This window comes from Serinus canaria, chromosome 1 (assembly GCF_022539315.1).
Source record: "Serinus canaria isolate serCan28SL12 chromosome 1, serCan2020, whole genome shotgun sequence".
NCBI classification, from domain to species: domain Eukaryota; kingdom Metazoa; phylum Chordata; class Aves; order Passeriformes; family Fringillidae; genus Serinus; species Serinus canaria.
This window is the reverse complement of record NC_066313.1, coordinates 90,056,789-90,628,342: the sequence shown is the minus strand read 5'-3', so window position 1 is coordinate 90,628,342 and position 571,554 is coordinate 90,056,789. Positions and strand designations below refer to the sequence as shown.

General features: G+C 40.9%; 6 protein-coding genes across 25 annotated transcripts; 3 read left to right on the top strand and 3 right to left on the bottom strand.

The window, feature by feature from the left end:
* Nucleotides 1–126,717: 126,717 nt before the first annotated feature.
* Nucleotides 126,718–246,906, bottom strand: COL4A1 (collagen type IV alpha 1 chain). Its single transcript, XM_050974377.1, has 52 exons — nucleotides 246,756–246,906; nucleotides 198,676–198,726; nucleotides 181,048–181,137; nucleotides 180,905–180,949; nucleotides 179,348–179,392; nucleotides 179,176–179,238; nucleotides 179,022–179,075; nucleotides 178,842–178,868; nucleotides 177,424–177,507; nucleotides 177,249–177,311; nucleotides 176,607–176,642; nucleotides 176,023–176,064; nucleotides 174,334–174,423; nucleotides 173,703–173,738; nucleotides 173,502–173,561; nucleotides 171,291–171,335; nucleotides 171,025–171,078; nucleotides 170,526–170,567; nucleotides 169,268–169,361; nucleotides 168,578–168,613; nucleotides 166,887–167,051; nucleotides 164,931–165,026; nucleotides 163,737–163,820; nucleotides 162,915–162,985; nucleotides 159,665–159,856; nucleotides 158,650–158,818; nucleotides 158,189–158,281; nucleotides 157,991–158,095; nucleotides 156,398–156,495; nucleotides 155,953–156,103; nucleotides 155,515–155,628; nucleotides 154,943–155,110; nucleotides 154,301–154,390; nucleotides 153,565–153,717; nucleotides 150,721–150,819; nucleotides 150,541–150,630; nucleotides 149,562–149,701; nucleotides 148,557–148,687; nucleotides 148,377–148,453; nucleotides 147,528–147,626; nucleotides 146,967–147,017; nucleotides 144,918–145,103; nucleotides 144,155–144,288; nucleotides 140,660–140,732; nucleotides 139,888–139,959; nucleotides 137,751–137,879; nucleotides 136,244–136,342; nucleotides 135,892–136,104; nucleotides 134,959–135,136; nucleotides 132,041–132,155; nucleotides 131,242–131,414; nucleotides 126,718–129,623 (listed from the first exon to the last, which is right to left on the bottom strand). Exons 1-52 carry the CDS (start codon nucleotides 246,816–246,818, stop codon nucleotides 129,542–129,544), a joined length of 5,010 nt encoding a protein of 1,669 aa, XP_050830334.1. The 5' UTR covers nucleotides 246,819–246,906; the 3' UTR covers nucleotides 126,718–129,541.
* Nucleotides 246,907–246,990: 84 nt separating this feature from the next.
* Nucleotides 246,991–388,156, top strand: COL4A2 (collagen type IV alpha 2 chain). Of its 4 annotated transcripts, none has more exons than XM_050974367.1 (48): nucleotides 246,991–247,100; nucleotides 247,488–247,591; nucleotides 247,729–247,789; nucleotides 287,376–287,456; nucleotides 336,110–336,244; nucleotides 336,325–336,369; nucleotides 338,490–338,606; nucleotides 339,342–339,413; nucleotides 341,015–341,050; nucleotides 341,144–341,206; nucleotides 343,368–343,403; nucleotides 344,042–344,083; nucleotides 344,597–344,671; nucleotides 345,777–345,821; nucleotides 347,029–347,091; nucleotides 347,875–347,919; nucleotides 349,932–349,985; nucleotides 350,260–350,326; nucleotides 351,739–351,840; nucleotides 352,248–352,403; nucleotides 352,991–353,083; nucleotides 353,384–353,550; nucleotides 357,201–357,273; nucleotides 357,362–357,468; nucleotides 358,568–358,769; nucleotides 359,536–359,595; nucleotides 360,357–360,419; nucleotides 364,293–364,400; nucleotides 365,574–365,795; nucleotides 367,924–368,085; nucleotides 368,568–368,738; nucleotides 369,854–369,997; nucleotides 371,267–371,392; nucleotides 371,753–371,934; nucleotides 373,378–373,441; nucleotides 373,804–373,878; nucleotides 374,485–374,592; nucleotides 375,533–375,640; nucleotides 376,898–376,969; nucleotides 377,355–377,480; nucleotides 378,827–378,943; nucleotides 380,291–380,452; nucleotides 380,588–380,686; nucleotides 381,438–381,584; nucleotides 382,192–382,308; nucleotides 383,163–383,354; nucleotides 383,640–383,926; nucleotides 386,522–388,156. In XM_050974367.1, the coding sequence occupies exons 2-48, from the start codon at nucleotides 247,548–247,550 to the stop codon at nucleotides 386,774–386,776; spliced, it is 5,148 nt and encodes a 1,715-aa protein (XP_050830324.1). In that variant the 5' UTR covers nucleotides 246,991–247,100; nucleotides 247,488–247,547; the 3' UTR covers nucleotides 386,777–388,156. The 4 variants fall into 4 exon arrangements, with proteins under 4 accessions (XP_050830324.1, XP_050830320.1, XP_050830329.1 ...); XM_050974363.1 differs by lacking the exon at nucleotides 246,991–247,100 and adding an exon at nucleotides 247,137–247,189; XM_050974369.1 differs by lacking the exon at nucleotides 246,991–247,100 and adding an exon at nucleotides 247,188–247,205.
* A 5,267-nt stretch (nucleotides 388,157–393,423) lies between these two features.
* On the bottom strand, nucleotides 393,424–421,613 carry RAB20 (RAB20, member RAS oncogene family). The gene is made up of 2 exons (XM_030235022.2): nucleotides 421,262–421,613; nucleotides 393,424–394,527 (listed from the first exon to the last, which is right to left on the bottom strand). The coding sequence occupies exons 1-2, from the start codon at nucleotides 421,431–421,433 to the stop codon at nucleotides 394,007–394,009; spliced, it is 693 nt and encodes a 230-aa protein (XP_030090882.1). The 5' UTR covers nucleotides 421,434–421,613; the 3' UTR covers nucleotides 393,424–394,006.
* Nucleotides 421,614–454,972: 33,359 nt separating this feature from the next.
* On the top strand, nucleotides 454,973–505,881 carry NAXD (NAD(P)HX dehydratase). Of its 8 annotated transcripts, none has more exons than XM_050980692.1 (12): nucleotides 454,973–455,078; nucleotides 456,397–456,977; nucleotides 458,194–458,565; nucleotides 461,963–462,113; nucleotides 463,183–463,228; nucleotides 464,861–464,949; nucleotides 477,554–477,662; nucleotides 491,920–491,970; nucleotides 492,049–492,153; nucleotides 492,505–492,625; nucleotides 501,002–501,122; nucleotides 503,625–505,881. In XM_050980692.1, exons 2-12 carry the CDS (start codon nucleotides 456,416–456,418, stop codon nucleotides 503,773–503,775), a joined length of 1,878 nt encoding a protein of 625 aa, XP_050836649.1. In that variant the 5' UTR covers nucleotides 454,973–455,078; nucleotides 456,397–456,415; the 3' UTR covers nucleotides 503,776–505,881. The 8 variants fall into 8 exon arrangements, 6 of the variants coding, with proteins under 6 accessions (XP_050836649.1, XP_050836682.1, XP_050836676.1 ...); XM_050980713.1 differs by lacking the exon at nucleotides 454,973–455,078 and adding an exon at nucleotides 455,167–455,184; XM_050980702.1 differs by lacking the exon at nucleotides 454,973–455,078 and adding an exon at nucleotides 455,674–455,775.
* CARS2 (cysteinyl-tRNA synthetase 2, mitochondrial) lies at nucleotides 501,001–542,073 on the bottom strand. Of its 8 annotated transcripts, XR_007778928.1 has the most exons (18): nucleotides 541,850–542,073; nucleotides 541,231–541,281; nucleotides 536,866–536,983; nucleotides 534,198–534,269; nucleotides 533,526–533,631; nucleotides 532,724–532,807; nucleotides 530,174–530,303; nucleotides 527,781–527,914; nucleotides 524,772–524,839; nucleotides 522,052–522,118; nucleotides 518,586–518,672; nucleotides 517,587–517,722; nucleotides 515,472–515,595; nucleotides 513,460–513,558; nucleotides 509,842–510,102; nucleotides 506,998–507,121; nucleotides 506,424–506,487; nucleotides 501,001–501,106 (listed from the first exon to the last, which is right to left on the bottom strand). XR_007778928.1 is itself a non-coding variant. In XM_050980675.1 (17 exons), exons 1-16 carry the CDS (start codon nucleotides 542,068–542,070, stop codon nucleotides 507,047–507,049), a joined length of 1,833 nt encoding a protein of 610 aa, XP_050836632.1. In that variant the 5' UTR covers nucleotides 542,071–542,073; the 3' UTR covers nucleotides 501,001–501,106; nucleotides 506,998–507,046. The 8 variants fall into 8 exon arrangements, 4 of the variants coding, with proteins under 4 accessions (XP_050836632.1, XP_050836625.1, XP_009083722.3 ...); XM_050980675.1 differs by lacking the exon at nucleotides 506,424–506,487; XR_007778926.1 differs by lacking the exons at nucleotides 501,001–501,106; nucleotides 506,424–506,487 and adding an exon at nucleotides 508,899–509,305 and having other exon boundaries at nucleotides 506,957–507,121.
* Nucleotides 542,074–550,691: 8,618 nt separating this feature from the next.
* ING1 (inhibitor of growth family member 1) lies at nucleotides 550,692–556,610 on the top strand. 3 transcript variants are annotated; one of them, XM_009085472.4, is made up of 3 exons: nucleotides 550,692–550,955; nucleotides 551,398–551,598; nucleotides 554,979–556,610. In XM_009085472.4, the coding sequence occupies exons 2-3, from the start codon at nucleotides 551,457–551,459 to the stop codon at nucleotides 555,680–555,682; spliced, it is 846 nt and encodes a 281-aa protein (XP_009083720.1). In that variant the 5' UTR covers nucleotides 550,692–550,955; nucleotides 551,398–551,456; the 3' UTR covers nucleotides 555,683–556,610. The 3 variants fall into 3 exon arrangements, with proteins under 3 accessions (XP_009083720.1, XP_050833721.1, XP_050833728.1); XM_050977764.1 differs by having other exon boundaries at nucleotides 550,693–551,598; XM_050977771.1 differs by lacking the exons at nucleotides 550,692–550,955; nucleotides 551,398–551,598 and adding an exon at nucleotides 553,626–553,842.
* Nucleotides 556,611–571,554: the final 14,944 nt, after the last annotated feature.

Here is a 571,554-nt window from a genome sequence, read left to right as displayed (position 1 = left end):
TCCTGTGCAGGCCTTGAGGGGCCATTATGTTATGTCCATAAACGATGGGGTGAGTGAAGACATGCTGTGAACTTGGCTGGATTGGCTGTGCCTGCATGTTTGGTGAGGTGGTTTCTTCTCAGCTAACCACAGCTATCTAAAAGTTCAATGACTAATGCATTTTAGCCTCTAGAGTTCCTCCAAAGTAATGATGGGAGGGTTATTAATCCTTTCTTCAGGTAGCTCTGAAGTTTAACATTAAGCATAGTGAATCTGGTTAATGTGTATTTTAATAAGGGAGGAGATAATGTGTAGCCGCATTATGTAGGTGTTGATTCCTACAATTGCAACTACTAATTCAAATTTTTTACAAAGAATTAAGGCATTAACTTTGTACTAGGAAGTTTATGTCCAGACAGACACCATCCCCTCTCACCTTGCCACACTTTTCTTCTTGTCAGTTAGGGCATTTTTAGAGCTTCTGTAGCATAAAACCCTGATGGACTCAACACTGTGTGCTCTGCTCACTTAACAAAAGCATTCAGCTTAATTTGAAAGACCCTTACGTTTAGTTGTGTACAGTTTTGGTGTCAGTAATCACAAAACAATGTATTAAAAAAGGTGTGACATATTTCCATTAGAGAATAACTTTCCTCCATTTCCTGTAAAGGGACTCTAGAGAACTAGCTAGCATTTGCCCCCTCTCTTTTACAAGGCCAAGACTAATATATTTGATTGCTTACCTGCCAGAATACAATATGACCACTTTGGAATTAATTGGAAATTTTCAGGAAAAAATTTTAGGCATTATGGAACACAACACAGATGATTTTCCTGAAAATAGGGAAATGGGAAGACATTTGGACTTTAAGGTTACTCATTGCTCTCTAAGTGCTGTGTGACAGCTGTGGGACAGATGCTTAGCCAGCAAGGGAAGCCAGTGAGAGCAAAATATAGACATTTCATTTTTTCCCTCTCTCTTCTCACAGATGGTTTGTTGATGATGGTAGAGAAAGAAGGAAGACACCAGCTGTTGGGTCATTGTTTTAGAAAGGGTAGAATTACAGGCTATTTAGAAGAGGGATTAAAGACAGAAGCCCACAATATCCTTGATGGTGAAGATGCTGAGGGGCAGGGATGTTGTTCATCAGTGCTTTATTTATAACCTATCCATTTTATCCCTTTTCATCATTATTGATCTTCACATTCCATATGAATATCAGCAATTATTAGATTAGATTAGGTGATTTTTTGGCTCCTACACTCTCCCAGCACCAATCAGCCCTGCCCCCCATTTGCCTCTTGGTTCCTAATCTCTTGAATCTCATGCATTAACAATGAGATTTGAGCACTTGCTCCTGCCTGACTTCTCTCCATTTGGCCCACTTTGTACTTATTTTTGCTGCAGGCTCTTCTATGCCATGAACTGATGTATTAGAGGGCTGTGTGTCACATCAGAGAGAAAAGGCTGCAGGACTGTAAGGCATTGAGTCCCCAAAGGTGCTTTGCACCCTGAGGTGTGTGGGGTATGTGCCTGTGCTGGAGGGCAGCGTGAGGCTGCTCCCTCACATGGCCTGATGCACCAGTCTGATTCCCCATCACATTATCAGCCATTATTCCTGTCTTATCCACAGACACTGACTAATACCAAGAGATATGCATCTCCCCAGGTTTTTTTTCTCTTCAGCTTCACCTCTGCTTCCCTTCAGTAGCCTACTGAGCTCTACCAGATTACCAAATCCCAAGCACTTTCTTCAAACTTCATGTTTGACTCCATACAGAAATGGAACTTAAATATTGAATGTCCCCTTTTCCTGCTCCATGATTTCCACCCAAAACCCTGGCCCTGGAGACTGGAGAGGACTAAGAGATCAGGGTCCTTTGGCTGGCTGCCTGCAATCTCATATAGCTCCTCAAATCCCCATCAAACTTCTTTTATGCATGCTCTCTCCTTTCTGAACTGCAAGAGTGAGGTGAGACCTGCAGAGAGTCTGTCTTTATCATCTTTCATCATTTTTCATCTTTAAAAACACACCACGGAGGAAAACAGAGAGTGAAAAATTAGTGTCTTTCTCTGGTGTTCCTGGAAAAGTGAGACTGGAGGAAGCAGGGTAACTGTGGATGGGGTGTGTGTGTGTGTCTGTGTGTGCCACAGACAGCTCTGTCCTTCCATACCACTGATGGCTGCCCAGGGAGGCACCAGGAAAGAATTCCAACTCTTACACAGCAAATCCCTGGGGTCCAGAATACAGGAAAATAAGCAGGACACGGTCAGGAGAAGTTTCCCAGTAAAAATCTTGAAAATTTCATCTCAGCCTCAAGCTTCTTGATTCACTCTGAGACTTGTTTGGTACTTACTGAAATAAAAAAAAAAACAAAACAAAACAAAACAAAAACACAAACACCACAAGGGCTAGCAAAGTTGTGCAACTTTATTTACAAATAATGTAGCCAAAGTCTGGTTTCCCCAAACACAACAAGGACAAACTCCCTGCTGTTCTTCTTGTGCCTTATTTGTGCAGATGTACATAACCCCTGCTAACTGTTTCTTCATTTGCTGTGTTTGCAATATATCCCAAGGAAACTGCTTGGTTTTATAGTTCAAAACAGTGTAATATGTGTCTGTAGGGTGGTAGCTTTCATTGCTTCTGTCTTTCTCTATGGAGAGCTCAATTTGGTCTGACTACAACAGCCCTAAAAAGACCAGTTCTCACTCCTTCCAGTGTAAAGCCATGGATCACATTAACCAACTTAGAGCTCTTTTGCACTAAAAAATTAACCATCAACCATCTTCTACCCATTTTTTTAGACCCACTACACTCAGTCCTGCAAGTGTAATCTCTATGTTCTACTCCCAAAACAGCTTTTAATTGGCAATATTTATACCCATATCATTTTTACTTAGCTACCATTGCATAAATCACTTCCTGTTTGCAATCTGTCCTCATAATTTCTCTTCTCTTGCCATTTTCAGAATTGAGAGATATTATTACAGTTTATGCCCTCTTTTTTTTTTTTTGGTCATCCCATGAGTAAATGGATTGAATAACTGTCTAAGGCATGGAAGAATCTTTGTAGCAGCACACTGGTGATACTTGGTAAATTTTAGTGAGCAATTACACATTGAAATTCTGAGTTCTACGGTTTAGTCTCATTTATTGTATGTTGTCTGGGTTGTGTTCTGGTGTAACATTTAATCAGAGTGTCATGTGGTATCAAAGCTTAACAGAAGTCTGAAAGGCATTGTTTTGTCAACATAGTTACCTTTATTAAACAAATCAGTTAATCAGAATTCTTATCTCATAAAAGTACTATGCAGTTTGTTTAGCTTGACCTGTTTTGCATAAAGTCCTGTTGACTGTCAGTAATTATGTTACCATTTTCTATTTCCTTATGGACAGAGTCCCATATCAGCTGCTCCATTCTTTCACATGGAACCAAGGTCAAGTTAACTCATCTAGAGTTACCGTGGTCATCCTGTTTATGTTGTTGAAATATCAGCACAGCATTTGATTTTTCCAGGCCTCTTGGACTTCTCCAGTATGCCAAGGCTTTTTACCAATGCAGAGCAGTACAAATTGTTTTTAAAATCTTTCAATCAAGTTATGTGGACCTGCCAATTTCAAAAAATTAATAGATGTTCTTTACCATCTGCTTTAGAAAATGTCAGAATAGATGATAGTTTGGCAATGCAGAAACTGCTCTTCTTTCTAAATGCAAAACAGAAATATTCAATGAATGCTTTTCTTTTCCCCAATTAGTGATGGAACTATGTCAGCACTAAGATTTCTATTGTGCTAAATAGTCTTTCAGAAATTCAGAATAAAATAAGGAAATATTCTTGTTGTCGTTATCCCTACATTTTCATAGATCTATTTAATTTGCATACCAATATAGTGCATTTATTAATGTATGAAATTACAACCATTATCTATAATTGTCTTTTAAGTGTTCTATTAGCATGTATATACACACATATATGTGTATATACGTTAATATATTGATGTACTGCTGTATGCAGTAATTATAATACACATAATAATCAGCTCTGAATTCTGTGTGCACATCTTTAATTAGATCATTGCTGTGTACTTCTTGGCATGTGTTTTAAGTTGAATGAGAAATCAGTTTCACGAGTCAGAATAAGGATAATGCAGTATTATACTGTGCTTTTCTCTGGGATGAGATTTCAATCTTTAAGTTTTATAGGATCTAGGTCATTGTAGGGAATGTGGAACAAGAGCTTTAGCACGTCATTCCATTAGAAGCCCTTTTTTTATAGAAGCAATGTTTCTTTCTTTACAGATATTTACTCTTGGTCACAAAAGTTACACGGGGTAGAAATCATCTCACCTTACTTGATATCCTAGATGTCCACATCTAAGCCAGTGATTCCCCAGGGTGACCATGCCTCTGTCCATGGAGAAAAACTGACATTTTAGAGCTCCATGAACCTGACCTATTTTAGATGCCTACATTAGGATGGGATGAATCCTGCCTTATAGTGTTTTTTCTTTCTCCAGTTTTCCCCCCACAGACAATAAAAGGAGCCCGTGGTGATTCATCCTGATCCACTTCTTTTGCAGAGCAGACTTCTACATCTGGACATCCATGCAGCATTTCTCTCTTCTCACTGAGATTAAAAAAAAAAAAAAAAGTTTGTTATATAATCACAAGGAAAAGAAGCTAGTGACCCTCTAAATCTTCAAGATACAAAAATTATTTTAAACAAATTATTTTCTATACCAGCTTCAGAGTTGAACACTGAAGTGCCTCAAGGTTCAAGATCTCAGTCCCACTAATGTAAAACAACTTTTAGATGAAGTCTTCTGAACAGCCTTTCACCGTGGTTACTCTTCTCTCCTATTCTACCATTTGCATCAGAGACATGCATGTGTAACAGGGCAACATTGTGTGGTCTAAGAAGTGGAAGGTAAGTTAATTGTAAGAGCAGAAACAAAAGGATAACAACAGAAAAAAAGAGGATAGAATAAATATTCTAACAGAAAAAAAGAGGATAGAATAAATATTCTGACTTTTTTTTCATTTACCTTCAACTTTAGACTGAGTTGTTACAAATCCTCCAAATCTGACTATACAAATATTATAATAACTGCAGAGATTCTCAGTATTTTATATCTTCAGTGACAGCAGAATCATAGTTATTTAACAGATGACTTTATACTGACCCATGGGTATTAAAAAAGAAATCTTCAGGCAAACACAGTTCCCTATTTTGGCAAGGATATTGTGCAATTAAGGAAAGAGCTATATTATTTTTGGCACAGAGGCCATTTCTTTGGTAATGACTACTTGCTCCTTTTTATCATTCTCATCCATGCTACATTGCAGCAACCATGGCCACAGGTGCCTACACTGGATAAACACCTGTCCAATCTACTCAAAAAGGAAAGGAAATCAAAGTGTAGCATATTTATTGATTCTCTGTGTACACAAAAAGTGATAAATTATGGAGAAATGGAAAAAAAATTAAATTTAGCATGATTAAGAGGAGAGAGAGTAGAGGAAACTAGTCACAATCCTTTAGAAACAGCTTTTGCAGAAGACAGTCAGCAGAAAATCTGAATATATTATTTTTTCAGAGATAAAACTTGTTCACTACAGTGTGTCCACTGAGGTAGCAGTTTGCAGGTACAGGTCTGTTTGTCCACATTCCCCATTGCAGAGCAGCAAATAAAATGTGATTGTGTGGGACCCTATAAACTTATTCATCTGCCCAAAGGGGTAGTATGTTTCTGAAGTTCCAAAGAATATTTTCTGCTGCTCTCTTGCCCAAAGTTATACTTTCTGAAATTATTTTCCTTACCTTGCTTGATTATATTAAAAGCTTTACTGATTTCAATAAAATCTCTGTTGTGTGATATATTAAAAAACTTCATATATGAAGATTTCCCTACTTCTGCCCCAAGAGGGCAGGCACTTGGTTCACAAATGTGCATCCACTTCACTACTTGTGGGGCATCCCTGACTCTAGTCTTTCTGATCAGACAGAGGAGCTTCCCATCACTCTTTTACTTACTTCTCAGATTTTCTCAGTGTTTCTGTTTACTTTGCTGTGAAAGAATCTACAGAGTTTCTTTCTACAGATAAAGTGATTTTCATGAGGCAGATTTCTCCAATCAAGCATACAGCTTTTGAATATTATTAATGCACAATCTAAAATCGCCCCACATGGTCGAGAATAAGGCATCCTTTGAAAATCTCCAAAAACAGGGGAAGCATTGAAATGTGGGTATGCTCAGTCTTTTGAACAGACAAGAATAATCATAGCATTATTATTTTCTATATTTGCCCTTAATGAAAAAATTAGCATTAAATAGTCTAGTCTTTCTAAAAATGTAACTTTCTTGGACTTACTCATCATGTCATTCTAGTGTTAGTAAGTTTCCCATAGTGATCATCTGCTATATCATAGGAAAATGCCACCTTCTGTGAGGTACAACCTGAAGTGAGAATAATCTTATCTGTCACATTAATGGTAGAATCATAGAATTACCTAATGACCTAAACAAAATTAACTAATTTCAAATATTTAGTCTCATCAATAAATTCTTGTGTGTTGCCAACTCATATATGCCAACCAGGATTTTAGTTCTTGCATACAACCCATTCACAATAAACCTGACCATTTTTCTGGGGATTTCTGTCTACAGAAATGGTTACCAAATGAGAATGGTGACTCTACAGATGAAAATGGATGAGTATATTTCACCAAGCCAAGATAAACCCTCATGAAATGTTCCTTTCTTACAGTTGTGGGGCAATTTCTCCTTCTAAGGCTCTTGAAGGTTAATATTCCCAAACCTTTTGAAATATCATCACTACTGAGCTTCACCTTTTCATGAATTAGTTCTCAGTCAGTTTTCTTCTCAGCTTCAGCTAAGAAGGTATGCTGAAGGTATACCTTCTTAGCTGAAGCTGAGAAGAAAACTGACTTTTATACCTAAAGGTGTGCAAGTAGCCCCAGGAGCCTCTCAGTGGTCTTCAGTGCTTCTTGTCTGATGATCAGTAGTCCGTTAAAAACAGAGCTCATTTCCAAAGTGGTGATGAAATGAGACAAAATCATAGAAAATACTCCACTACTTTCTGTACTAGAGTTTTCGCAGTGAGCAAGCATGGAAAAAAACCAGAAGGGTAAGGCAATAAACCATGGAATCTCCCAAGAATGCAAAGCAGCAATGTTGTAACAGCTGTGTAGGCATAGCAATTCCATGTGTGTGGACATGACTATTCCAAACACTAATTGCATCACCAAAGATAACGAAACACCCTGGACATACTGCTCCCTGTTTCAGAGACTTGTCATAGGCACATAGATGTCCAGCAAATTTCAGTTGCATATTGAATTTAAGTTCTTTTATAAGCTTTGTGCTATGTGGAGAGAACTGCTGAAATGCTTTTGAAGTTACATGAGAACAGATTACAAAAACTAGTTATTTGCTGCTAAAAAAAATTCCAATGTTTTTCCACTAAAATCATTTGGATATATATGATATGCCAAACTGGAAACACAGCCAAGTGCTGGGTACTTTACCATAAGTTTTGTTTAGCAAGATCTGCCCTGTCTTCTTAGGCTGGGTCTGACCTTGGAAAATTCCCCTCAGTCCAAAATTAAAGCACATTATCTTGACTAAGTTCTTCTGACTGGAGAGCTGGCACATGTTGGTTTCTCTAAGGTTAAAAAAAAAAAGTAGTTAATCTTTTCAGCAGTAAAGTAAAAATCAATAGAGTCATCTTCTATGTGTGCCTGTGCAAAACCAATGTGTTACCTGTGTCTTATATGTTATCAGGTGTTAAATATGTTCTTCAATGTGTTCGCTATTGCCTTAGAAATTGATTTGCAACCAAGGTATGGATAGAACAATAATCTGTCTGGTGGTGTCTTTATGCATCACCAGACTAGTCTTAAATGACATAAAATGTGGTATAAAATAAGACAGATGTGAGTTTAAACAGACAAAAAGGTTGGTGTAACAAGTAACCTTGGTAGCCATACAAATGGCCAGCATGGTGCTTTGTCTTACATCCTTTTTATACCAGTAGCACTCCAAGGTGAAACCCACTCATTGTTGCACTGAAGTGGTACAGTGCACAGCTTATTTGGCCCTTTTGCACATGTTTTTGTGCATGTTACACAGGCAAAGCCTTTTGTTGCCCCTACAGGATGCCACTCTCATAAGAGAGCTTTCTGGAAAGGCCATTCTGACAAATCTTTCCTGACGTGGATTTGTCTCTACTTTTTTTATCAGAGCAAACTTTCACGTGTACATTTTTATGACAGAGTAAGCATGATTTTTTCCCACTTACTTTGAATCCATTAATGACAGATTGAAAATGAAAAATGCCCTCCTGTACCAAAAAGGTGCATATCAGGGACAGACACTGCAATAACTATGCTGGCTTCAAAGCTAATTAAATTTACCTTAGTGTCTTTCCCCCATAGCAAAACCCACAGGTGCCAACCGCATCAGTCATTGCCTCACTCACCTTCCTGACCTATCTTTAATACTAGAAAAAAGAGCTGATCAGCTCCTCTCCATTTCACTTTTGTGCTTCCTAGCCTGAAGATCTTTTTATCTCCTAGCTCCTGGCATGATGCCTTCCAGTCGCTGGTCAGATTCAGCAGTGGCAGCTGCTAGCAGAAAATCCTCCTATTCAAGAGATGACCTTATGTGCTCCAAACAGGGCTTTCTCATTCTGACTCAGTCACTCCTCCGTGTTCAACATGCCTGCACTAACACCATGATGCAGATAGATAGGTTGCAAGTGTTCTGGAGCAAAAGGTATCATTTAAAAGGTAAGAGATCTTGCATTTTAAATTCAGAGTGATGGTGAGGCAGTCTTTTTCACTAAAAGAAATCAACAGAATTTCACACAAAGCATCCAGATTTTATTTTTAAATCAATGCCACCGTATCATCCTGATTTCCTTCTTAAAGATCCACTGTAAAATCCTGTAATGCCTTGTGAATACTGTTAGTTATTCACTCCCATGCAAATCTCTTATTTTCCAATGCAAATATTGCGTAAGGGTAGCACAGTACTCTTAAACACACCAACAACACATAAACCAATTTCATTCAGATTATGATTGTGTCATAAATAAGGCTCTGTATCCACTCAGTTCAAATCGGCCTCCTTAAGCAGGCTTGCACTTGTTAAATCCTGTCTGTGACCTCAGGCAGCCTGTTCTAAATGCAAGACTCTAGCATGTGTGAAGAGAGGAGCTTGGAAAATAACACTGAACTGAGTTAAGGGGAAATCTATTTGGATTCTTTACATCTATGACTGGACTGCCTTTGTAAATAACGCTTATTTACATATGTTTTAAGAACTGTTGGGTTTGCATATGGAAAAGACAATCACAAGAATATGAAAAACTCATTCAGGTTTGGGTGATCCACAGCCACAAAAAACCCCCCGGGTTCTTGTCCCTGATATTTTACAGAAAATATAGTCAGTGCATGCCTACTACATTTACTACATTTCTTCCTTCCCTTTTTTCCCCTACACCATTCTTTTTTGTTTTCTGCTCATCATATTGGTTTGAGTACTGAGTAGGTTTGATGTATGCAATTCACTGTGTGCACTGTATATGTCTGAAATTACTACTATTACTGAGGGACAAGCCAGGAACTTTAGGAACTTTCCAGCAGCACAAAGTATGGCAAAGTAAAAAAAGGTTGCATGCAGGAAAGTGACTGTTTTCAAACCAATGTTTTGGGATACTTTTCCTCACTAAAGCATACTTGTCAGGTAACAGTTTTTCTAGATGTTAACCTGGGCTTAAACCTCTTTGAAATATTTTTTTTTTTCTTTTTGCCGTTTAATTTTAAAACATAAGGCTTTTCCTACTTTAGGCTTGGCTTAGGGGCCCCAGTAAGGTGCCATAGCTCTTGTGGTTGTGCTGATACAAATAAGGGACTTGACTCATGCTCACACAGGACTCTGACTCAGGAGCTAGAATGGCTTATGCTTGTGTGGCTGTAATATTTCCTGCTCATAGTAATCTATTTTGGTCTAGCTTTCTCCCCTCTTTTTGAGTTTACTCATTCTACTACAAGATGGGCTAGGCTCTTTGGGAAGCAGCCATAATAACCCCAAAGATCTTAGGCTTGTCAAAATAAGCCAGCACTGATATGTGCTTCTTTACTTCATGGCCATTGACTAAATCATTCATGATTTAGTCTTCCTGCAGTAAAGGTGGGGATGGAGAACTGCATCTGGGAATTGCTCTCTCTTGCCCAGTGTTGGTCATATTTAAGTGACCATTTTAAGACATTAGCTTGTGGACATGCATCCTTTTCAAGGGTTGCCCATGGTATCTGAAATTACTACTATCTGTAGATGGCTAACACAACCATCATTGTAATGTTGTGTTAACTGAGCCAGTTTTACCCAAGAAAGATTAAAAGAGGTAATAGGGGGAAAGAGGGAGGTGTCTGTCCTGAGAGGATATATAGGATATTAAAACATTATCAGAGTATGCTGCTGTTTCCAAATAGACCCTTATAAACCTGCGTTCAGCCAGAAAATCACCTCCCAGCTAGAAGCCAGGTGTGTCAAATACAACCCCATGTGTTACCATGTTGGTCCAAAACCAGTGCTCATATGTTTTGGCAGCTATTTTTGGTCCAAAATCCAACAGTTTATGTTCACCTGTACTAAAAGTTTATGCTGAGCTCCCTGACTCTGCTGCAAGGTGGCTGAGGATCACTCACTGTGGTGAATGGCTGTTTGCCTGAGGCAGCTGCAACCTTGGTCAGGGAGAAAACAGGGGGTAGAGAAGCAGATAGCTGCAGGTGACAATCTCTTTAGATGCTAGGATTCACTTGTCATCTTTATAGATTTTCAATAGCGAGGACAGGATCAAATGGACATCATGTGACTCTGCAGAGGTCCTAACTCACACTGCACAGTTAGTGTGGAAGATCCACCCTCTGCTTTCAATGGAGAGTGGAACTTGTATGTAGCACATAGTTATACTGATGAAAATAAACCAGTCTGAATTATCTTGGCCTAAAGGCTGAAACCCACTGAGAAACTGAGAATTTTTTTTCCCTGAATTTAATAAGTATACAGTTTGGTTCCAAGTGTAACTTTAGACAAGTCAGAATGGATTTCTGCAGTCTAGAACTAAGAATAAATTAGCAACTCAGGTAGTACTTCTTATTGGAAAAGGTTATCTGTTGTCATCTTATTGCAGGGGTTCCATGCTGTTGTCTCCTTATCACAAAAGTTTCACACCTTCTTGGTGTTTTCTCTTTCCAAAAGTTGGTAGAATTCTATGAATTCTAAGTTTTGGAGTATTTATTATATTTTTCCATATTTTTCCAACTATTTTTAATGATATTTTTCCAAATACTGTACTTTCTGTGAAGGAGGTGTGATTTAAGTCAGATGGGCCCATGGTACTAATTTTTGCACAGCAAAAGCAAAATGGCATTCAGGCTGACTTTTATGCACATGTACTGGCTTTATGCTAATTGTCAGAAATTAGCTTGTACAATTAACAATGAAACTACACTCAGATCTGAGTGTTAAACTATGCTCAAATCAATATTGAGCTTCTAATTATCCTGGTAATTCCTCTGTCTAACATATCTGTTGCCAGGAGAGCACTTCCTTAGCACTGACAGATCAGAATTTCATTATAGGAATTGCCAAGTTAGGAGTCAGGCTTATTGTTTTGGCTCTGAATAACTGTAATAAAGTTTAAAAACTTGTGAATTATTCAAAACAATGCTTTATCCATCTTGCACCAAGTTCTCTCTCCTGAAAACCAGTGCTCATATGTTTTGGCAGCTATTGACATAGGTTTTCTCTTGCCTAATATGAAGCTGAATTTTTCATTGGTAAATCACAGTGTGCCTGGATCACTGATGGTATAATGGGGAATTACATTTCAAAATTACTTTAAAATTAGTTATTTCCTTTACTCTTTCAATCATTTAATAACTAAGCACTTAAATCTTCAAGTGATCATTTGTATTTCATTGCCCTTCCTTTTCCGTACTAGGTAATAAATAATTAGAAATATATCTTCTTTATGGATCCTTCATTTTAAAATAATACCTATCATTATGTGTGTAATCAGAAGTAGAGTGGTATCATTTTAAATATCTAAAATTAAAATGAAATTATATCTCATAGCTAAGATAAATTAGTAAAAGACTTTTTTGGAAAATATTCCTTAAAATTACTCTAGAATAAAAACCCTATATTAATTTTCCCCTGTATTTTATTCTGTATCTTGTATTAGAAATTTATCTTTATAGTCTTAGTTTATTTTTGTTTTATTGACAGAAATGTTACAATAAAATGTAGAAAAAAAGTCGTAACTTTATTTGTGTGTCTCATAAATATATTCTAGTATATAACATGAATAAAAATCTTTTTGACTGGCAAATCTAGAAGTAGTTTTAATTTCACATTTATGGAATGGAAACATTTTCTTGAAAACATATTCTAGTTTCAAAATGAATGCAGAATGATTTTTTGTATAATTAGCACACATACTTGCAAAGGTTCAGATAAAATTATAATTCAGTCAAGATGAAAAACTACTTAAAATGCACAAAAAGGGACCCACAATTAGAGACTGGAAGGTAGCTATGCACAATAGTGGGAATACATAATTCAAAATGTCACTCAGCACTCGACTTTGGAATAATATTAGTTGTACACTGATTCTCCTGTTTGGCAACTCAGAACATACTTTGGCTCAAAACAGGAAAATAAAAGGTAATTCACATAGTTCACATGCTTCACATTCAGTGATGGTGAAAAATGGAATATTTTCTGCCTGGTTTAGGAGACATCCTTATCAAATTAAATAAGGTAGCTGCCTTTCACCTAATTATGACTCAAAAAACATAGTTCACCTAGGCACTAAATTCAGTGCAGATTTCTTAAAGTCCTCAACATATCTGTCCTAATATTTTAGCTCATTAGGTAATGCAGCTTAACATGGGCTAGTGTGAAACACAGGAAAAGAACTAAAAAGCATGGGGGCGTGGGGGGGAAAGCAGAGGAAGAAAGTTAAACAAATATCTTATAGAGATTTTAAATCTTTTCAGGAGTTAAAAAACCCCATGCAGTTAAATTATTCATACCTTAGAGTTTCGTTCAGATATTTCCTTAACGCTTTCAGAGAAGGGGTGTTGAGAAGGAAAAAACAGCACAGGGTAGAATAGCAGGAAAATATAGCAGAAAGGACAGTAGAAGTGGTTATAGAAAACTGGCAGATAGTGACAGAATAGTCAATGGACAGAGCAAATGACAGCATAAAAGAATTCAGTATGAAGGCCCTGAAGCATGGAGAAAGCTGTCTGCACACTAAACAAAACTGTTTACTTAGTTTTGATTTATAGACACTGCATCATGAATTTCAGTTGGTGCATGAGACATTTCTCTTCAATCCAAACCTTGCTAGTAAATGAAAATATCTGATTTTCAAGCAACCCTTCAGAGAGAGAGTATTAGGTAACATATGATTGATGAGTATCTATAGTGTTATTAAAATTAATCTAATCTAATATACTCCCTAAGTCTAATAGTCATTGAATCCATTGTTGCACTTTAAAAAGCTGGGAAAAAAAACCTTAAAGGACCAAAACACATTTTTAAAGGCAAATTAAAACATTAAAAAATTTTAAATTTTGTGCTCTGTGTTTTGCCTCATGTTTTCAAGTAGCAGCATGGTTGCTTATTTTTAGATGGTTGGTGAGCTGTCTGACCATGAGCCTTCCTGGATGCTATGAGACATTGAAAATGCCTTGAATCCTAACTTGTATCATCCAGCACTAACATTTCAGAGCTCTCTAGTTTCTTGCAACCATTAAATTGCAGTGCAGCCACTGATATTGTTATTCGAGGAGCAGTTCTGGCCAGAGCTGGTGCTTCCTCAGTTTTTTCTTTGTGTCTTTTATCCATAACTACCCACAGAGGTAGCTCTGGGGTTTTGTGTTAGCCAGACTGACTGCCCAGAAAAAGTTGTCTGTTTATAGACTGAAGTTGCATTGTGCATATGAGAACAAGGTAAAATTTAATAAATTAGCAAGGTAATGTAAACACATGTAGTTAATGGCTACATGGGATTGTGCAGAAGCCCCTGTCTCCATTTTTGCACATCTGTGAATAGATGAGAATACAGAGTGCCAGTGGATGTTTTGGACATTTAACATGTAGGACATACCTAACAGACCTTCAGAAAAATATGAAACAAATTCCATCATATAGAAAGTGCCTTTTCAGCTGACTGTCTGATGTGGTCAGGCCCCCAGGACATGGGGAGATGTTCACTGCAGAACACATGGACTTCAACATATTTTACTTTACAGCAGCTTAACATCACCTTACTTTGAGATGCCATTTCTATGGCAGAACCAGCCATGTGAGTATTCTTCATTCACTGCAGTGCAAAGCCATTTAAACTAATTTAAGCCAGCTTTTCTCTGGAGCAAATGAAGTGTCTTTATGTAGCCAGTTCTAACATGGCTCTATACCAACCTCCAATAAAACTTTTAAACTACTGAAAGTGGCAACTTTTAAAATCACTCCATTGAAATTCTGTTCTGGTTACCCAGTCTACAAATGATCACTTCCTTCAGGTCACTGCAAAAGTCTAATTCCAGCAAGGTCTTAGCAATGGCTAAATGTAGGGAATTTATCTTTTTAGCAATTCCACCTTTATTCTTAGTAATACCTGAGACAGCATTTGGAAACCACATTGACTTTTATTTAGGTGGCTTCTAAAGCCATATTATCTCATTTGGTCAGCTCTTTGATTTATTGGTTTGTTTTCAATACTGATCATAGGATGCAGTAGGCCTTGGTGTAAGCGTGTGGCAAAGGAGTTTCCTGATAGGGGATACAAGAAGCAGGAGTGTTTAGAAAATAAAGAAAACAAATGAAAGGACCAGCATAATGCTGCTATTTTGAGTTGCTGTCAGAAAATAAAATGCAGAACTTCACCTACCATGAAAATTTTATAGAATGAATATTAATGTTATGAAGAAAAGTAGGATGGATTTGCATTATGTATTTGACTCGTCCCTGGAGTAAAGAGGCTGACACAGGCTTGTAACTGCATTAGCTATAGCCAAATTTTAATTGGAGATGATTGATTGTTGAGATTTCTGTTAATTAACCTCTTATTCTACATTTTTCTACAAAACACCCTTTCAAAATAAGTTTTTAAATTTAACCATCAAAAATACGCTCATGAATTTCACTTACAAAAGATGCCTTGTAATAGCAATCCTGGAAAAAGAAAAAAATGCATAACAAATAAAATACTACTGGATTTGAGCTCACCAAGGTTTCCATGAAAAGCAAAAATTTTAAATCTAAGCTAGTTACTAGTTTATTTAAATCTAAGCTTTTTACTCACCATTTCAAGAAGGCCACTCCTCAGAAGCTCATAGGGACCTGGTCCTTGTAATGCAGAGGTAAGCTCTCACAGATCCATTTTATTAATAGAAAGATAATAAATAAAATTTTTTAAAATAATGCCTGAAAACCTGTCCCCATCTAATTGCAACCAAACTACTTCATTTGAGCTTTTATTTCTCCCCTTTGTCTTGGATTTAAAATTAAATACATATTCAATCACAAAATAAAATTTCATCATTGGCTCTGTATGATTTGCTAGCCGGGTTGTGCACTGTGTGTGATTCCTCATCCTGGCATAATACAAAGGTCAGATTGGCAATATGAATGATTAAAATAACTTGCCCAGAATAAGGAAGGATACTTGTCTCCTAATGCAAAATAGCTTCTTTCGAAATACCTCTATTTTTTTTTTTCAGTTTTATATACCATGAAGGAACCTTCTACATACAGTGACATAAAGAAAGGGAGGAATTCTTCTCTACTCAATACAGTGAAAACAAAAACAGATGTTCTATGTCTAATCAGATGTCATGCCATCACTCTCCAGCTGCTCCACAAATAGCACCTTTGAAGTATCTTTTCAGTGACAATCTAATGCAAATTTCAGCATTTTTACTTCACAGTGCAAAACAGATCATGATTCACAGAAAACCAGAAGGAAAACAAGGCTGTTAAAATGATTTACCTGTTTTGGGGTGGCACACTGTTCCATTCAGACTGAGATTTAGGGAGGGATTAATCTAAACACTGAAGTCATCCCAGCCCTGGAGGACTAAGCCAAATTGTTTCTCTGCACTCCATCAGTGTGTGTCCAGGAAAAGAGATAGACACCCCAGACAGTGATCACCTCATTTTCACACAGGTGTCAGAGGTAGTGTGATGAATTGCTTCCTAAGGTACCTTTCTCTTTTCACTGACTACAGGGGAAGCACAGACTAGACATCTTATTTTATAAAATAAAATCAGATGAGATTAAGCTCAACAAACTTCATGGGAGGTGCAGAGAGCAGGATCAGGAAAAGATGAACAGAGCACAATGAATGGATAGTTGTTCAATATTTCTTTTTAGACTCACCTCTCAATGTCTGCCCTTATCCATTATTTACTGCTCTCCATCCAAATGCAGCACTGAATAGAGAATCACTCATTTTCTCATGGGCTTTCCCATAGTACTCTCATTGTAGTGCACTAGTTCTCCACAAATATTAATGAATTTATCTTCCTGACACCCTGGTGGGGTTGTTATTTTTCTCTTGCATGTCGTGAGTGAAGACACTAAATAAAAAGAAAAAAAGGTCCTTTAATGCTGTTTCCCCCATGTAATGTGCCTTTCAGCTGGATTTTTCAGAGAACTTGGTGACTTCAGGGTTTCATAAAGGCAAAGTACAGTTCCTGTTCGCTTCTGCTGCAATTACTTGCCATTAGCAATCACCTGAGTACTCTCCAGGTGTTTTAACATGGATACCTAGAGAAAAGTAAGAGAAAAGCAGGGACCCAAATTTTAAGTTCTTTGCTATATCCATGACACACTTTCCAAGATTTGCAACCAGATTTGGACATTTTTCACTGTTCAGCTGTTCGCTGTTCAGCTTTGACTCATTCCCTGTCTGAATGTTCTTCCTGTATTTTCCCTCCTGGCTGCAAGATTTGTAGATTTTTGGGCTGTGAACAGTTGCACTCAATGATCTTAGAGGCCTTTTCCAACCTTTATGGTTCTATAATCCTATGCTTCATATATCCTCAGACATGAATCCAAGCCACATCCCAGCCCCCCAGCCAATGTGAGCAGGCCCTGTGCCTAGGCAGAGCAGAGGGGGTGTGCTGGGCTGGGGACAGAAATGGCCATCAACAAGTCAAATAAAAGTGCACCTAAATTGAATGTGAGCACTGGACCCCTGACCATGGACATTGCTGTCTCTTCCTTCTCTGAAAGAAGTTCCCAGGTGAACAGGGATAATTATCCCTTGGATGTCCAGGCCATGGCAGAGATCTCAGGACAACGTGCACCATGGCACGGACACCCATCCTGCTGGAGGAGCTGTGCCTGGCTGTGTGGGAAGAGCATCTCAGTGCCACTTGGTCTCAGCAGCAGGAGCTGATCCTGATCCTCCTGTTCAGCCCAAACTCCTCCAGGGCAGTGCAGGGAGGGCCACAGGACAGAACGACCTGCAGAAGAGTGTGACTGTCCTCTTCCCACAGCCCTGCTCCCTGGTGCCATACCTGCATTGAAGAGTACAATAACATTTGGTGAAAGCACTGGTGGTAGTGTTGTGGCTGAGATGGGCTTGAGGCACAACAACAGCAGAGTTTGCAGGAGAAAATTCAATTTTTTATTAATCGTGGAATAATGAAAATTACATTTCTAATCACCTGGCTCTAACTCATGCTTGTGTTTCAAAACCAGGGTGGGGTTCTTTTGCTGTTAAACAGCCCCAACCCCTGAAAAATAATGAAAGGAAGCCTTTTTTGTTTAAGAAAGGATTGCTGCCAGAAAAATGTTTTTGCCAGTGCTGCGATCTGTCCAACTGTGTGGCAGGGGTACACCAACTGGATATGCTAAAGAGTAAGCTTTATTATTTCAGTGAATTTAAATTACTCTATCAAAATAAAACAGACTGTTCCTCTTGGGAAAAAAATGTTACAGGAAGAACTTAGAATGAAAGTCATCAATACCGTGGTCTGATTTTAATTTAATCAAAGTTAAGCCATGATAAGCACAAATAGTAAATTAAGATAAGAACAAACAATGTTTATAAAATCAGCATAAGTCCTGGCTTGTACCTTGATATAAAAATAAGAAGGGAGGATATTTAGTATTAGGATATTTAGTATTGCCAAGCTACTAGATTTCCAAAGTTGAATATGGGATTAATCAGAGTCCATTAATCTTAATTTTCTGTCTGACCAAATATAAAGAAATTTTACTTTTTCAACCTCATTGATAATTTTTACCATTAACATTTCTTAGTTTGCAGAAAACACTCATGTATTGGTACATTCCTGCTTTAACAGGAATAGTTTCTGTACGAAACTGTGCAAAATATAGATTTGACATTGCACTGCTTCTGTCTCTCTAAGTCCTTCTTTATCTTTGTGTCCATTAGCTGAGTGTTTGCAATGTGGATTTATTTCACTCTGTTTCTTACACCATCAAGGTCTTTAAATGAAGTTCTGCCCCTGTACATGAAAAGACTTCTTAATTTGCAGTTTCATATTATATGAAGATTAACAGGGGAAGGTTATTAGCAGTGCAAGGTTATTAAGAGCATGTATAATGTTATTTGAACGATAGCACAATCCCATGGAATCCCATTTCAGTATAACTTCATTAGCGACAGAAGTATTCTGTGCTTTTTCCTAGAAGGACCAATAATAAATTACTGCAAATCAGTATGCATTTTAATCTCCTTTTCAGCTAGCAGTTGACAATTTTGTGGTCTATTAGAGGCCATGATTGCTCAGAGCAAGTGTTGAGAAGTGAATGTACTTTACCATTGGCAAAACTAATCATAATATCAATATTATTTTAAAGAATTTTCTTTCTGGTTTACTTAAAATCATTTCAGATACATTTAGAAATTTTTGAGTTTAAGCCTAGAATTCAGTATACTAATTTCCTAAACACTGATGAGGTCCAGATCTTGTAATGTCTCACTTGAGCGTAATCCAGGAGGGAGAACAGGGGAGGCACAGAAGTTATATCACTAATTTGGTTTGTAGGGTGGTAGAGCTGGCTCTAAATGGGGCTTGCAATTAGGCACTCTGAGATTTGTTCCCAATCCTCAGCAGAATGTCTTTGCCCCTGAGCTCAGCTGATATCTGGGGTAGCTCAGGAGTGTTTTCCCCTGCCTTGCCACAGGCACCCAACAGGGACAGCAACCCGAGCAGAGCTGTGCCTGGCAAACCCTTTCAAGATTGCTCACAACACCTGCCCTGATGGTTCCACCTCCAAACCACAGAGCAGGTGTAGACATCTTAACCTGCCTTGACTGCTTATAAAGTAATCATAAAGGTCTAAGCTCTTAATCAGCACCTGAGCTGAAAACACCACAGACTTAGAAAGAGTCTGCTAATGCATCAAGAGCATACACCTACACATAACAAGCAAAACTCTTCTTGTCCAAGCCAAGGTAATACTTTCCCTGTAAAGTTTCAAAATCTCAGTTGTTCTCAGTTCTTATTCCTGTGAGACTTTCTCATAAATTTCTTGCAAAATCAACCTAGGTGCAAAAACGATGCACTTTATAAATACTTGTTCCAGTTTTCCACTAGAAAAATAAAAGAATGATTTGCAGTTGAAGGATAGATGTATTATAATTTTGTAACCAAAATGTCCTCAACCCTAGGAGCTTTGTTTTACCAGCACTTTGTTTGTTTAAATTCCCAGCTGCAGCATATCCTGTGGGATGCTCACATAGATGAGCCCCTGGCTGCTTTCAGTACTTTTTAATCTTCATATTGTCGAGCCCTACTCAGACAAGGGCTGTAGTGCAGTTCCAGGCTTCATTTTCTCTGGTGAAAAAACCAATTTATTAAATTTCAGTCCTTTCTCACCTCAGCTCTTCATTCCCTCCTTGTACCACAATTTATCACCTCCTTAGTTGTGCCCCTGTTGCAGGACAATGTGTGTTCAGTGCCATGCTCTAAATTCGATTAGTGAAACAATCTGTGTTGAAAAGACCCTTTTTTTTCCTTTCTGGAGCATTTTTCTTAGCTTAGAACATTTTCTTGATCCTATTGAGTAAAATCTTATCAAGCACTCCACTGGCAGAGCTGAGGACATAAATATCAGTAAGGGAATGGAAGCAAGCAGCTTGAGGGGAAAATATTGTCAGAAGGAAAAGTGTTCATAGACCTCTGTCCTTAGACACTGGAGAACCAGGAACACCTGTTTTCTATGATATGGAAACCCTGCAGTGCAAAAAACCTTGAAAACAAATTTAGTCATGACTATGAAATCCACAAGTATCAAGAGCTCCTAAAGTCTAATAAGGACTTTGGAATTTTTATACAGAACAAAAAGTTGTTATTCGAAAGTTGTTTCCTAATTTTATTGTCTATTCAGCACTCTGCCTGGGTCCTGAATTTGCAGATTTGAAGAGCTGACTTTGCAGTTCCCATTTGAAAAGCTATTTTTTCTGATTCAGAAGAAGGTTCTGCACCTCATCACTCACAACGTTTTTGTTGCATGGCTTCTTTTTAGCCAAGAGTGTGAGGTAATCTGACATGGAACGGACAAGGTCTTGAACACATGCCTGTGACATTTGTGAAGCACTCAGAACTTCTGTGCACAGTGCAAAGCAACAGCCAAAAGTCCAAGGCTGAGATCCCACCAAGTAGTGAAAACCCTGGAGACAGGGCTCTCACCTTTGGGCTTCAGGAATAGGTATGTAGGGCACCCCTGCCCCAGCTCAGTGGGGCCAGCAGGGCAGGGCTGTAGGGAGCTGTGCTCTGACAACACCAGGGCAGGAGCTGACAGAGCCAGGGGGCTGACATGGGGTCCTGGGCAGGGCAGGGGAGCCCTGGGGATGGACAGGGAGGGGAGCTTCTCTGTGCCTTTGGGTCAGGTCAAGGAGTCATGGGGTGAGGGAGAATAATGTCATCCAATAAATCTGCCAGAATGCATTTGCCATGGGTTTGGTGAGAAATTTCAGTGAAAAATCCTAGCAGATTTCACAGTTTGCTGAATGCAATTTGTTGTAATATTGATCTAGAAATAAAGCATACTCTATGCCTCCAAGCCACTGAAAAGCAATCATAAAATTACTGCAACCAATAAACATACCACAATGGAAACAGAAATGTAAAATAAATTTTTAAGGCCTGGTCTTGCCTCTGGAGAGGAGGGACGTTTGCCCTATTGTTATAAAAATCACAGAAAACATTTTGGACAAAAGCTATTGCAAATATATTTTCCTTCAATCCTGACTGATCCTGCTTGCTTCCTCCTCCCACTGCATTCCTGATTTTGAAAAGCAGGGTTTGATATGTGGGTCTCTCATTCCTCACCTTTCCCTTTAATCTCATGGGTTTCTTTGGGATGTTAGTCCCCAAGGGGAAGATAAATATTTTGCCCCCTCCTGCCTTATTTTATGAATAGGTAAAGCAGTTAAAAAAATAACATAGGTAGAGATCCAACCAGTTGTTTGGGGTTTTTTCCCTGCCTTGAAGTAAAAGTTTAGTGTTCCTACTGGCCATGTTGCATCAGCTTGTGCCTAACACACGTGTCCACCTACAAACCTCTGAATGGGAGGGCTTTGTCCGGAGAAGCGCCGGGATGTGGGAACATCCTGTTGTACCTGTTACACAGCTGCTGGCTTTATTCTGCTTTCTACTGTATTTCCTTAATTTCAGTTCTTCCAGCAAAGAAAACCTACTCTCAATTTTCTTCATTGTAAACCATACTGAATGTTGTTTGGAAATGGTTATGAGAAGTAGCATTTGTTCTAGGATATAGGGTTTAGCATTTAATTTTGAATTTGAGAGAGAATGGGTCCTTGGCAATTCTCTCACTGCTACTTTTGGACAGTTTTATATTTTGTATGAGGCTGGATCACATCAAACAGCTGCAGTATACTTTTTCCCCAGTGATAGTTTCTAATTACTGCTTAACTATGAAACTGAATGGGGAATTAGATGAGCATTAGAATGACAGAGTTCACCAACAACATTCAAAATGAAAAATAAGCTCACTGCGGGGATGGGGGGCGGGGCATGTAGGAAAGAAAACAACAACATGTGCAACCCATTTTATAATTCAGGACAGTCTTGAACATTTCAGCTATTGCTTCAGCTTGGCAGAACAAAAGGCAGAAAAAGGCAGATTACCAGAACACCCCAGCTTAGGTTTTGTATGAAGACAAGGTGATTTATGTTGACTTTCTCTACTGAGATTTATGTTCTGATTTGATTTATAATTGTGATAATGGTTCCACAGGTCTAATGCAAAAAGTCTTTCATTTCTAGGTATCAGTTTCAAGCTGTCATTTCACAATATGCAGTCCCTAACCACTCATCCCTGCCTCCCCGTATTGTACCACCTCCACAGTTGTGTCAACACAACTGTTTGTGGAACTGCAATCTAAACTGGATCACTGAACTGATTTGGATTACAAATAACATTTGCTTTGGAGGGGACAGGGTGTGGGAATGAGAAACTGGGGGCAGAAAAGGGCCAGCTGAGATGGAGAGGAGGAAAAAGAATGGGAAACTAGTCTTACCACTGAATCTGAACTATTGTGAAACTGAATTCATACTCACTCATGGCTAGCCCAGCCATGCTTTTCACCTAGTATTAACCAAATTAGACATATTGAATTCTTGTTCCCATTACATTTATGACAAACAAGAGGATAAATTCCATGAAGAGTTTATGAACCATCAGTCAAGAAAACATTAATGCCATGTACTGCTCCTGCTCTCCCAAACAAGTAGAGCAGTAGGACTCAAGGAGTGAGTTCTAGCCCTGATTTTAATCACTGCCACAGTGATTTGATGGTTCACTCCCCAGCTCTGCACTGGCCTCTCACATCTTGCTTGTTAGGGCAGGTCTTGTATAAGAAGACTAACCTGAAGCAGTGTGGCTACAGGTCAGAGGGAGCACGTGCACTTCAGGCCAGTTACTCATTCCTATCCCACTTTTGTTATGCAATATCAAGAGACCTGACTGCCCTTCTTATGCTCTCAGAAGGCTTCAGGTCAGAATGCAGAAAGTGGATTGCCAAAACAAGTTATTCATATTTGAATGAGTACTGAAAGTCAGAGAGGGGCTTTTTACAAGGGCGTGTAGAGATAAGACAAAGGAGAATTGCTTTAAAATGAAGGAGAGTAGAATTAGATTAGATATTAAGAATGACTTCTTCACTGTGAGTGTGGTGAGGCACTGGAACAGGCTGCCCAGAGAAGCTGCAAACCCCCAACCCTGCAAATGTTCAAGGCCAGGCTGGATGGTGCTCTGAGCAGCCTGGTCTGGTGGGGGACATCCTTGACCATGGCAGGGTTGTTGGAACTAGATGATTTTTTAAGTCCCTTCCAACCCAAACCATAATGTGATTCCATGAATTTCCCACAGAGAAGTGTAAGCAGTACAAACATACTTGCAGCCCTTTATATTTTGCTTAAAATAGATCTGGAACTAAAGGAATTCATGGGCTGAATGAGAAGCTGATTCCATGAGAGGATGATTCCTTCTTTTAAAAATTACCCAGTGATCACCCAGTGTGATTACCCAGTGACCTGGAATAATAATTTAATGACATCAGTATGTTAAGTAAACGATTTTATAACCAAACAGTTGAGTGACCTAAATGCAATCCCTCATTTAGAGCACAAGTATCAACAGTACATAAAATTGTAATTGAACATACTAGATTATTTCTCATAGGTTGATCAAAGAACTGCTAAAATATTTGCTAATATGTCATCAGCTTTAATAATGATTTTGTCAGATTTAAAATATTATTTCATTATTTCTCATAAAGAACAATCTTATTCCAGTCACTCTATCAATCTACATAAATAAAACCTAAGAAATTTTCTAACTTGTAGCAATGATACAGTGCAATAATTTGATTTTGCTATCAAAATATTCTTGGGAATATGGGTAGAATCAAAGTGTCTCTCTTTAATAGAAAAATATAAGATCTTATGTTCTCTTGAGAAGGAAATAAGTGCCAGGAAATTAGCATTTCTTACTTTTCAAGTAATTATTATTTGACTAGCCGTAGACCCACAAGTAATTATGGTTTGCAGTCTAGCCTGTTCTGTACTAGGATAGAACTAAATACAATCTAAGTTAAAATATCAGTCATGTTGAATGGAGAAAAAGAAGTCAAGATTTAGGATTTCTCTGAATGTCTGCCTGTGAACACTTCTGATAGTGGACAATGTTTATGGGCAGACACATTCGTATGCTCTTAGTCCTGCTTTAACAAAGGTCATTTTTTGACAAGGTTATGATTGTCACTGCCATAGACCAAAAGTGCTGTGCAATTCCTCATGTACTTGGGCTCCCAGTGGAAGCATTTGACAGTGAATGGCTCTCCAGAAATATTTAATTGAGCTTGCATTTACCAGGAGAGCTACAGACATAGCAGCTTTCCTTCTAGCACAGGCTGCCAGAGTATGCAACTTTTTCCTCCTGTGTTGAGATGCACAAATGTGACTGTCCAACTCCTGCTTCTTTACCCTGTTAATAAAAATCCTCACTTTTCTCACTCCAGTTTCACCCACAGCTAAGAGACAGATAAATAACAAAACCAGAATTTACAACAGAAAGATCACACTGCAATTTTTTTTTGCACAGCAGTAATTGCCAAATTCTGATCAGATACAGCCTGTACCCTTTTGGAGGAATGAATCTACACCCTCAGCCTCAAAGAACAGTTACAGAAGGGAATGACAGCATTTGCCTGCCTGCAATGCCTCCACATTTTTGTTAGATCTGAACAATGCTGTCATAATGGAAAAGAAGGTCCAGTGAACAACAGTTCTGTAAGGGTGCTGTGTGAGGAGCCGTGTATGAGGAGTTCAAAGACTATGATTTAACTGATTCATGGAAGTGGAATAAACAGAGCAGGATGATTTTCCAAGTTCTGGAACAGGAAAACCTGCAGTACCTAGAGTGCCAAGTGATTTCTGGGCCGTGGTTTCACACTACAAACAGTTTATCTGCAAGATTTTTAGTTCGTGCTCAACCTCACAGTGTGGTGCCACAAACAATATTTCAGCAGTGGTGAGGGTACATTTTCAGCCTCATGCCACAGTACAGGGCAACAGAATAAAAAGGGGAAAAGAATACCTGAAGACAGTTTTTTCACTGAATACTTTATGCCATGAGAACATATCTTGGGTACCTTGTCAGATGTTCACATTAGGCAAATCAAAATAATGGAAAACAAAAGTTCTTTTTAAAAATTCAGACCTTTAAATAACAGCTCAGGATAAACTGTCAAAGACTAACACATCATTGGTTACAAAAATATTTCTAAAGGAAAAGAAGTATAAAGATTACTCTTTATGGATTTTGGTCTGTCCTAAGCAAGAAATTGTGTTCTAATGAGCATTTCTGATGTACAGATATCAGTTTCTTCTTGTAGGCATTAAAAATACTGTAAAAAAGTGATGGGTTCCATAAATGAAACCAAGAAATTAAAACCTACATTACAATACATTACTGGCGAGTCTGATCAGAGAGTTTTTAAAGCTGTAACTGAAGTCACTGCAGACAACAGCTGAAGTTACTGCAAAATGAATTATCTGCTGAAACAGATGGCAGAAATTATATTCCCTTAGATGTGGAAAAACAAAGTGAGAATTATTTGTTACCTAGAAGCAAAGTGAGAACTATTTGTTACCTAGAAGCTGGGGATTTAAGCCAGTTTTCCAGCAACCTCATAACTAAGATTTATACAAAGCATAGGATATCCTGTGTTTCTAAATTTATACTAGAAAAAAAATGGCAGCACTGTCCAAATATGTGTATTTTACTTCAAAATTTAGCTGCAATGTAATACTACTGGTTTAGATTCAGTTTAAAAGTTACTTTTAGGAACTCCAGCATACTGAATGGGGAGCACCATAAACCCCGTTCCACAAACCCCATTCCATCAATGAGAAGCTCAACACAGTTTTATTAGTTATTAAGAATAGTGCTCTCAATTTCTCTACTGTGAGTCATGAAGCCAAGCAGGCAATTATGTAAGACAGCTTTTAGTAAGAATAAAATAAATAAATAAAATAAAATAAAATAAAATAAAATAAAATAAAATAAAATAAAATAAAATAAATAAAATAAAATAAAATAAAATAAAATAAAATAAAATAAAATAAAATAAAATAAAATGGATAATTTTGGTAACAAAAATCTCAGAGCACTTTACGAAATGCTATGGTTTTTTGCTCCGATCAGCTGCAGCAAGTATTAAATGTTGTCTGTATCTCAAAAATTAGGGCTTGTTTTGCTAAAAGTTACGTTGACAATTTTTATAGTCAGATTACTGTGTATTGCTACAATTTATTAAAATTTAATTTCAAGGTACTAGTAAGAATCCAGGAGAACAAAAGGAACAAGATGCTCAAGGACAAATTTCCTGTGCAGTGTAAATGGGAAGAGTTTCTAGATTTCAAAGACTTCATATTAATCCATATCTGATAAAGACTTAATTCTTTAGGTACACAGATGCAGACAACACTTCAGTACATTTATCTTTCTGCTGAGGGTCTACATGCAGATTCCTGCTCATCTCACCCATCCCCACTTACAACAATCTGCCTGTTCAGAACCTACCCAGAGTGACAAGATTAGGGAAAACAAAGTCATAAGTTGTCAAGAATCGATGACCTGGAACTCTGGGAATGAAATTTTTCTTTCCATGTTTTGGTGCACTTGAGGACTCACCTATTGAGAGTATTTTTCCAGGCTCCAAGCAGGAGCTTGTCCATTTTCTTTCAGAAAAGCAGCAGTTTGGCCATGGTCCCTGGCAGCAGGAACGTGGTTACTGCAGAGCACAAAGAAGGCCTCAGAAGCCAAAACACTGTGCTCACTTCCCCACCACAATGAATTGCCATCTCAAAGGTGCCAGATCCACACAACTAGAAATTCAAGTAGGCAGAAAGCTAATAGAAAAGCACCTGGTTTTCCACTGTCTTTTCAAATACATCTAGAAGGAGATGGAGCCCAGGTGTATCACCAGAGGCGGTTCCTCACCAGTAAATCCTGTAGAAGTGTGGCAGCTGCCAGAAAGAGAATGAGTTTCATATCTGAAGAAGTGTGATACAGAGTAATGACATGGATAGGCTGAACTGTTGAGAAAACAATTTATTTCAAAGTGTATGTGTTCCAGACATGAGGTCACTTCAGGAGGGCCTTGGGAGTAGGTTTACCAAGTAACTTCACTGGAGAAGTAGGAGAGAGAAAGCTAAAATGACCTGAAATATGTCCTTAAGTATCTATATTTTGTCCTCTCAGATTAGCATCTGGAGAAAGAAAAAAGCTAGAAAGAGTCTGAGAGAAGTGACCCCAAACCTTTAGGATCAGATGTGTCTAACACTTTAATTTCATTTGGAGACTGCCCAGTGCCTTTTATGATGAAGGTTTGGGGCAAGCAGTTTAAATGTTTCCAAGGACCAGATGCAGACATCTCAGTCTTTCCTTTCAAAATCTGTGAGTGGCATAATTTTAACCTACTGTTGATTATCATTTAAAAGTATTTTATTTTACAGAGAACTTATTGTACTACTTTCAATCGTCCTGAAATAAAACTGCAGTGGTGGCTCAAGGTCCTAGTCTTGAATAAAGGTTCATGGGATGAAGAAGGAAGTCTAGACATGTCTTCCTGAAACTTGTCCTCCAAACCACTACAAGTTTGTAGCTGACATACCAGGGTTTTATTTGCTGTGTTTGGAGCAGAGCAGCAATTTTAACACCATTACTTAACTTCTTAATAATTTTCAATAGCACTTCACTAAATTATTCTTTAAAAAATGTCTTAGCTATCCACTTGATGAGACCATCAGAGAAAGCTTTATCTCTCTTCTCCCTTCTTTGCTGAAAACCACCAATTATTAAGAGATGAAGTGAATTGTGATAAACATTTCCACTTTGTGATATCAAAATTCTTCTTCAAATTTGGTAGAAAACCTAATTACTTCATTTGGTTATTATGAGATAGATTTTAGGAGGGACATTTGAGAAAATGCAAAACAAAATATGTCACTGCAATTCAGTTAAAGGATACCAATGTCACACGAGGAGCTGGTAAGGGACATTTTACATTCTGCATCTAGTCACGTGGCATGTGTCAGCATCTTCCAGATTACCCCTCATCACATGAGAGGCATCAGTTTCCACTGAGCATGGGAGCTACTGTTACAGCAAGTTTAAACCCAGAAGGGTTATGCTCCCCCATTCATAGCAGTAGTTGAAGTATTTGTGCCTATCTCATAAGCTTTTTCTGGCCTAAAGACTCTTGCTATTTCACAGCGCAGGGTACATGGTGTGCTGTGCTCTGGAATATCTCCTTTCTGTACTTCACACACAATTGAGACATGAATCATTCCACACTAAGTCAATTACTACATTACAGATTTTCCTTTGTCTATAGATTTCCTTCCATCCATGTTAGAACAGCTAAATCTTTGTCTCTACTTTTATTATACCTAAACCTTGCAGGTATTTTGTCTTGGTTGCCATATGTATTTTGTAGTAAACTGAGGTATAATAATAATAATAATAATTTTTTAAAATTCTTTAAGGCTTCTTTTAGCTGAAAATTGATACTCCCCCTTGAAATATACAGCTATTTAAGAGACTTCTGAACACATGATCTTGAAAGACTTTTGGCATACAACAACAGCATTTGAACTCTGAAACAAAATTACCTTACAATGTCATAAATAATTGAGTATCGACATTCGTATCACACAGCCTTTTTCTGAAGCTCCAGCAAACAGAGCCATCTATCTTTTGAGCTCACAGGGGTTTTTTGCTACCTAGTTATCATAATAAATTTTGGGACAATCGCTGAAGCACAACAAACCACACAATTTGCAAAAAACCCTTATTTCCATGTCGTTAATTAAAAAAAGTCAGTGGGCTGCTTTCCAGTGGTAGTTACCACCTGAGAGCTCCCAGTTCCTTTGAACAGTGGAAAGACCTTGCATTGAAGTAAAAATATGACTTTAGAAGGAAGACCTTCTCTGTACTGATTTTAAAAGATCTGGAAAAGGCAAATATATTACTATGCACATAGTTAGGTGTGTAAATGTTGCTTTTTTATTTTGCTGCTTATTTATGAATAGTATAATATCATATATTGCAATATTATCATTGGCAGACTATGATATAACTTGGGGAATTTGTGAACTTGATCACATATGCAGACATCCTTGTAAGGCTGGTAAAGGAATGAATGAGGAGCACAAAAATGCTGTCTGTGCTTCTGTGTTAGTGATTTACAACAAAGCACATCAGTGGTGTTCAGAGCAGTTTCCCTGCAGAGGTAATAAAGGCTGAAGAAACACAGAGGGCCACCACTCAGGGCACCTGACAAGAAGCATGAGCTGAAGGTCCTGCAGCAGTCACCTGCCACATCTGCACTGTGTGTGCCATGGGCCACCACCAACCTCACTGTCCTTCTGGGCACTACTGGGAGGCATTTAAGTGATAATGTCATTACCAGGCACAAGGCAATGTGGGTTCACAAAGGGAAAGTCCTTTTGAACTAAGTTGATATCTGTCTCTAATAAGCTCACTCATCTAGTGGATGAAGGGAAGGTGGTGAATGTAGTTTATCTTGATTTTTTGCCTCTGATACTGTTCTTCACATCATCTTTCTGTACCAGTTGTCCAGCTATGGGATGGGTTCATAGTATGCAGCATGAAAACTGGCGGAAGAGTAGGGCTCAAGGAGTTGCAGGGAATGAGGCCACATCACACTGCTGGTGAGTGGTCACTAGCAGTGACAGCAGTCGTGTTCAATGTATTTATCCACAATCTGGATTCAGGATTAAATGCACTGTTAGCAAGTTTGCTGATGATACCAAACTGGGAGGTGCTGTTGACTCCCTTGAGGGACAAGAGGACTTCCAGGGGATCTAGATAGACTGGACCATTGGACAATGATAATTAGGATTAAATTGAGCAAGTCTAAATGCCACATTTGGCAAACAGGATTGGAAATGCCACACAATTTAGGAATTTGAAGACTGGCTGCAGACCAGCCCTGCAGAAAGAGATCTGGAGGTGCTGGTTGGCAATGGTTTCAGTGGGAGTTATCAGGGAGCTTAGGCAGTCAAGCGAGCAAATCCCATTCTGGGGTGCATCAAACATAGTCACTACAGAACAGGGGGTTATCCCACTGATCTCAGCATTGGTGGAGCCTCACCTGGAGTATGTGTGTAGTTCTGAGCTCCACAGTTTAAGGAGGATGTGAAGGTCCTCTAATGTGTCCAGAGGAGGACAACAAAGCTGGTGAAACGGCTGAAAAGAATGTCCAGTGAAGAGTGGATGAGGACTTTGGATGGGTTTAGTTTGGAGAAAATGAAGATGACAGGTGACCTCATTGCTCTCTGCAGCTTCCTGAGGAGGTGGAGAGGGAGGTGCTGAGCTCTTCTTCCTGGATAGGATGTGTGGGAAGGACTCAAAGCTGCATCAATTAGGTTAAGTATTAGGAAGCATTTCTTTACCAAACTGTGGAACAGGCTTCCTGGAGAGGAGATTGATGTCTCAAACCTGTCAGTGTCTAAGAGGCATTTGAAATTTTTTAGGCAGTTGGACTGGCAGATCATTTAGGTCCCTTCCAACTGAAATATTCTGTTCTAGTCTATCATATATGCAGTTCTGTTCTGTAGATGCAATGCAGATATACAGTTCTGGAACCACAGCAGATCTCACCTAGACAAAACTCAGTTCTTTCACTTTGCATTGCACCACCTGCTGATAGAGATGTACTGCAAGCATTTAAAAGAAAACTGCATTAAAAAAAAACGACTCTGAAACACATGCCCATCATTTGTGTAACAGATTATGAACATACTTATTTGTGCATTCTCACAAAATGCAGCCTCATGATCTGTAAATAGTGTGGTCTCTCCAGGTTTATTCCCAGAAAACATTTATTTCACAACCTCATGTATATATGCATGCAGAAAATAGGCAGAGATTTAATGTATTACTTAGACAAATGTTGCAAATACCTAATCATTAAGTAAAAGTAGTCTCATGGTGATTTCAGTGAAAGTTAAATTCTATGTATATAGCTCTTAAGCAGTCTCTGACAAGCAAATAGTAACCCACCATCCAAAGAAAGAATATGAATTTACACAGCATTTTACACCAATATGGAATATATTTTCTTATACTTCTTGCTTTTATAATCAACAATTTTATGTTTTAGTTAAAGGGCTGTAGTTCACATTTGAATATGGAAGTGCTTTGAAAACCACCTGGTAAAAAAAATAAATGGTTTATTTTATTTGTTTATTTCCTTCAGACAACAGAAGAGAATACAAAGAAAAGTTTCTGCAGCTTATTTTGCACCAGGCTGTAACATTTCTGCTGTGCATTGGCCCACAAATCCCCCTATTTACATTTTTCTTGGTAAACAAATGAAAGATCAGCGAGCTGTGATAGTTACCAGTTCAAACAAACCAAAACCAAATTTACGTATGAGATGTATGCGTGGCTTTCATGCAGGCTTTATCAGCAGGAGTTAACAAAGAGAGCCATGGTTTCCTTGTGCAGAGCCAACATTCCACTCATACCAGCTGAGAGTAATGCCACTGAGGTTACAGGCATCTCCTCTGATGTTTCCAACTTCAATTAGAGATACTGTTGGCAGGCAGCAAAAGCCTAAGCAGTATAAAAGGCCCAGAAACTGATACAGGAGCTTAAATTAATAAAGGGTTTGGTTCCATTGTATTAACCCCTCCTTTCCACAGTGAATTCATGGAGCTCCCTGTTGCTGCAGTGACAGACTTCAGCAGCAAAACTGAGCAGATGCTCTTGGTGTAAAATGTGCATCTTTGAGTTTAAAATGAATGACATCGTAGCATAAAAATCAGGAATAGTCACGAGATCCAGGCATGGATTTATGTGGGAGCGGTAGGAAGATCATTTTGGCAGCAAGTTTTATCTATAACCTAGCCACAAGGTGATAAAGATTAAATAGATGGGTCAATAGCCATTGATTCAAGCCAAATACAGTATTGCTTAGAGAAAATATACACTTGGAGTGCTGACAACTGAACCCATCCTCAAGGCAGGCTGCATTTAGGGAGCACACCTGTGCACAGCATTATGCCACAACAGTAACTTGGCAAATGTAAATCCCTTTTCCTCTCCATGTCTGCACAGACTTGGAATCAAGTATTCTCCCTGCAGTGAGGTCTGTGTACATGTTTTGTGTGTTGTTTTAATTTTAGTACTTGGCTGGTAGTAAGTTCACAGCAGTAGTATTATAAACAAAATGAAAAGGCCACCTTCCATCTCAGACAAAAACAAAACAAAAATGTCCCAAACAAAGAATATGAATTGAAATAAATTCTGCAGACCATGAAGATGCTATTTATATGAAATTACAAGTGACTTGATGATTCAAAAACCTACTCTCCTTAACTTCAAATAACAGGTGTATTTAATATGTCAAAATACTTAGTAGACCTTCTAAATCTGTTGTCCTTATTCCAGCATGTTGACGGCAAAATTAGGAAAGAAAACAAAAATTAAGACTTCTGTAACTGTCATGATTTGAGAATGCCAGGAAGGGCAGGACCAACCTGAAGTCACTGGATTTCTGAAATAGATAGAAGCTCTGTCAAAACACGAAAATTTAGAATTTAAAGAGAAAGGGTTTTCGGAGAAAAGTATTTCTAGGACAGAGTTAAAGAGATTCTTTCAACGAGGAAAGGCAGTAGTAAGTGAGAAATGTTTTATTAAATTAAGAGTTTCTTCCCTGTTTCCTGTAGGAAGTGGAAACTGAGTGCCAGATTCCTGTCCCTGCTAATGTCCAATTGTACAAGCAGCAAAATATCAATCAGCACTTTGGATTTCATGTAGTGCTTAATGGCCTTTGGCCTTAAAAGAGATGCCAAAGGAAAGTATTTGTCTCCTCACTTTTTGGACAAACTCTGCCCTGTTCCTGCAGTTCTTGTCTCAGGAAAGGCTCCTGGTAGCAGCAAAACTTCAGCCATGCTCATCCTGAGGGCTGAGATTAGGTAGGTCAGAACAGCTCCTGTCCTTAGGGGATCAGGTCCCCTTTTGCTAATAGGACATGTGTGAGAGGTAGAACATTTGCCTGGGGGAACAAAAATTTTCTTCCTGTCATTTAAAGTACCAGCAGCTAGATATTACCTTAATATCTGTGAAACACTCAGAGTCAAAACAAGATTGATAACTTTTTTTTTTTTTTTAATAGGGGGAGGAATAATGCTAGAAAAGAACTACAGAAAGCTTTTAAGCCTTAACTTCTAGCAAATAATTGGCAGCAAATGTCTAACAGTTTATATGAGGGAGTAAAAATATTCATTGTGTGTGTCTGTGTGTTGGCTTTGAACACCATGGTCACCCTCCAGCTAAGGAGCTGTTTACATCTGCCAGCCAGCAGCCAGACACCAGCGGGGAGCTGGCAGAGCCCTCCGGGCTCATTGTGTGAGTCCAGCCAGGGAGCAGAGCCAAGGCTCCTGCTCCAGCTCTCCCCAGCAGCCAGGAGCTCCCTTGGAGAGCTAAAAATGACCTCCCTCCCTCCCTTCCTCCGTGCTGCCCAAGCCCAGAGAGATGCAGAGCCCAGGTTCAGATGGATGCTGCTGCCCACCCTGCACAGCCTCCTGCATGGCTCCTGTGACATTGTCTGCCAGGGGCTCTTTGACAAGGTCTGATCGATTTCACTCAAAATGTTCAGTGCCTCAACGTTGCAGCCTGTGCCTTTCTAGCTTCTGGTATATTACTGCAGTCCTTATATGCAAAGCAAAATAAATTTATAAGACGATTGTCTATCACCTCCTTGAATCTCCAAGAAAAGTTCTCTTGAGCTCAAATGTGCTGTCAAATGATATTTTCACTGACCTGTTTATTTTATTCAGTTAAGTCCTCTGGAAGCAAGATATGAAAAATCATATTTAAACTCACGAGGAAATGAGGTGAAGAAAGATGAGTTACAACTGAGATTTTCACAGTTTTGAAAGGGTTATTTTTGTACTTAGAACCAGACAGAAAAAGTTAGATTTCAAGAAGAAAATTGTAACATTTTAATGAGTTTTTTGTATAGTGTTTCCAAACACTGAAGTCAAGAATCAAGAAAAAATGAATGAGATTGGCTTAAACATCAAATTTTCCGTGTGATAAATTTGTAGTTCTTTGCATTTATGTATATTTTAAAGCATTGGGCATTTTTAATAATGATGATAGCTGGGGAACTTCTAATAAAAACTGGATAATCTTCTATATCTAAGGGAAATATATAAAAAGAAGCACAAATTTGCAAAGCTCTGTAAACTGAAGTATTGCCTAAAGTTTCAGAATTGTGTAGTGAGTTGAATACTAGAAATTTCTTTATGATAAGAGATAATTTGGAACCCTCATCATCAAAAATGTTGATGTCAGATTTCAAAGTCTAAAAAGTTTCATTTAGATGGTTGCGGGGATTTGCCTATAAAATAATGTAGAGCAGGGTACACTGCAGAAAGGGTTTAAGCTCAAACATTATTAATTAAAAAAGTGTTGTGATTTATTTTTGTGACTAGCCTTAGTGATAAATTAAGTCTGGTGCATTTCAGAGCTCAGCACATGCTTTGTAAATGTGGTGAGTGAGAAATTCCTGAGCGCTTCTTGTGGAAGCAGAGAAGTTCATCCTGCTCCTATGGAGTTTCTTATGTTCTAATGGCAGCAGGGAGGAAAATGGAGAAGGTCAAAAGCTCTGTGCCCTGAGGCATTTCTGGGGAGTGAAAACTGTGCTAGGGGTAAGCTCCTTCCAAGTTCCACAGGTTTTTGCACATTCACTCCTGAGAGGAAGTCTTCCGGAGTGCAGGAAAAAGAAGTTTCAAACAGAAAATAAAACTCTTTGAGCTATCTGAATCTTTCATTAAGTAAGTGGATGAAAGATAATTTTTAAGTAGGTAGTGAATGACATTAGCAAATGGATAGATGGGAGCAGATGAGTGATGAGACAATGAGTAAGTGAGGAAGGAATGACTGGTAGGTGTGATTTGAAAGGACATAGCCCAGAGCTATCTTACAGCCTTAACAGGACTCTCTAGGAAAAGGAAGAAGAACCAGGAGAAGCACCAGAGTCACCTGCTCCATCAGTTGTTGTCAAATATTTCACTGTTTTTTTCTTACTTTTCTTCTTGTTTTTGGGGGAGCTTGTTTGGTTTTGTTTGAGTATCAGCATCTTTGATGCAATGATTGTACCAATTAGGCCTCTGGAATATACTGCCAGCCCTAATTCCAGGCCAACTAGGACTTATCTATTTGCTTGTATGGGAACTCATAATCTCTGAATGGAGCTTCTAGATACACACATGGACACCTCCAGCTCCAATAAATTTACAACACAATTTCTAAAAAGGCTCAGGCTTGTGCTCACTGGCCAGTTTAGCTGGGATAGCTGAGGCAGCACTCACAGCTATCCCATCCATCTCCCAGCACTGGCTGAGCAGGACAGATGCCTGAATTACCTCTGTTTACAATTTGTCCTACAGCCATAAACAGAAATTGGTAGGCATCAGTGGGGGCATGTGAATGCTAATCATACAGTTATTTATCATGCTGGTAATTACAGCCCTAGAGGATTGGATGTCAATCCCATTTAAACTTCTTTGTTATTATGGTTGAACTTTGAGCAGTGTGCAGCTGGGACAATGGCCACTTCCCAGCTAATTCTATTTCTAAATGCAAGTTAAAGCCAAGAGTCAAGCAGTCTTCAGCTGAAGTCAATATACTGAAATCTTAATAAGTTTCAGGCTGTTTTGTGACTGAGAGACTCTTGCATATTATCACAGATGGTAACAACCACTTAAAAATGATTTTAAGTGAGTTTTTAAAATGTCCTCTGAAACATAATTCTGTGGGACTGGTAGTGCAAATAATCCATGTTTATCAAACCTAGCCATAAGAAATCTGACTTTAATTTCTGTTGTCATTTACCTGTAGTATTACTTACTTGGGACTGTAAAGCAGTGCATCTGAACAATATTCAAAAACAGTGTGGCACACTGAAAACGTCCAATTCCTTCAGTGTTTTCCAAGGTACTGAAAACTATGGTTTTTGTCTTAGCCTTGTTTTCCCTCTATACTGTTGACAACCTGAAGTAGAGTGTAACCTCCTTTATAGCTGAAAAGCTTACACAAAAATATCTAAAGCACCCAAACGATCCAGAAATTCCACTGTCAAAGGTAGCACCTGTCTCTTTTGCATGTGGGTCTACTTTAAGGAGATTTAAGATTTCAGGCCTTCAGAGAATAAGATTTCTGTATCATGTGGGCAATGATGCATTATGAATTTAAAAACAGAAGGAGGCTAACATTTAGTTAAAAGCATTTTCGGGTAAGACTACTTGTTTCTTGATGCCCATGACAAGCTCTGTATCTTGGCATGTCTCCTTCTGCTGCTGCTTGGAAGATTTCCCTAGGTGAAGTGGAACCTGGTGAGTGATTACCCAGGGTTACAGAAATCACTACTCACAGAATGTTGCTTCAAGTACTTAGGCAAGAGAGAAGTCACAAAGTTTTTCATTCATTCCCATCTTATTCTTCCTATCTAGCTGAGAAGGGAGTTACACTGAAGGGAGAGAGAGAGAGGAAGAGCCTTTGTCAGAACAAAGGGGGAAGAAAGGAGGATACCTACTCAGCTACTCTTGAGGGGAAACAAGGGTTAACTGTTTTCTGAACTGAACACCAGACTAAGCAGTGAGTTATGACGTACATGAGTATTGTATGTCACAACATAAGAGAGGAAAAGAGAATTTAAAATTATGACAATACATGAGGGAATAAAAAACATCTGCTATTCAGGACAAAAGTTAGCATGAGATGCTTGCTAATTCTGAAAATAAAGATTTAAATAGAATCTGACAAAAATAACCCCAAACACAACAGTGTAAACTGCTAGTGTTACAAGTTTTGGACTATCACAAAGTTTTATAAAAGGACTGGGCAATAATATTGTGCAGAGGTAAAATGAGGATGAAATCACAGCTGCTTCAGTTCTATTGCTTGTTCAGTGTTCTTTACTAAGAGTGACTGCAGACCTCTCTGCAGAAAAGTAGAGAGAAATACAGGGGGAGTTATTTTCTTCACATTGGGCTACAGTGAAATTAAAATCCTTAAATCTCTAACTTTTTTTTACATTTCTATGACCTCATTTCCTCACCAATGCTTACAGTAGAGAGTACTGTGTAAAGCCATTTTCCTGTCTAGAAAGAGCACTGTTACTCAGGTAAGGTGATTTTGTAAGAAAGCGAATCTGGCAGTCATCCTATTACAAGGCATCCCAGTGAAAGCAAACAGAAACCCACAACTCACCAGGAAAAAAAAATAAATTAAGAAAAAAATCCATTCTGCTGCTGTGCCCTGCTATGTCTATAAGTAAGAGAACAGAGTACCAAATAATTCTCCTTGTGACGCACAGCTCAATAGGGCTGAAGTGTTACAATGTGCTGCTTGAGTCAGAAGTGACAGGGTGCCAGCCTTGCATTGGTTAGAGCAAACAGAGCTCAGCTTTAAATTTCCATGCTGTTACACAACTGTGCTATTACTTAAAGGACTGCTTGTACTCAAACAATAAAGGCCATCTATTTTCCTGTTACTGTGCTGATATAATTGTCCCTACCACAGGCACGTTTTCATACATACACATACATATTTAAATACACACGTACTTTGCAGCATTTTAACTGCTCACTACTTGGCCTTCAAGGATCTTCCCTTGTTTTCACAGAAGTTTGAGACTTGAGGCTGCTGCAACTAGTGAAGGAAGAGGTGAACTTGTAGTCCAGCTAATGATGTGATTCAATTCCCTACCAACCTCCACAGTTAGCAGGATCCACAGTGAAGTGTCAGAAAGCAACAGCCATATTTCCTGCTGCTGTTTTCTGAAAGGGTGGTGCCATTATAACTCGTTATAACTCACTTCCATTGATCAGTCATTAGCACAGTCATTGCACTTACCAGGTCTCTATTGGCTTTGTGGGAGATGCCCACTGATAGCACAGTGTACAGAGAAAATACCTGCACCAACACTGTTTGGAGAATTGCTAGCAAACACATTACTGCTGAGAGTAAGTTTGGTTACAGGTTTCATTGGACACCAGGTTACCTTACAGTCTAGAAATTACAGATCCTAGGGTCTGTCTCCAGGAAATCCCAGGAAATGGTTGTGCCTAGTGTCGGCAATGCAGTCAGAAGGCAGGACAAATGGACAGAGCCCCCTGAAACCCAGGGAGGGCTGGCCATGGGACAGCATTTAGATGCTGCAGCAATCAGTTTACTTCCTTTCAGAGCCTGAATCAAGACAGCAGTGTTATTCTAGTTTAGTTTATCAGAGCAAATCATATGACTAATGATTAATCATTCAATTGTTTATCACTTCAGTATGATTTCTGCATACTATTATTGGGGTTGCACCTTCATTAGTGTGGCTTAGGCATGATTGGATCTGACACTTGGGGAGCATCTTTCAGCAAAGAGCTTAGAGAGCTTGAGAGCCTTAATGCTGGCAACAGGTGAGGCTGCTGCTGGCTTGGAAGCAAGCAGAGGAACAAGGCACAACAGCTGTGAGAGAAAGCAGAAGCAACACAATTTGATATCATCTCCAGACCTCCCCTCGAGGTCATCCCTGCAGACCCAGGGCTCTTCATCCCCCATGGAGAGGAAGGATAGAAGGCTGCTGGAAGGCACTGTGGGTAAAGGGCCTGAACTAGACTGCCCTGAGGCATGTGCTGCTCCGGCTGTGATGTGATACTGCTTGTACAGCACCTGCAGAAGGACTCCTCACGTGGCTGTGCTCCAGCTTTCCAGCTTACCTTCTGTTCCCCCATGCAAGCGGCACAAACACATGTGACATCTCCTTTCCACAAGGAATCCAAGGAAGTTTGTGCCTCACCTAGTCCAACAGGATTGAAGGGAAGGGATAAAGCAAATTCAAAGGTAGACAAATGATGGTATGTCTTGAGCATCCCAAGCTCATATTTGTCCTTTTTCTTTTCAATGCAAGTGCTGGAAGGTAGAATTTCTGAGATGATTGTGTCATAGAACGTTTCCCCTGCTTCACCTTTTGATGTAGTTAAACTTTTACCTGATTTTTGCTATGACATACCTACTTGGGAACAGTAAATGCTGGGAAAATCCTGCTATCATACCAGTATTTCTGGATTTCTCTACAGCCTTTCCATCAGCACAGTTGACTCTCCCATTTCATTTTTATGTGTTTGTCTAGGCAAGTGAGCTGCAATCATTTCTACAGCCCAACTCCTCCCCTATCCTTTCTCACTAGTTGCTTGGGCCTCAGGCTAAGAAGACTTTTGTCCTACCAAATGTGTGTGAGGGGAGGGGGCAAGAATGGTCTATCCTTTCTCAGCTCCCTAAGCCAAGTTGTAATTCTGCCAGATTACTTTAGGTTTTGGTTTTTTTTTCAGAAGTTGTTGCTACTGGTCTCCACAAAGACCACAATCTACCTTTGCTTCACCCCACTGTGAAGGGGGAAGCAGGGGCTCCTGCAGAAGTGGAAGGACTAGAGACAAGTATGTAATACAGACAGAAGAATTACTCTTTGGCCTATGGTTGAAGGCACAAGAGAGTTTTAGTGGATTCCAGTCCCTTCCTAACTTTAGATTAGTGTTTTAAATAAAATAGCAATGGGTTGACATATAGATATTGAACTGGAAACAGGAACAAAGCACTCCATGATTTCAAGTCAAGACAGTACCTAAATGGCAATCTAAAATTGCAGGCTTGGTCCTATACATTTGAATTTTTGGAGGTTCTGATCCCTAAATCCTGTCTCACATCTTAGCCCAACTTGTAATAGTGCCTCCTTGTGACTCCTACCATAGAGCATGAAGCTTCTGCAATGTTTACTGTTGACCAGTTTTGTGGAAGTGTAACAATCAATAGCACAGCAAATATGAGATAAAACAGTAAAACCCACTTATTGTTGGAAGAAACAGGCTAGATAGCCACCAAATAAACAATAGCAATTAACACCCCTATCTTCCAGCCCCACCATCTGTCTGGGAAATCCTTGATTCCTAGGTACAATCTCAGTCATTTTGTCTACTGCTACTGATGTCTCATCCTCATAGGAGGAATTTAATGTCAAATTCTACCTCATTCTCATCAGAATGGAGTCCTCTCTACTAGTTAATATCATGTTTCATCACTTTGGGTCATGTTCAGACAGCTGTTAAAAAGTCCATGCTCCCAAAGTGCCATGTGCCCAGAGGGTTATTTTTCCCTTCAAGAACTCCCTACATCAAGACAGAGCAGGACCAAAGTCTTCTGATTTAAAGGTCAGAAATTGTCAGCCCTGTGTTTGTACACAGATAAAGTTTTGCCTGCACAAGCCAACATGATGCACTTAGAGGGCAGTGCCATGATTACTCTCCTACTTCAGGCTACAGCTGGCATTTGGCATTCATTAGTTGGAAAGGAGTAATTATTTAGTTACTCAGTAGTCATTGTGTCTCCACAGGGGCTCTCACAGAGCAGAAGCATCTCCAGCATGTGACACAGGATGCCCCAGGATGCCCCCTTCACAGGGCCACATGCACAGGTCAGGTGTATCACCCTGCCCCCCAGACCACAGCCACCCATCACTGACCCAGCCCATGGTATATCACAGCCATGGCTGCACCACAGCCACCCATCATTGACCCAGCCCATGGTATATCACAGCCAGGGCTGCACCACAGCCACCCATCACTGGCTCAGCCCATGGTATATCACAGCCAGGGCTGCACCACAGCCACCCATCAATGATGCAGCTGTGGTATATCACAGCCAGGGCTGCACCACAGCCACCCATCACTGACCCAGCCCATGGTATATCACAGCCAGGGCTGCACCACAGCCACCCATCAATGATGCAGCCGTGGTATATCACAGCCAGGGCTGCACCACAGCCACCCATCACTGACCCAGCCCATGGTATATCACAACCATGGCTGCACCACAGCCACCCATCACTGGCTCAGCCCATGGTATATCACAGCCAGGGCTGCACCACAGCCACCCATCATTGACCCAGCCCATGGTATATCACAGCCATGGCTGCACCACAGCCACCCATCACTGACCCAGCCCATGGTATATCACAGCCATGGCTGCACCACAGCCACCCATCACTGGCTCAGCCCATGGTATATCACAGCCATGGCTGCACCACAGCCACCCATCATTGACCCAGCCCATGGTATATCACAGCCATGGCTGCACCACAGCCACCCATCGACTCAGCCCATGGTATCTCACAGCAACTGCACAGCCTGTGCTCACATCCCTGGGCACTCTGTTCAGGCTTGTGGACAGCATGCACGTCACAAGATATGGCATGTACAGTTTCTGCTCTTCAGGGTATGTGTACACATTAAAATAAAGCCATCTCTAAGTGTTTGCATATGCTTGCCTGGGGATAACTTTGCAAAACCAGGATTCAGTCCTAGGGCAAAGGTAAGAGAAGCACTGTCCTATGGGCATTTTAAAAAATATGACTCTTAATAAAGTGATGATGGTTCTATTTTTAATTTGGCTTCTGTGTCTGCTCAGTAACGATTTTTCATAATGATTTATTGGCCCTGGCTTTTCACTGTGGTCTTCCTGCTAACACTTTAGGAACAATAAAAAGTCTTGGTCCTAAAATGTAGTGGCTTATAGATGTCTTCTGGAGAGAAATATCTAAAAGTGTCATGGGTTTAGCCAGATTTTTTTCGTTGTCTCATTTCTGCTTGGCTCAAAGCTTACTTATTGGACATTTTCACGTTCATATCCCTGGCAATGGAAGAGCTATACATTCAAAAATTTGGCACATGCACAAAGATGTGCACCAACATTCACAAAACACTTCCTAAGGTTGTAGCTGCTTGAATTTCAGCTCCTTAATTAGCCAGATGCCTTTGAGAAGACATTTTCAGGGTTCTTTTCACAGCTGACTGTTCTATCTTAAAGGCTTCTCTGAGGATTAGATTTACCATGGGGCTGGACCTGATATATCCATGTATTTGTAGACTGGTCCTCAATTAAAATATTTGGCCTGGTTGAAGAAGACAGATTCATAATCAACAGTCATTTTTGATACAAAAATCAGGTATGAAGTAAAGCCAGCAAAAGCCAGAACAAATTGGCCTTCCATGTGAGTAGTCAGCCTGACACTATCAAAAAACAAAGTTCTTAGTGCATGTGTGGAGATAATCATTAGTTCTGCCTCGTCTCAGAGGCAGTGTCCTCAGGGTGCTTGTTTTACATGGTAGGAGTGCAGAATTTCTTGGAGACAAATGCAGAAGCCTTCCCCCATCCTGACAACCTTAAAAGGTTTTGTCTAGACAAGAGAACATTTTTTTTGCATAATTATCCTCTTGCATTTTAATTTGGTATGCAATAATTAGAACTGTGGTGCTATAATTTCAAGCCGGCCATGCTACTTGTAGAGACCTGAACCAAATTCTGAGAGGCCTTTGGGAAAAGAAGCTAGAATATTGAGAATTTAGCCCAGTGTCTTATAAGGAAGAAAAAAAAAGTTAAAGCTAACATACTTTTAAACACGACACTAATTAATATATATACAGAAAGGTGGTGAAGGACTATGACCCTGTTTCACAACTGTGCCTTTGGACTGATGACAGCCACTGGATATACACACATGCTCGCTCATCTTTGATTTGGAAATTATTCATTACTACCTTTAACAGCAGAAAGTTTCCCACACTTACATAAAGCAGTGGAAAGCTCCAACAAGATAGAAGAAAGATAGGTTGTTGTTGCCAGTCTGCCCTTCCTTTCCCCTTGTATACCATTTCTGGTACAACTGTGTGAAACACCAAACAAGGCCCCCAAAGTGGAGTGAGGAATTAATACAGATTAAAGAGGTGTAGTTTTTCTGAGTGTTTTTCTAGTTTCTCATCCTGGTTCATCATGCAGCTCTGTAATGGGATAGCACACGGATGGGGAGATACACTCTGCCACAAAAATAAACGTTCAAATAAATGGGGCCTTAGTCAATTTATCATTCAAGCAAGTAAACTACTTCATTACATTGGTTGTGCTGTATTCAAACTATTAAAAAAGCCTTATCTCCATAGTAAATATGCAAACTGGGAACTCAAACTCAATTTATTTTTTACTTGCTACAAATATATCTGACATAACCATCTAGCTCTGTAGATGTGCTTGTAGCAACCTCTCACACTCTAAATGGCTTTACAAATGTAGAAATCTATGACTTTTTAGAGAAGTTACTGACAGGAGAATTATATGAGTAATCAAAATCTTCACACGCTCTCCATACTTCCTTGCTATTCCAATATTACCAAATGACTCCTCTATAAAGAGAGCCTAATTTGGAACAGAAATTATTTCATTTTGGGATATTTACCCTGCTTTTTGAGTAATTATTCTGGAACATGCTCATTTACATTTTGGATGGGTGCCTGAAGAATGGCTCAGCAGAATAATTAGTTTGAAAGAGCTATTCTGATCAATCTCTGCATCTGAGGCCCTGCAGACCATATGTGTCACCAAAGGCAGACCAGAACTCCACAAAGCGCTAATTGAGGCCTTTTGCTTAAAAGACTTCAACGCCATTTGATGTAATATTTAGAATTAACCATTTGTAATGAAAAAATACCATTATCACACTTTTAGGACATTGCCAGTTAAGCACAGCACAAAATCATTGAGCACCTAGTCAAGGAATTTCAGTGCAACACAGAGGAAATGTATTTACCAACAATATGTCATGAGCATTAGCAACTGTATGGTCCCCATGCTTTGTGCCATGGCACACTGGGTGTCTGCTGCCAAACTAAAACTCAGAAGAAAGATTAGGCTGGGCCTTGAGTGTCAGCCCTTTTACTGTGGAAAAACTGTGGTCTGGGTGTGAGGGTTTTATTGAGCTGGTCAACATGCTGGGTGATAAATCCAGACCAAGTTCTTTTCTCCCTCACATCACCCACAGGAGGCCAGGCCAAAAGACCACAGTGGAGATATCCACCAGCATAGCACCAAGGGTGAGGGACTTTCTGGGGTGAGTAATGCTCCCTGGTATCATCACAGTCTTATATCTGTCAAGGAACAAGAACAGTCGGATGATTCCTAGCTTATTTGTGCCATTGGAAAATGTTAAGGCTTTGTATACAATATATCTCTTTATTACTAACATGGCTCACATAACTTCTTCCCACAGGAAAAAAAAACCACAAAAAAATCTCAACAAAACAACAAGATAACATATGCTAAGAGCAAAAATCTCCTAGGAGATGTTGTTGAAAGCTCCTCTTTCCATTGGGATGAAAGAAATGCTAGTCCTACAGGAATAGTTGGGGGTTCTGCCCCAAAGAGTATGCTTACCAGAAGTTCAGGATTTATCCCAGTAGGAAGGAGAAATCAGAACCTATTCATTAGTTGCTCCATAATAGATTTAAAAATACAAACTTGCAAGGTCACTTACATAAAGCCTTCAATACCATATGCTCAACACATTCCAGAACACCAAACACATGAATCACTGCAGTTATATTCATAAAAATATTCTTCTACTCCCCCAGCACATCACACAACGATGTAGCTATAGGAACTTTTTTTCAGGTGGCAGCTGATTTAAGAGGTTCCTGCATTTGCTGCTTATTCTTGCCCCATAGCTCTAACCTATCATTTCCTCAGCTGTGTTGGTTTAATTCTATGGAGGTGAGCCAGCCACTAAACTGGGTTTAAAAACCTAAAACGACCAAAAAACCCCCACTAAAATATAAAGTTTTCAGAAAATAGCTCTTAGGTTATTTCAGTGGTGTAACTTGCTTCAGCACTGCTGAGGGGGCAGTGACCTGCTGTTCAGCAATAGTGGTGAGCAGCCGAAGGTGGGGAAAGGAAGAGCTCTTAAACCAGCTTTGCAGCCTGAGCCAACAGATTGATCCAGAGAGATTCCTAAAGAACAGTGAGAGAAGGGACATAACTGAGCATGCCACCAGGAAGTGTCCTTCTTAGAAAATTTTGCATGTTTTTTAAACAGTAAAGGATATCAGTAGCTGTATGAAGATGTCTGTATAACAATGACAAACCAATGAATGCCCCAAGTCATTCATGGGAGAGATGCATTGTTTGGTCTGGGCCCTGCATGCAGGGCCTCTATAGTGACTTGAATTATTAGATCTTATGAAAATTCCTTTCAAAATATGTATAATAATGAAAATATTAAAGCTGAATATTGTTAGAACAACTTTTATTAAGTGTGTTCCAAGGCTTTTTTAACCTGGGCTTGACTGAAATGCAATTTTACCTCAGCCCTTTTTAAAGGCTTGCTGTGCATATTTTTTCTCTGTGTGTATACATTTATAGATGTATAGTTATAAATTGTGTGAATCCTCATCTAGGGTTGCATTGTTTGCCCAAGCCTTCAGACTCAGTAAGCCTGTGGGGTTTTTTCTCACTTTCACTAGAGTTAGACAGGAAAGGCTCAGTGGAACTGACAGAATAAGCCATTCTTAAATAAACAGTGGTGAAAGATGAAGCAAGACCTCCATGCTTTGTATTTAAAATAAGGTCAGTTGCCAGAAGAATTTCCAATTTAACTGACTCACTAATCAATACAGACGAACTTTCAGTTTTTCTATGAAAAAGAATTCCAATTGTTTAAGGAAGTTAAGTGTTGTGAACACTGAATTCTTGAATAGATGATAGGGTATGGAAGATGAAATGCAACTGTGACCAGTGTGTTTGCTAGAAGCTTCTTGAAGAAAATAATACTTCTTCGAGGAGAAAAACAGAAAAAAAACTAGTATTCTTTTGTATGTTTTGAGCCTCTAGGCTCATCAGTGCATTTTGTTTTACAAAAGCAGGAATGCAAAAAACCTTCTCCTCTGAGAGAGTGAGCTAAAGCACTCACAAATCAAAATCTGCTCTAACTTACTTTTCACTGAAGAACAGTTTTTTGGTGCTGTTGCTTTTAGAAATAAACAGCAGGAATTACGGGAATTAATTATTTTCTTTTCCTACCATTTGATGGGAAGGCTAGCAGTTGATGTCTTCTAGAACAAAATGATGCCATCTAGAACAAAATCTTGGCCATCAATACAAGGGCCTTCTTCTGTTATAAGAAGGCATTAATCCACAAAGTGAGCTCACAAGAAGCCACATTTCAGTAAAAAGATGCTATTTCCCCATGGGGGGCATTATGGGCTCTGGTTTACTGGTGAGGACAGCCTGGCTGAGGATGGCTGGTGAGATTAGACTCAGCCCCCTGCCCTGCTGCTTCCAAGGACTGTGTTTGCTCATCCATGTGAGAAGGCTAAGGGCATGCCTTACTGCTGTCTGCAGCTGCTCCATGGAAGAGAATAAGCCACCCTGCTCAGCTGGTACTAGGTAGCTGTCACTAGCTTTGAATTGTCTGAGAAGTTTAGGCAGTACTCTGAGGGACTTAGCACCCAAGGTGGGCTCAAGCTGAAGGTGCTCACTGAGCATCAAAGTTGAAATGGCTTATTTAGATATCCTCACTTATGCCTCTCTCTCCTAGTTAGATACAGCTCACAAAGGTCCCACTCATGTTTCTTGTCATTGTCCTTTTCTCTCTCCAGGACTCTTAACTGCTGAATTGTGGACATAGTGAATTTTTTCAGTGGTTTAACAGGCAAACTCCCTATGTGAACAACCATATAATGAGAGAAGGAAAGAAAGCTCATTTATCTGTAGGCAGTCTACTATGATCTCTCTCTTTGACCCCAGAGCTCATTCCCATTTGGTCTTGTACCTTCTATTTTCCATTCTTACAGATAAAGCAGTAGTCTGGGCTGTTATGCTAGCTGCCTCAAAGTCCTCTTCTCTGGCCACAGCAAGAGGCACCAACATCTGTAAACTGTGGGCTGCAGACATGACTTTGCTTTATCATCATTGATGCCTTAAGTTTTTATCTTTTATGCTTTTTCAGACCCTGTACTGCATTAGTGTATAACTCTGGATTCCATATAGAGTGTTAATAAGCTCTCTTCACATTTTGGTCAGACAAAACAATCCTTCCAGGCCTGAGAACCAAGGACACTCTCTGCCTCAGGTCTGAAAAGTATAAACAACAGTGAATTAGGGAGATGAAAGCAAACCAGGGGACTGCAACTCTGTTACCTGATGTCATGGTGGGTACAACTGGCATCAGAGAAGGCTTCAAGCATCAGCCCCTTAGTGAAGTTCAGTGCAACCTTTTATACCTCTCCTGTTGATGCATTGCACCTGTGTGCCTTCTGTTTCCTTTGGTGATGGGTCAGTGCACTGGGGCACTCCATGGCTCGTTGTTTTCAATGCTGCTCACCTGCTTCTCACAGCTGTACCCACTGGGGATGAGGCTCAGCCACAGCCCCACTCCCAATTACCACAACCTGTGTGCCTGCAACCTGAGGCTGTAATTGGAAAATTAACCCCTGATATGCAAATAGACCAAACTTACATCTGTCTGAAAAACCTGTGACCGTCATTCATCTTGGGTGTAGTCTTAAGAGGCTTTTGACTGCCCAAGGTGTATCAGCTGAAGGCCTTTAATAAAGGCCTTCAGTCTCTTAACTTAGTCTCTTTAGTCTCTTAACTCTCTCTAGCCTCTGTTCTAGATATCCACTCCAAGACATCATTATGATAACATCATTCTCAGTGTTACTTCCCAACTCCACTTGTGCTTTGTCCATTGCATCAGTCACTAAGCCTTCACTTGCAAATCCTCTAACTTTTCCTCCAGGACGGAGCTCCAGCAATGCATAACCCTGAACTTCACATCTGGGAGAGCAAATGTGAAGTCACAGTTAAACTAGGATGGATAAATGTTAAATTAGGGTGGAAATGCATCAGTGGAGTGGAATAACCAAGCAGGAATGGAAAAGTTTCTGAGAAAGATTAATTGTACTATTACTTCCTGACGTCCTAAATTTTCTCACTGGGTTTTGAGACTTATGCAGATTGCAGGTGGGAGGAGGGCAGGCAGGGATGAAAGGCTTTTATAAAAGTGTCTGTGCTACTTAAACTCATAAGTACTTTACTTGACTCTGAGAGAGCCACTGACTGCTGCATGTAACCTCAGGAGGGATACAGCACTACACAGTGGCAGTAAGTCTTAAACATAATACTCTCCTTGAAATACTGACCACTCACATCCTGTTCTGACTTTAAAAAGCTAAATGTTACATTCCTTTAAGCAAAAAAAGCTTATAACTGAGACAAAGAGGACAACTGCATCTTCCAATTTTTTCAAATGATGTGTATGTATGTGCAAATGTCTGTGTTTATTATGCACCAATGCAGAAACCTGACAAAGCAATAATTTTGTACATAGCACTTCTGAGCTGTGCTTGATGTAGTGTTGCATTTGGCTATAATTCAAGATGTGGCTTGATATTTATAAGCTATTTTACACTGAAATATGATTGCATGCTTTTAGATTTACAAAACTGTAGCCTTGCCAGGAAATTCTTGCCTGTAAAGCTATTTTAGGACTTTATCAGTTAAATGGCTTATGAGCTAAATTTCGTCCTCACATTGACTTAAATGGATATTGCATATGCATATTCACAGGCAAACTTTGGCCTTAACTTTCATTTAATTGTTTAGCTTGGTTAGAAATACATACTTAAAAATCCAGGGTGATTAATAAGACTGGTAACAGTTTGAGAACTCCTAACATTTCTCTGATGCTTGGAAAAAGCTTTAAATTTCTTTCTCTGACATATTACACAAACAATATCTGAAATCCCCATGTGTGTTCTATTTGTCACAGAAACAGATGATTTAAAAGTTTTAATGAAAAACTGCCTTCAGAAAAAAGCTTTCACGTAGCATATATCCTGCTTTCACCTTTTCTTAGGGACCAGTTAAACAGCTGAAAGTGAATATTTTGTTCAGAATCAAATGCTTTTAGTATTGCGTTGAAAATTTGAAATATACCCTATTTTATTTATTTTTCCCCTCAGAAAAGTTTTTATAGCTCCTTAGTAAAATTCTGTGGAAAATATTTACTGTTTTCTAACTGACCTGGAGACCAGAGCCAGAAGAGCATAGACACTTGGTCAGTAGCAGCTCCTGGCAGCCATTACACAGTTAGCAGCCCATTGGAATCCCCCAAGGAATCCCAGTCTTAACACAGGAGAATAAATATGTTTTCAACCCTAACCACTCCAGAAAACACTGCATATATGAATTGGGAGTAAATCCATGTTCCTTTACTGACTGTGCAGACAGCCTGAAATAAAGCCTGGAGAGATGAGGGCAACTAGACCACAGTAGACTACAAACTCAAAATCCTAATGCCATCATTCAAGTCTTAACATCAAATGAATCCTAACTGTTTATCATTTTAGCAGCATCATTCCACTAATGGGCACACATTATGATCCTCAACCAAATGTCAATCTTCTCTGTGTGAAGACTGACAGAACCTCCCCCAAACCTGAAAAACATAACACATTGATTTTTGTGTTACTTAGAAGTCAAGTCACAGAGGCCTTGTTGCATAAACTGCTAATTAACACCAAACAAAAGGCTAGTCTCTGCCCTAAGGAACTTGCAGATTAATTATGACTAGAGTCAGCATGTAAATACCAACAGAAAATAAATGAACATAAGGGTTCACTTAAGATTTCTCCAGGGAAGCAGGTTAAAGACAGTCCCATATTCTTTCATCTCAGCTTCTCCTTTGTAGGATCAAAGAAATGTTCCCATGGTGTTTAAAAAAACACCACTACTACTGTTAGGGCAGGATTGGGGGGTTATTAGCTTGGATCTTTTCACTTTCCAGGTCTGAAGTGTAGCCCTGAAGAGGGTTGGATCAGCAAACCTGATGGGATGGCAAACAGTGTCTCACAGGCAGCTGGTGCTTCAGCCTGAGACTGGTTGGTGCAATGGAGCTGCTGCCTTTGGGATTGCAACAGGGTACAGCTGCCAAAGAACACAGCAACACAGCAGGGTCACAAGGGGCAGCTCAATAAGCAGCAGTGCCAGTGAGCCAGCTCCAGGGAAGAGTTTCAGTACCATTATGGTGTCCTTGTGCAGTGAAATAGGGGCACTGAAAGCACTTAGTACTTGCTTGAAGCAGAACAGGTGAAGGTCAGAGTCTTTGACAAAGAGGAGGTGGGAGTCAACATTGCTTTACTACATGAGGCCCAAGAGGAAGAAAACTGGACCAGTCTAGAAGCCAAACCCTGGTCAGTTAAGCACTGACTGCATATTAGCCACTGTCAGTACAATATCTTGTCATGGTAGAGTGAAATGGGCAAGAGCTGAAATTCAGTGTTTCTTCATCTTAAAGCAACAAATGTGCATTTGTTTGAACCCTTCAGAAGGAAGGAGCAAGTGAAGTCAAACAAAAGTATTTTCCATGTTTTGCAGCAGAACAGGACAAATGTCATCAACGTGATATGTGGCAAGCTGCACCTGTGTTACAGGGTCCAGGCTGTGGGACAGGATGCCTACTTTGTTCTTTTATTGTCCCACAGATAAAGGAGCAGCACTGTCTTCTCATTATAACATGCCTGACTTAAGGGATAGTTGCTATCACAGTGACATTTTCTTGTAGACTTCATACATACAGTAGCTGTTATAAAAAGTAGAAAGAACACCCCTCTAAGTGTATTATCTACACACACCAACTGGGCTTTGCTGAATTCCCTATGGAATTGTTATGCTTTGTTCAGCTTATAAAAAACCTCCACAGACCACTACGAATTTATGGCACATGTCAGCTTTAAACTTGTTTGTAAAGGTTTAAAGACAGGAGTTGAATTCCCTGGATTAAAATTAATATTAAATGCTTTAATGGGGTGAGCTCTCTTATTGAAGACTGATATGCCTGCAGGCTTTATAAAACACCAGCATTCACTCTAGGATGCAGAGATATTTTCTGAGCCAGGTTGCTAAATGATATCACACACCAGTGGCAATTACCATCCTCCCTTTTGCGGTCACATACAATGCCATAAAAAGGGCCCCAGACTTCCTTATTTAATTGCCTGGTTTCTTTTCATCTCAAGCACAGGGCAGAAGAAATGCATTTAGCTCACCCTTGTAAAATAGCACACATTTTCTTACTGTTATGCCTTTGAAATATGGCACATGACAGCGAATAGAGAACTTCATGAATGGGAGACTTGTAAGCAGCCTTATCCTGGGGATATTTATTGGCACAAAGCTTCAGTGGCATCATGCTTCAGTGGTACTGAAGAGGTAAGACAGGTTTGTGCTGGTGGATGTGAGTGCGTGCAGACTTTTTCCCTTTCAGAACGGAGACTTTTCTCTTAATCTGATTACCTAGGATCATGCAATTCATGTGAAAGTCAAACATTTGCACACCTTCGTTAGACTATTTTGAAAGAAGAGAGATGATAACACTTTTTAACACTATTATCTTATTGCATCTTGACAGGTGATACAGGTTCTGAAATCCAGTGTGATCTTGGATGAGTTGCTTAATGGAATGAGCAAATTGCATGGTTTTGCTTCAGTTCAATTATGTATTAGGAAGTGCAGAAACTATAGAAATCCTGCCATCCCCACTGAAAATAGTCAGAGAACATCTGATGAAGGTGCTAAGCTCAGGTGAAGTATTTAGTACTGTTATATAATTCAAAATTAATATAAGATGCTCAAATTTTTCACTAGAAAGGGAAAGATCTCCAGGAGTCCAAGCAACCTCAGCAATGAAGACACTGCCCAGATGTCTAAATGATGTCTAAATGTCTGTATGATGACACATAGCCCCTGATAATGGTCACTCAACATAAGATGAAACAGGAATGATATAAGAGATGTGGGGGAAAAATGAGGAAAGAAGATATGGTCAGAGAAAGGAAATCAAATGGAGAACAAAGTGAAGAGAGTCTCTGTCCTGCTGCGGTCTCTTCCTGTAAGAACCAAAGTGGAAGTGCAGGACAATACATCTCCAGCTCAAGCAGCTGGCAGCAGATTGCTGCAAAGCACTTGGCACTGCACATCCCTGTTACCTGGCTGGGACTTCTGTTCAGAGACAACAAACCTGTGGGGAGAACTCTCTGCATCTGTTAAGCAGTGCCACCAGTAAGCCACCTTCCCTGCACCCCTGTGCTGACCTGCCAGTCAATCCCCAATGCAGGAGGCCCGTGGAATCATCACAAGCTACCATCATCTGCCCACTCACCTCCTTCTCTCTACAGAATTATAGCAGGGCCTGGAAATGTTTCTCTGAGGAACCACTTATTTTCTCTGTTTTTTTTTTTTTTTTTTTTTTTTTTTTTTTGGTGGTAGCAGGCATTTTGGCCTTCCCATTATGCCTAAGCTGTCAGCATCTCCCAAGAAGTGTCTCCAGGTCTGTTTGTAGGCCTGCCCTTGTGCTAGTCAACCAGGGAGCAATGTGGGTTCCTCTGATCTCCAGGCAGCAGAATGTCTGTGACAGCACCTACAAGAAACAAGGAAAGATATATATATTTTAAGACACATGTTTTCACACCTCAGACAATAAGAGTTTCTCTGTTAAAAGCTATGAAACAGTGTTTAATATTTGCCCATAATTAGATCTGGACTGAAAGGCAGGTTAAAGATATCATCCTTTTTACCCATTTGGCTTATCCAAAAAACCCGAACAAACAAACAAACAAACATACCCCCCCAAAAAATACCTAACAAAAAACAGGGGAATAAAAACAAAAGGAATGGGGAGAGTACACAAACAGCAATAAAGATACAGGCTTTTGAAATATGTAATCACTCTGTTTTGCACAGAATGAATGAGTCAGAAGCTCAATGAGCTGCAGAGAAGAATTTCAGGGGGAGCATGAAAACAGTCCTCCTCCATAGTTGGATAATTTCACTTATGCCTGGAAAAATAAAGCCTTCATATTCTAAGACTGAATATTTCCTTTTATATTCCTTCCTATATAAATTCATATGTCAGTCCCCTAGCAAACTGGGGACTTGGCACTAGACTACCAGTTGTTGTTGTGCTAAAAAGGATTCAGAGGCAAAAGTATTAAAAGAAAGGAAAAGACAACCAAAACTTTGACTGATTAGGTCACCACTCCCTCTGTGTTAGCTGCAGGGGGAAGTGGTGAAGAGCCCACTTCCAGGGCTGTCACTGCCAGACTGCCAGAATTTACTGTCTTAGGGACCTGCTGGCTGAGCTTCTCAGATAGTCAGTCCCTGACCCACATCCATCAAAGCGAGCTAGGTTAAAGCTGAAACAGTGTAAAAAGTGCTAGCACAAGCAAATCTTCACAGGGGACAGTGGTGGGGACTGCCAAGCACTCCCACTTGAGGCATTGCTGCTGTCAGGTTGGTCTCTTGGAGCTGAAATGTGTAGGGGCCTCGCAGTCTCTAAAGGTTTCTGTTACTGAACTTGTGCTGTGTGGTGGTACCTAACCAGCTCTACCCCAAGGGTGTGAGAGAAGAACACATGCAATTAATTCCTCTTGGTGATATTTGCATGAGAGAGTCATTGCACAGAACATAAATGTATATTTTGGGGAATGTTCAGCCATGAAAACATGACTGCTAGTAGTTAACCTAATTGATAAAAACAGGGATGATAATTCTCAGTCCAATTTTAGTGTGGTTAACTAGGGACAGCTCGAGCTAAAATATAAATGCACTGAAATGTCTGTGTTTCACTGTACTTAATAAAAGAACTGATATCAAGAACAATCTTTAGAGGAATTCATTTTTGCAGTTGCAACAGCTGAGAAGCTTCTCCAGGATTTTGTATTTGTTTTTTTTGCACACCAGTTGCACTTAGTACTGCACTCAGAGTCTAACTGTGCTTAGGGACATTCAGATGCTCAAGTCCAAGGAAAGCATTTGTAAGGGGCCTTAGGTCCTTAATCCTGAGTTTTTATATGCCAAGCCCAGCTTTACTTATATTGCTGTAGAAGGAATGGCCAAAAGGTATGTTGGGCAAACCTTGTGGGAATATGTAATATCTTTTATTAAACTAGCCAGAAAAAAAACAACCAGCCTTTTGGATAAGGATGCCTTCTTCAGGCCTGAAATCAAAGTTTTTTTATTGTCTTCAACAAATGTTACGTCAGTTTTGGATAGCTGTGGGATGTTGTTCCTGCTATAGGTAAGAATGAAAAGACAACTGATTAAACACTCATCAGTTTACAGAATGAATCTCTATAGAGGAAGGTAGGAGGAGATGTGATGTGCCTTGGGGCGAGCCTCATCTTGTCTGTAGATGTTTCTCCCAAGAAAACAAGTATATACACTTGTTGTCTTGTTCACAGGGGTTCCAGGATGAGGGAAGAGACGAGAAGGTTGACTCCATGTATCAGAAGGCTTGATTTATTATTATATGATAGATATTATATTAAAACTATACTAAAAGAATAGAGAAAAGGATCTCACTACAAGGCTAAGCTAAGAATAGAAAAGGAATGAATCAACAAAGTCTTGTCTCAGACCGAGACTGGCCAGACGGGTGATCTGTGATTGGCTCTTAATTGGAAACAGCTTGACGAGGCCAATCAGAGATTCCCCCTGTTGCATTCCACAGCAGTAGATAAGAATTGTTTACAGTTTGTTCCTGAGGCCTCTCAGTTTCTCAGGAAGGGAGAAATCCTAAGGAAAGGATTTTTCATAAAACATGTCGGTGACATACACTTATGTGTGCATGTATACATCTGAACATCATTATATACTTGGTAACCTTGAGGGTGATTTTCATTTGCAGTTCAGAGCAAAAGTGAAATTTTACAAATCATATGGCACAAAGCAAGTGTTAACTCATGAAATATGTCTGGTGGCTTATTGACATGGAACAGAAGGGTCTGTAGAACAGGCTCATGAAGTCTTACTGATTCCAGCATATAAATCCCACTTTCCCCACCACAAAGACCCTATACCCTATATTTATGCAAATTCACTCTTCTATCCATCTTAACTGGTCAACCTCTTCTATGATCAACTGGACAACTGTACTACAAGGAGGAAGGAAATAAAATATATCCTGAAAAATTCAAATCCTCACAGTCTTATATCAAAGATTCTCCTTTCCCAAAGCACATGAATATGAGGGATCTTCCAGTTCTGCAAGTCCAATATGCAGAACTCCTGTCACAGGGACTAATGTAAAACACCTTTTGTACTGGGACAGAACAGACTAAAATCCAGCTGAAAGACAGTAGGAGCTGATAGTGGAGGTGTGCTTAAAGGTAATGCATACACTAAACATCCTTCCTTCAGTGTGAAGCAGCAATTAAATATTCCTTTGGTCTCTGGCAGCTGTAACACTGAGATAATGCCCAACAAAGCAAGAGCTAAACCCAAGCTATGTGAACTGATATGTTTCCTAGGGGCTTGCTTGCAGAAACAGGATCTGGTAGCACTGATCTGTTTTGCAGCTGGATGTGAGACAGTCAAAAAGTGAGTACCATGCCAGAAGGAAGAGTGAAATCCAAAAATTGTGTGTTTCCTTCAGCCAGTATTTTCTTTTTGGTAAATGAGGTTTTTTGGGGTGGAATACTAATAAATAGGACATGTCTGAATTCTTGAAAATATTAGGTTCCTCTTTCTTAATATTGCATGTTCAGGAGAACAGAATTTTGAGTCTATTCCCCCTTTTTTTTTTTTTTTTACAATAAATATTTAAAGACTGTACCAAAGAAATTCCCTCTTTGCAACTAGCTACTTCTAAAATAAAACTATTCTGGGAGTTTCAAGTATCAGCATTGGGTACTTGAACCAAGAAGCAAAACTTAGTTTCCATGGCAAATAGAAGCATCTCACAGGCAACTAGGATGCATTTGTTCAACCTGTTTTGCATTAGCAATTTTGCAGGGAGTGTGCAACAGAGCCACCTTGGTTATTTAAGGGCACAGAGCTGTCATGACAGCTTTTCTTTCATCAGGTTAACTTTGAGACAGGATCAGGGAAATGAAACCGTAAAGATTTTGCAATGTTTAATTAAGAAATTGTCTGTGTATATGAACAGCCAACAGATGAACAAAGTAACCAGACATGAAAGAGTTTATGTTTATGCAGTATGTACAGCAATAAAAAGAGTCATATAAGGAGAGTGATACCTCACTTCAACCTACTAGAAAACAGTGTATCCTGAATTACCTCTCCCTGTGCTTTCATAAATACCCTCTTGTTTATCACCAGCATCTTTATCAGAATTACCAGCAGAGCTGAGCCACACAAAACTGTTGTTGAAAAAAAAGGAGGACATTGTGAGCTGCAAATGGTATGGCACCTAGAGAACAGACATGTTTTCTGTCAAATTAGAAAAATGACAAGGCCTATGCATGCTGAAGGAAATGCAGAAATTGCAGGCTGGAGAAATATTTCTTGAATTGTTTGAGTACTAACTCCAGAATTAGTCTGGTTTCATGCAGTGTAACTGGGATTAGAACAAGGTCAGAGGGCTTCTTCACACTACCTCGGCTGTTGAATAAGCATGAGCATATTCCCTTTTTCACTCACTGACAATATCATGGACCAATCTGAAATTATTAAAAGGTTTCTCCAGCACTAAATATGACCAGTGATATTGTTAACATATTTTCAAAAACGACCAAAAAATTCTTCTCATAGGAAGTACCTTAGCTTGTAAAAAGCTATTTTTCAAATGATATTGTGGTTGTAGACTTACATATCTCTTAACAACTTCCTATACAGATATATTCCAGCTCCTGTTTTATCAGAAAGCACCACCTCCAACAACAGGTATATCTTTAAATGTGGCTTTATTTCAAGTACTTCTAAGAAAAAATGAGGGCATCTGATATTGCCCAGCCACATCATTTGTAACAGAATCATAAAAGGATCTCTGTATCCTGTTGCACAGATCTGGTATTGAGATCTCTGCCAGTTGCAAAACATGCTGTTTACTTGAACCATATTAATTGGACAAACACAGAATGAAAATTGTTGAAAATATGTAAGCAGGAATAATAAATATCTGATACAATTTTTGGAAAAGTACAGATTCCTAAAAGTATCCATGAATTTTCATATGCACATTCCAAAATTTCAGTTGCTCTTTAAGAAAGCAGCAAAAAAACTCAATAAAGAAAAACCGAGTTTTAAAAATATTTTATATTATTATGGAAATGTGCAGAGAAACATCAAAGTTGCTTTTCAATTACTTAAAAATGTCATGAGGTTTTTTTGCAGATTTTAAGCCTTGTTCTGTCTAGAAATATCTATGTTATGCTCTGTGTATGCTTGGTTTCATAGGCTATGCATGAATTAGATTTCCTTTTGTGATAAAAGAACTTAAGTCATTTTCTGTTGCTCTGATTAAGCCACACATATCCTCTCAATATATCTACATTTTAAATTATAAAGGTTATGTATAATGTTTTGTCCAATTATTATGACAACTGAGAATTATATTACATTGACATTAGGGTGCAACATAATTTATTTGTTTGTTATATATAAGCCATGAAAATACACTTCCAAAAGTTATTGTAAGAATGTCTTTTTAAGGTCAATCGTATGCTTTCAACATTACTTTTAAACAGTAGCTTTTAAGATATAAGATTTTATTTAAAATCTTAATTAACATAAGGATTTAGAAACAGAAAAAGCTCTTCTTCAGAGGATTGAACAAGACAGTGTATGCAGTTTCTGCCTCTAGGCCTGACTAAAGAAGAAGTATGAAATATTAAGTGAACAGAGCTTCTCAAATACTACAGACTGGATTTTTCAAATCCTACAAAATCTTCTAAGAACAATACTAAAATAATGGGAGGCCAGACTTCTGGTAAAATGTCTAGCAGACACCTAACCTTGTCTCATCCTTCAATTAGACCCGTAGAATGACCCACAAAGGGTATACAGACTTTTTAAATGTTTATTGTAATCTACTTCACCATGCTAGATGTAAGTAGGCTTAGCAAGTATAGCAACATTACTTTGTATTTTTAGTTTCACTGGACTTTTGAAAATAATTTTCCAGCCTTTGTAAAAAGACTAAAATTCTTCTGTAACCCTCAACTGATCAGCATGCCACAATTATGGAGAGTCAGTCAGTTTGTCAATTCTGTGATCATAGAAACACTCTTTGGGTGGCAAAATCACTGTAAATACTGTACAACTATGGCAAATGGGTATGATTCTCTATGGGTATGATTCCCTATGGGTATGATTCCCTGAAAAGGTAAAAGAAACGTGTGACACAGAAGTAGAGAAATTCATACCTCACTGGATTGGGCTGAGAGCTACAATTTCTAATCCTTTTAAAATGCACTAGTTCAACTCTGAGATAGTCTGTTACCAGATCAGTGATTTTTTCCCAACCCCCAGTTCCAGGTAAGTTCTTCATCCAGTTCTCAGCTCTGCTGTGAGACGAAAAAAAGAAAAGCATTGTTCTTCCTCTTCATTGCTTTTACAAAGACACAAAGGGCTGGAAAGGAACCTGGGGAACCAAGACCATGAGATACTCAGCAAACAGCAGGTATTCACTGAGCTGGTTTTGCCTCTGCTACCAGAGGATGCATCCATCAGTCTCCACTGGGACCTGTCCTAGAGCTCATCTGGTTTGGTCTTGGGTTGTTTTCTTTGAAAAATTCTGCTTGGACGCAGTAGCCCATGCAGGCCTTAACAGACTTTTTTGGGGAAGGCATGAGCCCATTTTGCCCTAGTCCAGCACAGAGCAAAGGCTTCCAAGGTCATGAAGGACTCAACAATTTGGTGCATTTTCTAAATGGCAAAGCAAAACACTGGTTTTGTGTGGGTTTCAGCCTCTCACAGACCTCCCAGTTCCCACCTTGCTGCCTTTATGACATGGTAGTTGCCATTTGCCAACATAGCATTGATCCACAGATCGGTTTGTCATCCTGAGTCTGACAGAAAATGTTTCAGAAAAAGGTGCACAAAAACCCAGAATGCAGAATAATCTCTGTGTGGGTAATATCAACTTAACTTCCACTAACTGGTAGTTCTCTTATGCTCTTGTGAACCGCAAGTATATTCTGTACATTACTTATCCTGTCTAATTAACTATGAATGTTCCCATTATCTGTATCTAATCATTTTTAAAATCCTGCTAAGCCCTTTGCTTCAATTATCTTTTAGCAAGCAGTCCTAATGGATAATTACACAGTGCATAAAGAAAATTTCCTTTAAGTCGTGGTTAAATGTGTTGTTTCCCCATTTCACGTGCCATCCCTTTTCTCTTCTCTTATGGGACCCATGAAAGGACTTTCCCAATTAATATTCCATTTAAATTTCCAGTATTTTGTCTCTGTCACTTACTTGTCTCCTTCCTTGCATGAACTATCCCACGTTCTCATGATGAAGAGGTTTCTACATAACCCTCATGATTTTAGCTTATCGACAAAAAAACCCCATTTAGGCTTTGTTTTGCTTTACTTTATTGTTCTTAGATGTGGCTACCATGATTTGGCACACTGTCAGTTTGCATAACTATATTCTCCTCTATCTTCTTGTCTATCTTAGCCTTGTTTGATTTTTGCTACTGATGTTGCATGCTGAAGAAAGATTTTCACTGCAGTTCAGATAGCAAAAAAAAAGAAAGTTTTTCTGGTATCTTGACAGAGATGTTGGTTTCTAGCAGTCCCTAGAAGCTCTGTTTAATCCAAAGCAGATAACATTATTTGTTATACATAGCTACAATTACAAAAATACTGTGAGAGGCTTTAACAAAAACACTTTGGGTCTCAGGACTGTGTGCTTATCTATTAAGGAGGGTTTGGAATTTTTCAGCAAAACATTTTTATATTGAAATGTAACTTCTATTTCCCCCCTTCTAGAGAAACATTCTGTGGTAACCTTTCTATCTGTATTAAGTTCACATGAAATTGTGACAAAAATAAGTGTGGTTTTGTGTGTATTCACATAAGAACAAGAGAGGGAGGGAGGGAGGGAGGGAGGGAGTTTACCAGTGCTACAGAGTTGGGTCTGTTCTGCAGGATAAGAGTGCTGAGACTCAAGACTGTTCTGAGTGCTGAAATCTATGGATGTATTCTTGGATTTCCTGTCTACTAGGACCTCCGGGCATTTCCACAAAAAAGTTAAAAGGATCCAACCACCTCAACCATGAAATTTTCATACAAAGTGGGTTTTTTTTTTCTTTCTTTTGTATCAGTCCCATTCCTTGGAATGTTGTCCTGAGACTTTCAGAAACAGACATTTTCTTTTCAAAGGCAGCAATTATTTTTCCCTATTACATTCATCACAGTATTTAACAGTTCTGACTACTGGTCCAATTAATTTACTAGATAATGAAGAACTTGTTTCTCTAGTTTTGATCTCATAAACATCCCCTATGATATTTTTGAAAGAAAGATATAGCATGTACTGCCATCATATTGACATGTGCAGGAACTGATTTTAGTACTCTGTATCATTTTTACCCTTTTTTCTCAAGTACCTCAGAATTTCTATCCCAAACCTAGTCACAGAACAGTGTTAGATCTCATTTATAAGTGTTAGCTATTTTTTGTAAGAAGAGCACAAACTTCTCCTGGCAACCTTCTTGTTTTTCTATTAGAGATATATTTCAATGGACATTTTAATTTTTACATGCTTCAGGGACAAGAGTGACAAATCTTTTTTTTTTGATTGCTTTTGCTTTGTGACTGGCTGAATAAGAATTAAGGGAAAACTGGCAAGGTATGTGAGTTCATGGCCATTTGGTTAGAGAGAAACAGTACAGCTGGCAGCAGAACTGACAATGCAGTGAGTCTGCTGCCAAGAGAGATCAGCACCAGAGATGGCAAAAGTGTGCCCCAGACATATGATACCTTTCAAATAGGAAGTACCCTGAGAGGAAAGGGTGGGAGGAGGGCAAGCAGCTGCTGAGAGTCAAGAAATTATAGATCAACAAGCATAAATAGCTCATGACACTAGTTGTCTGGAGGTGGTCAAATGTTGATGGTGGTGGGTCTATTACAACCTTAATTTGCTTTTGCTAACAGCCATGCCAAAGATATCTGGAAGTGGAACACAAAGCAATTTGAAGACGTAGTTGTACTGCTATGGAAACCTGAGGTGTCCCATGATTTTTCAGACACCTAAGCAGTGCTTTACAAATACATTTACTGTGTGGGCTGTGTAGACTCTCTAATCCCCTGAACACCCCCAATCTGAATACTTAGGAATACTGAAGGAGTTTCCACAGTGATTTTGAAGTTGTACTTGATAAGGAACAAGGACAAAAGCATCCCTACAGGATGTAAGGCACCTCCCTCTTTCTAAGGGTATTGTCACATGATGCAAGGCCTCCATGAGCACAGGCTCAGGATGTTTCACCTGGTGCATTCATGTAGTGCATGTTTGGTACTGCATTGTGCAGGTTTTTAACACCTAGTAACAATACTACTGTTCAGCTCTGACCTGTCAGTTCTGTGTGCAAAGATGAGTGCCATGTTCCCTCTATATCATGTTGGAATTCTGTCCCACAGCATTATTCTATAGCTTACGATAAACCTCTGACCTCAATCACCCCAGATTTTGGCAAAGTGTGTCTTTATTGTCTCAACAGTGGTGACTGCTCTCTCATCCCTACAAACACACAAATGCAAGCTTTAGTTGAAATTTATCTTTCTAGAGAGGAGCTAATGAAGGAAGATTTTATCTTCACTGATGCTCTGCTTGCTGATCTCACTCTTGAAAGTGAGAGTGCTAAAATGAAGACATGAGAAGATGAGCTTCTGGATGCTGCATACATTATAAGCAGCACAAAACTTTGCTAACTGGACTTCGGAAGCTGAATCAGCCAAGTGCTGGAGCTCTAAGCCCTCATGTAATTTGATAGGAACACACTGTCCTCTAACTTCAACCTTTTCAGGTGCAGCCGTACCTAATCCCCGTGTGAACAGCAAACCAGTCTGTTGCAAGTGACACAAATTCTGGATATCAACCAACTCCACACCAGCTGGGTGCACTCAGTATCTGCATCTGCAGAGCTAGCTGGCCCTCTCAGGTGCAGATCTCCTGTCTGTGCTTCCTTTGGTTTTCCAGGCTCAAAGGTACATGTGCTGAGTTTGCCAGAGCACAGTCTGCAGTTCTCCCAATTCCTTATGCATGAACCCTTCTTGCCAGGGGTGAGCAAGTCACAGCTTTAATCCTTGATTAAATCTGACAAAGTGACAGAGAAGAAAGCAACCTAAACTTAACTGGAATTTGCTGACTGCTGAAAATCATATACATATATTTATGCATATAATATTAAAATTCTAAAAATTCTTTTGATATAGAGCACTGAAGAATTACTGAAATTCTCCTGAATTCTCTGACTTTTGCTCTTTCTTTAAGTCCAGACCTCAGAGCTTAGAGAGTGAATCCTTTCTGCTCATGCTCTGCACACACATCTGGAAGGTGTAATATTTGCTCAAGTATTTTCTGTACGCAGTCAGGGACTGCATGTTCTGGCTATCAATGAGCACTATTTTCCTATTGCTACAGTTTTAAATAAGGAAAATAGAACAGGTGCAACCCAGATTTGGAGAGCAAAAGCTGGGGATTGCTGTGACATTAACACATGGAAGTATCCCAATTTTCTTGCTGAAATGATCCATTGGGAAAAAAAAAACCGAACTAAAAACAAATGAAACTCTTTACTTATTTCCAAGTAAGATAATTGAAAAGAACAATAAGGTAATGGCAAAGAAAAGATAGATGTAGGCATTGAATGGAAAAATGGCATGGAAAAAATCTACCATTACTCTCTCAGACATCCAAGGTGTGGGAATCTTAGATGTCTGATAGGTTCAATTTCCTCCTTCGTCTGGAAATATTTGAACACTTTTCTCTCCATAGAAAACAATATTTATTCACTTATTCAAGAAGAATAAAATTCTGGATGTTTTAGGAGGAGTTTCTGCATGGCTTCAGATAACAGAGCTCAGTGAATGCTTCAGGATCCCATACAGATAGGAATGCCTCAGCTCTCAGCTAGAGAGACATCACTTATTTCAGAGCATTCACTGCTTGTGGAGCTTGAGGTCTGAGTGCAAATCTGCTTAAACAGACAATAGAGCTAGAGGTCTTACTGCTGGATAAGGAGTCAAAACCAATCAAAGGCCATTTATTCTCCTTAGTGTAAATGTGTAAGTCATTAAAAATATCAGAACTCTCTTTTTGTTCTCAGATACAGTTTTTTCATTTAAAAAAAACTATTTCAGTTTTGAACTGTAGGTCTGCTTGTGTGGGTAATGGAAGAATTTTTCCATACGAAATTTTTCTGTCAGTTATTCAGAAATGAAGACAGAATGAGCTCTTATGCCAAAGTGGATGTTGGCTAGTTACACAATCAAATAGAAGTGATTTCTGGGAACACCAAACTTTTACCATTTCGAAGCAGCTGCTGGGCTTCTCCTGGGATAAAACAAAGTTAGCTATCTTAAGTACTACTATTCACCTGTAAACATGCAGTATACTTTTGTTTACAAAAGAAAAAGCTATATGTCCTTTATAACACCATAAAGGACCCAATAAAGAGCAATGACGATAGCAGGGCTGCCAGAAAGTCCCAAGCGAGTGAAATGTCAGTTTATGGGTTCTGCTTGATATTATTGGGCCTGTGTTCATCATCATCAACAACCTGCTAGTTGATGCCTGCAGCCTGGGCTCTTTTACTCATTCATTGACTAAACAGAGCATGAGTCATTGACCTTTATATTTACACACACACACATACGTACGCACACATACACACATACATGTGCGTATACCCACCCTGAACAGCCTGGCTTCTAAAAACTTTTAAGTTGTAAACATTAATAATTTATTTGTTCTGGCACTACAGGAACTATTTCCTTCTAAGTATTTCATAACATCTCCTAAAACCTTCTCCTGGCCTTTCTCATCAATGGGAATTGTTCTGCAGGCACGCCCACACACGCACACACGCATACGCAAACACATGCAGAGTAAACTGAAAATAGCAAATATGCCATTCAAGAAGGCTGTCATGGAAATATAATTCCAGGGCACTGGGCAAGTATAACAAAACAACAAAAGATTGTGCTTTTACATCAGCTGCCCTGTCCTAGCTCTCTTTGCTTGATGCAAAAACAAATTCACAGAAAAGGAATAAGCTAAAGAAGGTGAAATAGCTTGTGAAATATTTGTCAATGCAACTCTTTCATTAGAGAAAATAGTTAAAATAATTATTTTCAAATGTGGAAATAATTTTCTTGGGGAAAAAAATAAAGAAAAGAGTAGGCACCTCACTAGCTTTGATGAATTTCAGCTGAGGACTTCGATCAAACATTAAACCTTCAAGTGTTCTGTTTCACCTAAGGTGGCAATGCATATTCAACATGGATTAGGAACCACAGATTAAAAGGTATTTGTGTGCTTAACTCTTGTATAGTCAGGAGCTCATATACTTCGAAAAAATATGTAAAATTGAAATGAAATGTCTAATAATAACTAAAAACACCCTGACAGGCATCTCTCTGCCAATTTTAGCATCATTTCTGAAATCACTCCAAGATAATTGATTGTCTTTCAATAGGGGCTGGATATTATATTTGAATGAACAAGAGTCATAAAGTACCAACTGCATGCACAAAGATCCAAAGAGAAGAGGAGCATGAGGCCTACTCCTGGGAGGGAGGAGGGTGTTTTGACCAAGGGTCTCATTGCTTCATCGTGAGAAGAGAAAGAGACGTGAAAGGCCAGAGTTGGTGTCTGCAGCCTGCTTGCCTAGCACCAGGTTGGCATTGCCCTCTGGCCTCAGCCTCTGCACAAACTCAAGCATTTAGTGTTGTTCTTAATGGGCATCCTCTCAAAACTGCCTAAGAGCCATGTGCAGCTGGCCAAGCTGGGAGAGAGAGAGAGGGACAGAAAAGAATGTTTCCTTTAGTAGGCGGCTCATCCTGTCTTCATTTCGTGTTCAGAGAGACTCCTGTCATCAGGCTGTGGATAGCCTACGTGAAAAATTCTCTGGTATTTTATTAGCTTGAAATCCTCTTTCTTTTTTTAACTGGTTAATGTATTTTTAAAAAAAGGCAGTTTTACAGAGGAAAGCTGCACTGTGTATTGGTCTTTGTTGATAATGTTGTAGGTTGATACTTGGGCATTAATAATTGCTGTTGTTAATCGTTTATTTGCAAAATAGAGGACAACCCCTTCGTGTCTCACAGGGGTGCAGTGGCACCTAATGCATTTTTGTGTTGCATTTTCAGCTGCAGGTTAAATGCTGTGCATACTGAACCAGCATAGCAGTTTCAAACACGTTTCTGGAAATCAGAAGGTTCTTACGGACCATTGTTCTGAAGCTCCCCAGGGCTGACAATGAATGAGCAGACACAAGAGGTATAAACGTAGATGGAAGAAAATTATCAGCTTTTCTCTTTTTGCCAAAAAGCAATGCTTCTTTTATTTTCCTCTTTCCCAAATCCAGATGCTATTGCTTCAGTCTTCCTTTAATAGGTCTCAATGGATATCATTGTTGTAGGTTCCAGTTTTTCCTACCAGGCGTATTCTCTCTGGCTACCATTCTAACAGCTGATAGATGGATGGAAGGAAACCTAATTTCTTACCCTGTCTAACATCTAGTCTGTGCATCACCATGGATTCACACCATACACCTACTCTCTTTTTCACTTTATTATGTTAGGTAACAAGTTGAGTCTACTCTATGCATTAGCTCAGGAGACCAGAAAGAACAGTGATTATTTCTAAATAGGATTGAGGAATTTGGCAGACATTAAGAACATCTGTAGTTATGCTTCTGTCCCCTGCTTGATGCTCAAATTTATGCTGCCTGTGATTGCCTGGAGGAACAGGAAAGCCTCCATGGCACACACCCAGTTTATATCTGGTCAGATAAGTTTCTGTGCTTTTACTCTTTTGGCCACGGCAAGAAACACAAAGACTGATGGGCAATTTCTGTAACTGCATGTTTCTGTGGAGCTATTAGCCAGCGAGCAGAATTCCTGCTGCTACAAATACAACAGGGGAAAGAAGTGTGCTGTCAAAATTAATTAAACACAGCTCTGGTTTAATTAGCAAAGTGGACTGTGCTGCTACTATCCAAGACTTTCAACTGAATATGCACTTTAAGTTGCACGATCTAAAATAGAAGAAGGCCTCTTCACTTGAGCAAATGAATATGCAGGGCCCGGCTGGAAAGAGCAGAAGCACAGCACCCCTGCCAGACTGCTCAGAGACCATATTTCACTCATCTTTACTTCCAGCCCACAAGAAGTGCAACAAAGATGCCTTGAGGAGGGAGCCTGCTGCCAGTGGGCATGCTTAATCCTAAAGCCTTGGCTGCAGAGGCACAGAGGCTCCTTCAGGAGTCCCCTTGGTAAGGAGCTCCTCAGAGGATGCATTAGTGTCACAGGGATTGGGAAAAAGTCTACCCTTGGCATGGAAAAAAATATTATTAAAGATCATATAAGTACCTGTGCTCCCCTACATTTGTCTACAGCATGCCACAGCTGTACCTTGGAAATACAGCTTTTCCCACCACTGACTTCTGCCCTTGTGCCCTGCTGAAGCTTTCGATTTTGTCCTTCATTAGGAATAAAATAGTGTCGGAGTCCAGGTTTCAAATTTTTATATTGGATCTTTCATAAGACTTAAATTGAATGAAGGGAAGTTGTGGTTGAATATGTACTCTAATAATTCACTCTGATATGCTCTGATTTTACAACATGGGCAGCATTTTGTACTGCACTCTAGCAGGCAGTGCATGATTCAAGGATAGTGAGCATGCTTTGTTTTCCTTTTGCATCCATGAACTTACACTGCTATTCAGAAACATGAATAGCAAAATGTATAAGATACATAAAAAGCAGCAAAAAAATTTACTATTCATTGATGGAATGATAGGGAGCTGAGCCATACAAGTGAAAGTGTCTGATGAAATGAAACTTTGGTCATGTGGGCAGTCCAGATTAAAATAAAATCAGCCTTTCCTTCCTTAGTTCGCCACTTCATGGAGAGCAATTAATGAGGCACAGTGTGCAAACATTCCTGAGTATCATTCATCACCTGGCTAATCTGCCTGCCAACCTGCACAGCCATACCTTTCCACTAGACATTTCCTCTCTCTTCCTACCTCACCTCTCTGCCCTGACTAGATCCCTTGTTTAAGGGAGTGGATATCATGGAAAGAAGAAAAGAAATTAATAAGATAAGGAAATGAAGGAATATTTTCCTTAGCAGTGCAGATGTATTAATTTACATAAACAATCAAGGTATGCTCAATGACTTTTCACAGTTGATTTTTTGACACCATCACCACAAAGGTTAACCCTAATGACTTCCTGTGTTCTATTTTAGAATTTCCTAATTCATCTAGAACTCATTTTACAGATATACACAAGGACAGAAAACTTTTTGTATTACTGCTGGATCAGGAAAGAATACCATCAACAGCATTAGAAACAATCTCTGTGGACATTGCACATGGCTTTTCCTGAAGTATAAGATATTGGTTTCTGCCTCTTAAAAATTATTCATTTTAATCTGAAAACTTTTAAAAATCTCTCTGATTTCTCTGTAGTATAGTATATTCACCATTTGTTTTCCTCATCTAATCCCCAACCAGGTTTTCTGAGAGAATAAATGAGAAATTATTAATATTCAACAACAAATTCAGAAATAGTCTCACACTTGAAGGACATTGTGTATGATAAGGAATCTGAAAGGAATCAGAGGAGGTTCAGCTGCACAAATGGTTATGTGAGTGAACTCCCACACCTCAGAGAAGCATCTGTTTATAGACAGGCTTACTTCCATTCCATAGACATCTGATAACATCCGACATTTCAGCTCAGGAAATAAGTGACACTTGCAAACAATGGGAGAAAGAGAAGGATGATGAGCAGATTATTTGTAAGCACATGACTTAATGCAGATAAGCTATAGGAATCCAAATCAAGTAGAGCTCAATTTCTTATTCACTAATTAATAACAGGAATACCCACTGCCATTGGAAGCTAGTGGCTTCTCCCAGAGTTGTGCTACAACATGGTAGGATGGGTGCTCAGGGAAGAGCAGGTAGCTGGCAGCTTCATGATCTGTACTGGGAATGTGCTCCTTAACCTGTTCAAAATGGGAGAAAAAAACAAGGGCACTAAAGATGACTTACCAGCACAGCAGGACTCTGATAGCACAAGGAGTTTAAAACTGGATTTGCTTTGATTTATCTCTCCTATGGCTCTGCCAATCAACCAGCAGTGCCTGCATGCCAGAAATTACTCCTTTGTGTCCTTGGTGGAGTAATTGAACCTCCTTTGCTTCAGTGCACATGTGGCTGGACTTTGCCAGGAGCTTCCTGCAAGGCCCATGGCTATCAAGGGACTCTTCACCCCAGGTACTACTGTTAACAGGGGAAAGAGAAGGCAGCATGCAATACTATTTCTCATCTGCCATGCTGAACTCTGAACTGGCATTTACTCTTCCTTGTTTTGCAGAATATCACTCAGGCCTGGGTAATATCTCCTTAGTTTATCCAAATATCTGATATCTGGTTTCCTGTCACCCTTTCGTTAGCCTGAAGATTCTTCTCACCTACATATAAATGGCACTCGATGATCAGTTAAGGTATAAACAAGTCTGATTGTAGATATATTTGTCAGGCAAGACATTTCAGGACATTTTGGTGCCTCATAGTCTGCAAAATCTCAGCAATTATTCGTCTTGAAATGTTGTAGTACCTTGTTTCCAGACTAATGTATCAAAAGAGCAAAATCAAACAAAAATCTCCTATTGATCATCACACAATAAGTGTAAAAAGATATATTAAGCTTGAATATTTGTGCTTAATAGTTGAAGTAGATAAAACTCTTAACTCTGAGATAATCCCTCAGGTATGAAGAAAAAAGTTTGATGTTATCATGCAGCTGAACCTCAGGCAAACGTCTTGTGATGATTCTTTGATGCTAATCCAACTGGAAGACATGAAGTAGTAAAGAGGAAATGCCAGACACTACACTGAACAGTTTTAATTTCATGATATAATAATTATAATTCTAGGTGAAAGATATGCTTTTAAAATGTGTTTCCTAAACAGAGGTAGCAGAGTTGATTTAAACTAGAGCCCTTTCTTACGCTTTGGTGAAATAAAAAAAATCCAGTTAATTTTCTTTCCATTTTGTTCAGTTCCAAAAGCATCATTGAAAGTGAGAAATTTAAAAAAGCACATAGGTCCAATGGGATAAGTTTACTGTCTCCAATTACTTGGATTACTTCTGTTCAATCTTTTCCATACTACAGGACTTTCAAGAGACATCTTCTTGGATTGTTTACTGCCAAATAACAATAAAAAAGTCCCTCTATGTATAAATAAGAATAAAGGTTTGACATCACACTTGGCCTTTTTGGACACAGTAGAATTCATCCAGCTTCAGTGCAGCATTGTGTGTTCGGGGGGGCAGTCTACCAGTCATGTCCTTATTACTGACCTGTGGGTGCTTCCAGGTTCCCAGGTCCAGATCCCAACTTCTATATTGGTGTGGGTCAGATGCTTAAAAGAATCCCTACACTCAAATTCCTCAGAAGAGAAAGTGAACACAGAAAGTAGATGAGGGATCCTGTATCTATTGCATCAATCTACAGCATCTTAGAGTAGATTGATGCAATCTACTCTAAGATGCTATAAGGGCATCTCAGCTATAAGGGCAGAACACTGACGTAAAAATCTTAGCTTGTCTCCCCTTATCCTCCAAAGAGTGAGGAAAGAATTCTACATGGACACTGGGGCTTGAAACAGTTGTGCACTTTTGAAGAGACCTACCTGTTTGCCTGAGTTCCAGCATCTTGGTTTAGCGTGATTTTGGTGCACACAAGTTAAATTCCCCTTGGAGGAAACTAAAATGAAATTATCATTTCAAGTGTTCCAATGCTCCATGGAGACAGTGGGTTTTGAGCCAGGGTGTGGGCCACATTGCCACTAGGTGTTATATAAAATATCTGTGCTGTGAGGAGGCTCTTGACTCTTCTACACATCCCATAAAGCATCTCTTCTGACATTCAAATGAACAAGTGTCATCTCTGCCTTTCTATTTATCAACAACTGTTATGCCTCAGCTGTCTTTGCAAAGACATTTCATCTTCTGCAGAGGCACCCCTGGGTCCGCTACCTTTCCTTTTGGCTACCAGTCCAACCCTGCCATAGTTTCCTATTCCAGCTTGCAATCTTTGTTTGTGTGTCAAAGTATCAGACACCTGCCCATTCTCCTGGAAGTTTTACAGACACTTGACAGAATGACATCTTTCATCAAACTGTGAGATGAAGAGGGGGAGACTTTCTTGGATAGTTGAATAACATTGCAGCAGTATCAGCAGGTTGCTAGCAGCGTTGCTTGAAATTTTAGAAGATAGTTGTTCTGAAGAAAACAATCACACTGTCAGGACAGGGAAAGGACTGTGTCCATCACAGACAGCTTTAAATGATCTGTCACAAGGAGTCCACCACAAAGTTGGCTGCTTGTTTGAACCTCCCTAGCCCTGTGTCCCAGTGCCACCTGGCCAGTACTGACCTCCAGAGCCCACACCTAAACCTTGCAGGAGGCGTGCGAGCATGCGAGGACATTCAGAGGAGCTGCTGCTTTGGCCTCTCCCACCATAAATTGCAACAGTCACCTTCTGTCCAGGTTAATTGGAGCATGGGTGCAGTTTCATACTCACGTCTCCATGCTGGGAAGAGAAGAGGTGAATCTCTAGCAACTGTATTACAGGTGTGTATTTGTAGCTGTGGTTTACTGCATTGGTGATCTGACCACTTTGCAAGGTATTCTTCAAGGTCTGAAATCTGCCAGAGTATTTTTTCATGCAGGAACTGTCTCTACATCCATTACTTTTCATCCAATGCCACTCAGCAGGAGCATCTAGCTCAGTCCAGACATCCAGGAAAGCTGTGCATAGAGCACTCTGTGGTGATTCATCCTTCTTAGCTTACTGTAAACTGACAGCCTTGCATGGCCCTTCCTGCAGGCACTGGATTATCACCTGAAGAGGTAGACGTGGTACCATTCACAATAACACTACTGCTCCACTTCTGCCCTCAGTCATGAGACAGAAAAGCACATGCTGAAAGGCTTCCCTGTATTTACAACACAAAGCTGTTACTCAGGTAGCAGCTAGCTACCACTCCTTTCCATCTTTCTTCCACATTCCCTTAAAAGGGCCAGGATCTCAGGAGCAGGAGAAGTGACAGCCACAGCATCTCCTTCACCTTTCTTCAGAGCCTTCAAGCTTAGGTTTCTGGGAAGAGAATAAGGAGGAGAAAGGATCTTCCAGAGGAACCTATACCCAGCAGTGTCAGGTGGACAGCCTGGTGGAGAGAGAAAAAGCTCTGGACAGCACAGTGCCCACTTGCCTCTTTCCAACAGACAGCTACAGGCACTGTGTTGCCATTTTTGCTTGGCCCTGTTTACCAGTTTTAACCAACATTGTCCACACTGAACTGTGTAACAACTGACAAGTGGCAGGGATGGGGGTTTTTCCCCACTCCCTGCATCTCTTCCCAGTCTTTCTTTCCACGTCCTTGCTCCTAAGTAGTTCTTTCTTGGCCATGAGGATTTTCCCACCCATTTCCCTACCACACTGATCTCCTCAGAAAATGATCACCTATGCTAACCCATTTCTGCTTAGATACAGGTATTTCACCTTGAGCTAAAGCTCAGAGTCATCTTTGCATGTGTCATCTTTTTCTTTTTCCATAGGATAAGAGCAAGGATCCTGAGAAGGGTCTGTGGGCTGTAGGTGTTGATGGCCCTTCCTAGCATGGGAAGGGTATAGTGGTTCCCCAATTAACTGTATCATTGTGGAAAGCTTGGCCCCTGGGAGTTCATGAGTAAGAGGGCCAGCACACAAAGCTGGACTCCAGCTTTAAGTCACTCTGGGGCAAGGAACAGGAGCAATTTGTGAGGCTGGAAGGGCTCGGTCTCTGTGAATCAAACATTTGAGGTAATGGCCAAGGCACGGAAAAGATGGGAGGTTTTTTCCTAAAATTTGAAAAGAATGAAGGAGAAGACAGAGTTTTGTCTGACATGGGAGGAGAATTTTTCTGCTGAGGGGTCCTTTCCCACTGCTCAGGACCAACTAGATCTACTACTGCAGCATTTATTGATGGCCCTATCCCCAAGCAGTTTCAACTAACAGAGCCTTCAACAAGCTTCTCTCCCACCACTGTGTTGCTGCCAGCTCCCTGCAGTGCCACATGCAAGCAAACCACCCTCAAGGCTCTCTTCTCCTGTCAGATCTTTGTTAAGCATCAAAAAACACACCCACACACCATCCTTTTCAGCTGAATCCCATGCATATTCTGGCTGCTACGTCCCCAGAGCAGCTACTCCAGGAAAGACCTGTGAGGGCAGGAGACTCATCTCAGAAGAGTTAAGGGTGGTTTCCTGAGACTTATTGAGTCAAAGCACATACTGATACACAGAAAAAGTCACAGGAGAGAGAAAGCTAGAAAAGATTTAACTAGGGTAACCATCTTTGCTGAAAAGGAATAATGTATTGAGGGGCACTGCTGAGAAATTGAAGCTCAGCACTAGGGTTACAAAAATTCATTGTAGCCTCTTCCAGAGGAAGAGTGAGGACTAAGCAGACCTAAAAGACACTTGGAGATTTTTTTCTTTTTTAAATTTATTATTTCCACTATGAAATTTAATTCCTTTAAAGATGGGGACACGTAGCATCTGGTTGCAGATGTTCTTGCATCCATGAAGGAACAGATAACATCCCTTGCATACATGTCACATAGGTGTTTCCTGTGCAGGGTGCAGCAGATTTTGCACAGTTTTTCTGCAGAAACAGTTCCTCAGCATTTCAGTCCAAAATCTGTCCTCCCACAGTCCTGCAGGACACAGCAGGCACCCACAATTTGGAGGGCACGGTCATCAAGGCTGCTCTGTGTGGCCCTCCACCCTGCAGTGTGCTGCATGACGTGCACACAGAGTAAGAAGTGTGTCACATTTGACAGTGTAGTCCTTAGCACAGACCTGTGATCCAGTCGTGCATGGATGGGCAGCATTGCCACCGTGCCCAAGTCTCCCGAATGATCCTTGTTCAGCTTGAAAAGGTGGATCCTGCATCCCACAGACTGCATGGCCAGAGCTGCAGAAGGCATGAGCATCCTCAATCCTTTTGGCAAGCTCTGTCAAGGCACCTTAGCCTGCTTTTGGCCTGAACAAGTGGTGGCAGGCCTTGCAGGTTAGGGGATCACAGCTTCCATGCACTGGGAAGCAGGGGGAAGAAGAAGGGCCTGTCCTTCTCTCCCACAACACAAACAGTAATGCAGCCTCTGAATGGGAAAGGTCTCAGTGATTTTGCTTATGTCAGCTCTTTGCTCTGGCTGTAGGAAGCAGCTGTGGAGAACAGTCTTGGAGAGCTTCACTGCAGCCTGCCTGAGGTGGACTTGTCCATCCCATGCTTATTAGCCACAGACCAGGCTCTGAAGTTTGTGAAGTTCCTTAGGGTTACATTTGCTTTTCTGAATACAGATACCAGCTTGCAAAATTACACATCAGGATGACAAGACCCCGAAGCCAGCTCACAGGAGAGATTCTTGGTGCACTGGAAAATACCCTGCCTGCTACTGATCATCCCAATGGTGATGCAGTCCCAGGAGCCTCAATTCAGCATCAATCAAGCCTGGGCAAAATCATCAGACAGGAATCTGGGCGTGCTAGTGTTTCTGGTTGCTGTCCTGCTGGGACACCTGCTGAAGCCACAGGATTCACTCTGTGACTGCAGCACAGAGCAGCAAATGCTGTGCAGGCTGTGGGGAGGGAAGTGAGCCCAGGTGTAGGTGGTGTCTTGCACAGCATGAGCAGGAACAGAGGTGATATTTTCATGTGTTTGGTGTTAGATAGATAATACTAGGAGGAAGATGCTGTGAGTAGTGGATTTATCTGCATGAGGCAGGCAGGCAGAGTGGCCCTTCCTAAAGGAACTCAAGATCCAGGAAGAAAAGGTCTGAAGCACAGATTTCCTTTGGAAAACTTTTAATCACACATGCAGTGGAGGCACTCAACTGAAAAACATCATACCTCAAGTGATATGACTCCAAAGTGCCTGTGAAGGATATAACACAATAGTGTCATCAATGACTGCTTTTGCCTACCAATCCAGCTGCATTCCTGCAATCCATTTGCTAATGTAGCCACAGCATGGCTCTATTCCATCAGCATCAGGGAGGATCTAGTTAAGCTTTCATGTGTACTTGTAAGAGATAAAGTGGGCTAGCAGTAAGTTATGTTGGGAGAGTAGAAAGTCTCTAATCTTGCAGGGAGAGCCTGTAGCAGCTTTCCTGTGTGGCAGTGAAACAAAAACTTTTTCTGCCTGGAGCTGGACAGGCGAAGAGGAACAAAAGTTGTGACTGACTGTATTATCATGAGACTGAATTATACAGCTCAGGCAGACTCCTTCAGGTCCACAGTGCCATGTACAGCTGAGAAAATCCCAAAGCCTGCTTTGGAGTCTTCCATCCTGGGCCATGGCAATGGAGGTACTTTAGGGAAGCGAGTATTTCCAGCATCCTTTGCCTGCCCAGGGGGACCAGTCCAGGTCATAGACAGCATAATGGGCAGGAAGTCAAGGTAGCCTCTGGAAAATGCTTGTGTGCCCTGAAGCTGAGCATGGGTGCCACAGTGTCACTGCAACTCTGTTCCCTCTGCTAGCTCACAGTGTTGAGAGACCAGGAAGGGAAGCAGAAGCAGACAGTTCTGGTTTGTGTCTGTAATAACCAGGATGCCTTAGTCGCTGGGAGAAGCAGAGATTCAGGAGTGGAGTTTAATTAGTGGTTTGTGAAAGCTATTATATGATATAGTTTATTTTTAGCTTCTCCTACCAGTGAGAAAATCTTCCAGCGATTCTAAGAGGTTTTAGTGTAAAATCAGCCTAATTGTGTGTATTGCAAAGAAAAACAAAGAGTAGACATCCTCATATCTGTGTTTATTAGTTATCTTTTCCAAAATGTGATTAAAAATTAAATGTATATAAATTATGACTATCTTTGCTCCAAAGCAAATAGTTCTCCATTTTAATTTATCTTTATTTCCTGAGGGTTGACAGAAAGAAAGAATTCCACACTAGGGTAGATTTGCCTAACCTAGCAAGACCAGCTATAAGACTGCTGCCTTGCTTTGTAGATTTTGAATACAATGTTTACTCTTCTCCTAGCCATGGTATTTTAGATCATAGGACCTTTACCTGGCTTGTTTCAATGCAACTTCTTACAAGCAGCACCTTAGCTATCTGCACTAACAAATGCACTTGGCATCTCTCTGGGTTCATTGAGTGAGAGATGGAGAAAGATCATTATATCACCTAATTCAATATTTGTATCTATATGTGTGTATGACAGAGTTACTGCTTGACAAAAAACCTTCGAGTTATATTTTATTGTTTCATTTTTTTTTTTTTTTTGCTAGTCCATGCACTGCACAACCAGCTTTGTTCACATGCTCATTATTAACATGTTTCCAGTTTAAGCCTTTGGGTCTAATCTTGCAAAACCTTCCTACATAGCTCTTACTCAGAGCTATCTTATTTTAAAAAATGAGAATATTTTCATTGGCAGATTGGTCCAAAGATTTTAAATTAGTTCTTTAAGATGGCTTCCTGTTAATTAGAGAGCAAAGAGCTCCATCTAGCTGTTTTGGGCTCAAAGATGGAGGCTGACATGAATTTATGCCAAAAGAGCATAGAAATATTAACAGAAGGACAGAACATACCCAGTTCTGACATCTCATAACTCTATTTTTGAAAAAAACTCAACTCTGTCCAGGCACTTTATCAGCATTACATTAATAGTAAAATAAAACCAAGAGTAATAAACAAAGCTACTTTCAGAAGATATTTGGAGACAAGGGGAATCTTTCCAAACACAAATGCACATAATTTGCTTTCATTTTAAGACATAATAATCCCCAGAAGAAAATGTATAATAAATTGAAGCAAAACAGTCCACAGCTCATTTTGTTTGCTGTCTTTTGTTGCATCACCTACTCTGCTTTAATAAACATCAACTGCATGGTGAATAGTTTTCAAATGATTCAGCAGAAGTTATTAATTATTCATTATTATTTCTATTGCAGCAGTGCCTGAAGATCCCATTGGGGAATTGAAACAAACAAATAAGGGCAGAGCTGGACTGTTTGTGCAGAGCCATGGCTGGAACTCATGCTCACAACCCCAGTCTCACTTCAAACTCACAGGAGTGATGTTGCTGTGTAGCTATGGCAGCACAGCTCTCAGCCTGGGCTGTGCAAACCATGGGAGAAGCTGAATAAATAATGGAAGTGCAGCCTGCACTGAACCCTGGGCTGCCTCAGCTGTTTGTCAGGCCATGTCCAAGGCTGCTCTTTCAAAGCATGCCCAGATACTTCTCCACTGGCAGCTCTGACTGCAGCTGCTCTGACATGTGATCACATTCACTGATGACTGCTGAAGTGACCAAAGGTGTCATGGGCCTCCTCTGTTCTGTACCTGCTTTTTTTTTTCTGCTGGTGGTCACCCACAGTGGCACAGAATAAACTCTTCAGGAAACCGCTTTGCACTTTGGCACCCTAATATCCATTCACTTCCATCAGCTGTTTAAGCGTAAACTGGAGCAGCCAGCTGTGTGCCCGTGCTCTGTTCTGCTCAAACTCCTTGGGGAATGAACTTCATGCAGGCTGCTAAGGATGATAGCACCCAAAGCTAAGCCTTGTAACCTACCCCTGAGCTCCTCTGACAGAGACTTTCAATAAAAGGGGAATGAAGGAGTAGAAAAGGAAAGAAGAGTAGCCTTTACCAAAAACAGCCTTTGAAGGCAAAGCCTATATTGTAGTCAACACAGAATGTTATTCTCAGAACTTGTAAGAAAACATTTGTGTAAATATTTTTAAAATATCATTGAATAAACTCTACTTTGAGCACCATCTGGGCTGACAGAAGCAATCCATCCCTACACCTTGCCAATAGCTGTTGATCAACCTCAAAGAAAATAAATATGCAGCTATCATTGTCAAAGGGTTCCACAGCATTAACCATGGCAGTGACTTTTTTATACACACACACACACACACACACACACACACCCCCACACACCACTGCCATCAATGCAGCTGTTGTAGATAGTGAAAAAACAGAACACTTGTGAATGCAAATGTTGCAGGATTGAGACATAAGAAAATACAGGCAGTGCCAGGGGAAGCTACACTCAGAGGAGGTGATTCTGCCCCTCTACTCCACTCTCATGAGACACATCTATGCACAGCATGTAGCTCTGCAGTCCCCAGCACAGGTAGGACATTGACCTGCGGGAATGAGTCCAGAGGAGGCCCACTAAGATGATTAGAAAGATGGAGTGTCTCTCCTATAAACAAAGATTAACACAATTGGGCTTTTTCGGCCTGGAAAAGTGAAGACTTTGGGGTGACCTTAGAGCAGCCTGAAGGTCTACAGGAAAACTGACAGGAAAACTGGAGAGGGACTGTTTACAGACATGTAGTGATGGGACAAGGAGGAATGGCTTCAAACTGAAAGAGTGGGTGTTTAGATTAGATATTAGGAAGAAAATCTTTACTCTGAGAATGAGACATAATAATGGGTTGCCCAGAGAAGTTGTGGATGACCCATGCCTGGAAGTGTTCAGGACCAGGTTGAATGGGTCTCTGAGCAACCTGTCAGGGGGCTGGAAGTAGACTATCTTAAAGGCTCCTTTCTACACAAGTAATTTTACTATTTTATGAAGTTCCCCATAGCAGGAAGGCAGAGATGGCAAGGGTTAGCCATCTGTAATAAGAAGTGCTTTTAAAGAAGAGAGTTTTCTAAGCTTCAGCGCAGTAAGATTAATTATAGATTTGTGAAGAAGCTGAAGGACACAGCTGGAAAATGGTGAGTGATTGAGAGATAATGTCTGTCTTCTGCAACACAAAGCTAGCCAACAGAACTCAGCCATACAAACTTTATGGGAGGACTGAGATTGTTCTAGTGACTTGGTTGATTTGCCTCTGAAAAAATACCAGAAAGCTGATCAAATCTCCAGCTGGTGCTCAATAAACTCTAAGTGCATTACAGAAAACTCAGTCTTAAATGCAGCCGCTCTTTTTTTTAAAAAAAGAGTAAATTAAACTTTGCTCCTCAAGTAGATTTCCAACAACACAAGTACCTTATACTCCCTTTAGTATATAAACAATCTACTTTTCCTTCCCACAAGTGGCGTTTGATATTAAGAACCATGATAAAAACAAGAGAATGAAATGTTGTTTAAACTCTTAAGGAAGACTTTAAGAACTTGAAGAGCCTTCTAATTAGTCACTCTGTTGGGAAATAGTATCTTCATTCCACCCTCTGTCCTGGCCATTTCTCCATTCAGTGGAAGTACAATGCAATCTGGTTTTGTGTACAATGTCATAGACAAGTCTTTACATAAGGTTTTACATGAAAGAGTTTTCTTTTTCTTCTTGAAGCAACTAAAGGATTGAAAATGTACACAGGGATCATATAAATATTACTGTCACTTCAGAAAAGGTTTGAAATTGCTGAGAAGTGTTTGGTAGTTTATATGTGAATTCTCCCTTGGTGGTATTCATATGCTTCATGTGGGCCAGAAGAAACAGAATTTAAATCATAAAAGAAACATCCTGGGTTACATGAGATCGGTTTCCACGGCATGTGGATGCCATAGGGATAAATTATATCTGCTTTGGGGCTTTCTAGTATACATTCAAAACAGCACCAGCGTTTTCTTGTTCCCATATATGTCCTGTTTGAAGTGTGAATGGTGACACGACAAGGAATGTTGCAATTATTCCCTCTCCCTGCCCTCACAAACTGCAGCTGGGAGAAGGCTGCTCTTCCTACAAAACATGCCTGTACAATACTGACAAGCCTCTTTCCATATGCAGTGAAAGGTTATTAAATTCTTTCAAGTAAAGGAGCTGGCTTTCCTGAGCATTACCAGTTATTTCTTATTTTCTGAAGTCACTTACTCCTCAGCTGTGTTGCTGAAATATTTTGGTTGAAACTGTTTTTAGGTAGTGGGGTTTGCTTGGGTAGGTGTTTCTATTCTGACCAGTAAACATGCAAAATAATTTCCTTCTGAGTACTAGCTTTACCAGCTTCCCCTGCCACACACATTTTGCCATGGATTTGGAAGTTCTGTCTTGTCACACAGTGTTTCCAGAACTTCTTTACATGTGGAAGGAACTATTTAAATGAAACTGCGAGTATATTTTTAAATGTCTTGATAAATTCCCTTAGATTAATGTGAGTAAATCTATTAACTGTAGGTAGGCCTGTGAACTGAGGATTTACAGATTGGAACTATCTTCCATTTTTAGAGCTATTTCTGAACAAACTGTATTGACCTTCATTAGTGTTATGCAGTATCTGGCAGGGATTTCAACCTCTAGTCTGCATGAAATGCAACTTTGCATGCAGTTGCTGTTAAAAGCAGATAGCCAGCACCTAAGGGTGGAACTTTGTACAGTGTCTCTTGGAAAATTAACCAAGTACCTTCATAACATATAGGATCAAAAATAACATGGAGAAAAATTTAATTCTTTAAATCAAAATGATCAGGGTCATGCTATATTCCATAACAATTCTAAATTGTGAGGATCTCTCATAAAAAGATTGGCTTTTTGGAACCCATTTTCATCTTCCATTACATTACTGGTTTTTTATAAGGACACAAAGCTTTATGCACCCCTCTGCATCATCCAAACAGTTATATGGAAACTCAATAAAATCTTTAGATGGCAGTGTCCTGTAAAGATGGCATTATGACCATTCAAAAAGCATATTTAGTTCAAAGGAAACCCCTTTGGCTTCATGACAGTGATATAAGATGCTTGTGCCCTACATGAATCTCAGAGCAGATGGAGGTTGTGTGAGTCATGCTTATACACACCTGGGATTTTTAGAGGGTCCAAAATTCAAGGTAGAACAAGAGATGTGGCAGATGGATGCAAGGTTTAAAAAACTGGAAGAAAATTTGGGGTTTATTTTACCCTTTTAGCAGTTACAAACTCAGGTTTATCAGTCTGCAATATATTACTGAACAATTGCTAAACCCTTCTTTAGTGAGATGCTTAACAAAATATCTGTGCAATACAAAGATTATTCTTGTCAAGAACACAGTTCTGCCCCACTCTCTTCTAGATAGCCTCTAAAAAGACACATCCATTAACTAAGATACAATCCCTTCAAAATCTTTCATCAGCATTTTACCTGCAGTCCTGCAGAATATTGCTTCCCCCAATGAGGCCAGAGCAGGCAATGCTTTAAATGAGCACACCACAGTCTGGACACTGCTAAGATATCCAAAGGGTTTTTGGTAAAGTTCTTTGTCTTGTATTCTGAGTACAAGATGAGTATATCTTGTTCCATTTTCTTCCTCAAAATTCACAGTTCCAAATATTTCCCTTGCCTTTGTGTCAAAACTAGAGGAGGTGAGGACTCTTACCTTGCCAAAAGTTGCAAGAGGTTATGGAGAGGGCAATGTCAACAGTGTCCCCTCACAGCCAGCTGCTCTGGCTTTCTGCCTGGCTCATAGGATCTTGAACCCTCTCTAATCTGAGACTGCTGAAGACAAGGGCCAGGTACCTGGCATGGTCTAATGGTCTGACCCAAATACAGGCATCAAAAGGTGAAGTACACAACCTCTAAGTCCTTTTGAGGTCTCAGAGTAAGACTCTGAGGAATACTGTTTGATCAGTGTCTTGATTTCTGTATTCTTCTGCAGAATCTAGAGTTATATCCTCAGTTTCAGATAGCAAAGAGCTGGAATGTCCAAATTACCCTCCAAACATTAACAGGCTGTTGAGAACAGGAGACCGGGCCAGTTGCCACTATAAACTCTTGGACTGATTTTGTTGTGAGTAATATCTTATCAGCTTCATGCTGGCAGCTCCTGAAGGATGGACCCAGTTTGCCAGAAAGGCGATATATCAAAACAGACATGATACCTGAAACAATGATCAAACATTATCTACTTTGCCCATTTTTTCTGAGACTCCAATGCCAATTGGTCTTGCACTGACTGTAACTTATCCTTACATATATTAATTTATGTCTGGTAAAAGATCTAAGAGGTTCAACCCATGATGCATGAATGATAGAATGCAATGGTTTAGGTTGGAAGGGACCTTAAAAGATCATCCAGTTCCAGGGCAAGGGCAAGGACACCATCCACTAGACAAGGTAGCTCAAAATCCCACCCAACCTGGTCCTGAGCACTTCCAACGATGGGAAAGATATTTGTTCCTTGAAGAAACGATGGCAGGTGGGAAAGCATCAAGGTTAGTAGGGAAAATTATGAGCAAGGTCTGCAAAGTCTTAAGAGGGAAGAAGAAAATGTGCTCAGTCAAAGAGCCCAGATTCACCTCCTCCCTATCACTGATCTTGCTGGAGAACTACTGACAGCTGCTGCTTAGTCAAATGAGATAGCATACACACTTCAAAAAGGTCTTTATAGTTTAGCTGGTTTTACTGAAATGGTTTTGGAGGGTCCACCTAAGCCACTCTGGTAGCTGGCTGGAATGACAGAACAAAGAAATGGCATGGTCCCACTGCATGCAACAACATGGGAAGGTAACCTTTTCCACTGGTGCATTTTGATCTGGAAAATGGCATCTGTCTCCAGGCTATCTTGAATGCCTGGAAAGGTAGCAAAGGTACTAAAACAGTCCAGGATGTGAAGTAATGTAGTCCAGTAACAAGGAATTTTCAAAAGATTGTCAAAAGATTGCCTAGTTCAACCCTTTCATTTCTTCCGCTACCCCCCTTCCAAAGTTTCTTGGCTGACGTTTTTCTAACCTGTTCTTTCAAATCTCCAGATGATCAAATTTCTAGCACTCTTCCAGGGCATGTCTTGCCATACCATTACAGTGTATTTCCTAGCAACTCATCTGTCTCTCACTTAGCAGAGTTTAAGATCATTCCTTCTTGCTTTATCAGCCATCAGCTTGGAAATAGATAAGTAAAGCTGCTTATTAGATATACAAAAAGTGTTAAAATTTTCACCCTCTCTCTGCTCCTGTCTAGACTAAACAATCTTGGTACCTTCAACCTTTTCACATGGCTTAGGTTTTCTGGATCTCTACTCATTTCTGTTACTTTCCTCCAGATTCTTTCCAACTGGTTCACATCTTTCCAGAAGTGGAGTGCCAAAAAATGACCTTCCAATATCTGACGCTCAGACTTGTTTGTGTGAGTAACATAAATTTGAATGACAAGCAGTGCCTGAAGATAGTAAGTCAGTAAAATTCGCAGCATAGCATAAAAGTGATTCAAAACTGGAAACAGAAACTATGAGCTTGATTTTAATTTCAGCAATACAGAAGTTTCTGTTGTATGTCTGAAATACTGTGTGTTTGTGTGTATGTGTATATATATGTATATATATATTCATGTATACTTTTCTAGTAATTAATGCAAATATTGAGACCATAGCCGCTGTTGCTGTTCCTGTAAGTGATCTGGATCTATAAACAAATCTTTGAAAACATTTATAAATAAAAAAGATGAAAGATTAACTTCCAGCAGTGATACCTTTGGCAGATTTCCCTGATTGTTCACATATGTAATTATATTCAAAAGGACAGTTTCCATTACTGATGTCCGAAAGAAATTGAGTGTAAGTTATCATGCAATCTTCCTCCCAATGAGCTTACTTTTTACTGCTAAAGGAAAAGTACACCTCCATTAAATAACTGTTCAGTATTTGTGGTTCTTTTTTAATTAAAGGGTCAGTTTTCTTCCAATTAGAAATCATATTAATTATCAAAATACAAAGTTTCTTTTTCCTAACTTTAGGAAGCAATGACTGTCTGTGAATGGTCAAGGAGTACCAGAAAGGATACAAAGCCAGCATTTCACCTGCTAATGTACTTGCCACTATCAAAGTAAAAACATAATAAGTGTGCAGGACTTTGTGTACTTTTTCTTTCATACATAGTGGGAAAGAAAAAGTACACAAAGTACTTTTCAGTAACTTTGTAGTAGATTCCCCACTACAAAGTTACTGAAATTACATCAGACTGTAACAGTTTGTTCCTTTCATGGTTTGTTTTATAAAATTCTCATTCTTACATGTGTGCAGCTTACAGAATGTCAGTCCTGTTTGTGGAAGAGGGCTGTTTATGTAATGAATACAGTTTCTGCTCGTATCATTTTGGTTGAGTGGAATAAATTGCTATGCAATAATGTTTTATAGATCAGTAATAGCCACTCAACCTTTAAAGGCTCTTATTGCTATGGCTGCAATCCACAGTGCAGTGCCAACTTCAGATATACGATCTATCATTAACTGATTCTCAAGAGCCAGTTTGCTAGCAAGCAAGAAAATTAGAAAGCAAGTTTGCTTTCTGAACACTCAGCCACTGTGCAGCACAGACCTTGCAGGCCTACCCTGAAAACCAGCGCAGGTGGTCGACAGCAACCCCTAGAATCACAGAGCCATTAGGTTGGGAAAAACCTGTGAGATCACTGAGCCCAGCCATCAACCCAGCACTGCCAAGTCCACACTAAACCATATCCTTGAGGCAGTACCTCTGGAATACTGTTAGGCACCAGACACCTACCTCTACATCCACAGTTTCAGTGAAAATCCACACTACACCACAAGCTGAAACTATATTAAAAAGTCCCTACAAACAGGTTCTGGGTAGAACCCAGATGAATGAGATTTTGGGAGAAAGAGGTATAAAGAAAAGTGACTTCAATGCCAGATCTATTGCTCAGATTCTTTTTCTTTGAAGAAATCCATAATATTTGTAAAATCATTTCTATTAAGAAAATGTACAGATCCTGAGTTTTTATAAACAGGAAAATTTCCAATCTGCTCATGAAATAATTCAAAAGTGGGCTGAAAACTTCAAGCAATTAAGGTATTTAATCAGAACTACAGCGTGTACTTACAGATAATTTAAAAATTTTATTATGATTCCACAGATTATAAAAGTTAAAATGGTTATGAACAATGTAAATTGAAGGAATAAGTGTGGAAATTATATTTCAGGTGAGGTAAATTCTGTGTATAACCCACTAAAAACTGATCTTCCCTAATGGAAGAACAAAAAAACCTCACATTTTGTTTAAATTGCTTCAGACCTTTTTTGAAGGATGCAATCCAAGAAAAACTCTTCTGATTTTTTTAATGTATTTCACTTTTTTTTTTTTTTTTTTTTTTTAAGATTTCACCCAAATTCATTATCAGATTCTTCAGGGCAGAGGGGCAGAGGGAGGGAAACAGAAACAGAAATTGCAAGGCACAGGCAGATGAAGATTATGTGGGAAAAAGACAAGCATCATCCATTTCAATATGTACTTGGATTGTGTTCATCATCTTCATTTTCCGAGGTGAAAAATTGAAACAGAAATCTAAGTTGATAAAAGTCATCCAGAAGCAAAAGGATGTGCCATTTATCAGTTAAAGGTGCTATTGTCCTCCAGTTCCAGATGCCAACCTGAGAATAATGGTGCTCAAGCTGTCATAAATGAGGTCACAATTTTTATTTATTTGATTACATGCTTAATCACTAAGATTTAGCTGAGATTTTCTTGTATTCACCATAGTCCCTATGTGGCTTCAGCTGAGAGAAGTGAACGTGAGTGGAGGCTGAGGATTGACATATGTTAACTGTTTATTCAGATAGCTGTTTGTAAAATTTCATCTGCAACTCCATTGATATTGTACCTTTGTCCCTTATATGTGTATACTACACTTTAGTGAGCACAGAACTCTTAGCAACAACAAAATCTAGAGCCATGAATGAAGCTATTCTTTCCAAGTGGCAATTTGGCTATGCCAAGATAAACCCTGAAGTTCTGCTTCCAACAGACATTTCCTGAATAGATATATCTATTATGGAAAACCACTAGTCAGTTTCTCCTCCATCCCAAAAGAAATGTCAAGTACAGCTGTTTGGTCATTAATACTTTTTAAAAACAAATAAAGTCTATGGAAATAATTGACTTAGACTTAAAAAATAAGTAGGTCTTAATCAAATCTCAAGTTCCTGAGAAAATGCCAAGAATTAAGGGGGCAAGTAAAAGCCACTGAGAGAATTCTGTTACTCACTGTGGTCAATGTGACTTCAAAAGCCTATTTGAAAGCTTTTGATGAAGACTAGACCAGCAGAGGAGGAGCTGGTGCTCAGGGATGTGGATTTTCATATCTCTTTCTGTCCCACACTTAGACTGGGATCATTACTGTTGTTTTCAGTCTTTAAATAATTATTCTAAAATAATGATTCCAAAATAATTATTCCAAAATTCCAAACTTCAATAATCTTTTTATTACCTCCATTAAGAATATATTAATTGTGAGGGATTATAACACAGCATTTACCCTCTAACAAAAAAAAAAAACAAACAAACAAACCAACCTAAAGCCACAAACATCACAGTTGTGAGGCCATTGCCTTCTAATCCACAGTGTCTCCATGCCATGAGCTATTCTCCACAGATGCTGATAACTGATTTCTGAGCAGTACAGCCCCACCTTGAGCAGGAGCTGGCAGCAGAGATGCCATACATGACATAGAGGAAAGCTGCTGAGTGGCTTGCAGCAAGGCAGGGATGGGGTTTGTGGGCATGGCATGGTGAAAATATCACTGAGACAGCAGCTCCCAGGCCCTACCAGGGAGAAGAAGAAGTATCTTACTTTGAGTAAGATCTTACTTTGAGTAAGGGAAAGCTCAAGGGGTTTATGTGACATGTCCAAAGCCTTGCATGCTGTGGTTCTCTGGTGTGAGAGAAATGTCTGACTTTTGATTTGCCATCTCAAGGCTCCTGGCCAGGTACCTGAACATGGTGTCATTACCAGACTCTTTACCAAGACAGGAACAGGATTTCTGTAAGTGTCTGGACATTTCTGTGATCAGTACCGTGATGGAGGTCCACACACTACACACAAGACAATTTCATTGTGGTGGTTTCATGTGCAGATGAGAAGACAAATGGGCACATGTGGGCAGGTGTAAACTGTACACAAAGCCTCATGACAGCAAATGCACTTTAGAAAATATGGGCCCAAGATTATGCAGAGTACTTCTAAATGAGTTCTTGCAATCTAAGCTGGAATAGTTTAAGAGGTTGTTACTCTCAGCTGCCTGCCCACACAGCCAGGAGTTACTGCCCTAAACCTAAGTCTTATTGCAGTTTCAGTGAATACACCAGGCTATGACCTCTGTAGCAGAGAGAAGGGATATCACCATCTCTGCTGCCTCTGCTGCTGGGGTAATAATATCTGGCAGAAAAATGGAGCAGGTGTTTTAAACCACTCCTACAGGAATAACCAAAATTCATCTTAAGGTACTTTCTGTAAGGCCAAACTAGAAGAGCAATGGCCGTAGTTATTTGCTGCCCTATACCTCTGTTTGTGGAGCTTTTGCAAAATTCAGAGCATATCAATTCATCCAGTAAAGTCTTTACCACTAGATAGATAGTATTAACATGGGAGATAAAATTCATATTTTCTGTAATTATCTAGGAAAGGAAAAGCAGGTAACAATAGATGAATCGCTTATCAGGCATGAAAGGGAAATCTCATTTTCTTGAGAGTCTTCCAGCTTTCACATTCCTCTGGAACATTCAACACATCTCACTTTTCAGCAGAGGGGTTTTAAATAAAGAAATGCTCTAAACTAGAGCCAAAACCTCAGGAGATCCAGCAGGTCCCATTTACATGCCCCTGATTGTATTGAGTTCTTTAGTTCAGGCTTCTTATCTGTGCTAGTATAACTGCAAATTAGCACAATGTGGTCTTTAACCAACCATGTCAGCAGACCCCGCATTGCTTGCCAAATAATTATCTTCAAACTTCAAAGTCTCCCTGGGAGGCTTTTATGCACAGCAATGTATCTTTTAAAAATAAAATTTTATATATTCTGAATCTAAGCAATGATTAAATACCAGCTGATAGAGTTAAAGGATGTCCTCATGTGAATGCACATCCCAAATAACTCGCTTTGCACATGCAGGGTGATGCCTAGATGAAACTGAGATGTGAGAGCATTATTTTTCACTCAAGATGCTGTCAGAGAAAAGAAAAAGCCTTTTTCTGAGTTAGACAGTTGACAGACAGGAACCACCCCTCAAAACACAACCAACACACAAAACACAGGCAGCACAAAGGCTGGTCAGAACTGAGGGAGAGATTATGTCTGATGTGACAAGAATGGAGGCAAAACCTAAAGAACAATTTAATTTAGCTCAAACTGGGAATTATTTCTGATAATTCCCATTGAAACAAAGGGACACCTTGAAAAAAAACAATCAGATGTTGCACTGCACATTTCAGTTGACTCATTCTCTTTTAGATGCTGTCAACAAATGCGAAGAAAATGATAAGTTGGAGTCACAACACTGAGAGAAGACTTCAGGGAAGGAGAATATACAGATATTAGGGCATGTAGCAGGACAGGTATCTAGACTCCAGCTATACTACTGCCCAAATGCACATCACTACAAGCAGGTTACAGAGTCAAAACTGCATTTTATTCAGAGATCATATCAAGAGGTCATCTTCAGCATGCCAGGTAGTGAAGTGTTTCTCTCTGGGTGATTGAGGGGACCTCAGTTCGAGAAGGGAAATCAATTTGAACCTACAAACTCCCCAGAGGCCTCAACTTCCACTACAGCTACCTTAAGAAACATGAAACAACGCATAAAATAACCAAGACTTTCCTGATTATCCTTCCTCACTCATCCCACACTGCCCCCAAATTTTGACCTGTTTTGAGTAGCCACCCCAAGACAACAGAACTCACATGTCATAAATCAGGTGTCTTCTCAAGAAAAAAAAAAATTACCCCCCACTTCTCCCTGAAGACTGCAGATAAGGATTGCATGGATGGGGACGGGTAGGAGACAGGGAAGGCACCATGTGATGGAGGCACAAATGTGCAATTTATTGCAAGAATGCCCCCATGAGCAGGAGCACACAGGAATCTGGTGGACTGCAGAAAAGAAGCTCTGAAGGTGACAATTTGTGCCAAGGATGTGCTCCTGACATGAAGCCCAGGAAAACTCTTTGCATGGCTTGTTTCTGGAAGGTACCCCCAGCAGTAATTCCTTCAATCAATCCCTTTCAAATTCATGGCAAGAATGATCTCGTGGCAGTTTGTCCTGTTACCAGAAACATCCTGAAAGATGACTAACCCTTGGTGACAAGCAGGACAACAGAACAAAGTCTGCAGCATGAGTAAGATCTGTGCTCCCCAGGCCTGTTACACAGAACTGGCTCACCAGTTGCCTCTGCTTAGGTAAATGTCACATGTGCTAAATAAAGGCTGTGACTAACTGATTTCTACTGGGAAGGAATGAGGAAAAACAATTGTTTTGTTGTTGTTTTTATTTTTAATACATCCAATTACTGTAGGCTAGCAACAGTTGCCAGGACAAGCTGTTCCAGTTTCATTCCCAGTGCCAGGGAAACAGACCATTTTAAGGAGTGGTTCATATGGGCAAAGAAATAGAAATGCACAAAAAGCTGAAGTGTCTATATACAGTAAAGCATGTTTAAGAAAGCTGGCAAGCTACTTGGGTTAAAATCCCCTGAGAGAGGCTGCTGAGGTGAATTATTACAGATTCATTGTAGTTCTAAAGTTGCAAACTATATTTTAAAGCCTGGCAGAACATCAGCAGATCTTACCTTGAAGGGGGTCTCCACAGAGATCTAACTTGTTCCATTCACAGCTAAATTGTTAAAGAATTTGCAGATCTACCCTGAATTTTCTCTGGCCATGGCCTAGTAATTACTTTCTAAACTACCAGAAATAGGAGAATATTTCATGTATAGGATTCAGCTGGAAAGATACAGAGCTTGGCCAGACCAGATTCATAACTCTGTGAAATAATTAGAAAATTCCTGCAAAAGGAGTTGTGATGCTACTTCCTACTTTTCCACTGCCTTTAGGCCTTTTAGAATTTTGTTTTATACAGAGCCTCTCTGGAGGAACCAGAAGCCACACAATACTGTCCTTTTACTCTAGGTGAAAAGAGGTGGTTTCTACTCCAGAGTACTCTCAGCAGAAGCATTTTAACCATAGCTAGATATGTGTTCAGCATAATAATCATGAATGTGTATTAATTGTGATAACATTAGATCATTCATCTGAGCAGGATTTCATTGCTTCTTGAGTTTGTAGTGGTCTCAAGCCAAGTTTCTCTTTCTCTTAGGTTTGAAAAATTATTCAGGCAAACTTACACTGCTAAAGTAGGCAACCATATATTTATCTCAGTAACCTTTTAGAGTCAGCACAAGTTGAATGTTTTTGCCAGGTTATAATTCTTTCAAAAACAGCCACAGATGATTAGCAGTATTGTCAGTTCCAAGTATTTCAGAAACCAGTGTCTCTTCATCCTTTTAGCTACAAATCCCCCACCCTTCTGGCTCCTTGATGTCTGTTTGGCATGAAGACAAGTGCCCTTACACAAGAGAAAGACAGACAAAACCAATGAAATGAAATTGCCTCATGAAAATTTGTTGTGAATCTCTTTTTGGTGCAATATTTCTATTCCACTGGGAATTAAAGTGTATTTGCTGTACATTCTTCTATGTAAATAAAATGTTTATTGTTTAGACTACATCTTCTGTGAGACGCTACCTGGTCCCCTATTAGCAAGAGCCAAGATTGCATCAGTGGGACTGCAGCTCAGGTCATGAAGAGTAATTACCACAGAGAAAAAAAGCCCTGAACAGCTTAACTATAACTTTAACAGCAGAACATCTGAACTGAAACTTATGGTTAGTCCTTGTCTAAAATCAAATCAGTTCAAATCAAGAATTTCTTGTGAAATTTTTTCTTGAAAACACAGGTTTCCATCTATAGCAATTTTTTAAATGTACAACTAGTCATCCATCTGACCCTGTAAGTTCTTTTTTCTGAACTAGATAAATTCTTTGCAGTCAAGATTTATGTGTCCTATTTGTTCTGTGCAGTTCTCAGAACATCAACAGCTCCCATAAGAAACACTTTACCTTTTAGATGAACAAGTGTAAATATCTAGAATTGTGAACAGAAAAAGCCCTTCAACAAGACAGAACAATTCCTTCTTTCACATGTTGACATATGCCAGCTAATCCACCACATGGGACACTGAACACTGCAGGAGACACAGATGGCAATTTGGGGCTGATAGTCCTACAGCAATGGAACAGCACACTGTTTGTTGGCAGAATATATTGCCATTTTTGTGCTGATGTCTGTGGAGCAATCATAGCAGCTCTTGGTCTTGGTAGTTACAGCTTCTCTCAGAACAGAGTCTGAGGAGCTAATTTATTTTTACTTTCTTTAAAGTTCAGCTTCGTGGTAACAAAAAATAAATACCCCACAGTTGTGTAGGATGTGATGGGATGATTTGAGCACTCTTCAATTTATGGGTCTGTGCAGGTACTTTGGCTACTTCCAAACTATTTTGCAAAGAAGTGTACAATTTACTTTCTTTGCCCTTTTATCTGAAGACCATGTAAAGGACAGGACATGTGGGGTAAGACGTCCTACTGTCCAAATATGACACCAGATTAGATCATCAGCACACCGTGCTGCAGGTTAGTGTATGCACACCAATGCACAGTACCTATTAATTTTTTGATAGAATAACAAAATTGTCAGGAGATCTTGCTTTAGTATTTCTCATTCATGAATGAACTGCTCTCCAAGTATTCAGGGTCTCCACAGGAGGGACTATCCTATATTGAAAGTGTCATCCCTGCATCACCTTTTTTTAATGCATTTAAAACTTATTTTTAAAATTATCACAGTGCTGGCACCATCCTGGGGCTCTTTTGGTGACTTGGCACCCCTGCCAATTGGTCATCATCATTCTGACAGGGGAAACTGGGAGAAACCAGCTCTAAGTTGTGCAGGTTTCAGATGCTGATCTCATTCATATCAGGCACAGTGGAAAACAGGAAAACCTACACTGCCTGGAAACATCCCTTCAAGATTTCACATTCATTTTCAGAGCTAAAGAATGACTGAAAAAAATTCTCTTCGGCAAGACATCCTTCTCATGCTTGTTTCTGAACTTCAGGGCACTTTCACAGGTTATGACATTCCTGGAAAACTAAGCTGGACCATGGACCAACCACACTGTTGGGGGCTCCCCACTCATAGTTTAGGTCCTCCCAGCCAATAGTCAAGCATGATTCATGGGGGAATGCAGATGAAGGCCTGCTGCTAGTAGAGTCAATGGATAAGAACAGCTTATTTGACTGGGAGGAGAAAGTGAAATGTTATCATTTCATCAACAGTTGCTTGCTGGGCCAGATAACACATGTTGCTCTTTATTTTTCAGTGGGATACATGCATCCTTCAATACAGAACTGAAAAAAGCTGATGAGAAGTAATGTCCTTACCACTTTGTTCTAAGTCTTTGCACCAACAAGGAGTTTCATAGTACTTTTAAGAAGATGGACATAAAGGTTGCCTGTTAGCTTGCTCCCAAACATAACTATCCTTTTGTTTCCTGGTCCAGACTCCTAGAAAGAGAGTCCCCTTGCAAGCCCCAAACTGTTCCTGTGCCCAGGCCAGAGCATGCATCACTCCCTTTAATACCACTTCATGCTTCTCTGCCCGGCTTCTCCCTTCTGGAAATGCTTCTTCTCACTATCTCTTTCCATCACACCCCTGATATTCTTCCAGACCTTTTCTCATTTCCTGGCTATTTTCCCTCACCCTCCATTCCTCCTTACCTTGTCTCACATCCTTTCAATCCTTTTATCTGGCTTCTCTTTTATTATTCTGGTGGACAGATTATTCCAAAACCCCATGATGCCAACAATCTCCCTCTGAGATTGCATTGCCCAAAATTTCCTGTTATTAAATCTTCAGTGAGAGGGCTCATAACACCAGTTCTTAAGAGCTGGCACTTTCAAGTTTGATCACAATCTTAGACTGCATTGTCACTGTAAGACTGGCAGATATACCCTAGAAAGGAAGAAACAGATCACTTTCTGCAGCACATTTTATGTTTAACAGCATATGACAGAGGAAACCAAGGCACCAAAGCCAGACCTAGCACAAATCTGTTGCAGTGCTCATAAAAAGAGGAAATGTTGTTAAAGGTGTTTCAATGAGGTGTTTCTATGGCATGTTTTTCTGCAGCATGGAAAGCAAGCTGGTTTTCATGGATCTCTAAGCCATTAAAGGTTACCTGATTCCTCCCATTAGAGCACAAAGAGTCACATAAACAGGTTTTGAATAGTTATCCAAAGCCTTGGGAAATAGTGTGGTGAAATACACTGAATTTGATGAACAGAAACAATTTTAATATGTGATAAACAGGCACAGAAGTTTTACCTGCTCACACAGGTCTTCAGTTAAATGCTCCTTAAGGAACAACTCATAGGACACAAGATAAGTCTCTCAAGCAAGAGATTAGATGGAAATCGATATTTGAAGACAAGAAGACAAGACAAAATGTATTTGCAAATTGTTTGTTGCTACTGAGAATTTGCAAGAGAGGACAATTCTGAAATGTTATTAGTAGAGGTTGAAACATTGTGGACATAATTTTTAAGCTTTATAAGCATGTACGGGGAAATAGAGTTACTTCTCAGGATCTGAAAAATCCTGTGTCTAGAGGAAAAACATCATTAATAATGATTTTTGTATTCTAACTGGTGCAGAGAAAAGAGATAGATGTACTCCAGAGCTAAAAGCAATTTAAAATTTCCAAGGGAAATGCAGGCACTCACGATATACATCACATGCCTGTTAAGCATGCAACTGCCTTTCAGATTCCAGAGGCCAAATATATTAGTGAAATGTCATATGCTTATGGATCCTGTTACCTTTATTCAGCACCTCACTCTTCCCACCTCCCTTCCTCCGTCACTACTTAGTTTGTACAGTACATCCAGCACACAGACCTCATTTCCCACTAGTGCTGAAAACAACTTGGAACACAATTAGCCTTGTCAAGTCCTTCACTGGCATGCCATATAGGGCTGCCAGCTTTCCAAGCAATTCAATAATCCCTAGAGCACTGCCTCAGGGTCTGCGATTAATAGAGGTGTTTACATGTCTGAAATGTACCAGGCTAAAAATAGAAGTCATTTTCTAAGCATCCTGTGATGCTGGGTTTGTTCTTTTCTCTTTCTTTTCATTTGTCAGATTGACAAATGAAGTGTGTTTGTTTAATTCCTTTAACTGATATAGGAGATCAACAACAACAGAAGAGCAACTTCCCAGTTCTGTGGTGGTAGAGGAAAACAAATCCCAAATGAAATATTTTCTGCTGCAGGCCAAAAATAAAAAAACCACCCAGGAATGCTGGCAAAATGGTCTTTTTGGCAGCACCAAGCACAATTGCTGACCGGGGTGTCCAAAGGAAAGGATCAAAGAGAATGCTCAGCATCCCCCCACAGATGTTTTCAGTTTGAAGGTAAGGGTCTGCAGCTGCATAGGGAGAGGTGAGAAGCATAAGAAAGTACCAGGAGTGTTTCTAAGCTCCTGATGTAATAAGACAAGTAGATAGATTAATATTTATTTCTCTTTCAGTGGACCATGTGTGATAAAGATCTCTGGAATAAAGCAGTGTAAAGAAATATTACTCAGGGATCTCCTGTGTGGCTGGCATCATTAAAAGAACACAATTTTGGTACTCTTTTCTAAAGGTTAGTTTGCAAAAGGCTAGGAACAGGGCTATTCAACCTCTTCTAAGGCAACACATCTCTTGAGAGTCACAAACATAGGCCCTACTGCTCAGCAAAAGGAGAAGCAAATGACTTCAACTCCTAGAGACTTGATTGTTTCCACTGCTTGGCTGCTGTTTCAAAAGGTTCCCATTTGCCCTTGCAATGGCAAATAACATCTAGAAGTGCTGGCCCTGGATCGGGTGGGCAAAATCCAGCCATGGCATTAGGCCTTGGGCTGAGAATTCGTTACAGAACCTCTTTTCCTTTGCAGCAGAGACTTGGCCAGACTCTCTTCCCTCTTCTGTCTGTTTAACAGCTGAAAACAGCCCTTCTAAAGATAAGGTCAGATTTTTCCCTTGAAGCCAGAGCTCTGAAACACCTAGAAAACGAGTGCCCACTTCATGCCATAGAACGGGTAGGAAAAAATCCATGCTCCTCATGAATTTAACATGAGAAAAAGAACAAATTTGTTTGAATTAAAGTGGGCATGCAGTCTCATCAGAACCAATGCGCGTACAAAAGCCACAGAGTCCCAAAATGAGCAAAAGGCCACGGGTAGTTCTGGCATGAGACATGGGTAGTTCTAGCAAGAGACAGTACCAGTCTAGGATAACAGAATTCTCCATTCAGCTCCATTCCAGAACAGGGTCTAGTATGATGCAGTTTGGGTCAGCTCTGAACTAGGACTTGTTTAGGTGCTGGTAAGCTTGAGTTTATGTATTCTGGGTCACTATAGTTAAACCTGATTTGATCATAGGAACTGCTTGTCCCAGGATACGTGCCAATATGGGCATTTCAGGCTTGTCAACTTTGGGCTTATTTATACCATGAAATTTAACTTCAAAGATTTCAAATAAGTTCATGTGTTTACTGGTGTGCTTGTAAAATTTGCAAAAGGCTACTAAAAGATTATGGACCCAGATCCTTACAATAGGTGTTGCAGATTCACCTAATGTATTTATATTCTGCATTTAGCATTTGACAGCCATAGCTGGCTGAGAAGTAAATACATTCACATGTCAGTAGGTTACTATAGATCATTTCACAGTTAGAGATACTGAAAATTACAGGTTGTTCCCATCAGCACAAAAATAATATCTGTGTGTTTCAGGCGGTAGGTTGCCCCTACCCACATTCCAAAAGACATATTCATCATGGAAAACTGAAACTTTAAAGAGGGACAGAGGTAGCAGGAACCCCTTTAATCATAGAAATAAAATAAAATTCAAGAAAGCAAGGTGAAGAACTGAATTTTCCCATATGAACTCATTGCTTCCAGACATCCAGGACTCAAGACTCAGAGTGTTCTAAGTGATGCTACATGGGGCAAATTCCTAATGAAATCAGTGTAAATTTTATCCCTGTAAATTGTTAATGGAAAGAGGAAAGAGGACTTATTTTACCTCCAAATCATAGTCCATTCTCTATCTCTGAATCTCAACACAATTGCTCACAGCACAATGTGACATAAAAGAAAGATTATCTGAAGACTCTTTTATTCTGGGACATCATTAACAAAATGTCTGTCTGAATTTTTGTTCCAGATTTCAGTATGTACAGTCATTCCCTTTGGCCCCAGGTGTTAATCAAACTTAAAACAAACAGCCTAGTAAAAGAAAAAGTTGTTTTGACTTCCAGGCTGAGGAAAACAAGCATGTGTAGTTTCTCTACATTTGACAGAATGGCCAAATGGGAAGCAAAAGTACATTTAGATACTTTATAAGCCTCCTGCATGGCAACAGTAAAGCAGCAATCCCCCATAGGTTTGTCCCTGACTGAACTCCATCAAAGCACTTCTCTTTCTAGCAGGTACCTGTGGACAGGAGACACGAAGTCGACCAGCAAGAGTGGAACATGTTGACACTACAAACTCTTTTAAATATGCTGCAGGGACTGCTCACATTTTAACAGGCCAAGTTTGTAAAATGACCCCTTCGCTCTGGTATCTTAACCTATGATTTCTGTCACTCAGCAGCTTCTCCTTACTTGGGAGAATGCTTCAGCCAAAGGACTGGCCTCCACATGAACACACAAGGTCTGATTTTTCATGATGATGTCTGATGTGACAAGTTTCCACCTCCAAAATGAGCGCAAATGCTCCTCCTCAGCTGACAGTGTTATTTTTATTTTGTGCTTCTTCCCTTCCTACAAGAATACACGTGGATCATACCTGCTAATAGTCACTCTGCCATGATTAAAATGTACTGCAGGAGTTACATCCACACTGTTGGTGTGTATGATTAACAGCTGGGCTTCATGCTGTGTAAGAAAAGAGTTGGGGACGTTTGCAAATGAATTGAAGACAGTCCCATGAAGAATATAATTTTCTGTTCCTTTTCTTTCATTTCTGTAATTTCTTCTCCTTTCAGACAGCTTCATAGATCTTTCTCATGGCTGTAACATTGCTCTTACCTAAATACATTATCCACATTTTGGGTAGATTTTTAAGAAGATCACAGAGTCTTCTCATCTCTCTGTCTCCAAAATATCTTCAGTTTACTGAGTGCCAGTCATAGGAATTATATCTTGCCACCAAAAATATTTGATCCCCATTTATAGTTGCTATATAAAAAAGTCACTAGAGGAGTCACTTTAATGGGAGGCCTATAAATGCTAGGCAGACTGCTCTGGAACAAAAATGTGACTGTATAGCCATTATGGCAAAGATCACTAGTTTACAACTGTGGAAATACTGAGGTAACTCAGCTTTCCTAGATGGAAGGGTAGCATAAAGGAATGGGAACTTAATCCCATATTTATAACCCTTGGATGAAGCTGTAGACATATGTCCTCTTCCAAATCCATCCAGGTCAGCTGAAGATAAAATCAGCCCCCCTTCCCTCCCCACAGCACAGCCTGCATTAGGGGTGTCTCCCCACACCTCCCTATCCAACGTTGCCTTAGGAATTTAAAGATTTGAATGTAATACTGCCTTTTGAATGTCTTTGCCCTGACTTTTACAATTCTATATAGCTGAAAATCCTCTGTGCCCCTTGTGACTCTATGCCATATAGATTCAGTGCATAGTTGATATAAACCCATAGAAAGAAGGTACAAAAGATCTGACACTTCCTGGAGCACAGATGGAAGATTCTGTATAAAAGAATCTTTACAAATAAATATGAACAGTAAAAATCAGTACTGTGCTTATTTCGGTCTTGATTGATAGAATTGAGTTTAAATGATAAAATCTAGATTGTCTGTCCCAGTGCTGCCAGTTGGCAGGAGGGAATTGGATCCCAGAATTATACTTCTCAGGCTGCTTTGGAACTTACCTTGAAAAATATATAAACCACTCAGTTTCTTTCTTCACTATTTTTTTTTTCTCTAAAGTCACTCATATATTTAAGTATATTGAAGGCTGTGATAAATTAAGCTGAAAGTTTTTGACCTATGAACCCTATTGGCTGGAGAAGCTCCTAGGAGAACGTGCTTTAAACTTGATATTGTGTGAGAAGTGGTGTAACGACTCTGTGAGTTTCAATCCCCTTTAGATTTTACTTCTGGTAGGTCAGATTCCAATGTATGATGTGTACTTGCTCGAAGTTCAGTGACTTATAAATAGCAAATGCTTTCAAGGTTTACCTAACTGGTTTTGACCTTATTGAAATCACTGAACATAAAGAGCAAGCCACTTGACTCAAATCCATCTCAGTGTTCAAAGAAGATGTTTTACAAATAAATGGATATGAATGCAATTCATTCTTGTCTAGTTTTTAGTTTTTATCATTAAACAACAACCAGAATTGTAATGGTATAGATTTTAAAATCATGTTGTGTTATGTATACATCAAACAGTTGGTTCTCCACTTACTTTGAAATTAAAGTTATCCATAAAGAAGTTATTACCTCTTCCTATTACTGTATGAACAGAAACTGCTGAATATTTACAATATCAATGGCTCTTGAAGATACATGTGAAATTATTTATAGAAGATAGTATAATACATTTGGTCTTCTTTTTAGGAATATAAGTAGAGCTAATTCTATGTGAGAGCAGGTGCTGGAATACTTTTCTGGAGTGTTAACAGCATGGCACTCAGGATCATTCTGGTACAAAATTAGCACTTCAAGACTCTTGAAATCTGCTTGAAGGTAACAGATGAAGACTTCTTTTTTTAGTTTAACCATTAAAAGTCATTACTACCTTACCTGAAAAGCCGGCTACTAATGTTACATTCAAAGCTAATCCGTGCTCACCTTGCCCTCCAAACTACACATGCTGCCATTCTTATTAAAAAAAAAAATAAAAAGAGTGTGCAATTTATTTTGTAACCATTATCACATGATTGTATCATGCAAATAATGGCTTGCCTAAGTAGCAGATTTCTGGGAGTCACTAAGCCTTAGATGGCAGGGCATCCCATGTGTGCAACATTTTTCTATAAATATCTTATAAAGACCTCAGAACACATGCCATATTTAAATGGTCCTTCTTCTATTTGTGGCCACTTTTCATAGAAAGATCCTTGTCTCCTCAGAGGTTGCCTGTATTGTCTTATTTGCCCCACCACCACTTTCTGCTGACTTGATCCTTTCTCGTGCCTTCCTTGAATTCTTCCATCTCTCCTGGTTAAGTTTTTTCATCCTGTGCTCCTACTTAGCAGTAAACTTCTCCAAAGTTTAACTATAAACATACAGGGGAGATCTGAGATTTAATTTCCATCTTGTTGAAAGACACCAAATAGTAACAGAAAAATACTGCATGACTTCATCCCTTGAAATATCTCTGATAAATCCTGGATAACTGTACAGGGCCTGGGGTTCCTGTAAGGGAATTTCCTAACCTTTCAGTGCCTAGAGTATTGTGTAAGCCTGAGGCTAAGAGTTCCTATTTGTTACAGAGCCTGTTTCTTTCTCTCCACTGTCACCAGTTCAGCCTAATGTAAATTCCTTCACTAAGAGAAGCTGGCACCTAGGAGCAGTGCAGCTTCTCTCAGATACAAAGCTCTATGCACACAAACTCAAGAGACATGCAGACAGCCATATAAAATATCCTTAGGAGTAAGAAATATTTAGGCTGGGCTCAGCTGTTGTCAGATTCCCCACCAGCAACTGAGTGGCAGTAATCCTCTATGTGTGTGTTATCTTGCAAATGTGAGGTAATTGGATTTAATTGAGCCTGCAGCAATAAAGAGGTAAGATAAGCTGAATTATCTTGTATTTACTGCAGACTAAGAGCATAGGAAGGCAGCCACCATGGCAGCTGATGAGTGGCAGCTTGTTAAGCTCTGGAAATGAACTTTATATTATGTTCAAGTCAGCTGTGGTAGCTCTCAAAATCTGCAGATGGCTGTGGAACTAACTATACCAATGAGCAATAAAGAAATATTAAGAGACCAGCAGAAAAAAATCAGCCTTGAAGCAGATCTGAGTGTGAGACACCACATTGGACTGTCCTGTGGAATGAGCAAGAGCTGATGGCTGAGGAAAGGCCAAGGGGACGAGAAGGGGGTGAGGTCTGACTGAGCTGGGTGGGTCTGGACCAGTCAAACAAGGCACAGATGCCCCAGCAGGCACCACGGGCCAGGGCCTGAGCAGAAAAGGGTCCCCAGGGCCCCCAAGGAGGCTCCTCACAGCCTTGTCACCAATAACAGGCCCTAAACTACTTCACAATCACTTGTTAAAGGAGCCATGCTTTGCAAGGTGGCAAACTCTCAATGTACTCTGTCCATGTGACTTGAAAAGTAAATGGAAACTCTGAAGCAAAACCTACATGGACAGCAGAGAAACAGCATGGGATGGGAGGCATGCATTTTTCTCATTTTTCTCATTTTTCTCATTTTTCTCATTTTTCTCATTTTTCTCATTCATGCCTGGAGTTATCACGCAATACAATTTGGATGGGGCTGCTGGATCTCAGTGGGTTTTTTTTGTCTCTCTCTTCCACACCAAAGTGGAGAAAGTGGACCTGTAGTCAGGAAGAGATCAAATGGTTGGACTCAATGATCTTTAAGAACTCCCAACCTAAGCAGTTTTACAATTCTAGGGAAGGCACATACATTTCCTCTCTCTGGTTGTCTGCAGGCTCAGGGATTCAGGGAGAAATTGTTAACAGGTGTAGAAGCTGCATAAGATCATCTAAAGCACTGCAAACAATGAAGAATAAAATGGAAAAAAAGGTTTGAAGACTATGAAATCTCTCAAATATGTCAGAGGCAAAGAAATAGACTGTATTTCTTCAAGGGTTACACAGCATCCACCAAAAAACAATTTTTCTCCCTCTTAGCATCCTTTTTGGGAAAAACAAGCCTACAGATCTTTCATTACACTTATTTTCTTAATATCTCCCACTCATCTTAATTGCTTTCTCCAGTGGTAAACATGTTAATCAGGAACATGTAAATAAACACTTAGGTCCTTATTCATGTCTATGCCTATTTCCTATGCAAAATAAGAAACAGAGGATGCAGTGCCAGTGAGATGTGGGTTTAGTCTTTGTGATCTGACCCTTTTAGAAGGCTGACCCCATCTCCAGCCCAAACTGGGATGCTTGAACTTCAGTGTAACCCAAATCTACCCTGCAGAGCAGAGATGTATCCTAAACTCAGAATAAGGTGTATGTAACTGTGCTGGACAAGATAAGAGCCTTTTTCAGGGAGTCCTTAATACACACTATTTTAAGTTCCTGCTTGACTTTGCTTCTTTATTCCCTTGGACCAACATGTAATATGCAAAGCAAGTGCAGCTGGGACCAGATTCCTCCATCTCCCCATTCTTGTGAAGACCTGCAATGCCCCGAGGTGCTGAAGGTAATTATTCTATCAGCTAAGCTTGGGTTAGCTTTTTCAGACAACAGCTTCACAGGTGCAAGTGGATGAGAAAGGAGAGGCAGCTCTTCTGGTGTGGCATGGAGAGGAGCTCTCTCTGTGGCACTCTGAGATTTCACCACAAGCCAGCAGGTCCGACCTGACAGAAGGGCTCTGGATAGCTCTTCGCTTCTCAGGCCAGTCCAGGATGGTAAAATGGCTCCTCATTTCCTCTTGAAAAACAGCCACACCTCTCCTGTCTGCCAAGCCGAGTTTGGGACTTGTTTTGGCAGCTGGCACAGCCGGCGGCCGAGCGCACACACCCTGGCCAGCAGCTGCCAGAGGGCTCCCAGCCCAGCCACAGCCCAGCCAGGACAGCCCCGTGCTCTGCCTGCACCTCTGCACAGCAAGGGGCTCTCAGAGCAGCACAGATTAACCATGCACAGTCCTGCGTGAGCAGCTCAGACTGTGCTACGCAGCTCTGCACCCTTCACAACCACCTGAGATGCAGCAAGATAGCTGAAATCCCAAACAGCATCTGCTTTTAAAGCTCTGTACTCTACTGGCAAATGGTCTATTAATTATACCCCAGTGACTAGTTGTAGAAGCAGTACCCAGTCTCTCTTGCTAAAGTAATAAAAATAACCTAATCACTTCTCTGGTTTTCCCACTCAGAGAGCTGCTGTGCATTAACTCAATCTATCATACAAAAGATTTCATTTTGTTTCTGCATTTCAGCCCTAAAAGGAGGCTGTCAAGCTTTTATGATAAAAAAATAATTGCCTCCTTCAGCAGTGGTCCCATTTAAATGGATCTTTTAAAGAAACATCTTGGGTGTATTTTTCCTTTCTTTTACCCTGACAAGAAGAAATAAAACATTCCTCAGCCCATTATTCTCTCTTTCTTCCAAATTCACATTTTAAAAAAACAAGCTGGCCGTGTTTATTATCTCTGATCTTTTATAAGCAGTTGTTTGTTCAGTCAGAGCCTGCTACAAAGCTAATGGAAGTCAATATGCGTTTTGAGCTGTCTTAATTAAGTCTTGGATGAGGCAACATGAAAACATAGTGTCAGTGTGACATATTTTACGATAATGTTCAGTAGTTGCTGTTCTAAATCAATAAATGATTGATTTTTTTTCCTCTCTATACTAGGTGGGATTGGTAGCAGCCCCTGTTAGGAATTTAGCCTGGCATGGTAATGATAAGATAATTACTTATCTTATTACTTAATGATAAACCTCTCTACAAAACTGCCCATAATAGGAATTGTCAACTTCTAACTTACATGTATAAAAAGCTGCAGATTCAGCTGGACACTGGATGAGGAATAGTTGGAGAAAATTTGACAGGGTGAGATCTAGCCACCCACAAGAGAGAGTGTGGGGAAAGAATAGTATTTTGTACATTTTTCAGACTTCTAAAACCTGCTCATAAATCTAGAGGTTCAAACAAGTCACTTGAAATCCAATGGGAGATGAGTGACTGACATGTGAAAAACCTCCTGCCTTTTTCCATCCAACATGATCCAGTTATCAGCTTTTCAGAGACAGTGATTTCACCTGTTCAGAAATCAATGACTGCCTAGAAACTGCACCCTTCCTGCACATCTTCCAGGTGGAAGCTGCAGAGGACAGAGCAAGATTTCAGTTTCACCTGATCACAGCAGAAAAGGAAAATGGAACCGGAGCATCCAGGTCTGGGAAAGTACTCCAGGGTGCGGGTGAGAAGGGCTGTGGGCAAGGGGCAGCAGAAAGAAAGACCTTGTGTTGTAGCACAGGAAGAACAAGCCTGTGAAGGGAGATTTGGAGCTGACCAAAGGCAGACACAAGGGGAAGGGAAGCAGAAAGGTGGAAAAGGGCAGTTTGCAAAATGGCTCCTGAGAAGTAACTGGGAACAAGAATGCTACAGGAAAGAAACAAAAGGTGGGCAGCCTGAGGCTAAAATGGTGAGATGGGTTACCTTCTCCCATCAGCCAACCAGTGCATTTTCCAGCTGTCAGAAAATCCTAGAACCATAGAATGCTTTGGGTTGCAAGGGAACTTCAAGATCATCTAGTTCCAAACCGCTTGCCATGGGTAGGGACGCCTTCCAATAGATCAGGTTGCTCAGAGCACCATCCAACCTGGCCTTGGAAACTTCCAGACATGGGACATCCACAGCTTCTCTGGACACCCTGATCCAGTGCCTCGCCACCCTCTCAGGAAAGGTTTTTTCCCTAATATCTAATCTAAACCAACTGTTTTCAGTTTGAAGCCATGTTCCCTTTTCCTATCACTACATATTCTTACAGTCTCCTCCCACCTTTCCTGTAGACTCCCCACAGGTACTGGAAGGCTGAAATTAAACCTTCCCAAGTCCTGATAAGAGAGCCTGTCCAGGTCACCCTGGATAGCAAGTACCTATTGACATCACTGAATTTAAGAGGAACATTCCTGAGTAAGGAGGATAGAAAAGTGTGCTCCAACATGGGGTTCAACACAATCTTCAAATCACATGCAGATTTCAGGTCTTATATTTGCCTTCACCTTGCCATCACTGGGAGAAAAGACCCGTCCCTGTGTTTCCTGCAGAGCTCCAAAGCAAGTGGCTCTTAGGTTCTTCTCTCCTTACCCTTACCTAGTGCTTTCTTTTCTAGCATTAGAAACACAGCAGATGGGAATGGTGAACACAACTCATGGATAGGTCTGGGAAGGGTGCCCAGGGAACAGGAGCATGAAAGGAAAGAGTCATTCTGGGCAAAAGTGGAGAGTATTAGAGCACAGAAGTTGAGTGAGGCTTGAAAAAGGGTCAGAAAGGTGTGAATTGGGCACTCAGAGTGCACATACCCACCCAGTGGGTTGCATTTCTTCCTGGGATTTCCCAAACACAAATGTGCATATGTCACACAGTACAGTATTTCTGGGAAGTGAACTTGCATGGGAAATCTGATTCTTTCCAGAAACATGCACTTTTTTGGGTTTTTCAGTTACATGGCAATGGTTGATGTTTCCATACAGTGACTAGAAAATAGCAGACCAATGTGCATTAAGAAAAAAGGGACAGAGTCTTCTTCAGCTTTACTGAGAGAGGTAAGAGTTATACATCAACAGCAACCTGTCTTCACGTGAAGTGTCTGACATACTCAAAAGAGTTTTGCTGTTGAAGACTAAATTTCTTTTTTTAATAAGATATATTTGTGTCACCAAACAGCACAGAATATAGTATTAAGAAAGCCTCATTCCACAGCTTCTATTATTTATCTGGCATTCTCCTACAAACAACTACATTTTTAAAATCCTGGTTTAAAGGCATTGTTACTTAGCAGACAGTTAATTACAGTGCATTGCCAAGCAGCCAAAGCAATGTTCATATCAGCAGCTACAGGAACAACACAGCATGGCCATAAAAGGAAAATACTCTATAGAATTGACATAACATGTCACCCATGTGACAGAATTCCCAGCATATCCACATACTGGAAAGACAAGCAGAAATCCCGTGTGATAGCTGTATTGCTCTCTGCTTTCAGTCTAGTGCTAGCCTGGTTTTTATAACCTGCTTCCAGGCACGGTGGTGGAGACCATTTCAAGTAGCTAACCAAACAGCTACAACGTTGTTTTATTGGCAAGCACTGTTTGCATTGCTACAACAGGGAATCCAGGGAATGGTCACCAAGAGGAAGCCAGTTCGCCCTGCTCAGCCTAGGAAGCTCCTGTAGGTCTGCTGTAATTAGTAGGAGAAGCACTTTTGCTTTAAATAACAATTCTTATGTGCCACTACTCTGATAAGGGATTCTTCCACAGAGATGCTTTTATCTCTGATGAGCAAATGAAATTAAACACATCAACAAATCTACTGTGGAATATCACAGAATGGTTCACGTTGGAAGGCAACTTTTCAGTTCATCCATTCCCACTTCTCAAGCAGCATAAGGTAGAGCTGGTTGCCCAGGACCCTAACCTGTTTTTACATGATTCCAAAGACAGAAACTCCACCACCTCTCTGAGCAGCCCATTCCAGTGTTAGACCACTCTGCAGTCTTTGGTGTTCAGACTGAATTTTTTTCCCTAATTTGTGCCCATTCCCTCTTGTTCTGTCCCTAAACACTGCTGAAAAGATCTTGTCTCCCTTTTGCTCATGGGCATTTATACTCACTGATAAATCCCTCTCAGCCTCATCTTCTCCAAGCCGAACAGTCTCAGCTCCCTCATCCTTTCCTCATAGGAGAGATGCTCCACTTTTTTCATCACCTTTGTGACTGTTCACTGGACACTTTCCAGTGTCTCTGTGTCTCCTGCACTGGAAAGCTCAGAACTGGACCCAGTACTTTAGGTATTTCCCTATCAATGCTGAGAGGGAGGGCCATTTCTGTCAACCTGAGGGCAATGCTAATGCTGTCCTGTTGGTCTTTGCCACAAAGGCACATTTTTGGATCATATTCAGCTTGCTGACCCTCACATACTTTTCTGCAGACCAGCTTTCCATCTTGGTGCCCCCAGCACGTACTGATGCTCAGTGTTGTCTGCATGCCTAGGACTTGGCATTTCCTTTGTTGAACAACACAATTAGTCTTTGCCCAGTTCTCCAGCCTATCCAGGTTCCTCTAAAGTGAGCACAGCATCTGGCATGCCCACCACTCTTCCCAGTCTTCTGGTGTTTGCAATCTCACCATGGGAGCACTCTGCTCCACAGTCACTAGTGGGGGTCACTAGTTGAATATTATTGGTCTCAGTATTGACTCCTGGAATACATTTCAACTGATTTGCCTCAAACTGGGCTTTATCACGCCGACTGCAATCCTCTTGGTCTGACCATTCTGTCAGATGCACCTCACTGTGTACTATCTAGTGACCATCTTGTCGGCTTGACTGTGAGGATGTTGTAATGCACGGTGTCAAAAGCCTCACTAAGGTCAAGTTAAACACATTCTCTATTTTAGCCTCATGCAGCAAGCTAATCCCCCCATGGAAGGAGACTGTCAGGCTGGTTAAACATGATTCCCCATTGGTAAATCTCTGCTGGCCAGTCCTGATCACCTTTTTCTCTTTCACGTGTCTGGAAGAGGTTTTTCAGGATCAGTTGCTACATCACCTACCCAGGGATTGAGCTAGGACTGACCAATCTACAGGTCCACAGATCCTCCTTCTTTCCCTTGAACATTCCATTACTTTGCAAACATTATTAAGAGTGACTTCATAGTGACATCAGATAACTCCTTCAGCACTTGTGAATACAATCTCAGGCCCCGTGGACTTCAGGATGTCTGGTTTGTTTAAATGTTCTCTAACATAATTCTAATTAACCAAGAGTAAGTCTTTCCTGTTACATATCTTCACGCTGCTTTCAAAGGACTGAGATGTTTTAATATTATTTCATTTTTTAATTTGTAAACAAATTTGTAAATAATATTTAATTATTTAATTTGTAAACAAATACGCACACACATGCATATGTATAGCATTTATTTATAATGACTATTGGCTAGATATGTAAAGCTGTAGAAGTGTTTATTTTTTATTAAAGTTATCTATTTTATCCAACGTATTTAGTTTATCCAATATCTTGGCAGGGGGATTGAGATTAGGTTTTTTGTTGAGTAAGGAATCACTAAGAGATGGGCTGCCAAAAGCCTTAAAAAAGCATCAGGGGAAAAGTCTGAGAAGATGAGTAGGCTGTAAAGGTAAGATCTGAGTTTCCCTGTACTGCCAAAACAATGAAAACTTTTTCAAGTACTTGACACGAAAAAGAAAAAAAATCTTTTGTTGTTGTCAAATCAGCTTTCCTTTCCTTCTTTCATTTCCATGGACTAGATACAGAGTTCCTTACACCCCATTCCGCTCAACACCTTGTGAGTCAGGGCAGTGCTGACCAGACACTGCACAGTGATTCAACCCAGCCTTCTGGAAATTCACATTTTCCAGTCATGTACCAGCAGGTACCTTTATGAAAATGAAAATTTTGAACCTGTTAGTTTGGAATTTCATAGTAGCAAATTCAAAAAGCAATTTTCAGTGTTACAAAATTGTCTTCCTATCCTGCAACCTGAGCTGCACAGCATCACTATACACCCTTGTACAACACCACTGATTTCAGCTCAGTTTTTCAAACTGAGGTTTTCCAAAGCTCTAGAGTCAGCACACATAAATCAAACAACAAGATCAAATCCAGTGCTGGAAAGGCTTAGGCTATCAATTATGATGAAGTATAATACATGGAAGACCCAGCGACATTTCATTATAAGACACACATGTTACTGTCAGGGCTCAGTGACATAACACTATCAAAAGTGAGGTGACTTCTGAAAAGCATAGCTGCTTGATTATTTTTCCCCCTTGTGACTTGTTTCATCTTCAAAAGCCTTGAGCTTCTTTCTAAGATGTCATTTCTTCTCCCAGCATAGAAAGCAGTTTGTTTGTGGACTGCCCTTCTAATTAGAAAAACAAGCCACAGATGTTCTTGAAAGAGCATTAAATTCCGTAACTAAGCCTCTGCTCACTGAGAACATACCTCGCTTGGAAAGGCATCAGGAGAGCTGTGCCACAGCTCAGCTGTTTACAAGCAGCCCTCCATTCACTCCCATCTCTGGGACCAGATGTGACAACAATACCACAGGCTGCCTGCTGTTCGCTGCTCGCCTTTCGTGCTTGTGCTCCCAGGGTCCTGCCTTGTCACTTCTGAAGCTCAGATTTGTGCATGACTGGCTCCATGCCAGGGCCACAGTAAGTCCTCCTCACAGCATCCAGAAGTGCCTTATCTCACGACTAATCAAACCCTTTTTTCGTTGTTGTTGTTAATTGCAGAGCAACTCGCTATTAATATGCTTCAAGATTTAACAAGACAGATGCCAATTAATCTTGGATTCTGAGATGCCCAGTCAGTTCAAAGTGCACTGGAGTAATCTCGAAGAAATAATGGCAGTGGCAAATTCAGGCCTTAAAAGAACATATGTTTAACACAGATGGTATGTATTCAAACATTTCATTTGTACAGTTGAATCCACTTTTAGAGTCTACAAATATAGCCACCATTTACATACACTGTAAGAAAGTCAGAATTCCAGATTTCCATTTGCACATCAAAACAGTTATATTATGGCCAGGCGTCATGCATATGATGAAATTGTTTTGATTAGAAGCAAAACCAGATTGTTATAATGGGATCCCATTGTATCTGTGAAATTAATCTGTCTTAATACTCAGAAAGAGCATCTGTTTTTAATGGAACAAAAATACCTCAGCCAGTATAGCAAATAACACTGTAAATTTTCCAGACTTTCCACAGAAGGGATTCCTCGGTAAAGGTGACTTAAGCTTCCCATGTTTCCACATTGAAGACTGTGATTCAGACATTTCCTATGAGAAAATAATTCTATTAGCTTTGTGTTGACAAAATGAAATGTTAAAAAGAAAGGAAACAATAAAAGCCGAACACAAAGCAATTTCATTTTGAAGTTGCAAAGTTAAGGGGCTCATGAAACAAGGCACAGCAAACTAGAAATTGAAAGAGTGTAGTCTCTGCTTCCTTTATAATACCTTTCACAAAAGCCTTTTACATAGATGAGCATCAGGTCCTTGATAAACTATTCCCTGTTTGAGCATCATTCCAGACTTGAAGCACATTTGTAACCCTAGGATAAGATATGTTCTCATCTGACCACAGTCCCTGCTGTCTTCAGAAGAAAGGCTACATCACTGTGAGCATAACTGGCTACTGAGTGTGACAGACATTTTAACGGTATGAAAATTTAAAAGTCTGTTCAGAACATTCACAGTAAGATCTGTTGATAAGAGCTTTATGCTTTCCTGTAAAGAAACCTTCTAATATGGTTCCTAGCACACACAAGCAAGTGGGGTTAGGTCCCTCAAGTGGGAATGCTCTATCCAGAGCCTGCTTCTGCAAAAACTGTCAGGCTCATCATGATTCTTTGGTGTTGTTCCATTGGAGTCAATTAGATAATGACAATTGTCCTGTTGTGCACCAATGGTTGCAGGATTGAAGGCTGCAAAAATATAAGGATGTATTTATATGATCCTTATATTTATATATGAGGATAATATAAGTATAAGGGCAGCAAAAAAGGAGATGTTTTGAGGATGAAAGCAATTTCAAGGGACCTCTTAAATTAAAATTGCTTTAAGCCGACAAATCATTTTTAGAAAATTTCATTTTAAATGAAACATCCAACTGGTTTTCAAACAGACCAAATATCTTTTAAACCAGAAGCATTTTCTACTCCAGGCACTTGCAAATATTTTAAAGTTTTATGAGTGGGGAGCTATTTCTAAATGTTTTTAAGTGCTTGAGATATTTTACTCTTGAAAATGGAAGAGAATTAAGCTGTGTGTTCAAACAGGCAGTTCAAAGACATATTGAAGCAATTTGTAGCAAACAAAAGGCTCACAATGAAATAGAAAGCAAGTATAAAAACACAAACCATTTAAAAACAAAATAAATGGAGCCAAGGTTTTATCATCACTATTAGACAATCGGAAGGGACTTAAATGAGTGCCTCCTTTTACTACAATTGTCCATGACTTGACTAACCTCCCCTGACATTGGTTTTACCAGCCCTTCTCTCCTTTCTCTTCTTCTGTCCCCAGGCCTTTGTCTCTGGAGTGAAATGTTGTAAGTTGTGCCACAAAGGCACACTTACCCTGGAACTGGTTTTCACCAGTCTCCTCACAATCAAAACTGGAAAATGATCCTGTAATTAAAGTGTTCATACCACTGTGAAATCATTCAGATAAAGTTGCACCAAGAATTCCAGAGAAAATTTGTTTTTCTTCTCTTGATCAGACCTAAATTTTGTCAATTCTTCTTCTGGAGCTAGTAACCCTGCTGTGGGTTTTGCTTCATGTGGTTTTAGATATTTAGAAGTCAGATATTAAAGTGCAAGTTACTCAGGCTTTCCTCCCTTTATAGCTAAGTTAAAAAACAAAAGTCAAAGAGAGCCAGTAGTTATCCCCTAGGATCAGCCTGAGTTGATTTTCAGATTACATTTTCAGATTACATGGCTCCTTCACTAGGAGCCTGTTTATAGGTACAACTGTGGGGGAAGTGATACTCTCTAACTTGGAGACCTAACTAGCACCTTGGAGGAGCTAACTGGACCTTGGAGGTGCTAACTAGCACCTTTATGGGAAATATAAACTAGCATCTATGTGGAAAATAAAACACCTAAATTTAGAAGACCCAAGAGGGGTCCTAGAGGCTCATTCTAAAACAATCTCAAGACTAAAGATTCAAACTAAGACTCAATTCAGCTACTTCATATGTACCCTTGGACAGAGGGGTCCAGCATCCTTTTCAGGTGCATGCAGTCACCTGAGCCTGGCAGATATAACACAGACCTGTTTGTCCTGCTTGTGTCAGGAGAGGCAGCTGTAGGCCAGATGGCACAGCCCAGGACATCTCTCTTGGCATTAGATGTCTATATTTAGACTGCAGAATCATGTCCCAAGCAACGTGTCTGCTGTATTTCTCTCTGGATCCCATTGGCTAAACCTCTGTTGGCAGCAGTGGGAGCTTACACTAGTGGCCCATGGGTGACACCCACATAACATAACCACAATTTGGGCATTTTAGACTCAAACTGAGTCCCACCCACCACTTTTGGGTGAGATGTTCTCCATCCCTCAATTTCATATCAAATGCTAAGGTCATCTTGACTGTATGCCTGTGGATCTAATTGCTTTTCCTGAGGTCTCTGCATATTTCCTACCTTGACCATGACATGCTGCTGCTTAAATGAGTTTTTCTTACCCTTCCTTTTTGTCATATCTCAGAAAACCTTAGTCCTCCCAATTTCTGTGGTGTGGTTCAAATAGGTCCTCCAAGAATGAGCAAGGTCTACACAGGTGTGTAATGGTATCAGGAGATGGTCTCAGCCTCGTTGACTAGGCTGGGGTCAAGGCCCACAGGTGTAGAAATTGTGGTGAGGTCTGGTCTCTAGACAGACATTTTGCTGTTGACACAAGGATGTGGCTTTCACTACATAATCATGACATCCAAAATCAGGGCAAATATTAAATTTTTCTGAACTAAGCTGTCTGAAGTAAATCACAATGGGAGGAATTGGGGGACGAATATGTTGTTGACCACTGTCTTGCATTTGTCTTTGCTTAGGATTTTTCATGTATCAGCAGTTACCTCTTAGTTTCAAAACATGTCACTTTACCTGTCTACCCTAAAATCAGCAGAGACAAAGTTTTGCTGTTTTCTTGCCTTCTGACTTCTTCTCAGCACTACACTGCACTTCCCTCACTGTTCTGCCCCATCTGATAAAAGAAACTATTCCTTTTTACTTTTTTTATCTCATGGTTTTGCAACTCTGAGCTCCTTTCCATTATATATTTACTTTAAAAACCACTAACTCATATACATAGTTGAAGTAGAAAGACACATTGTCAGTGAAGCCTAGAAAGGCATTACTTCATCTCTCCTTTCACCAGAGCTTTTTTCCCTTTTCCTTTTTCAAATCATGCAAAAAGTTCCATGCTTCAGACCTAACCTTGCAAATGCATATGCACATGAAAAAATTAATCACATCACAGCTCTCATTTGAAATCAAAGAGATCATTGGTGTGTTTGCAAGATTACAGTTTTCAACTTCTTATAGAAGTACAGAATCATTTAGGTTGGAAAAGACCCAAAAAATCATCCTTGAAGAGGTTCCCCCTCCTACTAGTCTGCGGAGTTCTATGTGCATTTTGAAGGTAGTTCATCACCTGCAAGATTTATCTTACAAAACTGTCATCAGGAAAGGACCTGGAAAGGACCTTTAGCTGTGCAAGAGCAAGTTAAAATGAACACAAATTTAGATGCAATAGTTGTTATTTCCAATCAGCCCTGATGTGAAGGTATGAATTTTATTCCCTTTCCTAGAATCTGGCACTTTCACCTTGTGACTTTGTGCCTTACACAGTTAGCAGAACAGAATGGCAGCTTCACTTGTGAAGTTATTGTAAATGTTATTCATAACAAGTTAATTTGTTGCTGTTCCACTAAATTGGAACTCTTGCTTCTCAAGGACGTTTATTCATTGTGATTTGTTGCATTCATGTTTTATGTTTGGTTAATCTAGTGAGCGCTGCAACCTGACTTGTCCTTCTTGAGAGAGTGATGTGATCATATCTCAGCTCTGGGTTACAGTCTAAAGACTCTCAGAAAAGAAAAATAGGTGGTATTTATTGTGGGTAAAACCACTGATGTTGTACTACTGAAGTTTGTCTCAGTACCAAACAAGTCAGGAAGCAAAGAATTCTGGCAAAAAGATTTAAAAACCCAAACCAACCAACCTCTCACTGGTAAGTCTATGTGTGTGAATATACCAATGCAAACAGAAAGGCAGACAGGGCTTGTTAGGATCTTACAACTATCTTGAGAGTTTTTCTGTGATTTGAAACTGGCTGCAAAACTCTTCTATTAAGCAAAGCTATTTCCTTAGCAAAGTCTCAAGACCCACAAGAAGAAAAACTAGAATCTCTATTCCAAAAAAAGGCTGCTGCTTGTTGATTTAATCAGTCATATAACGACATATAACTAACCTAGAGTGGACCTGTGTGACATGGTTGTGTGTTGTAGAAGTGAGAAGTGAAGCAGAGGAGTGAAACCAGGACAAAGGACCGAGTGAGAAAGACAAGCATGTGGAGCAGAGAGCTACACCCAAAGTCTAAGAATCAGCCAGATGATGCAGATGATGGGAGCCTCACCCATCCCTCCCTTTTTTTTTTTTTTTTTTTTTTCTTTTTCAAGGGTTTGGGGTTTTTTTCTTTGTGAAGGGTTTCTCTGGTTCACTTCAACTTCACTTCAGAAGTCACACAGTGGCATTTCTGCAAATGTGGGTGTCCCTGTGCACTCTCTCACACTGGGGAACTGAGACTGTCTGCACGGTGTTGTGAGCCAGTAAGACAGGCATGACTGTCCTACACTCATTAAAATCATGAAGCAACAGACTACTGAACAGCTAAGCACACTGATTCTGGTTTAAGCTGCAATAGTGAAGAATAGCAGGTATTCATTTAACCTTAACTGGTTCTGAGCCCAAGGATTTGGCATTGAAGAAATCATAAATGTTTATGTCCTGTGACAGACATTTCAGGAGTGCCCAGGCTGCACGTAGGATGGATCTAACAAACTCAGGCTAACTGCTCAAGTTCAGAAATAACCTGCTTGCTCCTCATTACCCCATCAGAGCCAAGGGCCTGACAAAGGCTTTTTGACTGCACTCCTGGGCTCCAGCCGACAGCAGCACATTGCCCCAGCCTGCCTGAGCTGAACTGGCTTCAGCTGGCCTGCAGGAAACAACCTTGAAAAAAATCACTCCCAATGCTTTCTTTTCCCAGCTAAGGGTAGCAGAAGTGAATATGACTACATGATGTTAATGAGATATTTATAACCTATTAACTAATCTAAAGAGCAGCCCCATTCATGTGGCTCCTGCACACTTCCAGCCTGTTTCCTGAGCTGGGACTAAAGACTGCCATTCAAGTAGAATGGGTTTGGTGTGAAGAGTTAACTCAGAGTTAATCTAAACCTAAGCATTCTCCACTTCCTCAGCTTTCCTTCAACCCGCACTGAGAATATGAAGCAATTTTGGGCTCACTACATGGTTATACTCATGTTCAATCATCATATAGTCATGTTCAACTAATCTTTGGTTTTAAATCAGCTCTTTCTACACATAGCTGCAGTGACTCTGTGACATGGAGATCTGGTTTTCATGCTGCAATCATTCCAATGTCTCTCAAAGAAGCCAGAGGAAGCAGTCCAGAATTTATCAGTATGATTTTCGTGTAGGTTTGTATTGGGTGAGACCATCCTGTCTCTTCTAATCAGCATTTTATTACTAGGACCATTTTCTACCAAGCTGGATTTATTTCATTAAATACATAAATTTCATAAATGTCATATTAAATACATAGTTTTTTCATAAATTCCATCATTTTCCTTCAAAGTAATTCAAGTCAGGTAGCTCTGCATTGTAGGCTCTCTTTTTTTCAAGGTGAAGATGGACAATAGTAAGGGCATTTGATACTCTGGTGGGAAAGGGATGGCTCAGGTGTGTGGCAGAGACATCCTGGGCAACTAGAGCACAGCATGTCTCCATACAGGAAAAAAGGCTACTGTCTCTCAATGTTTTCCCTAGAAAGCTGATGAGGGAAGAAGTCCTTGGTTTTGCAATCTGGACCCCAGTTCTGTAAGCAAAATAAATTCAGGAAGGAGTTACAAATTGTGCAACATCACTGTTCAAACCACAGGGATGCTAGTAAGGTGAGATGAACCTTGAAGGTCTTCACAGAATATTTTTATTTTTCAGAGTCCTATGTTCTCCATTCTTGGGTGTGTTTGAATTACTCTTGTGTGGCCCTGGCCCTACCAGAAACCAGAGATTCACCAGCTAACAAGGAAGGTATCTTGGTAATTACAAGTCCAGAAAGGCTGTGGCACCAGCATTGTGATCTAAAGCAGAGTCTGTGGATCCCACTGGCTAAAACATCAGCTATTGCTTCTGAGCATGAACCCCATTTCCATGATGCTGCCCAAACTCAAGAGTCTTTGAGGTATATAGGCTTCTGTATCCCATTCATAATGTATTCCGTGAGAAGCATATAAAAAATGGTAGGGTAGATGTTAAAAAAATTGGAAGTGAGCATAGAAGAACATCCTGAAGGTACAGCAGGAGAAATCACATGTACAAATAGCATGCTGAGGTTGGAAGGGATCTCTGGAGTTCACCCTGTCTATGTTCTATCCATATTATAGGGAATAGATTTAGGAGATTTTACAGAAAGAGCCTCCCCTTTGTTTATGTGGTGGCAAAAAATAAATGACATTAGATGCTTTTCATGGGAGTCTGAAAATGTGTTAGTGATTAAGTTTGGGAGAAGAGCTAGCTAAGATAACTACAGAGACCCCAAAATATTCATAGAACATGACAATAAGAGAGTTACTATGTTAGAGCTCATTTTGATGGACAAGCAAATATTCACTGCAGATTTAGAATATTTATGTTTGCCTGCCTATCAATGATCATGATTGGGTTAAATATATTTGATCACAGTACTGCTACTAATCAGCATAACATTTTATCAAGCTTCAAATAGCATTTTTTTTAATGTTTAAACTAATTGGCAACATTTTAGACTGGAATGTATATATAGGGCAAGAAATGCTCTTAAAAAAGCACATGAGGAAACACTTAACTATTTCTTGGATACTAAATAAAGCATTGTGACAGAGGAACTACAAAAAATGCAATAGATTATAAAGAAAAAGATGCAGAGAAATAATTAATTCCTCAAAAAAAAATAGAATCTGAGAAGAAAAAAAAAATTAAAGCCAGTTACCATAGGTTTTTACTTTAAAAAAGAAGGAGAGAAACAAAAAACTGAAGGAATCCGTCACCAGTCATCAGTGAATGACCAGGAAATGCCACCAGTCGCAGTGAATGACCACTAGAATTCAAAATTATAACAGAGCTCTTTAAAAAAAGAACAAATTGGGGGAAAAAAACCCTCTCCAAGTCTCAGGTCCATCACAGGGTATTGGTGATGATCTGTAAACAGTAACAGAAAAAAAGGATAGAACTTTTAATCTGGTCCTATATTGGAGAAAAAGCAGTGAAATATACTGTTGACAAATGTGCCATTCTGAGTAAAAAAATGAGCAAAAATAACTGCTATATTTAAATGCTTTTGAGTCAATAAAATGTAGGTTGATTTGTGTCAGTGGTCAAGACACAGGGGGTCTAAGTGACTGTCCCCAGCAGGATTTATCACCAGTGCATATTTAGATGGGAATAGCAGCACAACAGGGACAATGCTCTTCATGGTCCTACATCTAATATTGTTGACTAGAATAATGGAATCATAAAGTAGTTTGCATTGGAAGGGACTTCAGGAGGTGCCTCCTGTGCCACAGCAGGGCCAGCAGTGAGGCCAGCCCAGGTTGCTCAGGGCTTTGCCCAGCCAGGTTTCACAAACCCCAAGGATGGAGCCTGCCCAGCCTCCCTGTGCAGGACCTGCCTGTCCTCATGGAAATGTTTCAGTGCCCAGCCTGAGCCCTCCCATTTCAGTTCCTGCTGCCCAGGGCTCGGCTGCCTCCTCTCCCTCCCCTCCCCGGGGGCTCTGGGGTCCAAAGCTGTCTCTGCCCAGGCTGGACCAGCCCCAGCCTCTGCTCCCAGCCAGGCTCCAGCCCTGAGCCCTGCAGGGCTGAACTCGCTCCGGTTATCGGCGTCTCTCTGCTCTGGGGCACCCAGCTGGGGCTGCCCAGGTGTGCTCTGGCAGCGAGGGCTGGGCACAGCTCCTGCCCCGAGCTCCTGACTGTGCTCCTGCTGTTACAGCCAGGGGCTGCTGCCTGTCTCTGCCACCAGCTCCTGCCTAGCTCCTACCCCAGAGCCCCTTCCCCAGAGCTGTCCCCAGCCTGTCAGATTGTAAGAGATTCTTCCTTCCCAGCTCTTTGCATTTTGTTTCTTGGAATTCATAAGGCTCCTGTTGGCCCATCCCTCCAGCCTGTCAAGGAGCCTCTGGAAGACAGTCCTGCCATGGAGAGTATTGTCTGGCCATGAGCAATTTGTATTATCTGGTGAGAGTGTGCTCTACAACCAAACCTCTTCCAGGTAACTGAGGCAGGACAGCTCTGGGATAGACTCTATGGTAGCTCCCCTGTAGCTCAAGGCAGAAAAATGATCCCCTGACCCTGAGACTCTGAGCCCAGCCATCCAACTGGTTCATTACTGCTCTGATTGTCCACCCATCCAGGCTGCAACCGTGCAGGAGTCAGTGTCAGATGTTTGTTTGTTCACAGGGATATGCTTTGATACCATTTCAGAAATTCCCTCGGGTCGTGGTGTCACGTGAGTGTTTAGACACAACTGAGTTCAAGGTAATCACAAGTACTTCCCTGCCACATAACCTGGCTTCTGAAGAGAAGGCTTCTGGTTCACAGTTTTGGTTTTAAGGTATTTAATCTGCACCAGAACTTCATACCTCCATAGGCCATGGCCTCAGGTGTCTGTGGGTGGCAAAGAGCAATTTAGGACTGAGCTTTTGGAACTTCATGGTACACTGGTAATATTTCTATGACATACTCAGCAAAGGCATGCTGTGACCAGAGTAGTTTTTTCCCATTTTTCCAAGGATGTCTCTCCCCACACATATTTGTCTTTGTAGAGCATTACTGACTTGGAAGCATTTTGTCCAGAATTAAGTTACTTGAGCACAAGTCCCAGTCTCTTCACCCAACAATCCTAGCAATCATTCAAAGAACACTCATGATAAAACCAAGGACTCTACCAATGACACAAAAATTTGGTATTATTAAGATTGAATGGAACAGAAAGCAATGTAAATGGAAAAGATGATGGGTGTTTAACTCCTTAAAGGTATTTTCCTTGTGGAGTATATGAGTATTAGTTGAGTTGAGTGCTTTGTTATCTACTGATTGTTAATACAGTACCTTTCAGGCAATGCTTTATTATTTTTACTTTGTTCATCACTGACCCTGGCTTCTGTTCTCTTCTTCTACACTCCATGAGCATTCCTCTGGGTAACAAACTTTATTAAACTAGATTTATAGTGACAGTGACTTACAAGTCATGCTGATGGAAAATTCATTATGGTTTGGGATTAGTTGCTAATCTTTGGGATTATTAAAACTATATCACTTGGACATTCTTAGTTTTGTTTGAATTGCCAGAGTTATGAACAAAGGGCACAGCCAGCCTAGCATCTGGTGTATGTGTATAATTTCTTATGAGCATTGACAGACAAATAAATACAAGCTATTTTCAAAATGACCTTCTCCTTCCATCCGTATTAGAATGTTCTGACAAAATTTGTAATTGACTGGAGTCTTTTTATAGCAGCAATGAACATAATGACCAGGGACAGAGTTTCCAGGCTGCCACGTCTCTGCTCAGTGTCCTGTCCTAGCTGTGGCTCCAGTTGGGCTACACTCGATCAGGGTGTAGCCTGTGCTCTGGCAGAGTGCAAAGACTCAGCAGCCTCCCTCCACTGTGGGGATTTGACTTCACAGCAGATTGCATTTCTAGCTGGAATAACCATGCTTTGGAAGTATCTCGTAAACCCCAGCTGGCCTCATATCCTAATGTGCACAGAATGAAGAGGAGATTAAGCCATCAGCAGTAGTCAACAGACAATTTATTTCTAAATTCTAGAAAAATCCTGCTTGTTGTCTCCATCATACATTACTAAATGATATTGATTTTTAGTACAGTTTATCATTCTTGCTTCAGCCTATGGTAAGATGAAACTAGATTCATGATAAAGATACAACATATATTGTGAGCTTCCTGGCAACTGCACCAACTGAAACTTCTTGCTCCTTCATTATAATACAAGCCCCCTTGAGTTCCTGAGGGCAATGAAATACCTTCTTTCCAGTCCCTGGAAGACTGAACAGTGTAATAGGAACCTCAGCCATCTGCCACAAAGAAAGAAAACATAGGACAGGGAGTAGATTGCAATTTAACCTCTTTTTTTGTTTCTTTCTCTATGTGTCTTCACATTCCTCTGAAAGTATCCAAAGACTATAATACCATGTAAGAGGATACCAATGAGGAAAGAAAAGGGAATTTTTATTTATTAAAAAAAAAATTAAAAATAAATCACTCTTTGGCAATATGCCAACCTGAGACATAACAGAGGGCAGTCAGTTGTAAAATCATTAACACTTGCCGTGGCTTGGTCGATGTGATAGTTTGAATGACAAATGTCACTGCATTCCTAATGTACTCTTAGTGACCTACACATAGACACCTATCTAATAACCTGTCAGATTAGGGACTTCACTGGCATTTCATTACCTAGGCACTGGGAAAGAAAGTGGAGCAGAAAAAGTGAATTTAATATTAGGTAGGATTGATTTGGAGTAAGTACTGCAGCATGAAAAAATATTCTATAAAAGTAGGATTATCATGTGGTCTCTTTAGATGCTTTAACAGGCTGCTCAGAGAGGTTGTGGATTCTTCTTCTCTGGAGACATTCAAAACCCACCTGGACACAATCCTGGACAACCTGCTCTCAGTGGGTCTGCTTTAGGAGGAGCATTGGACTGGGTGATCTCCAGAGGTCCCTTCCAATCCCAGTCATTCTGTGGTTCTGTGAAGAGTTCAGAAGTGATGGATTTATACAGCTGTAAACCACTGGCAGGAACTGTGGACACAAAGACATCAGTGCCTGTGACATGGCCTCAGAGTAGGCACTGTGTGAAGAATTTGGCTCCAGCTCTGCTCCCAGCCCATGGCTCCTGGGCATCTTTACTTCAGCTCCTCTGCCCACAAGAAATGGGGATGATCAATCTAATTGCAAAAGCCTGGAGCAAATGGCATTAGGTAAGGTTGAAAGGCTGACATTTGATGACATTTTTGTATTTACAGGGCATTTTGATGTGGCCACTGGGAAAGGACAAGAGCAGCAGGTAAGGAAGCAAGCCAGGTGCCTTCTCAGAACACCCCAGATGGCAGTATGTGTCATGTCAATGATGTCAAGAACACATGTATTTCCTGTTTCACAGGAAAGCCATTCTTCCAGGCAACTTGTGCTTCATGATGTTTAATTGAAGTCCAGTTTGTCTACAAAGTAAGAAAATTACTTTTTTTACTGGGTAAAAGTAATTATTTAGAGAACATAGTCGAAAAAGCTATCTTGAATATATGCATTTGTTATACGTCAAAAGACTTCTAGCAATTCTTGACCATAAAGTAGTAAGTAACAAGCCAGAAGAAGATATAAAAAATGGAAAGATTAAAAGTAGATCTTAGAAAGCAAATCACTTCCCCACATATGAAAAATAATTTAGTGAGAGGCTTTAAGCAGATAACCCTCTGGAGATAAAGTCAGAAGCTCTTCAATTGACCAGGAAAGTTAATGTTAAAAGGCAGACTCCAAGCTAGGCTGTATTTTTTAAAGTAAAGACTTTTGTTGTTTGTTCTCACTATTTAAATCTTTTTCAAGCGGACTTAAAAGAACACAAAATTAATTCTACCAGGAGTTTACAGTTTGCCCCTATAAAAGGGACAAACTTTGTCTATATATAGCAGAGGAAGATGAGAGTTGAGAACCTTACTCAGCAGCACAATTCCTCCCTTTCTTTAAAAAAGCAAGATATTTTTGCATCTTTTTTGTGAAGCATTTTACTTGCTCTTGTGCTTCCACCCAGCTGTACCTTTTACCTTGTCAAAAGAGAATTTCCTTTGTTGCAGAAAATTTTCTCAGAGCTCTTGTTCCCAGAATTTCTAAGCAGGACCAGATGAGTGTGTGTCCCTAATACTGACACACAGAGGTGACAGCACTCCAAAACAAAACAGAGTGGACACTACCTGCTGTGGTGGAGTTTGTCTCTGAATTGCCTGTAGAGCTAGAGCATGGGGAGAGACAGATGTTTGGGCTAACACATGGGACACACTGAAGAGAACTAGACTTTGCTGGGATTTTTAACTGTTATACTGATAACAGACAGCAAACAAAGGTCAGAATAAATGGTGGCTGAAAAGGACCAGGTCTCTTCAGTTTGCTTTCATTTCATTAGGAAAACACACTGTTTGTACAATCAACCAGAACTTTCAACAATGGACTGGCTAGAGATGAGTCACTAAAATGAATAATCCTTTTTAATCTCTATGAAAAACATCCTGTTAGCATTGCCATATTCTAGGAATTGTTATAACAGGAGCAGAAAAAGGATTAAGTGCTTAAACCTGTCCCATCACTACAAGTTTATTGGAGTAGAATCTCTCTGTTGGCAATGAGCCTTAACTTCTTACAAAAACAAGAGACTATTTCTATTCTGTGTTTCTTTTCTTCTGTAACAAACCCTCTATGACCCACCAATAACATGGCTATTTAATAATTTAAATCTAGATCAAGTCACAGCACATGCTGAGGATGACATAAAAGTAAGGATAACAAGTTTACAAAGATCATACCACAGCCTGATCTCAGTGCCTTTCAATGAGAGTGTTAGACTTCTGCCCACATTGTACAGAGATCATGAATCTGTAGACTCATTGCTGTTCTTTCTGTGTTTTGCAGCACAGTGCTGTGCCTCTTTCAAAAGGTGAGTGATTCTAGGAAGTTATTAAAATATGTAGCACGTTCTGGGTAGCATAAGGCTGGAGCCAGTGCTTTCAATACCAAACGCAAAAAGGCTGTGAGCTATGCTTAATGAAAAAGCTCTCCAGCTACCTGACAGCAACTATTAGTCTCATGAGCTATGAAAATTCCTAGAGGAGGCAGATGACTACTTTGTTTTCCCCACAATGGTTAAAATGGCAAGTGCTTGCTAAAACACTCTGTGTCAATAGAAACTGATCACAAGCCTTTACTGCTCTCCTTTCCAGAAGTGAGAGTTCAAGAAGATTGCCTTCTCACACTGCCTCTGTCACATTAAGGTGTCTGAAAGATATTGAAGGTAATACAATACAGAACCCATGGAGACATCTTCAATTAATCTCAGATAAATTGACAAGGCTTTATCATCAACAGGTGGCCCAGCAGTGCTTGTTTTGATTGCCTCTTTTAAAATACATAACAACATGTTTAAGCCTCACCATCTTTTCTCCCATGAACTAACACTGGAGCAGAAGCAGAGTAGGGTAACACCAGCTGTATTTGCAGGGTGGTGCAGGTGTGATGTTTTTAAGTCAAGGACCTTGGTCATATCCCAGCCACAGAGAAAGTTTACCCCACAATATATCATCAGTCCTAACACACTGACTTTCCACTCCATGAACAGGCCGGAGCTCATGACCAGATTGTCTCCCGTTTTTTTTTTGTGCTGGGCTTCTTCCCAAAAGCAAACAGGTTGGAGAGGGAACAGTTTGCACCTGTACCTCCCTTCAAGGTGGAGCTGAGCCAGAGCTCACATTTGCACCTAGAGCTCTCCAGCTCTTGGCACATCTTCCACCTTCAATGAATAATTAAAAATAACTGAGCAGGACCTCTTACTTATTACAGATTGGGTTCACCCTTGTGTCAGGTGAATTTCAATAATGTTTGTGAAGAGTAGTATACATGATGGGTTAATAGGCCTTAGAGGTAAAAGATATATAAAATAACTTTTGATTTAATGTGTTATGCATTATATATATTAATTTAATAGATATGTTTAGCAATATAATCTGTAATAAGAATCTCACCTGAACACAGAAGGGTAGTATCTGGTAATAGGAAACTACAGATATGGACAAGAGCTGTGCATTTCTTTTTGTTAAGTGATAACACAGCTTGGGAGGGTGTGCTGGTTTGGGCCCAGATGGAAATGAAGCACCATAAAGCTGCTCACCCCACACAGCCCCCACCACCTTAGCACTTAGAACCATTTTAGTCTTTCAGTCCTGCCAGCCCAGTCAATCCCACCAAATAGCTATGCAAATTTGTCAGGCCTTAATGCTTAACATTTTTTGTACCTACATTCTTATTGAAAAAAATAGCTCCAAATCTCCCATTTTTTGATGGTTGACTTCCCTGGCAGATTTTTTTAAGGTCAATTTATGTCCAGTTTACTAAGTCCTTTCTCTATTAAATTTCAGGAGTTTCTAATCCCCTCCTTGAAATTCTGTGAAGGAGTTTTAGGCTTCTCATCTTGGAAAAAGGACATCTAGGACTTTTACAAGAGGACACCTGTAAAAGTCTGTGTCAGGATATCTGGTTATGCAGAATAACCTCTCCTAGTGATTGTTTCTCCTTTTATACTGACTCTTCCTAGGGCCCAAAGAAAAGAAAGTAAGTGATAAGCTACATTTCCTGAAAAATACCTTGCCTCATTTCACTCACCATTACTTTACTTTGGAGGCACTGCTTTGAATACCACGTTATTGAATTTTTCCTCCTTCAGGAAAGTGACTGAGAAGACAGAAAGTGACTCTCATCAGGCACCTTTCCTCAGGTTATTTGATAGCTTATGTACAATACCCACGTATCTGATTCAGCTGTCATTTTAAAAGCACTGCAAGACTTTAGAGTCTATGTAAAGCTGTATACATTAAAAAGCCTAGCAAGTGCAATGGAATAATAAAAAACTTAACAAGTTTTCATCACCATTCAGGAGTGGAAGACACTTATGGAGCCCATGACCCAGCAGGGACAGACCTGGTCCAGGAGTTTAGAACTTCTAAATGTCTTCCTAACTAACAGGAAGACATCTCCCTTTCACAGGAGCAATGGCATTTATTTGTAGCTGTAAACAACTTAGAAATACAAAAACCCTGTGTATCAGTTTATTCTAAGTAAAGGTTGAAGACAGTAAGTACTAAGCTCCTGTGGGTTCATTGCATTACAATGTACATAAAGGTAACTTTTGCCTGAGTTTGCCACATTTATATGTTTGTATCTAACATGTTTTTGTTCAGGAAGCAGGAAAAAAATCAGTTGTCATGAGTGTATGCAACTATATAAAATTAGATTCATAAGAACCCATAAGAATGATAAGAATGTCCTTTGCTGAACCTTGGTGCTGAAGAGTTGGCCACATGTGAAAGGAGGTAGATGATCTTACACATTCTCTCTCCACTGCTGCCACATGATGAGTTAATATTTGATTAGACAGTGCTGTATCTATGACACCTGTTCACCAGGGAGACTGGGACAACAACTGATGTAATCTACCTTATTATATACTTAATGATAGAGGAGAAGCACTGCTTTTTCAGCTTCCCACGTCTGCTTTTCATTTCCTCTCCTACACATTCCTGAGAGGTCATGTTCGGTGCCTTGCAAGAGCAAACAAACAACTACAATTTTTTTTCCCTCTCTCTCTTTCTGTGATTCTCTGCAATTTGCTTGATAGAAAAGAAAAACTTTAAAAATTTCCTCTCTACTGTGTGTTTCTAGGAAGAAAACTACTTCTTGAAAATAGTTATTAATATACCTGTGTGGCAAGATTTCTCTGATTACAATAGGAGAATACAGAAAATACCCAAAAAATGCTTTGGTACCAAGGCTACACAGAAGAGCCAAAATGTTCATAGTGGTGGTTCCCACACTTGGCTGTTGCTTTCAGATCCTCATCACAAACATCCCCTCAAGACAAGCTTGCCCTTTGACAGGTAGGACTTACTCAATTTTTTAGGTCAGTTCTCTTAAGGTGCACTTTGCAGGAGCTCCAAAGCACCTCATCTGAGCAGAATCCCAACTGTTCCAGTTGTTTGTACCTGTGATTCCCAGTCCAGTGACTTCCTCTAGGAAATTAACCTCTGGTTTGCACCACAGGCAATCCCAGTAATCTTCGCAATCTGAATATAATTTTTTATTTCAAATTTATATGGTTGTGTTCAGAAGACCATTTTTTTTCAATTCAGCCTTCACAACTTTGGAAGCTTTCCTGCTAAGAAATCCCAATCTCTACAGGGAATCCCTCAAATTCTCACATAACTATAGGTGATTATAGTATTTCAGATATTGTCTTTCTTACTGTGAGTAGCTGTTGTTGTAAAGTGAATATATAATCCAGGGAATAATTTTTCAAATTTCCATTTTCAATTTTTCCCTTCCTATTTTAAAGAGGTCATCCTCTTTCCCTGAAGTAAGATCTGCCTTTGAAGAGAGGGGAAGGAGAAATGCAGCAGGGGTTTCTTTGTGGTTTTTTGGGACACAAGAACTTATTTTCTTTTCTATGTGTTTTTTTTTTAATTGGGAAAAGAAAGGCTGAGAATTAGACAGGGTGTATCTTTCATTGCCCGGGGTAAGGTCCTTTCCTCAGTTCAGGAACAATGCCAAAAGGCCTGGATAGCATTAGCTTTGAACAGAGACAGCTGACAATGCCCAACTGATCAAAGGTAGCAAAAAATAATCTGTGAAAAAGTTGTAGTCCATCAAAGTGGATGTGAGACCAAATAGCAATTTTGTTTGCAGATGTTGAGAGCTACCAGCAATCTTCATTCACTTCTGTTTGGTACTCACCCTCTTACCAGTCTGAGGTCCCAAAGACACGGCAACACATCCAGGCCAGGGAAGTAGGAGGTGGATCCCAATATAACTACAAAACAATGTGTACTGAGACTGCCCTGGGAATCAGTGTTTCTGTGGGGATTCCCAGATACATTATTGAAAGTGGTACACAGAAGGAATTCTTGACATGGGATTCATGTGACTGCACTTCAAGTCCCGATGATTTTGTTGACACTTTGATCACATCTCTCAAACAGGTTCATGTCCAAAATTAGGCTGGAAAAAATACCACTCTAATTATTTAGAGGAAATAGGAAGACGAGAACATCTTCTAGTGCCAGCTACTATGCCCACAAAGATAACAAAAGCTTTGGCAGAAGGTAACACCAAGCATGTTCTCGCACTCCTCACTTTGAACCTCTTCCAGGAAACAATGGTGAGAAATGAGCACTCTGGTGTAAGACTGAGAGGAACGTTCTAGCAAAAACACACCATGAGTTATACTGGTCTAAAAGCTGTGCACCAAGCATAACAAAAAGGTTTGATCAATGCTCTTTAGACTGTTTTACAAGGACTTTCCCCCCCCAGCCTGGCCATTTTACATGTTTATTTACTACAGCATAAATCGTACTTCATGGGGTTGAGATGACAAATGAATCCTGCCACAATTCTGCATGAAATCTAACATGTTTTCTTAGGCGAGACAGGAGTTGACAGAGCATCAAATGATCATGTTCCATCTATAACTTTCACTCTGTCAAGTCTTCTGTCCTCTGCACACCAATTATAACAAATACAGCTGACTGCATACAGACAGAGGGAAAAAAAAGCAATTCTCTAACATATGTAAAATATTCAGACATTTTAAAATCCTTTCAATGTTTATACTCCGTTCTCTGGTTTGAAGACAATGAAAAGCTGGAAAGGAATGTATCTTTAAAAATCAACACTGAAAAGGAAGTAAGAATATTCAGCTCTGAGTATCACCCTCTTACAGTGGGAGCTGAAGAGAGAAGGTGGTGTCAGTAAGCCTGTGTTCATGAGAAGTAGTAGTGATTTATCCTCCCACAGACATTAACACCTCACGCAACACAACAAACTTATTGTTTGCCAGAGAGAAATAGCCAAAACCCACACACTCCCCTCTGCATGTTTTTTAAGGATTTTCCTCTGACACTCTGAAGAAGGAGAATGGTTTAAAGATGATACTTCCAGGAAATTTTTTTGAGGTTGTTTTGTTAGTACATCTTTCACAAAGAACACGTGCTTCTTGTTTAGTGTTAGTGCTAAAAGTAAGTTTGTACAATATTTTTTGTTTATAATTACGCTGTAGAGACTTCAGCAATATTACTAAATATTCAGCAATATTATTAAATTCAAAAATTTTCATACTATACTTTTACTAATGGATGGGTGGAATTATTTCCTTCTCTCTACCATCTTACCTCTGAAACTGACAGGCTGAACACTTCCATGTAGCCACTTCTTTTCTTAATAACTATTAATTATATCCCAGACCATCCATCACCGGTGTCAGCATTTGTCTGAGCTCGAAATACACATTTAAAGATCCACCCCGGTCTCTCATGTTCTCACTCTTATCTAATTCAGAATGTGAAGGTCATAAGAAAGATAATTTCTATATGAAGAGGTGAAAAAGCAGTGGGCAGCACATCACTGCACTGACATGACCAGCAGAGAGAGATGAGCTCCACTGCAACCTCTGAGAAAATGCTGCTGGTCTCCTTCCAGAAGTCCCAGTGCAGGCTTGGCCAAGCACCTTTGCAGAGTAAGGGATGGAGATGCAGGCAGGTGCTGAGGTAGCTGCCATTTCAATTAGTCAGTGGTCTTTCTTTTTGCCAGGCGCTGTATCTTCTATTTAGCTGGTGCTCTGAGATCCACAAGCCTGGCTCCATGTTTATGTGTCACCTTATGCAGTTAGTGCAGATTATTACAGATTTATAAAACATGGGAAATAGGAAAGAAATTCTCAAAAACTCAGGCAAATATACAATTTTAGTCATGAGGAATACAATCACTTTTCTGGGAGCCTAGTATGGGGATATTGTTCTCAAGAGTCCTGTTACACAGAAAAAAGAGTATTTCATCAAGGAAGTTACCACTATGAAACAAGAGATATACTTATAAACTGAATGTACATTTATCAGAAAAGACACACAGGCTAAGACATCATTTGCTTCAAAATATCTATTGGATCACTGAATTATATTACATTTTTATTCTGCAGCATGTATAGAAATTTCTTTAATTGAAAACTGATCCATTCCTATTTCAAAAGGAAAAAATGCTGGTGACTAGAATATGTCAAAGTAGAGATGGAGACATGAGAAAATGGTCATATATTCAGCAGGGTCATGTTAGCAGATGAGAGACCAAGGTATTTGTTAGTGTAAAGCTGTCCGTCCCAGTGTTACCGCAAAGAGAGCAAGGGCACCACCTGCTGGTTTAGAAATGAATTTATTTGGAACATGACAGCGACTCTTCAAGTACTGCACTCAAAAATGTTCTCCTGAAATTGAAGCTTCTGCAAGACAATTTGAATAACTGATGACTTAGCAGTTGCCTGTTCACACGACGAACTTTATTGCAGCCACAACACTGGCCATAAATGCCTGAATATGGGGTACTTAAGAGGTTTTGAAAGCAAGGGAGTGTTTCACACAAGCTCTTCCTCACCCAGGGCATCAAAATCTAGCATTCACACATTTTCAGGAGATCTGACTGATATTCAATAAGCACCAAAAAGTTTAGTGATGGACAGAAGAAGAAATAGCATCTTTAGCAAGAGAATGGTTTAGGTCATTATATGAGCTGGAGGTTATAGAATAAATTACTATTAGATAAGGAAGACATCAAATTACTGCTCAAGCAGTTTTCAAAAATTTTCAAAGGACCTTGTTTCCAAATGCTCCCAACTGAGAAGACAAAGGTTCAGACACACCAAGCTGATTTAAGCATACATGAAGAACTTTATAAACCCAACTGTCTGCCAGTTCTAAGACAATATGAGCAAATTAAATCCCTACCTGACTAGGAGATAAAACGTAGACTGTGAGCAGCAGTTTGGATGCTCTGAGTCAGGGAAGACTCAATTTTTGAATAATGTTTCCTAGATGCCACAAGGAGTCACCTTATAGTCTTCTCTTCTTCTAGATGTCAAGAGTCCTTGGGAAAACTGCATGAGGCTGCTCAGGCATAATCAGACTGTTTTATCTTAAAGACTAAAAAGGAACTTTTGTGAGGACTGGTCTTTTATAAGATTATCAAGTGTCATAACTTCCATGAGACTTAGCTAAATGAAATGGCCAATTTCTATGCAGGAACCTTCAGCCATTTGGTCAGAGAAATGTCCTGAAGGATTTTAAGTGAAAGACAAGTTCAAAACAGCAGCAGCAGCCGCAGTGTCTTCACAAATTTTGGAAAACAACATGAAACTTCAGCAAATTATGCGCTTTTGCCAAGGAAAACTGTAGCATGGCCCATTTCCTCTTCAACCAGAGCCAAGATTCACCTTGCTTACTTAAAAGCAAAGTTATATGAGATATCTTAAGTTTTATTCTGGACAATTCAGTTCTGTTTGTGCACAAAACATTCAAACGAAAAGTGAAAAATGTGCATAATTTGTTGATTCCCATGAGCTGAGATGAATTTAGCAGATTTTTGTAATGTGTTCGTATCAAATACATTTCAGTGATAAGTTTCTCATGTTTCATCTATCAGTTTCAGTTCTTACAAGATAACAACAGAGGTGTCAGTACAGTGCCCTGTTTCCCCCTTTAGAAGATGCTTTGTACATCGCAAGATGTGCAAAACAAAAATCATCTATGATTGCATCAAGCTTTTGCATTTATTGGTGGCTTATTAAAATTAATTAATTGCTGTGAATGAATGCTAATAACAAATTAGTAAAAATATCTTTCTTGCTTCTGTTTTTTTTTTTTTTACACAAATAGTTTTATTACAAACTTGAATTTTTAAGAAATACACATGTAAGAAATTACACAAAGGCCTTGGCATTTGCAAAAATCTTTTGGTATTTGCATGGTAATAGTCCATAAAACATTTTTGGACACAGACATGCTCAAACAATGGTATCATTGCATAGAAATTCTTTAGAAATATTTCTGAGGCCACTTCGAAGAGATTTTTTGGCACAATATTAACAAAATTAAGGCCTTATACTTTTCAAAATCAAGTAATTCAGTGTGTGAGTAGTGTTTAAAACCCTGAAAAATATTAAATACAGAATAAAGACTATAAGCTCAAAGCAGAATTTACTATTATAAACACAAATAACTATTAACCTGGGTTCAGTCTCTGCAACTTCAGCATTGAAATGGCTATGTAAAATGAACATTTCACATCATATTTTGGCATTTAACACCTAATTCATGACAATGAAAAGAAGAAAAATTTCGTAAGCTTCTTTTTGATATGATAAACTTAGAGCTTGATTTGCCTAATGGTTAATATCTATATAAATTACTAAAATATTTATATATATATTTTTTCTTGACCATTGCTGGATCATTCTTTATTCCACAGGAAAGTTTGTTCTACTGCACAAAGAAGCTGCATAGTACCAACATAGCAGAAACACTTACTTGCCTATTTGTGAAGCCAATTTGGCAATCTCTTCTAGATGTAGACCCATTAATAGTGACAGCACTAAAGGCTACAAACAGAAGCAAAGGTTTGCAGGATGGCACTCTATGTTGTGAAAAGATGGTTACATGTTGCTTAACCACAGTCTGTAATCCCAAACCTCTTTTTTACATTAGTATTTCTTTGTACAAGAACAATAAGTACATACCCAAGAGTCTGGGATTTTAAGACACCTAGATAACAGTAACAAACTTATCTGGGGAAGAAAAATGAATCTAAATATATAATACAAGAATGAGAAAGGGGGGTCAAACAGTATAAGGCAGAACTGCATACCTCCTAGCACCTTTGCATTTTTTTCTGGATAAATGCTGACTTTTTATTCTATCAGTGCATTGCATTTATATAAAAAATACATATACTTTGATCAAAAGTGCCATTTGGCATGTCAACATTTGAAGCTTATTTTTGTTGTCTCTTTTCTTCTTTAGCAAGGACAGGGCCAGTAAAGCAGTGTGTGTTAGTTATGCAAATTCCTAAAAGGCACTTTACTGTTTTCATATTGGACAACAATGAGGTACATATGATATATGTCTAGGCTTCATTGCTGTTAAACAAATAGCACCATATTGTGTGAAATTAGTTGAAATTCAAAAGTCATTATGTTTTTCTCATACAGACTTGACAACGGCTAACATTTGAGCGTAGATCCCCGGCTTTCAAGGTTGAGGGAGTCGGTTTCCTACGGGAAAGAAAGAAATTAAAAGACCCATTAACAATTTTCAGGTTCATAACTGACAACACCAGCTTGGAATGCAAGTCTCCCTTCCAGCCTTTGCTGAATCAAGAAGGTGCTCCTAAGTTCTCCAGTGTGCAATCACTTCCAAGTTTGGTCACAAACTATCGTAAGACTAGTTTTAAACATCATACACTTACTGAAGAATCCAGTTCTTTCACAAGGCATAACATTTCCTTAACCTAGAACACCATCTGTTAAAAGAGCAGTTTGAAAACAATCTAGAATTTGGGTAATAAAATAAAATTGGCAAAGAAGCTGAAATTTGACTGTTTATGATTTTCTGCTGACTCATGTGACTTTAAAGACGAATGAAAAGCTGGCAAAAGAAATTATGTGATGTCATATAGAAACACAAACCAAAGCCTTGAGTCTCTAATCTGTCTCAAGGAATTACACCTAGTAACTAGAAATAAATCATTCTCAGACATAGATGTGTTTGTATTTAATAATTTTCATTAAAAAAGATTATGAGTGTACAGGAAATTGAGGAGTATTTCTGATTTCTGATAGCAGGGCAGGTCCCCAGATCTGGGATTATTTTATTAATCTGATGCAGAGTTTGCAGCCAGAAAAGCGTGTGAAGTGAGAGGTCTCAGGGTAGGACTCAAGGAATAGAAACAACTGTAGTGCTCAATCTAAATTTTCTTCTGACCAGCTTTCCTCTTTCCTAGGGATCCAGGGCTTACCCCAGTGGTGGGGTGGTTGTGGTTGTAGTTTTTCTGGTTGATGAGATTATTACATCCCCATCAATACTCAGTCTCAGTGCTCAGTTTTTCTACCTATGCCATTGACAGCTATCTGATAAACAAAGAGTGAAAACTGGCTAAACAGCCTGCTTCATTCTGAGACAGGCAAGGCAGCATTCACAGATCCAGACAGAAGACACGAAGAGACAAAGCAGTCAGGACTGTGGTGGAAGAGGGTGATTACCTGCACTCCAGAGGAATGTCTGCTGACCAGTTAAGCTATGCAGACATGGGAACTGACCTATATTCCAACATATTAGTAACATTCATATAGAGCAAATACCCTGTGTTGAAAAATATTCATGTGCAGGAGACCAAAAGAAAGCCTATTACCACCAACTGCATTTTACTCAAACATACTTCCTCTAACATTAGGGAAAGGTAAATAATTGTTCAACTCACTTAGTTTAACACCTGTACAAATTGCAAGTAGTTCTATTATATGTTAATGTCCATTTACAGGAAATGTTATATTCTAATCTAATTTAAATCAGTATGTCAGCCTATCCCAGTTACCACTTGGTGAATACAATCAGAAACATAGTGGAATTGTGAACATTGTTAGATTATTCTGAAAAGCAAAATACACTATACAAATGACACATATTGCAAACACTAACTGATGATGCATTCAATAATTCCCCCAAAAGCTACTAACTTTTTTTCTTTCTGTTACAAAAGTAATTAACTATGTAAATTAACTGGCTGGTGGACAGCCAATACTTGAACCTGTATTACATTCAAAAAATACTTCTTTTTTTCAGTGATAAGGCTAAACTGAGTCCCAAAGAGTGATAAATAAATCAGGAACTTACCTGAACATCTCATTCCTTTCTATAGTGGCAAGCCAGAAGCTGTAAGCATTTGCATAGTAATTGCAGGTGCCCCGGCCATGGCATTCAATGAAGGGAGCGCTGCGGAACTCCTCCAGGCAGGAGCCAGGGGATGCCAGGGCCTGGCCAGAGCCCTCCGCACCAGCACTGGTGTGCTGGGAAAAGGCAAAAGCATTGGTCAGAGAGGGACTCTCTACCTCTTCTGCTACAAGTGCAATGAACCCTCTCGCACAAATATTTCTTCACACTTCCCTCCCTGTCCTCTGTTCTGTCCATCTACTCTGTTTTGTTGCTCAGCTCCTGAGGAACGAGAAGGGGGAGCTGAAGACTCCAGAGATGGCATTGGGTTCTCTCACTCAACAGCAGCATGACACATGAGCAATATCAGCTTCAGGGACAGCTGTATGCACAGAAGTCCTTCGGGAGACAGCAGGACACAAGTTATGTCTATGTAAGCAACATGCCAGGGCTAGCTCTTGCCCAGGAGGCATAAGGTCTGGTATGGCTTTTATCTGAATAGCTTAACTCCATTCTCACCCCACATCAACAGTGGCCTCTCTCCCATTGCCAAGTGCTAACAGCCCTGGATCCAGCTGTGTCTCAGACCATGCCCAGGCTTTGCCTGGGGAAATGATCAGGTTCTTTTTGAAGTCACTACCAAGGGTGGAGGTCTAATGTCCTCCTAAAACCTGAAGGGATAGAGTCAGATACTAAATTTCCATAGATCAAAACCCTAAAACAAATGCTTTCCTCAGCTCAGAGTATGTCCCAGTGCACTTACCATGACAAAGGAGTAACCAATCCAAAGTGAGCTCCAGCCTTCAGGACACGGTGGTATTTGAATTGTTTGACTGTGAACAGCTATTACCATAGCAGGAGCTTCACACACAGAGCATCTAGAAGGACCAAGACATGAATGAGCTGCGTGCACTTAAGGATTAATAGCTCTTTATTCAGAAACTACTTTCTTTATGGAATCTTGAAATAGAAAATGTTGCCATGTTCAAAACCAAAGGAAAATCACAATGTTTCATTTAGAAAAATAGCCAACTGGTTCTTCTTTCTTTTTTGTTAATTTCTAATTTATTTGATAAACTTCTAATTTCTCCCTTACTTAGAGACAGTTCAACTATTAAGTCTTATTCCTATTAGCTTTCCTATGAGAAAAGAACAAGAGACCTCTTATCTGAATATTTACATGTACTTTTCTTTTTCTAGTCCTGTTTGTACTGTAGTTTCTAAAAGTGGTCAATGTCATGAACATGGGGGCAAACAGCCAAACACTATATCTCAGCAAGTATCACTTAAAAGTGGTCTACTCTGATCAGAAGCAAGTAACAGCAATTCATCACCCTAAACTTAGCTCTGACTTCCAGAGAAAAAGCCATCTCTCTGGAAAATGTCTTACAAAGGCAATCACTGCTAATCTAATCTAATGCAGACTCTTTGCCATGCATTTTCCTTGAAAGTATTTTTTATTTACATTTGTGGTCTGTATCTCCAGTAAGAGATTTCCAGCAAAGTAACTAGCACAACAAATTTCAGAGCAATTCTCCAGAAAGGCATGCAGCACCAGTTCTTTTACTTTAGATAAATTCCTCATGTTTCAGAACTGCTAGGTTACTGAATAATCTGATGACCAATCATTCCTCTACAGAATCATAAAAAGCCCACGAGCTGGGCTGGAATTTTAATATGTGGGCTGGTAATAAGGAATTTGGTAGATATAATCAGTTTTTCCTTGTACAATTCTTCAACTGGCTGCTGCAGTTAGCAATTAAGAAAATTATTCAAAACTAAACAGTCTGATTCCTGTTATCAGAGCAGGGAAAAGAATCAAGTGCAAAATGGATTAAGTTGGATTCTGGAAAATGCAGAGTAGCAAAGGTATTCAGAATGAAAGCCTTCTATTTCTGCCTTGTGAAGACTGCTTTCATACCTACTGCCTTCATCTTTAGCGCAGAAGCAAGAGAGTTATTTTAAGAAACAATCAATGAAAGAGTAAGTTAAAAGAAGGAATGTAAAGCTGCCTCTATTCTTGGAGCTCTGCTTTGCTTCAAGAGATTTCTGGTATTTCAGTAGAAGGCCTTACAGGAAAAGAAGTCCTATGATTCAAGGCAGCAAGTGACCCTTCTACACATTTTCTACATTTGGACAGGGAAAACTGTTGGTTAAAAAGCATCAACTAATAAAATAAATTGAAAGAAGAGTCTTCCAGATTCTCTGCTAGTTTTCTAAAATGAATATTTCAACTATTTCACTCAGTGCTATGAGGAGAAAACCACATAAGCATACATGCACACACGCACACATGTACATACATATACGCACTTACGCGTTCTTACGGTGCAAAAGCTAATCCGTAGGCATAAGATAAAGCAAAGTGTTGGTTAGTACCTCCTTCAACAAGAGTTTCAAATGTGACTGTTAAAGGCTATTTTGCATGATATGGGATGGCATAAAAGGAATATGAACTTCAGAGGCTGGCAACTTGAATTTTTTCTGAGAGTCAAGCCCCTTCCATTCACATGCAATGAACAAGCAAAAATTTAAGACCAACAAAAGCTATAGTCTCTCTTGAGAATCTTGTCCTCAATCTGCCCATTCATTTTCAAAACATACCAACTTCTTTGGTACTAGACCAAAAGTAAGAATACAGAGTACAACTGCAGATCCAAGATGAATTCCACTATGCAAAATAAGTATCAAATGTTTTGCAGTAGAGCCATATAGCTTTTCGAACACCCAAGATGTCCAGAATACAATCTACTGCTGATTTGGATTGTCCTTTCTCTTGGATGTACCTCAGAAATCATTACCAGCAAACTCCTCTCCAATTCATTAAATATGGCTGGAAGAGGGATCAGCAAGAGCTGATACAAATTGGAAACAATGACAGAAAGGATAGTAATGCCTATATCTAATGATCATCACTTAAGCTGTAAGCTGAAGATTCCCTTGTCAGACTCATATCTAATGGTGGGGCAGTTTGCCACACTCTTGCTCACAACTCTGCCATCAGCACTGGACATATTATGCCAGAAGAGGTTTTCTAGTGATCTTAAAATTTCAAATGGACCAAAAGTTCAACACCGCATTGATGCAGAACAGTTATGTCTCTGATATAAGCACCACACTTTATACTAGCTGTGAATCTGGAATTATTAAAAAAATAGATGATTGATTTTGCAATTGTTTCCTTTAATTCAGACAATAACAGCTGTATTCAAGCAGAATGTCTAAAACAATGGAAGAAGCCTGTCAGTCTACTGTATGATAAAAATGCTACCATTTTCAAACAAAAGGAAACTGAGCCCTAAAAAGCTTCTAGCTATGGCTAGTCAAAAACCAGAAGTGTTTCAGACAAGAATTGTGAAAAAATGCAAAACTTTTTCTCCTTCAAAGTACATCACAGCTTTTGCAAGACAACATTTCAAAGTATATCTTTTCATTTCAATTATACTCAAAATAGGCTATTCTATTTGCTTGGGTTTCCCCCAAGATGGATTTATTTTTGATCAAAGTCTAAACTGAACACACGCACACTTTGAAACATTTCATCAAAAGAATTCAAACTTTAAATTTAAAGGCAAGAAATAAAAATATACAGATTCAAAACCTTGTCCAGAAAAATAAAGTACCCTATGGTCTTTCCACAGGCTTTTTCACTTTATAAATACAGCAGAACTGAAACCATACCTGCTGATGAATGGTCTGATATTATCACCAGTGATAGGAGCCATATTCATTGGCATGGGCTCAGGAGTAGACAGCCAGTAGGAGTAGTCATTCCTTGATGCAAAATTACAGACGTTGTTGATATTGCAGAATAAGAAAGGCATGGTACTAAATTTACGAAGACAGCTTCCTGCTGTGCCTGAAATGTTAAGTGAAAGGTTATTTCTTAACAGTTTTGTAAAGCCACCGCCAACTGCCTAACAATTATTTCCAGGAGCAGCTAAAAAAGGCAGAGAACACTTGCTCTGGATGGCCCAGTTTTCTCAGAGGAAGTGAATTCTCTTAGCTTCATGAAGAATGAACAGGACAAGGAAAGGGAGTAGTCCAGTCTTGCCTGTACAATTACAGAATACATTAGGTTGGAATAGACCTCTAGAGGTCATCTATCCTACTGCCTGGCCAGTTAGATCTGGTTTCTTGGGTCCAGATTTAGTTGAGTTTTGAGGAAATCCAAAGACAAGAAATTCAACCACCTCTCTGGGGTTCCATTCCAGTGGTTGACCATCAGCATGATAAAAAAGCTTTTATTTATGTTTCACTAAATGTGTCTCATACTTGTGGTCCATTGCTGCTTCTGTCACTGAGGCCCTCTGAAAAGGGACTCCATACTCTCTACCCTTCCTGTAGACAGCTGCAGACTGCAATAAAGGCCCCCCCCATAAATATCTGTTAAGGCTGAGCAAACCCAGTTCCAGCAGACTGTCCAAGACCCTGTGAGCCATCTCAGTAACTAGGTGTTGTATCTACTGTGGTATAGCAACATCTTCCTTGTTCTGGGATGCCTAGGTCTGAGCCAGAGCAATTACACAGATTTGCTCAATGCAGTGGTACAAATGAGAGCAGCATTTGGTTTGTAATGAATTTTAAGGGAATTCTAATTTGGTCTCCACTTACCCAGATCTTGGCCATGCGCTCTTTCATTGCCTTGTACATAAAGCAAGGAGTAGCCGTGGTAAATCAGCCTCGTTCCAAACGGACACGACGGTTCCTCAATGGTTTGACTGTGTCTGGTAACAAGGAAGCCATGAGCAACAGATGGTGCCCCTGGTGGGCCCATAGCCCCAGGCAAGCCATCAGGGCCAGGTGGACCAGGAAATCCTCTGGGCCCTACAACACAGAGAGGCTTCTTTTTATTTATGCAGACAGCAGTACTACCCCTACATAACTAAAGTGAAATTAGATACATTCACACCATGTGTTATTTTTCCATGAAGGAATCAAGTTTTTGAAGAATGCAGGGACTTACCTGGGGGACCAAAAGGACCAGCTTCTCCTTTCTGCCCAGGCTGACCATCAAACCCTGGACTACCAGGTGGTCCAGGTACACCTGAAGGTCCTGTCACCCCTGTTGAAAAACAAATAATATTCAAATAATATTGAACAGGGTCCTGTCACCCCTGTTGAATAATTATTACTGGATATTATTTCATGTTAGTTCTGATGTTTTGGCTTTTAATACATTACAGCATAGGTGTGCCTCAGCATAAACTAAAATCCTGCAGATTCAGTGCATACCAGAGAATATATGAGGGTTACTGCAGGCTAAGTGATTCTCTAGGAGAGAAGGAGAAGTAAGGAGAGAGCATGTTTCTAAACAAACTAGCATTTGCCTGGAATATGAAAAGGAATCTCTTCTCTCTCAAAAATCAAAAATAGATCATAACAAAGGAGGGTCATGAACAGTGGGGAAAATGGGCATCGTCTTAGCTTCTTCCCAATTCAGACATATTTTATCTCTTCCTTTATCAATTTTAGGGATGCTACGAATCCTACATAAACTCAGCAAATCTGACTTCAGGAAAAGGAAGTTAATACCATCAGCACTATAGCAATATTTCTATGACTCATCAGAAGCTTTAGACACTCAGAGCTTTCCTTTTCCTGATCACCCAAAAAGAAGCACTGTGTTGATGTACTGAACTGACTCCTAGTGACAGAGCAATGGATTCCGCACATGCAAACCCATGCTGTGTTCAATCAGCGAGACTGTTTCACAGCTATTTCCTAAAGGAAAGCAGTTGCAGAGTTGTATCATCACCTTCAAGAGAAAACTTTCATATCTACTATATTAACCAGAAAGAAGATATTCATTATCCTCCACTGTAATTCGCCACCAACTCAACATAAATCATTCAGGAAAAAAGCTTTCCCTAGAATCTTAACACTCCTGAGCTCCCATTCTCCATGTCCCATCATTCTGAACAACATGTCCTTGTGCCAGCATTTCATTTTTCCTACCACTTGCTCCATTCTCTTATTTGTTGATGTGTTTCATTTTTGCAGTTTACCTACTCTTTATAAAAATTGCAATATCTGGACCAAAAGAAGAAATCCAGGACCATGAAAAAAGTTTCCTCTGGAATTACTTTTCATTCCAGCATCAAGTGTTCTTCCTCATGCTTTCTTCTCCCAGAGGCACACAGTAATTAAGTTTGGATTCGAGACTAATGACAGAAGACACCGTAACAAATAAATTTTGGGGAAAGGATAAGCAGAGTGCTGCAAGTCATTCTGCCTGCTGCTGATTTCAGACACTGATGTGATGCCTGCAGAGTGAGAGCCTATAAAGAAATCACCAGGAAGGCATCTGTTTTGGATGAGCTTCAAAAAGGAGCTTCTTCATCACTGACACAATTTAAGTGGCTTACAAAAATTGGATAATATTATACCAAAAATCTTGTAGTATCTAGCCTACCTTTGACTATTTTACATTACAAAAAATGTGTTTCTACTGGCAAATTAGAAACTCTCACCTTGCTGTCCTTTGGGACCGGGAAGTCCTGGGAATCCCTTGAGACCAACTGGTCCTACAGGTCCAGGCAAGCCAGGATCCCCTTTAATAAGCTGGAAAGGACCTGGTGGGCCTGGTGGACCTTGTAAGCCTGTGGAAATCAACCAACAAAATCAGCATGAATTTAGTATAGCACAATTTTAAAAAAAAGAAAAAAAAAGTTCCCTTGTATTGCCATTTATACAGTCAGAGACTGGAGCCTGTCACACATAGTCACAAGACATCAACACGTCCTAGACTTTACAAGTGAACAAAGCTGCAAAGCTTCCCAAATTGAAGCCTATCTATGAGGATATCTCCAGCCAAGCAGACTTCTCATGGACTGAAATAGCTGTCCAGACCTGAGGCTGCATGGAGCTGTCTCATCAAGTTCGCAAACAGTCCCAAGCTGAGTGGTGTAGTCAATATGCTGGAAGGAAGGGATGCCATCCTGAGGCACCCTGACATGTGTGACAAGTGGGCCAGTGGGAACCTCATGAAGTTCAAAAAGTGCAAGGCCAAGTGCAAGGTCTTATACATGGGCCAGAGCAATCCACAGTATCAGTACAGACTGGAGGATGAATGGATTGAAACAGCCCTGCAGAGAAGTGTGGGAACCCAGAACATCACTCCTGATGTCCAGAGCTACCGAGAGAACCCTTGGGGGGCTTGGGGGTCTTGGAATGTTGCCAAAAGCACTTGGTGGCTTGATTTTGATCCATCTAGGGATGTGCCACCGATGTATGAGGAGATGGAACCTGTGGGAATTACCCGGGTGTGAAAGGTGAAGGGAAAATGTAGTTATAGGGTAAATTACAGACTTTGGGGTTTTTGTACAGGGGGGTTATGGAGACAAGATGGAGGAAACAAGGCAGGTCACAAGACTCTTCTTTCTTCTTCTTGTCATCCATCTTCTGCTGTGGTGTTGGCACTTGGGGATTGGTCTGGGACGAGAGTGTATCCGGTGACGAGGGTGATAGGTATTGGGGATAAAAAGTAAATATGATATACGTAGTTTTTGTTATAAAAGATGTGCCCGCCTTGGGGGTGGCCAGAGTGCCTTTGGCTGCCGTGCTGGTCAGATCCCAGTCGGGCAGAGAAGGAACTTTACAAATAAGATATAATAAACAATTCTGAAGACCGAAAAACCCTGGAGTCCAGACTCATCTTTTGAGACACAGCCTGCCAGAACCATCCTAAGCGTGCGTGGGGACAGAGACAAACAGCCGAACTCCACAAGAAGGACTTGGGAAAAACAAGTAGATGAAAAATGGGGTGAGTCTGCCATGGCTGCTTGCAGCCCAGAAAGCCAATACAGGGCTACATGAAAAGAAGTGTGGCCAGTAATGCTCCTCCTCTGCTCTGCTCCCATAAGAGCCCACCTGGAGCGTCATATTGGAATATTATATTCCATTGGTTCTAATCTGTATCTCTGGGGTCCCCTGTACAAGGAGGGCATGTTAGAGCAGGGCCAGAGTAGGGCCATGAAAATGATCAGAGGGGTAGAAGAGATCTTCTATGAAGACAGGCTGAGAGAGGGCTTGTTCAGCCTGAAGAAGAGAAGGCCCGGGGAAGACCTCACTGTGGCCTTTCAGTTTACAAAAGTGGCTTATAAGAAAGACTGAGAGATTTTTTACCAGGGTCTGGAGTGACAGGGCAAGGGGCACAGAGTGAATAAAAGAAGTGTTTACAGGAGGAGTGTGAATTTAGATTGGACTTAAGGATAATTTTTTTTACTGCGAGGGTGGTGAGGCACTGGAACAGAGGTTTCCCAGAGAAGCTACAGAAGTTCTATCCCTGGAAGCATGCAAAGCTAGGTTGGATGGGGCTCTGAGCAACCTGGTCTAGTGAAAGATCTCCCTGCCCATGGCAGGCAGGTTGAAACTAGATGGTTTTTAAGATCCCTTCAAACCCAAATCCTTCTATGATTCTAATCGGACCATTCAGATGCTGATACATGATACCTGGTTTCATATTCTGAGTTTTCACACAGAACAAAAGGGTGATGGAGTTATAGCCACAAATAACAACAAATAAATAAAAAAATAACCATTTTACCAAAATAATAACCATTTTACCAAAAAAATCTGGGGGGAAAAAAGCACAAGTCTTCATCGTACCTTTAGATCCAGGAAGACCTTGGTCACCTCGCTCACCCTTAAGGCCTGGGAAACCAGGAGTCCCTTTTGGACCTGGAGTCAAAGGAAATATTTGCATGAAAATTCAGTAATTTCTTGATTTGGAAGCATATGTGTAGAATAATCATGTATGACCCCCATGATGCTGACAAGGACATGACTTTATTAGCCCAAGTACTTTTTAACTATTTGCAGGAACACGATAAAAACACCACCACTAAGTCACAAATTATATGATGACTGAAAATATACGTCTCTTATTTTTTCTCTTCCTTCTCCTCAAAATTCTCTTAATTTAATAATATCATTCTCTAGATTAAAAGCATTATGTTTTTTCTAGTAATAACTGTATTTTTTATACACCTGGTGTTTTCATGTACATGATGGTGACACTAGCAGGAATCTATTCAACAAGAGAGACATACAGAACTCACTTCCTCACATATAAGTATAATATTTGCCTCTTCAATTCTAAAGAAAATCTTAAAGATTCTTGACTGGTAGCATCTAACAATCGATTTTACATCCATCTTTTAAAGGAAGTGCACATTTAATATTTGCAGTGCAAGAATAAGCAAGAGACAAAAAAATCTTAAGAAAAATCACAATGCTTTTGTATGTTTTATGATGCAGCTTTCAGTGTCCTGTTCAGTAATTAACAACAGAGAGAGAACATTCTTTGGGCGAGAGAGGAAGGATATGAAAGAGACATTTTCTGCATACTTTTCAGGAGTATGTTAAGTTTCCTCCTCACCTGGAACACCTGGAATTCCTGGAGGTCCGAGATCACCCTTTGGACCAACACCTCCTGGCAAACCAGGACTACCCTGCATAAAAGAAAATGTGAAATATAGTTACCCTACAGTATTATGATATGACTCTCAAGTAGGCTGTGTATTACTGGAAACCTACGAAAAAAATATATATGACAAAGCCATTAAATTTAAGAAATGGTCATTCTCTCCCTCGATTATCTGTAAAGTTTCTCCTACACGATCAGGAGTGACACTTTGCTCTTTCTAAACTATTTTTTGCCTCAAAAGATACCAGACCAGAATGAGATCCTACTAGCACTGCAGCCAGCAAAAAGGTTCTCAACTATAGACCATATTATTATGAAAAACATCTGTAAGAACAAACCCCAGCAGATACTAATTTCAGTGCAGTCCCAGCAGGAGGTTGCTAGTTAGATAATTAAATGAGGTAATTCTAGCAGACTTGAAAACTTCTACATTCACACATGGGATGAAATTAAATATGCTCAACAATTTATAATTCTCTGGAGATTTTTACTTTTCAACAGGGCTAAAACACTCAAGGACTTAAAGCACTTCAAACACAATGGGAACTCCTCCTTCTGCCTTCAGCATTCTAAACTGTAGCCCTGAAATTAATGGTAACAAGTTCACTGTAGCCTCACTTCAAGGAAAACCAAGATCCTTTTTCAAAAGACACTGTAAATAGTCATTCAAATGGCTGCCAATTTATTTTTTTCTTTTGTCTGTTGTAGATCTGCAAAAAGCTTGTAAGTATAGTTTAGAGTTTCTCCCTGGCTGATTTGGTATGACAGTGATAGTTCACTATGTAATAAAACACAGAACACAGGTGGAGGAAAGAAATAAAATCCCTTTGCTAAGTAACCTACCAACCAGAAGCTGGGGATGTGAATTGAACACCCAGTGAAAAATAATACCAACAGTAGAAGTCATCTTATCATGTTTGCAGAGCAATAGAATAGGCACACAGAAGTGATTTTTCATTCAGTGCAAGTTAGATGTTTATATTAAGGTGAGAAGAACAATAAATGTCTAATTCTTTTCACTGATTATAAAGGGAGAAGAGATGACTAGTTAAAAATGGATGCAAACAGTTAAACTTCTAAAGACTCCAAAGTTAAACAAAAGAAGGGCTACTCTCAAGAGTGCTAAGGAAGGCATGAATGAAGTAAGATTCCCTAGTTTCCTCCAGTCACAGTCACAATATAGAGGATTGTTTAAAGAAATGGCCATCTCTTTGTATCATATATGTGAACTTCTGAAGCCCAAAACAGGAGGGCTAACTTTCATTCAGAAGGCACTTATGAGTCAATCACATTGAAAGAGGGGGGGTTTAAATACATACATACATATATGTATATATATATATATATATATAAAGAGAGAGAGAGAGAGAGAGAGAGAGAGAGAGGAGAGAGAGAGAGAGAGAGTTATAATAGTAAAAAATATTTATAAGAGTATAAGAGGCGTTTATTGGAAGCTTTCCATCAAAATACTTTTCCCATAACAGCATGCATTTCCTAAACTTTTTTTCTCATCAGATACAGCCTGGTAAACAACTTTTTGAATCTGTTCCAAACAGAACAAAACTGTATCAGGAAAATGTTTTTTATCCCATTTCAGCACTAAAATGAACAGGAAAAAACCATGAGATTTGTATTTCACAGCCTGATCTCTGCATTTACTTTCTTTGGACAGAAGTTTTGGACAGGTTGTGTCACTCATGTTGCAACAAAATCTCCACTCTGATATAGGTAACCATGCACCTGGAGACCTGTATGAGCAATTGAGCCATAATCAGGGCAGGAGCCTGTCACACTGGGAACAGTGGAAACTCATCTTAGTATGTATCTCCAGAGGAAGCTTAATATTTAATATCACTCTCACTGCAGCATTTCACACTGAGTTAACAACCTGCTACTATGAATTATGGCTCAAGGATAGTGAAACATTTTTTCTGATTGAAGGCATGGAATCAAAACCCTTAGGCATTTCCCATTCTTTCTCAGCAAACAGTCTCAGACTATCAACCAGTGAAAAGCTTTACAATTTCCTGAGGTATAAAAATTTAGCTCTCTGCAAAAGCAGTGCAAATTATTAAACTAGGGAAAATATACCGGAGTGTTATGTTGGAATTTACTACCTTCAAAGCTGGTATGGTACAGAATGGTATCAAATATAAAAAGGTCTGAACATGGAAGCAAATCCCTAAAGTCTCTGTGAAGTGACTCCTGGATGCAGAAAAAGATGCACTAGATCTTTGCATTATCAAAAATAAAGTAGACCTTTATAGTCCTGCATTTCTATCAGGACCTTATTCCTGAGTCTTTCTTCCTTTTGTACACTAGGAATTTTCTCTCCCTTTTTTCCATAAATATTATTTTTATTATTATTATTGTCCTTTTTAAATAGAATCATTAAGATTGGAAAATACCTCTAAGATCATCAAATCCAACCACATTAACCCAGCACCACCATGTTCACCACTAAACCAAACACCGCAAGTGTTATATCCACACATTTTTTTGAACACTTCCAGGGACGGTGAGTCCACCACTTCCCTGGGCAGCTCATTCTAATGCCTGACCACCCTTCCAGGGAATAAATTTTTCCCAATATACAATCTAAAGCTCCCCTGGCATAACCTGAGACCATTTCTTCTTGTCCTGTCATTTGTTACTCGGGAAAAGAGACCGATCCCAATCTGGCTACAGCTTCCTTTCAGGGAGTTGTAGAGAGTGATAAGGTTCCTCTCTGAGCCACCTTCTACTCTGGGCTAAATGATCTCTATTCCCAGTGTAGTAGGAAAGAAGGAATGAAAAGTTAAAAAATAGAGCATATTTTTCAGTGTGGAAAAAGGGATCATACACCCTGAGACAAAGAATAAAGAAGACAACTATTCTGGGTGACTGTTCTATTATACTTCATTCTTGTTAGTATACTGAAAAGTGACTATTTTAGGTCAGGAAAAATGAATAATATATGACAAAAATGTATTAATAGTATTGCCTGTTTGTAGTTCTAAATCAGCAGCAATACTTCATTGCTGACAGTACTGAAACTGCACTTTATTTGAGAGCCTTCATAACAAAAGCAAACAGTTCAGGTATTTTCAGAAGGCAATTTATCATGAAATATGCAACCTTTAAAATTAACTACTAATGCATTTACCAGATTTATGGATGTGCTTCAGCCATCCCGTACTGTTAAAACACTGTAAATTATATTTTGGGTGTTGTATGTTACCACTCACTATCTATAAATTTCTAATAAGTTCATTAGCTCACTGGGGCAGCTTTTCCAAGGAGAGCACTGAAATGCTTTCAAACTGACTTTACATCATCAGCAGTGAGTGCAAAGGCACTTTGAACATAAAATATCATTGTTTTGAACAAGAAACTGTATGATTAATATATCCATTAATTACAAGAACCAGCTTTCAGCAAATCTGGAGCGTACTGAAAGTAACTTACTGGCAGTCCTTGGAAACCCGGGTCACCTTTCATTCCTGGACCCCCAGGAGTCCCTGGCCAGCCATTGCTCCCTTGCTCTCCTTTGGCCCCTTTCAGACCTGGAGGTCCTGGTGGCCCTGTTGGACCTGGTAAACCTAAAACACAGAAGAAAAAGAGTATGTAGTAGCAAAATTGGCTTAGAGCAGTATGTGATGGAGGACAAACAGAGTTTACAGATGGACAGAATAAAATAATTGTAACATTTCAAGAAAATAAGTAGGAGAATCTGTTGCAAGGAGTCTCCACCTCCAATCATCTCTCAGCCTGTGGCTGATAGAAGCAGTTTTCCACATGTGCAGAACAAGCAGATAGTCCATCCTCAGGCATAAGCATGCTAGAGATATTGTGTAGCTCTGCTCCACTCTCCTCCTTTGCCTCTAGGACTGCCATGGAAAGGCCAAGCTGGGTCATTTTTAAATAATTAACCTCCAGCACACAGGAACATACAGCCCCGGATGCCTCGAAACAGTAAAGTCCACAGGGAAACATGGAGATGGGAGGCAACCTTCTCAACACTAGAAACATTTCTGGACAAAGTTAACTGCTTGAGGACATAAAACCAGCCTGTTTCTAGGGCATACTGCCAAAACTGCCTGTGAACAAAGGTTTTTCTCTGACCTGGGAGAAGAGGATAAACAAAGAGATGCAATATTGACTGTATTATTAATTAATTAATTAGGCAAGCCTTGATGAACAGCAATACTTTAATACTAAAGATAATTACCTGGAAGACCAGGTTGGCCTTGGGGTCCTCTGTCTCCTTTAGGGCCTTCAATTGCACTTCCTGGTAGCCCAGGAAGACCTTGGTTCCCTTTAGGACCTGGTGGACCTGCATATCCTGGTTCCCCTTTCAGGCCTGGGATCCCTGGACTTCCTGGGGATCCTGGAAAACCCACTTCACCTTTTGCACCTAAGATTTGAAACAACCACAGAATGTGATTAGAGAGATCACAAACACTGAAACCTTCTGCCATATTATCCACTCATAGTAAGATTTATTCTTTTTGAAAACACTGACTTTAATTTCATGCACTTCTATAAAAGTTCAAAACTTCAGGAAAATTGTATTATTCTTCACATTTTGATATAAAATAGGAGGAAAGTAGTTTGACCAACATACCTTTTCTTATCTAAACTCATCACTGGGCTATTTTCAGTCACTCTTAAAATAGATTAACATTCAGCATCCCTCTACCACTCCTTACACAAAGATTATAAAGCCCCCAAACCCTTACTCCAATTTTTATTGTCATAGTCAAGTAATGGATGTTGTGCTTGACTAAGCACAAAAGGTCTTGCTCCTGGAGAAAAACTGAATACTTTTTTACTAAAATCTAGGTTTAGACCCATTGTACTTACTTTCACATTTGTACAAATAGTTAACAATTGCAATTCAATCTAGTTTTAGACTGAGCAAAAGAATATAAAGTAACTGGTATAACTACAATAATAAAAAAACCCAAAATGTATAGAGAACACTACTCCTGGGTTTTTGCTGGAGCAGAAAAAGATTTTAAAATCCTTGACTTGTCTCTTTGAACTACCAAAGAAATACCTTTAGAATATATATTTACTCTAACCCCAGATATTTTTAAATGAGCTGAGCTGCCAAAATGAGAGATGGGGAAGGTGAGAGAAGTGTTCTCATAATGTAGTGCTTTACACGCCTACCGAGCTACAATTAGAACATTTGCTAAATTCATTAAGTTCTTTAACATTAGGGTTTTCACAGTAGTTAATGACTGTTAATTAGTCTAAGGTGGTAAATAAAAGATATTCTGAAATTCTAGTTTATCACTTTGAATTGTCCAGACAAGTTTTCTCTATTAGTAGAATGAATGAGTGAGGAAGGGCATTGATATTTAAAGCTATGAAAGTTCTTCAAAATCTGCTGTGTCATGTTAATTTCATGGATGAACTACTTGAGTTGCTTGTGTTTTCCACAATGGAAAGCTGTGGATAGTTAAAACTGAAAATTCCCCCATTATACAACAGCAGTTTGACATTTCTTGACTGCTGTATCTATTGCAGCCTAGTGTCTAGGATATACTTATTTCATTAACTGGAGCATGGTGCATTACAGACACCTTGAACAAGCACTGAATCAAGCCAATCAAACCATTCTCACAGCACAGTGTAGTGACACACTTTTCAAAGAACATAAGGGGACCTGAATTGTCATAGTCATGTGACTGCACCCAAACAATTAAGTCCTGAGCCCAGGTAGTAAAACTTTTCAGTGGGATCTCAGCAGGACTCTGCTATTTTTTGCATCTCTGCACCATGCTCCCGTGCATAGCTTAGATATGCTCCATTGAGATACAGTAAATAACTAATTTAGCCATTAATATGTCTGGGCTGCAAAACAGGTTCAGGCAAAAAAATTACTACAGTATCCAGGCCACAAAACCACTACCTATAGCTGTCTGTGTGCAGAGCCTCACTAAACTTTGATTCTTGCAAAATTAGTAGGAAAACAGAAATACTTGGAGTCAAAAGCACAGCACACAAATATGGGAGTTATTTATATTACCTCATCACACCACAGCTTGCAGAGAATTCCACACTAGGAATAATTACCTATTTTAGGGCATATCTAACTCCAAGAAGTTGCCACTGTAACAGAAATCAGTATTGAACCTCTCAGAGCTTCTGCCTGCTTTGAGAAGGCATAGGATGCAAAAGAATGAAGTAGAAAGTATGTCTGCATTACATAATTATGGTTATAGTATGTTGGGACGGAGGTTTATAATTGTTTAAATAAGTGTTTTACCTTTATCTCCCTTTGCACCGGGAAATCCTGGAAGTCCTCTACCTGGAAGACCTGCAGTACAGAGACAGCAAAAAATGAGAAGTTGGGAAAGTACTTACATTTAACCTGTAATGAATAAAACTTCATTATGCAAATACAAACTCCAAATAAATGGCTTATGCAAAAGTTCCTCAGGGCAGATGATGTTTTTGTTATGTACTGGTATTGTATTTAGCACAATGGGTCCTGTATGACTGAAAACCCTACCCAAAGAAAAGGCAAGGCTGCTCCAGTATTTCACAGCTAAGTTTCAGCCTGAAATAAATGCCAAAACACAATTCTTTAAAGTATTACCAGCCTTTGTGAAAGAAATTCTTTCAATATTACATTGATTAAACACAGTTGCACATCTAAATGATCACACTGCAATGCTGGATGATCATAAGACACCAATACTGACTTTATATTCTAAGGTTTCATCCAAAGGGCTCAAAAGCAGGACACACCTCTACCAGCTACTCTTGTGCAGCCTGTGTCTGTGCATTTTCATACCATGGGAACTGAAGATGACAGTCACAGTACCTTGTTCACCCTTTGCACCAGCTGCACCTGGAATCCCATCATAACCTGGTTCACCTTTCTGACCAGTGGCACCAGCAGGACCCGGAAGACCAGGTTCACCTGAAAAATCATTGACATTTTCATTTGAACTATGACCTTTTTTTTTCTCTCATGAAAAACTTTACTTTTTTTTTTTTTTTGCTCCCACAGAGACCAAGCAGACATTGCATGATGACTTCAGTGTGACTTTTCACTGACTTTACTTCTGAATTAAATCAGTCTGCGACAGGGCTCAAGTATTAAGGGTTTTGACACAGCTAATTATCTTGAAACTCGGTGAGTTTAGAATGCAGGACCTCTAGCAAAGACTTGTGAACAGCACAGTCCATTGTCCTGTAAGATGATGTGTCTGTCCTGCAGCCAAAAAACTGAGAACAGAAGACTCCAAGATCAAAAATGTTCATAACAGCAATGGATTTACTCTCTTCCATACTCTACTTCCTTTCTAACATCAGTGAAATGATGATAATGTGATGATTCAGGTTTGGGCATAAAGATCAACTGAATTGTTTTTAAATGAACTCAGAAACCACAGAAGTAATGGCTGTAACAAAAACTGCTCTTGTGGAAGGTGGTAAAATCTATTCCTCTAACAGTGCAAAAGAAATATGAGCCCCCCACTACACTGACTCATATTTACCTAGGAAATATATCAATATTGTCAAGCACATTTTGCTTATGAAATGAACAAATGCACTGCGAAATAGCTGAGCCAAAGTGAATGTAGAATGCAAAAGATTTTGTTTTAGCCACTGCCTGGTGATGAACAATATTTTAAGTGTCCTTTGTTGGTTTATATTTCTTTTTTACCTGGTTCTCCTTTTAAACCTGGAATCCCACTTAAGCCAGGAAGTCCTTTTTCACCCTTTTCTCCATGGCGGCCAGGGCTTCCTAAAGAAAGGAAGAAAAATGTGTTTTCATGTGCAATATTTGATATAATTTTTACTTTAATTTTTCACTACAGTTTCTGTTTTGTAAAAGCATAAACACTTGCCTGGAAATCCTGCCATGCCAGGGGATCCTTTGGGACCTGGGGCACCCGGCATTCCAGGAACTCCTGCACTACCCTTTTCACCCTTATCTCCAGATACACCTGGACTACCTGTTCTTCCTGGTTCTCCCTAGAAGAAGCAGCACACATAAAATCCAGACATTAATTCAGAAACAGTTTTTTCTGTATGCAGTGGTAGATGTCACTCCTCCTATCCATCTGAATTTAAAGAATTCCATTGTTTTTCCACTCCTACACAATGTAATTTTAGATTAAATTTGTTGTTAAATTCCACTATCAGAGTTTTTCAAGTAATCTAGCAATTGCTTAATACCTACATATGAAAACGAGCACATGAGCACTCTTCTATGCATTTTTAGGATGGTTATACAAAGTCTTTTCAAAATTAGCCTTTTAATTTATTACACTTCATCATCTTAAAAAAAAGTCTTTTTTTGAGTCCTCAGTAAGTTTGCTACCAGATTAGCAGGTATTATTTTTTACCATTTTTACTTATAAATTCATTATAACTGTCATTGTACATCTAGGAAAAGGAATATGAAACAAATGAGAATCCTATTAGATATTATTAGAGATTAAATTAAACTTTAAAGAGAGTATTAACACAGTTCACTTTTCAGTAGTATCTGAGCACTGTATATCTTTCTAAAACTACAGTAACATTATTTTAGTGTGATTATTTTCCCTGTTCATAAAATGCCCTTTTCACATTATTGACTTAGTATTTTTTAAAGTTCTTCCCCTTCCCTACATTTCTAGCACTGACAATTAGCCTATTTTGAACAGAGATAATAAAAAAGAACACTGGAGCTATTGGTTCCATCAAACAGAATGCATCTAAACCTGTACATATGCACATCTTTCAAGTTTTTCATAAGGCAGTTAAATTAGTATAATAGAAAATGTAACGAAAGAGCTCAAAGGCCAACAGCATCTTTTCAAGTGCTTAGTAGAGATAACCAAATCCTTAGGGGTGTAAATACCTTCTCACCAGGAGCCCCTGGGAAGCCAATTCCAGGAAAACCTGGAGCTCCTTTGTCTCCTTTTTCGCCTTTTTGTCCAGGGAACCCTGGTGTGCCTGGTGAGCCTGGTACTCCAGGCAGACCCTTTTCTCCAGGTGTTCCTAGTAAAGAGAAGGGAAAAATGGGTACATCAGAACCAGTGGTACCTTAGCAAAGATGACAGTGATGTTTCAGAGTTACTTTAGCTTTTCAGAGCTGTGAAAGTAAGTAAATTTTCTTTTGAGATTCACTCTAAATGGGACTTTCTATGGGATGATCAACTCTACTCATAGAAGATAGTCATAATCTTGGATTCAGAATAAACAAAGGTCTTGCTAAAAATATGAACTGAATACAACTGTATTTCTACTTGAATAATTTCTAATAGTACTACAAAGTGACTCTTCTGCAGCATATGTTTTCTGTCCTCATTTACCACTTCAGACTTTCATGTGTTCTTTCCTAAATATGCTAGACACAAGGCCATCCCAATGGACACAAAGTTTCCATGTTGAGTTATAGGTTCTTCTCCATTTTATTCTTTACCAATCCCTTCCGTAACAATTTTACTCCCAGATCCCTACAATTTATAATTGACAGGCAGTACACAGCAGCTCACCAAACCTTTTAGAAGGGGGAAAATACACAAGAAGCTTAAATGCAGCTCACAGACTATCAGAGACAGACAAAGAGGGACCACTCAAAAAACTGCCTGCCTGAAACAAATACAGAAAAACTAAAGATCCAGCAAAAGGATTTGCATGTAGAAACTCAGGAAACCATCCTATTATTTGTATATGACAACAGGATTGAAAAGCAATGCCTCAAAAGCTGAACATTCAGTCACTGCAAACAGTGCAATTGTTTAGTAGATCTACACCAATAAATATTCCATACAGGTTTGTCATATTCTATATATACTTAAGGAGAGAAATAAGAAGAAATTCCTAGCAATCAGTACCTGGCAAACCCATTTCACCAACTGATCCTTTTTGTCCTGGAACTCCTGGATCCCCTGGGTACCCTGGGGGGCCTTGATCGCCTTTTGGTCCTGTGGACAACAGAGAAATTAAGAATCCCATCATTAACAAAGTTTAAAATACCTGACAAACAGTCTGTCTGCTGTTAGCTTCAGACATACCTGGTTGTCCTGGAGTACCAGGTTCACCATCTCTCCCTGGAATTCCTGGCTCTCCATAATCCCCACGTAGCCCTTTTTCTCCTGTTGCTCCATGGTCCCCTGGACACCAAAAAGAAAAACACAGTGAGATCAGTTTTATCACAATTTACTGTAATTACATATAATAATCCTTCTAGTTAATTTTTGATCACTGCTGCTTCTCTCTGTTGAACAAGGAAGTGGCTGAGTAAAACACAACTTTCCAATCATTAAACCAGTACTGAGAAAAGGCTGAAAACTATTGCAATTTTATGGGTGTCTGTGCAAATTACAAAGCAAGTTACATCTATAAAAGAAATTGGAATGAATATGTGTTTGAGTTAGATTAATGAGTTATTTGAAAAGTGGCCAACAGGTGTTAACAGAAATTATTGATTTGACTGTTCAGCTCTCTAAAAAGGCACATGTGAACAACCAGTAAACAGCCAGAAATTTGCTGTTTTCCCTGTTCTATTTAATGTTAAAGCACCTTCAGAAGGCTTGATCTCTTACTCTCTACTGTGCCTCTTCTCCAACTTTATTTCCCTGCCTTTTGTTCATAAACAATTCTGTTAGTGTTGCATAGAGCTGCAGGACAACAGGTTACAGAAGATAAGTCACTGAATGTTTTTAAGTAAGCAGCTTTTATTAAAAACATTTCAAGATGTCCAAACCCAAATTTTTTCATTAAGCATTGCTGATAATATGCCACAAAAATCCTGAGTCTTCTCTGCACTGTTTGTCTTTTGAAGGCTTCTAAAAGCATTACTGTGATATTCATATGTAGAGGAATGAAGGCAGCCAAAAGATCAGCAAAGTTATGGAGTATAACTTAATTATTTCTCTCTGATGGTACTAAGTATCTTTTGCTTGGGGAGGATGAGATAAGAGCAGAAATTTGCAGGCTGGGATCTGTTTGGAACCTACTCTTCCAGGCTGTGTGAGCCAGGCCAATCTGTAGACTGCATGTGGTCAGGAAAAGGTAGAGTGTAGAAGTTTGCAAGCATGCATTTTTAGTGCTGGAAAGGTTAGTAAATTAGAAACCAAAGAAATTAACCATTTGAATTTCTCAGCAAAGGTTTCTTTATTTTCATGTAACAAGTATGCCTAATTAAAATTTCTAGGAACAAAATAAAATTTATCATCCTACATGCCAGTAGTAGATAAGGAAATAGTGAAAATAACCTATGTGGTTTAAAGACTTTACATACCACTGCACATATCAAGATCAGAAACAAATGAGAAAAAATAATCCAGATGAAATCTTTATAGGGTGGGAGCTTCATTAAAAGTACTCTCAGAAGCTGCATCTCAGCTGAAGGGCAGATGTACTCACTCCTCACTTGCTGACGCCCTCCCCTGCAGTCCCTGGCTGCCCAAGCTGCAAGGCACTACTTACCCACATGCCCAGGTTTCTCTGAGACCCAACCAGAACACGAGAGCCCAGATCTCCTTCTGACAATTAGCCAGGACTTGGAGATAAGAGGTAGCTAAGACTGGGATACTCTCCTGTTTCCACAGTTCAAATACAACACAGTATAGTTATTAGTGATTCACTGTCAAACTGGAAAGGAGTCTGCCCTGGAATACACTGATGAAATGTACACTCAAAAGGAAAGGCTCAAAAAGAGGACAGGATTAGACTACAGAAGGATTTTGAAGAGTTGGAGTGAAGCTTGAAAACCATCACAGTGAAAATCAAAAAGCATAATGCACCACGTGTGTGACAGAAGAAGTCAAAAACACGCATACAAAATGAAAAATTATTACACAGTAGTCCAGAACTAAGAGACTAAGAATTATAGCTAATCACAAACTCAGTCAGCTATTGTTTCAAGAAAGGGAAATTTCATTCTAGCCAGGCCTGAGTTGAAGTACTTTGCTTGTTTCAGCAATGTGCACTCTAACAAGGATGCAGCCAAACTGGGAACGATAATTGTTTCAGAAAACATGATATACTATTAAAACCTGAAGGACGTGGTTGAGGGAAATGAAAGATCACTAGATTTCAGGAGCTCCCTTCTAAGCTCTACATTTCTATTTTAACAAATAAAGTAACCATTTATTAAAAACTCTTGTTTTTTTAATAAAAAGGAATGTATAGTAAGAAGAAAAAATATTAAAAATATGCAAAATACACACAATTTACAGGAAAATACAGGAAAGAAAATTATTTTAAACAATAATTTATCAATTAGAACTAAAACTAAAAAGCCAAGAAGAATGTATTATCTAAAAAAGCTAACAAATCTATAACCATGAAGTCTCTAAACAGAAAACTGATTGTCTTTGTCCTGCGTACTTCCAAATATTTCTAAACTGACATAAGTTGATCTGTTGGTATCAGTGATATAAATGCATTTCTTTCCTGAATTTTCTTCAGGTCACAAGAAACGTGTCAAAAAAGGCTGCTTACTTTTTTTCTTACACTATCAGTTGAACTTCATGGGCACAACTACATGTTTTACATGAAAGACAGCTTTTTCCTCCTGAAAATCTCTAGTTTTACTTTTTAGATTTCTTTTATTTTCAGAGAGTCTTGTGATTATAGAGGTAATATCAATTATAAAAGAACAAATTGAACCTCTTCTGTCCAAACAAAACCCTTTGCTCTGTGATTATTCTTTTTTTCTATAGAGTTGAAAAACACCAGAAAAATATCTATATTTGCTGTGCAAAACTCTTTACTTTTATTTTAAAAACTATTGCCTAAAACTAACAAAAAACTAAATTCAAAGTAATGCTGCTTGGTAGTATATGAGTGTTAATTCCACTTATTCACACAGTTAGAGAATGAAGTTACCTATTCACACAGAGAATAGTTACCTTTTTCTCCTTGATCTCCCTTCTGGCCTTTGAGGCTAACCATGTCCATGTTGTCTATTGTTCCAGGTTTTCCTGGGAGACCAGCTTCACCTTTATCTCCTTTAACACCAGGATCACCCTGTGGTCCAATTACACCTTTGAAACCTTGGCTACCTGCAAAGAGAGAGCACTGAATGTTATAGGGGCATATAAAACTTTGCAAGAATATTTAGTAGACAACAACCAATTAAATTAGCTATCTATTTAGATTTTGAGCACCAAATAGCATGTTCTGGAACAGCTCCTATGAATTTTTTTTTATACTTCATAATAGCTCTGTCAGAAAGTTGACGTATTTTTCCCACTTCCAACCCATTAATTTCAGACTCTTGAAACAATAAGGACAGGAGTTTGGCAGCAATACAGAGCATTATCTGAGACTCTTAATTAAGACCTTCCTGCTGGCTTTTAATAATTTCAAACAGTGTATTTTTCTTGAAGTAATACCTATGGCAGCCCCACACGTAGGAAACCCTTATGTTCTTGAAGAATGGATCAAAAATCATGTTTTGGTGCCCAAACTCATGACTGCTCCTAGGATATGGTCTTTTATACTATTTCTGACTTAGAGGAAAGTCACTTGACATAAACTGTTCCTTAGGCCAAGTATACTCCTTATCTTTGGTTATTTCCCTGCTTCTGCTGGGGAAAAGGTTTGGGGTTTGCAATTTTTATTTGGACAAAATCTCTCTCTTACCTTTTTCACCAGGAAACCCTCGATCTCCAACTGGCCCAGGAGTTCCTGGTAATCCAGGAGTTCCCATAACTCCCATTTCTCCTTTGGGTCCTGAAGCCAAAGAAGAAGAGTGAATTAAAAAAATAAAGCAAGCAGTGTAAAGAAGTACAAGAAACAGAATTATTTACTGCCTATCATATTAGGAGTTGCACTACTTAAGGAAAAATGGGACAAAGAAGATGATTAAATAAAAACAGCCCAATAGAGAAAACAACTGTATAAACAGTATTATGAAAACCAGAGGAAAACAGTTTGTAATGGGTTTTTGGCAAATTCTTTAAACTTCATATTACAGCAAACAATGCTGTCATTAACAAAGGCATTATTAAAACCATTCTCTGTCACTAAAACTGTGCAGAATAATCCTCTTTCATTATTACAGGAGCAAGGCTAGTTCCTTCAACCTGCTGGATTTGATCCATGAAAGGACTTCAGCAGCAGTTCAGTTACATGTGCAGAGCTGCTTTACTGACATCAGTCCATGCATTTTCCCAAGCTTGGGCTCTTTGATCAATCAATTCCTAACTGAGTGAAAGGGTGTGCTGCCACATCTTTATACAACAGCTGTCAAAGAGGCTGATTTTTGAGGGACAAGTTGTTTACCTGTTGATCCTTTCAGTCCAACAGCCCCCTGTGGACCTGGCAGGCCAGGTAACCCCACAGAGCCTGGGACTCCTGGCTGGCCTGGGCTACCTTTATCCCCTTTAGGTCCTGGCATATCTAGACCTGGGACACCAGGGAAGCCCCTTTCTCCTTTTATTCCAGGAAATCCTAGGAAAAACAGAAGATACCAGATTAGTCCTTAACAAAAAAAAAGGAAAACCATTAATAAGCATATCTGACCATGTCCACCTGTGATTCACAAATTAGATGGCAGAGAGGATGAAGACTCAAAGGCAGACAGCAGAATCAGTCCTCGTTTCCTAAGAAAAGTTCTGAACCTGTATCTATTACCCATCAATAACCTGAGGAGACCAATCCAAATGCCAGAAATCCTCTCAGGAGGCCTCTCCCTGCATTTTGGACCACATGGAGGAGGCCCACTGACATGCCCCCCCATCTACCCCTATCAACTTCACACTGCAAAAAGTTCTCAAGTAACACTTTGACCTGTGTTATCCACTTAGGCCAAAATTCTGTTTTTAAGCAGCATCAGGGTGGTATTCTCTGCTCACCTGGTGGTCCCTGGGGTCCCGGCTGCCCAGCGGGTCCTGGCAATCCTGGAGGGCCCAGCCCCGGTGCACCTGGAGGGCCCTGCAAGCCTTGGAGACCTGGGAGACCAGGGTCACCTGCAGGGAGACAGGAGAAACATAGACCAAGCATTCTCTGATGCTGTTTGACATCTTGCCTGCTGAAGATGCCAGATGAGTTGCTTTGGAAGCACATGGCCAAGGAGACTTCATTCAGCCACCAACACCTCCAAGACTGGGCTTGGATGAAGGGCTGCTCTTTGCTGCTAGCATTTGCTACTGGTGGGTAGTAGGAAAAAACGAGACAGAAAAGAGGCAATTCCCCAAGGTATCAGTAGGATATTTCAGTAATCAATAGACTTTTCACTGCATCTGCAGGAGAGTGACTTTAAAATGAAATACAAATACAGAACTGTATTTTACCTCTGAATCCCTGCTGCCCAGGTATACCCGGAAAGCCCTGCTCGCCACGTAAACCAGGCAGTCCTGGACTTCCCTTCTCTCCAGGGATGCCAGCTGGGCCAGGGGGGCCTGGCAATCCCTTAGGGCCAGGCAGACCTACACCAGGTTCACCCTAGCCAAAGAAACACAATAGATTAGGAATCAACACATCAGAACCCAGAAATCATTTATTAAATGTATTTAAATCATGCTGTATCAGGCTTATGTACAAACCTCTATACATGATTTCAGGGGAGAGCTGTAAGCCCTTTAATGCCAAGCATTTATCCATCTACTCTGTCCCCTTGTGTGCACAGTGAGAAACATAAAATGAAAGGCAGTTTGGCCAACTTCTAAAGTTTTTCCTTGTGCATGTTCCTGTCAACATGGGCAGTGACAGATAAAAGTATCAGCAGCTGACATCTACCTTTTGGCCTTGTAAACCTGGAACTCCTGGCAAACCATCCAGACCAGGAGTTCCTGGAGTTCCTGGCTGACCAGGTGAGCCAGGCTGACCTTGGAAACCTATAAAACAAAGCAAAACAAACCAAGAGTCACATCATTGCCCTCTCTGTCCCTAAGTGACCTCTGCTGTTTCTTTAAGCCTTTAAACTGAACTATTCACTAGGATGTGTTAACAAAGACCTGGATAGTCAAACTTCTAGGCCTGCCAATATGCAAATGTCCCAACAAAGATTCAAACACTGACTTTTGTGCAGCAGTTGGCTTCTGATGAGAAACAACCACCCAGAAGAAATAAATGCTGAGTGTCTGCTCTTAAATAATAGCCTTGAGGGTTCATCTCCCATCTCGCTTGTGAGAAACATCCTGCAAAACTGGGTTCCCAAAGTCTTCTTCAGAAAAGGCAACTTAATTTGTGAGGCATCAGACTGAGGGATGCACAACAAAGCCCACCCGTGAATCAACACCTTTTGTGCAGTATATGTCTTGTGACACACTCTACATGTCCTGCTGAGGGTTTCATACAGAAGGTTTCTATGCCAGAGCTGGGCCATGAACTGTACCTTAGGAATGCAAGAAGGAATACCTACAACATTCTGCAAATCCCTTAAAGAGAGCACTCCCTCAACATCAGCACACGCACAACAAATGCAGACCAAGCAGGCACAAATCCAGCTTTTAGGCTAAGACCTCAGAATGTCATTGGGCAGGGCTGAGCTCATGGAAGGGTCCTTTAAAGAAATATATTTAATGTGTCATTTCTTTCATCCGGCATCAAAGTGCATACAGCAATTCTTTACAGATACAATGGGCCTTTTCTGTTCAGGTCCCAGTGCACTCTCAGAGGAACCAGAGATGGTTACAGAGAAAAATATGCCTTATTAAATTTCTGACCTTCCCAGCTCATTCGTGTATGGAATCATAAGAAATAATAACGAAGACACAAAAGAATTTTGATGATCGAGGTGGCTGCTGAAAGTTCAGTCTTCTAGCTCTAAATGAGCAGCAGTACTGTGAAATACATTTTCAAAAATTCCAAAACATTTAGACTCCTTCTAAGCTACTTGCATATACTGACAATGGCCATGGAGGGAAGACTACACTTATGTTGAGCAATTCCACTTATGTTGGAATTCCAACCAAGCCACTCTCAGCTGTCTGGGATCCAGCAGAGCTGCAAGCTCTGGCCCACAACTGTTACAGTTACATCAGCATATTATTTGGACCAACTACACGCAGTATTTTTCATCTCTCAGAAGGGTCACCTCATCTCAGCAACTACAGTTGCTGCAATATAAAATGCTGTACCATACCACTTTCCATTCTGGCAGTAGCTGTGACATTGTCTGCAGGTGCACCTCTGCCCTACACAAAGCAAGTGTGCAGCTGAACTCTATCAGAAGAATGCTCACTGTGCTGCTGGCTGACTTTTGCAAGGGAGCTTCTTCAGCTGCACCTCCCAAATCCCATACAGCTATGGCTGGATGACAGTGCAGGCCTAGGCCTCCATCCACACTCCAGATACACCATCTCTGTTACATGGACAGCTTTATCTTACCTTTGGGACCTGGAGGTCCAGGGAACCCTATCCCTGGCTGCCCAACAGCACCTTTTTCTCCTGGTAGGCCAGGTCTACCTGGAAGCCCAGGATTCCCTTTGTCACCTTTGCAAATAAAAACAAGACAAATGTTAACACAAAGGTTCTGGGGAACAGAACCATCCTGATAATCAGACAATGATTAAGAGACTGCAGTACCTTGGGGTCCAGGGAAACCAGGTGGCCCAGGAAGGCCATCTGCCCCAGGAGGTCCAGGGAGCGATATAGTCCGTCCTGCTTCCCCCTTTGCTCCTGTAAATGTAAAGTTGCATTAGAGTACAGGAACTGATGAAATAAAACAAGGGACTGCTACCTTGACAGCATTATCAGTTCATCCATACCATTAAAAGTGACTTGTTATAAAGTTTTTTTGGTAGAAGCTTCATAAAAAACTAGGATGAACCTAAACCATCCCATTTCGCCTAGCAAATCCTTCAAGAAAACTGCCCTCAAAAATTTGCAATTATAGTGGTGAAAGCGAGCACTGATTCAAATTAGAAGTCTTTTCGTTTCTGGGTTAAATTCCTGGCGATCCTCTAGGCTGTACCATTTAAAGGGCACAATTTAATTTTTTTTTTTTTTGTATTTTTTAAAACATAGTATAGCAATTATAGCATTACCTGGAAGTCCTGGTAAACCCGGGGTTCCAGCAAAGCCTCTGTCTCCTTTTTCACCAGGTAATCCTGGAGCACCTATCCCAGGAGAGCCAGGAAAACCTCTTTCACCACGCACTCCAGGGAATCCAGGTTGGCCAGGGGGACCACGCTCTCCTTTCAAGCCAGCTGTACCCTAATTTTTGGAAAGTGTAAGTGTACTTCTTGCCTGGTTGGCAAGACAGAACACATCATTCTCTCTGAATATTTTTCAACTCGGATTTAGCACAGGTATCTGTAATGATGAAGAAAGTGGATTTTTTTCTACTGAGTTTAATGGAAACAGATCAAGGTTCCATGTGGAACAGCACATGGAGATCACATCTAGCAGTGCAGCTAACTGTATCATGAAGGCCATGTTTCCAGTAGTGGATCTGGGAGCAGAGGTGAGCTCCACATTCAGCTTCATATCCACATAAGCTCAACTCTATCAATGCCAGATTTTGAAGCATTCATTTCCACAAAAAGAGAAATATGCTAGAACAGTCTTGAATCTTGTCTTCACAGTTTCTACTTGGATAACTGCATTTGTTCAATCATCTCCAAATATCAACTAAATCATTCACACTAGTTCTCACTATCAAGCTGTGAGAAAGGCAGAAAGGAATAAAGCTACTGTCCATGTTTGAACCTTTTCCCTATAGTTCTGAAAGTAACAAGACATGCTGAATGCATTTGAGTTGGATTACTTATTCGCATGTAAAAAGAAATGGTCTGAAAAACCTAGCTCTGAAATAGCCTGCTGTTGAAGAACTGTCTTCCTCACTACTTCCAGTGAAAATGGAATCGTCTTCTGAGGAAGAACGTACTACTCAAGGTAAAGAATAGATATGAAAAAATAAATGAGGCCACTAAACACAAAGCATGTATAGGGAACAAAAGCATGGGAATTCTGATCTGAAAGACAGAATGTATAGCGCAGTAAGTAAACATAAATAAACACACAGTAGGACAATATGCAAACATAAAGAAACAAACATACCGCTTCTCCTTTTGGACCCTGGGGACCTGGAAATCCATCTTTTCCTGGTCTTCCTTCTCTTCCAGGAATGCCTGGCTGTCCTGGGAAACCAGGATCGCCCTTTTCGCCTTTCAGGATAGAATCGTAAGTGAAATCTCCAGGTTCTCCTTTCGGCCCAGGGCTGCCCATAAGTCCTGGAGTGCCGGGGGGACCCTGAAATTTCATAAATTCAGATGTCATCAGTTGCCCTACAAACCCTCAAACTATAGAATAAAGCAAACCTCAGAGATTGAATTGCAAATCCAAATTAAGGGAACCACCAAGTCATTGATTGACTGAGGAGGTCAAATGAGAATATTTTCCAAGACACAGCAGTCTTGGAAGTAGAAAGCTTCTCCCTTGGGTAGTTTATTCATTATATTCAGCGGATGTGAATACATGTGTTCAATCATTATTAATATTCATCAACTCTGAACAGCTGACACAGTCAGTTGGTAATATCAGAATATAATGCACACATCCAGAAAACAGTTTTGTAACCTCTGGAAAGAAATTACATACCTAATGGTATGCCTACTGGATTTCCAGAATTTCCATTTTTCCACTACATATTTTTTAGGACTTGAATGAACTTTTCTTGTGGGAAAAGTCTCTATAATTTCTAGTGATTCAGAGCTACTCATTAGGGTAGTAAAACACAAACTTCATGGGCAATGTACAGCTCATGTGTGCCCTCCACTTCAGCCTGAACGAGAAGATTACCATGGTCAGTGGTAATCTTTTCATTAGCACTAGATTGTTCTGAATCAGAATATGATGTTTTGGCTGTAAGCCATGTCAGGTTGCAAAGTTGGCCTCTATGTAGTTCTTCCAAGTTAAATTATATGCTGGATCACCACCTGGCTGAACTTTGCAGAGCAAAACAAGCTGAAAAGCATTCAGAACAGCAGCCAATCCTTGTCTGATTAAAAGACATGTATAGCACTTATGAGGCAATAAAAGTAAAATATAAAGGTGTGGCAAAACATGTGCCAAGAACAAATGACAAACTAAAAATCTTAAATACATTAGAATGTTTTTCATTTTTTCCCACTGTTTCTTTCATGGATCCCATTGATATTGTAGTACATTCAGTCACTGGGTAATGCAATTTATTGTGGTGGCAATAGATAAGGAATTCATCTTAGTCAACTTTCATTGGCTGAATTCAGGCAACAAGGCTTTACTTATGCTTGATGAAGAGAATTGGATTCCTTGAGTAATGAAACCATACAAATGGTTTGTTTGTTTTTACTTCTGAAGGTTTTTACTTCTGAAGTTACTTTTTTAACTTCTCTCTCTCACCACTGGTGATAGAAGTAGCTTGCATAACCCCAGTGTGTGATAAAGCCAGCGCACATGGATGTCACTGAGAAGTTATGTTCTCAGAAAGGATCAGCTCTAAGGAAACAGGCAGCTTTGGGGAGAAAAGGTCTGGGAAGACTCAGTCTACTCACACTAGGAATGATGTCAAAACCCACATTATGCAGCAGGAACATGTAGGCTGAGGTAGGTTTTCACAGCAAACCTCAGTGTCCCTAGGGGCACTTAAATGGATTCTGACAAGGTCAAATGTAGTTGTGGTAGTACACCACTCATATAGGAGTCATTTGTGTCACATTTTAGACAAGTGTTACACTTACAGCTGTTCTGCTTCTGGCCTTACTGAGAGTCATGTTGTGCTGGCTCAACATCATTTACAAGTAATCTTATTAGGATGCTACCCACTTTCACAGTTTTGCTTTATTTCTTCAAAAGTATTTGACTTTCCTGTTTACTAACTGTGTTTTACAGAACATACTGCAGACACTTCCCAAATTCTTCATTAACAACCTGGATGCAGGACTTGAAGGAATACTAACTAAGTTTGCCAGTGACAATAAATTGGGAGGAGCTGTCAGCTCCCTCAGGGGCAGAAAGGCCCTGCAGAGAGAAACAAATCAGAGAGATGGGCAATCGCCAGCACAAGAGCAAGTGCCAGATTCCACACCTGGGATGGAGCAATCCTGAGTGTGTGGACAGAACAAAGAACGAGAAGCTGCAGAGCAGTGCTGTGGAAAGGGAGCTGGGGGTCCTGGTCAGTGGCAAGTGGAACATGAGTTAGTAGTGCCCTGGCAGCCAGGGGGGCAAACCCTGTCCTGGGGGTATCAGGGACAGCATGGCCAGCTGGGCAAGGGAGGGCATTGTCCTGCTCTGCTCTGAGCTGGGGTAGCCTCACCTTGAATACTGATTTTGGTGCCACAATATAAAAATGACATTAAACTATTGGCGAGCATCCAGAGGAAGGCCATGAGAATGGCGAAGAGTCAGCAGGGGAAGCCTTATGAGGAATGGCTGGTGTCACTTGATTTGTTCAGCCTGGAGAAGAGGAGATGAGGGGAGACCTCATATCAGTCTACTACTTCTGCATGAGGGGAGGAGGAGGGGCAGGCACTGATCTCTTCTCTCTTGTCAGCAGTGACAGGAATTGAGGAAACAGCATGAAGCTCAGTCAGAGAAGGTTTAGGTTAGATATCAGGAAAAAGGTTAGATTTCAGGAAAAACATCCAGAGGATGGTTGAGCACTGGAACAGGCTCCCCAGGTGAGTGATCAGCACAACAGCCTGATGGAGTTCAATAAGCATTTGGACAATTCTCTCAGGCACATGGTGTGAGGTTTGGGATGTTCTTCACAGGACCAGGCGCTGGACCCAAAGATCCTGATGAGCTCCTTCCAACTCGGCATCTTCTCTTATTCTATGATTCAAAATTCAGCCAAACTGCCACAGTGTGCTGCATGCTAACATTTAGATTGCTTACACTACACTAGATGGCACTGTCTCTCTCTCAATATATTTGTACTCACCAACAAAATGTTACTGGAACAATTCAGAAGGTCAGGGAATACCTGCATCTGTTTCCTGAGAAATCCTAATCTTTACCCAGCTCCACTGCTTAGCTTGCTCAGGCAGAAGGTCATGTGTCCCACTAAGCTCTTATGATGGATAAACTCAGAAGTATAACCAATATCTGACAGCTCTTTTTTAGCTCTTATAGTTCAAAACCACTTCTTCCTACGTTATTTTAATTAGGCATAATTTACCCTAATTTTATCATATCAGTGCACTGTTTTGGGGAGGGGGGTGTTTGCTTGTTTTTAAACAGAACTGTTACACAATGATACACTGATCAGCACATGTGTTTTGATCACATGCCTAGCAGGACATGTAGTGTTTGGCATAGCATTACTTACGGGCACCCCTGGAAGGCCATCAAGTCCAGGTAAGCCTCTGTCACCCTTGAAACCTGCTTGTCCTGGAAAACCTTTTCAGAGACACAACAATATGGCTTAATTTATTACATAAAATATAATATATTTCAAAAAATATATTAGACACAAATAGCTCATTGCATGTGAATTCTTTGTGATCCCCTGTAAAGTGTCCCATTCCATTCCCAGTAATACCAGCATAATTCTGCTAAAGCCAGTGAAGCTGTCTTGATTCATGCACTTGTGTTGCATGCCTGCATTCATAAACTTGGAAGCTGATTCATTTGACTTAGGAATGAATTTATCAATTCATGTAACCAATGCAGAACTGAAACTAACTAAGCCACATTCATTTTTCTGAATAGCACTAGAACAAACCTTAGGTATAATGTAATTTTTGGCATGTGGCCCTTTTCCCGTATGTTAGCAAAAAAAATAGTTTTATTTTTGGGCCACAGAATTTAGTGCTGCAATTGGAAACAAATGTATGGGTCACTGTCAAGCCTGGGCACACAGACAAATGGTTCCCACATTATTTCTCACTGTGAAAACATTTGGGCCACAATTTGCAAAGACCCTTCATTGTGGCCAGTTTCTACTTCCCTGGTAATTCCAGCTGATTGTATTTGAAATTTGCAATCAGGCCAAAAATAGCAATATGGCACACTTCTTTCATTAGTCCTTTCATCAGTTTCACAAGCAATTTGATTAGTGGGACAAAATGTAATTAATTTTCTTACGTATGCTGCATTTTTTAGAATTTAGCCTACATAGCTCATTCTTGAGTTATTAAGGAATTCTTACCTGCTGGACCTGGTGGCCCTTGTGGTCCTGGAAGCCCAGGAGGTCCTACTTTATCACACAAGGCACAGGCTTCACCTTTGTCACCTGAAAAAAGAAAACAACAAAGGACATGAATAACAACAAAAAGATTCAAGACAACTGCAAGCAGGTGGATTCGGGGCAAATGTCAATTTAATATTTAAATAAATTTATATTTCTATTTCCATGCTCCAAGGAGAAAATATCAGCAAGTTGATGTTCAAAATTCTTTAAAATTTTTAAAGGAATTGCATGAAAATCAACATAAGTCTTACCCTAGGGTTAGTATTTAAAATAATGGCTAAAGGGGACCAGGTTGAAGAGGATCAAAAAGAAGGAAAAAAATATTTAGTGGGTATAGAGAAAATAAAATTAATAAAGCAGAAAAAGGATACTTCTGTAGTCATAATAAATTTGCAAAAAAAATAGTGAACAGAATGAGATTAGAAAGGAGCAATCACCATGTAACTGAGTGGAGCTCTTTTTTTTTAATGTTCATTTAGTCAATGCTGCTAAAACACATGGTTGACAGTCCTGTTCACAGAATCCCAGAGTTAGGTCAGAAAAGACCTTTGCCATCATTGAGTCCAACCTATGACCAAACACCACCATGTCAACAGACCATGGCACTCAGTGCCACATCCAGTCTCTTCTTAAACACCTCCAGGGATGGTGACTCCATCATCTCCCTGGGCAGCCCATTTCAATGCCCTATCACCCATTCCTCCTAATGTCCAACCTAAGGCTGCCTATAGGTGTTAAAATTTAATCTTCAATTATACTCATGGCAATGATTCATAAACCATTTTCATTCTCAACTCACCTGGACCCTCTTTAAATCTGCATCTCGGAATTCACACCCTGAATTGCCTTTAACAGCTCCATTTACACTGCACAGGGCTGTACTGAACCCTTTCTGCTCCTCTTGCAGCCCTGGGCCATCCTTTATCACTTCCCAGCAATGAGCAGGCCAAGAGAAGTTTGTATCACACAATTCAAAACACAATATCCTTCTTTACTCACTAGAGAGTCAAGAAACATCTTCCACGTCCATGAACTATTTAACTAACTTAAAGTACACTTTATCTGGATCCAGCCTAATTTGCTCAGCCTCTTTACATACCCAAGCTCCAGGCTACTAAGCATTAGAATACAATCACTTTAAAATATTATTACCTTTCTCTCCCATCTCTCCTGGAAATCCATCTCTGCCTGGAAGTCCAGGACTACCTGGTGCACCAGGTTCTCCCTGCTGGCACTGATCAATTCCATCTGAAATGAAATAATAATAAATATTGTTTTGAGAAGTGCAAGTTGCCATTATAGGGTTGCATTTACATCCTACCTGAAATGTTACCTATGAGAAGTGGTAACTCAGGATAGCATTTTACTACTTTATTAGATTTACTTGGAAAAATTTAACTGGGATTCTGTATTCTTATTCCATATACACTGCTTAGGAAACCCTGAGAAGTACAGAGAAAAGACAGGTTCTGCCATAATAAGGTTACAAACAATTTCAACATAAAATCTATTTTCATTTTAAGTTTTGGCTTGGTAAAGTATCACGGGTGAAAAACTGATGGTTTTGACCCTGAAGAGAATGGAGGGTATTGATGTTCAGAGATATTCATTAAGAAGGTTTTTTTGTACCCTGACTTCTCTTTTTCAAAGTTTTAGGATACTTTCTAGGTAAGAGCAGCTTGTCAACATCTATTTAACTTCTTCACACTGATCACGCTTCCTGCAAACAATAAACTTCATATGTTAGGATCTGAAATGATCCTAACATATGATAATATTTCTCAGGCTAGATATAAGAATATAAATAGTGCTTGTTCTGTTTGATGATATGATGCAGGATCTGACCCAACATAATATGAAATCATTTTGGCCAAAGCCAGTAGTCAAAATGCTAGTGTGAAGCTTGGAAAACAAGTTAAATGAAAAAGAATTGCTTCCCATTATGTACTTGAAGAAGGCTAAGGAAGTATCTGGGGAAGGAGCAGGATTAAGCAATGACAGTAATTTGTATGAAAAATAAAAATTTTTAGGAAAATGTAAGATTAATTCCATCTTCCACATGCTGGATTTTGCACTGCTTCACTGGCAAACACAGCAACAACCAGGCATCTTCCCCTGTTTTTGAACAAAGTATCTTTGGTTTAGAGATTCCACAGAGAATAATATTTCTTTCAATAGCTTTAAAGTACCCTAACTATTGTAACAGGGATATCATTCCTGATGTTGGAATGATAGTTTAACTCACAATATCAGTATCACCTATAGTAGAAGTTTTCTGTGAGGTAAAACATTAGTTTTAAGGAACTATTTAGCATGGACCACTTCCACATATACTTGGTTATTGCTTCATTGCAGAGCAAAAACATTTTCCTCTTTAAAATTCTTTTATCACAATCTAATAAAACGTGTGTAATGTTGTTATTATTATTACTGATGTTATTTACTTGTCACATCATTGCAGGCTTTTCATTTATTCCATAAAGTAGGTGTTTACCCTGATCTAGTAGGTAGCATCCTTGCCTGTGTTGGGGGGTTGGAACCAGATAATCTTTAGGGTTTCTTCCAACTCAAGCCTTTCTATGACCCCATTCTCCTCTAAGATAATTTTATTTTTAAATAAAAACTCCTGGGAAACTAGTGCCTCACACAGCAGTTCTCACACCTGTTCAATCTGTTACACAGACTGGAACTGCAGACTTGTAAACCATCACACTGAACAGCTACCTCTTATGCTAAGGACAGTATTAGGATCTGCTATTTTTTTAATTGAAAATATATAAATATCTCTACCTTGGCACAATAGAACACAGAACAAATTAAAGTGAATTAAGATCAATTGTTTGGTTATATTCTAACAATTAACAATGAATTTTGTAGAAATTTTTGAAGTATTTATTTAGGAAAGAATCCTTGTCCTTTAGCAGTAAGGAAACAAATGGCTTCCTACACTGTGCAACAGCTTTTACTTGGTTCATCAACAACTCAGATATGTTTCTTCCATGACACAGATGCATCCTGATAATAGCTTATATAATCTTGTCTCCTTTTTCTTTTTTTAATGTGCATTATGAGTCTTCAAGGTGAAAAGCAACCAAGGGCTTTCCCTACCTGTTATGCCTGGAGGTCCTGGTGGGCCAGGCAACCCAGGGGGACCTGGGAAACCATCTCTTCCAGGGATTCCAGGTGAAGGGAATCCAGGAGAACCCTTTTCACCTTTTTCACCTCTCTCTCCAGGGACACCAGGTGATCCTACCCTGTCTGGAACAGGTCGACCTTCGGACAGAGTAAAACATACATGTAAAAATGACAAGTGAAAAGACAGCACCATTATCAACACATTAACTTTCACAGGGTTTTAGAGAGAAATGGAAAAATGTTAATGCAAAAGAAAAAAGGGTCTGAATTTTTATTATTGGTGATTTATAAATAAATGGGGTTTGTATACTCACTACAGCTGAGAGAAACTCAGTTCTGCTAGGTCCCTAAACAAACACACCTCATCTGTATTAGAGTGCTTTTCTGCGATTTAGTTGGACAAACTTTTGCTGGGTAGTAAATAGTGGGAACACTGAAGTTAACTTAGCTATTCCATCTAGAAACTACTGCACACATCCTTACTTCATAACAAACCAAATCTAAAACACACCTAGAAAGGGAGGGCATGTTTGATAACTTCAAAAAATAACTACTTAACCATGCTAGCAGATTTAAGGAATGCTAAAATGAAAAAGCTGTGTAAGAATAATAAGTGAAAACCAGCCAATAAAGAAAAGCAGTACGAAACGACCAAAAACCCTACTAAGGATCTCCTTTTAGCTATTTGTAAAGTCACACAGGTCTTTATATTTTAATGACTTCCAGTTCATAACTCATCATTACACTTGACCATTAAAACATTTTGAGTCATCTGCAACACTGCAGGAAGATATGGAAGTCACACAAAGCTCAATCTCTGTGGGGTAATTACAGACCAAGGGCTATCATTACAGCCTGTGGTGTATAGCATCTTCTCCCTAACCTGTGAAAAATTTCCTGGATTCAATCTGACCCTGGCTCACATTAATTTCATATTTAGCTCATTGCCAAGATAGAAAATGAAAGCGAGGACGGTAATGGTAGTATCACTGCAGGATGTGTGAAGTGTCAGGTCTCCAGAGATGATTTGCCTGATTTTTAAAAAGCAAATATCATGGTGTGGGTCAAACACATGTACATGTACTAATATAAGTAAAGCAGTGTTACCATGGATGGGAAGATGTTAAGGCTCTGAAAAAGGCAAAATTTGCAGGCAAAATAAATAACTTTTATTAGACCGAGTGACATAGCCAAAAAAGTAGGAAGCCTTCAGGAATGACTTTGATTATATGTATTATTTCTTCCTACAAACCTTGTTTTATTACACTTACACACATATAGAGCTGAAGTGAGAGCCAGACAAAGATATGAGCATACACACTCAGGTATATGTGCACACACTCCCACACATTCCCAGTTAACAACTCCTCTTGCCCCATGGGGTCATTCTCTAGGCTGTCTCTGACCAACTCTGCACTACATTTTCAATGTCATCAGAAAGTTATCAGAGCAGAACAGAAAGAACAAGGCTGGATCACATCAGAGACATGAGAAAAGCAATCTAGAGGAAGGGTCTGCAGAGATGATTAGACCCTGGAGAGGTCAGTGTTTGGGTGTTCAGAAAGTCAGGCAGTAACTGAAAGCAGCTAAGGAGAATATCCATCACGGCTGTTCACCCAAGAGCACATGAAAATGTCAAAAAATCAGCAGTGATAATTTCATACCTGGAGGTCCTGGGATTCCTTGTGCACCAGGGAAGCCTTAAGAAAGAGAAGGTTTCAATTAGGCAATGAATTCTGCAATGCCAGTGAAAGTGAACTTTTAGGAGATATAACTGAAATTCATATTCATGCATATTCACATTCAAAATCAAATCTAAAGTTAAATAATCTATATATCAAGAAATACATTCAGACAAAAGGGCCTGCTGTGTGCCAACTTCCCCAGTAATTTCTCTTGAATTGGCTAAAATCTGTAATGGGGAAAATGGGAAAGGAAATGCTTGATTTTTTCTGTTTACTAGAGACATTTTTATAATATGCAAACCAATCTTAGGATAAAAAATTAGCAACTGACTTTTATAGAGGAATCTCAAGATTCTCTGCATTAATTACCCTCCTTATATTCATGTTGATTTCCATACTTCTTAGATAATCTCACTGAATTATTTAACGGGCATAAAAACTGATCCAAATTTATCACTTTTTCATCTATAACTGAAAGACCATCTTAGCTATGCTGAGAACCAGAAGTGTCTTACAAGCCATTGCAAAATTACAACCTGAAAACAATTACATAACTGGAACATTACACTGTCATATAAAGCTCCTGAGCACAGATAGTACAATTTTAATTTCCTTTAGCGAGAAAACTGAAGGTATAACTCAATTAAAAAGACAAGACAAAATACATACCTTTTTCACCTTTTTGACCTTTCAGTCCAGGCAAACCTGAAACTCCAGGGTCTCCTTTTTCACCAAAGGTATCTACTGGTCCAGCATCTATCATCTAAATCACAGGACAAAGACTAGAAAGATGCAACTGAGCCATCATATCTCCCCATCTTCGTCTGATGGTACAGAGGCCATCTTAGTTTTATTGACAATTTTCAGCAGTTTTGATTATACTTGCAATTTCAGCAAGTGAGAGGATTGCAGCTGCTGAGGAATTACTAGAGAAAATAAATATTTCCTATTCTACTCAAATGCCTTCATATCAATGTAAGGATTAAGTGGAGAGCTTTTATAGTATCTTCCTCAAAAAGAATGATGCCAGAAAAGCTTAACATGGCCTAAGAACTAATCTTGTATTACCTTTTTTTTTTTAAATATTGCATAGCCAATTTTTGCTAACATTGATCTGAGCTCAATATATAGGATGCTAGTATTTACAATACAATATTCAGAAAGTACATACAATTTTCCAAACTAAATGAGCAGATGTTGGGCATTTGTTCCCATAGTTGGGAAGCAGCACCACCAATTATCTATTTGTTCCTGACTAACCCCATTTTTTATCTGAAGTGTTATAAAAAGTATAAATTGCTCCCCTGGTTTCTTCTGGTGCATAATGGCCAATTTCTGCTCAGGGACTCAGTGGACATCGGTCAGCAAGTGGTGAGCAACTGCACTGTGCATCACTTGTCTTCCTCAGGTTTTATTCCTCCCTCTCTCTTCTTGTTATCTCCTATTTCTTCATGATTACAACTACTACTATTAGTAACTTTATTTTTATTAATAACTTGATCTTATCTAATGAATTTTACCTTTTTCCAACTCTCTTTCCCATCCATGTTGAGGAGGGACAGTGAGTGTGTGAGTGGCTGTCTGGTGCTTAGCTCCCAGCTGGGTTAAACCACAACCCTGAAACTGGCAGATTTACTCTTCTGAACTGTCTTTTGGGTACTGTGTACTGATTAGCAATGCTTCTAATATTCACAACACTTGAAATTCATATTCTTTGGGGGTTCCTTTCCCAAATTTCAAACATACTTCAAAGAACTGCACCCAACTTTTGCTTCCATTAAGTAAAATATGAATGTGACTAAAGAGAACAAGATCAGACTATACATAGAATCTAATTTTTTCTTCATTGTTTGACACTTTGACTTTCACAAAATTTATTTAAATTTTATTTTAAGTTTAAAATTAAATAAAAATTTATTTTACTTACTCTTCCTGGAGGTCCTGGAAAACCTCGCTCCCCTTTGTCACCCTAAATCAAAACACAATTTATGTTTTAAATCCAGATAAGATTTTTTTTGACAACAAAATCAGACTTCCTCAACAAAGGAACACTTTGATACAGATGTAAACAACATCCACATGGTAAGTACCTGGAATGCTATAATAACCAGGAACAGTAACAGTTTGCAAGCCTGTACTGGTTTGCACTATTTGAAGAGAAACTGGAGGTTTCAGGGAAGTATACCTATGCTGGCTGGACAAAGAGCTTGTGAAAACAAAGCCTGCATAATCAGCACAGATAAGAGATCTAAATTGGGGATACCTTTATTTGACTTCTCACAGTCTCTGAATGATCACATACAGCAAAGCAACATTCAATTATTATTGCTTTATGTGCATTCACTGCTTTAATGCAATCAATGAACACACCACAAAAGCTGTTAACTCATTCTGTGTGAAGGGAAGCAAAAGCTGCCACTACTCACCTTGGTGCCAGGTTCCCCAGGCCGTCCTGGAATCCCAAACCCTCCAGGCAAACCCTGTGTGGAGAAGGCAGTGAAACCAGAAGAGACAAATATAGGTGGATCTTAGCTGTGGCAACCACAAAGTTTAAAAATTTTCAAAGTCACTTAAAGCAACTACTTCAAATAAAAAATTCAGAAGGCTAGAAAATATCAACTATCTATAATACACAGACAGTTCTTTGTTTTGAATGTAAGAAACAGTACTGGAAAATGAGTAAAATACATACGGGTTCTCCTTTCAGTCCTGGTTCACCATCTTTTCCAGGCTTTCCCTGTAAAACACCAAGTTCCACTCTGCTTTAACAGACAACCACATACATGCAATTTCTAAATACAGTGGGTGGAATACTAGAACACAATTATCACTATTGCAAGGCATTAATCAAAGTATGCTAATTCAGCTAAAAGAACAGAGGGTACAAATGGTGAATATGCCTAGTGCTTGTATTACCCAACACCCTCCAAGATGCCAAATTAAATAAAATCCTGCAAATCCATTCCCAGATGCAGAAATAACATAGATTTCCCGGGCACAGAGTCTTCAAGACAAAATATATCTACAGCACAAGAAACTGGGACCTGATCCATCTTTTTCCTTCACAACAAACCCTTTCTATTTAAAGAAACTTCACAAGACATTTTTGCATGGCTATTGAGTGGTTCAGTTTCAGCAGAAGGGTTGGAGAGCGGCCCTCTATCAGATTGTGTGGTAATGTAGTGGTAAATCCACTTCCCTCACACTGAAATTCAAATCATAAGGCAGATAATACACTAGAAGTCAAAATTCCCTCCTCCAGACTAAAATTACAACTCTTAGTCCACTGTGTCAACCTACAGAGGGGATAAGATTCCCTTGAAGCAGTCAACAGTTATGTGATAAATTATTTAGATGGGCAAACCTACTTTTCAGCATTTTCCCTTCCTCTGCACCATACAAGGACTGGGACATCAGCTGGTAGCCTGATCCACTGGTGGCTGCCTTTCATTTGGTGTCCCAGTGCTTAGATTACAAGTGTAGCATAAGCAACATGAATTTGTCCCATAAACCCAAGGAAATGTAGGCACTTAATACACAAAGTAACAGTGCACGTAATTCAGTCTAAAAATAATCCCATCAATTTAGGTACAAAGATTTTGTCTTAACACAATCCAAGGACAAAAATGATAGAACAAAAGGGAACAGGCCACCAACACTGAGGTGGGCAGCTATGGTCTCTTAAAATGAAGGGTTACAAGTAGTTTTTGATGATTAATTAAAACTTTGAAGTCAAGACAGTCTTCAAATATACACTGTGATCAGAATTAATCATATGGTTTCGTTTCTTTGAACTAGAATATCAGATTGTAACATCTTTCAAGGCTTAGCTTGATCATCTTTCAAGGCTTAGCTTAATTTCAGAAGTAGCTATGATTTCCTGAACAATTATATATAAAATATCTTAGAAACTTTGTTCAGAAACTGAGCTCTTCAGAAACTGAAAATTGTACTTTTGATAAATTCAGATGCTCCGGTTTCGTCAAAAAGCTCTAAGCCAACGTCTCCATTCCTCCATGTTCAAGGCTGCATTTACAGTGAGAGTAAACATACATATATGCATATATATATATACACACATATATGATGGAAAAAATCCCATCACATAACTTTACTGTAAACTTAATAGAACATCTGACTTTGAAACATAGTAGAAAGGGAGAGTTTTCTTTTTCAGATGGAAGTACAATTGAATGCCTATAGATGTGTTGGGGCTAACACATCTATAGGCAAGACCCACACCTCAAGAAACATAGAATTACTTAGAATACTTTAGATACATCTGAATGTAGATAAAATTACAATTTTGCTACCTGCTCAGCTATGAAAGATACAGCATGACTCATGGAGAAGTTCTATGGATGAGACTATGATATGGGTCAGATCAGACAAATGTAACAGACCTTATGTCCTCAGGCAGCTACAGCCAGGCTAGGAACCAGCAGGCAAGAGGATCTCAGTCACCTGAATTTTTTGCTCCATTCATTTTCTTTGTTTGAATCTCTTCCTTCAGGCTAAGCAGGCTTATTTTGCCAACTGCACATGAGAGCATTTGAAATAAATTCAACATGTTCCATTTAGCACTCTCTACAGAGTGATAATTTTTCTTTGCATTTTCTTCCATTCTGGAATGACGTCATCTTTGTTCAGTTTGGATTAATGGGAGTTTTGCCTTCACCTTCAGCACTGCAAGCTTCTGTTAATGTCTTTAGATAACTGAAATGTTGCATACTAACATTGCTGCATGTTACCACAACCTTGATTGTACACCTGTCCTACAGCAAAACTTGCTTGTATGAAATACAGCAAATTTGCTGTTTAACTAATGGTTACTAAGTTTAGTTAGATAATGGAAACATACACTAACTGCAATTATGATATGGATAAAATTGAGTATACTTACACGTGGACCAGGCTGCCCAGGTTCACCCTTGTCTCCTTTGAAACCTGAACCTGGCAATCCCTGGAAAATAAACACGAGATTAAAAATATTGCCAAATTCCAAAGTAAATTTGCTTTTAAAGAAGAGATATAAAGATATTCAGTGCTATTATCAGAGTCTTTAAAATTTTTATTGTAGTATAAAAAATAACTCAATACTCACTGGGAATCCCTGTTCGCCCTTTTCACCAGGATCACCCTAATGAAATTATTAAAAAAATGTAAATTAGAAATCAAAAACTTAAACATTATTCATTTAGGTTTTAAATAATTCTTCATTTCAGCAAGAGCACATTTAATCCTGTTCTCCATTTCAAGAGCTGTGCCAAATCATATGATATGCAAGAGTTTAGACAAAGGTCAAATGTGAATCCATTAAGCTAGTTTATTTTACTAGCATATACTGCTTTGACTGCTTAATTCAGTAATTGAAAAATTCATTAGCACCAAGATTTCACAAATGTGTGTATGTAAAGCTGAGTACATGCTTCTTAATTCAAACTTCCCAAATATTTTTACAATATCATATTTTTATCAGTCCTCCTTCCCCAGAAAGTCATCTGCTGCTTACTTATTTATGCAATTATTGATGCATTTACCATCTATTGTGTATTTTTTAGAGAGACTTCTAGAATGAAAATTAAAGTTCCATGAAGTAAAGCAGGCAGAAATTTTTGACAAGTTTGTTCTAGGTGACTTTGTATTTTCTTTTTCCTGTTTCACTTCTATTTGCTAATTCCTATAGATTATACTTTAATGAAAAGTACAAGAAGTTTAATCATTTAACATCTCACCTTTTCTCCCTTTATGATTTCACTCCCTTTTTCCTTCATATGAGGTGCTGGTCCTGGGGGTCCTGGAGGGCCCCTTACCCCTTGTTCTCCCTGTCAACAGCAAATACAAAATTGTCCATTGAAAACAGAATGACACTGAGATCAAATATGGCTAAGACCAGTAACATTAAAGAGAACTACCACTTGCTTTTAAAAATATAGCTAAATGGATTCTTTAAGAATTCTTTTTTCAGCAAAATCAGCAAGACAAAAGGTTACAGAAGTCAATCCTGTGTAACTGGTTACCAGCAGAGACTGCCCTGAAGAAAGACCTCTGAATCTACTCTTAAGGTCAAGACTGATCAACAAAATATCACAAATATACCCAAATAATTATAGCAACAGTACCAAAGTTTTATAGTGCCTCCTTCAGGAGGAAGGAAATTAGGAGGAAAGAGGTCAGGTACAGAAAGTCAATGGCTAAAGGAAAAAGTTACCCAAAGTTTACAGAGCTCCAAAAGCTTTATGGAGGTCCATAAAGGCCAACTTCAAGATGGTAACTGAGGATGACTTTCTAGTATGCATGTGTCCACTATAGAGCCAGAGCCTCACCTCCTTCTACAGTGCAAAAGCTCTATCTTTAACAGTAAAACACCTCTGAACAGACTCCATAAATTTCTGTCAAGCAGTAATGCAAAGCAATACAATTTATCTTTAGCTACAGACAAACCTGAGGAGTCCAGGAAATCTCCACACACTCCTATGTTATCTTTTCCAACATTTTTCAATAAACTTCATGGTAAAAAAATTGATTTCAACAGTGTGTCATGTTGCAAAATATTCTGTCCATTAGGAATATTGACTCAACAATCTATTAATAAGGTGGTGGTTTAAAAAAAAAAAAAACAACCCTACCTAAGTAATATAATTTACTTACACTGCAAAAGCCCTCTGTCAATGACACTCAGGAAAAGCTTCTGGAGAAGTACTCAGATACATAATGAGTTTACTGAATAGCCCTTGAATACATGCAGTCCTTGGCTCCCAGAAACAGAACATAAGGCACTTTAGCCTAGACCTCTCAGTGTGAGAGGAAACAGATTAAAGCTGACATGTATTACCTCCCATTTGATGCTGATTAAGAGAATAAATGGGATCCTGGAGCACATCTCTTGGTTTAGATTCACTCAAAAGTAAAACCACTCTGTGTGCTCAGAAACCTCTTCCTGGTTGTGCCAAAACACAATTAAAGGGGATAACTGAAAGATATGCTTCAAATGTGTGCATTACCAAACCAAAATAAGGCAGCCAGGCCTTAGAGTCCTACAACAATTAATTCTGATCATTCTGAACAGCACATTAAATCTCATCCCTTAGAACTAAATTGATTTTTAAAAAATCTCATGGTGAGTCCTAATATACAGAATAAATGTTTCCAGATCTGCCCACTGCAAATTAAAGCAGCTTTCCAGGCACAGCTGGAAAACAGAATGGTGACCTAAATTAATGTCAGGTATAACATCACCATTAAAAAAGTCTGTAGCTTCTCATTACTTTCCATTTAGGTGTAAGTTACAGATTTACTCCTGGCTTCCAAAAATCACAGCATTGATTTTCTCCATTGATTGATTTCAAGAGTTTTCTTCATTTAAAACTTAGTATCAAGAATATTTCTAAAGGTTGTTCTCTAGAAGTTTACAAGAGACCTACCTTTTCACCTTTGGGACCCTGAAAGCCCAAGCCCATGTAGCCCTGAAAACGTAAATTACACACACTTAGTCAATTGTGTTCTGCAGTGCATACATGCATATATATAAACATATGAAAGTATTATGTACTCGTCAAATGCTAAGGGAGAATGCAAAAGACAGAATATGTCTTTTAAATGCATGTGTGAAACAAATAAATTATCAAAGTCCTAACTCCCCTGCTGTTTTTTAAGCCCTGTGTCACAGCAAATTGTGAAAAATCAGATTGAAATTCATCAGATAATTTTATTGTCAATATGCTCTTTTATCCAACACTTAGTGAAAATTTTGACATTTTAAAATTAATTCAAATAACCAGAGAATGGTGTAATTACTACTGATTTGATTAAATGACATAACAGGGCAAGACAAATTAAAAAAAAAAAGCTGTAAAAATCTCTCTTAATGTTTATTAAGACACAGAAATAGATCCCAAAGTATAAAAAAACCCCACACCTTTAGGACCTTTAGTTTCCACAGTTTTGAGGATCTGGTATGCAAAATAAATGAATAAATGAACTTAATACTTGTATTAAAGAATCTTACCTTCTCGCCTGGAAGTCCTGGTGGCCCTGGGGGACCCTACAAGATAATAAATTTTAGCATCCTCAGGTACAGAGTACACTAAGTGGAATATTGACTTATTCTAAGAAAACAGCAAAAAGGCAGATCTTTTCATTAAACCCAGTAACTTCATTTTGCTCTTGCTGTGCATAATTCACAACTTAGAATAAAAAAATAATAACAAAGAGAATCTGAGATATCTCATTAATTATTATAACAACAGATGGATGATCACGTGCTTCCACAGTAATGCTCAGTGCTGCTACCCAAAAGAATAACCTCAGCAAAAGTTTGGATTTTGATCTGGATGCTTGGTATGTAGTTTATTTTCTATAAATTAAATTGGGGAAGAGAGGAAAGGATGACCAAGGATAGTTAGTCACACCCCCACCAAAATACCCTCCAAGAGGGCAAGAAGAGAAGAGGACTGTAGGAGCAGCTGCTGAAAAACCACGTTGCCCAGTAATCTCTGCCATGGCAGAGCTCAGAAGGCTGAACATGAAGTCTGGAAACACACCTTATCTTTCCCAAATCCCAACCAAGATCTGCTACACACACCTTCCAGAACATTCCTGTAATAATGATCTCTAAGCAAAGTGCAAATCACCATGAGAGGAAACTTACCGGCTCTCCCGGAGGGCCCATTGGTCCCATTGGTCCCTGAAACCCTGAAGCACCAGGTGGACCCTTTGAAAAATTCAAATGACATCATTAGAAAGTGATACTTATATGGTGAATTAGTGATACTGATATAATTTTTGTTGAAACTAGCTGCTATTCCAACATCATTTTTACTTACAGGCAGTCCAGGTTGGCCAGGAAACCCTTTTTCACCTTTTAGCACACCAGGAGCTAAAAGACCAACCACTTCACCTGGATCTCCCTATAATAAGAATGGAAAAAGAGTAAGTCTTGAGCATGAGTTCAAATACACTCAAACCCACCAGGAGATTAAAGTTGTAGCTATGCATACTTTGGAATCATTTGGCAAGCTGACTTTAAAAAATCACCTTATTTCTTTTAATTCAGCTGAAACATAGAGATATTAACAGTTAAGACCTTAATTGGCAAGTGTACTCTAAAGCAGCCTGAAGAGATTTCAGTACCAAAACTATCTTCATACCTCAATTCCTGTATTGTAATGGGTAGTCAGAATGATTTTTCCATGACATCTATCACTACTACAATGTAACCACAAAACTGGATCATCTGGCCTGGCTGCTGAGAGAAGTGGTAACCTCACATTCTCTTTCCCCTGCTGAGATCTTCATGCTTACACCTAATTTTGACATAAAGGCTATTTATGGTGTTCTTTTTGTTCAGGAAAGGAACACACTTAGTCTTTCTTTAGAAAACTATTCTGATTGCCATCCATTTCTTTATGTCCCTTCTTTTGAGAGTAAAAATCCAGTTTTTCCTGTGTTTTTGCACAAAGTTACAATATTGTAAATGATTTTATTTCAGTTCTGTACCTATGCATACATGCCTAGGGGAGAAGCATCTGATACTTCAGTGTTTCTATAATGAATCAGTTTATTCCATGTGAGAGTAAGAGAAATGGACATTTTAATAACTTGGGTTGTCATGGCATTACAAATCTGAGATTACTTTTAGACTTTTATTTAGCTTACAGTTCCAGATAATATCTATTCATTTTAAGACAAAAAGCTCTTGGATGTCATTCAGTGCTTCATTCTCCAGTTCACAAAAGGCACTCAGATAATTAGTTAGTTAGTCTGATTTTTTATCTACATGAAAACTGTCTAGTGTGTGTTGGATGATTCTGATGTTGTGGGGCGTATGTGGGACCTTCTTCCACCAACATTATCCATGTGAAACTTTTTAGATAAATCAAATGTTAATATAAAACCAAATGTTTGATTGATAAAACCTATCTAAATTTTTATACCCAATTGGGTAGCCACCAGAGTGTTTATACATAATTAATGACAGGTACTGCTTCTTTTCTGTTGTAATCCATATAAGACTCACCCTTTTAAGACCTGCATGGAACAACACATTTGTTCAATTGTTTTAAAGTGAGGAGGTCACCCCACTACCTTTATTTGGTGAGGTGGCAAAACAGAGTACAAAGTGAAACAAGGCAATACAACTTTTCAGTCCTTAAGTAAAGACTGCTGCTAGTCTTAAAGGGTGTAGAGAAACAAGTTCTTATTGTTAGAAGCAGAATATAAATACTCTAAGAGTAAAATGTACCTTCATTCCAGGAGGTCCTGGAGGTCCCTGTGGAAAAAAAAAAAAAAACATCGTTGTGGTTATTGCTTCTCAATATTGTATATATTACATCTTAAACACAGTATCATTTTCTATAGGTATATTTGCATTTCAAGAGTCAGACTTAAAAAAAGTGAGTCAAGCAGGAAAGAATCTACTTACTATACTTCCAGTCAGTCCTGGTAAACCTGGGGGACCTACTGGACCTCTTTCACCCTAAGGAGAAGAGACAAATTGGTTTTGTTTAGGGAACATATGCTTGAGGGGTTTTTAAATATCAACACAAATATGCTGTTATAAAATATGTAAATGTCACCTTTGTGCCATTACATCCTGGAATGCCAGGTGGACCAGGAGGGCCATCTTGTCCAGGAATGCCCTGCATGAAGAGAAAGTAAAGAAATTAGCAATATTAGGAATAATCCAGATCAGAAGTCGCAACTAAAACTTTGATGCTCCTTGTAAAAATACATATATTTAATACATACAGGAAGGCCTGGGTTTCCTGGGAAGCCTGATACTCCTGGGGGGCCCTGCAATTGAGAAAAACACAAACTGAAATGACAAATCCACAAAACAGCAAGGACAAGCTGCAGCCCACTTTGCATCTCCAAGGCTGACAGCAAAATCAGTAGCATTTAAACTTCCTTGACAACATAATTCTAATCTTCAAAACCTCCTTAATATGTCACTTAGTAATGAAAAACTAAAAGTAACCTTTTATATTTCTTTACCTTTTTAGTAAGAACTAGATCAGAGCCTCATGTAGAGGTAAAAAGGAACTCACAGGTGTTCCCTTCTCAGAAACATTGCTCCCAAAATGAAATTTACTGTAGGCATCTCTTCACAGCAGAAGATAATGTTAACACACTATAAAGATGCTTCTCTGTCTTTCATACTCTTGAGTGTATCAATTCATTCTTATTATCAAAAATTCTACCAGGCTGACATAATTCTTTCTCCTTGAACAGCTTTTCAGTGTGATGAATCAGGCATTTAAGTTGGCACATAATTTTCATCCTTTCATCTTACTTATCCATGCAACATTTCCTAAAACATGTATTATGAAGCAGAAAAGATGTACAGGAATCCCAAGCTCAGAGAGTGTATTTGCTTCTTTCAAACTTCATAATTGCTAAAATACATTTTACTTACTCTGCAGCAAACAAATACATTTGCCAGGAGGTGCCAATTTACATTAACACTCAGGATACCCCAGATCAACATGAACATCATTAATTGAAATATGGATTTCTTGATCTAGCAGAATATCCTCTCTGTAACACCTCATAAACTGCAGTTAATGCAGTAAATTCCATTTGCTGCAGCAACTGCAGGCAAATGGAGAACAAAACTGAGGTGGCATTTTGAGAATCTGTGAGCAAAAGGGTGAATAGCTGAAAATGTATGCATCATTACTGGCCAAGTCATTTGAATCCTATTTCATCATGACATTAGGAAACATGAAAATTCTCAGAAAGAGCTTGGCACCTCAAAAAACCCCAACAGGTATGGCCCTGGCCAATATAATATACTAAAAGAAGTGATATATAAGTGCCCCATTTAACAGAAATTACCACAGGAAGATCACAGATGTTCAGAGCCTCTTCTAGCAAAGTTAAGAAATCTTTGTCCCTGGCTTTAATTTGCTCTGTATCTTTTCAGAACACATATGTTAATGACTGGGTCAGCTTCTCTGCTGGAGTGCTTCAAGGGTAAATGGCAAATATAAAGGAGATTTTGCCAGAGGAAATAAGGTTGGTTCATTCTGAATTTGGGAAAAAGCCTTTTGGTATGTCAGGAAGATATGAGAGGAACACTAAAACCTGTGCTGTTGACACAGTGATAACTATCAGGTAACAGTGCAAATTAATAAAGGTACTGGCTGTCCAATGCAGCAAGAACTTCAAAGGTAAAAGTGAGAATTTTGAAATTATTGTGCAGCTCAAGAGGATGTCATTCATTAACTCAGAGACATCCTCTTGCACTTGAAGGCAGCCCTAACCAAAGACATCAGAATTGCAAGAAAGTAAGACAGAACTCACTCTTGTTCCCTTTGTTCCTGGCAATCCTGGTTCTCCAGTATCACCCTGAGAAGTAAAAGAGAAACAAGAACAATTTAGAGAAATTTTGGGACAACAATTTAGGGAAATCTGATTGTTTTGAATACTAAAGCAGAAGTTCTTACCTTAAGCCCTGGTGGCCCAGGAGGACCTTCAGGTCCTTGCATTCCAGGAAACCCAATCACACCCTGTAGACCCGGCAAGCCTCTCTCTCCCTGTGGAAGAAGAAAAACTAATTAGCAACTACACAACTGAAGCTCCTTCTTCAAATAACTCACATATCCCATTTCTGTGCTTGAGGAACGTGTTAAGTGGCAAGAAGCTAGATGTGACAGCAAAGAGTTCATGTTGGCACTGGAAAGAAGGATTATTATAAATAAAGAAATATTTACATTCAAGAAATTTAAATAACAGATTCAATATTAGGTTCAATAATAGATTGGCAGGGCCTGAGTGTGGCATAATGCAAAAGCATTCTTTAAATATTTGTTAACCTTTTTTTCTGGATAGCACTCTTCACAGAAGATTTATTCTCCTGGTAACAGGAAGGTCCCTTTCCCTTTCATAAAACCTACCTGCATTCCTCCAGAGGTGCTTCTAAGTCCCAGAAGAAAATCTAACAGCTCAAATCAGCAACTAAATTACTGAAAACCATAAATATCAATGTTTGGTCAACTAGTGTATGAATGATAAATGCCACTCTTCTAATACACCACTCACAACAGCAGGTTTTGGAGACCAGGTTTGTCACTTGGACTTGAATTTCAGGGTGATTCAGAGACAGGGTGCTTCAAGACACAGGATCTTCCTAAGAAGCTGAACACAAAATTGTAACTGCATATGTGTCATCCTTTTGATTCTATTTTAATGTAGGGGACAACTGCGCTGTCCCTCTCCCTACAGCTCCAAACGTATTTAAATCAGGTAAATCTAGAGACAGAAAACCTATCCACATTCTAGATCAATACTGCAGCTATTATACATTCCACTATATTTGCACTCCCAGTGAAACCAAGAGAAACACTATCTGAATAAAGGATGCAAAATCTCTAAACACATAGGGAGAGGGGGGGAAACTTATGCATGTCAATCCCTGGAAACAGCAAATCAAGCAAATCAAAAGCCACTGGTTCCATGCAGGAAGTAACCAGAGTTGTCCATTCAAGGCCTGATGTGAAACGAGCAGAAACACTTCATCCTGTCAAAACCTGTGGGAATACTGGATGAATAAAAGGTTATGAGAAACTGTGAAAAGAAGAATTTTTACAAGTTTGGAGAACAGCTAAAAACATGGCACCTGCTTTAGAAACTCAAAATACAGTCATTTTCAAAGGATTGCAAAAAGAAAATAAAACTAATAATGTTCAAAACACATTAAAGGACAGTACAGAGACTTAAAGATTTTCAGCAAAACAGTGAGAGATGAAATTGCAACTTGTAATTAAGAACCAATTTAGTATTTGATTTCAGGATGGCAATTAAGAATAGACTTTTCTCCTGTTTGCTGAGGACAAAGATTCCCAGAAATATGCTGGCTACTTAGAGGTCAGCTGAGGACTGAGCACACATGAGAACATCAGAGTCTTGGAGAGCTCATTTGCCCAGGAAGTATAACAGGCATCTTGCAAAGAAAAAGTTATGACATGCAGACAGAGGAAACTGAGTGATAACCAAGAGACATGGTGTTATAGTGTCAGAAGATGAGAGGAGTTGGAAAATTTGTGGAATTACTGGGCTGATGTTTTTTATTTCCTTGTCCAGGATTTTGTTAAAATGAGGAGACAAGGGGAAAGGGACATTATTGATGGGTATGAAGAGCAGGGCCAGGGAGGGAGGGAGAAAACTCAAACTGAGATGATAAGAGCATGAGGAAGTAAAATCAAAATAACATTCATTTATTTATAATTCCTGATAGAAAAAAAATATCCTGCTGCTTCTCCTCTCCATCCTCCCACAAAAATAATTTTTTTCAGTATAAGAGTACTTTCTGAGGCAAACAGTTCCTTGAAGTGCTGAAATGGCATGACCTCTTCTATTTAATTCCCAATATTCTTTATCATGGTTTGAGAATTCTTTACTTGGTTTGAGCCAAATCTGAAGACATGTGCTAGACCAGAAAACAAAGCAAAACAAAGCTAACATCAGAACAGCTGGAGAAATATGTTTCTAGGTCAGCTGTAGAGGTACAAAGTCCAAGTTCTAAAGTAACTAAAATTGTTTTGAAACATATTTGAAGGAAGAATGCATCATGATGGAAGTCTTTGAACAAATGTTGAAATAATTAACAATCTGAAATATATCTGTAAAGTTAAAGAGTTTAACATAAACCCATATTTTGACTGCTAATTTGCACTGCTGTCACAACTGATTTTGTGCTTCTACAAAATCAGTTGTTCTGTCATTCAGAGCAGAATTTCCCACTGAACCCTGGGCACTTGCTCTCAGGACCTGCTGCGAGACAGGCTAAGGAAGGAGAAGACACTCAAGTACATACAGGAGGCTCTTCCACTGCTGAAGGAATGTACAACACGTGCAAATGAGAAGAAAACGAGATTATTTTGACAGCCACAGAGAAATATGGCCCCTGTGTACCATAGCTGACTCAATCAGTAGTGTGTACCATGCCTGACACCTTCTGCTCTCAGAGGTTCTGCCCCTGACATTTCACTACACTTTGAACCACTGCACCCTGCAACACAGAAAAATAGTCTTTCCTCCAGTTAAGTTAAAACTGAGGCTTACAGATCAGATTTTCACTTGGTCTAAGGCTCCCTTAGACCATTCTGGAACTGTAAAAGGGCCTTAACTTGCCTGTAAATCACTTACTAAGGGAATGACTGCTTCAGCTGGCCAAGGAGGTTACCTAAAGGCTTAAAATGCATAAGAACTTGCAACTTCCAAGGCAACTACTATCAATTCTCTTAAGGCTATCTTCAACCTTCCAGGCTGCCCTGCCTGAGGGGTAAAACAGCTGGAGGAGCATAACAAGTCACTTTGAGCTAAGATACATTTAAGTTTCCCTGGAAACATTTTTATTTTCCCTACTTAAACTGTTAGGCCAAGAAGAAAAACGAAAAACAACTGGCTATTTGTCCAGAACTTCTGGACACCCAGTCAAGGTACTGGATGTTCCAAAGCCTGGAAAATATAATTCCTGAGCACGTGGAGGTCTGTACCACCCCAAAGCCTGCAGACTCATGATTTCCCTTTCTGGAACTGAGCTCATCTTTTTGCAAGAGGGAAGGAAGGAAGCATAAAAGACACTGAACATGTGAGAGCTGCTGGATCCCTCTCTGCATTGGCTGCTGGATCCCTCTCTGCTGGATCCCTCTCTGCATCCCTCTCCACCTTGGCTGCTTATTCTAGCAGGTAATAATGGACTTACAAACTGCTAACACCTCTCCTCTACTCTGCCTTCCCATTTGATTTTACTGCAAAGTAAGCTCAAGGTAAATAGTCCAAACTAAAGATTGTGTAAGAAGGCCAAATTTCTGCAGTTTTAGGCTAGACAATTAATGGGATTTAACTTCTCTATGCCACCCGTGGACACTCAGAGAAGTTAGGGCAACCTATTCCACTGAGACCCAGTAAGAGACCTAGGGATGTGTCCTGGGTTCCATTTCCTTTCTTTAGTCCAGGCATCAGTCTTCCTCTTTGTACAACAGCCTTAGAAAACTAATGGTGCCAGCACTTGTAAGGACTAACAAATAAAGCTTTTACTTCAATACTCTTGTTTGAGTTAGTACAAACTTCCATCATTTTTTTTTTTTGCATCAGTGATACTACACTAAATTACAGTAAAATTCTGTCAGAGAACCTACACTGAACTAGAGAGTACAGAAACTCTACATTCCTTAAACTGTAAAGTCCTGTGACTGAAGGGTATCCTAAAGTCACTGAGTAGATCAGACCCCACAGACCACTGAGGTAACAACAGTTACACTGCTGCATTCCTGCCTGAGGTGGCTTACTTGGAACTGCAGGATCACATGAAGCTATCACTTATTATGCTGTACAGAACAGACATAATCATGTCCTGAAGGTGCCTTGCCTTGCAAGGAAACACTTGATCTGCTGCATCCCTCCCCTGCTTGCCTGCCTGTTCCTTTCTCCATTCAATATTCCAGCCAAACAGCCCAACAGTATGTGCTTGTGCTACATTTATGCTGCAACTCATTAAGCACATACACTGCATCAATTGGCAAGCACCAGGTCATCACTGCTACCCCACTTGTTTTTTACTCAGCACTGAGATTTCTAGCTGTGATGCATGAAGAGCATGAGACTCTGACTGCAAGGGTTATGTATTGTTCAAGTTCCAATATTCACAGCTGCAAAATCTTGGCAAGTAATATTGAAAGAGCTTCTGCTTCTTACAAATCAATTCATGAGACTCAAAAATTAAAACAGATGTAACCATGTCATCTGTACCTCTGCTGATTCAATGCAAGCTGTCAGAAAGCACAAAGGAGAACACATTACTCAGCTCACAAAAATGAATATTCTGCCACTCAACTGCTGAAAATGTGGAGGTGCTACGTAAAAAGACAGCAAGTGCTCAGTCACCACTGCACTCATTTAATAAGCAAAATGTCTGTGTTAGCTCAGCTTTTGTGAAATGCCTTTGCATTAGGTAGTTCAAATTAAAGTTGAATTGACTTCTAAACAGACATGAACCTAAGAGCTTAACTTAAGCATGAGTTGATGTTTTTTTCTGATACCTACCCTTCCAAATTAGCCATGAAATGCTGTTTGGCACATAGAACAAGCGCAGATTGCTAAGCAAGAGAGTCACAAAAAGTAAGTCATTTCAGAAGGTTCAGCTGTAATATATCAAGGGCTGAGGGGGAGGAAACAATCACCACCCCATTATAAATTATTTCCCCTCTTACTTTGCCTAGGGACTACTGGACTGGGAGGTTTTAGGCTTGAGAGACTGGTAACATGGATATAAATCAGCTGCTTCCCAACGTGTGGGCTCACAGGGTGTCTGTGTCTGCACAAATATGATGTTCTCAGGCTCTCCAGAGACTCAGGCACATGGTGAATAACAATGTGTACATCTTCCCAAAGCCATTTGAAAGATGCTTCCTTTCTCAACATTCACCTCTGCCAGAGATCCCCCAGCAGCTGAAACAGCAGGACAGACACGTGTCTGTCCCTCAGCTGAAAAGGCACAGAACTCAGTCTAAGGGAAAGATGTCACAAGGCAGCTAAACTGATCTATCCAGCAAAGGTGGCTCTTCTTTTAAAGGGATGGTGCCACCTCACCCTTCTTTACACCACCAGGTATGATTCCCTCAGCCAGTTCAGCTCACTAAATTTACTCCCTTTTCTCTAGTGAGTGAGCTTGGTCTGGTCTCTGTGAGCTGAGCCAGGTGGCCATGCAGCTGCCAAAGCCCACGTGAGGAGGACACAGCAGGACACAAGGACACAAGGTGGAATGGCAGCTAGAGCAGTTTCTCACACCAGCACAGTGGGGTTTGCTGGAGCTCCTCCACCACAGCTCCTCAGCTGTGCCTTTGCTGCAAGGGAAACTGAGCTGGGAGCCAACAAATCCTTGGCCTTGCCAGAGGGCTGTCTTCAGACCACTGTCATCCTGACTCCAACGTGTTATAAACTCAGAATTCTTCCCACAAATGCACGTGCTATCCTGTCCCCAAAATTTAACATTCATTGAACTGAAATTCTACCAGGGGCATATCTGCCAAAGAAATGCACCTGTTTCACGATGAAAACTGACAATGCAGTTTCCAAACAGAGTAACAAAAGGGCCTGACTGTTAACAGGAAAAGCTGCCATTCAAAACAGTCATCACACCTTGATGCTCCAGTGTGACCTCATAAAACCCACAGCAATGGACTGCATGGTTTCTACCCAGACTATCCCCAGCCACGTGAGAGATGAGTGCAGGCTCTGTATTGTTCCTTCAGCTGATGTAACTGCGAGCACCCAGTGAATTGGCTCCAAGGTGGTAGAGCAGTAATTACAGCCCAGAGAGTGAAACAGCACTGTGCAGCCTGAGCGTGGCTCTCAAGTCACAGTGTTTCTCCCAACACTCTTTTCAACATGTGTTAGTGATTGCAAGTGCCTCAGTGTTACTCACTGTTACATTAGGGAAGACACAGAGAATAGCCATTTCTTTAGTAAAATGGTATTTTTAACCACCAGAGGGAGCACTGGCCCAGAATATATTTCAGGAATAAAATAAACATGTACAATAAATGTCATCTGCTTGTCCTCAGCTGCACTTAGCATTTTCAGTATTTTATTGAAAGTGTGAAGTGGATATCAGTCAAGCAGAATTACTGCTATATGCTTACAGGACATGTGTCCTCAAATGCACTGAGCATGTTTAACATTACAAAATTCCCACTGCACATTCTTCAGCAGAATCTATCTGCACCACTGCTATACAATTCTGGAGCCACACAAGTAACAAGCAATTAATTACACAAACATAACTCTGCAGACATGCAAAGAATCTGTGTAGGAGCTCTGTAAAGATCTTGGCTCACCCAGAAGTTTTGGGGCCGAGTTCCTGACAGTGGAATGGAAGAGGGGCTAAGGCAGAGAGAGGGGAGAGAGTCAGCAAAATCTGGATTCTTGCATTGCCAGGAAGGCTCTGAAAGAGCTCAGTCCCATGAAAACATGAGTGCAGCACTTTTGGCATGACTAGCAGAAGGAGCAGCCATGAGAGTTTCACACTGCCAGCACAGCCCCATGGTCAGGCTGCCTGAGGCCCTGAACTACCTCAAGCAACCAGGACTGCCCTACACTATACTCAGACATGTGTGACAACACAGGGCCACCCCAAGAGCTGCTGGGGAACAGCACTCCCTTCCTCATGACCTCTTTGCCGTGGTGCTCATTCCGCATCTCCTTCTCTCTTTGCTCCCTCCCCAGTGACTTTCTCCGGTGGGACTCCTCCAGTGCCACAGCCAAATGGACTCTCAGAGCTGCTTTTTGAGGGGAGGACACTGGGAAGCAGCTACTTATGGTGCAAAAGCCAGTGCTGTACCCTTAATTCACAGGAACCCATACAGGTTCATATACCATGGGGCAGGCACCCTGATCACCAAATCTCACTGTGTTTTTTCACTCCCTGACATGATCACTCTTCTTGCTATGAAAGTATCCTTTCTCAAGGGTCATGAATTCCTAATGCTGAGGAACGTCTGCAGCTTGATCCAAGATGAGCCCAAACCTCCAATATTCACTGATATAAACATTTCATTAGAGGGCTTTTCAGGTTTAAGGTTAAGGGACTGAGCCGGGGCTTCTGCCTCCTAAATACTAAGGAATGTTTAGAGCAAGAGCATATTTTTGTGGCACCTCATGGCTGTACAGAACATTCCTCAGGAAGCTGCTAAGTGTTTCCCAGGAGTACAAAAATAGAAATAACAATCTTTGATTATCCTTTCCCCTACATATCAGTATCTATGTGCTTAGCTGGTGCTCAAGTGCATGGATACACAATGTGTCTCAAAGAAATTCAGAAGTTGAATAAGAAGTGAGTGAAGTAAAATTAACATTCAAAAGCCAATCATGGTTATCATTTAATTGGCGCCAAGCAATTGGTTTCCTCATCAATTGTATCAACATCATACAATTTCAGTTAAACCAACTCTAAGTAAGAGCTGTTCCCTACACAATTCAGAAGTCTTCTTCATGCAATTCCTCTTCTTCCTTGACCCACAGTTATATTCCTCATTTTCCAAATGTAGTAGTAGTCAGTTTTTTCAATGCAGCTGCCCAAAATTCACATTTTAGGACTTCTTGAGCCATGAAGCTCTTACCTGAAGCTCTCAATATTCCTTATATTTGCATGCCTTTGGTTCATTGTGCGATATTGCATTCCAGCATAGATAAATGTTACAGATGCAGAAGTAGCTGGGATGCTGAGGGGGTACATATTTATTCATAGCATGATTGAGAGCATGATATATGAAGTACAGAAGTAGAAAATGAGAGAGAAGATGACTCACAGCAACTAAACTTTATCTTCAGCTGTGGAAGTCTGCCTGCACAGAGTTTGGCAGTTTAACACCAAAGTATGTGGTTCATTGTCTTTTTGTTTAAAGTTTCCTTGATTTAAAAAAAAATGAGAAAATAACACAGCTTATGATGTTTCAGAAGGAAGTCACACAAACTTCTTTACAAAGGTACACATGAGGTTCTCCAACTTTATTTTAGTTTTTAAATCTTTTATCACACATTGGTCAAGGAACCTCTTCTCATCAGCTGGAGTCACTCAGGGGAACAGAAGAACCTCAAAGAACCACAGGGGAAGAGGATGTTTGAAGGACAAATGTGTTTGCACTGGAAAAAGAAAAAGGAAGTTCTATCACCTGCATACAGGTTGAATCAAAAGGGTGCTATATTTCCCACCCCTTCTAATCATCTGTTGAACACATTAGGTCTGAGTAACTCTTCCTTTGTTTTATTACACATTGTATTAAATCACTTCCAGTGTTGAAGGTCCAAGAATATAAGGGGTAAAAATGTTCCACACCCTTCCTACTTCATTAATGAAAATTATTTAGCATTTGTTTGCATTTGGCATTGTTTAAAGGCTCAGATTTAAAGATGAAACAGCAGGGGGGAAAAAGGGTCTTAAACTTCTCTGGGTTTTTAATTTATTTTTGTTCAGATCCTAGACTGGGAATGAAATGTGACGTTACATGCAAGTTTTACTTACTCTCTTGCCAAAGGTTCGTCATGGCCATATTTACAGAAAATAATCTCTTCCATAAATAGTAAAAACATGGGCAGCTGGTCCTAGACAGTACGGACTGCAATAAAGTTCTCATAATGAGGTACTCAAATCTTGAGGGCATGTGACAGACAGCACTATTTGAGACAGTGCTAGTCTAGCTGCTTTTTTGAGTCAGGTTGGAAATGGCATTTCTGAAGATTAAAACATTTTGAAAGTTCCATATGAGTAAAATGCCTTTCCACAAAATAGAGGAAATACTCTGGCTTCTGACTTTTAATCATGAAAATATCACAAGGCAGACAACACTGTGCCTCAAAAGTGTCAATCAGTGCTTCTTCACTTAATTGTCTCTTGACTCAACCAGATCCACTGTAAAACAGACACGACAATATATATTTTTGTAATACCTCCAGGGTTGTTCAGCCTAAGTCAATAAAGCTAATAAAGACACAATAATTATTAACAATAATGAAAAGTATCTTTGTTATTTTGACGTTCTAGAGGATGTCAGTATCTTTGTAAGTGTCGGTGTACACCAGAAGTTGGTGTATTGCTCAGCAGGTAGCTTTACTGTTTTTCTGACCAAAAAAAAGGGACAAGGACACGTAAAGAGGCCGGTCAGAACCAAGGACATCCGTAATGTCTGAGTGCCACCCAGAGGAGCCCGCGGGGAAGTGACACAGCCCGGCTCCTGGGACACTGCCAGCCCCGGGCACAGCCCTGCCCCTCCCGCCCCTCCTGAACGGAGCCCAGCGGCACACAGCGGGCCGAGGCAGGTTTGCCAGCTGAACTTATACCCTGGAGAGTTTCACAAACACCAGCTTTCCCCTTTTTTGATGAGGAAAACGGGGTCACTCAGCTCTCCTGCCTAGACACCGATGTCACTGCATTTAATACTAGAACTTCCCACCGAGATTCTTTTACAGGAATTTCACGGGGCTGGATGTGTCCTTGCTGGATTTCCAGCCTCTATTTCCACACTTTCAGACAGAAACGAAGTTTGAGTTGAGGTGTTGTGATCACGTCCTTAACTCACGATCCCATTAAAGGTGCTGCGATACAGATGGAGGCAGCGCTGGTTTCTCTGTTCATTGCTCGCTGTACAAGCCTTTGGAATTCCTCCCTTTATTTCACCTAACTACTGACATTGGAGCCAGAGGGCATTTTAGACTGCTCCTCTGTACCAGAGTCCCTCCCCTCCATCACCACCACTTAAAACCATTTATTTTGCAGTTCTGCACCATCTTTCAGATTCTGCTTGCCACTCGAGCAAACCTAACAAAATTAAGGGTTACTAAACCCCCTGAAGGCTTTAAGTATTCTGCTAACCAGCCATGAAATGCTTTTGTTGCATGTGTTTACAGTCAGTGAGAAAAGAGTGAGAGAACACCCCATTTGATGCTGGTGACTGTGCTCACTCACTCAGCTCAGTACACTGTGCACACTGAACTTTGACACAAGCCTTGGTGAGAATTATTTTTGTTGGCATATCAATACATTTAAAAATGTTCCAGATGAACTTCGGTGGAAGCTGTCACATGCTTTCTTTAAGAGCTACAAAATTTATGAGTACGTTTTGCCATTATAATCACTCTTAAATATTCTAAGAGATATAAACATGATTTTCCAGACAGGAGTCAAAGTTTCTTTTCCCTTGGCTTCACCTTGATTTTGCTTTTCTCTTGCTGTTAAGGATTATATAAGAGAACACTTCATTACTGAAAGTTAGTCATTATTTTCATCATTTAATTGAACTCTCTTTGCTATGTTATCAATACTTCAATTAACTATTCTGTAGCTCTTTCTCAGGTGTTGTAGTTACTTGAAAAGAAATGTAAATCCTCTTCAACATCTCTTAAAAACATCAACTGTTTTTGCTCCTACTGTGATATGAAATTTCTTTTGTGCTTAAACTAAATATGTTCTCCAGCAGGTTAGAAACTTCCCAGTGTGATAAAGTGCTCCACTATCACTCCTTTAGCAGCTACTTCAGGTTTCCTCTTTGAAAATCCCACTTTCATGCTGCTTCTTACTGTTCTGTCTCCTTCCAGGCATATAGTGTTACAAGCTTTGCTATTGCTGCTGGAAGGGGTTTTGAGTACTTTGTATAAAATTTGGCTTTTTACCCTTCCTTAATGAAATCCAAACTTTGAGAAAATCCAGATCTGCTTTTCTGAAGGCCAACATCATATGGCCAGATGTTTTCAGTGACTAATCTTAGTTATGACCTTTCTCTGAAAGCATAAGTCTAAAATCTGAAATAAGAAGTAGCTGAGAGAAAGGAAGCAAACAACTAACTACCATGAGGTATGAGATTTTAAAAAAAAAAAAAAACATTTCCCAAACAACTTTTTGCTCTTGGCTAAAAAGACCATAAAGTGATTTAAGAAGACTACTACATACCATATTACTATGGTTCCCTAGTGATAATTATATATACCCAGGTCACTTCTTGTGGATATTGCTATAGAGAAAATGTACACAGAAACTGATTATTAAGTGCATCAAGGATTAAATTCTTGTGTGGGAACTGACATATCACAGAACTGTCTGATTTAATGTCTGTCTTGGTCTGAGATCCCAGCAAATACAATATAAATTGAAGAGCAGGATTATTTAAAGAAATTTAAAGGATTAACTACAAAATGTAGCTACTGCTGCATCCCAGAGTTTGCTGTCCCAGACTCCTAAATTAAACCAACAAACCCTTGCAGCATCACAGAGTTTTAGTGGGCAATTAAAGCACATACTGAAAAACTGCACAGGACAAACGTTTTGTAATCTGTATCTAGTCAGTAGATATTGACCCTGTAAAGGCATAATTTTAAATTTGGGAAGATTTCAAGCTATGCACAGGTATTGCACAGGCCTTGGGCAGCTCCAATTCCTGAGCCTGAAGACTTCAGAGAAGCAGAGATCTTACACATCTTTTCCTATCTTACATCTCATATCTCACACTGGAGAAACTTGACTAATTCATTGGTGGCTCACATACTTCAGATCAAGCTAAGGCCCTGCAATCCTTGAAGAAACCATAGTGAAGGCATACACTAACAGTTGTTGTGCAAATTCAAAATCCAGCCCTGTGAGCTTGTTTTATTCCATGAAGAATAGAGCCTGAGCTCATTGTGCCAAAACCCTTAAAATCAAAAACAGTGCATCTAGCAACAGCTGCTTAAAAGGTCATATTGTGCCAAATGAAATATTACTTTGTGAATACCTTCAGAAGACAGCTCTGAAAACTAAATATGAGCATGTCTAAGCACATAATACTACTGCTTTAAGAGCCCTCTTTCCATAGAGATAAATTGATCAGTGTAATCCACTGGTTTGTATTAATCACAGATACCCACTGTACTGAGTGCAAAAATGTATCTTAACATAAAAAATGTTGCCAGAGACAACTGGGACAAATGGTTCTGACAACTACTTAAAACTAAGAAAAGCTGATGGTTTCTGATGCCACTTAGCAGTTTGGTCTGACAGCTGGGAAAGAATAGAGAACTTTTCAACATTTAGCATATCGCAGTCAATATTATTCAAAGTTATTTGATATTTTGTCCTTTTCAAGAATAGCAGCCCTCTTCATGAAAAATTATGTTCTTTTCCCCTGATTTGAATTCAAAATACTATTTTTTCTCAGAGTAAAGGATAAATCAATAAAAATATACTACTGTCAAAGCAGAACTGACAAAAACCATTGTGACAATATCCCGACTTTCAAGAGTATTTATGAATCACAAATTTCCCTGTAGAACATCAGATCTGCAGCTGATCAGCACCTCTGCTTATTTTATTACTGTCTTCTGAGTCTGCCCTTTCCGGCATAATTAGATGATTTCATGTTATCTATTATCCCTTTCCAGACTGCAGACACATTTTGCCTCCCACATTGCCTGTCACCCCTCTTTCCAACTTTATGGCCATCTCCAGAGTACATTATTTGGTTGAGGTTTCCTTAAGGTCTCCCGTTCAAGGTCTTTCCAACTCAGGCATAAACTGGTGCTGGACTCAAAGTTCCTACAGCAGCCACTTCACAGAATCACTGGGTTGGAAGAGACCTTCAAGATCATTGAGTCCAACCCATGCCCTAACACCTCAACTAAACCACGGCATGGAGTGCCACATGGAGTGCCATCTTTTCTTAAACACATACAGAGATGGTGACTCCATTCCTGGGCAGACAATTCCGGTACTTTATCACTCTTCCAGTAAAAAACTTTCTCCTAATATCCAACCTATACTTCCCTTGATGCAGCTTAAGACTGTGTCCTCTTCTTCTCGGGGGATTTAAATAGGAACACTGAGCAGTGCTTACTAAAACCAAGCAGTGTCAATGAAAAGTGATTAAAAAAATGAGCATTCTTGATTCTAAAAGATATATCAAAGGTTGACTATGAAAAGATAGGTCTAATGATTACTGATTTGCTCCACTAAAGGAACTGACTTGTTGCCTCTGATACATTTTCAAGGAAACTCAAAGTGCTTAATAGTGATCTTCCTACTGACTGCCAGGGCTTGTCTCCAACAAGGGGGTTTATATTGTGTTAAATCATCAATATTAGAAACATTTTTGTTCTATCTTTTAATATGCAAAATGACAGAAAACCCTCAAAGGTCCCTGTAGTCTGGTAAACCTTAAAAAAAAAAAATACAAGGACACAGTCCACTGCAGCAGTCGACTCTTCATTACACAGAGGAAAGGCAGAAGCACAACACCCTGCATATACCAAAACCATCTGTGATTTTCAAGGCTGCAGAAATGTGCAGGAGAGAAAACACTGGTCTCTGCTTCTGCTGATGGCAAGCTCCAGAGATGTCCCACTGACTCTCAGTCTAAGTCAGAGCTACCTGGCTTCCAGATCCAAAACACCTCAAGCAAAGCCAGTCTGTGTACTTCTGCAGCATGGTCAAGCCACACATGGGTGATGCACCCATCAAGGCAAACAGAGAATTCAAATTTACGTAGGTATAATAATACAGATACAGTCTCAGAATAAGGGAAACAAATATAAGCCAAAATAACATTATTTGCTCAAGTTTTCCTGCTTTCAAACAATAAAAATGTCAAAACCAGCAGTACAGTAAGAGTTCATTCTATTCTTATCTTCTATCTAGCAGAGACTTTTTTTAAATTGCAATACTTCATGCTCAATGACAAAAGCATGTTTGATATTCTTGTTGGCTTCAACTTTCAGTGGGTAATGCTGAGACAGTGAAATCATCATAAAATATTTATACTAAAGAATGAGGATTTATACTTCAGTGCATTCTAACTTGATAAGTCTAAGAAGATTAATCATTCTGCATTACTTACAGCAAGGTTCCAGTGTTGGCTCCATTTACACTTGTTTCTGATACAGAGTAAAAGTAGTGCAAATGGTCATGAATGGGAGCAGGAACAGTTTTAGAAAAAGTGGAGAACTTTACTCATCTCTGTGCAGTCTTTGTTCTGAATGGTAATTAAATGCTTAACATGTTTTTGCTGCACACACTAACAGCTAGCACTTCTTATCTTGACAGCTGCTTGAAATTGTTCTCAAAATCTAGGTAGGCATTAAAGAGAACACATAGCTTCAGTCTTCTTCTGAGTAGCTCAGTAAAATGCAGGCAAGCATTCAACACTAATCACTTTAAACAGATCTCACACTTCAGTGAGGTTTAAGAGAACAGTCAAGTTATTATGCAGAAAACCAAATAAAAAGTATGAGGTAATAAACGAAGATGTTTTAGGCTAATCTCTCTAATGGAAAACAGTATGGTATTATTTATTATTTTAGCAATATTATATTTTTCTAAAATTTCTGTACCTTTTGTTTGGCAAATATGTGATATTTGACATTATATAGCTTAAAACAACAGCTTGGTGTTCAGTGTAATAATAGAGGCTTTATAGGATAAGGGCCATCTGTTGCAATTACACTCACTTTCTGAATTTTCTGAAAGGGATGAAAAACCTTAGAGTTTGTCAATTATATGCCCTTGATAACATATGAGTCATGTTAAAGGAGCTTGGCACAGAAATGCAATTTTCATGGAAGCAGTCTGATGAGAGAACATTTTAAATGTACTCTAAATATGGCCATCATATTGATGAAATTATTCTCAAAGGAGAGAGAAAAATATGGCAATGTAATTTACTCTTCCAAGTCTGAAATGCTCTTGGGTACTATTTCCTGGGCATTTCACAGCTTTTAAGTCAAATACCATTTTCAGCACTTTTTCTGATGAGATCATGAATATGATTATTTGGCCAAATGAATTTTAATTGAACCTCAGTCTGGAACTTCAGGGTCTGGAACTTCTTCCCACACTGCACTAGGAAATATCTCTCCAGATGTTAATAATTAAGGCATTAAAGAGTAAACCCAGCACCCACTTCCGCAGCTCCCGGGGCTCCCATGGCAGTGAAGTGGTGTGGGTGGATTGCTGAAGAGTGTGGGAGGATTGGAAAAGGCCCTTCAGCTTTTGTGCACTTCTGCATGACATGGAAGCCAGATCAAAAGGGTTTCCAGTGTAGGCAGAATGTTGGCTGTGGATGGTGGAGGTTAGAGTGGATATGTCCTCCCACATGAGAAGTGGAGAGCAGATGTTCTTTTATGTGGTCTCCTGGGGTACCACAAGAGCTGGGCATGGCAGCCTTCTCCTAGCCCAGATCTTGGCTAAAATCAGTCTTTCTAATCTGTCCTCTGATTAAGAAATATTCACATAGATTTTTGAAGTAACAGGTACCATTACTGACGTGTGTGCTAATGGGAACCACATTTAGCAGGGACATGTTTCAAATCCAAATGCATTTGTTGGAAACACCATTTAAAGAAATATTACAGAAGCAAGCAGGAAGGATGCTCCCCTTACTTTCCCTCACCAGGTTCTGTCTCCAGGCCTGGAACCAAGTGGCAGGCTATCCTTATTCTAGACAGACACCAAATGTAACAAATCAGGATAAAAAAAATTACACAGGGCTAAAGAGCAGGGGGCAGATTTTTTTAAAACAAAATTCAGTTATCTGTTCAAAATCTTAAGTATGTTTGAAACATAGTTAACATAATGAGCAAGCACTGATCTAAACCAGATTTATGCATGTTAAATGCATTCCAAAATACCTTCAAATGCCTGCCTTGACTATTGTTTTCTAGGTATAACTAGACGTTCACCTGTCCAGATGTCTCTAATGTCAATAACTACATTTCCTACCAAGTCTAAAACTATGTGAATACTTTATTATATACCTGCTTAAAGTCAGAGAAATTTGTGATGGAACCCATCAGGAAGAGTGGAGAGTACACTGACACACTGGAACTTAATATGCCTGCTGTTACTATGGACTGATCTTTTTCTCTCATCAGCATTTTTACACAGCCTGCATTAATGTGAGGTAGTTTTGGATTCTATCATATCAGACATATCTAGCATATCTATTTCTTTTAAACAGAACATTATGAGACGTTCTCTGGACTATGCAAATGAAAAATGCCAGCAAGAGCTCTAGCAAACAGGAACACAGCTGGAAATAAATGAAGCATAAGGCTTAATACTATTTATTTCCCCAAGGTATCATTTTTTAAAATTATCATGTTACAAGAAGCTGGCATACTCTATGAACTGAAAACTGATGTCTTTCAACAAAAGGGTTATAACATGTCTCCTTCATTCTACCGTGACTCATCTGTACTTGTTACTGAACAATAAGATCAAGCTATCAAGGAATAAATTCAGAGTTTTGAACCCTTCCCAAATCTTCGCTGTATTTGTTTTCAATATATAGTTGACATTTATTAAACAGACATTAATGGGTCATTAAAAAAAGAAGACTCCATCTGAATGATGCTCCGGACCTTGACACTTTTTATCTGTATCACAAATTCATCTATGCTCTGTTACAAAGAAAATTATCTTCTTTGGGCCTCCAATTAAGTAATTTACATTCCTAGTTCTGGAAAACACCAAAGAAAAGCCACCAACAGACATTCTTAAATCCATCATCTGTAAATATGCATTCAGACAACACAGAACACCAGCTGTCTATTTATTGCAAAGAACAAAACAATCCCCAAAACAAAAAGCAAACAACCCCCATCTCTTCTAAGTATTTCTTTGGGTGACCTAAACAACTTACCTCGAAACACATACCCAAAGCAACCACAGGATGAGAAAACTGGTTTACATTCATTTAGAATGGGAGATGTACAGCACATTTGCATGCACAAGAGAGCACATCATAGATTAAAATCTACATGCAAAATTGGAAGAGATAAGGAGACTGGTGGAATGTCTATAATATTTACAAAAGCAGGTAGTTTACAGGAGGAATTCACAGAGTGCTTAAGTGCATTGTAATTTTTCTTCACTGCAACTGCTTTGAAAGAAGATTTTAAAGTGCCTTTTTTTGTGCCTTTTATACAAGAAGTTTAGATAACTGAATGGGAACTTTAAAACTCATTTGCAAGGTTCTGTCAAAAGTTTTAAATGTTTTTTTTTCTTGACCTGCAACACTTTTCTGTATCTAAGTTGATCATTAACCTCCCTCTTAACTATTGCAAGTCTTTGCCTCCCAGGGCTAACCCTGGTCAGGGAACATTGATTATGATGCATCACGGCCATCCTGGAGAGCAGTCTGCATGCATGCTGAGAGGAGCATTTCTGAACTACTTGCCTCACTTCCAGAGGAGGTCAGGATGTCAAGCCTGCTACCCACTGAAGAGGCTGGAGATGAGGTGAGGGAAAGGTGAGAGTGATGGTTTAGCATCCCACTCGATGGGGAAGGAGGGAGGGCACGGCCACAGTAGGCTGGGGGCTTCACTCCAGAGTGAGGGCATTCACCTGCCCCCCAGCCCTGGCCCTCCTGCCCTCTGCAGCCACAGCCAGAGGTGGCTGCTGCTCAGAAACCCTGCTGATGGCACTGGCCTGGCCTTGGCAATGCCCCTGGCAGTGCAAGCCTTCACTGAACCCACAGGCTCACCTGGTTCCCAGGAGATTTTATACCCTGTGGTTGAAATAGGCAAGAAAATGAAATGGGACAGAGCTGGCTTACCTTTTGTCCTTTTACTCCACTGCAATCACATTTTCCACAACCAGAACATCCCTGAAAATAAAAGAAATTGAGAATTAAATGTTTGAACTGGGTGACAGGCAGAACACACTGCAATGAGCCAGGGATGTCAGCAGCTCCCCACTGACTGCAAGGCTGGTCAGAGCAGGCACCATAAACTTAAGCCCATACATGGGCTAAGTAACATGAGAGCAAGCAGATTAACTGGTGCACAGGTAAAATCTTACAGTCACTTTGTGTTACCAAAGATGCTCTTAAGAGCATCAGGGCTACTGTCTACTTTTCCTCCTCACAGTCACGAAGCAAATGGTAAGCAACTCAGAACTCAATTGCTTTTACTGTTGTAATGCCCCTCAGAAACAAACTATGAGGGAAAGAAGCAAAACATCTGTATCAGTGAATATTCCACCAACACACAGGAGATCCTTCAGCAGCCCCTTCAGGCCATTATTCAGAAGCAGTCAGGGACAGCACCTCCCCTGAGACAGCTTTCAGCACAGATGCTGGGCACCTGCCCCTCTACATCTGCAGGCTCCACAGTCTACTGGGATCTCAGTACTGCTGGGAAATGAAAAGAAAATGCACCTAATCTGTTTTGCATTTGGAAAGCCCCCAGTGAGACCAACAAATATTACCCCAGAAAGTTAAACAATACAGTGACATTTTTACTTGGCAAATACATTTTATTTTAAAGTAAAGCATCAAAGAGAAATGGGACTTTAATACATAAAAAAAAAAGCTGTCAAATGAAAATACAGTGCAATCTCCTAAAAATGTATTGCTTTAGTTGACACCTTTTTTTTGTATAAGTACATCCACTGAATTTGTTTCTTGAAGTAGAATTTTCTCCATACTGACATAAAGCAAATTTAGTTACAAATTTTTATCTTATATTATTATACCATGTTATATTATAAATGCACACAAATGTGAGAATTAACACGATTAGAATGAATTTTTATCATATAATGCAGAAGGAGAACTGGACCTGAAGACAACACCAAGACATGCTGCAGTGCAACCTCAGCAAGGATCAGAAGGGAAATGTGCCACCCACTGAATAATCAGCTTTACTCATTGCAGGACATGGTTATGCCTGGAAAAACATTGGGTCTCCCATTACAAGAAGTGACCTTGTGTGACCTCTCTTAGTTTTTCAGACCTAAAGAGATCTCAGCTGGAGGACGCATGCTTGCAGCTCATACTTCCTCCTCCAGGATCATGGAGAATGTTATCAGCTTTATCAACACATCCCCTAAATTCAGGAGAAGTCTGTTTTAATTGCGTCTGGGAATGTACTTAACATAAGTCACTGAATCATTATAAACATCTGTTTTCGAGTTAATCCCTGCATATTTCCTTCAGCCTATTATTTAACATGCACTGTTTTAGAAAAAAACGATGCTGTTATTTAAGTATGGTTTTGTTCTCAAATTTAGCATAGCCAGAAGAATGGGCTTGTGCTTTCAAGCCTCTTTTTGTCCCCACAAAAATGAGTCCATTATATTCATTTTTTCCTGTTTTTTAATGCCTCAGATGAGAATAACCAAAGGCGAGGAAGGTAAGAAGGTACTGAGCACCAGGGAGCACAAGTGCACAAGGTCCTGTTTGGGGCAAGGGCTGCAGCCTGCCATGCCAGAACAGGCACCTGCTCTACCAAACACTGCCTTTATTTTACAGTAACATCATCTCCTGCTATCACTGTCTGCAACCTCTGTGGGTGGGAGGGAGGTTGGCCAGCAATGACAGCCACTGCTGAATAGCATTATCCTCAACTACTAAAATGCATTTAGAATCTGAGCCATGTGATAACACTCTGCCTATACTAGGAAGAAGTATGAGGTTTTTCCTTCTGCTTCTCTGGTAGAATGGGAGGGCCAGACTGGAAGAAGCTTGTGGATCAAAGGTCACTTTAAGGAGGTCAAAGGGGCACTTAAGTAATGAGATGCTGGAAGAGAGAAGGATGATTGTAGCAAGTACAGGAATCATCACAAGGCAATTAAACTGAAACTATGCAAATTATTGCTCATTTCTAAACTCTGGTTTTAAATCAGTCTCATGACATGAATAATCCACTTAATGACATCCCACTATATATGACTAGAGATATTGAGACAAATAGAGAGAAATAACTTCGTCATATCTCCCAGACATCCTCATAGAGACAAGGCCTTCCCCAGAAACTGCATGAAGCTTGGAACAATCACTGCTGTCCTCCAAGTGCCAAAACAGAGAAGGAACAGTGCTGGGCAGGAAGTATAATCTGTGGGGCGGAGTGGTAGATGAAAAGGCAGTGCCTTTATCCCTTGTCTAGGAGCCAGTTACAGGCTAATCCAAAGACTTTGGCCAGGCGCACTGCACCAGGTACCCGCCCTATATTGCATGGTACACTCACAATTTTCAAATAGCCACAGCTTCCTTGCACCACAGGCCAGCCTCTCATGCAACATTAGAGGACATTAATTTTATCTTACTCCACCCACAAAATATAAATCTGCCCAGAAGCAGAAGCTTATTTTAGTGATGCAAATTGTTTCATTTCTTGACAAGCATTTCCATTCCATTTCATTCTCCCAGACTGTCTGCAACTGATAAGCTTAGTGAATCATCCAAGCAAATCAGTATTAAACTATAAAAAGATTACATCCCTTCAACACGACACACACAGAGGTGCTTTATGCAGCCGAGTGTTTGCCTAAAGGACACCTATCTATTTTCTATCACATCAACATACAGTTCAAAAAAAAGTCCTGTTAATGAATGGGCATCCCAATCTGGACCTCTAGCTTCCATGACCCACATACTGAGCCTTACAAGCCTTAAGCCCTGTCAGTGACAGAGCTGAGAAAGCTGCTAAAATTCCCTGCAGCCGACGGAACAAACTCTGCTCTGCAAGGCAGCCTGTGAGACATCTGTCAGATCGCAGCTACAGACTTGTTGCATTCTGCCCTGTTTTTCCACGTCCAGCTACTTTCCTGGCATTTGAGGACTACTGCTTGGAACTTGCACAGGAACGATGCAAACAGCCAGATGAGCAGCCTAGGAGGGAGATGACTGCCATATTTGGAAATGCACCATTTCTGGAGGCTACAGACATCTCCAAAATAATACAAAGGCAGAGTCAGTTCTTGGAAGCTACACTCTCTTACAGAAGTGTATTTCTCAAGACAAAATGCAGTTCCTTTTCCCACAACATCACCTCAGGCTCTGCTTACTGGATTTCAGCTGCTGAGCAGCCACCAGCTTAGGCTAATTGCCTAGGTATCAATAGAGTTCACATTGCAGCCTGCAAAGCACAACTGTAAGGTAAAAATTTAATTAAACTCTCACTGGTTACTTAACTCTGTTCACATTAAAAATCTCATTCCAGGGAACACAGTCACTTCTCCTGCACAAAATATAATGTCTTTCAAATAACAGAAAATCCTGAGGTTACAACCGATATCAAAATTCTCTATTTAAAAATTACCTAACTCATAGCCAAAGTGCTTCCAAAAGGTAAAAATAATCATAATTACTTCACTCTGTGATTAATTCATTATAAAATGATACTCTCTGTTTAGATGGGAATGCTTGAACTGATGATGTTTTCTAATTAAACAGTGAAGATTTCCCACCTCTATTGCTTCAGTTTAAACCCCAGTTTGAGCTGAATTCCAACTGCAGTTTCAAGCTGAACCACAAGAAAGGCTAAGGCAATAGGATGGCTGTTTGACAGTGACAACTTTAAGTCTGAATCTCCTTTCTCCACAAAATCAACCCCTTTCCACCTGTGTGGAAACCCAGCTTCTTGGAAGCCCAAGGAATATTTATCCCTATGCAGCAGACACTGCACTTCTTCCTAAGTGCACATGCACGCAACTCATGTCGCTGACACGAGAGCTGGATCAATAATTTCTTCACATTTCACATCCCACCAAATACAGAAACAGGGACTTGATGCCAATTGCAGGACACTTATCTTGCATTCCTCTCATATTTTCTTCTCTTTCCAGAATGTCAAAATAGCTCCCTGGCTGTATTACTATTCTTGTCTTCAACCTTTAGATATAACTACTGAATTAGCAGAACTGCTATTTTGTGTGCAAAGTACCACTAGAGGAAACCACTGTTATATTCCTGTTAAAATTAGTATTTTGTTAACTGATTTTACAGTCCATTAACAACTTTGAAAAAAATCATGTAGCTAAAACTCCTGATTTACACTTAGCTAGAACAAAGAAGATAACAAAAAAAAAAAATCTGCACTGTTTTAGCAATTAGCAAAATTTAGTTATACACCCTTAAAGGAGTTGATACAAAGCCAGTTTTTCTGAACTGATTATTTGAACTTCAACTCTTAAAATGGTTTAGGAAAAGGAACATCTGCTATTCCTTCATTTTGATGACTTAAAGCAAAGACCAGAAGTTGAGCTCAGTTCTCATGTCTTCTGTAAACCCATCAATTTCAGATGTCTACAGACAGAAAAATAGCGGACAAAAAAAACAATTAATTTTTTTTTTTTTAATGTCAGCAAGCTCCAGTCTTTCCTCTTGTCCAGAATTATTTTTCTCATGATTAAAAAACAAAACAAACAAAAAAGACCCTTCACAAAACAACGCTGAAGCTTATCTTTGTGTCCTTTTTTTAAATTTTTTTCCCAGCAAATCATGGGTAGACTCCAGTTATGACTGTTCAGGGAATTCCCCAAACCAAGGGAAGACTTATTGGTTTTGAAGCTTTAACCTTCTAGGTCACCAAATTGAGTTCAGGTCTCGTCAGCAGTGACTGGAAGGTTCTGCCATGCAGTAGCTATGTAAAGTTCTTGGTTGTGTCCTTTCAATTTTCTGCAGATCCAGTCTTCACAGAGGACAGCAGAACAGTGCCATTCAAGATGTCCTGTAGGATATCACCTGCTTTCAATTGCCAGGCCAGGTTGGAACAGCTCTTCTCTAGGGTCCTGGTCATACCTGCCTGGTCGATGTAAATATTTCAGAAGGCACCAGATGCCTGTGTTTAAGCAAGGGAAATACATACAACCCAATAATTTCCAAACACTCATTAATCTTCAGGTTTACAATACTCATTCTCCTGAAGACCTTTTTGCTTGTAGGCTGATGTCCATGAGTGTAACAGGAGGAAGCAGCAGTGGCTCCCACTCATTTCTCTCTGTAAATGCAGAGCCATTCTTCTAATACATCTTCTGGGGATTGCTCTGGACCAGATGGAAACAAACCTACACAGTGGAAAACTGTGGCACTTCATGATTACTTGCATGTCAGTGCATGAGTTAAGTTGTCCTGTTAGTCTGAGGGGAACTTTAAGAGTTTAGAGTCCCAAATTCCAAATTAACATATTTGCAATATCTGAAAAGAATGGCAAGTCACTTTCTGAAGTATTGCTGTGCATGATGAAATTTGAACTACTTACAACAATTCAGCTCTGGTTTTATTTAAAAGTTTAGCTCTGTTGATTGGAGCATGGTGATAGTTACACCAAGTGTGGGTTCAGTCCCTGTATGGGGCCATTTAATTTAAGAGCTGGACTCAACAATCCTTGTGGATACCTTCCAACTCAGAATATTCTGTGAGTCTGAGAAAAGCCTTGTACGGTTTTCAGAAGATAATTAATTTTAAGAAAAACTCAATAAAATACAATTGAAAAAAAATCGTTATATCTATTGGGACAAGAGGGGGCTGTTTATAGATTTTTGGCACAGTTTTTCTGTTTGGCTGGTGGGAGGGCTGTTTTGTTGTTGTTTTTAGTATTACCATAATCATACAGGATGTTCATACAAAAATTGCAGACAGACCACAGATTCTTATCTATCTCCAGTGTACTTTAGTCACTCAAAGGAATATTAGCAAATTTTCAGAATTTAGTAGATTTTAAATTAACTATTCATGAAAATATTTATTTTGTAAATTAGCATCAGTTGGAAGTACTTCACTTAAAATATGTTGAGAAAAGAGTTGTGTCTTCTTAATCAAAAGAATATCAGATTGCTGGGGCTGAAATGTTTTGTTGCTGGGACCTCATTTTTTACATTCTTTTCCAAATTCCCCAGAGGTCTATCCTGGAGGTAGGGTCATGGGACTACCCTAAAGGCTGCTTTGTGAATATGACCTTCCTGTTGGTGATGTGAACATGGTTTTCACAAAGTGATGCAAATCCAGGGGGCTTCCCGTTAGTTCACAGGAAATATAGTTATTCCTGTTGTTCCATATTTGGACAGAAACGACATTTAAAACAACTGTTTCCTCCAGCTACATTCTTTAACAGGAAGCTCTGGAAACAATCAAGGTATCTGCTTACTTAGGCAAATTTTCAGAATATCACATTATAGACTCCATACTGCACAGCTCAAAGCAAATAACTGGTTTGTGAATACAAACTAAAAAAAGCCTCCCATGAGCATTATCTACTAACAGGTCTATTTCCATGGACTTCCAGATACTGCTCAGTCTCCAACAGAAAAGGCTGTATTTACCAATCCATCCAGTAGGTTTTGCACCCTTTTCCTATACAAGAACTCCACTGTTAGTTTTATTTTCAAAGAAGTGAAAAAAATTCCAGGTGCCAGTAAGGTCTTCTGGTGTTTCTTCACTGACAGCTGAGGATTAGAGCATGTTCCAGGGCTTCCTAACACCCAGTGACAAGTGCTTTCAGGAATACATTTCAAAGGGCATGACCCTTCCTAAATTTGATTATGGTAATCACTGCTTACAATCGTCACTCAGCTCTTCTACTTTGTGAACAGACAAACTGAAGCCAGTTGATACAGGTGAGAAACTTCCATTCCTCATCTTGCTAACCTGAAAAAACCCGCAGAGAGGACAGGAAATCCTGTTGCAGAACTCCCCCCATGGCTGTTGCAGAGCTCATCACCTGCCTCATATACAACTACCCTGGAGCTCACAAAGCAAAGTGCAAAGGAAGTCAGTCCTGCATGGAACAGATCCAAGCCCCCTGTCCTGTAACTCGTGTGTTTGGTGTGTTTGGCATTAGCAATCCCCGTGTATACAAGTGGAGAGCTAACAAAACATCAAACTTCTTTCTTGATCATGAGGCAGAGAGGTTGTGGACTCCCAAACAAATCACACAAGTTTGTTCTTCTTGCTGCTTTATGGGATGGATCCATAAAACCAATTACAGCACCTGCCAGAGGTACAAGGCTGATCTAGCCATACCCTGGCAAAATGGTCAGTGTCATTACAATGGTGTGGTGGCTGGTTGTGCAAGGACAGGTTGCAGTCTTCTTGCTGTCTTGTCAATAAACCCACACCTGCAGGGCTTCACTGCTTTCTAGAAATGTCTCAGAGTTTCTCTGGCCCCTGTGCCTTTGCTGTTCAGTGCATGACCCCATTTTTACAAGCACAGGGGGTACCCATAATAAGTCTGAGTATGGGCACTCAGTGTGGTTAAAAGCCTGCCCCAAAACAGTTCCAGCAGGAAGGCAAAACACAATGCTACCAAAACTAGGCACAGGCTGAGGGAGAGGGGGCGGTGGCCACCAGTTCAGCAGACAATGCAGCCCCTCCCAGGCTCCTTCCACCCCCCAGCGTTTTTCCAACCCAGAAGAGGCAGAACCAGGATGAGAGGGAACTGCCAAGGTGGATTTCCTCCCTACCTCCTCCCACAGGGAGCAACCCTCTCTAAGCAGCATTGGGAATGAGGTAAGAGACAGATGCCATGGTGGCAAGCAGCCCCAGAGCTGTGCCACCATGGGCCACGAAGGGCACAGGCCATTCCTGTGGCTCCTGTGCGTTTGGTCCTGATGGAGAGGCTGCCTCTGCCATGCTGTCCCCCCAATCACTAAGTCTTCTCTTTAAACTTGTCTGGCCCCAGCAAGCCCCCATTACACTGGGGAGTGCATTGAAAGAGCAAGTCTGCAGGGGAAGTGCAGCCCTCCTGCACTGCAGCCCCCGTCCAGGAGATGCATCAGGAAAGATACGCAGGAAGCCAGTGAAGCCATTTTGCAAATGTGTACAGAACATCCAGGAGCAGTGCTTTCCCTTCCCTTAGCTGATACACATGAACATCAACATAAACAAATACATTTAGAAATAACAGCTTTTAAAAAACACAGTGCTGAGAAGCAGACTTCTTCAGCCCCCACCAATCTCGCCCAGACTAAATAAATGAAGAAGCAATATCCTCTTAGTTGGGATGCACACCAAAGGATGTGAGAAAAGCACAGAAGATAAACTGGACTTCTGTGTTTGAGCACAGAGGAGAAACCCAAGTGACACACAGTCCAGCACAGGCACAGACCGCTGCGTCCTGAACTCACACCACCTGAGCAGGGCTTTCCCCTGAGCACTATTTGTGCAGCTCCGAATTTCCTTTTACCACCCTGCTGCAATGTGATCCATCACCAGGGGAGAAGGCTGTGTGCACTTCCAGGTAACACCATCACCACAGCAAAGGTCTTGCCCAGGAGGCCTCCTGCCTTCATGTCTCCCACACTGCATGACCAGGGTCCCCTTACTCCTTTCTTAGTCCTTTACTCCCCAACAGCAGTTCCTTACCCTTCAGCTCTCCCAAGCCTGAACTTGCATTACTTAGGAAACAACGTGGCTTTATGTGGGTATGGCTGACCTGCAGCCAGGCTCTGCACAGGCACGGGCAGCAGTTCCTCAGTGCTGCAATCACTCCCTGAAGCACAGCACCAACATCTGCAACGCACAGCCCCGGCTGACCTTACCAGAAGATTTGCCCATACCTGACAAATGTTGCAGCTTCTGCAAGGAAAACCTTAATGGAAGACTCCACTGACCTCCATGGCATATTGCAGGTATATAAAACTTGCCACTAAAACCTTTCCAGAAGGTCTCTGTGAGGGCATTTAAAGATCAGCAAATTTTACTAGAACATATGCCACTTCTGTTGCATAAATTTATCAGAACTTTCCAGGTTCTGATTTCTTGAGTAAAACATGTTATCTTTTCTTCTGAAAGGAGCCTCAACTTTTTGAAGACTTCTGACAATGAAACAGTAGCAATTAATATAAACAATTTTTAATACACTGTTTGCACTTCAAAGCACCAGCTTGCTCATCTCCTCAGTAATACTGGGAAGAGGAGACAGGTAGGGTAACAATGGCCACATTCTGGCCAACAGACTCAACAATGAATCACAAGATTGTTAACGAGCAACTAATTTGTACATTTAAAGAGCTTTATGGTATTCTGGAAACAGCAGTAGTAACCACAGCAGTTCAACATCCTTGTCAAACACAGGATCTAAAAAGCATGTAGCATGTTTAGTCTACTTAGTAGCCAGCCAAAATACACAAAAATTCATTTGATAAACCTACTTAACCCACTTTTCTTCCCCACAAATCTCAAAGTTCTTCCAAACAGGTTCATACTATGGCAATATCACTGTTACGGTAAAAAAAGAAAAAAAAAGGAAGAAAGAAGAAGAAGAAAAAAAGCTGTATTTAATTGCCCTAGTGAAAGATTTCAGCCACTTCTTGCAGACAGTCAACTCTAGAAACTACAGCACCCAGCGCCACAGGGAAGGTCTAAAATTGGAAGAGTATTTCCTAAAATAAAACATATTTTTGGACTATTTGCATTATAATACTACCATAATTTTTGGAATGGAAGCAGTACCAGAAGTCTACACCGTGCATTTTCTCTCAAATATTTTAACAAACTGCCGGTTATCAATCTATCTGGGCACCTTCTCTTAAACTCCATCTTACAACTTTAGTTCACAGAAACACTGATATTTTTAGCAACAAATCACTAGTCATTTGTCTGTCTGGACTCCTAAAAAGCCATAAGGGGAAGTATTGCTTTTTCTGCTCCTTAACAGGCCACCAAATTTTTTCTTTTGCTCCAGTCAAGGATGCCATTGATTATGAGCTGCTTTCTCTTCAGGACACACCAACATCTTTTCTCCTAAAGACTCTGCACACTTCAGAAATAATCCACTCAGTTCAAGCTACATTTCAAAGGACATTACTGCATATCTAAAGACTCCAGATGCACATGGGTCTGTCTGACTGTTGAAGAGACCCAACTTTCAAGAGATTACCCTCTTAAATGCAAAGCTCATGGTTTAACAAAAGCCCTTGCTCAACAAAGAAGTGAGAACTCAGCTCCTGTTAAGAAGCACAAAGATGACTGACCAGAAGTCTAAAAAGTGGGTTTTTACTTTCCTTTGCTGTTACAAAGAAATGCTCCCAAAGGACACTTTATTATTCCTTTCTGAGAAACACCAGTTTAGCAGAAAGACTTTGGCTTTTCCAAGTGGTGGTGTCTTTTAAGAAAGAGTTTAGAGAGAAGAAAACAGGAGGAAAAAGAGACCCCAAAACAAACCTCAACCCTCAAAACACATGACATTCAGCAGCTGGACAGGTAATTGAGAAGTAACCCCCAATCACAATTTCAGTTCAGAGGTCTGATGTGCAAGACTCTATAATGACCCTGAGGCACCACCTCACATCAGGAGCCCAAGGTGCTGGCTCTAGATCCTTCACAGACAATGCCAGCAGCAGGAAAATACTTCCCTCAGTGAAAAACAGCCTCTGTCTTTAACAAACACACTTGGACATCCAAAGCTTATGACAGTTTCACTCCCTTCTACCTGACCTCAACAAAAACCATGATGAGCTTTGCCACAGCCTCACCCTATGGATGGCAAAACTTCTCTGAGAATTAGGAGGTATGGAGAGAAGCCCACTTTGCTCTCTGATGAGCAGCAGTATCACAGCATTGGAATAAAAGCTAACAATGACCTGAACGACTCGCAAGAGCTCACAGAATTTGTGTGCATTAGGCTTACAGGGAGTGGATGGATTGGATTTCTTTCAGGATGCTGCTGTCTTCCTTGTCAATGAACATCAAAATTACATGGAAAGGGGATTTAGGTGCAAATTAGATGGTTCAAACTCATACTTTGTCCCATTAAATGCACATTTCCAGTAGTTACACCTCGTGTTGTATTCATTTCTTAGTTAAGAGCCTTATGGTAGAAAGGAGTTCAGAGAAAGGCAGTGTAAAACATCAGTGTGAATTATATTGCCCTGAAGTCCTGTAGCCTGAAACTGTAACTTGCTCTGAATTCCACCCTTACATAAACACAGCAGAGTATTTATACTGGTAGAAACTAGAGTGCCATGTCTTCCTACGCAAATTAGCTCCTTAATCCAAAAACCATTTTCACTTGCAACTGGATTGTGACATTCTAAATGCACACTGTGCAGCAAATAAACATATCAATTAAAGAACAATTTGTATTAAAAAAGTCACTGAGTAATAATATAGATTGATTGTCAAACAACTTTTTTTTTCTTTTTAATTTATTTTTCAGCCATGGAACTCACTTTTACTTTTGTGGCAAGTCAACTGAATGCTTTTGCCATTTTTAAAACATAGTCGCGAGTTAAAACCAGTGCTATTGACATGTTCTCTAATTTATTTGTCTGGCCCAAATGAAAAACAGACAAAATTTTCTCCAACCCTTTTTTTCCAAATTAACATTTGAAAATCCAGTTTTAATAAAAATTGAAATGTTGGGGCATGAGAGCAAAATAGCCACAGGAAATATTATTTTAGAGCGCAACATTTGCCAGACGCAAAAGGAAACAAACTTGTCAGTCTTCTCTTTCTTTTATGTTTCTTTGTTGACTAGACAGGAAGCTGACAAAAATTGATTTTTTTCCTCTTGTAAAGCATACAACATAATTTTTATTGTACCACTTCAGTTGCTGTCTGCATTTTGTAAATAAAAGCATACTTCATGAGCATCCAGGGAAGTGCTTGGTATCTGACAGTTTACAAAAATGCAGAACTAATTAGGTACAAGAAGAAAAGTAAATAGCGCTCATTGCAGAAACGGAAATAACATGGTTTAGAAGAGAGGCTGAAAATCCATTCTTTTCTGTGGCAACTTCCTGAGTGATGGAAAAGTCATAGTTGAGAAAAATTAAACATTTTCCTAACCTGTACTCCTGCATGTAAGGGTCAGCAGAAGTGCAAACATTGATGAACATTGAGATTCAGCTGCAAATATTTCGTGAGCAGCTTATTTAAAAACTGTAAGAAGCAGACAGATAATGTTTCAGCAATAAGATATCTTCTACTGATTAAGCAGACACAAATAGGCTCCAAAATCCATGCTTGTTATTTAGAATTAGAAACAATAAGCTTAAGGTCATTCATCCAGTGAAAGGTCAATACTAAAGATCTCAAACTTCATAAAAAAAAAATTAATCAAAATTTTCTGAAGTTAATAAACACTGGCAATTATAGAAGCAGGCTGAGTATCCATTTCAGAGTTCTTCCAAAAAAAAAGGATCTTGCCAAGGATCTTGCCAATAAGAAGTAAAAGGCACCCAAAGGGCAAGATGAAGGACACAACAAATGGGTCAGAATGGGTAAAGCCACAGTGACCTTTATTCCTGGGACCTGCCACATGTTTGTTATGTTTGTTCTCCCTCCTGCAGTCACAACCCCACCCTTGTCCTGCCACCTCAACACATCAAACCCACCCTGGAATTAAACTATGTGAGGACTAAGTACAGTAACCTTTTTACTCACATTTTTTTAATGGTACAGTTTAGTTTATTGAATTACCTTCACAATGAGGTCAATCAAATAAATGCTGCCATGGTTGAGGGGCAAGACAATGCAAACAGGACAATGGGCAAAACTGTCTAGGAACACTCTCATGCAGGGGGTTTAAGACTGACATAGGTGTCACAAGTACTTGTATTATCAAAGGAATGTATAATTTTATGAGATAAATTGGTTAATTGATACATTTATGAGCTACTGCATGATACTGTGACAGAAAAAGATGGAGGTCCCCAGAGTTTACCTTTGTACTAAAATACTATTGATCATACTCCCTTCTCCAGTAGTGTAACCAACAAAGGTACTTCCATTTTTATTGGTATTTGTGAAAGAAGGTTGAAAGTATTTTTTGAAAATAGCTTGACCAGCTTTGTATCATTATAGATACTGGCTGAATTCACTGTAGCAGTTACTTGTAATGTGACTCCAAGCTTAGCCAGGCTTGCTAATTACAAATAAGATCATATATTGTGGCACTAACAACATGGCTTTATACCACAATTAGCAAATTAGGGGACTCAGAGAGATGTTGAAAATGAGCTTTCCAAAAACCTTCCACCTCTAGAAGATGTGTCATCCAGAGTACATCTAGAAAGAAATTTAAAAATTATAATTATCCTTCATCCTTAAGTAATCATTGTGATCTGCAGTGTGTTCTCAGCAGTACCATACCAGCACAAACTCAAGGAAATGATCCTCAGATAATGTAAGTCATGTACAAAAGAAAGGTGAAATCTCACAGTCCTACCAGACCAGCATTTTGCAAGAATTAATGCTCATTGCAAATGATGTCTAGCTGTTTCAGAACATTCCACGTAGATTCATGGATGAAAAAATGTTCAGCTTAATAATTTCACTACAAAATATGCAAATATTGACAAATTTAAGTAACAAGTGCCCTCAAAAAAAAGAGGAATCAAAGTGACAAATGCAAGCAAAACCACCCAAAGTCACATCACGAGACTGCCTTTCAATGCCAGCACATCTGCAAAAGTCATACTAAAACTCAAAGTTCAGAACATGTCATTCTTATGGCAACATCCTTAACGCGCCAGATGTATTCCCAGATCACTCCCTTGAACAGACCACACTTTAAACCACACATCTAAATAACACTTTTTTTAAAAATCTCATATTTACACTGCTTGAAAAGTTAAAAACTGAAGTCACTAAAATCACTACCTCCACTTCATAAAAGTGTGTCATTAACCAAAAGGGTATTAATCCTGCCTATACACAGCCTGAAGCTTGGGACTGCTGCCTTACAGACACACAGCAAGTGCTCATGACTGTCAAAGGGCCTTTCACTTTTGGCATTACTCTTCAGCCTGGAGTTAAGTGACTTTATTGATATCTTCTAGCTTTTTTTATTTAATTAAAAAGTGTCATCCGTTTGACCGTCTTATAGATCAGGAATCTGCACAGCAAAGATCAAAAAGAGTGTATAAATTTCAACAGAGCAATTATTAAAAAATATTCTTTTTAAACTAAAATCACATTTCCTTTGGGCTCAGCTCATGCTTCTTGCACAAGGAAAATGGTTACCCCATTTGAATTGGCTTCTGAATCTTTTTCTACTTGATGTAATTCAGAAGTTGAAAGAGAGGAAAAAAGTCAATTATTAAATAATTCAAGTTTTTAGGGCAGATTCAGTCTGCTTGATAAAGTAACCATTAGCATATTTTAACCAGACATAATATAAGCAAAAGTTTTACAAGGGGATTATTTCCTTAATTTCACTGGTGCTTGCTTTAAAGGGGATATTTATTTATATGAGGTTTTTATAATATTTATTATTCTCTGTCTCTAACAGTTTATTTGATCATCAAGTAAAATAATTTGGGTTTGAAAAGTACCTCATTAAGATAAAACATTTAATTGAAGTAATATACAGGGCTAGAAAAAAACAGAAGTTACTTTTAAGCATTTTAATAACTATAATGTGCAAAAGCCAGCAGTTTCCAGAGTCATCAGAAATTGAAGGGTTCACACCCCTATCATCACCTGACATGACCTCAGTCAGCATCACTCCCTACTTGGAGGACTTACGGTGGAGGAAGGAGAGCAGGAAAACAGCACTGCTGTGCAGGGTAGGGCAGCCCTGGACGTGGGACAGGACAACCCTGGATGTATGGACTGACTGGGGAGTGAGGCTGCAGAGCAGTGGGAAGAGACCTGGGGGTGCTGGTCAATGGCAACTTGATCATGAGTCAGCAGTGCCCTGGCAGCCAGGAGGGACATTCCTGTCCTGGGGGGGGGTAACAGGGACAGCATGGCCAGCTGCGCAAGGGAGGGCATTGTCCTGCTCTGCTCTGAGCTGGGGAGGCCTCACCTCAAGTTTTGGGTGCCACAATAGAAAAAAAGATATTGAACTACTGGAGAGCATCCAGAGGAGGGCAAGAAAGATGGTGAAGGGCCTTGAGGGGAAGCCTTATGGGCTGAGGTCACTTGGTGTGTTCAGCCTGGAGAAGAGGAGGCTGAGGGGAGACCTCATTGCAGCTTCCTCACAAGGGGAAGAGGAGGGGCAGGCACTCATCTCTTCTCTCTTGTGACCAGAGAGAGGACCCAAGGGAATGGCCTGAAGTTGTATAAGGGGAGGTTTAGGTTGGATATTAGAAAAACATTCTTCACCTGAGGGTGTTTGGGCACTGGAACAGGCTCCTCAGGAAAGTGGTCACAGCACCAAGCCTGGCACAGGTCAAGAAGTGTTTGGACAATGCTCTTGGGCATAGGGTGTGATTCTCTGGGTAACCCACCTAGGGCTAGGAGTTGGACTTCAAAGATCCTTCTGGGCCCATCCCAGTTCAGAAGGTTCTATGATCTATGATTAGGAGTTCTGGTTGACAAATAAAAGCAGAACAAAGAACAGAGGCAGGTTGTCCCAAGCTGCAGAAGGAGGAAAAGAAAGACATTCAGATTTGTAGAACCTGTAGGACTCTCCACAGGGGCAGATCTAAGATCATTGCAATTTTATTCTGTCTGGCATTCCTTTCAACTCCAACTAAAATTAGAGGGAAAAAAAAAAAAAAAAGGAAAACTAATCTCCACAGACCTCAACAGAAATCAGAATCCAAACATCTGCAGTCACAAACATACTCATGCCACAGTGTCTGACAGATGGAACATAGTCTACAGTGATTTACAAACTGGTGTAGAATGGCTGGGAGGATGTATACTGTTTGCCAAAACAAAAACTGAACCAACAGAGAAAAAAGACACATTAGGGTTTTTTTTGTTTTGTTTTGATATGCACCCATAATATCTGACTACTTGCCACAATTTCTTCAAAAAGGAGACAAAAGTGGTATTAAATAGGCCACATGAATCAAAACACCTTCAAGAATTTCTGAACATCCAACAAGTTTTGAGGAACTAAATGAGCATTTTGCTGGATAGGGGAACACTTAAAACATCCAATTTTAAAAATGTAAGTAATGAAAAACCACTGGACAAAACATACAAAGTTTAGTTTACAACACCATTAACATTAATATCTCTTTTATAAAAATCAAAATAAACTTCACAATTTTCAAATGTACAGGGCACTAAGCAGAATCAAACCACTGCAGTAGTTTCTTTCAACAGTGTTGCACCTATCACATCACCTAAATTATGATCAGAAACTTCAGCATATTCAACAACTTTGCAAATCTTGTTAGAAAAATCCTTTAGATTTGGCTATATGAGCACAACTTTTATTGAATAAATATGACCACATTCAGTCTGATCTTCTGAGTCAAAGAGTTTTATTAAGAGGCGCTCCAACCGGCCTAAGTAAAACAAGATCACCACAAATTCTCTTACCTTCAGTATAGGATCCTGACTTTATCACCGTTTACTAGTAATGCATAAATATTCAACATAGCTGTTTTATTTCTTACGTGGTAAGAATTTTACATCTTCTATTAAGAACAGCATGCTATAAAGTCATCTCATATAAAGACTCCACACTCGGCATATTTTCTGAAATAATCCAAAATACCAAAACCAAAGTTAGGAGCTGCTTAGGTAAACAGTTAGCTTAACTGCAAAAGCAAAAGAACCCTGTTTTTATCTCAGAAGCATCACCATCCAGGATGTATTGAACAGATGTTTTGAAATGTACACAGCAAAAACACCAATCCTCCAATCAAGGCATCCTGTAACAGTACCTTGTATCACTTTTTAGATCATGGAGTCACCATTTCATCCCTTGGAAAAACTCCACACAAAAATAGCATCTGTCGGAAGATGGAAACATCAAGCAACTGGTACCACAAAGATTCTGCTATACTCATTAACACAGCATCCTTCTTCCTTTGGTCTTATTTTTCACATCCTTCCTTCCTTTTAGGTGGCTATGTGTCGCCACTTATAAAGAAGAAAGCATCTGAATTTTATCATTGCAAAACCCCAAATGTATTACTTCCAGAATTTTTAAATAATTGTGGAGAAGTAATGGAACATTTTAAAAAATGTGCCTGTTACTAAAACAAAAAACAAAAAACAAACAGAAAGCACATTAAAAATGCTTTGGTTTCTCTTAACAATCATGATTAACTTCAAATTCCTAATGGAAAAGTTCATTCTAAAGTAAGAGGCAGAAGGACAATTTTCTTTTGTAGCTTTTCCCTTACAAACTCTCTTGGTCTTTTCTATTTCGAGTGCTACTTGTAATATGTGCACCACCTCTTAAATATTTGAATCACAAGTAAACTTCCATTAGCTCTAAGAAACACGTGTAAAAGTACAGAAAGCTTTTGATTATTTCTGACCAGAAGACACCACTGGCAGTTAAATGTTGTCTTAAGGGTACTTTGGCAGTGAAAAGCTCAAGGACAAACTAAACAATGCCCAAGTTGTTCTCTGCTGAAGAATCCTTAGGTTGGCTCCTTCTACATGCACAGTGCTGGACAAGCACACACCTGGGACAACAGACACATTTCCAGCTCACATCCTAATCCTGCTCTTGGCAATTTGTGGAGTGCCTCAGCCATGTCCTGTGTGGAAACTTCCACACCAGTGACAGGTCCCTGGAGACCTTATTTTATTTTATAACTTACTTGTATGGTAATGTGACAGATTTGTTCCACCTTGTAAAGGCATGCAGCAGCATTAATATTTTGTTGTTGGTTTGCCCTACCAATTCACATTCTTTAACTGTGTAGCATGACCAGATTTGGACTTAAATGACCACGAAGTGGCAAGAGCTGTTCTAGCAATGCAAATGCAGTACCTGTATAACGCACATAATAATAAATCTGCTATAAATATAAATTCATTTTACAGGCAATAGCTCAAGAATTCTTGAAAGGTACTTTCAGGATTTAGCAACGTGATACTTAAAGTATTATAGAAGTGGATTATAAAAATGCATTATTACAGAAATAAATTTTCTACAAAGTCTTATCCTTTACCCAGGAAAAAAATAACATTAGACAGGTGTATGTTGAACAACTGCTTTTCAGTGACTACTGTAATATTTGTCCACCTATTTTCACTTCAGCATAGAAACTTACTCCACTTGATATTTTTACTTTCAAGCAAAACCAGCTGACTTTTCATGTTCTTTCAGTTTTTGAAAATTAGTCCCTGGCAATGATTTAATCTCTCCTCCAAACCAAAAGAGATTAGATTACAATTACAAAGCACCAAAAACAGGAAATGTTCTAAACTCTGACACAGTTCGAACTATGCTGGTTCAAATGACACTGTGAAATTTTCTTAAACGTCACCATTTGTCTACATAGCTTTTTAACCTTTGACTTCTAGAAGAGTTGCATGAGAAACAGCTTCTTCTAGGAGTGAAGTCATCACCACGCCACAAGAATTAAGTAGAGATATTTAAGATACTTCCAAGTCATGGCACACGTGTATTTCATTACTGAACAAATTACAATACAGGACTGGAAATAAAAAAATATAAAAACAATCCTTCACTATACTTCCTTTGTTGACAGAGCTGGAAGTTCAGTTGGTCAGTGAGGTATTCATGTCAATGGAGGTAAAAATTGTACTTATTGTGTGGATCTTCACAATACAGATGTTTAATTTTAATGAATCCCCCCAAAGACACACTGTTAATATCAGTTAAGCTTCCCCTACCAGCATTCCTTAGACAAATGGACTATCTCTTTGTATTGTCACCAATTTACTGAAACAGTACTCAGAGCAGACCTGTTTCCATCGTTCTTTTTACATGGTTAACAAGAGAAGAGGGAAAATATTTCTAAGAAAAAAACCAACAAGTTTGAGATGAACTACATCCCCAACTGGGATGAGCTCTACTCTGAGCCTAGCATCATATATCCTGGTTTTAACCAGAAAATTAATTTAAAAACAAAACAAAAAAGCTATTTTAAATATTCATTTATATCAAGTATCAACATAATTAAATGACATGCAAATCAGCAAGGGGAAAAAATTAAAATATAGCCTTTGAACCATGATAGCAGGATCCCAAGGGAAATGAAGCAACCTCCTAGAAGAGCATACATTGGGCACAACAGCAAATGGGATGAGCAGGACAGGGGATGCACTCACACACAGCTTCAGAACCATGCAGGACTGATGGACAAGTGCAGAAGCATCCGAAACCCTGAGAAAGCTTCCTGTACTGGGCGGCTGGGAGTATGGAAATGGCAAAATGTCAAAAGGAAACGTTTTTTTCTGTGACAAAAAGGACCAGATAAGAGGATGGACTGAGGAGGCTGCTGGGATCAGTGCACTAGACCATGGTACCTAGAGAAAGATGAAGATGCCATTGGCTCAACCCAGGGCAGATAAAGCAAGGGCAGCCTCAGAAAGGGAACTGTGAGAGTCTCCTGCTGATGAGACAGCAGAGGTACGGGAATCAGATATGGAGAACTGGAGAATATGAAGGAGTTTGCTTCACAGAAGACTGGTTGAGTAGGAGATGATCAGTGAAAAGGTGAGCTGTGAAAAAAGAGGAATCCCCCAGATGGGCCACAGATGAGCAGTAAACTGAGACTGGATCAGGACTGTGGGCTAAAGGAAGAGAAGGTACCATAGGGAGGTCTCTGTCCATCCCTGGCTCTTCCAGTCTGGGTGTGTTGACACTTTCATAGGGCTGCCACCCAATCCTAACATGTGGTAATTTTTTTGTTTGCTATCAAGAATCCTTCTCATCTTGGCTAACTTTTATGAATCAGCATTTCATATTTTTGTGGCTCTTAAGCAGAGGGGGAACACAGCTCTTTCTTTTTGGCTTCTAAGTAATGATAAAAACTACTAAAAAATAATTGTTTGCATCCCACTATTGAACTGTGTTCGCCTGCAGTTTAGAATATCCAGGATCTGGGGTTTTATTATAATTATATGCACAAAGTCTAAGTTCTGAAAAGAAATGTCATCTCAAATTACAAAGATGTGTCACTGTAACAATACAGTCTTCCTTTTCCCACTAGGGGAAGCATTATCTTCATAACACATACAATGCTTAAAAAACTCACCCTGAAGTACTAAATCCATGGTTCATGTAATTCAATCTAAACTGCACAAATGTCCAAGGCCATATGTGAACCAAATTAAGAGAACAATATATTGGCTCTGTCTGTTTGCTAAACTGTCCCCATACATATGTTTTGTGTAAAATATAAGAAGTGCTGAAAAGCTGTGCTACATGGGAGGGCAAGCAAGCAGGGTGAGGAAAGAACCTTTCAGAAGACACTGGAGTTTTCTTCAACATTGACTGGCATGTTTGGCAGCACACATCCCTCACCCCCGTCAACATTAGAAACATTAAAACTGCTCTCTGCTCCCAAACAGGTCTCTACTCAGATCAACCACATTCATTGAAGTTTTGCAATACTGCCTCATAACTCCTATGAGCATTCAGTCCCAAAGATTATTAAAAATTCACAGTTACAGGGAGTATGAAAAATCTTAGAGAATGATAAATTTGGTTACCAAGAAAGAACAGCACTGGACAGAGACAAAGACTTACTTTGTGAAGCACGTTTTTGTATTTCCAATTTCTCTGAAAAAATAAAAGCTTCACTAATGTTTCTTTCTTAATTGACGTTTTTGCACTTTTTTCCCCAATATTTGAAAAAAAAAGTAAGGTTTGATTAGTTTTCCAAGTGTTTATTGAAGCACACTGAAACTGAGTTTAATTGCCAATATTTGAGAGAACTACAGGACATCATGTAATGCCTTACAGTCCTTCTGCTCCTTTGAAGCAAAATAAATTTAATTGAAGGTATATTGTAGCTCACTGTCTACACATTCAATTTCTGCTGGTGCATACTTGCAGTTAAGAGTCATGTTTCCTCTTTAAGTTGAAATACTAGAAAATAGTATCTGAAAAACAGACCTCAAGAAGCTACTAAGCCTACTGTCTCAAGAGACGATCAGCTATACTTCACCTAATGCTTCTCTGTGTTTGCTAAAACTTAATACTTTAGTGACCAATCTGAATCCTTCTCCTGGAAACTTAATGATTCTTGTCTTACCTGGAGAACAGAAAGAATTTATTCCTACCCACTTACAAACAATTTTCAGTTAGCTAAAGTTTTTTGGTTTTCTTTTCTCGCATTTCAGAGATGTCCCTCCTTCTTTTCCAGAGAGGATACACACAAGCCTCCCATGGAGGATGGTATGGTACTGTCTCCCTCTGCCATTTGACCCAACATTTACACATGACATTTCCATCACCAAGTAGATGAGACTTGTTAAAATCATTACTGAAATCGCTGTAATCTGCTCCTTCCCACTCTCCACTTGCTACTGTGTTACAGAGCCACTGAGCTGATTTAATACAGCTGGTGCCAGCATGAGCCGCGTGGGTGTTTATTTACATGGGTGCTTCCACTCTGTTTAGTCAGCCAGGAATCTTTCTGGGGAATTTGAGAAAAAATGAATAGTCTGAATGAGTCCACAGGTATTCCTTTCCCAACGTTTAAAGGGGATTATTACAGCTTCTCTGTCCTCACATAATTTCTCAAAGACAGGTGCTGACAACTGTAAGACTGCTATAGCCCACTCACCAAAGGTGGAGCTATCTCAGTCAACTCAGTCACTGCCACCATAAAGGAACCATCCCATTCTCCCCCCGAAAAGAACTATTTTTAAAAGAATAATTCTGCTCTCCACAGGCTACTGAACTTGAACTGACTCAGAGTAGGGCAATAACAGCAGATGTAACAAGAGTTCTATGCTATGGTTAAGAAGATACAGCCAACCACATTAGGCATGACACACCACTACACCCTCATGGTTCTTATATGCTGGAAGTTCAGGCTTACATTCATGAGGCAGTGCTGTAGGTCCACCAAGAGTTGATGTAAGCACAGCCACTGAATGTAGACTTCTCCCTGATGCCCTTCTACCAGCAACATAAGTGTGCAGTGGACTGGGTAGGTGAAAGCAGATTTCCAAAAATTAACATAACAAAGCATTCTTTAAACATCAAAACTTTTGAGCCAAATCAACTCCTTGCCTTGTTTTGCCACATAACTGGATGAATTCCTGTGGCAACACAAGAAGGGGCAGAGTTCAGGAGTGGGAGTAAGCTCCTGGGACTGGGCAGGGGCAGGAGAGAGACACTGCTTCGTCTAATGGCTCTGAAGCTTAAAAAAGATAGACTGTGAGTGCTGCCATGAGTCTGAGTCATGGGGGTCAAATGACTTTAAAATAACCATCTAATTTTAAGTAGGTTCTAGCTTGCTCTCTCCCCAAGATAGCTCAGGCTCCTCATGATGCATGCATTAACCACCTGAACATATAAGCCTCAGTCATGAGGTTTTCATCTTTAGTTACTAAGGTGCAGCTTCTTGCCTTTTGGTTTTCCCTTACCATTCCCAAGCACAAGGAGTATCTATTATGCCCCCAGATCCTTTTATTTCATTCATTCCTTCCCAAGTTTGTCCCTGTATGCCCGCGGTACTTATAAAGGTTTCCAGTAATTTGGCCTCACTGCCATTTTCTGTGGAATGTGCCCCAACTCCCTCAATCTCTTCAGTGCATCTCTCAATCAGTTTCTGATTACACTTTCTGATTTTCCCATTGTGGTTGTATAGTTTATGCTGCTTCAAAGTACAACACTAACTGTTTAGTCTTGCTTCCAGCAAGATCCTACCTAAGCATCCCAGAGCCTGTTGAAGACTGTCTACTTCAACTTATTCTTCCAACTACTTTCTACTTCTTCCCCTTTTCAGAAATTACTAAAACTATAATTCACAATCATCACCAACCACAATTCACAAATCCACGCTATTTTCAAAATCTCTGAAAGTTCATCTGAACAGATGAAAACCAAATCTAAAGGGCCTATGCACCTAAAATTCCCTTTTTTCACCCTTAGTAGACCAATACTCCTACAATGTCCCTTTTCAGCCTAAGAAGTTATTTCAATTTCCCACTTTCCTATGAAAAATGCAAGAGGTATATCCTTATGTTAGAGCTCATTTTAGAATGTATGTTAATAAACAGGATATTAAGTAACAAAAACTGTCAGACAAGAACACAGACTGGGAAAATACACGCTCACATAAAACAGCATTATGAAACTTCATGAAAATTTTGACACGAATGAAAGAACATTTTATTATCTGTGCATTCCAATTTCTCTGCCACCCCCACAAATATCCCTGGACAGCAGACACATTATCCCTCCTATTCTAAGGACATGTATCTAATCCATTATAGGGCATGCTAGGGTCCACAGAGCAAGCTGTAGTAAACTGTTAGATTAGTTCCAAGCCAAACATTAACTCTCAGTGAAAAAAATCCCAGATGCCTGTGGAAAAAGGGGTGGATAAGAAATGTTTGCTGCATTACAGTGCACTGGGTAATAACATTACTTGAAACACATGAGGGAATGAACCCAGGAAATGTACCTTGTCCTGGATGTTCTAGCTTTATTTCAGATCTAGGTGTTAAGATTTGATTTTTCATCTACCATCTTTCATGCATTTCAGTACTGCACCAAATGAACAGGGCATGGCTACAGGCACACTTGCAATAAATGCGTTATCAAAATCACCTGCTAATTAATAAATTAAATAATTCTTTAATTCAAAGCACAGGAGCAGATGGGTTTGCTTCAGACTCAAAAAAAGCCCACCAAAAAAGCCCCATTCCTTTGGTGCAAGATCAGATAATGATGGTTAGTCTAGCAGGCTGTATGATCTCAAAGCTTATTTAGCTTGTAAATTCTCAGGCAGTCATCATCATTTGTTCCACAGTAAAGACCCATTTAGTGAAGAACAAAAAAAAAAAAAAAAAAAAAAAAAAACCCAACCCAATAGGAACTCACTTGCCTGTTTTTGGTTATTGGGAAGACTTTCATTGATATTCCTGGCTTGGCATATTTTTTCCACTGTACACAAAGATGACAAAGGTCATGCAATAGCATTTAAAATTTCTCATAGAACATAAATGAATCATGACTCATCCATGGGTACAGCACGTCCTTTATTTTTTCTCTCAAGTAAGAGATAGTACCAAGTTTTTGTTTGCAGCTGCACAAACTGAATATGAAAGATATATATGCCTGAACATATGTTTCCAAAATTCACAGTGGAACAATTGTACTCAAGTGTTCAGAACTGAGCATACACAAGGCAGTCTGGAAGAACATCAGTAATCTTCACAGTAAACATCTAGTGACGCATATCTCCAACATGTTGCAATACAGGAGATTAAGACAAAAGCCATCTTCAATTAACAGATCAGTGGTGGGATCTGACCATTAGTCTTCCAAGCATTAGTCACATTTGGTCAGCATAACAAGGTTGCAGATATTAGGGCTCCCATATGTTGTGTCTTCACTTGGCCCCCATCATCTCAGTCACCTCTCCTGCCCTCCCTTGTGCCCGCGCTGTCATCCTCATCCCCATCGCAGCTCCAGGGTCCTCTCTCAGGGAACAAAGGGACAAAAAAGAGGCTTACTTCTGTCCCCCACTTTCTCTGAGGTCAGAAACATGTCAGCCACTCCAAACAGAAATGGGTTTATCCTGGGCAGCCAGGGGCCCCCTGTCTTCCACCTGCCTACAGCTAAAGCAATGGAGGGGAGGAAAAGCACAGCACCCAGCACCAAGGGCATCCAGACTTCCAAAAGAGCTCCACTGCCATGGCCATCAGCCAGCTGGGCACAGATGCTTCCTCTCCAATCTTCATTTCCAGTGATTTAAGGCAAAATTTTTCTCACATGCACTTCCCTGCTGTAAAATCCATTTGCCTTAAACTTTAGGAGCAATCATCATCAGCCTCACCTGACTTTGATACTCCAGGCTCATCAAACACTCTGGGATGCACAGAATTTCACTTATTGCATGAGTTCAGTTACTACTCTACTAACTTATTAACTGAAGAAAAAAAAAAAGGCAATGAAATATCCTACATCTACAGGCTTAGGTAGCTTTCATTTGCTGAAGCAATTTTGTGCTTCATAAATCAAGTTGTATATTTAACCACTTTAGGTTAATCTGTATCAAGGAGCACAGCAGAGGCAGGGTGGACATTTTGGCCAACCTCTTAGCTTCAAGTTTTCAATCTCCTGCCTTTCAGCCCACACTGAGGCTCACCCTGCTGTCCTCAGGCAGGCAGAAAGTTACAATATTATGAAAGAGCCGAGGCAACAAGGCAGAAACACAAGGTAATTTCTATTATGTCATGTAAAGTTTTGTTTAGTACAGACATGAATTAAATTGGCAGATTAATTTAATAGAGCAGAACACATGAGTGAAAGGCACAACAGCTTGTGTTCCATTTCTGTGTGACACAGAGCTGCCCCTATTAACTTCAAATTATCTCCTTTTATGGACTCCAATCTTTTTGTATTTTTCACAACTGTAACTGGATGGCGGGCTAAATACTCGGAAGAATGCAAGAATGGTTTTTTTCTGCAGCCAGCACAGAGAGGGGAATCACTGAACTCGCTGCTTCTATGAAACAGGAAACTGTGTTTTGGGTGCATCTGATTCACACTGCTTCCCACTGCCACCCTAAGGTAGAGGTGGTTTGGTCCCCCAGCCCCTGTGCCATGGAGGGAACTGGAAGCTCTACCAATGCTTTTGTTTCCAATCTTCCACCTGTTTATTCTAACACACTTATACTTCTTTAAGGTAAAAAATCCTCCCTATAGCTCCAAACAAATTACTGACAACTTTTATTGTACAACTATACTCACCCTTCCACTCTCCTATAAACAAAATCAGATTGAAAAGCTCCACAGCTATGGAAGCATTTTGACAGCTTTTCAAAATCAAAATATCCCTGACTATCAGACAGGTATGTTAGCTCAAGCCCACCGCACAAATCACATCAAATCAACGACAAACACTCTATTTTCTGTGTCCTTACCAGCACAAAGTTGTATGGGTGCCCAGTCCAATGTGCTTGGCAAAAGCAGTGGCCAGGCTGGATGCTCTCTACATCTATCACTTTAATGGCTGAGAAGGGTACTGGGAAGTGAAATGTCTCTCCCTCCCGCGTTTCTACCTTTGATACAATCAAAGGCAGACAGAGCTGGGAGTAGCCCAGTCTCTTCGCAACACCAGAGCCCAGCACTGGAAGCAGGGGGTATAAAAAGCTGATTAAAGCTCGAGAGTGTATCCACAAAACAAATAGTCGGACGAAAGCAGCAAAGCAGGAGCCTACACAAAGGCATCCTTTCTCTCCTCATCTGCAGGAGCCATCTCTCACCCACAAAGGCAACTCTGCAGGCACTACTACTGCAAGTTTTAACTTTCTCTGCAATTCTTTCATCTAAATACAAAATAGGGCTCAAACTACAGAGGTGAGGAGGTTCATTGAAGAGGTTCATTGAAACAAAGAAATCATCTGCACTGAGGTTATTCAAAGCTCAGGCCTCTCAAAACAGTTTTAGAAACACCTGCTCTTCAAAAGTCCTTGTTTCTGTGAAATGCCTTTCAGGCCAAATGTCCTGCATCTCAGTGAAATGGGGCCTGGGCAAGATTCAGATTTTGACCTAAATATGTAGAAAAAATTTAATGGGACAATAATCCTTTTTAATACTGAAACTCACTTATAACTTTCCTGAAAAAGCAAATGCATAGCACTGTAGTAGTGAGGCGCAACACTCTTTCCTTGAGATATCCTTTACCCCATACAATACCACTTGGGATTCAAAGTAAGAGTTTATGGGTGAGTGAATAATAATTTATCTGGACAATGTTTTTGCTTGATTGTTCCCTCAACTATGCAGGTCCAGCAGAAGTGAGGTGAGAGAGAAGGGTGTTGACAAGTTTTGTCATCCTTATTGGTGCATCTAAACCAGGTGCCTGAAAATGGAAGTAGACATTTCAACACCACTTTGACCTACTTTGCATGTACAGTAAATAACTGGAAACAACATTTGTGTTTCCTCCTTATGGCATTGTTCAACCAAAACTGAGCAGGCCAGCCAGGACAAGTGATCACCAGCACTGCTCATCTGTGTACAGTTCTTCTGAGGTGGGCAGGGACTGACAACAAAAATCCCTCAAGGCCATATCCCACTGCTGGAAAGCTGGAGAAACCACTTGGCAAGGCCAGAGCCTGCTCCTTCTGACCGGTTCTGCACTCCAAAAAGCTGGCTCACAGCTATGAATGGATTTTTAGAGATTCCTGAGCATCACAACAAATCTCTTCACCTTCTACTTCCAATGCATGGTATTTTTTTAATTCTTCTTTTTTTAATATATAAAATCCATTTACAGCACACAAATTTTATTTTAAAAATTAATGCCACACAAAACCATTGCACATACAGTGCCCTGAAGAACAGCTGAAAGAATGACCATGTTAGAAACACCATAATAAAAGGAAGACAAAGTCTAAGATTTAGGCTCTGCAAAAGTCTTCATCTAGGTGTCTATTTCTCACCACCTACAATCAAAACTGTACTACAGTGAAAATTAGACATATCTGCTAACAAACAGATGTACTACCTCAGATACCCCAGACTTTGGTAGAAATAAAGCCTGACCCTCAGCACACACATACATGTACAGGCATCTCTTGCTATAAAATTGTGAATGGAAAATCAGAAGCAAAGAAGCTAAAGGCAGAGCTAACAACAAAGATGTACATTACCAGTCTGAGTCTAAGAATGTAAACTTAGGGTGAAAACAAGATTGGCATTATATTGGCATTACTTCATTTTAGTACTGTTGCTTAATCTGTATATCTAATTCCTCACATAAAGCTTGACTTTGTGCTAAATAAGAAATGCCTCTGCACTCCACCAGCAGGCTCTGTCCATTTTACAAAGAGGGAACATCCATTTATTTCATCTAAAGGTCAAAAGTGAAATGCCTTTGGGAGATCCCATGCAACCTTAAAATAAAAGTCGCATTCCTAAACTCCGGACTATCTAGAATGCAACACAATGTCATTATTATTCCTTTGAAAATGTAAAACAATTGATCATTTATATTAAAAGCGAAACTCTTTAAAGAGAACTGGACCTAAAAACCAATGAAATACCAACAGTGAGAATTTTAAATCTTGCTGTTCAAAAAGTACAACTTATTTTCCTTGCAGTTTTATGCATTATGGAAGTCATAACACCCATAAATGTTTAAAGACGTGATGTAATCCTAGTATTTGTTCACTTTGAATAAAAGGAAAACAATTCTTATTCAAACATCAACAGTAGCCAAAGCAGCCAGTCCCATATTTCCTCAAACTTTTTAGTGATTCTTAGTAGATTACGTTTATGCCATGATACCTACCTGCAACTATTAATCAATATCTACTGAACCCATTTAGCAACATCAGAACACAGAACTCCAGTGGAGCAGGAACTTGTGGCTGTCAGGCTTCTTATAGCCTCCTTCTTAATTTCTAAGTCTTAGTACAGCCCTAAGCCCAGTGCTCAAGATCTAAACTAAAGCTGTCGCTGAAACAACAGGTAGCTTTTTCGTTCTTCTAAGTCTCAAAATTATTGAACGTGCAAGCTATAAAACATCTGCTGCAATATTACACTTTACCTTCTATTTTTTCCCTTCTACTGTACTTCTGTTCAGCTTGTTAGCAGATTGAAAACTACACATTTCTTTTTGTCCTAAAAGCTATATAAAATAACACACTGCTTATCCAGCTTTGCAACATCAAATCACTTTATTCAGAGGAGGCATATCATGATCTTTTTGGATAACTTAAGACGTTTTTTATAATTAATTATCACTTTAAACAGATAGTTAGAACAATCTCCCAACACACTGTGTGGTTAGTACATGCACAATGCACACCAGGTTGATGATTACTTTCGAGGTGCTCACTGCCATCAGTAGATGCCTGGGGCTACCAGCAGTGCATAGAAGGCACCATGTGTAGGAGGACATGTCCTGTCCCAGTGCCAACACTGATCCTCTGAAAGATACTCTCCTCTCTAAGGAGAAACATGCTTAGGAAAACCTCAAGTTTTACACAGTTAACAGTAATATACCATTTTCTACTAATTCAAAACAGGTTACAAAAACCTGCATCTGTTTACATGAGGCCTAAAAACAACCATACTTCTGTTACACCATTGCTTCATCTGAATTTGTAGATTTTATCATTCTCCAGTTGTTTCAACACAGCTTTTAGCTAGTTTTAAAAGCTCCATATTCGTGACATAGAAAGCAGGTTTGCAAGGAAGCCCTGCAGCATCTGACCTTTTTATTTTTCTCACGGTAATTTTAAGCGTAGAAGGAGACAGAGATAAACACAACACAGAACCCCGCCATACCAAAAGCCCACTGAACTATTTCCAAGGAAAAAGACAGTTGTTCCATCAACTCTTCCATGTTTTCAGGCATATGAATTATATCTGGCAATAGTTCAACAGAAAGGAAGGAACAGCAAAGGAGAAGCACAGCCTAAGCATTTGTAAGCAAACAGATTAAGCAGCTGTAAACTGGGAACTCCTGCTCATCAGCAGTAAAAAGGGGAAAATACTCAAATATACACAATGCTAACAACAAAACCTGTAGTTTGCTGCCTGCTCTTTGCCTGCTTAATACAGACAAAGCTCATAGGCCCACCAATGTATGTAAGGCCAAATGGCTTCATGTATGTAAGGGCAATGAAGAAAGATGAGTAAGACTGAAATAACAGTCAAATACATGGGGGTTGGACTACTAAGGCACAAGAACAAGGAGAAGATGATGATAAAGTAGGTAAGGTAAGATAAACAGATAATGTAAATGGAAAGTAACCAGTACAGTCAGGTGAAAGACATTGGACTGAGAAAATGAGAAGGAAGAAGCAAAAGTGCAGGCTCTTTGGTGGACCAAAATGTAGTCTGGATGAGACACAGAAAAATGAATTTCCATTTCAACACTGTTTTCAGTAAGTGTGAAGCCTTTCATAAAGGATTTCAAACACCACACCTTCCTCCTGCCCTGAGAAAGTGATGGAATAACTGAAAGTAGCAAGGAAAGGGTACTTCTCATCACAGTCTCTGTGATGTACCTACACCTCATAACCTAAGGACTGGGGAAAAAATGTCTTTCTTGAAAGAGTCAAAATGGAAAAATAATTACATTTTTTTTTTTTTTTTAATCAACTTACTTTGTTCTTTGAACTATTTTTTGAGGTTTTAAATCTACAACCTTCTTCTTCCAAGCTAAAGCAAGTAAGGAAATGCAAATTAAGGATGTTCTGTGAAAGCTCCATACAAGCCTGCACTGAGCAGAAGGTTCCTTTCTTCTCAAGCAGCTCTTTTGCTCTCCTAACAGGCTGCAGTCATTAGATTACTTCTGCTCTGAGGCAACCCAAGCCCTCCAGACCAGCCTGGCCTGGCCAAGGTTCCATCACCCCACCTGCCTTGCATTTCTCCTGCCTGGCAAGCCACAGCAAGGAACTCTGGTAGAAAACATCTATCCTTTCTAAAAATAGGTAGGAGCTGTGAGAGAGCACAGCTATCCCTGACCAGCACCAGCCCTACTCTGACCCATTTAATATGGAGAGTGTGAAATCTCAGCACTAGGCTAGGCAATCCTAAAGCTGACTGCCTGCATGTCTGCTGCTTGGTTGCTGCTGTAGTGGAGGATGCATAGAGAGCTGAGACAGACAACTGGAAAGATAGTTCCTGGTTAAGGCAGTTGCCTGGTGCCCTGGAGAATGGGATCCAGTTCGTGCCTCTTCCATGAAATCAATTGAAGATGCTGCACAAATCATTTCCACACTTTCCACAGGCAGTCACTAATTATACATTCCCCATTTTTTCTACATGTTTAGTGTTGGATCTTTTCTCAAACCAAACATCTCAAAGTCCTGGCTTCAGCTGAAGTTACTGTGTTAAAAGCAGACTGTGAAATGCTACTGAATGCTAATTAAGAGGTAATTTTGACATTACCTTTCCCAGACTTCCTCTCCCAAAGAGTCAGCAAATAGCTATGAAATCTTTAGGAAAGGTTAAAGCACCACTCTGGCTTGCACAGACAGAATGGGATGAACAAACTGAGTGCAGCAATACACTGCCTCCTTCCTTCTGGGAAGTATGCAAATAAAAATCAGCACATGCTTTCTCAAAACATTCAGGTATTACTGTGATAAATGCCACAGGAAGCTCATGAGAAGCTGAATGCATTTATTCTGCCTTCAAAGCACAACTTGATTATTAGACGTTAAGTAAGAAACAAGTCCAGAAAGTTAGAAGTAAGGCAAAAATTCCTGCATCTTCCCTTACTTGGAGAGCACATTCTGTTCCATGTATTGAATAAGATGTTATCCTGTGAAACCCATCAAGCAATTAAAAGCTAGAATGATGCAAAAGGGGCCCATGTTTAGGTTGCACAGAGCTTGACTATGAAAACAGAATACTCCTTAAGCATTTTCTCCATAGGAAGACATTAATATGTCAGCACATGGCCAGTGGTGGGAAGGAAGTGCATTTGACTATACATCGTGCATAGAGCGGCCGCTGCCCCTCCACATGCAAACAGGCTGGAGAGAAAGCAAGGCTGCAGCTGGCAGAAGCCGGTCAATAGCTGGCTGTGAGCAGGCCAGCCCCGCTCATCCTCCAGGCCAGCTCAGAGGTGGGAGCGCACCTTGGGGCTGTGCTTAGCGCAGTTCGTGCCGCGAACAGCTGCGCTCTGGCCGCGCTCCCGCCGCGCTCCCGGCCAGCAGCGGCCGTCAGCAGCCGGCCCTGCCAGGAGCCAGCTCGGCAACAGCCACAAATGGGCCACGGCTCACAGCAAAACCACCCCTGACACACATGAGAAAAAGGAGTGGAAATGTCTCTTTTGACAGCCCTGGTGGACACAGCCACTTCAGCATCAGCCAGCAAGTCAGTCCAGCCTGCCTCCCCATCCTGCCCAACCCTGTTAAATTAATCACAAAACATTTACAAGAGACCAAAAACCTGCACTGCCAATGCCTTGCTGGTGTGGTTAACTATTCTCCTAATCCTACTGCCATGGCAGCACAAAGGCTTGCTCAGAAGGCTCCTTGTTCTTATTACTCTCTGGGGAAAGGCAGCAGATCTTTTTCCCCACCAATGGATCCGAAAATACTTCCCGGCTACCTGATATGACTGGGGCAAGGAGCTGATGGTGGCTGGGAGCTCTGCTATTCAACTCCACATGGAAAACTGTCTACAGGCAAAAAACAGTGCTTACAAAAGTCAAGTCACATCTATCTCTCATTCTAGAGCCATGTTTATATTTCAACGTTTTTTCTGGATTATTTCAAAAACATTGCATTTTCGACACAAGATGAGAGTGAAGTCAACTGATTGGGTGCTTGCTTCACATTTCCATCTCAATTTCAATATTTCAGCACATGAATACAGAAAATTTTATTTTCAGTGTGATGCAATAGAGTGATTTAATATTTGTAAGTGTATTTAAGACAGATACAGCATTTAAGTGCTCACCAAAAACTAGAAGTAGTGAGGAGAATAAGAACAGAAGCTGTCTGCTTACTTCCTAAAATAGATTGCCACGAACTTTTCTAAATAAAAAAACACCCAGGGATGCCTAAAATTTTTGGGATTAGGTGTAGTTTCATGCCTTTTATTCTGGAACTCTGCTTTTACCTCACCCATACTTAACTGGTGGAGCACACATCAAGTATCCCTGAGAGACAAAGTACTACAGTATACAGATGTGCCTATTTTGGAAGCAGTTGGATCACTTTTCCCTACGAGGTCAGGGTTTTCAGACCAAAAGAATAGCTCTACTGTTTGTTATCCAGCTGAGAACAGCCTGGATTCCCTGACTTGTTCAATGCTGTAAATTCAACTGTAAAGAATAAAATCATTCCCCCCTGATTTCAATTAGCAGTGAAGGAAGAGGAGAACAGGTAACATACTCTCCTATACTGACACTAAACTTCTTACAGTTATTTGCAACAATCCAAAGCTTATCATTGTTTGGCAAGCCTTTCCTTTATTCATTTACTTCATTTCCCCTTCTTCCACTGGACAGGAATTTCATGTTAAACTGGAAAAAAAAATTAAAAGTTAAAATTTCCATTTCCAAAAGACTATTTTTAATCATTAAAATAAATTTATATGGAGATCTTGGCTGGTTTTACCTCATAAAAACTGGTGGGCTTCAGAAGGTATGCAGGTTTAAAGCTATTCTCTCTTACTACTTTTATTTTCCTCTTCTACCTTACTCATCTAAATAATTCTGTGAATACTGGCCTGTTCTGGTAGAAAAACCAAGATTTTTCTATTTTGGGGTCCTAGGCAGAAACTATTTAGAAAATATGCTTTTAAATATATTGTAATTATTTTGAGGATCCTCCAAGAGGATCAGAGAGACATAGCCAAAATCACTGGATGGAAATCCCAAGCTAATTTGGTACACCATCCTGAACCCATCAGAAAATTCCCCTTGATCGTTTGTCTTTTTTTCCCATTCTGATATTTAGCCTCTGTATTTAAAGTTTTTGTCTCTGTGGTTACTGCAGAAACACCTAAAATAAGAGCAGCAAGGGCCAATACAGGAAAAAGCTTGGCAGCCCAGAGTTACATGTTAGGTCATGAGGGCCAATGTGCTGCCAACTTCTGAGTGTGTGAACTCCTTTTATTCCTGAAGCTGATGGTACTGAGAAGTTAATCTTCAGACTCCATCAAATTCATTTTTATTACACACTTTCAAGCTTTGTATAATCCCTATCACAGAATATCAGACAACTTACTTATATCTTACTGTGAATATCAGGAGGTTTTGTTCTCCTTATTTCACTTTTAGTAAAGGGAGACACAGGGAAGCTAAAAATATTGCCTTAGGGCTGCCAAAGCAGCCTGTGCCAGAATAGGGACTGGATTTCTGCTCCCACATGTGAACCCAGGCACACTCATCTGCAGCTGCACTGGATACTGCCTGCAACATTCCCCTCAGCCCACCAGATGAGCTCCAAGCTCTCCTCACCCTTGGGCAGGAGTGAGATCAGCAGCTGAACAGCATTATGGAGCTGGAGATCCATGCTCACACAGGGTATGCAGCCACCTGGAGCTGCTCAGGGGGGAGGGACCCTTGCATGCACCAAAGGGAAAAGGGGAGAGGGAAAGGATGGGACCAAGCTCCTTACAAATAAGCCAGATTCATCCCTCCAGGCTGCAGGACCTGAACTGTTTGCAATTCTGCCTGTAGCTGAGAGCAGGTGGATGTGCAGCAGGAGGGGAACCACTGGAGACACAACGACTGCACTGGAACCTTCAGATAAAAAATGACAGCCCTGGAGGGGTTTGTGGCATGCAGTGCATGTCCAGAGGCAACACTGGAGACCTACTTCTGAAACACACTCCACCTTTGGATGGGATGCAATGTTCTTATCTTCACATCTAAAAAGGTCTGATGAACTTATCAGGGAACAAAGTGAAATGGAAAATAAAACCTTAGACTGCACAGCGAGAAAGCTTTCATAATTTAACCTGAAAGAACAGAAGAAAAAATAACTCCACCATTTTATTTTTGCCACTGAATCAGAATATAGGTTAGGACAATGTTATTGGCAAGGGAAAAGATTCATTGGAACTCTTATTCTTCTTTGATTATCTATCAAGATCCGTGGTCCTCACTTAGATGTGAGAGCTCTCCACAGCTTTAAAGGTGTTGGGAGTGGGCATGAGGGTATCACACTTTTCCTGAAGAAAAATAAAATGGAATGAGGGGAAAATTAAAAATAGTATCTGCAACAGATAACTGTTTCTCGCGAGGTTTTATCACTATTATGCATAATGCATGTCTTAGTCCTAAAATGATGAGCCATGCTGGATATGTTTGCATGAAATTAATGATAAAATACTTTTGAATATTACATGTAACACTGAGGGGTTCTACTAGCACATACTTCCATGAGTAGGCACCAATGGAATATGTCTAGAACAGAAAAAAAGAAAATGCTGAAAAAGATAAGAGTGTCAGTATTAATATCAGTAACTTCTAAACAGAAATAAAGATTTCAGAAACAAGTATGTGCATAGGTACTTCACTCTATAATAAAAATAAAGGAGATGCTTCTGGTAAAAAAAAAATCTTAGTCAAGAAACAAAATATGCCAATACACAACAGCATACTTTGCACAGGATTGAGAATAGTACAGATTGCAGTGTACAGGAATTGTGTTTGGCTGATACTGCAGGTTCCAAAATGAAGTTGTTTATTCAAACTATATATAATTTCAGAAAAAATCTGATAAATCTAAATGCAGTCGTAATACATTTTCATTACCCCAGCAATTACTTTACTGCCTATTCTAAGACAAAAAAACATAAGATGTATTTCTTTTATTTTTTTCTTTCCAGTATTTCGTGATAAGGCCTGAAAAAAACTTCAAAAACAAAACACACAAAAAAAACCAAAGCCGCCTTTTACTGATTTTGGACTGCTTTTCCACACCCCCCCCCAAAAAAAAGCCCATATTCTCGCATTTCACATGGATTCTAAAGGCTGTACCAACTCTCAGTTGTCCTTAAAAAACAGCAATAATAAACCTGCTGGGCACAGCCACTAAACTTTTGGGTTGCAGTCAACCTTACATTCTTAGTTTCTCTTTCCTGCAATCACCTCTGGATTTAAAGACCACTAAGTAATCCACCTCCTTGGCAATGTTAAGAGTTACAACAAGAGAAAAACTTAGGGTGCCAAGAAATACATCCACCACCTTTGATGGTAGCTTGAAATGTTCACTTAACAGTGGGAAAAATTAAGCCTAAGAAAAGGTTGTCTTGTACTCTACGGATAATATTCGAGAGGATGTCTCTTTGTTAATGTCTTTATTATTAAAAAAAAAAATTTTCTTTGATGACTCATCCGAGAGCCTGAGGAGACACTTTTCCCTTGGTAATTTACCTTGATCACAACACCTAAGTAGTTTCTCACCTGTCAAAACATCCAGAAGCTTTTAATGGCTTCCCAATGTTAGACAATAGAATATATTTTCATTTTCATGTGCTATATTTTAATTGACCGAGCTTTTAGGAAGTAAGTGATGATAGGCTCATCATCACAAAGCCCCAACAATGAAATAAGCATGACAAATGAAGTGATTACAGACATGACATTTCAGACTTTCAGTTTGGGGAACAGAGCAAGGCTGGTTATAAGGGAGGAAAAGAGGCACAGAACATCTGACCAGACTCTATTTCCCATCTGTAGGCCTGTCAAAATAAAATCATCCTCAGACAACCAAGCTAATGAAACTAATTTTTACTCTGCTGATCAAGAACACTAACCTACTTCTCTGCATGTCATAATTCTTCAGTGACAAAAGTAATTTCCATGCCATAAATAAATTGTTGAAAAACCTTAAGAGTAAGAAGACATATAGATCTTACCAACATTTTCTGGCATTTTTACAGCTTGTTCCCTCCCTTTTCTCATGGCCTGTAGGTTTTGAAGGGAATGCAACTGGCATTGCTCTGGCTCCCTTCTGCAGTCAGCTGAAGAGTTCAGCTTCAAGGCAACATCAGGAAGGGATGGAACAGAGCTACCGCTTCAGACTCTACTGGAGAGCAAACCTCTCCAGTCCCAGCAGGACAGGCAATGATGGACTCTTACTGGACACCCTTGAACTCACTGGAAGAGATGAAGGGTCTGACTTGGGATGTACAGCTGATATGCAGTCCTCTGCCCCTTCTGTGGGATGATGGGCAGTGAGTTCTGCTGCTCCTCCTGCAGGAGCACATCCTTGCTGCTGGCCAGTCCCAGCCTCAGCAGCTTCAAATGCTGGTGCTGACAGCGGGTAAAAGACAAATCATGTTGATTCACCTGCAAGGCTTCCTGTGCAGGAGGCACCAGCCAAGAAAGAAAAGCTGGCATATCTTTTCCATACACCACAGTAAAGCAGGTATAAAGAGCAGGCTGAAACACCAATCTGACCCCCAGGAAGCACAGCACACGCAGGAAGGTACAGGGGAATGGCAAAGTGTAGCTGTTGGCCTTACTCAGACAATACACTCAGAAATTATTTCTTCACCCAGCTGGTACCTCAGCGCTTCATCACAACAAGCAAAGTGCCTTGACTCTTTTACAGTCCCACCCCTTTTCCACCTTCCCACACAAAGGCAGGTAAATAACCAGTCTAAAGAAGCTGGTGGCTTCTCCAAAAACAGACCCAATTTTACACTTAATGGTTCACTAAATAATTCCTGCAGCCAGTCAGATATTGAAGCACCAAAATTTAGTCAAATGACTAATACCTATCAATTGTATCACTTGATATAACTGGGCTATCAGGATAATAACAACTGATACTCAGGGAAACACACAAATGACTACCCGTCATCAGTGACAACTATGAGATAGGTTAATTATGAATGTACATCATAACTTTGCCTTTAGCATGGTGTGACTTAGATTTAAAAAATGCAGCTTTCATCTATTACTATGAATCTAAGTAGAGAAATTCTTCACTTTATACTTTCAAACAAACAGCAAACAATAGTCACAAGAAACAGACTACTTTACACACAAACTTACAAATTCTGTTTTAAGGAGTGGTCTTGGACAAAAGCTTTACATTTTACCTAACATAATAGAAATTTGTCAGTTGTCCTCAGGTACAAAAAACTTATGTAAGAGGCTCATGTTTTTAGCAGATCACAACATTCTATTATTTTCAGCAGTACCTCATGCAATAATATCTGCAACTTCGCAGAAAAATCTCATTCTATTTTCAAGACTGATTTGATATGATTTATAGATCTCTGGATTCAGAACTATGAAATATTTTTCTAGACAGCTGAACCACATTTATCAGAAAAGTAGGGGTATTAACCAAAACAATACCCAACATGACATAATCACACGTGCAGCCTCCCATATCAATCAATTTCACAAATTCCCTTGGACAGAACAGACACACACTGTGCCATGTGCAAACCCATCCCATGTAATTGCCAACTACCCTTCCAATCATGGCACACATCTGAGAGGGCCCTGGGAGGGAAACACAGAACTTTTCACGTTTTGGCCATGAAATGTTCAGACTTTAATCTATGATGTTGAATGGGGATTTACAAAAAACAAAGAATTGCTTGTGAGCCATGTGGTACAGGACAACAGTCCAGCTAAAATAAACCTGAGCTCAGCAGAAGACACTCACTACACAGACTGCTTTGGCATTGCATTGAATTCTGCATGCTGTTCTATTTTGCAAGTTAAATTGGTTCTACTTAATTATAAGCAACAAGACACTATTAAAATAAAGGATATTGTTGTATTGATATTGAACAAAAATAAAAAGTCTTTCACTGAAATCGAGCCCAGATGTGCATGTCTGTCAATGCACAGATGTATCTTATATTGTGTGAGTAAATAAAGTTGTGCACAGAATTGTTAATTTGCAAACTCTGGACCAAAACCATAATGCTCCCACTACACAGGGACCACGTAAATGCCATCTCAGCCTTAACACAGGGTCAGCTAATCTTGATAATATCCTACTTGTGTATTGTGCAGTTGCATTTTCTATAGGCCTGGCAGCATCCAAAACAGTGTATCCAGAGGACCAAACAGACCTTTTTCTCTGGCTTTCACATTGCCAAATCAATTCTAACACCAGCAGCTGCTGTGGTATCAATGAGAAAGCTTTTTTGGAATGCAAGGAAGGCATTTAGAACAAACACCTTTCAGTAGATGCATATTTTAGTGTGTGTATTACTTTTGCAAAGGCTGTGGGAACACAAATAGGTATAAGGCAATCACTTGCCAGGCTTGCTCCTTTAAAGATTTTATTTGAAGGCACTAAAAGGAAAACATGATTTTTATAATGACAGCACACAGAAGCATTCTCACAAAACCATCTTTCTAATTTTTGACTTGTGCTGCTCTTTGGCTTTGTCCTGTCACCATCATCTTCTTTGGTCTCCTTAATACACATCGAAACTCCACAGTCATAGCCTCTTTGCCTGCTCTAAAAATCAATTAAATGGAAGCTGAAATTATTAGCAACTTTGAGGAAATGAGTCTGCACCAGGCAGGACAGAGGGCACTGAGCTACAATCACTACAAGGTTAGCAGTTGTGTGCCTGCACATCTCAGAGGCTACCATTCAAAGCTTTTCCATGCTTATGACACATCCAGCCCATTTAAAATCACAAGCTCTGTCCCAATCAAGCACATAATTCCTGGAAAATGCATCAGAAATCAGCATCCACTGTTTGTCTGACCAGTGTGAATCAGAGCACATTTTCAAAGGCATGTTCCCAGAAAGATGGATCTACTTTTCTGCATGATTTGAACTATTATTTTGGCATTCTCAAGGGCGTGAGCCGAGACATTATTTAACCCAATGACTTTAGGCACTGGTACAACATTTGCTGGATCACCAAGGCCCATACTGGGAAGTAAGGTTTAAAATAGCAATAGAAAGTCACAGACAGTAGGATTACATTACGTAAGAATTAACAGCACCAGAATCCATGTCTGTGTCTTGTCCCAGCTGATATTTACCAGTAACAATCACAGAACAGCCCCTTCCAGGATGGGACTGCCAGCTGGAGGGTCCCCACAACTGGTGGCAGTGGCCAGGACCAAGAGCCAGCTCCCACAGCTGTTGTCCAGCTAAGCAAAACCTGAGTGCAGGGCTCTAGCACTTAGTTCTTTCCCTTTTTCCTGACCTTTTTTCATGCCCTGCTTTCTACTCCAACCTGTGGAGATGCATCATGTAGCCTTGACACCTCAGAATCACTGTGCCATTAAAAAAAAAAAAAAAAAAAAAAAAAAGATGAAAACATAGACTTCCCAGCATAGTGTTAAGCTTTTTACTTTCTTCTCACTTTCATTTATGCCCCTTGCTATCCTCTGCTTTTGTCTAAAAGTGTCCATGTTGATTCCAAAAAATGCAGCTGTTCTTAACAAAGATACAGCCCCAGTCAATACACTTCAGCAAAAAAAAAGTTTCAATAAAAAGCTACTCATAATTTTCTCAAGTAAAGCTTTTACATTACAAGCTTTAGTATTACATGGCTTTACATTACATGGCTTTAGTATTCCTTGCCTATTCTAACAAACTGCTAAAAGCACATGTGCATTTTCAGCTAAAAACATCTTCTGAGTTTTGGCCACAATTAGTGCTGCACATATATCTTGGCTTTATGGCAGCCAGAACTCATCCTTTTTTATTCTGCTAGCAGATAACTGACTTACCATTGCCATAAAAGGGACAAGCTTCAAGTACAATACGAAAATTCCTGGAATGCTTGAATCTACCCTCATGTAGCTGATTTTTCCCTTAATATGTGCACTATGAGTAGAAACTATTAATGCACTAATTTCTCTTTCAAACTTCTGTTCTAATTTTTGACAGCCCCATCAGTCCATACCAGTGTAATTTTTCAGCCTTATTTGGGTTTCATTACAATCTTAGGATATGTTTCAATGTTTTTAGATTAACAAATATTTCAACAGAAGTTTTCAGTAGAGTAGAAAACAAGTTTTCTTCCACTAGATAAACAAATGGACTAATAAGACCAAAAGACTTACAATATCTAGTCAGCACATAGCTATCCAGTGAAAATGGGCTAATTTGTTCTATCCCTTAGCTACCACTGAAACATTCGTCATGACAAAGAGAAAATATAAAAGGAAGAACCTTTCTCATTTTGATTTCTGTATACTAAACTAAGAACCCCATAAATCCTGTACTCAAGGAGAACAAGCTAATTAAACTATTTATTTTCCACTAAGTTAGTGATTATTTGCATGAAAGATTACATACTTCATTATGAATTTCCAAAGTGAATTATCTATAGGAAGCATCCTCGCGTAAAGATGGCATTTTGATCATTGACTATGATGAATCAGAACTCTTTCTCCCACTAAACCATTTAGAAATGCTCTACCACATTCATTCCCCAGTGTTAAGACAACATCCACATGTACAGAAGACAAATTGAGAGGGCATCTCAACTAGAAGAAAGGTTGAAACCTCAGACCTCCCATGTAGCCAGAGAGATTGTAAATCCCACAGCAGCTGAGACACACATGGGCAGAGAGAAGGCTGGACACTGGTCATTAAAGGTAGTAGAGGAGATGAAATGTTTCTTGCCTCAAATTATTTTTTCTAGCAATGTTAGGGAACACCACCAGACTTCTGGCACCTTTCAAGAAAGTTTAACATCTAAACCTGATTTGTGGCTTTCATCTTATCTCAACGCAGAGACAACTGGGGCTAGTCAGCACATCTCTTCCATTCCCACTTTTACAGTTGGGCAGGGATCTCAATGGGGGTGACAGACTTTACCTAAAAACTTTCTGTTCCCAGTTGTAGCATTTGAAATGTTCTTTAATAAAGTATTTGTTATCTACAGACAAGATAATAGTTTGTACCATGTGTCAGTCTTCTATAGAAACTACATCTCTTCTGAATGCAAATGACCAAACTCACTTGATTTTTAAATAAAATATTCTCATTTTTCCTAACAATCTTAGCACATTAAACTAACTATTGTATTTATTTTATAACTCTGATAATTTATTCTGCTGGCTCCTTCTCAGCCATCTTAAAAATCTGCATGTCAAAATGTGGTCTGTCACTGCTACAAGCAGATGAAAGCCACAAAAAGATGAAAGAAACTTAATTATTACTTTGCAATTTGTTTACTCCACATACTTGACAGCACTTTGTATTTTGTCCTTCACATTGTTCTGTTGAAGAAGCACACCCTTCCTCAGGCCCTGCGAGAAGGAGGCTGTCTGCCAGCAGCAGTAAAGGTGAAGGCAGCGGATGCATACAGAGAGAAAAAAAGCATAGGAAAGGAGGGGAACACAGTATGATGATTAGTGATTCTCTTGAATCCACACAAAGAAACCCTTTAGCTTACAAGAAATTCCATAAAAGTAGCTGAACAACTTTGCTGAAGACACAATTACACATTTTATAAATTAAGTTGGTGCATTCATGGCAAACCTTATGCCATTTATTTCAGAACATGTGTCAGAACAGCATACTTTAGATATGAAGGTAGCACCAAAAAAAAAAAAAAAAAAAAAAAAAAAAAACCAACAAGAAAAAGGAAGCCTATCCTTTTCCAGCTCTTCTCTGGCTTCCCTAATTTTATTTTCTGACATGTCCTTTTAATCGTGGGGCTGTAAGGCAAGCCAAGCCAAAAAGAGGGAACTTTTTTGCCACTGTGAGGCTGACTAATCTCCACCCAAGCAGATTCCCAAGCTGCTGGGTCCCACAGCTCCTGCTGTCTGCACCCAGGCCTCAGCACCTTGCACCAGAACTGCACTGATGTCACTGGGCTGGAACACCCCCAGCACAGGTATAAAAGTATAAAAGCAGGACTACAGTTCTCATTGGAACCCATAATGACAGGTTTTCAGATGCTTGATAACTTGGCAAATCAGAGGTGAAAAGGGGTAATTCCTACCAGCACCACACAAACACCTAAGCTAAGAAGAGTTAATATAATATTAAGGCTTACAGTGTTTTTTGCCTATGTTGGAAATATAATGAAAGCACACCATGTTAAGAGGTTTCCTAAAAAATACATATTTGAGATATTTTGAGATGACAAAGTAGTAAAAATTGAGCTGAACAGAGTATAGTAGAAGTACAAGGGACTGGAAGCTGAAGTGCTTTTGAACATCTACACTGTACTTTTTCAATTTAGAAAGTTTATACAAGCTCCTCCTTCTATAAGAGGTCATGTCAGAGAAAAAGGAAAATTGAACAGTCAGTTTTTCATCCTGTAACTGTTTGTACATGCCAGAGGGTAAAAAGGACTAGTTTTTGCACTTGTTATACTCTTTATGAAGAATAAATTTGCCTATTTCTTTACTGTAACTCACCTCCGATTACAACAGCATAATTAGCAGTAATTACATATTGATAATGTTTTAACTTGTCCTATATTTTACTGACACATTGTCCAGGAAACTGCCATATAAAGACTCTTGAAGGGTTAATGCCACATACTTTTCTGATGTATTAAATCACCAAGAATAATTCCAGCCAGTCACAATCCAGAGAAATCAAAAGTTTATCTCCCCACACAGATCATTACATTTCGGCAGTACTTTACACCTTCAACTGCTCACTAAAGCCACAGGTTGCTCTTCCATTCAGGTCATAGCCCATGCCCAAATTCTTCTCTTTGATCAAATTTTGCAAGGTGTTAAGTGTTTATGATGGGAAAGTCAGTGGAAATTCTGGGAAGGGTGTACTATGTAACTTTCAAACACTGATGAAGTAAGTCAATTTATTCTTGTGTAGAGGTTGTTGAATCTTCCTTTGTTTAGTCTAGTTCTATAAAAAGAACAATATTCCTAAGCCTATCCCTAAAGAAGGTTTCTGACATTTTAGAACAATAGTCTAAGCTGCCTGCAGCAGCTGTGCTACATTGCTCTACATAATCAGGGCAACTGACAGAATATACATCCAGCATAACCTCAGGCATTATACAAACTAGCGACACCCAGGATTATAAACATCAAGCAGACAATCTGCAATGAAACTCTGCAGTAGTCCTGCAGGCATTTGATACAAACACTCAGAAGCAAAACTTGAGCACTTGGGATGACAGTCCATGAACACACTTGCATGTGCTGACACTCAGCAGGTTCAGAGACTGCGCTCACGAACACGGCAGGCAGCAGGCAGGTGTGTGCTTCCAAAATATCCTGCCCTTCTCTTCAGCACCCCATGCCATGATGCTGTAGAAGAAGTGGCCAGAGGGAGAGGAGAAGTTGGCAGAAAGGACAACAGGTATAAAGATATTTCTCTGGTAGCAAGGAGTCATCAGGCCTGTCCCCTTGTCCCCAAAGTGCCCATGCATTTTTCTGCGCATACACATTGAGTAATAACTCCCTGCTGCTGGGACAGGTGAACCCATGCCCACCACACCTCCACTTTCCCAGTAAGCAGTGCTGGCCACAAGCTGGAAGGCCACCCTCCTGCCCATGTTCTCATGACGCTCTCTGGAGCACCCTCAGCCATCCCAGATCTTACACCTCTTCCTGGTATCTTGCTACAACAGGAGGAAAAGGGAGCACAGCTCTTGTCTTCTTCATGCTTCCACATCCCACCATAGACTGTCAGGGGCAACCAAACCCATTTCCTGTTCTTCTCTGAAGCCTTCTAGACTGAGAGGAGTTTGCTCATTAGAAATCATTTGGGTCTCCCCTTCTGGCCATATTTTTGGAATCAGAGTGACCATGTATCTCTCCTGAATTAACACTTGCTAGGGTTTATTAAACGTGCTCTTGGTATTACCAAGTCCTTGAGGACATTCAGGGACAAGGGTGTCAGATGGCCTCAGGGTGTCTCAACATCAAAGACATGGCAGTCCTAGACATAACTGCTGCAGAAGGCAGCTGCCCAACCCTGCCTTTACTTCATTAGTAAAAGCACGCCCAAGTGAAGTGCTACCAGTGATTCAGACTCAGTCATACGACTTCTCTTCAAACACATGCCAAAAGCCCAGGTCATTCTTTTTATCTACTCTAGGTTTGTGTGCCCTGTACATCTCCATCTCAGTAAATCACATTTTTAAAGAAAAGAGAAAAATTGGTCAGATTAATTGGAAGCAATTATATTAATTTTGCTTTTGGCTCCTAATTGCGTCAGAATGCACTCCCAAATATCATGTAAAAACAGGAGAGGTGTTGCAGGGAAGGCATGAGGACAATACAGCAGAGCTGTCTCTGCCTGGCCACATACAGGACCACTCTTTAGACAGGGCTTACTCAGGGACAGGAACCTCACACATTTCCCTGTCAGCTCCACAGAGCTTGCTCTCACTCTGTCCCAGCACCCTCTTCACCAAGACTAAAAGCAAAAAAGGGAGATTGGTTGGGAACTTGGAGAGAATGCTAAACCTGCTGCTGAGCAGTGGTGGCCAGGAGAGCTCTTCCCTTCCACCAGGGCTTACATGGCAGCCACTTGTGTGGAAGGTGACTCAGACCAGGAGTGCAGCTGAAAATCTCGCTCTGCTGCATGCAGCACAAGGACCAGCATTGCAGCAGCATGGACAGGGTACCAAACAATGAAACAGGCATTCCCATGGCACTGTCCACTCTCAACCAAGCAGTACTAATGTTAGGAAACAGATTTTCTCCAAAGGAAATGGCAGCCTGAAGAGTGTCAGAAATGAGAGCCCCTGCAGAGATCCTTCAAAACAAGTTTCTCCCGTAACGGTCTCATGGGAGCAGTCTTTTATCCTGACCTGGAAACATCTTAATCTACTGCCCTTCTTCCACTCTGCTCTCCTGGTAACCTGAAAACGAATCTCCTGAGAAGAACGCAGAACGGCACAAAAGCCCCAATCAGCTATAAATATTATTTTCATTATAATTCATCAAATTAAAGAACACTACACTTCCAGTGTCACATCTGGAAGCTCCTTATAGTGTCACATTAAAACCAGAGGGAGCTGCAACAGAGCAGCTCCCTCTTTCTGTACTGAGGCACGTGATCGTGACAGTAGCTGGCTCAGGGCTTGCTTTGCTACGTCAAATGCCTCTGTCAGAGCAGTCATTCCAAATCTCCTTGTATGTATTTAATCACAGATATGTCAGAGATAAAAACAATTTTTCATTCTGTCAGCCCTGACAGACTGCAGAATCACCACCAGCGACACAGCACAAGCTGCTTCTGTCACACTTGCTTGTGTTCACAGGCACGGATGGTCTCAAGCCTAGACCAACCACTTTGCACATTTACTGTGAGGGTGACTAAGCACTGACACAGGTTGCCTAGAGGGGTTGAGCAGTCTCCATCCTTGGACATATTCAAAACTCAGTGGGACACAACATTAAGCAGTCTGTTGTAGCTGTCCCTGCTCTTAGCAGGAAGGTGGACTAGATGATCTCCAAGGTGCCCACCAGCCTCACCAATTTTGTGGTGAAGGCCATGGTACAATTAATAAGACTGGCTGCACAACTGCCATTAAAAAAAACCAAAAAAACCCAAAATACTAACCAATAACAGCTACTTTAGGGAAGGAAGGAACCAGCATAATTTTTTTTCCAGCAGCAAAGTGGTTGTTCCATTCTGCCTATTGCAAAGAGTACTGCTACAACCTTCCTTACCACACAATCTTCTGCTAATACAACTACTCTTCGAATGTAAGCAGAGGGATCACGTTCATTTGAGGACAATGTGAGCACGGGGTCAGCTCTGCCAGCTCTCCAAATGCAGAAGTGGTGCTGCCCAGGTGGAGAGTGCTTCACACCACCATGCCACAATCATGCACAGGCATCAGCCCAGCTCAAGAATCTCCAAAGAGCAGCCTCTCCATCACCACCCACATGTGGTATGGTGCAGGCTAACAGCCATCTCCATCACCTTTTGTGTGGCTGTTAGTGACAGGCAACAGTGTGGAGCTGGGGACAATGCCAGCAGAACTGAATTGATTGAAAGGCCACCCATGTACAGCTGAAGGTTTATCTAAGGCAACAAAACTGCAAGGAGCTCAACTTCCACTGCATACTTGTGTTTTCTGGTGGCACTGACAAGGAACTGGAAATCTGCAGTCAGCTTAACACACAAAGAATGGTTAATTATGGGAATAGCTTCGTAATATAACTAACTAATTCAAGTTACAATTTAAGAAATCTTGATCTTAATGGAATAATTTATCCAGCACATGCTAGATACTTCTAGAACAGAGCCTCTTCACAGTTGCCACAGAAGACCTGAAATTGTACCACTAATACTAAAGTTTGCATCTTCTTTTAATAAGCACCTCATCCCTAGATAGTTTTGTGTGTTTGATTGACAGTCATGGTTCACCCAATAACTCCACTTTACAGCATAAGGTGGGAATGCATCTCACAGATAGGTATTTTTTTCTCTAGATACACCAAATTCAGAACTCAAATGTAAATAATTTACTTCAAAATATTCTAATTAATTAAAATAAATTACAACCTTAAGGGAATACAGTTTAATCAACTTAGTGGCAAGTGCTGGGTGAATCGCCTTAGAGGATTCACCACTGAGTGATTTATTGCAATCACAGTAAATCTGATATTATCAACCTAAGAGCAACAGACAAGACATTGGAAGTTCAGTGCATTGCTTACTTCAGTTGATTCAATACATACACACCATCCCACTGGTCACACAGAGGTGTCAAAATTCATTATAGGACTTAATTTCAGCTGAAATTGCAGAACAGCTTAAAATAACCCTTTCCCATACCTCCATTGTTGATTGAAATGTTAATGCAAGATCTTACATTTATAGCAGGAAGCATGACAAAAAGCCATGTGTCTACAGCTACTGAAAAGTTTTCTGCACTCCTGAATTTCATTAATACAGTATCGACCTAACCAAATTCAAGGAAACAAGGAGACACAAAAAGATAACCTAATACAAAATATTGTGTCAGCTGCCCATTACTTAGACATACAAAAGGAACAGCCCAAATACTTCAGGAGCGCCAGGAAAGAGTCCTTTAGACTTAAGGACAGCTAATAGCTATTATCACAGTGATAAAATTAGCTCCCTTAGCAAAACTTTCAGACTACTTGCATGCTTTCGATTTTACAAAGTCTATGCTACAATCTAGTTCCATCCGGAAAGATGCCAAAATTCAGCTTTAACCATTAACATTAGGATCGTTCGCAGTCCCCAGCCTACCGCCCATCGCGGGGGGTCAAAGGCAGCGTGCACCGCACTTTGAATCCAAGCAGCCCACTCTAAACTATTATTCATATAAATAGTTTCTTTTTTACTTTTTTAATTATTATTATTATTCACCGTGAAAACACAGCTCGGAACTTTCCAGTCCCGGGTGGGTGCGTGCTTTCTATTCCCTCCCCAGTCAGCGGCGCTCCGTGCCGGGCCGTGGGAGAGCGCTGCGGGGCCCGTCCCCGCCGAACCCCCGCGGCCATCCCCGCGCGGTGCCGGCCACCCCGCTCCGCCCGCTCCGCGCCCGCGGAGGGCTGGCGGGCAGGCAGAGCCCCGCGCAGCGCCAGGGCAGCCGGGCATCCGCGCGAAGCCCACCTGGCTGCCCCAGCGCCCGGGGAGCGGAGGCCCCGCGCCGGCTCCCGTCCCGTCCCGCACCGCTCCCGCGGCTCCCCGTGAGAGGGTCCCGCGTGTGCGCCCGATCGCGCAGCCCGAAGGAGCCGCCCCCGCGTACTCACCGCGGCGGACACGGCGCTGAGCTCGGCGCTCAGCAGCAGCCCGAAGCCCAGCCAGAGCCGCATGCTGCCGTGCACCGCACCGCGCCGTCGGTCCCTGGGCGGCGGGGAGCCGGCGACTCAGAGTGGGGCTCCGCGGGGCCGGCCCCACATGCGCGTCTCTTCCCTCCGTCGCGGCCGCGGCGCCTGCAATGCCTCGGGGGCGAAGGACTCGACTCGTCGTACACGATGGGCGGTGGCAGCCCCCCCCCCTCCTCCCCTCCGGGCGGGGACCCTGGGAGGGCGCAACCTCGCCCGCTCCCGTTCCCCGCTGGCCGCAGTTCTTCCGCCTCCTCGTCCCCGCCGCGGGTGTGTGGTGGGCCGCGGGGGGCGCGGGCGGAGGTGGGAGGTGCGCCGCTTCCCCGCCGCACACGGCCGCGGCCGCCCGGGACGGCACGGTACGGCAGCGCAGCGGTGCGGAGCGGGCGCGGGGCGGGCGGCGGAAGGGGCCGGGGCAGGGCCGGGGGCGCCGACTCCGCTCGGCCCAGAGGGGTCCGCGTCCCGCGGGTGGCTGCGCTCCGGGAGAACGTGGCTCCGTGCGCGGCTCCGGGAGCGGCGCGACAGCCCTCTCTCCCCCCGGATCGCAGCCCGGCCCGGCCCGGCGGGCCGCTCCCTGCCCCGGCAGCGGCGTCGCCGAGCCCGGAGACCTCCGGCGGGGGGAGCGGCGTTACGAGCGGGCTCTTCTCTGCCTTGCAGGGGTGGCCGTCCGGCGGGAGAGAGCCCTGAGCCGAGCCCCCGGCCGGGGAAGGAGCGAAAATGGACATCTCGCAGCTTCCCAGTGCACGTATTTTCCTTTGTCAGTAAGTAATTCCGCTCGATAGGCTTTTGGAAATAACTTTTTTAAAGTCGTATTGTCACCTTTAACTTCAGAGCGTTATCACGTGCTTGTTTTGCACCAGCTTAAAACAATATCGTCCTTATTCACCTTTCCCTGCAGGGATACGGGGCTTTTGTTGATCCTGATGGAAGTTGTGTTGTCAGCCGTCAAAGTGGACGCTGTAAGTAAAACATCTTCTGATTTTTACTGAGGAGAGAAGAGGAGAAAAAAGCAGTTTCCTTGGTACCAATTAGTGAGGAACTGCGTTTTCCTTGCCAGATGGCTTATCTATCTTTCTATTAAAAGAAACAACTAACAGATCATCTTAGCAAGCCTTACAGATTGCTGTCTTCAATAAAATGATGCAGAGCAGCATAATGCTTCAAGTGTCAGGTTGTTTGAACTGCTCCACTGTTAATTTCTCTGTTTGGGTAATTTGTTAAAACAGTAGTGAAACAAACCCAACAATTTCTTTATTTTTGTGAGAAACACACAAAAAATGCAGTGCTGTAGATACCAAAGTTAACCTGCAGGTGAAATGAGTTAATTTACATAACCCTCAACTGAGGACTGTGAAGCTTATTTCTACAAGTCAGAGTTTGTAAACAATTTGTTGTTTAAATTAAATTGTTAAATCCAAAAATGGGTGTTATGTGCCATATAGGTGGTGGCTGCAGCTATCTGCCTGAGTTGTTGATGTAAGCAGAAGTTACTAAACTCTTGCATCATTGTCACTAGGATGTGAAAGCTGTGAGAGATAATGCATAGGAGAGTGCAATGTTTGCCTGTTACAAAGCTTGGTGAGTTTAATGGAAAGATTGTCATTAATGGGAATAGATTTTGGATCAGGCCTGAATGTAGGAGACTGAGGTTGGTAGGCTTGGCTTGTGGCTGCATTATTGGTCAGCCACAAATGTGGGTAAGGCTCTGTGGTCATGTGCTAGTGGGACCTTGATTACATTTTTGCAAAAGCTATCCTACCTAAGTTTTAATCCTACTGTCTGCAACTTTACGACTTTCTACTCCATATAGATGCGTGATGATAGGCCATATCTTTGATGAGATGGCATACTGTGTTAGGGAATGAGGAATACTGTGTTAGGGAATGGGGAATACTGTGTTAGGGAATGGGAAATACTGTGTTAGGACTGGGGAATACTAGGGCTTTTGCAGCAGGTGCTGTGACACATGATAATCCTGCACTCCAGCTGCAGTTGGCATGTAGCGCTTGCCCGTCAGCCTGTGTGGATGGTTGATCTCTCCACATCATCCCTGAGCAAGAGCAGTCTGACTGGGGACCCACAGCCCTGTGGGAAGGGACAGGAGCAAGAACCTTAAGTGTCATGTGCTGCTTGTCTTTGCCTCATTTAGACACAAACATTGTTCTGCTGCATGGTGCTGAATGGATGATAAAATTACCATGTGCTACTGAAACCAGAGCAGGCTGGTGATAACTGCCAATGTTTTATGCCCAGTAATGATATCACTGGGATCAGTTGACATAAACCCGTGGCGTAATGACTCTTCTTTTATCAAGTTTTGTTGTAGAGTGCATGATACCTGAGTTTTAGCTATAGCATGGACTAATTCATTCTCCTTTGTGTTCTTACAGTAGCCTGCAGGCTGTGGTGTTAAAATAGAGGTATACTGAAGAGGTGTTCAAGAGATCTCAGTTAATGCACGCAGTCTGATCATGGCTGCTTCAATCTCCACATGCTGGTTTTCCTAGAGAATCTTGAAAAAGTAAATTGGCTTGCTTGAAGGTTTAGTTTCTCAGATTTAGTAGTTCCTAAGGTGGCAGCTATATAGGAGATGAAACACTTCCAGTGAATGTGAATGGGGAAGTCTGGTCACCTTTCCATGAAAAATTGAGCTGCACTGCCACCACAATGTTTATCCCATTTTCCACTCATATGCTTCTTCCTTCCTTTGGTCAGCACAGGTCTTTCTGTAGTTGTGTGGTGAGCTGATTTGGAAAATTCCTTGTTTGTACTAATCACTACCCCAAAAAAGAAGAGGAGTGAGAGCTAACTTTATCCTGGGTCAGATCATCACTTGTATTCATAGAAACCTGGGCTGGCATGGGGTTGGAAGCAGGCAGCTGGGGGTGGGAGGAGGGTTGGGTTTGCTCCTTGCTGTGACTGCTCTGGTCAAATATGTTTGCAAAGTGACAAAGTGGGTGTCAGTGGGAAGCAGCAGCACCTGAACAATTGCCAGAGTTGCTGGCAGTTGTATTCTTTAAATTGTAATCCTGTTTGTCATACTGAATCTTCTCCTATTTGTTACACAGATCAATGTGCTAATGTCATGAAGTGTTTTATTATCTTGAATTAAGAAAAATGCTATGAATTATTAGACTCTGTGGGACCAGGTCTTAAAAGTCATGGTTCTGCCTGTAATGAGGCAGGCAGTGCTGCTGGCTTTGACAGCCATATATATGTGAATGAGTTACAGCTGCTGGATATAAGTGGTGTTGAATGAGAAAAATTGCACATAGGAAGAAATTGAAGGGAGATTAAGGAAAGGCCGGGAAAGAGGGAGAGAGGAAGAGTGGAACTCAGAGAGTTTGTCTGAATGTGTTGCCTGGCAGGCTGCTCCTGGCTTTTAGGGAGATGGATGTTTCTCAGCAGAAAAAGACATGAGAGGAGGAAAAAGAAGGAGGATGTTTAGGGTATCAGAGAACTGGGAGAGAAAAAAAATGGTGTCTCTGGCAAGAGAAGAGGATGCTGGTTGCAGGCTTGAAGAACTAAGGAAGAGAATTCCCTGAATGGAAGTGCCAGGACAGACAGCCAAATGGAGTGGATCAGGCACAGTTATCTTTAGTGCTCTTTGGCATACATTGGATAGAGATGCTAGAGGCCTCAAATAACTTTGGAACTACTCTGAATTGTAGATTTAATAATTCACGTGGCTTAAATAAAATTAATTAGTATTAACTACTTGAAGTTCAACTAAGTTTACTGATTACTTCTTCCTTTCTGTCCCTGCTAATGCATTACATCAAAAATATAGTTCTTGGCCTTTTGTTTTTTTTTTTCTTTTCAGAGACAATGTACCTTCTGCTAATGCTGATTTTTTTTCTTTTGTTTTCCAAAAAGAACACTTTTCCCTAAGTAGTTTTGTAACTTTTGATTACTTTATTTGTATCCTTTTAGTATATTTTTTTAACTGCCTCTAACAAAAATTACTTTTTTCCCCAAGTTATATTCAGGTGAGAGCAATAGAATCCCAGCAAAGAAGGAAATAACTGTCAGATCAAAGAAAGAAAATTGAGAGAGAATAAGTTTAAATAACATCTGCAAAAATAACAGCAAGTAACAGATCAGAACTGTTATTATAGCAGGAGACCATATATAGATATATAGAAAGAAAACAGTTGAAGTAGTGCATGAGATATCATTCTCTTCCCTTCTGTGAGATTTTAAGGGGATATATCATGGAGGATGTCATCAAGTGGAGGAAGCAATAAATCTTTAAAAGGGAAAATAAAACCAACTCCACTATGTGCTACTTCTGTTGGTTTTGTTGTGAAATTAGATTGCTGACATGGAGGCCTAAGTTATTGCTCTAAGTTAAAATGTGTAAATGCTCTGGGCTATCTCACATCCAGGTTTTCCCAGGTGTGTCCTGTTTTATTCCATCTGGAAAGTTTTGTCTGGTTAAAACAGTTGGACTTTTTTCATTAACACAGGATTTCCAGGCTAAAGAAGCCAGGGTGGAGTCATCACTTGGCCCATCCTGCTTAATGTGTCTACTGTAAATGTAGGCACTAGGTCACAGTGTGAAAAATGCCATAAGGCAGGCACACTGCCCAGGTGATCGAGGAAGGAGGCTTCAATCTGATGTATTGAGTTCCTCTGCCATGTTACTTATTTGGGTCATGCAAAGGGAATCCACCTCTTCTTGGAAATACCAGACCCCTTACCTGTGGGCTGCTTCAGAAATAGCCTAGGAGATTCCCCAAAAAGATATATTGCAATCCAAATTTAGAATAGCTTCATTTGAAGTGTATCCACACTGACAGACATGGCTTATTTAGAGCTGATTAAATAAGTGTACAGTTGGGCTCATCTTTGAGTATGAGTGGTGTTCCATAAGAAAATCAGACAGAATAACAATACCTTGAAAAAGTCACTAGCATTTTGGGGACCCTCCTAGCACATCTCATTGCTTTATTCAAAATTTCTTTGAACCCTGGAAGAATTATTGGATAGTTAAGAGAGGACTCTTTCCATGTTCAGTCATGGAACTGACAGGGAGGGGCAGCTCTTTTAAAGAACTTTGAGAAATACTGAATGAGGGAGGCGGCAGCTGCTGTTTGGATGCTAAGGGTCACAGAGTTTGTATCAGATTGTGGACAGGCAGCAGGATGGCTGTCCAAGTGGGAATTTATCTATGTTTTTTTAAGAGCCATGATTTCTCCCATCAACATCATATGATGCCAGACAGACAAGCACATTCACAGCCAGTATTGCACGCATGGAAATGTAGTCATGGTTGATAGCTTTGAATTCCTTATTTTTGGTCCCTCCTTTCTTGTGTGCTGTCTGTTCCACTCATCAGTAAGAGAGTCTTTTTCTTGTTGCTCTCAAAAATTTTTTTCTGCCATGCCTATGAACTGATACTGATTCTAATTTACTAATTAATCATTCTTTCTTGAAAGATTTCTTTAAGAGTCATTTGTTCTATGTCTGTGTGGAAAAAATCAGAGAGTCTATTCTTTGTATACAGTCATATCCTGTGTAAGTGAATCAAGTTATTCATGCAAGGACAAGACAGGTTACACCAAAAGCAAAATATTGTATCTGCCTGAAGTTAGTGATGAAGAGGAGGGGTTTCTTGCATGTGTCCATGTTTTTTGAGCTCTCTGGGCAAAGTCACATATAGGTTCTGTACTCACTTTTTTTTCTTTATAGATCAGAACTATGCTCAAAGAATACTTACTGTAATATATTCAGTATATTTTGTTGAGTTATTAACTGGCATATCGTATGTCATGCTGCATTTGGTAGCAAAATAGACAGAGTTCTGTCAGCCTCTCAGAATTCTCAGAATTCTCAGAGTTAAAATGTTGATACTGAGAGACAAGAATCCTGATGAGGTAAACTGTCATGTAATAAAATGATCTTATTGTTTTTTCACCTTACTCTGAAAGTAGCTGTATTGGTTTCAGAAATTCAGCATTGCTTTTCCTTGAGCTTTTAAGGTAGGACATCTGGGTTTTATTGTGTACTGATTTTACCACAGGAAGCCTCTATTATGCAATATGATACTAAACCTATCATGTATTTTTTAAATATTGCACAAAAAATTATTTGTAGGTCCAAATATATTTGCCTTACTCAGAATGTAAAGCTGCATTGTGGCTTATTCAGTTATAAATATTTTAATTCAGTAGTTCAGAGCACATTTTGTATTAGTGTTGGGTTTGGAGTTTTTTTTAAGTAATGCATTTCTTGTTTGAGACCAGATTATTCTTAATTACTTCTTTGCTTTTGTTTTGACAAGCCAAAAGTTGGCCAAGGAGTGGAACATTCTTCATGTCATATTGTACTGATCCAAGATCTTCTGAAAGTTCAGTGTTCATTTAGTGGCTTACATAGTTTTTCCTAAGAAGGTAGCTTATCTTGCTTTATTCCCAGTGCCCTATTTGCTCCTCAGGAGTAAAAAGCACAGTGAAATTTGCAGTGTTTCCTGATGTTTATCAACAGTTATTTCTTTAAAATGGCAGCACCTAGTTGATAGCAGCAGTTGACTCAGCTCACAGTGAAAGTATGTGATCTTTATCATGCAAACATTTCTGAGTGACCAAGGACCAACATTGTTGGTTTCCACGTGCCCTTTTTTGCCCATTTGGAAGCTGAAGGGGCTGGTTTGATACAAAGAAAGCTCCTTGTTTTCACACCCTAGAAACAGTGTGTAGCAAGGAAAAATGCTCTCACAGTTCATGAGCAAACTTGCATTTGTGTGATTAATTTGCCCTGCTTCAGCAGAGTAATGTTTTTGTTGCAGTTTCCCCTCTTTGACAGTCAGAGTGTTTGATTAGCTGCTGCATCTTCTGGACACACCTGGTTTTGTGCTGTCTTTCAGTTTCTGCCTTTACTTTTGTGCTTCCCAGGAAAGAGGGGTGATGTGGTTGTGGATGGGGCAGCAGCAGAGTGGGCAGGGGAGCCGGGAGGATGAGACCACAGACAGGATGGGGAGGTGGGCAGCACATGTACCCTCCAGCGAGTCCAGGTGGTCACCAAGGGCAGACACAGCCCTGGAGAGCAGGGCAGGGCCATGGGGATGAAGCCAGGCAGAGGCCAGGCTGGGGAATTTGCCCACAGGTGAAGGAGGCCGGGGTAGCCTGGCACAGGCATGGCTGAGCACAGCTCAGGTCAGCACCGAAGCCCAGCATTCAGCCCGAGCTCCCAGGCTGCTGGCAGGCCAAGGGGGAAGCCCCACTTCTCACGGCCCTTTTCCCACAGCGCTCTGGGAGCGCAGCTGCACCCGGAGCTGGCCCTGCGCCCGCTGAGCACAGCCGGGCTCCCCTGGGCTGGGATGGGGGAGCCAGCCTGAGGCAGAGGCAGCCAGCAGGTCCTGGTGCAGCCCAGCTGGCTGCAGGGAGGCTGGGAAGCTGGAAAAGCAGATGTCTAAGTTTCAAATTTGTGGCAATTTTACAGAAATCAACATGTATTAGGAGGGCCGTAACAAAATTTAAAAATTGACCAGAGCCTTCTGTATTAATTAAAAGGACAGCATCATTTGGTATATCTCTCCAGGAATAGTTCCTCAACAGGGGACATTTTGTCTAGAAAACCCCCTGATTTCTAATATAAATTTACTAACAAGTTCTATTTTTATTTTAGAAACACGAGATCAGAAGAACATTTAGATCATATCAATTACTGAGGATGCACGCTTACTGGGATATTTCAGGCATCCCATTTATTTGTAAATGATCCCGACCTTTATTTTGAAGTAGCTTTCTGAAATTAGCAAGTAAAGATCATTCAGATAAATAGGGCTTGGCTTATTTTTGGCAGGTCCTAGCTGCAGATCCTACCCACATCTCTTCTCACTATTGGATGATGCAGCCAAATAATAAATCTATTATTCCAACTATACTTTTACTTTATAGTTCGCCAGACCCTTAAAAGTCTGACCAAAATTACTTGAATATATAATAAGACTGTATACAGAAAGTTAATGCTGGGCAAAGTGAAATATTTTGCATATAGCCCATTTGTTTTGTTCTACAATTGGAGTTTTTTGGGGGTTTGGTGGGTTTTTGTTGGCTTCTAGTTTGTGTCATTACAAAACAACTAACTGCCTCAGGTTTGAGCCTTGTCACAAAGCACAGCTCTGAGCTCTGAGTTTTTACATCTGATGGAACTTACCTGCCATCAGTGCCTGAGCAGTGTGGCTGTCCTTCTGTCAATCCTCTGGAGGCTGCAGCTCCTGGCTCAACACAGAGCTGACCTCCTTGGTGCACACCCCAGCCTCCTCTGGAAACACAGGCTTGGAAACAAACCTGTTGTTCACTGGAGATAAAAAGAAGGAAAAAAGCCATCTGTACAAATTGTCAATTCTCTGCCTGTACCACGTGGGTCTCTGTTGTCAGGTCCTGCCCATGCTTGTAGGGAGCAGGACCATTTTCCAAGGTTGGGACGGCAAACTGGGAAAACTTTGCAGGCCTTCCTTGTCACCCTGGTGTGTGTCTTGCTCTCAGCAAATTGTTGGCTCCTGCTGCTCCATCTGTGAAGTCCCCGGCCATGCTGCATGTGGATGAGGAAAGGCATTCCCACATTCAAGCTGTAGCCCCACTGACCCCGTGTAATTGATGTTCAGACACCTGGTCTGAGTCTCACAGCATCCTGAACACATGTACCGAGACCCCAGGGTGCAATTCCGGGAGGAGAGCGGAGCTGCTCACAAGGGCAGCCGGAGTGTCCTGGGCTGAGCCTCGGCAGAGGGAGTGGGCAGAAAGGAATGCCGCTCCCGCGCAGGGCTGGGAATAGCCGCTGGGGCCACGGAGCATGGGAAGCCTGCATATCTCCCCAAGCCAGCAGCCAGAGAAACAGTCTGCTGGAAACAGCCCAAACGTCTCTGCAAGACACTTAGGAAATCTTAAGTGACACTGGCTGGAAGAAGGATGTGAATGGGGAAATGTAAGCATTTTTCTTGCAGTGTGGGGCTGAGACTACATTTCCACCAGGTGATTGCAGGTTGTGGTAAGAATAGGTGTGATGAACTCGGCGTGAGGTTGTCCAAATCTGTCCTCAGTACGTGCCCGGGAGGTAGCCAGCACATCTGTTATCTTTTAACTCACTTAGGCATAGAGGCTGCTTCCTCTCTGGCTGTGTCCCTTACAGTAAACCGCAGAGTCCCAGGTGCATTCTCTGCCTTGTGGTCAGTTGGCACAGTCTGTCCATGTCCATAACAGTAATAGGCTCCTTAGTTTCCAAAACAGGGTGGCCCCTTAGAGACTGTCTCTGCTCCTTACATTGTGCTGACTCCTGCACCATGGCCAAAACTGTCTTGGCAAAAAAGCAACTGAAAGCTTCCTAGCCCAAACTGCAGGCATTCGTAAGGCCATTCTGACAGCTTGGTGGTACAGATGGTCTGTACCATGGCTGTGGGGCACAGGGCTCCTTAACACATTGTTATAGACCTCTGCATGTGTGCCTCAGACTGACATCGACTGGCTGGAAATCAGGGCCCACTCTCATTTCTCACATGCATCGTTGTATTGGGGAGTTTTACCAGAGTAAGAACGGAATAAAAGAACTGAGCAGCACTGTCACCCATTTGAATAGGAAATTTGTGCCAAGAAAGACCAAAACCCTTCCTGATAGTTTTGTTTTAAGCTTTATGTGATGATTCATGGCATTTTCATGTCCTATCTGTTGATATTTTGCTTCATACAAGCAAAATAAAGGACAAAAGTAAGCCTATAAGAAGCTGTGACTGGCAACAGGTCACAAGTCATATTGCAAAAGCATAGGTATCAAAAAACTATTTATTCATCCTCTGTGTCATGTCTAAGTGTTAGGAAAAGTAGTCCTTCCCAACAAATGGAAAGTGACTAGACTATTTAGCAATTGGCTGCATCCTTGTTTTCTGGTGGCTTATGTTGAACATCCCAACTGCACCCTAATCTGTTCTGGAGTGTCAGCACTGCAGTGCATCTTCTTCAACTGCCCCACTCTCCAAAGAGCTTTCCCAGGGAATAGGTGAGGGGCATGTGCTCTTCTGTCTTGTGGTTTTAGAATTCAGTCAAGAACAGATGAATAGTAGAAGGGAAGGGTTTCAGTTGTCCTCATTTGATGTGAACTGGGGTTTGCCAGTTGTCAGTCACACAATGCCAGCTTACAGTCTAGGTTTCTTTCTTACTTTTCTATTCCACTTCCTTCCTGCAGCAAGAGGTTTTTATTTCTTTGTGACTCACAGCCTTGCTGCCTTAGCTATTAGGCTATTAATACTGCCTTAAAAAAAAGGAAAAAAAAGTCTACTATAAGATCACCTGTTTAGCTTTTACCTTGGTCTTAGAGAATGAGGAGAGAACTTTGTGAGACTCCATCCCTTCAGTGATCTAGGGACTAAAAGGATCAGTACCCCTTTCTTTTGAGTAAACAGACTTTATTAGACTCAAAAAGAGTGAAATATGGTACTGTTTTTAGACAACAAACCATCTATACCTGAATCCCTTTTAAGAAATGATTATTTAAATAAACTTATATGGTTGATGGACTGGGAAAAATCCAGGGGGAAAAAAATTCTCATTAACATTTTATGAACCTTTTTTCTCATCAATCCGTTATGAATTTATGTCATCAAATTGAGATCCAAACATCTTACCCCATCCATCCAGGGCATGATCTGCCCAACACTGTTCTGATTATGTTTTTGTGTGAGAGGGGAACTTTAAACTCTCCTTGTTGTTACTTGCTCATAATAATTGTTTTTGTGTCTTCAGTGGGATAATACAGTAGCCATTCTTCAAGAAAATGTTGCCTCCGCTTTTACAGCTCCAATCTCTTGCTTGAGGTTCGTATTGTCCCTTGGGGACACAGTATCACACAGAGTCACAAGTAAGTAGATGGGTGATTAGTAAGGTAGCTTGAGGCTGTATCATAAATCACTTTGAAGGCTGGGACTATGTTCTTGAATTTGTCTGAGTAAGGAATCCTGTGAGCCCTACAGCAACGTGCTTGCATGATCCTGTGCTGCTTCATACTTTGAACCAACTGGTCTGTTCTTTTTCCAAGGAAAAACACACAGCAGTTACTATGAGCAAATCACAGGCAGCCAGTCATCATACTGGCATGTTGGGAGCTCTTTGTGTATAGAATCCAGTTTCCATATAGACATAGATTCCATGAGGCTTGTCAGCTGCAGTGGAACTATACCATCTCAAATTAGGGATGATGTAATTTTTACTACTTCTTCAAGGTATTTAATTTTCATTCAGCATGATTTCCATGTTAGTCATGTATCATTCACTGTCTTCAATAAAGTCAGTAACATGTGTAAACAAGGAGAGAGGAACTGAAGTACAGTCATCATGTGTTATAAATGAGGAGGAGACTGAGCTCCACCCTGGACACGTGTTCTTAGACTTGAGGCTACTGATCTTTCATTAGGCTCTAAACAGAATGTTCCATTAAGACAAGGGCACATAACTTCATAGAATAGAATAATTAATTTGGGGAGAATAAAGCTCATCCTCCTGAGAAAAAAAAAAAAAGGGGATATAAAAATGCACTTACCAAGTATCACCCTGCAGACACAGTCCATGGAGAGACTACAGTGCTGCATGCAGCTAATGAGCAATCCCATTCAACTGTGCAGAAACTCCACAAACCCGTGTATGTACATACAGAAAAAACAGGATTTTTTATTTAACAGAGGGACAGGGACCATCCTAAAGTTATTTGACTGTCATCCAAAGATCCCCCAATGTTTGCAGCATTTTTGTAAATATAAATTTAGTATTTTCTTTGAGGAAAGTCCTATTCCTCAGTAGCTAAGAAGCTAGGCCTCAGACCTTTTTTTGTCTTTTTGTGGTCAGATTGATGTGAAGTTGTTTCAGCTGCAGAAATCTTGCTGTTTAATCTCAGAAATCCTATTGTCTCTTCCTGCTTCTAAGTTTGTCTACTGTTAAAAGTGGGTAGTTTTCCTAAGAAAGGACATGGGAAAATGGTGAATTAAAATAAAAGTGCAAGGTTGTTGCTTGGTTGGGCTTCTTTTTTCCCTCTTGGGTAAAAGACTAAATCAGTTTTGCCATAGCTTCAAGAAATCTCCTTTTTTTATGGCACTTCACAATGAAATTTTAGGTAATTTCAGACAGTCTGGTCAGCCTTTTCAGAGGGTCGTGTTAACCTTTGCAGAGTGTCTTGTTATAGTATCAGCTGTCCCAGCATCTTTCAAATGAGCAGTGAACACAAAAACTGTGCTCCAGAGCACAAGCAGGAAAGACTTTTCGACCTTTTGATCTGATGATCTGTTCCCAAAATCTCTGCATGTCCAAAAGCAGCAAGACAAATACCAGAAGACTTGGAGAGTTGAGGCAAGGGGAAGCTCCAGCATTTCACAAACAGAAGAAGGGAGCAGCTCTCTCAGAAGCCCAGCTGCAGCACAGAGCTCTCAACCAAGGCTGTGAGGGACCTGGAAATGGGGTTTGCTGTGAACTCCTGTAGTCTCCTTCAAGCATCAGATTGTCCATCAGCCTCCACAACAGAGAGCTGCACAGACTCTCTTAAAAACTGTCAGCCCTCCAGTGCCTAAAGGAGGCCTAAAAGATGAAGACAGACTTTATCAGGATGTGTAGTGATAGGACAAAAGAGAATGGCTTTAAACTGAAAAAGGTTAGGTATAGATTAGATATTAGGAAGAAATCCTTTACTGTGATGGCGATGAGGCACTTGAATAGGTTGACCAGAGCAGTTTTTGAAGCTCCATTCCTAGAAGTCAACAAGATCAGGTTGAATGGGGCTTTGAGAAACCTGCTCCAGTGGAAGGTGTCTCTGCTCACGGCAGGTATGTTGGAACTAGGTGATCTGTAACATCTCTTATAACCCACGCCATTCTATGGAAACATTACCCCAAGGAGAGATCCATGGTTGACTAATTAGGGAGCATGAGCAAGCCAGGACTTGCTGTCTGTCCCTCCCTGTGGTGTTGGTCTTACTGCAGTCATGGTGCAGGTAAATCACAGAATCGGTGAGGTTGGAAAAGACCTCTGAGATCATTGAGTCCAACCTATGACAACACCACCAGTCCATGGCACTCAGTGCCACATCCACTCTTTCCTTAAACACCTCCAGGGACAGTGACTCCACCATCTCCCTGGGCAGCCCATTCCAATGTATCATCCACCTTTCTGTGAAGAGCTGCTTTCTAATGTCCAACTGAATATGCCCAGGGTAAGACTGTGTCCTCTTGTCCTGTCACTGGTCGCCTGGGAGAAAAAGTCAACCTCCACCTGGCTACAGCCTCCTTTGAGGTGGTTGTAGAGACTGAAAAGGTCCTTGCTGAGTCTTCCCTTCTCCAGGCTAAACAACCCCAGCTCCCTTAGCTGCTCCTCATAGGACTTGTGCTCCAGCCCCTTCACCAGCCTTGTTGCCTTTCTCTGGATGCAGTCCAGCAGCTCAAGGTTCCTGCTGAATGGAGGAGCCCAGAGCTGGATGCAAGACTCAACGTGTGGCCTTACCAGTGCTGAGTACGAGGGGACAATCACTGCCCTGGTCCTGCTGGCCATGCTATTGCTGAGACAGGCCAGGCTGCCACTGGCCTTCTTGGCCACGTGGGGACACACCAGCTCATGTTCATCGGGCTGTTGACCATCACCCTCAGGTCCTTGTCTGCTGGGTTGCTTTCCAACCACTCTGCCCCCAGTCTGTAGCTCTGTCTGGGGTTATTGTGACCAAAGTGCAGCACCCAGCCCTGGTTGTTGGGCTCAGCCCATTGATCCAGCATGTCCAGGTCCCTCTGCAGAACCTTCCTACCCTCCAGCAGATTGACACTCCCGTCCAACTTGGTGTTATCCTCAAATCTGCTGGTTTGTGAGTCATGCCCCAATCTGCATGAGGCAGAAGGTGTGTATTGCCTGGCCCAGCATACAGGGGAGAGGGAACTCATTCTCCCTGTTGGTCTGTAAGCAGGTTAACCATTTTCTCCTCCTTAGCATTCAGTACACACATCCCTGCCATGCTTGCATTATATTAACTGTAACATCTCTAGCTTTGAAAATAACAGGGAAAGAACTTTATCAGAGTGGCATCACCACCACTACAGGTTACTGAGCTGGCTGCATTGCTAATATGAGAGTTACTTTGAGTAAGCTGTGTGTTTCTGCAGCAAGAACTTTCTGAATGAAGTCCTCTAAGAGATTTTACAAATGCACTGCAATTTTTGCTATTCAGGCCAGACACCGAACCCAAGGCAGCTCACTTGAAACTCATTTTTTAAATCTCTGTGCTGTATTGCTGTGCTGCATTACACATGTCCCAATAGGTCACATTTCCAAACAGTATATTGAGCATGATTTGTAAAGAATTAGTGGTATGGGATCTCAGTGTATTGTTGCATGGATTCTGTCTAGTTATTAAGGACATGTGACCAGTTGCTTTAAGTCTAAATAATTAAAGCTGAAAAACACAATACTTCCCTGGCTCCACTGTTTTTTAATTGTTATGAGAGCCATTTAGTGCCACCAGCTTTTAAGCAGAACAGCATGATGTCTTCAACAGAAAATTCCAATTTTTGTGTGTGGTATCAAATGGTCCAAAGTTTTCATTCAGGGTTCAAAGTGCAACATGTTTGTAGAAACCCCCTTTAAATCAGTGGGTTTAAGCACACTTTGGGCCAGGCTCTAAGCATTTGACCTTTTCTGTTAGTTTCTGTGGGATGCAGAACACAATAGGATTGACTGGATTTAGTTTTCAGGGTAACAATTAATAGAAATTCTTCCAGTGTGTGCTGACAGTGAGATTTCATGTTAATCGTTACTGAAGTTCTCCTTTTCAAGCCTCCCCCAGGTAATAATGAGTGACTTAACATCACATACATCTTTAGGCTTTCCTGGTTCTGTAGCTGTATTTCCTATGTATGTCCTGTCTCTCTGTTTGTGCTGATAAACATATTCCCTCCTTTAAGGAGGTTCAAGTTTTAATTTCTAAGAATCAGAAGTTGAAAATAGGGTTCTGGAAAAGTGAGTCAGAATATGTCACCAGACTGGTCACCTACATTTGTTACCAACCGATGAAGTTAGACCTGGGGTGAAGTTATGCAAGCAGAGAGTGTCCTATGACACCCCCCCCCCCCATTACACTTGTGTGAGACCTACAGCACTAACTGTAAGTCTTTCATCTCTCATCTGTAGTCCTTGCCTATCATCAGCTGCAAGTACAGGCTCAGTTTGATAGAGAAAACTTGATTCATGTGGCATATTGGTGTAAAGAAATACATTAAATATATAAAGCAAGACTAATATTTGCAAAGTAGGATGTGAGAATTTCCTGAGTTTAATTCATGTTTGAATTACAAGTGCCAGTTTTGGAGAAACATCCCATCTGTATTTTTTGTGGTTTTAAGTGCCAAAGAGCCTACCACAGCCCCTACTAAAATTTCCCAGTAGTTGATTACTCTTAAAATAAACACAGATTGATTTAACCACATTGATCTAGCTTTAAAATCAGTCTCTGAGCTTTTGTTTTACCTTTTCAAGGTAGATGAAAGAGCTTAATGTTACAAGTTTACTAGTTTCATTATGTCATTATATAGGTACTATATATATATAAATTACCATTGTTTTTAAATCATAGCCAATTAAGGAAAAATAATATTTCCTTTCTCATTTCTTGCATACTTTCCATAAAACCCATAGACCAGGTTATCCTGTCACTGATGCTGTGCATTTCATCTAGGGATGGTTATTGGATTTTGCAGATAAAACTGAAAGGGAAGTGTGGCCCTTTATGTATGTTGGCAGGCAAAGAGCATCTGAAGCATTTTTGCCTTCAGGATAATTGCAAAATTGTTTCCTTTTTTTTTCTCATCCACCCATGATGCCATCTAATTTGATGTTCCTTGGCTGCTAGCTGTTAGCCTCATTAACCTTACTTGATAGAGTGTTCCAACATTTATGATTCTCATGTGAAAAATTATTCCTGATGGCTGGAATCTGTTTTTCTTTAATTTCTACCTTTGCCCTCTTGTCCTATTATGCATACTAGGCTGAAAATAGTAACTTGAGATTGGTGTGCCTACTTCTTACAGTGTAATGAATTCCAGTTAATGCTCTTGCTTTTCTTTTCTCTTAAGATAGTCATGGTGATTTTAAATTATTTAACCAACAATCCTACTTATTTTGCCTTAAGTCTCTTATGTTTCTACATTTAGTAATAATTCTTCTGTGAAAGGAAAGGAGGAAATTCAGATGTGTATCATTTGTCACTTGGCCTATTTCCACAAATGTGATGTTACCCTGATGTTAACTTTATTGTCTTACTTGGCATGTGGAGTAGGGCCAATGCAATATTCCTGTGGGCATCAAGACTTGACGTTTCTGAGGTTAAAACTTCATCAGTCAGTGCAGTTTCACTCTGCAGAGTGGCAAAATCCCAGTTCTTAAATCTTAGTGCATTCCAGCTAGCTGTGATGATCATTATCAAATTTGCAGTGGTGGAGAGTGGTAATTTAATCCCTGCTCACAAATAAAAGGTGTGTTTCCCATTTTTGGGGTCATAGAGAGACTCTTATATACTTGCCTTCTACACTGGTAGCAACAGATCTTCACATCCAGCACAGGTCATCATGAAAAGTACCATCACAAAGGCAGTTTATTTTTATTGCATTTTCTTTAAAATTCTGACATTATTAAAAGGTTGAATGTAGATCTCTTAAAGGCTACCAGTACAAATTAGGATTGGTCCATAATGCAGCATCTTTTCTTTATATGGATGCAGATTCATTTGAAATTCTGAGCAATTTTGGGACAGAGTGCATTGTATTCCAGGAAGCCTGCAATATTATACAAGACTTATCAGAAAGGCTACCACACTGTTTCAATTAGCTTAGAGATTATGTTAAGTCCTTTAAGTTCAGCTGGTCTGGAGCTTGGTGGCTTTTTTCTTTTCTTTCTATTGTTTACTTTGTTGTTTCCTAATACAGGCTTCACAGGGTGAAGAGAGAAACAAACTGTGACACTTGATACCTAGGAAAAAAAGGTCATTCCACTGACAAGAGAATTGTTTACAATTGTTTACAAACAATTCTCCCCAGTCAGACTTTTTAATTAAGTTCATAAAGGATGAATAGAAAGAGGAGATTGTATGTTACCTAACTGGGGTGTCAGGGATGAAATAATGCAAAGAAATACCCACGGTGTACTTAGAAAGTGCAGCTGATCGTGGCCTGAAAGGATGAAATTGTGGTTACCATTCACTAGCAAGTATTATATTGTATAGTTCATCCCTGGATACAATTGCTTTTAGGGCTCTTTTGAGTTTAAAATCTTCCAAATCAAGTGCTTGTTTGATGGTCTCTGTCTGATAAGAATATCAGGCAACTTAGTGTTCTCATCTTTGAAAATGGTTATTTCAGTTTATATTGACACATACAAACCTTTGTCTGAACTCTTGAAGAAGCACACAGTAAAGGCAGTTTTGGCTTTACTGGCTATTAAAAACCTATTCAAAAGTATCTACCTTTTGGCTCAGGCCCTATTTTTTGTATAGAGAAGGTATTTTCTGAAAGGTTATCTTGCCTTGGACAAAGTTGGATTAATCAAAGGTGCATTAATCAAACTGGAAGTTTGGCTTATCTATGCAATCTTGTATAACATATGTCATTCATCCTACATGGAAAAACAATCCCTTCTGTGAATGTCCTTAATTATATTCTAAAGATTCATGAAATTTACTTTCAAAGTCTGATTTTAGGGGAAAATATCGGGGTTCTTTCAGCAAATTAAAAAATACTGTGCGGATAGATAACTCCAAATGATGTTTTCTTTTGCAAAAATAACCAGAGGTCACAGTTTTGCTGGAAAGAAGGTTGTACTACCAAAGTAAAGCATTTACTGAGTCAAGCATTCCAATGCCAGGTTCTTCTGGGAGGTATCCTAAGAAACAGAAGCCTTCCCTGAAGTACTGTAAATTCAATGATGATGAGATAATAATAGGATCTTCTGGAAACTCAATTTTAGAAAGTTATTTCACACTTAAGACAGTAAAATGCTTCTTCTCAAGTAAATCGAGACTTTATCAGGGATGCATTTCTACCTCCTTGCATTTCTTTTCATGCTTCTGAATGCATACCACACATCCATCACTCCTTTTGCTAGCTGCTCATCTAAGAATTTCTGCACATTGTCAGGAAAAAATAAACTCTATACCTGAAAATCTTCTTGCCTACTTGTTGATATAAATTGTTGACTTGATAAACTCATTAATGAAAGCTTTTCTCTTTCATAATGGTCCAAGTATTGTGGAGAGTAAATGTGCAATGTGAGATGCTTCAGAGAAGTCAGGTTTCAGAAGGGCTTGGCTTCCCTTCCCCCTGCATTAGCTGGACAGGCTCTGCAGTAGGTCTAGGCTGGCCTTGGGAGAGGAGGTGCCTGCCAGGCACAGCTGAGCCTGCTGCATGGTGCATGGGTGTCTGGACAGGCACAGCAGGACCTGTTTCTCCTCTGGAGATGTCTCTGTCTCTTCCCTGGTTGCGCAGTCAGCGTCAAACAGACCCTTCTGAGATGTTTCAGCAGCACACCTCATCTTCCAGGTGTCCATAGCCTTTTGTCATTTAGAAAATACTGCTGCTTGTGCATGGTAACATGGGCTCAAGGCTTTGCCTCTGAGCATGTTAAATCCCCAGGCACTTTTTTATGGTTCTGAGGCTTTTGTTTGTCATGACCCTGCAGAGCACAGCTTAGCTGTGTTTCATTGCAACCACACGCCCATAAGAAGAGGTGACTTCTGCCTTCTCAAATCCATCCTTGGGGTGAGCCCAGGGGGAAGGCTGCTGCTAGCAGTGATCAGCACTGCCACAGCCTCTGCTGAGGAAGCTTTGACTGATGCCAGGGGACAGGGACTGATGTTCCTTAAGAGATATGACACCCCTGCTCTGCACTCCACAGGGATCCAGGGTCAAGTGTATGAGGGAGCATGCTGGCTGAAGTGTACTGTGTGTTTGCTACCTGGCTCAGCACCCCAGTCAGCAGGGAAGTGCCTCTGCACAAAGGAACACTTGGGAGGATAAATACAGTGTGGTTCTTTTAATAATTTTTAAGCTTGAGTGCATCTCAACGCAGTGGGCTTTTGGTAAAGAAAGATCAGGAGACAGGAAGATGAAAGAAATCTAGTGAAAAAAAACAGTGAGAAAATGAATTATAAAAAAGCAGCAACAGAAGGAATAATAGTGCTTTGTTTATTCTTTCCCTTTTAGCTTTGTGGGCATATAATAGATTTCCACTTCTTGCTCCTACTTTCTATTTTCTCTACCACCCACAGTGTCCTTTCATTGCCTCTCCAAAGAGGCCCAAGAGTGCAGCCACCCTGCACAGACTAACCTGGACTCAAAGGGCAGCGTGATGTTGTAGCCTGAAGCCAGTGGCTCTTTGTGTAGCAACATGACATCCCAGGAAAAGAGTTCAGTCATGCTCAATTTTGCTTCTGGTATTGCAAAAGCAGTACATCAGTGATGGAGTTGTGCAGATTGGATGGAACTAATTATATTAAGTTGTTCCATTAGAACTTGTAAGAGTGTTGCATGCAGAAGAGCAGGCTTTTTTGACAAGAAGTTGATTTCTATGAGACTTCATGTAGCATTTATTTTTTATCCTTATGAGTTCAGGTCACCTTCTTCCTTGAGAAAAACAAGAAAAGGAAATCTTTACCGAATTTCCTGTAGAATTTCCTCCCCCTTTCTTCAGGCATTTTCCTTTCTCAGCCTGGAAGAAACCAGCTGCACGGGTAGCATGAAATGTGCTGAGAACCTAATTTCATCTTTCTCCCTGACTGAATGTGTTCTCTGTGACTATCTTTAGTAGTTTAGGTAAGAAAAGTCTTAGAATTGTTAAGGTTGAAAAAACCCGTTTAGGATCATCAGGTCCTATTGCCAGCCTAGCACTATCACCATGTTCACCATTAAACCATCTCCTCCTCTGTAGGATGAAAGCTTCTCATCTTAAAGGTCTAAGGACTCCAGCCTTTCACCCTTAGTTGGATGAGAGGCAGTTCCTTTTCCCAGATACTGTATTTTCCAGATACACAGCAAGTGCTTCTAAAATCTGATACTGTAGACAACTGAATAACTTATCAAGGCTTTTTATAATTTGAAGGAATATGACGGAACACTCATGTTCACAGAATTTGGTCCAACTTATTATCCTCAATCTTAGATTTTACTGAGACCACCAAAACACTACTGGCCAGGGCAGACAGTTATCTTTTTTCTCATCACTAATGATGACAACTGTGTTCCTAGTGTCACAGCACTGTTATTTATTTTCCCTGATGGGGCTTCATCATACTTTTAATGAACATTAGTTAAAAACAACTGCTAGACAAATTCCTCTGGAAAATTCCAAATACAACAAGTATAGAGATAAGAGATAAGTTTAAAGCTAGTTTGCATACTTCTGCTTAAGAAAAGGCAGCAGCACGGAAGTTAATGTGACTGTTTTTAGTGCAGTCAGAAGATTCAGAGTAGCTGTCAAATGATTTTTTTTTTAATGTGCTCCTTTTAGCTCATATTTTAGGTTTACTAATTCTGTTTCCTGCAAGTCAACACATTTTTTCTCCAACTTAGTCTTGCTGTTACAATTACCTCACTTTTATGCTGCTTATAGCAATTGAATACTCTAAATGACCTGCTTTATTGTTATGGTCTTTCCACACACAGGTGTCAGGAGTAACACCGATGAATCTTTTCCCTTCATGGGCTGACACAAGTGACAGAACTCCAGATGTGTAATACCAAAGCTCAGTCCATGGACAGGCTCCTCTGGCTTCTACTTCCTGGCTTAGGCTGCATTAAGGAGCCAAATGGTTGTAACTGTTGTTTTGCAGTCCATTTTCTTTTTTACTTCAGTTTCTCGTGTGATTCTCAGACCATATTTTATAAAACAGCCCTCTGGGCACACTGCTTGAAAGTAGAGCATGGGGACCAGCCAGAGACAGCAGCTTCCAGCTCAGCTCACCCGAGTCTCCCTGTGCACGTAGGAGAATCAGAAGGACCTTTCTGTTGCTGCCTGCTAGCATGGTGCAGTGCAAAGAAGCCTGTAGGATACCTACAGCTCTGACTTAGGAGGCTGGAGCTAGAGCATTAGGGGAGTGAGTGTGTATAACAGGAAGATGAAAGAAGTGATTGCACAGCTTTGAATTCATCAATTCAAGCTCGTCTGTAAATTCAAGGAATAGATACACACATCTGTAAAGGCAAGAGCTGTTGCCATCATCAAGTCAGGGAACACCCCTATGTAATATTAATTCAACACTAAAGTTGTTTCTTTCAGTTCAACAGCTCCTCTTTTTGTTTTTTTTTTTTACTTGGATGTAACTCAACTCCCTGTTTCTTAAATTGCTTTCTATCTACCCGCCAAGTTAGAGACGCAAAAAAACAGGAAGAATGGAAGGAACCATTCTTCCCATTATTAAATTAGAAAACCAAGTCACAGAAACCTTTCTCCAGTCTTTTTTTTTTTTTTCTAATTTTTGAATACACTGCACTTACAGAGAGGACCTTTAGCTTTTCTATTTTTGAGAAATGGAAGAAAATGATGTTATGTCCCTACATACCCTTAGTGTTTACATTTATCAAGTAAAGAATGATAAATATACCAACTCATTTTGTCATAACAAGATAAGTGGTAGTGGTGCTGTTCTTTAGTCCAGGCAACCCACAATTATTTGGTATTCAGCCACTCTGGAAGGTTCATTTTGCTGCCGGCTGTTCACCAAGGATCAGTCACAAAGATAACAGAGGTTTGGGAGTTCTCAGGAATATTCTCTCTTTTGCAAATGAGTGAGTAAGTGAAGAATGTTTTTCTTTTCTGTATTGTTAGCCAAGAACTTTCTCCACATGCTTGTGGGACCTCTTGTTTTCCTCACGCAGTAGGTACTGCCATGTCCCAGAGAAAGACATTTAATGCCAGGAGAAAAAAAATCAGTGCAGAAAAGCATTTTAATGAAACAAGACACAATCCCTCCACAGAAAGTCTGTAACCTCGATGAGATCAGATAGCAAAGGGATACCGAAACTGCTTTTGATATTCCACTGATGCTTCTCCACTTTTGGCTGTCGATCTGATGCACAAGGCTGTGCTACAGCAGTAACATTGGCAGGCTCCAGCCATGCTTGGGAAACAGCTGGAACAGCCTTGCTGGTCTTCATTGCCTGCAGCCCTGTCAGTCCAACCTGCAGCCTTATCAGATCTCCCCAGCAAAGCAGAGCTGGGCAAGCTCCCTGAGGCAGAGAAGTCTCAGTACAGGCGCCTTGAGTCTGTATGGAGGCATGGATAAGAAAGTTGCTTGACCTTTCTACTGCTACTATTTTCCTGAAGGTGTGGGCAACTTCTAATCTAAAAGAAAGGAAACCACATTTCAAAGATATTTAACAAATTTAATGGAAAAGTAGCAAATTTTTCCTACTCAGAAAGATGAGATTAATAACTCAAGTGATCTATCATTTTGATATTGAAGATTTCTACCCTTCATATTTACATAGAAAGTATGTTGCAGTAATATAATTTTTTCTGACTGTATAGATCTAAAACACAGTCAAAGTGAACTTTCCCAGCTTTGCTTATATATGCTTTGATATTGTTGTTACTGTCTCCTACCATAAACAGTTAATTTTTGCTATTTTTGAGTCCAAGGATTATAAAAATATGAAAGCAGAAAGCATATAAATGCACTTATAGGCACTATATTGAACTTTCAGCCTACAAATTCTTCTTGCCAGAAGAATTGTAATGAGCTATTAAAAACCAGCAAAATAGAAGTGTTTGGTAGTATGCGTCTTGATTAGTTCCTCAGTTTGCAGCAAGGGATATTTAGATGAGATGGACATCTGCCCTGCAGCAGGCAGATACAAAGGATATTTGTGTTTGTCCTGAGCTTTGGGACTGAATCATGCCACAAAACACATGCTACAGGTGCTGTGCTATGGAAACAGAGCTTCTTCAGAGTGAAACAAAAGAGTGACTGACATACTAACACAGTTTCAACACTGCAAATTAGTACTAATTAATGCTTTGGGAGCTGCTGCAGAAGTATGGGCAAGGAGGATGCTTTTATGAAGGCTGGGTCCAGGCTGCAGACATGGGGTGAGGTGCATTGGGTTGGTGGGGGTCAGTAACAGTTTGGCTCGTGGTCTCTTCAACTCCTCTGGCAAGTCAAGCAGTCTTTTCCCAGTTTTTTGAAAGCTGTCGAAGTAACATCCTTACTTCAGCCAGGTCTGTAGTCCAGCCATCACATGTACAGATTTTGCTGACAAAAGCCTTTATTGTACATAAAGCTAGAAAGGTGAAGCCTGTGCCGTTGCCCGTTTGTATTTCTTGCATAGAGGCACTCCACTGGCAGCAGTGTGATTTGACAGGGTGATTGCAATAGCAGCCTTTCCTGGCCGAGCTGTCCAGGTGATAAATGACACTTCAACACGTCCACTATGTACAAGACAGCTGTGCTAGATTTGATATACCTACTTGTATGCATTGACTCTTTAGAGGTCTGTATTATCTTTGAGCTGAGATCATTCAGGAAGACAGATGTCTAACCCAACAGGGAATTCAACATGAGGGAAACCTCTCTGGCAAGAAGCAGTATAGGTCAGAATCAATTTTAGCTTTGCTTACGAAAGAAAAACAACCCATCCTGCAGAACCAAACAAACTGCACCAGTTTGAGCCTCCACCCAGAAATCTGGCAATCTAAATCACGCTCTCTTATTGAGCAGTACTTCCCTCCTCAGGAACAATGAATCAAAATAAATAAATCTTTACACTTCCCTGTTCTTTCCACCTCCCAATTAATCATACGTCATTTTGGAAAACCTAAGCATTCCACAGCAGGAGGCAAAGCTGCCATCACAGAGCTGCCATCGCAGCGTCACATCGACCTCCAGGAACATGGGGGCTGTGGTGGCTTCCCGTTCCCAGCCCCGAGGAGCGGGCAGCCCAAGCCTCGCAGGGCGAGCGGCCGGAGCTGCTCCGCCGCAGCTCCCCGCGCGTGTCCGGCCGTGCCGTGCCGGGCTGTGCCGGGCTGCACCGCGGTCCTTGCCACCATCGCTGCTATTGCTGCTGCTCCTGCTTCTGGTGGTGCTGTTGGTGCTGCTGCTGCCGCCGCGGGAGCGGTGCTCGCCGTGCCCGCCGCCCCTTCCTGCCCACTCCCTTCCCCGGCTCCCTCGCTGCTCGGCCGCGCTCCCGGTGCTTTAGAGAAAGTGCAGCGGTGCGGGGATCCACAGCCGCTGCAGAGCCCCAGCCACGCAGAACGGACTGACCGAATTAAGTGGTTTTCTCTTTCCTAGGGGAAATAAAGAAGAAATAATCTCCCAGGAATCTTTCCCCCCACACAGACAAATTTTTTCCACTTCTTGGGACAAGAGCAATTTACTGGGGCCATTATTTACCCCAGGATACCTATCCTTATAGGCACTCTATTGAACTTTCAGCCTACCAATTACTAGAAGAATTGTAATGAGCTGTTAAAAACCTACCTACCCAATTCTTTGCAAATATGTTTTGGCATACCATTTTCTACACTCTTTAACTTAATGGGTTTTAACACAAAGGTCCAAAATGCTAGAAAATAAATGTTCAATTAATGAAGCCTGGTCCATTATTCCCTTCCCTCATAGGCAGATGCCAAGAGATGATGTTTCTTTGCTAGGCTGTGGAGAAGGTTTGTTGTCCATAGAAGTTCTTGAGAAAGAGGAGCTTTTCAGATCATCTGCTTTCTTTGGAGAAAGTGACTGATTTTGTCCAAGCTCCTGTTGTTGCATGAGCAGTTTTGAGTTCTGACATGCCTGGTTAGCATTTCCATGATAGGAGATTCTAAAGTTACTGGGTTTGAGTTCTTATGCTATGCTCTCAGCTTTACACAAGATCCAGAGGTGAGGAATTACCACCAAACAGATCAAGTTTCTAGCCTGAAAGCAAGTTGTGAAATAACTGCAGATGGCCTGAAAGTACAGGATTTCTGGTACTGTTTCACAGAGCATCAAATAGTCCCAATAAGTTTCAGATAAGTACTCTGCATTTTGGATGCTTATCTTTAATTCCTGATCTTTTGAAATTTGCCCCTATGCATTTCAAGTCAGTGTCCTTTAAATAGATCTTCCTCTAAATGAGATTATTAAAATTTCTTTGTGTCTTTTCAGTGAATCCATGTGTTCATTTATGGTCCCTAGGGAAGACTAAATTAACCCTGCTGCCATTTCTTGAAGTATTACCAAATGACATTATTTATACTAGATTTAGTTTTAAATCCCTCCTTTCAGGGGCAGTGTGTCCCAGAATAGTGCAAAAAGGATGTTTTTCTGTCTATATTTGATGCGTGGATAACATTAGAGAGAGACATCTTTCCTTTAGAATCTCAGAGGATAAGAAATTTGCAGACTGAAATGATTTGAAGGTATTTCTTTAAATGTCTTTTCAAAAGGGTAAAGGATAGCAGATGAAAAGTATTTTCTCTAAGAAGTTTTTTATCGCTAGAGGTTCTGTAGCTCTTCCTTACCTACAGCATTCTCATTCCCACCACCACCAATCATCCCACCCTTTTTCTGGTAGTTCCCTCCAGTGCTCTGAAACCTAGAGGTCTCTCTTTTCTATGACTTCCTTCCTTCAAATTCTCCCTTCACATTTCAGTGATGTAAAACAGCCAAGATAAGAAATAGCTGTCTCTTCCCAGGAGGAGGCTGACGGATGTGCAATTCAGAAGAACAATTCCATTTTTCCTCCTGTGTTCCGAGGATGGGGGGTGGTGGGGAGTGGGGGAAGTGAGAAGTTAACCTCACTTTTGCCAGCTATGCCAGCTGTTGCCAGCAAAATAGACACAGCAAAGTATTTCAGCATTGTACTGCTCTCTTCCTGAAAGAACAGAATAGTTAGAAAAAGACGAGATATGGAACAGAGGTGGCTAATAACTTGTATGTTTGGTCAAAATACAAAACCAGATAATTGTTTGTGTAATGTACCCTATTGCTCTTTAAGCATCTGGCATAAACTGTTGTCTTCAGTCATCCTTCATATAGGTCCCTTGTTGCTGAAAAGAGATGACTGGAGAGTTAGACTGTTACCACCAGTGGATAATAGTTACATTTGTTGTGGTTTTTTACAAAGAAAAGCATACTGGGCTTTGGGACTGTAAGAGTTAAAGAAGTATGTTTGTGTGGAGGATGAGGGGTTTGTTATTGTAAGATTTTAAGAGTAGCTTTTTACATGATTTTTATATTATTGGTGTAGCTTAATGAGGAAAACACAAGAAATCATGTTTTCTTACTTACCTAACTATAATAAAAACAGCAGAAGCAGAAAAAAACTTACTTGCCTTGGGATCCTAATTCACATTGTTGCAGGAATTCACAGGCAAAACCATCACATTTTATGATGGTAAGGAAGTTCTTCAGTAAGCAAGAAGAGGCTGGGTTTCATGATTAAGGGATACAGTTGGATTTAGTGGGACAAGAGAATTAAGGCCAATTGGCTATTTGCAGTGGGAGATTTTTTTTGGGGATGAATAAGAAAAAGCAAGGCATTGAAATGTCACAAGAATTTATGAGAAATGTGTTACTATAGATACACTTTATCCTTCTCTGTAAATAGGAGAAGAGAAATCCATAAAGGGTCTTAATTTTTACCGTGTTAAGATCTTCAAAGATTCATTTTGTCGTGCCCATATTTTTAGTATCTTGCCTTCCTGCATCAGTGGTGACCTAGGCTCAAAATCTGGCTTGTGTGTAATAAAGAAGCACAGGAGCACCAACAGGAACAAGCACTCTCCTAAGGTACTAAAGCCAGTGTTCTGTGTAGCAGTGGGCAGCAGGAATCACTAATGCCACAAAATAAGGCTTAATGTTAGTGTGACTGTAACCTACTTTAGCAAGTTAACCAAATGATCTGGTGACCTAAGTGTTGCACAGAGAGAAGGAAAGAGTGTGTCAATGATTAAGGAAGGTAATGGGCAGCAGTCACAAAGGTCCAGGGAAACTGAAATAATTTGCTTGAATTATCAGAACGGCAGAATAAATGTTTGTTAGTGGACACAGTGTGAATGGTGTAGCACCCTGATGGTCCATCTGTGCTAAAAGATTGTACTGGAGCAGCAGCAATAAAACTGGAACCAGGTTAGCAACTTATCTGGGACCTCCTGCTACTGAGAAGCTTTTGGCTGAGTTGAACCCAATTCATCAGGAAAAATAGAAAAGTAAAGACAAGAAACCAGAAGAAAAGATATTATATTTCACAGATGGAAAATTAATTACATTTGTATGTGTGTAAGTATGCTCTAAAGAAATAAAGTGGATAAGGTTTGGAGGGTTTGGAGTAAATGCTCCCAAGGCTTGTTTTACCAGCTTTGCAATTCAGTAAAACAGATCCCAGTATCTGGTGACTAGAGAAACCCTCTTCTTACCTTTCAAGATACAAAAGAGAAGACTACAAATTAAGTAGTGTAAATAGAGAATGGGAATTTTCTGTGGACTATCACTCAGCTTTTTTGATAGAGAAATGAAATTCTAGTTACACAGCTTGCAGGCAGTAAACAGAATTTAGCCCCTCAAATGAGTGCTTGGTGAGATTCATCTCTGTGAACAACAGATGTTGCTGACAGAGTGTGACCGGACTCAAAACCTCATCACTGCTCCAGCATGTGTCAGTACTGTTGCCTTTTCATGAAAAAGATCTGCCTTTTAAAAATCAACTGGAGTAATTTCTTAGACACTGGGAAAATAGAACACAGAAGGAAGGATATAGTGAAGAGGTAGCAATGAAACTCTTTTACCAGGCTTTCAGCAGGTGAAGCATAGAGTTTATAAAAGTAAATGGTGAGAGATTGATTCTTCCAGGAGGGGAAATGTAGTAGAGTCCTTCTAGAAGCTTAATGTGTTTGAGATCTATTCTGCTCACAAAATATAGTGTAGATATTGACTTCTCCATGATCACAGAAAAGAAAGACAAGACAAATATGTGATTTTTCTTTACCTTCTGATGCCTGAAAATGAAGCTGTGGTTTTTGTGGTAGAGCAAAGGGTCCCTGGAGAACAGTCTTTATGGTGGTTGAGCCATATGTATAGTAATGATTCACTAGAGGTTTGGTTCCTTGATCTGCATGGGGAGAACTGTTTTCCTCTACTTGCTTTGAAGTTTAGCAGAGTCTTGCATCTTATGTCAGAGAAAAGCCACTGGGTTTTTGTGTTTCAGATCTTAGAGAAGCCAGACCAGTGCCATGATAAGATGGTACCTACTCAAGAGACCAACAGTCTCATTACTGATGTTTAATCTGAAGATCTGTTCTGAACAGAGGCACAAGATGCAATCTGTGAGGTTTCAAGGTGGCAAGCAAGGACATAGACTTTGGATTCATTGTTGTTGTTGTTGTTTTGTTGAACATGAACATTGCAGCCCCAGGTTATTTCCACACCATTGCTGATAAAGTTTTTCTAAGATCCATTCTTAGTCTTTGGGCATTCTTTCTCAATATCATTATGTTGAGCTGGCATCACCTGTGAGGAGTTTCACAGAAAGCTGCTTATAGCAGAGCTGTATAGATGCCTCCAGTCTTCTGGTTGGCTCTGGATTTCAAATTCAAGGCTGTTCTTCCTGAGTTAAGTGGTGTGTACAGCCCATACAGAAACATGTTCTAAATAAAGCATCAGTTACCAGTTTCTAAAACCTTTGAGCTTGATGAGCACTCTGGGATTTGTTCCACCTCTTCTAAGAGTCAAGCTCATATCATGAGTCAAGATCATATCACTGCATTCAGTGAGGTCTAAATGTGTTACTTACTTTTTCTTGTCTATTTTCTACTCTTTACTGCCAAGACATGAGCATTTCTGAATTTTGTAGATCGCTTTGCAAAATAACAAGCATGTCATGAAAAAGGATGTGAAAGAGAAGCCAAATGACATCCTTTCAGTCAGTTTAAAGCTCGATATTTGGTTGTTTATAATCTCAGTATGTTAGTTGTTTGTACTATGATAAGAGCATTTTTGGTGGGGAGGCTGAGCGACAATTGCAGCAATGCAGACAGTGTTTGCCTGTTGGTCAGGGAAGTGGACCGGAAAGCAGCAAGATCTGGGTCCTAGACCATGCTGAACCAGTGACTCATCAAACTCTGGGAAAGTGCATTTAACCCAGTTCTGCAACACTGCAGAAATCAGCTCAGCTGCCAAACTGAACCAGAGCATGCTTTAAGTCACAAGTCTGTGGTAATATGGGAAAGACGAACCCTTTTTTCATTGAGTAAATAAATGTAATTTCCATATTACCATATCCTGAGCCAGTGTTTCACAGTATGGCTGTGGTATTGTTCTTCTCTAGTCAAGGGGATATTTTGAAGGAAGTGAAACCTCCCCTATTCCCCCCTTCCAAAAAAAAACCAAAAAAAAAAAAAAAACCAAAAACAAAAAACAACAAACCCCAAACAAAAAACAATAAAGCAAACAAACCTTCCCACTCTTCCCCTTAAAATTATGTGGAAACAGATATGCAGGATGAAGAAATATCCAAAGAATAAACTTATCCAAAGAATAAACTGTCATTATTTTTTAGGATTCAGGGTAACAATTCAGCCATTCCACGTTTCTGATTTTGTAATCTACCGATACAAATACTTTATATTGACAAATAGATTTTGACCCCTAACTAGGTAAGTAACTAAAAGAACTCTTTGGCAGAAGAAAGATATCATATGAGTTTTATGAGCAAATGTTTTAAGACATTTCATGAAATCAAGAGTATATAGGTGAGAAAAGAGATTATCAATGATAGTTGACTACCAGATTTTATATCCACAAGAGGCATATTGGTCTTTCCTTTCTGAATACGTTCTTCTGTTAGATTACCTTTCTTAACCTCATTGCAAATAGAAAAGCTTTCGCAGATGTCTGCATGTAGCCCTGATATGTCAGATCCTCTATTGTAGCTTCTTTACCTGCTAAACCTGTACCCAAGGCTTTTACCAGTGGCAGCACTGATCACCTTGGAGCAGAGGCAATAAGGCTCAGGGAGGAGGTTAAGTTTTGCAATCAAAAGTGGAAAGTAAAATGGGTCAGTAAGAAAGCTAGTTCTCGTGGGCTTTTTCTTGACTGAAATAGAAAGGAAATGGTGGGTGAAGCATCTGACCAAGCATTTAGCAGTAAACACTTCCATCATCAAATGCAGTTCTTTTTCCAGTTTGCAAATCTCTTACCCATTCTTCTTACTTTTAAGGAAATACCAGTCCAGTCCCAAGAAGCAGTTCTGAAAAATTGCATAGCAAATTTCCACATTTAATATTTCCACTATAGTCATTTGTCTAACAGCCAACTCTGAAAATTGAGCCAGGGCTGTAAATGTTATACTGGACTGGACTTACCCAATAGCATGTATGATAAGTGCAATGTCAGCCAATCTGTGCCATCACTGATAAACCTGTGCAAATCCATTCCTTCCAAATCATACTGTAGGGATAATTCCATACTTCCACTTCTTTGTAGATATTTCTAATTGTGATTTATATAATTCTGCAGGAAGAATTTAAATTCAGCTTTCTTGTTTCTTTATTATATCTGATTCTGCAGGCACAACAAGATTTTAAAAGGCCATTGAAAACCATTGCCAACTTCATCCCTCCCAAGGGAAAAAAGAACTCCCAGGATCTCTTAAGTATTCACTTCAGAATCAGATCAGCATGTCTGAGCCATGACTGTAAACAGAACGATGTCTGTAAACAGTTATCTCAGGAAAACAAAGTTAACAAATTCAATTGATTAAAGCAGTTCAGACACAATCAAATGTTTTTAAGTTATTACAGAAGACATGAAACAGGAATAAAATCTCAGTGGTTATGCTCACATTTTGGGAAGCCCTGGCACCATTGCACTGCACTGAAGAAAGTCCAGATGCTGCAGCCATGTGAACAGCTGTACAGCTGGTTTCTGTCAGTCCCCTCCCCACGAGCAGAGCTAATGCAATTGCACTGCTGCTGGTTCAAAAGTAAAAAAAAATCTTTCCTACATTGGCTGGCTGGTTTGTTCTTAGTGTAATAGGCACAGTTGAGTTCTCAGAAATACTGGTTGCCTATCTGAAGTATGATTAGCAACCTTTAAGCCTTACCAGTCACAAAGAATAATATGTTCTTAAGTTTCCTGAGTCTGCCAATTTACGTAGGTGAGTAAACTAGACAGGTCAAATAACTGGCGTGGTTTATAAATAGACTAAAAAAAAATCTCCATATATAGACTAGTATCCAGACTTTCTATTGTTTCAAGCAAATGATATCATTATTTGGATGTCTTTCCAAAACTGAAAATGACTAGACTTCGGAAACCAGAAGTAGTTAAATATAGAAATTGCTACTTTAATGAGTGAATGCTGTGGTTCATTATTATGCTACTAGTATGTGAACAAATGTCTTTCTGTTCTTAGGGATGGGAAAGGAGGTTTTATTCTAGTACTATAAGATAATGTACAAAAGCCAAATTCAGTTTAAGGGTTGATAGTGTCTTTGACTTCAATCCTTAATGGAAAATATTCCAGTGTAACTGCACAGATCAAGGTAACACTGTCCACTAACTTGCACCTTGCATAAGCTCTGGGCAAATCAAATACAAAATGCACAGTGGCTTGCATAAATAAAATATTAGAATGAAAATTAAAAATTAAAAGAGAAACAATCTGTGCTTTTCAGTGTCCCTAACAAGTGATTACGTCTACTTTGGCAAGTCACAATAAAATGACAGATTTAAGTCAAAGGACTTTTTTCATTGCTGATAACTAGAAAACACTTCTGACTTCTGTAATACTGGTTTTGAAATTACCTAAGTAGCTTCTGTGAAGATGCGTTTAATTTCTAGGGGTGGGGTGTTGAGAACAAGAACTCATGTTAAGATGTCCCAGCAATCTTAGTCTAGGGACCACTATCCTTTTAGATGAGGAATGTCATGTTGAATGTTAGATGAGAGTCTGCTGTCTCATAAGAAAAGATAATAGTGAAATAATACATATCTCCTAATGTATGGCTTTACAAAGATGGGATCAAGTTTAACAGGATATCAAATTTTAGCGTACCAATACCGATGTTGTATTGGTTAGTTAACTTACCAACTTACTATGCAGTGTAGTTACTGCTGCATCCTTTACCTTTTCTCAGATTTGAACAAAAAAACAGGTGACATGAAGTCACCTAAATTTGGGCATCTACATATTCAGGAGGTGTCTGAGTTCTCATTATAATCAAAGAAACCAATGGGCTTGCCTCAACTAATAGTAATAATTAATGCAGGTATCTTTGCTTACCATAATTAATACATTTCCAGCTTCAAAATCTTACTAGACTCATACCTGTGGGGTATTTTTTCTGCAGGCAGACCCAATTCTGGCAAAACAGAGCAACACGTTTATTCTCTTTTTATAATCATTGTGGGCCATAGGTATCATTTCATGGCTGCTTAATAATTGCCCCTTTGATGTAAGATGTAAAATTGATGTGTGCAACCATTTTTAACCATGGTTGCACACTCTTCAAAGAGTTCGTATTCCTGCAGTATCACCTGTCTCCTTATTCAAACCTTAGCTGATGACTAAGGCAAAATTTGACATTTCTTTAGGCAGGCTCAAATAGACAAGTGCCAGATGATGTTTTTCTTCCTTTTCTGGATGCAGTTTTGTCCCAGAAAAAGCTTTTTGCATCTTATCCCTCCTTCATTAGCTCCTGAAACCTGGAGCACTTTCATGCAGACACTTGGGGCAGCCTTTTAGGATTCCCTTTCCCATGGCCTTACTGATTCTTCAAAAATAAGCAGGAGTGCTATGTTTTTCTATAGAGGTGACTTTTTAAAATTGTTTTAAAATTGACATTTTAAAGTGTTTTAACTGGGTTTTCCTATCTTATATTCTTATTTTGTAGCATAACGTATAATCACCTTGTGACAGAAAAAAATGGAAAAATATGGCTGAATTCAACTTCATTGCCTGTAAAATATGAGACTTCAGTTCTCACACTTCTTGACAGAAAACCATGTCACAACATATGCTGCTTGCTTCAAAATGTGCTGTTTGCAAACAAACTCATATTGTACAACTAGGCAAGACCCCTGGAGAGTTATTCAAATATCTATGCTTTATATGTAAGCAGCTTTTAAGCATTTCTCTTTGCCTGGCCTCTTAAAGACCTCTTTTTTTTTTTTCTTTTCATGCCTACTATATCTCAGCTGCTCTTTCTGGATTTCAGCTGGTTTTCTGGGTAAATATGTGTTTGGATGAAAGCCACAAAATTAGAAATGGTTTTATGGAAATGTGATGGATAAGTTCACACTGTATCATAACTGGCTTCTGCCATTGTTCCAAGGCAGTGTCTCCAGACGGCCACAAGAGAACTTTATAATCTGAAGTGGGACAGTAAATAGTACCTCAAATAAAGTGAACATGTGGAGCTGTGAAGTTTCACTTTGAAATGAAACTATGCAGCCTTCAAATCAAGGCTACATGCCAGGAGGTTCATATAATCAAGAGTCACAAGCAAGTCCATAAGAGGAAAGTCTTTTATAGCTTCATTTCTGAGAGATACAGAATTCATGTTTCACATCTCTGGTTCCAACATATTTGCTGAGACACCCTTGAGAAGACCAGTTTCTGTCTCTTGGGGTCTTTTCAGCATTGGAGACTTTAAATTCTTGCCCTTCCTTTGCTCACCCCAGACATCAAACAAAGGCATCTCAGTCCCTGGGAGCAGTAGTGCTTTTGGGTACTTCTCCTTCGTTGCCGTTCCCATGCCCATCAGGACTCAGAGCTGAAGCAAGCTGCTTGCTTTCTTGGCATCCTGCTTCCCAGTATTCTTGATACACTACATGAGAGGGAGGGGGGGGCATGTGAAACTTCACACCAGATTATAATAAATAATTGATTACCACAAGTACAGCTCTTCTCATTGCATTGGGAAGACTCCATTAGGCAGTGGTTAGGAGACCAGCTCTCTTCATACAGCTGGTGGGAAGTATCTTTGTGTTCTTCCTGGGACCAGTTTCCTCCTCCAGAGTTTTTTCATTGAAGGATATGCAAATACATGGCTCCCCCTACTTTTGGTGGGAAGTGTAAACATTCATAAGATTTTGAGGTCGCGCACTAAATTATTCTAGTTGCCATGCATCCACTCTGGAAAAGGTTCTGGCTCTCATTCAAATATGAAAGAAAGAATTAGTTCTTAGCGAAATAATTCTCAGAACAGTTGGAGAGAGGATCCACACCCACATCTTTTCCTTCCTCTCTGACTGTGCCAATTATCTCTCCCTTTCCCTGGACAATTAAGGTCTTCACAGTGGTCTTACTGTCCCATGCACTAGAGGGACTGTTAGCGGGCAGTTTCAGATGGCTGATGGCATCTTTGACATTGCGGCTCTGAGGAGTGACCAAGCCTGTTCCTGGGCAATCCAGGCCTTCTCCGCTGACAGCATTTTCAATACTTGTTTTGAGTGGCTGTTTATACATATTTTTTTTTTCTAGAGAAGTAAGTTTGGTAACAGGCAACAAATGTTTTCAGCTCTTAAAGGAGTAAAATTTTTGGTTTGAGCAAAGACAACTGTGCTGTCACATTTGAATCTGATGAAGTTCTTCTCTGTCTGGTGATGATCAGCAGCAGGAGTACTCTGTCATATTCCTACTTTATTTTTTCTTCTTTCTTTTGAAAGAAGCAAAAAAATAATGTTTCTAAGTCAGGGCTGTATAAACTGAATTTGAAATTAATGTCCGTATCAACATCTGAAGGTCAAATGTGAAAGCAGAGGTTGGTACTGGAGGTGTGGCCTGGTCTGGTCTCCCTGGCACTGACACAGAGGCTGACTCTCAGGCATGCCAGGAATTCCCTCGGGACTTCCAGGCTGAAGCCTCACTGGAAGCATCTGAATGTGCTGCTCCAGTGTGCTGTTCATTGCCCCACTGCAGAGGCATGCAGTATGTCAGCACCTCCAGTCCTAGTTCGGTGTTTCTGCAAACTCCTAAAGCTTCTAAAACACGCCCTGGTGAAACTTGGGTGTGCAGAATGGGGCTCGTCAGCACAGAGGTTAATGCACAACTGCAATGTACAAAACGTTATCAAAGAAGATGTCGGTGCATGGAGTCTTTGATTCCAAGTTGCAATATTTTCATTATAATTTCCGTAATTATTTTTTGAGCTGTATGTCAGGAAATGGCTTATATTTCCTGGTTTTTCTGTACTCATAGAACTGTACTTTGAGGTCTGTCTCTTGTTGCTTTTGTTCTTTGTTAGAATACCAGCCCTTGAAGTGGAGGTACTTGAATGGGCACGCAGAAATGACAGCTACCCAAATGTGGCCAAGATTAGCAACAAATAAATCATTAATGTGTGGAAAAGTTTAAAGTAATGTGCATTTATGTTTCTGTGGTTTTTAAGAGCTTAGCTGAAAGAAAATGCATTTAAGTTGTCTATTTTTGGCTGAAGATGTGTTAATAGAGAAATAATACTGTTTGGAGACAAAAAAAATTATGAGAAAGCAGGAGGGCAGAAAAATTTTTGTCTTGGGACACACACGTTGTATGCTTGCTATACATAAAAATGAGAAGTATTTACAACACTAGGCAAATATGCAAGCTTTACAAACATAGGTGGCACTTACTTGCATGTTTTCTCTTGCTTTTGTTTGAGCAGTGTTCATGTTCCTTGAAGATGATGAATATATTCATCCCAGCACAGTGGCTGGGTAAGGCAGTTCTGGAGATGCTTAGCTTTGAATAGTGTGAACCTGAGCAGTGTTAGATGTAACTTAAGATTTGCTGATTAAAGAAAACACCTCTAATAACCTATCATTTCTTTATTTGGCAAAGTAACATATCACTATTGTTATTAGTAATAATTCACAACTACATCGCTGCAAGAAACAGTGAATTAAAATTCTATATTGTCTTGTTATTGTCATTTGTACAAAGTCACTGTAAAAAATCTGATAAATTACACAAAAGGGCTATTAAGTTGTAATTCTACTGCCTTTGCTTCTGCAGTTGGTATTCAGGAGTAAGCCTGTCCTTCCTTACAAGTTTATCCCTTCTTACCCCACCTTCCCACAGGGACATGCCTAGTCAGGAGACCTGTGGTCTCTCCCCATGGGGGTTCCCAGTGGGCTTGTGCTCACAAGTCAGCATCACTGCTGCCTGTAGATGACCCTGCTCTTGCTCTTAGTATATCCTCACCACTTTCATTCTTCACCTAATTTGATGCCCTCTTCATTTTTTTTTTTATTTTCCAAGTTTTTACCACCCTTACACTACCATTCCCACCTATACTCCTCCCAAATAAACAACCTACTCAATTTCTTTTCCCTCATTGGTCCCATATTTTCTACACTCAATTTTTTTTTTTTCTGACACTATTACCTAGGTAATATTTTCTCTAATATGGTATTACCATTACATTTGGCTGAATGAGACAGCCTTGCCTCCAAGGGCTGCATTTTGACCCTGTGGGTCTTATTGGAAACATTAATGTTACACATTTTTGGATAGAATTACCATACTTTACTCTTGATTCTCCAACCTAATTCTAATTAAGCAGCACCTCACCTTACGCACAGAAAGCTTGCACGCCAGTGCAATGGCATAGCTCATTTTGTGTTTGCACATGTGTCTACTCTTAAAGTTCTTCACACTCAGGGTTCCATCAAAGGTGTGTAGCCTTCTGTGAGGGTGAGACTTGGACACTTAGCACAGGATTCATCTCATGTGAAGCTGGACATCTGCTCTGTAGACATGTCTCAAACAGTTGCCCTATGCTGCATCTCTTATCCCCTTACTCTCCTTTGATGAGATTTAGGTCTGGTATCTGAAATAGATCTGATGAGAGTCTCTGCATGATCTAAAGCAGCAGCCAGCCAGATGTTGTGCCTATATTATGTAAATCTTAAATTAGATCCTATAAACCCCATTTCTAAACTCTGCCTAAACTCTGGACTTCTTAGAGAGTAGTGGCATTATACACCATCCAAAACATGAGGAAGACTTGGAGCTGAAAGGCTTCTCAGCAGACACCTTCATACTTGAAGGCCAGTTCTTTCAGCTTGATTACAAATCCTAGAATATCATTCTGGAGCAGAATGCACTTACCTTCATTTAACTGCACTTATCTTTATTTAACTGCATACTGAGCTAGTCAGGAGAGTCATCTCCCCATCCTTACACTTTCTTCAGGGAGTGGATCTCTCTATGGAAGCTAGTCACCTCCCCCCACCTTTGTGGTTGAGAGGAAGCAATAGGACCTTTCTGGGAGAGGTGCAGTGGATCAGTTTAAATGCCAGTATAAGGATGGGATGAAGCATGTCCTAGATCTGATTGTTCTCACCACTGACCAAAAAGGCTCCTGCTCAGATCAAAACACCCACATTGGTCTGTCACCATTACTGTTATGTTCCCAGAAACCTGTTTTCCTCAGGACATAAATAGTTGAGGACTTCAAAGTACATTGTCCGTTGCTAAATTTGAAACTTTCAGTCTTTTCGCATTCTAGTTACTGGCTGATATATGTCCATTTGATTTCCCTTCATCTCAATTGTGGGCCCATGGGTGTAATTGTTTTTAGCAAAGTTCTACAAGAATCCTTAACGGACTTATTTTTGAATGTTAACAAGCTTGTAAACCGTAATGTTTTAGACTGTAATCCCCAGTAATGTAAGATCAAACAACAGCGCAGCGATCTTCAAAAAATTATAAATATTCTAGATATTTGTAATAGTGGAAGATAGTAAAAAATGCTGCACGTGACTAAAAGTTCCCAGAGCCATTCCACTAGCAGTTGAAAAGTGAAGAGGTACAAATTAGGTAATAAGGAAAGCCCAAGTATAATCAAGAAGAGGTATATTACTGCTGGTCTCAAATGCTTTCCCATTATGTTCCCTACCCTTGGAGAATCTTCCAGATTTTTCTTCTCATTATCTGCAGAATCTGTGTGCATAAAAGGATACAAAATGAGAAAATAATGAAAAAAAAAAGCTTCCTAAAATTGTGGAAGAAAACAATTGTGTCCCCATATTAGCTGCTGGTATTGTTACAGCATGCAAATTAAAATATTGGATGGTGGATAGTACACAAACAATAGACCTTGAACTTCCATTTGAAATAAACATTAGCAGCCTCCTGCATTTTTTTCTTACAAGTGCACAAATATCTTAACATAGTGCTGATTCATTTTCTATTTTCTGATTCATTTTCTATTTTCTCCTTGACAACAGTTTACCAAATTTAGTGTCACTATGCTAATTAAAAAATAAACTTATTGTTCTCATTATTTTTTTCTCAGTAGGCGAAACCAAGAACCCACATGATCAAATTGCTGTATCTGTCTGCTACTCTTAGGCTGGGATATGCTGTTGTTTACAACACTGACAAAAACAGATTCTAAAAGTTCAAAATTGATTGTTAACAATGGCAGCACTACATTGCACAGTTCTCCTTAAAGTATACCCACATCCTCCAGAGGAATATGATCACACAGGCCATTCGTCTGCATGGCATCCATAAAAATTAATAGAACTATACTCAATTTCAGAAAAAAAAACTGTGGGGGAAACTCCATTAAATGAAGGGTAGTGAGAAAAATATGCACATTTCATTTGCAAATAGGTTAATAAGAAATAAACTCCATGGAAATAGTGAGTTTTATTTAACTAAAAAATGGACTAACCTGAGCAAACTGCTGGAGTTTATAAAATTGCCTTGATTTAATATTTCCTCTAAACAATAGCTTAAACATAAATCAGAATTCATAACATGACACAGAATTCTGCTACATCCATGAAATTATGTCCTGAATAAAGCACCTAACCTAGGTTAGGCCATGGTTTTAGTTTGGTGAACTACTTTGATCAGTATGAAAACCCTACCTCTTCAATTAAACATAAGAATTAAATATAAAGCTGAAACAAAAGTGTTTTAGTATATAAAAGTACTTAAGACACAGACATGAACCTTCTCAAGACAAGCATAACGACTTGTTTTGGGAACTTTGTAATTCTTTGTGTCAAAAGATTAAGAGTCTGCTGTACAAATATGACCAAAGCAGGACTTTGGTAATGCTTGGTGCCTGCTCCATACCTTTTATTCATTTGACTGCCAGGGAGGTATCCAAATCCCAGAGCTGTGTTTTCAGGTAGTGTGAAGGCAGAAATGGATACCTGAGAAATGTGACCAAAAAACCTCTGGTGTTGAGTAGAGGATTGCTTAGAGCCCATGGCAGCTTTGGTCCCTTCTCTGTTTTAGCTCCTTAAGTCAGCCCTAGAGGCAGGAATAGCAGCATCACTGTCTATTTATTAAACAACACAGCAGTTCAGAGCACCCATCCTGTTTTGGAGCCTTGTTTATATCCCTTTCACCTCCCTTTCAAGAGATGATGAACTCAAGCTCTGAAGGAGGCTGAAAAGTGAAGGCACCATTTGCTGTAGCCAAGAGGAGAGCAAGTGACATGGAACCTGACTCTGTACCCTACAGCTGGGTTGCCTTGAGGTTTAATTTGAGGAGCAGTGCATGTGAAATGCCCTGAATGAGGGATTTGGGTTTCCTATAGCCACTAGACTTAGTCCTTCTCTCTTTTTCTTCTGACTGTATTAATTAGTCACTGTAGGCCAAGTCAGGTTCAGAAATAGTGATGAGAAATCCCTTCCTCCTTTCACAGATTACTTACTAGGCTGCTAGGTCATTTTCAGGGGCTCAAAACCCTGAGCTCCTGTGGGCTGCAGGCTGGTCTTCACAACATTCCTAATCATTAGGTTACATTTATAAAAGTCACACCACAGCATGCACAGCATCTCTGCTGTTCAGGTTTCTGAACAAGACTGACTGTGGCTGCTGCATTCTGTGCAGGCACTTGCATGGAATATAATCTGGGTTTGCCTGCCTGTTAAAGTCCATCCAAGGCTTTCTGTGGAGTGGTGCATATTTTGTGATCCATATATTTGTGGCCCAGGCCAACGTGGTTGTGGTCAGGCAGGAGAGATGTAACTGAAGACATTTACTCAAGCTGAGAGTGACTTCTAAATCACAGTGGTTGATTGCTAGCAAATTTTTTGTTCCTCCAGAATAGGTAGCCATAGATGAGGAGAAAGCAGGAGTTTGGCTCATGATTTTGAACATGATACCTACATCTTTCTTTATGTCCACCAATAAATATTTCAAAATACAGCAACCATTTGGAGCATGCATAGAAGGATGTGCTGCATTGTGACCTAGGACTTAGACCATGTCCCTAAAGAATCCAAGCAGCTGCACTTCTGTGATGTGATATCTATTGCATGTGTCAAAAGGATATGTAAGATACTGCTCAGCATCGAGCTGCAGTGTTTTGTAAATGTGGAGAGAAATAAATGAACTAATATTATATTTCTTGATGCTGATCTCCAAGAACTGGACAGCCACTCACGGCTGCTTCTAAGCATATATGAAAGAGATTTCAGCTGTAAATGCTAGATCTGATCCTGGTTTTTGCTTTAGCAGTTCCCAGCAAGTCTGCTAATCAAAACTGATTGTGCTTGCTGTTTCAGATATTCTAGCTGATATCTTTTAACTTTTGTGTTATGTGTTCTGGTTTGCAGGGTGGAAAGAAATACACAGGGCCATGTGGCGGCAGAGACTGCAGTGGAGGATGTCAGTGTTTCCCTGAAAAAGGAAGCCGTGTAAGTAACATTTTTTCCTGTAAATTGTTCTTGATGGTGCAAGTTCAATGCTATATATTTTGCTGTAGGTGAACTTGCACTAGACTGCTAAGAGTGCTAAAACCATTATTCTTTTTCAGGAAAAAGTTGTTGGCATTCCATCTTACTTTCTCACAGGCTTGTAGATTTGAAGAAATGCTTTGTTGTGAATGCACTGTTATGATATGTAGCAGGCAAAGATGAAGGCCAAGGGACCTGATGGCCATGACAAGCTGATCAGAACAGAATGATGAAAAGATACCACATACATGCATGGGATGTAGACATTTGATGATTTTAGAGGTTTTTTTCCAACCTAAATGATTCAATAATTCTGTGATTTCCACTAAAGCAAGAAGGAACCGTGACTGCAAAACCTGAAATCCCTGCTGAAAGGCAACTGTTTGGAATTCCTGGCATTATGTTGTGGCTGATAGTCTGTTCTTCATTCTGGGAACTAGTGAGGAATGAGGCAGAGGAAGGGAGATGGGGTGGAGGGGATTAGCCACCTGCCACAAAGAGCACTGAGAAATAGGGCAGGGCTCCTATCCTGTATGGCTTGGAGCCCTGGCTGGCAAGCTCCTTCTGTGCAGCTTGGTCTTCTGCAGCTGAGACAGTGACTCAGCCTTTTCCATCCACCCATCTCTAAGAATAGGTCAGGCAAGAGATGTGGTGTCAGGTCATGTGCTTGTTCTGCTATCACAAACCTCATAAGATTTTTCAGTTCTCTGCCTTCCCTTCACACAGCCAGCCACCAGTTCCCATTCCCATTGCATTCCTTAAGCTTGACTCCACGTCTGAGAGGTGGCAGGAAAGTCACAGTGTAGGTGGGAGGCAAGGAACATAGCTGTTTACAGCAGAAGTCCTGATGTCTCCATGGAAGTCAGATGATCCTGGGGCCACCATGCCATGGGGACTGTAATGGTTATACTCCCATGGCCTGACCATGAGCTGCTCATGATCTGCTTTCCATTACAATAACCCAATGGCAACCTGATGATCTGAGGACAAACAAGCCATCCCCTGAGACACAGCTTCTCATGGGGCTCCCTCCAGCTGTTACTGCCTTACCCTCATCATCCAGCACATGAAGGTTGGCAAGTGCCTCCTGCCACTTCCCACTTTTGACTGAAAATCAAAGACTAATGCTGTAAGATGCTCACTAGAGTTCATGAAAATATCTGTTGCAAAACTATCAACTTTGAAATGTCTTTCATGCTCCTTATTGACTGAATGACCTTGAATTTCAAGTTGCCAAATGTGAAAGAAAAAAGAGGCAGTTAAACAAAACTAACTGCACAGGTTGGAAAGCTGAAAATGTGAAAATACCACAGTAGAGAAGCAGTCAGATGCCACTGACAAGAAGCTCCTGGGAGTTGCTTCCTATCTAGATTGGGAAAGTGAGGGCAGATTTTATGTACTTGCTTACCACTCTCAGTTTTACCTCAGGGAAGTAAGTAAATCCCCTAACTCATGAGGTTGGCCTTCTTTTAAACAGATACTCAAAAAGAGAAAAAGGATATTCTACAAAACATAAATTATATTTTACTGCTTGTGGTTAATTGTGCAAGATGTGAAAAAGTATTGGGAAAAGGGATTTACAGAATTTTACACATCAAAAATCATATTTTATCTCTCTGTATTTTACCTCTCTGAAATGATACACCTCATTCTGATTTAGCATACACTGCCTGTATTTTGTGTCTGCTGATCTCTTCAGATGTCACAACCTCTGTTAAACATCTGGTTTAAGGAACAAGATTGGCCTTTAGAGTCTGTCAAGTTTGGCATAGCTTCTGGTCTCATGCTAATCCTCAATGGGAATATTTATTTTCACAAAACCTCTGTATAATCTGGCACGGCACACATTCTCTGTTCGAGGTGACTCATTGCATGCACAATAGATGTCCTGCGTGTTTGCACTTGTGAGAGTGCCTGAAGCAGTCTGGCAGAGCCTGCTTCTGCACTGACTCTCCAGCCCAGGTGCCACAGAGCTGTCACTTGCCTGCAACTCGGGTAGGAGCAGCACTGCAAGGGTCTGCAGCCAGCTGTCAGCCCTGCCATCCTCTGGAAATTCACCCTCTGTTTGTGACAGGTCTGAAACCAGGCAAATTAAAAGCATTTTCTTTGGATTGCTGCTACTGACTGCACATCAGCATCTGTTGAATGAAGTGAATTCATTGAAGTGGTAAACATAATTGCAAACTATGAAAGGAGTGAAGGTCTGAAGAAATGCCTGCTCTTTATTTATAGGTGCTTCTACTTCATTTGTTTTTTTGCAAAATAAGGGCCTTTTTGCAAAATATGCCCACTGGTATCTCCTGGGACTCTGTGCTAGAGGCAGGGAGGCACTGTCAAGATATGTGGAGATTCATCCTGGCTTTGGTGATCTGGGCCAGATCTTCAGGTGCAGGGCATCTGGAAGCCCTATGCTGCTGTCTGCCATGCTTTTGGTTCAGGGCTGGTCAGGATAGGCACAAAGGGCACAGGAAAGTTGAATCCTGCTTCATAGGGGCAGTTCTAGGGGCAAAAGGCAATCTAGCACAAATCAATGCACTCACTTAGCAGGCGTTCTGGAAAGAGATATGTGGTTTTAGGTTTTCCTCTACTCTGTTTTGGCTGGGCTTGACCCTGCAGTTTTCACTGGGCTCAGACACTGCTAAAATCGAGGAACAGAAAAATTAAACAGCAGAAGCATCATCTGCCCACCATAGTGGTGGGGGAGCTGCTGCAGCTAAGCAAAAGCATCATCTAGCCTGCAACCTCCTGCCTCTCATCTGAGCTGCTCCCAGGGCTGTAAGGACACCTGCAAATGGCACTTTCTTCTTCATTCCCAAAAGGAAAGCTGGTCAAATCCAAATGTGCAGAGAATCAGGACATTGCTGTGATCACTGTGTTTGCAACTGACAGCAAATGCTGGGTTGTTTCTTGGAGAACTTTCTCCAAATAAATGTCTCTCAGGCCATACATGATCCCCTTGAAATTCCCACCTCCAGTCCTGCTTTGTGTTCCCATCTTCATAGCAGAAAGAGTAAAGTTCCTCCCTGTCCTGGTTTAGGACAAATTAGGGGAAATCTCCGAAAGGGAGTCCCCTAAAACAAACCTCCAACCACCCCTCCCCCAATACCGGGTTCGGGAAGGAATTCCTCGGAGGAGCAAAGTGGAAAATAAAACCTATTTAATAACAAGTAACAAAGGAACACTCCCCAACACAAGAAAAGAAAAAGAAACCAGGCAGTGTTGTGGAGGGTGCTGATCTTCTTCTCGCAGACTCCGGGGGGTCCTGGACGTCCCAGGTCAGGTCCGGAGCCGGTACGGTATCTTCAGGGGAGGGTAAGAAAGAGGGAAAGGGAAAAAAAAAAGAGCGCAAAAGAAGGCAAGCCAGCCAAGCTAAGCAGCAGCAGCAAGCAAAAGCAAAAGCAGCCAGCAAGCTAAGCAGCAGCAGCAGCCAGCCAAAAGCAAAAGCCGAGGTGCCCGGTCACCCTCACCCTCCCCGCCCCGCCGCAGCAAGACGGCCGGGGGGGGGGGGGGGGAAAAAGGCCAGACACAACACACGATATTGGGATAAAGGCTGTCACCCCACGACACTCCCATAAGCTGCTTTTGGTTTTTCCACTCTTTAATGACACTCTAGTCTTTGTTCTTTTCACTGCAGCCCAGTTATGTTCCAGTTGCATTTACTGTTAGCTGGTTACAAATACCCAGTCTGTCTAACCCTGCCTTCCATCTAGGTGGATGGTTGGAGCTGGGGCTGCAGGAGCCAGCCTGGGGACCAGCCTCAGCCTCATCTCCCTTCTCACAGTGGGCAGAAACTCAGTGGAGTTGCAGTGCAAATTGAAGTTCCTGAAGGAGCGTTCAAATCCACATGACAAGAAACCATGGTATAAGCCTCAGTGGAGGACACAGAGTGAGAAGGCAGAGGAAAGACAGCAGACTTTTCTCCCTGAGACATTTCTCCCGAATCTCCCAGATTAATCTTCTCATTTTCTTCTATGGCAACTTCTCCTAAATTGTTCTCCTACAACAAGAGACTCACCCTTTCCCTAAGGTACATTTGGAGAACATAATATAAGGAGTACACAGATACCTGGGTATGAGGGAAAAGAGTAAAGGGAACATTGATACGGTATTGAGATTCTGTTTTGATTAAAATGGAAAGCCGGGATTAAATGAATTTTTAAAAATCTGGTTTCCTTTCTTTTTTCCTCAAGATTTTTATTGCAGCTCCTAAAATATTGAGATTTATACTTCTCTGCAAACTGTGCATTGCTCAGAGAACAATATATGTGCCTTAAAATTTGTTAAACATTAATGCACTTATGTAGGAAACGATAACTCCATTCAGTACAATGGCCAGCTGTTTGATCCATTGAAGTTCATAATCAGCCTCACTTCATAACCAGCCTAGAAGGCTTTATAGAAAGTGGAAGTGAGTAGAAATCTTTCTGATCTTTGTATAGAGTGAGAAATTGCACTCTTTTGTACTTCCCAAGTCAGGCGTCTAACAGTGCTCAAGCCATTTAGCCATTGTTTTTGCTAGGGGCTGGAATCATGGAAACTGAAATTATAAGACAGCTTTGTGTCCCCCCATAAAGGCCACTTCTTGGGAAAGCCCAAACATTTATTTTTAACCTAGACTGACTAGCAGTCCTTTACAGATAGCTGGTCTGTTGCTTTCACTGATGCAGTGGCCAAGGGTAAGCTATTACCAGAACACCTAAAATTACTTCTGTCTGCTTTTGGATGCTACACAGTTGGGAAATCTAGTGTGTGATATTTGCTTGCAAGCATTTTCCATATGAGTTTAAGTCTTAACACATGGGCTAGATTTAGATGTGTTTCTTTGTAATGTAAAACAAACAACAACAAAATAGAACAAACAAGTATTCTAAAGTCAACTTCATTATTAAGTTATAGGGAAATGTTTAAATCAAATAAAATTATTTTATTTTATTTTTAGTGTAATTCTTGTATATTATAATTAACTGGCTTTTAAGCTGGTATAATGATAGTAGCTCCTTCTAAGTCTGTTGGTGTAAACTGATATATCTGATGAAAACTGATATTTAGGTTTTTTTCCCCTCCACAAAATAATAACATTAGAAGCATCTTCTTCGGTATTCATCTAGCTCACTATTCTGTTCCCAAAAGTGAACTACCATAAGAGATGCTACTTATAGGGAGCACAGAGTTCTGGCAATTTTCTGCAGTCCATTCACTTGTACCCAAGATAACCCAATTTAAATATTCCTTCAGTGTCTGTGTTTCGTCCTGAATTTGTCTAATCTTTTTTTGAAGCTACTGTAACTGTGTGTCTTTGCAACCTCCAGTGGCACTTTTCAAATGATGTAAATTATATAAATCACTGTCTGACCTGTTCTAAGCAAAGCTCCCTCTGGTTTCCTCAAATACACCCTATTTCCAGTACTGGGAGATTTTGAGTAGTCTGTGTTTAGGTTACTCACTGTTTCCCTAATTTTGTAAATCTTGGTTCTAGTCGCTCTCAGCTTTCTCTTCTCTAAGAGGGTGAGTCACAGCCTTTTTAGGTTCTCTTTTGAAGGTGACACTTTAGCCTTTAGTGCATTTACTCTCTCTTCTGTGACAAACCAGAACTGTACCCATCCAGTTTGGTGGAGTCCTTCTGTATCTTTCTCCAGCATGAGAAATCACCAGATCTCCCCATTCCTCAGCACCAGCATCACATTTAAGAACCTAAGAGGGATTAGTATCATCTATAGACTCAGATGTTTCACAGTTCAGTCCCTTCTGTAGATCACCATTGGAATCTTTGCAGAAACGAGTTACAGCATGTGTCTGAGTGAACCCAATGGTATTATGCCTTTATTTTGATATGTGACCATCAGGTACTTTTCTCTTCTTCCAGTCCTTCAACAGCCTTCAGTCCATAAGAGCACCTCTCTTACAACCCCAAGATAATTTATTTTAAAAGCTTCAGTGAAGCATTTTATGAAAACAGTTTTGAAAATCCAAATACGTTGTAGTCACTAAGGCTTGCTTTACCATGCTTATCCTTGAGCTCAGTTATTGTGTTCCTTAAGGTGGACTACTGCCTTGCCAAGCAGGAAAGTCAAATAAACTGGCCCACAGTTCTCAAAGTTTCCTCTTGAGCCCCTTTTCCACATGGAAGCTTGGTTGGCACCAGCCCACTGGTGCAGTGGCAGTTTACAATGTTGGGTTACACACTTTGGCCAGTGCTTCTGCAGTTTCACACTTGAGTTCCTTCAGAAGTCATGGGTGAATGTCCCCACTCATGTTCACTTAGTAACACCTGCCTTACCTGTTTTATCTACTACTTCCTTCATATTTACCTGAAACTACTCTGTCTCAAGGAATAGAGACCTTCTCAAGTACCTTCAGCAGTAAAGACCTCTGCAGAGAAGTCACCAAGTTTCTCTGCTATGGCCTTACTATCCCTGAGTGCCCCTTATGAGCCCTTGGCATCATGTGGTACAGCTATTTCCCTTGTTGCCTTTTTGTTTTCCTTTAAACAGCTTTTTGCTATCAGCTTGGTTGTCTTCTGCAAAATTTTCTCATTCATTTTTAGCCATCCTAGTTGCCATTTATTCTTGATTTGTTTTTTATGGGCTTTCCTGTTTATTTCAGCAATTTTTTAAATGCCAGCCCTTTTGCCTACAATAGCCTCCTTAGTTGTTTTTTTTTTTTTATGAGCTGTGCAGAGTTTTTATTGAACCATTTTACTTTCTTTTTGATATGTGACACATAGTTTACTGGGGTTTTTAACACAGTGTTTTTGAAAAGCCTCCAGGTTGCTTTAGGCTTCTTGCCTTTTTGATTGTTTTTTCAGGCTTTTACTATTTTTGTGATTTTTATGTATTTCCCCTTCTTTGGAAATTGGATATCTGTGTGATGTATTTGTTTGGCTTACTACAGCATTATCCTAGTACACTACAGCATTAAATTCAGTTATATTTTGAAGCTCTTGCAGAGCAGTTCTCCCAACAGAACCTCTTGAAGCAGGTCCTGTGCAGCACTTGACACTAAACCCAGAGCAGCATTCTTTCTTATGGGTCTCAGTGTCTATTGTGCTAAGAAAAAGTCAGTTAGTGGGTTCAAAACTTTTATTTCCTTATCCCATCTGGATGAGGCATAGTGCCTGACAGTATGTGGGTAGTTGGAATTGGCCAGTATTGCTACCTGACCTAGTTGTTCAGCTCCTCTAATTTCACTGAGTATTTAATTATTGGCGTCTTTAACAGAGGGGTCCTAAATACAAAGGAAGTCCTACCTTTCTGTTATTTCCACCCACAAGGACTCCTAATGGTCTCCTCCTCCCTGAGTTTTTTTTTCTGTAACACTTTATTGTAGCCTTCAAATATTGTGCCATTTCCCTGTCTGTATCTCATTTTCTATTGTTCCTGTAAATTAGATGAGCTAGTCATGTATGCTGCTGATTATTTTCCTTTCACCTGCATGACATGCCTTTTATATCATTTATTGCCAGGTAGCATAAGTCCATAATCTTATTCTTTAGATTTCTAGCATTTCTGTAGAAGCACTTACAGCTTTTTACCATCCTCTGTTGCAAGCACCAGTCAACTGGAATTGTAAATGGTGTTATTTACCTTACCTATTCCACGAGGTTGGCCAGGACCTCAGTCTCCCACACAGCTGTCTTGAGTTAACCCCCTTGGACACCCCTGTTCTACTTTGCCTCACAAGGGGTATAATACAGAATTGTGACCACTGGTCACCAGTCCCTTCTACCAGAACAAATTCCTATCTGGCCATCTCATGGGCTCTGCTCCCTTTGCACTTAGAAGGCCTTTCAGTCCTCTCACCTGTTCCAAATCCAACTGTGTTAACTCATCAAACCTCCTGCTGCCATCACAGGCTTTGTCCTCTCCTGGAAGATTCCCTCTGTCCCAGCAGCATCCTCACACCAAGCAGACATTACAGTCAGCCAGAGCTTAGAGTTTATCAGAGGTTTGATCCCTTCTTCCAGGCTGATCATCCACCTTCCCTCTGACTGACAGCCCCTAAATACTTGGATCAGCATCAAGGTTTTGTGGGATTTTTTTGACGGTCAGCAAGAGAGAAATGGGTTGGAAAATGTCCTATTTGCTCTTCAGTGTTTGCCATGTACAAAGCTTTGGGAATGAACTTGATCCCATATCTACTGAGGTATTGTCAGATTTTGCAGCAGAATGGATAGAAGTACCAGAAATTGGTGCTTCAAAATCTCACATTGCTTCATAGACCAAGGTTAAGTCTCTGGAAAATTCCCAGATGAAAATCTGCCCTCTGAGGGAAGGTATTTGGAGGAGGTGTTTGTAATGGTAACAGATTTACAAGGAAAGTGCCCATGGTATTAATGAGCACTACACATGGGATGGGATGACTCTTCATTATTTCAGGGCTGTAATCAAGTCCAGTGTGGTACATCAAGATATAATTTTCTTTTTTTCTCTAATCAAGGTAATAGAGGAGAGCAGCTCCATTGGCAAAAGACAGGAAAAGTGTAAAATCTGTTTAACAGTGTGAAGCTAAATTCTGCTTTCAGATACATGCATACAGTTTTCTTTTGCACATGTGTGTGAGGGTGGCTTCAAATGAATGCTTTTTTTTTAAGTTTATACTTCTAAAACTCAGCTTTACAAGGTCTTGCCAGCATACACGAATTCCTGAGCTCTTGATATAGTTCCATAGGCACCTAAATCTTGGGTATAAGGCTTAATTGCATGAACTGTTATCAGCAAATGGGCCCAAAATCTTTAGAGTTCACTAGAAAAGGCAGGCAGTGTACAGGTTTGCATGACAAAACTTGAACTTGTGTCAGTCTGAAACTCGATATCTTTATGACCTAATGTTTTATTTAATGAACATTGATTTACCTGGGCTACACTGAAAATTAATCAACTGTGTAGTAGGATAGTTATGCTGTTTGCTAATTGCTGTCCTTTAGTACATTTGTCTTGACATTTTTTTTTGAGTGAAATATGCATGGTTTTTTTTTTTTTTTTTCCCTAAGCTCTGTTTATACATGTTTAATCAACATCACAGATCTTTTTGAACTGGTGGATGGAGATTAGATAACTTTCCCATGAGCAAGAAGCTCCACTTCCCATATATGCATTCTACACAAAATCTGAGATTTGGGAAGCAGTGAAAGGTCTTCCTCAGAATCTCTTTCAAATAAAAAAATGCATGATATATTAAAAGCAAACCAGGGTGTTTTGTTTCAGTGCATGCAGGAGTGCAATTAAACGTTCACACAGAAATCACATTTTAATTTGTAAATGTTCAGAACATTGTAAAGAATATTTAAAAGATTAAATAAACTCAAATGGAGACTTTCTTTCAAAAAAATTTTTTTCACTCCTTGTTACCCTTTTGCTCTTTTGCTGAACATTTCTATTTCAAACAGATATGAAACATTGATTTATTCCATAAGTAATGTATAGAAATTGTATTTATTTGTAATCCAAAGGAATAGAAGATTTTTTTAAGCCTATCCCATGGTAACAATTTGCACTCTCTGCCTTTTGCTCCTGCCCTGAAAGCAAAATTCCTTCAAAGCCTTTTCAAATCAACTGTACAGAACTGTACAGAAGAAAAGAAGAATGGTACTTTAATTAAAGGTAGTCAAAAGGACACATTCACCTTTTTATTTGCATTTTCAGTTTAATAATTTTAACCTCCCCTGGACTGACATACATTATCTCCAGCAAAATAAGTGCAAGTCATGTAGCATTCATGCAGATACTGCACCTTCCTCCTAAAGCCCAAGGTTAGACCTGTGCAGATACTTCTACGACCTTGTATCAGAAATGTTTGCTATCTCAGCAGGTGTGATGAGAAAACAATTCAACAGTGTTGGACAGAGCTCAAGAATTTTGTCATCAATCAGAATGAATACCAAGGCTGCAGTTTAAACAAACTTATGACTGAAGTCAATATGATGGGTTAACTATTTGCATTGTAGGTTCAGCTCTTCCATTTGAAATGACACCATCTGATGCCTTTTGCATTACCTATGTGATCTGTGGATTTATGGGCTTGTTACTCTCATTGAAAAAACAAATCTTATGGCAGTTTGTTAATAAATCGAAAAGGTATTTCACTGATATTTCAGGAATTTATTTTGAGGGCAAATGCAAGAAAAATCGCAGTAAGGAATCAAGAACCAATTTATTTCAGAAAATAAAACAAGACTTAAAATTTAATTCTAGAAAAGTTAACTCTTGTGAAGAAATAATATAAAGGAAACTTACTGGAGATGAATAGTACAAAGTTAACTTTGGTGACAATAGCCAATGCTGAGATCAGAGTCCTTTGGATGCAATTCACAACCATTTAAAAATATTACCATAGCTTTTTTCTTGAATGGCTTTCTTTTTATCCTTCCTGTCTTCCTATGAAATCCTGCAAGTGTATATTACCTTATTTAGAAAATAAGTACCTGAAGTTAGAGAATGTTTTGAGTGTCTACTCATCCATCACCTTTCCACTCATTGGGGTCAGTAGTGTCTGCATAGCACAGCACATCCTCCTGTGTGTATGTATGTGTGTAAGTATGTATGTGTGTATGTATGTATGTATGTATGTGTATGTGTGTATGTATGCAGGCATGTGTATCAGCTCTTTTGGGTAGAGGTTTCCCACCATGGGGTGCTCCTACTGCCGAGGGTTTGATCCCTGGATGAGCCATTCCCTCAAGAGTTGGACTGGATGATCCTTACGGGCCCCTTCCAACTGAGAATATTCTGTCATTCTGTATCATTGATCTTTTTGTTTGGTTTTCACATATGAATTTCACCTCATTAAGGAAATTAAATGCATTGGCAGAATTGCTTTCAGAAAATGTGTTGTCCATTTGGTTAGACTGTCAGGCTTTTACTTCTAGCACTCAGACAGTTCAGCTACTGCACAAAAGTATTACTTGTGCTTTCAGCCAAGTTTTGCAATTTCTGCTTACTGTGAGAAGTAGTTTAAAGATAGAGCAGCAGGGGGATGATGGTTTTACTCTGTGACTGGGTAGCTCACACAGGCATCCAAGAGGGATAATCCAGGTCATCCTTTAGCGCTTAAATTATACTCCAGAGATTGTAAATGTTTCTCATGACATATGTCCGAGGCTTTAAAAATTTCTCAAATGGTGCTTGCTTCTATTTTCTGTATTTTTGTCACATGGGAGCAAGTAACATTGACCCATTTTCCTTTTGTCTGCTTTGCTAAGTACCAAACTATTAGTGGAATCCTTTGAGTCTGACCTGGAGAGACCAGGAATGTGGGAATGGGCAGGCTGTCATCTCAAGCAGTATCTGCCGAGGCAGACTGAGTCTGTTCTCAGCATTTTCTTACTGACACTTAAGAAAATAAATGTTCTTTATTAACCTCAGTTAGTACAAAAGGTTTCCAAATCACCTTCAGTGTCTTTGCATAATGAACCAGACTGTTGAAGTATACCTGTGTTTCCATTACATCTATCTGGAAAAGGATGACAAATGTTAAAATATATTATATTGACCATTAGATATGAACTTTGGGAGCATGCAGAAAGAAGATCTTGAAGGATAGAAGTCTGTGTTTTAGGCACAGAAAACAGCTCTAGACAATTAATAAAGCTGCAAGCCAAACAAATAAAGCATCCATGCAGCATTTTTTCTCCCACAGGCTAAACTATTTTTCTATGAAAAGACTATATTAGTCTGTAAAATTCCTTTTTGTCTACTGCTATCATAAATGCCCAGCGAAAAAAAGCACTTTTGGTTTTTTTATGGTTTTGGTTTGGTTTTTTTTCAGTATGGGTCATGGTTATTCAATTAAATTCTGTGTTTACCCATTATCTTATTACTTAGCAAAACTAATTTTTGTAAATACAGTATCACTGGTTAAAGATATGTTATTAGCCCTTGTAAACTTATTTAAACCAAGCTTATTTGTCCCCAAGATTGTAGGCAAAGTCTAGCAGAGGTGGAGCAAAAAAGAAAGAAGAGCAAAAAAGAAAGTTGTACTTGCTGTCCTCTCCAGAACAAATTGTTTCACTCCATTCAGAGTATGGCAACTTGCAGAGTCTTTCTGTCCAGTCAAATTAAGACTTGGATATGTCTGTATTATTTTGTCTGATCTAAATACCCCTTTTTCTCTATAAATCACCTTTTGGCTGTTTTTCAGTTTTTAGACCCCCTACTTTTCTCTTTCTTTGGTGAACTGTTATCTACTCTCAAGCATGCAACATCTTTTCCTTTTCCATTTCACCACCCTTTATCTGTTAAAGGCTTCCTACAAGGGACTTCCTGTCTTGATAGCCTGGAAGAGGAATGAGGGAAGCTGGTTCTGAGATGAGTTCTCCCTCCTGTAATGCAGGATGCCATGGTCTTTGCAGCTCTCTGGGCCTGTCTGTGTTAGGATATGAGCTCCTTGGGCAGGAGCTGTTTGCGTGTGGCTCTTTGTATGGTGCCAAAAGCACTGCTAACCCTTCCAGGCTTGTGACAGAGGTAGCATCATGCAGAGGGGCACAGTGACAGCTTCTTTCCAGTGGACAGGGACTCCAGCAGCAAAGGGCTCCAAGGCACCCACTCTGTGGGTGTTGGACCCATATATATTCCTTATTCCAGTAGTTAATGAGGGTATGCACTGGCATGCAGATTTATGGATAAAATGTTTTTTCCACAGGAAACTCTTCAGTTCAAATAGGACTGTGCTGCTACTGCAGAGTATCCCTTCCCACTGTGAGACTAACCCCTTTCCATGACAGTCCTGTAGACAGGACAAGCTAGGTTGCATGAGCCCAGTCTTGACCTTCAGCCCCTCCTCAGAGAGCAAGGCTGCAGGACAGAGGAGAGGTGGGCTCCCTGTTGTTGCTGTCCCCTGCAGCTCCTCATCCTTAGCCCCTGCCCCTGGATAGAGGCAGAGGTTGATGTGCAGGCTGAGGACAGATCCATTTGTTTTTCTTGTTGTTACAAGCCCTCACAAACCAAACTGCAGTCTCTGCTCTGCTGCCTCATACCTGGTGCTGCCAGCAAGGTCTCAATTGCCCTGCACAGCTGCAGGCACATAAAACTGCTCAGGATTGCAGCTCCCCATACAGCTTCTCCCTCTCCTCAGCTGGCTTCCCTCCTTCAGACAGTTGCAGAGTTGGTTTTGCTAAATGACATAAGGTTATAATAAATCAAGTGAGAAGATTTGTGTTGTGCTTCCTACTGTATAGGAGAGGTCCATATGGTTTAATTACTTCCTCTGTACATCAGATATATGTGTATAAAATCTCTGAAGTCATGTGTAACTGCCAAGATCCTATGGTGTGGTTTGAAACATCCATGCAGTGAACTCTCAGATCCTGCAGATGTGCTATGAAATATAAATGTAAAATAGAAGAAGTCAGATTATCCAGTTAAACAACAGCATTAAAATTAGAGAAGTTGATGGAGAGATCCAGAATTCAGCACAGTGGAGGAGGGGGAAAAAAACAAAAAACTTCTTTGAGGCAGAATAGAGTTTTATCACCAAAGGAGACGAGAGAAAAATATTACACACACCCTCATACCCCCATACACCCTCCCCCGAAACCAGTAGAGCAGCCTGAGGAGAGAAACCATGTCACATACAGCTGCTTAGGGAGCTGTAAAGCCATCTGAAAAGTGTAATCACAAAATATATCTGCTGATACAGCTTTGGCCACCATAGAAAATTCTGCTAGGCCATGTAGACTTGTAGACCCAAGACCATGGATGGGTCTATGCACAGAGCCACAGTCAGTGTCTCAGCAGAGAGCTACTCAGCCCTGCATCTTTAGAGCTATTTTCTCAGAGCCTCTTAGGCATGTAGAGGCATATTTTCAATCTGGCACAATGGCTCAAGCATCTCTGGAGTAGGGAATGGTATGTGCTGGAGTGATGTTAAAGGTGCAGGGCAACTCCATGGGAGCAAGCATATCTGGGGCCTGATCTGCAGTGGTAACCTTAGTCAAGTGAACTAGAAAACAGGCTTGCTTCTCCTGCTAGCATCCTTCTGAGTCATACCTCTAAAGATGCCTGAGCTATTCCAGATACATGGGAAGTGGAGAACAGGTCAATTGGGGCTAGTCTGGATCCATGACTACCACCAAGACCAAGCAAGATCAGGTTGCTTCATGAGGAAGCACCCATGGAAAGAAACAGAGAGTCCTTGGGCTGCCTCTGCAAGTGACCCTGACCCTGCTCCAAGGTGCCAGCACTCAGCAGGACACTTCAGCCCGTGCCCCACTGTGGTATAAGGTGTGCAGAGCAAGAAGCATGCAGAGGGGTGGGGGTGCTCCCCCTCAGGGGATGCAGACCCTCCTGCCTGCTGCATGTGCCTCCTCAGCATGTCCCGTCCTCGCTGGAGGGACACATGACTCTGTTACCACAGGAGTGCTCCCCTCGCTGGTAAGGTGCATTTATGGCCATCAAAGATGGCCATACATTGCTGCCATGGTGATAGTTTTAGTAAGTAATAGTTTCTGCTACACAATGCCAATTGTATCTGGCATGTGTACATTTAATCAGCAAAAATCCTCTATATAATTTCAGCATCTCTGCCTAAGCACAGCAGTTTGGCCCCTCATGTTTACCAAAACTTATACACACTAAATGCCATTCTCAGTAAGCATACCTTTTTTATAAAAGCCCAAACACTGTGGTATAAATAAATACATCATATTGTCAGCCAAGGCTGTGGCTTGGTGCATTTACACAGCTGCAGTTTGGGCTGTTGTTTACTCTTTCCCTCACAGACATTGTGTTCTGCTTTTTCCCTGTAAGGATTTTCCTTCTCTACCTATTCTTAGTCCTAGACAGAGAACTGTCCTAACTTATCTATGTTGTGTAACTTTAGTGACTTCAAAGATGTTTTGTATGGTGTAAATCAGAGCACCAATTGGCTAAATAAACCCTCCTTGCAAAGAGGCATAATTGTAAAGCTAAATGTGTTCCTGCCTCTGTGTACTAAATCAACAGGAGTCCTTTTTTGTGGGACAAACATACTTCTTTGTCATGTATTTACAGTCACTGGAACACTCTTGCAGCCACTTGGGAATCCTTTGCTTCAAGAAGAGGTCTTTTATACTGTAATTTTTTTTTACATTCCCAATTCTCTAGACCCAATTCTGTTGAAGATCTCAGGAAGTGTCTGCAGTTAGAAGCTGCAGAGCTGTTACCTGTACCCAGTGGAATACTATTTCATTTTCAGTTCAGAGCATTTCCATAATGAAATTCAATGCCTAGTATCAGTTTATAATTGGTCATCTATTCCTGCCATTTGTTTATTCAAACATATACCAGTTTTCAGAAAAAAGATTGTTCAGCTCATGTTGTCTTGAGTATTATAATCTATTCTTGTCATGAAGTGAAATACAGGTCAAACTTTAACTTATCCCTTAACTAGCTATTTAGTTCAAGGAAAAACTTCCTCAACATTCCCTCTTCACAAAATCCAGTAATTCCTGGGGTCTTTTGACCTCTGTCACTTAACCTGTGTCTTTAAGCAAGTACATGATCCCTTTTATGCATATGTTACAAATGATTCCCTTTAGCTGCAGGTCTCTGTAAGTTGTGGGGTGTATCCCACCCCATCCTTATGCTTGCCAAACAGACTGCAGCTATTGCCACCAGACACAAAAGGACTTGCCTAGTTTGATCACATTTTCTAGCTGCTGGTCTGATTAGCTTTCAGAACTGAAATTTGTCAAGAATTAAGCTTTGGCTTTTTAAGACCCAACTAAGCATCTAAGAATTCTTGAGAGGCTTAGGTGTGTTTTGTGAGAAAGCAGAAGCATCACAGGCAAATTACATTGTGTTTGACCAGGGAAGACCCAGGTGTTTTAAATCAAAACTGCAGCAGTAAGGATGACATTCCAGAGGGTCCAAGAGGGAAATGCTTCAGCTTCCAGCTTAGTCTTCTGTGAGAAGCTTTCAGTTTCTTATAATGGAAATAGGAAATAGCCATCTTTGCTTAAATTTGACTGTCAGAGGAGAATTGAGATAAAATTGTCTGGAGATACTAATCTACTACTCTCCAAAGCAAAATATTATTGAGATTTCCTTCCTAGAAGTGCCTCCTTCCCTGGGCATAAAACTTTTGGTGTAATGACGGAACAAGCAGAAGTTTCCTTGAGTTGGTTAGGATGGGCTGAAAGGAGGAAAGGATGGTAGTAAGAAAGAAAAATTGTAGGAGTATACATAGCAATATGTAAACCAAACAAAAGGCAAGTCTTTCAAACAAAACACTAATATTTAGATACAAAAGTGTCATGAGGTAAGCAGAGACAAAGCAAAGCAAACCTCAGCAAGAAACTGCTGTTAAGAACTAGTGACTGAAGAAGAAGTATTTCAAGCTTGAAACAAGTATTTCTTTTCCTGGGAGAGGAAATGTTGCACAACCCACAAACACTCCAGGATGCAGGAGCATCAGCCAGCAGATGACTGATGAATTTCATTTACTTCCTATCTGACTTCTGAATATTCAGGCAGTTATAAGTGCTAAGAATAAGTTCTGATGGAGGCTGTGAAACAATCCCCTGCTTTGTTTGTCACCCTGAAACTGGGGCCAGTTTAGTCTATGTCCAGAGCTTGTGCCTTTGTGTGATGCCATGATGCTTGTAATGCTCTCTTGGCTTTTACCAGCTTTTAGCCTGACACTTGTGCGCCTCCAGCTTCTCTTACAGCCAGAGTCAGATGTGTCCCTGAAGTGCTGTAATCTCCTCTGTTGCTGTCAGTGTGAGATGTATTTTTTACTGCTTTGTGGCTGGTGAATATGGAGCTCGAGGAATATGAACTGCACATTTTGCTTTCTGTTATGTGCAGGTGAGTGTGTTCCTGTAACCACTTCAGAATGTTGTTACTTTTATCCCTGTGTTACAGGACTATTCTCTGTGTTCTGTCCCTCTCCCTTTGGTCAGAGTATTACATGTCTCAGTGTCTCAGCTAGGTGAGATACTAGTGCAAGGGTAGCCCCCTTGCACTTTTTCTTCCAAGGTTTTAACCCAAATCTTTAGGATGTAAAAGCAGTTTCTCTTGATATTCAAAATGGTTGAGCTATGGGTTGGTTACCTGAGTTTTTGATAGGGCTCATTTAATGAAAAACTCCAAACAAAACTTCTTCCTGGGGGAAAGCTAAACAAATATAGAAGTCAGAAATTTGAACAGATTTGTGAAAGTTTTCTCAGAGGGAATTTACCTCATTTTAATCCTATGAATTGACTTACTATCTTTCAACTGAAGTTGCAACCACCACCTATATTCTTCACCTGCTCTCTGTGTTTCCCTCAGAAGAGGCAGCAGTCGGCAGCACCTGGTACTGCTGACTTGCTCATGGATAGAAGCAGAAATTCACTCACAAAATCCTGACCTGCTCATCCAGTCATTAATCCTGTGTAATTAATCCCTTGTGTAATCCACAATCAGGTACAAAAAGATGTTGGAAATTACAACTATTTGAACTGTTTTTCCCTTTGTGCATTATTCTGTACTGAACTATAACTATCTACATCCATCTGACCTTACAGTCCCTCTTCTACCCATTGAACAACTTTGTTCATTTATTTTCAAAAACACAGCCCCTTCTTGTGCTAGTACATCATCCTGGGCCACCAGGGCCCATCTTTCCTCTCTGACTCTCATTCCCAATCATTTTTTAGTAAAGAAAAGAAGCCTTGCTTCTGGTTTCTTAGACACCTCCAGCTGAAACTTTACAAAGGTTTGTATCTTGCTCAAATGTCAGGCAAAGGTCAAAAGTTGCTTCCCTGACACAAAATCCTTTTCCTTAGAGGAGTAGGGGAGGAAACAGAATCCTTCAAAGAAAGAGGTCCCCAGGAGATGCACCCAGAGATCAAGGCAGATTTGTACCATGACCCAGCACTGACAGAGTGTGGGCAGTGCAGGGGCTGACAGAGTGCCTCAGCTCTTCTGGTTTCCATGTGTGCCCTCATGTCAGGAAAATCAACAGGAGCATTTCTCATCTAAAAGTGGTAACTAACAGCATGCACCAGCTCGGGGATTGCCCTGGGAAGCCATGGTGTAGGGAAGAGGCACATCAAGTAGATCAACAGATAATAACAATAATGTGTTTCCGAGTTCAGGATTATCACATCTCTAATTCTATACACTGCACCTTCTTATTCAGCTGCCACCATTCCAATACATTCTTTCTACTTTAGATTTGAAGTTCAAAGAGAAGAAATAGTGAGATCCATGTCCTGGATTGTACATTGCAGTTTTGTTCATTTGTTTCTGTGGAAAGAAGGGATGTGAATCATGTGCATTAAGAAAAAATGAGCAATCCAAACAGGTGCTGCAGTTAGATACTGTATGTGAAGGAAAAAAACCCAAACAAACAAAACTCACATCTCTTCAGTGTTTTTTTTTTTTCTTTTACATTTTAGCCAAATGTCATGCAAGTATTTTGGTACTGCTTTTGTGAACACTCTTGAAGTTTTACAGAAAGCTGACAAATGGAAAGACTATAAATGTATGTGCATTTCCCAGATGAACTGTGTTTGCCAACCAGTGCATAGGAACAAAGAGAGTTAAGTCAAAGCAGAGAAGTTCCTCTGAGCGTTTTGATTATGAGAAGATTTTTGGGGCTTTGCTTTAATAGCTATAAAATACTTCAAACTGCTTTCTTAATGTCAACATTATTTATTTTCAGAGCAAAGTTCAGAAAATCTTGAATGATTGTATATGATTTTTTTTTTACATGTCTTGGCTCCTTCCAATACACATATGTATACTTTCTTTTTCAGAAGTGATAGATTGCCGAGTTATCTGACCTCTCAAGAGAGGAAGTTGGGAGGACAGTTTAGTAACATTTTCTTTCATTCCCAATGTGGAATAAGATCAAAAAATATGTATTTTAAATTTTGTTAATAGCCTTATCTTTTCTAAACCATAAGGTACTGGCAAAATAACAGTGCAAGTAAACATGGCTCTTGATGCACCACATTAAAAAATGGCTTTTGTTTATGAAAAGTTTTTTTGTTGTAGAAACTTGTGGGAATAATGTTGTATTAATGGTAGGATGTTGACCTTTTCCAGCTATGGAAGATAGTCTCAGAACAGGATCCAGGAAAAACAAACATGGAAACTACTTAACTCCTTAGTTGTGTGCCTGAAACTTTGTGAGGAAGCATTATTTAACTTAGACTATTGTACTTACAGATTGTGTCATTACATTAAAGTGCCACACACACAACCATTTTCAGTAAATACAAAGGTCTCAAGAGCTTAAGGGAAAAAGTCGCTTCAGCAAGGAAGAATATTGCTCTAATTTCATGTAATATATGTAAAATTATGCAGTTGTCTGCTATTATCTCCCTTTCTTTATAGTCTCCCAGGTCAAAAAATAGGGCAGATTTTCTCCAGATTTTAGAGTACACAGTGTGACTGAACAATAACTTATACTGAGAAAAAGTGTGAAAAGAAAGATCTTCCATGTTATTGAGGACTTTAGCTCATGCTCCTCCTGTAGGCTAAAACTGCTCTGATTTCTTAAGTGAAAAGCCCCAAAACTTGGGTGCATTCAGGATAACTTTTGCATGTGACCTTTCCTATGTCCACCTTCACCTCTGCTGAATTCACTCCTGAACTGAGAAGCACCCACAAAACTTAAGGCTCCTGACATCCACTCGGGATCTTGAAATGAGACTTGGGAGGTGCACAGGTGGCTGTTGGTAGTTTCCCTGTGGTCTGGAAAAAAGCTGATGGAGGCCTGGGGTAGGGAAAGAAATGAAATACTCTGATCTGTCATTGCACTGTGTCTTCCTCTTTATTGAACCAGTGGTAGTCAGATGTCCTGTAGGTGGTTTCTCTGCCATTCCCCTTCCTTTGCCCACACGTTTCTTCTGAAGCCTCTCTGATGAAGTAAACAATAGTCAGATGCCCTTACAAGAAACTTGCTAGCTTCAAGAAGAAAATAGAACTACCCCAGTTAGTATCAGCTGGACATCTCACCCATGGCTTCCACTAGATTCCATCTAGATCTTATTTGCCATTCCTGTAAATTAGATTGTGTTTGTCATAATGAGGAACAAGCAAAACAAAATAACAACAACAAAAAATGAACAAACAGAAATATCCCAATAAGCAAAGTTTATTAGCATCAAGCAATTTTAATATTTTCAATTAAGTGTGTAAATCATGAATACACAGGGTGAAAAGTAGTCATTAGTACAGTGCACCAGTTCAGAGTGCTCTATGCCCAACAAACAAAATCAGAAATGCTGATTTCAAAACAGGTTTGAGTATTTTTTCCCCAAAGAGATTAGATTTCTGTATCATCTTTAGACAACATATAAATACTAGCTTTTATTACTAGAAGTGCACTTTTTACACTCTGAAGCTCTCAGGCCTGTTCAGACACGAGGTACTTCAATACATACATTGTTTGTCAGAAGAAAACCTCAGCTTTGCAAAATATAGGAGCTTCAGCTCCTATCAGCTTTGCAAAATATAGGAGCCTATGAGGAGCTATTACCAAAAAAAAAACAAAAGCAAGAAGTGTTTCCCTCTTGTGTACAGTATATCAGCCTGTCCCTGCTCCTGGGGTGAATTGGCTGCCAGCTCAGGAAGCAGCAGCTGATCCCACAGCTCCCAGTTCACCCAAGTGCAGTGAAGCAGCACTGAGCTTGGCCAGCCTAGCTGTATGTACTTCTGATATTCAGTCATTACTGCATGGGTGTCCTACCTGTGCCCACAGACAGTGACAGAGCAGAGGTGAGGTGCAGGAGGTGCTGCAGCCTCCAGGCAAGCTCTCCTGCTTGTAGCCTTAGGCTCTCAGGAGACATTGCTTCTTCTCTTGGCTTGTTCACAGGCTCATGATATGCTGGGAGGGAAGTCATGTAAGGTAAATCTCCCAAGAGGTCAGTTCTCCTTAGTAAAATGGATTTTTTTCTAAGTGTTTGATAAGGAGTTGTGTGCTTATTCTCTGGTCATTGTACTTATTTACTAAATAATTAAGTGGGAGTTGAAGGCACCTAAGGGAACTTGGAGCCAGGGTTTGGTACCGACTATTTTTGCAAACTAGGCTCTTGTCTTTTGGATAATACCATTGTGGTTGAGATTCTCAACCCTAGTAAAGAAAATATCAGCAATTCCCTCCTTCAGCCCTCTTGTTTCTTTGCAGTGCATGCTCTGTAAAGTGTTACTTGGTGTGCATAGAAGTGTCTGTGACACAGAGGCCTTCATCTCTGGGAGACTCTGTACATAGTACAACTAATAAGCACTTACTAGATTTGACAGGGCTTTTTTCTCCTTGTTTATGTCCCAGTAAACTGTAAGATATGCCATTTCTGCTGCTGTTGCCAACACAGATATATCTAACTTTCCCCTAAAGAGCTCCAGTGATGGAGTTTCCACAGTCCAGCAGCAAGCTTGTCAGCATATCTGAAGTTCCTGTGCTGGCACCTGTGCTATTATACCCCATGTGGTCTTTGCTGCTGCAGTCTAGGGAGAGCTGACCCATTCATTTATTACTTGTAGGTAAAGTTTCTTGTATTGCTGACCATTCTTTACTGTTTTCCTCCTGACTGTTGAGATGAAGCGTCCAGAACTGAACTCAGACCATCTGACCACAAGCCCATCAATGCTGAGAAGAGGATAGGGATTATTTCATGTATCTTATGCTTGTCTACAGTGTTCACAATCTCAGAGGCAAAAAAGGTCATTGGAGGGGTCACTGCAGATTGGACTAGATGACCTTTAAAATATTCCTTCCAACTCAAACTTTTCTACTATTCTTTGAGACAGTTGTAGTTTTCTTCTTAAATTATGTTGTTGCTGTGGCATCTCTTCACATTTGAATCTGGTGCTGGAATGAACATGTATATAGCTGAATATTGCAGTTCAGTATTTATGCAACATTTACTGCCAAGTTATTCTTATTGGTGGAAGCTACACCTACAGGATATAAGTCTGAGGAGGTGGAGAATTATTCCACAGACTATGTCTGCAAAAACTACTGAAGGGATTGTCAGTCTGCATGACAATTATTTTCTCCTGTCACTAGAAGCTTTCATCTGTTTCCAGTCAGAAACTCACCATCTAGGAGGCTCTGAATATTTCTAGAAAAGTAGTAGGAACTTCAATGTCTGGTTGGTAAAAGGTGGGGAGCATGAGAACAATGTGGCATTCACCAGCAGTTGTGGAAATCTGTGTATGCCCCTGTGGGTTTTAATATCATTTACCTTATCAAAGTTTAGAAGGAATGCTTGCACAACAGTGCATTTTTTTTTTCCATATCTGGAGGGTAAATCAGAGTGAGGAGGTACAAGTGGCAGCCTGTAATGGCACAGCAGAGTGTGTGGACACACAATAGCTTCTACATGTACAGTACGATATCTCCTTGGCTCCCTAAGGCTCCAGAAAGTGAGAAAAGCCTGTTTAGGACTGCCTTTTCAAAGCCAGTCAAAACAAAGTAAAAATAACAGCAATCTTAATCATCCCTTGCCAATTTGGCCAAAATTACTGGGTATGCTTTGCTTAGGTCAGATTTTGCTGGAACATATCAGTGAGTGAGAAGTTCATTTGCAATATAACTGTGCCAATAAATAGCCAAAACATAGCACTTGGAAAACTCAGTAGATGGACAGCACTCCCATTTGTCAGCAGCTACTTTTCCATGCACTGAGAGCTGTGGGTGGCATTGGGGGGTGTTGTGGGAAGGTTTTGGGAGGAGGGTTTGATTGGAATAGTTTTAGTATGAGGACTGTCTTACAGCTAATCAGTTGTATGAGTGGAATTTTATCTCTACTGGGAGGTGAGCTCATTCGCCTTTATCGACCTCAGATCCATGTTTAGAAAAAAGTCAAAAGTAGGATGCATTCCTCTTCTTGATGTCTTTTTCTTACAAAACACAACTGCTTGTTACCACCCTGTGTCTTCTGAAAATGAGCTGTGTTTGATTTTGGTCTGGTTTATGCTTTCTTCTGCTGAAACAAAAATGCAAGCTCTTAGATTAGCTCTTTGTGTTTCTGGATCCTTTTAGTGATGAATTTAGAGCATCTCACAGCCCATAAAAATTTTATCAAAGTACTCCAGCCACTTTCTTCTTGTTTTCTTTTGTACTTTTGTCGAAGACCAGATTATAGAGTAGAAGTAAGGCAGGATGTTTTATTCACTCTAAGGTTTGCTGAAACTCAGGTAGCCATCCATACTACTAGGCATGGAATTTTCCAAGTCTGTACATTGCTTTCCTACCCTTTTTTCACTGCATGTTTGTTTTTCTTTTTCTCCCTGGCTATTCCATGCCAACCCCACCCTTCATTTTTAACTGGTGCTTTTCTATCCAGGAATGTTCACCTAATGAACTTGAAGATATTCTTCTTGCCAGGGGGCTAATTGGTGAAGATACTTCAGGAGAGTGTGGGAGTGGACAGTGGAAAGGAGACAGAAGGAGGAAGTTTGTGGATGTGATTTGTCCAAGAGCTGGCAGCAGATGGCTGGGACTAAGGCCAGAAGAGGAGGAGATGAGCAGTGAGAGCAGGAGGGAACAGTGAGTTGGGCAGTAAAGGAAACCATTCAAAATGTGCAGCAGGGCTCAGGGCTGCACAAGGGGAAGGTAACTTCAAGCTGTTCTGTGTCAGTGTTGATGTGGTGGACATGATCCTCAATAAGCTGTCATGGAGCAGGTTGTCATGTTGGTGTTCCTCTCCCGCTTGGAACAAAGTTGCTGGAAATAGAGGGAATTGGGAGTATTGTCAGTGTGATGTTTTGTTTGTCTGAGGGCCAGGTTAGCCTGTGAGGTATAGCAATGCCCAGCTCACTCACTGTGCAGCCAAAGTGCTGTTTTAAAGAGGTGGCTCAGTGCCATCTCAGCGGCTCTCGCCGTGGGCACTGAGCATCCATCCCCCTCCCAGTGGTGTCAGTAGAGGAATGAAGGGGCCTTTTCTGCCTTGTTACTTCTGGGGAGAAGGTGGAGAAGCTGGGGCACAGGAGCATGAGGATTATTTGATCTCATCTTGAGTTTGTTCAGTCAACAGCAAGTGGCCTTTGCTTCATATGTACTTGGTTAAAATAAGGTTTCTACTAAGTTAAAATGATTTTGGTTCCCAAGTCAACCTTTGGAAGATTTTCAATAAACCACTTAAAAAATGCAGGGAGAACTTAGTGAAATAAATCTTATTTTAGTAAATAAACTGAACCACAATTTTCCAAAGCCCCTCTACGAATGGATTTTGTAAGACTTCCAGAGAGACAGAAACAGTGGTGTGCACCAGGATCCAGTGCTTGTTCTCTTCCTTGGTTTTCCCAGGCTGCAGGAAGGCTGCTGACACTGGATGGGCTGAGGATGGAAGTGCATGCTTTTGTGAGATGGAAAAAGTGATTCATCCATCCTTCTCCTTAAGCACTGCCTAGGAAGGACAGCACAGGCAGGGTTTCTGTGCCTGTCCTTTTCTGTAAGAGAAGTATGGCTGGAGGAAAAGGGAAGATGGTAGAAGAGATGAGTCCTGGTCTCTGCTGCTTAAGTAGTATCTGTATAGCCAGTGCTGAGCCCTGCCATTTGCCCTGTGGGAAGCCTGCCTATCCTACCAACTCCTTGAAAGGGAAATTCATTGCAGAAGTACTCACAAATATCTCCCTTCTGAGTTGGTCACCTGTAGCTGTCTCAGCTGTCACACTGGTGATGCTCCAGGCTGGTCCTGTACTTCGAGATCAGCCATAAAAGCGATGCGGAGAAGGATTCTTCAGGTAACGGGAGATTAGGAATAAGAGATGTTATATTTTGGTGGTCTTTCAGGTAGAACTAATGCACACTGGGAGCACCAATAAAATGAGATAATTCAAAAGTAATGCCAGAGTCTTTCTGTAAGATAGACTTTAGATTTTATTCCACTGGTTTGAATTTAATATTCTTTTTTCAGTTAGGCCATTGTCAGTATGAGGCTCAAACTTGCAATTAAGTTGTAGCTGGAATAAAAATGTTAAACCTCCTGAACTTGAACACATTAAGATAATAACCCAGTTTTTTCTAAAAGAACATAATGAAGGAATTCAGTGACTGGGAATTACATAAACTGTACCATTGGTGTTGAAGGACATGATCTATAAATTAGGAGATTGAGAGTAAACAGGAAATTCCACAGAACAATTTCAGGATAAAGAAACTATAGCAGCAGATGGAAAGATGTTTCTGTTGGGAGATTTTAGAGGTTGATTTTGATACCATCTACCTCTTTTTAAAAGGAACAACAACTCCATCTCCATGTTTTGGTTGTGAATTCCAGCTGTGCATTAGCAGAGCAATGCTAGTGCCAGCTAGAGCACAGTGTCGCACGGTTCTTGTCAATCTTGTTCCCATATACAGGTCACACCTCTTTTTCTCTCCCTTTATATCCATATTAGTAATTTTGGGAGCATGATAAATCTGAAAACCATTCTAAATGTGTTAACATATAACAAGCATATTTGAATATGTTTGGATTTTCCTTAAGTCTAGAGCAAAATAAGAGATAAAGAGGAACTAGATCTTGCAATGAAAAATAGTTGAAGCCTTTATGCTTATATATAATATACCCTATATAATGTAACGTAGATGGGAGTCCATTTTCTACTTGTTTTAATGGTTGTGGATCAGGCTGCAGTATAACTCCTGGTAGCAATTAGTCACAAAGGCTAACTCAGTCTTTTTATTTCACCTGCATTTCAATCTCACAGCAAAATTCAACCTGCTTTCTACAAGGATATCCCCAGAGAAGTGCTAACATTCCTACAAAATAAATACAGGGCTTTCAGTCTTAAAAATATGAACAGAAATGTTCTTGTCCACAAGTTGTTATTATTTTCATAGCAACTACTTTGTAAAACAACAAAAAGTCCCCCCCCCGCGAAAAAAAAAAAAAAAAAAAACACCCAAAAAAATTCCATAACAGAAAAGAGAGCAATTAGCAAATAGTTTGAATGCCTGAGATAAGAAGCCATAATGGCTAGTAGGAAAGAAGAAACCTCACGTTTAAGATAGCTTCTCAGCAAGCTGCATAATAATGTCCAAACATGCTTCCTTTTGGCACATGTCGGTATACACAGACAAAGAAACAGGAAAGGGGATTTTTTTTTTTTTTTTTACTTAGCTCCCTGTGTCAGAAACAGACACTGATGGAGAACTCAGCCATAAACATACATTATTCTTACTAAAGAAAAAAGGCATAGCCTTGGTTTTGTGTGAAGTGCTGTCTTACAGTTGGAGTAATGTAGCCCTGGAAAGGATGCTTTGGGGGATCAGGTTCTGGCTTTCATCTGTACACTGTCTTGTCACAGCATTACTGATTTGCTCTGCAAATGCCAGTGGTGAATAAACTGACTCAGATGATAAAGAAACATATCCCTTTGCTATGCAGAGCGTGAATTCTCAAGGCTGCTGTAGACTTGGCAGTAGAAAGAAAAGCTGCTCAATGCAGCCAGCATTGGGTTTCTCAGTTGTTCTCAGGTCTAAATACAGAAGAGTGCCCATATCACATTTCTCTCCCTGGAGGTGGACCTCCAGAGAGTGAGGCTCAGCAGGCACACAATAAGGATGATGATGATGAGCAAATGTGGAAGAACTGTGATTCCACTCCTCTACAGAAATGGATATCTACAGGACAGGCGTGAAGAGCTCTCCATGTATGTGTGTGCATGTTCATGTGTGTGTATGTGCAAGAACCAAGCTTTTACTGAACGCCTCACTCTCACAATTAGTTATTGTGAAGAAATTTCATGCAAGTAGTCCTAGTGAAGTTTTCTTTCTAATTTGATATAATCAAAAAGATAAACATGGAATTCTTTAACAAACAGTTTCAAATTAGTACAATGGACTGAATTGCAGCTATTCTGCTGTCATCATTATTCACACAGAAATGTGGTTCTAATCTGAAAAGAGGACTTTACTCACTAAAGTGATGCAAATAATGAGAAAAGACATTTTTTCCACTGCAGAAGACAAAGAAAGGAGGTGTTACCCACTGATGCAGCTATAAGAGCTTTGCAAGTGTTTAACAAAAGACACGGTGGAGCTGAGAATTAAATTGCTCATGTCTGCAGAGTACTAATCCAGTATTTTAACTATGGAATAATGGTAGAGTTCTGAATTTCTGCTTTTGGTCTCCATGTACCTGTTAGGTTCCAGCTGTTTCATTAGAATGGTGTCAAATTTGAAGTATACTCTAGGTCTTCTTGCAGCCAGCCCTGCAGTGCCAGTGCCCCTACAATCTGTATTCCTGCATTCTCAAGATCTTTGTGCTCTTCCACTAGAGTATGGGGCAGAGGAAAGGGAAAAAGGAAACATAAAGGACCTGTGTCTCATCCTGATACAGAGCAAGGAAATGGTTGGGTAAGCATCTGGATCCAGGAGCTAGGCATTGTGTTGGGTCTTTCTCTCTAAATGTAGCCCAGACTGAAGAGAAGCTAAATTTCATCCTGCATGTATAAGGACTTCTTTCGAACACCAACAGCACTTGAGATCTCCCCAGTCCCCTGTGGAAATTCCAGTGCATTCAGTGTAAAAAAATCTGATTTCTTGCCCTGGTGAGATGTGTTTCAAGTAGGCTGCTTGGCTGGCTCTGCAGGGATGCTGACGCCGCTTTAAACAAAACTACGCAAGCAGTCCGGCTGTGATGCCACGTTAATCTCAACAAGTGTATTCTTCAAGTGCAGCTGGGGATTAAACCTGTCCCAAGAGCTCATGTAGGAGGAGGTGGTTATGCAGTAGCAACTTTGTTTAACATTTCTTCACGTTTGTGGCTAAGGGAGAGTTCTCGAGTGCGCTAGACACTACTAGAAAAGGGAAGGATTTTGCAGCTCCTGGCACTGCATATTATATACCAACAGAAGAAGCAAAGATTTATTTTTGCTTGCTGAATGAGAGAGAGAATGAAGTGCTGAGAGCTCTGTAACGTTTCATGCTCTCTTAGACGCAAAGAGCCAGATGAATATTGTTGGAAAGAATGTGTTTATACAAGAATCATATTTATCGCAGAAGCTGTGGTCTTAGCATTAGACGAGGCATGGGATGAAAAAGCTGAGCATGTAGTAACTCAGCAAAATTCTTAGTTCTGCCATGTATTAGAGTAAGCTTCAATGACTTATTTTTAGGGGGTTATTTTTGAACAGCTTACAAGCATTTTGTTTGCAATAAACACTTGCATATAGATTGAGAGAAAGTAAAATATATTCATTAAGAAAGCATTGTTTTCCAGCTTTACTTAACTTTCCCAAGGCAAACAGCCACAAATGGTACTCTGAAAATGCCTGCACTTGTAGCCTTTAAAAAATAATCGCCAGACTTTGGACAAAGTATCAGACTTGGTCTCAACCTTGCACTGCATTGCAGGTTGTTGATAGCACAATCTAAATGGATTCTTCTGGGATCTCAGACTACATTCCCATGCTCTTTGACTTCATTGATTTAGCAGTAAATGGCACATTCTTGGAATGCTTTCAGTGGAAAGATTCTATATAATATGGATAGGAATAAGCATATGAAATAGTTTGTATTTTAAGCAGAGCAGTTATTCCCTCTTGTTACATTACTGTACTTTCTTTCATTCCCATGTTATTCCTAAAGCTTGTTATTGTGAGAGATTCTGAGCCTTGAGAAACTGGAGTTAAACTAGTTTTTCTTTTAACTGCTTTCTAAGAAAAAAAGGAGAGATGTTGGAAATTTTCCCATCAAACATCTGCTAGATGTTAGACCCGAATATGTTCCCAGTTCAGCTGTTCTGATCTAGTACTGGGGTGGTGTAACAGAACTCAGTGGAGTTAATCAGAGATGACAAGGCAATAGCATTTATTGCAACACACCTACTGTTTAAATAGCAGTGATGGCAGTTTACTGAAAGCTAAATTACTTGAAAATTAGGAAAATTGTGTAGTGGGATCTGTGAATTATAGCTTCTAACATAAAGAAACTGTAAATGGCCAGAAGTTAACCCAGAGGGGGCCTTATTCTAGCAGACTCTCAGCATCAATCTCTCTTTGCAGTGGGAGCCTTTTCTGGGTCCACTGCTGAAAGCCAGTGAATGTCTTATTCCAGCACTATATTCAGCCTGTTCTGTCTTTTGAATGTCCTTTCCATTTTCACTAAATCTTTCAGAAAGAAATATATCTAGATCTGAGTTTTGATGTGCAGTGTGTGCAGTTACATTTCCGTTCGCATGAAGATTAGGGGAAATAAATTACTTTAAAAGCCTGATTTAAGATGAGTACACAAGCTATTGTCTCCTTTACTTTGGGTATCAAAGCCACATTAGTAAGAATTTACACTGTTGGGAAGAAGATGAAAAAAAAGGAAGATTAAATTTCTGCACAATGCCCTTTTGGTAAACTGTAGCAGAGGAAAGGGGAATTAGAGTTGGTCTGTAAAAGCAGCTGAAACAATTCCCTCCAGCATGAGGAAATCTTAGGCTGGAATAAGGCCAGCAGAGCCAGCATGGTGACATTGACTCCATTCACAGCATAGCAGATGTAAAAAGCAGGAGACAGCAAGATCCAAACATGCTGTTCTCCAGCATCAAAGTAGGGCGACTGCTCTTGGGTAGTGTATGGCAGAACAAATGTTAACAGAGCCAGTTGTGCTGACCTGAAATATTTTCAAGACTTGTGATATTTTATTCCTAAATAAGGCAAAACTTTTTCTTTTTTTTTTTAAGACTGGGGTGAAAAAACAGTTTTAGAAAAGAAATACAGACATGGCAATGCAGCTGTGCTCTAGGCTCAAACCTGAGCTTGCCATCTGTCCTGTAAGGGCTCTGTTTGCTCACTAGCTCAAGAGTAGGCACATTATCTCATTTTGACTAAAACCCTTCTTTTGTAATTAGGAATTCTGTCCCATTTTTCCTCCCCGCTATCTTGTAAATCAGTCCATACAAAGAACCTTTTCTGATATATTTCTGTTTTCATTCAGCAAAATAATTCTACACAGCTCTGGTTTTGAAGCTGTTTTAAGTCCAGTGCTGAACTCTCTTCAGACTGCCCTTAGGATGGGGTGGCTTCTGTGGCTTCATGTTCCCAGCTTTGTTTAGCCCGTACAAGCTAGAAAAACTGCAAGTATGCAGTGGTTAAGCTTGTGTTTCACTTTGATTTTCTGCAGCAAGCAGAGTGATAAGCTCTTATACAGTCTTCTTGGGATCTGTAGGACTAGTAGCACTTAATTGTACAGATTTTTTGGCATTCGTGTTCAGCCTTCAAACAGAGCTTCACGACCAGGACTTATTCACTGCAGCTTATTCATTGCTTTACCATCCATGGGCATAACATTTCGTTCCAAGCAGTGCTGTGGAAAGCACACTGTATTCCTGTTAATATTACATGAAACTGAAGATTTTTTTATTTTTTAAACCTCCTCTCTCAAGACTGTTTATCTGTCTATATTGATATTTGTCTAAAGATATGTTTTACAGTCTGTTTACTTGCTGATGTGTCAGAAATTTGTTTACCAATAAAAAACTAGATAAAAGTATGTGTGCATTGGTTTCCAGTAAGGTTTTTTTTAAACTATAAAAATATATAATAATGCAAAAGTGAATATATTTCACTTTTATGAAATCACTGATAAAATATTTGTCATTTATTGGGCTATATTCAGTTTATTCTGTGGTGCTTTAATCAAAGTAAACTGACCCAAAAAAGCTTATTTCTTCATTCAGACCAATAGATTGTACCATTTGGGCCTCATTTCCAGAATCTTTTCTCACGGGAATTTCCCACTCATGTTGTGGATAGTCTATGTGAGCAACAACTGAACAAGCAGGCAAAACCGCAAGGATTGTTACAGGCATCTGATTGTAATTACTAGCAAAGCTTCTACTCCTTGTTTCTCCAGCTATAGCTTCAAAAATCAGCTAATAGCACCACATGCAAACATTATCATAATTACTTTGATGGATTTAGGCTTTGGGCAACACAGACAAATTCTGGAACAAGATCCTGAGAAAGCCCTAAGTCTTTGCCATGACTGCAGCTTGCATGGAACAGCAGTGGAAAATTATCTGAACTCATCAAACTAGCTTATCATGAATGAATAGTCCTTCTGTGGATATAATGAGGAGGGAATAGACTGGAATGGTGTAGGAGAACTTCAACAAGCAGCTCTGTATTTCATGTTTGTGATAGCAAGTATCCTGGGACATTCATTTTTCATAGTATTTGTGCTCATTTTTGGTTTTGTAGTCTTCATGCAAAGGATTAAAATGAATCTCTCCAATTTTTGTGGGAATTTTACATAACTTTGTGAAGTGCTGTGCATGAGCTGTTCATTTTTTTACATTTGTAGAGCCTATTGGAGATCAATAGCATGGAGATAGAAAGTATTCTTTACTTGGGGAAGATGGACTGCACTGACCAGAACTGTAGGGGTACAGGTACTGGGTGCTGCCCCATTCCTCTCAGTCCACTTGAGGAGCAATGGAAGGAAGAGCTGACAGTCCACAGTGTCACCTAAAACTCCCTAAGGCAAGGCAGATCAGCAGCACCCCCAACAAGGAGGATCTCCTATGTTCACCCTTCGCCTCCCCCCCCCGCAGAAGAAAATCCACTCATAAGAAGGTGGTACAGAGATACCTGTGTAGTATGCCTTGTTTCTGTTTCTTTCTTGCTTCCCAAAGAAAGCTGAAAAAACTTTTCTGGCAGATGCTGTGAGAAGCAGCTGATGGTTTGGGACAAGTTCATTTGAGCAGACCCATAAAATAGGCACCCCAAAAATCACTGATTTCATCTTTACAGCTCAACTGTCCCACTGGATTCCTGTGGTCCTTAGGAAGGACAGTGAGGAGAGCAGCCACTCTGCAGAGCACCCATCTCTCTGGAGAAGGAACAGATGAGCTTCAGCCAAGAAATTAGCATGGGCTTAGTTTTACCAGAAGTAACTCATACTTTGCATTTTTTAGGCTGAAGCAGCAGGGCAGTGGAATGCAATGAGTGGCTCCCTGACTTCTAGGGCAGCAGCCCCACCAGGAATGCCTGTTGGTGACTTCTCCATGTGCTGATGGGTATCAGGAATAGCAGTGGTGCAAGAGTCTCTGCAACACAAAATTTAAGCTTTGGAATAAAGAATATCTAAGTACAATTTTTGGAAGTGCTTATTGCCCAACTTTATTACAAATAATTATTCAGTGTTATACCATTTAATTCTCCTGAAGGATACATAGGAACATTTAAAAAGAGGTACTTGAAATTGCTTCATGGATTTTCCCATGCCCCTCTCACTGCATGCCACTCAACCACTGCATGCAAAAACTGAAGTAGGTGTGGTTGCAGGCAGCTGATCTTGAGTGAGGCTTTGACAATCATATTGTGTAATCTCATCTAATCAAATTTTCCTGAAAAGACAAGCGTGTTTCAGGCCATATCTTGAAGGTCATGAAATCCCCATTTATCAAGTCTCACTTAACTTCAGTCAGTAGCTTCTTGTGTACCCACAAGCTTTCAGCTCCCGATAGTCAGCTTTGCTGTGGGGACTTGCTGGAGTAATTCTCAGATTTCTTTTTCTTGTGCTCATTCAAAATGGCCTGCAAGGTGCCCTCTGATAGTTATGTTTGCCATTTGACATGCCTGATGTGCAGCAAAGCACATTGATTACACCTAAAATGTAGATTTTCCAACAGTATTTTTAATTCATTTCCCAAAATTTAAGATCATCTATGTCATCAGCTTTTTTTTATCTGGAGTGGATACTGTGCATTTTTACTTAAATATATGTGCTTCATTAGGTTTAGGAAAAGAAGCAATTAATAAGGTTAAAGCATTTTAAATGGATTCTTGGATACTTTCTATTTAATCTCAGACATTCAGCTGATTTTTTTTTCTTCGCTGCACATCTTTGGAACAGTGCAAGAAGTCCCGCTGTTGTGTGGTTTCAGTTGTTTTAAATTTCAGGATGTTTTTTTAGTTATGATTGTGGAAGCATGCTTTAGCTAGCCCGTGACTGAACAAGGCTTAAATTAGGTCACAGCCTGGCTTTTTGTGTTTACATTTTTGTCACTGTGTGTTTTATCCCAGCACATATCTTCTGCACTTCTCCTCTGAAGTTGTTAGCAGCTGCACAAAAACTGTCTTCTGAAATGTTTCTCCAAGTCTCTGTTTGTCTCTGTGATTAAGGATTGCTGCTGCTGCTGAAGCAGTTTAATAGTTAGCAAATCTTAAACTGGCCGAAATTCACCTCAGTTCAGAAGGGCTTGTCTGACACATGGCACCCTTGAGGTGTGATAAGGATTGTGATACCCACGTATGTTTCTGCAAAAGGTGGAAGGGAACTCACTGTGGGCTTCAGAGAGGTGGGTGTGGGGAGGTGCTGGGCATTGACTGGAGGGTAGTGTTCTCATCCATGGGTGCTTCCCACCTTCAGTTTGGCACACAGCAATGACAACACTTTAGTTCAGTACAGAGCCATCTCAAGCCATCCTCAGTATCTGCACACATTTAAGTATCTGCACACATAAGGCTGTAGTTTTGCATGCTTATCCTACAACCATTCTTTATTATCAGGCAAACATTAAGGTAAAAGTAAATATCTTGCCCCAGTTTGTTGGATTTTTTCCTAAAACTTCTGGTTTCTTAATACTACTAATTTGTTCATCTATAGTGAGGCAAGTGAACCCTGCATATTGTCAGGGTAGTGTCATTATTCTTTCTAAGTTGAAAGCTATATTCTGTAAAAACACATCAATTATTAGCTGTATCTTACATCTGAAAGAAAGTTTAGGGCAGCAGTGTTCTCAGTGTGATGGAGAATGTTGGGTCCTGTTGTTTAGCTGTTTTCTCAAGTCACTGCTGATTCCTCCTGACAAGCATTAAACGTTCAGTTGGGTAACAAAGTCATCAGTTCTCTAAGGTACTAATTGAATGAAGTAGCATGCTGCTTAGTCAAACAACTGAAAAGCAATCTAAGCCTATACTTTGCTATGCCTAGAAATACATTTCCAGCTATTTTTCTTAATATTTCTGCTGAACATTCAAAATATATTAATTTCACTTTTTTTTGTCAAATAATTGAATTTTTACAAATGAATTTTGTCAAGTAATTGAATTTATTTGGAACAGTTCAGCATAAGGAGGAACTTATGCAGAAATCTCATAACTACTTCGCATAAAATAATTAAAATTATTTAAATTTCTGTGGTAACTTGAAATCTAAGACATTCATAGCTCAGTGTCTAGTCAAGCCTTTATAAATAGTAAGAATTAACTCGAAAATCATATTAAACCATATTTTCTCTTCAGAATAAAATAGTTTTATTGAATGCTAAGAGGAAATAGATTTGATTTTCTTTTTTGTCCACAATCTATCATAGTTAATAATTCAAATTCTTTCTCAATGATGCTTCATTAAAATTTTTCCTGAATTGCATCATCTCCATGGGGTTACTAAACCATAGTCTCAGAATTAGCTTCATCTTCCAAAGGTATCTGATATGTATAGGAATTAGATTGATAAAATCATCAAGACCAAAAAGAATATGCAATTAGGCAAATTGCTGATTCTCTTCATAGCAGTTGGGTTAATATTTATTGAGGCAATTTTGCTTACCTCAGCCAGCATAATTAAAAATGAATTTCATTGATCCTTGTTTTGGTCCTTTTTACTAGAAACTTAGCATATGAAAATTCTGTCAGCCTTATAAAGACAAATTTAATTTTTTGGGTTTTGTTTTTTTCCTGTATCTGTAAAAATCTGTTGTGGGTTTCTTGTTTTTTGGAGGCAGCAGGGGAAGCAGGAAGAGAAATATGGCTCTAAATCAAAAATATTCAAAGGAAGCTGAATAGCTCTGTCATCTTTTTTCATTCCAACTCGTTCTTCAAATCTCTCCTTTTAAGTGCACCCTCTTTTTTCTGTCAACATGTAATGGAAATATCAGGCTGTGTTCATAAAAAAGTAGGTTGGTTTTTATCCTTAGGAGTGTTTGTTGGTGTCTTCCTGTGGTGGAAACAAATAACAGCAGAAACTTCTTCAGTCTAGTTCATAACCGTATAAATCAGTAGAGTTGGTTGAGGGATAGTCTGGAAGTATTTTAGCAAGGTTATTAAAGCATTGCAGGACCAGAAGGCTGTTTTTTCTTGTAAGCACCCATGTAAACTGTAAAGATATGGGAGACCTCACACAAACAGGAGTATGTCTGCAACAAACACACAGCTACAGTTATCCACAGTCAGCTAGCTATAAAACTTCATCTTGGCTTTTGTCAATAATACTAACTTTACCAAACACTTCATAATAATTATCCGTGTTTTTAACAGTAAGAAACTGTTCCACCTCATGTCAGTGACTCCCAACCCTTATCTGTTCTAAAGAAACTAGAGTGCTTTATGGCTTGTGTTAGATACACAGAGATCTGAAGACAGCAAACAAAAGAGAGAATAAATATGTACACAGACAGAAAAATTCTACAGACATCACAGAGAGAAAAAAAATCTAAGCAATAGAATAGGCAAACAGCTAAATTGCAGGGTCTTAAAGAGGATTCAAACATCAGTATTGCCATACTTCATTGAATCACAGAATGGCTGAGATTGGAAGGGGGCTCTAAGATCATCTAGTCCAACCACCTGTCCTCAAGGAGGGTCAGCTAGAGCAGGTAATATTTTATTAGCCTTTTTTATTGCCCAGGTAATTTGGGGATTACCAATCTCCAGGCCATCATGACTCATTCAGCCATCCACATCATCAGTCTGTACTGAGCACTGTAGCCTCCATAACATTGTTGCTGAGTTTGTTTGCTCTCATATAGCAAATGTTCTTTATCTCTTGACAAGAAAAAAAGCAATAAAAGTTATAGACATTAACTTGGACAGGAGAGCTAGCATTGCCTCTTTTCAGTAGCTAGATGAAAGCCTTAGGTTCTCCCAGATGCAGAAACAGTCAGAAAAGTTGAAAATATTTTTTCCTGAAAAAAGGGAGGAGCAAGAGCCAAAACTTCAAAGGAAACGCATAAATAAAAGTGCATTTGTTACTCTCTCTGCCAAAAATACAGAAGGCTGACACTCTGTGTGGTAGTTGATCTCTTCTCAGGGACCTGGAGGATCCAGGACCTATAAATCTCAGGTACAGATGTTCCAGCATTAATTAGTGTTTTGGAAAGGAGGAGAAGCTTCACATTTATCTCTTGCTTCCTTTCGTCCTTGCCTGTAATAGATATGGTAAAGCAAGAGAGGCAGCTTAGAAGTTTGGGGTCATGGTTGACTTGTGAACTGTGCCATTCTGACCATTTCACCACCAGCAATTCTATTTCTCCTGTCAATAAATGCAGCCTCTCCCATGAGAGTGATGGAAGCATCTCTGCAAGTACATTAAAAGTTCACAAAGACAGCGCATCACTGCACATCACTGATTCCTTTGACACAGCTAATCCTGTAAGCAGACTGTGTTTTAGCCAAGAAAGCACTAATTTAACAAAGCTTAGAGACACTCTAGAATTAGAATCTGAAATACTGAGGATACTTTCCTCAGGCTGAAGCCTGAAACCAGTCCCCAGTGATGGAACCCAGATGAGTAGTTATGACAAGTTGTTTAGCAGTCTCTCTGATGTTCTGATAGAACAGATAAGCTCCCTCTATTGTTTCTCCTTGTCTGGAAGGCTTCTCTTTTCCTCCATGTTACCTGCATTTGCTACCAGTTAGAGAGCAGCCTAAATTTTCTCCAAGATCTGTCAAACTAAAGGCATGTCCTTCAAGTAAAAGCAACTTGCCATTACTATTTAGCTGTGCCTTCACTCCCTCAGTATCTGCAGAATGAAAAGGAATAAAGGATCCTTGTCTCTAAACTGAAGAATCAGGGATCTGACAGGTGGACCACTTGGTGCACAAGGAATTGGCTGGATGGCCCCACACATAGAGTTGCAGACAATGGCTCAGTGTCCAAGTGGAAAGCAGTGACAAGTGATGTTCCTCAGAGGTTGGTCTTGGGATCAACACTGTTCAACATCTTTGTCAGCTGCATGGACTAAGTGCACCCTCATCAAGTTTCCTGATGACACCAAGCTGTGTGGTGTCCAGCACGCTGGAGGGGAAGGATGGCATCCAGTGTGAAAAGCCCATGAAGTTCAACAAAGTCAAGTACAAGGTGCAGCATCTGGATTGGAGTAGCCCAGTCAATACAGGCTGGAGGATGGCCAGATTGAGAGCAGCCCTGAGAATGACTTGAGGGTGTTGGTGGGCAGGAAGCTCAACATGACTCAACACTGCATCCTTGCAGCCCAGAAAGCCAACACATGCTGTGCTGGATCAAAACCAGGTGATGTGACCAGCATGTTGAGGAAGGTAATTCTCCTCCTGCATTCCTGGTGAAATCCAGACTGTAGTGCTGTGTCCAGCTCTGGGGCCCCCAACACAAGAAGAACATGGACCCGTTGAAGGAAGTCCAGAGGAGGGCTGCAAAGATGATCAGAGGGCCAGAACACCCATCCTGTGAAAACAAGCTGAGAACTGGGGCTGTTAAGCCAGGAGAAGAGGCTCCAGGGAGACCTTTCAGCAGCTTTCTAGTATCTAAAGGATGCTTACAAAAACGCTGGAGAGGGACTTTTCACAAGGGCGTGTGGTATTGGCTTTAAACTGAAAGAGGGCAAGTGTAAATTAGATATTTGGAAGAAATTCTTTACTGTGAGGGTGGTGAGGCAGTGGAACAGGTTACCCAGAGAGATGGTAGATGTTCCACCCCTGGAATTGTTCAAGGTTACATTAGATTTTGTGCAGTCTGGTGTAGTAGAATGTATTCCTGCCCTTGGTAACAGGGTTGGAATGAGATGATTTTTAAGGTCTCTTCCAGTCCAAACCATTCTATGATTTTGAAACAAAATGGTTTGCTCTGATTATTATCCCAATCCTTTCCTGAAGAAGCTCCATAGCCCATACTGCCTACAATAAATGGTTAAAAAATTCCCAGTAGCTTTTGAAATCAACATTTGAAATGATAAATAGGCTTTCTCCTTGAACAGCTGTGGAGCTGTCTGCTGCTGATATTCTCCAAAACATCCTTTCCCTTGAGTGATGCGATTTTGGAATCTGCAGAAGATGTGTGGGCACTCTTGGCCCCCATTAGTGCTACCTCAAACTGAGTCTGCCAGAAAAACTAGATATTTTGTAATGGATCTGGAGAATCTTCAAGTTTGTATTCCACCCTTGACCCTCTCCAAGACAGTTATCACAAGTTACGTTCATTTTTTTCCAGGTAGACGATACAGAATTATTTCCTTTATGATTCAAAGGAAAATATTTTTACTCTTTTGCCTGATTTCAAAGGAAAAAAAAAAAAGAAGACTTCACAGAATCACAGAGAGTTCTCCAAGTAATTGGTTGCTATAATACTTTCTCCAAATAATTTATCATCCCTAGATGATCATTCAGCTTGATCTAATACTGCCAACTTGTAAAAACGTATTGGGAATCTGTGCAGAGAACATAATTCTATTATATAAAAGATAACTGATGATAATTTTCAGTATTCCTATTTACTAACTGAAGATTTCTCATAGATTACAGATTATGTAGACTGTTGATTCTGGAGACAAACCCAACATGAAGGCAGGCCCAGCTTAACAACCATCAAAGTGATTGCGTTAGAATGTTTGTGAGGTTAACAACCCACGTACTCTGGAAGGCATAAGGGTTGATTTAGCTTCAGTGTGAGCTTACTCAACAGCAGGTTTCAACAGAGTCCCAGTTACTGAAATTTCTACATCATTTGCATTGATACATCAAGGCTGGGAAATCATGTAGAGGGAACAACTGTACAAACTCCATTCAGATGATATCATAGCACCCCACTGCTCTCAAGGCTCATCTGTCTTGAAGGGCTAGGAGAAAAAAAAAGTCTCTGATTCTCTATCGACAATGACTCTTCATATTGCTGTGCACATCTGCCTTAAAGTCCAGTGTCCTTCCTGGTGGTTCAGAGCCAATCATCTGGCCTTGTCAGGAACTCGGAGACTGTCCCAAACTGTAAATTCCCATGACCGGAGTGTGAAGGTCTGTACTGAGTCTCTTGTACATGCTGCTAGAACATGTGTTCTGGGCTCCCATGTGGAGAGGGTATCCCAGTACACAAATTACTAAAAAGTCTCCACCTCTGTAAGAGAATTGAATTCTTTTTGTAGTTAAAACAGCCAGTAGTAACTTTTATTTGCATGATCAAGTCAGTTTTGATAGCTGTTCCCACCACAAAAATAGTTACACTTTTGTTTAAACAGAAGAACACAGAATGGAAAAATTGGCATTCGATAGGCTGAACTCCTGCAGGAGTTTTAATTTTCACATACTCTTAAACTCATGGAGCCTTATGAGCTTAACATTTTGGCCAGTTGCACAATTTGGAAATTTCAACAGTGAATGGTTTTTGGACCAAAAAAAAAAAATGTTCTCACAAATATGAAAAGTGAACAGATGTTACTATTGGTGCTTCCAACGCCTACTGACAGAAAACATCTGTGTTGAACTTCCTGAATTTTAGGATCTTGAGAACACTCCCACACACCACTGAAAGCCATTTGAAAGCAATTGGGCTGGCAGATTGGCTCTTGTGTCTATGACTGAATGTTCTAACTCAAGCAGGTGCTGGTTGTTGTCTTGCCTTGAGAAATCCCAGTTAGCCAAGCAGCAGTCTCACAGCTCTCCAGCCGACTGTGTTATCCAAGTTTTTGGCAATATGTGCGAGGTATGCTTTTAAAAAGTCCCAGAAAGCAGCTGATCTTAATATTATGATGGTAATAAAATGAATAGAATGAATGAAAAGAACTTAAAAAAAAATTTGATGGAGATGCTAGTGGAGTAGGAAGATTGCACCGCATTCTATGGTGCCCTGGAAACTTTTTGGCTTTTTTGATCCTGTAAAAACACATGTTAAATGAACAGAATTTTGCTCTATAAATATACTCATTGTACTAAAAACATATAAGGCATTTGCTGTCCTCCAGTTGCTTAATCACACATTTAATAGGAATCTAATAGGCATCATGACCCAAGTCTGCTCCTTTCCATGAGCATGAGACAGCAGATGTCACAGAGTAACTGGGAGTTCCCTGCTTCCTTCTGCTCCTTGTCCACACCCATCAGTGTGATAATTGTCTCGTTATAAAAGCATATTTGGCAAGGTGATTTTCCTGTCTGGTGAATTTTTGGTTGGCTATCAAACTAACCTTCTCCAATTAATTACATAGTAATGAACATTTGACAAGTATAAATCAATGTCATTTTAGTGTTCTGTAAAACATCATTAGCTCATTCAAGTTTATTCAAGTTCATTCAAAGTTGACATCTTCACATTTAACTTAAGTTACCTCTTTCTCAAAACCAGAATTTAGCTGGTAGTCAAAGAATTTACGTGTCACGGAAGTAGGGGTTTTTTTCCTGATTTTATTGTTGTCTTAGCTTGGTAGTCTCAACAAACATTCAACCAACGTAAAGTGTTAGTTCAACCAACATAGTCAGTAGCTCCATTAACTGCACTTCCTCTCGCAGGCTAACATGGAATAAATAGATATGCTTTTGAGCACACACCATTATCATCTGTTTACTCTTTAATGCTGAAATATTTCCAACTTCCACTGAAGTCCTACTGTTTTGTACTGCCAGTAGCAGCATTTCTGCCATGTATTGCCTGCCAGGTTAAGTAAATTAAATGTGTTGCATTAATATCAGCTCCCTTTTCATGCAGCACAATTTTTATTTCAGTCTTTACTCTAACTGCTAAATCCACCATTTCAGGACTTGATCTTTGGGGTATTGCCTTCCTGCACAGTTTAGAAAGCAATGATGCAAGGTCAGCCTTTGAGCTAGAAACCTGGGCTTCTTTTATAGACACTTAAGAAAAATGGTTACATTCAGGTGCTTTTGTTTGACTTAGTTTGAATATCTGCATTAGGATATCATGCCATGAAATATCACCCTCACCTGATGGGATCTTTTGATGACTGCAGGCAGATAAATGTCCACATCTGTTCTATAAATACAATACTTTAAAAATTCAGTGCCTTTCAAGTCATTCCAAGTCTTCTCACATAATTTAGTAAAGCATGCTTACTAGAGAGATACATTTGCTAATGTAGGTCTTGATTCAGATGCTAAATTTCCTAGTTTGTCTGTTTAGCCATATTTCAGCAGAGGTTCTGCTTTGTACTTTCAGAGATATCCCCTTACTCAGTCTGCAAACAAAAGCACCTTTTGCCTCTGCCCAATGCTTTTTTCCCACATCTTGTCCACCATCCTCTTCTTCTTTCCTCTATGCAATGACCTTTTGAAGGTTTTGTATGGAAATCCTTGTGTGGTTTTGTCTAGACTTGCCCTTTCTTATGCTTTTTTTTTTGAGAGATCCTTGCTGTGGTCCCAGCATTGTTCTTACTACAGAAGCACTGCACAGCACAGAAAGCATTTCTGACATTTACTCCTGTGTATTTTGTGACATGAAGAAACTATTAACTGGTTCTTTTGAGTTCTTGACCTACATTCCAGCATATATTTACTTTTGCACATGTTTTATCTTCTTGGGTGACATAGCAGCTTTCTGGAAGATCACAAATTAGATCAAACCGTGGGAACAGAAAACAGTACCAAATTATTTCATTACTGAGTACAGAGAAGGGATGTGGCTTCTGGTAAAGGGAATGCTTTCATAGTTCTTTTTTTATGAAGATTTAATGTGTATTCCTTCCTTAATGAAAAAAAAATCCACCCTTCTGCAAGCTGAATCACTGTTCTGGAATTAATGTCATTTGGTCACCACTGTCCTGAGAGAAAATGTCGTATGTCCGGACAATGAAGTTAAAAGAACAGCAGATTGTTACCATGCCACTGGGCTGAACTAGCCTCATTTTTTAGTTATTTTTAATGAATGTTATAATTTTTTTGTTTACTTTTGTTATAAATAAAAAAAGCTCGTTAACAAATGAGAAGGAAAGTATTTTCTGAGAATAAGAGCTGGAATGTGAAACTCAGCTAAATAACCTCCTCTAAAGTAGCACAACAGAAAAAAAGGTAGAAATAACCATTAGTTATGTACCTTTTTGATAAAGCCTGCCGACTCTTTCAGTGCTACTCTGTGTTAAGAATTTAATAGTCTTATATTAATAGTCTTATAAGGCACAAGAGAAAAGTTTGCTTGATTTGCTTATCAATATTCTAGTTAGACAGCTGAAGTTCCGTCTCATCCTGGTGCCACAGTACACTGGTAACCATGTTGTTACCAATGTCCAAAAAATCAGAATAAGACTCCCCGTTTGGTATCAATGTGGTGGCAGAAATTAATGCCAGCCCTACACTAAAAATACAGATTCAGAAGATAAATTTGAGAATTTTCAAGCCTGTGACAGTAAGTGTAAATTTAGCAATACAATGAAGAAGTAAGGTAATCATGTTTTCTCATTTCTTTTAGAAGAGCAAATGTGCCTACTACACAAAATATAGGTTGAGTGACAGAGCATCTTCACTTAGGGCAGCCATGCTGCTCAGTTGCACGATGCACTTAATCCCATTTTATTTGCACTTCCCCAGCTATCTCACTTACAGACATTTTGGCAGAAACCTTCTGCTTTTGTTGCCTCAGACCTCGCTCAAGGACGGTTTGACCCTATCTGAACTCCTTATCAGATTTCCTGAAGGTTGTACCATGGTCTGGAATCCTGCACCTGCAGTGCTGGGGGCTGTGTGCAGGAGCAATGGCTGGTGCCATCTAGTGAGGAGCTTCTGAATGCTCACTGCAAACTGTTGCAAGGCATCTGTCTTTTAGGAAGTAGTCACTTCTACAGTCCTGAAGACACAGAAATAAGGTAACATGCTAATATGATTAACAACCAAGCCTGCACAAACTTCAGGATTCTTTTCTCTCAGATGATCTTTTTCTCCAGTAGCTAGCATTGGTTGTGTTTTGTCCTGTGTATTTGTATTTCCTATCCTTCTGTGGATGGTTTGATCTATTCTTAGGTGGAATTACAAAAGCGTTTAAGTCTTGCTTGAACGAAACTCTTGAGTTGCTGAGGTGGGTGGAACCATTCAAACTACATCATCCATGCACTACATAATGATGGAAGGTACATAAATGCTCCATTTTCTTCTGTGTCATGGTAGGTGTAGTACTCATGTCTGAAGATCTCTGGAGGTCTGTCTGTGCTGGGCAGCCCAGTGACACCAGAAGAGAAGGAGCTGCTGAGTCAAACCATGCCATGGCAGCAGGTGCTCCATGTGGTCTGCTTTTCTCTGCCTCTCAGCCCCATAGGTGAAGTATTTCTGACAAAGTGTGCACTTCATGGAGCTGAACCCCAAACCCTTCCCCTACATATTCCCCTCTAATACATTTAATATATAAAATCCTAGATAACCTCCTGGATTTATGCTCCAGCAGAAATGTCAGGTGAGATGCCCATCCTAGTCTGACTCTGTGTGCCACAGCAAGTTCTTGAGGTTCTTCCTTGTAGTTTACATTTTTGGGGGTAGTGAGAGCACTAAGGTAATACATTTTTTATTTGGGGTCAGTGATTGCTTTAGTGCAGTACATCCATTGAAACCACCTGAAAGAGTCACAAATTCCCTACATTTACACCAGTTTTCCACATTTTCCCAGCATTACATTTAAAAATTTCTCTGTTTGTTTCTTGTGTGCTTGGAGGGATGTCTTTTCCTGGGTTAGCACTTTTAATCACCTCAAAAGTTGCTCATTTTCCTTATAAATTATTTTATTCCCTGTTGAGTTGCTGTCTGTTCCACTAGCTGGTCTCACTGAGTAGGAGTGCACTGAGGTCCTTGCTGTCACGTCCTCTCCCCATCTGTTCTTACAGGGACCGTTCCAGACTAAGAGCTCGTACAAAAAAAATCCCAGCTCCAGCTTTTCAGTCATGGTCAGATCACCCTTCCCGCAGGAAATGAACTTGTCCTTTCACCAGTGACCTTTTTAAAATGTCAGGGAATTAACCTCCTTTTTTTTTGTCCACTGTTAAAGGAAATGATGGTCCACAAGGCTTGTTTCCATGTGGGGAATACTGAATCATCACATTCCATGTACCAGAAGCAATTGCAAAATGGTCATCTCTAATGAAACGTGGAGAAATGGGCTCAGTGGCTGGGAAGCTCTGTAGAAACTCTGATTCTGCCTTCGCTTTATTGCAAGTCAACAGTTTTCTCCTATCTTTGTATCTCCACCCTGATAGGTGGATTTCTCAGCAATTCATGATTCTTGTGTTTTAAAACCTTTGGAGCAGGTACTGTCATTTATTGCATCTCTCTTTGTGTAGCACATCGAACATTTGGTTGCTCTCAAAATTAGCACACCCTCCTCTGTCAATTTTGTTTCCACACTGTAAATTAACAGTAAATTAGAAGGAAGAAAGTATTGCAACATGACATCTCTTTCATCTGACTGATGGTAAAAGAACTGGAAATTAAAGTTCAAGCTGCAGAACGAGAACATTGAGTACAAATTTAAAAGTCTGATCAGGATCTTCTTGTGTCCATTGGTACTTAATTGCAAAATGTAGTTATTGAATTCAGTCACAACCTTGACAGCATTTTATTTCATGCATGTCACTCGACAACTGACAATCAATATATAACATGGCAAATATTTTCTGGGGAGATTTCCTTCAGGCTTTCTAATTTCCAGCCTTTGCTCCTCTCTGTAAATAGTTTTTGCACAATATTTAGTCTGGCCACAAGAATTTTGTGAGACCTCTTCCAGTCAGCTGAAGTTGCAGGAAGAGCAAAGCAGGGACTGCCTATTTAGGTGTATATCCTAGCATTGGGAACTTTGTAATTCAACTAAAGGGTTGTGGAAGTATAAAAACAATGAACAAACTTCTTGTTAATCTTCAAGATAGTCCATCCGTGCACTTTTTCCTTTTCTGTTCGTGCGCTCTCTCAGAGGTGCTGGCCATGGCGTTCCACACACACTTCAGTGAGCCTCTTAGCACTGGCCTGTAAGTCCCCTGGTGGGTGACATTGGGTAATGGTGCCATGCTCTGGACTAGGGAAGAGGTCCAATTTACCCTAGTGAAATGGGAAGGGCACTGCATGTATAAGAGAAAGAACTTAATGAGTTTTATGAGTTTTCTGAACTGTGACATGGATGATGTTTTCCCTAGGCTTGCTTCTTTTTCTTTTTCCTTTTTTTTTTTTTTTTAAGACCTGGAAATTGTAAGTCAAGCACAATTTTACAGCTTTGGAGAATTCTCTAGAATTTCTGACCCTCCAGGAGCACAGACAGAGTAGTACCATACATGGCATTTGTCACACAGGGGTATTTGGGGCTAAGAATTGAGTCATGCTTTGTTTGACTAAACCTTTCAAACTGATTGTCTTTGCTTAAATCTCCTTAGTGACCTTTGCCAAAGAGAGAATGTTCTTAGGTCACTTGCTAATGAAAAGGGGACATACTTGTCCAACAAAAGATCTAAGATAAAGAAAGCAGAGTTAAAGCTGACATGTCTGAGTTAACAAAGGTTAACAAAGTTAATTCAGTTAACAAGCCAAGGTATTAATTGGCTGAAGAATTACACAAACATTGTCATGATATTAAGTATTTCCCTAGCTTTGACTCTAGCCTTGTGTTAAACTAGTCCCATGAGGATCTGTTCTCTTCTCCTCATATTAAACAGCTCATATTCCTCAACAAACAGATGACCAGATAACTACCAGGAAGGCATGAGGAAGGGGTGCTGACGCCCAGTCCTCTTCCTTGTTTTCCATTCCATGTTTATTTTTTCCTCCACACCAGACAGGAAAATGGGACTGGAATGGGGGAATGGTATCTGGTGTAGGAGTTAGAGAGGTAAGGATGTTCCATGGAATACCACCTTTGAACTGTACAGCTCTGCATGGTCCCTGTAGAAAGCTAGGCACAGATTTGAAAATCCTGAACATAACCAGCCTTTTATCAGAAACTGCAATGAAAAGTTTTACATGTGTTCTGCCTCCAGACAGCTGCCCTCTAAAGGAGGGTAGAGGGGCACTAAAGAGACAGTTTGCTTATCTCAGGAGGATGAGTGGATTTTGGAATTTAGATTATTTCTGGCTTTCAGGTATTCCAAAAATGAAGTGGCATTTTCAGTGTTCAGAACCCATGTATTCCTTTCTTTGCAGAAGCAATTGAAACATTTATTTTCAGAAATTAAATGCCACTGGAGCCAATTCAAATCTCTACAAATGAATGATAATCATTTTTCAGTGTACTTTGAGGATGTAATGAATATGTTTCCATCCTTTTTTAATCTTTTTAAAGGTTCCTTTCTAGATTTGAGTGCATGAGGAAGAATAAACTACCTTAAGCATTGAATAATATTTTAAGGCTTTATAGTAAAATTGAATTCTTTTTGATTGATATTTGCATGAGAATTTATACTTCTCTACCAAAAGAACCCAAACAAAAAATATCATTGACTCCATTTTTTGATGAATGAAATGTCTATTTCCCCAAAAAGGCAGTTTCTTTTTGGGGCATGCTCATATGTATTTTATCAATTCCTATATACATAAGTTTTTAGCCATAGTAGATAAGAAAGGCAGAGAAAATGTGGTATAAGAAAGATTTTCTTTTTCTTGATTTTGGAACTCACAATGAAAAATTCTGGTTCAGATTTAAGTCATTACTCTAGTGCTTTTAATCAACATTAGATTTCCATTTGAGTCAGGCAACTCAGAAAATATGTCTACTGGGATCTGTACCTCTACAGAATAAATTTTAGAGATTCACTGCATTTTGAAAAAAAACTAAAAACTACTGCTGTTGGAGGTAGATGCATTTGTACCAGCCAGTGGTGCCTGGCATAAGGAAATGAGCAGCTGCTTGTTCAGATGCATATGCCTCCTGCCAACATGAGTTCTTTTATATTTTAGATGTATTCATGTAATCTTTGTTTCTTCTCAGTTTGTTAATCTGAAAAGACATTGGCCTCTTAGCACCTAATAATTCACATGAGCAGGCTTGGTTTAAAAGTAGAGGTGCTATATAAAGTCAGGTTTGGTTGTAAGCAGAGGGAATTCACTTTCACACTGACAGCTCAGACACTTAAATTCATGTTGTCCTTTGGCACTGCTCTTAAACCATCAGTCTTGTCAAATCAGTCCTAACAGTAGAGCAAAAGAGCCATGCTGTACAAGTATGGATCATACTGTACATATTGGCTCATTCCTAGTCTTATTCCAAAATTAAAGACACCCACCCAGTTCTGTACTTTGTTTGGCTGTGTCAGCTTCTCATTATGGACTCATATGATATGATACAATAAGATTTAAAGTATAAAACCTACCCCAAGTGTTGTGACAACCGTTTTGCGTGGAAGCAGTGTAGAAAATTGATTTGCTTTTGAAGCTGCAAGTAAGCTGTGCTTCAGTCATAGCAGGCTTGGGGTATGTCATATGAAAACAACTATAGCAGAGATACATGTTTATTTTAGATAGTTGTTGACTATGAAATTTTTAAAGTGTATCACAAATGGGCCTATGAAACTAAAATAATTTTTGCCTAATATGAATAAGGCATTGTTCAGTGTCTTTGGTACAACTTCCTGATCCAAAGAAATTAGGCTATCTTCAGGTTTCCTTTTTTCAAGTCCCCACACTGCCCTCTTTCCACCTCAATGGCATTAAATGAAGTTGAACTCTTGAACAGGAATTGCATTCACCTTCTTGCTCTTTCTTTAAAGTCACGGGCAAGACTGTCAGTACTTTTTACTAAAAGAAGATAGTATTTTTTAATCAACTTTTTTGTATGAATATATATGTGTTTGTTTATGGTTTGCTGTAGTTCTTCTCTGTGAGATACTGGTGCTGTTCCAGCCTGGTCTGTGAAAAAAATCGAATTGCATTTTAAAAACAACTTTCATTAGATTTGACTTAATTTGAATGTCTTGGTAAATGGTGCTTTGCCCCATTTAAAACTTATTTCTCCAGAAAAGATTGCAGCAATGTACTATTAATGTCATTAGTGCAGTGAGTACATACAAAACATGTGTGCCTTCGGTGATGCTACGTCTGGAACAATATTCAAATACTTCAGTTCACAGATCTCAGACATACAGTCACAATCCATTACTTAAACCTCCATTGTGTCATTTCAAAATTGTTTTTTCCCCTTTTGAGCCTTGTGATGTTGGCAGCCAACAGGGATTATTTCTAAACAATGGTTGAAGTGGCGTGAAGAGCCAAACCAGCGCTGGAAGGGAGAATGACCAGGGAGTCCTGCATGCAACTCTTCAACTTCTGTGGATCCATGCATGTCCCATCATTTTCAGGCTCCACTGCTGAATAGAAATATTGTCACTAAAGAGGCAGAAATTCCTGCCATTAACTATCAGACGCCACTTACAATAAATATGGCAAATAAGCAAATTTCACAGGTAATCATATTTTACTTGTTTGGAGTGTCATACATTATGTTGTAGGAGAATCGCTCTTGGTAAACCTCATTCCAGAAAAACAGTTTTTTCATAGAGTGGCCATGAATACTGAAGTAGTGAATATTGATTTGAATGCTAATATCCATGTGTTAATTTTGTGACCACATGTGCAATATAGTCACTGCTGCTGGAGTTTCTTTGTGTGGTGTTTCAGATGACTTTTATCAAAGAGCCTGGCCTACTGTGATGGAAAGAAATTCTGTGTTTATTTTTTCTTTGAGAGATTGACTTTGTTGCAGGAGTGATAACCTATCCAGCTTCATGCATCACAACTGTTCCTATGTCAATGCTGTTTTATTGTTTTTATCAGGGCCAGCCAGGACTCCTTGGATCACAGGGATTCACTGGACCACCAGGATTGATGGGGATCCCAGGAGTGCAAGGTCCCAAAGGTCACAAAGGTGAAAGAGGATACCCAGGAATAACTGGACCCAAAGGAGAAGTGGTAACTTTGAATATCAAATGTTTTAGCTAATTAGCAAAATGCTAGCAGAACATCATTTTAATTGTGCTGTTTCACTCTAGGGACAAAGAGGAGTCACTGGATTCCCCGGGGCAGATGGCATTCCTGTAAGTAGCGGGTTACTTCATCTTTAAGAAATCACCAAATGCAAATATTGCAGGCTAGCTTAAAGCCTTTGTACTTTAATTAAAATGTCTGGGTTCGATTCTGCATCCACCACGTACACACTTTTCAGCTAAGGACATTTGCTGAAGAGAGTGGAACTGCAGATACACAACAAAAGAGCAGAATCTGTGCTCCCTCTCGTTCCCTCAGATAATTAAAGTCCATTTGCTTTGTCCTATGGAGAAATCCCCTCATAAAAAGGGCAGAAAAGGATAGAAATTTCCTCTGTCTCTGGAGGTTTCCCAGCTAAGTATGTTCTTTTGTGGGAAAGACCTGTGACAGAAGTGCTTCACAACTCTTAAGCTTGTGAACGAAGGACACGAGTTGGTCATTCCTAATTATTTCTGATTTGCAAAGCTCGTATAACGACCAGTGATATTAAGAATACTAGCTATGGTTAATTTCCTTTATAGCTCATATGGCGTGCTTGAGATTGTCTTAAAAATCTTACTGAGCACTTAACAGTGTAAAACTTTGAACAAATGGACCAGGTCTATGAAACTGAAACACTCAAAGAGGAAAACCGGGTAAAGTTCACAGCACAGTATTTTCCCAGCCTACACTTCTTTACATCTTGTGTCATAAAATAACAAAGAAATCTGAGTCACTGGAATCCCTGGACAGAGTTCCCAGGCTTGGGTTTCCTTTGTAGTGCTCCCTGACACCGGGGCCCCGCTTTGCAGCCTACGCATCCACATCCACTCTACTTTCACCCTCTTTTGTTTCCAGAAGAGCTTCCTATCAAGTTTCAGGGATTTCTCTCTCACAATCTTCCTTGTGTCCCTCTTTTTTACTCCTTAAGGAAAGAAAGAAGACCATATTTGACATTTCTATTAACACTCCTGAGCCAAGGATCTTGTTCATCTCACTGCATCGTGCTGAGTTTTTTTCTAAGCACTGACACATCCTGGGAAGCAGAGAAAATTGCTCCCCTGTGAAGGCCAGTGTTGCTATAACTGGACTGCTTCTCTTACCTGGGCATGTTTTCTTTTTCAGCTCTGCCTCCCTGACCTCTGCACATTGCATTGTGAGGGATAAATACCTTCAGACAGAACTTGAACCTGCATTTCCATTGTGTACTCTCTTCAAGCTGCCCTGCCCTTCAGGCACCCTTACCAACCAGTTTTTTTCCAACCAGTTTTTTCACTGACCATGGGAAGGCAGGTAGATAGACCCCTGAACAAACCACCGTGGCACAGTGCTAAGATGTGGGGCTGGGAGCCAAGAGAGCATGGTGGCAAGACTGAGTTTCTTCTGGGATAAGGAGTGCAGTATTAGGTGGAGCTCAGTAAGGACATGGATATTCTTCTATTTTTTCTAAGCAATGGAGCAAAAGCGAAGAGAAAACTCTTGCTATCGATAAAGGAGAAGGTGTTTTATGTTAGTTTCTGGTTTTTTGTGACTGAGCCTGCTGGAACAAAGAGCTGCTCAAGGGAAGATTTGCTTCTCATCAGCCTCAGTGCAAACCAGAAGCAACAGCAGTTAAGGTGAATGTAGGAACAGCAATGAAAGTACTGTTTGAGATAGAAGTAACTTTTCAGAGGCTCTGTGTCAAGGTCTTTGAGTGCCCCCAGCTCACTGCCTTTGAGCCCTGCTGTTTTCTTCCATATTCACAGCCTCATGATGACACTCAATCTAGCTCCAACAGCATCTTTGACTTTTTTCCTGGCTTGGAAGCTGTTCAAACTCAGTGAGGAACATTACTTCCCACTCTTCCAGTATGAAGCACTAAAATGCTTAACTATCCCAGTTCTTGGTGAACCCCTGCACAGCAGCTTCATCTGGCTTAGTTCTCTGCATAACAGAGCCTGCATTGAACATAGCTTTCTTACCCTTTCTGAGAGGTCCTTCACTACTCGTTTTTTCATGCTGTCTGGGGCATCTGGTTCAAGCTGCAGCTATATTAAAAAAAGGCACTGTCTGTTTCTGTCTTTGAAAATCCTAGTTTCCCATGGATCCAAGCCTTGGGCTTAATGTGAGAATGTCTAAATACTTCATGACTACAGGAAGAGGAAAACTAGAAACAGATGGATAGATAAACACTTTTTTTTTTCCTCAACAGGGTCATCCAGGCCAGCCTGGACCAAGGGGGAAACCAGGTCATGATGGCTGTAATGGGACAGCAGGTGACCCTGGTGACGCGGGAACTCCTGGATTCTCTGGTTTCCCTGGTAGCATTGTAAGTAGCTGGCAGTAAGTGAGTATCTGAAGCTAAGAGCATTGCTGGAGTGAGTTTCATTCACACGTGGGTTGGGTTAATGGGACATCTCTTAACAAAGGGAATGTGGGGGGTTTGGGCCCAGCAGAGCATTGGTGCAGACTCAGCATGGACACACTGCACAGTGTTCAGTCATTGCATTGCAGCCAGGGCCACAAGGTCTGCTCAGAGCTGTAGCTGTCACACTGGTGTTGCAGAGTGAGTGCTCTAGGAAAACCTGTACAGCTTTAATCAACAGCAATAAAATTATATTGAACTCAAAATTGCTGATGAAAGTATCCTTTTCTTCCCTGCCCCATGGCCATAGTATTGGCTTTTCATGGTGAGATACACAGGATCATGCTGATGTGAGCAGTGGCGCTCCTGGATTTACACGGGCATGTCAGCCCTGGGAAGTGCAGCATCAGTTCTAGCTAGGAGGTGCTATGCTACCACATCATACCACTCCCTGGTAGTGTGGGGTTTCTCCCCAAAAATTTAGAAATTCATTCTTTTACATATTATGAGGGTTTGCAGGTTTTTTCCTAAACCATTAATTTCCAAAGCTAGGCACAGTGTCTACCTCTAAACTGCAGTGTTTATGTGCACTTACTAAAACACCAACAAATATTTTTCATTTCACTCTCAGCTGTTTACGTGTTAGCAGAGATGGTGTGAGAGCTCATGCTGTGTTTTGGTGTTTTTGGTCACCCCCAGGGAGTCCAAGGGCCCAAGGGCCAGAAGGGAGAGCCGTACATAGTAGCGCCGGAGATCATCAGCCGACACAGGGTACGTCTGGAGCTCCCCGCAGTCACTCTTGCCCAGTATGGCTTTTCAGACACATGATGGAGAGTAAATTCTTCTTATACTCTGATGGGCACATCCCAAGAGGCCCACTTTGATTTTGTGTAGGCTTTGAAAGGCAGCTTCTGCTTTCTGTGGTTGCAGCGAGGTTTAAATGATGTCCAAGGGAAAAAATCTGAACTCTTATTTTCAAGGAATGTCAGCCTATAGGTGGATTGCAAAGGCACTGTACATGACATAGGTCAAGTATTTCCCTCTTTATTCAATGACTACCTTTGTATCATGCATGGCAAAATCCTTTTCTTTGCCACTGGGTTGTCCATTGAATGATTCTGGTTACTGTTAGCACCTTTCCTGTAAAATTTTCATGCAAGTGTTTGATTGACTTAGGGTAAAATATCCTTCAATATTTTATTTAGTTTTTTAGTAAACCCCAAGTATTCCAATGGCTGCTTTTACTGTGTCTAATCCTTAAAGCTTATTTTGTAATCACTTGCAGCTTTTTATCATATAGATATAGATATAGATATAGATATAGATATAGATATAGATATAGATATAGATATAGATATATAGACATAGATATATAATCTTGCGTAATTTGAAGGTATAAAAAGGAGATAAGGCATTACTTATGTAGAGTATAAATTGTGGCTGATTGAAAAGCTGCAGCTGAGCTATACTCAGCACAGAAGGGATCTGCTGACATTGTTTGTGTGTATTTTGTGTCAGCAGTAAGTGCCAAAATAGGTATTTCTCTTGACATATTTGTAAGTTGCCTGTACTTTTAGTGGAAACTTCTTTTCCTTTTAGAAAATCTTTAGATCTGCACTGTTAGTAATCAGGAGTGATTAAGTAATGTTTAAGAAATGCTCAACTGTATTGTGGCCAAGGATGGATATTGACACCTGTATTAATTTCAGAAAGCACTTGGTTCCACAAATTTTTCTAAACTAAACCCAAATTAACTAGGTAGTTAAGATGCTGCTCCAAATGATTGAAGGTGTTTGGCCTGAATAACACATTATTTATGTGTGTTGAAAGGTCTTTGGGCTGGAACATTTTTGGATCTAACTTCCAAAAACATTTCAGCATGTACTGAAGTTAAAATATGTGGTCACTGAAAACAGTATGTTCCAAATGCTTTTAGTGACTTAGAAGAGAATCAAAATGATTCAGTAATTCCCATGCAACTCACAAAAATGAGCTTGGACATTTCAGCTAAGGTTATAGCCCTAATTAAGCCATTTGTTAGGTAGGATTTTTCAACCAAAAAAAAATCAGTGTGGTCTGTTGTATAATTCAGCTTTGTAATTTGGATCCCTAACTTCACTGGCCAACTTTGTACCCTGCTACTTTATTGCATGCAGTTATCTACAGAGTATGAAATCTGTGTGGCCCACATTCAGTTATCTCAACATCTCTATGGAATGCATCTGTATGGAGGGGTTTGAGTAGCATTGCATGCTATAATTAGTTGTTTAAATGAGAAAAAAAAATAATGGTTAAAAATATTTTATTCAATTTTGTATATAGAAATTATTGGATTTTTTACTTCTTTGGTTTTGTTTTGGTTTTTTTTTTAGGGAGATCCTGGGGATTCAGGGATCATTGGTTTTCCTGTAAGTAGCATTACAGTGGATGTGATAAAGTGTCAACAGTAACTAATATCAGAACAACATTTACTGATAGTTGGTGGATTTTTTTATTTAAAGGGACCTCCGGGTACACTGGGTATTCAAGGACCTATTGGTCCAAGAGGACAGCGAGGAAGACCAGTAAGTATATTAAAATTATGTTCTCTAGGAAATTAACCAAACAGAAGAATTACCTCAGCAAGTTCCATTATGTTGGACTGTAACCTAGGTTAGAAATAGCAAGAAGGTGTCAATGGACATTAGACCTTTCAAAAAGCATGGTGAGACACTGAGGGATGAATATTGTATGAAGAGATATAGGGGTGCTGTCAGAAGCTTTTGATTCATATTGTATTTTTTTTAGCCTCCTTGGAACGTCTCCCTACACAGAGTTATCAGAATGACTTGAATATGTTACCTTTTCTGCTCACAAAGGATATGTATATTAGCTCTCTGTGCTTCCCACAGGAGATTGAATGGTATTTAGAATGCAATTTTAAACTATTTTTCTGTGATTTTTTTTCCAAAATTGTCATTTACAGCACTGATGTTGACAATTGTTGCAGTATAGTTCTTTGAGAAGACTATGTTCTCTCCAGATGCAGTTTCTACACTTCTTATTTCCATGGTTAATAGTTTCATGGGTGAGAAGCATGTATTCAAATTCAATGGATCTCATTTTCTTTAAGCTTCTTTTATTTTCCTGTAACAGAACTTTGTAGCATTTGCTTTTTTCATTGCTTTGTCAGAACTTACTTTGGACCCACTTTACATCCCTGATCTGAGGGGAAAAAAATTAATTTGGGTCTTCTCACTCACAGCCTTCATAGCTGTTTTCAGGAACACACACTCCCCACCAGCCCAAAAAAACCCAAACTAAACCAAACAAAACAAAACAAAAAAATTTCCACAGTAAGCTAAGCCTTTCAAAGTTAGTTTTCTGCACTGGCCTGTTTTATCAACTGGAGTAATTTGCACCTTTTCCTTCTCACAGGTCATCCTTCAGGAAAATCAGTTCTTTACTTACTCTTTCTGTAGAGCAAACCCACAGAAGTTCATGAGCTTCACACAGGAGCCCAACCTGCAGTGATTCATGTTCCCTGTGTACTTTCTGGGATGTTAGGAGTGCTATAAACTACACATTTTTGGAGCCCCTGTCTTGGGGAGATCCCACAACCACATCCCTCTGGTTACCATATAGGCAACATCTCTTCTGAGCAAAATACATCAAATTTTATTCACTGCCTCTAAAGCCATTACTCACCTGTGAGAGAGACCCATGAGCACTTCACAGGTGTGAGTGTACTACTTCAGAGTGTAGTGCAGGAAGGCAGCCCTGGCTCCCCCAGGTCCCTGCAGGCTCCCCAGGCTAGGGGTTAGATACCCTGTGCAATGCATCTGCCCAGTAGGTTAGGCAATAGTTCACAATTTACTCAAGTCACCAGAAGTGATTCAAAAGCAGTTTTTTATTTTTTCAGAACAAGACAAAGGTATATTGCAAGGCAGAGGTGCCTAAAAAGTTCAGGTCTCACCTGAATGTTACTATCTTTTCCTTGCAAGTTAGATTTGATTTTGCTTTATGCAGCTAAGATCGCCTTTCAGGGCTCAGTAGGTGGACAGTTCCATCTGCAACCTTCTCTCCTTTCTGTGTCACTCATTCACCATGAGCTGAGCAGCTCATGCTTCTTATTCACCCCAGCTTTCCCTCCTTTGACAAAGTTTTTAATGTCTAAAGCCCTTTGGAACCTGTTAACTGCCATAGCTGACTGAAGCAAGGGAGGTTATCTCTTCAATGAATGGCTTTCCTACCTCTTGTAAGGCTCTGTCACATGTATTTCCTGTTTTAGTTTCATTTTCCACCATCTTCCTTTGATTCATTCTGTACAATCCCAAATAGGTAATCTGAGATGCCTGTGGTAGTTCAGCCCCCTTACAGACCAATACAGTACCAAAACTGCAGCTCAGTGAAGCACTTAAAGGTGTGCCTAGCTTTAGGTACGAGCTTAAAATGTTGCTTAGTCAGGATCCAAAAGCACAAGTTCTTATTACTTGGAAAAATGGGTTTTCATTAGATCTAGGCTGGGTAACTGTCAGTCTGCTCAGAAAGATTACAATGTGATTTAGGAAGGTATTTTTCAGAACAGTAAATCCACGTAATATAGTTACAATGGCACATGGGATGCTGAGGAATACACTCCCTACTAAATACATACTTATGTTTCAGACAGAGGGTAACTAACCTCCTGCATGCATTGATTAGAAAGCAACAAGTAACTTGCTCTCCCCTATTGTGCTTCCCCAGGGACCACCAGGACCCCCAGGGCCCCCAGGACCACAAGTAAGTCTTTGTGTCAGAGTTGTTGATGCTGATTTTGTGTTGCTGAGGTTAATCCAAGACCTACTTGAAGGCAGTAAAAGAAAGAACCATGGGCAGCACGAAAGACTGTGTAGCACTGGACTTTCTGTGTTGGCTGCATACCATAGAAAGTTAATCTTACCCTGGGATCACCTACCCTGAAAAGATTAGAACCAGATTTAATTTGCTACTGTAGTCACAGTAGCTTCCCATGAACAGAGAATCCTTGCAGTCTTCACAATACTCAGTTTTATCTCCATGGAAAACATATATTACTTCATTGTTCCAGCCTATTTTGGTGTTTTTATTTAGCATTCAAGGCTATTAAAAATCTTTCAGAAGAAATGCTTGATCTTTTCATGACATTACTCAGTGGATGACTCAAAGAACTGGTAGCATGGTACTTTAAACAGCTGTCTTTATAAAAGTTTGGGTCTGTAAAATTACTTCTAAATCTATAAAAGTACTTCAAGGTAAGCCTAGGCTATTGTTTGATTGCATTCTTCAGTGGTGTTGCCCAGATTTGTAAGCCTGAAAAGGCCTTTAAGCATGTTTAAATTTGAATTTTATATTCGATTAGAGTTGTGCACTTGGTAAACATTGACCTATTGTTTTTGCAGGGCAACAGAGGCCTTGGCTTCTATGGAGAAAAAGGTGAACAGGTAAAGCAAAGCTAATGAATTAATATCACTACTAAAGGGCAGGTGGATGTTTTCTGCTCTTTATAAACTAACATACTCTCTTCATTTGCAATTGCATTGTATAATTATAAGAGAAAAATGAAGCATAGGTCTGAAAGTAATTATAATCTCTGTAAGGGACATCATAGCTGAACTAACCCCTATATGTCTAGGTCTCTCTGTGCTCTCATTTACACTGACACAGAGGTAACACTTCTGAAATTTACAAAGCCAGGCCAGGTTATGCAATGCTGAAATCTTTGCTGTTGTTCTGAAAACACACAGGGCAAGAGCAAGTACTGCTATATGTTAACCCAGCACAAAATTAATTTATCTTGCCACAAATTTATCTGGTATGGTTGTATATGGTTTAGAGCCACACTCCCAGCAGGGGCAAATCTGTGCTGCTCCTTTGCAGTGTCCCGGAGCCTCTGCTGATCAACTTGACCAGGTATTAGAGCTGTTGGTAAATGTTCCTTTGTGTTTTCCCTGCAGGGCCCCCCAGGTCCTCCAGGTCCACCTGGGCTTCCTACAAGAGAACTGACAGGTGTCCCCCCTGACAAGCACAAGGTAACTAAGAGAGTATTTTTCTGAAATAAAAAAGGAGCTAAGAGTTCTGCACTACCAAAACTAAAATATTGTACAAATGTGCTTTAACATATAGAACTTAAAAGACTTTAATATATCAAAAGAGAAATCTGCTTCTTTCAGAAACTTGGATCATACCAAATTTATTGAAACTGTGGTGGCTAAAGTAATTCAGAAAGTATTTCTCAAGTTTAGAGGTGTTCTTTTTATTTAAGCGTGCAGCTACTGGCCATCACTCCCATCTCATTTTACAAGCAGAAATGCCTGCTGAGAAACCATTACTGTGTTTGTTTTGATAACTAATCTGTGTGATGCAGATATTTATATACTTAGAGTTAAGGTTTATTCTTACATATTAGAGAAATCCCCACATGCAAGATGCAGTTTATTCTCATCTGCTGCTCCTTGCTGGGAGCAGAAGCAGTCATACTCTGTATGTGTGTATTCAGTATCAGACACCAACCTCCAGACCAGTTATTTTTCATCCTATATTTGAAGTTAGAAAGTTTATGTGGCTCATACGATTTCTGCAGTAAGATGAGTAGATTGCTATGATACTGGAAGATCTAAAACCACCTTTAATACTCTGCTGTCTGCCCTAAATAATATACATGCTGAGATTTTCATGGCTAAGCAGACACCCACACTGAGCTACTTACCTGGAGAGTTGTTATATTCAGTGGAGATGTCAGCAATATAGAGAGTGGAATTTAGGCTATGATTTGTCTTACCCTAACTGGAGCTCTTGATTAAGTAATTCATAGATAATCAGTAGGTAAAAATAGGAGAGTGTGCATTTATTCATTGGCATTCCTTTGACACTCACCACCCAGACATCTCATGAACAAGCCTGTAAAGAGCTGGACATTGACATTCCTAGAGACCTTTTCAGAAAAATTATCAAGTATTTCTTTAAAAAGCAACTTCAAAAACTTATCATGAAAGCATTAATGCAAGAAGTGTGTGAATAAAGAACAGCACAAGAGTAGTGTTTTTTCTCTTCACCAGTCATTTTGTGTTGTATAAAAGTTTGTGAAACTTAAGTGAGAATGCCAAACCTATCTGAATACTTTTTCTTTATTGTTAGGGTGAAAGAGGAGACCCTGGACCAAGAGGGGAAGCTGGAATTCCAGTAAGTCATGTGGAGAAGAACAAAGTCAAATAATAATGTTGGAGTTAATTCTTGTGTGCTCTTCACTGATGTGATGCAATATAGATATGGAGCAATGTAGATGTGTTATAAGCAGAGACACCAGTTCTAATGCTTCAGAAAAATGGAACAACTTGATGTGTAATAACTCCACAGTACAACCAGTTGTTCTCTTACTGGTTTACTGAAATAAGACTTTGCCTCACATATTTTTAATTTTAGTTCTAATTATTAATAAATCTCTTTACTTATTCTTCTGATCTATGTTTTAAAATTTCATTGTATTTCATTCAATAAGAACATATTGTATTTTTAACACTTTTAGCCTTTTTAGCCTACTGTCCAACACATACAAACTTTTTGTCTCATGGTTTTTAAATCTGTTTAGCAAGTGGGCAGTAATCCCATATGTTGCTGTATTGTGTAAAGCTGTCAACCCAGCTTGACTGAACATGGTTTAGTTATAACTCACAGACAGCCTCTAGACTGACTAAATAGCTTGGCCATTGAGTGGCTCCTTTTGACTTCCCAGAGGGGTTTAAAACAGAGTCTTTACTAAGCGGGGATGCCTCGCTGAGCATTTTGCAGAGCTTTATTTTCTCAGATGGTCTGGTCAGCAGCTCCACAAGGTTATGGGAGAAGGTCACATTGTGAACCCTGATGCCCTCCATCTGTGGTTGCTAGCCAGTTGTTCGGCTGCTGATCATATTCTACACATGTAGGATTTTTTTTTACTCATTAGAAAAACTGTAATTGTATGCTGATGTAGCAGAAGGGGATATGTGCTTCTCCCCTTCTTTTGTTTCGTATGGTAGGATGGATAGCAGCGTGCCTGTGTTTGCCAAATAGCTCTCTGAAGCCACAGTTTGGGCATGAGCTGAGTTGCTTAATTGGTTGTATAGCTGAATAATTACTTTGGCTCTTCTTCAGAGCTGCAGACACAGAAGAAATAAAGGAGATGATAGGAGGGAGACACTGTCCTCTCTCTAATGGCCTGCTCCTGCTATTGTAATGAAGCAAGCATGTTACACTTAATTAAAAGGACAACAGTTCTTTCACATGCAGCTATTATTAGATTATCCTTGTGTTACAATGATGCTTTCTTCCTGTTTAGCTTCCATAAAACAGTGTTGCAGTTTTTTTGTACATAATGAAGAAATACGTTGAACTGATGTGCAATCTTTCCTAGGGTGTTCTTCTCTTTCCTCTCGAAAAAGGTGAAGAAGGGGTAATGGGCTACCCAGGACAAAGGGTGAGTCACTCATTAAAGGTGGAATTCACACAGCTGAGTGGGTGGATCTGAGCTGAGAGTTTGCCTTCTGGAACAAAACACAGATGAAAACATCGTAGAAGTTATAGTTCTTCAGATCAATAGGTTTGGCCAGCTCAGAACTGCCTGAAGCAGGAAAGCAAAAAGGCCATTTTGAAATGGTGGTGGGAGGAGGCCCCCACAGGACTCACAGCTGTGCCAAAGAATGGCAAGGTATGCCTGTGCCATCACTGGGAAGCCTTGTGCATCTCTCACCTGAAGCTGTGCTCACTCACCAGAGCTGCTGTCCTGGTCCTCAGCACAGGCTGTCCTTCATTGTTCCCATCTGAGCTGTCTGCAGACCATGGTTAACAACGTGAGTCTGACTCCACTCACTTGTGGACTCAAGCAAAAGTCAATCTAAATGCTTTCTTGTAGCATCTATGACTGCTTGTTTTGGAGCAGTGTTTGAAGTGCTTAAATGGAATGAGAACAGTACTGAGAATACATGGAAAATGAGAATACATTTTTTAAAAAAATCTCAGTCATCTTATGGTCAATTTAAAATGGATTGATTAAGAGAGGGGAAAAAAAATATAATACCAGATTAGATTTCAGACTTGTAGTGTTTGCACCCTACAAAAATCTAATTGAAAACATACCTGAAATGTAACTGTTAGAGTTTCAAGCTGTTAGATTTATTTTGTCTAAGAAATAATAACGGTTCTTTGTCATAAGGATGTTAGAATGACATTTTATTTTGTTAATTTTATTGTACCTTCATAGGGACTGCCTGGCATCACTGGTTTCCCAGGACTTAGTGGAGAAAGAGTGAGTATTTCATACAAGACTGTGGTTTCTAACACATATGAAGACACTCTGTCTGAAAAGTAAACTGTAAAGGACAAATTCTTCCTGCAATTACACTAGCTGTAGTCTGTAGTCTAAAAAATATCATCTGGGTTCAACCATCATTCTAATTTTGGGTCAGTTATTTTTCTCATCAGTGAGGCAAAAAAAAAATACCTTATGATTAAAGTCCAGTTTTGCTTAAACCATGAGCATCTTTTGAGACCATTACAGGGAAGTATCACTTTCATTGTTCTAATTACTATGATTATGATTTCTGTCGTTTCCTTGCTACAAGCGGAAGCTTTTTTGAATAGCTTTCTGCAGATGTGGTTGAAATGTACGGTTATCTTGGATATCACAAAGGGAGAAGAGATGGAAACTGATAAATATACCAGTTAAATCTCTGTCCCCATGGAAACACACCCAAATATTTAAAATAGCATTCTGTCAGACAGAGACTTTCTGTTTGGTCTCAGAAAAAGGCTTCTTCAGTCAGCATTAGAAATCACTTCCATGAGGTAAATAGCTGTGGGATGCACGATTTTTCCATGCTTTGCCATCTTTAGTTGTTTAAAGATTTGTCCTGCCACCAAGGCATAACAATAATAACATGAAACACATGGGACATGAAAGTACACGAAATCTGAAAAATAACATTTGCACAGCTATTCAGTCCTGGTGGTGTGGAAGGGAATTGCTATTTTTAATACATACATGGAGAGGCTGATGGAAACCCGTTAAAGCCCACTGGCTGACCTTAACATGGGTTCATGCTCCAGTCAGAATTGAGCAGTGCTGCTCCTTTTTGAGGATGAATCTTGACAATAATTGTAGCAGAAGGGACATTGGTTTGGATGGACTATCATTGTATAATGTGTGTGTGAGAGGGGACACCCTACTCTATGTGCTGTTCACAACCTCCTTTTTGTTGATTTTTGAGTGATTTTATTCTTGAGAAAGAAAGAAGGGTGATTAAGTCCTGCTAGCACACAGATAAAGTTGCAGTTGACAGGAAGCTGCTGGCTTTGCTTTTAGGCCGCCAGCTCCACCTAGTGTAAAGAGATTTTACACCTGATAATCAAGAGGCTTCTTTTCCAATGGTGAGATGTACACTTGCCATCATGGAAAAGCCTCTGAAACGTGATCGGGTTTGCAGCATCTGATTGAGAGCTGTGGTACTTTTAGTGCTTCAAAACTACTTCAAGAGTGACTTACAAAGCTGGTTATTACCACAGAAGTTCTGGGTAAGAGTTGTACCCACTGTAAAACTTGAGAGATACTGAGATTTAAAAAAAGTGACTAATAATCTAAGCGGGAATTATACAGAACTACTGTGTTAATTGACATCAGTTGTTGATTGGCCACTGGTTTCCACTAAAAGCACACCTTTTTAACACCAATCTCTTTCCAGAGTACATATAAACATTTTCTGTGGAGAACAAAAGTTGTTGAAAAGCTGAGTAAAGCACACAGAAGAGATGATCAGCATCTCTGAAATCTGTCTCCTTCTGAGTTCTTCTCATACAGCCCTTCTTCAGCCAAACAGTCTCCAGCCACCTGGAAAAGAGCAAAAAGGACCTGTGTACTCCAGTGCTATTTCACTGCTCACTCATTCCAGTGAAAATATGTCTACTTGTAATGATTCTGACTTGTTTAGTTTTCTTGCAGCAGGCTGCTGTGGTCTGGCTGCCTAGCCCATGTGTTTTGGGGTCAACTGGCATGGAGGGGATCCCCTTTTCTCCTCCTGCACCCTGCAGCATCCATGGAATGGTGTGAGTGTAGGTGCTCCTTCCATCTGCACCACTGCCAGGGGTGACAGAGCCTGCAACACAGCAGGTCCCTCTGGCCTTTGGCAGGAGTTAGGCTTGGTCCAAGAGATGGGACAGCAAACCACAAGGAACCTTATTGGTGTTATAGAAATTGCTACAGACCAAATAATTTTAGTCTCTCTCTGATAAAGGAATAGTCAATTGTTTTTATGTGTATTCCAGGGTATTCCAGGATATGATGGTGCACCCGGTGGCCATGGTCCCAGAGGAAGCAAGGTACTGCTATAGTTTCATTTGCTAGAAGCAAGAAGCCAGATTGTCATTTTGCCTTCTTTCCTTTTCTGTCATCATGTAGTAACAGTTGTGTCTGTTGTCATTGTAGAACCGGTTATGTGGTTTGTTAATTTGATATCTTTGAGCTTTCTTAAATGTTGTGTCAGTGCCTTTGGGAGTTTGGGGGTTTGTGTTTCATGGGGACACCTTTTCGTTTTAAAATAAATTCTCCATAACAATGTGCTTGGGTGTGTGATACTTCAACTTCTGTTGACAGGGGGAGCCTGGCGAGATGGGTCCTCCGGGGCCAGATTCCTATTTTCCTTCCCGCATCCCAAGGAAAGGTACATCTTTGCTCAGATTTTTTATCTTAGCTGTTTTACTACCTTCTGCATAGATCAAAAACATGACATTCTAAGAATTCAACTCCTAAAAAAAATGTGTTCGCTAAAGTGTTCCAGAAGCTGTAATTGCCTTCCAAGAGAGTGCCCTAATCACCTTTCTGCAGGCAGGTGGTTTCTTTGTCTCTCCTGCTGAGCTGGATTGCTATACAAAAGGCTTCCATGCATGCCTGTATCCACAGAGAAGAAGCAAGCAAAAAAGCGTGTGACTTTGTTGTCCAGCAAAAGGAAGAATGGGAGTCTGTCTTCTGTGTCCTGTTTCAGACTTTGGATAAAGCACAGTAGTGGCAGCACAGCAGAGAGCATTCTTGTCATCTAATAGAAAGACAGACAGACAGACAGACAGAGAGAAAGAAAGAAGAAAGAAGAAGAAAGAAAGAAAGAAAGAAAGAAGAAAGAAAGAAAGAAAGAAAGAAAGAAAGAAAGACAGAAAAAGAAAGAAAGAAAGAAAAAAGAAAGAAAGAAATAAGAAGAAAGAAAGAAAAAAAAGAGAAAGAAAGAAACCCATACATTAAAAAAGCCTTGAGGAATATAAGAGTATTTTTTTCCTTTTCAAAATTGACGAATTTCCATTGCAATCTTTTCACTAAGCTTGTAGCACCCAGTGTCAGCTGTTCTGCAGAGCTGTGGTGGCTCTGCATGGCTAGACTAGAAACACATAAAAGGTGATAGCAGTTTGCCAAGACCAAAGCTATTCAAGGGAAGGTGCCAGCAAACAGCAAGAGTGATCACATGCCATTGCCTTGGCCTTTGTCCTCATACCACAGAATTTACAAATCTTGTTGAAAGCCAGAGAGACTAGCAGTGAATGGTTCCCTTCCTCCCAGAGAAAGGGGGCAAGAGGCCCAAAACATTGGTCAGATCACCCTGAATACCCTGCCAACCTTTTAGAAGCAGGAGGGACTGTGTAGAGAGAGAAAGAAGCAGGCAGAAGGTGAAGACACCCCATGTCCTCTACTACCACTGATCTTTGACAAGAGCATGGTACTTGCTGCAGGCAGTAGCTGGGCTGGGCCCAGATGCTTTTGGTAGTGGGAAGCAAAGGAAAGCCCACATGTCACACATCTGTTAGAACAGAAACTTCCTCTAGGAAAAAGAGGGGCTCTCCTCAGACAGCTGCTCTTCTGTGCTTCCCAGGAGCGATGTAGCTCTAGCCGCATATCAGTAAAAGGTGAAAGATACTCTCCTGTTTCCTGGGCTTGGTGGCTCCACACCATTCCTGTCAGTCTAAAGCTATGTTTTAGAAACTGTTGTGAACTCTCCTATTCCAAAGCACTTGAAGATTCTAATATTTGCTTTTTCACAAAGAGCAGCATCACAGTAACACGTTTTGTGGAATTGGGGATGTTTTTCAGGTGCAAGAGGTGATCCAGGCTTCCCAGGTGTTTCTGGACTCCCAGGAGATAGAGGAGATGAGGGAGATCGTGGATTGCCTGGTCCTCCTGGATTTTCTGATGGTAATGTCCCAGCAGTACATGTTCTAACAGCTTAACTTTATAGGGAGTTTGACTGATACAGGGTCACAGTGGGAAAAATCTTTGTGGTGATGATGTGACACACAGTGCAGAGTAGTAGATAATAATTGGGGGTGGGGGACAAAGAGTGGGAGGAGCATTTTCCTTTGGACCAGTGGGACTCTTGCAAAACTACTGAAAGAGAGATGATGACAGAGCCTTGTTTCTGTAACTGCTATTGATGTGCTCAGGTGAAAAGTGCAGTTACCATTTTTGCTCCATGCTAAGCATGTCCATTTTTCCTTGCATGTTAGATGCAATTGTATGAACTTTCTTTTCTGTTACATCACAGCTCTTTGGGCAGCACTGTTAAGAAATTGCTTTGAACTTCTTTCCTGGCTCTGTTTCAGCGGATGGGGATAAGCCAGGCTTGCCTGGAGAAATGGGACCAAAAGGTGAAAAGGGTGAAATTGGATCTCCTGCTTATTTTGCGGGACCGCCTGGGCTTCCAGGCAAGGATGGCTCACCTGGAATTCGTGGTCCGCCTGGTCCCATTGGAGCCCCTGGTAAGTGTGAAACCAGAGATGATGAGAACTCTCAGGAGCATCTTTGATTATTTTAAAGACAGCTGTTGGCAGGGTAAAGTGAGACATTGACAGAATGAAATGAAGTGAAATGAAATGAAATGAAATGAAATGAAATGAAATGAAATAAAAGTTAAATGAGAGGTGGGGAGGACACACAGAGAAGTTGTGTACATTCATCTGTGAAGAAAAGATTTGTGTGATTTTTAGGCAATCCTGGCAACATTTGAAAGAACGGAGAAAAGGATTTGCAGGAGGTGATCCAGAGCAGGTTATTTGTGCTAATGCAGAGTAGGTTGGGCTGAGAGGAGGAATTCAGTGTTGGAGAGAGCAAAAAATGTTGAGGATTTTCTGCCACAACAGATGGAATTTACTGAGAATGAGTGTGAGAAGCTGTCAGAAGATGGAGAGAGGAAGAGAGAAGGGAGTAAGTATATCACATCAGGCTGGGTTAGACAGGAAGTGATGTTAGGGGAAACTGGAAAATGTGTTGCAGTTCAAAGAAATAGGAATGAAAGAAAAAGATCTACAGTAGATGAATTTATATTTTTATTAAATTAAACTTCTAGGTCCTCTCTTTGGATTAAAAGGACGAGAGGGAACACCAGGTAGATATGGTATACAAGGTTTTCCTGGGCCAAGAGGACAAAAAGGACCTAAAGGTAGGTTACAACAGATAACTCAATAGATGAACTGCTGTTATGTCTTATGTAAAGCCCCAGTGTGTTCAGTCTGGGTTTATTGAACTATGACATGCATGAGGACTGATGAACTTGATCTGGGGCTAACATGACCAAGAAATGTTGTGTTGGATTCTTGTCAGAAAAAAAATAGGCGTCATTTTCTCAAGTATTTGAGAAACTACTCAAATGTTCTCAAGTCTATATGTAAGATGGATACAGCTCCACATATATTTGTTTTTGATACAGCTTGCTTTCTTCTCATTCCAATTTTTTCCTTAGGTGAAGAAGGGGATTGCACTAGATGCCTTTTGGGTGAGGAGCTCAGAAGGGGCTCTACTGGCCCCCGTGGCCCTCCTGGCTTTCCAGGAACCCCTGGCCAGCCTGGAAGGAAAGGAGAACCTGGTGATCAGGGACCACATGGTCTTCCTGGCTTCCCTGGAGCAAAAGTGAGATAGTTGTTTTTTTTATTGCTTAGTTTTATATGCCAATTTTATATGGGAAAAAAATCCAAAACCTCAAGCTATTCTCCATGGAAAAAAGTATTATTTTCTTTCTTTCTCTCCCTCCCTCCCTCCCTCCCTCCCTCCCTCCCTCCTGCCGTCCTGTCCTTCCGTCCTTCCTTCTTCCTTCCTTCCTTCCTTCCTTCCTTCCTTCCTTCCTTCCTTCCTTCCTTCCTTCCTTCCTTCCTTCCTTCCTTCCGCCCCTTCCTTCCTTCCTTCCGCCCCTTCCTTCCGCCCCTTCCTTCCGCCCCTTCCTTCCGCCCCTTCCTTCCGCCCCTTCCTTCCTTCCTTCCTTCCTTCCTTCCTTCCTTCCTTCCTTCCTTCCTTCCTTCCTTCCGCCCCTTCCTTCCGCCCCTTCCTTCCGCCCCTTCCGCCCCTTCCTTCCGCCCCTTCCTTCCGCCCCTTCCGCCCCTTCCGCCCCTTCCGCCCCTTCCGCCCCTTCCGCCCCTTCCTTCCCTTCCGCCCCTTCCTTCCGCCCCTTCCTTCCGCCCCTTCCTTCCTTCCTTCCTTCCTTCCGCCCCTTCCTTCCTTCCTTCCGCCCCTTCCTTCCTTCCGCCCCTTCCGCCCCTTCCGCCCCTTCCGCCCCTTCCGCCCCTTCCGCCCCTTCCTTCCTTCCTTCCTTCCTTCCTTCCTTCCTTCCTTCCTTCCTTCCTTCCGCCCCTTCCTTCAGCCCCTTCCTTCCGCCACTTCCTTCCGCCACTTCCTTCCGTCACTTTCCTTCCTTCCGCTACTTCCCTCCCACAAAATACCAGAAGGCCAAAATTTGCTAGAATGGAAGTGCAAATTTTGGGGAGGGTGAAAGATTTCCCCATAAACCGAAGTCCACCTTCCATCTGAAGAAAGCAGAACCCTTTCGAGCTGCTCTACTGAGTATGATTTGACCAGGGAAGGGAAAGAAATCCAGTAGTAATCTAAGGTTGTTGCTTATAGGTTGCACATGTTAAACTGATAAAATGTAAGGCTCTTGTTCACAGTGTAGTCTTTCTGAAAAACAGTGTTCAGTAACAGTGAGGAAGGGGCTCACAACAGCTTGTTTGTTGGTGGTACAGAGGTGCTGTACTATGTGGTGTGCTGCCTGCATCGTGGCTCCTCACAGACACAACTGGCTTCAGTCAGTCACATCTCTCAAGAGATGTGACTGACTGTGTGACTGAGATGTGACTTTAGAATAAGCCCTTTGTAATGCTGATCCAAAAGCTGATTTTGTGTATCAAAGGATTGTAGAATGCTTTTGGTTGGAAGGGTCCTTAAAGATCACTCAGTTCCAAACCCCTTCCATGGGATGGAGCACTCTCCCCTAGACCAGGTTGCTCAGGACCCCATCCAAGTGTTCTTGGCCTAGAACATTTCCAGGGGTAGGGTACCCACAGCTCTTCTGTGTCTGTGTACCTGCTTCAGGGCCTCACCACCCTTACAGTAAAGAATTTCTTCCTAATATCTAATCTAAACCTACTGTCTGTCAGTATAAAACCATTCCTCTTTTCCTATCACTGTGTACCAGTGTAAACTCCAAAGATGTCAGAGCAAACATGTTTTCAATTAGTACTTTAGGCTCTTCTGAACATCAAAAAACCAAGCTCACTCACAACTATCTAAAGTTTGGGATTTTTTAGAATTAAAATATAATACTTTGACTTTATTATGGCTGTATTTAAAAAAAACAGAAAAGGTAGATTTTTTTTTTTGCAAAAATTCAAAATACTTTTATGAAAAGCTATACTTTCTAGAAGTCAATAAAATTTGACAGAAATATTTCCAAAAGTATAATATTGATACTTTAGTTAAAACCTTGTAATTTCTGCTAGGCTTTCTTACTTTTGAGATTCTTCATCCCAGAATTTAGGTTACTGTAGAATGGAGAGAAGTATAAACATGTACAGACATAGCACAGCAAATTCAAAAAATAAAATAATGTAGCTTATATATTCTTGGTCCATATTCTGGGGCAAAAATCACTCCATAATTTTTTAAGCATGTTCAACAATCTATATATGTAGATGATAAATATAATTAATCTTGATGAGATCTGTGTCAATTTATTGAAAATTACATTATCCCTTTACCCCAAGCAAAAGGATTTTTTTTCTGTAGAGAAAGAGAAATTAGAAGCAGCTGTAAAATATTTTGAAAATACCTCTGTGCTAAATTGTATTATACATAACAACTAAATCTTGAAGAAAAAAAATAGCAATGTGAATATCATGCTATTAGTGCAGTGTTAATGCAGTAATTCAGCATTATTTTAATTTATTGAGATTTCTTTTGGTCTGACAAAAATCGATATCCAAAAGAAATTACTTTACCATGGAGTACAGATTGGCTTCAGTCACATTAAAATGCAGTTTTCAAATATGTCCCAGGTAAAGCAGAATGCTTATAATCAAAACTAATCTTTTGACTAACAGAAGTGCAAACCTGCATTGTTGTAGTGACCTGCAGCTGAGATAGTTTTTATACATGCTTTTTACCCAGAATGTCAATGAAATACAGTGGTGCCAAAGGCACACTTTAAAATCATATCTGGCACAGGAGTATTATAAACAAAAAATAAATTTATCAGGTACATCCCTTTCATTCAGTGTCTGCCGTGGAATTCTGTAAGAGCTGAGGAAAACCTGCCATGCACAGATTATATTTTAGTGAGCATGAGTGTAATTATTCAGAGCTAAAGCTAAAACAATCACTGGTGAATGGCTCTGTAACCTCTGGGCCTTGGCACCTACCGTGGACATGGATTTGTTTCTGTGATTGCCAGGCTCTTGGACAGCAGCTAGAAATTTCACTTTCAGATGGGCTGTTCAGGAGGAGGTTCCAGCATTGTGCCAAGGAGTCAAGAATGCCAGAGATTGGACTTTAGCTTCACCACAGTTTGTCTTTGCCAGAGAGAAGGTTTCCCTCCTTGGAGATTTTCAGTGCATAGCTAGGCAAGGCCCTGGGCAACCTGCTCTATCTCCAGGTGCTGGGCTGGGCCACAGACCTCCAGCCCTCCCGTCTAACCAAAGCCTTCCCACAGGTCTGCGATTTGATTAAATGATTTGATAATTTAATCCCTCTATGCCCAAGTTCTTGTCTGGTAAATGAGGGTGGTGCAGATTTTCAGCCCCAGAACAGTGTTTGAATCACAATCCACTGCCAGCTGCGAGGTTGTTCTCCTTGGGAGTGGTGCACAGGAGGAATTGCATGTCAGTAGAACCCTAAGGTTTTTTCCAAGGTAGCAAAGAGTTGCTTGGGGCATTTTCTGTAGTGGCTAACACTGAGTAATTCACCAGGTTTTCTCCAGTTTTGCAGCAGCAGTCCTGCAGAACTCCAGAGCAGACCTGCAGTCACCTGCAGGACTCTAGCTCATGGAAAGCCACTGGTGTCCCAGTCCTCTACAATGCCATAGAGACCTTGGTCCTGATAGAACATATTAATAAAGGTTCTGCACAAGAATGGGATTACTGAAGAGGAAATCATTCATGGAAAGTAATAGGAAAACAGTAAAATTTAAGGAGGCTTTTTTTTTTCAAGCAGTACAGTAGAAATGCAAATCTTGATACTTATTTCTTAAGCAGTTGTTGTTTGGTTTTGATTTTTTTTAATGTATGTAACACCAGGGATATTCGGGTCCAGCTGGATTTCCTGGGCGGAAAGGAGAAAAGGGAGACTCTCTACATGTAACTACAAAAGGTAGAGTGAAAATTCTTACCATCTGTATTTTTCCTAATATTTATAGTATTAATGAAAGATTGGTCTCACAATGGAAGGTCTTCTTTAGGCACCAAAGGGATCCGAGGAGACCCTGGGCTGCCTGGAATCAGAGGTGGAGATGGTTTGCCAGGCAAAGATGGATTGGATGGTTTACCAGGACAGCCTGGCCTTCCGGTGAGCAAGAAGTCCAGCAAATACACCAGACCCAGCTACTAATGCACTTGGTTCTGAGGAGTTGTGATCACCAGCCTGTCCTTCTCTCACAGATAAGGATGCAAAACTAGACTGGGTTTGCTGGTTATTGATACATTAAGCATCAGGTTTACTCTCAGGGTTTTTAGAAAAATCTTTCACTTTTATTTCCATTTTACTTAAACAACAAGAGGTAGTGTATGGTTTATTAGCAACTCCTTCACTATACTCTGAGATTCTTTGTGACTGAATTGCAATAGCTTTGGTACAACTGTGTTGAAGAAAAGCAAAATTTACTACAATTTTATGTTCTTAAAATGTACATTGTGCCATCATATTGCTTGATAGCAATTCACCTAACTAACTGTAGCTATCTAGAAATTTGACATGTAGTCTTTGCTCATTTTCTAACTTCCTTCTGTAGTCAAAATTAAATACCTTGCAAGAAGAATTCCTGTGGCCCATCATAAATGATGTTTTGAACCACTGGCATGCTCATATATCATATTTGAAGATGGGCAAGAGCTATACTAGGCACTCTAAACCACAGTACTTCTCCTACCAGAGAAGATGGTACTTTATATTGCTTTTGAAGAAAGAAAAGCATTCTCTAATGATGTTTGTAGAATGTTGATTCAGTAGTGTAGAAATATCACTGGGAGTGCAGACAGAGAAAAAATCTTCCGGGAGTATTTTTATGTCAGCTTTTCTCAGAAGTAAATGCCACAATGGAACATCTCTAACAATGCATTTCGTCTCCCCAAATCAACTTAGAGCTTTTCAGGAAGGACCAGCAGCCCCTCCACAGCACTGATTCATATTGCCCAAGTGCTTTTCAGGGACCAACATTTTTAGGGGAATGTTCCCTCAAGGAACACTCCTCTCATGCCCTTACTGCCATGTGGTCTACATTAAAGTCAGGTTATTTCCTAAATACTTTACTTTCAGTGTTGATTAAAAGAGCCGGGATGCAACACTTGAGAAATTACTGCCTGTAAGATGTTGTTCATGAGAGCAGTTCAACTGTTTGAGTTGTTTCTCTGCAAAGTCAGCAGTGACCACCTCCATTCACTTCCCACAGGGTGATGCTATCAGAGGATTCCCTGGTGATCCTGGTTATCCAGGTGAATTAGGCCCAAAGGGCTTTCCAGGAGAAGCAGGCCTGCCAGGTGAAGGATTTCCTGGTCCAAAAGGCTTCCGGGGTCCTCCAGGTGACCAAGGACAAGCTGGAAGCCCAGGATCTGCAGGTCTGCCTGGTCTGCCAGGAGAGCCTGGCCAAGTAGGTAAGAGACACGACTCTGTCCTACATCAGAGCCGTGGGAGAGCAACTCTGAGTTGTGTGCAGCATTTATCCAGCATACTGTTGAAAAGAGGCAGCTTGCTGGGGGTTATGTGGGGTAAAAGAAAATGCTGGTATTGTCCAGAAATTTTAAAAAAGGAGATACTTCAGAAGTCCCAGTAGTTTCATATCAGGTTTTGAAATAACATGAATTAGTGTGTTAGTGCCAGCAAGTAACATTTTTCAGGTTTCAAGCAGTTGGAGGCAATGGAGCAATGTCCTGCTATTGGAAATCCCACAGGTGGTTTTCTCTGATTTTTCCCAGCCAAGATAATCTTTTAATTGACCGGGGAAAATCATGCTTCCACCCTTCAAGCTCCTCATAGCATTTCTGCAGCTTTTCAAGTCCCTTCCAAGCCTAGCAATGCCAGGTATACATTCAGAAGGGCTCAAGCTCAGAGCTTTTTCCCTCCACTTCAAGAAGCCTGGCAGAATATTCAAGCTTAAGCAAGCACCCGTCAACCTTATATAGTGCATGGGACAGCCTCCTACCATGCACAGGATAGGTTTTAGGCCTGGATCTAATCAGTGTGTGGGTAGTGTTCAGTATGTTACAGCAAAAAATTTGTGTGGTAGGTGTGCATAATACACAAGAGAATGCATTATCTGCTGATCTTATAGGCATTTTAGTTAGAATTGAGAACATTTTTTGTCTTTTTGCAATTTTTCTCTTTAGATAATAACTGTGTTTTCCAATTCTTTGCTCACAGACTGTGGACAGGTCATTGAAGACTTTCCTAGAGGAGATGCAACTGAACCAATATGGTCAGGTACTGTACATACAAATGGCTTGAATATCTTTAGTATTATGCTGCTTTTATGGGTTGATACTTTCTTCTGATGACTGCTTTGGATGCTCTTGGTTGTAAATTGTTTGAACTTTAGGTCACAAATCAAAATGCATATACTCTATGTAGCTCTAAACTAAATTAATCAAATTTAACATTTCCTAAAATTATTGCACTTTTGGCTCTACAATTCAGAGATTCTTTATTTCATCACTCCTGAGTGTTTATGGTATGATTACTGTGCAATCTCTAAAAACAGTACCAGAAATTAGGTGCCCAAGAAAATTTTAGCAACTTTTTTAGAAGAAAAACTCTGAGTGAAGATTTTCAGTGCCATGTGACATGTAAGAAAAAACATTAGATTTTTACAAAAATTAACTTGATTGCTTCATGGGTATAAACCACCCATAGGGAAACAAAGCATTTCTCTTATTCTGAAAAATACAGTAGGCTGGACTACCCTTCCTGTGATGGTCCAACTGGACCTGCCACCATAACTCCTGTAAAATAGGAAGAAGAGGAGCTCTTGGGGTAGACATCAGCTTGAGTGCTCCTCTGAAAATGCCACACGTAGACATTTTTTTTTTTTTTCAATGAAGAATAAAATTTCTTTTCAAATTAGGACTTTGCTTGTTAATTTTCTTCACCTTTTTTAATGAAACTGTCTCAACTGCAGGCCCAGAGACATGGAGAGACAGTACAGGAGCATGTATAGTGTGACTAACTTGGTTTTTTGTTTGCAGGTGCAGGCTGTGTAAGGCCACCAAAGGGATCCCAAGGAAGGCCAGGAGTGCCAGGAGCCACAGGTAATGTTTTGCCTTTACCCATACTGGGTTTCCCACATACACTACATTTGAAGGGTATCTTGCCATATAAAGTATAACTGAGCCTTAGCAGACAGCAAGTTTTAGAAATTACTTTGGAGCACAGCATTAACCTGACCTTGCCAGAGATCTAAGCAGTGTGCAGCCCAGCTGACTTCACATTCCTGAGCTAAGCCTGCCTTTGCTAATGAGTGTCAGCCACAAAGCAGAAGGCAGAAAGGACAGTCTGTTTGCAATTCTCCACATGCAGGTAAGAGGATACAGAGCCTTCAGTGCTAGAGAGTGTACTGAGCTCTCACAAGGCAAATGCTGTCCTCTGAGAGCAGGGTGATAAAAGGATTGGATGGAGGACTGTGACAGATGCTTCTCACTGTTCCCCTTCAAGTTTTGTACAGAGTTCCTTCAGCAAGTGTGAGCCCAATGGTGCAGCTCAGTGTCTGGGCCAGGCTGTCTGACACAGCACAGCCAGTCTGTCACACACCTGCCTTGCAGAGCTGGTCCCTCCTAGCCCAGAGGGGCCACCTGCTCATCCTGGGCCTCCCCACCACTGAGGGTTCCCCACCTCTGAGCTGTGTTTGTTTTCCTTCTGCAAAGAGCCCTACAGGGGATTATAAACGCCCCTCCTCCTTTAAACAAAAAGGGGCACCCGTGGATGTGACAGTTTAGTCAGAGAGGGAGAAGCCAGATAAACTTTCCCAGGAATTGTTCTGGGGAGTTTTGAGAAGGCTGAGAGAAAGAATTAAAACAATCCTGCATCTGGTGTTTTGAACAGATGTTTTCTCAGAAGATGTTTACCAAAAGGTCTCTTTTAAATTAGGCAATGGTGTGACAGGGTGTTGATTAAATGACCAACCAGGCCCACCTCTATTGGAATGGTGCATAAAAGAACGGGTTTGTGATAAATTCAGATTTGCCTTCTGAATAGACCTAGAGTCTGTATGTCACATCATCCCTGTTCCTGACTCAATGATGACACACCTCCTTCCAAGAGGAAAGGACAGAGCCTGAGGGACTGTGTGACATGGAATTGAGACACATGGGCAAGGTGTGCTGGGTGGTCATAATGACTGGCCTTGAAGGGGGAATGTCTGACCAGCACTGATAGTTCCTATAAACTTATGTACTCCCAGCCTAGGCAATAAAACTGTTTGTCAATAAATCCTTCTCATCACCAGCTGTAAAGACACTGACAAAAGACATAGCTGGGTCCTTCAGATTTTGGTAAATGTAAAATTCTTGATGCATCTGTTTCTGTGCTTTAGCCAAGTTTAGAGTTCTGGAGTATAAATTTTAAGGTCAAGCTCTTTTTTTTTTTTTTTTTCCAGCACAAGGTTTATTATGACATCGTGGATTGATTAATTGATTTATCACAGACTAATGCATCTTAAAAGGAAACATTTTATCTCTGTTGAAAGATTATCTGGGTTTCCTTAGTCCTAGTGCCTAAGTTTATTGGTAGGATCATGGCTTCTTGTTTTCTTTGCAATATTTTTAGGTTTTTTCCTGAATATGATTTGTTTATTTTCATTCATATGAGCCTGAAGGTTTTTCTTTCAGTGAGCACAGTCAGATTGAACTCCCAGCTGTAAGACTGCTGTAACACAAGTGATGCTGTTTCATGTGTTTTACATTTCGTATTCTTGGTTAGCTGTTTAACAGATCTTTCTCTGCCTTTGTTAGCTTACATGCTTTAGTAATTTTAAGATTTTTTTTTAAGACTTGTTTTTCATCCTCTCTCTCCAAAACCTGGGAAGGGCCCCTTGCAGAGCCCAGTGCAGAACTCTGTTTGTAGCTGCCTTTCAATCAATTCCAGAGGCAGTTCTGGAACCAGAAGCCTGGGAGGAAAAGGACACACTTCCACAGCTTTTCACCATAGCTGTGTCAGTTGAGTTGTCTGGAGCATCATTCCTACCCACCTTGGCCAAACCAGCACAAAGCACCAGCACCTCCTTTACACCATTTTCATTGTCTGCTTGGAGTGAAGTGGTTTGTCCACAAGATTTCCCATCTTTTGTTCAGCCAGCATGGAGCTCCTCTGTGGACAATCAGGTCTCTCAGTGTCCTAGGTGCTAATGGCACACAGTGTGTCAAGCAAGGAGCCATCTTTATAGCCTGCCACCCTCGTGTCCTTGTGCTCCTTGAGATTCCTGGCAACACACACAAACATTGTGTTTATTCAGGAGTCTCAAAATCTACACTATTGCTGTTGAATAAAAATTTTAAGCTAGTTTCTGTCTCAGACAACTAAAATATTTGCAAACCAGACATTACATTGCCAAAATAAAAACTTTTTTCATGCTGCTGTTTGGCACATGTTATCACCAGCTAACATCACATATTGACTTATTGAAATATGTGGTAAGCAGTGGATGTATTCTTCCTCTGCCCCTTCTTTCACATGGCTTTTTAGCTAGTGCAATACTGAACAGAATTAATGAAAGCCAGTTATTGCAGATGGGAAACAAGACCAGATGCCATTTGGGTAAGAGGCACATGGGAGTTTTTCATTGAGACCTGAAAGCCTAAGATTTTCCTTTTGATTTCTTTCTGAGAAGTTACTTTTCGTATAAGGAGAGAAAAAATAGTCCTGTACAGCACTGAAGAGTCCTGTACAGCACAGTGAAATATCATGCACACTGCATTGGCTGGTTATGTGCCCCTGATTTCTCATTTTTTTAAGTGTTTCCTGCTCCCCTTCACAAAGGATAGTTAAAACTACAAATAATCATGGTTAAATAATATAAATTTCAGAAAACTAAAGTGGAAGAAAGCATCAAAATCCAACTGACATTTCCCTTGGTTTGTCATAGTTAGGGAGAGAAACTTCCTTTCAATAATGAATAAAGGAGTTGTACTTCATGGTGATGCTAAGCAGCAACATTTTAAATGTTAAAGCATGTTGTTGACCTTCCAGCCTGAGCTGGGAACTGATAAAGTTCAAAGTGCTGGGGAGCATAGTGGAGCAAAGCATTTCCCAGGAATTATTTTCAAAGAACTTTACCAAAAATCTTGATCTTGTAATACAGTGGATTAATGAAACTCATGTAATAAAACTATTGCATGGGAAAAAATATATGATTTTTGAAACATAACAAAGGAATCCTACAGAGATGTTAAAAACCAGTAATATTTGCCCTTATTGAAATGTCAAATACTGTATCACAAGGGAAGGAGGTATCATTTTAGCTGTCAGGAGGAAAATCAGTATGAACAAGAGGTCAGTGCCTGAAGAATTAGCACATCCCTTTTTTTTTTCCAGGGCACATCCTTTCTTTTACTAGGAAATCTCTAGACCTGTAATGTTACAAATATAGTAAGTAGGCTAGTTAATTTGTATTCATTTTGAGGGATTATTAGATCTAACCTTTAGCCTTACATTTCTGCTTCTTGGTTATCTAAGGCAGTCTGCTCTTGTTCTGTGATCACTTTAGCAGGGAAAGGAATTTTTTTTTCTTCCTACAGCATCTCATCTGTGCCCATTTCTGTGAACATTCTTTTTTGACATTGCCTTTTGACCTTAATCTAAAAGCCTTAATTTACAAAATATTGAAAAGCTCCAGAAGTCTGTGAAACCAATTATCTTTACCCTAGTAGTCTCCATATCATTAGTCTTTAAGTCAGATTAATCCATGTTTGTAAAAGCACTTAACCTAGATTTTTGGTCCATGTTTTGGGATCTTGAATACTTCTAAAGAGCTACTTTATAGCCCCATTAATTATTTTTTTTAAGGTTTCATCTTTGCATCCAGAAACACATCATGATGGTATTTACTCCTAGCTTTTTTTTACATTATATGCACGTTTCTGTTTCGTTTGTTCAGATCACACTTTCATACTTTCTTTTACATAATTTAGGTGCAAAAGGTGCAAGAGGATTCCCAGGTGATCCAGGTCCAATGGGTTTCCCAGGGCTAAATGGTACACGAGGTGATCCAGGTCGGGAAGGACTCCCAGGTCCTCCAGGTATCTTGAAATAATTAGTCATTCTTTATATACTTTTGACCTTTTTACTGAAGTCACTTAAACACAAATACTTGATTCTAGGTACATTTTCACTTATCTTCCCTTCTACATTGAATCAATAAGCCATTAGACAAAAATATTACTTTTCAAATCCAGAAGTATTTCTTGCAACTTCCATAATGATGAAAAATTTCATAGATGCCAACCTTTTACAATCTGCTTTATTATTCAGAATTATAAATGTGACGGTAAAAATTCATGAAATTCTCATAAAGAAATTCAATAACAAGATATTTTAGACTCCAAGCGCATTTTACTTATAGTGATGATGAAGAAAGAAAGAAAATAATAATTTTAGTACTTCCATTTCATTCTTTCCAACATTAGTATAAATGAGCCTGTTTGTGTGCCACTGCACAGGTGATTCATTCACTGGCATGCAAGTATAAGCTGCAGTGGGTGTGTGTGCTCACAAGTCATCAGTCAGTCCATCAAGAATTACAGGAATTGTCTCATGAAACTACCACTTCCCTGTGGTTGACCAAATTTATTTGGTCAGAGAAATGGGTAATGAGTTGTTTGGGGTTTTTTCTGTGCCCCGTTACAGAAGCCATTGATGTGACTTAATTTATGAGCTCTCTGGAAATTTTTTTGAGAGATCTGATTTCAGAGTCCTAAATCCTAACAGGAAGTGCTGCAAAGTTTCCCAAATCCAGTGCCAGGTGGTGTTTTGCCTTCAGGCAGCACATGGCCTGGCAGTGTTCTCTGGACTCATCTACAACATCTACAGTAGCAATAGAGAAAGCAAAAGAGCTGGTGCATGTCCTGGTGCATCCTGATGCATCAAGGGATGCATCACACAGCATGGCTCTGTGCAGCATAGGGTAGGACCACTTACATCCACCTCCCCTGGTAAGCTCCACAGAGTGCTCTGATTGCTGTATTAGGGCTCCCATATGGTTCCCAGGCCCCAGGGAGCAATCCCCTGCAGTTTTCCATGCTATCTTTCACCAATGCTTGGGCTTAACTTTCAGTCCAGCCCCAGTTTTCCAGTGCTCAAGAAGCCTTTACCTTGTCATTTGTGGTGATGGGAACATCATGTTGGTATATCCAGGATTTGAACTCCAGTATTTGTAGTGTACTCTGTGATGCCTAGTCCTGCTTTATTTATAGGTTTCACTGGACCCAGGGGAGACAGAGGCCCCAATGGGCTACCTGGACTGCAGGGACACCCAGGCCTTACAGGAAAATCTGGAGCTCCAGGAGTACCAGGACCAAAGGGCCTTCCTGGTGATGTTTTTGGAGCAGCAGCAGGGGCCCGAGGGGATGTCGGCCTCCCTGGCTTTCCAGGGCTGAAAGGTGCACCAGGAGATCAAGGAGTACCAGGAACCAGAGGTAACAGCTTCTTCTAATAAGGAAAGGTTTGCCTAAGAGTGTGATACAAATGCAGCCAAATTGTAGGGATGTGAGAGTAGGAAGAGACCACGTTAGGATGTGTCAGAGGACTGATGCCCTCACTATCAATTCCCAGTGCCTGGTGATCTCCCATTCTTTCCACTTCTGTGTCAGCTGTTGCCAACATGCCTGGCTCCTCTGAACGCTTTCTGGAGATCCTTTGCTTATGTTCATTTGCAGTCCTTCATACTGCTCTACATGAAATCAACTACAGGAGGATAGCAGAGAACCAGACTTTGCTCATCGTTGTTGCTTTCAGATGTACTGCTAATTTTTTTCCACTGTAGTTAAGGGAATGCTGGTGTCACTATTATCCTGGCTTTTCACTTACATACAGCAGTATTACTGAGATTTTTTTCCCACCAAAAAAATGTGTCTGGGTATTGCATGGCTTTGCTGATAAGCACATTGCAGTAGTGCTGAATTCTTGAATTTTAGCTAAGACATTAAGAATTAGATAACTGCTAATAAGCTATTTTACCTTGTCAGTCTTTGGGCACTCACAATAAGAAAAAGATAATATTATATACTTATAAATAACTTCAGGGTGTTCATTTTAGTTTGCTATATCACAGACTATAAAAAATCTGATTTTTTCACTCTCTCAGCTCTGTGAAGGGCTTTCAAAAGCACATGTGGGAATTTAGCATACCCTGCTACACAGTTTCAATTGCATTTGGACCCATAATTAAATTTAGGACTGATGATTACCCCCTTCCCCTGGTGTGGAACTGAGAAAGGAGTAGTAATTGTATGACTAGCTCGAAGCAAGGTTTGTCACAGGAACTAGTTTTGGATATCCTTCTCATGATTTTTGATGAAAATAAATAAAGAAGAGCATCATCTTCTCAGATTTATTTGAAATGAGGAGAGTTGGTTTCACCTGCAGTAGAGCCCCAGAGTGAATGAAAGGGATGAAAGCAGCTCTCTGGCCTTTAACAAGTTTGAGAAAAGGCAGAAAACATCACTAACATCTCTGAAGAGGGGATGAAATCCAATTTTGTTTGAAAAAAAAATAATATGGTGTGACTTTGCACCCTCATGTAAGCATTTTTGTAGAACTAAGTTTTCAATAGTAAAAAAAACAGTGAAAATAAAAATCTACTTTGTCTGTTCTTGATTTATTTTACAGTTCTGACAGAATGGCTCCAGATAGCATGTGAATTTTTATACAAGTATGAATTTTTTAAATTTTACATTAAATTACTAGGGATTCCTTTATACCACCTTTGCCACTTCATTTAGAATAGCAAACTAAAGCCTGCATGCTGTTGTTGAGAAAACCCGCTTTAAATGACCACAGTTATAAAGCTCATTTAACTACAGTCAAGCCAATGGACTTACACTGATGTAAAACCTGAAAAAAGAGAAGGAGATCCACTTGACCTGGATTTTAAATGTCATGTACTATTTGTATGCTGCTGCTTCTCCAGTCTGAATGAAAAGCAGGCATTATCTTTTTAAAACTTAACGCCCTCTTTACTCATTTATGGAAGAGTCAAAATTTTTCACCCAGTGCATGAAGTCAAAATTAGGGCCTTTTTGCTTAGGAATTTGTATCAGTCTTACAGAATGCCTTGTAATGACCTTACATGAAAATTACTAAACAATAACACAGATCCCACCATCTGTCTTAAATGTTACTTTTCCTACATATAAAATTTTTAGAGAAGATACATAGCATCATTTCAGTGGTTCAGTCAGCTGCTTGATTCAGTTCTTATAAGATATATGTGACAGGGAGATCAGGAATAACAGAATTATCTGGATTAAAACAGAAAGATTTGGATTAAAACTGAAAGAGACCTGCATGTATATCCACATGGTGCCAAATAATTACAATTAATTTGAAAGAGTCACTCAACCTATCTGATGCAAATATGGAGTTCATTGCTGTTAACATCAATTATGTTAAATCTAAAGACCAGTCCTTTAATTTGCTTTTCTTGTTCTTACTGAATTTTCAAAGGAAAAGCACACCTTGGAAGCCTAGGGTGTACACAGGAGAAATATATAAAACATGTTCTCTACATATGATGCTCTCTAATGCATAATTTTGGTCTTTTAGGAGCGGATGGTAGCCCAGGTTTGCCAGGACCCAAAGGAGATCCAGGGCCACAGGGTCTCCCTGGTTTGATGGGATTACCAGGAACACCAGGAGCACATGGATTCCCAGGACCACCAGGAAACCGTGGGCCAGATGGTGGCCCTGGCTCTCAAGGACCTCTCGGTGAGGAAGTAGCGCAGTCCTGTGTCATTCCTCCTGCTAGTCCTCTGTGGCAGGGCAACTGTAAGGTTTCCACAGCAGACAGTTAAGTTTGGGAATGATCTTCACAGGCAGAGCTGCTGCTTTTCTTTCTGTAGCCACCTACCAAGTCAGGTCAGAGCTGGCTGCTGGCAGACTGGAAAAAAGAAGCCATCAAATGAGTGTAGGCTTATGGAAAAGGAGTTTGACTCTTAGATTAAAGAAGAGGGGAAGGTCCTGTTGTAAGTGGATGTGGAACCAAACTGGTAGCAAGGCTGGTTCATGTTGATGAGCTACTTTATCTTTAAAATAATTTCTGCAATTCTTTGGCGAAAAAATCCTGATTTCCCCAATTTGATATGAAGTTGGTAGGACAGCAGTTTTCTCCCTCTTGAGCTACTGTGTATGAAATCATCATCTATGTCCAAACCTTTTTTACTCTGCCTGTTCTCACATTTACCCAACAGGTCCACCTGGTGCTAGGGGAGAAGATGGTGAGCAAGGTTTTCCTGGCCCCGTGGGCCTGAAGGGTCTGTCTGGTGACAAAGGTGACATGGGTCACACGGGACTGCCGGGTATACGTGGTGTGACTGGTCCCCCTGGCATAAGTGGAATGGATGGCTTTCCAGGAGATAAAGGTGAGCTCTGGACTGCTGCTTTGAAAGCAGTAGTTGATTAAAGCTTTTCTGTGCAGACATGAACTAGACATATTCTCTGCTGCTCTCCCTCTATTTAAAAGAGTAGAATTAGGGTCATGTGCCTAATATATTCCAAAATCACTGCCTATTTTCCCCTATGTTGAGCTTGGCACAGTGCTAGCTTGTGATATGCAGCCCTATTTAGAAGAGCAATGGCTGTTTTATTTCTCATTTTAAAAAATGCACAGTATTTACTCTTTTCTCTCTAAAAGTCTTACCCTTGTCCCATTGAAATTTAAGAGATGTTTCCCCAAACATTGGCTTTAAAGTTTTTAAAAGCTAGGAGCTGTGAACTGAGCAATGCCAGACACAAGACCTCAATGGTGACTTTAGGATACTGGTGTTATGTTGAGAATGTGAGATTCTCACCTACCAGCCACAAGACAGCACATATGTGTAATGCACATTGCCTACACCACACAGGGAGTTTCAAGAGGGTTTAATTCCATGTGAAGCCAAGCTGAGCACAAAGCATGCTTAAAAATGCATGTTTCAATTTCATCAGTTGGAAGGACAGGACAAGACTAGCTCTGGAGTACTGATCAGCTCTCAACTGAGAGAAATTAAGATCTGTTTGTTAGCATTTCCCATGTAAAACAGCATTCTCTTGTTTAGAAAAGAGAAGTAGGGGAATTTTTGGTGAGAAAGGACCAGCCAGTCCTAGACCCATGATTTGTATCTCTACATGTAGACCAGGCTGAGTACAAGCCCAGTGTGGAACTAGGTACATGTCTCAAGCTCATCTCTAGGACAGGGGTTCTACTGATCTCTCAGAAGAATGCAGTAGTTCTGGTCATCTCCACAACATCTCTTCTTGGCCAGTTGAGGCAGGTTCATGTACTCCTGAGAGCACACTACCTCAGGAGCTCTGCTAGCTTTTGGAGCGCTTGGGTGCCTGCTCCAAACCCACGGATTGCTGTAGGCATCAAGGCACCTGAAAAATAGGTACTGCTGCACTGAAGTTTCCATACCATTTTAGTCATGTGTTGTTGGTTCATGTTTACCTAGTTTGCAGAAATCTAAAGTAACAGTTCTCTTCCCCTTCTTTCTTAAAGGCTTGAAAGGTTCACCTGGCATTGATGGTTTCAAAGGCATGACAGGCCTGAAAGGAAGACCAGGCATCAAGGGAATCAAAGGAGAATTTGGCCCTCTTGGGCCTCAGGGAGATAAAGGCTCACAGGGTGCACGTGGCTTTAAAGGTATTTGCTTATGGGTGGTACTAGTGTGTTTGCTCTTCACATCTGCAGAACTATTTTGCAATGAAGACACATTTTTCACATGTTAAATTTAGCTCAGACATTCCTCCACCTATTTCACACATGGGCCTCTGGCCAAGAGGCCTGGATTTTAGACTCAGGGAAAGGTTACGTCTTTACACACTTAAGGCTGGAGACAAATATCTTATTACTCATCTGAACTCAGATAGTGGCACCCCTGGACATGTGCAGAAGTCAGGAGAGCATTTTCCCAGGAAGTGTGAGGTGCCTGGGAGAGAATATTTGGATTTTTCTCTAGTTGCACTGCAAAGACAGTTAAATATTCAGAACAACAGTCAATTAAGTAGTTTAAATTCACAAACATTATGAAAAACTTAAAAGTTTTTAAAACTCACAAATGTTCAGCTGGTATTGTTGGTGAAAGGAAAACTGTAACTCAGTCCTCTTTTGATTACACACAATTGCCTTTAAATAAATGTTTTGCCACAAGACCAAAATGTTCTTTCTAGGGACCCTGAGATTGGTATTCTTTAAAAAAAGTGTCTGCAATTCAGGGGTTGCAGAACAGTGATCCCAGCAACAGTCTCAGCAAAAGACATGTGTGAAAACAGCCCCTGTGAAGAGAAGTGCAAATACACTTCTTGTTGAAGAAATATGAGACAGTGCATAATCATAGAGACAAGTCTGGGTTGCTGGCCTGTCTCTGCACCTCACAAAGAGCTAAAGACATTCATAGAGTCTATATGGGTCCCTTCTTCTGGACATTATTTACTGATATCACCAGTAACGATAAAGTCCAGAAAATGAACACTATAGCTGGTAGCAAATCCAAACACTTTCTTTTGCCCAAGGCTCTTTGATTGAGAATTTCCTTTGCACTAGAACTAAACTACTTTCCTGTGCTTTCTCCATGGTGCTTCCTGGGTTTTTTAATAAACCATGATTTTGGGGCTTTTTTTAATAAAAACATGATTCCTAACTGATCTGCTGAGAGATAAATTATCTATCACAGAGGAGTCTGGGTCCAACTCCCAGGATTGTATGTACAAAAGTTTAACTCAGTTTTCATGTTTTCTTAAGCGTGACTCTTGCACTGCCATGTTGTATTGACACAGGTTACTTTTCATGCAAGTGGATTTTCTGTAGCTTGGGCAAGGTCATTCCTTTTTCCTAATTCACTCTTCTGATCACCTTTTCTGACTGTGCTGCTGACTAGCATTTTGTAACATGGTTGGGCTTTTTACCCTTTAGGTGACCGTGGGGATCAAGGCCCCCCAGGAGACCCTCCAAAGCTCATGCCCAGCATGATGATGGAAGTTAAAGGTGAAAAAGGAGATGTTGGAGAAAGGGGCACAAAGGGATTCTTTGGCTTAAAAGGTCAGTGGTCATAGTAAAACAAGGCAATCACATTCAGAACTCACATTAAGTGCTTTTTCTCGGCTACCAAATTAAATATTCCCTGCTCCTTGTACCCCTTGGCTGCAGCCTCCCCAGCAAGGTCTCTGACAGCAAAAACTGAGCTCCTGGATGCATTTCACAGAGTCACCCCCAAGGAAAGCTTTGAGGGATGATGTGGGTGTGGGTGTGGGTGTTGCTTTGTACAGCACATTGTACAGCACATTGTGGTGCCATGTTTCGAGAAGAAGGTAGTAGGAAAACTAGTAGCAGGAAACCTTCTTACACACAAGCCTGCATGTCAGTCTTCCCTTATTTAATTTTTTTCTTCCCTGCCTGCAGGTAGCAAGGGAATGCCAGGCCTTCCTGGAAAGACAGGAACCCCAGGGTCCCCTGGGCATCCCAGCTACGTGGCTGGTGTGAAAGGAGACATCGGCGCAAAAGGGCTGACAGGTGTGAAAGGGTATCCTGGTCCTGCTGGTTCTCCTGGCATCAGAGGCTTCCCTGGCACCACAGGAGTCAGAGTGAGTTCATGCACATGAGGGAATAAGGGTGTCCTTGTGCTGGCATTCAGCTTCTCAGGAAGTGGCATTCACCCCTTGAAATTTTGCTGAACAACAGCAGTGCAAAGATAAAAATGCCATAAGCATTGAATGAATAGATCAAATACTTTTGCTTGCTCGCTCCAACATTCATCAGGCAGAGCAATTTCATTGTGAGACATCCAGATTTCATATGCCGGCATTTTGCCAGTGAGAACCCAGATGGTTCCTTGTAGATCTTTGATCCTGTTGCCACAGCTGCTGGTAAAAATTATTCTCAGTGTTTGGCTTATTTTTCTCTTTGTCCCAGGACTTAATGGTACCACTGCCAAAAGTTACTCACTGTCACTTACCTAACAGTAAAAGAGCCTAAGGATCTTAGCTTCTGGAGGGTAATTCATTGTAATTCTCTCTGGCTGCAAAATAAGTTACACCAGAAGAAATAAAAGCTTAGAAAAGGCCTGACAGTAGACTTACAGACATCATTTATTTAAGAGAGACAAAAACTGTGTTCCTTTCTCAGGTTCTCTTCGCCTCCAGGTTTCAGTAAGATTTTTTTTTTTTAAACCAAGGACTGCGGGACTGTTATGGTTTAATCTCAGCCAGAATCTAAGCCCCACCTGGTCACTTGCTCCCCCACACATTCCCAGCAGGATGGGGAAAAGAGAATTGGAAGGGTAAAAGTGAGAGAACTTGTGGATAAGAACAGTTTTAGAATTGAAATAAACTACAGGAACAATAAATAATAATAGTAGTAGTAGTAGTAATAATCATCATCATCATAATATAACAATGATAGATAAATAAAACCCAAGAAAGACAAGTGATACAAATGAAAACTGTTGCTCACCACCAAATGGCTGATGCCCAGCCAATCCCCAAGCATTGTTACCCCCAGTCCATCATTTCCTCTGCCTTATATGCTGAGCATGAGGCCATAGAGTGTGAGATATCCATTGGGTCAGTTGGGATCAGCTGTCCCAGCTGTGTCCCCTCCCAAATCCTTGCTCCCCCCAGCCTGCTCACTGGCAGAGTAGGGTGACAAGAAAAAAATGTCCTGACACAGTGTAAGCATCTCTGTGTTATCAACAGTGCCTCCAGTATAAATCCAAAACACAATCCTGTACTGGCTACTGTGAAAAAAAATAACTCTGCCCCTGCCAAAAGCAGCACAAGGACTCAGTGCTGTATATGCATGATAGGATGTCCTCAATTTTAAACTTAAGCCTTTGCAAACATAACTTGTCCCTTGGCTCGTACTGATTTAGGTTAACAGACTGCTGCCATGTTACTCTATAAAGTACTACAGAACCTCAAAAGTGGTACTTTAATAGCCCTTTTTTAGTATTTCCAAAGTCAGCTGCTTGGAAGGTTGAATAAATCTTCATCTTCACTAACTGATGCTTGTTTTCAATCATATGATAGGGAGAAAAGGGCATTCCAGGAATTTCAGGCCACTTTGGTACTCCTGGCTCACATGGAGAAATAGGTGAGTTTGTTCTCTTATCTGAGTACTCTCAAATTTTTGACATTAAGTTCTGAGGGGTCTCAGTGTGTCTTCAATCTCACAGTCTTTCTACAGACAGAATTATATTGTAGGTGTGGAAGACTCTAAAAAGGTTAATTCTGTTAATTTCATGCAAAACGTGCTGTCCATGGATAAATCCATCTGTGGCAAGGAGGGAGGCTGTTCCAGACACTTTTTTTGCTGTCTTTAATTTACTTCTCTTTTATCCTACAAAGATAATAGTTGCAGAATTTTGCCTCTGAAGTTGCAATTCCTTCGAAACAACAGAAAGTGCTGTTTAAATTAAAGCCTTACCACTCTCTGTTCATTTTTGTTTGAAATAGGTGATCGGGGAGATACTATAAACTTACCAGGAATGCCAGGTCTGAAAGGGGAAGTTGGTGTGCCAGGCTTAACAGGTATTAATTTCACAGTTGCTCTCTGAATGTATTTCTTTTCCCATACCAAAGTTCCCAGAGGAAAGGAGGGGGAGCTTTCCATGGGCTTTTGGTAGCTCTTGAACTTGTGCTCTCATGACAGCTCCTGGAGAGGTTCATCTTTTCTTTATTGAAATTAATATGTGCTACATTTACCTCTTCGACTGAAATAGTAAACATCATCACTGGCAACTCCAGTAAACATTTCTATATAATTTGTTTTGCTGTTGATGACAAAAGGAGCATTATCAGGCCATGATTATAGAAGGTGGAATAGCAAAGTCTTGCAGATTTTGGATTGAGTTGTTAGGTAGCATTATAAATTTCCCTCTACATGCAGTGCACTTGAACATCAGTGATGTTGAATATGAATTCCACGTAATTTGGGGAGCACTTTTAACAACAAGTTTAAGGATCATTTGGCCAGAGGACTGTTCATGCTCCCAAATTATGTAAGCACCTTGACTAAAAGAATGTCTTAATGTGGCAAGACCAGGACCCATTCAGTAGCCAAGTTCATGTTATGCTTGTTTGCTTAAGAGAATATGAAAATAATTAAAGGAATATATTGGTTTTGTGGTTTTCCAGGCATAAGAGGAGGTGTGGGACCAAAAGGAGAAGGTGGTGATCCTGGTTTCCCTGGCATTGAAGGCCTCAAGGGCACGCAGGGTGTCCCTGGCTCTGTGGGACAGGAAGGTAAAATACTCTTTTTAGCACTCCAAAGAATATCACTGTTAAGAGAAAAAGAAAAATACTCTTTCAATCAAAAGAAAGTAATTAAGTTTTTAATATGTTCATCATTCTGTAAATTGGTGGGGAGCAGTGACAAGGGTGTTGAATTCACAGCAGAAGTTAAGAGGAAATTACAAAAACCTAACTCTACTTGATATCATATTTTCCTTTTCTATAGCAACCATGTGCCCAAAGTGTTGTATTGCTGGCATACTCAGGTATTCTAATGTCTCAATGCTACTAGGAGTAGGCTTTTCAGGGACCTTTCCTGACGTAAATGAAGTCACTATCTCCTAGGACACAGTTACAGAGCCTTTGAGCCACGCTCATGGGCCAACTGTACAAGAGAAGCCAAGTCAGCTTCAGCTGTGGCTGGATCACACACTCAGGGCTTAAGAACATGTCCCATCACAGGAGGATCATGGAAATGCCCTTTCAGAACAGGTGCTCCACACTTCTTCTCATTAGAGGGCTTAGAAGCTCCAGCCAAGACTGGAAGAGCTTCCACAGGTGCCTCACTGGGAAACATTTCTTGTCTGATCAGCTTCTCAGTGGGAAAGGCAAAACAGGTGCAGCAGAAGGGGAAAGTGGCATGCACAGAAATGAAATCACTTGTTGTAACTGGCAATAGAAGCCAGGTTATTTTATTAGGAGGAGCCCACTGTCTTTCTGAGGTTGTCAGAAACCTGAAGTTTGTAATGAGCTGTTCTTTTATACTTTGTCTCTCCTATCTGTGTTCTCTTTAGTTTTCTCCCACTTGGATGAGCAGTGCAGTGCCATACAATGACATCAGGAAGGGCAGGTCTTCATTTTGCTGCCTGGGAGAATGAAAGTAGCACCAGTCTGTGTTTTGGCTGTTGGTTTTAAGGATGCTCATGAGCAATGATTCATTGTTGTCACGCAGGTTTGCCAGGACTGGTTGGACCCCCAGGGCAGCAAGGAAACCCTGGGACTCCTGGACTTGCAGGTCAAAAGGGAGCTCCTGGCTGGCCTGGCTTACCAGGACAAGCAGGTATTTGTACAGCTTCAGCTATTCAATCATTTCTGTGTGAGCACTTGCAAATGTTCTTTTGAGGTGAAGAAGAAGAAAAGAGATTTTTGCAGTTCACAGTGGCAGAGTTTCCTGTGCTAAAATATTTGTTCCTCACAAAGTCCAAGTGCATTAACAATGAGATGTGGTTGCTGATTAATGGCTTCTGGTGTCTTTTCAGCTCATTTTAACTGTTGATGACATCTTCAACTAGGATAGTAGTTTTCAAGAAACATTTTTGTTTTTCATGACAGCTAGGAAGAAAAAAAGCAATAAAAATTACTAAACATGCAGCAAGGGTAGTAGTATACAATATGGGAATATTATAATGTGGCATTTGATGTGGCAAGCAACATATTTGTCCTGCATCATCACCAAAAACTGTTAACTGATTCAATATCTGGTTTCAAGAAGAAATGACTTATGGTTTAGACAGAATTGTGCTATGAAAATGCAGGTGATAGTTTAAAATGAAGCTATTTATATCACAGGATACAGAATCTCAATAGTTGCCACTTAATTCCTTAATATATTAAGGCAGCAGATTTTTTTTACCTTTCAGCCAGAAATCTTTCAGTAAGATTCTTCTATCTGATTCTGCCTCAAAGCTAAGCTAATACATTTATGAAGACTGCCTTTTTAGACAGTGAAGAGAGACAGACAGACACTTATTTTTCTGAGACTGAATAGTCCTCCAGAGCTCTGGCCATTGTCTAGCTTTAACGTCATACTTACCCCTTTGACAGGTACAAATAGATGGAATAAATTTTACCTGTAACAATAGTAAGGTAGCTCTCAGACATTTTTTAGAGGGTTTTTTTGGGTTTTTTAAATGACACAGAATTAATTGCTCCTGAAGACAGCTTTATTAGAACCACGTTTAGAGTCTAAAATTATGTCATAATTGTCTTGGCTTGAGGATTTCAGAAAACTACATAGGTATTAAAAAAACTATGGCAGCAAGAGTGGAACTAATGACATGCTGCCAGATCAGAGATATTTTTAAAAATATTTCTAGAGTAATGAGTTTATTGGATAAGAATAAAATTTGCCAATCACAAAACCATGCGTGGTGTATTTCATAATAAACTTACAGTAATTAATTCATTTGCATATAATACACCATATTTTAACATAGAATAGCATTTATTCAAGCATTTGATTTTTTTTTTTTTGCCCAGGAATATATACAGACTAATAAAAAGCATTATGATAATCATGAATATAATTTTAAAACAGGCCAGCCTGGCTTCAGGGGAATCAGTGGACTGCATGGTTTACCAGGCACTAAGGGCTTACCAGGATCACCAGGTAAGTGAGGCTGTTACTCTGCCTGTTCACAGGCACAGCATTGTGTTCTCTTCAAGTTTGGTCAGTGAGATCTTTGTAATGCAGCTTTTTAAACTGTGTCCTCCAAAGCTTTGGAATGTGCTTCATTATTGTGGGCTCTGGCAAGCAACTCATGCACTATGTGCCACCCCACAGGTGGATCAGAACACAACTTCAAACAATTATTTCTTTCCTCTGATAAAGTTAAAACTTCAAGGCCTTTTTTCTCATCATGAGCCTTTTATCCAGTGAGCCATTCCAGCCTCATGTATTTTGTAAATCTCCATGCTCTGTACATGTACTTTAGCATGCACTGTTACATGCAGAAATGTTTCAGCTTTCCTCTTTATTCTGAACAACTCAACAGGTCCAGATGGGTACGGCTCTGCAGGTTTCCCAGGTGCAGTGGGTGACAAAGGAGAAGCAGGAGAGCCAAGCAGAGTAGAAGGCAGCCGAGGACCTCCAGGCCAGAAGGGAGAGAGAGGTGTTCCAGGTCTGTGCTCCAGAGAATGAGATCCACCTGTGACTTGTTTCATCTGTAGGTGTTAGAGAGGTCACAAAATACACTATGGTGCAGACAGGTGAATAGGTGAACTCCCGGGGCTGGGAAGGTCACTGTTTGGAGTTTGTGCTGCAGCTCAGCCAGCCCTTGCCAGGAACAGCAGTGTGTATTCCCCAGTGCTGCACAGCCTGGGTGCTTCCCCATCTGGCAGCACCCACTGGGCTCAGCAGGCTGCAAATGCCAGGGGCTACTCTCAGCCATCAGCTCCCCAAATATTTTTAATTGAGTTCCGGTTACACAAACACATGACCTCTCTCTCTTTTTGTTGCAAACCTGTCCATATTTACCTTTCTCCTGAAAGCCTCACTGCCTCTCAATGTGTGAATGTCCTGCTGGCACCTCGGGGGCTCTGTTCCCATGCACAGTGCTTTGCTGGTGCCATCTATACCTAGTGCAGAGTAAGCTCCAGCCCTCAGTGCTGCAACAGACTGTGCTCATCTCAGAATGGATTACCACCTGGTTTTCATCCATCAAGAAGCCACCAGACTGATGTTATGAACAAATAAACTAATTACATATGTTTTTTGGGGGTTTTTAAATTTTTCCAGCATTTTGGCTCTGAAAGGATTAAGGACTGACTGAGATATAAAAACTTATTGCCTTTGCCTGCTTGGTTCAGTGGCTCATACATATTCTTTTGTGTTACACTTCATTGTTACTAACATGCTATGCCTCCTCAGACACCATTCAGAGACTTATTATCAAGCATTCAAAAAAACAGCTTACCTCATTCATTTTTATTTGTCACAATTATAAACAGAAGGTCAACTTCCTAACAAACTTCAATATACTTAAAAGAATAATCTGTTATTGGTAGGGCAGGTTTTTGACCACTTAACAATTTTTCATCTCTAGAGAATTTCTTGGATTTGAACTTCTGGTTTTAACTCATGCCAGATAATGCTAATTGTCAGCCCTGATCCTGCAGGCAGAGAAGAACAAAGCTGCTTTCCTGCCTGCTTCAGTGTACCTAGGATATTTTGAGTACTTCCTATCTTGAAATAATATTTTACCTGGCAGACACAAGATTATTAGTATTCAACACAGTGAAATGTAATTTGCTACCCAGAGAGCTTTGGCAGAGGACTACTATTTGGTTCTTTAAAAAATAAAAAACAACTTCCACGGTATCATCTGAAAAAATAAAACAAAAATCAGTGGGAACTAGAGGTGTTTTCTATTTTGAAAATCCCACTCCTTAGTCTAAGATGAGTCATTTTAATTGCAATTGTGCATTTTCCTTGCAGTGCATTAATTATTTCTTTTCTTCCCTTCAGGAGTCCCAGGATCCTTTGGTATTCCTGGGCAGGAAGGATTTCCAGGGCCTCCTGGGATTTCAAATATATCAGGATATCCTGGTGATAAAGGCTCCCCAGGTCTAGATGGAGTGCCAGGTAATTCATGCAACAGCAGTCATTGTTATTTCTGTCTGGTTTCAGTAAAGTAGCCCTATTAAATACAGCACTAAAATTGTTGGACAGAACTCAAGGTAGATCAGATAATAGCGACAGACCTCTTGAAAGCAAAAGGCAATTCCTCCAGGTTGTCCTCATGGAAGGGTTTGATCTTCATGCAAATAACAGATTAAATAATCCAGAATTCTCTTGACAACTTCCAGAAGCATTATGCTAATCTACTACTCAAAATTCTGAGGTCTGTGGCAGACTTGCAAGTCTATGAAATAGTCTTAATCATTCACAAAATTCTCTTATGTGAAATGACCATGCAGACTAAATTACACTGGAAACTATTAGCTCTTCCTTCTTAAAAACTCCTGTTGCTTATTGGACTGCACAATCATTTCAAACTGCAGTGCCACTATGAAGAGCTTGTAGCTGAAGTTGTTCCACTAACATCTTTAAATGATGGATGGAAATTTTTGTGTAAACTCAGCAAAAACTTAGAACAGACAAACTAGCTGAAAACCAACAAAATGCCTAGACTTCCAAGTTTAAAGAGGATGTTAGTTGGCCTGACTCTGCATACTGCTTGCAACTCTCCAAGCAGTCAGGAGAGTGGAAACAGGAGCACCATATCCCAGCCAAAATGGTGACACAATTGTGGCTCACTCTGACTTTGCCACGTCTTGCAATCGTATCCTCATGTGATCCAGCCTCAAAAGGCAGCACAAGAGATGCGCCACTCAAAACCCTACATAGCAAGGGTTATTCTCTCCTCAGAAAAAAAGGTCCAAATGTCTTGTAAGCACAGAGGTAACTGAAGAGAAACCTGCCAGGTTTAGCTTCAGGCAATATGAAATTCTAGAAAAAGAAGCTGTTCCCATGATTCCCAAGACAGCATAAAGTGCTTATTTGGTTCCAGATGTTCAACTGAAGCACTAAGATACACAGAACAGTAAGTCCTTGGCTCTGAGTCAGATACTTGCTGCTCTCTGCTTTCTCTCTAGCTACTTGGATAATTTAGGATGAGGCAAGGAAACACCTAGGGAAGTGGGGCATTTGCTAGTGAAGGAATAGTTCATGGAAGACTGTATCTCAGCAGGCACCCTATTTCTGCTGAAATCCTGCTTGAGATCACACTGTTTTGTGGGAGCTTCATACTCTAATTCCTCTGCCACTGCTGCCAGTCTGAGAGCAGGAGCAGGAGTGCTGAATAAGTCTGTCCCCTGCTTAAATTAAGGAAATAGGACCTGATGGGATACAGTTAGATAGTTCTGTTACTTTCCTCTGTGCCCAAGTGTTAAGTACAAACAGATTACAATCTATATGTCCTCTAAACAGGCTATCCAGGACCACAGGGGCAGCCTGGAATACCTGCTCCTCCAGGAAGCAAAGGAGAAAGTGGAGAAACAGGTAGGGCTGGAGAAATTGGCCCAAAAGGAAGTAGAGGTGATCCTGGATTATCAGGAAGTCCTGGCCTGCCTGGATTCCCTGGACCAAAAGGTAAGGATGGGAAATGCTGATCGTGGCAGGAAACAGGAAAGCCTTCTGTGCTATGGCAACTTTAACAGCGTGACTTTTGCACTCACTTGATTTGTACTGAAATGCAATAATGCCACTTGTCACTTTGCATTAAAGGTCCTAGGGGTGAACAAGGTGTCATTGGCTTTATGGGCACAGTAGGATTTCCAGGTGACCTGGGACCCATCGGACCCAAGGGGGATAGAGGAGTAACGGGTAAGTGCCTGCAGTCAGATGTGTGACTCCTTCTGAAACCACTCCTTCTGCAGCTCCACAGAGCTGATCTAACTGTCCTGCTTTGAGCAGGAGGTTGGGCTTGGTGACCTCCAGAGTCCTCCAACCTGCATGACTCTGTGAATCCTGGGAAATTCCAGGGGGCAGATGCCTGAATTCAACATGAGTAGTCAAATTTTGGCTTTATGAATTTGATTTGTATGAGATGCCAACTCCAAAATCAGAGCCACTTTTACAGTCAGTAAAGAGAAGTATTTATTGTCTAAATTAATCCTGCAGAGTAGACATCCTGAATATTTAAAGAGAGCTTTAAAATCCACCACTCCATCTATGACATGTATTTGTGTCTCTTGAAGCTCACCAAAAGATGGTGCTGCACCTCAGAGAGCTGCAGCTGTTTGGGGGAACTTCCCAGCTTCTTGTGTCATAAATGAGGGAGCAGTAGCATCATTAATTTCCTTTTGCTTATCTGTGTACAGTTCAGGTGAAGACAGTCTCTTGGAGATGATCCCATACTTGGAGATTGTCTCATCTTGGGCATCCCATACCCACACATATTTCCCCAGTATAATATAGCTGCCAGACCCAAGCTGGTGAGTTGCAGACTGTAGGCCTCTCATGCATATGCAGCCAAGTAAGAGCAACATGTCTCTGGATGAAAGTACATTAAGGAAAAATATAGGGTGGTTGGGGTTTTTTTAATCAGACTATCTGATCTTGCTTCTAATGACAGGCTTCCAGGGACCTCCAGGCTCTCCTGGGCCAGCCCCTGATCTTCCAAGGCTGGTTGCTGAGCAAGGTTCACCAGGTCCCCGTGGAAATATAGGACCTCAAGGAAGCCCAGGAGATATGGGACCTCAGGGCCCACCAGGAGATCCAGGTAGGAATCACACATTCAGGCTGAAAGCTGTTCCCCTTAGCAGACTGAGGCCACTGAGGCCACTGATTTGATGTTCTTCTACTTTAACATCTGTAATCCAGAAAGGAGAGTCAATTTTTAGTCTTCCAAAGCTGAGGCTTCAGCTTTCTTCCTCCTCATAGCATTCAGAACATAAGCAAAACAGGAAATAACTTTGGCAACACTCACAAAGCCAAAGCAACATCAGATATGGATCTCATGCACATCAAGGCTGAACATATTTGGTGGAAAAGTGCACATCCTTGTGGGAACGCTGTCAGCTCGGGGAATAACATAGCATCAGTGATGTGTAAAGTTGATGCACTGCACCTTTTGTCATGAGCCTCAGCAGAGGTAAGTGGTGCCAAGAGTGAAGGATTAAGGTTGTGGGACTCATGTAGTCTTGACCCCAGCAAGCTTTTCTAATGAACTTGGTGCTTTTTGCCTGAGCAAGTACCATAGGGTCTTACCTTCAGTGCAAACCCAGCAGACAGCGCCAAACGTACACAAGTGGAGCCCATGTTGACAAAGTGGGATGGACATGTTGATATGTCTGCAGTCACTGTGCTTACAGCCATTGTTGTCTAAGGTTTCAGAGGCTCGCCTGGAGAGCCAGGACTCCAGGGCAGGGGTGGCATTCCAGCTCCTCCTGGCTCCAGAGGGGAACAAGGAGGAATGGGATTTCAGGGTCCGGTGGGATTTGAAGGTAAGAGATATCACACAGCACTTTTTTCCTCTTTCCCATTTCTCTGCACTTAATCACTCTGCAGTTACTACTTCACTGGAAGGAAATGAGAGGGGAGAGAGGAGGGGCAGGGAGCCAAAGGAAGGTGGAGGAGGGGAGGGAAAGGGAGGGGAGGAGAGCTTCTGTCTTCATAGATACTTCACAAGGGACAACTAAATAAATGTTAACAATTACCTTAGAGTAGTATTTTCAGAATAAATTTTGATAGCTGTAGATATCAGTCCACTCATGAGTTTGTTTCATTCTGAGTGTATTTATTCTCTTTAAGTATTTTCAGCCTAGTGTTTAACTAACAGTTACATTCATGGAGATGAATGGCTGGGTAGGTGAAACTTGGATAGATGAAGTTTAAGGGAATGTATCTGCAAAGGAAAAACCTGTATCCTTATCAAATCAAAGAGCAGAACAATTACTATCTTAGTTAGCTAAGCACACAAAGAAAAAGGTATTTCCAGAGCATAGTTTCAAGTGTATAAGTCAAATGCAAGAAGTCCAACAACCACTGGTTAATCTTGGACTAAAAAATATTTTAAAGAAAAAATCTGTTCGTCTCTGTATGCTCAAATTCATCAGAACTTTATTTGTGACTTTGCCTAGTTCTGGTGTGAAATGCATTATGTTAGAAACTGGGGAGCCTGATCCAGCAACTGTTATAATCCTAGAACTGCAGCTCTTCTAACAATAACTTACCATAAAGAAAAGGCATCATGCTATTAAGCTGTTTGTCAGCAGCTTAGCTGGAATATCAGATAGCACCAGATCATTTGTGGGAGCACAAACTCAGTTGGCTTCTTCCTTTTCTGCTCTCCTCTAAGGCCAGCCAGGCCGCCCTGGTAGCCCTGGCCCCCCAGGCATGCCGGGTCGCAGTGTCAGCATGGGCTACCTGCTGGTGAAGCACAGCCAGTCCGACCAAGAGCCCATGTGCCCAGTTGGCATGAACAAACTCTGGAGTGGATACAGCCTACTGTATTTTGAAGGACAAGAGAAGGCACACAACCAGGATCTAGGTATGTAGAAATATTGCTGGCAGCAGCCTCGATTCCAAAGTCTGGAACTACAACAAACAGGCTTGGGAAGCACCAAAACGAGAATATAAAAACTATATGTCTTCATGGAGTGCCCCTGAGAGAGCTCCTGCAAATCATTAGTGTTGTTTGAGGGCACATATAAAGCCAGCAAAACATTCTGGACCACGGGGCTTTGCTGGCAGGTACTTGGGAAAGAGCAGGAAACTGGAAGTGTGCATTGTCTTCTGTGAGAATGATTGCCTTTTTCTTCTTCTTTTGGAACAGGGCTGGCTGGATCATGTTTGTCTCGCTTTAGCACCATGCCATTCCTCTACTGTAACCCTGGGGATATTTGCTACTATGCAAGTCGAAATGATAAATCCTACTGGCTCTCAACTACAGCCCCTCTCCCAATGATGCCAGTGGCAGAAGAAGACATTAAGCCATACATCAGTCGCTGCTCGGTGTGCGAGGCCCCAGCTGTGGCAATCGCTGTCCACAGCCAAGAAGCTTCGATTCCCCACTGCCCCGAGGGCTGGCGCAGCTTGTGGATCGGATATTCCTTCCTTATGGTACTGGGTCTCCAGTGTCACCTTTTGTGCAGCAGTGGGCTTACATTGGAGTGTTTGGTACTAGTAAGGCTGCTCCGCTTCAGAGGCAGCAGGACCAAAACCATGCATCGTACTGGGGAACCAGGGAACTACAAAAGTAATTTCTAGGAAGCAGAAGAGGAAGATGAAAATTTCTGTGAATTTCAGAGAAAATTGTCTCTCATCAGAGTAGCATCTGGAGACCTTACTTTATGTACAAAATAGCACTTTAGAACAGAATTAAAGGACAGCTGTGACTTAACAAATAAAATTACATTGGGGTGCAACAGGAGCATACAGAGCATTTTCACAGCTAAGGACTTGAACTTTTTTACATACATCACTACTAAGAAGCTGATCTGGGGGTGGGGGGGGAAAGGAAAAGCAACAATATGCTTTTTCCCTTCTTTTTGAAATTTAAAAATCATTGGTGTTTCGGTTGAAGATTTTTAAGCCAAAGTCTTTCACTACTCTGGAAAGAGAGACAGCCTCTGGTTGTTTTAAAAATTAAGTTTCAGTGTCGTTGGCAATAAGAGCTGAGCTGTACATCCTATTGTTTACATCTGCTCTTCAATCTTGTGCTCTTATAATTAGGAAATGGGATTTAACATGGGAAAAACTTAGTGCTGGGTGTGCAGCAGAACGGCCTGACCTTTTTTTACAAGACTGTTCAGAGGGATATCATATGAGCCCCAGAGGGCTTAGCATGGTGAAGAGCATCTAAAATGTCAGTGAATGGTCTGACAGATGCTCATTTTTCTGACTTGCTTGATGAACTCAAGAGTCAAAACCTGCAGCAGCATGCCCATGTTGTTAATTTTTTGAAGACTGGGCTGAATCCTGAAGTAAACAGTGCTGGAAAAGAAACAAGATTTCTGTGGCAGAAGACATCATAAAAGAACTATAGTCAATCTTACCCACAAACTATTCCTATGTCAAAAGCCAAAAAACTTAAAATTTTCAGAAAATAAGATACAGGCAAATCCAAAATTAGGTACAGAAAAAAAACTGCCTACATTTTGAGAGAGTAGGTCAGGTTTTTTACCATCCCTGTTTGACCTTTCTTTTGCTTCTATAAAAAGCCCTGATACCAATCTCATAGCTCCTTCACAAGAATGCCAGGAATTAATTAAATATTTGCAAAGCCCCAGGTAAACACTGAGCATTGTTAAGAGCAAAGTTGTCACCTTAGCAAGAACTTTTTGCCAGAACAACATCTGTCAGCCTGTGGTACACACTGAGAGAAAAACTCCCATTTTCCCGGCTGGCTTGTGGAGCAAATGAACTGTTTGGTGTATGCATTTTTGCTTCTCAGGCAACTGTGGAAGAAGTGGAGCACACTTGTGGTTTTCTCAGAGTACCTGCTGTTTTAATTCCTTGGCTTAAATTTCTCACCTACTTCCCCTGAGTAGGGGACAGTCCTCGGTCAGCACAGACTCTGCCCCAACAGCCAGAGAAGTCAGTGAGATTTCATGTAGCAAGGGCACTCCTCTATCACACATCCTATATGGGTAAGCATTGCAGGAGGATAAAAAGCCATAGTGAATACCAGAAGAGATGTTTTAAGCATAGAGTTGGAGCTTACAGGCCAAGCATGGAATACCAGAGCTCAACCTGAGGTTGCCAAGCAGGGCTGCTCCCACACCAGGGCTCAATCAGCATCAGCAGGTTTTACTATCTGCTTTCCAACTCCAACTGCAGAGTCCTCAAAGTTGAAATAATTTATGCTGCCTCTTACATTCCCTACATTTACAAAACTGTTTAAGAACTTTATTTTCCAGCTGCTTTCTTTTATATTAGATTCTTTCAGTTCCTAACAAAAATTCTACAGTATAATTTAAAAATACAGCTGTATATTTATTAAAGGGACAGAAAAAAAAGCCCATTTTGCCCTGTGACAGAAGAAAAGCAACATTCAGTTCATTATTACAGAGCCTGTCAAAGGCAACAGTTGAGTGGTGCAAAGATGCATGATTCTGGTGTAATTTGCTGTTTAAAAAACATGTAATACAAGGAACTAGTTATAGTATATAAGCTAATTCTGTTTCTGCAGTGCTCCTCACATGCAATGCAGAGTAAAACTATAATTTGGGAAGTTTGAATTAAATGTATGGTGAAAAATTGTTCTTAGTGAGGGTAATAAAACAGAGGAGCAAGATGGCCAGACAAGTTGTGGGAGGTCCATCCTTGGAGGTATTAACAACTCCACAGCACCTGGGAGCAACTGAGAGCAACTTTGGTGTCAGTTCTGCTTTGAGCAGGGAACTGGGGGAAGTGACCTCCAGTGGGCCCTTTCCACCTAAATGATTCTACAGTTCTAAGATTTCCAGCAGTGAACATCTTAACTACAGAAAAGATGTTTGTTAGAAGATTTCAGAGGCATCAGCACACGGGCCAGCTGCTTTATACAGTTATAGCATAGCCAAACCCTTACTCAGCTGCAGGACTGGCCAACTTTCTGCTCCAGAGATAAGAATTAGGAGCGATTCTAGTGGTTTTTCTCTTTTCACACATGTAAGTTTATGACAGCACTGCCTGAGGCTGCACTCTGAACACTGCCCTCCTTGTCTCCCTTAGCACACTGCTGCTGGTGATGAAGGTGGAGGACAGTCGCTGGTTTCTCCTGGGAGCTGCTTGGAAGATTTCAGGGCGACTCCTTTCATCGAATGCAACGGCGCCCGCGGAACCTGTCACTACTTTGCGAACAAATACAGCTTCTGGCTGACCACCATCGACCAGCCCTTCCAAAGCAAGCCCTCGGGAGACACACTCAAGGCAGGACTCATCCGAAGCCATATCAGCAGATGTCAAGTCTGTATGAAAAACTTATAGAAGTCTCTCACGGTATAAGGAACCGCGCTTGTCCCGTAGCTCTTATACTGAGGAGCCTTCTGAGGTGGTTAGACAATTGAATAAATCATGTTGGTGCTTTTTTTAACTTATTACCTCAAAAGCTGAATGGAAATTAATTTTTAAATGTCTGTAAAAGCAAGTTAAGTATAACACAAATTAAGTCAAAGAGATCTAGTGGTGTGTTCTCCCACTATGCAGAATATATACACATTTTTTGCTAGTCTAATATTACATCATTTGCCAAGTGATAGAAATACTCACAGCTTTGAAACACCAAAAAAATTTCAGTAATAAAAGGTTTCCTTGGTCAGATACCCACCGCATTTACCTGAAGAGAATATATGTATCTTTCTATTTACTGTATTTGTCACAACAGTAAACACTAACAGCTGCAGTTCCATAAATTAACACAGGATGATCGAAGTCCTAAATTGTTGCAAAATACTGAAAATATACTGTGGTCCAAAATGCTCGTGTCCAGCACTGAAACCCTATTTACATTTACATTAAATGCTTGGGCATTTCAAACACACCCAACACCGTCTTTTTTTTTTTTTTTCTCCTAAGCCTCACCATGCTTTAGCACTTAACCGCTGCCAATAACAAAGCCCACAGGCTCCCAAAAACAGTAACCACAAAATGCAGCTCTTTCAATTTGGTGAGAAGTCTACATGAAGAAGATTAGCATTTTATTTTATAAGCTTGATGGTGTTTTTCCTAGACATACCCCAAGCCAAAGGATCCCTTGCTCCATCTTGCTGTGGACGTTTCATCTGTGTCACACCACGCCCACAGCAGCAGCAATTGGTTTTTGCATTGCACCTTTTCCCCTCCAAAATCAAGCCACTCATCACACATCATGTTTAGCCACATCATGTTGGAGCAGCACACAGGCTAGGGTTTGCAGGAGTGCTCGATGCCACATGACCCTCAAACACAGAGCTTGCAGCCCTGCCAGCTGGCTCTTTAATGTGTCCTGTCCTGGCAGCTGGGGACAAGTGGCAATGGGATGGCCACCATCCCATCCTGCAGAGTCATCCTTGCAAAAGCAAAGGGGAGGGAAGCAAGGCATTTATTTGGCATCATCTTTTCCTGTAGAAAAGGGTTGATAATTGCCAGAATGGCTAGTTCTTTCCTTCTGCAGAAAGAAACAATTTAGCCCAAACTTGTCTGTCTGCACTGCAAGAGAGGAGGGAAAAAAGGATCAGCTACAAATTTCATGTTCACATAATCTGATTAATATTTATAGCAATACAGTGATTTTTCAGTAACTCACCTCACTCCTGCTTCAGGTGCTTCTTGGCTTTTATTATTACATTCCAACCTCACTGTATCATAAATAAACCCTTTTTTTCTACATCTCTATTTGTTGGTGATTTCTGTTTTGTAAACTGTGTTTTTCCATACAATGCATATGGACTACTCTGTTGAAATGCTTTGTTTGCACTAAGGAATTAGAAAAGCACTCCCAGCAAACTCCTCCCACTGAAACTCAAACTCTTCAACCAGAGAACAGTTGTTTGTTTCATTGCATTTAAGAAGATCTAAAAGGGGAGCTGTCTCTAAAATCACTTGTTTAAGATGAACAAGTAAAATAGTATTTAATCTGTTGTTAGAATGATGAAAGCAAATAAACTGTGGCATTGCAGATTAAAACAACCATTATTCATGCTCTACAATGTTCTTCAGGAAACCAACATTTACCAGACTTGATGAGTGTTACCTCCACAAAAAAAAATATATATATAAATTAAGTTAAAGGTCTAGAATCATAGAATGGGTTGAATTGGAAGGGACCATAAAAATAATTTTGTTCCAAGCCCCCTGCCATGGACAGGGAGATCTTTCACTAGACCAGGTTGTTCAGAGTGACATCCAACTTGGCCTTAAACACTTGCAGTGATGGGGCACCCAAAACTTCTCAGGTCAACATATTCCAGTGCATCACCACCTTCACAGTAAAGTTTTTTTTCTTAATATCTAATATAAACCTACTCTCAATTTGAAACCATTCCCTCTTGTCCTGGCACTGTATGTCCTTGTAAAAAGTTCCCTGCCATCTTTCTGGTAGGCTGCCTTCAGGTACTTATCTAGCACATTGTCTGAACTAGATTAGCTGCTCATATAATTAGATACAGCCATAAACAGAGAAATTACCTGCGCTTTAAATGAGCTCTCTAACCCTGCATTAGCTCTGAAAGGCAGCCCCTGAACAAACTTATCACACTATTATTTATTTCAGCTAAAGAGAACTCTTAGTACTGAAAGCATTGCAGTCAATGTGAGCTAAATCTATTCCATATTTGTCAATTCTCTTAAACGTGGCAGTAACAAATATCCAAGAAGAGACAACTTGTCCCTTCCACAGAGTGCTAGCCAGCAGTGCTTGGGGGATGATCATACAGATATCACTTGTGGGTTTTACAGCATGCAACTCTGGCAATGCTGCACATTCAGTGTTTTAAGAGAACTCAAGTGAAGGTTAAACAAATCTGTAAAAACTGATTATGTCAACAACAGCAGCAAATTATTTGGATTTTCATGGCTAATATATTGCCTAATCTTCCTACAAAGATCATTGCTCTTGCACATAAAACCTCAGCACATGGTTCTTCCACCAACAGTTGCTTTGCCTCTTCATTTTCTCTGATTCAATAAACTGATCTTAACAAGTTTGTTCAGAGTGGTCCCAGCACAGCATTAAGTGGAACACAACAGCACAGTGCAGGGAAAAGACAAACCAACCATAAAACCCACAGGGTGCCAAGCAGCCTTGAGCTTCTGTACTTTGTGTGTGTCACGTGCTTCAGGTCTGTGTACCCAGAGCTGCGTTTCTCCAAAGCCTGCGCAATCACAGCCCAGAGAAGGGCAGGGAGCTCGTGCACACAGACACGTGGAACACTCACAGCAGACAGGATTTCACCTGGGGAGCTCATCCAGAGCACTGCATGGAAGGACACTCACTCGTCAAACTGCCTCTTAGCTGCAAGTTTACCTCCTCTCCTAGGAAGACGGGCTGACAGTTGGGGTTGTTCAGCTGAAAAAGACTCTGGGGAGATCTTACAGCAGCCTCAAAGTATCTAAAGGAGACTTAGCAAGACCTGCAGTGTACAGGGCAAGGGGAAGCAGTTTTAAACTGAAAGAGGGCTGGTTTAGATTGGACAGAAGGACATTTTTTTACTGTGAGGGTGGTGAGACACTGGAGTAGATTGCACAGAGAAGCTGTGGCTGTCCCATGCCCAAGGGTGTTCAAGGCCAGGCTGGATGGGGCTTGAACAGCCTGGTCGAGTGGCTGGCAGATGTCCCTGCCCATGGCCAGAGGGTTGGAACTAGAGAATTCTTGAAGATCCCTTCCAACCCAAACCATTCCACAGTTATGGTTGAAGGACCCACTACAGGAAGCTAAAATACCTTTCTACAGTAAACTCAGCTGCAGCAAAACAAAACAATCCTTTTACTGAACTAGAATGCTCCAGCCTAGGATGGAACAAAAATCACAAATGCTTTGCCTTGGTTTGACCACATCTTTTACTTCAAAGCATGGTGTATGCTTCCTACACTTTCCTGTTTGAAATCAAGTGAAGTATAAGGTGCTGCCAAGCCTGGAGAAGATAAATGAGATGATGTTCCCCTTCTACAGGTAATAGTGCATCAGTGTATTAACAGTGATATAACTGAAGGTATAACTGAAGTCAACATAGTGACGTGAGTTGACCCCAATTATTCCCTCAGAGCTATTGACCAAATGAGCAGAATCTGTTCACACCCTATATGACTGTGCTTGTTCATGGCTGCCAGAAATAGAAAATTAGCCAACAGCAAGCAGCAAGCATGGCCTTGGCACAGGAGGTGTGAGATTGCTGCCAGAGGAGAGGCTGAGGGGTCACTGCCAATGTGCCAAGAGCACCCAAGTGCAGGCAGCAGCTGCCCCTGTAAGCACACGGGGACCAGTGGCACCCCCAGACACAGCCACCTGCTGAGGGGGAGTGGGGACATGGCCCTGCAGCTGTTCTGCACACAGCAGTGAAACCCTGCTGAACAAGGCAAAGAAGCAACACCACAGCACCCCCTGACTCACTAACAAAGACAGGCAGGAGTGCTTCCCACCACCATGTGGGCAAGGATGTAGCTCAGAAGCTTTGCCAGCTCTATGGGCACTGGCAGAGGAGGTTCTTTAGTGGCCCCCACAAGACTTGTAGCCTTGTTGGGGTTGTCAAGGGCCCATGTCAACCTCCTTTCTGCACCATAAGTGCCTGTGAGGGGCAGAAAGCAGGATGGATCCTTCCCAACCATTCTGGCACAGATCTTCCCCATGGTCAGCCTGGCTCAGCCATCACCTCAGGCACTGGCTGGCCTGTAGCTCACATTCACCCAGCCTGGCCAAAAACAGCACCTCTTATTTCACTATATGATCCCTTCACATAATCCAGACACAACAGGGAGAGGGGCAGGGGGAATAAATACTTGTCAAATGAGATCCCTCTCCCTGGCATGGCAGGCAGAGTCCTTAGTCCATGCTTTGAACCACCTTCACTAGTCCTGGCAGGGAGGATTTCCCTTGGCTTCAGGAGCATCACCACAAGAGGCCCAGCTCCAGACAACTGACCTCTCTTCAACAGCTCCCACGTATTGCACAACTGCTTCCCAGCTTTTGCCGTGTAATCCCATGATCTCACAAAGGCTGGTACAGTGTCAACCCATCATAACCCAGAAATTTCTCAAGGAACAATAGCCAGCAACACTGAAAAAACAAGAACATCATACCAGACAGGTGTAGCCTTAAGGGCAAGAGTGCAGCACACAAGACTGGTTCCTGTGTCATCTCATCTGGTGAAAACTCCCAAGTTGGAGTTTTTAGAAAGACTAAGAATTACTTAACATCTCATATGAATCAAGCATTGGTGCAACTGAATTACAAATATTTATACCTTAAGAAGCATCGGATGTTAAATTTAAAACTATTTTTCCTGTTCTGTTTTTCAACCTTCTGGATGTACATCTCCCAGGCATCTCCCAAAATGCCTGACCTTGCAATCAGCATGTGCTGCAGGTTCAGCTGTCAACAGACACAGGAAGGCCAGTGCTGGACTTGTCACAGGTGTGTCTGCAGAACCCTTGGGTCACAAACAAAACTGAGAGCCTAGCCTGTTTGTCCCTTCCCAGTCCTGAGGGAAGACTACATACTGACCCTGGAATTTTGTTAATGGCTAGAAGGTTTCTAATTATACACATTTTAAAATACCACAGCTCAGGTGCTGTTTAGTCTCTGACAGACTGGTAGGTGTCTGCAAGCCACTGGCAAACCCAAAAGATTACAACCCTTAGTAGGGCCTGTAGCAATAGGAAAAGGGTTAATGATTTTAAACCACAAAAGGACAGGTGCAGACTAGATACAAGGAAGACATTTTGACAATGAGGTTGGTAAAACACTGCAACAGGTGTGCACCTGTTGTACCACCCAGAGAGGTGGTAGATGCCCCATCTGTGGAAATATTCACGTTTTGATTGGACAGAGCTTTGAGCAACCTGATCTAACTGAACACCTACCTGCTCAAGGCATGGGGAAGTGGACTAGATGACATTTAAAGGCCCCTTCAAACCCAAACCTATGATTACATTATTTAATGCTGAGTGGTTTCTCTCTCAAGCCATTCTTCCCCACTACAAGTGTACTATGAATGAACTTGAAAGCAGAAAATAAAGCTACTGCTCTGCAGCAATTAACTCAATAGGATGTACCTCCAAAAAAAAAAAGGTGCTTTAAATACATTTAGTAAAAATTTAACATTTATTTAGGAATTTTCTCCCTATGTATGGCACAACTGTGATTTGGGCAGGACAGAGAGAGGCAGTGACAAAGCAGAAGAACCACCAACCCTTAGTTTTATAAAATTGTACCAGAGGCACCCAAGGAAGATGAAGTCCCCACAGAGGAGTTCACAAAACTGAAAATACGCAAGCTGCATCCTTGGGGTTGAGTGGCTGGCTGGTTTTGGGAGGAATGGGGGGTCTCAGAGTGTGTTTAAAAACTAGAAGGTCTTCACTCTGCCTCAGCTCAGTGTGAGCTCCTCGGTCACTACATTCATTCTTAGCAGCTGAGAGGGTTGGGAAACTCCAGGAGCTGTATGAAGTGTTAGCCACACCTTTTTACTGCAGTCAGGAGAGAAACCTGTCCCTCATTATTGCTCCTCCATCGGCCTTTTACTCCACAAAAGACAGTTTCTTCCCTTCCTCCTGCATTAGCCTGCTTCACATCAGAAAACACCAGTCTTTGCTTCCCTCCAGGCAGAGGTAATTACTACTGCAGGTAGTAATGTCATGCATAGCTGATAAAAATCAAAGCTGCAGCTCTGCCTGAGAACAACTAAGGAGCGGGAAAGGAGTCAGAACACAATGATATGCCTAAAGGCACCAAAAAGAGGCTTTTACAAAAACACAGACAATATAAGATTGATTTCTTCCCAAAACCTACCTGTATTAAAAATAATTACAAGGGGAAAATGGAAGGAAAGAAAAAAACTCCTTCCTGCACCTTGCAATTAGAACAGCAAGAGCTGGGATACTGCTAGTTGACACATGAAAGCCCACTATGGAAGAAGAATTCTCATTAATAAAGTCCCCAAATGAACAGTACACATCCACAGTGATTTTAATAGTTCAGCTTCTGAATCATATGCTGTCATGTCTGACATTAAAAGATTGCAATTGATTTATTAGCTACAAATATAAATATACCTGGATTTTCTTTTTTTCCTTAAAAATAAAAAAGTACTGTGTGTTCAGTCTTCCAAAGTCAGAATCGTAAGGGAAAAGAAGATCATCATATGAAAGTTTTCAAGAGTACACAAACAGATCGTTTATATGCAACATGAAATGGCAAGTCACTAAAAATCATGATCTTTCAAATCTGTCCAAATGATTGTCACTACCCATTCTAATAACACACCACTTGTCTTCAGAGCCAATGGAAACTGGCAAGTCTTACTCCATACTTTCACTTGCATTCCCATTTTTTTATACATAGAGCTTCCCAGAAGCCTTTAAATGGTCAGAAGATTGATTTGTTTCTCTTTTTTTTTTTTTGCATACATCATTTTAGTCTACTTATTCCTTGACTTTTCCTTTCTGGTCAACTGCAAGCAGTTCATATTCCTCATTTTGCTGGAGTGAAAAATCCCTCCCCTTTTCTGTGTCACACAGATAGATGGTTCAGGCACAGCAACCTGATTTTGTCCTTTTGGCTGGCTTGTAGTCCGTGATGTCTACGGTTTGCGGTGGCCCCTCAGCTTTCTGCCGTACGATTATTGGGACTACCATGTCAAACACAGTTTCAAACAGGTAGTCCACCTTGTATCCTGTCTTTGCACTGGTCTCAAAACACATTTTCTCAGCTGCTGGAACATCCTTCTCATCTAGCATTTTGTATTTCAGTATCTTTTTATAGAGCGCGATTGCATCCTCTGCGCGCACTTGTTTCCGCACCTTTGAGCCACAGCTGGCACCAGACTTCCCAGGTCTATTTTCATCCGGTGCTAAAGAACAGTCATCGCTGAGGTCAACTTTATTTCCAACAATAGCAAAAATGCAGTCAGCACTTGCACTGTCTGTCAGAGCCAAGAATCTTTCTTCCAGCTCTGTCAGGCTCTGGAGGCTGTTCACGTCGTACGTGAGGATCACAGCAGCTGCTCCTCTGCAGTACATAGACCCGAGGCCATGGAACTGCTCCCGTCCTGGCAAAGGTTTAAACACAGCAAATGTTAGTGGGCTGGAAAACACATCATTAACCAAGTAAGAGAGTTTAAGGAGTTTTAAACCAATTTCACAAGTCTGGATGAAGCAGTGAAGATGAAAATGCATTATTTGTAGCACTTTCAGGTTTTTCCTTCTGTTTTTCCATAACAGTTCTGCTAGCTGCTTGCTCAGTCTCAGAGAAGGGAATCTGTAGAGACCAGTGAACAAGGAAGCTCATGAAGCATTCATACTTGCAGAGAGCAAAAAAAACCCTGGCTTCTTTTTTATTCAATTGCACGCTAGTTGATTTACGTCACATTAACTACTACCCTGCTTGCACCCACAGATGGCCCACCCATCTACCTCACCATTCACAAACAAAAAAGTTCTACTGTTTCAAGTTGTGCTAGAATTTATTACTCCTATATATCCAGCATGCATTTGCAAGTACATCTAGTTCAGAAATCTGTATCAAAATCAGTAATCCACTTCTTAAATTTTGAAGGATTTTGTAAGCCATATCCATATACATGTAAGCCATATCCATGCCCACAGTTCTCAGGTACCTTGGCTTTACAGGAAAAGTGTCTTGTAGTATCCAGCCTGCAGTATGCACCTGTCCCTCCACTGGTTTTCACACATTTTTTAGAATATTAAACACACAATGTACAGAAAATCCTAATACATTCTAAGAGAAATTAATCTTTTAAGTTGCCCTGGCCATTGCTCAATAACCAACAGTTAAAACATTTCTTTCTCCTCATTCAGGGACTATCTTCAAGTAAGTTTTCATGGTGTCCTTCAACTTCATTTCTTGGAAGACAAAATTGACTCTTCTTTAAATCCTGGGATGCAAATAATGTTCTTCAATAGTTGCAACAGGACTAAAGGACATTAGGCAGAAGACAAACTGCGCTTTCCTTCCTATTGAGAACTGCTACCTTCCCCAAATACTTCCTACCTGTAGAATATGCTGTATGCTTTACTATCCAAAACTGTATCAAGAAAAAGATAAAACACCCTAGATTTCCAGCCATCAGAGTCAGCCTTAGGTCTCTACAGAAGTGTGAATGAACAGAGAAAAAAAGAGCCGACTACATGCTTATAAACATTTAAAAATCAACAGCACTTTCCAACTCTTTTCATACAATCCCTTTGCATAGAGCCTTCATTTATGGAAAATCTGGAAGAGATCTGTTTACATTCATCTTCTGCACAAAGCTACTGACCACCATGAGCTATTTCATCATCATCAATGATTCATCCTGAAATCCTTGTAAATGACGGTGGAACAGGAAAGGCAGAAGAAATTAATGCTGAAAAATGCAGGTCAGCACACACTGGGAAAACACATTGCACATGAACATGCACTCTGTAAAAGGAACTCAGAATCTACCTCCAGTGGGTAAGTCCTGATGTTTGCAGAAAGTCCTTCAACAAACATCAGAACTGTACTCCACAGCTGCCAGAAGAGAGACAGTGCTCATCAGTATCACTAAAACAGATCTGGGAAACCTCAAGCTGGAACATGAAATCCAAATCTCATTGCACTTTTAACACTGAGTGAAGAGCTCACTATAAAGAGGGGTAAAATGAAGCTGGTGAGAATGCTCAGAAGTATGTGAAACATTTGCATGAGGAAAAATTGTGGGATCTTTCAGGCTGGTGAATGACTGGAAAAAGGGGTAGAAACAGATGTCTATAAATTCAGGCGTAATGCTGAGAAAAAAAAAGTTGTTCCTCAGTCATTTTCTCGTCACACAGAAAATGAGGATTTCACATCAAAACCATGCATGTAATTTAAATACTTTCCCTCAAAGTGAAAAATTGGTAATAGCAATTATATAACATTGCAGAGGTCAAAAGTTCAGTGAACAGCATTCAGAAAATCATTAGGCAAAGTTTATGGAAAATTACTTCAGTGCTATTTTGTATAACCTCTGATTTGCTTTCCCTCAGCAAAATAAATTCTTTAACTCATGATCTGGGAGGTAGGAAAAAAGGAGGGTAAAAAAAAATTATAGCTATACCCTTGGTTGAGGTATGTTGAGTAAGGGCAAGGGAGATCAGGATGCAGGGGATGGAGGAGGTCAGTCCTTTAATGCTTTTTTCTCCAACCTCATGTTGAAGTTGTACTTCCAGCTGCACTGCAACTGAGTCTTTAAGTGTCCCCAAGTTTTCATTAAAAGTTTGCACCGTGACCAATTTTGTTCTCACCCGAACCCTGATTATACTGTGGTCTGGAAACCGCAATGGAACACGTATCTCCCCCTGTTCTCCCACTTCAGATGCCTAAAACATAAAATGCAGCCCCCAGAAGTGTTTGCTACAGCAACCAAGCAGTAGAACAATACCACTACTTGTTTTATGGCATTTTTATGCTAATCTAATCTTGCACAGCATAACATGAACCATGACACTTTTACATGGCAACTAGCAACTGACTACTTCTATAACTGATATATTGTTGAAAGGGGGAAAGAAACAGTAAGAATTTAGGAATAAGTAAGTAATAAACAGTAAGAATAAGGAACTAATTATATCAAAGGACTTATGGATAGTCTCCTCTGGTCACCCTCACAGCACAATCAACCTGCAGAAAAAACTGCACAATGTATTTTTGCAGCAGTTTCCTGGTACAGACCTCTTCTGGCACTTACAGGCTAGAACAACTCTACATATAGAAATAACCCCTAAAACCACACAAAGTATTTAAATTAATGTCTGTTCTCAAGGTGTCAAAATAGTATCAGATATTAGGACAAAAAACTTACTGCATAAGAACAGCCATCTCCATCTTATAGCCAGATATTTTTCCCTCTGGACCCATCTGATCCCAGTCCAACCACTTTTTTTTTTTTTTTTTAATACAATTAGTAGGTGGTAAGCCCTGAAACCAGCAATTAAACAATTCTGCCTTTTCAAAAAAAATAAAGGTAACAGAGAAGAGTGAAAGAACTATCAAACAATTTGCAGTCAAAGGAATTTCAAGAACCACCAAATCAACCACAAAAGTACAACATCAGGGAAAATTCTGAAAACCAAGCAATCAAAAACTAATTTTCATTTCATCTTTATATTTTGCCATGTTTAGAGCAGTTCAACAACCCCAAAGCTGTATCCCTGTCTGCAGCACCATCAGCTTCCCAGGTCTTCCATCAAGTACATGCAGACCTGTTGGAAACTTCAGCCACTCAGAGGCAGCACAACCAACGAGCATTTTCAAAGTCCTGCGATGGTTGTCATAAACAAATCAAAAAGTTTTCAGCCAAATGGACCTCAGTACCACGAAGTTCATAGTGAACCTAACAGAGGAAGAAGGGAAAGCAGACCTTGCAAGAGGTAAATAAATAAGCAAGGCTAGATTTAAAGTGCACTAAGACTTGAACTTAAGGCCTCCTACTGCACTTTGACCTCTCAGCTGGAAGGCAGCAGCCTCTGTGAATGCTTACTCCGGATGGGACCACAGCCCACGCAAGCATCCCAATCCCTTCCTGTGGGATTCACTGACAACAGCAGCACCTCAATGCTGCTCTGGGAGCTCCACCTGCCCACGGCCCCTGAGGGTGGTATCCAAAGTAGCCCATGAAGTTGCTACATGTGTTTATGAGAGCAGAAGCCAGATTTGAATGCTCCCTACCTACCACCTCTCCAAAGGCTTCCACCACAACTTCTGAAGTAGCACAACTTCTACCAGAAGAAGTTTTAAATCTCTCAGTGTTGAGCGTGTACAAGAATGCAAAGCAGGCTGTTACTTTCAGTCTGGAGGGAACAAAACACAACGGCTATTAAGGAGTAAAAAGGTCTTCAGCAAAGTACTGAAAAAAGTACTGTTTCTACTCTGATATCATAGTCTATGTGGCAGCACAACTCAGTTCCTAAGGTAAATATGTAGTGGGGAAAAGTACACAAAGGTGGGCTACAGAGGCATGCCACCATTGCACTAAAATTGCACAAGACTGCAGAATTGTCCAGGAAGTGCTCAGCGCATAAACCAGGGACCTTCCAAGGATTTTCACTGTGATTTGCACAGTACTGAAATCTGAACAGTGGAGAGGAATTAACACAAACACAAGGCATCAGCTAGCTTTTGTCTTTCAGATTCTCTTTCTGCTTTATAGGAGTCTGAACTTGAGTGTACACGGAGAGGGACAGGAACTGTACCCTGGAGAGACAGCCAGAAGAGGAAATAAAAGAGAAAGTATGACACCCATGACACAGCACAGAAATCAGTATTGGAAAGAAATGAGCTTTGAGGGTTCAGCTGCAGTAGGTGAAGGTTCAAAGGGTGACCCTTATGCTCTTGAGTTACCTCAGCAGGAACACCCTCACGATCACAAGGATAGACAAAGATCCCTCTTGAAAGGGGAACAACATTTCTTTCTGTTCACAGACAAGGCAGTAAAGTTGTGACCCTTTAAAGAACATCAGGGGAAACAATTTTGCTAGGAACTGAGATTTCTATTTGTGCACATATACCAAGATTTGTAATGACTACCAAAGAACAAACAGTAAAGGTCCCTAAAGGTTTCAGGAAAATTCTCCTGTCCACATATGAATCAGGCTGTCAAGTTTTGAGAGTGAAAAAGTCATGGTTCTCCATTACCTTGTTCAAGGTTGGTATTTATTTCGTGTAGGTGGCTTTATCGTTTTTCCCTTGAAGTCAGGAGCTTTGTTAAGAACTGGACTACATCTGAGGTTACTTGGGGATAAAAATAAAGCTCTCCATCCCAAAGGATTAACAAGGATTACATAAATAGAAATTTGTGGAAACATGAGTCACAAAGGACTGGAGAGTCCAATTTCTGCATGTCCAGGAGCTGTCAGAATACATGATTTCCTGATCTGCCAGAAAAATGCCAACATTTGTTTTTTTCTTCAAGACAAAATTCCCCATGGAATGATAGTCTCTGATACAAAGAGAAACTAAATATTTGAACCAACAAGTCCAAATAAACAAAAGACTCCAACACAACACCCCCACCTCTCCCCAGAAAAAAACAACCACTAACCACAAAAAACAATTTCAGTTGAGTAACGACAAAATTCCTTTCAGCTCCACCTTCACCCAGTATTATACCTTCACAAAGCTGCATTATAGAAGACGCTTGCATATGTTGAAGCTTCAGTATGCAACAGATGTCTAGCTCTGCTAAAAAACAAGATGACGTTTATTTTGTTTATACTCATTACTTAGATATGAATCAACATTCATGGCATGAACTGCGCCCCTTTTTTAGCAGCTTCTATTTAAGTTATTTAAATTAGATGTGTATGTCTTGGCCAAAGCAGAATATAACATAAGCATAGGAGAGCAGTGATCTTAATACCCAAAGGGCTTTACTTGCATGTTTTAAAGTAAAAAGAGCTGCACATGGAAGAAGAAAATAACAACCACATGGGTAAGTGAACAATGAACAAAGGAAAATTCTTTCATAAAGCTCTCCAAAGAGAAAACATCAAAAACAGTCAAGAAAGCAGCTCAAAGTAATATATGATTGAGACATGCTTACTCCACTTCTAAGCACCATTTATTCTGAATTGCTACCTCAAGAATCTTTATCTCGTAATAGGAGACTTAGATTTGTGAAAGAAATCATCTCTTCCCTTAAATCTATGCAGTTTTTACTTAATGAGCAAATACTTTGGGTTCTGAAGGAGTCTGAAAATGCCAAGACCCTGCAAACATCCCCACTCTACAAACAAGAATTATTCTAGTCTTCTAAATCTCCTTCTGCAAAACAGCAGCTCAGTGTGATAAAACAACCCACACAAACCAGAAGCAGTCTTTCACTTCTCACTTAAGCAAGACAAGAAATCAAACCGAGCCCTGTCCTCCAGTCAGCTTTAATTATTGTGCTAGAAATACCACACCTTCACTAACAAATGTGCCCCTTGGACACAAAATCAATGACTAGAAAGACTAGAACTTGCACATGGCACAATCATTTTCTATGAATTACTTAAACACCCTTAGGTCTGGTCTTAGAAAATGAAGGCCATTTTAAAAAGACTTTTAAAATAAATAGAAACAATTAACACAGCTTCAGTCTTTATAACATTTTTATTTTCTCTGATTAAAACACAAAACATGTAAAAGCACCGTCGTGTGGCACATGATTCCTTCTTCCTACCAATATATACACACACACTGAGTCCTTATCACAGAGGTTATCCACAAGCTTAGATCCAAAGCTAAGAGCCAAACCTGACAGCATTTATATATTTATACTGCTGCTTTTAGATAGATAAAGGAAATGTGCTGCATGAGCTGCTCTCCTCCCCTGGAGGCTGGTGGTCAGGAAGGCAAATATACTCTGGACATTAGCTCCTAGTGCTACAAAACTCATCCCATAAAAAGATCATAATATCCCAATGGAGGCATGTTCCAGATTCAGGGGAACCAAGGATGTATTTGAGTGCCACAGATGAGAAAGCCTGATGAACTGTAAGCAGTGAAGCAGAAGATGCTTTCTAATACATTTAACTCCGTGACATTTGAATAAAAGTCAGGTCTCGAGGCTGCAGTGCACTGTTATACAGGAGGAATGTAACATTATTTTCCTGATCTGGAAGTGGCATTGCATTATGGCACTATAACCAAGTCCCCACTGAATTCACATTCAGAAATTTTATACAATCTACTGGCAGGCTATAGAATAGAATTCTATCCAATATTAAAAATTCAGTTTAATAGATCTGATTTTTTCCTGGACAACTGGATAAAGTTACTCAAGAAAATCCAACTAGTCATCTAACTGGAAGCAGAGAAAGTTTTGATAACAGGAAATGCCTTGGCACTATAATCCAAAATTTATGAGCTATGGTTCCACAGTATGACTTTTATCCTGAAAGATTAGGCTGTATTTTTTACATAAATAAAAATATTAAAGAGAGTTTTTTTGGGTTTTTTTTTAGAAGAATACTAAACTACCATCAGTGATCCAACAGTGTCTGGGATAAAACACATCCAAAAATATATGTAAACTCTCTTACTAGGGAATCTAAATTATGATAGAAATAAAAATCTAGGAAAAATTCACAGAGATAAGTAAGTGAAGGGCTGTGAGAAAGGGCTAATTCTTAAACACATTCTTTAAAAGAGCATAACTCTTTTCTCTTTGGAAGCAAACTTATGCAGGAATACTTAACAGATATATTAATATATTCTCCATGGAATAAGAGGAAAATCTACAACAGGTTTCAGGAAGAGCTGGGTGAAATTAATAGCATTACTAAGCATCAAGGCCATTTACTAGGGATTCTGTCTCTAATACAATATGCAAGGGAAAAAATAAAAATCATCCTTTATTTCCATTCCTTTACATAACAAAGCCAACATCTTTTTTGGGCATCTAAATTAGCTATTAAGATTCTGCCAAGAGAAGACAAACTACCCCCTAGAAGGCTAATCTATACCAGCACCTACCGTGTGCATTAGGAAATGCAGCTCACTCTTCCTCTGCTTTATCTGAGAGTACTAAAAGCACAAACTGTGTTGCTACACAAATAAAAAAAATCACTACAATCAGTGTGTCTGGGAAAGGAATTAATTCAGAATAATTATAAACAAAAAGAATCACTAGAAGGCATCTGAAATAACGAAACATGGGGTGATTACTTACTGGAAATGGAAATTCCACTATACTTTATACATAAGAATGGTAACACCTTTAATGAAAAAAGCTTTATGCCTATTTATTTTAGCCTACTTCTTTCCTCTCCTCTTAAAGCTAACTAATATGCCATAAATAAGATTTGAAGGACATGTTTCCACAGGGACCAACAAATACCAAATACGAAGAAGAATTTGCACTGAAATTCTACCCACTTCACCTACTTTCTGACAGACAAGTGTTCCCTTAAAAAGGATTAATAACTAAGCTAAGATTAATGCTACCTGTATTTCTTTAAAGATTCAAGCTTATTGTTTGTTTAGAGCATTTACAAAAGGAAAGTTACACAAATCCCAGGATGGTCAGGGTTGGAAGGGAAAATCATCAAGTCCAACCTCCCTGCTGAAGCAGACTTGCCTAGAACAGGTTGCACAAGATAATTCCAGGCAGGTTTTGAACATTTCCAGATAAAGAGGATACAAAACCTCCCTGAACAGCTTGTTCCAGTGCTCTATCACACTCGAAGTACAGAAGATTTTCCTAATATTTAGATTATACTTCCTGTGTTTTGATTTGTGCCTTCTGTCCCTTGTCCCCTTCACTTGGCACTACTGAAAAGTCTGGCCCCACCATTTTGACACCTGCCCTTAAGATTTGTATGCAGTGGCAGGATCCCATCTCATCTTTACTGGCTGAAATAAACAACAGCACAAACTGCCATTAATGTGCACCTCTTTATGGTTCTCACCAGTAAAAAGGCTCCTGTTTCCTGTGTTTCCTGTTTTTATAGGCCAAGTCACTCAAGAAAGCCCTGATTTGTTGGGAGAAAAATCCCCTTTATTCCCTTGACCTTTCTAAGAACATCTCCTTGTCAAACTTGAAGTATTCCAATAGGTCAAGCAGTTTTAACTGACTCTTGAATTTTTATTAGACCATCAATTCAATTAACATTCCAAAAGTGATACTTTGGCACAATTCACATAAAACAATTCTTCCAAAGAAGCTCACTTAAATGGGCCTTTTATTGTTAGGACAAATAACACACTGGGAAGTTATGCAAGAATGCCAGCGTGGTGTGCTGCACATCACATGTCAAACTCTGCGAGATGTGGTTAATGATCTACAGGATCATCTGAGCGTTATCTGAAGAATATGGGTTGGTGCAATATGCTTTTCTTCACAAAAAGGCACACACAAACCCCTATTTAATAAAAATCACAAAACAAGAAAATAAGGGGAATTTTTTTGCTGCAGATTAGTTTTATTTCATATTCTCCGAGAAGATTATCAATGTAGGCATGTCCTGGTAGAAGCTCCAAAATAAAAGGTTAGTCACCACCTTTTTCTGATGTGTGGAAGAAAAGCCTCAAAAGCCGTGTAGCTTTAATTCACAGCACACCTCCAAAGAACCAACAACTGAAACATGGCTAAAAATTTCCTAGTTTTTTTGACAGTTAGTGTGATAGTTTATAGAGAAATCTGCTTTCAAGTAAAAGCTTAATTATCTAAAGGCAGCTAAACTAACAGCAGATGCCTAGCAGCTTACACAGGTGCCAGTTACATCCTGCAGAGCATTCTGAGTCCCAGAGGTATCCAAAAAAGCCAATTACTACAGATGAAGCCTTCTCACCCACAGCACAAATATAATCAACATTCCCTCAGTCATCTTGTTAAATTCCGTATTACTTGATCATTAATTAGTTTAAATATTCCCAGAAACTTTTTTAATCCAGTCCTGAAGAATAGTCTGTCCATTTTCATTCCATAACTGGTAGTGAAGGCTTGCATTTCTGGTTCCCATTGACAGACCTGTCAGACACACTCAATGAAAGGAGACCAAGTTTATGTGGAAGAGAATAAAAAAGGAGAAAAAAAAAATCATAAAGGGAAAAAACCCATTTACAGAGCATGATCAGAGACCAAGTGTAATCCTCATTCAAATTTTAACTCCTGCATAATAGAGATAACAGAATTTCACTCAGTCCTTGTCTTGTGACTTAGGAGGAACTTGAATTCTATAAAGTGTCTAAAAAAAGGAAAGTTAGTATCTCACCAATTAGCTTGTTGGAGTTCAGCTTGCAGACTCTGAGTTTTTATAGACTTTCACCTTTACAAAGTAATCTGTTCAAAAAACTAACATCCCTCCTTCAAACACCAAATTCCCCAAACCCCAGAAAAATTCCACAGTCCTCATAAAAGGTTTTCCCCTATGGCTTAACCTCCTTCTTGTTAGGCCAGAGAAATTAGTATTTTTTTCACTCGGAGTCTTTGCCTCTGGCATATTTCTCTGAACTAAAAACCCTACCCTTGCTCCTTTCTCCCATCTTTCCCTATTATTTTATTACCAAGAATGTAAAAAGAATCTCACTGAAGTCACAATGTTACCTAATTCTTGATGACTTTCATCTCTCCCTACACTTGTACTTTGCAGAACAGCTCACAGGTTCTGGGACAGCACAAGGCACCAAGAGCTTGGTTGCCATCTACTACCAACTCAATGGACCTTGCAAAACACACTGTTGCCCAAGGAATCTGGCTTAACCTGCTGCCAGCACCCCTTAACATCAGTCTCTCTTCATTTGCAGCCTTATATGTTTGTTTAGTCTGTAGATTTCTAGCTGCAATTGTCTTTTTATAAAGAGACTTTTAAACTCAGTGCCTTTGGACTAAAGGCATATTTAGGGTTTCTGTCATCAGCAATGCCTTCAGCTGCACAATGCCTATATAAAGGACAAAAAGTATCAAAGAAGATTCCTATTATCTACTCGTTTTAGCCCACTAGTTTCAGCTTTTCTAGACCAAAAGAATACCTGGAATCTGTTCTGCTCCATAAATGCAAAATTATTTTTCTTGCTGCCAAGAATAAATCAGAACTTACAATTCTAATAATGAAATTAAGACTGAGCTTCTGAACTCAAAAGAATTTTAATTTCAAAACAGATGTTGCCATAGAAACAGTATGCTTTCCATCCAAAGCTATCACATTTCATAAAAACACAAATATGCTTACTATCCAAAGTTTTAAACTTCACCATATTACATCTAGCAATACAAAGCATTACACAGAGACACAGAGAAAACCTCCTAACCACACCACATAACATGTTTTTGCCAACAAAAACCTTGGCTAGACCCACATTAAAAAAAAAAAAAAAAAACTATTTGTAGCAAAAGATTTCACTGATGTCTCTACAATCCTGAATAATTTTACACTTAGCTAGCTGGATATACTTTTTTCAAACCATTCATTTTATTTAGTTCTCTTCATGTACTGTGTTCATTTCTTGGAAAAGGAGATAACCCCAGAAGATACTTCCTGTATTTTCAGCTGCCTGGAAGGGTAGTGCCTTGTAAAAGATGAACAGAACCAAGCTTAAACCTGCCAGACAGGCAAGTGTACCACAAGGTGCCCCTTCTACACAAACTGAAACAATGACACCAGTTTTTAACTGTTTCTCTCTGAAATCTCACAGCTGTGAAGGGAAATGTTTTATCTAAACACTGATATCTGGCAAAAGAAATAAGGGCCAAACTGATGGGACACTGCTGTCCTATCTACAAATGCTCCACCAGAACTCCAGCTGAAATCAAGCATCAACACCATGTCTACTGAAAATGTATCTGGGTACTAAATTCAGCTAATTAAGTTAAACCCATGAAGTTCCTATATGCCTCTACTGAAATGAGAGAAGGAATGCAATAATGAAACTAGAAATTTAAGTAAGCAAAAAAGCATCAATGTAAAATTCTCCTGAAATTATGTGTCTAAAAGAAAAGTTGAAACTGCTGCTTAGAAAGAAGTGGTCATTCGGCAGCTTTCCTTCAGGAAAATATGATTTGAAGGAAATCATAAGGGGAGGGGAAAAAAGAAACCTTGGATTTACTTTGGAAGAGTTCTGCAGGAAGCAATTTACCGAACACTTAACTGCAGCAGCAGAGCTTGATGGTCAAATCCTGTTCCGCAGTGAGTTACAAAGAGGCCAGTTACAGGATTGGGCTGCACAACAACCTGACCTAGGCAAGGCACTCTCTTCTGGCCTCTGGGAAAAGCTTTTCAGCTTTAACACCTGCTGAAACACCAGTTCATTTCCTCAAAGAAAAGTACCTTCTACAGAAAACAAATCATTTTCCACAGGGAAACAGGAAACCAGCTTCTAAAGGCAGCTGGTTTTTCTTTGTAGTACCTGAAAAATTATACTTTCCCCCTTAATTTACAATTCTTTTCCACAGGGGTAAAGGTGTTGCAGATGAGCCCACTTCCCTACACAATTTCCAAGCAGGGGGTGTTGCCAGGTCCTTAACTTCAGAGTCACTCAAAGGAGACCTTCAAAGCCCACACTCCCTCCCAAGGCTTGCTCTTCAAGCTGAGAAGGAGGTCCTTAGCTCAGGCAGGAATGCGTGGCCAGGTGTACTTCAGCACAGTCTGACTGCCACTGCAGGGCCAGGAGGTCACTCCACACTCATGGTTTTATATTGCTCAATAAGGAACTGGCAGACTGGCCTGGTGTGCTGGTTTGGCTGGGGCAGAGTCAATTTTATTCACAGTACCCAGTATGGGACTGTGCTTTGGGATTTGTGCTGCTGATTTGGGAAACTGCATAGATAACACAGGGATATTTTAGCTATTGTTGAGCAGCACAGTTTTAGAAAATTTCTTGTTTCTCATAAACTTCAATACATACTTTAACTTTAATAAATAGATAATACATACTTTAACCAATACATACCTTAAAAAAGAAATCTTGAAGACACACAAGCAGGCCATCCCTGTGTGCTGCAAGATGATGCTGCCTACCTGGACATCAACAAAGCCTTTGACACCACCTCCCACAGCATACTCTGGAAAAGCTGGCAGCCCACGTCTTGGGAAGGTGCACTCTTTGCTGGTTAAGAGCCAGCTGCAAGGCTGGGCCCAGGACATGGTGCTGAACAGTGCTGCAGCCAGCTGGCACCTAATGGTATCCTCCAGGGATCAGTGGGGGACCAGTCCTGTTTAATGTATTTTTGGGTTATCTGGATGAGGAGACAATCTATCTCCAGAAACATCCACAGACAACACCAAGTTGGGTCAATCTGCTGGAGGGTGGGAAGGGTTGGCAGAGGGACCTGGACATGCTGGATCAATGGGGCAAGACCAGTGGCATGAGGGTCAACAAGACCAAGGGCTGGGTCCTGCACTTAGCAGCAACAACCCCAGGGAGCAGGACAGGCTGGGGGCAGAGTGGCTGGAAAGTGGCCCAGCAGAAAAGGACCTGGGAGTGCTGGTCAACAGGTCCCATGAGGAGGAGTTGAGGGAGCTGGGGTTGTTTAGCCTGGAGAACAGAAGGCTCAGCAGGGACCTTACTGCCCTCTACAATCACCTGAAAGGAGGGTGTAGCCAGGTGGGGGTCAGCCTCTTCTCCTGGGTAACCAGCAATAGACTTAAGCTGCACCAGGGAGATTTAGGTTGGACATTAAGGAAAAAACTCTTCACAGAAAGGGTGATTAGACATTGGAGTGTGCTGTTCCTGGAGGTGTTTTAGGAAAGATTGGACATGGCACTGAGTGTTGTGGTGTAACTGACACGGTGATGTTCAAAGGTTGGACTTGATCTCAGAGATCTTGTCCAACCTATTTGATTCTGTGACATCACCCAAACAGGGGGGTGATGGGTGCACAAGGGGGCTGGGGGTTCACAAGAAATTGGGATGCAGCCAGGACAGCTGGACCAAACTAACCAGAGGGATATCCCACACCACATGCTTAGCAAATAAAGCTGGGGGAAAGGAGTAGGAAGTGGGGATGTTCAGAGTGATGGTGCTTGTATTGCCAAGTCAACATTACACACTGTGGGGCCCAGCTTCCCTGGAGATGGCTGAACAACTGCCTACCAATGAGAAGTGAGAATGGATTCCTTATTTTGCTTTGCTGGCACACACAACTTTTGCTTTACCTGCTAAACTGTCCTTGTCTTAACCCACAACTTTTCTCACTTTTACTCCCCCAGTTCTCTCCCCCATGCCCACGGGGCAGAGTAAGCAAGAGGGAGGTTGGAACTTAGTTAAGATTGCCCTTCTAAATGTATCTCAATGAGCACTCTGAAATTCTACCACTCGTCAGCATTCCTGCCAGCTCTCAGCAGAGAATTGCTAAGTCGGTGTCTGCCCACTACCTCACAGACAAGAAATTCTTCCTGTTTTTCTTCATTCTTTATTCCTGTTTTAAGCTGAGTTAGGTTTTTTAACTTCCTCATTAGATACTTTGCTATAGCCTTAGCTCATTACAACCTCTTTTTTTAAAACCAAAATTCCCCAAAGGATTTTTTTGTAGAAGGGTTACATATATACCAAGACAATCAGTAAAATACATGATTTTTTGAGTGAGGAAACACCATAAGCTTAACAAATATCTCAATTAAAGGAACTGACATTTTAGAGACTACAAAAAGCATTTATTGTTACTCCTTGCACACCCTCTTTGGATTAAATTTTGCATCCAACCATACATAAAATTAAATGGTCTACTCTTTTAGAAACACTCTTCTTTTTCCATATTATTGCTTTAACCCCAAACACATGCTATGTATTTCTGCCTCCTGGCTGTCAGTCATTTCCCTTCTTCCAATATGTAGGAAGCCAAACCATCAAGAAGCAGCTGTAAACTCTCTTGTGCACATCCACCCAATGGGAGTCACACATGGGAACACAGTAAGTTGGCTTTCTTCCACAGACCCACAGGAGAACTTCAGAGCTTGTTGCCCAGAGAGGCTGGAGGTGCTCCCTCCCTGAAAGTGTTCAAGAACAGGTTGGATGGAGGCCTGAGTAAACTGATCAAGTGGATGGTATCACTGCCCATGACAAGGGAGTTTGGAACTAGATATTTTTAAGATCTTTTCCAGCCCAAATCATTCTAGATTCATCTGCAAGGGCATTAGCTATGGCAGTGCCTATTTTCCATCAGCCCCACTTTAATGATAATTCCTTCCATTAATATTTCAAAGACACTAGCAGCAAAGACAGGCCAACAGAACTCAGCCCTACCCCTCAGTGCTCTACTTCAGGGTCATCCCAGGCCATCAGACAGAGGGTTTCAAAAACCTGCAAGAAATTCAGTACTTAGACAGTTTCAGGGATCTCCAGACCATTTCTACCACAGCATCAGGCTACCAGGAGCAAGAGTTTTTTAGCCTTTAGTAATCAGTCTGGAAGGTCACTTATCCCTGGGAATGCACCTTCCAACCCTACTACCCAGCCAGAGACCATCCTCTTCTTCCACAGCTGCAGCACAGCTTGGCTCAGGACATGCATGGGGCACTGCAGTGCACAGAGGGACCCAAGTATACTGGCCACACTCCTTTTGACGAGAAAATTAATTACTAGGGTCATATGTAGGCAGTCCCTCAAGCACTACTTCTGTAATCTTTTATCCTAATAGTATCTTTCCAGATTGATTAGGAGTAGAGGACAGAAAGAAGAGAACTAGAAGCTCTTCTAGAGGCCTAGCTTTTACAAAACTGAAGTTAATGCGAGATAGCAGTTCAATGCTGGTTTTTACCACTGATCACTACTTGGTGAGGAGGGGGAAGGAAAGGCATCTAAGAATCACAATGTTCACATTCCAAGAAACAGAGTCCAGGTCACACAAAAACACATTTGAGATCTGGCAGGCTGTTTTGTAAGAAGTGACCTTCTGTGTCACATGTTTCCGAAGTGAGGAATGATTCTTGCACACATAACAAAAAACACAGTTGTCTGAAATGCTTCAGGAAGCTCTGGTTATCAGATCAATAGCAGATACCCACAGCTGGTCTGCCCCTGCAGTTACTTGGCAAGTGCCTCTCATTTAAGGTTAAATCATCTTTTGGTGAAAGGGAACTGAGGCACAGTAGGTAACTATATGCTAGCTCCTGATTTGTAACACTGAGTTTAACTTCAAACCACCCTTCACCAGGAATTTCAAAAATATTTAAACTTTGCTAAATGTGTAGAAATAAAGGCCATGCATCTTGCATACTGAATTTAAAAGTCTACTGTTTTATTTTTTAAAGAGAAACGCATATTAATAACATGGGACATATAATTAGGCTCACTCATTATTATTTGTTTCTACATTTTCAATGATTTATAGGCAGGTTCTCAACTAAGAACACAAGCAAAGAATTCATGCATAATTAACCTTGAAGAAAATTATAACTGCTTCTATTACTTACCAGCTACCATCAGTTTCTATTCAGCTGACATCTTCTTCACTGGGTGATTCTAAAGAGTAGCTATTTGTCAAAAAAGCAGGAGGCAGTTCTGGTTATCTGGTGGGCTGCCCTCAGCAACTATCAGAAGTGGGAGACCGTGCCAGACAGTTCTGCTGCCTGGGTTTTATGGGAATGTATTTAAAACTTGTTCAAAACATTAAGATAAAATTATCACAGGACGTGTAACTTGTGTTTTCAGAGCTTATAAGATAAACAAATGGCCCTTACATTTCTGGCACTACTTCTCCCTTTGAATTCTCCTTCCAGTTTCTCTGCCTACACACTTAAGAGCATACATAATAGCCACAGTTAAGGAGCATTAATCTGAGAATTAAAGAAACTGCAATCAGACAAGAGGCATGGTACATAATTCATCTCATGATGGTTCTCCAACCTGGTACAAAGCAAGTAGTGCTAAAAATCATAACTCAGTTCTGAACTTTCTAAACAAAATAAGCTACAAGAGCAATGTTACCACTGTCCAGCGTCTGCCCATTCAACCCTCCTGCCAAGAGGGGAAGCTACTCACAGAAAGGGAACTGCTCACTGAGTTGGTGGCACTGCATCCTTTTCTTCCATAATTAGGGCAGTATCTCTAGGTCACAAAGTGTTCTGCCACTCAAAGAGAAGACAACTACTCCACTTCCACTGTGGTTCCAAGAGTTGAAGCGAAAAAAGAAGTCAAACAGGACCACGTGGAAAGGGCACAAAACACTAGAACAGGAAGGGAGATAAGGGAAACAATACAAATATCACACATGAAGCTATCTGCTGCAGGAGGGAAAGCTCATGTCCTAAAGACAGTCTTACAGTCTCATGAAAATAAGAAGGAATCATACTGGTAGAGGTTGGAGGAGCTGAGCAGTTTAGACCTTTTTAGTTTAACAAAATTGGAGATTTAGATTTTTTTAAAAAGCAACAGCCTGTATCAGGAAAGGAAAAAAATTAAAAATAAATTCACTCATTATAGCAGTGGGGATTTTTTGTTTTCTTTAAAACACCCAAGTCTCACTTGCAGCAAACCACAAGATTTGATGATCTCTTTTATGAGGTTTGGAAGATGCTGACTCAATTACACACAGCTTTTTCTTTCATTTATTTTTGTACCTATAAGCCACTACAGATTCTGGTAATTTCTCCCTTTTCTGAATGAACTAAAATTTTGAGAGCAAATTATAGGTGGAATATAAACAAGAAACCCTCTAGAATATCAACAAGATCTTTATTTCTACCTTCAATTAAGAACAACAGATATACAGATTTATTTGCCCAGATCACAGATCCCGTGATGAACAGAAACTGAATTTTTGAGGCCTTTCACAAGAAAATCTCAAATATTTAAATATATATGGTAGAATATTATATATGACTAAAACCTCCTAAGTAGTCATCAGCTGCAGAATGTAAATCACAAATTTTCCTTTTATTTCAACTGCACTGAAGACCATTATTTTTAAACTAAGTATGTAAAAGTGGTTGGATGGCTGGACAACACCTTTTCTCTGTATTTTGCAACAATCTCCTGAGGTACAAAAGCAGTAGTTAGGAATATTAAATTATGTAACAGAATATAGCAAATATCTAAGTGTATCAAAAAGAAAGGCTGAGGGAACAGGGAGTATCTACATCAAATGCTCACACAGGTCTTTAGGCTCTCAGAAGGGTTCCTCCATGCTGGCCCATGCAAAGCCAGCTTCCATTCTCATCTGCATCCTAAGAGATGGAAAGATATACTAGAAAATTCACAAACACATCTGATATCTCCCTTTAAAAACCATGTTAATAAGCACTCTTCTAGATTTGTTTCTTTCCACACCCAGGTAGGTGTGAAAATCTTGTATGTTTATTGAGTTGGTTGCCCTAAAGGAAGCTATACTGAATCTCCTGTGATGTAGGATAGCAAATTACTTATGTAAAGAATTCAAATTAAGAGCAAAAACCCACTCACTTCCTTTGACCACCTCTGCTCTCTGCAGCACACTTGCAACTTTTGTTTAATCACCAACCTGAAATCTCATTTCCTAGGCATATCTTCTGGTACTGAACATGAAATTACAGTTAATCAAGCACAGGAAAAGGAATTTATCACAGCTTTGATGCCTTTTGATCAACCCCCTGGATGTTGTACCCAGCACTTCCCTGAAAGAAAGGAAATCATTCAGACTTGGAAGAGAAAATATTCCTTCTAGTCCACAATTTTAATGGCTCCAAATGTATCCACCAGACTCAGCGTTTTTCTAGATGGAGACCCAAACAAAAGTTATTTGTTTGGATATTTTGCAATAGCAAAATGTGACTCAGATGAGGGATTACTAAGTGTACCTTAGGCAGTACACTTAGTACAGTGGCAGGCAGTAAAACACTGCCCCTTGGAAGCTCACATGGCCAGTGGCTTCAACACGAGACAGCAATTGCAGGGAAGCAAACAATTCCTGTAGATATAAGATGTGATTGCAGTGTGAAGTGAAGAGACTCAAACTAGCCCACAGAGTATCAGAAGTTCAGCCAAGGCACTGTGAGGCTCCTTATGAGTTTCCCTGGTTTTAATACTTGTGTCACCATAACGTGCAAGTACTGAGGTGAAACTAGAAATGTACTCACCATACATGATCACTCCAAGTAGTAACTGTACAACAACTAGCAGCCAGTTACCAGCCCCACACTTGTATTTTAAGTATCCACTGTCCCCTTCATTCCAAAGTTAATTGCATAGTCAACAGAAAGACAGCACAACCCTGACTGCCTAAGTTCAGGCACCTGGACATACAGTAGTAATTTTAAATACCTATTTGTTTTCCACTACAGAATGTGACTGCATCCCAGTAAAAAAAAGAAAAAACCCAACAACAATAAAGAACCACCACACCACCACAATTTAATTGAATCAATGTGTGGTATTCTGCATACATCTATCTCTACATTACAGTTTGTGAAGCATTCTGCAGTTCTGTGCCACACCATTCACTCAACTAGACAGAGAACTACTGGGAAAAACATTTCCTGTCCCATCCCTGTGTTTTTCCCCTCATGCTCAAACTGAAAGAGCTGTTGTTTCTTAGAAAGCTCAGGTATACATTTCACAAAGTCCAACTGAAGAATCAACAGGGCATTAGTAACTTGTCTGAGTGCCCAGAACACCTATGCCTTTGAATATACCCTATAGGACACCAGTTTAACTGAAGCCAATAATCCAGTTCTTGGACACCCTTATTTTCTACAGTCTCTCCTACCAGCTCCTGATCCACCAGGAAGATGAATTTCCATTTATCTGCAATTTTTGTGAGCAGCTTTGTCACTGCATTTGCATTGTTTTACTAACCATTCCTCTTGCTCATGTCTCCCTTCCTCATACATTGTCAGTGTTGGCATAAAGCAGACAGTATTTAAACCAATATTTCAGCTGTTGAGTCAATTTTGACAGACATCTGCAAAACACACCTCTTCCTTCCATAACCAGGGAAGAAAAATGCAATGCCAGAGGCACAAACTCTTCATCAGGAAGATTCTCCATGTTGCTCCAGCCTAGAATCTGTGACTTTAAAAAATGGTATATTTAGTCAGTTTAAGAACTTGAACAAACTCAAGTCCTCTTGAAAGTTGCTCATATTTGTCAAGCCACAATGCCTTGGCATGATCCTGGAGAGCTTTAGCCAAGCACATAACTCAGGTCACTGAGACTATTCAGGGAGAGTCCCACTCAAACTGTTGAGTACTTTCCCACTTAGGCTAGAACAGCTCAGTCACTTTGCACACTCTTATTAAATACCACATGCAAAGTGGGGACTGAATGTGGGGGCTGGAACACAGAAGGCAGCACAGAGGTTCACACACAACATTTATCTTAGCCTGCATCAAGTACTCACAAGGTGCCACAACCTCCCCATTAGCTTGCCTCTGCAAGTCAGTACTAAAATTACACATAGAAATAAAATCCTGCCTTCAATAAATTCAGTTAGCTATTGCTGAATAAATTGTATTACTCTTGTCTTCTGTTTCTTTTTGGTATGTATTTTTCACTATTCCCTCTGACAAGGTATTTCTGTATTTTTATTTAATTTGCATACAAAAGCACTTGCAGCTGCAGTGAATTTGTTACCTTTGACTTTACTTGTGTATCACTGTATTTTAAATTGCTGGACACAGAAAACAGAACTTTTTCCAGGGCATTTCCCAGGCAGTTCATTATTTCTTCATATTTTTAATCACCTCCCAAGTTATTCTGCTCTTTTCAGGAAACATTCATTGCAAAAAAACCAAAACAGAGTAATCCAGTGCACTGTTTCACAACAACAAAACCATGTTTCCAGGGATAGTCTAAAGCTGAAACTTTTATTTCTTCCTCTGAATCTGCTTCAGAGGCTTTAGATACAGAGCTCACTGACAGTGAACTCTCTTCAGGAATTTCTGCCCCTTTGAGTTTCCACTCTTATGGTTTTCCTTTGCAAGATATGAAAATATAAAGCTTATAACCATGCACAGGAATCTCAAGGAAGCCACACCATGTGTGGTCCTCAGCCATCATTGTTTTACATACAACCATCTTGAACAACTAATTGTGGCTAACATAGTATTCTGCAAAATAATTTTCCCAAGGGCAGAAAGGAAAGAAAAGTGTTTTAAGAATTTATAGAAAAAACTTCAAATCAACTTCTCTTGCTGGTAACAGGTCCCCAAGCTATGACTCATCAGCAACACACCTAAGGGATTTTATTCTCCATGATTTCCAGCCTCTATGTTGTTTAGTTCTCACCTGTTGAGTGCAGTTACACACTCAGCAGCCTTCCTCACTGATGGTCCCTGATAGCCAAGACACTTTTCGAGGTGAAATCCCCTATGTCCTTCCAACAAGAAACCTCCTGAACTAAAGATACCTCACTACACACATTCAGCAACAGCCAGCCCCAACCACTGCCAGAATTCCATCAGGTGCAGAAAGGCACATGCATCAGAGCCCTCTTTGGCTTCAACTAACCCACCCAACCATCTCATCTGGAGCTTTTTTTTCCCTGCTGTAATCCTCTATTTCCAAAAGTCAAAACCAGAATAATACCAGAGCAGCTACTATCAGTGTTCACTTGTGAGGAGATGTGTCACCTAAATCCTCCTCTCTGTTCTGTTTCAATATGAGGGAGGACCATGTTCCTGCCCTACCTACTGCAATTTGCATATTGCTCACCACACAAGGCAATGTTTGGTTCCAGCTTCCTGGGCTGCTCTCACACTCTGAGGACCAAGTCACACCCCATCTCAGGTCTGCCTTAGAGCTAAGCTGATTCACAGCCTTTACCAAGAAATGGAGTGCAGCTGCATCAGGGAAAGGTTAAGACTGGACATTAGGAAAAGATTCTTCGCTGAGAGGGAATGAACAGGCTCCCCACAGCACCGAGCCTGCCAGAGTTCAAGGAGCTCCCTCTTGGTAAACCTGCAAGGAGCAGGGAACTGGACGTGTCATTATGAGTCCCTTTCAGCTCAAGATATTCTTTGACTCAGTGTGCACAAGGAAGTGCTCATCAACACAGATAAATTGTGAAAAAAAAGAACAAAACCAAACCCACAAAACCCTCAAAGCCTAAGCAAGCAAGGGGGGAGCCTAATCCTTTTTGCCGGGGGAATCTAACACATCTCAGCAGCTAAACATTGACACCTTGCCCGAGAGAGCTCAGCCCAGGCAGCTGCCTGCACTGCAGCCTGTGAAACCCCAGCAGCCAGAGACAGAAGCCGTGAGCAATTCACACGTGCTCACCAGCACTGATTAACATCAGACATCAGCAAACCAGTGCAAGAGATGTAAGCACTCATCAGGCAGATACACTGCAGCTGACCCAAGGCACAGAAGAGTCTTTTCTAGGCTATGTTTATATCCTTTGTTCCTAAATATACTAGCTCTGACAAGTTAAAATACACACACACACACACACACACGCACACGCAGGTAAAAATAATTGGTTAGAAAATGTAAAACTATGAACCGAATATTCACAGAATAATAAAAAAAATCAAGTCAGTCCTTGTTGACAGATAGTTCATGATGAGAAGAAGGAAAAGAAGGAAAGTTTGCTTTCCTTAAAGTTAACCTTTATGTTTCCCCGTTATAATGCTGCATGAATATCTGCTAGCAAGCTCAAAATATCTGCAAGCAAGCTCAGTCTCTTAAAAGAGAATTAGAGGATCCTGATGTGAACTTTCTAAAATACTGGTCTTTCATTTACCAGTTGACTGCTCTAATACTATGCCAGCAACACAGAGGACATGGCCACTAATAATTAAGAAACTTTGCTGCTGGGGTTAAGAAACCACTTCTCTGTCAGATGAACAAATGTCAACTTAAAGAGACTGAAATCTAACATACAGAAAAAGTTTTACCTTTTGAAATACCAAGGCATCAGAAAACATGCCTGAACAACCAAAACACTCCTACAATATCATTAGCTGCAGCCACCACATGTTATTATTCCAAGTTTAATGGTGGAATAGGACCAAGACCCTCAAAACTTCAGGAGGTTTTGTGCTGCCAGACATAAAAGATTATATACTAGCTCTGAGCTACATGCCATTAGCACCCAGCAGGAAGTTTTAGTTTACTCCAGTGCTGCTGTCAGCACTGCCTAGAAAACATATTTATATATACACACACAGAAATATATATACATATACATATACATATGTATATGTGTATATATATACACATACATATATATGTATATATGTATATATATATACACACACATATATATATAGCTTTGACATCCTGAGTGTCCAACCCTCCATCCTTTTGTGTGAGGAGGAAGGTCTTCTTACTGATTTTGTTGCTTACTTTCCTTGTTGCAGAATAATACTCCTTCAAAAAACTAGTACAAAGGTCTCAAAGCACATACTCAAATGCTTTAAAGACCAGGCCCCTATCCAGCACACTAGCTCTTTAAAATATGCTAGAAGTGTACAGTTACTTCTTTTTTGTACAGTTTATGCCTTCTTTTTTTTTTTTTTTTTTTTTTAGTTCCTTTGAATTAACTGATCCAAAGAGAAAACAACAAATGTAATTTGTTGGATCAGAATATAAGAAGTAAATAATTCTATGCACCAACCACAAACACAACAGCAGCCGTGCTAGGTCAGACACAAGACTGTCTATCCAAGCCTCTGACAATGGAGAAACAACCAAAAGCAGAGTGCTAGGAAAAGGAGAGCTTTGGAACATGGCAAGCATATGATACTTCTCCCAAATATTCCTCCATCTGGGGCTTATTTGTTTCCTTGACTTGAATGCAGCTTCCAAATAACTTCTCTCACGATCATCAAATTGGAAAACAGGAGATGTTGAACTATTTGCAATGAGCATTTACATAAAAAAACAATCAAGTCTGGCAACTCCTGCACACCCATTTTACAGGGTTTGTGGATAAGAACATGAAAGATTTAGACTAAGCAGCTGATTTTTACAAGATAAGGAGGGGTGTGAATGTACAGCTAAGACTCCTCCCTAGCATAACTGGTTTACACTTCAAATCTAACTCGGTAGAACAGGTCAGGTGTGCACACTGATTTCATTAAAGATAACACAGAAATGCACATTTTAAGCACTGTGGTAAGCAAATTTAATTCTTCCTAGGAAAATGAGATTTTTCTAAATTCAGAGCAGGAAGCAATGCAAAATCAATAGAGTGATTAGTGAAAATGACACATATTTTAAATAGCTCAGAAAATCAGCAATTACACTTGTACTAGTGTAATTAACTTTTGATCCATCACCACTACTGCAGATTTGCTCAACGATCACTAAAGTCTAAGTGTGCATAAACACCACTTTGTATTACAAGAATGAAGCTTCATTGTGTTGAAGATTGCATTGTTACAGCCAAATGCCTACCCCATACCAGAAAAACAAATAACCATACAATCAGAACTGCAAGTAAAATATAGGGGACTTCTGTGGAGATCAGTCCCAAAAATAATGCTTATAAGCAACAACAAAAATAAACATATACTCACATACTAAATAGAATATGAATGGAGAAAATTTAAAAAGAAGATGTATTCCAATTGACCTTGTTAATTATGTATTGAACTAGTACAGTAGCTACTACCATGCATACCCTAATTTTTCTAGGCCAAATCTTCCATATTTCTACATCATACATTGTATAAAGTGCAGTTGAGGTATTAAGACAGACATCCTGAGCTGGCAGTCAGTATTTAGGTAGGTGGGATGGGTGCAAACTTTGATCTATGTTCTTGCTGTGCTAAAGAATTTCAACTCTCCTGGATGATTGTTTGTTGCTGGATTTCTCTATAACTCTATACATACATAACTAAAGAAAACAATGTATCAGTATTTGATAACCCTATAACTGCTTCACAAGAATTCAGCAGTTAGCAACATCAGGTTAATAAACAGACAAAAACGCTAAATTTTAAACTCCTCCTTACTGCACATTCCCAGCTTACTTGGTACCCACCTGGTAGACATAAGACAGTGAGACCGCGGAGAGATAAGGGGTGCAAACCAAGGTCTCCAGATACATTGAGCCCAGCAAAAGCATAAGATCCACACAAAATAAAAACAATAAATAAATAACACGGCCTTTTGAATCCCCTTGTAACTTAACACCAGAGTTACAGTGTCAACAAGGTCCCTTACTTCTTCACCAGGACAGCAGAAAGCACATATGTGCCCTGGGAGCCTCTATTAATTCCAAGATTAATGAGAGCTGTTAATAAACAAAAACCCATAGGACCCAACAGTCCAGCCCAGTTTTGGCAATTTCCATCATTCTGCAGGAGCACAACTCAATAGGGAGATGGTGCAAGAGCCCCTGTGTGGCCCTGAAATACAAGAGAGGGGACAGCCAGGCTCAGTGCTAACTCCAGCAACAGAAAAGAATGAGGAAGACACACGTGTTATGCCACCCAGGTACAATACAGGAACACTTTTCAACTGTTGCTCTGCAAATACAGGAACACTTTTCAACTGTTGCTCTGCAAATACAGGAACACTTTTCAACTGTTGCTCCAGCAACTCTGCTCCAGAAGTGCTGCTGAGCAGCAGGAACCTCTACTGCAGAGCTGTGCATTGGCAGTGGCCCTGCTCCAGGGTGCAGAGGGAATTGTGGCCACTGGTGAAGTGACTGCTGAGCTCTGAACACTTGCACTGTCCTGAGACAGATATCAGCTGGGCGCTCCACATGGAGATTCCCCCTCTGGAGCTTTCCAGATTCCACATACAACTGGAACCTGGTTCCTCAATTAACACTGGATAAAATACCACAATAAGAATAAATGACTGACAAAAAGGACTCTAAAACCAGCAGACAAGTCTTGGAGGGACTTATTTTATTATGGATTATAAAAAACAATAGAAGAATGTAATGAAAATTACCAAGGAACAATGTCACCAAGACAGATGGTTTTTCTGCTGAAATAAAGCTCACTGCTAATCACCCACGGGGGTCTGGCTTATTAGAAACAAGCAGCAACTGCCCACAAGAGACTCCCCATAATCTGCAAAACTGAAATAGATTTAAAAAAAAATACTGCACAGAAAGTATATTTAAAACAGAGCTACTGGTAGAGAGCTTTCATGATAGTAACAGATTACCAAATGCAAGAAAAAGCTCTTAAACACCTCCTCCCCACGCTTCCCAGAAGTGTTTCTGTATAACTTTTTGGCAGTTTCGTGTCCCCCCTTCCTCCTTCTCAATTCCTGACAGAGGAAAAGCTATTTTGGACTAGATTGTGACATGAAGTGACACAGCAAATGAACTTCCCTCCAAAATTTCATCAAGAGGAAACTGGAATATTGCACGATGCTGCAGCTCCTCAAGTTTCACAAGGACATATAACCTGCATTCTTCATGTTGCCACTAAACAAGATTATATTTGCAAAGAACAATTTAAAGGCAAGAGCGTCCATTGACTTAATTTTGCAGGACACTCTGGTCCTTTACATGACAGAGGAGAGCTACCTGACTTAATAATCAAGAGCAAGGCATTCATATGACTAAGACCACAAACCGTGCTCTCCCACCTCCTCCACCCCAGGCCTCCAAAGCACAGCCCAGGCTCAGTCCTGCACCGCAGAGATGCTGCCTGCCACAGCAGTGGGACAGACAGCCCCTTGCTGCTATCCCAGACAGAAGCTGCCGGCAGCCCGTGCTCTTTGTGCACCAATTTCTTACAGCTGAGGGGAAGGGGAACGCCACGTCTGAAGGGCTGGCAGGCAGCACGCGTTTGGAAGTCCGCGTCCGACACCAGCTGATATCAAACTCAACAGTACACAGCGAGAAGGGATGAACTTAGTAAGAAAGGGAAGGGGGAAGATGCAACCTCTCTAACTCCTGACTGAACTTGTAGCCAGTAGCCATCTACTCGGCTAAAAGAAAGCACCCAGGCACTGCAATCTTCCCTGTACATCCACATTTCGCAAAGCAATTCCAAAAATACCAGAGACGAGCAGTTGTAAGACCCCTTATGGCCCGTCAAAACCGTGTCTCTTTTCAGACTCTGTCCTATCGCCAAACCCTATGATTCAGGAGACTGACTTCATGGCAGAGTCGAAACAAGGCTATAAGCAGCGGGGCAGGGCTCCCGGCGCCGGACGCCGCCTCCGGGGCACCGCGGGGATCACGTCTCCATCTCCTGCCCCCGCTTCTCGGAAAGCGAAGCTGTCCCGAGCGAGGGCACCCACCCCGCAGCTCGTACACTAGGACGGAGCCAAAACTAGGGAAAAGAAAGCCCTACGCATCCCAAGGCATGGAAGGTGCCGCAGGCAGCGCCGCTCTCACCGGAGCCGGAGGAGAGGGGCAGCCCGCCAGCAAACACCCCGCGGGTTTCGGGGAGCGCCGTGCCGGACCCCACCCCACCCCCCCCCCCGCAGTGCCAGGGGTGCCTCACCTGCGGTGTCCCAGATGGAGATGTTGTACGGCCCCCACTGTTTCAGGTAGAAGGCGCCGCCGACGGTGCTGACCGTCTCCTGGAAGCGCCGCTCCATGTAGCGGTGCAGCAGGGAGGTCTTCCCCACGTTCATGTCCCCCAGCAGCACCACCTTCCCGTCCGGCTTCTTCATCGCGGCTCGGCTCGGCTCGGTTCCCTGCCGGCGGCCGCTCCCGCCCCCTTTCCCAGCCCGGCGGGGCCCCGGAAGCGGCAGGACCAGGGCCCTGAGCCGCCTCCGCCGGCAGCGAAAACTTCGGGGGCTCCGCTGGAGCCGCCACGATCCGGCCCCGGCTCCGGCTGCTGCTCCTCCCCCAGCCCGGCCCGGCCCCGCTCCCGCCCCGCCAGGGGGAGGGGACGCGGGCGGGGAAGCGGCAGGAGCTCCACCACCCCTCCGCCCCTGCCCTGCCCTGCCCTGCCCTGCCGCCCCGGGGCCGGCTGGCCGCTGGGCGGCCGCCGAGAAGCCGGTTCTCGCGGGGGTGTCGGGGCCGAGCTCGGCCTCGCTGACCCTTCGGGGAATGCCGCTGCGTCCCGGGATGCTCGCGTCCTTCCAGCTGGAGATGGCACAGACACCATCTCGGCAGCCCTCCTGGAGCCCGCTCATCCCGCTCATCCCGCTCCCCTCCTGGGGTGTACATGAAGGGGCAGAAAGTTGCTCCGAAATTAAGATCTCTCGCAGAACTGTGACAGCTGCCAGGCAAGCACCTTTGCCCTGGTGAGAGGGAGGTGTCAGGAATTGTTTTCCGAGGGGCAGGTCTACCCAATTTCACAGTCAGTTGCCCAGCTGCTGTAATTAAGATTCATTCCATTACAGGGATCCAGAGATCCAGCCTGTCCTCTTTATGCCAAATAAATCTGGGGAAAAATATTAATAAAATATAAACTTGCTACAAATTTGGGTCAAACAAAGGGATAATGTGTAGACCAGCTGGGGGGACAAAGCAACTATTAGAGTATCCTTAAGAGAACCTACCATTTACTAATTTTCTCTCCCTCCCCACAGAAAAATGGTCAGCTAGAAGCCCTTTTCTTAATAAGTGAACATGCATCCTCATTCTTGCATGTCTCATGTTGAAACTGCTAGAATTTCTTTAGCCAGTTTAGGCTTCATATTTATGAGATGCTTTGATTTTTGCCTACCTGCTGAAAAGGATTAGCTGTGTGACAGTCTGGGTTTTTTAAGCCTTGCCTACTTACTTTTGCTTATTCTGCTTTTACTGACCAGATTTATAATCTTGCAGCTGTAGCCAGTGATATGTCATTTGAGTTCAGAGTAAGATATGCTCCAGATATTAAAGTACTGGAGATACCCAAAGAGAGGGGATGCTACATGGTTAGGTAAAAAAAGTCTTACAAGTGACTTCAAGATATTAATGTGGGATGTGATTCAGAGCTGTGTGCAGTACTAATTAAGGAGGGGGAATTATTGCACTTGGGTAATTGTGTGGCACTATTTTTATGTGGCATATGCAGCCTTTGCCTCAGATTCCCATTTTCTGCCTGGATTCCTATCTCACTCCCAGAGTTGGGGAAAAAAATACACTCATTGGATCAAAGTGCTTCTCTGACATACCTCTAAGCAAGTAGGTTTCTTCTGGGTGCTTGGCATGAAAGTGTAAAAATAACAGAAATTCTCTTTGTATGGATACTGCTTGCAAATTCCCATGTGCAATATGTTTCATTCTTTTGAAGTGGCAGATGCCATTTCAGAAAGAGAAAAGAAGAATCTTGTATCAAAGAGTTTAGACCATAAGGATCTGCACCTATAAAAAATTCCTGGGTTTATATACTCTTGCCTTATGAACTGTTTTACTGTCCACAAAATAACAAAATACCGAAAAGCTTAAACAGAGTTATTGATTTACAACAGTGCTTCTGCTACCAAATCCTAACAGTTAAAGCATTTAAACCAATTATTTCTGAATTTTACCAAAATTCTGTTGTGTTTGAATTGTTTTCAAGTACTAGTGAAATGTAGGTCTTTTTGGTATTCAAAACAAGTGTCAATAGTTTCTAAAAGCAAGCAGAGAGCTTAGGACAGAAAACACTCTGAATAATACGATGAAAATGCAACTGGGATTTTAGGCTCTGTTAATAACATGCTCTATAAAAAGAAGAAGTCCATTCCCTTCACAGATGTTATCTGCAGTTTCTTGAAACACATACCTACATCCCCACATATTTGAGTAGTTGTATTTCCAGCTAGCAGCAGTCAGACAGACAGGGGATTCTCCTGAAAATGTCACCAGCCCAAATGTCACTGATGGCAATGCATTGCTTTTGTATGCTAAACATAGCCTAGCTCAAAGAGGCACCAAATTAATCTGGTCCAGTACTGGTTTGGACCTGGTGCCACAACTAACAACTCTCACTCAACAAGGGATGTGCATTATCCCACTAGTATTGATCTCCCACTCACTGCTTACTTAAAAGGCCATCTCTGTTTCACAGCAAACTGTCCCTAATAATGAGGTGCAACAGGATTGGAGGGTGCTGTGAGTTATTTCAGATCCTTGGGAGAATTTAGGACAGTGGTGATCTGAACAGGGTCAAGGTATGTCCAAGGTCCCCTGAGGTAAGCCCTTATAGAGTCAAGTTTGTGAAGTCCTCAGCAGCCTGAGCTCCCACTGACCTCAGGAAAACACGTTCACTGGGCAGAGCACAGCATGTTTTGTTATTACTGCCGATGTCGCCTTGGATGAGTGCACTCCGAACTACAGCGTGCAATTTAAGTCACCCCTGGTTAAAGTCAAATGGCTCACGATAGTCTGTAATGCAATATAAATAATAACAGAGCATATGTGAAAATATTTGGGAAAACATTAAGAGCCTGTAATTTGCTCTCTAGCACTCAGATGTATTGGCCTGTTGCAAGACAATTTCCCCAAATCACTGAGTTGTCTGTAGCAAGACATCTCCACAGCAGTCAGTATAGGCATGAAGAATGTCAAATTGCTAGATAGGAAGAAATATGGAATACTTTACTCTCTAGGTAGTGCAAATATGGGGACTACATACATTGTCTGGTGGTTTTAATTTTAGAGCATCTTAGGACACCTTTAATTACAGTGAGGTTGTTCATTAGCCTTCCTGACAGTGTGACAATGTGCTCACCCTGGTTGGTCTCCGGATGTTCTGAAATTCAGACACTCAGATGAGGATACAAAGAGGGACAACACATTAAAGTTTCTTACCCACTTCTGTGCTAGAGTAAGACCTTCCCAAGAGTAAGAATGTTAGCCTTGTACACAAGCCAAAAACCTGAGCCAATAATGACTGTACTGACATCAGGGTAACTCAAGATTTTTTAGTCTCCCGCAGTATGAAAGGTGCTTAGTATTGCAGGAGAAAATTAGAGCCTGTTTATTCTTTTCCTTGCCAGCCTTCCCTATATATATATATATAGTCCTGCCTATAGTCCTCATTTGGTCTTCAGGCTAACAATATTTTGTAGGTTCACATGAGGTGAAACATTTGTCACAAAACAAGGTTGTTTTTTGCTGAGCTGATCTTATTTTTGAGACAAATTGAGCAAGTGGTTGAAAGGATGTGTCAAGTCAGCTACTCCAACATGTCACAGGTGTGCTGTGGACTTGGTGTTCAGCATCTCAACCTGCCTCCTTTTTGTCCTCTGTCAGTGTCTCTGTGCTTTGAATCTTCATGACCTGATGTGTGCTTTCTGGAGGTACCACAGGTGACCTCAATGGGACTGTTTGTAATGATAAAAGTGATACAAACTCATCCTACTTTTAAAAAATGGAAGAATCCATAACTTAGAGCCATGTCTATCACAGTTGCCTACTGAATCCCAGACAAGGCTTTACAAAACAAAGAGAAGGACAATAAGGGAGGCTTATTCCTTGTCCTTAATACGTGCTGGCAAACCAGTGCTATGTTGCACCTCTTCATGAAGCATGAGGTCACTTCAGAAGTTACAAACAGGTACCATTTGGTGAACCACAGCAATTTCTGGTTTTGTTTCTGCTTATTGCCTTCCTTTATGACTTCTTTCTTCTAATGAGCAATGAGTTTACTCTGTTTAATGAGTATGCATGCTCACGAAACAGAAATATTTGCCCTCATCATCTTCCAGACAGCTGTAACTAGAGCTCACTCTCAAGGTGCTTTCTTTCAGGCTAGGAAACCTGAAATATGTAGACAGAGCAGTGGCAATGTGATGAGTAGCTGTGTAGCCTGTAAAAGCTATTCTTCACGTTGCTACTGCTCTGCCTATATATTTATTTTAACATATACTAGGTTCTTCCTCTCCACCTCACAGGTTAGTCCACAACCTAGATGCCCTAATTGAGGGAAATTGCCTGTACTGCTTATCAAAAGCTGGTCTGCCCTTCTCTAGGGTTGCAGTTCTACATCTTTCTCCCTCTCCTCTTCCTGGCATTTTTCTTAGGCTGGCACTGGTTTTGGCATGACAACTGAGCTTCATAAGCTGATGAGAAACCAGCTCAGCAGTGACTGAGTAATTTTCTGCTGACTTTGTGATCGGCACAGGGGAGGCTGATGAGGCAGACCGTGGTTGAAGGCACTGAGCTTCAGTCCCCTGGGTCTTCAGCTAAGCAATGCTGGCTGCCCACAGACCTTTCCTTTCCCTTGGCAAGTGTCCCTGCTCTACCTCATCTTCAAACCTTGCAGGTTTTGACGCACCTCAGTTGTAGGACGGTTTTCTTTTACCAGGTTTGGAAAAATATTTCACTGTATAACTTCTGCCTGGTTGGTGTCTGGGTCACTCCACACTGACAGTGAGATGGTAAACCAACCAGCTCAAGACATCCTTATAGCAGAAAAGCCTGACCTGGATGATTTGAATTTGCTTGTGTTACAGGCAGTTGAACATCAGGTCTTAGATGGAAACCATGAAGCAACCTGAGCTACAGATATGCTCAGCCAGTGAGTGAGCAAAAATAAACTCTTCCCTGTTGCAAATGAAAACAGGAGCTCAGGAGGAGCTCCTCTCCCAGGCTTTCATAGGAAGTTAGTTTAATCTTTGTTGCTAGCACTGTGTGGAGAGAGCAGCCCTGCTGTGCCCACTGCACCAGACAGCTCGATTCTCTCCTTGCTAATACTTCCTGCTCACCAAAGTCATCTGAGCTCTGCAGTACCTTGTACTGAGACTGGGGAGTTTCCCTGTATGAAGAAATCAGTTCTTGTTTTTCTAGACTTCCCATTATATGAAGGAAAACTTTTTTACCTGAGTTTCAGGGGGGCTTAGTGTGGATATACTCAATAAATGACACAAATATAGGACTGGAAATTCAATCAAAAAGTACTGTGATTCAAAGTGATCACAATGCAAGAAGTTCTGGTAAATGCACTAAATGTGAGTTTTGCATAGATTGCTTTTTTTTAACTGCAGCATTTTAAGGTCTAGTCTGACTCCACCAGCACACAAGAATTCAAGGCTGTCGTGCTATCATGATCCTGAAGTTTAAAAGGGCATTGTGTTTGGACGTATACAAAGGTACACATAAGCTTACAAGAAGTTACAGAATTATGGCCTTTAAAAAATGCATTTTCCTGGCATCATGAAGGAGATGGAATAAGTTAGCCAGTAGTAAAACAGAATTTGCTTTAGTTTTTATAAACTCATTAAGATTCTTGTCCAAGATAAGCAGACCCATGTATCTAGGAGACATCCTATGGACTGCAGCAGCCCACAACGGGAATGTGAGTGTAGATTTGTTAGAATCAGAAAGCATGATTCTATTGACTAATAATGATATGGGTGTAAAAAAAAAAAATACAACTTGTGACCTTTAAATGTGAAGTTATTTCCACAACACGTTTGTGACAGTTGAAAGAATTTAATTTTTATTTGCAAGTTCAATTCTGTCATTGTATGAATTGTTAAAAAGGCAACATATACAGAACAGCTTTTGTTGGACCACCTCATTCCTAATGGCATGCATGCATATCAAGTATCTTTTGCATATTATACCTTAAGTCATTTCTCTAGGCTGTAGCCATAGCTATTCCCTATGAATAAATTCACATGGTGCCAAGCCTGCCATCATTGTTTCTGGTCAGGAAGAAAAGGCCATTGAAGAGCCTCACAGACAAATTTGCCTCAGGGCAAAATCCCATTGCCCTGGTTCCAGACAGGATAGCATTAATTTTTGCAGTAGCCAGAAGGGATCATGGCTAGGGCCTGGAGGTAATTCTATACTCACATCATTTTCTGGGGACAGGGAAAGGGGTCCCTTCCTGCTCTGAAAGCATGGCCATGTGGTGGGGTGCTGTCAGGGATTTCTATGTGGTGCACACTCACACGTGAATTGTTCACCTCTCAGACCCCTTGTTATTCATATTGCTGCTGTTACTCTTCAGTTTTTTATTTCATTGCTGTTTCCAGTAATTGTTCTTGTCTGAACCCATGATCTTCACCTTTTGAGCCTCCAATTCTCCTCCATCTCCCTGCAGCTAAAGGGGGGGGATACATGGGAGAGAGCATGGGGCATGCAGTTTGGAGTGTTTCATTGGGAACACTAAAGTGGGGAACCATTCCTAAACTGTGACACAGATCCAGTCAGGAGTTACACTTTGTCCTGCCTCTAGCCCTGTTACTACACTTTCATTTCACCTCTTGGCTGGACAAGCCATTGCAATCTCCTTTTCTCCTTCCTCTTTGAGCTCTTCCCCACCCACACTGGCAGTTGTAGAGAGAAGTGGGATTTCTCCTTCTGGTGCATGTTAAAGTTGAAAAAAATTGATTGAATTTGGCTGGAAAAAACAGCTACCCTCTTTTTATCCCCTTACAGAAAGACAACACTGTGACCTTCGAAGTGTAAATTGATCACTATGAAATGAAATTTTTCACAATGGTTTCTCCTAAAAGTATTGCACCCCTTCATGGCCTCCTGTTTCATCTGGGCATGTCTGGCCCTTGGATGAGAGATGCCTCAGCTATTTATGGATAGGAGAACCTATTTAGAAAGGAAATATTAATGCAATTAGAAGCATAAAAATAGTAATTATTTACTTACATGTGTGAAGATGTGACTTCAAGATTAGAAGAAAAAAGGATGATCAATGTGGAATTTAGAATATAAAAATATAATTTATACTAGCATGTTTTTGGAGAGTAATACTGGAAATTCTTGTCAAGTTTGTAGCATTCAAATTAGAAACTTACTGCATAAAATGTTCCAGTTCTCTGCTAGTCCTAGGTTAGAACTAGGAAAAAAGGAAGCTATGATGACTTTCTTGGTTGCTTCTGTAACAGAAAATCTTTTCTTCCTAGATTAGGAAAGAGGGCTTCCTGGCTGCTGTCTAAATTGTATAAAGAGACAAAACAGCCCAGAAAATTTCAGATTTTAGTTGCTAGCTAATTAGTTGGATTTCTGCTGTTTCAGACATTATATCTAGGCTTTAAAAGCCTACTAAAAAATACTAAGTTTTACTAAAATAGTTTCAAACACAGTATGAGGGCAACCTCATTACATTTGAAACATTGCCATACTGTAATATCCTGCAGAGAGTTTACATAAAGATGGTGCAGTCAGAATTTCCTATTTTTTCTGCATCTTTAACAATATATTTATGATTAAAATGAAGTGCACCAGTACCCAGCACATCACTTTACAACACAGTGTTTCTGAGAATTAATTTCTGGTTTATTCTTTTGAGTGCATTTCCAATTTCACCATTCAAAAATTTGCTGTTGATTGATCTTAGGAAACTGTTCTGGTTTGCTTTTACCCTTTCTTTTTTAATAACCAAGGTTTTAATCATTCCTCACCTTGGATACTCCTCCAGAAATCTTACTGAGATCAGTGGAACTATTCATAGCCAAGGTATAAATAAGTATGCTGCAATTTGACCTTCAATCATCTCAAAAAAATATTCTCCAATCTAATTATGTAGAGAGAATTCTGCTGTAAATTCAAGAGCAAAAATACTTTAAAATTGCCTCTGACAAACAGTGTCTAGTGCTTGCAGCTGAAATTTAACTTTTTTCCCTGCTATAATCATTATTCTCTCTGTAGTTCTGTTATGTGAAAATTTGTGATGTTTGCTGAAGCAGTATATTTTTTGGCACTTATGAGTTGCTAGGAATTGCATGCTGCTATTTCAACATCTTTCCAGGCTGTAGATGCTGCTGTCTTTCTTGAGGCCTGGGAAGTCACCTAGAAATGAAATCTGTTGCTGAGGATTCCCTTTACAAAAGCAAGTTGCTGAAGTAATTGATTTAGTAGCTCCTGAAATGGCTTCAGCTCTGAAAATATTTAAAAGTCTGCTTGCTTGCTTTTTTCCATTTGAAATGCTAAGTGGGAAGTAAATATAATTGTGGATTGGCTTTGGCCTTGTTATCAGTATTAATTACCATTGTCATACCATCTTCAGAGCATTGCAGAAATGCAGCACCACAACTTGTGCTCATTTTCACTTTAGCCAACCTCCCTAAAACATTGCTTGAATTGCTTAAGGGAGCAAATCAGTTCTGTACTTGGCCTCATACATCACTGATTGGTTCCAGAACTTTGATAATAACCTTACTATTTAATATATATATATTATATTATATACATTATATATATATATACACACACACATATATACATTATTTATATATATATACACACATATATATATACATTATATATATATACATTATATATAAATATATATATAAAATATCCTAACCCTCCCTCACACTCAAGGAAAGAAACTCTTAATCAAGAGGGAAAAGCTTGGAACCCTAAAGCATGAAATAAGAAGGAAAATACTCAAGGAAAAAGTTTCTATTATGAGATTTTTCTTCAGTGAATTTGAATAATATGTATCCTTTTAAGACATTGAGAAAAGAGCTTCTGTGAGATAGAGGACATTGGAGAAATTATTAATGTTAGCTGATATTTAATGTAAATCCCTAATTTAAACAGAAGTGCTGGGTAAAAGTCATTCCAGATATAATATTATATAATATAATTTACTTCAAACACCTGCTTCTGTCAAAGCTAGTCTATTTAAGGAGTAAAAATAACAGAGTAAAGAAAACTTTTAGAACATATTGGAGATATTAACATAAGATATTATTATTATTGGAGTAAGCTTGTTCCTATTTAAGTCAAATAAGGAAGCTTGTAATTCTCTAAAGCTCAGATAGGATTACTGTAAAATAACACGGCAACACTGCTATTCATAAATCAGAAAAAGGAGAAAGGTGACAATTATTTAATATAGACAAATGACACTGAATGGAAAAAGTGCTTGAAATTGAAAGGTGAAACAGAAGGGGGTATGTCCAAAGGAGAAGAGAAGGACCACAAAATATTGATTCAAACCTTCATTATAGAATATATGCATGGAAAAAAAGAATGGAAGAGGGTAAAATAAAAAGAAATAGGAATACCCAGTCTGATTGTGACATCAGTGAGTCTAGAAAAAAAAAAATCCTTTCTCAGTGAAATGGCAAGTATGGACTTAATCCCATGGCATATTCAGCTGGGTGCTGGAGTATTTTCTTGGCTCTTAGGAATACCAATAACAGTTAAAAGCACACCTAAATGAAACCTATACTAAAATTCTTCAGTGAAGGATGGACTTGAATTTAAATTCTGTTATGAGTTTTTGATTAGGGTTATAAATTAACTATCTTCTGGACACACTGATCATGGATACTAACAAAAAAAAAATTGAGCACAGATGGAGAAATTGCAATGAACACTTGTTAGCTGTATTCTTCAGAGCAAATAGCAAAAAATCCATCCACTTCAGTGAGCTTCAGGTCACAGCCTGTGTTTTGATGCATAAGGCACACAAGTTCACAATGTGCTTATACTCACTGTGAGTACATTTTGTGATCATGAAGGAGAAAAGATCTGTAACAAAGGTTTGCATGAAGGCACAAGAGCTGCAAAAACTTGAAAGTGAAGGACTTCTTAAAATTGAAGAATTTAGGCAATTCAGGAAGTGGAAGTGGAGTTTGTTTTCCAGATAAAACCTTTTCCTCATTGTCTCTCTCCTCAAATTGCCAATACAACGGATGAAAAACTAGCAGGATATTACCAGCAGTGAGAGAAGCCATTCCAGTCTTGTGGTAGCAAGTTTAAAATGGAAGGAAGCAATTGTTTCTTCTCAGTGCATCATTTGAGTGCCTTGCATGATTAGTACATTGCAGAACTTCTTGCCTTGTGGAGGTCAAAATTTAAAAAAAAAATAAAAGGAGGTTAGACTAATGAAAATCAGAAAATCTCAAAGCTGCTAATTCTGAGCAGCATTTACCTGAAGAGAGCTCCTCTATGCTTGCTTTGTTTCCCACTTGAACCCTCCTCACCTGTATGAATGGAATGGTTTTATGGAGCAGCCCCCAAACTGATGATGTTACATATAATCATAACCTGAAGCTTGTCTTAATGCATAAATTTCAGGAGATAAAAATGACAGCTTGTTTGTCCCTGTGGGACACTGAGAATTTGAGGCAGTCAGGGAGTCAGGAGGTAACTGTAGAAAGGGGCTGCAAAGGTCTCCCAGCTTCTGGCCTGCCACATCCTCCAGTATAAAGCTACTAGACCCACATGGAGTCTAACTACTGTTCAAGGTTTTATTTTTCAAGCTGTAGGTGCTCTCTTGCTTCCCAGCTGGAAGGATCATAAAACTTATATTGTCATGATGCAGGTGGTTGAAAGGAAAAAAAATTAAGTAATGTGGATTTCAGAAGAATAATCTATACTGGATTTGAGCAAAGAAATATAGAGACAGTAGTTAGAGATTTTTGACTGGAAAAGTTTTTGTAAAATCTGCATAACTTGATCAAAACTTAGGTGAGGGTAGATGTTTGGTCTTAAACTACCTGATTAGTGGTGGTAAATTATGATTCTGGTCCTTGTAGCTGTCTGGTCTTCTGAGAGACTTTTCTGATCAGCTCTTTTACTGTCTCCCTGGCAAGACAGGTGGCAGCTTGTGCTCCATTTGTTTCATAAAGAAAATGAAAACAAATCACAAGAGGCTACAGAAATAAGCTGTTTATATTTTCACCCTTCTAAGATAAATATTAACTCTAAGCCCTCACGAGTTTTCAGATCTGGCCCAGAATTTAACAGACACTTGAAATTGTTAACTATTAACCAGTAGGTGGAGGCTGGTTTGGTCCCATTCTGAAATCAGTCATTGCTGAAGAATGAGATGATTCATGACCTTGACAAACTCAGTTGCTGATGGCAGAAAAAAAAATTAGCCTCTTCTGAGAGCAGTTGATCAGTATCTACTCTTTGTGCATATTAATTGCATTAACATCCTTGAAGAAACAACAACTGAATTTAGTGCTTAGTCTCATACTACATTATGTTGGAATTTTGCAGATTTGTGTTGTGCTGCCTAGAAATAAGAACCACTCCAATTACAATAGGATGTTCAGAATGTAATTGCATTATGGGGCATGAGGACATCTCTCTGTTGTTGAGTCTGGATACTTAAAAATTTGTGTCTGGATTTTATAACTGAAGCACCATTCCTGTCCTTTTGCTGTTCGGTTTTTCTATGTAAAAGAAAACTTGATGCTCAGGAGGGAGCTGGTGCAATCTCGGGCTAGTGCCTTTATCTGGACAAGTAGGAAAATCAAGATTGCAGGCATTTATACAGTATATATGCCACAACAGTATTGGCACAGCCAAAAGCCGGAGGGATTACTTCTGAAACAAGCCCTTGCAAAGAAAAAGAAATGAATGCCATTTCTCTGAGCTCTATTTTTTTCTGAAGTCTCCCATTATGTGATATTAACGCTTATCTTACAAAGTCGAATAAAACATACTGGACGTTATGGGAATGCTGGGGAGACGCCCGGTCCCGTAGGAGTTTGGAAAACTGGAAGTGCTGTAAGATAATTGGCGAAGAGCACGAAGCGGGGGCAGGAGGGAGGAAGGTCCGGGAGACGCCGGGGCTCTGCCCGGGGCCGGCAGGTGGCGGCAAGGGCGCCTCGCACCGGGAGCCGCCGGCCCGCGCTGCCCGCCCCCCACCGGCCTGCGGGCCCGGCCCTCGGCTCGCCCGGCCCCTCGGCCCGCCCCGGGCTCCGCTCCTTCCAACCTGCTAACCCAAATGATTGCCAGAAGTACGGCGGGAGGCAGCCCCACTGCCCACGCGTCTCTCGCCTTCTTCCTCACGGCATCGTTTCTCAGTACTGTACCAGGCCCCAAACGCGAAGCGGCTTCTGAGCAATTCAGGCTCACGTGGAATCTTGTTGAGGGATGCAGGATCTTGTCTTGCTGTCCTGCAGGACATTTCTGCTGTGCCTGAGAGTCTGTGTGCTCGGGCCCCTGAGCTAACAGGAGCAGTGAGTGAGGAGCAGTAAGCCAGCCCAGCCCAGCTGCTGATGGCCAGGGCCAGGTCCTTCTGAAAACCAGGAGACTGCTAAAGTCATGCAGCTGAGGGAAATGGGAGCACCACGACCCGAGGAGGAAGGGGGACATTGCTCAGGGGTCTAAGCATACACTTCCCATGGAAATCAAGGGGCCATATAAACCGTATCTAATGGAAAACTTGTTTATAGTGTTTTAAGTTGCCACCCCATTAAATTTAAGTAAACTGGTGCAATGCTACAGGTAGCAGTAACTTCGGCAGAGCTCCCGTTGCTGCCTGGAGGCTGCCAGCCCCTCATGGACCTGCTGAGCCTCTGGGTGCCTTTGCAGAAGTGCCAGCCCCACTTCTTGGGGAAGGAACAAGTTCTGATAAATACTGACACGTGCTTGTTATTATTATTGCTGTTTCCTGGCAGCTAATAAATTAATTACTGCAAAGAGTCAGGGGAAGTCCCTTGGCTCTGAAGGCCCAGGAGATTGTCTGTCTCTTTAGTATTTCCTCACTATGCTTTGCTCTCTAACTGCTTAACCTGAAAGCTCAAATACATAACAGTCATGTGAGTGCAATAAAAAAGATTTTTTTCAGTGGTGGATTCACAATCTTACATTCTGAAGAAGCTAGTACATGAAGGACCTGATGATCAGCCTCAGCAGTTGCCTTTTCATCAGCCTTGCTCCTGGAGAGGGAGACCTAGAGCTGCCCAGAGTCTGTGTCCAGGGCTGCCACTGCTGCAGCTGCTCAGAGGGTTTCACACAAGGAGAGAGGTGGCACTGGCTGCTGGGGCCCTGCTGCAGTCCAGTGCTGGTCTCATCAATGCTGAGATGTGGACTGGGTGAGCAGAGGCTGCTCACACCCCTGGTGAGCCAGTGGAGAACTACAGAGCTTTTCATTCCCCTCTCTCTAATTAAGAGAACCGCAGCATCTTGAAACTGCATGGTATTGTGGCAAGTAAGGACCAGCATTTTCCCAGCTTTGATACAGTTCTGCTGCCACTGCTCTGAATATGAATTATTCTACCCACAAATTAAACTGGAAGCTTATCACAGCAAGAAATACTTGACAAAGATGAATGATTCAAACAGCAGAGATTACCTAGGTTGTCCACCCTCTGGAAAAGCTCTGCTGATAAGCTCTGTGAAGGCACTGTGGTGGAGACAGAGAGTCTCTTCCCCTAAAGAGTCCAAAATAATTTGTATTGCAGTCATACTGCACTGAGATGTTGACATTCTTGGGATATTGCTGTTCATATACTCTGTCACTGCTGGAGTAATCAAGAATGTCCTGGGCCTAGAAAAGAAATGGTTTAGAGGCCACCACTGAAATTAAAGAGACAAAAGATGGTATACTTTTTTTCATCCATTCATAAAAAGGTCAATTGATGCATTCTTTTGTAAAATAATCTGGTTCCACTAATCAGAAAAGTACCATTAAGTCAGCAATACAAATGAGCTGCCTGGTAGAAATTACTTCCCATGTTTTTTGAACTGGAAGAAGCATTGGCAGAGGGCAAGAGTCAGCTGATGGTAAGGAATTAGTCCCAAAGCCATCAGCCATGCAGTGTGTGCTAGCTCCAGAGCCCGTGGCCATAGCCCTGTGGTTGTCATGGCAGCCCAGTGGCTGCTGCTGCCTGGGGATTCACCAAGCACTGTGAGACCCTCTTCACACTCTGGAAATGGAGCCGAGTGCAAGATCTCAGCTTTCAAACAGCCAGCTCCATGTTTACAGTGCTGAAATAAGAGGGGTTTCCTCCTTTAGTCACTTTTTTCTGTCCTGCTCTTACATTAAATACTTTGTCATGGGGTACTCTTCCCAATGATGCTTTGTATAAAAAGGCAATGGAAATGTCATTTTATTCATAAAATGTTCACCTGTGCAGTCAGATGCTGTTAAGATGATACTCACTTTCTGGAAAAACTTATTTGCTGTCTGTGTTTGATGAGCATAGAGACTGACAGCATTCCTTGAAGACATGAAAACAAATAACCTCCTTTAAAGCACATGTTATATTGCCTGCTTCCACTCTTACAGTCATGCTGGCTTAGCATATGTCTCTGCTCCCTCCTATGCATGCATATACCTTGCTTAAGCCTATTTTGAACAAAACCTGTTTCAGGAGTCCTGTTGCTTCCTGCTGGATAGTTTTCAGGTTGTGTGTTATTACCGGTGTTGTGTGTGCTGTGAGTGCTGCTGTGTCTATTTTTCCCTCCTGTGCTTACACACATGTATAAACTCTGCTGTTTCTCACCAGCAGCAGGTGACAACCTTGGTGCAGGGGATCTGTGTGCAGGCTGCCAGCACTGCCCATCCTGGGACTGTCTCAAAATGAGCACAGACCTCTGTCAGTCCTTCTCTAGTCTGTTTTCTCCTGGCACAGGTAAACCCCAGGAGAGCAGCATGGCTGCTGCAGAGCCCAGCTCTGCACACCTAATGCTAACAAAGAGCCCTTCTGTGCGGAGGAAGTTCATCTCCAAGATGTGCCAAAGCCCTTTTCTGGTGCCTGAGCTGTGCACAGCAGCCAGGGCAGAATGAAAACCCTGGAGGCTCCAGAGCAGTGTCCTGATGTATGAATGCTGCCTAGGCCACAAGAATCACAGAGGCCTTCACTTTGCAGGAGTGGAAACACCTGATGGTGATTATATGGCTTTGAGAAGAAGAATTCTCCCCTACATTTAGTGCACAGCCTGTGGGAACGAGCGGCTGTACCGGATTAGGCTGTCAGGAGTGAAGGCTGTCAAGTCAGCTTCCAATTACTTTGTCAGCCATCAAACAGCATTTTTCACCTCTATATCCCCTGCTTCCCAAATCATGATTTCTATCTCTAAACAATGTCAGTATATTTATAACAACAAAATGTCTATTCATTGTTTCCTCATATATCTTAAAAACTACCTTCTGATAGGATTAAGCACTCTGGTAGCATGAAAAAATACAGCCACTCCTATGGTAAGAAAACATACAAACTTCTCTAATTTAGTTGTGGTCTAAATATCGTACTGTCTTAACCCAAGTCTGGGCAGATGCCTTGAATTGCAAGGGTTGCTGTAAAGAAGCAGCAGCAGGGGGTCAAAAACAAGGTGAGGATTTCCTTTCATGCAAACCATGATGCTGAGAGTTTGAGGTGATTTTGAGTTTTCTCCTCCATTTTTAAATAAGCCTATTTTTAATACATGGATTCTTCATTTTATTTCAGTGGTTGCTCACAGTGAGTAAAAAGCTCTCCATGGCTGCTACAGAGCTCTGTGGAGAAGCTTCTGCCAGGGCACAGGAGCAGCACTGACACAACCAGTCAGAAACACTTTTGGAAGAGGTGAACAGCCTTGTTTTAAATTTGTAAGTGATGCCCTTATGTCAGTGGAATGGTTGAAAAGAAAAGCTGCTTTTACTCTGGCTGCCTTGAAATACAGATCACAGTCAAAATCAGAAAATGACAGAGAAAGCAGATTCTTAGTCAGGCACAGTGTAGTGCTGCAATCCATTAGAAAAAAAGCAGTGAAGTGAAAAGCTGAAAAGTTGCTGTACTTTCAAGGAGTCAGTGTCTGACAACACCTGCAGTATTGTAAATGTTGATACAACCCAAATAGTTCCAATGTAATAGCTCTTGTACACCAGTGGAGATTATTAGACAAGTCTTCTGAATTTAAATAACTTTTACATGGAGCACTTTGAAGCCTGTAGGCATATATCTATATGAGAACAAAAACAACACTGAAGAAATTAAATTTTGCATGAGGTTTGTTTTGGGGGAAAAAAAAATCTACTTTTGTCCATACTGAAAAGGCGTGATTGAATTTTTTCAACTTGGAGGCAGGCTGTCTTTTATCAGTGGTACAAATATTACCATAAAAATAATCCATTTGTTTCAATTTTATTTACCAATTAAATGCACACACTCCAATCACAAAAATATAGAACATTGGGAGCAACAGGTTTTACTTGGATACCTAAAACTAGATTAGTACATCAAATGGTCTTGGTAGGGCCAAAAAGATATTTGTTGTCTTCAATTACTAGTTGTAGAGACTATATTAAAGTGCATCCCATAAGACCAAGCCTGTAGCTGTCAGGGTGGTATTCTCTTGAAGACTTTTCTGATTACTCATTTTTAGGTTTGCTCTCTTCCTAGCCCAATACTATGTTCACTAAAGAACAAAAATTGTGAGCTTGAAAGTTATTTCCTTCAAAACTATAGAACAAAAATTCAAGGAAAGAAAAAATGCATATGTGTGTGTTTTCTCTAACACGAGAGAGCTCTTAGCCAGGGTAGGTGCTGCCTTTTTATATAGCTATGAGAGGGGATATAAAAGTAAAAATTACCCCGTGTAAAGCATGCCCATTAATCAAACTCTGTGCAACCTGAGCCATGGAAAGAGTAAGAGGAGCAGGGTAAAATGCATTGTATTTCATACTGATCAAAATAAATTGTTCCATGTCTGTTCAGCCAAACTGTATGTACCAGTTTCTGAAGGCAAAATGAAGTAATGATACTGTAATGAACATATTTATTTTTCATTTTTCTTATAATCTCCAATCTTTGAAATGGTTTGTTAAATCCCCCAAAGCTACACATGTAATGAACTTTTGATAGTTGAGGTTACAGACTCATTCATGCGATGGAGCCAGGGTTCCAGAATGTCTCTATTAATTTTTGCACCAGCAGCACTCTGCAGTCTTTCCTGCTCTGCTGAACACTCCTAATTTTGATTAATTCCACTGGCATTTTAACCTGAAGGTGTTGCATATACGTAAAACCTTACAAAGGGAAGGCCTTGTGAAATCATGGCTCAGGCCTGCTACTTCGGCTAAGTAGAAGAGCACTGTGGGAAAGAGACTCAGCTGAATTAGGGGTAGAAAAACAAGTTATATAACTATTGTGTGTTCACATCATGGTGTATGGTGGTTGGTTGAATTATGTTTGTTATGCTTTAAAACTATGTCACTGATAACCAGCTAACTGTTCCAAAAGGCCTGGTTTTTGCAATAAAGCAGCTCCCCTTTGCACCTGCCTGGGGACTCTGCATCACTACAGAACCTCACCACACATTAAGGTATTTAAAAAAAAAGGGGGATGTTGCAAAGTCTACAATAGTTTGCTGGTAATATGCCATCCTGGCCAAAAGTTCAGGAGTGAGTTTATTCATATTTCCTCACTATTCCATCCCTTGGTTTATGCCTAAAATAAAGAGAATAACAAAGCTTCAATCTTCAGCAGTTTATTTGACAATCTAAGAGGCACTGTATACAGGCTAATGACCGTATGATATTTCACAAATTTTTCTTGCATGCGCTTTTCAGGCTTTAATGGATGTGTCAGTGATGCTGACTGTGGTTCTGGGGCAGATCACTTAGTTAGCCACTGCTCCCTCAGCTGCACAAAAGATTCTAGTCCAGAAAGCTTTGTGTTTCCAAGGGCTGAAGGACAGGAGTGTGCAAAAAGAACAGGTAAGATCAAAACTGTCTTCAGCAGGACTCCAATGAGTATCAGACTGAGTTACACCCATTTTTCTCATCCTTGTAGACAAGGAAATGCTTCTGTCAGAAGCTGGTTCCCCCCGAGACCTTCTCCACTCAGTTCCAGTAGCCAGTTGAGAAGGAAAGGGCTGATAAATGAAACAAGCACCACAGGTTGTGGTAACTTTACCAGTGACAGACCCTGTGGCTCCCGTTGTATGACAACTTTGTGGTGACACAAAGCACAAAAGGCATCAAAGAACAACCTTGGGTAATTTCCACAGGGCAGGAGTTCCTCCATTCACCCCACTCCTCCAAAAACGTGGTACTGCCATTGCCCGTTTTCCTGGTCAAACACGCTTCTTCACCAAACCATTTCAGGAATGTGTTCTGAAAAACCCAAAGCATTTCTTCCACACTACCTCAGTTTTCCAAGGAATGAAGAACAGATTCTCTTTCCTAGCTCACTCAATAGCATCCGGATGCTTCCTAGAAAGTGTAAAAAGAAGCGTCTGTGTCCCCAGCCAACCTCTGAGGACACCTGGTCAGTGCAACTGTTCGGGCATTAGGGTTTCTATTTTGCACGCCTCTGGCCAAATGTTCAAGACAACATACTCGTGATGGCACGCTCACGGCTCACAGCCAGGCTCTAACATGTCCAGAGGTATAGAGCGTGAGCAGCTGCTATCAGCTGCACTCCCATCCTACTCCATGGACACCAAAAAATGCAGACCCTGAAACCTAGCAAATGGATGAATTCCCGGGATTTGCATAAAGAAATGGAATCCTTCTTCACTCCATGAGATTCTTGCATAGAGTAATATTGTAGGAAGGTTTTGCAGCACAGATTAATAAAATGAAGTTTGATGAAAGTAAGTCCTAGACTCTGAATAATTTTTTAGATCTGTAACAGTTTCCTAATTAATTATACAACTTTTTATAATAATTGGTTAATTCTTTTTTTAACTCTGATGACAGCACACAAGCAAATTTTTCATGTAGTGGTCAGTTGAACAATTCAAATTTAACCTAATTTCAAACTGATTTTATTACCCTTTGAGTCCTTTCTCTTGCAATTCTGATTAATACAGAACAGCTCCTGCAAGCATGTGGTTTTCAAATTTCTTTTAGTGCTTGTTGTGTTAAAGTTCAGCCAGTAAATTATCTGCCTCCTTTTCTTTCTCCCTTTATTAATTTGCTACCAAAAAAAAAAAAAAAAGACATAAAACTAGTCATAATTTCTCTTCATGAAAGCTGCTCTTAGTTTTAAGCCCCTTAGTATTTTGTCATTCTCAATGTGTTTGTTGGTAACTATTCTTGGTTGGTATTTCTTTGGAATTCCTCTAGCTTTAGTTCAGTGCTAGCAGTATTTCTGTTCTTCAGGATAATGGAAAAATAAAATTTCTATAACTTAATTTCTATAACTGGTACTTCTAAAATTTCTATAACTGGTACTTCTCTAAAATTTCTATAACTGGTACTTCTAGGGTTAGAGTCAGGGTTAGGGCTTCATCTCAGTGTGGCGTAATAAATGTGAGATGAACACTTGTAGATATTTAATAGCAATTCAGCTGTTCCACTCCTCATCGCTTCTGGAGGAGAGCCATCCAGTCCAGATGGTCACTGTAAATGTCTGTCATCCCAAGTCCTGCTGGCTCTTATTCTTAGTAGTAGTTGTGTTCTACTTCTGTCACCTGTGAAGAGGGATTCTATGGCCAGGTTCCATAAGCACTGAAATACTGCCACCAATCCACAGCAGCCAGAGCTAGTACTCCATGCTCTCTTCAAGTGTAATGGAAGGAAACAGAGGAATTGTCTCTTGTACTTGCCTAACTTCTCACAGGCATTCATTTTAGGATGACACATATCAGCTTTGATGGTACATTTCCCTGTTCATTGCTTATGAAAAGAGCCTATAATGTAATCTAAGGCTAAATACATCACTTTCAAATACCTAAATTAAAGCAAATGGGTTCTACCCTTACCTTTCAGACTTCATAGAGAACGCATGTCAAGAGGATTTGGATATCTTCACAGGCAGATTCTAGCCTTGTCACAACCACTGGCATAAGCTCACATCTGATTCTACTATAAAAAAAATGGAAATTAGTGTGCCCATATTTCCTCAGATTTGTGTAGAAGGGACCTAACAAAGTCACAACAGGAAAAAAAATTCTATTCCATCCACACACACCCAGAAGAACATCAGCATAATCAAGCTTTAGGTATTCCAGTTCAGAGTTTATTGTAGCTAAAATGTAGATTGAGTTGGCTATCCTGACCTATGGACTGCAGTAGACCAGCTAAAGGAAGAAATCTTGTTCCTGCTGTCAAAGGGAAGGAGCAGGCACCTGTTGAAATGCTTATAGCCTAAATCCTCTCATATCTTGACAAAGTAGGCAAAAAGGATTATTTCTATAGCAATGATACCTACAGGTTCTGGGCAAAACCCAAAGTCCTGGCTATGCTGGACCCTGGATAACACCTAGTACCTATCCCTAGCTCCCCTCACCCCCACGCAAGCGAGATAACTTCAACCCAGTACATGTGTGGAAGCATTCATGAAGCACCATCTGCAGCCAGTAACAGTGACCAACACACTCGAGTGATGTGGGAGCAAACACAATTACAGGAATTTTGGATGTCATGCTGCTGACAATATCTACACCCAGCTGCTTGGGAATGTGTGTCCCAGGAGAACTTCCCAGCTCTGGGTCTGCAAGCCCTGTGCTTAAGACTGAGTATACCAACACCTCCCCACCCCACCCTGAACATCAGTTTGCACTGTATAATCTCCATACACAGGTGTGTATGGAGATTACACAGGTGTGTGTGTTTGTGCAGGTCCTGCCCTGAGAAAGTGCCTTAGGTGAAGTGGAAAGAAGCAATGACATGCATCCCCTCTTACTTTTGTGTTGATGGTAAATAAAGTTCCCATCTCCCCATTTACTCCTTTAACATAAAGGATGATTTTAGCAAACTGTATGGACACATTCACAGTGTCATGGACTGACGTGCATGTGTTGTGTGCTGGAAAGAAAGCATTTTCAGAGTTAGAAAGCCATCATCTGCATATGTATATATTCAGTATTTGTAACACACCTTTTGATACTCTGCTGGAAGCTGCCAGCAGCATGGGAAGTATCCTGAGTGCAGCTTACAGCCCAAAAAAGATTTCTCCTTGCTGGCGGATTACCCAGCTATATTCAGGGACCCAGAAGCTCTTTAAATTTTTTTATTGCAATGGATTCCAACACTGCTGATTTAACTAATCTCTCAGGCACTCTTCCTAGTCACAAGCTTTACCTGTTTCTTCATCAAAGAAATGAGACCACAGTTCAGGTGCTGCAGAACCAGAGACTCTCCATCCCTATGTGGATACTTTAGCATCCCCTTGCTTATAGCTCTAAGCTCATGAGCATTTGAGGGTTTCATTTTCTTACTTCTGCCACCTGTGGCAAGGGAGACAAAGAGTCACACAGATTAGCAGACACTCCAAAACTCATTTACTTTTGTTTTGAAGAAAGAAAATATTGGATGAACTGTGCAAAAGCTAGAAAAACAAGTGTCATCCTTCCAATTCAATCTTTGATTTTCAGATGGTGTGGCACACAGTCAAGGCTGAATAAAGAAGGGATGAGGAGACGCTCTGTGATGAATAAAGGCATCAAATCAGTTCACAAACACAAAAACTGGATCATTTTCAAAAAAGTCAGGTGCACAGTGAGTGAAAGCTGTTCCAAGTCTCGTGCTCATACAGCAGCCAACAGATGTTGTACACCCATGTCTGAGCAGCCAGCTGTCTTCTCATCAGTATTAAATGTTCAGTTGACATTAAAGGGACAGACAGAATTAAATCTGAGAGCTCAGAAACACAAACAGCTTTTCTGAAGCTTGCTATGTATACAAATTATTATATCTATGCTTCTTTTTTTTTCCTCAAACAAAAGTATTAATGAACACTAAAAATGAGAAGAATCATGAGAAGTGTGGCCATGGACACCTGAACAGCTCAATAATAATATATTAATATTCTCCAGCAATAAACACAGGAAAAATATATGAAAACAACATCATAAAATTTCAAAATATTTGCATAAAAATTCAGGAAAGAGACAGAGATGGCTGCTAAAGATCTTTGAATACAGTCTTCCCTATCCTGGGTTTTGTGACCTGTTTTGTAAAGAAGTTTCAGATTTTCAGACTGTGTCTGACAGCTCAAAAAATGCCACCACTCTTACATAACAAAGAGAGAGGGAGAGATATTTTTTGGTATAATATATGTCATAGATCAATCAACATCTACTATGTCAGTAGAAATTCACTCTGACTCCACCCTGACTTGGGTAGAAAAGCCCGATGTTTGTGCTGCTTTTCCTTCCCTGGACATCTTTTCCACCCAAGGAAGGCCTAGATACCTGAGAAAGGAGTTGGCAGTGATGTCCTCTGCCAGTTCCCTTCATGTGGGCAATGACTATTAATACAGGATTTTCCCTCTGGTGTCCTGAACCATGGTTTTGATATCAAGGTCCAGAAAAACAATTGAAATTTTACATTAAAGAGCATACAATATCTTTGTAAATGTTAGTAGATATTTATTTTTAAGAAATCAAATTAACCATTCTCAATTTATTCACCCTGAACTGAATCAGTAGATTGAGTTTCAGATTATTAGACTAAATTTTAAATAACGAGTTAGGTGAGGAGAATTTCAGCATTTAAATTTTTGCTTCAAAACTTCTTTCATTTTATATTAAGGGGAAAAAATGCTAAGAGATGGTGACTAGGTCTGATAGCAGAGAAGCTCTAGGGGTGACATGTAGCACAAAAAGTGCTGAGGGATTGGAGGGAAAATTCAGCACATTTAAGAAATTTCTGTATCATACAAATAATCTGATGTGGACTATGCATGAATTGGGTTTATCTGGATACCAGTGTCAGATGGTATGTTTTATTTGGATTCAACTGTCAGATGTCACAGTGTTTCTCTAGCAAGCTAACTAAGACTAAGACTTTTGTGACTAATACAGATAAGTTTCTGGTGCTGAGTTCCACATCCTATATACATTCTTTATTCTGCTATTTGTCCTGGTAACAAAAACATGGTGTCTGAACACATACTATACTGCTGGTCATTAGGTGAGAAAATTTAGAGAAATTTAGAGAAAATAATGTAGAGACCATTACTTTTCTGTGCAAAATTTCCATAATATTTGGCAGTGCAAATTCCTAACCATTCCTAACTTCTGCTTTGTATTAACCTTACCTTGCACTCCTTAAAATCACCTGTGGAGAGCCAGAGATGAGCAAAAACCTAGAAACAGAGAGGGTTCCTTTGTTTCTTCTATAGCCAGCAGCTTAGGGACTTGCTGAGTTAAATCTGACCACATCATGTAACAGCTCCTGCCTTCTGTTTCTTTCAGGTCTTTTCCATCAGTCTGTCTTTGAACTCCACACATTTATTCTCTGCTCTTTTTTCTTGCTCATCAAAAACATCCTTGTCTTCATTTTCAAGAACTTCTTTAGCATGTTTGCACTGTGTTGTTATCTCTCACTCTCCATAAAGATGATGATTCCAGCCAATAACTGGCCATGTGTTACATTTCTCAGTGCATCCCTTTGGCACTTCCTCCTTCAGCCATCACATTATGAGTGAAGGATGCCACAAGCACTTATGGAGTGAATGTGTTGTGCTTTTCAAAGCTTTCCAGCAAAAAATCTTGAAACTCTGATGCTGCAGGTGTGCTGGAAGTACTGTCCTCCCCATGCTGACCATTAATGACTTCTTGATTCTCTCTATTTTCCTGTCTGTTTGTTTGTACCCACTCAAGTGCTGTCTCAGGTTATAAATCTGATGAACAATTAGAAGAACTGTGCTGTCAATAATGATTACAAAGGGTATTGGAGAGAAGGAATATTTTGTTGAGTAGTACAGTGAGAAGTATGGGTTACAAAAGATGAAACACTTCTCTTTCAAGATCTCTTGAAAGTAAGAAAAGGAAGCAGATTCACAGCACTGCAGCTTGTCAGGCTGCTCTGTTTGCATGAACAGTCAGCTGTACATCAGTCACTTTGCTCACCTTGAAAGTGTAAGAGGCTCAGAAGTCCAGGCCCAGAAAATTCTGCAGGAACCTAATAATAATTTATAAAAAGGTACGCTGTAAAGTATTCAAGATGATCCCTCAGTCCCTAAAATCCAGCACTGACTGCTACTGTTTTTGTGGAGAAATGTTTCTGTGGCACACTGCCAAGGGACAGTGAGAGTCTTTCAGAAGCACATTTTTCCCCACAGCAGATGGAAGTAGCAGCCTTTAGTTGCAAACAGAAGCCTAACAACAGCAAGAAAGGGCAAGACCGTGTAAAAACAGTGGCACAGACAAAGCTGGTGATGTTTTCAAGGCAGATGTGTACCACAAATACCTTGTGAAGGGAATGTGCAATGAGCAGTGAGGGACTAAGAACTTTCTCATGAGGTACAAGTCAATTACTTATATATCCTCCTGTATTAACTGATGGTATCTATTCTTAATATAATCTGTTAAGTATTTGTGTGTTCACACATTTATGTTGAATAGTATGAACATACTGTATTCCCAGAAATGTTCAGTACTGATTTTCTGTGGTGAAAATTCATTAGTAGCTCAATTCTTGTAATTCTTGTGCAATATACCAAAAAGATTTGTAACCTTGTAAGCAAACTCTACAATCAAAGAGATAAAAATAAGCTCTGATCATGTCATTATGTCATCATTGTGGGTGTGTTTGGGCTTTTTCTTTTTTTTTTTTTTAACCTTTTGAGTAGAGGGTAAGCTAAAACAGAAATACTTGATGAACATGCCCTTCCTCTTGCAAACAAGTGAGCTATAGATGTTAGTGCTGGAGCTATAAAATTTTGTTTTAACCTTCCCTATATGTTCCATATATAATCCACGTGTATACAGTGCCAGGGTCATCCTGCCATGTCTTAGCAGTTGAGAGTGCTTACTGCAGAGATATCCAGCCCCTCTTATCAAAGAGCCCTACAGCTCCTGTTCACAGCCCCACAGATGAGACTATGGCCATGATAGTAAGAAGGCCTGGCAGAGAGGCTGGGAACTGATTCTTTGTCTGCCCAGGAGCACTTGATGCCATGTTTACATCTTTCTTGTGTCCATCATGTATAATGAGCAAGTATACAGGCAGGTTTTGGGAAATTCAAGGAGGTTTGCCCCAAAGGATGCATTACACTCAGTTGTTCCAACCATCTGGTGTGTTTCTGGCTGGGCAAACACAATCATAGTTTCCCCCTGCCAACACAGTTACCAGAGAGATGTGTGTGATTATTCTGCCTTTGGGGAACCCTGGGCATCTTGGGATGTGCAAAATAGACTTGTCAAAGTTTAAGAAGTATCTTAGCAGCAGCATGACTGGGTCTTTGACAGACTGGCCTGGTAGGTGTCTAATTTAGGATGAGCTCAGTAGCTCTCCAGGCCCCAGTAACTCTAAGGATGTGATCTCCATTGCTTGAAATGGAACTTGAGATATGTAGCTCACAGGCAGTCACCTATATTTAATACCTAAATTTAGATGTCTGCAATCTGGAGCTGAATTACACTCCATATTTCTCATTACAGCTCAGGACCTGGCAAAAATACTCAGTCAGAAGCATCTTCTGGAACTCTTTGACCTCCTTTATTCCCATTTTTTCCCACTACTCTGAAACAGCCCTCACACACCTCTATAATTAGGTCAACTTTGTTGTCTGTCACTCTGACCTCCAGTTCTGAGCCTTTTTACTCACACTGAATGGTCTAAGAGTCTCTTTTACAAAAAGACATGAGATTTTGAAAGCCCAGAAAAAGCAAAAATTTTATCTCCAGACCCCCCACACATTAAGTGTTCATAGGTTAATGGATCAATAGGTGTCCTTCTGAGATCCTAAAAGAGTAGTAAAGAATAATCTTACAACTGAACAAGACTGGGAAGCTTAATGCCCTCAAGCATCATGATAATGGATTTTGGCTCAACAGGGTAAAAAGTGGGGAGGGAGAAGAGCACACTGGCAGGGCATGTCTGAGCAGGAAAAATTCAGAAGCACAGAACATAAAAACTAAAAACCCCAAGCATCAGTTAAACCTGACAAATAGGTCTTGATAATACTCAGTAATATTTTTGAGTAATATTTTTGTCTTGAAATAATGTGACACTTTTGAAAAGTAACTGAGTCACTTTGTAATCACAACGAACTGTAACAGGCCAGAAGGTTCAATAAACTTAGACCAAGAGGGAGGGAAGTCAGTCCCCCTCTATGAAAGGGAACACCTGAGGTCTCAGCCTTGACCTACAGGTATCAGTAGGATAGTTAAGCTCTAACCTGCAGCACTTCTTTTTCTCTATTGAATTTGATAAAAGTGCTTTTGAACCTGATAAACATGGGGTGGATTAAGACTGTGTCTGCACAGCTGCTAATGAATCACATTTTATCTCAAAAGAAGGCATTCAGTTTGCTGATTTTCCTAATCAGCTAACTCCTGTCTGCTCTAAAGCATTACAAAAGAGCTCTTACAGGAAAAAAACAAGAGTGATTAATTTTCAATTCCCAGTGCTTTTCCTCCCCATTACACAGTTTCCTTGTACAGAGACAGTTCTGAATGCCTGAGCAGAAAGGGGAGGTCTTATGAATCCTTTTTAGGCTGTTACAGCCTTAAAGTGTGCCACTCCAATTGCCAGAATAGAGGCAGGACAAGTTACTAGAAGCCTCAGGGAGGTGACTTTTTGTCTATGCAAGGGGAATCTTTCTGCTTCTTGTGACAGATGAACTGGTAAGTGGCTGGATGGGGACTGCAAGTGACAGCAACAACGGAAGGTGGATGTTTGCCATGCCAATATATCTCAGAGAGCAGATGGAGTCTTTACTGAGCAAAATGTATATTTTATTATTCCCTATAAATGGATCAAATAAGTTCAGCAATAATCTCATTTCCATATAATGGGAGAAAGCCTTCCTGGCAACTCAGAAGGCAGTGTCTTAGAAAACTTTTTTAAGGCACATAACTCACCAGCTGACAACTGGATGAAGGCATCTTACAGATTTGGTGCTGTGCTGTTACCAGTTGCAGAAACTGCTCACCTGTGACATGTGCAGTATTGTTTGGGAATGCTCAGCAATCTGGTCAAAGTGTGGGAGGCTCAGTGTCCAGCTGTGGTGCCTTTCCCTCACATTCAGCATAGTGCTGGCATCCACTTCACAAAAGAAAACAGAGCAGGGATCAAAGTGGGCTCTACAGTGGGACAAGGAGGTATTCAAGAGAAAATAATGGGGAGAGTAGGGATGCAATGGTAGGGGTGCTAGCCTGAGGGGGTGGGATGTAACTAAAGAATGGACAAGGTAAGAGCAATGTCCTGGAATCATTTGCAGAGTGGAGGTAGCTGAAGAGGGGGTACCCCCTTCTCTCTGCATGGTGCTGAAAGGGTGGGTTAGTGTGATGGGAGATCAGCCAACAGTGCAGGCTGAAGATAAGGCACAATCATATTGCACCCTCACTGGAGCTCTGCATGCCCTGCTGAGGTTTGGCCACCAAAGACACTCATTATCATTCTGTTATCATTCTGACACAGTTTCCACCACCACAGTACCAGGGCTTGGCATGGTTATTCCTTGCTAAGGTGTCCAGTTTTCATCACAGACACCTCCTTCCATCCAACAGGATCCTGCCTGGGTGCATTTTGAGGAAGTGCAGGCTGTGTCTGCCTGACTGCCAGCAGCAGGAGCTGCTTCTTCTTGCACAGGGAGGAGAATGGGAGCAGAAGGTCACTGTGGACAGCCTCAGTGCATGGCATGGGAAGGCTGGGACCAGCTGACACCAAGTGCTGAGCCACAGTAGGGCTGGCAAGGGTAGGGGCTGAGAGCAGATAGGCATGTAGAGAAAGGCCTGGAGCTAGGGAGCACGAGCAGGATGTCTTCAGGCAGTGAGACTTCCCCCTAACTGTATAGTTTAGTCTTAATTTAATCTGTCAGCAAGACTTGGGTTTGATGGAAGACACTGGAAGACAGTGGGAGAAAGCAGGAGGGGTGGGTTGGTACAGAGTGGTGACCCTGGCATGGGCTGTCTGAACTCTTAGTGTGAACCTGGAGGTGACAGCAGGAGCTCAGGGCAGAAGGGCTACCTGCCTCCCTTCCTCCCTGGCCACCCATCCTCCTTCCTGACACGAGACATTTGGCAGACTTAGTCCTGGAGAGCCACCCATCAAGGCTCTCCCTTCCACACCCTCACACAAAATCCTCCCCTCTTCTGATCTTTACTGCTCCTTCATTAACTACTCTTCATGAAAATGTGCTAGTGGGAGAACTGGATTCATTGATATGGTGTGGTCTTCTGGAAAGGTGTTAAGAGCAATGAAGGATAGAAAATGGAAGTGGGGAGGATTGAAAAGTTTACTGCACACAGAAGGATAAGCTTCTTTGTAGAAAACCATTTGTCAAATGAAGTAATTTTTTATTGCTCTATGTTATTTGGGGCTGGTCACAAAAAAAATAGGTCCTATTTTAATTATTGTGATAAAATAAAAATAGAACTAAAGCAATGCAATTTCCCTGCTGTCTCAACTTCTGACATGTCAAGTCTATAGCTATATTTGTATAAAGGTGCTTTATACTGGGATAGCTATTCCCATACAAGGAAAATCAACATTTGAATGTGTCATCTTTATAACAACATAGTTATATCCACCCTCTTACCCTATTTAAGCTTTTATTTTTATGTGACCTTCTCCTCCCACAATGGGATTACTTATCCCAATAGAACTTGCAGAACTGGCCTTGGCATGGAGAAAATGAATTGTTGCTGCCCATACACTTACACAGCTATGGCAATCACAGGAAGTAATAATGTACATGCATATATGCCGACTTTGAAGTAGAAGATGCTGTAACCAAAACCAGGGTACGTGTGTTTAATTCTAACACCAGTAAATTGAAGTGCAGGCATATTAAAGATTAGAATATATTTCCATCTATGAGAGCTCAGGAATATGTAATAGAAACAGCTCTCACAAGGAGGAAAGAGAACTACAGCTTTTTCCTTTGGGCATAAAGATTATGCACAGCTCCAGAAGCAACTGGAGGCAGACATCACCCATGGCATCACAGAAGTCTGAGCCTGACTAGAAATGCAAGGCTTAGGGACTGCAGGGGAAGAAACTACAGAGTCTTCAGAGAAACCTGGGGACACAACTGCTAAAGTTCATATACTGGATCTCTGAGATAACTAGCAACACATTACAGTGGGAAAAAAACCCAGGGAAGCAAGGTACCTGAAAGAGGAACCTTTCAGTGTTCAAATCCCTTTGTGAATACAGCGTGTAGCCTTCCTCCAGCAGTCACATTCAATATCCACTATGATTTTCCAAGACTGAACTGAGCTGTATCACTTAAGGTAAAACCAATTTATTTTTTACAAATCTGTCCATCATTCTGAGTATTCGTGTCTCTCTTAAATGCACATAAATATGTTTTGAGCAAGGGGCTGACATCTGTATATGTACAATGGATAAGACAATGCTCAGGCTCAGCTACAAAACAACTAAAATAATGTCTAAATGACATTACTGAACAATAAAAAACTTATATAAATGGTATATTTCATAATAATAGCAGTCTTCTAAATTGTGTAAATTAATGGATTTGGCAAATGTTTCCTTCTGCCACCAAAGAACAAGATAAAGCAGTTTTTTTAAAAACTATATAACTTCCCAGTATCAACTTTCAGAGAGTCTCATTATTCCCTATTGGAAAAGAGGTCATTTGTTTTAACATTTTGGTTGTTGCTTAAGAGTTGCAAACATAATTGTTTGCACTAGATATCAGGAATTTGTTTGAAGGATTTGGGTGAGTCCAAAAAGCCTTCTTCACTTCTACTGCACTACATAGATCATTCTTATTGCCTGCTCTAAGGAGAGGAGAAACCAGAAACAGCCTCTTTATTGTTTCCCTCATGTTTATTTTTCTCACCATTAACACTCAGCAGAAAGAGTGTTCACTTTGGGTAAAACAAAAATTACCTAGTGAAGCACAGGGCTTCACAAACATTATTAGACTGAGTATGTCTAGACAGTATCTGTAGTGACCTGATAAAAATATGAAGAATCACAGAAGCTGTATGGGCAAGCTTTTAACACAGCATTTAATCAAGTGTAGGTATGTTTCTTTCCATATACATTATGGAAAGAAACATTATTTTCCTTCTTCAGCCCATACAACATTGCTGTTTAGTAAACTTTATCAGGAAACCAAAGCCATGTTGATGTGTTCTTGTAACAGCTTGTTGTCAATTGCTTGCTAGTATCCTTTCTCTTGAATATAAAAATACACAAATTGAACTGACAGGAATAATTACTATAGCTTCAGGTATTCCTAGTTTCTTTGTGGCCTAGAGAGACATCAAACTAGTGAACTAAAATTTACACCCTATAGCCACATTTTGTCCTGTACTAAGATAAACACATTAGCAGTGTAAGACATGCTCATTCCACTAAAAAGTAAATACAACTACTAATAACACCTGCAGGGTTGTCTCTCTTATCAGAACACCTACACCATTTCTTGCCTTCTCTATTACACTATCAATTCTAACAGCTGCAATTTAGCTAGGTAATCATTCAAATGAAATTAAGACTTCCTTTATTTTTTTCACAATGAAAGGTGTTTCCAGATTCACATTTCAACAACAAAGAAATCCTTGGTGGTTTTTTAAGGGCTGTTTCATTTAGACCTACTTATTACTTCTGGGTTCTTCCATTACCTTTCTCCACATGTATGCTTAAACCTCCTATTGCAATTATTAACATGCATATGTTGACAGGAATATGTTTGTATTATTTATGATATTAAATGGTGATTCCAGTACAGGCTGTCAATTATTTGAGTGGAGAGAATGCAATCAAAGGATGTTGCAAACTCTGCTATTGACACCTGCTATCCACATTCACCATGGAATGGCTTTGATAGGCAGGGTTGCTCAACAGTTACCAAATGGGTGGAAAGGACTGAAGTGCTGAGTGGGTGCAAAGTCATCAGAAGCAAAGAGCCAACAAAGATCGATCAGGAACCTGCAGAAGAAAAGATGGTTCTGAATGGTCACTATTTTGGGGTCTCCACCTAGGGACATGCACCTTACAGTCCATCCCTCCCCGTATCGTTTATTCCCAGCAAGCACCAGCTGTTAGTGACTGCTGCCATCTACTACAAAGTCAATCCTACAAGTTCTTGTCTACCTTGACAGTAGTAGGAGATTCTCAGGCTGGCTACTGATGCCTCTTTTTCTGTGTAGCAGGGGAGGTACTGAGTTAATCCACTAATGAGGAGGATATGCTGCCTTGACTGTGCAGCTAGGGAAGGGTTAAAATGCTGGAACTCAAGGTTGAGCTCAAGAGCTAGGGAAGGAGGGAAAAGACTCTGAGGAAGTGGTAGGGGCCAACAACAGGTAATGAAGCCAGAAGGATTTTGACAAAGAAGGAAATGGAACTCTGCAGTGTCATTCCTCCTTTCATGGAAGAGGGACAAGCAGAGAAAGTGACAGGACTGTCAGAAAAGAAAGTTCAATTAAAAAAAAAAACTGGACAAGCACAGTATACAGCTGAAGAACTAAGTGCCTCTTGCAGCTGCTTTTTCTCTTCCTCTTTGCTGGGAGTGTGAACTTTTGCCTCATCCACCTCCTACCTTCTGTTGCTCTGTTAAAGGCCCTTTTCCCCTGCCTCATCCGCTGGTTATGTAGTATTGCTGTTGCTGCACTCAGAGATGGCACCAGAAGTTATAGATTTACACTGTACAAGGTGGGGAGATGGCAGTACTATACCAGAAGAAGATACCTTGAGTTATATACAGGGCAGGAGAATGTCCAAAGAGTGGCACCATGTTTTGCTCAAAGGTTTTACACTCCTGTGGTTACACAGGAGTGTGCACAACAAAGCTGTGCATAACAAGCTGAAGAACTATGGCACAGGAGAAGCCCACAGATACCCTTAGGTTTTCTTGCACACACAAATTGAGAATTGGGTCCTCCACAAACAACTTCTGAGGGGCCTGCTGCATCAGAAGAATTCCCTTCCACCTCCGCTACAAAGGAAACCAGAGAATTCAGTAAAAACCACTACAATTATGTCTTTCTCTGTCCTTTGTTGGGCACAAGATATGCCTTTGGTAGGGACACCTGATGGGGTGAAAAAAACATCTGCATTATTCTTTCCCCCCTCTCTTCCAGACATTAAATCAGTGCTGGCATTATGGGAATAATCTACACATTCATTATCCTTCCAGCTGGAATCAAAACATGAGTGCATGAAATGCAGTGTTCAACTTTTTTTTTTTTTTCTGGGTTAAAATTCCTGTGCAAACTAGATGTGTCTGTTTAATCTATCTTTTGGACTGCCACTCAGATAATCAGAGGGTAAAAAGCATTACTTGTGCTGACTGAATGAAGGGAAAATCTCACTGACTTGGTATTGGCTTTAAAATCATACCAGATACCAGGACCTATAGAAGAGCAACTTTTCAACAAACAAGTTAATATTTGACAGTGAAGTCATCAGGTATCCAAGGTCCTGCTCCGGAACATGGGTTACTGATCAACCTGGGTCACTAAAAGTTCAGGTTGTCTGTCTTGTACTTTGCAGACAGCATGGCTGCTTTCAGCAATGCTTCTGAAGCTGAAAGACATAAATATCTCATGCTTGGGTTTGGTCCAGGTAACAGTAGGTAACACCAGCAAGTCTGTTTGACCACAGCTTATATAAAACACAGGGCAGTAAAGGAAAATGTTGTCTATCTTCACCCCTTCAAAATATTAACTGAAACACTGATATTTACTGCCAGTTAGGCTACAAGCTTTTATGAGTTAATAACAACACTATTTCTTGAAATACCCAGGGGTCTAGAGCAGAAATTACAGCTGTTTGGAGCCTTAAAAAAATTGTTTCTGATTTTTCATGCATATAATCTCAAGTTTCTCCTGGGTGACAGTGCATTTTGATTCATTGTGTAGATTAAGCAGATGCCATAGGAGCTGAGGTGAACATCAGATGGTAGTTTCACCAGCTCTGTTGTGTTTTAAAGAAAATAACAATGGAATGCTGCTATAAAATCACAGGATCACACATGCCAACTAGGCTACAGCACTACGTAGCATATCTGGTCTTTTCTTAACCACCTCCAGGGATGGTGATTCCACCACCTTCTTGGGCAGCCCATTCCAAGGTCTAACCACCCTTTCTGTGATGAAATTCTTCCTGATGTACAACCTACACTTCCCCTAGGCCAGTGAAAGACTGTGTCCTCTTGTCCTGTCACTGGTCACCTGGGAGAAGAGGCTGACCCCCATGTGACTACAGCCTCCTTTCAGGTAGTTGTAAAGTGCCACGGTCTCTTGAGCCTCCTTTTCTCCAGGTTAAACAATGCCAGCTCTCTCACCTGCTCCTCACAGGACTAGTGTTCTAGACCAGCTTTGTTTCCTTTCTCTGGACTTGCTCCAGCACCTTCAAGTGTCCTTTATGGACTGAGGAGCCCAGAACTGGACACAGTACTGGAGGCCTCACCAATGGAGTATAGGGCAACTTCTCTGTAGAGGGGAAAATGATGTATCTGAGCAAGAAATAGCACCTTAGAAGCAAATTACACTTGCAAATGAGGAGTTTTCTCAGAAACACTTGGCGAGGTGAGGGATGGGAAGAGCGTGAAACAATAAATGGTAAATTCCTGAGAGCTTATAAGAGCTGCCAATTAAAGGGCCGGGAAGACAGCCCCAAAGCGCCGGGCTTTGGCTGGGCCAGGCTCGCCAAGCTCTCCCTCCCGGGCCGAGCCGGGCCCTAACACAACAGCACTGCGCGGCGGCGCGGGCAGCCCGCGGGGAGGCGCGGAGCGGTGCCAGGAGGGCGCGCCCGCCTGCGGAGCCCTGCCCGGCCCCGCCGGCGCGGAGCGGAGCGGAGGCGGAAGCCGCGCCGATGAGCTGTGCGCGCTGGGCAGCGGCTGTGCGGAGCCCGGCGCTGTGCCGAGGTAAGAGCGGAGCAGCCCTGCCTTGTCCCCGTGAGGATGTGGGGACGGGGCGCTGCCGTCGCCCTGGCCGCACTGGCCGCGGCCCTCTGGCTGCGGCGTGACGAAGGTACAAACCTCCGAGCGCCGGCCCGGGCGGGAGGCGGGGCCGGGTGGACGCCGGGTGCTGCCGGAGCCCGCGGGCGGTCGGGCCGGTGCGTGCTCCCCACGGAAGGAAAGGTCGCCGGGCCGGGCAGCCCCGCTGAGGGGAAGGCGGTGGCGGCCTCGTAACGCTCCTGCCGGAGAGCAAAACCAAAGCGAAGGGGCGGCAGCGGGGTCCGGCGCGATGCAGCCCACCCCCGCCTGCCGCGGGGGCCGGCCGGGCCGCTCACCTGCTCCGCCGAGGGACGGCCGGGGGCGGGGGAAGCGCTCACAGACCCGACCCCCAGCACCGCCGCAGGGTCTGCCAAGGGCAGCGGCTGCCGGGCCCCCGTGGGCCTGCGGGCGGCGCCGGCTGCGACGCTGCTGTTGTGGCGGCCTGCAGGGGCAGCGCTGCCGCGCGAGTGTGCGCCGGTGCGGGGTGCGGGGGGGAGCCCGCCCGCCCCGGCTCGGTGACACGGTGGCCGGGGCGCAGCGATGTCGCTGCCCGCGCTGGCGCGGCGCGGCCCGGCACGGCGGTGCGCGGGGGTGAGGTAGGCGCCGAGCGGAGCTGCAGCGCCCTGTATGTGTATGTGTGTGTGTGTGTGTGTGTGTGTGTGTGTAGGGATCGCGCTCCACTGCGGCGGGGAGGAAGGGAGGAGAAGGAAGGGAGGGAGGCAGGCGCACTGTGATGAGCAGAGCCTCCAAGTCCAGCCAGCGCCGTCGTCCTGTCGCTCCCAGCGGAGCCCGGGGCGGGGGAGCGGCAGCGCACGAATGACTGCCTAAGAGGGGGGGGGAGGAGGGGACCGCGGCTCCGCGCCGGGTGCCTGCTTGTTTATTTTTTATCATCATCGTTTTCGGAGGGGGCGAGTCAAGGGGAAGAGGCTTTTTTCCTTTTTTTTTTGCCACCTCACTATCCCTCTTGTTGCAGGTGCCCGCAGCTCAAAGCGGCGCCTGGAAAGTTTTGTTTGCGTGCGTGCGGGCTGCGAGCGGCGGCGGCGGCCCGGGATGCGGTCCCGGGGCCCGGCTCTCCGCCGCTTCCCGCTGCACCGCGGCTGCCGGGGCGGGCGTAGGCGCCCCCTGGGAGAGCCGCGTGCGGGCATTAAACCCCCTCCCTCTTCCCCGCCGCCCTCCTCCGCCCCCTCCGTCCCTCCCTCTCTCCCTCCCTCCCTCCTTCCCTCTCCCCGGTGCGCGGCCATTGCAGTGACCCCGGCCGGCCAAGGATGATTACGAACACGCGGGGCTTCCTGTGGTCGGATCTGGAGACGCGGGCGCTGCTGGAGATCTGGGGCGAGGCGGACGTGCAGTCGGCGCTGGACGGCAACTTTCGGAACAGCCATGTGTACCGGGACGTGGCGTGCCGCCTGGCCGAGCTGGGCTTTGAGCGCACCCCCGAGCAGTGCCGCATCCGCATCAAGGGCCTCAAGCGGCAGTACTACCAGGCCCGGGACGGGCTGAAGAAAAACGGGCACGCCCGCAAAATATGCAAGTACTACGACGAGATGGACCGGATCCTCAGCTGCCGGGGGGGGTCCGACGGCGCCCCCGAGCCGCTGGCCCCGCCGCCCGACGGTGCCCAGCCGCCCGCGGGGCCGCTCGCCGCGCCGCCCACGCCGGGCACGCCACACAACAGCCGCTCGCTGGACGCCGAACTGGACGAGGACGCCGGGCCGGAGTCCCCCCGGGACAACTTCACCGAGGATTCCGGCGAGTGCTCTTCCTACGCCGACCACCCCATCAAGGTGGAGTGCCCGTCCTTCGCCATCCCCGTGCCGCCGGGTGACGGTGAGTAGCCTGCGGGCTCCCGGCGCCGGGTGTCCTCCCCTCACCCCGCGGGCTCTCGCAACCCGGCGCTTTTCCGCAGCTAGCGCGCTTCTAAGTGGCTTTTTCCTTATCCTGCTGCCTCCAGCCCCGTCCTTCGCGCTCCGAAACCCGCCCGTGCTTCCCCCCACTCTCGCACCTTGCGCGTCCCCGCGAACTGGGGAGCGGGCTGCTGCGGGTGCTGGAAATGCTGCATACCGGGGAGGGGGAGATGCTGCAGACAGGGACCCTAGTGAGTTTTTATCGGTATTTGTCAATGGGAAACCCATGGAAGACTAGCGCAGAGATTATCGAGACAAAGTGTCAGGTAGCATTGTACAAGAAAATAAGCATCCTTCTCGCTGGAGTGTTTTCCCGTTCCCTGCAGATTGAGTGCAGTTTTGCTAATCGGTATTAAAACGATGATGACGATAATACCTGAAAAATCTTCTTATTGTTGTAGCTGGGCCAGAAAGCTTGGGGAGAGTTTTTACATAATAAATTGCACGGGGTTGTTTTAGAAACACTGTTTCTAACTTTACCGGGGTTGGAGACAGAAACGCCACTTTGCTAAAGCCTGTCCTTTCCCTGTGCTTTCTTTACCCTCCACGTTTGTATTGTGGAGCAGCGGGGGAAATGTTGCTTGTTTGTTTTCAATCTAGATTAATGCAGGGTTTTTAATACAAACATGAACCTGTTTTCAGAAGTTGACATGACTTAAGAATCAGCCAATTGGTTGACGTCTAAGCAACCTTCTTTTTACATTTAAACCCCATCAAAGAGTTGTTTACACTAATGTTCTTTTGAAATGCAAATCTAGAATGCCAACAGACTGAAACTCAATTTAGATTAATGTAATTATCTGCAATAGACAAATGAGGCTATACTATTTAATAACCTTCACTTAAACCTTTTTAGAAGATGAAAAAGACTCCTATTGTTGAAGTTTAGTACTACAACAATTAAAAAATGTCTCTGTGATTTTTGTGTTACCCTTGCAACTTGGTAGAAGTTTGTGGGTTTGCTTTGGTACTCTGAAAGAAGTACTATTCATGTCACATAAATACAGCTTGCATTGAGAAAGTGTAACCTAATGCATTATGAGACATTAGGTCACGTCTTGTAGGGAGATTTTTTTGCTGCTTTCCTCTTAGTAAATTGTTTTCCATCAGAAAAATAATAGATTCTTTCCTTGCTTTAGGCTTTAAAGAAGTCAGTGCTCCAACTATTACCCCACCTCTCAATCAGCCCAAAAGATCAAAAAAACGCCATACCAATTTGACATTGGATAAAATGATGGAAAAATTCCTGCAGCAGAGTATGGATACAGATGAGAAATTCTACAGATTCGAAGAGCAGAGGCTCAAAATTGAGGACAAGCGTCGGGAAGCTGAGCATGCTCGAGAACTCCAGATGTTACAGATGTTGGGACAGATGTTGGCTGGAATTTCTTCTTCGGTGTCACAAAGGTCACAGTCTATACCAACCAGTCCACCTCGGAGAGCGAACCATCGTTCATATGCGGATAACTTTAATTATAATGCTATGACAGCAACACTTTCTCCACCGATAGGTACTTCCTTCTACAGCATAAATAAAAGCTAGGGTACTTTTTAAAACTTCTGTGTGAAAGCACTGGTAGTAAGCAGCTTTTGAAAATAAAAGCTAATTGGAATTATTTAATACTGTGGTGAAGGTGTTTGTCTGATGTCAACTGAAATTAAATCATTATTCGTACCATTGTACTGATTATTTAATACAGGTACATTAGTTATAACAAATTTTCATAAGCAAAATTATATCTTTTGAACCCTGTAAACCTTGGGAACTTCCTTCCACATTCATGTCTCTGTACAGTGAAGTGAGGAGGAGTTATATATGTAAAAGGCAAATAGGAGGGTTGCTGGAAGCAAGGTGGAAACATTAGTTACTCTGTAGCAGAAATATTGCTGCTGTTCTGCTTGAAGTTATCAAGCATAACCCAGTATATGAAGTTCAGGCTGTGCATGTGTTTTTTCAGGGCCGGGAAAAGAGTGGAGTTTTTTCTACACTGAAATCAGATGTTAAGGTCTAGCTTCTTTAAAGTAATTTTCTTTGCAACAAAATTCTGAATCTTATAAATTAAATATTGTAGTATTGTAGTAGGTGTAATAGAAGATGAAAATACGCTTATTTCTTTTTTCTACACTAGCTCTATAAATTCTATGGGCATCTGAATTTACTTTAAAGAAAAAGGCAAAGCAGTATCTCAAGAATTGGTATTTATGCACAAACTTCCTTCTGTACTTCATGTGTGGGCCAGAGGCTGATGGTAGCAATCTTCTTGGGATCTGTGTGCCTGTGCCATTTATCTTTATCATGGTCTCTTTGTACCTGGAGGTAGACTGCAAGGGCAGGAGGAAATCAGGGATATTCCCTGATCAGTGCTGGAACTAGAGTTAGATTGGAGCTTAGTGATTGTAGCCTGCCACGGGGAAATGCAAAGTCTTATTGTGTTCTAAGTCTGAATTTCACACTGCTTGGAAGAAAAAAGGTGTATTCGAAAAGAGGGAAAAAAAAAAAAAGGAACCAGCCAGCATCAGTGTTGAATAATAATAATCTGGCATGCCAGATCCTAAGGGGCATTCCCTGAGTCCTGAGAGGTCCTTTCAGTTGTGTGTTAGTTATTGTTTCCCTGTAAAAGGCATGGCAGACTGGGTGCTTAGGCTTGTTGAGGGTTTAGGCTGGCAGATCTGGTTATGTTCTTTGAGTGGATAGCTGGTATGTAGGATTTCCTGGTGGCAGCAGACTTTTGCAGATAATTTATGGGATTTGAATGGGTATAGTGTTTCAAATGTTCTCTCTTTTAAAATTAATGAAAACTGGTGTGCTTTAGAAAATCCCATAGAAAATTATTTAAGGTTCTAGACTGAGGTGAAGGTACCTACAAGGCCTTACCATTACTTCTAAAAGTTTTTTCCTGAAAAGCTTAATTATGTGTAGCAACCTGAAACTCAGGTTCAGTTTTTCTTGTTGGATTTCATCATATAGGTGCACAGGCATATTGCGCTATGCAAAAATGCATTTTATTTATTTAACTGTAGCAAGAGCAATTTGAGATTCTAATCTTCTAATTGGCAAGGGTGTAAAAAAGTGTTTATGCTAAAATGTGAGCACAATGCTTCAGGCAACACATCTTTTAAGGAATTAAGATTTAATTTGTTAAGAGCTGAATATGGTGTAGTGATTCTGTAGGTAGAGGAGGGCTATATTAAGAATGGCTTTTTGCATAATTCTCTGCCTTCTCTCCATTTATTATGGAGTAATTTTATATTCACACATGAACAAGAACCAGCAGCAAATAAACACAAGGCCTTCTTAGCAGCACTGCAGTTTAAGGGTTCCAAGCTGCATAATATTCTTTTGTGGATGAAAACCAGGAAGTGTGTGAAGTGTGATTTAAAGAAAATAATCTGCCCTGTTTTCTGAGGAGATGAGGATTTTGTTCTCCTCTGTGTCACTGCAATGCTATTTTGGCCGTAATCCAAAACAGGTTGTGGGTTTTTTCTTTAATTTCCATTCCTTTCTTTTTTTACTCCCTTTTTTTATTATTTATCAATAAGACTGGGATGCCTTTATTCAAAAGCATAAGATCAGCCAAGAGTGTTTATCATTATTGAAGACTAAAGCATACTATTACTGAAGATTAGCATGTCTGGTTTAGATTCTGTGAAAGACAGAGAAAAGATGTATTTTGCTGATAGCACACAGATTTGGAAATTTCTTGTTTATTACATTTTCCCCCTTATTATGCCCAGTACTTCTGGAACAGAAATTTTCTTTTTTTTTTTTTTTTCCTTCCTTTTTCCTCCCCTCTATATTTTTATTTTGGAGTTGGGGGTTAGGGTTATTAAGTTGTGTACAATTGAAAATAAGGAGTATCATGGGAGTTAGTTTCTACATAATTATGGTATACGTGTAGCAGTTCCCTGAAAGCTTTTTAGAAGATCTAAAAGAAAGATCTACAAAAGAAAGTAAGCATGGCTATGGTCTAGGACACTGATATTAGCATTGGAATAAGCCACTCTTCTGAGCAAAATTTTACAGGTAATGAGGAGCTTTTAAGAACTTGTTCTTTTAGTGTATTTGCTGCAGTTGATAGTTAATACATTGTTGGTAGAAATAGTGATCTTCACATTTTTCCCATGTTAGGGAAATGTCTTAATTCTTTCTAGTTGTAATTGTTGAAGTAATTTTTTCTTCTGAATTTTTGTAGCCTTTTGAAAGAGTCATTTGATACAAAGCCTACTGAGTGTGCAGTTGTTTTAATATGTGGCTTGACATGTAGCTTTGCATCAGAGATCTGGAGATGTATTATAGCTAAAAATGATCTTTGTGTGATATTTGCGATGTTTGCATCTAGTGTGTTGGATTATAGTTTTGCAGAAAGACTTTCACTGTGCTTTGTAACCGCCTACCAAAATAAAAAAGCAGTGAGATAGGCCCTGATTCTGCTAAGAGGTGGAAGTCTTTAAGGGGAAGCAAAATATAAGGTAGGGTGTACATTAAAAATTTGGTTTCAGTTGCTTTGTGCTTGCTCTGTGGATGTGTTTAGTCCTCACTAAGTGTTCCTATTTCAGTTGAGCTTAATTATGGAACTGATTTCAGGCTGAACTAAGAAGGTATTTCTAGTTACAAAATGTTCATGTAACTATTCTGGGTTGTTGCTTCTTTCTGTACCTGAGCCCTAAATTAGGACTGTGAACAGTTAGTGACAATATTCTCTTCATCAGACCCTGAATGCATTTTTATAATCGTCACCTTCCCTAGTTACTCACTGTTCTAAAGGCCTTTAAGTGACAAAGCGTTTGGATTTTAGAAGTATGTCACTTTGTGTGATTTTATTAGTGTACATGAGTGCTTAAAGGAAATGCTGGCAGTAGTTTAAGGAAGAACATTCTTTGAAGTAACACTTATTTTCTTCTTTTCAGTTATAGAGAGGTCTTTTTCACTGCACAGAACACACACTCTGAAGGATATGGAGAATATTTTTCAGCTGGTGCGCAATGTTATCCCTCCTCTAACAGGGAAAAAGCATAAAGGTCAAGATGGTCGTATAGGCATTGTTGGAGGATGTCGAGAGTAAGTTAAATAGAAATTTGATTTTTGCTTCTGATAAAGCTTCAGGATTTCATAACTGCTTGGAGAAGCCATTCAAACTCACCTTACACTTAAACCACAGTTTTCCAGAGAGCTTTAGGACTCCATCATCATGACCATGCATGCTTAGGAAAGAACATAGTACCTTGCAGATGTGTTACAAAATTTTTATACTGAATGTTATGGGAACTTAAAATGCTGTTTGTGTCTACCTTCTCTGTCTTTTTTGACCACCAAACTCTCTGCTTTAGTGAGAGTGTTAATCTTTTCCCATTGCATGGTGAGGTTTTAGAATAAGTAGAGTATGACAGTGGCACATTTGATTTTTTGCCTTCTTGGCAACTGTGTCTCTTTATTTTCTTATGCTATGTTTTCTTGTGGGCTTTCTATTTTGATAAATATTGGTGTTTAGTAGATTCTGTCAATACCTTCCTTTATGTACTGGAGTAATGGAAATATCCTATTTCAGGGGAGAAAAGATGTATTGCACAAATCAGTTAAATGCTGTACTGACCTAGAACCAATATTGGCCACAATACTTTGGATGAGCCACTACACCTTCCTTCATTTTCCCCTTTTGAGAGAGATGACATCTTTCTCCTGTAGGAGAGATCTACTGTTGGACATCTGCTGTTAATAAACATTAATAAAGAGCAAAAAGGTGCTGTCTTGTAGCTGGGTCAAATAGTCAGGAGTTAGAAGTTAATGGTCATAGGTTCTTACCTCTTGGTTGAAGTAAGCACTTTTGGAGGGTGATTGTTTCATATCTCTCTCTTCAGTCTTTGTATAAAGAGAATTTAGAGCAACTGGAATCACAGTTTAGGCACTTTAGTTAAGCATCTAAAGCCATATGGGATTGATCCAGGTCACAGATCCCATATTTAGCTTGCAAACAGTTTTTGGCTCTTGTTTTGTTTGTCTCTGAAGTTTTACCTCTGTTACTTGAGAAAATTTTGCTGGCTTATGGCATGATCTGTGTAAATATTTCTATGAAAGATCATTATCTAATCTCATTACTGTGGTTCCTAACCTAAGTTTTATTTCATTTTAGATACACTGGAGCACCATATTTTGCTGCAATTACAGCTCTCAAAGTGGTATGTGTTCTTCTATACAAGTCCAAAATGAACTTTTCATCATTTCTGTTGCCTAGGTGTCATTTTTAAAATAGCATTCATTCTGTGGTGCACATGAACTTTGAGCTCTAGAAGGTCTTGTCTTAAGCAAAGAAAATCCTTCGTTCAGAATTTGTAGAAATACTTTGTAAATGTGTCATTTACTGTGTTTCATTCACTATGTTTCCTTTTTCTGTGGGAGGTGAAGTTAGAAATACGTCCAAAATTTGACAATTTCAGGGGCTTGGATAGGAAATTTCAAGACTTGATGAAATATTTTCTCCAAAAGTGAGCAATAAAATAACCTTAGATTATTGTTTAGAGTTATGTTTTTGTGCTATAGTGACTTCTTCGGAAATCTTTTCTGGACCAGATAACTGTGTTGAATGAAATAACTTTCTTTCAAAATTTAAAACTTTAGGAAAATTTTTACATGTGGTAGGTTTAAAGATTGTGGGTGGAATTCCATGTAATTTCTAATAGCACATTTTATTTGCATTTTAATCTTCAGCAGAAGTATTTTCTAAGATTATTTTTTCCTAGAAGCATGAACTTCCTTATTTTATTGACATATTAAATGGCTAAATGGACTACATAAATACAGGGTGATTGTTCAAGTGTAAACAAGTCATGCTTACATAATACATCTGATTTTCAGAATGTGTATAGGGTGTGTCAGTACTTTTAGTTCATTGCATATGTTTTTCCTTTTGAAGATTTCTCTCAATATGTAGGTAACCATCCCAGATATTTCCAACCACCACTTCTCTCAGGATGCAAACCCTCAAAAATTTGAAACTGAAATGATGTTATTTAGCCATGTTATTATAAAATCACAAGGCCACTCAGCCTTCTGTCTACTATGTGCAAATCCAGTGGCAATACTAGGAGGCTCCTTACTGAAGTCACTTGATTTCAGACCACTGCATCTTCACATAAACAGTCAGAGTAGCTTGGAATGTTCAGTGTATAGTGGTAAAGCAGAGAAGACACTTCCTTGATACTGGGAAATTTCAGTATGCATGACCAATACGAGATCACTGGTCTGGTCACTGCTTACATAATTTTATGTGTGTTCTGATTTTTTGAGTTGGTAGCAGAAGATTGAGCCTAAACTCTTCAGCTGTAATGTTTGTTTAACATAGGGTGTGTTGCCGAAATTGTGCCAGCCTTTTTCATGGATGAATTTCATCCACTGAGTAAAAATGGTAGGACTAGAAATGTATTCATGGGTCACCATAGCTATATTTTATAAGTATGTTGCAGTAGTATTATGGTTTTCTTAAGTAGTTCTACTCATGTTCATCTGTGTTCTTTTGTACATGAGACATTGTCTTTGTTCATCTACAGATGAGAAACAATTCTCAAGTGAATAAAAATTTGAGATTTGTGTTTTCAGTCATCCTGTTAGTGAGAAACAGAATTCTATTGGAAGTTAGATACAAAAAGAACAGAACATTTCATACTAGTCTATGCCAAAATAGAAGAAACATTATTGTTTAAACTATCGAGAAGAAAGAATTCAGTTGAATTATTAGTTGAGTAATCTTTGGAATGATAAAGTTATTATTAAGTATAAATTTGACAATACTGTTTGCAAATTTTCTTTTTTAGGGTGCAGATTTATCCCATGTGTTTTGTACCAAAGATGCAGCAACGGTAATCAAATCATATAGTCCAGAGCTGATTGTTCATCCAGTTCTGTAAGTCACTTACGGTTTTTTTAAATGAGCTAGACAGGCTTACTAGTTTTAATATTTCAATCTGATAATTGATTAGTTTGTGTTATTTGTTTTGCTGAGTTACTGGATGGATGAGCTGGAGATCACAAAAACTCCAGGCTTTGTCCTTTCATTATGACCAGTTGGATATTTAATATGGGACAGTCAGCTGTGAATTTCTTTACGCAACTGTCAAAGTACAAGTTTTAAAAAGCAGAGATCTTTCTTCCTGCTTCTTTCTGACCTGTTCTGTGGTTGTAATGCATTTAGCAGTGAACAGTAGCAAGATCCAGAGCTACAAATTACTACAAGTCAGCATTTTGCAATCTGCATTTGAAAGGCAAGTGGAGTGTGTTCTCTTGCTTCTTCAGCCCTAGTAGTATTTAATAGTAGTGTGTCTGTTTTCCTCTCACTACTGTGTATGTAGACACCTAGGTGAAATTACAAGGCAAGTGAGATGCTAATTCTCCTTTTTCTTCATGAGTATGTTGTTTGAAATACACACCTGTTCTTGGGAATAAATAGATGTTCCAAAATGATATAAGGGTTTAATTAACAAGAAGAAATAAATGACTGTCCTCTCATTGGGAAAATCAGTGTCTATGTGTGTGTGCTTCTCCGATTTTTTGTTCTGAAATGTGTTACTGATTGATGAACTTTCATAGGATAAATTTGTTTCAATTAAGTGTTATGATGGTTTGCAATGAGCACTGCAAATTGGAATTAAGATGTATGCCTCGAGTATATGCCTCTGAGCTTAACTCTCACCAGTGCATGTCAAAGTCTGTTGGTGTACATAGCAAAGCTGTGATGAGGTTAGGAAAAGCATGATTTAAAAACATGTTTGTCAGATATTGCTGTCAGGAAGGATTTATGACAGTAGGAGTGTTTTGGTGTCTGAGAACAAGAATGTGGTCTTCCTTACGGGGATGCCTGCGGTTGGAAGTTGGAAGTTTATTGCATTCTGAAGGTGGGTTTCATTCCTGTCACTGGAGACAGAGGTGCTTAGAAGGAAGGCAGCTAAACAGGGTTGTGTTTTATTGGCTGCTTTTTCCCCCCATTCCCCAAAGGTAGCAGAAACCCATAACTTTATGGATTTCAGACAAAATAAAAATGATGTTTGAAAGCAAGGGAGAGATGGGTAGGGTTTTTACCAGTATGACTTTTTGCCTCTTCAGTCTAAAAAGCGTCTATTCTGTTGATGTTCTGTGTGATATCATATGATAGCAAATGCAATGGAGAAGCCTAATGGAAATACTAACATTTAACTTGGGGTGCCTTGATGTGTTTCACTTGAGGTACAGCAGATGGTCATCTTGTATGGTGACGACTTGACCTTGCCTTGGGAAAAGCTTGGTGTGTGTATGCAGTGGTTCTTGATGTCTGGTAATGGAAATTGTTAATAGGAGAAATAGAAGCAGCACAGAGGAAAAGGGAGCTGAAAATAGGGTCAACAGTAAACTTTCTGTTCATGAAGAGCCAGATCAGGCCTACTAAGAGTGGGATTTTTTTATACACAGATTCTCAGTGTATTCTGTGGACTCAGATTTCAGTGAAAACTCTGATCTTTCTATCTGCCAAGAGAACTTCTGATTTTAAACTTCTGCTCTGTCTATGAGTTCCTTCAGACATACACAGTATAGTTAATCTACAGATTTTCATATCCATATATCTTTTAAGTCTGTGACTCAGTATTTAATACTTTTAATAAAACTCTGATTAATTTCACGCAGGCTGCTGGGCTAATTACATGATGCAGTGGGTCTGTAAATGTTGTTTATGTGACATTCAAAATGAAAAAAAATGCTAATATCTGAGTGTTCAGATTTTATTTAATAAATTTTCTCATATTTTTATCTCTTCTCCTTTATTCTCAAACCGGAACAGATGAAAAGAGAAAACAGTCTTTTCTGGTTAGAAAGGAAAAAATCTTGATTGACTCTACTGAGCCCAGGTTTTATTGAAATTTACACTAACAGCCTATTTTTCTGGTAAGGTCCTTTGTGTTGAGCGTCACACTTTTCATATGATCCTTTATATGTTGTGGAGCCATTTGAGTTGTGCAGGCACGGCCGGCTGCTCCTGATTCAGAGCCTGATCCCTTAAACAGTCTTTGTACTTCCTCCCTGGCGCGCTTCACGCATGGAGGAACCTCCGGGTAAAACCCACCAGCAGCTATGTGATTGTTTGCTTTTGTGTCTCTCCTTAAAACTCTGCTTTGTTATGATTCTCCATGACCCTTCAGAGTAACTAGGTAGCTGTTGTACCACTCTCTTATTATGCTAATCATAATTATGGCCCCGTGTACTCAACTCCCTGTTTGAACAGCTTGGCGCTTCGCCAGGATTCAGCTGCCATTTTGTACTGCTGGGAGTCTGACATTTTATCATCTTAGCTGCCACTGCTTTCTCGACTGCCTTCACCTCACAGGGGATCACCTCAAGGGAAGAAAATGCTCTTTTCTTGCCCTCTCTGGATGCTTGGGCTCTCCTGGCTCATTAGAGCTGATGTTACGGATCTTTGCCAGCATGACTGGTGAAGGTATGGTAGAGTTAGAAGTTGGACTGGGGCATTTCAGGTCTTTGGCAACTGTCTGTCACTTGAAGGATGCAGAGAATGTTATGTGAGAATGGTTGAGCAGGATTGCAGCAGGAGGGTTATGAAAATGAACATCCATCTTGCAGCATTGCCAGGGCAATTCCACATGCTCTCAGATGTAGTCCATCCCAGGAATCCTTTTGGTGTGACATTCCTTGCTGGGAGTACCCACAGAGCCACTCTCTGTGGTTTTTGTTTCTTGACTTCAGTCCCTGTAAGTGAATGTGAGAGCTGGGACTGCCTATGACAGCCTGGGATCTGAAAAAATGAAGCTTCAACACCTGACTCTGTGTCCTCACTACCTGAGCAAAATAATGAAAGCAGGGTGTGTAGGTGCTATGAATAGTCAGTATTATCAATAGTAACTTCTGCTTTTTATCCAGGGATTCTATCAAATGCATTATGGCCCCTTCCACAAGGACCTGGTATTATTCAAGAATTGACCAGCTAACCAGTTCAATATTGTCAATGTCTGACTTCTTACTTTCCCATGGAGAAGCAAAAAATGTGTATTGCAGAAGCTGGGGTCTTTTGAATAGTGGAATATACCCAGTCTTGGTGACATCTGCTCTCCTTGGTCTTGTCACTGCTACCCCAGGTTTGTGCTGCATTTTCCTGTTCTGTCAGCTAATGTGCTCCTACTGTAAATGCTTCACAAATACAGGCAAGATAAAACCTAGCTTTGGCATTTTAGTAAGTTTTATTGGAGGTGTTCTCTGTGTGGATTTTTTGTAGATGTGTGCACACTTCCTTCATGCATTTCTAGAGAAGAGTTTTCAGCAGCTTTTTTATATTTGCCATGTTAGTGGCCTGGCTCAGATCAGGCTGAGCAGACTTCTTGGATGCCTGTGTTGGGTTAGCTTATCCTGTCCTGGTAGGCAAGTGATCACAGAGCTAAATGAGCTGTGTGAGCCCAGGTGGTTGTCTGTTAAAAGAAAAGAGAATAAATCTGTTGTGCTGTTTTCCCCTTTTGCAGGGACTTTTCATAATTGTGCAGAGATTTTCCTCTCTGTAGGCCAGAAATGAGCCAGCTACTACTGAGTAGCCCCCTTGTAAGCTGGTTATCAGACAGTTTGTAGAGTCAACAATCAGTATGCTCCTTGATCTCCAGGGTTTTATCAGAAAAGTTGAATGAGGTCATTAATTTCTTGTGCCAAAGAAGTGATGTAATTCTACATTATCCACCAAAAAAGCCACCCTTAAACAAGGCATGGATTTAGAACTAAAACCTTCCTTTTAGCTGGTTATATCTCTGGGTTTGTGTGGACTAGGAAAGATTGTCAGAATTACTTGAAGTCTTACAGTTAATTGCAGAGTTCGGGTTTTGAGTTGCATTTTGGAAAAGATTATTCTTTTGAGTTTGAAATAAGAATACTTGGAAAGAAAATACTTCTGAGGCTGGACTGTTTGTTGAGGCCAGTTATCTTTAATGAAGAAACTCAATGAAGATCAGGGTTTCTGGAGCATATTTTACCTAGTTTTATGGAATTTTGTCTATGTTTTGAGCATTTGAACAAATCATGAAAGTGAATCATGGCTAGTTGAGGCCCTGATACGTTACTTGAGCACTCTGAACCAGTGCCAAATCTCTTATAGAAGGCCCAGCAATAATCTTAATATTTTTGGTCTCCTGTAATTTATTATGTGGAGAGGAGATGCAAAAGCATTGATGCAGTGTGGGAAGATGATCAAACCTTTTAGCTGTGTTAGCTAAGGATAGCTATTAAACACTACTTTGGTGTAATGCTGGCACTAACCTCACTTTTGGATCAGCTGCTGGGAGAAGTGCAGAGTTGTTGTCACCAGGGAAAGTCGGGGAATAAACAGAGATCTCTCCAACAATCAAAAAGATGTCTCACAAGTGACTTGGCTGCTTGGTCCCTATGACAGCTGCAGAGAAGATGAAGGAAAATATAAACTTGTGATCTTTCCTCCAAAGCCTCATTTAGACATCAGCCTGGCTAGGAATCATGTGAAAAATCAGGTTTTTTTCTTAAGTACTTAGGGGAAGATAAAGGTCAGTTTGTATGTGCAGACTTAGAGAATTTACATATTTTAACTCTTTCTTGTTCTGTCATGCAATGCCATGGCCAAAACTTGCTTACAGACCTGTTTCCTGTATCCAGCTCTCTTGGCAAAAAACTGCTCCTTCTTTGCCATGGGTTGCAGAGTGAATAAAAGCAGGGTGGTGTATTCACCCTGTGCTACAGTCCCTTTCCTTCCTGTTGTTGCAGAGGTCCCATGTGATTCCAGCAGAGATTTTGTCACCTCCTCAAAGTGTGAGAAGTAGCCAAAGATTTTTAGCATTGCTGCAGGGAGTGCTGCTGTCCTTGCTGCTTTCTGATATGTTAGAAAGAAATGTACTCCAGTTAGATCTGGCCAAATTTATCTTCCTGAATGCTTGCCATACTGCTGTGATCTGAAGCCAGGATCAAATTTCTTTGGTGTTAAATTTTTCTTGAGTTTGAGTGAAGGCAGGTGTCCCTGGGGGTTTTTTTGAAGGTTTTAGGATCCCCCACTTCTTTTTCCCCAGATGACAATAAGCAAAGAACATATTTAGGTTGAGACCTGTCCTGTCTTCTCATGTGTCCACAGCTGACTGGAAGTACTCTAACCTTCTGGGTATTCAACTATTATCTGTGCCTTAAGGGTTGAATGCAAGGGCTACCCATGTGATAAGAGCTTGTCACTTCATCTACTGGTTTTAACATTGAAAAAAAAAAAAGTGCATTATTTTTTCTAGGGACATTTTAAATGTGTTCCTCTCTGAGGGAGAATACATTGTCATCTTCATTCTATGGCTTTTAAAGTCACAAGTTTGGTTGATTGCTGTCCATTTGAAAAAATGTTAGATTGTATTTATCAATTCAGTTCATGGGAAATATAATGGGTCAAGATCACTTCCACAAACTCTCAAAATAGGAGGTCAAGACATTTGGTTATCATTATGCTTTTGGAAAGGATTGTCATAATACACAGTGGAAATGTGGTTGAGATCAAAGCAGATTACAACTGCTTTAAGTATTTGTATCTATCTAAGTGCAGGTCATAAAATGATTGTGTTGGTAGGTCTGGTATCTTTACTAGGCTAGATAAGGTTGACCTTCAGCACTGTAGTCATGTCTGGGTGAGAAATCTCAGAAAACAGGGTCAGGCAACAGCTTCTTCTCCTTTGGGGCTCTCTCACAGGATGCGGGAGGCTCTGCTATGCTTAAGAGAGGTTACCCCATTTGTGTAGTGCATTTGGCTTCATTGTTAGAGAGGCTGTTGTTAGCTCCAATGCCTCTAGTGTGTGACCACCCAATTCTTAATGTAGCAGAACATCTGATACCCAAGTGAGAGTCTGGTGTCCAAGTAGCAGCTATGGAAAACACTTTCAATCGTTGTCATTTTGAAAAAAAACCCAAAACAACAATGTTGTCAGTATGGCATTTTTTTTTCTAAATGTTTACATCACTATGTCATTCATGCTTTTACTGCCTTGAAGGTAGAATAGGGAGCAAGACTCTGGTATCTGCACATTAAGAGCAGTGCCTTCCTATGAACTTGACACCCCTGCTTCTCCTGGATATTGGGTTGCTGTTCTTGCTGCTGCTAACAGAAGAAGCCTACCAGGTTCACTTCTGGTTTCTAAATTAACTCAGTCAATGTCTGGAAAAGAAGACTTGATTTGAATAGAATTCAATCCCTCTCTCATTAAGGTCTTTATTTCTCTTTCATTTTCTTATTAAATCAAATTATAGCTGGAAAATATGTATTGTCTACCCAGTGTTTACATATTGTACAGAATTTAAAGATTTAAACAGCCTGTTAGGTGAAAATGACCCTTTTGTCTTCCAAATGTTTTGGGGGTGCATTTTAATATGCTAATCCTAATTGAATACCTGTATCTCCTTTTGTTCTCTAATTGCATCCAGACAGCTTCATGCCAGCGTGTTGTCTCTGCAATTGGCTCTACCTGACTGGGGTGCTTGGTGAGAGACACCAGACTTGATAATAGGCTCAATGAGCTTCTCTAGAAGAAGCTGTTATTTCCAGTTCTGTTCATGGGACTAAAAGTGGCTGCCTGAAGCCCTTGGGCTTCTGAAAATTTGTACAAGAAAGACAATTTAAATATTGGCAAATACAGCCGCTCTTAGAATAGAGAATTTGTTTAATTCTATGCTCAACTTTTTTTTTTTTTCATTGTTTGGGTTTGCTTTTCATTCCTTTGACCCATCCTTTCCAGGATAATTTCACTCTCTATCTTATTTTCCCAATAAAAACCTCACCCAAGGTTTACCACAATTGGTAACAGTTAGTTTTCTGAGAGAATTACTTCAGTTCTGGAGCTACACAGATGGCTCTTTTGATGTGTTGTATTACATGAAAGTTCCAAGTGTCATCAGGTCTAACATTTGATTCACATTAATTATAAATACCTGCAGTGTTTGGACAAACAAAACTGAAACTCTTTCATCCTCAGATCAGAAACTTTTTCCCATCTTTGAGAATAAGTCTGTAGGTTTGCTATGAAACTGCCCCCTTAGTGTGGCTTTGTCTGAGTTTGCATAAACAGGCTTGTGCAGTGGTACATCTTAATGCATTTGGAGTTGCCTCAGTCATACCAAGTGTGGACAGATAACAAGCAGAATTTGAATAATGTCCTCTCCAGTGAGGAGCCATATAGTCAATCAGGTGACAGCAGTCTTGCTTTTGTCCCATGTTCTTCTCTAGCAGGAGGTCCCACTGATTGGCATTTTCTGATGTCCAAACCACATCTCTGATTGCTGAGGAGGTACCAGCTCTGCCTAAGACCCATGTGAAGAGCTGCAGTCCTGCTGCCTCCTGTTTGTGCTGTCATTCATGCTTATCTACTATTTCTGTAGCTCATGGTTATACCCTTGCTGACTTTGCTTCACATTTTCTTGTTTCCATGTAAAATTTGACAAGGCTGCACCTTATCTCTTGTTCCTTTCCCTCCAGAAAGCAGTGGCAGAAACTGTCATTCATCCTGAATGGGGAAAGCTGCTGTGTTTAGAGCTTTCAATGATTATTTAAAGCTGTTGCTTGGTGGCTTTTTGATCATTTGGTGAAAGCCAGTCTTTGAATAAAATGCAGCATAGAACAAAATTTTATTTCTTCGAAGGGTTGGGGATGGGAGTGGTGTTTCAGGTCCTAGCTGTCAAGTGTCCCCCCACTCCGGGCAGTGACCAACCTAAAGCAGACTTTCAAGCAGATGGCACCTGTCAGATATCTGTTACAAACAGCTCTAGAAGATGTTTAGGAACTGTGGGTGATGTGAGGGCAGTAGCCACAATCTTTGGTGTTTGTTGGGGATTTCTTGTTTGTTTTTTTAATCTTAGGAGTTTTTGTTTGTCTATTTTTGAGAAGGCTATTACATCAAGCTTTCCCTAAGATGATCTACAGAACTGTATTTTAGGACAATTTTTATTGTGCCATAGTGAAATATAGAAGAGTTCTGAAGAACAAAAAGCTTAACTTCGTTCTTTGTTTATTAGCTCTTCCCCTCAAGGTTGCCCCCAATGACTTCTCCCAGTCTGTACTCATATCTAGAACTGGCCCAATCCAGGTGCAGCACCTTGCACTCCTTGAGCTTCATGAGGTTAATGTGGCAAAAGTTACCTAAAGCCACTAATAATTTACAGAGAAAATTTGTCCTCGCCATTTTAGAGACTCAGTGATGTTTAATTTGAGGAATCCTTGTCTATTTTGCCAGGGAAGGTACTTTGCTCAATACATTCTGGAAGCTGAGAAAAGAGGGAAAAGATAAACATGCAAGATACTGAGCCCCATACCTTGCTCCTGTCTACCCAGCAGCTTCAGGGACAGCAGATGATAAAGGTGTTGTGTCTGCCTTCCCAAGAGATCATCAGTCATCTCAGCCTCTCCTTAACAGCCAAGGAAAGCTGATCAGACCCCATCTCTGGTGTCCTTTTCGCTCATGTGCCTCCGTGTAACCCCCTCTGTCTGCTTGCTTGTTAGTTTAGATCTCACTAATGGACAATCTGTGAAGTTCATTCTGTGATTGCTGACATTAGCTTTTGACTCTTTCTTACTTGTTCAGCTTCACAGATATGACACAAGTTACAGAAGCTCCTTCAGTTTTTCTTATTAGTTATTCTGTTGTCTTGCAGTTGTTATTTATGTGTTTACCCTGTGATAATTCTTTATTGTGTGCAGTCAGAGGTTTATTGGTTGCTTTGCAGACAAGCTAAGGTTTTGAGGAAGTGTTTGGGAGTTTGTATTTTAGGACAGTTGCTTAGTTGCTTGATTGAACAACAGTGAGTTGTCATAATCTAGATTTTCATCAGAATGGCATCTGATAACATGTCAGATAACACCTGGTGATCAGCTGGAAGTAGCTGTTGAAGATCTGTTCATTCCCCATTTATTCCCTGATGTGCTTTGTCACTAGAATCTTTTTTTGCACACGTCTGCGCAATGGTACTGTAGTTCACTCTCCATGTTTACAGGTGTTACTGCTAGGATTCGGCTTCCCAATTATTCCTATTGTGTATGTTCATTGTGCAGAGTTTGTATTTTTGTATTAGGAGAAAGCCAGACTAGTTCCCAAAGTCTTGCCTATAAACTTGCTTTATTTCGGGAAATCCCAGATTTTTATTTAATCAAAGTCTCTCAAAGGTTTTTACCCTCTTCTCAGAAATTGAAATACTGTTTTCTCCTGGCCTTAGGAGATTGTCTTGCTCCTCTTTATATTATTACTAGCTTTATGCTTTAGAGTGGGGGTATTGCATTTTATGATATCTCTTTTGGAAAAAACAAGAGTGATATCAAGTTGGATATCATATAGCTCTGCACCTCTAAAGACAATAGTGATTCTTGCTTTCTTGATTAATTTCTGTCAAAGCTTGAAGATCACATCTCTTTTGATCAAGGGGAAGTCTTCTTCATACCTCGCATCTTTCTATAGGAATGTTGAGGTTTTTTTTAATACAGCACTAATTTCTGTTGTTGTTTCGATATCTTGGGCAGTGGAGGTGATAAGTAAAAGGAGATCAGGTTGGTAACCAGGCAGAGAAATTGGCATGATGCGACAAAGGAGGTAACTCTGTTCTCTGTGTGAGCAGCTGAGGACCTGTCATGTGTGCTGGTGCCTCCAAAGTAGTTCTTCCCAAAGACATTTTTGTCTGGTTTTGATCCACAGGCAAACAAGAACATGCATTGACTTTTTCTGTAATGATAAACTAAATACTGCCAAGAAATATTTATTCCTCAGTACCCAGGCACAATTATCTGTACAGGCAAATTATCCAAATGATCCTTTGCAAGGATTTCGACCCATGCCAGCTAGCCTCTCCCAACCACTTTTTCCACTGATGAGGAATTACCATGGTCCAGGAACTGTGCCTGACAGGCAGGTTGAGCTTTGTTTTGGAGCTTGAGAGTGCAGAGGCCATCTGATCTCAGTCAGAGCTTTTCTGGGTGTGTTCAAACATCATGTAGCTGGTAAAAGCTAGAGGAATTTCTGCCTTTGTGCTAAATCCCATGGTCAGGAACATTCAAGGTTTACCCCTGCCTGGAGAAAGCTGCTTGTTGATCATTTGTACCCTACAAGCTTTAAAATGCTTCTGGTTTGATGTGCATGTGTGGACATAAACATAAAATGTGAGGTAACACAACAGCCCTTCCACTTCCAGAGCAGCTATAGGAGCAGGATATTGCTACGGTGTCCGTAGCTGTGTAGCACAGCTAGTGTGAACATCCAGTGTCCTGAAATAAAGCTGGCATGATGCTGTTGTGAGACAGTATTTTTCTGCTTTCTTGATGAAAACTTAAAATCCATCAGTTATTTACAGCATGGTTTTATAGTTGATTTTGCAATGTAGTAGTCATTATCATCACTTTTAATCTCTTGACCCTTCACATCTTGGATTGCTTCTTGATGTGACATTGCAAAGGAGTTGAACATAATGTTTGTAAGATGCTTTGAAGATGAAAAGCTCCACAGTAGGTTTTTATTATTACCAGAGGCAAAGTGTGCAGGAGTGGCTAAATATTGGACTGATTATTTCCCAAGAGATGGCTTCGTTTTGAAAAGTGCACATTATCAATTGAGTTTTAGAGAAAACTATCTTATTTCAATCCTGAATATAAATAAATTGACAAACTTTTTTATGGTTACATTATTTGCGTAAGATATTTGTAGAATAGCTGAGCATTTATAGTAATACCTGTGGTTCTATTCTTAGCTTCTGTTTAATTAAGCTTTATAATGTATTTGGCTTCTACTATCCAAAGGTATGTTGAGTCCAGACATCCGTATATATCTAGAAGTTGCAGTGTGCTTACAACTACATGATATACAGATACATGTGTTTGAGAACTATATGGATATTGAGATATATATTGCTCTTCAAAGAAGTTCAGTATGTGAACAAAGAAAAGTGGTCAACATTCAGAAATTATGATGTTTCATTGGACTTTGGTTTGCAGGCAGTTTTTCACATGTTCAACCTACCACATATTAAAGACCTGGGTTTTTTTTTTTTTTTAATAGTGCTTTAGCTATTTCTTGAATCAGCTTCTATCTACATCATAAACTGATAGGTGATGGTGCAGAGATAAATAAAAAGAAAAGTGAGCTGTTTAACAGTTCTCAAGCTGGTTTCCATGTGAGGTAGAGAAGGAGGGAGGGAGCTGCAGTGCTCCAATGGAAGAAGGCCAGCTTGCTGAAACACGGACTGCTCCAGGGACATCGATGTCCTGCCGTGCTCACTGTGTCCCTTGCCCTTGCAGGGTCATCACTCCCACCCAGCAGCCTTGTTTTGACAGAGCTGTTTTGTGGTGTCAGCACAAGGCACCTCTGGGCTTTCTGAGGCAGCTCTTGTCAGCGGAGGGGTTGCTGGGCTGCGGCCAAGCACCGCATCCCTGCACCCTTGACTGGATGCCTCCCTCCCTGCAGCTGCAAAAGCTTTGGGCTGCTGCCTGGCACTTGCAGAAATCATTGTGGAATTTGCTGATTCTGCCAGACACAACCTAAACACTTGTTCCCAAGTGCTGTGTCCCATCAGGACAGCTGTTGGTTATGAAAAACGTGCAGTGGCTTTCATCTGTAATAATACAGCTTTGTTGGAGTATTGCAAGCTTACAATAATCTGAGCCATACTGTGAGGCACTATCCCCTTGCTCAGCCTACAGGGAGCTTTACTCCCCCGTGCTTCAGTTAGGATGTTCATTTATTGTTGTCACTAATGTCAGAGATGGGGGGCAGGGAGGCTAAATTTTCCCTCCATACTGTCAGTAAGGATTAACTATAAATGCTGGGCAGTGCTTTCAAAATATTCTGACCTATTTACACAACAAAACTGATCAGAACAAAATAAACAGTTCTGGTCAGTGGCTGAATGCTGTATTGTGGCAGCTATATTTGGCAGTGAATTTTCTCATCATTTTTCCAATGCAGACAAAAACAAGAATGCCATAGAAATTTTAAGCATTACAAGCAGATAATGCCCATACTGAATATCTTGTTTCTCCTGTTGCCTTTTGGGGAAAGGGGACAATTTGGCTGTAATTCAGTTGGAACAAATTCTTATGAAGCAACTGACAAAAAAGCATATGAGTAGATTTATCATTCTGCCATGTGGGGTAATAAACAATTGCATCATTTCCAGCAAACTGCAATATATACCTGTGAGATGGTGGATCTCTCTCCAAGCATTTAATAGGGAATTGTGACAGACTCTAAAAATTGTTGGTTTCCTGCTTGGATTTTATTTTTTTTATTTTGTAACAGCTGTAGTGGATACTTGCAGTTACTTCCTCATTTTTATGTGATATTCCCTAAATAATGAATTGAGAGAAATTTTTGATTTTAGCTATTTGGAAAACCATTCTATATTTCCTGGGTCACAGATTCTTGGTAGTTTGGAGGATAAAATTGCCTGACACTCAAGACAGGACATACTTCATACTCAAATAAAGCCTTTTTAAACTTTTTTTTTTTTCTCACTCTTCCTTGTAGTGACAGTCCCAATGCTATCCATGAGGTGGAAAAGTGGTTACCACGGCTGCACTCGGTTGTCATAGGACCTGGCTTAGGTAGAGATGAAGTTCTGCTTGAGAACGCTAAGGTAATGTGCATACTGATAATTTATCCTATGTCTTCATGTTGATTTGTATTAACCATTCCTATATTTTACATCATTACACAAATGTTCTTGTTATGGTTGCTAAATATCAAATTTAATAAAATATTGTTGACTGACAATTACAGTTTTTATCTGTGGTCTTCATTGTTAAACTGTAACCTTCAGTCTGAGTTTTAGGCCCCTGTATGGTTATTCTGATTTGCTTTTGTTTAGCTTGTCAAAGTCACTAATTAAGAAATAGGTGTTGGCATATCTAGGTAAAAGGCTCTGTGTTTTCTCAGGTGCAAAGCACCAGTACTGTAAGTACATAAATATGGATTTGAGTTCATAATTTTTGACAGCTCATATCAGATACACCAAAGAACAGGGACTGTGTCCTCCTGCAGTAAGAAATAATACTCTATAAAATGTTGCAGATTTCTACTTTGGATAAAGAGATAATCCTATTTTCTGTCAAGCCTTAGTGGAGAGCTGAAACATGAGATTAGATAGTATTTTACTTTAAATAATATGTACTTAGACCATCTTCCCAATGATGTTTTGTATTATTGTCAACACATCTTTGTGTGTTCAGAGTGTGTCTTTCAGTCTAACGTCAATCTAATTTTGTACAATTTAATTTTTTTCCTGACCAGTATTACTGAATTAATCAGTGGCACTTACAAGTGGAATTAATATAATTTACAGAAATGTTGAGAGTTACACAGTGAAATCACAAAACAGAGCAGACAAGAGACTGTACCCATGCTATCCAAGTGGTTAGAATACCTTGAAAACCATGAATGGTAGTTTTGCTAGGATTTTATTAGAGAGAGTTCCTATTGGGGTTTCTTGCTTCTTTAATTTTTTTCATTAGCAAAATGTATATATTATGATACAGAGGTGCAAAAGTAATAAAGATTAGAAAATAAATAAATTTATTACAACTTATTACAACTGACGAAGAAATCAAATTGTGTAATGCCTGAGACATTTAAGCATATTTTATTTTTTTTTTAAAACATTATTTTCAGAATTTTTTTTTTACAGAAAAAAAATTTGATACAATTCTTTTTTTTTTTTTTCTTGGCTAAGTTTGATGGAGTTTTTTCCTAAAGGAGAACAACTTTAAACAAAAGAAAAGAAGAATTAATTTAGAATAGCTCAGATAAGCTTCTTTTATGTCAGAATTCTGTCCAGGGTTTATGTGCTTATCTGTACTACAGGAGTATCTGGAAGATTTCTTGATTGTGTTTTTTCCCTCATTGCTAAAAATAATATTGCTTTCCTAGTGAATTACAAGCATACTTTTAATTCAGTCAGGCTGTCCTGTGAAAGCCAGCTTAGAGTTAAAGAAACAAACCCAGCCAATAAAGACAAGGCATTTGGAAGTTACTTTGTGCTAAAATCTCAGGGCACATGAGCTGTGGATCTGGCACTTATTAATTTCAAGTCACATTAAAGCTCAAGTTCTTTGTCTGCACTCTAGTTGTGTAAGTGTTCATTAGTTTCCCAGTGTTGAGGTTTTTAACATGCCACTGGGGACAAGTGAACCCTGGCTGCCTGTCTGAGGGTGCTTCTCTGTGCTGAGGGAAAGCTGAGTCTCCCTCCTGCTTCAACAGTGAATTTTAAGTGTCAAGAAAAAAAACAAGAGATGATAGCATTGCTATTTTAAACTTTTATAGGAGGCTGGCTTGGTATAAAGTTTTCTGGTTTCCCTTTAAGCTAACTGTGGCATGTATGAGCCCCAGGCTGGGAGGTAGGTGAGTGTCTGCTTTCTGGTCAGGGTTTTGTATCAGAGTGCTAGTGATGGTGAGATAGAGCTTCCCCTCTGCCTCCTTCTGTCCCATTCAGGTTCTGAGGCATCGTGTTCTGGCATCTCTCTAAAGCTGTTTTTATGTCAGTTCTTGTCAGTATTGTGCCAGCACATTTCCAATTAATGTGCTTCTCCAAACAGTCATGTGTTTGGGCTGCTTCTCTCTTCTGAGCATTGAGAAATTAAGAAATTAATTACTAGTGCTGTAACCTTCAATTTCTGGTATATGGCCAAGAGACAGTGTTTTGTTGTGGAATAGCTTGAGTGCTTGTTGACCAGATGGTGCATCATCTCCAGATCAAAGAATGCTTTGCTTCCTCAGCATCTTTAGTGTGTCACCTGCCTCCCTCATTCTTAACGCCTGCCCTGCTTACTCTGTGGCATTTGAGCTCCTTTCAACAGTCTGATTTAAAAAAAACTCACCTTGTGATCAGTTTCCTTTGATTAGATTTTTTCTTTCCTTGAGCACTGTGATAGTCTCTGAATACATATTTACTGGCTTCCTGCAATTTTGTGGGTTTGGCTGTCATTCCATTTGCAAGTCCTGTTGCAAGAAGCTGCTCTGCAAGTTATATCCTCCTTTTATAAGCCACTTGTGTGGGTCTGTGCCAGAACTCTCACATGCTGTTACTCAGTTGCTTGGAGCTGATGCTCTGTCAGAGCTTTCTAGCCATGGGTTTGTGAGACCAGGAGCTGCAGCTTCAGAACATTCCCCTAAAGAAAGCATTTGTTGTGTCTTGATAGCTGTACACCTGGATCCCTTGCAGATGTGGCAATTCTAGTCTCTGCCTGGTTAGACCTTCCAATTCCAAAGCAAATAAGCAGTCCAAGCAGCTCCTCTCCAAGAGAAAGAAAAAACACATTTCTGCTCCACTTCTCAGCTCTGGAGTGTGCAGATTGAAGCATTTCTGCTCCCCATACTACTTCAACCTTTTGAAATGCTGTTATCACATCCAGTGTGAAAGTTGGCTGTGATGTCAGTTCTCTTGTTGGGAACATCAGGCCATCTGTTTATTCCTTTCAGTGTCCATGACTGATTCTGGCCAGAGATACCAGTATGTTATGTCACTGAGTTCAGCTCAGTTGGAGTGCTGCTGCTGGTGGTTTAGGCTGTTGAGAAAGAGAACCCATTGAGCTGCAATGTGTAAGCAAGGCCAAGATCCCAATGACTGTCCTCTGCTTAGAAGCAGCATATTCCCAAAGCTGTTGGATACTCTCCTTTTTTTCCCACAGCAGCAGTGTTACATCCCTATCATATCTACCAATCACAATTTACTTTATTCAGCTGTTGCATGTATGTTTGCACTTCTGGCTTTACTCTGATCTGAGTCTCCTTCTAAGAGAAGCTTGGAAGTAGGGAATTTCTGCTTGTGGCATCAAGAGGTGTTTCTTGGGTGTGTGAAAGAACCAGGCTCTTCTGCTGCAGGGTGATGAGAGCAGCTTCTGAGAGGACTTTGTTAGAAATACAGTGTTCCTTGCATAGCCTCCTGGGAGAGCAGGAGAGCTGCCTGATGCTCCAGGATGTTCTGCATTCTGCTGCCACCTAGCAGTTAGGCAGTTGCAGGCTGAGCTATGTCCTTCATCAGTTTCCATCTCTTGTCATCTCCTTTCTGCTGTTCCTTCTGGCTTTGAGGCCAGATGGACTGATATGGGATTGCTGCTATGGAATAGCACTTACTGTAGGGATCACAGAGACAAGCATTTATCCTGGATGATGAATGAAGAGCCATTATGAAGAGCCCTCTCCTTAACTGAACTGTTCCATGTTGGAATCTTCCTTGCTTGTCACTGGATTCCTTGCCTCTGTCCTTGAAGTGGCAGCACCAAGTCCTGGACCCTGGTCTTCCAGCTTTCCTGTGTCTTGCTTGAAGTCAGAAGGCAGTTTTCAGCAGAGCATGCTTGCTTTCCTGCTGTAGGAGAGAGGTAATGATTAATGGCAAGAACAGCTCTGTGTAATTCAGATTACATGATGAAATTGACTGGGTTCTCAAACCATATGCTTGTTCCTCTTGCTCAGTTCTCAGTCTTTGTTTTAGCTTCCAGAACATGTCAGGACTACCAGCCTGGGTTTTCTTTTGGCTGAGGCCCTGACTAGCTGCCATTTGTGCCTATTGCTGTTGCTGTTTTCTTCCCTCAGCCCCCTTGCCCTGCAGTGCTTCCTTCAGCCAGGCATTTGCCCTTAAAGATCTCTGCTATCTCTTGGGATATAAATTTCAGAATCTCATTTTCCACCCCTTATGACATCATCTTAAGGTTGTGTTAAAATGTCTTGGCTGTAGTTAGCATCTGCATGGTGAGAGAGGTTTGGGCCCTTGTCACAGATCATCTCCATCAGGTGTGCCCAGAGAGAACCCATTTGAAATTTTCAGATGGGTGGGTTCTCAGTTTCACCTTGACTGAGGCATCAACCTTTCTGTATTGGGTTAGTTGGATTATTTTCCCACTTTAAAGCCTCGTGCATTTAAGATTTAGGCAACACTTCACAGCCCTAATAAGTTGTGAGAATGGGACCAGGTGCTTCACTACATTATCTGCATTACTTTTCTGCAAGATCAAGAGCACTGCAGAATACAGGGCCACCTGTTGTTATCATATAAGCCTGTTAGAGTTGAATCTGTCACTGTGGGCCTTGAAAAGGATTTTCCTCTTGTTATCTAAGGACCCCCCTCAGTTCTTTTTGGACTAAAGTCTAAGACACTGAGAAGTGTCCCAGGTGAATGTTGCAGGTGACAGATTAGTATTGTCTGTGGTACCTACCACCATGTACAAATATGAACCAACAGAATGTATTATTGTTTGGAGTCACTGCTCATGGCAACTCCAATCAGCAGAATTATTTTCCAGAAACTTCATTCTTTAGCCTGTGTCGTGCATTTGCCTGTTCCCTGTTTATACCCTTTGGAGGTTCTTGCTGTGGGGATGCAGCAGTCCATAAGGAACTGAAGTAGCAGCAAGGACATGCCTCTTCCTCCTCTCAGCCCTCAGCTAGGAGGAGGTGAGGTAGCTGGAATCTTCTGTTTGGGGTGCTGCAAGGGCAAAACCCAGTGGGATGTGTGTGCTGTCAGCCTTCACCCAAGGCCCAGCATTGATGCACAGATCAGACAGAATCCAGTGAAAAACTCATCTCCAGCTAGCCAAGCTTCATTGCTTCCAGAAGGCCTGATGAGACTCAGAATGTGTGGATGCTGTCACCTAAGGTGGGCCAGGTGCTGGGTTAGGATGCAGGTCTTTGTGATGGTGTTACTGGTGTGGATGAAGCTTGGGAACACCAGCTCAAGGCAGAGATGCCCTCTTGGTTATGCCAAGAAGTTACTGCTGCTTGTGCTAAGAACTATTAGTATTCTGTGGCTTCCTCACAGATGTCTTGATTAGAAAAATAGAGTTTGAATATATGCTGACAGTACCTTAAATACAGGTTTATGCAGCTTGCAAACAGAATTTATTTCTAGTGTGTGTCATGGATCTTGATGAAAGTCATTCACAGTGAAGTGGGATATTTATTTGCTTTCTGCATGTAGGCGTATATTGTTGTTTAATTTGATTTTGATACTCAAAAGCATTTCTAAGCAAAACTGGATGCAAAAAATTGATGTCTTTTGAGCTCTTTCTGAGCTCATTCAGCTAGAAACCCTAAAAAGAAATTGGCAGTGATAAGTTCAGTTCATTAAGTTCATTTTAAGCATGACAAGTCCATTTTAAGTTTATGTTTATTTAAGACAAAGTGCCAACAGCTGACCATGAATATCTTATGCCAAATCTAGTTAACATAATCAGCTATAAATTGGAAACTTTGTAGAGTTTTCATTGTCAATGCAAACACTAAGTGAATAAGAGCATGAGAAAAATTACTGCTTTTATTTATTCTGATGTAGATATTTATATTTTGGATTGCAATAAAAAGGATTATTACTTAAAAGTGGATGTTCATGTGTTTAGGGCTGAAATGTGTGTATAAATGTAGCTTCTCAAATGGTCTCTGTTTGACCATGATTTTGGGGGAGCACAGGCAAAAAGGAGTGCTCTGGATTTTTTTCCTAACTAGGACAGTATTTCAGAGGCTTTTGCTTTTTCTTATTGTGTTCAGGCACTGCTTTGGCTTATGTCACTTCTTCTGGAATTTAGCATGTGATTGAAGCTGATATTAAGAAACTGTTAGTTGCAGTTTTCTTCCATGCTCAAGGCAAGTGATCTAATTTGAATTCAAAGGAGGAATCTACAAATGAATAATTTTCATCTTTTTTTTTAAATGTAGGCTAGAACAGTTTTGATTAGCTGCCATCTACAGCGTCTTCAGCTTTGTTAATTGTAACAGCTTCTAACATCTCCCAAAGCACTTAATGAGCCTGATGGTGTAGAAGGGGTTCTCTTTAGAGTCCTTATCACACTCTGCCTGGCTTAAGTAAAACATTTTGCTGTGCACCTGAAAATCTGTTTTGGAAAACAAGGCCTAGCATGTGGTACTACAGTTAAAAGACAAAAGACCAACTTAAATTGAAAGAAGCATAAACCACGAGATGAAGAACCTATTTGTTCCAGAGCAGGGATATTAATCTCTATTAGGTGACTCTTCTTTCACAGGTGGTGGTCATTCCTTGCAGAAGGTTTGAGGGCTTAGTGGAGGATTAAGGAATTAGTGACAGGTATGCATACAGAAATACATAAATTAAAACTCAGGCAATTGGGCTAGTTAAAGGTGATTTTATATATATATATGTCTTGTCCACAAAGAGAGATTTTCATTGTCTTTGCTGATTTTTGAAAGGAGGATGAGTCTTTGGATCAGTTTGTAGGAATTAATAAAAGCATGTTTAAGAGACAACTGCACATTTTAATCAGTGAGTCAGTAAAAGCCTAAAACCAATTTTGAAATTTCTGAAAATATGGCTCTTATGGGAAGAATCTCAAACAGCAGAGCTCCATTCTTAATGTTTTTCAAACTTCTTGCATCAAATAGAATATATTAAGGGAAGCTTCTCCCCCCTGCCAGCTAGGGCTGTAGCCTCAAGCACAGCCTGTGCCTGGGATATTTGCCTACTTCTAGCTGTGCAAGATTACAAACTCCTGCTTGCCAAGCCCATCTTCCAGGCATCTCCACCAGAGAGCTGCATCCTGACCTCTATTGCAGCTGAGTCCCTGCTAACTCTGCATTTATCCAGGCTTGAAGCAAGCAAGGCAGAAATGCTTCCTAGGGCTTTCAGTGCCTTTTGTAGGAATCGATTTGCAGCGTGTTGGGGTGGAACTTATTTGTTCCCGGTCACCTTGGGGAGGAGGATGTGTGGAAATGCTCAGAGCTGCAGCATTTACAGGAAAATTTTGACTCTTTTTTTCTTTTATCTCCCTGTTTCTGACAAAATCATGGATTCGGGATTGCTGGATGAGAGCAGCATCTGTGCAGAAAATACAAGAAATTATAGGTGACGTTTCAACAGCAGTTTCTGATCCTAGCTTTCAGGAGAGGGTTCTTTGTGAAAGGGACTGCCACTCCCAGTGCCAGGTTATGCACATCTGCATGCCTTTTCCAAACAAGAGTGTGTCATTACCTACTCAGCATTTGCAGGTTGCAGTGGAGTGGACTTTCAGTGGGCTGAAGGCACCGCTTCCTAAAGTGTTTGGATGTCATTTTGGTCAATACTGTCCATTATTATGGCATGTTAAGGCTTGAATTGCTTTTGAGAACATGAGTGAGACTTTTCCTGAGAGTGGGTCAAGACATAACTCTTGAAGGGACTGAGGAAAAGCAGTGTTTCTTGCTGATGTCAAGTAAAGCAGGCTTTCCTTTGCTAGGTAGAGAAAGGGCAGTGTGAAAATTAATTACTGTTTTGGGATAGATGTTGCTTTATATATTCTGCAAGTCTGGTTTTCTGTTCAGTTCATTAAAATTCATTCTTATAATTAAATGACTGGCTCTAATTTCCTGATTCTTCCCTTTGTAAACACCAAATGCCAAAGTTTTCTGTAGCTGAACTAGCTCATGAGGAAGAACATAAGTAGTGATAAAAATAATAATATATTAAAAGTCACTGCAGGCATTCTTCTGCTAATCCGCATCTAATTAAAAAAAGCTGAAAAGTGTATCTGACTTAGGTGTGGCAAACCTACATAAATGTCTTTTCTCTGGAACTGTGGAGAACCAGCTTTTGTGCTGTTGCAAGTGGGCAGCATAAATAGGATGGCTGTTACTGCTGGCTCGTGGATTTGGCTGCAGCAGTCCAGACTGCAGAGTTTCTTTCCCAGAGGCTGTGGGCACTGGCTGAGAGAGCCCCACCTGTGCTCTGCCCCGGGGCCTCAGGGTGACTGCTCTGTGAAAGCTTCCAAGGCTGATAAGGAATCCTTTGCTTGTACTCAGGAGCTCCATAGCAATTTATTCCCCCCTCACATGTTCCCAGCTATTCTCCATGTGGCTGTTCCTTACAACCAGTGGCTCATCTCAGCCCCATTCCCTTTTCCACAGTACTTGTGGAAGGGTGCAGGAGTCCTGGATGTCCATGTTAGTACAGTGTAGGTGAATCTTGTGTTTCACAGCACAGCTGCAGGCTGTCAGATGGTTAAATCACAGCATGCTTTTCTGCATTACCATGCCCTCTTTCAGCAGTATCCTGCCCATTTTTTCCTTCCTCCTGCAGTCCTTTCCAGCCTGAATAATTCTGCATTGTGTGTGTGGTACAGGTATCCATGTGTTGGGGGTTTTTTGTTTCAGTTTGTTTTGGGGGAAGTGTGGTGGTTGGTGTGTTTTGGTGGTTTTGTTTATTTGGTATTTCAGCTTTATCTTTTGGGTTTCTTTTAAAGTTTGGAATTTGGATTTGGGAATCTGTTTTAAAATTCCCATGTGAAAGTTGGGACAGGAAACAGATTTCTACTACAATGAATGCATTGCATTGAAGGGAATAGCTTCCATGATAATAAAAAATAATGAAAACACATTAGTTTTTCATCCTTACTTTATAAATTTTTAAAATTACAGTAAAGAGTTACCTTTTCTCAGATAGACCAGTGGTTTCTACTGTGACACAAGCTCTTTTTCAGTTCTTACTGAGTAGGCTGCTTGTGTAGAAGTCCTGAATAACGAGTCAAAGAAAAAGGTTTTTTTCAGGAAATAGTGTATTTCAAGAGTAGAGTAGGAGTAGATTCAGGTTAATTTTACCCTCTCTGGCTTTCTTCCTCTCAACCACCACCACCAAAACTGCAATGACTGAAATCCTATTTTGGGCAATTCTAAATGTCAAGGATTTGGTGCTGCTAACAAATGATAATAACTGTGAGAGAATTTGCCCCGCAGAGCATCTTCATGGGATGTGTGAATCCCAGGTAATTTCCTCTTTGGCTTGTTATTAGGAGAGGAAACTCCTGCTACAGATTTGTTCTAGCATGAGTACTGCAGTGTTGCAATACAGTTAATCATCACTGATTTCAGTAAGAGGGGGTTGACACCTCTTTTCCTTTTCTCACGCAAACCTTGAATCACTGTTTCAGAGGACTACCAAGTATTTAGCCAGCTGATACAAAGAAGAATATCTCTAGCAAGAGATTAACCCCAACCCCATTAGTAACAGTCTCAGTATGGAAGGTAAGAGACTGAGTTTTAGCCCAGGATGTGAATTGTAGAGGAAGGATCCAAATTTCTATCTTTGATATCTCAATTTCACAGTGTGGCTGTAGGTCCGTAAGGCTGGGTGACAGCAGTGCATCATCCTCTTCTTCTCATCATTGCCCTCTCTCCTTGTGACTCATGCCAAGATTGTCTTGTGAGTCCAGTGCTTCAGTTTTGGGTGTCCATGAGGGCTTAGGAGTCAACTGAAGGGAGTTCTCCTGCCTTGCTCCAAGCTGAACCACCACCACTGTTGTAGTAGAATACATTCTGTGCACAGAAAGTTTGTTCACTGGGCTGTCCTGGAGCTAGAATCTTCAAATCCTCAATATTCCTCAAAATGCTGTTTGAAGGGAAGGGATGATGTCTTGGGCTTATCATTGATACCTGAATGTGTTGCTGTTCACTTGTCAATGGTGTTTTGGTTTCAGCTTTTGTCTTAGTGACATTTCTTAATATTTTTAATTGTTGATGTTCTCTTCTAAGTCCTTTCCCATAGAAATAATTGTTACATTGGATAAAACTGAAGAGATGTTTTCTGTTCATACATAGAATTCTATCAGGAACTGTTAAATAGGTTTTGGTGTGAAAGCAGAGTTAGCCTGAGCTGTATTAATTGGGCAATTAACAGTGAAGGTTCTTTTCTATCTACAAGTATTAACCAAAAAAACTCCGTGCCAAATACCATGATACAAATGCAGGTGAAAATTGATTTTTTTGCTAATACTCTGCATAGAGGATGTTGCCATTATTGCCATAAACTCCTAATAATGCAAATATTTAAGGTGTTTTTTTTTTTTTAATATGGTATTTGTAGAAATAGAGCGTTTAAAAGTGGGCTTCATCTCACCTAATTCTTGGTGTCTAAAAATAAAACAGTAAAGTGTCTCTGCACCCCCTGTGATAGCTGAGGAGAGACAGGTATGTCTGTTGGCTATCCATCCCACCCTAAATGAGATGTCTAAGCTGCTCTCCCTTAGTCCTGTCCACAATCAGTAGGAAACAGGGGTTCTTCTGTGGATGTGGTGTCCTTCAAACATGTGGCTGTCTTAGGGGGGTTCCCTGATCTTTACTGGTTTATTACAGTTTTGAAATCACCCCTTCCCTCCCCAGAACTTTCTCTGTGAGGTTCCTTGCAGTCTCCAATGAGTTTCTCCCTGGGTTTAAGGAAAAAAGAGGAAAGGAAAATGACTGGGGTAGGGGCTTTGTTTGTTTTTCTTATTGTTTGGCATTTTTTTTAATAAAAAATGAGCTTTCTAAATAAGACAAACAACTTTGTATCCCCTGATTGCTTGTTTTATAAGGAGAGGAAGAACAAGCCAAGATCATTCAGTATGTTAGATTAGGAACTGATACCTCAGAGACTTGCTACACAATAATAGTTGCTTGTCCAGTGGTTTTACTTAGCAAGGTGAAATTTCTCTTTAGAGTGGAGGTTAAATGTTTCAGGATTGTGGAGGATGTGCTAGAGAGGTAGGAACTCTCAAAACATGATTTGGAAAAAAATGCCTTGTTTCTCTGAAGTGTACCAGTGATCTGGCCTTCCAGATGCTATTTACACTGTCATACTTTGTAACTTCCTTTTTTTTTTTTTTGCCCTATACATACATTCTCTTGGTATACCATGGATCTTCAGGATTGCTTATTTAGGAGAGAGCATCCAAGATGACAATTATGAGGAAACATGAAAAAGGGCCAAACAATAACAGCTACTGCCAAACTTCAGCTTCTTTGGGAACAGAATTTTGGCAAAATTCCTTCCCTAGATTGCTTGTAATGCATTTAAGAGAACAGTTTGGAAGGATAACAACTCCTGAGATCTGGTGCCTTCCTTCAGACTTCCTTACTGACTCTGCTGGGGAAATCTTTTTTAGTTTAAGAACATCAAGTGTCATGAAAGACTGGCTTACTGAGGCTGACATACTAGAATAAACTGGTGATTCATATTAGTGGGAAGTGGAGCAGTAATCATTTTAAGTGTACTGAAGGAGTTTGGTGAAGCTGCTAATGTACAAAAATATTCTAATTATAACCAGTGAGAAAGCCAGGTTGTAGCAAAAGATATTTGTACCTTCAAAGATTGGGGGAGGATGATCTTGCTGAGGTCTGGGTCTCAGTGCCCTATGATATCTAATCAGAAGAGCTTAGTATCATTCAAAAATAATTGAGCTGTTGGATCTACAACATGCATTTGTACAAGGAAAATACAAACAGCAAACACAAAATCTGGTTGCTAGATCCACAGCCTTTTTTATTGTCACAAAGTGAGCCAAGTTAAACATAATTTTAAATGAACTTAACACAGCAAGGGCAAAGCAGTGCAGCTTCTCTGAAGGAAAACTGAGCTGTGCACATCTGTGCAGATTAACATGAATGAATTAAGAAATTACTCTCTCATACATTTCTTGAAAGCTTTGATAAGGCACTCTGTTTTTCAGAATGTTACAGTTAATTCTAGATATGTTTTAAGACTCCATCCTCACACAGCTCTTAAGTATACTTACTAATAAATTTGACTAATTTAGCAGTAGCTGAACCATATGAGTTGAGTAAAATTTGCAATTGGTTCAAAATTATTCAAGTAGCTGAGTATAAGAGAAGACTCTGTAGTGTTTCCTAGGGATCTCAAAGGAGATGAGCAGCTGGTAGTCTGACACACAGCCCAAGTTGTGCAGGTCTGTGTTGGAAAGGTTTCTGTTCTCTTGTAGCTTCTGCTGTAGCCACAGCTGTGTGTTGGGACAAGTCCTCAGGCTTGAAGCAGTGGGTAGTCCCATGCCTCCAAACTGCAGACAGTGCCCAACAAAGAAAATGGAAGGGAAATACTTTCCCTTGGTATTGGAAAAATCAGAGTCAGGCAGTAATGTTTGTGAGCATATGTGTATGTCATATGTAATAATTTACCAGGACTAAGGTGGGGGGTATTTATTTTGACCACTATACAAGAAAAGAGAGATGTTCAGTACCCTGAATATTAATTAAAAATTGCTTCCTTATTCCTTACATCACGTCTTGCTAACCTGTGAAGCTCAGTGCTGTATGATAGCTAATCTGAAGAGCTTAATAACATTCAAAATTAATTACACTTTTGGATGGATACCATGCTCTGTTATCTTACACAGGAAAAAGATAAACCCTCCAGCTTCAAAATGAGTTTGTAATAATCAACACTGAAAAAAACTTGACTGTTTGCCACTGTTCATTAAAAAGCCTGAGGATCAGTCATTGCTGCTTCTGGGTTAGGAGAGAGAACAGTCTGCTCAGAGATACTGCTTGCTGAAAAGAGCACTTTTACAAATGGTCTGTTGTCTGGGCCACCTTGGTTTTGCTTTCAAAGCATAAAACCTCCAGACCCACGGGTGAAATGACATATATACTGCTTGTCTCAGATGTTTGTACATAAACTAATACTGCAGTGGGGCTGTCAGCAGCAAAGCAACTGAAGTTGGTTATTATAGTTATTGGTAGATTTCTATCAAGGCAGTACTCCCTGGGATTTTTCTGGTTTTATTTTAATTGAAGAGGTATGTTTACTATGTGTGATTTGTGTTGGCATTACATGCCTCCTACAGCAGGCAGAGTGGGTGAGATTGCTTGTTTGTTTGGGTTGCTTATTGTGGTGGGTTGACCCTGGCTGAATGCCGGGTGCCCATCAAAGCTTCTCTGTCACTCTCCTCAGCTGGACAGGGCAGAGAAAATACAACAAAAGACTCGTGGGTTAAGATAAGGACAGGAGAGATCATTCACCAGTTACTGTTACATTGAAGTATGTGCAACAGACTCAACTTGGGGAAATCGAGTTTTATGACAAGTGAAATCAGAGTAGGATAATGAGAAATAAAACCACCTTAAAGGTGAAGGTAATAAAACACCTTGTCTCCACCCCTCCCTTCTTCCCAAGCTTATTTTAACTCCAAAATTGTTCATTTCCCTGCTGTCAATGGTGCAGGGGGATGGGAAGTGGGTACTCTGGTCAGTTCATCACCTATCATCTGCTGCTCTTTCCTCCTCGGGCAGGACTCCACATTCTTCCCCTGTTCCACCATGGGGTCCCTCCCACAAGAGACAGTCCTCCACAAACTTCTCCAGTGGATTTCCCATGGATTGCAGTTCTTCACAAACTGCTCCAACATGAGTCCTTCCCATGGGGTGCAGTCCTTCAGGAACAGACTGCTCCACTCTGGACTCCTCTCTCCATGGGGCCACAGGTCCTACCAGGAGCCAGTTTCAGTGCACATTTTCCATGGGGTCACAGCCTCCTTTGGGCATCCACCTGCTCTGCTCCCCTGTGGATTGCCATGGGCTGCAGGGGCACAGCTGCCTCACCATGACCTGCACCACAGGCTGCAGGGGAATTTGCTCCAGAGCCTGGAATACCTTCTCTTCCTCCTTCACATGTCTGCAGGGCTGTAGCTTTCACATGTTCTCACTTCTCTCTTCTCTGGCTGCAATTGATTCAGCACAGTAACTTTATCCTGTTTTAAAATCTGTGATCCCATCACTGTTGCTGAGTAGCAGGACTGCACTGGAGCTGGCTGGCATTGGCTCTGTTAGACATGAGGGAAGCTTCCAGCAACTTCTTGAAGAAGCCCTGTAGCCCCTCTTCCCCCTCCCAAAACCTTGCCATGAGTATCCAATACACATACCAACTCTGTGGACACTTAAACCAGGGAGAAAACATTGTGACTGTAAAATTACCTGCTGATATAAAAATGTTTTATATTAGTTTGCAGAATATAACAGATCTTCTTCTGTCACTTTGTAAAAACAACTTGCATGGTCAGATTTATTATATGAATTTAGTTTGGATCTTATAAAATATAAATTAACAAGCATCTTAAAAGTATCTGCATTTTTTGCAGGGTATTATAGAGAAATCGAAAGTGAAAGGAATTCCTATCATTATTGATGCAGTAAGTATTTTCTTTATTTCAGTCAGTGGTTTAACATTTAAGAATCTGTTCAGTAAATGTTCTTACTGTGTTTTGCAGGATGGACTGTGGCTCATTTCCCAGCAGCCTTCTCTTATTCAAGGCTACCAGCGAGCTATTCTTACTCCAAACTATATGGAGTTCAGTAGACTGTATGAAGCCATGGTGAGCTGCTTGCCTTTTTGGTATTGATGTATCTAGTCTTTTTGTCCTTGAAAAAAAGTAACTTATTACTGGCTTAAATATTAAGTGCTGTTTCTTGTATGTGAGAAAAACACTTTCTGGGTTATTATTTCATAGGATGATTGCCACAGCAATGCATATTCTTAAACTGAGCTCTTTTTTAAAGAAGACTCATTCTCATGCATTTTTTTACACTGCAATGGGTATAGAAAAAATACACAGAAAGACTGATGATGTTGCTGTTTTTTCCCCATGCATATGAAACTAGCATGTGTTAGAATATGTTGTTCTAGTAGCAAAATATGTACTGTGTGTGGAATTCTTGTGTTGTAGCTTAGAGACCCCGTAGACAGTAGTGATCATCATGGATGTGTGCTAAGACTCAGCCAAGCCATGGGGAATTTGACAGTTGTGCAAAAGGGAGAAAGAGATCTTATTTCTGATGGAGAGAAGGGTAAGTGAAGCCTTCTGCTTTTAGCAATGTGACTGTTCTGTTCTGTTCTGTTCTGTTTGCTTTCAGTCATAGTCCAGTAGAGTGTATAGCAATTGGCAGTATTCCCCTGAAGATTAGAGGGATTGCTGCCTTTGCTGATCACCTTAGATGATTTGTGTAAATTAATATTTTAGGAGTGCAACTAACTTTATTTGCTGAAAAGAGTTGCTGATTTTATTTCACATTTACAGATGTTATATTTTACATTACATGGACATTGAGAAATTAATCATTTAATCTTTGTGAACTGTTTGAAAGTTCTTTGCTGAGATGGTTTATATAGGTGCAGCTGTCATTGCTAAATTGATACAAAATAATACTCTGCAGGATGTATCAGTGTGTGTGAGGATGAAGATGTCTTTAGGCTCAGTTCCTTGATGCTGTCCATCATGGGGTTGCAGATTAGCATGTACACATATGACTTTACAGCAGTCCTGACAAATCAAAAATTAATTCTAGATTGCCATTAAACCAGTCTCATACTAATATGGTTAATAAAATTAGCTGCTTGTCTGATGCTTTTTATACTGATCATGTACTGTGATCAGTATAAAATTAATTCAGGAGTGCCTTCGTCACATTTTGCCTGCATGGTGTTATTTCACATACATAACAAGCAGCAGCTCTGCTTTTAATTACTTGAAATGCTAATCTCTGATAAATGTTTATGCTGCTTCAGAACTGTTTTGTATATACAGTCAATTTTTCATTACTGGGAGCCATGGAAGTCTTTTGTAACAGAAAAGCAGATGTAATGTGACAACTGGTTTGTGCAGAGCCACCTTCCACGTACCCAGTCAGGGCAGATTCAACAAGTGGGACCTGGAAGCAGTATGGTTACATCTGTGTGGGAAAGGACCTTCCTCACACAGCACCCAGCTTTCCCCACAGGAAGAATTTTTTGTCATATTTGCACCTGCAGCAGACTTGATTTGTAACCATGGACAGTCAGGCCAGGCTTAAGGGTGGATGAAATGGAGGATAAAATGTCTTGACTCCAGTCTATGCCAGCTAGAGAGCTTTAGAGCATTGTAGTTGTTTTCTTCCTCTGCTTTTATGTCAACAATATTCTTTTTATACAGGATTGTTGCTTTTTAAATGAATGTTGGGAAGACTGGGTGAGCACTTTAGATGGAGTACATTATCTCGTACATTTATCTATATGTCTGTTCTCCTTTTGAACTGTTACTCTTGAGATAAGTGTATCCCCATACCTGCTGGAGAGACAGGACAGGTCTCCAATGTCTCTTGTCATGCAGGATTAAAAAAAAAGCCAGGAAACAAGTGAAGTTCTTTCCAGTTTCAGTTTTGAATGTTCATATGTGGCACAAGTTCATGTATGTCTTGTGTGCTTTTGGGTTTTTTTCTTGGTTATATTTTTCCCCCACCTTGTTATTTGTCTCTGTTGTGTTGTGGTATTTTCTTCTACTAGTGAAGTGTCTTTTGTTTTTGAAATAAAAAACAGTTCTGTGCCCTTATAGCCATTTATTTATGTCCAGCTATAGCCTGCTTCCTTGTTCTCACTTTGGTGCTATCACTGGTGCTTTGTTGGATTACAGACATTACAGGCAGCATTGCTGAGCTAAGAAAGCAGGTTATAATGTCTGTTACAAGAACTGATTTTAGAGTTTGCATGACTTTGAAGAAGGTTCTTGAGAATTTTGCAGAAACTTGGGAATTTTTCAGATTTCACCTTCCTTTTAACAACAATGTTCTTTGGGTCTGATCTGCTGGTCATTTTTTTAAAAGCTTCTCAAATGCAAAATTACATTGAGAAAGGAGATTCTACTGTGTGCTCTGTGCCAAACATGGAATATGTTGTCCTGTCACTGACCTTGAATTCTTCAGGTTTTTTTTGCTCTTGTTTTTCATCTGTCTCTTCTTTTGATCTGATGTCATTTTTTTTCAGCTAAGACTACATACATCAGGGAAGTCCAAGGTTATTGGATCGGGCCAGTGTCCTCTGAGCACAATCAAACATTTTGAAAAGATCTGTGTACTCCTCTTGCCTTTTATTTGTTATGTCATCATCCATTTGTAGTGCTTAAGCCCTACCTATTAGGCATTTCCTGTTTGACCTCCTGTGTTCAGCATACTGACACTGTAGTTTACATATATTACTTTTAAACTTTCTCCTATGGGAAAATACTGCATGTGGGCTTTCCTGGGAAAAAAAAAAAAAAAAAAGAGAAAAGTAAGTCTCAGTGCTCTCCAGGAAAACCAGAAACTGAGAAATTGCAAACTTAACTGTGTAAATTTAGTTTTTTATGCTTAGTTGTTGAGGAAGGAAGGCTTTTTGAAGATGTCATATTTTGCAGTAAGAAAGACTGGGTTTGTGAATGCTTTATAGCTTAGAGTGATAGTAGTGGTTATTTTCACAGTAGTTTTATTCATGAGTCTGTAGGAAATGCAGTAGACAGTTTATTCTGCTACCTGAAGACAGAAAGGGTTACCAGGTGATTTGGTGTCAGGTATTGCTGAAGAATTACCCTCAGCAAAAAGCTTTGTAATCTACACAGAGAGGCTCAATAAATTCTGATTGGAAGCTGAAGTTTATTAAATTAACTGTACTAGTTAATTTAGGCAAATTAACTAGTACAGCCACATACCTGAAACTTTGCTAGATTCACAAACTTTGAAGTGTCTGGATACCTCTAAAGTTTGTTTTCACAGATCAGACTAGATGGTGCAGGTGATTCCTTATGGCCTTAAAGTCACATACTGGCCTCTGTGAAACAGTAGCAGCCCTCCAGTATAAAGGAGGTCTTTCTAAAATTTGTCTCCATTTCAGTAGTGAGCTGCCAACTGGCCTGTAAACGTAATCACCCAGATTTTAAATTAAGTTTTATATACTCTTTTTCTCTTTCCTTTTGCAATTTCACATTATAGCTTGGTCTACAGTTGTTGATTCCCTGCTCTACAAAGATGAGCTTCACCATGCTCTTGGTAGGTGATATCAGTGCCATCACTGACCAGGGTAGGAATGAGTACTCAGCCTATGGGTAAAAGGTAAGTCAGCTTTTATTCACTATGGCACAGCTCTCTAAGGTTATCTCTTTATTTTTCTTTGGAGAACTGGTCAATAATAAAGTGTGGTTATACCAGCCTCAGTTCCTAACATGTTTAAAATTTGGGTAGGTCCTTGAATTAGAGTATTTGGATTTTGGTTTTTAAACATTATAGTGAGTTTTTCTGTGTTTGACCCTCCTCCCTTCCAAAAGTCAGGCTTTCTGGGAACCATCCTGCTACTACCTGGGACTACTTCTACCTGGAACCAGTAGCCAAGTTTGGTTTCTCTCCAGTTGCTCAGGTGCAGCTTTATGATCAAAAGAAGCAAGGAAGCATGTGAGGCAGAATACTGAGTACTGGTTAAAGGGTAAAAAGCCAACTTTTTCCATAAGTCCCCAGGTAGTGCTTCTAATTCCAGCCATTCATCTCCCCACACAGCTGGAAAGGAAGCTGTTTAGTGCTTGTCACTGTCTGGCTCACTCACAGCTGCTGAGCAAATCTCACCTAGATTTAAAAGTGAGAGATTTCTAACTGAGAGGCAGCACCTTTGTCTCCAGTCCTGCTTCTGCTGAATGAGCAGAATGGGGAGGTGATGGTTCCTGTCCCTGGTGCCACTGTGCTGTCTCTGGCACCTGCAGCCCAGCCAGCTTCTCCCTGGCACTGTTCACCTGGGCCCTGGCTCCTGTGCCTGCCCAACAAAACTAATGGAGAACCTGGGTCATTTTCATCTCAACTTAAATTGACTGCTCTGTCTCGCACTCAAGGACTTACCTAAGTTTTAAAAGTGTGATTAGGGAATAAAAAAGTATAAGCACCCTTTATATAAAAGCCAACTTACATTTTCCACATCAGTTGAGTTGTTTCTCCAGTCAGAGTCATCAAACTTGGTTTCCCTGTCTGTATGCACTCTGGGACACGTTCCTGGGAATCCATGATCTCCAGCTATTTACTTTTGTGAACAAACTTGCAAAAGGAAAAAGATAAATTTATTACTAGAATAAATACAGGCTAGGTCAGAGATGTATATTGGTAAGAGATTTTACTAAAAACCTGATATTGGTCAAAATCTTGCATTGATGGGGCCAGATGATCCTTGGTAGCTACATTATTTGCATAGAAAATGGAAATCTTTTAATTAAACTGGAGTGTGTTTGTTGTGTGGGGTGGCTGTTAGCTGATTGATCCAGTTGGGTCATATCAGAAGTTGGAATGGTCATGTTTCATACATGGATTCCTGACCACATTAGGGTGAGTGTAATACTCCTCCTCTGTAAGAGGAAAACAAGTGCAAGGAATTTGTTCAGGATGTCTGAAATTCAAGGGTTAAATTTAAATCTCCAGTCTTTCAGTTTGCTGTCTCAATAAATGTGAGATTTCACGTAGGCTCTTCAGCCTTCTTGACCATCATCAGAGCACCTAAACTATCCCATATTTCACGTGCTGTGCTCTAAATGCAAAAGTAAAAACCACCCCAGATATTCATTTATTTGTGTCGCTACTGGGTGAACATGGTGAATCAGGAACAAGCAGACACACACTATCATTTGTAGTTAGAAAAGCTTTGGTTTTCTAAGAGCTGGCATTGTAAATGGTGCTGCCTGCATACAGCCATATCAAAATCTGTGCTTCCCTGTTAACTTGTAGTGCTTGAAGTCAGCAAAACTACTGCACTCTGGTTTTTTTTTTTTTTTTTTTTTCTTCCAAGAGAGAACAGCTATTTTCAGTTATATAGCAGACTCTTGTGTTTTGGTTTTTTAATTAAGCATACAATACCCTTAAACAGGTAATTCTGGGCTTTTGGCAGTAGCAAAATTTAGGCTGGGAGTTCTTTCAGCTAGGTGTGACACTGTGGTCTGAATGCTTTCACAAATATTATATTGTCACTCGCTTTTCAGAACTTCTTGAAGATACCTTAAACATAGACCTAGTAAGTGACTTGGCCTGGGGCAGAGTTTTGAATTGTTTGAAGCCTAAAACTTCTGAATTTTACTTTACAATATTCTGTCAGTATGACAGCCTTCAATTTTTTGTTTCTGTTGCACTCATTTCAGTACAAATTATTTCCATGGATTTAAGTACACAGGAAATCCATGTGATTATATGTGAGGGACATGTTGTATTTGCTACCTAAAGCTCTGGCAGTATTTATGTGATGTTTGCTTGCTGAGACTGTGTTCAAACTCTTGAATAGGACTGTTGCTGTTCTGACTCTAGCAGATCTCCTTGCAGGCATTTCTTCAGTGATGACATTTTTATTTCATCTACCCTTTTCTTCTGATAGTTTATGTGTGCTAGGGAGTATGGTAATATTTTTCCCTGAGAGTTACTTGGTATAAATCAGTTTTCATTAAAAAGCTGTCTGCTACTTATACTGGGGTATTTCTCGTTAACCTGAGAAATAATGACTTTGGTTGCTCAGACCTGTTAGAAGACAGACCTAGACACCCTGCTGTAACAGCCAGCTTGACCAGCATTAATTGTGTGTTTCTATCAGTGGGACTAAAACTGAATCTCTCTATTGTTTTAATCCAGACTGGTGTCAAACTAATTGACCTTAAGTGGCCCTGGTTGCTGCCCTTTCAAAATTGACACACTGTGGTGATTTCAGTCTTTGTAGTTTCCTTGTTGTCCCACATCCACTCATCTTGGTCTCCTCAGCTCTTCCAAGAACCATATTTTCTGTTTGCTGATGTACAACACATCAAAGCCAACTTCATCCCCACGTAAGCAGAGCGTTGTGCATGTTTCCAGGGAGCAGAGCTGCCCACCTTGGCCTCACAGCTGACTATTCAGCCATGTCCAGCTAATCTAGGTCTTGGAACATTGCCACTGGTTGTGACTGCTCAGTGCAACATAAAGGCATCACCCCCATGGTCCTGAAAGAGCTGCTGGAACTGTCTTCACAGCAGGGCTCAGACATGCAGTGGGGATGTTGCACTGGCAGAGTGTGAAGACAGCAGTTCTGTTTTGCTGTTCTAGAAGGGTGAGAAAAGTATCCTGTCTTGATTTGGCAGAATGGCAGTTTGTTTCGATGCCACTGTGGGATTCCTTCTTAGATTTTAAAAGCTCTTAATAAAGGCTGTAATTCAGAAGGGGGTTTAAATCCTTTTCCCATTGCCTGTCGTCATGTTCATCATCCTTTTATTTTGAGATGTTCTTTGATCAGCCAAGCCTCTGCACAAGAATTGTGTTATATCTCCCTCCTCATTCAAGTGAATTTCCTCTAGTTCTGCTTCTTTGAAGGTATTTTAAGGATTTGTTTTCCAGCATCTGTGTGCAGAGTACAAAGGTCTGCTTTTGTTGTTGCCTGTGAGGTAGTCTGCACATATTTGAGACTTACTTTTTAAAACCACAAACAAAAGACCACTTCTTTTCATTTTTTTTTTTTTTTTTTTTTTTTTTTTCAGAGTATTATAATTGGCCTAGTTTGAGATCTTGCTCTCCTGTACAGCTCAAAAATGACTGGAAGGTTGTGGGGCTACAGAATAGTGGCAGATGGTGACATACAGCTAATAAGCAGGAGCTTGTGCTCAGCTGTCAGTCAGAAGGCCCCAAAGCTTTTGAACAGAGGATTTCCATCCTGCCTCCTGCCAGGAGTTCAAGCCCTCAAAGTGAAAATCCTGTGAGATAGCATCTTCAAAGTAGTAGAATTAGAGGTAATTTCTCCAAAGCACTGTATTTAAAATAAAAATAAGAATAAATCATTCCACCTAAAAGGGCATACCTTCTTCAGATAGCTAACTCAGAAGGGCATTACACTTGTGAAATTTGACATTAGCTACTGCTCACTGAGAAACACATCCAGAATCTTAATTTGAGAGGGGGAGGGGGAAGGGGAGAAGAGTGATTGGGAAAATGAACTGCTGGCAAGGCTGCAGTGGTGTGTGCTGTGCTCGTTGTGACTAATGAATCTTTGCCCTCTCAGTGGCAGCAAACACGCACAACTGCCTGGCCTTGTGAGCCCCACAGCTACTGCTGGAAGGATCCCTGGGAAATGGAAGTGAAGTACAATTCTTTGCTGTTGCACATGAACTGGAAGGGATTTATTGGTATGATGTCATTTTTTACCATTTGCTAGTTAGAAAGATGTATCTGCAAGTCCTTCAGTTCTGTGCAAATTTTTTTCCATTCGTTTGAAAAAGAAAATTTTTTTCAAATGTTAAAAATATGGGCAGTACTCCCTCTAAAACACCTGGGCTGCTGTGTTTATACTCTTTGGGGAAACCAAGCCCAGGCTTGAGGTGAGAGCTATTGTCCAAGCAATGCCTGGTCTTGCTTTATCCTTTGCTTGTATATTTGGCATGCTCAGCAGCATACAAGTGATTGTGTGCACAGTCCTGAATCCTGCAGTAGCTGACTGGAGATTCTAAGGATCACACTTGGCCAGTCATGATTCTGCCAGCTCTTCTATCCCCCTAGGAGAGGAAAATAAATTTTTCCTGGTTTTTTTTTTCAGAGCCAAGCAAGTAAAAAGCTAAGGGTAGGTATACCCACAAGAGAGTTTGGAGAAGGGTAGCAGAATTGATGCTGTTTTCTTTTTATGTGCCCTTTTATGTCCTTCAGGCTTCCTGCTTGGGCTTGTTGAGAGTGGAGAACAAAGGAGTTAAATGTAGTGAAACCATTTGTGTGTTCCTCATAGTTAAAGCTGCACAAAGAGATCAGTTTGATCAAGGTTCTTTGTATATTTAAAATAGAAATGTAACATCTGATACCCTGACACAGCCTATCCACAGTGACACTGCTGACAGAAACATACACGGATGGTGAGGACACTGTCGATTGGCAGAACAAAAATAAATCTGTCTTGCATGTTCTTTTTACAAAGCCTAAGGAAAGAGCTGTTTCAATAAAATATTTTTGTGATGGATGTGGTAGAACATTTGAGATTTTAGTTCTGCTTTGCATTTGCTTTTTGTAAACATGTTGGTTTACATTGGCAAACTCTGAAGGTCAGAGACCCTGAAGAGTTATGTTTGTGCAATGGCTTTGTGGAAGGACCTGGTCCAGTTTGGGGTGATGGCTCATCATGCCACATGAACAACTAAACTCACCTGTGCAGGCTGAGTGAAGTGAAAAAAGTGTACACATTGTGCAGTATTATGTGCAAAGGATTAAATGGTAATGAGAAAAGTATTTTTAAAAATGTTAAAAATGTTAATGCATTTTTTTTATTAAGAACAGTGTATTTCAGCGTATTCTGCTGCCTGTGTAAAGTCTCCCACCTGTTAGTTGCTGTGTGCCTCAGAGGGTAACCCTTGCAGCTGCAGTGCTGTCTGTAAACAGAGGGATAAAAGCACCTGACTCTGGTTTTGGTTTGTGTGTTCACAGTTCTTGTGTGCAGTCACGAAGGGAGCAGCCGGAGATGTGGTGGACAGGGGGACCTCCTTTCTGGTTCTCTTGGAGTCTTGGCACACTGGGCATTTATTGCTGGAGCTGAAAAAACAAATGGGTATGAATATTAATTAATAACTTAATTGCTGTGAGTCTGTGTTCACCTATGGTAACTGTTGTTGACCTCCTATTATATAAATTTCCAAATGAAATTGGAGATTTTGGTAAGAAGGTATCCCTGTACTTTTAAAAAGTATAAGGGTGTTCTAGAGCAGCCTACATAATAGTAATAATTATAGTAAGACAAAACCCTTCAGTAATCTAACATCTCCCAAGTCTGGGGCAGAAGAAGAGCCTCTGGATCTCTTCATAAGGACATTTATGTATGAGGTATGTGTTTTAAAAACAGTTGAACGTAGGCAGAAAGTAGAAAGGATAAATAAGTGGTAGTCATTGGCTCTGTAATTCAAAAGCCATGTTGTTTGGCTTTGTTTTTTCTATTTTGGTGAATCCTCCTGCATTGTGGCTATGTAATTCAGTGGGGCAGGTATGTTGAAACTTGCAAATAAAATACAATTTCAAAGAGAATAAATCTTTTAAGGCCAAATGGGAGTCCACTTTGGTTGTACATAAAGCAGCCATGCAGATGGCTTTTGGCTTTTTAGTTAAATTGTGTCGTTTCCTGCTGAACTGGCTGGTTCAGATACTCATGGAGTCTTTCTGTGAAAGCATCAGCTTCAAATAAAGTTGAAAGGAATGTAAGCAGTCAGGGAGTTACAATCCCTCTTCTCATCAAGTCAGGAGCTGTGGAAGCTTGAGGAGTGGAGACCTGTAGTCTTTGGGATGCTGCATGTGTACAGTATCAGATGTCCCTGGGAGTTACCCAAGCTGTGTTTGTGTTACCACAAGGACACTGCACAAGGTGCCTCAGGCTTCAAAATTCTAAAATCGAACATACACAATCTCGTGTATGTTACATTTCAGAATTTTGGTGTTCAGATACCCAGAATGACAAAGGAAACGTTGGTTTCCTTTGTCATTCTGGGTATCTGAATTTGCAGCTGTCACTAAAGGAGGAATTCTGTTCTAATTCATTAAAAGAGTGACTTCATTTTTGCATGGGGTACAGCACAACAGTATTAAATTGTTGGAGAGATTAGCAAACACAGCATGTGTTTTCCAGGCTCTCCTGACTTGAGCTCCTGTGGCTTTACTAAACAGCTTGCTCAGAAACTCCTTTATTTTATAGGTGAAGGAAAAGTATAATTGGCATCAGCAATGCATTGTGTCTCCTGCAGTGGTGTTAAGGTGACCCTTCACAGACACCTGCTGTACCAATCCTGCCTACCTCATGTGTTGCAGGAAAGGAGGAGCTTTTTGGGTTCAATGAGTCAGGGCATCCGCTTGGAGACTGCACTGCAGGCAGCCCAGCCAGTCCTTCCAGCTTGTGCCTGGCTCTGGCATTTCAAAGTGGCTCTGTACAGAGAGGTGTTCCAGCACTGAGATTGTGCTGGCTTTCAGGAGTGCTAGTGATAAAGTAGGTAGGATTCCTCACTTGAGTAGAGAGGATGCTGATGTGTTTGGTGCTTTAGCTGCCTTGAGCCCAGGAGCCTGTACACAGCTCTTGTTTCAGAGCAGTATTAATCAAGCATCCAGGATTAACTCTCAAGGTGCCTTAAATACTTCTGCACCTTGATGAGTACATGGAAATTTTGCTTAGGTAGCAGCACCTAATTGTAAAGCCATGTCCTGCTTTGTCTGTGTTTTACATTGGGGTCCTTCTCAAAACTCTCACTTGCCAGAGGAGTCAGGAGGTCTTCAGTGTGTTCCAGGCAGCAATGCTCAGCTGAGGCTGAGCTTTGTGAGCTTTCTGATCTGCCAGACCTGAAGCACAGGACTGGCTGCTGAACGATTCTGCAGTTGTTTTCTGTTTTAAGGCAGCAGAAGTGACTCCCATGGCCCAGCCTATGAAAGGATGCTCTGGGAGGCGCTGGCTTTTCTGGGGGAGGTTCAGCATTGCAGGTCTGGATCTGGGTACACACTCTTGGGCAGTTCATAAGTGTGTAGGAGGCATTACAGCAGTGCTATAGCTTGTGTTGTGGCCTTCACTTGCCACTGCACCCCTTTTAAGCTGATCTAATGAAGGCCCTGGAGCAGTCTCTATGGCCCTGCTGAAAATCATCTCTTGTGTGCATCCCCATGACCTTCCCCTACCTCTGCAGACAGAAACTGAATGGAGTTACCCAGAGAATGGAGAGGAAAGGGGGTTGAAAGGCTGTCAGGTGAGCCTTTGATCTTCCTCTGAAGGAAAGCATGAAGCTTCACATCAGTAAAACTAGACATGGAACACCTTTCCCACTTTTTAAGCCAGTTGGCCTTTTGGGTGCTTTGGCCCCTGGTGGTGTTTCTCACTCAGTCACACGCTGTGCAATGGGGAGAGAAGTATTTGATTAAAAGAATTCAGACAAAGATGCTCTGCAGTGCAACAGTGAAAACATGTTTGCTTAAGAGGCCTTCCTGGCAATGCTGATTTTTATGGGTATAAAGATGATGTCCACCACCACAGATTGCACACAAGTGTTGGGATTCTCTTTATAATGTTATTTTTGTTTTCTTTCAGTCAAAATCCCTTTCTAGTGGCTGCATTTGGAGCTTGCTCTCTCACAAGGCAGTCTAACCACCAAGCCTTTCAGAAATTTGGACGTTCAATGACAGCCTCTGACATGGTTTCAGAAGTTGGAACAGCTTTTAACAAACTTTTTGAAACCTGAAGCCAAAGCAGCAGAGAAGAAGAAAAGAACAATGACTGCAAGAGTAATTACATGTACCGTAGAATTTACATAATGCACCCTTTCAAGTGCTGTAGCAGCATTGGTATGTTAGGTAGATTTTTTTTATTTTTAAGAATAGAAAAATATGATTAATGTAGATATTTTTTAAGAGTTTGGAATACAAAAATGTTTTGGCTGAAAGAAGCTGTAGTTGCAGATCTGTTATAATATAATAAAACTAAACTGAAAGTATTCCTCTGTTCTTTTTGATAGTTATTGAGCAATAACTAAAGTGTGAACAGCAAAAAAATAATGCACTTGATACTTGGATAAAATTCTTCCACCAGCTCAACTGAATTTCTTGGATTTCACCAAGGTTGTCACTTGCCATTCTTAGACCCTTTATCTAGAATTAGCTATTGCACTTCATTTTTTGCTGTGCTAGTAGAGTAAGAAGCAAAAAGTAAGCCTCTTTGGAAAGGGAATGCATGAGAGTTGCTGTAGATTTTGAATGTAATTAGTTGCCTTTTCCCATTCCCAGTCCTAGAGGCAGCATTCATGTAGACAAGGCATCCCTTCCTGCAATGTCTTGTTATTCTTTTTTAAAAGGTTCCCCCTTGGCAGAATAAAGATATGCTATAGGTATCTTGGCAGTAAAATTCATTAAACAATAATTAGGCTTACATGGAAAAGAAATAAATTTATGTTTCTTTATCTGGTCTTGATTCAATATAATGAACTTGTGAAATTGTCATTTGGAGAGGTATTAGGTGGGGCATGAAACTCTGTGACACTGAGCAGAACTGGTTCAGCTCTCAGTGATCATGGAACAGTGAAGTGCTCCTAGAAGTCCAGCTGCCTGCTGGGTTAGAGCTCAGAGAGCCCAGCACACATATCTGTAGGTGGACAGTGATGAGCCAGCAGGAATACAAGCTGAAGGGACAGAAGGCAGCCCATGGCTCATACCTGTGCCTTCACAGCAGAGTGCAGGCAGCATGTGCTGCAAGTCACAGGCAGGAACAGAAATAGGGTGGTCAGTGTTTGAGCTTCAGGTGCAGTCCTTAGTACTGCAAAAAGCAGAAGTTTTTAGAGCAAAAAGCGTAGAGGCTTTTGCTTATCTTTGCAGGACAGACAGACACTGTCAGGGCCACACTGACCTGGCACACTGGCAGAGCAGGCAAGCATTAGTAAAGCAGAACTTCTGTTTTTTTGCACAGGACCATTCCTTAAATTCTTAGAGATTTAGTCAAAGCTTGTAGAGATTGAACCTGATTGGAGAGGGAGGCAAGTTGATGCAAAGGAAATTTCAATGGGTGCTGCCCTTGACCCTCCACTCCAGCTCCAAGTGTTGCTGCTCATTATAGCTCTGGAACAAGCATGTAACATCTGGCTCCTGCAGGGGATGTTACCTGCTCAGCACAGCCACCCTTGCAGTGCTCCCAGCTGGAATGTCAGCTGGGAGAACTCAGACCAGTCAGACTGTTCTCATTCCTTGCAAGAGCTGCCTGCAGAAAGCACCCAGAATCAGAAAGGCTACTCCAGGTATTTCCCTTCAGCCCTTAGAGTTGGTATTTATGGATGCACTGTGACTACTACCTCACCCTGATGCATTTTTCTTTTTCTTTTTAAATAGTTACCTATTTTTAAAATAGGTTTTTAAGTGTTTGCTTGTGTTGCTCTATGAGGGTTCACAGACTACTCTAAAGAAATGGGGTTTTAGTGTTTAATTTAAGCAGTTTTGTGAACTGTCTTCATCTTTGGGGAAACTTAAGCTATTAATTCCCCCCTTAAATGTATTTGAGAAACCTGACTACTTTTACATGAAATCAGAAAGTTAAAACTGATTTTTAAAACAGCTACTGCCTTTAAAATAAGTGATTTTCTTCTTGTAATTAGAACATCAGTGGTATTATAATCTAAATGATGTGTAGGTGAAGTCAATCAATTTAACAGAGCTCAATGGATTTCAACCTGCCCTGTTGGTTCAAAGCTACACAGAAGTTGTAACTCTGTTATTCACTAATGTATACGAATTGTTACAATTTTTAAACATTCTGGAAATGTAGCAGTTTCTTTTGGTAGGAAATAAAAATAATAGCAAATTGACTGGACTTTGGTGTGTGCTGATCCCATTTTCCACAGCAGCTGAGCTGATGCTCACCATTCACTCTGTTTTGCTAGAACAACACTGCCACGAGCAAATGTACAATACCAGCTGTGTCAAATAAGCACCTGTGCCCCAGTGCTGAATGAAGAGACACCCTACATCTGTACAGTACACATCTGGACTCTTCTCTGGAAGTACAGATAATGGAAAAAGGGAGCAGAAGAATAGCTGCACATTTTATTCTCAACAGTATAAAAGAAAGCCTTGATCCTTTTGAACAGACACTTTGAAAACACACAAGTGCCTTGTAGAACATGAACCCATGTTCTTATGTTTTTGTAAATTGATTTAAAGAAAGTGCAGGTACTGGGTAAGTACCAGCCTGTATCAACACAGGCCCTAGAACACAGGTCACCTCAGGTGTAAGAGGCTCTGCCCACAGCCACAGCAGCCATGGCCAGCAAAAAGGTTAATGAACAGGTAAAAACTAAACATACTTTATACTAATATATATACTAATATATATAAAACCTAATTTTACCTTCACAATGCTGGAGAGATCCTGAGTGTGCTACACTCCAGTGCTACGGAAGTCTCCTTGTATTCTGTGCAAAAGCAAACAAAAGTACCAAACCTTACAGGTAACTGGATACCATCATATTACAGGTAAAGGTTTCACAGGATCAAAGCAGCACCACTGCAGTAAGGAAATACTCTGAGGTTAAAAGTATCCCCCGTTCCTATGTCTGAGAGGAACAGAACTGTCAGACCAACAGGCATAAAACTTTAGTGCTTTCACCTTAAAGACAGGCCTAAGTTCTTGCCTCTGCCTTCACTATGTTCAAACTCTGTCAGGTCAGCCACATGGGGTGAGAGCAGACGACAGAGCCTTTGGGCTGGGGCAGTTCCTGCAGTAGAACAGACCCATACCTCACAGTGTTAAATCAGTGCAGCTGCTCCTGGGCTGCCTTGCATTGTGGATGCTTCCACCACCTGTGCTGCAAGGCCTGTATTTATTTACCAAGTACTAGTGCCAACAGTTTTGCTCAAATTACATGCTATTGTTTTTAGCCATTCTGTTCGACAGATTTTATTTTGAAAGAATTAGTATTTACAAGAGTTGCTGAAGTAGCTGAAATAAAAAACAAGTCCAAGGATGAAGGATCAGCTTTTTTTCTCAGTCTGCTTCTCTGTCTGCCCTCCTTCCACAATTTCCCAGGTAGAAACAGCAGCTCTGTCCTGTAAGAGAAAGTTAGCAGGTCAGTCCTGCCCAACTGGATCACAGGTCTTTTAACCAAGATTCACTGAGCAAAGCTATTCATTCAATTGAGAAAAAAAGGTGGTAATACAGTCTCACAGGAATGCCACTGCTACTAATAATGCTCACAGTTGTAAAACAAAACTAGACAATTTTTCCTAGCTCAGAGTGAAGAAATAGAGAGTAGAAATGTCACCTCTTCAGCGTGGAATGCTGCAGCCTCTCACAGGAGCAGCTACACTCAACTCATGCAATTGTATTTTCAAGTCTCAATGGTTCATGTTCCTGAAAAAACGCTCAATACACACAAATATATTGCTGGACATATCTGATCTGAACTCAGGACAGAAGCCTGTTGATTTTTGTCTCTGTTATGTGCTACTGTCTTACTGCTGAAAGGCAATTATACAGCTAAACTGAACATTCTATTTAGAACCAGCTGTTTGCAGTGGTTGAAAATAAAAGTTAATCTGAGCATTGACACACAACAACGTTCCATGAGCAGTGTCTCATGAGAACAGCTGGAATTGTTGAATCTTTTTTTACATGAAAATGAAAACTTTGATGCCTAAGTGAAAATGAATAAAGTGAAATACATTTCACTTGGTAGCATAGCTTCCAAGCATGCCACAATGACAACAAAAAAAACCATGAATTTTTTTAATCAGTCTGTTGCAAGATAAGTAGCTTCAGCCAACATCCTTTGCAATGAGCAACATGACAGAAGAAGCCAGACTAGGGAAATCACAAGCTAGAACCTGAAGGAGAAACTACCCTTTCTACAAAGCTGATTTTTGAGAAAATTAGGCTTCTGTTCAAGCCCCACCCCCCCTCCCTGCCCTGCCTCAAACCAGGGGGGTTCCCAGTCTGCACTGGATGGAGCTGAGGCTTGTCTGCTTCATCTATGGTGCTGCTTTTCCACCTGCACACGGACTTCAGAAGTTGCTGGCTTGCTTGAGCCTCACGTGACAGAGGGCAGTGTGCTGGCATTAATGCATGCACAGTGTGAGGCTCAAACATTTTGTGGAAATGAGGGGCTGGGCAGAAATGAGAAATTCACATAACTTCCTCAAGCAATTATTAGCAAGCAGGACCCCTGTTAGGTGCTGTTTTACTGGGGCATTTTTGGCACCAGCTACCCAGCCAGGCAGACTCATGATGAGCCAGAGGGTGGGGAGAGCCACACGTGCTTTGGTGAGCCTGTGTGAGGAACTGCAGAGCTGCATCACTCAGTTTGCAGGACTCTTTGGGATCTGGAAAAGCAAGGTGTAAGCTAACTTCACAACACCTTCAGACACTTCTACAATATCAGCAAAAAAAAGCAGGAGTTCAGCTTCAGACGCTTGCTCTGTGTGTGCTCCTGAGTGCATTTGTGCTTTGTCTTCTGCAGCAACCTGGTCTGGGTCAGATTATGCTGAGCTTCAGGTTATTAAAATTTTTTTAAATAAATGGAATGGTTTGAATCCTGGCTCAGACTAATTTGTGGGGTTTTCAAATGGAAATCCTCTTAAAAACAAACCAAAACAGATCTGCAAAAGGATGGAGGTGGAGCTGCAGCATTTTCCCAATGGATGAAAAGGCAGGCTGCTTCTCCAAGACTTTGTCTCAGCGCAGTTGTGTGAATTTGCAAACTTGCCTGACAGGTGAGTGTAGTGGGGATTTACAAACAAGTTCAAGGAAGCAGATGTTGCAGCTTCCCTTTCCTTCCCCCACTGCAGCTCACCACCACCACCACCACCACCACGCCCTGGCCCTCACCCCAGTTTTTGCCAGCAGGCTCGCTGTCATCCAAGAGAGGAGAGCGCCAAACACGCTGTGCTCCAACAGCAGCAGTGACAAGTGACAGCCCTCACACAGCTGGACCTGTGTGTGCTGTCACTCCCTGATGTCATTGTGTTTTCCATCTTCCCACTGGTGAAACGATGGAACCAGACTTGCCAGGATCAGTTCCCAAGGAAAGGAAAAATGGACAGTATAAACTGGATGGAGGGAGAGAATGCAGAGGATTATTCTGCACTCAAGGAGCAACACTGACCCTCGCCTCACAGAAGGGCAATGGCCAGGAGGAACTGGAAGAAGCAGCACTTTAAGGAAGTAATGCAGGTCCTTGGAACCAGGAGAAGGCAGTAATGCCATAGAGGGTCTTCTCTTGAGCCAGAGATGCCCTTGACATAAGGGAAAAGAACATTGGCATTAGGTGTAGGCTACAAGAAGAAAGCAGGATATAGAGAGGAGTGGTACAGGAATTGGGCAGATTCCCCGTGGCTCAGGAATAACTGAAAATGAAGCTGCTGAAGATGGAAGAGGCTTTCTCATAAAGACTTATTTTTGGTGGGGAGTGTGGGGTAGGTAGAAGGAAGGCATTATTTTCACAAGTCATCTTGGTTTACTTTCCAGTTCCTTTGCAATCTTTTTTGAGACTGCACACATTACTCACACCCTTCCTTCTGGACTGAACTTGGGCAACTCAGGGATTTCTGAATATTATGAGATTTTCAGTGGCTTGCATGGAAACACTGAGGGGAAGCAGAAGAGAAGGCAGCAGTATAACCAAACAAGGGCTTGACTTCCACCTCCTGCTACTGCAGTCACACAGGGAGCAGGGCACCACACCACAAGCTGCTGAAGGGGAGTGAAGGACAAAAATAGGTGGTGTCTTAAAAAGTCACTGAGTCTCTCAAAGAGGGTTACTGTCTTCTACCTTTATGTGAATTCCAAAGGCAGCAAGGTCTCCACGCAGACTGTCACAAGCCTCCAGGAGGGGCTTTCTCTCCTGCATTAACTGCTTCCTCTTTTCCTTCTGCTCCTGTTTGGATTCCTGGGCTCCCGCTGCACCCTCCAGCGGTGCAGCATCTGCTGCTTCCGGCAGAGCCAGCGCGTAATGCCGCACCTTCGAGCGGAACCTCACCAGCTCTTCAATGACGTTGGAGAGCAAGGCAGACTTGTCTCCTCCCACAGCCACCTAGAAATCAAACAGGGGGCTTTACAAACATCTGAGTATGATAATAAAAAAATCAACCCCATCTCCATAGAAATGTGAGGCTCTATCACCTCTCTTGGTTGTGCATCTTCCGTATATTGGTAGGATTAAAATGTCACCATCTCACTAATGCTGGACAAAAAGTTACAGTGGAATCACACTTGGAAGTAATTCAGCATATTCCTGTACAAGAAAGCATTTACGTTGGAGCAGAGTGTTCTCACATGAACACAACACACTGCCTAACCCAAGTAGGGAACCCATGTCCACAGAAAACCTCAGAGATGCCAGAAATGTGCGTAACTTAAAAAGGGATCTCACAAATTAATGTAAGAAAGGCCTGGCAACAGGAATCCAACACAGCAAGGGAAGCCTAGCCACCAGCTCAGACAGCTCCTTGGCTGTAAAAGTCCAAAGACAAAGAATACATCAGCCCCTCAAAGACAGCCCCTCTGTCTTTGAGCTCCAGACCTCCTTCAGGAAACACAAACCAGGAAAAATAAGTATTTTGGCTTTAAGTCTCCAGTCCATCCTATCCCTTCTCCTTTCATCTACAGAAACCCTTCCCAAATCCACAGAACTTTCATCTCATCCACATTACCCAAAGTTTCAGCTGCTCAAAAAAACCTGACAGAAGCAACAGCTACTGCACACAGGGTAGGGATATTTCCTGGCTGCAGCCAAGCCCCCTCCTCCCCTCAGCCACTTCCAAGGGTCCCTGGCCTCCTCTGGCTTGGCAGGAGTCTCGCTGGTCAATGCCTCAGGAAAGGAACAGACTCACTCCTCCTACAGCTCCAACAGTTGCCAGGACAGGAGCTTGGGAGTCAGCTGAAGAGGAAGGCCATTCCTCAGCACTGGCACAGCCAGGCTCCTGGTCTTGCTCTTGGCAGAGACACCATTTCTCATTAGAGGGAAACTCCCAAGGGGGAGGAATAGGACAAACCTCCAACAAACAAGAGAACCTCACCAGGGTGTTTTATCACTAGGACACGAGAGTGGGAGCACAAAGCACACCAAGGCCACGGGCAAAGCTCCTGGCAGCAACATCATCTGGGAGCAGAAAGACAGCTGAGTAATTAAAGTCAGAAGGGTCTGGGTTTAGTCACCAAACAGCAGGACGGAAACAAAAGGTAGCAGAGCTTCAGAGGTCACAGACAAAAAAGAGGAGCAGGAGGAGGAAGTGAGGGGGAAGCTATTGAAGATAAGAGTGCGAAATGCAGTGAATTCCCCAAGCTTTCAAAACATGCAACCATACTAAAGAAGTTTGTAAGACTGAAAAAGGTAGTAAGTCTAAGTGTCAGAAATGCTCCACAGTAACCCGTGGCAGGATAAATACTTAAACACAGAAGGGAAAGCCACAATGGGAGCAAGAAACATACCTCTAGAAACACCACTGAGAGAGTTCAAACCAGGCACCTACTGGAGTGAGAGCCATCAAAAGGAGCAGCTTTAGGAGATGAACCAGTCTGCCACATAAAACAGCCTCTCAGGGCTGGTCTGAAATTTCTGGCCCTTGCTTACTCCACAGACTGGCCCCAGCTGCACCTGCAGTACACTCAACACTCTGCACTCTTTGGGAGAGCAAAAGCTTCCCAGCTCTAAAACAGGCATGATGGCTTTCACTCATCACCTTTCCAGATGGATCCATCTTACCTCCCTGTGGGTAAGATCTTCTCTTGCCAATGCAGAGAGAGAGAGAGAGACAGGCTCTCTTACTGTAATACAGCCACTAGACTGAGATGAGCCATTCCTTAGCATCCCCACTGATGACTTCAGAAGCACAGGCAGTGATATCAGGCTGATTAGCTGAGGTGAATCCCAGGCCAGGAGCAAGACAGACCCACAGGCTACATGCAAACATCCAAATGAGGGGGTCCAAACAGTGCTGCCTGTATCCTCTGCACAGTCAGCACAGCAGTGTCCAGGCCAGGCAGCCTTCTCCCACACATGCCAGGACCCACTGTGCTCAGGGACTGCTCCTGGCAAGCTGCATGTCTGGGGGTACCTGGCTAAGAGGCAAGAAGGGCTGGATGCTGAGCTGTTCTGCCTGGTCTCAGAGCCAGGGAACAATCCCTACACCATTTCATTAACTAAATTGTGGTAGCCCATGGAATGGGCTTTATGATGAAGATTTTGACAGATTAGTTTACTGGAAGCTGAAAGAGCAGAGGACAGAGAGGAGTCTAATGAGCTGCTCCTTTCTTCCTGCTTATCTCAGACCAGCATCTTCTGCTGATCCTCCTGCCACACACAGAAAGGGACTAGCACAGCCTAAAACAAAGGAAAGCATTCAGATACTTGTTTCAGCAAAAATATAGATGCAGCAGACGCCTGCATACAGACAGCCCAGAATCTGGAGGGATGACTTTGCCATCCAGCTAACAAAAAAATGTAAGTGTTTAGTATGCCACTAAAAATTAACATGCAAACTACAGGCTGTGAGGAGTAACACACAGCTACATCACATCCAGACACTGTTTCGAAAGAAATTTTGTGAGAAAATCTATGGAGGCAAACTAAATAAAAGCATTTACCACTATACTGCCTGATTTTTGAAATTATGAATAATGTTACATTTTCTTACTCTTTTGTCCCCCTCCCCAAAATAACTGTTCTGTTTTGCAGAACAGTTTCTCTACAGAAAGTTTTCCACTACTTTGCATTCAGCTGCATATTTGAGCAGGACAGAAGCAAAGAACACCCTGCTATTCTCTAACACCTTGTGTTGTTTTCAATGTTTCCATACACTGGGATATCACCTCCATATTGATGACTCTCTTTCCCATTCAGTACTTTGCTTTGAACTGTTCTTTCCTTTTTTTTCTCTCCCCATTCCTATCTTTCCAAGAACTAGTTATGTAAGGTCATTGTCCTCCCCTCCCCATATCCCCCCCATGGCTCAAGGCAGAGCAGCCCCTTCCCCTGGCTTTCTGCAGAGGAGTGGGACCCCTCACAACTGCAAATATTCACACAGCTATCGAAGCCAGCCTGGATGCAGCCATCAGGAAGAAGAGGAATAGCTGGGGAAAGCCAGACATAACAGGATGATTTAAATGCCTCCAATGCTAACTTTTTCTTGTTTAATTCCTCAGTCTTTCATTTCCACAGCAAAACTGGTGCAGAAGTCACACGGAGCACCTCCAAGAACTAAAAAGCCCACATTTTGTTCCACCTGCTCATATACTCTCTTAAAACATCACAGGAGAAACTGCAAGCAGTGCAGAAAGGTTTACTAAAACCATAAATAACTTTGTTACATCTGATGCTTTCAGAAAGCACTCTATGAAACACAGGGGCTGCTACCATATCCTCAAACACACAGAAGAGATATTTCATTACCTGTCTTTCTTCAAAGGACATCCCAAGGGCACTGAAAAAGCCTTCAATATAGGAAGTAATGCTTCCATACACAACAGAGCTTCTAGGAGATCCAGCATCCTGTTAAGAAAACACTCAAAAGAGATTGTCCAGTCAATACATATTATAGAACCCAGCATCTCTCTGCAGCCTAGCCCACAAGGGAAAACTACTGCTAATTATAAAGATCTACCTCCATCAGGAACACCTGCCCAGACAAGCAATCTTACAGAGATACAAAAGCATCTCACAGCACAAAGGGAAGGGATTTAAGTAAACAAGGGAAGGGAAGAGCTTATCACCAGCCTGTGCAGCAAGAAGAGATGCGAGAAGCTGCCACACATTACACGTGTGCAGTAAATTAGAACTAAAAATAGCACTTCTGGGCATGAAAGGGCTGTGTGTATGGAAACAAAATAAAAAGAACATAATCCCACATTCATAATCACCTATAATATAAAAGATTGAAACCAAATTCTTTGAGTATCTTATTGATTTGATCCATGTGGAGACCACTTTGAGACAGTGTATGGCATTTTATCATGGCAGCACCAGCAATCATCAGCAGCAGCAGCAATAAAATAAGGATTAAATGAGAGACTGAGGAGCAATTTTAGGGACTAACCTTGCCTAAAAAATAAGAGAGATGACATGCACAAGCAAATCAGCAGCTGGTACTGGATCTTATCTGACATTTTCACTAGGGCTTGAGATAAGCTATAGTCTAAAATGTATAGGAAGGTCTGAAGTGGAAGGAGCTGGAGCAGCCACTGGGAGAAAGGAACAAGAGTGTGCCATCTAAGGTGAGAAATGCTTAGCAGGAAGGCTAAAGAGAGGAATAAGTAGTTTTGTGGATTTACTCACAGTTCTTAAGGAATTTTACTTTACTACACTTGTAATAAAGAGGGAACACTCCAGACAGCTGGGATGTACCCAGAAAAGCTCTACCACCTCAACCTGAAATCTGAGTCAGCTGCCCCACAAATATCCCATCCCATTCTCTCACCCTCCAGTCAAAATGACTGACAGGAGAAATTCAGGGGGAGCAAGCAGTGACTGACAAAATGGGGGTAGTTGTACCTAAGAGTGGCAATGCCATTACAGATCCCTGCTCCAAAGTGTTTCAGGTCAGGGATTCACTCAGATTGTAAAGATCATTTGTAAAGATAAGGCTTAGGCTAATCTGTAAAGATTCGCTCATTTGTAAAGATAAGGCTAAGGACAAAATTGAAAGCCAATGCCAAAGTAGGACACGACTAATTCTCTCTTAAAACCAGTTATTACCATGTACACAACATTTCTTTTACTGCACAAACATGGTGAACATGATGACACCAGTACTCAAGGAACACAGCAACAAGGCTGAGGTGCTCGCCATGAGTGACAAAGGGTAAATGGAGAACCCAGAAGTGCTTCAGTGTTTATTGCTCAAGTCATGTCCTTACCAGATTCTTTATTTGTGTCAGCATGAGAGATCTTAACAGGGTTTTAATTTGCCAAAAGCCATCTGAAGACAGACTCATGCTGACACCAGTTACAGAAGACAGCAGAGGCCACTCAGTCCCCAACACTGAACTCACCACCACGACTGTCCAGTGCACCTGGGGCTGCCAGCCAAAGCCCCTGCAGCAACTAACCCACACCCTTCTCAGTTTAGCTTAATTTCTGTGCATGGATATTAAGCAAAGAAGCAGGGTAAGAACACAGAACCAGCACTAAAATTAGCAGCATGTCACATACCTTCAGGACTTCTAAAAGCCTTAGGTATAAATAATATAGGGTAGCAGGAAAGAAACATCATCTGGACACAACAGAGCACAAAACAATCGCCATGCACAATTCCTGTGATAGGGTCAGGGCTCCATTAAGGTCAAAAATTTATGGAGCTTTGTTTCTGCTGGTTTCTTATGTGAACAATAAACTAATCTGTCTGCATTAAGCAGTAGGACAGTGGACAGCTGTCATTTTCTGATCTCTGTATCCTAATGGGTTACCTTAGTAACAGCCTTAAGCTGTCTGTTGCCATGGTGAATGAGGTCCATAATTGCTGCAACAGCCCTGGAGGTGTCAAAGTCATCTGCAAACGCAGCCTTCACAGTTACTTTTGTGTTGGCTAGCCTTCAAGAAGAAAAGGTAACATTTAAGATAAGACAAACAAGATGCCAGCAGTATGCTGAATTCATCAGCCATTCAGCCAGAGGGAGTCATCGAAAGGACACTGCCATCTCCTTCCCAGCTGTCCTGTGATGGGCAGTGCTGCACTCATCAGGGAGAATACATCTTTCTGCTGTGAAGGGAAAAATTTGATGCATGTCAAAATCCTAAGTGTTACAGCCATACAAAAAATATACATGGCTAATCAGAGGGGCCAACAACAACAGAGCAAAGGTTGCCTTAAATCATTTAAAAACAGATGGAAAATGAGACTGATATCAAGCATATCAAAGATCTTACTGAGTTCTGCTTTTTTTTCCAGCAGCCCATTAATCATGCTAACAGCATGCTTCTCTTCCAAAGGCACATCACAGGCAGCTCTCCAGAGCATGGCAAGAAAGCTGTCCTGGGGTTGGCCAAGAACCCTGTTGTAAGGATCCAACTCAGAACCAAGCACTGCCTCCTTATTTCCCAGGAGAGCCCAATCCCAGTCCCAAGGGATTCCACTCACCATGGCCCTGATGGAAAGGTCCAGTGGGACCATTTGTGTAAGAGTGCCAAATGCCAGCAGGCAACCAGCACTGATCACCACAGAACCAGCACCAGCAGCTGCAGCCACTTGGAGAGGGAGATGAGGAGAGCAGCAGGGATAAATGCAGGGCTCAAACAGCTGCTGGCAGCGTGCTCCCACACACAGCCAGGTGAACCAGAGCTTGACAGCACTGGCCCAAGGATGCCATTTCCCAAAAAAGTGCAAGGAGCAGGGGAACCTCAAGCTGTCCTAGCATCTCTGTGCATCTCCTGAGCCTTATTTTACCTGTTTCTGTATTTTTTTTTGCCTGGAATGCCTACCTCCCCTCAGATACTGGATGGCTCCTGTTCTAATTCATTCTTCCCAACACTATTTTTCCCTGCAAGCTTACCCCTCTCCACTGAGTATCTAACACTTCACTAATTAAGAGCTTTGCTTCATTTTGCTTGTTTTTACACCTAGGAATACACAAGTTGTGCCTTCCCACACATCTCCTACTGATTATCCATTTCAACTTCCTCACACCTCTCAGCTTTATCTTGCACCCACAGATCTCCTGCAGCCCCCTGCTGAAGGATGTGCTTTTGCCAAATACCATAGCTAGTTAATGCAACTCCACTTTCTTGTAATGTACTCCAGTGCCCCCTGCAACCCTCAGGGAGTGCAGCCACAAGCTTCCCCAACAGAGAGGTACCTGAGCCACAAGGAAGCTGTTCCTCACCTCTACAGCACAGATTGTCTCCCCTGTGATTCTGCAGCCCAGAGCTGCCTGCACTAGCCTTGCTTCAGGGCACTCAACCCCCTTCCTACCCTGACCCCGTGCTCCTGCTCTCAGCTTTGCACCCAACACACAGCACATCTCAGTCCTGAAGATAATCTGGTTTTCATAATGGACTCCAAAGGATTCTCCTCGCCATTGTCAGGGTCACAATAATTGTAATTGCTTCCTGCCCTGTGACATCCCTGCCCATGGCCAATCTCTCAGTAGCCCCTCTGCAGCACACCACAGTGCCAGTGAGCCTGATAACAAATCCAGGTGTCCAAGGTGTGTCACTCTCCAGTCATCCTCTTTCTTCTCCAGTCACAATTGCCCAGCTCTGCTTACAAACTGGGGAGCCTCACAACTGCCACAGCTTTGCCTCCTACATCACTCACGAGGGGCAACGACACCTGAGCTAGGATAGGCACACCAGAAAAGTAACACAGATCTTAAAACCACAATGAACTGAGTACAGCAGACCAAGAGCAAAAACAGCTGGCTAGAAAGAGAATTTTTTAAAAAACCTGCCCTTGGTTTTTGGGCTTGGAGGGAGGACTGCTGCTTAGTCCTTCTAGTCCTGCTTCTTAAACAGAACCTCCGAGTCTGTCAGCAAACTACTGCTCACATAATCACAATCTTTTAAGACACAGGAAGTGCACTTACCTTTCCCACAATATGTCTTCTCTAACAGGGTCACACACCAGCTGTCCTTTTATATAAGCATTTGCATCTCTAATAAATGAGGAGATTGCCTGAAGAAGGTTCTTTGCATCTTCCATGCTCTCCTCACTAAATTCTACTGCTAAGAAAAAAGAAATGAAGGCATTATGATGGAGAGAATGTTGTCTATCATACATAGGAACAGTACTTGGAGATAAAGGAAAAGTTTTTTTTATTTGTATAGCAAACTTCTTACAATTAACTGCACATTTAATTAAAAGGTCCATTCTTCATGCACACCAAGTGGATTAAATCAATATAAAAGACAATCACTACATATGACAAAGTATAACCGACTGGAACACTTATCAAACTGATTCAAAATGTTGAATCTGGAATTTACTGAAGAAATCACTATTTAACTTTAATTTTTCTCCATTATTGAATCACTCTGCAGAGTAACCAATCCAAAGCATTATGATTTAATATACTTCTAAGTGTTCTAGTGATGGCAACATATACCTCTAATTTTGTGCCCATTCTAATTTAGGTACACACAATCTATTTGGAGACATCCAAAGAAGCCTAACCCTCACCACTGACTCTGTTTAAAGGGCTGCTTCACCAACATCTAAAATCTAGATGAACCTAAAATTTGTGGTCTAGCTCCTGAACAATTCCCTCCCAACATCAAAGCTAAACTGACCATACCACTTTGAGAAAGCTATTTTTAGAGAAAATACAAGTTGCTTAAACTCATAAGGGCATGTCTAGGGTGGGATTCATCACACTCACACATATCAAAGCCTCTTAAGGCCACTGGAAAGGGAGACAAAACCTCAAGGTAAACGATTCCTTGCATCCACAGCTGAGCTCCACTTTATGATGAGATGTACAGGAACCCTACAGAGTTCTCTTCCAACAGCCACAGTAACATTAGCCCTACCACTAACAAGGCATCCATGCACACAGACATCCCCACTGCATTCAGGGAGACCCTACCTTTGGCAGGCAATTCCACTTTGGGAGCTTCCAGAGTCCACTCCTGCTGGCAGGAGTTCAGCAGACTCCTCTGGCCTTGCCTGCACCCTGTGAAGTGCAGGAGCCAGACTGGTTCACTGTCACTTTTACTGGGAATTGCTATCAGTGACAGGCTTTTTAAAATTTGTACAGGAATGTGCAATTTTCTGTAGAAAAGCCTTTGGATGCCACATAAGAGAGCTCACCTGACTTTAGTAGAAGTTGTGTCCTTAGGACAGACCTAAGTTTGAATGCACTCCTTCCCCCAGTATCACACCAGAGCCATCCATAGCCAGAGCAGTATTGTTTCACTGTTGAACACCTGGCCTCAGCAATAAGCTACATCCAAACTACAGCTGCCAGCATACTCCTAGTATCATCAGCACTGAGCATCACTCATAGCTCCCACAGAAACCTCACCTCTGGTCCTGCCTGTGGTGCATCCAACTGCTTTGTGGAATTACCCAGTGCTGCCCAGACAGACTCTTTAGAGCAGACAGTTCTACCAAGAGGACCGATGTAAGAGGGAAAAAGTAGCCAGATGTGAGACCCAATCTCTTTTCCATTAGCCTAAATCCCAAGGAAGCCTATTTCAACAGACTTTACACAGGATTGACCCCAGTGTAACCGAGATGTATGTCAGGACCTGTATTTGTCAGATTTTTCACTTGGGTATAACTAAAAATCTGCATTACTGCTTCATTAAATCAAGCTTTACTCAGTTTTCAAAAAGACCAATGTACAGACCTCTATAACACAGTGAGACACTGAGAATGATCATTTATCTACACTAGGATTACTCAAATGATTAACCTGGTTATAAGAATTCTGCAAGGAATACTTGATCAAAGTTTATCCTGATGAAACCTACTTTAGCTCAAGCCATTCTTCATCATCAGTTTAGGGCATACTCCTAAACCACTGCCTGCAGGCACTGCAAACCCACAACACAGCACAGGCAAGCCTGGTCCTATAAACCTTCACTGTGCTCCCCACTCCTTCCCTTCTTTGTCACTGACAGCCCAGATAATCCCCAGTGCCCCCAGAGCTCAGCTTCACCCCGAGCAGCTCTGCCCCACCACCAGAGAGGCAGATGAAGCAGAGGAACCTCATACAAAAATACATTATGGAAGGATGATAAAAGTCTCTTCTCTCTAACTTTACTCCTCTTCCCCACAAGCAAGGCACACAGCTTCATCCTCCCTCTGACAATGATCATCACAGGAAGGGACTCCACACCCATGAAACACATGCACCTCCCTGCACACACCCCTTTCAACCCTTGCCCCTCCAAGGCTAGGGAAGTCTGGGGTCACATTTGTCTCTATTTGGGCCTGTTAGCACACACAGGGACAGGGGGTAGCCCACACAACACAAAAGGCCCATTCCAAGCCAAAGAAAACACAGTATCAAGCATGAGCCATTCCCAACTGTCAGCAGCTGCCCTCATCCACACGCCTACAACGATCTTTTTTACAGATTCAATCCAACCTTTGTGGTACCACCTGACCCCCAAACCTGGATTTTACAAAAGGCTTTCTTTGGCAGGCAGGAGTGGCAGGAGCCATTACCCATGGGTCTAGGCTATAAAAATCTTCTAAGAAACAAGAAAGTGCTTGGGATCTCACATCTAATAAAAATATGAGCAGACAGCAAGATCAGAAGGAGTGCAGTAAACTTATGTTTAGACCAAAGTGAATATTGACAGCAGGGACACAAGCTGACAGGCAGCACAGTGAATAGCTGGCTCAGCAGAGACCAACTCTGGCTCTTTACTGGGAAGTTAATAATGCAGATAGCCTTGTAAAGTGGAGGTGGGAAGTGCAGACTTCTGAGCAACCCTTACATGCCAACTGGCTTATACTCTGATATGACACCTGCATATCCTTTCATCAAAGCCACCCACATCCACACAGGTAGCACTCTTTTTCTACCTCAGGGGGGTGTTTATCCTAGAAGTAATGCAAAAAGCACAGGTTCAAATGCAGCCAGCTGACAGGGAGTGAAGAAAGCCTGCAGGCACCTCTCCTCTGCAGGGCTCCAGTGCCATTCCTTGTCCTGAGGCAAGGTTAGAAACTACCAGACATTTAGCTCTTGCTCACATGACAAACGTATATATGATAGTGGTAGCAGGTGTTAGTCTTTCCTCTTGTTTTAAACACACATTTGTTCACAACTCCCTAGTGCCCCCAGCCAGAGAGACACCTAAATCTACACAAGGTATTTCATCTCCTAAAAGAAGCAATCAGCCAAGTGTGACACTGCCCTGCAGCATCACCTCAAAACAGCCAAGCATGCCACCAATCCACAGCATGCCCAAACAGGATACTGCTCTGCAGCAGACCTTCACCTGGATGCACCCCTTTCTTTCTGTGACAGCGGCAGGGAAGTTAATAACCACCTCTCTCTTTACTATTCCATGCTTTGAAATATTGCAATTACTCAATTCCTGATGCCTTCAACTGTCCTAGGAGAGGGAGGATCCACCAGGAAGATCACATGGGTGGCTCCTTCAAGGCAGTTAGCAGTATTAACAAGCAGAAAGACTTCTCAGTCCAATGACTGCATGATAAAGACTGGCAGCACACCGCACACTGACAGGCACGAGCAGTGCCCCAGAGCCTTGGCTACGCCAGCTCTCACAGTCACACTAAAGCTACAGGTGCTTCACCCAAGCAGACAGAGGCCCACTGCAACACCACAGCAGCTGCTGCCCCATGCTCCACCATTCCCTTGCCATGCCAGGACAGCCAACAAGCCAGGTGACCCAGCAGTGGTTAAGGAACTACCATCTGGCAAGTCCCAATAACCTGGTAGGAACACAGACATACAAAAACCTTTTCCAGCTCAAAGTAGCATCTACCTCCTGGAAACAGCATGTGGTACACAGGGAAGCTGACAAAATCTCCCCATCAGCAGAGAGATGATCTGCCAGGCTAAGGTGTTCATTAGGTTATCATGTGCTGGTCTAAGCGAGCTGCACTGCATCACAGAACTGCCTGAACACTCAGGAACTCCACAGGACAAAAATGGTAACACAGCAGGGAGATAAAAATTATTAGCCAGCCCTCATCATACCCTCTACAGGAATATAAGCCACAGCTCCATCTAGATACGTCTCCAAAAACAGCTGATCGTGACTGCAATACAAGTAACTACTACAGATGCAAATCAGAGACAGAGGTAATTCATTAATTAAAACTGCAATTAACCACGAGTCACAACTACTGCAGCTCAAGAAGGTATTCAAATGAATGGTTATGTGCTGTGCTCAGTAAAGATAATTTTCTAAATGTGAGCCAAAGAGCAGCCCCACAGAGCAGCATCAACACCTTGACACCCACTGCATCCGGGGAAGCGCAGGGCCCCACACGGGGAGCTTGCTCCAGAGCTGGGAAAGGCGTGGGAAAGCCGGGCACACCTCAGCAGGGAAGGGGCTGCTCCTTACCTGAGCTGTATCTGCCACGCAAACAAAACATTCTGAATTGATCTGATGAACATTTCTTCAGGAAATCCTAAACTCCAGGCACAAAAAGACAGCTTTAGTATGATATCAATTTCTTCAGGAAATGTCTTCCACCCCCCTTGCTTTTCAAACTACTATGACAAATAACTCATCTTTGCAATTTAAGACAGGCATAAAATCTTTAAACTCTAACACTGCCTTAAAACCTAAACTAAATAAAATTCAATTCCATATAAGATAGATGTGCATACATGTATACATGATAGAGATATACACACAATGTCCAGTATAAGACAGTGAAAATTACTTTGCAAGTACAATCAAACATACACTGTAAAAACACATTTGCAAAGAAAATCCAAATTAAATTATCAGACTAAGATTGGGATACAATCTTACACGGAGGAAAACTCCTGAGTTTTGCAAACTTCACAAAAAAAAAAAAAGATTTCTTGAAAAAGAAAAGAAGCATACTTTTTCTGCAGGACTAGAATATGAAGAAACACAGGGAGTGAACAAAGATAAATCCCAGCAATGTAAAAAGAGTTATCTGTGTTAATTATGAAGCCTAATAAACACTTTAATATCTATCTAGCTTTACAAATAATTTACTCCAGTAAACAGTAAACTACTAGTATTACTACTAGTATAATAATTTTTATTAATAGTATAATGAACTATTTAAATGTTTGGAAGGTACACTAATAAAACATTCCATCACTTCCAACCCTGCTCTCAGCAAGGCTGGACACTGTGGTAGATTGACAGTGACTATTGCACTTCTGCTTTTTCTTTTTAATTTGCAATTATTTTTTTTTTTAATTTGCAAACTGGTGAGGAACACTGAAGTGCCACAAAAAACCAAAAATAATGAGAAGACAGTACAAGTGAGAAAATATGGAAAGTGCTATTTGCTTAAATCTCACATTTTAAAATAGGTACAAGACTAAACCAGCCTGAACAGCAGAAAAGCATCAGCAATGTGCTGTCTCTCAAGTGAAAATAGAAATAATTGAGGCAATCACAATCAAAAAAACAGGGATTATTGATTATTTTTGTGGGTGTTGGTTTGTTTGTTGTGGGTTTCTAAAATAAACTGGATATAAATGAGTGTACCCCATATGCCCAGCAGATTTACACTAATATACACAGGTAGAACAATATGAGTACCATACAGAAATTCAAATTTGGGAAAGGACCATCCAAACTAGAAAAAACAACTCTGCATTTCCTTTAAAACAGAGAACAGATGAGAAATCACAGCTCTTTGAAAGCAGGTTGCTTGGCCCTGTGTTATCACAATCTCTTTGATTTTTGGGGTCAGAATTAAATTTTTAAAATTAATTAATTTTAAATTATTTTATTTTTTAATTAGCTATTTAAAAAAAGGAAAGAAAAAACTGGAGTAGGGTACAAGGGGACAGAAACAGGGCAACTGGATGCAGAGGATGCTGGGATGCAGGTGGCAACTGGCAGGACCAAGGGAAGATCCTGGACAGACCTCCCCTCTTCTGGCACAGGCATAAAACCTTCCATGTAGGGCTTAACTTTCAAGGTGCAAGGCAGCTGTACAGGAAAAAATTGTTTCACTGGATTGAAAATCACTTCTCAGGAAAGATTAATACTTGTTACCCACGTGTAAAGGCAGACATGAAAAGCAGAGACCTACAAGGAAAGAGAGATAGGCTAGAAATATTTGTTCCCTCAACACAAGTTGTGCCATCATGGGGGACATGGAGAGGAACATTTTTACATGCTGCTTTCAACTCCATGCACTGCATTTGTGGTCATTTCTCCTCCCTGCCCACAACATCCTCTGAGACATGAGATTTCTGTGAAAATTGTGAGCTCCAGGGAAACAGGGCTTAGCTGTACCCAGACAGCATCAGAAGACTAAAGAATAAAGCAGCTCATATTGAACTTCTTTTTAAAGGGATTTTAATTCATTTTTCCAGGAGGGCAAAGTGGAACATATATGCCAAAGCAGTTCCCCAAGCTTTGTCTAAAGGAAGGAAACCACCCTATTCCAGCAGTAGGCATCAGCCATCATGGGAGGCACCCCAGCATAGCTATAGCACAAACAACTGGCAGAGAAATCCTGCTCTGGGCCACACTAAAGACCTGGGGACACAGTGAAATATCACACAGTCGTGTGGCCCATGGGTATCAAAAGGCAAAGCTTCTGTGCATCACCAAGGTCACCATACAAAGGGTAACGGGAAAAACTGCTGCAATAGTGAGGTTCAGAATACTCAGTAGCTTCCTGACAAAACACTGACACTATGTCCATTTCACCTAAAGAAGGACTAGGAGAAACATCCATTCTTTTCCAAGTCCATGCTTTTTCAAAGCATTATTAAGGATAGACTGATGGGAACCCATCACTAAAGAACAAAATCATTCAGGTTGGAAAAGACCCCTGAGACTGTCAAGTCCAACCACAAATCTACAGTGCAGGACTGTGGTACTGGGCACAAACTCTGCTCCTACAAACACTCCCAGCTCAGCAAGATCCATTGTCATAAACAAACCATGAACCTGAGCAGGTATCCAACCTCCAGATCCACAAAAACAGATACATCAGTACTAGAGAAACACTGCAGCACAAGCACACACTCTAAAGCTTTCTCAAAAGAGGGCTGTGATTAATATTTACATATTACAAACCTACAAAATTGCTTCAATTCAAACAAAGAAATTACCTTAATCGTTATGTAGTTTTTTAATGACTTTGACATTTTTTCTTGACTTCCTTTAACATGCAAATGCCCTATAGTAAAAAAAAAAAAAGAATTAATCAGGATAAATGAGAGTGCTTCTGAATAGGGAGCAAATGAGAAAGACTGCACGGAGACACTGTAAATGTTGGAGGCAGCATATGCTATGATGGATACATGCCAAACATTTCAATGCAATGGGTAACATTTTTCAATAGCTTTGCCTACAGTCCTGCACATGTCTCCATCCTCAAAACTTCCACTGGGTGAATTGTAAAATATAGACATTTAAAACATTAAAAAAAAAAAAAAACCCACACCACCATGAGTCTCCCTGCTCAGAACTGACAATAAGCTGATAAAAACAAGCAAGAAAATAGTTTCATTCTTCACAAGTACCTTACCTGTTACTCTTGACTTCTCAGAAGTATTTTAAGAAGTATTTTCCAATGATCTAGCATTAAAAAATCCTTAAAACTAAATCTTCTGTACTTATTACTTGCTGATGGCTGTTAACATTATTTTTTTACCCCAAAGTTTTATAGCACTGGTTCAAAATATCTTAAATGCAAAATGAATTTTCTACAGATTCTCAACTTCTCCAGACTTGTGAGACTGAGAAAAGCAGGGTGAGGGAGGGATGCAGCTACAATATCTAATTTGAATTAGTTTATTTTAAAGTGTGATCTCTGAGCACTGCTAGAACATTCAATAGTCACACAGATCACTGCTTTGCAGGGCTGCAGCACAGGAAAAAGGTAGCAACACTGCATTTAAGAGAGTATGTAGAGCTTGGCTTTAGGACTGAAAGCTCTGTCAAAGAAAGACAGGAGATGTATAGCCTGAGCTTGCCTGCTTCCATGTCTCATCCATGTGAGCCACAGCAACACCACTGATGGGAAACACCAATTATTCACAGCACCAGAGAGATGGCAAACATGCTGCCACTGAAAGACTACTCAGCATAATTTCAGAAATGTTGTTAAAAGCCTTAATAGGCTTCTCCTAATGAAAGAGTAATTCTGTAAGTTACCAACCACCCACAACTAACATGAGATTTTAGACACTTCTGTAACCTGCAGCGTCTAACACTTAATCATCCTTTGAGGCAGATTTTGAAGCATAAATTTCTCTTGCTCTGTAATACCCTACCAGTACTGCATTCTTTCACATTTGGCAGCCCAGTGCTACCAATGCCTCAGAGTGCAAGGACAACATATGATCGTGCTCCTGCTTTTATGAGTGGTGACAGAAGTGACATTTCTTGCTCAGCAACCCATGCAGCTGTCTGCATTTTGTGCTACTCGCTGCACAGAGCTGCTTTGCAGCCTTGCCTGAAACCCTCTTGCTTCCACAAGTAGATAAAATCCCCATTACACTCATCTGGACGTGAAAACAACAAGCTCAGGCCTGATAACTGGACCTGAAAAGCTCATTGTTTCACTCCTCAGCTACTTCCGACAATGATTCAAAGCAACAGGAACTCACCAGGTGAAGTCCTACCCTGACCACCTCAAAATTTAATTTTGTACAACTTACTCTATGGAGAGTAGGAATTAATCAAAAAAATCTATGGATGCAGAAACAGCTACAGCATCTACCCATGATAAAAAACCATTGCTTTCACTGTCTGTCCTGTCTGCTAGCAGGTGAGGCCACTTTCACCACAGCATCGTTAAACCTGGGACACTCACTAAGCATATTCAGGCTGTCAGACACAGCTGGACATCTGCAGCTCTTGGGACTCAGGTAAAACCCACTGCCAAAATTCTCCTGGGATAAGGGGAAGAGCCTGGGTAAGATTACTTTCTTTTGCAAAGGTGCCCAAATACTGACTTAATTAACTTCAGGCAGACAAGTTTAAAATAGTTGGACTGTGTTTTCCTAAAGAGGTACCAGCAACATCTGAATTTGAATTAATATTCCTCTTCCAAGAGTCTCAGTACTTAGAATGATTTAATTCAAGAACACAAAATACAAGGATTTTCATAACTTTGGTTTGGCGCTCTTCCCAGAGTACAAGTAGTCTAAAAATAAAGTCCTTATAAGATTTATCCCCAGTGCAGGGATTTTCTTCCCCTAATGGGGACTGCTCCTCCAATTCTGAGCTGCTAAAATTCTGAAGTCTGTTAGCAGAATAAATTGTTTCTGAAGCTGATTCATTTGCCCTAAATAACTCACACCATCATCCTCCAGCAAGACTTTCTGACTTAATGTAATCTGTCAGCTTCTAGAGAACTTCAATGTAAAAATTGCCCTTGGAATTAAGTTCTCCCTTTCTTTTTTTTTAATTGACTCTTCTTTATTTAGCTGTTATTAAAAAGTATTTCCCCTACAGATTCAGTTCCAAGTTTGAAAAGCCAGATTCACTGGTTTGTCAACAGAAGGCTCCCCTTGGCAGTAACCAGTGCATCTCAATGGAAGTGCAGAGGATCCCACAGCACCTTGGGAACAAAGCACACCCTGGAGGATGCACCACCAGCCTCTGGACAATTGCTATTGATTTACAACAGGCTCTACACTGGGAACTAAAATAGAATTCAATATTCATCCCATACAGTATAAACATATAAAAATGAAAGCTCATGTAATTCCCACAGGCTCAACTCTGCAGCTCTTCTATTCAGAGAAGCAGCTTCAAGAGTTCATATACATGCTGCCCAAAATACTAATCAGCATAAGAGAGGCTGCAGACTTGAATCTGACTTTCTACTGACTTCAGCTGTCCATCCAGAACCACCATGATTGCAACAGGAAGAACAAATGCCAAGGTTTCCATCGATGGGAACAGCACTAGAGCCATCAGTGACGTAGTTCAAAGCACTGTACAGCACAAACTTCACTGAATGAAGCATTTTATGCAGAGGGAGCAAGGAGCAGTTCTACATAATGCCAGGCAGTGGAACGTGTTCTCACTGCATGAAATGCCAAACTTCAAAAAACCCAAATTACTGCATTTGTACAGGCCTCTTAAGTGATCAATATTTTACTTACCAGAATGCAGAAAGTAATTCCCCCATTGCTCACACTGATGATACACCTCACACTGTGCAATTTCATTTTCATGATGAGGAAATGCAAGATCTATTCCACCGGTATGGATGTCCAGCTGCTTTCCAAACACTGCACTGCAACAATATTTTCCTAATCAGTAAGTAGAACACCACAAAAGCTTTTTGTAAAAAGAAATACAGATAAAAATAAGATGAAACAACATATATTTAAGTGTACAACTTAGTAACTGCAGTTCTAAAACAAGATTTTACACATACCTTGGATACCAAAGCAGCAGCAGAACTTGTCTGGACAAGACCCGTATCTGTTCACAGTTACTTCTCCTTAGCAGAAATAATTACTTTTCTACCTGAAGACAGCAAGCAGGATGTCTCCTTTCCTTTCTGCTACAGTTTCAGTATCAGACAGGTGCCTTTATGTGCAAACCTAACAACTTATTTCTATAAATTTGGTATTACTCTTTCTTATCTTGTACCTTTTCTGTAAGAACTCAAACAATAGTGTGTGCAGTCAGGTGAAGCTGGCAGGTTAGCAACTTTATTTTGCCTGTTAAATGAAGTTTACACTTACAGCCTTCAAAGGGATGTGAGTCAACCTTAACTCAGAAACCAGGAGTGCTCAAGCAGGGAAAGATGCAAGGCCTACAGACAAACACACAGTCCTCCCCTAAGTCACATTAGCAAGGTGCTCCTGGTAGCTAGCTAAATATTAATACTTTGGTCCAGTTTTGAGACAAAACACCCTGCTAACACTGTGCCAAATGATGGCTTTGCAGAAGCTGTTGGGGCACAGGAGGAAAAGACAAAGAGGAGAAAAGAGAAAAAAGAAAGAGCAGCTGTCACCATTTCCCAAGTTCACCCTTCTCTACTCCTGTCTGCTTCAAAACCAGCTAAAGCACAAATCTGACCCTCACCTTCCCTTGTGGCACCTACAGAGGAGCACTTGCTGTTTCCTCCAACAAAACCATTAAGAGCTGGAGGGAGGTTACAGATGGATCTGCCAAATGCACAGGGACAGGAGCCACCCACCTCATCACAAGGGAAAATGAGTAGAGAATGACAGACCTGAGGGTGTCAAAGCAGGGGATTCCCTCCTCCAGGGCTGCTCTAGAGACCAGACACTCCTCATTCACAGACTTATCAAAATTAGTTCACCAAACATAGTTAAAGTGCTTTGAGATACTTGGAAAAACAGACAGCTAAGTAAGTATTGCTTAAAAATGGGCCTTCAGCAGCTGACTGGGACAACAAATTGTTTTAGGTCACTTCCAAAAGTAAGCTCTCCATTTTTCACAGTCCAAGATTACTACAATCATGCTCTCTGTGGGTCTTTTATTTATATGGCAGGAGCCTCACCCAGCCTCAGTAAAATACATTTTTACAGAAAGAAATGCAGACTATAAACAGCACTGCATTAGCAGACAAGCCATGTTGTAACTGGCATTTCTTATCGGTGCACTTCTGTCAGAGGTTGTACATCAAACACAGCATGATTTTGTGCACTTTGACTGCTTTAAGAGCTGTCTCACTATGCTGAAACTATTTACAGTCAGAAAATCACTCTTATAAACACTTTTCACAAGCAGGTAGAAAAGACTAACAATTCCAGGGGCACAGAAAAGCATATAAAAGAAAAGCACATGAAAGAAAAGTCTAAAGCAGCTGGTTCCACCTTCTTTCAGCTTTAGCCAAAAATTTAAGCTGAACAAGGTCAGATCTAAACTATTTCTTATTAGCTTCCAAAAAAAGATCTGAGACTAATGCAAAACTAAGTACACCATCAATCTTCAAGGAGAGAAGATTTTTTCTCCTGTGGTGAAAATGAAACTTTAAATTAAGAGCAAATTACATCAAACCAACTGCAAGCAAAACACTACTCAACAAGAATGCTGAATAACTCTTCAATTATTATCATGAACATTCAAAGGTGCTGTTAAGATAAGGCCAGCAAGATCTCATAGATCAAGCTGTATTCCCACACCTGTCCTCCTGACACCTACCTCCTGAACTAGGTCTGATGGAGACTGAGAGAAGTGGAAGGGAAGCAATGAAAGAGGTACCATAACTTTCAACACGCCTCTGGTTACTCAGCTCAAGTTAAAAGCCTGCTAATGGACTGGGTGATCCCATGTGCTGGATTTTAAGCACCAAGTCTGACTCTAGAGAAGGTGCCAAAACATTGAGACAGCTGTGACAGTAAGGTGAAGCAGAGTTTACCTGGGCCACATGTGACATCCCAAGTTGCATAAAATGCTCACATTAAAACCAGTGCTACCTACTGATCAGAAAACAATTTCAGTACTGCTGCTTCCATTGTACTGTGACTGAAAATGAAAAATAGCATTAGATTTATCAAAACCCAAGAAATCTGACCTTGATATTGTGGAACATTCAATGTGCCATCCAGGCCGTCCTTTTCCCCAGGGAGAATTCCAAGATAGCTCTTCAGGCTTGGCAGCCTTCCACAGGGCAAAATCTTTACGGTGTCGTTTATCAGAATCAACTGGCAAGAATAGGTGATTTGTTAATGGGATATGTCTCAAAGAAAAAAAATGACCAAATGAAAGCAAGAGGAAATGTGTATTTAGTGAACTACTCTGATTTTAATCCCTTTCAATCAACTTCTTCTCACTACAACTTCCCTCTCTTCGCCCTCATACAGGGGAAAATTGAACTATTGAAATATTGGAATATTGAAATAGATTTTGACAAGGTACAAAGATAGATTTAATATTCCTTAATATATCCTATCCTATCAGTCCTTTTATCCTTTCCCGAGTTACCTTATTTTTCATTAATTTAGTTACATATAAGCCAGTTTCCCCAGGACAAACTGACTGCACTACAGCAGAAAAGATAATAAAACCAAACCAAACCACACAAAGAAACAAACCAAACCACACAAACAAACAAAACCCAATTTTTTCTCTGGGACACAATTACTTTGTGTTTTAAATTTTATAAAACAAAGTGCACAGAGGCAAAAATCAAAACTATTCTTGGACAGTAGCAATTTTTCACTACAGTTTTCACCAATGGGTTCTCTACAAAGGTTTCCTCACAGCTATATTTGCTCTTTCCTTCACTACACTGCCAAGGATGCAGTCCTTTTTGTTACAATACTGCAGGACTGTTCATCTCTGCTGACTCCTAACCTCCAGTCAAATACCAGCAACCCCTGGCAGGAGCCACAGAACAGGACTCTGGACTTTCTTTGTGACAAATACGTGACCTCACTTTTAGAATCATACAACTCAAAATTCCTAAGAGCTAAAAATACAGAAATATAACCCTAGTTTTATCCACTGAATCTTCACCTGGGCTCTTTCACTAGATTGCCAAACTCTGAGTGACCAGTATCTGCTGACTACAACCTTCTTTGGCCCCTTTTTGAGTATACTGCTACAAAAGAGCATTCTTCAACTTCTCAGTTGTAAGCAAAACAGGTGTCAAAATCTTTAGAAATAAGAATGCACTTAGTTGTGACTAGAGGGGAAGCGGGGTAAAACGCATAATCAGTCACAGCTGAGGCTAGAAGGCACATCTGGGTACAGTCTAATCAAATCCCCTGCTCAGAGCAGGAGCAGCTGCAGCAGGCTGCCCAGGATAGTGTCCAGTCAGGCTTTGACTGAGGATGGAGACTCTACAGCCTCTCTGAGCAACATGGTTTGTGTTAACCATCCTCAGGGTAAAAAGGATTTTTCTTGGCTTTAAATTAGATTTCCCAAGTTTCAAGTTGTGATCAGTGCCTCTTGTCCTATCACCAAGCACCACCGAGAAAAGCCTGGCTCCATCTGCTCTCTCCATCAGTATGAGTACACATGGGTAGGATTCCCCTGAGCCTTCAATTCTCCAGGCTGAGTGGTCCAGCTCTGTCTGCTTTTCCTCATAAGAAAGACGCTCCAGTACCTCCATCATGATTGTGGCCCTTTGCTGGCCTTTCTCCACTGCTGTTCTGGGGAGCCCAGCACCAGACCTGCACTTCAGGCATGTCTCACCAGTGCTCAGCAGAGAAGGACCACCTCCACTGAGCTGCTGGCAATGCTCCTCCCTGTGCAGCCCAGGAGGCTGCTGGCTCTCTGCACTCAGTAATTACCTCTAAATAACTGTTGACAAGATGCATTCCCTCTGTAGGCTGTAACGCTGAAACAACTCCAGAGCAGAGCTGTGAGAAGTTCTGGCTGCACCTGACCAGCAGCCTCGAAGGCATTTTCAGTAATTACAAACAGATTTTTTTTAAAATGATGAAATACTGAACTTTAGTTTGCAAAAGGATGCAGGAGACCTGAATCAAATTCTCTGACACAGAAACCCGATCAGACCCTTACTACTCTGCGGAACAGAGGTTCAGCAACCCTGCAAAGCAGGAACTGGAGCAAAATCTCCACAGCCCAGGGTACAGGCCTGCTCTAGCACAGCCTATGAAGAGATTGCTCACCCTCACACAGAGGCTGCTTAGCCCAGTGACAAGTAAAGAAGGAAGCAATTCATCCAGTTAACTTCAGAGCAGTGCAAGTGCCCCAACGAGAGCATGATAGGTGAGGTTTCCTTGTGTTTTCCCTTGAGTACCTCACCACTGGCTACTGCAACAGCAAGAACACCACCTCACTGTGAAGTTTCTAGGTACCACTGCCAAGTGTTTAATTAAAATTGCTTAAGAATCCTAATTGCTCTAAGGTACCAGAACAAAGGTATAGAGGGAAGGACAAAAGGAAGAAGAAAAACCAAGTTTCCTCCTGCACTGACAACAGTGAGTGCCTCAAAAAATAACTACAAAAGCACTGTAATCCTAATTAAACAGAAACTTAGCTATACTAAATGGGTTAGAAAACTATTTCAGACTGTCAAATGAAAGTTTGCACATAGATGCAAAATGCATTCAAACAATGCATTAACACAAACAAGCTCATGCCACGAACTTACCCTCTTCATCTTGGGTATCAGGGTTAATAGCAGTTAACACTCCATATCTTTTTCCCCAGGACTTAACATCAAAATAAACATTGCCTAATACAAAAGAAATGTTTAGTTGCATAGCAAAGATGGAGCACATTGATGAGAACTTGATAACACTTCCCTGAAAACAAAAAAAAAAAAACCTTCCACTCCCATTTGAAATTCTCATTTAGAAATTCAGAAATATTGCAGAAGTAGTAGCATATGTTTCCATGCTATCCAGTTTTTTAGGAACTTCTGTGCACATGCTCATTCTGCCCATAGCATAACTTAGAATTCTGGGGATCTCCCAGGTTCCTCCTTGCCCATGCACAATCAGCAATCCCCTCCCCTACTGCAGCCCAAGCTACACCTAGTCCAGTTACAATGCACTTGAATTCTTCTACAACCAGCAGCTTTCCTAAAAAAAGAAATCCACACATTTTGTTTTGCAGACACATCTTTTACAGCACATAGGAGATACACAGCTCCTCTTCAGAGGTTCCCCCAGCTTTCTTACAGAAACCAGGCCAGGCTTTCCCCAAGGAGTTTAGACAGCAGTTTATTACAGTAAACAATCATAATAAATAATGAGCTACATTTAGCTTAGAAATTGAGTAATAGTTGTTCTGCCCACTCATGTCATCACAAACAATTCGCTTACACCCTGTTAAGCAACAGAAGGAAAGCCTGGCACAAGGTATCTCATTTGATTCCAAAACAGGATTACTAACAGCAGTGACTTCCTATACATGTGCTGAACAAGGAGTAACCTTGCTCAAAGTCTTACCTTGCGAGGTTGCATAAGCTTGTCCACTGGAAATTATTGTTTTTATAAAGGAAATTATTTGAGGAATATTGTCAGTCACCCTCATATATGCCGTAGGAGGAAGAACCTTAAAGAAAGAGTAACATCGCATTAACACACTGCCAATGAGTTCCTTCACTCTAGGAAACAAACAAAAAAGAACATTCTCCTCAACTGTATCTTTAAAAAAGTTGCAAGTATCATAAAAAATTCATAAGCAGTATTTAGGATAATACACACACAGAAAAAAAATTTGAAGGTGGCAAGGAAAACCCTGATTTTCCCAGTGGCTCACTCTCTGCTTCTGACAGGGAGGAAAGAAGCAAAGTCACTTGAAATCAATGAAAGTAGATTTCATGTTTCCTGTGCTTTCAATCAGGCTGTTTCTGCATTTCAGTGAATCAAGGATCTACTGAATATGGAAAAAAAACTGTTCCAAAGTTTCATTTGTTCATTCCAAAGCTCAGGATTGCTTCTCCCCACAGCTCCTTACTCAAAAGGTGTGCAATATCATTCCAGAAGAATGAAAAAGTAAATCAGCACTCAGTTTCCTAGCAACAAATTTATTTTTTCAGATCAAACTCTCAAAACCAGATTCTTTACCAAAATAATTGCTTAGAAATACTCTTAATTTAGAATCTTGAGCGTTTGTACCTTTAAAGCAGCCATATCTTGTTTAAAATCTTCTTCATAAATACGAGCAAGAGCTACTGGCGATATATTCATCTGAAAAAAAGAGAAGCAGATTAGCAAATCATAAGTCAGAGTAATGATATAAAATATGGCAATCTTTTCTCAGACAGCTAATACCTAATTGGAAGACTTAGAGAGCCCCCAAGGTAAAGAGTCAGGCTTATTAATCTAACATCGACAGGGAGGACATATAAATTATAAATAACTTAGAAGTACTATTTAATTTATGCTTCTTAATTTACAAAATATTAATATATCTCTTTTAAGAGAAAGCAACCAAAGACTAAAATAATAAACTCCTTTCCTCTCTTATTATTTTTCTCTTGAGAGGATCTTTCATTTCTAGTGATAAAATATACTACCATATACAGGACATAAAAACCATTCAACTTACTGACAGGAAACACCAATACCACCTACGTGTCAGAAAGACAGATCAGAGACTTGCAGGATGAGACAAGATATTCATTTCCAGTGATTAAGAAAAATTAGCCATTTCAGCAGATCATGGATACTCATAGATCTCAATACTGAAAAACAGTTCCACACTTTGCCAAGTCCAGCATTTCTCAAGCACCTTCTCTACATTTCTCATTCATGGGACATGAACAGGTTCCTGTTGCAGAGGGGATGAGAAAATGCAACCCAAAAGGAAAGGTACTTGCACATGATAAGGTACTTGTTCTCAAATACTCAGAAGAGGCCAGGGATTGAAAGATGCATGACAGCAAAACCTGCCCTAGTAAGCAAGAGCATGGTATCAAAGTGTTTCAAACGCATGCTTTTACACCTTCTCTGAGAACAAACTACTGGGGAGAAGACAACACACTGTCAGTCTCTCCATCTTTCAGGTAACTGAATCATTAACAACACAAATCCCATTTCATCACTTCCAATTCATTACTGGAGTATCTCTATGGGTTCTGATTTTGAGAGAGCAGGTGGGTACCACTGCTTGTACAAACTCCTGGACAAAGCAGGGGTTCTGGTGAAGACAATGTTCATGCAGCAATGAAATGAGGACAATGCATCAAAAAAAAAGACATGCTTCTGCCTGCAGACCAGTGACTGGATTCATCTCTCTAGACAGCTCAGCTGCTCCTTTGATCAAGAAAGAAACAAAGGTGCCTACAGAAAAAGGATGGGGAATTTCCTCCCCTCCCGATGGATGTTCAACGCACAAAGAGACTCATCTCTCTCTCAAAGGACCACTGATGGCATGCAGCATGTTCATCATGAACTAGTACCCAACTTTGAGGCTTCCCCCAGATGAACCCCACCAGGGGATGAGGAACAAGCTCAGACATGTTAATTCTACCACTGTAATGCCTCAGGAGCAGAGGTTCCAACAACAAAAGCAGGCTACTGAGGTAAGGGCCTTGGCCATTCAAAACAAATGGTTGAGCAAACACTTCAAAAGGTCACCAAAACAAAAGCCAAGAAGAGAAGACTTCATAGAACCAAAGAATGTAGTAAAGCAACACATCTTTCAAGAACATGTCATTTCCCCCTCCTCAAACACAAAATCTCTAAGATGTTCTGACAATCAGGAAAAATTTTAAAATGCAAACACATATTTAATATGCCTGAATTCTGGAGAGGGGGTTCTTTGTTTTAGAATTGTTTACTGCCTTAGAAAACTGCAAGTAAAAGGACTAAGGGAACAAACATATTTCTACATGAGTGGTGTGCTAGTATTCATTTGAATACAGGGGCCTATATTTAACTGAGAAAGCAACTGTTTACTTAAAGATAAGTAAAAGGAACAGCTGTCAAATTCTCTGGCTTCAAGAAACTATCTTAAAGCTTGCAACTGCAATTCAATCCCACACATTCACTTATGATCCCAAAGACATGAGCTATAGATTCTAAAATCAAATGGAAAAAAAGGACTCAAAATGCAAAATAAAAACACAGAATACTTTCTTAGTGCTTCACGGTTCAAAAAGTGTTTTTTAAAACCATAAAAAAAATTGAAATAATCATTCACCAAGCTAATCTGGTAAAAAAGGTCATATTAAAATTCTGAGAACCACTTACAGCTCCAGTCTTATCAAGACTTACCTGTACACACATTGTTAACTTTCCTGTGGGTGACCAATTCAGCCAGGCCTGGTGAAGCTTTCCAAGGTGCTGACACTACAGCTAGATGGTGCTCGGCACCTTCCAGGAACTGCCCTCCTCCCCACGTGGCAGTGCTGTATGTACTGCCTTTCGTGATCACGGCACACAACACCTCTCCACAACTCACTCAGAACCCTTCTGGCTGCTACATTTTGGGATCATTTCAGTGTGCTGAGGATTCACGCAGGGCTTTTGCTCCCTTCCAGCCTCTCAGGCAGGGGGAGAGGGCAGGAGAAACCCAGCTGTGGGTGCTGTAAGGTAGCTCCCTCTCTGCCTCCCCCCATCACATAGCTCTGTACCCACTGACCCCCACACAGCTCTCGACACTCAGCCCTCCTCACTCACAGACCCATTACAGCCACACTAGGGGACCAGAAATCTCAACATTAATTACCTATTAATTAAAACAAACATAACAAAAGAACCCCAAACCCAGGTTAATTTTCCTACATAAGCAGCTTAGAAAATACCAAAAGGTTAGTCAAAGACTGCAGCAAACACCTACCTCATTGGCTCTTTTTATTATCTTGTCATCTATGTCTGTGATCCCCATCACCATGATAACTTCAATTCCAAAAAACCTTGTCATTATCCTTCGAATTATATCAAACCTAACATAGGAGCTGGAAGAGAAAGAAACACGAGCTTTTGAACATGCAGTAATATGAATAAACTTAAATAAAAATAACCAACAGCCACAGGGACAATCTAATTAATCCCAACACTTGCAATGAAAAGATTTTCAGTGCATAAGGTGTTTTTCCAAAACCAGTTGCTACCTGCACAAAAGTCAAGCAAATTTCTCTTGAACTGGCCTACCCTCTTCTGGCATTAGTGACACATTACATCAGATTTTCTGAGTGTTTTCTTTTGTTGCATCTCTTTATTCAAAGGGTATTACAAGCTACAGGAGCCAGGAGACTCTTTCAAAGCCAGCAGGACAAAGTAAGACACAGAGATCAGATGTTCTTGAAATGCATCCCATCGGCTTAGTATATCCTCACAGGTTTTCAAAAGTCATGCAGCAGAACAGGGAGAAATAAAGCAGGATCCAAATTAACTTCTCTTAGGGCTGAGTAACAACAGGTACTAGCCACCAATAAAGTATTTCATTCACACACCGCTGTTGTGTTGTGTTAAGTTGTTCGGTTTCCCCCGGGCAACTGGAAGGTACGAGCCTTCCCTTTGGGCTACTAGCTGCTTCACACCACCACAGATATTTTCTGATAGCAAAGAGTAGATGCTCTATAGCTTATTCTGTTTCATTTACACTTGAGAATAAAAGTTATTCTGAAAATTATTCAGGGCTTTTGCCACAAAGCAGAGAACTTAATGCTGATAGACTGGTGGATATACAAGCTGTATATGGCTGCCACAGATCCTTCTGCTCACAGACTCTCCATTTGTAATTCTCAAAACACACTTTGACTGAGTTAAACCAAATTACTAGGTGGGATACTAGAAGGTAACTACAATCTCTGTGTGTGCCCTGCAAGATGATGAGAATTCTCAGTCTTTCTGCACTCTGTTTTCTCCAAAGCCAGCAAGGAGGCTCCCAGACCTACAGGTTCCCATTTCACTCACAGCATCACACAAACTGCAACTCTCACGGCCATCAAAACAAAGAAATGTAAGCAACTACAGAAATGGATTTGCACCCTTCCCTGCAGGTGCCAGTTAGCACTAAGGTACTGATTTATGGATGCAGAATATCTTGAGGAAGAAAAATACTTTCAGTTGTTGTTTGTGCCGTGCCCATGCTGAAAAAAGACTTTTTGAAAGCCTTGCTGCCAGGGAGATGGTTTTTAATGAATAACAGCTCACTGGGAGTAAGGTTCATCTAATGTGGTGACACGATTCCATAAGAATATTAAATTGGCCTTTGGATCCTGTTCAGAGGAATAACGTCAGCATCAAAAGCCTGGTATTAGATTTAACAGCCCTGCAGTCACTGTTCCCAGAGCAGGCACAAATTTCACACTGTTCCCTCTCCTCTCATCTTCCAACGGAATTAATGGAAGAAACTGTGCAAGAACAAGAGCAGAATTCCTGATACCACAGGGTCTTTACCACTTCAGGACTGATTAAAAAAAACCAGCCAAAACAGATAGTCAAGATCAGGGGGTGGCAGAGCACGTGCAAGAGAAATCTCTCGTGGCTGGTTTTACTCTTACTTCAAAGCATTCAGACAGGAACCTATATGCCAACCAGGCTGCAGGTCAAACCAGTACAATCAAGGTCAGACCCAGAACTGGGGGAAAAAAATATTATTATTTGCCTGTCTTACTTTTTTCTCTATATAGAATGGGTGTCGGATGTCATATGGAGACAGAGAGAGCATCTGTTTTTAGGACTGGAAACACAACATACTAGAGAATGTTAAATTATTTAGAGAAAAAAGAACTCCTTGTGGAATGGAAAGAAGACAGGAGAAAAATAATGCCATTATTGCCAAATTCTCCTCAAGGATCTCAAACTCATTTCCATGATCCATTTCTGCTTTATTACCTGCTCCATTTGTTGTGTTTGACACAAGTCAAATGTAAAACAGAGAGGAAAAAAGGAAATTCTAGTGAGAAGAGAACATGTGGCAGGAGTAAAACAAAATGATGGTATTTAACAAGAGCAGCAGAGTAGCAACAGCCACCACTCCATTTGACTTTATGCTATTTCCCAGTGCCTCTCTCCTGGCCCCCAAAAGCAGCATACATTTCAGCTGTTCTATGGTTGGACCTAGCTACTGGGGAAAAAAAGATACTATTTTTAAAAATAAATAAATAAATAGAACTAAGAGTGCTCCACCATCCTGAACAAATCAGCTGAGCAACAGAATGTCAACACTGACATGTGTAAGGCAGAGATACTGGAAACGAACAGCCAACTCCTCCCACGCTGGAGGGTTTAACTAATGAGAAAAGAGAGCAAAAGGTCTTCAGTGCGGACACCTTGCCAGGCAACAGGAACAACAAGTGAAGGTGCTCAAAGAAGTGCTAAAAGAGAGCATTGTACCTGGTGTATCTGCATGATACACCAAAGGCAATATTCAGCACTAACCATCCTTTCTTAAAGTAGCACATAAAGAGGTCAGACCCCGGTGACGTAGATGTACGGCAAACCTCCACAGTGGGAAAGCCTGAAATTGCTAGTTAGACATGGGTAAGAAAAGATGGGTAAAAAACCAGCAAGTGTAAGCAAGGCCTTTCTACTCCCTCTTTTAATCAAGAAAGTCTGAGGACAAGAGACCACTGAAAAAAACATACATTTAAAAGCCACAGAGAGCTGCAAGACCAAAGGGTGGAATTCTCCACCTCTATAAAACATTCTGGTCTAGATCAACTATACCCCTTAGGACAGAAGCACCTCTGCAATTCCCTTCCCTATTACACCATGTCAGGGATAACAGGCCCTACCACACTAGAGCACCTCAACAGAGGGATAAAGACAAAAAACTTATAAACATCTTTTTTACACAGTTACTTTCAAGTAATGATTTTAAATCATAACTATTTCAAGGTAAACTGTAATGGAACCCATATCACAAAGAGCTGTAGATTTAAATACACAAATTAGTATGACTTTCAAATAAAGAAAGCTCCCCTGAAAATACTACGTATGAACAACAAGTCCAAGATATTGTATTCTTGATTTTTAGGTCACCAGTAAAAAGCTAGGTCAGTTTTCTGCTGAGACTTGAAAAAAGCAAGGAGGAAAAAAGACACCACAACATTTACACAACAGTACAGTAGCATTAACATTAGCACTGACAACAGTACTTTCACATAACTGTTATTTTAAGTCTTCCTTTTTACAGAACAAAGCAGCAGATGTGCAGTTACTGTGATGGCTCAGTGCAACATAAGCAAGATTCAACACAAGTTTCTGAATGAAGGTGAGACAGGATGAGAAGCTCTGAAATTCCTTACATTGAAGGAGAATTATTCAGTTACTGAAATGCACAATATCTGATCTTCATACAGATGGCAATTATCTGATAAACTCCTGCTCTTTCAAAGAGCCCAACACAACTTGCTCTTTAAGAACCTTAAGAACAGCTTGAGCTGCTGCTGCAACTCTCCTTAGTTTCACAGGAACAGCAGACACCCTGCATGTCTACTCATCAGGTGTGTTGTTTTGAAACAAGTGCCAGCAACCTCTTTTGGTGTATTAAAAGTATTTTTCAAAGTTACTTATAATGAAGCTAGCTTATTGTTCTAACAATCCTAATGAACTAGAGAGAAAAACCTGTGCTGTTCTGGACTGGTTTTTTTATTTTTAAACATAGTAAGCCACTGCAGTGTTACTCTGCAGAAAGGCCTTTAAGCTACCTGGACTTTCTGAGATTTAAGATGCAGTGTGTTCATCTATGAACCTTGAAAGCACCTTTCCATTAGCCAGCCCTGCATGGCTTTTCCTTGGTGTCAACACAGTGCCCGACCTAACCCGAGGTGAAACTATCTTTTCACACAGCTGAGAGGCTCTGCTCCAGGATCACAACTCCACATAAGAGGTCACACTATGCTGATACAATTTGAAACAACTCACCCTTCCCAAACAAACTGCACACATTCCTAATGCTTCTTCCCAAGACACAGACCCGCACTGTCTCTGCCTTAGCCAGGCAGCAGAAACAACAGCCCCTTTATGGACTACCCCAGCCCAAGAGGAAAAAATACATAACAAACAAACTTTTGCCCTTTGCACAGCACAGGAGGCAAAGGGCTGGGCCTCGTGTCACCAGCTACAGCTCTGTCACCCGGACACACACTGCAGCCTGGGGATGTCCAGCACTGTACTCCCGGCACCACTGGTGCGGGGATGTCCAGCGCTGCGTGTCTGCCTGCATTCCCGCACGCTGCCATCCGCGACTCACCAGGCGTGCCCGAGGTGTGCATGGTCATACACGGTTGGCCCGCAGCTGTACCTGCAGAGAGAAGAGGCAAACAGAATCACAGAATTGTTAGGGCTGGAAGAGCACCCAGTCCAAATCCCTGTCAAGGCAGGGTAACCGACAGCAGGTGACACAGGAATGCGTCCAGGTAGGCTTTAAATGTCTCTAGAGAAGGAGTCTCCAACAGCCACCTGGACAGCCTGTCCAAATGCTCTGCCACCCTCAACATAAAGAAGTTCTTTCCCATGTTGAGGTGAAACTTCTTGTATTTTAGCTGATGGCCACGACTCCTCGTCCTGACACTAGGCAATGCCAAAAAGAGCCTGGCACCACCCACACCCATCTTCGAGATATTTATCTGTATTGATGAGATCCCCTCTCAGTCTTCTCTTGACTAAACAGGCCCAGCTCCTGCAGTCTCTCCTCGCAAGAGAGACGCTCCGGTCCCTTAATCACCATTGTTACCCTTCTCTTTATCCAGTAACTCCATATCTTTCGTGTACTGGAGCCCAGAACGGGACACGAGAGCTGTTTCCGGACACAAACCGCTCCTGTCATCCCCGTCACCCCCGCGCCCGCCCGCCGCGCCGTAAGGCGCTACCAGGTCGCCACTCCTTCCGTGGCCAGCACGAGCGGCTCCTTGCTCTGGCTCCGGCTGTTGTAAGCCACGATCCCGCTGTCGCGCCCCGCCGGAGGCACCCACTGTCGCCGCCGCCGCGCAGCGCCCGAGCACCGCCGCGCCCCCGCCTGTGCCCGGCCGGCACCGGGACCGGGACCGAGCCCGCACCGCCTGGCGGCCGCCGCCGCCGCCCCGCGCAGCATGCCCCGCAGGTTGCCCGGCCGCGGGCGGGGAGCGGGCACAACCCGCCGCGACCGCCGCGCCGCCTGCGCGGGACCCGCAGCGGAGCGGGACGGCCGCCGCCGGGGCGCAGGAAGGGGCGGGGCCTGCGGCCGGGGCCGGGTGCCACCGCCTCCCGCCGGGCCGCGGGGGCAGCGCCGCGGCCGCTCCGTTCCGCTCCCGGAGCGTTCTGTGGAGCGGTACTATGGTGAGCCTGCGGTGTGGGGGCTAGGGCCGGCAGGGTCCCGCTGGCACGGCGCGTACCTAGCCTTGTACTTCGTATAACCCCAGCGCGGCTTCTTCTTAGCGAGGTTTTTAAGGGAGATGTTTGTAGGAAGTGTGTGACTAATTCAACATAATGGTCTCCACAGGCTGAAGTCAATTCGGTCACTTTAGGGAGTGAATCTATTTTTGCATTGCATTTCAGGTCAGAGAACGCTGGCAGCCTTTTAGCTCCTGAAAATAAAACATGGTGTGACGTTCCCAAACTGGACTTAATAAATCAGAGTCTCAGAAAACACTTAATGCACCTCGCTGACTCACACATACTTGTATAAAGTGTTACCCGACCTAGACATTTTCAAAAATGACAGCAAGTGCTGCCGGGTACTTGGTGAGGTACCCTGGCCTTTAGCCCAGCTGACTGTCAAGGTCTGCTTCCTCACTAGGTTGTTTGTTTTTTTTCCTTCTTTCAGAGCATATCGAGGAAACGGAGCTTAACTGGCTGCAGTACCTTGAACCACGGCTACTCAACTAGAATGAATAACAGTGTAATGGAGCAGACATAAGGGTACCAAAAGTATTTTTGAATGAGTACCTTGTTTCCAAAAGTGACTATGAGCAAGTATCAAGGAAACAAGTGAGAATTCCACAAGCTTATAACCACAAAGATGATCAGGGGGATGGAACAGGTATCCTATGAAGACAAACTGAGAGAGTTGTGGCTGTTCAATCTGGAGAAGACTCCAGGGAGACCTTACAGCACCTTCCAGTACCTAAAGAGGACTTACAAAAAAAGGGGAGAGTGACTCCTTACTTGTACAGATAGTGATAGGACAAGGGGGGAACCTTTATGAACTCAGAGAAGAGAGATTTAGATAGATGTTAGGAAGAAATTCTTTACTTATAGGGTAGAGAGGTTTTGGAACAGTTTGCTCAGAGAAGGTGTGGAAGCCCAATCCCTGGTAGTGTTCAAGGCCAGGTTGGATGGGGCTCTGAGCAACCTGATCTAAGTGAAAGGTGTCTCTGCTTTGACAGAGGGGTTGAAACTGGATTATCCTTAAGGTCCCTTCCAACCCAAGCCTTTCTATGAATTTCTGTGAATATTTTCCCAGATGTTTTTCCAGCTTCCAACCAGATGGCATCCTTTTTGCCAGCGCCCCCCCCCCCCCAGATTTTTGTACCCATCCTCATAGATTGCTGTACCATTAATTTCCCCATTCTCTGTGAGCCCACATCAATCCCAGGCTTTGCCAAGGACTACTGCAGGTCTAGAGCCATCTTTAGGAAGAACCCTCTTGGCATGTGTTGAATTCAAGGCCTGTGAGCTCCAATTATGAGCACCTTTGCTCTTGTACAAGGAGATTGAGTGAACTGCCAGTGCCAGCATGTTGTCTGTCCTGTTCCTGACTGTATTCCACACAACCCTCTAAACAGGCTGTTCAGGGCAGAGCCTTTTCAGGTCTCTCAGACCACTGAGTTACCTGCTGAGGCACCTTGCTGGTCTTTGGGAGGAAGGCAATACTGAACATCACAGCTTTTCTGGACTGGAGGCTGCTGGTCTGCCTGTGGTGAGCAGTCTCACTTAAGTGTTTGTATTGTTTCCTCTTCTGTCTGCCAGGGATGACTTTAAAAGATTTTTCTCATAGGTAATAAGATCATTTAAAATTATTGCTTTTACGTAATACTCAATGTCTGTCTACACCTTACTTAATTTTAGAGCATATCAGATATAAAGCCCTACCAGTGGCAAATGTTTCCTTTTTCTTTTAATAGGTACTTTCCATGGAATTTGTCATTTAACAATCTAAACTTTTTGATCAAATAAGAAACCTATTTTATGGGCTTGTAATTTAAGGCTACCTAGGATGAAATTCAGGATACCATCCAATAACCTTTGTAAATGTTTGCTTTGTACGTTTCTCAGAAAGCTTCACAAGCCAATTATTTCAGCTTCCATAATGAGCTGGTTTTGGTGTCTTGCTGTTCAACACACATCTAGCTAAGAGTTGTCATTAACTCTGTTGTCTTCTTTGTTCTGTATGGTTCCAAGCACTTTGACAGAGTTCAAATCAATACTAAGTAACAATGGATGTTTTTTAGGCTTAATTCCAGGTTTAGCTATCATGGATGAAACTGCCAACAGATCAGAAGAATGCAAGAGCTTTTTCTTTCCCATTGGTTTCAGAAGGCTTAGTGTCTGTGCTAGCCAGACTGGCTTTTAGCATTTAGTCCCAAAACCTCTATGTCCTGCTGTAAAATGTTATTTTCTGATGATGGGAAAAGCCACAGTTATTAAATGCCTGAAATAAACAGCTAACATCATTCCTGCTTGAGATTTAATCCAAAAGAATGCATCCAGTGGAAAGGTGGGAAGTGTTCTTCAAACACTGAAGTACAAAAAGAACCTAATTTCAAATAAAAGCAAAACTATTCCTGGTGGATAAAAACCATAAATTATTCATGGTAAAAACACCAGCATTCTCAGAATCAATTGGTCTGTGGCTGTAAGCATACCTGCACTTTATGTCACCTATACCTGTACCCCTACTTCTGCTCTGGGACATGTGCAAAGACACAACAGTCAGCTAACAGAAAGACAGAATAGCAGCAAAAGATTTTATGCCATCGGGAGACCTTTGCTTCCACCTGGAGTAGAAGATGCCTTTGGAGGCTGCAAGCAGTTGGAGCCAAGGTACACATGATCAGTGCCAGGCCTGGGCCTGCTGTACTCCTGTTACTTCAGCACTTGCTGAATAGCCAGGAGGAAATGTGATCTGCAGAGCAGTGCAGCTCTTAGTCACAATCCCACTGCAGCATGTCTGTTTACCATGAGCTTCAGGTAAACTGTTGTTTCAAGGGGACACACATGTATTTAATATTGTCAGGTCATGTTCTCATGTTTTTCTTAAGATTCATCAAGGCTAAAACTTCCTTTAAATAAAAAAAAACTGAAACTCAAAGGAGTGACTCCTGAACACCTTAGAAGAGATCTCTGTTTTCTGTTCCTTTATCTGAGTTTGTAAGAAGGCAACGTCTCCTCTCCATCCTTGATCAAGAAGGAAGTCTGTTAGAAGTACAGCTGTGTGTGCTATCCACCAGCAGTGCTGGCAACTTTTCTGTGGTGAGCAGGGAGAATCTTTGGGGATTTTGGCTCACCTGGCTTCTGTATTTTCCAGTTTCCAGTTCCAGGAATACCTGTAAGATTTGCCCCCAGAGGTAAGATCCCAGAGCATGTTTTGTATCAGACATGAATAAAGCTAAAAACCGATTTTCCATTTCCATGTATTATTAGGAGACACATGCTTTGTAATTTTTTACAGTTGCCCCCCTATTGCTAAAGGTGCTGTATTTTATCTTCTAAAAAATTCAACCACAGCACCTTAGAATTTCTGACAGAGGAAAAAGGTTGCATTTGCTGTGTTAGCAATGTGTTTCCAGTATATGTGGCCCTTCTCATCAAGTTCTAGTTCAGAAACCTCTCAAGGAAGCTGAATCTGAGAAAATACAGGGGCAAAGGTTATAAAAACAGAATACAAACCAAAAGCAAAGACGAGCTAAATCCACTGCAGTGGCCTGAATTTCTGCTGGGGCTCTGTAGTAATCTGTAATCAGACACATTTTGACTTAACTTTTATAGTCCTTTTATTTTTAGAAAATCTAGGTGCTTATTCGTTTGTTTCAGAATCTTGTTTGATTTTTAAAAGGAGACTAAAAATTGCCTCAATCTTATTACAAATGCTTGGCTCAGAAATATTGTAAATGCTGAGTGGCCATTCCACCAAACATTCACGAGGTAAAGAGTATGCTTTATAAAAGAGAAATCATCTTAAGAAATCTATTTGAAAAGAGTAATTCTGGGGACAGGGAGTAACACTGCAAAAGAAAATTCATTGGTGGTGGACATATATAACCAATTAAACTGTCTTGCTCTTACCAGAAATCTATTAGCTCTTAGTACAACCTACTACTGTTCAGAAAAGCTACCCACCAACTGCTCTGACATACATTCCCTGTTTTTCAGTGGAAGTGCTTGGGTCCTGCACCACAGCTGACCACAAGTCTGAGGGTTAGTAAGAATTCAGTGAGGGTTCAGATTGGTGTCTTTGTCAGTGGTTTCCAACTACTGAGGTGTATCTCTCTTGAATTCACTAAAGGAATGTGAAGCCCATGGAAATGTTTCCCTTGATCTGTGTTCATTCCACTGACACTCTGGGACAACTCAGATGTATTTGCTTTGGCCTTCTACTAGAATGTGCATTTGCTTGTTTCAGTCAAAATTTTTTGCTGACCTTTAATGTCAGTGTAATGCTGTTTAAGCTCAGTAATTCTGTTCTTGCACCAGTGCAGCAGGTGCAAGAAAAAGAAGGCAGTAGCCAGGAAACAGGTGTGAGAAGAGACAGTGAGTGCAACTGCCTTGGGGCAAGCAGAGGAGATGTGAAATATCTGATAAAAAAGGGAGAAGTTTGGAAGTTTAACATTAGCAGGCCAATGTTAGGTAGACATTTGGAAAGTACATTTAGTTCTTGAGCCTTTACTGGGAAGCAGCAAAAGGACAAACACAACCAGATTTGTTTTCCATATTTTAGAATCTATTCATCCAACACTATTTGGTGACATGAACAGGTATTTCTGGCATAAACATCTGTAAGCAGTATATACTGTCCAGGGCTCAGCCAATGTGTATTGCATGAGAGGGTGAGCCATGACTCTGCTAGTCTTCGTAGTTGCAAACCTCAGTTCTGCTCATCTTGCATGTTTATTGTTTGTACTTTTGTTTCAAAACTTACAACCACAAGCAAAATTAACAAGCTTGTAAAATTCTATTGCCATCATCCACGTAAGCATGAATTTAGCTTCATAAAGAATAAACAGACAAACAAGCAAGGAAAAAACCCTCCAAGCATATGTAACTATAGAAGAGGGATTAAGCTATTAAATGGTGCGGAAACAGCAATTCATTAGCAGGAATAAACCTATCTGATTTGTCTGTACAATAAAGTATAATGACAAATGATCAGAAGACACTGTCTTTTCTAATAAACAGAGACACAGCTGTAATGATTACTTAGTATTTCATATAGCAATATTCAGCTAAGGCAGAGAAGGAGAAAGGAGGCAGCCAGAATTCCTTGTACCAGCTTTGCAGTACTTGCATTTGTGGAACGTTTGGAGGTTTGGGATTTTATGTTCCTCATATCAAGTGAGCTGGACTTTGTGCTGATTAGCTGGGATAACCATAATGACTGGAACAACTATAATTACTAACAACTTTATATTATATGAAGTATATTTTGTGTATACACACATGGTATGTATATGACACAGCAGTTGTGCAAGTTGCTGATCTGCTAGTAAGTTCCCTTGGTTCTAATTGCTGTGAGTTTAGATCTGTAGTAAGGCAACGACTTCAAGAAACTTCTGAAGACCTCAGAGTGGGGTTCTAAATAGGAAAGATTTCTTACAAACAGAGCAAAGGGGCTTGGGACCCAAAGGAGGAGAGATATATACTTTTATCCTCTAGTCAAATATAGGAAATAGGAAAGAAAATTAAGCCCAGGAGTCTCTTCCTTCTTTGATACATGACATTCACTTCTACTTGCAAATCCTTCTCCAGGGTAAGAAAAGGGCCCCTAATATGAAAAGAACGTCTGAAACTCTATTCAAAATCTCCCATCTCTCACCTGTTGTAGTTCAGAGGCAAGAGACCAAAATAAGAAAACAGAGGAGAAGGAGGAAAAGCAGAGGTGGGCAGTGGGCATTAGCTCCATACCTTCTAAAACTTTCCACTCTAGAGATGTACTCATACACCTGATTTTATTCTTCTCTCCCCCCACCCGCCCCACCCAGCTTCCTAAAACAATGGCTGACCTGCTGCTGAGCTTAGAGGGGGGTACAGAGAATTGATATTTCTGGGTACAGGTATATATTTGATTACAGCACTATACAAAGCACTGAGCATCATCTTTAAGAGCTGTAAAAGAGGACCTTCAAAGAGGATACCAAATGCATTCTCAGGGGAGCTCAGTCCCTTCCTGTCCCAAGGACTTGTGCAAAGTCCCATGAAGGTTTTCTCTGTCACTCTTCTAGTAACATACGAGTAGCTATTAGAGGAGGATCTAGTAGACAGCACTTTTAAGAGACAGATGATACCAAGCTCTTTAAACTCAGCACATCCAAACTATCAATCCTTCTGTTGAAAGATAGTATTGCTGCAATTTAGCAGGCTACCATTACACTTCAGCGTTTCCCTTCCTATATTTTTTTTTATCTATTAAGAGGAGGGACAAAAGTTCCTGTTTAGTAAATTAGCAGGTACTTTTACAAAATCATTTTTTATTCACATGTGTAATTACTTGTGCGTGTCTAGAATGATGATTACCTTTTTTGCAAGAATGACTCTTTTTAGGACTCATCTGTATTCTTTTCAGTTGTCTTGCCCCTACTGAGTCATAATTACTGGCTTGGATTCTTACACTACCCAGGGGACTGTTAACTACCTTTAATTGCTGACAGTGGCTCCCCTTCTTGAAGGCAAGAAGGCTTTAACTACCAGATAGGTGCTAACAATCTAGAAGTGGAATAGCAATACCTATTCCCAGGCTAGTGTAGCCATTAGACAACTCCCTCTCTATGCCACAGTAAACCAAAGCACACAGGTCCAGAAACACTGTCTTGCAGCAATGCCTAGATGCCATGGTGTTTCTAAGTTAAAAACCTGTGATATTGTGTATGTGGGTTTTATTTATTTCAGGAACTCATTTTTTTACAGCAACTCCTGGAAACAGAAAATGAGAGGAAGAAAATAACGGGAGAACTTACAGGGATCTTCAGAAAACAAGGAAGTTCCCTCTGACATCTGCCTGAAACAGCGGGTCGGTATCAGTTCAAAAAGTTTGGTCTGTGGTACCGTCTCCACTCCTCAGAAAGTATTTGGGTGCATGTCTCCCACTGGAAGATGGGAGGGAGGATACTGGAAGTATTGCTAAACAGCAGCCTGTTCTTCCCTGAGAACCCTAATTCTGTGCGTTACACCCAAGCTGAGGGCAGCAGCAGAATCATTTAGCAGCGGCTCAGACGCTGAGGTGCCCAGCCAGGCCGCCGCTCCTGCAGCGAGCACAGCGTCAGGGCCTCACTGAGCAGCGACTGCACCAGCGAGTCTGGGCGCTCAGAAGTGATGACTCAGTCTCCCCTAAATTAGGGGATTGCCAGTGACGTCTGCAAAAAAAAAAAAAAAAAAAAAAAAAAAACAAGAGGCAGAAAGCGCACGTTGTTTTGCCTCAGCAGAGCCGGGGTAGATCCTTCCAGCCCCGCCTTTCCCGCTACTCGCTCCCCGATCCTGGCAGAGCCGGGTGCCTGCAGGCTCCGGGACATAGCAGCGACTCCAGGACAAAAAGGCAGTGCTGACCGACAGCGGGGTTCCTGCGCACGACCGCCGGGACACGGTGTCGGGGAGAGAGCGGGGGGCACAGGACTGTACCCAGGCTCCCCTTCTGCCGGCACTAAGCCCTCTCCGCTGGCAGTCATGCGGAGGGGGGGCGTTCCGCCACCAGCCTCCTCTACAACGCAGCCCCCGGCGGCGTCCCCTGATGACCCTTCCCTCGCCCCTGCGCGGGACAAGGGAGCCGCAGCAATCTCGCTCGCTGGCCCGGGCACCCTCCCTCCTTCCCTTTTCCTGCCCTCCCGCCTTCCAGTTAGCCTGGCCTCGCGCATGCGCACCCTCCCGGGGACCGCTGGGAAACGTAGTCGTGCTGCGTCCCTAACGGCTCCATTTTCTCCCCGTCGCCAGAGGAATCGCGCGTGCGCAGACCCGCCCCCTTTCCTCGGGCGTTACCGCCCCCTCTGCCGCGGCGCGCGGTATCCCGGGCAGCGGTGTCACAGCGGGGATTGGCCGAGGGGCCGCGGGGCGGGACGCGAGGGGCGCAGTGATTGGCTGTGGCGGCTGTCAGGCGCCGCGGGGTAATGGATGCGGGTGCCCGCTGAGGAGGGAGGGACGGAACGCTCTCCGGTTCCCCTCGGCGTCCGGCGCCGCGCCGGGCACAGCCCTGCCCGCTGCGCGGGGTGGCGTCGCATGGTTCTCAGTGTTCCTCTCTCCTAGGAAGGGCTTCGGAGCCGTTCCATCCCGGGGCAAGCTGGCAGGAGGCGAGACTCCTCCAAAGTCCCGGTACCCTACCGCAAAAGCAATTCACTTGCCCCCACAATCCCCCCCAGCCTCCCCGCGGGCCGCTCGCCTCGCAGCCTCCGCACAACTTCACCGGAGCCTCCGCCTTCCCCGGGGCTTCCTTCACCCACGCCCACGCCGGCCCTGCGCCGCCCGCCCCCTGGCTCGGTCCGCATCCCCGCCGCCTTCCCTCCCTCCCCAAACGTGAGTAAGGGAGGCGGGACGATGGATATGCGGAGGTTCCGGGCGGGGGAAGGGATTGAGTGTGTGCGGTGAGTGTGTGAGAGAGAGAGAGAGAGAGAGTGTGTGTGTGTGTGTGTGTGTGTACACAGCGCTGGGAGAGAGCGCATGCGCCCTGGCTGGCGGGGCCGAATGTTTCCCAAGTGTTTGAAACTGGTATTTGGGTTTTCCACGTTGGATCTAGCGCGGCGTATGGGAGCGAGGAGGCTGCGTTGATATCGCCGGGGAACGGCGGCGGCGGCGGCGGCGGTGAGGAGGAGAGCGGGGAAGGGGGGAGCGGAGGAGAAGCAGAGCGGCGCTGGCGCAGGCAGAGGGGCTGCCGCTGCCTCTGACAGACACTTTGCAGAGCACATTTTGTTTCCAGATTGTTTCGGAGAAGCTGGTTTAAGCCCCCCTCCTTTCTCCTCCTCCTCCTCCCCCCCTCCCCTCCCCACACACACACACACAGACACACACACACAAATCCCTCTGATTGTTCTTACCACCTCCTTCGTGAATTACCCACAACGACAGCCATTCAATCAGCTGCTGCTGGCTGTAGGGGACTAGCGGAGGGTGTGTGTGTGTCTCTCTCTCTCCCTCTTTTTCACACAAGAGGAGTCAGATGTAGCTTCCCTCGGTTTTTTTGGGGGGAGCTACCGAGAGAGGTGGGCAGGGAGTGAGACCTTCATCGGGGTTACCGTCTTTGAAGGGAGCCGCACTTGCTCTCACACGGAGAGGCGTGGGGAAGGATTTTTGTTTCTTTGCCGGATGAAAATGTTGAGTCCTGCAAACGGAGACCAGCTTCACCTAGTGAACTATGTGGAGGATTATCTGGACTCCATCGAGTCTATGCCCTTCGATCTGCAGAGAAATGTCTCCTTGATGAGGGAAATTGACGCCAAATATCAAGGTAAGTGTTTTCTGTATATGTTTGTGTCCGTGTGTGTGGTTTGGGGCTCAGGGGGGAAGGGTGTCTTTCCTTTTCTTTTGAGCTGAGCCTCGGCTCCGTTTGCCCCTCTGCACCCCACAGGGATGGTAGCTTTATTTTTGAGAGGTAAAAGGAGGAAGAAAACCGGGAGGAAAGATCCGAGGAGAGAGAGGGACTGATCTGCAGCGTTAGCTCTTGTCATGGGGCGGAACAAAAGGTCCCCGGCTTTTCTTATTAAGCAAGGACTCTGCTTTTCTGTGTAAATTGCTGGCCAAGAAGGCGGGGGCAGGGAAGTGGGGTGTGCGGTGCACAAAGGGGGGCCGTCCCTGGCCGTGGGGCTGAGGTGGAAGGGTTTGGGGGTACGGAAGAAAGTGCTGGGTGGATAGAGGGGGAAGAGATTACAGCACAACATTTAGGAATGTACAGTATTCATTATGGCTGTAGTAGGGGAGAGAGGCAGCTAGTGAAGGAGGGAGGGAAGGAGGGAGGGAGAAGAGGAGAGGGGGGTTAGGCGAGAGTGGGGGGCAGGGTGTGCTTTCTTCGCTCCCTCCTCGGTGGGTTTCGTTTCACCCGGTGAAACAGCCCCGCTCCGCTGGGCGGGGGGGCCAAGGGGGCAGGACCGGCGTGTGCGGTGTGAGTGGGGGGGGAACGACACACACGGTCGCGTTTACGGCTGGGCTGAAGCGCCCCCCTCCCTCCCCGCGCTCGGGGCACGCCGACCCCGTCCCCACGGGCGGAGGGAAGGAAGGGGAGGCCGGTTTTGCGGGACTCGGGGCAGCTTTGTCACTTGGTGGCTGGCGTCCGCTCGGAAGGAGGGGGAGGGGGAGCGCTTTATTCTGTGCCGCAGGTAGCGGTGACAGCCGGGGTGCCGGGAGGGGGGACCCCCTCTCCCTGCCCGCGCCCCCGTGCATGTGGCCTTAGGGGCGGCGGGCAGCGAGCCCTGCCTGCCGTTGCTTCAGCCGCTACTCGGGCAGCTCTCCATGGGAGCCCGTCAGCTCCGAGGAAAGGGTCCAGGGGAAACTTCTTCAGGAGCCCGCGGGGGCTTTCGGGGGTGAGAAGGGAAGAAAAGGACAGGGCGGGCATCGCACCCCACGAAGCCACGTCCAGCGGGCACCTCCGCGCTGTGCTAGGAAGGGGCGTCTGTGCTCTTTTTATAGATAGACCTCGTTAGCATATCGCGGTTGGCCACGCCCGTCGGGGGTGCTGATAGGGTGGGGGCGTCCCCACGGGCCGGCCGTGCCCCGCCTCCCCGCGCGGATTGGCTCCGGGGCCGGGCCGACCCGTCTAGCGCCCCCGCCCCGTCGTGACGTTTCGAGAAGCAACTTTTCCGTGGGGTTGATTTGAATATCTCGGCCGGCGCGCTCTGATTGGCCGGGTTCGCATCAGGGGGCGGGGCAACCTTGGCCGCCCAGAGAGTGACTGACGTGTCCGGGGTGGGGGGGGGGGTCGCTGCTGCTCCAGCCGCACCTCGCTCGTGACTGGCCGGAGGGGGCGGGCACCACCTCGCTGCCGCCCTCCGTGATTGGCCGCTGCCCCCTGTCAATCACCCGTTTGTTGCCCCGTGAGGGTCCGCTCGGGACGGCGTGGGCGGGGCTGCCCCGCCCCCCCCCCCCCGCGCCCCCGGTACCTCCGCGGGGACGTCCCGGTTTCCTGCCCGAGAACAATGGCGGCTCCGTCATCTCCGGGGCGGTCCCGGGCGCCGCAGAGGGGCGGGGAGGAGGCCGGGCCCTCGCCCGTGTCCCGCTCGCCGTCGTTCCGCGGTATCTCAGTCCCCGTGAGGCTGCGGAGCTGCGCTGGTGGTAAAGCTCCGGCGGCATGGCTTCCCTCCGGTTGAGTGGCGTTTGTGATGCCGGGAGCGCGCGTTCGCCAATGGCTCAGAGCGCAGCTTTCCGCTCCCGCTTTGCAGCACGGCGCGGGAACGAGGTTTCCCGGACTCGCCGTGAGCTGAGGCTCCCGAGGCAGGAGCTGCGGCCAGCCCCGAGCCGCAGCACGGCCCCGGTGGCTCCCTCAGCACCGAGCGAGCGGCGCGCTCCCGGTGCCGTGCTGAGCGTCCTCGGCTTTGCGGCAGCTCCCGCTCCGTGTCTCACATACCAAACACGCCCGTGCCGGGCCGCGCTCTGCGGGATCCCAGCCTGCAGCCCGGGCTCCTCCCGCACAGCAGCGCCGGCCGGGAATGGCTGCGGGCAGTGCTAGAACCGAAGTTTTCCCAACGCCGAACTTCCATCGGTAATTGTTTTGTGCTGTTCAGACAGACCGGTCTTCATAGAAGATGCCTACCCACCAGATTCAGATGGGTTAAACTGATGATATCAGTCAAGTGCCAAAGCTTAAAGCATAAAACTTCTGCATTTCAGCCACTGAAAACCATTAACTGCGTTTTCAGCCTTCCTGAATGTAGAATCTGCTGTATGTTTGAAGGATCGTTTGGTGGCATCTTGGGCATACCGTTTTTGGTATTTTTTTTATTGTTGTTTTGTTTTGGGATTTTTTGTAGGTTATAAAACGCACCAGTTGCTTAAAATGGTTAATAACATATCGGAATACTGATTTGGTCAGATAGGTTATACTGCAGAACCAGCTGACAGCTTAACCAACATGTGAAGCACAAGCTGCAGCTCTAAAATCTGAATAAAGCTTGCGTAATATTTCCATGTCTTCACTGGAAATCGTGTATGTTTAAAAACTCTGCCGAGGAAAGCCAAAACCTAAACCACAGGATAACCTTGGTTTGCATATGTGTCACATGTTCCTATGAATAAATAAATAATAAAAAAATGTAAGTTTAAAAAGTTTTGGTAATGCCATTGGCATGTATGAGAGATCCTGGTTTCTGTTAGATGAATTGAGGTCAGATTTTTTTTTTTTTTTTAATATATTTTGCTTCTCTAAGACAGACTGTTCTAACCTGTGAGAAAGGGAAAATTCAGAGAAGAAAGGAGATGCAGGGAAAACATTCAGTGTAGTTTTGAGGACTTAATATGGAGTGCTGAGTGTCCTGTATGCTGTAGTTGATTTGGGTATCATAATGAAACTCAAAAACATCTTCTTAAAAATAGGTTTCCAGAGCCATTCTTGAAACTTTAGCTACTTTGTACTTTGTTGTTTTTTATAAAATCCTTGAGATGCGATTCACTTTTTTTCTCCTAAATCAGCATTTGCATTCCATTCCTGTGGGACCACCTAGAACAAAAGTAGTCCAGTGGAGTCATGAGCTGCATGACAGATACAAGCTTCAGGGCATCTGTCTTTGATCGGAGCTGCATGTTACAAGAAGTTGTTGCTGTATGGAAGGAAAAATGGGAGGTTTTGTTTTGCCATTCTCCCTGTCAAAAATATTTATAGTTTTTATTTCTTCTTTGCAGAGATTCTGAAGGACCTGGATGATTACTATGAAAAATTTAAACGAGAGACAGATGCTGTGCAGAAGAGAAGGATGTTGCACTGCATACAGAGAGCCTTGATTCGAAGTCAGGAACTGGGGGACGAGAAGATCCAAATCGTCAGTCAGATGGTGGAGCTGGTTGAGAACAGAACAAGGCAAGTGGACAGCCACGTGGAACTGTTTGAGACTTGTCAAGAGACTAATGACACCACTGGAAACAGTGGGAAAGCCAGCCAGGATAAGTCCAAGAATGAGACAATCGCACAGGCTGAAAAGCCCAACAACAAGAGATCGAGGAGGCAACGGAATAATGAGAATCGAGAAAATGCCTCAAATAATCATGATCACGATGACATCACCTCAGGAACACCAAAGGAGAAGAAAGCAAAAACATCCAAGAAGAAGAAACGATCCAAGGCTAAAGCAGAGCGGGAAGCTTCTCCCCCTGACCTTCCTATTGACCCTAATGAGCCAACATACTGCTTGTGCAACCAAGTCTCCTATGGAGAAATGATAGGATGTGATAATGATGAGTGCCCCATTGAATGGTTTCACTTTTCTTGTGTGGGACTCAACCATAAACCAAAGGGCAAATGGTACTGCCCCAAATGTAGAGGAGAAAATGAGAAAACTATGGACAAGGCATTGGAGAAATCTAAAAAAGAAAGGGCATACAACAGGTAGTTTGTGGACTTTTCATAGTGAAGGAAAAAACCCACCAAACCAGTGTATTTATTGTCAGTGTCACCTTTGTTGAGGTGAAAGGATTGTAAAATGTATATTTTTAAAGGAGGTTTAAAACTGAACCATTCCTGTTACAGGGACGGCAATAAGAAATTTTGGGTTTCATTTGGTAAGCTGTAACAAGAATGTGGTCTGTGGACCAATGTATTCCAGAAGTAAAATTAAAAGAATATTTGGGTGTTTCTTAAAAGATAAATTAATAATTTTCTTTATTTCTTTTCTTTTTCTTTTCTTTTTTTTTTTTTTCAGTGCTGGTAGCACTCTACCCATTAAAATTTTGACAAATATCTCTGAAATGTAATTTTGTTTTCTTTAATGAAAAATGTTATTTACCTTTTGAGTAAAATTGATAAATAGTTTAATCACCTGGCTGTATCTGAATAAAGCTGCAATACATTGCAAAAGTAACTTCTTTTGGTGATAAGCAAGAACAAACAAAAGGAGGGTAAAATTTGGTTCCTGCTACAAAGTGTCAGTATAACAGTTCAATAGCAAATGTTTAAATAGGCTTAGAGGATTATTTTTTAAAACAAAAAGTTAATGGTTAAATTTTAAACAACAAATATTTTTTATGCTGGCCAGGTACCACAAAGGCCATTTTTAAATGATCGAATATGTTTTGTATTTAACCAGGAAGTGGTTTAGTAATGAGACATAACATAAATGAAGCTTTATACTGTCACAGATAGTGGTGTAGCAATCCCTAATTTGTTTAAGTTGTATAAATGTACATTTTAAGTGGAGTTGCACTTACTGTATTATACTTGGAAATGCAGCCAAATGCCATTGTGTAACCAATGTGCATTTCCTGCTGTATGTGTGAAAATTGTACAGATGTGATATTAAGAAATAAATGAAATGACTTTGACAGTTTGCTTCTTTAGCAAGTCTTGTTTAATTATTATTCATATAGCTCAAAAAACCAAGAAATTCATGTTTGACCTCAGCAGCTGCAGCAAGCTGCTGCTGGTAAGCCTGAAACTGTTGTAGTGGTAACCAAATTACAGTTCTGATAAAGAATCTTCATAGAACGTATGGCCAGCAAGGTCGTAGGAGAGCCAAAATAGCATTCAGCTTTCCATCCAAATCTTCTCATTTTGTGCTTGCAGTCACTCCCAGACCCAGACATTTATCTGAAAATCAATAGTACAGAGCTGGTCTTGTTCAGTTTTTTTAATGCTTTTTTCACAAATGACTCCATGTTTGTTATTGGGATCTTTTGCGTTTTGGCATTTTCCAAGTATTACTGCAGCTGTTCCAGGGCAGGCCCTTTTGTTCTCCGTGGTCACCCCATTCCAAAACCTACTTGCTATGAACAGGTGCTATGCCAGGTACCCAGTGCTCTGTCCCTTGGATGATACTGAAGCTTGGTCAGGCTGTTTCCTTCACTGTCATGGCAGGAGGGGACAACATTCTGGTGAGCAGATTTCATCTCCCTGTCACCTTCATCCAGGTGAGAAGGGAACAAGACCAGCAGTAGGAAGGCCATGGAAGTGAAGGCTGTGAAATCCAGTGGATCAGGTGAAATACATAAAAAGATGGGAGCCTGGGGTTGTTTTTTTTTTTTAGAACATTTTGTGTATAATGGTGGTGTTTTGTTTCCTGAACAGTGAAACCATACCACTGAGATGATCCTTGTATTCCAGAAGATCCTTCTGTATGAAGTAAGATTTAGGATCTAGCTGAACACAAGACAGCTGTAGGGGTTCAGTGTTTTCTAAAAATGTACTGCTGGGCCCCAAAATGCACTGCATCACCTTGCATGGATATTCCCTGCCAGACAAACATGCTCACAATGACAAGTATTCCTGTTTTCCTTCTAAATAGGTGCACTAAGTGTGTGCATCTGCAGTCGTGTTTCCAGTGCCTTCAGACTGTCAGGTTACACTGAGCCACCTGTGCCCAGGGCGAGTGCCTGCTCTGAATCAGTCTCCTGCTCCTGAGGTGGTTTAGAGTTGGTGTGTAATTTTTCTACTCTTACATTTCCTTCTCCTTTCATCTTTTCCTAAAGCCTTCTGGTTTTCCATTCTCCCTACGCACTTACTGGTCTTTCCCGCTCCTCTCTCCCTCCACCTGCTGTTGTTGTGGCTGATGCTGATGTTTCTGGTCTCTTCTGCCTCAGCTGTTCTGGCGTTCTCCCACTAGCCTATGCTGAGAACATCAATACTTAGCAGCAGGACTGTACTAGCAAAACACCAGTGAAACTTTTTTATAGGAACTAGTGCAGACAAAGGCTGCACTAGTTCCTATGGTGTGTCCTTGGTTTCAAACCAAGCCTTTTTCACAAAATGTCTGCATTGATTCTGAGGGATGTTTTGAATGTGAAAAGCCAGAAGGAAGCAAGAAAAATGCAAAAGAGGATGGTAAGAATGTTCTATAGATGGATAAGTAGAGCCCTTATTTATACTGCCCTTAAATATTTCCAGCTACTGAAGGCTGGCTGTGGTCTCCCATTTTTCAGTCTTTTGCTGAAGACAGCTGCTGTTCTGTAAAGCAGCTTGGAGTTACGTCCCTTTCCACATTTTTTCCCAGGCTAGTGTTACCTTCTCAGCTCACCCTGTTGCAGGCTGCAGCACTGTTCTGCTCCTTGGCCCTGAGTGGACTGGTGGGACAGCCTGAAAGGTCTGGTTTCAGTCGATGGGCACGATTAGTTGGATGCAAGGGACTCTGCAGTGGCACTAAGCTCTTTGTTGATGGAAGTGGAGCCATCTTGTGTTATACTGACACACTGCCAAGCGCTGCTGACAGTGCAAACTCTGTCCTGGCTTTGGTACTTTGTCTAAAATGCTGTCTTAGTTATTCACAGAGAATTCAACGGCCACAAGTAACTTCTATCTTTTGAGCCAATTTTTGTAATTTCTGCATGACAGATCAGCTATTTTGCAAACTTTCTTATTTTGGCCAGCAGAGTGATTTGGGGAGATCATCTGCCTGGTTTGAGAAAACATGTGACACTCTTGGTGACTCTTTCCCACTGAGGCTGCCAACAAAAGCTTTGAGAGAGAGGGAGGCTCCTCTAGGAGCTGAGCTGAGGCTTCATCTGCATTTCCCACGGGTTAGTAAACAGCTCTCAGGTGTTGTAGCCTCAGTGCAAAGTATAAAAATCATTGGGTGTTTGCTGAGGGGGAAGTCATGGCAGCAAGAGTCACAAACTTCTTAATCTATTGAAATCATTCAGGCAGCTCTAATTGCTGCCCTTCTGTGTGGTAGGGGTAGCAGGTATGTCTGTATTGTGCTGCTGAACCCTTGAGGTGATGATAAAGTCCTTCCAACTACTGAAACTGGGGTTCAGCACTCAAGGCAGCTGACAGCAGACCTTGCCCCAGGGTCGTCCCTGTCCTCGGCAGCAGATTTGTTGTGCAGTGGGCCAGCTGGCAGTGCAGAAGTGCTGCTGGAGGCACGAGCTGGGAAGTAAAAGGCATCAGTCAGGGAGCCCTTTGGGTGCTATGTCAGCTCCAATTGCAAAATGTTCCCAGCCAGCTGGGGAGAGAGCAAGAGAACCACTGCAAGCCTGAACCAGCAGAACATCAGTTTCAGCAATTGCACCATCTGAAAGCATCCCAGTCAAGCAGAACTACTGTCTCCATTGAGCAGCAGCAACCTTGACCATGCGTATCATTAGGCTTAAATAGGTTTCTCACTAATTAAGCACAGTTGCTGATAACCTGTATTCTAATTTCTTGGAGTGTGCAGAATAAATACAATCCAATTGGACTGCTCCACTGTTTTAATTTTCATAGGGTATTTTTTGTTAATCTTTTAAATTTGTCTCATTATCTCTTTTAGTTAATCTTTTAAATTTATCTCTTTCATTGTAATAATAATGAAAGAGATAAAAACACTGTAAACAGTTGCAAAGAATAGAATGAAAGAATTCTGTAAGAGAAATGCTTCAAACCAATGTATCTTTGTAGTGAATTCTGTTGTTTTAGATTTATCATCATATTCATGGCCTATTTGCTGTATGTACATAAACCACCCTCACCCTTGTGCAGGAATTGCTCAAGAGAGCTAGTAATTTCTGAGTATGAAAAGTAGTGTGAGAAAAGAAATAATCAAGCTAATAATGATCCATGCAGTTTCCTACCTTCCCAGCTGTTCCTGAAGTCCAAAATATAACAAGCAGGAGGAATGACACAGTAAGGAAGAGCAGCAGAGTAAATGCAGTATGTATAGAATGTGCTGTAAAAAGCATTAAGGTTTTCTCCTGAGTTCAAGATTACATTTCTAAGATTACTTTTCCGAGTAAGCATTTATTTTTGATGGTAGTTAAAAAAATCAAAGGAATCTGTGTCCTGCCTCACAGCAGAAAAGCTGCATTAGTGGCAGGACAGTTGGGAGTGGGGGGGGGGGGGGTCCTGGTGGCATTCCCCAGTTCCAGCCAGGATTCCCAGATGAATTTATTCCTTTGGTTCACTTCACAAACAGCTTTGGTTCACTTATAAACAGCTTGCCAGTGGTGGAAGGAGAAGAAAGGTGGGTGATACCGAACTTTTAAAAACAAGTACCTGTCTTTAAATTTCCAGCTCTTACTTGAGATTTGTGGGTTAACTTTGTGGCTTAAGATTCCACGCTGGGTCTGGGCGAGATGGAGCCCAGCCCTGTGCACAGCTCTGTGCTTTGCATTGGGAGCTAGAGAGGAGCTGATAGCACTCCAGAGTTTTGGCTGCTGCTGAGCAGCGCTGGCACAGCCTCAGCGCTGGCTCTCCAACATTCTGCCCCCACATCAGTGGGCTGGGAGTGGGCAAGGTCCTGGGAGGGGACACAACGAGGCCAGCTGACCCAAGTTGACCAAAGGGATATTCCATGCCATATGACGTCTGCTCGGATATAAAAGCTAGGAAAAGGAGGAGGAAGTGGGGAGCATTTGTTTTTTGCAACATTTGCCTTCAGAGGAACTGCTCCGTTTCCTGAGGCCCTGCTTCCCAGGAAGTGGCCGGACATCACTTTCTGATGGGAAGTAGAGAATAAATCTTTGGGTTTTTTCCTTTGCTTGTGCATGCACAACCTTTCGCTTTTGCTTTGCTGACCTGCCTTATCTCAACCTACGAGTTGTTTTCCATCTTATTTTCTCTCTAATTTTCATCTGAGAAGGGGGGTGTGATAGAGTGGCTTGGTGGGCACCTGGCATCCAGCCCGAGTGAACCCACCCCAATCCTTTTCGGTGCCTGATGTGGGGTGAGGCAGTGACACCTATATATATATATTCCCTGCTGTAGTAGTGTTAGCTGTCCAGTAGCAAGCTCCTCTGTGGAACACAGTTTGCCAGCTGCACTGCTTATCTCTTTATTTTGCTGAGTTTGGGAACATGTTAATACAAACAATGGCTCTGTGCTTTTCCCTGGCATTGATGGCCTTGCTGTGCTGGGGGAGCTATCTTGTGGAGACAATGAGGGAATACATCTCTCTCTTCGTACCCAGAATTTATGTGGATTCCTTTATTATGCAGGCTCCTGCAGTCCTTGTTCATCCTTACATGATCTGTTTAATTAGTACTGTAAGCATTTCATGGGGTTTGTGCAATCTGATGTCATGGTGCCGTACGAGAAAACAAATTTTGAGTGAGGAGACATCAAAATGTTCCCTGAAGAGGTCAGTTCCTGGGTGGCAGGGTGTGTGGAAGGATTTGGGCAGGTTCCTAGGGCGGTTATCACCTCCCATTGCCTGGGAGTTTACCCATGAGCAGGTAATCAGGCCTGACAAACTGACCCGTCAGCTGATAGAGGGGTGCCTTGCCCAGCCCAACGAAAGCCAGCAGCTTCTTGCCCTGTGCTGGGGCCTGGCGTGTGCCTACAGAGCCACAGTTCTGCTCTCTCAGAGGACTGTGACTGAGGCAGGGACCCAAACTGTGTGTGAGGACATGAGGGTTGAGATAGGAACCCAGACCATGACAACTGCTGTAACTGTCCCTGTGATGGAAAAGGAAAGGTGGACAAGGAGAGCAACAAGTCCTTGCTGTCAATTAGAAAGGAAGGAAGAAGAAGAAGAAAAAAAAGAAGAGAAGGAAGAAAGAGAAGAAAAAGAAGAAAAAGAAAAGGAGGAAAAAGAAAAAGAAAAAGAGGGAAAGAAGAAAAAGAAAAGGAGGAAAAAGAAGAAAAAGAAGAAGAAAAAGAAGAAGAAAAAGAAGAAAAAGAAAAGGAGGAAAAAGAAAAAGAAAAGGAGGAAAAAGAAAAAGAAAAGGAGGGAAAAGAAGAAAAAGAAAAGGAGGGAAAAGAAGAAAAAGAAAAGGAGGAAAAAGAAGAAAAAGAAGAAGAAAAAGAAGAAAAAGAAGAAAAAGAAAAACAAGAAAAAGAAGGAAAAGGAAAAGAAGGAAAAGAAGAAAAAGAAGAAAAGGAAGAAGAAGAAAAAGAAGAAAAGGAAGAAGAAGATAAAGAAGAGAAAGAAAAGGAAGAAAAAGAAGAATCATCAGGAAAGGAAGGGCTTGATCAAGAAACCAGTCCTTCAACAAATAAATCAAAGGAAGGAGTGAAAGAACTCAAAGAGGAAACAGAAATTATCCAGATATCATCAGAACTTCAAGACCTGCAGAAAGACTACGGCCGCCAGCCAGGTGAATGGATTTCTGCCTGGCTGCTTCGGTGCTGGGACTGTGGGGCTGATGGTCACCTACTGGAAGGTAGGGAAGCCCAACAGCTGGGGTCCCTTGCAAGAGATCGGGGAATTGGAAGAGGAATTGGAAAAGAGACGGCAATTTGCAGTCTCTGGAGACGACTCCTCTCAAGTGTGAAGGCAAAATATCCCTTTAAGGATGATCTTGTGAACTCCCCAGGAAGGTGGACCACTCCACATGAAGGTATCCAGTACCTGAGAGAACTAGCTGTGCTAGAAGTCATCTACAGTGATCTAAAAAATGATAACATCTCTAAAGATCCAAAGGATGTCCCTTGCACAATGGCCATGTGGAAGAAGATAATTCAAAGTGCCCCTGCATCATATTCTAGCAGTTTGGCAGCAATATATTACCCAGAAATGGAGACACCAACTGTAGAGAGAGCATCTTTTTGGCTCCAAAACTTAGAAGAAACTCTTTGTGCCCAGGCCAGCACCTCAGCTGTCAAGAGTAGTCCAAGAAATCAGTCTTCTCCTGCCCTGATCAGAGGGAAAGAGAGCTCCAGACACATGACACGTGGTGCACTGTGGTTCTTTCTGTGTGATCAGGGGGAAGACATGAGGAAGTGGGATGGTGAACCCACCTTTAAACTGGAAGCCCGTGTCCGCGAACTGAGAGAGAAGAAAGCTGAGAAAGAAGAGAGCTGTGAGAGAAGAGAGAAGGGACCATCCAAAAAAGCTGTCAGAGTAGTCTCTGCAGACATGAGACAGCAATCAGCAACCTCCCAGACACAGAAAAACTGACATTGCCTCTCTTGATCCTGGCAAGGGGATTTCTGGTCTGGCACTGTAAGGGTCAGGCAGTGAAGGCTCTAACCAGGAAAAAGAGTAGAGGGTCCCTCCCTTCTGCCAGGAGGAGGAGAGGGATGACTGGATGTATTGGATTTGATAGCCTGGCATATCAGACCCAGAGAAGTACACAAGGCTTTGGTAGATACTGCTGCATAGTGTACGCTGGTGCTATTGGGGTACAGGGGCTCAGAACCCGTCTGGATCTCTGGATTGACAAGGGGGTGCCAAAAATTGTCTGGTTTGGAGCCTGAAGGGAGCTTAATGGGGACAAGTGGGAAAAGTGCCCGATTGTGACTGGCCCACTTGTATCCTTGGAATTGACTGACTCAGGAGAGGATACTTCAAGGACATAAAGGGGTACCAATGGCTTTTTGGTGTAGCTACTGCAAATACAGAGAAGATCAAGTAGACATCCACCCTGCCTGACTTCTTAGAACATCCCTTCCTTGCAGGAGAGCTGCAAGGTGAGGAGCAGCAGGTGGCAATTGCTACCAAGACAGTGCATCAGCAGCAGTATGGCACCAACCGAGATTCCCTGGCTCCCATCCATGAGCTGATTCCTCAACTGGAGATCCAAGGAGTTATCAGCAAGGCTCACTCACCTTGTATCTGTCCCATGTGGCAATTGCAAAAGTCTGATGAAGAATGGAGGTTAGCACAGGCCATTGTGGCCTAAATGAAGTCACAGCACCCCTGAGTGCTGCTGAATCAGATATCAGACATGTTATCCAGTGTGGAGAGTGTCAAATGAACCTGGAATTGATGGCCCCAATTGATGGGTGGAAACACCCATCTTCCATGGGTATGATCTTCCATGGGTAAATCACATCCCTAGTCACCCACAAGCCTCTGGAAAGATTGGGAGGTATAATGCACTGCTGAAGACTTGTTGGGCAATGGGACATGGAAGCTTTGGGATGCAAATTTAGCAGAAGCCGCTTGGCTGGTTAACACTAGGGGATCTGCTAACCGCCCTGGTCCTGCCCAAGCTGTGGGAGGAGATAGGTCCCTGCACTACACATGGGGAAGTAGCTGGGAGAGTCAGTGTGGGCTTCTCCTCCCATGGGAAAAGGCAAACCCATTTGTGGGATTGTCTTTGCCCAAGGACCTGGATGTACTTGGTGGGTAATATGGAAGGATGGGGAGACCTGGTGTGTGCCTCAAGGAGATTCGACCTTGAGAGAAAAATAATCTGTGGTGTGAGTTTTATGTTGCAGGAAGTAAAGAAGCAGGAGTGACATGAACTGGTGAAGAGTGAATTTTACAGGGAGTAAGGCGAGTGCGACGACAACCCGAGCCAGGCTGGTCAAGTGTGCTGCTCCTCCTGTCCTGAGCACCCATCCTGATGGAATGGAATCCAAGTCATGGACTGTTTCTGAACATCTGGAGGACCAGAGGAAGCCCATGGAATAGGAAAATTATATCTATCTGTGAAAGGACTGGGGAAAATAGTTAATGAAAATGTATGGATCTGTATGCTTGGTATAAAGATGGTTTAAGGATGCAGTTTAAGGTCTAAGTGCTGGTAAAAAGGGATTTTAGTAATGAGAAGTAAATACAGTGCAATAGTTAGAAGATTAAATTTTGTGGCATCTGGGTATGACACAAATGGTATGGAATAAGAGGTGGAGATTGTATTTGGTCTGGCTGAGGTGGAGTTGTTTTCCCCATTGCACTGGGAGCTAGAGAGGAGCTGATAGCACTCCAGAGTTTTGGCTGCTGCTGAGCAGCGCTGGCACAGCCTCAGTGCTGTCTCTCCAACATTCTGCCCCCACATCAGTGGGCTGGGAGTGGGCAAGGTCTTGGGAGGGGACACAATGAGGCCAGCTGACCCAAACTGACCAAAGGGATATTCCATACCATATGACGTCTGCTCGGATATAAAAGTTAGGAAAAGGAGGAGGAAGTGGGAAACATTTGTTTTTTGCAATGTTTGCCTTCCAGAACAACTGCTATGTGTCCTGAAGCCCTGCTTCCCAGGAAGTGGCTGGACATCACTTGCTGATGGGAAGTAGAGAATAAATTCTTTGGGGTTTTTGCATTTGCTTGTGTGCACACAGCCTTTTATTTGGTTTTAGTAAACTGCCTTATCTCAACCTACGTGTTGTTTTCCATCTTATTTGCTCTCTTAATTTTCAACTGAGAAGGGGGGTGTGATAGAGTGGCTTGGTGGGCACCTGGCATCCAGCCAGGCTCAGCCCCTTGAGAAGGTCTGCTGGCTCTGCTCTCCTCTCAATACCTTGGTAGTTCAGGGCAACCATTTTTAAAGATCTTGCATACCATACATGTAGTCACAGTAGATGACTACTACAGATACTGCACTAACAAAGAGTATAAAATTAATCACACCCAGATGGATGGACACTTTGCAGAAGTCAAAATTCTTTTCAGTTGTTTGGGTGAAGATCTAACATCCATCCAAATTTTAGGGAACAAGTGATGTAGGGAGCAAAAGATGTGTCTGAAATTACTTTACTGCAGAATTACTGTGCTGCAGAATTCCCTGCAGTACAGTAATTTTGTGTAATATGTGACTGCCCTGTAAGCACCATGTGCCTGTGCACTGAGTCTATCTCCCTCAACAAATGTTTCAAGGCAATTCCTCCATGTAGCACCATGTACAGTAACATTAATTTTTAAGGTGTTTTAAGTTTTTAGTTTATGTTCTGTAGTTTACTTTAATAAGTCAGCTGCCTCCTGTGGCCATCAGCTGAGATTGAAGGCTGGAACACACTTGGTGGGATCTGCAGAGGATGCAGATCTGCAGAGGATGTGTGACTTCATGGTGGTGGTACATCAGCTGTCCAACGCTGATGCTGGCTGAACTGGACCTGAACTTCTGCTTGTGCTTCTTGCTCTGGGGGAAGGATCCTGATGCAAAGAATATGAAGTTGTCTCTTGCATTTGGCTTGCTGACAAATAGGGCCCCAAAAGGTTAATATATCCCAGGCTCATAGCTCAGCATTATGGGAAAAACCCCAAAACCAAAAAACCCCGAAAACCTTAAAATAAACTTGGATCCATTAAGTGAATAATGCAAAACTTGGGTAAGGCAGATAGAGGCACCTTTATGCTCTCACTTTGTGGAAGAATTAATGCAATTTAAATACCCTCAGTGGTATACATCCTGAATTCTCTCATCATACAATACACTTTGCTAGTTCGATTTTTTTTCAAAATAAATCAAACTGGGAAGAAAAAAAAAGTATTTAGTGATAAGGATTAGAAATACAAGTGAATTGTGTGTAAATTATTCACCTGCATACAGAAAGGAATGTTTTGCAATGTTAATTAAAAGATATATATCAGGAGACTTTTCTTTCTGCCAGCCTCCTCTCTCCTTGAGATTTGTGTGGTTGCATCTGAAATAAAATGCTCTGCTCTCATAATAGCTTCTTCAGTCTTATGACTTTGGGAACAGACAATTTAGCCAGAGCTCTATCAGAAAAAGATGAATTGTTAGATACATGTTCCACACAGTGATTTTATTCAACAGCTAAAAGATTAAGGGCAATTCTTTCAGGAAAGTCCCCTGAGTTTGAATGCTTTCGTTTGTAGGTGCCTCTGGAGGACACTGGAAGTTGAAGGAAATAAATGTAACAGGTCTTAAACTTTAATCAAGTCTAATGTATGGTCAGAGGTAACTTTAAAACTTTGATCATGATCATATCATTTTGGCACTGTGCCACTGCAGAGCAGTAATATGATTTTTGGGATGGCCTGATTTTCATTTCCATCCTTTATGAGGATTTTATGTATTTTATGTTTTGTCTCATTTTTTTTTTGTCTGCTGACCCTATTCTGCTTGGATTGTAGACAGCTTAAAGAAGACAAAAGTAGTATTTTTAAAGTAAAATTACTGATACTGCTCTCTGTCTTTGTTATCCACACTATTATTTTATTTTTTTTCCCTGGGAATGTAGAAGGTGTGGTGAGAGCTCCTTTGTGCTGAACCCTTAGATTCAGCACAAAGGAACTTTTACAAAAGGGAGAGACTTGCAAAGAGGGGAAGTAAGGCTACAATACTGAGGTAAACAGTGGGACTTCAATTTCAAAAGTAATCCTCCCTGGGCTATAATAGATTTAAAGGAATTCTATCTAAATGGGCTCAAGGGAAATAGAGCATCAAATTTCCAGAAAAAGATAAACACAAATTATGTGACACTCCCACTAGCTTTGATGAAAGGACTGGAGGCTGTTATGTGGCAGGGCAGGGGTGACATTTTGCAAAGCCAAAATTGTGTCGTGCTGTACAAGAGAATACAGAAGAACTGTTGGAAGTGCATTTCCAGGGTGTCCCGCCATCCACAGTTGTTATTTTATGGAAGGCACCACTGGCCAGAAGGTAGCACTCATGTCCATGGAGATTTCAAGGGAAGACAAAGAACCTTCATTGTTCTAGTCAGAGGCCAAGGGTTATCTTACTGTGTCTGACAGAGCAGAAACAGACAAAATTGTATTTGACACTGATTTGCTCACTGTCAAGCCATGGCTAAGAAAGGTTCTCAAAAAAGGACAAATATTAACTTCCATGAATAAACTGTTAATATTTTCCATAGATGACTGAGGCAAATGTCAGACATTTGTATTTCTGGAAATATTAAGTGAAGAGGTCTGTTATCTAGTGCTATTAGTGATAAAAGATGAAAACAAAGGAACTTCTGGAGGACAAGTTGAATAGGTTTGTACCAAAGCTCAGAAAGAAAAGGTGTCTCTCTATTTGTAAAACTGATGTAAATATTATTTTAACAGTTTCATCTAACTTTAGGAGGGTTCATTGCCCCATTTTTTCTAACACAGGGCCTTTTAGATCAACTTCTTGCTTAAAGTAAGAACTAGAGCCACAGACTCAGGTATGCTATCAGTGCAGGTGGCTCCTTTCTATGCTGGACCTTCACATGTGTCTTTTTGGACAGCAGAGATTTCCCCCAGAGAAAATACAGGTTAGGCATCTCTACTCCATAGCAAGAAGCTGCTGTAGGCTGTTTCACTAGCACCTTGAAAATCCTGGTCAGTAAACCTTTTTGCTTCTGGGATCTCTATTTTAATGGAAACCACTTAGGACACATCCTCCTGGTGGGTAGACAAGGACACACACACTCTTTTTCTTCCACTCTTTGTTTGTGTGTGGGTGTGTGTTTCAGAAGGGTGTAGTAGACAAGATGAGTGGATGTTTCATTTTCTGCAATATACTGAAGGTACTTTTGAAAGCTTATCTTTCTCCTTACCTGCCAATTGCTTCTGATGGAGAGTCTGTGGTAGTGGATGCACACTGGATTGGCAACTTCTGTACATGCTTGCAGCACGAGGTGACAGTAACAGCAGAGCCACTTCTCTTTGTCCAGCACTGCTAAACTTGCTTTAGGGAACAGAGTTGGGTTTCTGCAGTAGGAGCAGAAAGGATTGTTATAGGATTGGATTCCCAGCTGTCTGAAGGAGAATTTTCATTTCAAAGGGACCTGACCATTTCTCATTCCACCCTTCTGCTCCCCCCAGAATGACTTTAAGTGAACTGGGATGATCAAAAAGATGGCCACAGGAGACATGTGAAAAGACTTTACATAAATTATGCCAGGTGTGATGACTTTTGGTATGTAGCTGCATGTGGAAAAGGTTGTTATATATGATTGTCTTCAAAAGAACCAGAAGCAAAATTTGGGGAATGATTGGCAAATCAACCTTGCTTCAGTCTCTGGGAAAATCAGGGAGTCCATTTGTGAGAACATGAAGAAGAATGAGAGCCCTCAGCACAACTTTACACAGGCAAATCACACCTGCCCAGCCTGTTTGCCTTCTGTGATAAAATGACCACAGCTGTGAATGAAGGGAGAACACTGGATCTTATTTACTTCAGCTTTAATGATGTGGGTGCAGTTCAGGTAAACTTTAGCAAGGCTTTTCAATGTTGTCTCCCATAATATTTGTGCATCTGAGTTTGGAATTTGTAGTCTGAATGGGTGGGGATCTAGATGGGCAAGCAGCTCTTTGGATGGCTGGGCTCAGAGGATCACAGGTCCTGGGTCATACACCTTCCTCCTGGGAGCTGGTCCTGAGTGGAGGTCTGCAGGTCTGTCCTGTGTGACACCAATACCCTGGAGGAAGTGATGAAGAGCCCTTCTCCTTGACAAGGCTGTCAGTGTCACTGAGCTGGAACGATGGCACCATCCATGCTGCCCTCCAGAGGGACCTGGACAGGCTGGCATGGGCGTGGGGCAGGAAGCTGTGCAGTTCAACACGGAGAGCTGAGCTCCTGCAGCTCTCCAGAAATCTGCAGGGAAGCACCCACTAGCTCCTATTTCAGAGATAAGAATCCATTGAAACATGGGGGACAAGTTTGTTGTTTCATCCATGGGGATCAGCACCAGAGAGAAAGAGCAAACAGGCAGAGTAAGCAATTAGCCCGTGCTGAAATGATCCTGACACAAGTTTACAGCTCTGCAAAGTGTCTTCTTTGGTTTTTCTACTTGGACAAAGATATTCCATGGTGGTTTCTCTCAAAGAGAAATGGATGAAAATACATCACCAGCTTTTCTAAACCTTTCCCATAACTGGGATGAAGGAGAAGGGAATCCCTGGATTATGTAATTTCTATGTAATTATTTGTGTTTTAGTTTTGCTATGCCTTAGGCAACTTCACAGCTTCCCACATCTTGTTTATGGTAAATTTTTGACAGATTCAAAACTTGACAACTATTTTGGGCTGCTGTATTTTTATTACTACTTCAGCACCTGGAAGTGAACAGAGCTGCTTGAAATGCTCACAGTGGTAGCAAGAAGTTTCATGTCAGAGCACTACTTCTGAGTTTCTCAAAGAAACTTCCACAGCAATGGGGTTTTCTGAGCTTAGCCATCCAAAACTGGAGCAACTTGGAGAAACTTGTTTGGTGTTGGAGTGGTGTTTTCATTATTGCAATTTTCTTTGTGTATATCCTCTTACTCAGGAAACAGGAGATTTCCAGTGAAGACACCATATTTATTGGAAAGGAAGGTGAAATTTTTCATGAAAAGTGTGAGAGAAAACACCCTAGAATTGCACACAGGCCTACATGGTGTGTTGTGAGCTGGTGCCTCTGTCACCTAGTCCTCTGTGCAAGGTGTGAGCTCCCACTGGACTGGCTGTGTTTGCTGCTGCTGTGATGCCTGGAGGTGTGTGCACTACCACACCTACCCAAACCACAGGGATGTTACAGGCTCTGGGAAGAAATGAAATGTTTCCAATGGAGCTGAACCTGATCCAAAAGACATCTATGGGATGCCACTTGCCTAAGTGCATGAGGCTGCATGTCCTGGGACCTGGGCATGAAAGACTCAAGCACTGGAGATGTAGGTCCACTTCTGTGTTCCAAAGTGTGTCTGAGAAGCTGGGCAGAGGGTCCCACACTGCAGGTTTATTTAGGCACACAGTCATGTTTCCCAAAACAGTCCTGCTCTGCAGCAGCAATGTGTTGCTGGATGGATTTTGTCTCATCTTTTCTTTAGGAGGCCAGAAGAGAAGTGTAAGTGTCTGGCAAAGTCAGGAAGCAGGAGAAGGGCACTTTAATCCTGTTGCAAAAGTATCAGCTTTGAGCCTTGTGGAGGGTTGGCATGGGACAAGGATGGAATGAGCAAGTCCCTGTCCCTTTGTGCACCCTGGAGGGCCATGGGGTCGTGCCCAGCCCTAGAGAACATGCAGACCTTCAAGAGATATTTCCTTGTGGCAGTGTGCCTGTGAGGCCACAGTTTATTGGCTTGCTGTGATTTATCTGCTTTATGTCAAGAGAGAGCTGTTTCTGCACATTTTGAATTTATTCAGCCCAAAGCAAGACCAGCCAGCTCTCTTGTGTGTACTGGAAGCCTTCTGTGAGAATCAGGAGTGAAGATGAACAGAAATGAACCCCAAGAACAGGTGCTGCTGTAGAAGACTGGGAGTTGGGACTAAACTGTCATTCACATACACAAGCACAATTCCTACTGACTTCATATCTCACATCTCTACTATCTACCTGCACAGTGTCTTGTCACCCTGTCCTTGCCATCCTCTCCATTTTCTGTGACCAAATTTGCCATCAAATGAATTCCTACAGCTTTCACCAAAGCCACTTGGAATTTCAAATATGTTTTACATTATATTTTAAGTAGAAGTCTCATTTTCACAAGGATCAGTGCCACTGGGAATTCATTTTGTTGTATTAGCAACAAAATGAATTCCCAGTAACCTTTGCATTGTGATTTTTCACAATGCAAAGGTTAGTGGGCTTTTCTGAGACTGGACACATTAAATTGCTCCTTATTATTCCCCTGTCATCATGAAATGTCTTGCCCACAATACCTGGGTAAGTGCAGATTTGCTAATCACACCACGGGAAAAGTACAAGAGATTTGCTAAACAGACCAACGAGGAAAATAAACTGATGTCTGTAAGCTGAAAATGC

Excerpts from the sequence above, each read along its gene's own strand:
- ING1 (XM_009085472.4), top strand. The coding sequence starts at position 551,457 with ATGAAAATGTTGAGTCCTGCAAACGGAGACCAGCTTCACCTAGTGAAC. Across the intron at positions 551,599-554,978 it reads AATTGACGCCAAATATCAAG|AGATTCTGAAGGACCTGGAT; the intron begins GTAAGTGTTTTC and ends TCTTCTTTGCAG.
- CARS2 (XM_050980675.1), bottom strand. The coding sequence starts at position 542,070 with ATGCTGCGCGGGGCGGCGGCGGCGGCCGCCAGGCGGTGCGGGCTCGGT. Across the intron at positions 530,304-532,723 it reads TGATACCCAAGATGAAGAGG|TTGATTCTGATAAACGACAC; the intron begins GTAAGTTCGTGG and ends TATTCTTGCCAG. Across the intron at positions 518,673-522,051 it reads GCGTGGCAGATACAGCTCAG|GGTGCAGGCAAGGCCAGAGG; the intron begins GTAAGGAGCAGC and ends TGCACTTCACAG.
- RAB20 (XM_030235022.2), bottom strand. The coding sequence starts at position 421,433 with ATGAAGAAGCCGGACGGGAAGGTGGTGCTGCTGGGGGACATGAACGTG. Across the intron at positions 394,528-421,261 it reads CTCCATCTGGGACACCGCAG|GACGGGAGCAGTTCCATGGC; the intron begins GTGAGGCACCCC and ends AACCTTTGCCAG.
- COL4A2 (XM_050974367.1), top strand. The coding sequence starts at position 247,548 with ATGGACATCTCGCAGCTTCCCAGTGCACGTATTTTCCTTTGTCA. Across the intron at positions 373,442-373,803 it reads TGGCTCACATGGAGAAATAG|GTGATCGGGGAGATACTATA; the intron begins GTGAGTTTGTTC and ends TGTTTGAAATAG. Across the intron at positions 373,879-374,484 it reads TGGTGTGCCAGGCTTAACAG|GCATAAGAGGAGGTGTGGGA; the intron begins GTATTAATTTCA and ends GTGGTTTTCCAG.
- COL4A1 (XM_050974377.1), bottom strand. The coding sequence starts at position 246,818 with ATGCGGCTCTGGCTGGGCTTCGGGCTGCTGCTGAGCGCCGAGCTCAGC. Across the intron at positions 162,986-163,736 it reads AGGGCCACCAGGTCCAGCAG|GTTTTCCAGGACAAGCAGGT; the intron begins GTAAGAATTCCT and ends GTCTCTGAAAAG. Across the intron at positions 137,880-139,887 it reads AGGTCTTCCTGGATCTAAAG|GCTTACAAGGTCCACCAGGC; the intron begins GTACGATGAAGA and ends TGATTTCCACAG.
- NAXD (XM_050980692.1), top strand. The coding sequence starts at position 456,416 with ATGATTACGAACACGCGGGGCTTCCTGTGGTCGGATCTGGAGACGCGG. Across the intron at positions 456,978-458,193 it reads CCCCGTGCCGCCGGGTGACG|GCTTTAAAGAAGTCAGTGCT; the intron begins GTGAGTAGCCTG and ends TCCTTGCTTTAG. Across the intron at positions 458,566-461,962 it reads AACACTTTCTCCACCGATAG|TTATAGAGAGGTCTTTTTCA; the intron begins GTACTTCCTTCT and ends TCTTCTTTTCAG.